This window comes from Giraffa tippelskirchi, chromosome 8, assembly GCF_054371585.1.
Source record: "Giraffa tippelskirchi isolate mGirTip1 chromosome 8, T2T-mGirTip1v1.2.pri, whole genome shotgun sequence".
NCBI classification, from domain to species: Eukaryota; Metazoa; Chordata; class Mammalia; order Artiodactyla; family Giraffidae; genus Giraffa; species Giraffa tippelskirchi.
In genome coordinates, this window is record NC_137282.1 from 90,076,572 (window position 1) to 90,544,895 (window position 468,324).

Here is a 468,324-nt window from a genome sequence, read left to right on the forward strand (position 1 = left end):
AGTTCACGTACTGTTGAAGCTGGTTTGGAGAATTTTGAGCATTACTTTGCTAGCATGTCAAATGAGTGCAATTATATGGTAGTTTGAACATTCTTTGCCATTGCCTCTCTTCGGACTGGAATGAAACTGACCTTTTCTAGTCTGTGGCCACTACTGAGTTTTCCAAATTTCTGGCATATTGAGTACAGCACTTTCACAGCATCATCTTTCAGGATTTGAAATAGCTCAACTGGAATTCCATCACCTCCATTAGCTTTATTCATTGTGGTGCTTCCTTAGGCCCACTTGACTTCGAATTCAAGATGTCTGGTTCTAGGTGAGTGTTCACACCATCGTGATTATATAGGTCGTGAAGATTTTTTTTGTATAGTTCTTCTGTGTATTCTTGTCACTTCTTCTTAATATCTTCTGCTTCTGTTACGTCCATACCATTTCTGTCCTTAATTGTGCCCATCTTTGCATGAAATGTTCCCTTGGTATCTCTAATTTTCTTGAAGAGATCTCTAGTCTTTCCCATTCTATGTTTTTCCTTCATCTCTTTTCATTGAACACCGAGGAAGGCTTTCTTATCTCTCCTTGTTATTCTTTGGAACTTGCATTCAAATGGATATATCTTTCCTTTTCTCCTTTGCCTTTTACTTCTCTTCTTTTCATAGCTATTTGAAAGGTCTCTTCAGACAACCATTTTGCCTATTTGCATTTCTTTTTCTTGGGGATGATTTTGATCACTGTCTCCTGTACAATGTCACGAACCTCCATCTATAGTTCTTCAGGCACTCTGTCTATCCAGATCTAATCCCTTGAATTTATTTGTCACTTCCACTGTATAATCGTAAGGGATATGATTTAGGTCATACCTGAATGTTCCAGTGGTTTTCCCTGCTTTCTTCAATTTAAGTCTGAATTTGGCAATAAGGAGTTCATGACCTGAGCCACAGTCAGCCCAGATCTTGTTTTTGCTGACTGAATAGAGCTTTCCATCTTTGGCTGCAAAGACTATAATCATCTGATTTCGATGTCGACTATCTGGTGATGTCCATGTGTAGAGTCTTCTCTTGTGTTGTTGGAAGAGAGTGTTTGCTCTGACCAGTGTGTCACAAACTTGGCAAAATTCTATTAGCCTTTGCCTTGCTTCATTCTGTACCCCAAGGCCAAATTTGCCTGTTACTCCAGGGATTTCTTGACTTCCTACTTTGGATTCTAGTCCCCTATGATGAAAAGGACATCTCCTTTGGGTGTTAGTTCTAGAAGGTCTTGTAGGTCTTCAATGAACCATTCAACTTCAGCTTCTTAAGCATTACTGGCAGGGGCATAGATCTGGATTACTGTGATATTGAATGGTTTGCCTTGGAAACGAACAGAGCTCATTCTGTCATTTTTGAGATTTCATCCGGGTACTGCATTTCGGACTCTTTTGTTAACTAGGATGGCTACTCCATTTTTCTAAGGGATTCTTGCCCACAGTAGTAGATATAGTGGTCATCTTAGTTAAATCCAGCCATTCCAGCCCATTTTAGTTCGCTGATTCCTAAAATGTTCGATGTTCACCCTTGTCATCTCCTGTTTGACCACCCCAATTTGCCTTGATTCTTGGATCTAACATTCCAGGTTCCTATGCAACATTGCTCTTTACAGCATCAAAGGGTGCAGTTCTGGCTTTTCTGTGGTTTTTGTGGGCTATCTCATATTTCAGACAAGTAATTTTTCTACTTAACTTATCTGGACGATTCTCCACTACAGGAAACTAGCAATTAGCCTGACTGACTGATGCACTAGATGAGCATATGAGCAACAGATAAGGGTAGAAGGCTGCAGATTTACTGGAGGGAAAACTCCTTGTTGTCCAGTGTCAGAAATATCAGTCCACTTTTTTTTCATGAGGACTGAAGAGACTAAATGAGCTAGCAAGTTACATGATTATTGGTTAAGAGAGCTTCTACTCTATTTCTGGTTATCATACGTTTGGGCTTTAATTATTTGAATTCATGTCCAAAGTTGACCTGAAGAGCTAAGAGGGCATACTTTGGTACATATATAGGCAGATTTGGGCAATGAAAGGAGAAATTATCAGATTAAAATGCAAAGTGATAACTCTGTTTTTCTGTTTAGTATGCTTCAAAATAACTATAAATTATATAGCAAAAAACTTATATCCCAGAGTTCTTTTCTGAAAGACTGATTCATTATAATGGCCATGGAATTTGTACATTTTGATAATAACAAATGCAAAATAAATAATCACAATAGAAACATGCTAATTATCACATTTAATGTTATTAAATTAAATATTACTGAAATTTTTTTCTCACTTCTTTTCTTTCTTTTTTGTTAAAGGTGGTTTGTTCTTGTAAAGTGCAAAAATGTTCAATAATTAAATTAATAAGGATCTGTTTTAATACTTTCTTTCAATTAAAGACTGTGGCAAGTATATTACTTGTACTTGATAAATCAATTTTGTGATTTTTCTGATATAATTTGTCACCTATTATTTTACTACAAAATTTTTCTCCATCATGCACATTAATACTGAATTATAGATAAGTCCTGAAAAGGAAGTGAATTAGAATTCAACATTAGTCAAAACCTAATCCCAAGTTCTTCAAGCAAAAAGTTTTTTATTTGACCTATCCAGAATTGGCAAAATTTCAAAATATTTAACACTTTTAAAGACATTAGCCTCTATAGGAAAAAAAAATTTTTTTGAGGTTAATTTCACATCAGTAAAGCTTAAAATAGCATTGGATGGACAGGAAATTGACTTACTGTGGTGGGTCTCCACTAGATCTACATGATCCCAATTTCTAGTAATATACTCTGTACCAGTAACAATTTAATTAATATTAAAAGAAAATCTCTGCAATGCATAGATAATTTTCCACTGGGATTTTGTTTGTGCAGGCCTGTAAATCAGCTTCCTCTACTCATGCTATTATTCTAACTCAGACATGTAACCATAACTACTTTTGTTTTTAAACTATTGTCATCTTGAACATAAACAAGACTTCATGCTTAATTTTTCAGAAAGTGATAGGCATGGCAAAACATCAAGTATTCCTCATTGTACATTTTTTCCACAATGGAAAATACTAACCTCCAAACACAGCATGAAGGGCATTTGTTTTGCTTTGTATTGTTTAGTTTTTGCTGTTCACCACTTTGACCATAGTTATAAATTGCTTATTTTGACACCAACTTAGTGAAAACAATAAAACATACTATCATTACCTTCAGGTAATATGAACTCTTAGTTTATAACTTTACACATACACAGAATAATGAAAGCACAATACATGTGCTACCTCCCAGTGGCTACTGATAGGAACTACTCAGCTGAAAAATCGAAGTAGAAGCCAGTAAGTTTTTCATGTACTCTTGAAAATAGTTTTTCAAAAGTGAACAGTTAGCAACTAAGGCAAATTGCAACTGATATAATAAACTTTAAGGAGGTTTGAGAAAATGGGCCTGGAGATACTTATTGATATAAACTGACACTTATATCCCTGAATAATTTTTTGAGTAATTTTTAAATGAGTGTAAAAATGCTTTTATCTTTAATACAGCATTAAGAGTTTATTAATCATTAACTGATTAAATCTGTTTCCCAGGCACAAATACACATCTTTTAATAACACAGAATACTATAAAGAGGAGCAGATTTGCCAGAAAAGAGAAAAAGTAAGAAGAAAGGACAAATTGAAGGAGCTGAGAGATTTAAAGAAAATAGAGAAAACAGAAAGGTGCTGGAAAAATTTCCCTGATGCTTTATTGGAAGAAATATTTATATAGTCTCCCTTCAAAACCTTTATCTTTATTCGTATTTTAAAAAAATAAATTCTTAGAAAAATGTTTTTCTTAGCATTACAAATAAGAATAAATATTTTTATACACAAAATTATTGTCACATTCTATTATCCAGACCAACTTCATTACTATGGACAAGGAAAGGTGTAGCTAGAAATACACACACACACACACACACAGTTAATCAGACTATGAAGCAAAAGTCCACAGCAAAGTAGTCACTCTTGGGAATATAGATGTTCTCTAAAAAGAGAATACCACAATCCCTTGAGGGCATTAGAATGGTTTTCCAGCCCCACAGGGACAAGTATGACCAAAGAGTGAGAATACTTTATTAAATTGACTTCCAACTTGAAAATATGTCCAGGAGTATTAAAAGAAGTCTTCAGATCAAATCCCCAAGTTGAGTAACTCCTTCAGAAATGAATTTTACCTCTGTCTAAAATCTTTCCTATTAAGTCAGAACTGATCTCTGCACGCCATCTTGTTTTTGACTTTGAAATTGCTTTTCTGATTTGAGCTATCTGTATACCAGTCATCTGCCCTAACCCATAGGATAGGAATTTCTCAATCCGTCCTAAGAGTTTAGCAGAATCTCTTTCACTTTTGTCCTCTTCTAACTATTAAACTAGTTGTTTGCTCTGATCTGTTTCCATCACATTTTTGACTACAGAATTAATAGTTTTTAATTTTTTATACAAAAAGAATTATCTGGGTTGCTTATTTTATAACATAGTTTCTAGAGTGCTACCAACCCCTCTACTCTCTGGAAAATCTCAAATCAATTAAGTCTGAGGAGGAGCCCAGAATTCTGGATTTTAGTATGTCAGAGTTGAATAAATATTTATCCATCAATGACCTACCTACCTCTTGCTATGTTCTACTATCCTTTGTTGTTCAGTCACTAAGTCATGTCTGACTCTGAGATCCCATGTATTGCAGCATGCCAGGCTTCCTCGTCCTTCACTATCTCTGAGAGTTTGCACAAACTCATGTCCATTGAGTCAATGATGCCATACAACCATTTCATCCTCTGTCGCCCCCTTCTTCTCCTGCTCTCAATCTTTTCCAGCATCAGGGTCTTTTCGAAGGAGCTGGCTCTATGCATCAGGAGGCCAAAGCATCGAAACTTTTTCTATAATCCAATGAATGCTGACAATTTGCCCTCTAGTTCTTCTGCCTTTTCTAAATCCAGCTTATACATCTGGAATTTCTCAGTTCACCTACTGCGGAAGCCTAGCTTGAAAGATTTTGAGGATTACCTTGCTAACATGTGAAACGAGCACAGTTGTATGGTAGTTTGGCATCACCCTTCTTTGGGATTGGAATGAAAACTTACCTTTTACAGTCCTGTGGCCACTGCTGAGTTTTCCAAATTTGCTAGCATATTGAGCGCAGGACTTTTACAGCATCATCTTTTAGGATTTGAAGTAGCCCAACTGGAATCCCATTACCTCCACTAGCTTTGTTTGTAGTAATGCTTCCTAAGGTGCACTTGTCTTCACACTCCAGGATGTCTGGCTCTAGGTGAGTGACAACACCATCGTGGTTATCTGAGGTCATAAAGACCTTTTTTGTACAGTTTTCCTGTATATTCTTTCCACTTTTTCTTAATATATTCTGCTTCTGTTAGGTCCACACTGTTTCTGTCCATCTTGCATGAAATGTTCCGTTGGTATCTCTAATTTTCTTGAAGAGATCTTTAGTCTTTCCTATTCTTTTGTTTTCCTCTATTTCTTTGCATTGTTCACTTAAGAAGTCTTTCTTATCTCTGCTTGCCATTTATTGGAACTCTGCATTCAGATGAATATATCTTTCATTTTCTTCTTTGTCTTTCACTCCTCTTCTTTTCTTAACTATTTGTAAGGCTTTTTCAGACAACCATTTTGTCTTTTGCATTTCCTTTTCCTGGGGACAGTTTTGATCACCACCTTCTGTACAATGTTATGAACTTCTGTCCGTAGCTTCTCAGACATTCTTTCTATAAGATCTAAAACCTTGAATCTATTTGTCAGTTCCACAATAAGGAATTTAATTAGGTCATACATAAATGGCCTAGTGGTTTTCCCTATTTTCTTCAATTTAAATCTGAATTTTGCAATAAGGAATTGACGATCTGAGCCATAGTCAGGCTCCAGCTCTTGTTTTTGCTAACTGTATAGACCTTCTCCATCTTCAGCTACAAAGAATATAATCAATCTGGTATTAAAGTTATTCTCCAATCCCACACACAAACAAAATAAGCAAGTACGCAAACCAAAAAAAAACACAAAGTGAAACTGACACTACAGAGGCTGAAATTTGCATTGAATCCTAGAAAATAAGAGTGCTTTGACCATCAGGAGTTATTCTATAGATGTGTCTCAATGTTTCTGAGATCTTCACATAACCTATTAATTAGTCAGCTCTCAATGTTTGCCTCATCTGCAGATTCAGAACATCTCATTTTTTGAGAAGATTAGGTGTTCCCTGGCAGGCGAATGTCTTGAGAATATTCTTGTTCAAACAGCCATTAACTCTGTATGAAATTTTGTTTACTTATTCAAATGGATTACTGTCTAAATTCCCATTGTCTAACTTTTTTTATAGACTAGACCCACATCTCCTAGTTCTCTTACTTTTTAAATGGGTCCCCCTTTTCCTTTTTTCAGCACCCTAAATTTGATTAGCTGCCTGACAGGATGTATGCTATTTTATTCTTCCCTGGCTTATGCCCTCCCTGGAGCAGTCCATACAATCTATAATAATTGTTCCTTCTCCACTGTTTAGATGAATTCCAAATCTTGGCTTATATTGGCTTTTCCCATTCAATCACTGTCAAAGTTCTGGTTTATCATCAAACAACTTTTCCATCAAACAAAGTTATGATTTTGCCTTCTAGTCCCTGCTTCCTGAGAAAAAGTAAACAGTCAAGAAATTAAAAAGAAATTTTTGGTTTTCCTGTGTCCTTCACCCCAATCATTGCCCTTTTAAATGAAATTTTCAATAATTATTTCATGAAATCTCATGTAGTTCCATAAACTGTACTATTTAACCCCACAAGAGACTTAGCCTACCTGAACCCTTTGATTGATATTTTTCAAACTCTAAAGGATGAACACAGCACTTTGAATCTTCCATGAGTTAAACAGAAGGTACAGGGTATCCAACAGTATTTTTGAAACAACCCAAAGAATATCAAAATCTTTTATGAGGCAAGAGTCTACCAATATTTACATGAGGCTAGAACTCAATGGGAGTGATGTCAAGGTCAGGAAGAATTCCCCTAAAGTGAACAAAACAAAAACATATCTACACTCAAGTTAAGGTCCTTGTTGACTGAATATATTAAAGGAGTGGCTGTAATGAAATTTTAGAACACATAAATGAAATACTAACTGTGGTAATAAAAATTGGAAGTTATGAGAAAGAGAAAGATAAATCCAACTGAATGCAGAGTTCCAAAGAATGGCTAGACGAGATAAGAAAGACTTCTTCAGTGAACAATGAAGAGAAATAGAGGAAAACAATATAATGGGAAAGATTAGAGATCTCTTCAAGAAAAGTGGAGACACCAAGGAAATATTTCATGCAAAGATGGATAAAATAAAAGACAGAAATGGCAAGGACTTAACAGAAGCAAAAGAGATTAAGAAGAGGTGGCAAGAATACATAGAAGGAATACTCAAAAAAAGTTTTAATGACTCAGACAACTATAATGGTGTAGTCCCTCAGCTAGAGCCAGACATCCTGGAGTGTGAAGTCAAGTGGGCTTTAGGAAGCATTACTATGAGCAAAGCTAGTGGAGGTGATGGAATTCCAGTTGAGCTATTTCAAATCCTAAAAGATGATTATGTGAAAGTGCTGCACTCATTTGATGCCAGCAAATTTGGAAAACTCAGCAGTGGCCACAGGGTTTGAAAAAGCCAGTTTTCATTTCAATCCCAAAGCAGGGCAATGCTAAAGAATGTTCAATCTACCATACAATCATGCTCATTTCACATGCTAACAAGTAATGCTCAAAATCCTTAAAGTTAGGCTTTAACAGTATGTGAACCAAGAACTTTGAGATGTACAAGCTGGATTTAGAAAAGGCAGAGGAACCAGAGATCATATTGCCAACATTTGTTGGATCATAGAAAAAGCAAGGGAATTTCAGAAAAACATATACTTCTGCTTCATTGACTATGCTAAAGCCTTTGACTGTGTGGATCACAACAAACTGTGGAAAATTCTTTTAGAGACGGGAATACCAGGCCACCTTACTCGTCTCTTGAGAAAACTGTATGCAGGTCAAGAAGCAATAGTTAGAACTGGGTATGATACCATGGGCCAGTTCAAAATTAGAAACAGTGTACATCAAGGCTGTATATTGTCACCCTGTTTATTTTACTTCTATGCAGAGTATATCATGCTGGGCTGGATGACTCACAAACTGGAATGAAGATTGCCGGGAAAAATATCAAGAACCTCAGATATGCAGATGATACCACTCTAATGGCAGAAAACAAAGAGGAAGTAAAGAGTCTCTTGATGAAGGTGAAAGAGGAGAGTGAAAAAGCTGGCTTGAAACTCAACATTCAAAAAACTAAGATCATGACATCCAGTCCCATCACTCCATGGCAAATGGGGGAAAAGTGAAAACAGTGATAAATTTTATTTTCTTGGGCTCCAAAATTGCTGCAGAGGGTAACTGCAGCCACAAAATTAAAAGGCGCTCGCTCCTTGGAGGAAAACTATGACAAACCTAGACAAGAGTATTAAAAAGCAAAAACATTGCTTTGCCAACAAAGTCCATAAAGTTAAATCTATGGTGTTTTCAGTAGTCATGTACGGATGAGAGTTGAACCATAAAGAAGGCTGAGCAGCAAAGAACTGAAGTTTCTAAATTATGGTGCTAGAGAAGACTGTTGAGAGCCCCTTGTACCGCAAGGAGATCAAACCAGTCAATCCTAAAAGCAATTAACACTTAATATTCATTGAAATGACTAATACTGAAGCTGAAGCTCCAATATTTTGGCCACCTGATGCAAAGTGAAAGTTTCTCAGCTGTGTCTGACTCTCTGAGACCCCAAGGATTGTAGCCTGCCAGGTCCCTCTGTCCATGGAATTCTCCAGGCCAGAATACTGGAGTGGGTAGCTTTTCCCTTCTCCAGGGGAATCCTTTACCATCCCACCAGGGAAGCCCACCTGATGCAAGTGAAAGTGTAAGTGAAAGTCGCTCAGCTGTATCTGACTCTTTGCAACCCCATGAACTATACATGTCCATGGAATTCTCCAGACCAGAATACTGGAGTGGGCATCTTTTCCCTTCTTCGGGGGATCTTCCCAACCCAGGGATCGAACCCAGGTTTCCCGCATTACAGGCAGATTCTTTATCAGCTGAGCCACAAGGGAAACCTGATGCAAAGAGCCCAGTTATTAGAAAAGACCCTGATGCTGGGAAAGATTCAGGGCAGGAGGAGAAGTGGACAACAGAGAATGAGATGGTTAGAGAGCCTCATTGACTCAATGGACATGAGTTGGAGCAAATTCTGGGAGATAGTGGACCAAGAAGCCTGAGGTGCTGCAATCCTTAGGATGTCAAAGAGTCAGACATGACATGGTGACTGAACAACAAATGTCCAGAGTGTAGATTTGGTGTATGAAATGGTGAAAGATAAGATTGGAGAATTAGGCAGGAGCCATTTTGCTAGAGGCATAAAATGTGTCCCTATAAACTTTTAACACTCTGGAAGTCAACAGAAAACTAAAACCTCACTGAAGTGGTTTGAGTAGAACAGTGAAGTGAAGTAAAGTGAAGTCACTCAGGTGTGTCCAACGCTTTGCGACCCCATGGACTGTAGCCTACAATGTTCCTCCCTCCGTGGGGTTTTCCAGGTAAGAATACTGGACTGGGTTGCCATTTCCTTCTCCAGAGGATCTTCCCAACCCAGGGATTGAACCCGGGTCTCCCACATTGTAGGCAGACGCTTTACCATCTGAGCCACCAGGAAAGTCAGTACATGATTACATTTGCAAATAAGGGAACTTATTCTAGAAGAAATGTAGACAATAACCTGCAAAGGTAGAGATTGGAAGAAAAGATATAAATTAAGGCTCTGGTGTGGTAATTTCAATTAAATTATTTGTCACATCTGCACACTTTCATTTTGTGTTCTTGGTATTTACTTTGCCACATGTGTGTCATGCTATGATTTCACTTGTTTAAGCCATTGAAGATATTTTTTCAGGTAAATATTTGTATGCATATATGTAAATATACAATCTGTATATATATAAATATGCATATAAATATTTGTATATAGGTTTATAAATAAGCATATATGTATTCAAGCATTATTAAACACAAACACATTATATAATACATTTAGGCATCTTCACTCTTAGGAATATTCCTTTTATTCTAATTATTAAAGGAGTCAAATACATTGTCTGTGAAAAAGTCAATATCTATCTAACCTCACTGAAATGACATATGATGAATTAATACAATATATGAGTAATTTTTAGCCCTTTTAATAAAACCCCCATAAAAATAAGTTAGGGCAATGATACTATTACAAAGTTCTAACCATGGTCACCCACATTTCTGAAAGTTTTATACTAAATAACCATGTACAGAGTTAGAGAAGCAGGAAGAGCTAGAGGCAAAATATTTTAACGAAAAAAGGGTAAAAATTGAAAATGCTCATAAAAATAGATACTAAAAACATAATAGTATCCATTGCCCTGGGAACAGTGCTCAACAATTACATTCCTCAAACTGGAAATTGATAGCAATGAAATTATTCCCACAAGGGCAACTTAAAAAATTCTAATATAAAAGAGAATCAATCTGGAAAAGACAATTTATTTAAAGTCTGAGAGAGATTGATTTCTAATGTGATTATTTAAATGCAAAAATATTACTGAATTTTTATATTACAGTTTTTATTCATGAAATTCTATTTATATTACTTTCTACATTAAACGTTAAAAAAATAAAATGAGAGCTCATATTGAGTTGCCACTTATTCTAAGCTTGGTAGACTATTCTTTCATTTCATTAAAAAAAGACATGAATTCTATTTGATTTAACGCTAAATATGTTTTAATAACATGGAAAATAATTCATTATTCTCCACTGTGGTATTAATATTATGGCAGTATATTTTCTAAATAAGAATCCAAAATATTCTCTTCAGAATTAAACTGGATGCCATACATGTAGGATTATGATTCTTGGTAAAATATCCACATTTTTCACCTATATATATATGAATTAACTACCCTGAAAGATTTACCTTTTCATGCTATTGTTTCAGAAAAGAAGAGGTAGTATGTACTTCTCTCAAAATCAATTTTCTCCCAAAATTTAAAGTTGATATATATATAAAGTAGGATGAAAAATAAGCAATATAAGTACGCAAACTGTTCAGAACTTTGTTTCATAGTTAACACTTTTTCTTTTTGTATAAGAAGCCATTTCCCAAGCAAAACAATTGCTTTAAGATGACTCTGTCCTTCTAAATTGGGAATGTCTTTGATTAAATAGATAAGAAGCTACAAGATAACAAGCTGCTACTGCTGCTAAGTTGCTTCAGTCGTGTCCGACTCTGCGACCCCACAGATGGAAGCCCACCAGGCTCTCCTGTCCCTGGGATTCTCCAGGCAAGAACACTGGAGTGGGTTGCCATTTCCTTCTCCAATGCATGAAAGTGAAAAGTTAAAGTGAAGTCGCTCAGTCGTTTCCGACTCTCAGCGACCCCATGGACGAGAAATCCTCCGTCCATGGGATTTTCCAGGCAAGAGTACCGGAGTGCGGTGCCATTGCCTTCTCCTACAAGATAACAAGACTTACACTTAATAAGATGTGCTGCTGCTGCTGCTGCTAAGTGGCTGACTCTGTGCGACCCCATAGACGGCAGTCCACCAGGCTCCCCCGTCCCTGGGATTCTCCAGGCAAGGACACTGGAGTGGGTTGCCATTTCCTTCTCCAGTGCATGAAAGTGAAAAGTGAAAGTGAAGTAGCTCAGTCGTGTCTGACTCTCAGTGACCCCATGGACTGCAGCCTACCAGGCTCCTCAGTCCATGGGATTTTCCAGGCAAGAGTACTGGAGTGGGTTGCCATTGCCTTCTCCAAAATAAGATATATTTAATCAATATATGACTTCCCTGGCAGCTCAGACGGTAAAGCGTCTGCCTATAACGCAGGAGACCGGGGTTCGATCCCTGGGTTGGGAAGATCCCCTGGAGAAGGAAATAGCAACCCACTCCAGCACTGTTGCCTTGAAAATCCCATGGATGGAGGAACCTGGTAGGCTACAGCCCATGGGGTCACAAAGAGTCGGACACGACTGAGTGACTTCACTTTCACTAACCAATATATATCTTATTTTTCTTTCAATATGTATCCTATCTTAAAAAAATAAGATATATATTGGTTAAATATTATAAAAAATTATCTCCCCTCTAACAATAAACATCAAAAAGAAACAGCACCAATCTGGTACATACCAAATGCTTTGTCTCATTCAGATAGAAAGAGAAACACACAAGAAAAGCTGCCACGTCCTCCTGGTTTGGGAAGAACTCTTGCGAGTCAAGTTCCTGGGAGAACAATATGGCATCCCTCTTTTAAAAAAATTATTCTCTAATGCATTATTCTGCAGCAGCTGCTGCTAATTTGCTTCAGTCATGTCCAACTCTGTGCGACCCTAGGGACTGTAGCCCACCAGTTTCTTCTGTCCATGGGATTGTCCAGGCAAGAATACTGGAGTGGGTTGCCGTGCCCTCCTTCAGGGGATCTTCCTGACTCAGGGATCAAACTTTCTTCTCTTTTGTCTCCCCGTATTGGCAGGCACATTCTTTACCACTAGCACCACCTGGGAAGCCCAATGCATTACTCTGAGATTCTCTAGTGCATGCTCTAATGACATTTTTTTTTTTAAGTCACTAAAAATGGGGGAAATAAGAACATGATTTTAAGATTGTGAATCTGTCAGGTATTCAGAGTGTTTGAACCTGGGCTCTCCTACTTGACACAAGTAACCGTACTCTTCAAGGAAGCAGCAGTGAAATGCAGGGGAGCTTTATAGGTAGCCATATAAGGCACCCACAAACCCACCTATCCTTGATTGAAAAGACTGGACTACAAAACAGCTAAAGTATTCAGTGGGGTTGGGGCTTCTAATTACTAAAATTGTGTGTTTAATATGACCTTTCAAAAATGGCTCAGTACTAAATCAAAACATTAGATCACAACTAAGATAAATATTCTTTGTCAATTCATATCATCTGATAAAAAGTACAGTGAGATTCTAGAGGGCATTTGTTTTGTTGACAGGGGGCTACCTTCCAATACTAGTTGAATTAACATCACAATAGTAATTTCTGAATAAGTTATTTTTGGCCATATAGCTAATCACCCCAAAATTAGTGACTTAAAAAATAAGCATTTATTTTTCACATTTCTTGACTGAAATATGAAAAATGCTTATGTATTTTTGTGGCTTTGCTGGATTGTTCTTATGGTCTAGACCACCTTCCTGGGGCTGAATACTCCATGAGGACCACATTCACGTACCTGAGCCCTTAACTGGTATGAAAAGAATGGGTACTAACCATGGACGGCTGATGCCTCTCTTCATGTCTCTTATCCTTCAGAAGCGAAGCCCAGCTTGGTCAGGCCATGAAGGCAAAAAGAATCAATACACAGGAAGTCTCAATGTGAACACTTTCTTAAAACCTCAACTTGTGTCATGTTTGCTAATGACCACTGGCCAATGCAAGTCACACATCCAAGCCTAGAAGAAACAGGTGGAGTGATAGAAACCACCTTTACCTGTGAGAATCTTTAAATAGAGTGGTATTTTTTTTCCAGATTACCATAATTTCCTAAAGTATCAAAAAAATCAAGTACATGATATCCAAATGTGGTAATAATTTTAGTAATTTAAAAGAGAAATATCTAAATAGCTCAATGTAGCATTTGCTTTCGGTTATGCCAACTAATTTTTATATTCTAAACCTCCAGAAAAATGACAGCATATAAGCAAGATATTGAAATGTTAGGCCAGTATGCTTTTTACCCCTGTGTTCATCACATTATAATACTGTTGTTGGTAGAATAATATATTCTCCTAAAAATGTCTACATCCTAATCCTCACAACCTGTGTATATATTACCATACCTTGCAAAAGAGACCTTGCAAATAAAATTAATTTAAGGATGTTGAAATGGGAAACATTCTGAATTATTCCATTGAACCCAATGTAACTGAGGGTCCTCACACTCACGCATGGACAAGGTGGGTGAATGAGTTGATGTGAGAGTCAGAGGGAGATTTGAAGATATTTACTGCCATATCTGAAGGTGGAAGAAGGAGCCTCAGGCTAAGGAATGCAGGAAGCCTCTAGAAGGTGGAAACGTCAGGAAAATAGGCTCTCTCCGTCTCTCTGAAAAGAACGTAGCTCTGCCAACATCTTGATTTTATTCTAGTGAAACTAATTTTGGACTTCTGATCTCCAGAACTGTAAAATAATAAATGGGTGTTATTTTAAGCCTCTACATTTGTCATACTTTATTACAGCAGCAATAAGAACCTAATAAAAATATGATAGGTATTATTATTATCTTGTTACCTTTACTGTCCCTAATAAAAGCAAATAAGCATTTGAATACCAAAGCAAGTTAGATAAAATGCATGATCTTACTGAAATCTGCCATCGATTATGTGTTCCATTATTCTATCAAAAGCAATCAACAGGCATTATTTAGATACTCTTAACATCTTTAATTCTATCTCTTTCCTTGCCTTTCATATTCAGTCCTGCTTCTCCTATATCCTCCAATTTCTGAAGAATCTGTCCTAAATTTTATCATTCCAAATTTACTCTATTGGTTCCAGTCTCAATATTTCCTGATGAGATGATGGCAATGGCTCTCTAATTGGTCTTCCTGCCCCTTCTTTTCTCCTGCTTTATTTATTCTAAGTATTGTTTTTGTAAGATTTTTGTCCTTTATTAAAATTTTATCATGTTTCGTCACAAAAATATCAGTGGTTACAGTCTGCCCACTGAAATATCAAATTATTTAGATAAATGCCAATTTACTTTTCTTGGTCCTCACTATTTTCCTTCAATGTCATATTCCGTATCCACACTGCAATGTTTTCCATGATACTACACTTTATTTTCTTCATGACTTTTCCCACGCACTTCTCATTTCTGAGAATACTTTCCCAAGTAACTATATTTCAAAGTTCCTCTTGGTTAAACTCAAATATCATCTCCTTTAAAACTTTCCTTAGAACTACCTTCTTCTACCTTTCAAAGCTCACAGATTGGTTTTACCTCATGACAATTACAGCGTGTACCAGATATCTGTTCTCTTACTGACACATATTAGCCTTTTTTCTGACAATAAACCTCCAACTTTCTTCTACGAAATAATATTTCCCCCTTCACTCTATTTACTTCAAGTGGATCTCATTTTATTTTCAACTCAAGATAAGTAAAGTAGTCTTGGTCAAGTAAAGGGTAATCTTTTTCTTTTTTTTATAGTGATTGGTTCATGGTTGACCACATCATCCAATCAAAAACAATGAGACTCAGTAGGAGTGTTGCTCAATCTACTGAGAGAGCTGGACAGAACTGCAGATTCTGGTTGCCTTCTTACCCTTCCAGAATCTCTGAAAATGAAACCAGCAGTGCAGAAACCAGAGTTGAATGATGAAGCAATATTCTGTCTACTAACAGCTTTGAACTCCTGAAACCAATAGAGCTTGGACTTCAATGATTTGAGTTGTTTATTTATTTTTTTCATATGCAACTTTCTCAGGTCTTCTACCATCTGTAACATAACCTGGAATATACAAACTATAATAGCTCATATTTTCTTTACTTAGGGACATGGATGGTTTCATCCAACAGAATAAAACATTGAAATTAAGGTTTATGGATGATATATATATATTTACATCTATCATATTCCCTTGCTTGGAATAGGAATTTATGTATTCAAAAGAGGACTTTCTTTTAATTAGTAAGTTTATGTGTTAAGGATATTTGAATCATAGATCTGGAAAATAATGTTTCCCTATCTTTAAATAGGAGAGTAAAAAGTCATCCAACAAGTTCAAATTATTTTCTGCTTTTACCGATCCCCAGAGGAAGACTGTATATTAATATTCTCCTTACTAAGCACAGTTTCTCCAATAACTCATTTCAATGTGCAAACCTTAATGGCTATATATTCATTCTACCATATCTAATTTATAGCTCTTTTGCTGCCATTTTATTTCCCAATTAATTTTATTGTTATATAATATGATTATCAAACTACTGTCTCTTAGCTCCTTATCCACACTTAAACATTCTGCTTTATGATACTGTCTGGGAACTTTGTAAACTATTATTTTTTCCTTTGACAGCTGATGTCCTTTTAATTTGGCCAATAGGTAACATCAGATAAATTGGTCAGTAGGAAACATTGGTTTGGAAAGCAAGAAGATAGAGACAGAATCTTCTCCCTATCTCCATGCTGTTCTTGTCAGCATTGCCACAGCAGCAGCTCGTACTTTGGCAGTGTCATTTGGCACCAACCTTCAGCTCCTTTTGGCATCCCCCGCTCTGAGACCAGTTTCCTGCACCTTTTCATAGATACACATAGTGATCACACCATGTGCTAGCACTGTGAGGTCCTTCCTATAAACTTAAAGATTTGGTTCTTCTCAACCTCATTCCTCTATTTTCCTAGCTTTAGGAGTGGTTGTTATTTCCTAAAATTATTAACCTTGTGTTATCTCAGTGTTCTTTTTTTCATTCCCTTTCTGCATGTTTAACCAAACCCTTGTATATTCTCTGTCAAAGCACCTAGTATGGTTTCTGTTTTTTTGAGTGGACTCAAACTGACACACGTGAATTTATCTATATTGGGTTATATTATTCTATTTCCAAGGCCATCATTCTTGTATAAGAGTTAATATTTTCATGTTTGGTTAAATAAATTTAAAATATTAAATTGAATCATTTTCTTCTCATCCTATTTTTAGCATTTCCATCTCTCCCTAAACCTTAGAAAAGCCTGACACACCAATTCAGTGCTTCCCTGGTGGCTCAGTCAGTAAGGAATCCGTCTGCAATGCAGGAGACTGCCTGCAACACAGGAGACCTGGATTCAATCCCTGGGTCAGGAAGATCCTGGAGGAGGGCATGGTAATTCACTCTAGTATTCTTACCTGGAGAATCCCATGGACAGAGGAGCCTGGCGGGCTGCAGCCCATGGGGGTCTCAAAGAGTCAGCCAGGACTTAGTGACTAAACCACCACCACACAATTTAAATATGTCTTTCTGACTTTCAAAGCTTTCTATCAGCTGTTCACAGGTCCCAACACCTTTCACCTACAGTCATAACTCAATTACTTTTCTCAATGTTCTATATTATGGATAATTAAAAATCCCCAATGTAATTTAATAATTCAAGTCTCAGACTTTCAGTTACAATTTCTTTTTCAACAGGAAACTAACCAAATAGATAAAATAGATGAATAAATTATTTTTGTATATGTCATCCCTCCCTAGAAAATGCATTAATTTCTCTATTCCTCTTTCCTTCTGTCTCTCTCTCACACACACAAATGCATGCACTATGATTGTCTCTTTTTTAAACTGTGGTGCAAGCCCCCCTTCCCATGAAAGTTTAGTGAGTTGCTAGTAATTGTCACTACTGGGCATCCCTGGTGGCTCAGATGGTAAAGAATCTGCCTGCAATGCAGGAGACCCAGGTTCGATCCCTGGGTCAGGAAGATCCCCTGAAGAAAGGAATGGCAACCCACTCCAGTATTCTTGCCTGGAGAATTCCATGAACAGAGGAGCCTGGCAGGCTACAGTCCATGTGGTCACAAAGAGTCGGACATGACTGAGCATCTAAACACATAGAAACACAGTTGCTGCTACTTGCTGCCTGCTTCACACAGGCTAAGCTAACAGTACAGGGGAAAGGGAACAGTTTCTCCATTTTTTAACAAAAAGAAAACAATAGAGATCTTTTTGACAGAAGTTTTTGCCACAGAGATGACATATAATTCTGAAACTTTTATATGACATAATTCATATTAATCCTCTTATTTATCAATTCAATTAGTTTGAAGCCTCACGGAGTACTTGCTATTAAAAATGTACATACTGATTTATTTATTAAGCATTATTCGTCTTTAAAGGTACACCTGCCAGTTATATAACAATGCCAAATTTACATAAATATTTCATCTAAAAGCCAAATTATATTTTTCATAAACTACACGTCAGTAGGACCTGATCATATTTCAATAACTGTGAATTTATATGCCATTTATATTTTACCTATTCATATTAAAAGGTGCTATTGGGGACACCCTGATATTTGAATAGCAAATTTTATATATTCCTTCTTTTTTTTAAATACTACATTGTTTAATTATTTTCACAGATATATAACTTAGAAGAATAATTTAATTCAATGTTCTTTCAAAAAATAGAATAGTAATAAATTTGCACTGGGACAGTATTTCAATACACTGTGCACAGTAGTTTAAATAACATTTTATAAAAAACTTCTAGTGCTTATAATGTATAAGTTCTTTAAAGTATTTACTCAGTATATAAAAAATCTCTACACTAAAATAGTAGAAGATTCTTGAAAAATTTAATATGCTATTTTAAAGAATTTTCCATATAATCGTATTGCACTAGAGAATGAAATACACAGAAGATGTAATTTGGCTGTAATTTAACACAGCATTTGAAATACTTTGTATTTATTTTTCCCTCCCAGTTACGTTGCCCTCCGAGATAAGAAATCCTCCCCCACACCCGCCGGTGAGAGGGTTTCCTGGTGCTTGGAAATTCCTCCTCTTTTACGACTCCCTCCCCGGGACGGGTCTCCGTCCCTAACTCTTTTGTCTCTCTTTTTATCTTTTATAATTTCTCCTACCTATTTTGAAGATAATGCGCTGTTTTTGTGGAAGCCTGACGTCCTCAGCCAGCCTTCAGAAGTAGTTTTGTGAAGTTTGGTCAGCGTTCAGATGTTCTTTCGATAAATTTGTGGAGGAGAGAGTGGTCTCCCCGTCCTATTCCTGCGCCATCTTAGCCCGCCTACCTGAAATACTTTGTAAATAAAGAAAGTAAAATGTAAAATGTATTAATACATGTGTTTAATAAACCAGATACATGTAATCATATGTGGCATACATTATCTTAGTACATTCAACCACTTACCAGGTCACCAAGCAACTATTTTGAGGATTTTCAACTTGTTCACATTAATGAGCTTCTAGTTGTTGTTTAGTTGCTCAGTCGTGTCCAACTCTTTTACAACCCTTTGTACTGTAGCTCATAAGGCTCCTCTGTCCATGAGATTTCTCAGGCAAGAATACTAAAGTGTGTTGCCATTTCCCTCTCTAGGGGATCTTTCTGACCCAGGGATCGAACCCATGTGTCCTAAATTGGCAGGTGGATTCTTTACCACAGAGCTATTAATGGGCTTGGGGGTAGTAAAATTAAAGAGAAAAGAAAAAGAAAAGAGGGAAAGCTTGAGGCCCTGCTATTATCCTTAGGAAAAATTTATCACCACAAGAGTCAGTGAGCTTTGTAGAATAAAGTGAGCACATTACTTTAGACTGTACCTAAGGGAAATAAACCACCAATTTAGATCAAGAAGAACAGAGAGAAAGCATATCGCACAGGTACAATTACAAAAATCTAAGATTGTGCTTTTCATTAGCTGGCATTTCAAACCATTCTTCACAGTAATATTATGTATCAATACTATATTCTCAACCTTCCTCTTTCCTACCCTTATAATTAATTTAAACAACTGCTCATTCCCTTCACTACGCTTTTTTCAAAGATGCTTTCCCTGCTTCATAAGTTTAACTTCCTGCCTTCCTGGATTTGTCCTTCCTTGGATCACACTCACTCTGATAATTATTTGTAATCTTTTTCTCTGTTTGGACTTTTCCTCCCCTTTCTTCCCTTTATTCTGTCTTACAACTGGTTTCAATCCATTGACCTAAACAATTCCTTTCTTTGATGCAGATTTACCTTCAAGAGGATGATATACCTGCCTCTCTTCACTGCTAAACTTTTGCAAGATGCAATCTATGTTTACATTCTCCACAGCCTCAATCTCCTCTCTGAACTCACTACTATATGTATGCTATATCCCCCCACCGTAGACTTGCAAATTCTTTCACTTACTTTTAATTGCTACACTAACAGAATTCTCTATGAAATTTTAAACTATTGAATATATCCTACTTACAATTCTTTCCTTCATGACTCTCTTCAGAGACTTCGTATGTTTTCAAACTCCTTTGTTGGTTTCAGTCATGCCCCTTTAATCATTATTGTTGTCCAGGATTTCGTACTCCAACGTTTTTCTCACACTTCAGCTTCCTTGTCTATATTCTCTTTGTATAGCTTTAAGAAACAATGTTTTGAAGGTAGGTAGATAGATAGATATAGATGGATGTATATATAGTATTAATCTAGAGCTGCCATAACAGAAAACCACAGACTGGGTGGCTTATTTATTTTCTTATAATTCTGGAGGATGGAACTTGAAGATCAAGGTGCTTGCAGGATTGGTTTCTAATGAAACCTCTCTTTTTGGCTGGCAGACTGATGCCTTCTTGCTAACATGACCTTTTCTCCGTGTATGCACTTTCCTAGTGTTTCTTCCTCTGATAAGGAAAAGAGTCCTAATGGATTAGGGCTCCATTTTACGACTTCATTTAACTTTACTTATTTTCTTCAAAACCCTATCTCAAAATACAGTCACATTCAAGGGATTAGAATTTCATCCTTCGAGTTCTGGGTGGACATAATGCAATCTGTAACACATATATAATATTCAAAGCTGAATATTCATTGGAAGGACTGATACTGAAGCTGAAGCTCTAACATTTTGGCCACCTGATGCAAACAGCCAACTCATTAGAAAACACCCTGATGCTGGGAAAGATTGAAGGTAAAAGGAGAAGAAGGTAGCAGAGGATGAGATGGTTAGATAGCATCACTGATTCATGGACGTGAATTTGAACAAACTCGGGGAGATAGAGCCTTTTGATGAGTTTGAAAGAGGGGAGTGAAAAAGCTGGCTTAAAACTCAACTTTCAAAAAACTAAGATCTTGTCCCATCACTTCATGGCAAATACATAGGAAAAAAGTGGAAACAATGACAAATTTTCTTTTCTTGGGCTCCCAAATCACTGTGGACAGTGACTGCAGCCATAAAATTAGATGCTTGCTCTTTGGTAGAAAAGCTATGACAAACCCAGATAGCATATTAAAAAGTGGAGACACCACTTTTCCGACTAAAGTCCATATAGTCAAAGCTATGGTTTTTCCAGTAGTCATGTATGTATGTGAGAGTTGGACCATAAAGAAGGCTGAGCACTGAAGAACTGTTGCTTTCAAATTGTGGTGCTGGAGAAGACACTTGAGAGTCCCTTGGACAGCAAGGAGATCAACCAGTCAATTCTAAAGGAAATCAACCCTGAATATTCATTGGAAGGACTGATGCTGAAGCTGAAGATCCATATTTTGGCCACCTGATGCAAAAAACTGACTCATTGGAAAAGACCCTGATGCTGGGAAAGATTGAGGGAGGAGGAGAAGGGGACGACAGAGGATGAGATGGTTGGATGGGATCATCGACTCGATGGACAAGTTTGAGCAAACTCAGGGAGATAGTGAAGGACAGGGAAGCCTGGTTCGCTGCAGTCTCTAGGGTTACAGAGGCATCAAGACTTAGTGACTGAACAACAACTACACACACACACACACACACACACACACATATATACATATATATGTAAAGTAAAAGAATATACAGTTGTCCGTCTGTACCCATGGTTTCTGTACCCACAGTTATGAAAGGTCAACTGTACTATACTATCGTGTATGAAGGAATAATGCATTTGTGGATTTTTATTATCTGTGAGGTATTCTGAAACTGATTGCCAACAGATACCGAGATGACTTTATAATACATATGTGAACATTTTTCTGGACTTTTCTATGTAGGTATTCTGCAGAGAAACAAAATAATGAAAACATTTTATGGTCAGATGTTAAAAATCATATTAATAACTGCTGCTTTCAGAATAATATATTTTTAAATTAATAAATAACTTTTAAAGCACTTCTAGGTGCAGAGCAAAACTGAGAAGAAAGTACAGAGATACATCTTGTATGCCCCCATATCCTGTCATGGCACATGCATAGTGTCCTCCATTATTTCCATCCTACACCACAGTGGTACATTTGTTACTCAAGGAGAGAGCCTCGAGAAGACCAGCAGAAAAAAGTCCATTCTGAGCAGTGGGGCCGGTGTCACACTAACCACCTAACCACAGTAACAGGAAAGGGGACTCTGAATAGTTCAACTGTTGGACAATACCTATGGATTACTACAGAAGGTTGAGAGAAGAGGTTCCCAGAGAACTCTTCTATAGAAAGACTCATCAGGGTGTTAGAGTAGGAAGTTTTCCTTGCTAGGGATTCTGGGAGTCTGTGGCATATTTGAGGTTTTACTATACTGTAATTTCCTGTTGCAAGGTAGAATTATTTATTGAACATTTTTAATAATAATGTTCTGTGGCATTATTGTCAAGATATTTGCACCTGGTATTCAGGATGGTGCCATATGTGAGGCTGTCAAGTGGTGAAACAATTCCAGGTTTCTGGATAAGGAATTGAACTGAGTAAATGTACCTTTCTCAAGTCATCAAGTTTTATTTTCTCTTTTTATTTGCTGTTTTTATAATAGTGTCACCTTTGATAAAGAAGATTCATAAGTAGTGACTACAGTTCCCCAGTGGTATAAATTCCTTTTAAGAAAATATTTTAACTACATTAACAGACTATGTATACTCCTTTGATGTTATTGTTCAATCGCCCAGTCGTGTCCAACTCTGCAACTCCATGGACAGTAGCATACCAGGCATCCCTGTCCCTCACCATCTTCTGAAGTTTGCCCAAGATTATGTCCATTGTATCAGTGATGCCATCCAGCCATCTCACCCTCTGATACCCTCTTCTCTTTCTGCCCTCCATCTTTCCCAGCATCAGGGGCTTTTCCAATGAGTCGGCTGTTTGAATCAGGTGACCAAAATACTGGAGTTTCAACTTCAGCATCAATCCTTCCAATGAGTATTCAAGGTTGATTTCTCTTAGGATTGACTGGTTTGATCTTCTTTCTGTCCAAGGGACTCTCAAGAGTCCTCTCTAGCACCACAGTTCAAAAGCATCAATTCTTTGGCATTCTGACTTCTTTACAGTCCACCTCTCACAACTGTATGTGACCACTGGGAAGACCATAGCCTTGATGTGGCTTCCCTGGTGGCTCGGACCGCCATACTACAGAATAAAATTAATTCTGACAGCTCCCAATAAATTGTGCAATATGTGACTTCTTACCCAACAAAAATATATTAATCTGCAAGTAAAAAATGTTTCCATAAGAGCCTAGCATACTTTGGAAGTAGGTTGGCATTAGAGTAATCTGTCTCTACTTTGTATTTGTGCTATACAATTCATTCTTTGTTCATAAGTGTGATTTATGAAAAACATCATCTAGTAAACACTAACAGCCTTCCCATTTTACAATACTGAAATATTCCCATTTCAATGAATATTACAATGAAATTGGAATTGTGAGGAAATAAAATGCTATACCCTAATTCATCTTAGAAGAAGATGATGAAATGGAATAATATATGTGGTGTCCTAAGTCTTATTAAGTTTATTTTTAGTTTTATTGTCAGGCTCTTTCTTTGCTCATATATTACAATAAACCCCCTCAGAACTGCTGGCTCAGAGAAATTATTTCAGAAAAATTTAACACCCACAAAATATGTAATGTTGCTATCTTACAGAAGATTTGAAGGAAAAAAAAGACTTAAAAGGCATGTATTGTACTGGCCACTCAAAGGCTAAATTGAAAATAATAAAAAGAATTATTTAGGACATACATTTACTTACTTCATGCTCTTCAATTAAAATCTTGATAAAGACTCAAAGTCTGCTCATAGAAACTGCTTTTATTGCTAAACTTTGCTTCCTTTAAAAATAAAGATATCTATTTTATGATATCTCAGTTCAGTTCAGTCGTTCAGTCGTGTCCGACTCTGCAACCCCATGGACTGCAGCACACCAGGTTTCCCTGTCCATCACCAACTCCCAGAGTTTGCTCAAACTCAAGTTCATTGAGTCGGTAATGCCATCCAACCATTTCATTCTCTGTCGTCCCCTTCTCCTTCCACCTTCAATCTTTCCCAGCATAAGGGTCTTTTCCAATGAGTTAGTTCTTCACATCAGGTGGCCAAAGTATTGGAGTTTCATTTTCAGCATCAGTCCTTCCAATGAACATTCAGGACTGATTTCCTTTAGGATGGACTGGTTGGATCTCCTTGCAGTACAAAGGACTCTCAAGAGTCTTATCCAACACCACAGTTCAAAAGCATCAGTTCTTCAGCACTCAGCTTTCTTTAGAGTCCAACTCTCACATCCATACATGACTACTGGAAAAACCATAGCTTTGACTAGATGGACCTTTATTGGCAGAGTAATGTCTCTGCTTTTTAATATGCTATGTAGGTTGGTCATAGCTTTTCTTCCAAGGAGTAAGTGTCTTTTAATTTCATGACTGCAGTCACCATCTGCAGTGATTTTAGAACCCTCCAAAATAAAGTATCTTACTGTTTCCATTGTTTCTCTAGTTGCCACGAAGTGATGGGACTGGATGCCATGATCTGAGTTTTTTGAATGTTGAGCTTTAAGTCAACTTTGTCACTCTCCTATTTCACTTTCATCAAGAGGTTCTTTAGTTCTTTGCTTTCTGCCGTAAGGGTGGTGTCATCTGCATATCTCAGGTTATCAACATGTCTCTTGGTTCTAGCTTGTGCTTCATCTAGTCTGGCATTTTGCATGATGTAATCTGCTTGTAAGTTAAATAAGCAGGGTGACAATATACAGCCTTGATGTACTCCGTTCCTGATTTGGTACCAGTCTGTTTTTCCATGTCCAGTTCTAACTGTTGCTTCTTGACCTGCATACAGATTTCTCAGGAGGCAGGTCAGGTTGTCTGGTATTCCCATCTCTTGAAGAATTTTCCACAGTTTGTTGTCATCCACACAAAGGCTTTGGTGTAGTCAATAAAGCAAAAGCAGATGGAACTGGAACTCTCTTGCTTTTTTGATGATCCAACAGATGTTAGCAATTTGATCTGTTTCCTCTGTTTTTTTAAAATCCAGCTTGAACATCTGGAAGTTCACGGTTCACATACTGTTGAAGCCTGGCTTGGAGAATTTTGAGCATTAGTTTCCTAGCATGTGAGATGAGTGAAATTGTGTGGTAGTTTGAACATTCTTTGGTGTTGCCTTTCTTTGGGATTGAAATGAAAACTGAACTTTTCTAGTCTGTGGCCACTGCTGAGTTTTCCAAATTTGCTGGCATATTGAGTGCAGCACTTCTACAACATCATCTTTTAGGATTTGAAAAAGCTCAACTGGAATTCCATCACCTTCACTAACTTTGTTCGTAGTGATGCTTCTTAAAGCCCACTTGACTTCACATTCCAGGATGTCTGGCTCTAGGTGGGTGATCACACCATTGTGGTTATCTGGGTCAAGAAGATCTTTTTCATATAGTTCTTCTGTGTATGATATCTACTAAGTAGTAAATATGATTTAGATAAGTGGAATATTTATAAGATCACATTTGTGGTTTGGTCTACAAATTGTGGACCATGTAACAATGAATCTGTATAGTAACTTTACTATATCAACCATGAGTTCCATACGTCTCTTGAATGACTTCCAGGCTATTGCTCATAGGCAGCTGGAGAATTTGGGGGCAGCTCTATATTAGTGAAAAATACCATGCTTGTCTATACAATGCTTTTTAGCAAAATGCTGGATTTAAAGTAGATAAAATAAAGTGACCAGGATGGGAAGAGATGATATTTGAGCAGATATAAAGGAGACTGGAGAAAAAGGGAGGAATGGGTTTTTGGAATTGGAGAAGTTAAAGGAAATTTCAACCCTGGAGGTAAAGCCCTAAATCCACCACAAATGGGCTAGAGTTAGCTGCCTGAGAACAGCTTTAAAGAAGAAGCAGAATATCTGCATCAGTTTATCAAGTGCCTTTCCCTACTTCCCAACTAAAATTGAAAAAAAGAAAAGAAAAAGCTATTACCATGTATTTAGCATCTTATAAAGTGGCAAAATTTTAAAAGTTACAATAAAAAGAGATTTGTGACCCTGCAAGTTAAATAATTGAAGGAGACTGTAGAATCTTTTCAAAACAAGCTATTTCAAAATGTATGATTAATGAAAAATAAAATTGAAGGTGATGGGCGGGAGGGGGGCAGGTTGTCTAGCACATTCCTCCTATAAAGAATTGCCTGCAAAGAATCTCAAATTCAGGTTCTGTGTTTGTGACAGTGATGTGTGTTTGTGACAGTGATGTAGGAAGATACGGAGAAGGCAATGGCACCCCACTCCAGTACTCTTGCCTGGAGAGTCCCGGAGACGACGGAGCCTGGTGGGCTGCCGTCTATGGGGTCGCACAGAGTCGGACACGACTGAAGCGACTTAGCAGCAGCAGCAGCAGCAGTAGGAAGATAACCAATACACCTCCTCCCACAGGCACACTGAATCTATAGCTACATATGAGGCAATTCCCTCTGGAGAAAGGAAACAAAACCAGAAGGAGCAACTCATACACATTGGGCAAACTAGGGCGGAAAACCCACACTGTAGCAAGTAAGAGAGATTGAGATACAATCTGGTTCCAACTCCCACCCCTGGTGTGTCAACCCACAACCAAGAGTGCACTCAAAACCTCAGCTTCTCCCTGAGGGGCAAAGGAATTAGGCCCCAATAGGCACCTCAAATTTTAAGGTTGCACCTGAGAGACCAGACCCCAAAACATCTACTTTTGACAGGCAAGGGGAGCCTAACAGGACATGACTGGTAAAGGTAAAGCAGTATCCTGAAATGGGATTATGGAAGAGAAAGAGGCATTAGGTAAAAGCAACAGAAAAAGAAAGAAAGCTAGCTTAGTTAATAATATCGGTATATGTAACTGAGTCATATACCAGGTATACATTGCTGTATACCTGAAGCTGAAACAACATGGAAAATCAACTATATTTCAACTAAAAAAAAAAAAAAGAAATACATAAAACAATAATCTCACAATTCTGTAGGAAAAAATTCCCAAACTAGAATTATTAAATAATCATGCTGTCATTTACTGATAAGCATAGAATGAGTATTTATTAGACATGTAATTTCCTGAAAATGTATTTCCCCGAATCCTTTGTCAGGAATCGTGGTCATTCTATCAAAATAAGGAAGAAACCAAATGAAGTGGAAAGCACTGGCTCTGGGATACTAGGACTCTGACCCATGAGACAGACGAAGGAAATTCCAGGATTACATCTGTGCAGCAGACACAAAGATCACTTATAGTAGACCACAACAAGAGGACAGAGGGCTTCAGGAGGAATATCTTTAAGAAGAAGAAAATATACATTTTATTAACTTCTAAATTTGTTAGAATATATTAAGAAATGATATATATTATTGCAGAGAATTTGGTGATTAGTGAGAGAAAGAATAGAGAATTGAGTAAATAAAAAATGATGCAATTGCTAACTCCTGGAACATGAAAGGAGTAAAGAAAAGAAATAAAATTATCACACATTGTTGGTTCAGTTGTGGATAATATTTACATAATCTTCATAGAGTAAACTTAGGTTGTGACCTACCCAAAATTATGATATAAAACTCAATGGAAAAATTAAAGAAATAAACTTATTTGGGGTGGTGGTATAAAAAATTATAAGCTTCAATACTTTGGCCACTTGATGCAAAGAGCCAGCTCATTGGAAAAGACCTTTATGCTGGGAATCATTGAAGGCAAAAGGAGAAGAGAGCAGTAGAGGATGAGATGGTTGGATAGCATCACTGACTCAGTGTACATGAATTTGAGCAAACTCCTGAAGACAGCAGAGGACAGAGGATTCAGGCATGCCACAGCCCATGGGATTGCAAAGAGTCAAACATGACTTAGCGACTGAACAGCAACAAGTAAAAAATTATATCCCCATATTCCATAGTGGGAAATCAATAGATACTATCTAAAACAGAAAAATAAGAGCAGATACCATTGAAGTATGATATTTAGAAATTTAGATGCATATATTTAAGGAAACAGCCAGACAGGTGGGAAGTGTTTTCCAATGAATAGTAAAACTCAGAATGGGAGGGGAGAGACTTGTATTTGGGGCTCTAAGCCCATGGACAGCTACTTAATCTTCTACATGAGGAACACATGACATTTCCATCAAGAAATCTAGACAAGGTTGAACATGTTGAGGTTCAAAAACCTAAAATTGTGTCAATCCTTAGAGAATTCAAATTAGAAAGATTTTAATGTAATGAGGAAATGAGTTCTTTATATTTACCTGTAAGATAAATAAAAAATGAAAATACTGATATATATTCATCACTTTTATCATTAATAAAAAGGTGGTGGGAAATTTCTTTATTGGGTAACCAGTAAGCAACTACTTAAGGTATCAGAACACTATTTAGCATCTTTATTCTTAATGAATAAGATTGTAAAAATCCTCCTATAATATGGGAGGAGCCATAGATCATAAGATTTCTGGCATATAATTCCAAATTGACACATGATGAGTGATTTTCTTTTTTGCAAAAGTTAAATGAGTAGAGGAGAAGTTCAAGGAAAATGACACTAAAGGGTATTTTTTTTCATCGCTTTCAGAACTAATCTGAAGTAGTGCAGCTTTGGATGGGGAGATAAAAGTTCTGACCTCAAAAATAACAAAATCACATTTTAAAAGTTCTTTTTGTCTCTTAAAAACTCATACAGAAATTTCAGCCCACTTGCACTTCCATTATCCTCCAACATAGCATACAACAACCAGAAATAAGTGCTATTTAAGAAAATTATATTTGAAAGTGAAGGAGGAGGAAGAAGTGATTAATCACAGCTTCAAGGAACCATAAAGTTACATGGGCCAGCAAAGTATCCGAAGAGATAGCTTAAATTATTAATATGTAACATATGCATAAATAGGTATATTATTATTTACAAAATTATCTAGACATTTTCTTTTTGAATCATAAAACCACTTTTTTTTGGAAGGAGTATCCACACATATTTCAATACTCTAAATTGGTTACACTGACTCTTTTTTAACAATTTATAAAACATGTTATATTAAACAATTCCTCAATTGTATAATGGGTATACAGAGAAAATTTTTTTCAAAAAATCTCCAGGATCAGAATTTTGCTTTGGAAAAATGACTAAACATGGGCAATTTTACTATATACTGTCAGACTGAAGTGTGTTTACTGTTTTGAAGTTTATGGCACAATTATGACCCAGATTGCTTCTATACTGGTTTCTGAATGGTCTCAAATATTACTTTTATACAATACAACCCTTTTAATATCAATAACATGTGATTCTGTTATAAATGGAAAGGAAGACTTAGATGTACAATGTGTTTTTTCATGGCTAGGATTTCTTCTTATCTATAACTGTTCAGAGACAGAGGAGAGTGGAAGGGAGTGAAAATCTAACACAGCTAACTACTACTATAGTCACTAAAACCAATGTGTTTCATTATGCTGTCTTTTATACGTGGAATTCATTTCTCATCTGTCCACTTTCTTATCACTGACAATTTCATTACTTGACAAATCTTTTTATGGCCTCCCTCCACTAAACCCTTCCCTGACTTCTCTCAATGGTTTGTTAATGTCTTTGTATTTTAAGTTGCAGTTTTGCATTTCTATCTCTAACAAAGTGATGTGATGTTCCTTAAGAATAAGAGACCCATCAAGGTCACCTTGACACCCACAGTGCTTAGCAACATACCTGGCAAATCTCTGTTCTTCAAGTAAACGTCTGTCAACAGAATGAAAAAATAAGTTAAAAATTACAAACATAATAGGTGTCTATCCATCATCTTCCCACTTTATCTGTTGGGTCACTGGTGCTATTCGTACTCTTTGCATGAGTTCACACTGCAGTGTTACTCTTAATCAGAAGGATTTGTTGCAAGTATTTGCCAGGAGAACCATACTGATCCTTTTTATGAAGGTCTAATGTGTAGCTATCAGAGAAGGCAATGGCAAGCCACTCCAGTACTCTTGCCTGGAAAATCCCATGGACGGAGGAGCCTGGTAGGCTGCAGTCCATGGGGTCGCAAAGAGTTGGACATGACTGAGCGACTTCACTTTCACTTTTCCCTTTCATGCACTGGAGAAGGAAATGGCAACCCACTCCAGTGTTCTTGCCTGGAGAATTCCAGGGACGGCGGAGCCTGGTGGGCTGCCCTCTGTGGGGTCGCACAGAGTCGGAACCAACTGAAGCGACTTAGCAGCAGCAGCAATGTGTAGCTATGACTTGTGAAAGTTGATTTATGCACCAAAGGAGAAGTATTTGTTTTATGGGCTACCGGTGCTTAAACTGGCACCTGAGTCATTGGGATGCAGTGAGTTAACTGTTCAGTATTGTTTTCTCCCCTGTTCAGACTTTCCTTTCCTTCTTTCTTACGCCTCTTTCTCTGCCTTTTGTCAGTGACAATGGTCACCATCGCTTATCTCTAGTATTATATTGGTATCAGTTGAAAAAATGTACAATGTGAGAGTTGTGAGTTAAGTTTTATTTGGGGCAAAATGAGGACTACAGCCTGGGAGACAGCCTCTCAGATAGCTCTGAGGAACTGCTCTGAACTGGGGGGGGTGGTGTCAATATATATATGATTTTGGTGAAGGGGTGTATGTGCAGTCAAGCACACATCGTGGCAGAGGCTTGCTGCTAGTCACAGCAAGATGACTCAATTAATGACTTTAGTGCTTTTCTAGAAATGAGAAAATGTAAGAAATTGGGCTCATAAAATCTTCTGAAAATATCTAACTACCTGAAGGCCCATTCTGCCAGTTTTTCCCAGAGCACAGAGTGCCTCATTCTTGATCTCTACTCTGAACTCCTTTCAAGGGATGTTGAAGGTCAGAGACCACAGTGGCTAGTAACATCATTCTTACAGAACCAGATGGCAAGTGACAATTTTTAGTTGGTAGTGGTTACTAAAATCATTCTGGACACTTAAAAGGCCACATAAGCTTCATAAAATAGCATTAAAGTGTCTTGTAGGAAGACTTAATGAACTGTAGCAACAATTTAGTGTACCTAATGGTATACCTTAGTTTGACACATTCAATTTCATACTAAGCTCAAGGTTTTTCTGAATGAGCTACATGGGCCTCTTATATTTATTTCTGGCTGCTTTCATTTCCCTGCATTTTTTTTTCTATAGAATCTATGTTTGGTGAGAATTTAAGAATAAAACAGATAAACTTTGGTTATCTACATGAAATGGAATGGTGGCTTCAATTCTATTATTTTGCATTTACAAAAGAAGCTATTTTAAATAAAGCTGCAACTATGTTTGCCATGACTACATAAGGAAAATCAATCCTGATTAAATACAAATATGCTTTAACTTTCATCTCCATTCCATTTCCTCTTCCTGGAGAGACTCGATGAGCTGTAAAGAAAGTAAACCAAGGGGGTTACTGGAAGTGCTTACTCCAGTGAGATGATGCTTCTCTGATGGGAGTTCTACACACTTACTGGCTCTGCTGTTACCCTGGGTTGTGGTATACGGTGTTTTTTACATTGCCCAGTGCTGCTGCTTGGAGTTTATCAGATTTTGTTGTTTTCAGGAAACATACATATATATTAACTCAGAGTTCAAAGATATTAAAATCTTATATTTCACTGTCAGTGCAAAGAGACTACTACTATAGCTTACTCTTCATACTCAGTCTTTTCTTTGTCAACTATGATAACAGAGAAATTAAGTAGATATTCGACATGGAGTAGGAGACACTCACTAGCTATTTGGCTCTATTACAAGTTCAGTTCAGTCTCTCAGTCATGTCCGACTCTTTGCGACCCCATGAATTGCAGCACGCCAGGCCTCTCTGTCCATCACCAACTCCCAGAGTCTACCCAAACCCATGTTCATCGAGTCGGTGATGCCATCCAACCATCTCATCCTCTGTCGTCCCCTTCTCCTCCCGCCCCCAATCCTACCCAGCATTAGGGTCTTTTCCAATGAGTCAACTCTTCGCATGAGGTGGTCAAAGTATTGGAGTTTCAGCTTCAACATCAGACCTTCCAATGAACACCCAGGACTGATCTCCTTTAGGATGGATTGATTGGATCTCCTTGCAGTCCAAGGGACTCACAAGAGTCTTCTCCAACACCACAGTTCAAAAGCATCAATTCTGCGGCGCTCAGCTTTCTTCACCATCCAACTCTCACATCCATACATGACCACTGGAAAAACCATAGCCTTGACTAGACGGACTTTTGTTGGCAAAGTAATGTCTCTGCTTTTAAATATGCTACTGCTGAAAATGAGAAATATTTCTAACTAACAGACCAAGAAATCTATCTTTGCTCTCTTACATTGTCACCAATGGCTGATTTTTTTGTTTTTTTACCATTTGCATTATGAAGCTAATAGACTCTTTAGGTATTAGGGATATTTAGTAGATACCTATTGGTCTGATATCTGTGAAAGAAGCAACATTCATTCCTCACAGGCAGTATACTGTAACTTCAAAATGTCCTTTCTTGTAGGCTACCTTTGGGTTGTTCCATCCGGATTTGCTCTTCAAATCTCAGTGCTGAGCCAGGGTAGAATTTACCACTGACCTTTTTATTCAGAGAACCTAATTTAGAGTATTGAGAACATTCATTTTCATACTCAGCTCACACTCAGAATTTCCTTTCACAACATTGTCTTGTCCATTACTTGTGTCCATGTGTATAAAACCCCTACTACATCATAATTTCCTCTAAATATAGAGATCTTGTTGCATTCACCTTTGTGTCACTTCTTTGTCAGAGCCTTGGAAAATCATTCATATATAGTATAAAATGAGTCATTGAATATTTGCATATCTATAGATGTATATATGTATGTACTGACCACCTGATGCAAAGAACCTACTCGTTGGAAAAAACCCTGATTCTGGGAAAGAGTGAAGGCAGGAGAATAAGTGGATAACAGAGGATGAGATGGTCGGATGGCATCACCAATGCAATGGACATGAGTTTGAGCAAACTTTGGGAGATAGTGAAGAACAGAGAAGCCTGGCATACTGCAGTTCATGAAGTCACAAAGAGTTGGACACGATTTAGTGACTGAACAACAACAGTACATATATATCTATATATATTCCAATACTAGATTGATTCTAGATGTACCCAAAGTAATGAACTCTATTAAAGTAATCCCTCATTTAATTCTATGGTTTCCTTAGCATGTCTTTGCTTTGAACATTGTGTCACAAGTATGATGTTTTTTAGGTGCTGTTAACATACACTGTATTAATTCTGTCTTGTTAGCTATGTTGACACGAGCTGCTTGTTTTCCTGTGATGCTTTTGAATGAACCTAGAGGCTAAAATGTAATTGGCAGACTCAGTGAAAGGCTTGAACATTGTTAAGTTGCTTTTCCATGACACAGATAGAAAGACTCTCCTTTGGGACTTCCTGGCTCATATACACAGCCTCCTCACATGTGATCTCTTATGTTTCAAGATGGTAATGTATCTCTAAACTGAAATTGATTTGTAAATTCAATTCATATTAAAAATACCAGGAAGCGAAAGCCAAGGCACTGAATTAGTGAAGCAGATGTAATACAAATATAAAATATAAGCAATTTTGTTCTTGTCACTCTGATCTTCACACATTTTATCTATGTTTATCTTCCTTATTCCAGTTAAGAACATTTGAGAATAATTTAAGCAGCAGAGAAGAATTTTATGCTCAGCAATAACAAAGGCAAGAAGAGAATCCCAAGGTGATATGACGACTGCTGAAGCTGAAGCTCCAATACTTTGGCCACCTGATGCAAAGAACTGACTCTTTGGAAAAGACCCTGATGCTGAGAAAGGTTGAAGGCAGGAGGAAAAAGGGATGACAGAGAATGAGATGGTTGGGTAGCATCACTGACTCAATGGACATGAGTTTGAGCAAGCTCCGGGATTTGGTGATGGACAGGGAAGCCTGGCATGCTGCAGTCCATGGGGCCGCAAAGAGTCGGACACGACTGAGCAACTGAACTGAATGTGATATTCTAGTTGGGATCCTGGAACAGAAAAAAGATATTAAATAAAAACTAAGAAGTCTGAATAATATAGGGACTGTCAAAACTTTTAAAAACGAGGAAAAGAACTTCTTGAATCAAACATGATACCTCACCTTATAAATCTGTGTTAGAGATCACTGGGATGTGGTTAGATGCCACTTCAATTTTTAGTAAAAGCTATTTCAGTGAGTTAATGAAAAATAGGGCTGTGCTTTCTGCTATAAATGAAGGAAATTTTTATGAAAAGTAAACACCTCTATAGTATATGTAGCCTCCTTTTTCACTTTTATAAACATTAACCTTTTGCCCCAGTAAGTTACAGTGTGGACTTAACAGTATGAATAATTTCATTGCTTTTTATCTAAAATCAATTTGAGAAATAAGACAATGTTTCAGTACCTGCCAAAGCCCTGCCATGTGTAGAACTTCCATTTCCATCTAAGAGCCGTGCCAAGTCACATACTTTATGTTTCTCTGTATCACCACTTTTATAATAGGTTATTTCTCATTTCTTCTTGAAAATATTTGGCTTGTCCACTCATTCCTAAATCTTATTCTTCATCTAGTTCCTATAGATTTCAGGTTTATGATCTACAAGAAGATTCAAATGTACTTCCAGGGTGGAAAAATGAGTCTCTTATTATTATGATTTATAGCTTTATCAAGATTACTGCTTTTAGAATCTGCACAGATCATACTGTGTATTAAGAAACCAGTCAGGACTGTAGATTTATTCATGTCAGCTGTGAAATATTTACTCCTTCTACTCCTCTGTATCTTCAAATGCCTTTAGCATCCTTCTCCTCAGCCTTCTAAGAGTAACTAGACATCTCTGGTGGAGGGAGGGGGAGTGTGGGCAACATGAACTCTGGCATGGAAGGCAAAAGATCTGGTTTTTAAACAAAACTAGAATAGAGTTGCATTGTTCACTTAAGAAGGCTTTCTTATCTCTCCTCGGTATTCTTTGGAACTCTGCATTCAGTTGAGTAGATCTTTCTCTTTCTCCTTTGCCTTTTGCTTATCTTCTTTTCTCAACTATTTTCAAGGCCTCTTCAGGCAACCATTGTTGCTTTCTTCCATTTGTTTTTCTTTTGGTTGGTTTTGGTCACTGCCTCCTGTACAGTGTGACGAACCTCCATCCATATTTCTTCAGGCACTCTATCAGATGTAATCCATTGAATCTATTTGTCACTTCCACTGAATAATCATAAGGAATTTGATTTAGGTTATACCTGAATGACCTAGTGGTTTCCCCTATTTCTTCAATTTAAGTCTGAATTTTGCAATAAGGGAACTTATAATTTGAGCCACAGTCAGGTCCAGGTCTTGTCTTTGTTGACTGTATAAGGTTTCCCCATCTTTCCCTGCAAAGAATATAATCAACCTGATTTCAGTATTGACCATCTGGTGACGCCCATGTGTAGAGTTGACTCGCGTTGTTGGAAGATGGTATATGCTATGATCAGTGGGTTCACTTGAAAAACTCTGTTAGCCTTTGCCCAACTTCCTTTTGTACTTCAAGGCCAGACTTGCCTATTACTCCAGGTATCTTTTGACTTCCTGCTTTTGCATTCCAAGCCCTGTGATGAAAAGGACATCTTTTTTGGTGTTAGTTATAGAAAATCTTGTAGGTCTTCATAGAAACATTCAACTTCAGCTTCTTTGGCATTAGTGGTTGGGACATAGACTTGGAAAACAATAGAAGAAAACAATAGAATTGGAAAGACTAGAGATCTCTTCAAGACAATTAGAAATACCAAGGAAACATTCCATGCAAAGATGGACACAATAAAGGACAGAAATGATATGGACCTAACAGAAGCAGAAGACATTAAGAAGAGGTGGTAAGAATTCACAGAAGAACTGTACAATCGAGGTGTTAATGACAGATAACCATGATGGCAGGATCATTCCCCTAGAGCCAGATATCTTGGAGAGTGAAGTCAAGGGGGCCTTAGGAAGCATTACTATGAACATAGCTAGTGGAGGTGAAATTCCAGCTGAGCTATTTCATATCCTAAAAGGTGATATTATTAAACTGCTGGCCTCAATACTCCAGCAACGTTGGAAAACACAGTAATGGCCACAGTATTGGAAAAGGTCAGTTTGCACTACAATCCCAAAGAAGGGTAATGCTAGAGAATAAAGAAACTACCATACAACTGTGCTCATTTAACATGATAGCAAGGTAATGCTCAAAATCTTTCAAACTAGGCTTCAACAGCACATGAACCAAGAACCAAGAACTACCAGATGTACAAGCTGGATTTGGAAAAGGCAGAGGAACTAGAGATCAATATCCCAACATCCATTGGATCATAGAAAAATTAAAAGGATTCCAGAAAAATATCTGGTTCTGCTTCATTGACAATGCTAAAGCCTTTGACTAGGTGGATCACAACAAACTGTGGAAAACTTTTCAAAATATGGGAATACCAGATCACCTTACCTATCTCTTGAGAAACCTGTATGCACGTCAAGATGCAACAGTTAGAACTGGACATGGAGCAACGGACTGGTCTAAAATTGGGAAAGGAGTACATCAAGGCTATATACCATCACCCTACTTATTTAACCTCTATGCAGAGTACATCATGCAAAATGCTGAGCTGAATGAATCACAAGCTGTAATCAAGATTGCTAGGGGAAATATCAATAACCTCAGATATGCAGATGACACCACCCTTATGGCAGAAAGTGAAAAAGAACTATAGAGTCTTTTGATGAAGGTGAAAGAGGAGAGTGAAAAAGCTGGCTTAAAACTCAGCATTCAGAAAATGAAGATCATGTCATGTGGTCCCATCACTTCATGGCAAATAGATTGAGAAAAACTGTAAACAGTGACAAACTTTATTTTCTTGGGCTCCAAAAGCACTGTGGGTGGTGATTGCAACCATGAAATTAAAAGACACTTGCTCCTTGTAAGAAAAACTATGACAAACCTAGACAGTGTATTAAAAAGCAGAGATATCACTTTGCCTACACAGGTCCGTATAGTCAAAGCTATGGTTTTTCCAGTACCCGTGTGCAGTTGTGAGAGCTGGACCATAAAGAAGGTTTAATGCCAAAGAATTGATGCTTTTGAACGGTGGTGCTAAAGAAGACTCTTGAGAGTCTCTTGGACAGTAAGGAGATCAAACCAGTCAATCCTAAAGGAAATCAACCCTGAATATTCATTGGAAGGACTGATGCTGAAGCTGAAGCTCCCATACTTTAGCCACCTTATGTGAACAGTTAACTCAATGGAAAAGACTCTGATGCTGGGAAAGATTGAAGACAGGAAGAGAAGGGGGCGGCAGAGGATGTGAGATGGTTTGGATGGTATCACTGAATGGACATGGGTTTGAGTAAACTCTAGGAGATAGTGAATGATGGGGAAGCCTGGCGTGCTGCAGTCCATGGGGTGGCAAAGAGTAGGATCCAATTTAGTGACTGAACAACAAGAACAGAATTGGCTGTTTATTCTTGAATCAATTCTGTTCCCAGGGTATCACTTTTATGACAGATTGGTTGAAGTGGGTTCCTACTAAATCTAACAATCTATGGATCTGACATGTAAATAGGTAAATAGGGAAATACAGTAAATAGGGAAATGATGAGAGAAGAAGCAGAGTAAAAAGTTGGTATCAACAAGGGCAGAAAGGTGTAAATCGCCTAGTTGATCTTCACTGATGCTCAGGTTAAGTCATTACCACCTCAGAAAGTTTCTATGGGCCCACGCCTAAGCACAGCTACCAAGGAAGCCGTTCCTCCTGCCCCTTACCAGAAGTAAACTCTCCCTGTCTGATCTCACTTAGGGTCTTGTTCCCTTTATAATCAATGAATGGCTTCTACATTCAATTATAATTCTTTATGCATCTCAAAGTATGTATTAAATGAGTGAAAAAATAAATTAATACATGAAAAAGTATTATGTTAATCTTATTTGAGTATAGTAAGTAAATAAAAATTAGAATGCATCTGGCTATGTCTTCCATGCCTGAGAAAATTAAAAGGTTGAACAAACTGTTTGAAAGTCATTGCAGAGTCTTTTCACAAAGCATAGAAGAAAACATTAGTATCCAAGCAACAGATAAAATGCTTCTGAATCTGGCAAGCTTAAAGAAAAAATCGGAAAAAGACAAGATATAGGCTTTAAGAGAAAAGGTACTCATAATTATATCCCACTTTAAGACAGGCAAAACTAAATTCTCAGAGCCTTCAATCTATCATTCAAACATTTATTGAGGTGCTGGGAAAGAGTCAAAACTGTATAAAACACAGCCCCTCCATTTAAGATACTTCTCAATTAATAAAGAAGATAAAACTGAAGAAAAATATTATAAATAAGGTGGAAGGCAGATCAAGTGCCCTAGTAGTGGTTTAGCTCAAAGCAGGATGACTTTTCAGGACCTCCTTTAGATCCAGCTTGGGGCAGGGCATCAGAAAAGACTTCGTAAAGAGGAGCAACTTGAACTTTACCTCGAATAGATGATACACAGGACTTGACTGAGGCAAGAGCAGTAGAGTGGTGTGTGTGAGTGTGTGTATATACACTTGCTTTCTTGTTTTCTTTGCTAGATGTGTTCTGTTTGCCCCTTTGGATCCAGAAAGTTGCTTTCTGTTCAAAGAATGACCTGATTGAACTATGGCAGGAGATTCTCTCATGCTTCCCGTTGGGTTTGGCTGGACAATGAGAAGCCCGTGAATAAAATCAGAGAGCCTAGAAAGCAGGGAGAATACTTTTCCCCCTAGATCCTGTACTGAGTGATTGTCTCAGACTGACAAAGTTTCTGGACCAAAGTCTTAACTATTTTTAAGACAGTCCTATTTACACAACAATTTTGCTTTCAATTTCTAGTGACTACTCCACCCTTCCCTAATTAGCTAATAACTACACTCTTTATAACCCTAAGGTCCTGCATTATTCTCTGTAGTTTTCCTAAATTTTTGTAAATATGTTTTTAATAAAATAATTTTTGAATTATTTTAATGTGAACATGCTGTTGGTTTTCTATTGGAATACTGATACCTATGGCCCTAGTGACAAATCAGGGTGGGACAAGCACATGTGTACACATGGTAGGATGATCAGAATACAGAGATTCTACCTATTGGGGAAATCACAGATGTTACCTTGAAGAAAGTAGAAGATCATGGCCAGTTCTTCCCCAAATCTGAATGACAATATTCAGATACATCTCTGAACTCAGATGAACCTAAGAATGAAGCTTTACTACCTTTTTCTATATCTCCTTCCATCTCTCCTGAACTCCAGGTTTCTCATAAGTGACCGTGTGGTGAATCCTCCTCAGGCCTCTGTCTCCTACTCATCCTGCTCTAAGATGTTCAGACTTGAAAAGTTTTCTAAACCAAATTCATTAGCATGGACACTCACATGTCATAAAACCTACTGAAATTATATGTGAAATATGTAGGTATATGTGAAAAAATGTAGGTATATGTGAATTTTTCTTGTGAGAGAGAATATTGGTTTTCCTCAGACATTTAACAGGGTAAATAATTCTCCACCCCCTCTACACCCCCCACCCCTCTCAACACACACACACTGCTTTAATATGAACAATTTGTCAATTTCTGATACAAAGCACACTGAACACTATAGACATGTCATGCATACATTGGTCCATAGAATGTCCACAGCAGTGTTCTATTGCACTCTCGAGTTAAAATACCTGGACTCTGATCAGGAATCTAATTAAACTAGACGATATGAAAATTTTTCTTAACTTTTAGATCCTAAACTTTCTCATGTATAAAATAAGAATGATAAAAAATAAATATAGCAGAGGAACATTATGGGAAATAAGTGAGATATTGTTCTTGAAAACTTCTTGTAAACTATAAGCACCCCACTCAGGAGATTTTTATTTTAAATGAGTCTCTTGCCCTTTAGCCCAGATGTGTGCATGAGTGCTCAGTCCCTTCAGTCACGTCTGACTCTTGGCAACCCTATGGACTGTAGACCGCCAGGCTCTTCTGCCCATGGGATTCTTCAGCTAAGAATATTGGAGTGTGTTGCCATACCCTCCTCCACGGGACCTTCCCCACCCAGGGATCGAACCCAGGTCTCCTATGTTGCAGGCAGATTCTTTACTGTCTGAGTCACCAGGGAAGCCAGCATCTAATGATGGTTCCCAGGTCCCAATGTTTTGCGTATTTTTGTAAATTCCTTCACATCATATCAGAAAGTGATCACTAACCTAAACTGATTCTGAAACTAATGCTTTTCTGAAATTCTTCTCTTAACAATTTCTACACAATTAATTGCAGCAACCTCACACTATTTTACTTGGAAGTGTTAAAAAATTGGATTTAACATTTCTGAAAATGCTTTGTCAGGAATAATATGTATTAAGTCATATATTATCACTTTCTCATCCATGTTATGAAAGTTTATGAGGCATTTGAAAAATTACCTTTATTTTAGCGCCTTGAATAAATTTATTGTTGTGAATCTGAGACAAATTATCACTGTGAATAACTGAAAGTTATTCATATCCAACTCCTTTCATTATTGTGTCATTTGAAACAGTTTGCCAAACTCCCTTCAGTTTTTTCAACTAAATTTTGGATAGTAATATTTAGTTCATACAAAGGGAACAGAGATAAATTCTGTGGATCTTCTTTAAGCTTCCTTTGCACTCCTCCCCCAGCTGTGGAGAACTGCCCACAGGCTGCTGGGGCTGTTAATTCAGAGTGAAAGTGTGGAAAGCCTGGGAGTTTGCATTCTTCTCACAAAGATCTTTAATCAACAACGACTGACTGTACAGCTCCCTCATCTAAAATCAGAATACACCTGAGGATGCATAAGATATCAAGATACATAAGTTTCCAAACTTCTCCTGTAGAATAAGGAGATGCTGGCCTCCATAGCGCATGTGTTTAAGTTGCTTCAGTCCTGTCTGACTCTTTGCAGCCCCATAGACTGTAGCCCACCAGGATCCTCTGTTCATGGGATTCTCTAGGCAAGGACACGGGAGTGGGTTGCCATTTTCTTCTCCAGGGGATCTTTCCAACCCAGCGACTGAACCCACATCTGCATTGGCAGGTGTGTTCTTTACCATAAGTGACACCTGGGAAGCCCTATCCTCCATAGAGCTTTGCCTAAATCTATCCATGTTGCCTTCCTTTCACTTTCCCCTCTTCTTACCCCATCCCCTTAGTGGATTCATCTAGGAGCCCTTTGTCAATAAATCACTAGCAGAAAGACCCTCATTCCAAGGCCACCACCAACCTAAGACATATAGTGTCCAGAAAACTGTAAACAATTGACAATTAAAGGGTATTGTAATAATACCAATATTAACATCATTAGTTCTAAAAATAGAGTAAATTCTGAATGTGTTTGATTCTCATCAAAGAACTCTTGAAGAACCTACATTACTATATTATAGGATCAATTAAATGCATTCACCCAAGGCCACATACAAATTAAATAAATATGTAAGTTCTTGGACAAAAAGGAATATATGGGAAAGTATATTGATCAAATAGATACCAAATGCTGTATCTTTGACAATCCTTGTAAAAAACTATCTAACATCTAGTGAAATTAAAGTGATTATTTCTCTTTAAGTAAATAGAACCTATTTACTTAAATATATATCTCTATAACTTTATCTACAGATTAATCAGATAATCAAACTTTGGGTTACATTTCTATACAGAAAACAAAACCACAAAGAAGCTGTATGTAGTTAATGATATAAGGCAAAATATTATTTGAGAGGTAAATAAAAGGGCCATGAATCCGGAGTCCTCAGTCCTCAGTCCTTGTTCCAACTGTTGACTTCATAATGCTCTTAAGCCTATTACTTAATCTAATTTTCTCAATATTTTATAAGATGAACTCTGCCCTTTATTTCAAAAGATAAACACATTTCAAACAATGATAAACTGATTAAATTTCTCTGCTAGCAGGTATCACATTAAGCTTTAAGATGAATCATGATTTATGAGTAATTAAATATATTTGTGGATTGCATTACTCTGAAGAACTGCATTTTTATCATCTGATTTACTGTATTGATTCAGAGAGGAAGGTTGAGACTCTGAACCCACAACTGCTCCACATAAGGGCAGCTGTGGGTTCTGAGTTAAGCAGCAAAAGTCTAGTGTCACAAGTATATTGTTCCCCTATGTAGTTTAGCAGTAGGAACTATTAGAAACCATTATTAGGCAGCATTCCTTATATACAAAACAAGTCCACTCAGTTATAATTTGTACTCCTGAAATATCTTGTTTAACATTACTGACATGGATAAATTTATTATTCTATTTTATAGCTTGACAAACTGAGTTTAACTTGCCCAAGGTCTCATTACAAACAGGTAGTGGAGATGGGATTTAAATCCAGCAGTCTGAGCCCACAGTCTCTGCCCTTATCTATTATGATATTCTGGTATGAGAAGAGAAGAAAGTGAAATGCTCCCATGAGGTAAGGGGTTGAGGGTTTGTATAAACATTGTAGTCAAAGTTAGGCTGGAAACATCTATCGCTTTGTTCTAATAATTCAAGTATGCATTGTGACTTTATTAAATTCATCTTTTCAAGTCTTAACTTTTCCTTTCTATGTTATATCAAGTCCACAAAAAGCAGATGATGATATTGGGTTCTGGAAACTTGTAACAGGCTTCATATACATTTCTTTCTTTTAAGAATATTATTTATTCTGCTGTCATGATTGTATTGTCAAACATTAAATTATTCTATGACCTGGACAGTTTTACTTATTGATTTAGTGTTTAAAAACTCACAAATTCTTACTATACTTCCCAATGAAGTTGAAGTTTCAAATACTGTGTTTCCACAGCACTGCATGCCAACAGATAGTTTCAATATTTTCTCCTTTTTCTTTTGCTATTTTTGCTATATTTTAACAGATATAAAAAGATTTGCAAAGGAAACCAAGAAGTGTCCTAGGAGGAAAGGAATAAAATGAAATACCAGACTACCACATCATAAAATGGAATATGAAATATTTCTGATAATTGCAGTGACTTAATCTGAAGTCACAGCAGAAAAGGCAGTAGGAGAAGGCTGGTTTACACACAATGAAAATCCTTCCTGTTCTACCCACTGTGGCCCTATGTAAATGTTGCCTTTGTATGTAAATGAAAAGAGCTGTTTCAGAAAAGAGCTTGGAATCTAGGAGTCCAGCATTTAGTTTCAGAGTGGTATGTAAGGTTACAGTTTAGGAAACCATAGGAAGAATGTCTTTCTTTTTCTCCTGCATCCTAAAATTAAATTGGATTACAAGCTCTCATGACTCTATCGCCAAATCACGTTAGAAGACAGTGACAGAACTAGATTGCCATGTTGATGTTGACAAAAGAACGAAGATATTTCAGAAGACATGCGTTAGGAAGTTCTGCTGCTAAGTCGCGTCAGCCGTGTCCGACCCTGTGCGACCCCATGCGACCCCATAGACGGCAGCCCACCAGGCTCCCCTGTCCCTGGGCTTCTCCAGGCGAGAATACTGGAGTGGGTTGCCATTTCCTCCTCCAGTGCATGAAAGTGAAAAGTGAAAGTGAAGTTGCTCAGTCGTGTCTGACTCTTCCCCACCCCATGGGCTGCAGCCTACCAGGCTCCTCCGTCCATGGGGAAAGAGTACTGGAGTGGGGTGCCATTGCCTTCTCTGTAGGAAGTTCAGAGTTGCTTAACTTAATTACTAAGATAGATGTGATATTAACTAATATGCCAAGATAATTAAGCAAACACATAGATTACATTAGTAAGGAACAATATAGCCTTTAAGTAACAGGTGAGGCATTGGACCAGGAGACTTAAGTCTCGGATCTGAGTTTGAGTCCTACACTGAGTCCAGTCATGCCAAGGTCAGATGCCTGCAACCCTGTCATTGGTGCCTGAGAATAGACACTCCTAAAAGCAACAAAGAAGACTGGTCCAACCAGTAGATAAACTTTGCCACTACAAGGATTGCCAAATGAAAATTAGAGAAGCCAAAAATATTGCAGGACTTCACATAGCAAGGGGAGAAAAATCCTTACCATAAAATCTTAGCTAATGTGTATTAAATGCCTGTAATATTTTTTTTGATGACATTTTTAAGCTTTCTCTACATTTCAACAGTTACTATACAGAAGAAGAAAATAATTTGCAGTGCTTTATGGGAGAAAGTTCATTCAGCAATAAGATTTTAATTTGAATTATTGTGTCAAGTAAATGTAGACATTCAGCTAATGGAGTTTTGTTTTAAATCAAGTTATATGTGGCAACATTTTTATAACAAGAAAGCTCTTTATTACAGAAACAAATAAAATTCAATAGTAGTTGATTGATGCAACTCACCAATAGGTCCCAGTTTGCCTTAAGAGAATTCCATTTTGAACTGCCTCATGCGCCACTGAGTGGCAAAATTTCAAAGGTTACTTAAGCTAGTACAATCAGCCCAACAGCTCACATAGAACTTTCACAGCTTCGAAACTAAGGAATTTCTGTGTCCTGAGAACATGGAGTAAGCATAAACAAAAGGTAGATATTCAAAGCAGTCAGCTAAAGGTCATTTCCACATAAAACGAATTAAACAAAATAGCCAGATTTTACTTGTCTAAGTACCTGGACTAAACAGCTCACATTTCAACACATTACAATTTTCTTATTCTCTGGCTCTTTACTGTCTCCTTTAAAAAGTGTTCAGGATTCTCTTGCCAGAAAATTGTCCAACTATGGAAGAAATCCCTGATTAAGTCTCCCCATTGGAATGTGAATGCCTTAGAGGTGTGGGCTGGCTCTTAAGTTTCCAGTGCATAGCAGAATAACCGGCATTAGAGTAATGTTTCGATAACTAGAGGAACTGAAATGTGTCCTCTCACCTTTGATTTCTTCTCTTTCTAATCATCCTTTCTTATTTTCCTCTTCTGATTTTCTAATTATAAACATTTCTCCGATTCTGTGTTGGGTCTTCTTTTTCTCTCATATATGGTATCTTTTTTTTTTTTTTTTTTTTTATCAATGGTAGCTCAGCTGGTAAAGAACCTGCCTGCAATGCAGAAGACCCCAGTTAGATTCCTGGGTCATGAAATTCCCCTGGAGAAGGGATAGACTACCCACTCCAGTATTCTTCGGCTTCTCTGGTGGCTCAGATAGTAAAGAATCTGCCTGCAATGTGGGAGACCTGGGTTCAGTCCCTGGGTTGGGAAGATCCCCTGGAGGAGGGCATGGGAATCCACTCCAGTATTGCTGCCTGGAGAATTCCCATGGACAGAAGACCTTGGCAGGCTACAGTCCATGGGGTTGCAAAGAGTCAGACATGACTGAACGACTAAGCACAATGACAATGATAGATCAAACTTGATATGCCATTTCTTCTAAGAGATCTTTCCATAGCCTCCTCAATTACATGAATTTTTCTCTCTCTTTTACTCATAGTATTTTGTACCCCAAGGTATGTCAACTGAGTTTATTTGGCCCTACATAACAGTTACTGAAGAACTTGATAATATATTAAAGAGTGACTGCTGTCAGAAATTATAACCAAAGCTAACCATTGATCCAAAATAATATAAGCCACATTGTTTATGAATGCTAAATGAAAGTTCAATTTTTAATCTGAGACAACCATTTCAAACCAGAAAAATTATATATATATACAGTTCTAAAATCACTGAATGTGAAAAAATAGGGACAGAAAATTTCTCTCTAGAAGTAGAGTTGTTTGATTACTACCTTTTTTACAGTTTTCACATTCCAATTACTCATCTTTCTGCTCACTCTCAGATGAAAACTTTGCTTCTTATTTTACAGAGAAAACAGAAGCAATAGGAGAGAATTTTCACAGGATACCATGACAGTAACTATCAAGCTACCTGTTTTTCTGCAAATCATTCTATCTTTACTAGAGTCATTATTGAAAAGCTGTCAGGGTTCCTATCTAAAACCAATGCTTCTACTGCTGCACTGGATGCCATCTCTGCTATCACTCAAAGACAATTACTCAGTAATTGTCCACTCTGTCTCCTGAATCATCAGTTCCTCACTTTTCATTTTAATATATCTTTCCAATCACAAACAAATGTGCTGACCTGCACAAGGAATTCAGGAAGGAAGGAAAGATTGAAGGAAGGGAGAAAGGGAGGGAGGGAGGAAGGAAAAAAAAGAAAGAAAAAATAAAGAAAAAGTCCTCTAGATTTCACATGTGCTATCATGCATTTCTCTTTTCCATTTAAAAAAGAAAATTCTTATAAATAGTTTCTCTGCTAGTTTCCTCCAGTTCTTATACCCCCATCTCTCTCAAACTTGCTTTAATCCAGCTTTGACTTCATTGCTCCATAAAGAAGTTCAGTTCAGTTCAGTTGCTCAGTCATGTCCGACTCTGCGACCCCACGAACCGCAGCACACCTGGCCTCCCTGTCCATCACCAACTCCCGGAGTCCACCCAAACCCATGTCCATTGAGTCAGTGATGCCATCCAGCCATCTCATTCTCTGTCATTACCTTCTCCTCCTGCCCTCAATCTTTCCCAGCATCAGGGTCTTTTCCAATGAGTCAGCTCTTTGCATCAGGTGGCCAAAGTATTGGAGTTTCAGCTTCAACATCAGTCCTTCCAATGAACACCCAGGACTGATCTCCTTTAGGGTGGACTGGTTGGATCTCCTTGCAGTCCAAGGGACTCTCAAGAGTCTTCTCTAACACCACAGTTCAAAAGCATCAATTCTTCGGCACTCAGCTTTCTTTAGAGTCCAACTCTCACATCTATACATGACCACTGGAAAAACCATAGCCTTGACTAGACGGACCTTTGTTGGCAAAGTAATGTCTCTGCTTTTTAACATGCTATCTAGGTTGGTCACAACTTTCCTTCCAAGGAGTGTCTTTTCATTTCATGGCTGCAATCACCATCTGCAGTGATTTGGGAGCCCAGAAAAATAAAGTCAGCCACTGTTTCCACGGTTTCCCCATCTATCTGCCATGAAGTGATGGGACCAGATTCCATTATCTTAGTTTTCTGAATGTTGAGCTTTAAGCCAACTTTTTCACTCTCCATTTTCACCTTCATCAAAAGGCTCTTTAGTTCTTCGCTTTCTGCCATAAGGGTGTGGTGTCATCTGCATATCTAAGGTCATTGATATTTATCCCGGCAATCTTGATTCCAGCTTGTGCTTCCTCCAGTGCAGCGTTTCTCATGATGCACTCTGCATATAAGTTAAATAAACAGGGTGACGATATACAGCCTTGATGTACTCCTTTTCCTATTTGGAAACAGTCTGTTGTTCCATGTCCAGTTCTAACTGTTGCTTCCTGACCTGCATACAGATTTCTCAAGAGGCAGGTCAGGTGGTCTGTTATGCCCATCTCTTTCAGAATTTTCCACAGTTTATTGTGATCCACACAGTCAAAGGCTTTGGCATAGTCAACAAAGCAGAAACAGATGTTTTTCTGGAACTCTCTTGCTTTTTCGATGATCCAGCAGATGTTGGCAATTTGATCTCTGGCCCCTCTGCCTTTTCTAAAACCAGCTTGAACATCTGGAAGTTCATGGTTCACGTATTGCTGAAGCCTGGCTTGGAGAATTTTAAGCATTACTTTACTAGCATGTGAGATGAGGCTGTGCACCAGAGAATAGATGCTTTCGAACTATGGTATTGGAGAAGACTCTTGAGAGCCCCTTCGACTGCAAGGGTATCAAACCAATCAATCCTGAAGGAAATCCACCCTGAATATCAATTGGAAGGACTGATGCTGAAGCTGAAGCTCCAATACTTTGGCCACCTGATCCAAAGAGCCGACTCATTGGAAAAGACCCTTGATGATGAGAAAGATTGAGGGCAAGAGAAGAAGGGGACAACAGAGCGTGAGATGGTTGGATGGCATCACTGACTCAATGGACCTGAGTTGGGGCAAGCTCCAGGATATGGTGAAGAACAGGGAAACCTGGTGTGCTCATTCCATGGGGTCACAAGAAATCAGACATTATTGAGTGAATGAACAACAGGGAGGCAAATGAATGCATGTTTATAAAACTATCAATCTTCATTTCTCTTTTAACTTAATGTGCTGCATTTGACACAACTGAAACACTTCACTGGGTTTTGGAGCTCAGGATTAACTTCTCCAAGTCCAGTCGCTTGACCACTGGCCTTCATGAGAGGGAGATGGCCTCCTATAAACACTCTAAGGAAATGGGCAACAAATGGGCTACAACCAAGTGCCATCAATTCAAGTCTCCCTCAATCATGAATCTGAAGGAGCATTAGAGGTAGGCTAAGGTTCTACCGTATCATACAACTACATCAATAGGTATGGACCTCAGCCTTGTCTATGATCATATTAGGGGAGAAGCTAGTGCTCTCTGGGATATACAACCTAAAAGCTTTACATGCCAGTGGGCAGAATCCCTTACTCCAAGTGTGATATCAGCCCACGGAGTCCTTGTGTCCACACAGTGATGTTTAAATATTGTGTCTATATTCATCATAAAATTGGTATACAATTTTTAAATATTTTATTTTGCCTTTATCAGGTTTGATACCAAAGAAAAATTGGCATGATAAAATCAGTTATATAATTCACTATCATATCTGTCAGAGATGAATGGGAATGGGTATTGGAAAATGGGTAGTCATTTTGCCAAAATTCTCTGTCTGAATCTCAATCACAATTAAAGCATACTTGAATCAGTTTTCTGAGATCATCATCAGACATTTTCTCAAGGCAAAATATTGCTTAGTATCCTCTGAGATCCTTTAGAAAGCCCAGACTCTTTCTTTCATCCTTAAAGCTTTATTAATGAGCAAATAGTAAAAATTTTATTTTATTCATATTTCTCACACAAAAATGCATGAAAATTGACCTCAGAATAAAGAGATCAAAACTGTTATTTTCTGTGTGCTGTTACTTTCTATTTCTGTTAATAGATTTCTCTTGGGTACTTTTGGTGTCTCCCAAATATCTCTCCTTACTCTATCTATCAGTGTATATTTTGGGATAAAGAATGAAGAACCAAATTTCATCTTTAAAAACTGTATTTATATTAGTAAAGAGAAGTAATGGGAGTAATTGTCTGATATATTTGCACTGCTGAATTAAAACCCTAAATACTATTTTTCCTGACAATGCAAGAATTTTGCTCTTAGTTATATTTTTAAAAAATGTATTTTACTGTTCCTAAATGTAAAATTACTATATAAAAATTATTTTTCATTTCATTTTTTCATTCATATTGAAACCAGTTTTATAATTCACAATACATCAAACCTCATAAAATAATTCAAAGAGAGTTTTAGTGTAATTTTTTTTAAAAAAGAATTTCCTCTGTATTCTCTATTATGCATCTGCTCATAGGTGAGATTTCATAAGAGAATTGTAGAATTAATATTCTAGCACAAATAGGATGTAGTCTATCATTTTGAGTACATTCAAATGTACGCAAATAAGACTTCCTGAATAAGCTCTAATAAGACTTCCTGAATCATTGAATTCAATCTCAACATAATTTACTTTAGGAAATGCTAAGTGAATGTCATTGACCACTCAGCATATTATATCTTAGAGTGTCTTAAATTTTGTTTCTATTTTATTTAAAATGGCTGGAATAAAATTGCATTATGAGTTTACTGGGGAAAAATAAATGAATTTCTCATAAACACTATGAGTCAAATTTAAAGACATATTAATGCAAATACACCTTTACTGGCATTGAGTAAAATGCTAACTCATTGCTTTTCTGTATTCATTACAATGACAACCAAGTCAACTATAGCTTTGATCGTCTATTTAGAAGAAAACTATTTGGTAATTGATATTAGGTAAATGTATTTATCAAGATGAAATAAGAATGTTTACTCTAATTGAGATAATACTACATTGTCTTAATTTAATTGGATTTCTTATTTTTTATTTTTTTAGTATGACAGACATAATGAGAAATGGGAACTACCTGATTCCATTCCCTCTGGAGACGAGAACAGAGGATGAGGACATAAATTAACAGAGATTCAGTGGCTAACAACTAAGTCAAACAAGAACAAGCTGAGGAGGTAAAAGGGAGGTGAAGATAAACCAGCAGAAAAGAGCAAATTGAACTGTTCAATAGCAAAGAGGAGCTGAATCAGATACAGGAGTATGAATACAAGATTAGAAGAATGACAGAAAACCTTGTAGCTATAGAAGAGAAAAATAAAGTTATAGGAATTTAGGAGACTATCGAGTTTATACTTAGGATATATTGTTCTCTGTATTAATTTGTATATGACATATGCATTTACAGATTGTGGCATGGGGAACTTGCCAGTAGATCATACTTTTATTTTGAATTATTTCATTCAAATTTACCAACTGTGGTTTATCCAATATAAGGTAATAAAGAATAGTTATAATTTTAGTTAGTCTCACATTCACAGGCTCTCAGAAAATTCCAATATTTTTTGTAGGTGCACAAAAATTAAAGGAAAATGTGCAAAAAGTAATTGACAATGATCTTTTAATGTATTACAAATCTACAAATTAATGAAACTGGATTATCTTTACACTCATCCAACCAATTGAATCTTTGGAAATTAAGAATCAAGATGTTTGGAATTATGATATTTCATTTGTAATGGTAAAGTTTTTATTTTAAATCTGCTAATTTATTGATTAGCATGCCCACATATTTTTAAGGACTTTACTTTGTAATTCAAAATAATTGACTATTTTTCTCTGTAAGTTATTTCCTTTTCCATAAGCTACATCATGATTTGTTCTTAATGCACTTTTCAAAAAGCAATACAGATAATTTGTTCTTTTGTGACATCAACTTAAAATAAACAACTACAGTCTGTAACCACAGATGAGGTAAGAATGAACATTTGGAAATTAAAAATGAAAGAGATAAATAAACATATTCCAATTGAGATGGTATAATAATTAGAAAAGAGCCAGATAAGTATAACAATTTGCACACTTACATTTTCAGTCACTAGTGCCATTTTTTTTTAAAGCATCATCATTCTCAAGCAGTTGCTGTTGTATATGCAAGACAGGTTGAGAACACTATGCCTTCTTGTTCCTTTAAAACTTCCCTCTCCAAAGAATACTTCATGTGTTGAAAATGGTGATGCTGCAAATAGTGGAAAAGGAAAATACTCTTTATGTATTTACAAATAAATGTTTGGGATTTCAATCAGAAGTTTATATATCCCATGAAAACTAAGCAAATATTTTAGATGTTATTTTATAATAGAAGATTCCATTTCTATTTCAAAAGATTTAGTAAGCAATATATAAATAAGCCAAAGAATTGATGCTTTTGAACTGTGTTGCTGGAGAAGACTCCTGAGAATCTTTGGACAGCAAGGAGATCAAACCAATCAATTCTGAAGTAAATCAACCCTGAAAATTTTCTTTTCTTCCCAACTCATTTATCCTACTTAGAATGTATGACTGTTCAAAACCATGTATGTTGGCAGAAACTTGATGGTTCAGCTCCCCTTTTAGATTATCAGCACTTCATACTTGTAGCAATGAACTTTTATTATTATTTCTCAAATAGTTGTTTATTTTCATTACAAACAGTCACTATTTTAAAAGCTCAAAATGAAAGAGGAATCACTGAGTCCTAACAGCTTTCCCAAAGACTACATTTTGATTTCAAATCTGACTGTGTTTTCCCTTTAAGATCTAGGGCTATTTTACATACAGAGTACTAAATAAGTACTTTGAAATTCTGGTATTATGAAATTTAAATAAAATGCATTATATCTAGTAGGCTTCCAGCATTTCTTGTGATAATTCCAAGTCCCCAGATTTTAAATTGTAAATGGGATTCTGAAGATTTACTAATATCAGAAGTTCTTCTGAAAAAAAGTTATTGAACTGTTTTAATAGTAATTCATTTGTCATTATAATTTATGACAAAGGAAAGTACAAGTTATTCTGAATGTTTTCGAATAGACTTTCTTCCATAAAGACAAAAAAGACCACTTAGTGTTATAAAAAATTGTATTTAAAGGCAACCAATGTAGAATCCAGTGACCTCTTGAGGGTACCTGAAATACAGTTGAACTACAATCATCAGTCCCGGGTGTTCATTGGAAGGACTGATGTTGAAGCTGAAACTCCAATACTCTGGCCACCTGATGCGAAGAGCTGACTCATTGGAAAAGACCCTGATGCTGGGAAAGATTGAGGGCAGGAGGAGAAAGGGATGACAGAGGATGAGATGGATGGAGGGCATCATCGACTCGATGGACATGGGTTTGTGTGGGCTCCGGGAGTTGGTGGTGGACAGGGAGGCCTGGCGTGTTGTGGTTCGTGGGGTCGCAAAGAGTCGGACACGACTGAGCAATTGAACTGAACAATCATCAATGCTTTCACAACTCATAATTCTAAATAAGAGTGTTATTTATAAAGAAGTGCAAATTGACTTTTACATTCAAATTTAGTTAAATAAAGGCACTCAAGTATTCTTCCTGGATTAAAAAAATGTAATGATACATATACATATAGTTCAAAATACAATATAAAATAATTACAGCTTGTTGCTACAAAAAATGAAGGCAAAAATAATATATGAATTCATTTAGCATTCAATAATACATAAAAATTAGTCACAATCACTGCATCAAATCATCTATATATATCAAAGTGTAGATGGTACTTCATGATTTTTAGACTTCTCAAATTTTAATTTACTAGAATTAAAATATTTCTGCAATTAGGTCATAGATATCCCATTTGTATTCCTTGGCCAAATTTTTCTCCTTCTTTCCCTGTGGGTCTTGAGTTGTGTTCTGCCCTTGGAGAAGCACCCCACAAGGCAGAAGATGAGGATTTAACTGATTAAACCCTGTCAAAGATTAAGAGTCTCTGTATGTTCCAATTATGTCAAAATCCACTGGATCTAAGAGCTAAAAATAATACTAAGTCTCTCCTTGTCACTTGGGTTTTCCAATATTAGCATTTGTGTTAGTAACTTGCTACTGATGTTTTCTATATACATAGACACACACACGTGTGTGTATACATATATGTGTGTATATAGATATACATAAAATAAGCCTTTATATATACATACACACAAAATAAGCTTTATCCTTGATAGGAGGAAGAAAGACCTCCAAAACGTTATTTTGGGTCTTCAAAAAATTGCTTAGAAATATAGTAGGTAATGTAAATGTACAAAAAATGTACAATGTTTTTAAATGAACACAAGAATGTTGACTTAATGTGTTAACAAATCTGTTTTAAAAATAACTGCAATAGGATTGATGGGCTATTTCTGAGGGAATTGTAAGAACTATTCTAAATCTAGAGCTATGTTCCAAGAAGATGAAATTAGCTCACCCATTTATTTCTCTTGCTTTAAAAAAATCTCACTGAAAATCCAAAGAAAATTTTTATAAAATTGAAGAAAACCCATAGTACTAATGAAAGATATAAAGACCACCATTGATACACCAAAGCACCGAGGAATTTCTAGAACAGATACACAAGAAGAGATCAAATTGATGGTATAAAACAATCATTGCTGGGCACACAACATATGGTTTCATAAGCAAAAAGGGTCTCCATGGGAAATAAATAGAAATGTTCAATAATTTTCAAGCTCAGAAATGTTGGAGCTGAGGTACTGGAGCCATGGGTGGTAAGTGTAGATAACTGAAGGACTTGCAAAATTCTAATAATGTCCAGAATGAATTTATACTGAGACATTTTTCTTAACATGGGTGGTAGGGTCCTGAAATAGCCAAGATAAAAAGGGAATAAAATCCTACATAGATTTGGGCAGGCTCAAGAAATAAAGAGAAAAGTACATCCTTCACAGTATATTAGTTAACTTTCCATGTCACCATAATATTTGCATCCCTAATTTTCATTGGCACTAAAGGATCTAAGGAGACACTGCCACAACTAAAATCCCAATAGATGCTGGAAGATAAATGGGTTCAAGCATGACGTGGGTTGGGAGTGAGTGAGAATGATGAAAAGATCTTGATGGATCTTCCAGGCGAATACTCACTAGCAACCAAAGGTACCAATCTGGTAATTGTCTATGGACCAGGAAGGAAGGCTCAGAGTCAGTCAGTGCCCACTTGGTACATGTAGAACTTGCTCATGAATTTCCACAACATGTTTGCATTTCAAGAGGGACCCTCAGAAGATAAAAAAAAACAAACTCTAAGCACCCCCACCTCCTGCCTCTGGCAACCACTAACCTAAAGTGACTAAAGGGAATCAAAATGTATAATACAAATTTCCAGTTATAAAATAAATAAGTCATCGGGGAATAAAGTACAGTATTGTTGCTATCATTACTAATATCGTATTGCATTTTTGAAAGTTACTAAGGGTAGGTTATCAAATTCTCATGATAAAAATTTTGTAACTACACATAGTGACAAATATTGACTGTATTTATTATGGTAAACATTTTGTAATACATGTGAAAATTGAACATTATGCTGTACACCTGAAACTAATATAATGTTATATGTCAATTACATCTCAATAAAAATTGCAGAGAGAACTCACTCTAGTTATTTATATGTGTCAATAAACTTTAATTAAATGCAAACAAAATTGTTCTAACTTTTAAAGTACAGGCTTAAAAAAAAATCTAGCTGTATTGTCAATGAGATTTAAGAAAATGTGACATCAATTAACTGTAATATTTTGTTCTTAAAAAGAGGAGGCTGAATGGCAAGGAACACAATTGTCTAATCATGAGGCAGAGAGTATGCTTAGTTTTGTAAGAACTCGCAACCTATTTTCTAAAGTAACTGTAACATTTTGCATTCCTACCAGCAATGAATGAGAGCTCTTGCTTCACATCCTTTCCAGCATTTGGTGCTGTCATTGTTTTCAATTCTAGCCCTGTTAATAGGTGTGTACTGGTTTCTCACTGCTGTTTTGATTTTCTAGTGATATATGATGTGAAGCATCTTTATATATATCTATTTCCTTTTGTATATTTTCTGGTGAATTGTCTGTTTCGATCATCGCTCATTTTTTAACTTGTTTGATTTTTTATTGTTGAGTTTTTAAGAGTTGTATGTTTATTTTGGATACCATTTTTTAAATCAGGTAATTGTTTTACAAATATTGTCCCCTCATCTGTGGCTTGTCATTCTCATTCATAGAGCATAAGTTTTAAATTTATACAAATAAATTTAAAACTTATGTCCAAAAAAAAAAACCCATGTGTTTATACAAATTTCTTCATAATTGCTAAACTTGGAAGCAACAAATATGTTCTTTAATAAAGTGAATGGAATAAAAAAAACTGTAGAACTTCCATAAAAGAGTATTACTCAGCAATAAAAAAGAAATAAGCTATTTCATTACAAAAAGACGTAGAGGAATCTCAAAAACAGAAATGCTAAGTGAAAAAAGTCAATCTGAAAAGACTACACCATATTTCAAACAAAGTATCCTGAAAAAAGCAAAACTATGGAGAAAGTAGAATGATCAGTGGGTTGCCAGGAACTCAAGATTAGTGGTGGGAGGGATCAAAAGGAAGGACAGAGGAGGAGCACAGGAGGTTTTAGGAGAGTGAAACTATTCTGATACAATAGTGGTGGATATACATCATTATGCATTTGCTAAAACCCACAGAATCTACAAGACAAAGAGGACAATTTACATTAGGGTAAACTAATGTGGACTTTAGTTAATATTAATGTACTTATACTGTTACATCAAATATAACAAATGTATCATACCAATACAGACAGCAAATACCAGAGGAAATGGCAATCCGTTCCTGTATTCTTGCCTGGAAAATCCCGTGGACAGAGGAGCCTAGTGGTCTATGGCCTATGGGGTTGCAAAGAGTCAGACATGACTTAGCGACTGAACAACAACAAATACAGATGGAAATAACAGGAGAGACTGTGGAGGGGGGACTATATATGTATTCCTTGTACTTTCCAAAGGACCTTCCTGTAAACCTAAAACTTCTCTGAAAATATAAGACGTTAATTTTGAAAATATGTAATCTGTCATATATCAAGAACAAAAGTAGCTTTTTTAAAAAAAAATTAACACATATTGTTAATACAGATTAGAATTGTTGTTCAGTCGCCCAGTCATGTCTGATTTTCTGTGACCCCATGGACTGCAGCACACCAGGCCTCCCTGTCCCTTACCATCTTCCAAAGTTTGCCCATGCTCATGTCTATTGCATCAGTGATGCCAGCAACCATCTCATACTTTGATGCCCTCTCCTCCTTCTGCTCTCAATCTTTCCCATCATCAAGGATTTTTCCATTGAGTCAGCTGTTTGCATCAGGTTCAGCTTCAGCTTCAGCATCAGTCCTTCCAATGAGTATTCAGGGTTGATTTCCCTTAAGATTCACTGGTTTAATCTCCTTGCTGTCCAAAGGACTCTCAAGAGTCTTCTGAAACACCACTGTTTGAAGGCATCAATTAGAATAGATTAGAATACACCCAACTTAAAATCAAAATGTTGTTTAGGAGGTGAACTCAGACTGTTAAGAGCAACAGGAAAAAGAAATTTTAGAAACCATAATATCTCTATTGAAGTATAATTTACATAGTTTAACATTCACCCATTTTAGAGTTGTATAATAGCTACCACAATTTAATTTTTAAAACATTTCTATGTAGCCCCCAAATACCCACATGACACTTTGTAGTTAATCTCAGTTTCCAGTCTTGGCCCAAAGCAATCACTGGTCTCTTTTCTGCCTTTATATATTTGAATATTTGAATATTGAATGACAGAGTCATTCAATATGTAGCCTTTTCTGTCTGTTCTGTTTCATTCAATATAATGTATTTTAGCTTCATGCATGTTACTGTATATGTCAATAATTTGTTTCTACTGACTTCTGAGTAGTATTCTATTTTATATATATATATATATACACACACACAGACACACACACACACTTTATTTTATTTATCCATTTCATAGTTGATGGATTTTGGATTTTTCACTTTAGCACTGTTATGAATAATGATAGCATGAATATTCACAAATAGTTCTTTTTGTAAACATTTATGTTTTAGTTCTTTGGATAGATACTTAGAAGTGTAATTGCAGAATTTTATGTTAAATATACATTTAACTTGCTAAGAAACTATCAAACTATCTTCTAAAGTAGCTTAAACATTTCACGTTTCTACCAGAAGAATATAAAGTTTCCATTTTCCCCCATATCCTTGCCTTCATTTGTTATTATTAGTCTTTTGGTTTATAGTCATTTTAGTTGGTATATAATAACATCTCATTGCAGTTAGAAATGGAAAACTTGAGAGAAAAATATGAAAAGAAAGAAAAAAATAAAGAGATGCAAAAACAGGTGACAGGATTTTCAGAAAAGGAAATTGAATGCAGTGAATAAAGAATAACAAAGATGTGGTTTCAGTGAAAAATATTGAATAAAGATACCCAGATGTGCTTTTGGTGACCTTTACAAACTCCAGTGAGAAATTTAAAAAAAATCATGTCAATTTCTATACAAATATTTTACCTAAAAAAAAAGATAATCAGATTGACATCGGTCTTATTACTTACCATGCTCAATTCTAGGAGACAACATAGTAGCATTTACCATATTGAAAACAGATGATTCTGAACTTAGATAACCAGCCCAACTACTATTCTCCCCAAAAAGGCTAAAGAAAATACCAGTCAACTTGCTTGGGAAGAAATAGGGAAAATATTATAGCTAATTAAAGCATAAATATAAAAGTCAGAATATAAGAATCAAGAAATGGTAGCAAGGCATAAATGTCATAAATAAAAAATTGCAATATTGTATAATACTGCTACACAGATAAGTGTTCTGAGAACACAAAGGAGAGACATTTCAACAGTGAACATATAAAAGTGGTCACAATATGTGAAGATCTTTATATTGCAAATTAATTCCTGTAAGAAATTAACCACAATGAAAGAAATACAGATAAGCTAAGAAGACAAAACAACTTGGCCAATTGAGAATTTTAATCTATGCCATCCCTAAACAAGGATGATGGGCATGTGAACCAACTGTCCACAGTGGCCAAGATGAGAGCTATATATCAACCTGACATCAAGACCTTTTATTTACCAAAGCCCATCTAGCAACTGTTGCCTCTGAATGTCCAGTCTAACAGCAACAGAGATCAATGCTGAGTCCCCATATGGCACGTCCTCAAGGATACCAAATTGCAACCAGATGGCAAGTTGACTACAGTAAATCCCTTTCCTTGAAAGGATCAGAGATTTTTTTTCCCACAAGGATAAACATTTATTCCAGGTGCTGGTTGGTCTTTCCTGAACATAGAGCCTCAGTTAGCACCATTATCTGGATGTTGACTAAATACCTGGTTCACAAGCAAGGAATCCCATACAATATATTATCTGACCAGGAAGTGTTACAGTGGGCACATGACCATCAAATCTACTGGCCATATCACAAAACACACCATTCCAAAGTGGGCAGGTCTCATGGAGCACTGGAATAACTTTGTTGTTGCTGTTCAATTACTAAGTTGTGCCCAACTCTTTGCAATCTCATGGACTGCAGGATGCCAAGGCTTCCCTGTCCTTCACTATCTCCTAAAGTTTGCTCAGACTCATGTCCACTGAATCAGTGATGCCATCCAACCATCTCATTCTCTGTCACCCCCTTCTCCTGATCTCAGTTTTTTCCAGCATCAGGGTCTTTTCCAATGATTTGGCACTTCACATCAGGTGGCCAAAGGAATAACCTTTAGCAGAGCTAAACTAAAGTTCCATTACAGAGGCAACACTTGGAAGAATAGGGTACAATCCTTTAGGATGCAGTATACTATAAACCATAGACTTCTGTATGGCACTTTGTCTACTATGCAAAGAATACATAGGTCCAGAAGAATACATAGGTCCAAAATCAAAGAGGTAAAACCATAAGTGACTCCAATTACCATCTGACTCAGTGATCCACTGAGGAATTTGAATCTCTGCAACTCTCTTGCTCATATTTTAGTCCTAGTCTTCAATGGAAGCATACATAGTCTTTATAAGTTGCACAACAATGAGTCCACTGATTTAAAAACCATGGCTGCCAGAAGGACACTTTGGACACCCTGTGTCCAGAGAACATCTGTCAAGAGAAGTCATCCTTGTGCGAGGGGTAATTGACTCTGTTCAGCAGGAAGACAAGGACTTCTTTTGCACAAGAATAGACCAAAGTGAACAGTAAAATCAAAGTGATCACTTGAGAAACTCCTGGTTTTATAACTTTTCTCATCTTTTGTGTGAATGAACACAAATAGCAACCAGCCTGAAATGGGTATAACTAGCAAGGGCTCAACTGTCTCAAGTAGAAGTTCTAGGTCATTATACCAACTAAGCCAGGTGAAGTGATAAGTAAGGTTGTGGGTAATATAAAATGAAGAGTAAAGGAGAAAGGATGAGTACTAGTTTCAACCTCAAGACCAATTGCAGTAAGTTAAGTGCATCCCACTAACCTCTCCTTTCTAAATTTGCTCTCAGAAAAAGGCCACAGGAGCCACAGAGAAGATGCTCCCAGACATGCATGGAGAAGTTGCCTAAGCCTAAGTGTTAGTTGCTCAGTCACGTCCAGATCTTTGCAACTCCACGGTCTATAGTCCACCAGGCTCCTCTGTCCACGGGATTTCCCAAGCAAGAATACTGGAGTGGGTTGTCATTTCCTTCTCCAGGGGGTCTTCCTGACCCAGGGATTGAACCTGGGTCTCCCACATTGCAGGCAAATTCTTTACTGTCTGAGCCACCAGGGAAGCCCCAGGAAGCATGGAGAAGCAGATCTGTGCTATATAATAGACTCTGGTGGCATTGGAAATTCATCACTGCTGCGCCAGGGAGTATGACTGACTAACAGCCCGGCTGTTGCCCTTGTGAATCCACCAGCATGTTTGCAAGGGAATGGCAACCCACTGCATTATCCTCTCCTGGAGAATTCTATGGGGTTGCAAAGAGTTGGACACGACTGAGCAACTAACACTTTCACTTTCATGCTTCCTGTATACTGCTTAAAGCCAATGACTGAGCACAGTGGGAATACTTAATGAAGGTCTTTTTCTGCGGAAATAATGCACTCTTGTAACAGAGAGCCATGACTCTAGGATATTCCATCAAGCTGACCAAACATACTTAGATTCTAGAATTTTCTTAGTTCTTTCTTAGAGTCTCGGACTGTTCCTTTCTAATCCTCTTTCTTACTCTCTTTACCTCAAATGTGTCAAACCAAACTTGCTTGGAGACCAAAATCCACTGATGCTTAAGTCCTATAGCTGACCCTCCATATGAGGGATTCTGTATCTGCAGACTCAATCAACCATGGATCCTAAATATAGAACATTGTTGAATCAGTATATGGGGAATTTGTGGATTTGGAGGGCCTACTGTAGTCTTACGACAGCACTTGAAGGAGAGAAATGCTGCATGAAGGAGTTTGAACAACATGTGCAGGGCCACTCCTTCACTGCCAGCCATGCAAATCACCCATTTTACATTACTTAGTAAAGCTTTTGGCTTCCTGATATTTCTGTATTCACTCCCTCTCTTTTTCTCCCTCTTTTCCGCCCCCCATTGCCCTCTCTCTCCCATTCTTCTCCTTCTCCCTCTCTTCTCACCCCGCCACTTGCTACAGTCAGACTTTCCTCCTGAGTTTCTCTTCATTTCAAATATCTATATGAAAGTTACGTACTGAAGTACATGTAAACACTAATTACAGTTTATAACTGTAATTCTTAATAGACATGACGGTTAATTTACATGTCAACGTGACTGGGTCACAGAGTGTCCAGACATTTGGTCAAACACTATTTTGGAAGTGTCTATGAGGATGTTTCTGGATGAGATTAACATTTGAATCAGTACACTGAAGAAAGCAGATTGCTCTTCTAATGCAGGTGGGTCCATTCATTGGTTGAAAGACTGAATAGAACAAAAATGATGATCCTCCTGTGAGGAACTGTTGCCTGACTGCCTTCTAGCTGGGACATCAGTTTTTTTTCCTTCCTTTAGACTTTAACTGAAACATTGGCTTTTCCTTTGTCTAGGTCTACTGACACTCAGACTACAATGACAACATTGACACTCCTGGGTCTCTGGCCTGCCAATTGCAAATCTTGACAACTCTCATCCTCCATAATATCACATGAGCCAATCACTTACACTGAGTCAATCTCTCTATCTCTTTCTGTCTCTGTCTCCACTGAGAGAAAGAGAGAGTGAGAGAGAGAAAGAGATTTCAGTGTCTCTGTTTCTCGGGATAGTCCTAACAAATACGATGGAACTGTCGTGTTATTAAAGCAAAGAGTAGGCTGAAGAATTTTACATAGAAACTACATACTTGATTCTCTCTTCAAACCTATAAAATATAAGAGACTAATGCATGCCTTGTACTGTCCTCTTTTTGCTTTATTTAGCTTTGAGCTTCTAAGTCTATCCAGGCATAAAACAATCATGTTGGGAAAAGCTAGAGTATTTGCTTTCTATTACTGTATATCTGATTATGACAGCTTAGTGGCCTTAAACATCTATTTATTAACTCACAGCTTTATAGGTCAGGAGTTCAGCTACAGTGTGGCTGAGTTCTCAGCTCAAGGTCTCACAGGCTGAAGACAGCGTCAACCAGGCTGCATTCTCACTTGGAAACTCTGACAGAAGATGTGCTTCCAAAGTCACTGAAGTTGTTGGAAGAATTAATTCCCTTGGGGTTAAAGAACCCAAGATTCCTGTTGTATTGCTAGCTGTGGATGGGGGACAGATCCCAGTTCCTAGAGGCTGTTCTCAGGTCCTTGTCAAATGGTTTTGTCCAACTCAGCAACAAAGAATAGGCTGTGTATCAAATTCCTTTCTGACTTTGATTCTCCCTGACTGCTGTTTCTGAGATCATGAGAGAAAAAATCTCTGCTTTAAATGGCTCATATGATTAGGTCAGGAACAGCTGGGATGATCTCCCAGTTTGACCTTCAGTTCAAATCAGTCGCTCAGTCATGTCTAACTCTTTGCGACCCCATGGACTGCACCACGCCAGGCTCCCTTGTCCATCACCAATTCCCATAGCTTACTCAAACTCATGTCCATAGAGTCGGTGATGTCATCCGACCATCTCATCCTCTGTTGTCCCCTTGTTCTCTTGCCTTCAATCTTTCCCAGCATCAGAGTCTTTTCAAATGAGTCAGTTCTTCGCATCAGGTGGCCAAAGTATTGGAGTTTCAGATTGAGTCCTTCCAATGAATATTCAAGATTGATTTCCTTTAGGATGGATTGGTTGGATCTCCCTGCAGTCCAAGTGACTCTCTAGAGTTTTCTCCAACACCACAGTTCAAAAGCATCAATTCTTCAGCACTCAGCTTTCTTTATAGTGCACCTCTCACATACATACATGACCACTGGAAAAACCAAAGCTTTGACTAGACGGACCTTTGTTGGGAAAGTAATGTCTCTGCTTTTTAATATGCTCTCTAGGTTGGTCATAACTTTTCTTCCAAGGAGCAAGTGTCTTTTAATTTCATGGCTGCAGTCACCATCTGCAGTAATTTTGCAGCTCAAGAAAATAAAGTCTCTCACTGTTTCCACTGTTTCCCTATTTGCCATGAAGAGATGGGACCAGATGCCACGATCTGAGTTTTCTGAATCTTAAGTTTTAAGCCAACTTTTCCACTCTCCTCTTTCACTTTCATCAAGAGGCTCTTTAGTTCTTCTTTGCTTTCTGCCATAAGGGTGGTGTCATCTGCATATCTGAGGTTATTGATATTTCTCCCGGCAGTCTTGATTCCAGCTTGTGCTTCATCCAGCCTGGCATTTTGCATGATATAACCTGCATATAAGTTAAATAAGCAGGGTGACAATATACAGCCTAGACGTACTCCTTTCCTGATTTGGAACCAGTCTGTTGTTCCATGTCCAGTTCTAACTGTTGCTTTTTGACCTGCATACAAATTTCCTCAGGAGGCAGGTAAGGTGATCTGGTATTCCCATCTCTTGAAGAATTTTCCACAGTTTGTTGTGATCCACACAGTCAAAAGCTTTGGCATAGTCAATAAAGCAGAAGTAGATATTTTTCTGTAACTATCACTTTTTCAATGATCCAATAAATATTGGTAATTCGATCTCTGGTTCCTCTGCCTTTTCTAAATCCAGCTTGAATATTTGGAAGTTGACTGTTCACAAACTGTTGAAGCTTGGCTTGGAGATTTTTGAGCATTACTTTGCTAGCATGTGAGACGAGTGCAATTGTGCAGTAGTTTGAACATTCTTTGGCATTGCCTTTCTTTGGGATTGGAATGAAAACTGACTTTTTCTAGTCTGTGACTACTGCTGAGTTTTCCAAATTGGCTGGCATATTGAGTGCAGCACTTTCACAGGATCATCTTTTAGGATTTGAAATAGCTCAACTGGAATTCCATCACCTCCACTAGCTTTGTTCGTAGTGATGCTTCCTAAGGCCCACTTGACTTAGGACTCCAGGATGTCTGGCTCTAGGTGAGTGATCACACTATCATGATTATCTGGGTCATGAAGATCTTTTTTGTACAGTTCTTCTGTGTATTCTTGCCACCTCTTCTTAATATCTTCTGCTTCTGTTAGCTCCATACCATTTCTGCCCTTTATTGTGCCCATTTTTGCATGAAATGTTCCCTTGGTATCTCTAATTTTCTTGAAGAAATATCTAGACTTTTCCATTCTGTTATTTTCCTCTATTTCTTTGCACTGATCACTGAAGAAGCCTTTCTTATCTCTCCCTGCTATTCTTTGGAACTCTGCATTCAATGGGTATATCTTTCCTTTTCTCCTTTGCCTTTAGCTTCTCTATTTTTCTCAGCTATTTGTAAGGCTTCCTCCAAAAACCATTTTGCCTTTTTGCATTTCTTTTTTAGGGGGATGGTCTTGATCACTGCCTCCTGTACAATGTCACAAACCTCCATCCATAGTTCTTCAGGCACTCTATCAGATCTAATCCCTTGAATCTATTTGTCATTTCCACTGTATAATCATAAGGGATTTGATTTAGGTCATACCTGAATGGTCTAGTGGTTTTCCCTACTTTCTTCAATTTAAGTCTGAATTTGTTAATAAGGAGTTCATGATCTGAGCCACAGTCAGCTCCCAGTCTTGTTTTTGCTGACTGAGTAGAGCTTCTCCATCTTTGGCTGCAAAGAATATAATCAATCTTGTTTCAGTATTGACTATCTGGTGATGTCCATGTGTACAGTCTTCTCTTGTGTTGTTTGAAGAGGGTGTTTGCTATGCCCAGTGAGTTCTCTTGGCAAAACTCTGTTAGCCTTTGATGTGCTTTGTTTTGTACTCCAAGGCCAAATTTGCCTGTTACTCCAGGTATCTCTTGACTTCCTACTTTTGTATTCCAATCCCCTGTAATGAAAAGGACATCTTTTTTGGGTGTTAGTTCTAGTAAGTCTTGTAGGTCTTCATAGAATCAACCATTCAACTTCAGCTTCTTTAGCATTACTGCTCGGGGCATAGACTTGGATTACTGTGATACGGAATGATTTGCCTTAGAAATGAACAGAGATCATTCTGTCATTTTTGAGACTGCATCCAAGTACTGCATTTTGGAGTCTTTTGTATATTATTATGGCTACTCCATTTCTTCTAAGGGATTCCTGCCCACAGTAGTAGATATAATGGTCATCTGAGTTAAATTCACCTATTTCAATCCATTTTAGTTCACTGATTCCTAAAATGTCAATGTTCACTCTTTCATCTCCTGTTTGACCACTTTCAGTTTGCCTTGACTCATGGACCTAACATTCCAAGTTCCTATGCAATATTGCTCTTTACAGCATCGGACTTTACTTCCATCACCAGTCACATCCACAGCTGGGTGTTTTTTGTTGTGGCTCCATCTCTTCATTCTTTCTAGAGCTATTTCTCCACTGATCTCCTGTAGCATTTTGGGCACCCCGCCCCCAACCTGGGGAGTTCATCTTTTAGTGTCCTATCTTTTTGCCTATTCATGCTGTTCATGGGGTTCTCAAGAAAGAAAACTATCATTTCCTTATCCAGTACACCACATTTTGAGCTTAACTGTGCCTTAAAACATAACCTCATCACAGGAGGAAATCTGTCACATTTACAGTCTTAGAGATCAAATGGGATCTGTATACAAATGGGAATTTGGGAAGCCATCTTGGAATTCTGCCTATCATAGTCAGTTAGAGGAGAAATGACAGTTTTTGAAAATTACCAACAAGTAAAACCTAAAATCTTATTTTCACAAATACAGCATTCAGAACAAGCCACTTTTTAAATACTTTTGTGAATAAAAGTTTGTTACATTTTGTGATGATTCTTCATTTTTCATTTCATGACCTGATTATGTGCAAACAATTTAAAAAGTAATTAGGAAAAATCAAAGACTAAGCCTAAGGTTCAACTGTATAATCTCCAGGTTTAATCTTTCATTTTGGATCAATTTACCCCTAGCTCAACTTCTTAGATTCTCTGTCATGAGATAAATCTTATATATTACTAATATAAAACATTGTTGATTTAAAAAAAAGATATTCCTGCTTGAATGTGCATAGTCTAGTGTGGCATTTTACTCACAAAAATTTATATAAATGTTAATTCTAAAGTGATACAAACTGTCCACATACATTACCATCAATAGCTATAAAGATAATGCTTGTATCACCCTGTATTTTTATTATGGATCTTATGTAAGATACTTTAAAGACTCACTTCTTGTCTTCAAACTATTGCTCTCACACTTCCCACTCCCAACTCTGAGTCATATTCATTTTTATACTAATCCTTTTAACTGTGAAGTAATTTATTTGAGCTGACATTCAGGTACTTCAAGTGTAGTCATGTATATAGTCTTAAATTTAAAAAATTATTGAGGATAGTACACTCATTCTAGACTTTGAAATTTTACATAACTGGCTACATTGGCTTTTCCTTTAATTTGTATTTTCAGCTCCAATAATACCTGAAAATTTTTATCTAAAAATTTATACCCGTTGTATTCTTAAATAACACTGGAATTTCACACATTGGATGTTTATTACCAAATTGCAAATCTCAACTGGGAAGAGGACTAGTTCCCATGGTGATGACCAAGAGCTTCAGCTTCTCTCCAATAAAGGAATCAGAATCAACTCTGACTAAAAGCCATCCCAAGGAATCTCCCAGGATTGAGTTAGGAATATATCCACTAATACCTTAAAGTCAAAGACACCAGCAATGGCCAACTGTGACCATACTGTATAATAGCAAACATGCTCAAATTTGGAAGGGTTTCATGAGGATGGCACAAAGTGATTTCTTAATATTTCATCCTGCTAATACTTTACACATCTCTGGAAATGTAAAAAGTCAAGTAAAAAATCTTTTCTTTGTAAAGCTAGACTTTTGTAAATTGTAAATCATTACAATTCTTTGTATGGAAGAAAAAGAGATTAGGCTACAGATGCTGCTTAGCTGGGTGTAAGCAGAGTGAGGTGAAAAGACTGGTATTTTCATCTTGAAAGCAGCTGCAGAGCACTGTGGGGCATGTTTCTATTTACATAAAGATTAGTTTAGTTATTCTAGAAGTTTTGGCACTGGTAACACAAAAGTGAGAGATCCAAGGAACTCATGACTGTGAAGTAGAAAAATTCTTTTAAGTACCAGTTAACAGGACAAATGGAAGGCAAATAAAAGTTTCTAGACCTTGTTAAACTTGATAAAAACCTACTTAGAATACTACTTTTGCCAAGGAACATATACAGTTTAAAGCAAAAAGACTAAATTTTCTGTTGAGAAATGAAGAAATGCTGTTCAGTGTTGTTTCACAGGGGAAGATAAATCTTTAAGTTTATGGAGGCAAATAAACATAACATTTGGACTGGGGAGTGCTTAGCAACGCTGCTGTTTAATTAGAAGTGGAGTAATAATGTGTATTGCCGTTCTGATTAAGACCAGGCAATAAGTCATTTTTACTGTGCAGGCCCAATAATTTTTAATTATTTACCCAAGTTTCTTCACTTGTAAAATTCCATAACATTTATTCTACAGAGAAACATCTTTTGTCATTATAAGAATTATTATTTTTAAAAGTTTCTATGATTGTTTTTCCCTAGTCCTACACCAGACACATAACAAAACCTGTTCTGAAAGACACAGAGAGGTCATCTAGTTATTCAGAAGGGCAATAGAGAACTATGTTGATAGGGACTGATATTTTTAAAGTACAGATAACTCTCACCTCTTGGAGCTTGCAGTCGAATGGTTTAGTGACAGTGAATTGACTCAAACCTGAGCTTAGTAAGGCCATGGATGTGACTTGGAAGGTTTCTGAAGGATGAAGGGCATGAGTTCCATAAAATGAGACCTTTCTCAGAGGAATTCATTCAAAACTGCACCTAAAAGAAGTGGACAGAGACAGTAACAGTTGTTGGAGAGGGTAGGCAAGAAATGCACTGTGAGAAGTTGCTTAAAATATATTTTAAAGTGTTTTGGAGTTGATGAAGAAAATATTTCCAAAATATTACAAAATTAAGTAGAAGACTCCTGATTTTCTACATAGCTCTCCTTCCCACCATTTTATTCTGAAATTTTCTTTGAAGGCTTCAAAGGCAATTCATTGTTCTCATTGGGTCTGTTTACATTTATGTAACATTCACATATCATGCCAATATTTGGATAAATCTATCTCGCTCAGTCTCTCTCTCTTTACCTATTTGTACCTATTTATTTACCTGCCTTTATCTCTTTCTCTTTACCTACCTTTACCAACAATACTATAAGACAATCAAAACGTATACTTCTGTCTTCTCTGTTTCTGAATACTTATGGAATCTATCTCAGTTAACTATATATGAAAAAATTTCAACAAGGGTTTATTGGATAGTTTGTACAACATTTATATGTATAATAACAAAAACTTTTCCTTAGATTTTACCATAATGTGTTCAACTTTCTCAGATTATATGCAGTATTTTACCTTTGGGTTTCCAAAAATGATTTTCCAATGAAAAGGAAGTATTTATTAAATCAAACAAATAATATAATCAAATAATGATCCATCTTCTAAAGTTTCAAGGCTCTCTCTAACAAATGGATAACACATAATTCGTCATTTCTAGTGGAGATACCATAAAGTTTAGTTTACAGAAACCTCAATCTGTGAGTCCATCTTTGTTTGCCTTCTTTCTCTTGGAAAAAACACAAAGAGAAATTTCCTCTGTATCGATCACTATGGATGGCTTCACAGGGTGAGAAACAGGCAGAGGAAACACTACAATGCATGGCTAGAGGATCTGTGTGAAAAAGAGGTCTGCCTCTTGAGTGGTCAAGAAACAAACAGAGAAAAATGATTGTCAGGAATTCACGTAGGCTGATTAGAGGGCAAAGTGACCCAAGCAGTTTCCTGAGATGGAGTGCATTTTTATCCTATGTCTTGGACAGTTCATCTTTATGTCACTATGACCCAACAAGTTTCCCTGGATACAGCCAGTGTCTATGCGGGGAAGGGCTGAAAGGACAAGTGGATCTGCATTTGTGCTGTTGGTCACACACAAAAATGCAACCTAAATTTAAAAAGCAAGTGCATGTTTTAAAAATAGGCTGCAACACTGAGAAACCTATCATAATAACCAAATGATCTTTAGAACTCTAAAGAATAATGTCACTTCTACTAACAGCTAAAATTTCTCCCATTGTCACCTGATCCTCAGCACTGCTCTCTTTCTCATTCTCTGAATTAGAATCTGCTTTTCTTTCTTCATCTTACAGATGTTATTTGCCTTAGATCAGGCCCCACCATCTTTATTATAATATTTTTTCTTTTTTTCACGAGTTTCTCTGAGTCCATTCCCTCCACAGTCCTGTACACCAGTTACCTGTCTCTCTGCTATATCCTCTATCAGGGTAAATTTCAATTACAAATATTTGATTGTGTTCTTTTGTGCTTAATAACTACTAATAACTCTATCTTACCAACTGGAAAAGGTTAATCTTCCTTAGCATAATATTCAAAGCCCTTTCACATATGATCCTATCAGTTCAATTCAGTCACTCAGTCGTGTCCGACTTTTTGTGACCCCATGGACTGCAGCACGCCAGGCTTCCTTGTCCATCACCAACTCCTGGAGCTTGCTCAAACTCATATCCACTGAGTCGGTGATGCCATCCAACCATCTCATCCTCTGTTGTCCCCTTTACCTCCCACCTGCAATCTTTCCCAGCATCAGAATCTTTTCCAATGAATCAGTTCTTCACATCAGGTGGCCAAAGTATGGGAGATTCAGCTTCAGCATGAAGCTTCCAATGAACATACAGGACTGATTTTCTTCATGATTGACTGGTTGGATCTCTTGTAGTCCAAGGGACTCTCAAGAGTCTTCTTCAGCTTCACAGTTCAAAAGCATCATATCTTCGGTGCTCAGCTATTTTTATGGTCCAACCCTCACATCCATTCCCTTGTGGCTTCCCTTGTGGCTCAGCTGGTAAGGAATCCACCTGCAATGTGGGAGACCTGAGTTCAACTCCTGAGTTGGGAAGATCCTTTGGAGAAGGGAAAGGCTACCTACTCCAGTATTCTGGCCTGGAGAATTCCATGGACTGTATAGTCGGTGGGGTTGCAAAGAGTCGGACACAACCGAGTGATTATCACTCACATCTATACATGACTGCTAGAAAAATCATAGCTTTGACTAGCTGGACCTTTGTTGGCAAAGTAATGTCCCTGCTTTTTAAAATGCTCTCTAGGTTGGTCATAGCTTTTGTTCCAAGGAGCAAGCATCTTTTAATTTCATGGCTGCAGTCACCATTTGCAGTGATTTTGGAGTCCCCCAAAATTAAGTCTCTCTCTGTTTCCATTGTCTCCCCATCTACTTGCCATGAAGTGATGGGACCGGATGCCATGATCTTAGTTTTTTGAATGTTGAGTTTTAAGCCAGCTTTACCACTCTCCTCCTTCACTTTCATCAAGAGGCTCTTTAGTTCCTCTTTGCTTTCTACCATAAGGGTGGTGTCATCTGCATATCTGAGGTTATTGATATTTCTCTCAGCAATCTTGATTCCAACTCGTGATTCATCCAGCCTGGCATTTTGCATGGTGTACTCTGCATACAAGTTAAATAAGCATGGTGACAATATACAGCCTTGACGTACTCCTTTCCCAATTTGGAACCAGTCTGTCATTCCATGTCCGGTTCCAACTGTTGCTTCTTGACCTGCATACAGATTTCTCAGGAGGCAGGTAAGGTGGTCTGATAGTCTTCCTCAAACTCACCTTTACCCATCTTCACACTACCACAATTCCAAGCTAGAACTTTGTGTACATATCAGGAGCTGTGATACTCTAAACACACTTGCACTCCTCTCCTTGTATTGTTGACTGCCCTTTTCAGGTTACCTGGAATAGCCTCTACCACTTTTTCCTTTATTTTATTCCTTTGAAACCCTTTCAAATACCCCACATAGAATTAGATACACAGTATTTTTCTGCACCCACAGTATTTTGTACATAGAAAAATTGATTCATAGTTATTGAACTGCCTTATATTTATATGTTTATTTATTTATTTTTTTTACCTCTCTCAGACAGCAGCCTCCAAAAGGACAGGGCTATCTTGGTAATCTTTGAATTCTTAATTTAAAATAATAGGTGATTGAATGCCACTGATCTGAATAATTCCCTTTTTTTAATTTGAATTATGGCTGACCTTATAAATTCTCAAATATTTTATTCATATCAAAGACTCCTCTAATTGTTTGCGAAACTGTCCTATATTATTTGAAAATCAGGCTCCAAAGTCACAATGACAACCAGGTAGAAACTTTATAAAAAGCCTCTACCATCTTACAACTTTAGGACAACTGAGTTTTGTGACATCTCAGGGCCTGGTAGGCTGCAGTCCATGGGGTCGCAGAGAGTTGGACACGGCTGAGCGACTTCACTCACTTCACTCATGTCTTACTTTATCATTGGAGAAGGAACTGGAAACCCAGTCCAGTGTTCTTGCCTGGAGAATCCCATGGACAGAGGAGCCTGGCAGGCCATGGTCCATGGGGTCACAGAGGGTCAGACATGAATGGAGTGACTAAGCAGCAGCAGCAGCGGGAAAGCAAATATTCTCCACTACAGGACTCTCCAATTAGAAAAGAAACCACTAGTCTCATCATGGTAAGAGTATCAAGAAGATTCTAAATTTCAAGTGGGGGAAGGGTCTGCCTCTGATTTTCAACACACTCTAGGATTTTACTACTCCAACTGTGGTATACAGATCAGCATCATTATCATCATTTTGTTGTTAACTAAAAATACAGAATTTCAGCCCTCCTTCCAGTTCAGTTCAGTTCAGTCGCTCAGTCATGTACGACTCTTTGCCACCGCATGAATCACAGCACGCCAGGCCTCCCTGTCCATCACCAACTACCGGAGTCCACCCAAACCCATGTCCATTGAGTCAGTGATGCCATCCAACCATCTCATCCTCTGTCATCCCCTTCTCCTCCTGCCCCCAATCCTTCCCAGCAATAGGGTCTTTTCCAATGAGTCAACTCTTCACATGAGGTGGCCAAAGTATTGGAGTTTCAGCTTCAACATCAGTCCTTCCAATGAACACCCAGGACTGATCTGCTTAGGATGGACTTGTTGGATCTCCTTGCAGTCCAAGGGACTCTCAAGAGTCTTCCCCAACACCACAGTTAAAAAGCATCAATTCTTCAGCGCTCAGCTTTCGTCACCATCCAACTTTCACATCCATACATGACCACTGGAAAAACCATACAAAATAAGAATCTGCATTTTTAAAAGATCCTTAGGTAATTAGTATGCATATAGAGGTTTGAGAAGCACTGCTCTGGAAGAGATTACAATATAACTGTTAAGCCATATTCCTGTGCTCCTTAGAGATAATGGAAATTAAAAGAAATCCTAGGGCTCCCCAGAAATGACTGTACTTTGTAAATTTCCCATTGTGTGTGTGTGTGTGCACTAAGTTGCTCCAGTTGTGTCTGATTCTTTGTGACCCTATGGACTGTAGCCCGCCAGGCTCTTCTGTCCATGGAATTCTCCAGGCAAGAATACTGGAGTGGGTTGCTGTGCCCTCCTCCAAGGGATCTTCTTAACCCACTCAAGATGAAGTCCTTGATGGTTGCTCAATATCCACAGAAATTCTCTTAGAGCCATCTACTTCTGCTAGAGATGGGTCGTTGTTAGAGGACACAGAGGTGAGGGCACTCTTGTCCAACAAAGAATGGAAAGTGCACAGCTTTTGCAAGGACACATATGACACAGTTCAGGGGACTTGTCACTGGCACGGTGGTTCTTAGACCTGTGCCTGAGTGTGCCAGGCACATTAAAATCTACATAGATTGTGTCTTCCCAGTTGGAAACAACCAAATTTACATTCAATCCCCCTAATTCTAAGGCACATAACTTACAACATTTGTCTCCTTCAGCTTTTTCACTTATAAAGGTAAATTAATACAGGCTTAGCTAAGTTTATTGGGTCAAACAAGGAGGATCAATAGATATTCACGACTATTTGTCACATGCCAGGTATTGGGAATAGAGTGATACAAAAGACTGAATATCTATCTCAAGGATTTTATTGTCATCATAGAATTAAATCTGGTGTCTAAATTCCAAGTTTTGTTTCAAAAAAGACTGGCCACACACAAAATATTCCATTGGAAAAAATAAGTTTATATGACCAAATAAATTTGGAAAGTACTGCTTGATCTGTTTGAACAGTACTGTTTGAATAATACTCAAAGTACTATTTGAAGATGAGATGGTTCAGTGGCATCAGCGACTCAATGGACATGAGTTTGAGCAAGCTCCAGGAGTTGGTGATGGACAGAGAAGACTTTTGTGTTGCAGCCCATGGGGTCATAGAGTTTGACCCTGAGCGACTGAACTGACTGACTGCTTGATCACAGTAAGTTTGTGTGTGTATGTATGTATAGTGTGCTTATGGATAAATACTTATGAATATACCCAAGTATTGCTCTGAAAGAACTCCTTATGTCAGATATAAAGCTTCCCTAGCTCATACATTATGGGCTTCCCTGGTGGCTCAGATGGTAAAAAACCTGTCTGCAATGTGGGAGACCTGGGTTCGATGCCTGGGTCAGGAAGATTCCTCTGGAGAAGGATACGGCAACCCACTCCAGTATTCTTACCTGGGAAACTCCATGAACAGAGGAGCCTGGTGGGCTACAAACCATGGAGTTGCAAAGATCCGGACATGAAGCAGTGACTTAGGCAGCTTAACTCATACATTATAGACTGTTTCTATTCAATTTTCCTTTCACAAAATAATCTATGTCTGTTTATTTACTTCATCTATCTATATTTATTTAAATATATGCATTCTCTCCCTGACAAATGTCCACACAGTCAATGCTATGGTTTTTCCAGTAGTCATGTATGGATGGGAGAGTTAGATCATAAAGAAGACTAAGCAATGAAGAACTGATGCTTTTGAATTGTGGTGCTGGAGAAGACTCTTGGGAGTCTCTTGGACAGCAAGGAGATCAAACCAGTCAATCCTAAAGAAATCAATCTTGAATATTCACTGGAAGGACTGGTGCTGAAGCTGAAGCTCCAATACTGTGGCCACCTGATGTGAAGAACTGACTTATTTGAAAAGACCCTGACACTGGGAATGATTGAAGGCAGGAGGAGAAGGTGATGACAGAGGATGAGATGGTTGGATGGCATCACCAACTCAATGGACAGGAGTTTCACTAAGTTCTGGGAGTTGGTGATGGACAGGGAAGCCTGGTGTGTTGCAGTTCATGGGGTTGCAAAGAGTCAGACAGAACAGAACAATAACAACAATCCTTCTCCTTTCACACCTCTTCTTTCTTTTTCAATTTATTTTTTCTAGCACAGCCTGAGAACAAAAGCTTGGTTTGGATTAAGCCTTAATTGTATTTAGGAATCAATAAAAGTCACCAGGTTTAAAAAATTGATATTTTGGTCAATGACATCATTGGTGTGGCATGTATGGCATTTGTTGTTGCTGCTGTTCAGTCCCTAAACTCTGCCTTTTCTAAACCCAGCTTGTACATCTGGAAGTTTTCAGTTCACATATCATTGAAGCCTAGCTTGAAGGATTTTGAGTATAACCTTACTAGCATGTGAAATGAGTGCAATTGTCTTGTAGTTTGAATATTTTTTAGCACTTCTCTTCTTTGGGATTGGAATGAAAACACCTTTTCCAGTCCTGTGGCCACTGCTGAGTTTTCCAAATTTGCTGGCATATTGAATACAGCACTTTCACAGCATTATCTTTTAGGATTTGAAATAGTTCAGCTGGAATTCCATCACCTCCACTAGCTTTGTTTGCAGTAATGCTTCCTATGGCCCCCTTGACTTCACGCTGCAGGATGTCTGGCTCTAGGTGAGTGATCACACCATTGTGGTTATCTGGGTCATTTAAACCTTTTTTGTATAGTTCTTCTGTATATTCTTGCTACCTCTTAATCTTTTCTGCTTCTGTTAGGTCCATACCATTTCTGTCCTTTATCATGCCCATCTTTGCATGAAATATTCCTCTGATATCTCCAGTTCTGTTGAAGAGATGTCCTGTCTTTCCCATTCTATTGTTTCCCTCTATTTCTTTGTATTGTTCATCTAAGAAGACTTCCTTTTCTCTCCTTGCTAGTCCCTGGAACTATGCATCCAGTTGGCTATGTCTTTCCCTTTCTCTCTTGCTTTTTGCTTCTCTTCTTTCCTCAGCTATTTGTAAAGCTTCCTCAGGCAACCAATTTGCTTTCTTGTATATATAGCATCTATCTGCTACCAAACTAAATTCAAAAGCTACCATATATAAAATATGTAAATAACAAGTTCCTACTGTATAGCACAGAGAGTTGCATTTAATATTTTTAATAAACTATAATGGAAAAGATCCTGAAAGAGAATATGTACGTGTGTGTGTGTGTGTGTGTGTGTGTGTGTGTGTATAACTGAATCGCTTTCTGTACAGCAGAAACTAACATAACATTGTAAATCAACTAAATTCAATTTAAGAAATATTAAATGTTTTACTTCTTTCTCTGAAACCATAGAGTATCATTTTCTTGACTTAAGATATCACATTTTAGAGCCCACAAATTTACAGCTGCCTTGAACCATATAACACCAGAATAAATTACTGTCAACTATTCCTTAACTGTGTTCTTTCTGCCATGCTTGCAAACCTACTCTTTTTTGTTCTTGTTATTGAATCTTTTTCCTATTCACCATTCAGTTTGAAAGAGTTGAGGAAAACACCAAGGAGTAAGTGATATTTAAAGTTATGAAGGATAAACAGAAAATTGCATGTAAGAATGCATGCTTAATCACTCAGTCATGTCTAACTTTTTGCAACCCCAAGGACTGTAGAGCCCACCAGGCTCCTCTGTCCACGGAATTCTCCAGGCAAGAATACTGGAATGGGTTGCTATTTCCTCTTCAAGCATATAGGAGTAATTTCTTCAATACTGCAAATATCCAAAGTGCCACAAAATAAGTCTGCTCTTTAGCCTAGTGTCTTAGTCAGCTTGGAGTGTGATAATAAAGATATCATAGACTAGGTGGTTTGTAAACAACAGAAATGTATTTCTCACAGTCTGGAGGCTGGAAGTCCAAGTTCAGAGTGCAGCCTGGTTAGGTTCCTGTAAGGGCCCTCTTGTGGGTTGCAGACTGCCAACCTTTCCTTGTATCCTGACATGGCAGAGAATGGAGAGAAGCAACCAACTCTCTGATGACTCTCCTCATGGCACTATTCCCACTCATGCCAGATCCACTCCCACAATCTCCTCTAATCCTAATTATCTCTCAAAGAACCCACCTCCTAATACAGTCACACTGGGAGGGTGGAGTGTCAATTTGGGTGGGGAGATGGAATAGACTAACATTCAATCCCTAACACTTAGCACTCAGGAGTCTTAACAATCTTGCCCATTCACCCTCCATTTTAACACCCTTCTAAGTGAAGTTTCTTATCTAGTCAAACAGGCAAACTCATTGTTTCTTAAATATAACTTTTACATGTCTGCTTTTTGTCTTTGGTGTCATGTTCCCTGCTTCTGTCTCCTTCCTAGCCAACCTCAAGGCATAGCTTGAATCTTACTTCCCTTGAGACATCTTCCTCCATTTGCTCCAACATATTTCTTTACAATCAATGTCTCTCATTTGACACATTAAAAATCTTAATTTATTTTTTCACTTACCTCTTTATGTTTAAGTTCTGTGGTCTTTCAGCTATCAGAGGTCAGACAAGTTCTTCTGTAAAGAGCCAAATAGTAGATATTTGAGTACCAAGAGTCATAATCTAAGATATTGTATAAGTATTCATAAAGCAGAGAAAAATTTTCCAAAATGTCTGATGAAATTTATATGTTAATAATAATTGAGTACAAATGTGTGTAACACAGATTTATTAATGAGAAGAATATATTGCAATTATTTGTGGGGGAAGATAAGATTTTCCTTATTTAGAGTTCAAAGTTAATGCTTTCTATAATCAAACTTCATTACAAATATTTATCTATTATTGCTGATCTATAATAAGATTTTGTATATTTCATCTTTAAAAATGTCCTTTCCTGTAGACAGATATTGTCAAATATTGATGATGCTGATATCAATCCACAAGATTTTAATTAAATATATTCATCACTTGGAAGGCATTTATATAATTCTCTTAGGCTCTTCTCTTGATATTTACCTTTAAGTATGCCATTGCTTTGTAAATTAATCCCTCCAATTGAAGTTTAGGTGGATATTCCTCAATTGCAAAGTTAAATAAATGCAAATTCCTTTTGCGCTTGTCTTGAGGTTTGAAAAATGTTAATGTAATTGTGCTTTGAGCAAATACACTCACTATAATTTGTGTGGGAATGGAGATCTTGCTTCTTTCTCATTTTAACTTTTGACAGTGCAGGAAATGTATAAAGCAACATGATATTACTTGTGATTCAAGAATGCTAGTTGTCAAAATGACTCTACTGTTGTGTGAATTCCATATGTAAACACTGTTTTGTCTCACAACTGTGGTTAAATTCATTAAGAAATATTATCAAGTCTGAACCAAAAACTAAGTTCCAAAGTTGTTCAGTATTTGATAATAGTATCTGAGGGTGGTTCTTCTCCTCAGGAAAATTTCACCTCATTCTTGAGCAACACACACACACACACACACACACACACACACGAAAATGAAACAACAACCAAAAGAACACTGCTAAGCCTTCAGACCCCTCTTTGGTAAGACAAGTCAGGATTTTCAAGTCCACAAGAACAAATGAAGTTCATTACTGGCACTATTGGTTCAATAACACATGATACATTCAAATATTTTCCATAAAGTACCTGTTAATAATGCAATGGATAAATCATAGGTTTTACACTCCTTATATTTTTCACAAGCTTTATCAACTTGTTCAACTATGTCCTTTTCTGCTTCACACATATTTTTAACACCCTACATGTTAAAAACCTTGGAGGGTTCCACTTAAACATGTACTGAATTAAAGTTTTCTAAAAGACCTGGACATGACTGAGCGACTGAACTGAACTGAAACTTTGAAAATATTCTCACAGACTGTTCATAGAAGCTAATCCTATAGTCACATCAATCTCATCACTGCATTCTTGAAAAAAAATAGTGACAGTGTTGTTAACATTGAGGAACTTATCATGAATCAAGTACAATTACTCAAAACAATCTGCCTGTTTTACTTTTGATGTTCTCAGTGTTCTCAACAATTCATACAACTATTCTTGCCTAAAGGCTAATAGACTTAAACAAGTATTTTCCTTTTAGCAAATTTCATTCCTGCAATCAAGCATGATTTAATTAATTCACTATTGGTAAATTTCCTTCCTTGCTTGATTAGCAAAGGAGATGCTTGGAAACTTTGGTTGTAGCATCATTTTCATTTCTCTTTTCTTTCTTGGAAAAAAATTCTGTCCTGATAAGGTAACCTTCAATTTTCTAATCTTTTTAGATCATTGCCTTCCCATATTAGAGATATTACTATAGGTATTTAGTCTGGTGATGTTCTTTAAACCTGGTTACAGTGTCATTGCTTAAATAACACAATGCTCTGCCATGTAATTTAATAACAAAATAATCCCCACTCCACTCTGCCTCAAAAAGACAACATTCAAAGGGCACTTATATCTTCTTTTCTTGTTTTGACATAATGGATTTTCACTGGTAATCCATCCATACATACATAGACACATGAAACAAAATATTGAGCTAATACACATGACACTTGAAACATCCTTGAGTTATAACTGTGTCTCAGAAATTTTGTAGTAAAGTGCACAGTGATGAGCAGAGCACAATATAAGTTCTATATTCCAGTTATTCAATTCTGTCATTGTAGCATGAAGACAGCCATAGATACTATATAAACAAATGAAAGTTGATGTGATCCCAGTAAGTTTATTTGTGACCACTTAACTTTGAATTTCATAATATTCAGGTGTCAATAACTGTCATTGTTTTGTTATTATTATCCAACCATTTAAAAATGTTGAAGCAGTCTTAGCTCAAGGACTATAGAAAAACAAGTAATGGGTTTCCCTTGACCACAGGCCATAGTTTGTTGACCCCTAATCTCTACCACTGTGCTTAATACAGGCCTACCCACAAAGTAGGCAATCAGGAAATACTAATTGTGTAATGTGAAAAATAACACACTGATGTATTTATTTAACATAGTTTCTGTAAATAGAGGTATATCCTCTAAATCTGTATTAGTAAAAAAATGTCTGCTGTTTATTAGAGAGGAAATATAGGTATACTCTGAAGTATCTATTAGTAAATAGAAGCCAATTACCTACTGGGTACTGCTGCTGCTGCTGCTGCTAAGTCGCTTCAGTCGTGTCCGACTCTGTGCGACCCCATAGATGGCAGCCCACCAGGCTCCCCCGTCCCTGGGATTCTCCAGGCAAGAACACTGGAGTGGGTTGCCATTTCCTTCTCCAGTGCATGAAAGTGAAAAGTGAAAGTGAAGTCGCTCAGTTGTGTCCCACTCTTAGCAACCCCATGGACTGCAGCCTACCAGGCTCCTCTGTCCATGGGATTTTCCCGGCAAGAGTACTGGAGTGGGGTGCCATTGCCTTCTCCACTGGGTACTAGTAAAGTACAATAATTTGGGCTTATAGTCCATGGGATCACAGAGTTGGACACAGACTTAGTGATTGAACAACAACAGTTCGGGTTTATCTTGAGCCACATCTACCTATTTGGATCAGATTATACTGGTATAATGCTGGATTGTTTTAAAATGTACAGTATCAACATTTTCACTGGTTGTACATCTAAACATTAAAAATAATGCTTTCAATTTTGCCTCTGAAGGAATTCAAGAAATAACAACTGCAACATCTTACATTCAGATTGTTTTAAACTTATTTGACTATTTTTCTTATTTCAGTCTGCATCCTTGGAAAGCCACACAAAGTAAATAATTTATTTCTGTACATTGAGACATTAAGTTCTGTTCTTGAGACAAGTGGGAATTCCATTTTTCCCTAAAAACCAATTGGGAACATACAGGCAGCTTGTAACATTTTCTATTTTGATGCCTGTGGAAAATGAATCCTTATTCAACAAATTAGCCCCATGGGTTACTTATAACATATTCCCAGACTGTAACTCCTTATTATCTACCTACAATGAGTCAGAGCTTGAAACATTCTAAAAATGTATAGAAAAAAAACAGCAGAATATATGTTTAATTCACTTTATGTATATCCATATTTATTAATTTAGCATACATTTAAACTCTTTTTCTTTCTTTTATCTGATCATCTAATTATTTTGCTATGTGACATTATTCAAAATATTAGAGGCTGAGTTAATGTTGACTCTCCAAAGGACCACCAGAAACTCTGGTGCTCAAGAAAAACTTATTTTATAAAATCTACTCCATAAGAGAGGGGGGAATCAGGGGAAGTTATGCAGATTTAGGATTAGACTAAATATTTTTAAGCAGTTCTTGGAAGGTAATGATTGGATTGGGCAGAGTTTATGATACAATTGCTTTGAAGTTGTAAGCAATTACTACTCAATGCAAGTAGTAATGAGGAAAGTCTGATATTAGATAAATATGCTGATATTTAGTGTATTTGTTTTCGACTGCTACATAATACATCACCCCAATCTTAGTGGCTTAAAACAACATTTATTATCTCACAATTTCTTTGGGTCTGGGCATAGCTTAGCTGGATAGCCTTGCTTTCTACTTCACTGAGAAAAGCAGTGAGAACATACACGTGTTCCTTCTACCACATCTGTAAAACCAAGTTCATGAGTTGTAATGAGCTCTGCCATCATTACTAATACGTACAAAGACTGTCTGCCCCTATCCAAGGCCAAACCCTCCACTGCCCCATTTCACCAACTCAAGAACACTAGTAATTTTCTCTTTTTTCTCACTGGGGGATTCCTTTTTCTCTTATTCAATCATTTGGATCAACAGATAAGCATTTCTATTTCAAAATATAGCTTCTTATATTTAAGATATATATATATATATATATATATATATATAAATTTCTCATTCCCTTTTAGCTAATGGCCCATTTTTATGCATCACTTTATAGAAATTTGAAGATTTTTGTGTATTCACTGTCTCAATGTCTTCCATTCCAATTGTCTCTCTTACACACTATAATTAAGCTTTATTTCCTTCAATCCACCAAAGTGGTTACTAAGTGATTGTCTTTAAGGTTCACCCTTCTGTACTTTACTGTAGATTCAACTTTGTATTGCAATATGTTGGTTCTGGGACTCTGCAAACTACCTTTCTGGTTTACCAATATGTGTCACTAATGAGAGTCTGCAAAGCTGGAAAAAGATGAAATGACTTGCTCTTCCTGTTTGCTCTTATAGGTTTCTTGTCTGCTTCTTTTGTGTGTGTGTGGGAGGGGGGGTGTATTATTCAAGCAATGATTCTTCACTCTGACAGTAGTAGTATCTAACTGTAACAGCAGTTGAATGTATTTTGCATTGTTTTCAACACTTTTAAAACTGGATTCATTGTGCCACCACCCAGAACCACAGCACTAGCAAGCTGGATTCTCCTTCAGTCAAGGTCAAGTCTAGAGCAAGGTCAGTAACGAGCTAAAACACATATTTTAAGAAGGAACTAAGACCTGGCCGCAATACAGTAGACTTGTCAGAGCTGGACAGTCAATATTGTCTGCAGATGGGCTACTCATAGAAGTAAGTCCTATGCATGATTTTGACCCCTTTGTCTTTAAGCTGTGAGAAACCAGAGTTACTTTAAATGCTGCTGAGGAAGCCCTTCCACATTCACACTTTGCCTCAGATTTTCATTGTTTTTTTCTGCTGCATAAGTGGTACTTGGCAACAGCCATTTGATTTCCCTGTCCTTATAAATACCAGATATTCTGAATTCTCAAAATCCTGAGATATTATGCCAACAGCTGCATTCCCTTCCTCTGTCAGCCCATCCCAGTGAATGTTATGGCACCTTGACAGCATGCCAGAGGTATCACTTTTCCACTTGCCACTAGTGATAGGGTTCCCAAAGTCAGCAGCTGGCTAGTGGCCCAACTTCAAAATCCATTTTAGAATCAGATTCCTTAGACCACCCCCGGCACCAGCTGTCTAAGACCGGATCTCCTAGAAGATATTCTAAGACAAAAATTTGCATGCAGGACAGAAATTTGGGGAGCACCCTTGGAAATCAACACTTGTGAGGGACTGGCTAAAAGGAGAAACTGAACTTTAACAGCCACAACAGAGGCTTCACTTGATCCCATAGGGAGTGTTAAAACGAGAAGGTGGTTTCATAGTGTTGCAACTTGAGCTGAGGGGGCTGGGGGTCTACAGTCAGCAACTACTAGTCCTTGGTACTGGCTGTCCCCTGTGGAGGGGACACGATTTTGGCTGAGCGCAACTCCAAACAAGAGATTCAGCCCAGACACATTAGCAGTCAAATCTACCAGGAGCCCAGGTCTGAGTGCCTCAGTTCAGAAGGGGAGATCTAGTCAGTTTACCACACATCTATAGCAATTGTTAAATATTATATAACCATTTTTGGACTTCCCTGGTGGTTCAGATGGTAAAAAACCCGCCTGTAATGCAGGAGACCTGGGTTCGATCCCTGGATTGAAAAGATCCCCTGGAGAAGGGAACAGCTACCCACTCCAGTATTCTTACCTGAGGAATTCCATGGACAGAGGAGCCTGGTGGGCTACAGTCCATGGAGTTGCAAACAGTGAACTTACACTCAGTAACTAACACTAATTATTTTTATTTTATAAATATTTTAGAATTATTAATTACAATTAAACGTTAATGACTTCATAATTCTGACATTGAATTTGTGGAAATGCATAGCCTCGATGCATGTTTATCAATCCATATAAAATAATCAGCCAATTATTAATAATAAATGATGTATTCATACATATAAATATGCATTATTATAAATATATATGCTAATATTTTAACATATCTCCCTTGGAAATTTTAGTAACCAGAAAAGAGAAGCCTTATCAGAATGAATTATCTTTGTTTTAAAATCCATTGTAAACTAATTTGTAATTACCATTTCCAACTTTTCTATTTATTTATATTCAACTACTGTCATTTCCTTCTATAACTATGAATGACTAAGAGATTTTTTTTTCCATCTTGTATAACTGAATTGAAAATATTCTCAATTTTCATTTGCATGGTAAAAGCATATCATTGAATGACTACTCAGAAATAACTTAAGAAAGTAATTAAATAAGATAATTAAATATGCATTGGTATTCAAGAATTCAGAGAGAGATGAACTTAGACAAAACAAAGATTTAGAGTTATGAGAAATACATAGTCCATAGTATTAATTGGTTATAGATGTGATTTTTTTATGTTTAGCAAAATATTATGGTTTTAATCTTGTCAAAAATATTTGAATTAGAGCACATTTTCTATTTAAAAATCCTAGTAGCAGCAAGTATAATCACCTAGTAAAAATTTGAATATATAAAGTAGTATAAGTATACCAATCAGTCTTTTACTGCACACTGTTTAAAGGACAATATGAAAATTAGAGAAAAGGCAGGCTTTTGTAATTATTTGGGTATTATTAACCACATCATTTGCACATTGAATCAAATCATCATGAAACAAGAGAATATATTGTCAGGGTCCACCTGCTTTCAAAGCTTTCATACATTTTGTAGGAGAGTCAAACTACTATGTCTTTGGAAGATAATTGCATCAAGGAGCTCAAAAACATAAGTGTGCATTTTTGGTATATGTTTATGAAGTACATAATGATTAATGGAGAAGTGGTAACAGAAAACTCAGTGTTTTTCTTAGATATTTAAATTAATTCAGTCAATAAATATTTCTTGAGTACTTTTTTGCCAGACATTGTCCTAGATATGAGGTTACAGCAGTAAATAAAAGCAGATAAAGCCCATATCTCATAAAGTTGAGAGACTCAGAAGATATTACTTCAGTTTTTCCTTCATCTTACATCTGGGTAATTTAATCAAAAACTATTATTTTAAAATGAAAAAAAAAACTTACGTGGACTAAGCTTATTCCTAAATGTCCTAAAATTTAAATACACCATAAAGGAAAAGTCCTAGTAACTTCTGTGATATGTATAAGGTCCTTCCCTCTTACCTAATTAATTTCTATACACTGTGGGTGGCTTTCAGTTCAAAGTTCTTTCAGCTCACTGACTCTAGGCTAGATGAAGTCCCTTTGCAAAATACTATCTGAGCATTCTATATCAATCCTGCAGAGCATTGGTAAAGACTGCATTCACTAACTTGCATGATTATTTAAGTATTGTTTCTCTTCCTTTCCCTGCTTTTTTGATTCCCAGATACTACGCCCCATCACTATTATAGTTCCTTGGAATTTTACTCTCAAAATAGTTCTTTGTATTATTCAATTAAAAGTTTCTGCATAAACATAAATTTCAAATATAAAAATAAAGAAAACACAAATATCAAAATGTAACCAGTAAGACAAGAACTACTTGAAAAAAAAGTTCAACTTCTGTAATAACTAAAGCAATGCAAATTAATAATACTTTTACCGATCAAATTGGAACAAATTTTTTAAATATATGATGTGCTGAAAAAGACATACATTATGGGAACAGGAGTGCTAATTAAATAACTTTTCTGGAAAGCCATATGTATATATATATATATATATATAATACACAGAGCCTTTAAAAATAGAATAGTCTATCTTTTGAGTCATTAATTTCATTCATAACAAGTTAGCTTAAATAATTATTAATATGCATGCTCAAAATTTATGGACAAAGATTTCCTCCCTGAAGTATTTATAATTTTGAAAAAAATTGAAAAACTTCACATAAATTTTTAAAATAAGTTATGGTACTTCCAAATAATTGAATATTATTTTTCAAGAAATAACATGAAATCTACACTTATTAAATTTATGATTAAAGAGTACATATGTTTAAAGCTATAGGAATGAATACGGCAGATGAGCAAATAGTTGAGAATTTGAGAAGGAAGCTTAATGTGCTGGGGACCTTAGAACATAGGATAAAAATTTGGAAGAGGGAAGAAATAGAGTTCTTTCCATGATGGGAATCAAAGAAAAGATTACAGGGGTACTATAGAAAGCCACCTTCACTATTGGCAGGAGACAAGTATAGGTATAACTGGAAGAGAAATTCCCATGCCCTAGTTGGACATCAGATAGTTTTCTTTTAAGATGTGAGTTTTAGTATAACATCCACCAGCACACAGAATCTAACCCTTAAAAAACATTTTTAATCATTAGCAAATATCCCCAACTCACTTCACAATAAAGTTGTGACCTTCAATGGCTTTCTATAAGTGCACATGCAAATAAACAATGATAAAACAGAAATGTGGAATATAAACCAGGAAAATTTTAGTAAGGCAATAAAACTAACTTAGCATCTTTCAACAATTTATATAACCCCACATTGTGAAAAGATATAAAATCATCAGCCACCATTTTTATAAAACTTCATAAACAGCAACTCTACAATAAATCATAATTTCAGTTTTGACAAGAATGGTGTTTATTTTGGGACCTCCCAGGTGGCGGAGAAGGCAATGGCACCCCACTCCAGTACTCTTGCCTGGGAAATCCCATGGATGGAGGAGCCTGGTAAGCTACAGTTCATGGGGTCGCAAAGAGTCGGACACGACTGAGAGACTTCACTTTCACTTTTCCCTTTCATGCACTGGAGAAGGAAATGGCAACCCACTCCAGTGTTCTTGCCTGGAGAATCCCAGGGACGGAGGAGCCTGGTGGGCTGCCGTCTATGGGGTCGCACAGAGTCGGACACAACTGATGCGACTTAGCAGCAGCAGCAGCAGGTGGCACAGTGGATAAGAATCTGCCTGCCAATGCTGAGGACATGGGTTCGACTCCTGGTCCAGGAAGACTCCATAAGCGGAACAACTAAGCCCGTGTGCCACAAATACTGAAATCTGCGTGCTCTAGGCCCCACAATAAAGAGTACCCCCCATTCTCTGCAAGTAGAGAAAGCCCTCTCTCACCAGTGAAGACCCAGCACAGCCATAAATAGATAAAATTTTATTTTTGAAAAAGAATGGTGTTTATTTTGATCCAAGATAAATATGAAAATGTTGGCTTCCAGGCTTTAAAGTAGCAATGGTTGAGTGAACAAAACAGGGATCTGGGTCATCAAGTAAAGCTTTCTGAGTGAGTGAAAGTCGTTCAGTTGTGTCCCACTCTTTGTGATCCCAAGGAATTCTCTATGCCGGAATACTGGAGTGGTTAGCCTTTCCCTTCTCCAGGGGATCTTCCCAAACCAGGGATAGAACCCAGATCTCCTGTGTTACAGGCGGATTCTTTACCAGTTGAACCACAAGGAAAGCCCAAAGCTTTCTATTACATCTCCAGTACTGCAGATGGGAAAGATAATCATTTACATAGAACAGAGGTGAGTGAGTCAGGAAGGTATCCTAGCAGTTATAAAAGTCTTTAGGACCAACACTTTTACAAGAGACAATTCATTGTTTGGGTTTAGAAAATAGATTTTTAATGATGTCATTTTGCTAGTTATTCACATCTCAGTACAAATTAATCCACCTCTCATTTTCTTACTATAGGAGATACTCAGAAAGGTATGTAAACATAGGATAACTGGAGAAAGGTCATGGAAAAAATCATGTCAAATCTGACCTCGCCTGTTTAATAACAAATAAAACTATTTAAAATAATTTCTTTAGAAGATTACTGAATTTTAAGATATGAAATCATTTCAAAACTGTCTTATGCCTAGGGAGTCATAAAAATATCTGCTGAGTCATGGCGATGAGGCATCACGACATGAAGTTTAAAAAGACTGGTTCTTTTTATGACAGTCTTTTGAAAAAAATCACAGCCTTCAAAAGACTGTTTTCATAATGTTGACAGGTGCACTGTGATTACTCATCAGGCCATGACTTCATACAAAAATGGTCTTTCCCCCCACCATGGTTAAGAAACCTGGCCATGAACATTTCCATTCCACTCACAAAATAGATGCTAATTATCAGATCGCATTCATTAAACTTTCAAGAATTCACAGCAGTGGACTGAATAGGAAAGATGTGAATAGGGATGTAAAATTCAAATGTTTAAGTTGGTTGGCCAGTCAAGTTGATAAAAATAACTGGTTCAAGACTCAGCGTGGTGGCATGGAAAAAGCATGGAAGTTTGGATTAAAGAGTTATAGGCTTGAATCTTCTTTTGTAAAACACTGGTTTTGTAAGTTTAAACAAGTTATTTAACTTCTTTGTGACCCTTTTTTTTATGCTAATTCTGAATGAAATAATACATACCTTGAAGAATTCAATTGAAGAATAAATGTAAACATACATACATACACCTTCATCTCCCAACTTGTCCTCAATATGGAAAGAGGACATTTATTTGGTCATACCTTTTTGGTGTTTTCTGATCTTTCAAGTTCCTTTTTAGAGAGATATATAAAGCTGACTGAAAGAGAAAGTATTCTTTAAAGCAACTACAAAAGCTGTAATCATTTAGAGGTCAGAGAATATAAACTGAATGAAAACCAGTGGTCATTTGAGAGGTTGATTAGATCATTGATCTCCCACTTGAGCAAAGCCGATACCTGAACCAGGCCTGAAGCAGGATATTGGTTAGATGGATAGACAGGAGAATCAGAAGAGAAAACCAGCAGTCATGGAAATAGCAGGGTGGGTGGTACTACACATTTTAAGGATTGGAAAATTCTTGTGGTGACTTAAAAATATGTTGTTATTTGACTGGAATCTGTGGGAAAGAAAATTCTATATAAGAAATTTTCATGAGAACATGGGGACAAATCCTATCACAGGTGTTATTCAAGACTGTGACTGTCTAATTACATGGCTTGAATCTGAGAGAAAAACAGAAAATAAGATTCCTCAAGCTATCTCTCAGAGTTTATATGAAACCCACACTCATTCCTTGACAGTTTCTAAGTTTTTACAGATCATTGCTTCTTTTACAGATCATTGCTTCAGTGGAAGACCTCTCAATGTAAATTTCTTAATTTCCTAAAAGCTTCTAATACCAGTTGAAATTTTAAAGTCAAAAATTACATTTTGTTAAATCTTTATATATGTGTGTGGGTGTGAAATTTTTTCTATCCTCTCATTGAAAAAAGACCTGGTCAGAAATTTCAAGCCTTCTACAACTGAATCATACATCTGGTCAAAGGAAAAAAGGATGTAGTTGTTTTCAAAGATCACTTCGAAATTTGAAAAAATGAACCAGGATCAGTTTACTTTTTCCTATGACTCCATGCATGTGTGCTAAGTTGCTTCAGTCATATACAACTCTTTGTAATCTTATGGCCTGTAGCCTGCCAGGCTCCTCTGTCTATGAGATGCTCCAGGCAAGAATATTGGAGTGGGTTGCCATGCCCTCCTCCAGGGGATCTCCCCAACCCAGGGATACAACCTGGGCCACCTGCGACTCCTGCATTACAGGTAGATTTTTTATCTCTAAGCCACAAGGGAAGCCCCAGGAGCTAATATTAAGTAAAAGGGTTTTCTTTATCAGTTGTTATCTAATTGATTTTCAATTTTAATAATTATTCCTAATTGCTTGGAAAGTTTATATAAATGAAGTTGTTAAATAATATAAGAAACTTTTAACACTTGTATCAGTTTTTTCTCATTCTGTCTATTCTCAAGAGCTCTAGCTATCCAAAAGGGGTTAAGAATCAAAAGAACACTCTGAGAAAATATTTGAAATATTCCATTTCTCTGGATTTTTAAATAAATGTTGATTATTAAGCAGAGTACAGTTGAAATTACAATGCTGAATTAAATATATTTTCATTTTTCATTATGTGGAAAGCATAGTTTCTGCTGTTAATTAAATGAGAAAATACTTATTTGAAGATTTAATGCCAAATATATGTAAATACATTTGAACTTTTTGCTTATCATATTCATGAAGAAAAACTAAGTACTTAAAATGTAAACTTCAATAAGTGCACATACTTAATATTCAAAGTAGCTAAGGGATAGGACTATAAACTTACACTTGTCTAGCTTAAATTCATGTGTGTAGGTCTTTTAAAGTATTTTTAGTCTCTTTTAAACTATCCTCTATCTTTACCATCATGTACTTACTTTCCTTAATGAATAAGGAAGCTGTGGTACATACACATAATGGAATATTACTCAGCCATTAAAAAGAATACATTCGAATCAGTTCTAATGAAGTGGATGAAACTGGAGCCTATTATACAGAGTGAAGTAAGCCAGAAAGAAAAACACCAATACAGTATACTAACACATATATATGGTATTTAGTTAATCGGTAAAGATAACCCTGTATGCGAGACATCAAAAGAGACACAGATAAATAGAACAGTATTATGGACTCTATGGGAGAGGGCGAGGGCAGGATGATATGGGAGAATGGCATGGAAGCATGTAAATTATCATATGTGAAACGAATCACCAGTCCAGGTTTGATGCATGATACAGGGTGCTCGGGGCTGGTGCACCGGGATGACCCAGAAGGATGGGATGGGGAGGGAGGTGGGAGGGGGGTTCTGGAAGGGGAAAACATGTACACCCATGGTGGATTCATGTCAATGTATGGCAAAACAAATACAATATCGTAAAGTTTAAAAATTGATAAATAAACTAATTTAAAAATAAATAAATAAATAAATAAAATAAAGTAAGTTTCCCTAGGCCTGAATAATCCAGAAAAAAAAATATATATATATATATAAATTAAAATAATCATCCAGATAGTATTGTATCTATTTCCTTTATTATTGTCATTTGGAAAACCATCTTCAACATTTCCAAAGAAACTTTTATATAATTTGGTACTTAGAGTAATTCCTCTCTCTCACTCTTAATGGATCATTATTGCTTTTTACTTCCTGTGGCAAAGTTTCAAAAACAGTGTTTATATATTATTTTGGACTTCCCTTGTGGCTCAGCTGGTAAAGAATCCACCTGCAATGTGGGAGACCTGGGTTCAATCCCCAGGTTGAAAAGATCCCCTGGAGAAGGGAACAGCTACCCACTCCAGTATTCTGGCCTGGAGAATTCCATGGACTGTAGAGTCCTTGGAGTCACAAAGAGTCGGACATGACTGAGTGAATATTAGTTTTCTAGAGTTGCCATAACAAAATACCATAGGCTGAGTAGCTTAACCAACAGAGACTTATTTTCCTACATTTCTGGATGTTGGAAGTTCAAGATGAAGGTGTTTGCTGGTTCAAGTTCCCCCAAGGCCTTTCTCCTGAACTTTTAGATGACCCCTTCTCTCTGTGTCCTCACATGTCCTCTCTGTGCATATATCCCAGGTATTTTTCCATGTCCACATTCCCTCCTTTAAGGACATTAGTCAGATTGAAGTTGGGCCCATACTAATGACCTCCATTCAAAAACTTAATCACCTCTTTAAAGGTCCTATCTTCAAATACAGTCACATTGTGAGATACTGAAGGTTAGGACTTAAACATATGAAATTGGCAGGATACAAAATTTGGCCTCTATGTAGATGTTTAGAAATACTTTGTTTGCAAATAGAATTACTTTTAAAAACTTTACTCAAAGGGAAACAATTCAGAGCCAAAAAATGGTCAAATATTCATGTTACTTCTTCACTTGAATAACTGAAATACCTGGAGGAAAACAATTATTTGCAAACAGAAATACCATTTAAAGAAGAAAAGCAATTCAAGCGAGTGTTAGTGTAGTAAAGTCTAGTAAAATATTTAAGTAACTCTCTTTGGATGTAAAAGGTGAAGTTCTTCTCTTACTCACTGTCTAAAAATAGAAAAACAAAGATAAATGTATAATACTCTGAATTCCCTGGTGGCTCAGACAGTAAAGAATCTGCCTGCAATGTGGAAGACCTGAGTTGGATCTCTGGGTTGGGAAGATCTCCTGGAGAAGGGAATGGCTACCCACGCCAGTATTCTTGCATGGAGAATTCCATGGACAGGGGAGCCTGGTAGGCTACAGTCCATGGAGTCGCAAAGAGTCAGACATGACTAAGAATAACACTTTCACTGAATTAGAAAGTCAGTGGTATTCAGGTGTTCACTAGACACATGAAAGATATTTTTTGGGCTTGGGAAAGAAAGAGAGGAGAAATTGATTTCATGGAAAGAGGTGAATCCTCACAGCAAGGTGTCATCAGAGGAGCACTGCCATTAGAATCTCTCTTGATAAGGAAATAACTAAAGCAATTCTAAGAAGAATGGCATCTTATATCAAATATGAAGTTGCTTTCTTATGACTTATGTAATAACTCTCCGCCTTTCTCAAAACATTAGTAAGCCTTTGTAAATTTCTGCTACACCCAAGTTGCTGGTGTTCAGTCACTAGTCATGTCTGACTCATTGCAACTCCATGGACTGCAGCATACCAGGCTCCTATGTTCTCCATTATCTCCTGGAGTTTGCTCAAATTCCTGTCCATTGAGTCAGTGATGCTATCTAACCATCTCATCATCTGTTGCCCCCTTCTCCTTTTACCTTCAATCTTTCCCAGCATCAGGGTCTTTTCCAGACCTGAGTCAGTTCTTTGCATCAGGTGGCCAGAGTATTGAAGCTTCAGCAACAGTGCTTCCAATGAATATTCAGGACTGATTTCCTTTAGGATGGACTGGATGGATCTCCTTGCAGTCCAAGGGACTCTCAAGAGTCTTCTCCAACACCACAGTTCAAAAGCATCAATTCTTTTGCATTCAGCCTTCTTTGTGGTCCAACTCTCATATCTGTACACAACTACTGGAGAAACCATAGCTTTGACTATATGGACCTTTGTGAGCACTCAAGTACATTGGAGTAAACTGTCAAAACAAGAGAAGGGAAGCAGATTATGTCACACTAAAAAGTGTGATGCTGAAAAGAAATATTAATTACAGGGATCATTTATGAAGACATTTATGATAAATTAAAAATACATAATCATGATGATGACGATATAACCCCTTTTGGAAATACTGGAGACAAGATTGGGATTACATATTGTGGGACATGGAATGGGACAAAGCCATACTGCTCTCTCATTAACATAAGGGATAGCCTCAGATGATTGGCTACTTTGGAGACATCTATGTTATATTATTCAATTACATAAAACAAATAACGGTATTTTACTATGAGATTTCCAAAATATGAATCTCTTTCTTGCTACTCCATATCTAGACTATCAGTGGGCTTTCCCTTTCCATAAGAATTTTGAATGGCCTTATCAATCATATGTTTGTTTCTGTTCAAAACCTAATTTTTCACTCAGTACTGAACTTATGAAAGCATTTCTATCTTTGTTCATTTTCAGTCACCTCAAAACTTTTTATAACTTCATGTGTCAATAACCTAAGAATGTAAAGTAACTAGATACATATATACATATATGTATAACTGAATCACTTTGCTGTACACCTGAAACTAACACAACATTGTCAATCAACTATACTCCAATATAACGTAAAATGTAAACTAAAATAACTGCTGAGTATAATGGAGGTAAGGAATGTAAATACTGTCAACTATTACGGGTCAATGTCTTAGTATTTTAGTATTTTTTTTTAAACAGCTTTCTTTTTTAGTATAACAACTATCTAAAGCTATGTCCACCAAAAAGGGGAACATAAAATTCATTAAAAAGAAGACATTTAAAGAAGACAAAAGGGAAAGCACAATGAAACAAGAGTTAGAAGTAGATCGCAACAAAACTTCTATGTCTTTATTTAATCAATTCTCCTAAATTCTATTCATGTGTTTTCTGTTTATATCTTAATGCAGAACAAGTGGCCTCTTAAAAAACAATTTTGGCAAGTTTAAAGTGGTAAAAAAAAATTTAAAAATATGCTAATATGACCCCATATTTTCAATTCCAGCATTAAACTATCTAGCTGACTTTCAGCCTTAACATTGCCTTTTGGAAAGCCCTTTTCAATTTAGCACAATGAAGTATGACTCTGAAAGTTTGTTATTTCAAAAAAAATCAATGAAATGTCTTAACAGCAACATACAAAATGACAGTCAACAAGCCAGTGCTATTGCCTGAATGATGGGTGAGAAGCCCCTTGAATGACTGAATATTACAAAAAATAATGGGATGATGTACCCTTACATAGAGTGGAAGTTTTGATCACCAAGTAGTTCATGATGTCTCCAGAAGTAATAGTGTTGGTGAGGTGTGCTGTGCTAAATAAACCTTTGAAAAAAGCATTGGTACTTAATAATAAAAGTCTCTTCCTTCATATGGAGTCTAAGACTGACAAATCATCATGTAATTCTACTTGATGAGCAAAAGGTATGTTGTATTTCCACTGTCTTATACATAGGCCATCAACGAAAGGTGAGGAAGTTACTTTAACTTTGGGTGCATTACTGACTCAAGGTTCACTCTTATAACCAAAGATGAATTTCCATTTTTAAATGTCTGTAATTTTATAAATATGTGTGTGTGTGTATATATATATATATATATATATATATCGGAGAAGGCAATGGCAACCCACTCCAGTACTCTTGCCTGGAAAATCCCAGGGACAGAGGAGCCTGGTAGGCTACAGCCCGTGGGGTCGCAAAGAGTCAGACACAACTGAGCGACTTCATTCCACTCACTTCACTCACTTCATACTTTATCACTAGAGAAGGAACTGGCAACCTACTCCAGTATTCTTGCCTGGAGAATCCCGTGGACTGAGGAGCCTCGCAGGCCATGGTCCATGGGGTCGCAGAGAGTCGGACACGATTGAAGTGACTGAGCAATATATATATATATATATATATATATATAAATTTGGTAAGATTAAAAATCCTCTCCAATTCTCTAGTTCAAAGAGAAAAAGATTCATTTCAAATCTTTTCAGCTAACTAGGAAAATTATTGCAACTGTTGATTTTCTATGTTTATTTTCTAGGTAAACAAGGTAATTGTACAGAGTAGAGTAGATACAGTCATAGAAAAAGACAATCTGAAAAGAAACAATAACAAACAGGTACTTGGACAAAACTGAAAGACACTGAGGTAAGAATAAGCAAGATTTAAGCCTTCATGTAACATATGTGGTTATATATGTTAATTAAAGTTTTAAATAAAATCACCCTACATATGAACACCATTTTTATTTTATAGTCTTTTTTATTTTTTTTTTATTAGAAGTTGCTTTACATTTATTTTGGGCTCTTTTTTTTCCCCCTGTACTCTCTTGTTTCTAATTTTTCAATAATAAATTTGTATTGATTTTATTAAAAAATGTTGTTTAAAAGATCATCAATCTCACATATTAATAACAAAATGAATAAATGTCGGCTTCTGCATAAAATTTTACATTACTTTAGAAAAATGAACTAATCTCTTTATTATCTATTTTCCTTTTTACTTTTATACACAAAATATTGAAATTAAATACTAAAAATGAAACAAAAAATCATTAATGTTTGACTATTTTTAAGAGAGGAAATTTAAGCAGAATGCATGACTATCCCACCCTATCTCCACCCCCAAAAAACCACATACAACTATATGTTGAGGCAAGTTACATAAATGATAGGAGAAAAACAGATGGTGATTGATGTTGTACTCAGCAGATAGATTAGAACAGTAGGTGAAGCCAAGTTTTCATTTGAAACAGGCATTCTCTCCAAAATATCACTGATTTAGGTAATCTGTGATACTTTTTTCTGATTATAGGGTAGTTCATTTAATGCATAGAATTTTTGTTGTGTATTCAGTGAAGAATAAATTCTTTTTAATGGTTTGCATTTTGAAACAAAAGCAAAGTATCTTACATGGTTTAGTTTATATGGCATGCCTATACAAATTAATGCTTGATGCAGATACTAGGGGTTACTCAATAAAACAGCCATAAGAGTAATGAACCTTTCCACTAGGAAAGAGGGAAACATCTAGATTTTGTCTTCACTAACTATTTAGTTACTAGTTGGATGGATGAATTTCCTTCATAATTTTTTCCTAAATGATATAAAAAGATCTTTGTAAAGTCAAATTGTGTGGAAACAAAGAGTTATAAAAGCTAAGTGCTGCTCCTGAACCCAACAAGCAAGTAAAGTATGTAAGAACAAATTCAAACTCAGGTCCTTTGTCTGGAATCTATATTTCCTTTGTCATACTATTGTGCATTAGGCACCAGGAGCATTGGGGACAAAATATGGCCCCAATGCAAGAGTAACTGTATAATATAATGATGAGTATGATATAAGAAATTATCACACAGGCTAATAGGAGAGAGAATCGGATATAGGAAAATTATATAGCAGCCCACTGATATATTATGAGTCTAAGCTAACTTCAGCTTTAAGGACACATACAGGCTGAAGGTGCACTACCTTGAAAGTGAAGAAAAGTGGTAGTCGCTTAGTTGTGTCCGACTCTTTGTGACCCCATGAACTGTAGCATCTCTTCAAGAAAATTAGAGATACCAAGGGAACATTTCATGCAAAGATGGGCTCCATAAAGGACAGAAATGATATGGACCTAACAGAAACAGAAGATATTAAGAAGAGGTGGCAAGAATATACAGAAGAACTGTACAAAAAAGATCTTCACGACCCAGATAATCACGATGGTGTGATCACTCACCTAGAGCCAGACATCCTGGAATGTGAAGTCAAGTGGGCCTTAGAAAGCATCACTATGAACAAAGCTAGTGGAGGTGATGGAATTCCAGTTGAGCTATTTCAAATCCTCAAAGGTGATGCTGTGAAAGTGCTGCGCTCAATATGCCAGCAAATCTGGAAAACTCAGCAGTGGCCACAGGACTGGAAAAGGTCAGTTTTCGTCCCAATTCCAAAGAAAGGCAATGCCAAAGAATGCTCTAACTACTGCACAATTGCACTCATCTCACACGCTAGTAAAGTAATGCTCATATTCTCCAAGCCAGGCTTCAGCAATACATGAACCGTGAACTTCCAGATGTTCAAGCTGGCTATAGAAAAGGCAGAGGAACCAGAGATCAAATTGCCAACATCCAATGGATCATCAAAAAAGCAAGAGAGTTCCAGAAAAACATCTGTTTCTTCTTTATTGACCCTTCCAAAGCCTTTGACTGTGTGGATCACAATAAACTGTGGAAAATACTTAAAGAGATGGGAATACCAGACCATCTGAGCTGTCTCTTGAGAAACCTCTATGCAGGTCAGGAAGCAACAGTTAGAACTGGACATGGAACAAAAGACTGGTTACAAATAGGAAAAGGAGTACATCAAGGCTGTATATTGTCACCCTGCTTATTTAACTTATATGCAGAGTACATCATGAGAAACGCTGGGCTGGAAGAAACACAAGCTGGAATCAAGATTGCCGGGAGAAATATCAATAACCTCAGATATGCAGATGACACCACCCTTATGGCAGAAAGTGAAGAAGAACTAAAGAGCCTCTTGATGACAGTGAAAGAGGAGAGTGAAAAAGTTGGCTTAAAGCTCAACATTCAGAAAACTAAGATCATGGCATCTGGTCCAATCACTTCATGGGAAATAGATGGGGAAACAGTGGAAACAGTGTCACACTTTATATTTTTGGGCTCCAAAATCACTGCTGATGGTGATTGCAGCCATGAAATGAAAAGACACTTACTCCTTGGAAGGAAGGTTATGACCAACCTAGATAGCATATTTAAAAGCAGAGACATTACTTTGCCAACAAAGGTCTGTCTAGTCAAGGCTATGGTTTTTCTAGTAGTCGTCTATGGATGTGAGAGTTGGATGGTGAAGAAAGCTGAGCACCAAAGAATTGATGCTTTTGAACTGTGGTGTTGGAGAAGACTCTTGAGAGTCCCTTGGACTGCAAGGAGATCCAACCAGTCCATCCTAAAGGATATCAGTCCTAGGTGTTCATTGGAAGTACTGATGTTGAAGCTGAAACTCCAATACTTTGGCCACCTCATGTGAAGGGTTGACTCATTGGAAAAGACCCTATTGCTGGGAAGGATTGGGGGCAGGATGAGAAGGGGACGACAGAGGATGAGATGGTTGGATGGCATCACCGACTTGATGGACATGGGTATGGGTAGACTCTGGGAGTTGGTAATGGACAGGGACGCCTGGCGTGCTGTGATTCATGGAGTTGCAAAGAGTCGGACACGACTGAGCGACTGAACTGAACTGAACTGTAGCCCACCAGGCTCCTCTGTCCGTGAAATTCTCCATGCAAGAATATTGGAGTGGGTAGCCTTTCCCTTTTCCAGAGGATCTTCCCAACTCAGGGATTGAACCCACATTTTTTATGTCTCCTGCACTTGCAGGCTAGGTCTTTACCACTAGCACTACCTGGGAAGCCCTTTTGTGAACTAGTTTACCCTCCAGAAATTCCACTGCTTGGTATATATACAAAAGAAATGGAATCTGTATCTCAAAGAGCTGTCTGCACTTCCATGCTCATTGCAGTATTATTCACAATGGCCAAAATATGGAAATAAACTAAGTTTCCATTGACAGATGAATGGATAAAGAAGATGTGACATATTATACATATATATATATATTTATATATTCCTAGATATATAGGACTATTATTCAGCTACAGAAAAGAAAAAAATTCTATCATTTTAGACAACTTGAATGAAACTTGAGGACATTGTGTTAAGTGAAATAAGCCAGACAGAGAAAGACAAATGCTGTATGGTCTCCCTTATATGAGCAATCTTAAAAAAAATTCCAATCTCATACCAACAGAGAGTAGTAAGGTGGTTACCAGGGTGTGAAGTAAGGGAGAAATGGGAAGATGCCCATTAATGAATATAAGTCTTAAGTTATAAAATAAATAAATTCTGAGGGTCTTGATTAGGCCAAAGCCTTTGACTGTGTGGATCACAACAAACTGTCGAAAATTCTTCAAGAGATGGGAATACCAGACCACCTTACCTGCCTCCTGAGTAATCTGTATGCAGGTCAAGAAGCAACAGTTAGAACTGGACATGGAGCAACAGATTGGTTCCAAATCAGGAAAAGAATACGACAAGACTGTATATTGTCACCTTGCTTATTTAACTTATATGCAGAGTACATCATGAGAAATGCTGGACTGGATGAAGCACAAGCTGAAATCAAGATGGCCAGGAGAAATATCAATAACCTCAGATATGCAGATGACACCACCTTTATGGCAGAAAGTGAAGAAGAACTAAAGAGCCTCTTGATGAAAGTGAAAGAGGAGAGTGAAAATGTTGACTTAAAACTCAACATTCAGAAAATTGACATCATGGCATCTGGTCCCATCACTTCATGGTGAATAGATGGTAACAATGGAAACAGTAAGAGACTTTATTTTTTTGGTGGGGGGGCTCCAAAATCACTGCAGATGGTGACTGTATCAATGAAATTAAAAGACGCTTGCTCCTTGGAAGAAAAGTTATGAACAACCTAGAGAGCATATTAAAAAGCAGAGACATTACTCTGCCAACAAATGTCCATCTGGTCAAAGCTTTGGTTTTTTCCAGTAGTCATGTATGGATGTGAGAGTTGGACCATAAAGAAGGCTGAGCACTGAAAAACTGATGCTTTTGAACTGTGGTGTTGGAGAAGACTCTTGAGATCCCTTGGATAGCAAGGAGATCCAACCAGTCAACCTAGGCTCCAACCTAGGCTTCAAGAGTACATGAATCAAGAAATTTCAGATCTGCCAGTTGGATTTAGAAAAAGTAGAGGAACCAGAGATCAAATTGCCAACATCCACTTGATCACAGAAAAAGCAAGGGAATTCCAAAAAAAAATCTGCTTAATTGACTACGTTGAAGCCTTTGACTGTGTGAAAGTGAAAGTGAAGTCGCTCAGTCGTATCAGACTCTTTGGGACCACATGGACTGTAGCCTACCAGGCTCCTCCCTCCACGGGATTTTGCAGACAAGAAACCTGGAGTGGGTTGCCATTTCCTTCTCCAGGAGATCTTCACTACCCAGGGTTTGAACCTGGGTCTCCCACATTGTAGGCAGACACTTTACTGTCTGAGCCACCAGGGAAGTCCCTGTGTGGATCACAGCAAACTGTGGTAAATTCTTAAAGAGATGGGAATACCAGACCACCTTACCTGCCTCCTGAGAAACTTGTATGCAGGTCAAATGCAGCAGTTAGAACCAACATAGAACAACAGACTGGTTCCAAATTGGGAAAGGATTACATCCAAACTGTATATCGTCACCCTGCTTATTCAACTTATGTGCAGAGTACATCAGGTGAAACGCAGGGCTGGATGAAGCACAAGCTGGAATCAAGACTGCCAGGAGAAATATCAATAACCTCAGATATGCAGATGACACCATCCTTATGGCAGAAAGCAAAGAGGAACTAAAGAGCCTCTTGATGAAGGTGAAAGAGGAGAGTGAAAAAGTTGGCATAAAACTCAACATTCAAAAAACTAAGATCATGGCATCTGGTCCCATCACTTCATGACAAATAGATTGGGAAACAGTGGAAACAGTGTCAGACTATTTTATTGGGCTCCAAAATCATTGCAGATGGTGACTGCAGTCATGAAATTAAAAGACTCTAAATTCTTGGAAGAAAAGCTATGGCAAACCTTGTTGTTCAGTCACTCGGTCATGTCTGACTCTTTGCCACTCCTGGACTGCTGCATGCTGGGTTTGCTTGTTCTTCATGATCTCCCAGAGCTTGCTCAAAATCATGTCCATTTAGTCAGTGATGTCATCCAACCATCTCTTCCTCTGTCATCCCCTTCTCCTCCTACCTTCAATCTTTCCCAGCATCAGGGTCTTTTCCAATGAGTCAACTCTTCATATCAGGTGGCCAAAGTTTGAGTCTTCTCCAGCACCACAATTCAAAGGTATCAAGTCTTTGGTGCTCAGACTTTTTTTTAAATAATAAACCTAGACATGGTATTAAAAAGCAGAGACACTACTTTTCTGACAAAGTTCCCTATAGTCAAAGCTATGGTTTTTCCAGTAGTCATGTATGGATATGAGAGTTGAATCATAAAGAAGGATGAGGGAGCACCAAAGAATTGCTGCTTTCAAACCATGGTGTTGGAGAAGACACTTAAGAGTCCCTTGAACAACAAGGAGACCAAACCAGTCAATCCTAAAGCAAATCAATCCTAAATATTCATTGGAAGTACTGATGCTGAAGCTGAAGCTCCAATGCTTTGGTCACCTGATGCGAAGAGTTAGCTTACTGGAAAAGACCCTGATGTTGGTAAAGATAGAAGGTAGCAGGAGAATGGGACGACAGAGGATGAGATGGTTGGATGGCATCACTGACTCGATGGACATGAGTTAGAGCAAGCTCCAGGAGATTGTGAAGGACAGAGAAGCTGCACTCCACTGGGTTGCAAACAGTCAGATATGACTGAACAACTGAACATCAACAACAACAAGCTTAGCTCCAGAAAAAAATAAATTACCTTTCTTTCATGTACACAAATCACTTTGTAAATGCCACTATAAGAGTACTTATCTAATTATATTAAATTATTTATATTGTGAATTCAAAGCTTGAATGTTTAGAGCAGGCATAACAATTGTATTTTCTTTATTATATATTTTCAGTGAATCACATAGTTTCTGATATACAACATATACAGAATAATATTTCTTATGTTACACTGAATCTGAAATTTCCAAAATATGATTGAAAATCCAGGAGATAAACTTCTGACCCAAGAAAATTCTTCAGTAGCCATTGAGTTCATCACCTCTGCATGCTGCTACTGCTGCTGCTGCTGCTGCTAAGCCACTTCAGTCGTGTCTGTGCGACCCCATAGACGGCAGCCCACCAGGCTCCGCCGTCCCCGGGATTCTCCAGGCAAGAATACTCGAGTGGGTTGCCATTTCCTTCTCCAGTGCATGAAAGGGAAAAGTGAAAGTGAAGTCGCTCAGTCGTGTCCGACTCTTAGCGACCCCATGGACTGTAGCCTACCAGGCCCCTCCGTCCATGGGATTTTCCAGGCAAGAGTACTGGAGTGAGATGCCATTGCCTTCTCCGTCACCTCCACATACTTATTATTAAATATCAGTCCTTGAGAGGAGTCTACGATGGTGGCATTGGAAGACCCTGCACACACCTCCTCCCATAGACTCAACAAATCTACACCTACATATAGAGCAATTCCTCCTAAAGAACACTGAGGGCTAATTGAACAGACAACACAAACAAAATGACTACATAGAAATAAGTAGAAAAGATGGAGAAACAGGAACCCTATCACTGTGTAGGCTATCACAGTGGCCTACAATAGGGAGGGATATTTCTGAGAAGCCAGAGCACAGACTCACCCATTTTAGGACACAATGAAAAGACAGCAGTTTAAAGGCAACCTAGATTAGATGGGAAGAAAATCCATTTACTAACCCTGTAATTTCTTTCAAACAGGCAAGAAGCTGCTGGAGCCCTCCCTGGGGGTTGGAGGTGCTGGTAAGCACCCCTGTTTGAGCTCTCCTGGGACTCTTTCCAGCCTCCATTGGCTCCAGTCCTATCCAGCCCACCAAGGTGACCTCAGCGCAGCGATCGCCAGGGTCTGTCATCGGCCCACATCCGCTCCAGCTCCAGTCAGCCTGTCAAGGCTCTCAGGTGCGAGAGGGCCACAGAGGAGCCGGTCCCCCACAGGGCCATTCCTTCAGGACCAGGAGAGGTAGCTGCTTTGCTTAATTCATAGAAACAAAAACTGCAAGTCAAACAAAGTGAGGATACAGAGTAAAGAGTTCCAAATGAAAGAACAAAATAAAACCCCAGAAAAATGTTCTAGTGAAACAGAGAAAAGTAATTAATCTGATTAAAGGATTCAATGAAAAAGACTTTAGGATACTCACTAAACTCAGGAGAATGGAGAAACTAAGTAAGAACTTCAACAATGACTTAGAAAATATAACTAACCAGAACTGAAGACTATAATAACTGAAATTAAAAAAAAACACTAAAGGGACTCAACATCATATTAGATGATATAGAAGAACATATAAGTGATCTGGATTCTAGACTAGTGGAAATAAATCAGAACAGCAAAAAGAAGAAAGAAACTTTTTTAAATGGTGAGGGTTTAGGGAATCCTGAGACAACATCAACGGTACTAATATCCTCATTATAAGGGCTCCAGAAGGAAAATATTGAGAGAAGGGGACAGAAAACATATTGAAAAAATAATGCCTCAGAACTTCCCTAAGGTGTGGAAGAAAAGAGATGTTCAGGTACAGGAATCACAGAGAGTCCCAAAGAAGATGAATCTAAAAAGGTCCATACCAACAGATGTTATATTAAAATGAGAAAAGTTAGAAAGTTTTAAAGGCAGCAAGATTTAAAAAAAAAAATAAACTAATCTAGTAAGGAAACTCTATAAAACGATCCACTGATTTTTCATCAGAAATTTTAGAGGTCAAATGGAGTGGCAGAATATATTAAAGAAATGAAAGAAAAAAATGTATAACCAGAATACTCTATCCAGTAAGGTTATTATTCAGATTGAAAGAGAGAGAAAAAGTTTCCTAGATAAGGAAAAAAAAATTACTGGCCTTACAAGAAATGTTAAAGGGTCTTCTTTAAACATAAAAGAAAAGGCCACAACTAGAAACAAGAAGATATATGAAATGAAAAATCTCCCTGATAAAGGAACATCAATAGTAAAGCCAGTGGATCAGTCACTTTAAAAGTTAGTATAAAATTAAAAGTCAGAAGCAGTATAATCAAGTATAACTATAATAAGCAGTAAAGGGATCACAAAATAAAAATATGTAAAATATTGCATCAAATGCCTAAAGCATGCAGGTGGGAGTAAAAATATAGTGCTTTTAGAATGCTTTTAAATACAAGTTACTGGCAGCTTAAAACAGATGACCATATATACATTCAATATATATATAAACATCTTGATAACCATAACCAAAATCCTACTAGGATACACAAAGAATAAAGAGAATGGAATTGAAACATAACTTTAAAGGAATCCATCAAGTCACAAGGGAAGAAACCAAGCGAAGACAGGAACAGGAAAAAAAAAACTACAAAAATGAACAAAAACAACTAGAAAACAATTAACAAAATGGCAACAACTACATACTTACTAATAATTACTTTAAATGTAAATGGACTAAATGCTCTAATCAAAAGACATAGGGAAATGGAATAGATTTTAAACAATTAAGACCTATGTACATGCTACCTACAAGAGACTAATCTCTGATCTAAAGACACACATGGACTGAAAGTGGAAATGCAAACAAGTGGAAACAAAAAGAAATCTAGGGTAGAAATACTCTTATCAAACAAAATAGATTTGAAAACCAAACTGTAACAAAAGCCAAAGAAGGACGTTATATAATGACAAGGGGGCCAATTCAACAAGAGGATATAACATAGTAAATGTTTATGCACTCAACACAGGAGCACTTTAATATATAAAACTAGTATTAACAAAAATAAAGGGAGAAAAGAAGCAGAATATACATTCTTTTCAAGTACACATGGAACATTCTCCAGGATAGATCACATTTTAGGTTACAAATTAGTCACAGTAATTTTTTAAAAATTGAAATCATATGCAGTGTCTATTCTGATGACAGTGAATTCAACTACAAGGAGAAAACTGGGGGAAAAAACCCATGAACACTGAGAGACTAAACAGTAATCAAGCCATCAATGAAAAAAAATCAAGGAGGAAATTAAAAATACTATGAGATAAACAAAAATGGAATTACAGCTGTCTAAAATCTATGCAATGCAGCAAAAGCAGTTATGAGAAGGATGTTTATAGTGATACAAGCTTATCTCAAGAAACAAGAAAAACCTTAATTGAAAGGTACATTTAGAGAAATTAAAAAAAAAAAAGAACAAAGCAAAGTCCAAAGTTAGTAGACAGAAGAAAACAATAAAGATCAGCGCAAAAATAAATGAAATAGAGACTACATCAAAAAGGTCAATGAAGCTAACAGTTGATTCTTGGAAAAGACAAAATTGACAACTTTTAGCCAGCTGTATCAAAAAAGAGGGCACTGAAATACATAAAATCAGAAAAGAAAGAGAAGAAATTATAACTGACAGCAAATAAACACAAATGGCTATAAGAGAATACTATGAATAATTATATGCTAACAAATTATACAACCTAGAAGAAATGGGCAATATCCCAGAAACATAATCTTTCCAGACGGAATCATGAAGAAATAGAAAATATGAGTAGACAAATTACTAGTAACAAACTTGAACCAGTAACAAAAGAACTCTCCTTAAACAAAAGTCCAGGTCCAGATGGCTTCACAGTGAATTCTGCCAAACATTAAAAAATTTATTCCAAAATAACTGATGAGAAAGGAACTTTACCCTAGAAGCAAAACAAGACAAAGATTAAAAAAAAAACAAAAACACAGGCATGTATGCTTGATGAACATAGATGCAAAAATCATTAATAAAATATTCACAAACAGAATTCAACAACTGTTTAGTAGGATCACACAGGATGAGAAAGTGGCATTCATTCCAAGGATGCAAACAGGGTTTAACATCCATAAATCAATCATTGTGATATACCACATTAACAAACTGAAGGATAAAAATCATATAATCATCTCAATGATATAGAAAAAGTATTTCACAGAATCCAACATCATTTATGATAACAAATTCTTTAAAAAGTGGGTATACAGGAAACACTGCTCCATACAACAAAGACCATTTATTACAAATTCTGAGCTAACATCATAATAAATGATGAAAAAATAAAAGCTTTTCTTCTAAGATCAGGAACAAGACATGGATGCCCACTCTTGTCACTTCATTTAAATATAGTATCAGAAGTCCAAGTCACATCAGTCAGACAACAAAAAGAAATAAAAGGCATCCAAATCAAAAAAGAAGTAAAACTGTCACTATTTACAGATTGTGATATGACATATAGAAAATCACAAAGACTCTGCCAAAAAATATATTAGAACTAATAAATGAATCCAGTAAAGTTGCAGGATACAAAATTAATACACAGAAGTTAGCTGCATTTACATCCACTAATAACAAATGGTAATTAATCTATGAAAAAGGAGGCAAGAACATTCAATGGGGAAAAGACAGTCTTTTCAACAAATGCTATTGGGAAATTGGTCAGTTACATCTAAAATAATAAAACTGGACCACTTTCTTATGCCATATATAAAAATAAACCCAAATCAATTCGACTTGAATGTAAGACGTGAAATGATAAAACTTCTAGAAAAAAATATAGGCAGTAACCTCTTTGATGTTGATCTTAACATTTTTTTCTATGTGTCTTTCCAGGCAAGGGCAATGAAAGCAAAGATAAACAAATGGGGCTATATTCACTGAAAAAGCTTTTGCACAGCTAAGGAAACCATCAACAAAATGAAAAAGCAGCCTACTGAATGGGAGAAGATATTTGAACCGAATATATCAGATAAGGAAGGGATTGATATACAAAACAAAGAACACATACATACACATCAATTAAAAAAAAATCTGCTTAAAAAATGGGCAGGGGACCAGAATATTTTTTCATAGATGATATACAGATTCCCAACATTCACATGAAAAGATGCTCAATATCACTAATTATTAGGGAAAAGAACAATGCAATATTACTCCACACTTGCAGATATGGGATTCATCAAAAAGACAAGAAAGAAGTGTTGGTGAAAATGTGGAGAAAAGAGAACACTGGAGCACTTGGTGGGAAAGTAAATTGGTGCAGCCACGATGGAAAACAGTACAGTATTGTTGTTTAGCTGCTAAGTCGGTCCAACTCTTTTGTGACCCCATGGACTATAGCCATCCAGGCCTCTCTGTCCATATATAGAGGTTCCACAAAAATTAAACATAATGCCACCATATGATCCAGCAATTCCACTTCTGAGTATTTATCTGAAAGAAAACAAAAACCACTAATTTGAAAAGATATATGTGCCCTTATGTTTATTGCAGCACTATTTACAATAGCCAAGATATGGAAGCAACCTAAGTGCTCACCAAAAGATGAACAGATAAAGAAGATGTGATAAAGATGTCACAGATAAATATGTGTATTGCACAGACACACACACGTATATATATATATATATGTGCTCAGTGCTTAGTTGCTTAGCTGTGTCTGACTCTTCGCAGTCCTATGGGCTGCAGTCCTATGGGCTGCAGCCCACCAGACTTCTCTGTCTATGGGATTATTCTGACCAGAATACTGGAGTGGTTTGCCATTTCCTCCTCCAGGTGATCTTCCCAACCCACGGTCTGAATCCACATCTCCAGTGACTCCTGAATGGGCAAGCAGAATCTTTACTACTGAGTCACCTGAGAATCCCATACACGCATATATGTGAAATATTACTCAGCCATAAAAAGAATGAATCTTGCTGTTTGCAGCAAAATTAATGTACCCAGAGCATTATGCTAAGTGAAATAAGCCAGACAAATAAAAACAAATACCAAAGGACTTCACTTACATGCGTAATCTAAAAAAACAAAACAAATAAACAAACAAAACAGAAACAGACTTATAGATACAGAGAACAAACTGGTGGTTGCCAAAAACGAGGGAAGTAGTAGGATAGACAAAACAGGTGAAGGGGATTAACAGGTACAAATTTTCAGCTATAAAATAAATGTCATAGGGATATAATGTACTATATAGGGAATATAGTCAATAATACTGTAAACTTTGTGTAGTGACAGATGGCAACTGGCTTTATTGTGGTGATGATGCCATAGTGGATAAAAAATATGGACTCGCTACATTGTACACATAAAACTAACATAATTTGGTATGCTAATTATAACTCAAAAATAAATAAATAAAAATGAACCCTTGAGTACTGTGTTTTTAATGTCTTTTTATTATTCTATGTGACAAAATAGGAAGAATACATAAAACACTTTGGTTCCATTATGGTATGATGGTTATCTCAAGTAATTGCACGTATGGAATTATTTAAGTTGTGAGTTAAATTAGCCACATTTTTCATGGAATATCAGTTTTATTTGAAAGAAATAATCACAGAGATAATAGTTCACACTTGAAAACAACAGCATTTTTTCCCCAAAATGAACAAAGCAAGCCTCACAAAGAAAATAACTAATAGATTTTTTTTTTGCCAGTAAGACATTTTGAGATTTCAAGAAATTCTGGGAAACTTTTAACTGCCACCATGAACTTGGAGCTTTACATATGATTCTAGGAAGAGCCGGAGAAGGCAATGGCACCCCACTCCAGTACTCTTGCCTGGAAAATCCCATGGACGGAGGAGCCTGGTAGGCTACAGTCCATGGGGTCGCTAAGAGTCGGACACGACTGAGCGACTTCACTTTCACTTTTCCCTTTCATGCACTGGAGAAGGAAATGGCAACCCACTCGAGTATTCTTGCCTGGAGAATCCTAGGGACGGCGGAGCCTGGTGGGCTGCCGTCTATGGGGTCGCACAGAGTCGGACACGACAGAAGCGACTTAGCAGCAGGAAGAGCAGGGTAATATTAATATATGTGATTTTTTTTGCTATTGCCTAACAAACTATGTCAATGTTTGGAAGGTCTGCATATCTCAGTAAACTAATATTTTCTAAATGACAAATGGATGATATTACAAGGTCTAGTATGGGTAAGAGATGCTTTTACAATGTGACATAGAGCAATGAATTTTAATGTAATAAAGTAAGAAAAGTTCACTGATAAGACATTCCACATTGCAAAAACCCTGTAAGAAACTACCACTTATTTAGTTGGTAATAGTATGCAAATACAATATCTAAAATGTTCTGGAAAGGCTGTTATACCCTTTTCCAACTATTGCTCTGTGTGTGTCTGAATATTCATTATCTATGTCAGCCAAAACAACCTAGTGCAACAGATTGAAGGCAGAACTGTTATGAGAATCTGCTGCCTTCCCAAGCCAGAGATATTTTTTAATTGTATGAAAGTAAAAACAGTGTCACTCTTCTCACTATTTTTGTTTGTTTTGGAAAGTACAGCTATTTTTCATTAAAATAGATGAATTTATGTTTAAATGAATAAATAAAATTTTAATATCTCAACTTCAATTTCTAATATTCTAAAAATCAATTCATATAACCTACATAAGTGAAAGCACTTTAGCATCCTCAATAACTTTTAAGAGTGGGGAAGAGGCCTACATCTAAAAGAATAAGAACTTTCTAATACTGCTCTGCTCTCTGTAGTTACTTTCATGGCTTGCTTTTGATATTTTTTAAGTCTCTCAACACATTCAGTGATGTCTTTGTTTAACTCAGAGCAGGGCTGAGTCCAATTATTTAAGTATATTCTGTTTAAGAAGGAGAAGGAATCAACTGTGCATATGTGTGTAGATGTTTAACAGAGTAAGCATAAGCCCTAGTCAACCAGAAAATCCACTTAGGATGAACAATTCATTTCACTAATAGTACATTATTTCATTAATTTTTACAAACTCAATGAACTTAATTTTACTTTATGATAGACAGATATTTAGACTTTATTTTAAACTTAGAAAAAAGTGAATCTTAACAAATTAGAATAGCTATTCACTTTTTTTTTTCAATTTTTTAAAACTGAAGTACAGTTGATTTACAACACTGCGTTAGTTTCTGGTATATATCCACTCTTTTTGGTTCATATTTTTAATCATAGTCTTCAAAAACTGGAAGTCTATTTTTCATATCTCATTTCCATATGTAAATATATCGATGAAAAGATAAGTTTTATTTTTTAACAAAAATATACATTCTAGAATTACAAAACCTCAGAAAAATCAGTTAGTCCATGTTTCTTAACATGTTCAAATACTAATAAGCTGATTTAAACATCAGAAGTATAATTTAAGAATTATATTGACCAGCATTTATTAAAAAAATGACTATGTAAATTCATAATCTCAGAGTTAAACTGAAATGTACCTAGTATGTACTTTTAACACAAACAGAATGGAAAAATTCATATTTATCATTTTAGCACTTAACTTAATGGTTAAAGTTAATGGCAGTTTCCTTTGCTGAGTGTTTCATAAGAATTATATCAATTCATTTGGTCATTTAATAAATATCTGTTGGAACATCTTCCATGTGCCAAGGATATAGTGATAAACAGATAATATGAAGTGCAAGAGGCAGTCTGATATATTTTATGTTATTATAATGTAGGTGCAGAAGGAAAGTAATAGAAAAAAGGAGAGAACAAGGGAAGAGGATGGATACTCTTTCAGAATGACTGATCAGTGATCTGGAACCTGAGTGAAATAAGGGATAGAGTCATGAAAAGAGCTGAGGGAACAGTGGGCAGACAGAAAGAACCACATACATAGTTGTGTCAAACCAAAATAAGCTTAGTTTCACCTTGGGTCTCCGGTATTCAATATCTCAATTCTTTGAAGTAGTTACTGTTAATAATCCTTTTCAACATATGAGAAAGGTGAGGATCAGAGAGGTAAAATTATTCCTGAAGATCTCTTTGATAGAATTATTAAATGCTAGATTTGCACACAAGCAATCTGATTTCAAAATGTGAGTTGCGTCTATCAATAAATTATGTCACTAAATATGAATCCATGATTCTAACAGCTGACCTATGATTCTGCAGTTCCTCATATTAAACTACAAAATCTTATTATGACATACATCATAAAAAATAATTCATTTCTTATAATCTGTAGGCTTTTAAAATTTGAAACCATATTTGAATGCAGATTATTTTTAAACTATTAGTATAACATATGCAAATTATGTGCAAGTTATCTTTACATTGTTCTGTTAAAACCAAAAAAAAAAACCAACAGACTAGTCAAATTTCTAGCCATTACTTTTAAAAAGTGATCAACTGAGAATTTTCATAAAGCCAGAATAAGAAACTCAGAATACAAATTGGAGTTCATGCTATAGATGAACAGTAAGTGACTTTTGCAATAAAATTTAGAAAAATGCAGGAAGCCAAGCAACAAGGCTGAACTCCGGCATGTCCTACCAGGAGACTAGAGTGCAAAAAGAAAGCAATTATTTCCGAATCTATGACTTATCTGTATCTAGACATACCATACCCAACCTCTCCACCCATATACCCACACCAACCCTGCCTTTATCACTCCGCTCTACCCCTGTTTCTTCTGTTTGTAAAATACCTTGTTGTTTTCCCTGGTTGTTGTCGTTCAGTCACTCAGTTGTGTCTGACCTTTGCAACCCCATTGACTGTAGCACGCCAGGCTTCCCTGTCTCTTCACCATCTCCTGGAGTTTGCTCAAACTCATGTCCATTGAACTGATGATGCCATCCAACTATCTCATCCTCTATCACCCCCTTCTCCTCCTGGTTAACATTCTATTAATCCCTCCTGTCTTTTCTTCCTGCCTTTCCCCTTCCCTATTTCTCTTTTCTCACTTATTTCTTACAACACTGATTTGGCTATAACTCAAAAGAGTTGCTAAGGTCCAAATAATAACTGAAATATACCTTCATGGGAACATGTGTATCTACATTTATGTGAATGAGTACTCGTGACTGACAAATTTGTAGTTAATAAAATCCAGTGAAAAATTAGAATTTGGGGCTGATTAGTAATTTCCTATAAGGCCTTTTTATTAACATCCTGAATTTATACATAAAATATGTCACATCTGACAAAGGGGATACTCCAGAGTAGTTCATACTCATTGACTAAGAGATAAGAAGTATCTCAACAGTAAATTTGCATCAAGTCCCTGAACATTTTAATCCTCAAAGGGGTAAGAGCAAGCTAATAAAATAGGAATTACCCCAAGAAACTAAACTGTAGTATGTATGATATGATCTAACAATGACTGAGACAGAAAAATGTATTTAATTTTCAAAACAACTGTTAAGGAAATGCAAAGGTGAGGCAATAATTCTGAATATAGAAAAGGTTTCATTTCTAGATGTCTGTAGAATTTTTTCTCCACTTCTTTTTTCTTTAATTTTCATTACAGAAAGATTTATTGATGGTCTCTAGATGCATAGCTTTGGAGTATGGTAACCAGGCAGAAAGGGATAAATATTAGGGAATATATTCCTCAGAAGGAATGTTAGCTAGATGGGTCAGTGTCTCAAATCTAGTCAACCTAAGGAAGTCTCCCAAATGTCAGGAATGAGTTTAGCAAGGTGCTCAAGGTCTGAAAAGTATCCATCTGGGGAAATTTCCTGAGAGCCAGGAAACTGGAAAGGAACATCAGAGGGCCAGGAGAAAATGTTATTAATTAGTTTTGCCTTGTGTGGGTCAGAAACTTTCAACAGGAAAACAAGTGAACAAACAAAGCAATCAGTCTTCTCTGTTAGCTGACTGTATTGAATTCAAATTTGAGAGCCTGGATAACCCGATTTTTTTTCTGGATCCTGTCCCTAAATTTTCTACTCTATTTGCAATTGTTCTTCTAGATGACCCCATGCTCCAGTTTAACTGATGTTTCCATACTTCTCAGGGACAACATAATGAACCTTTATCCTTGCCTTATGCATATTTGTACTCTTTCCTCAGATTTTTTTCTCTCCACATCACTTGTCTACCTCTCTTTCAAGGTCCCTTTCATTATACCTCTTTTCTTTCAGGCTCTGCAGATCCATCAGGCTTCTTCCCTTCAAATTGTCTGTAAGAGTGACCATATCTATATCTCATTTGACATAAAACTATATTTCTTTCTGTTTTAATTCTATTGAGCATAATTTCTGACAGATATTTAATATTTAACCAATATTAGGTCCATACTCCTTCTTCTCAAACTATGTTGTATCATCTATTCATTAAGAAAGTAAAATATTGAACAAGAAATCAGTTCTTCCTCAATTTTCTCAGAACAACTATTACTTTATTCTAATGGCATATCTCTGTGTGTTTCTTTTTTTTCTGAATTGGTTAATTCTTTTAAAAACGATGCTCATCATGCAAGCCAAATAGCATATGCTGTCTGATCTCAAATGCTTATTTACAGCTACATGTTTAAGGAAAGAAGACAGCTGTTAGTGCATATTGGGTGGCTTTTCTTTTTCTTGTTTAACGTTTTACCCTTTTGTTCATAGTTACTAAGAAGAATGTTTTGGTGAGTTTCATTATGGAGAAATAATGTGTGCAAAAGTAAACTTATGCTATTTTCAGCATTGTTACTATTGTTACTAAGCATTGCTAAGTTCTATGTATTGTTTCTCATTAATGCCACTGGAAAACACACTGAAGAGGTTTGCATTATGTTGTAGATATGTCACCTATTTTTGAAACAATACTTTAGTACTTATTTTATAAGATAGACTATTTTCTCTGCCCTGTAACTCCTATTTTAAGTCAAATATAATGGGCTATTTGTACCTTTCAGAATTTTAACAATAGAAATTTCAACATGGTGTGACTAACCTTAAACAAAACCATCAAGTCAAACATCAAGTATTGAAACAAAGACAAATAGGGTGGTAAAATGTCATATTAAAGTCATCAGTAAAGTACAGATTAGCCATATAATCAATATAAGATAAAGGGCCAGTGCCATATTATTGTTGTTTGGGTTTGTTTTTTTGTTTTTGGTTTGTTATTTTGCAGTCATATTTTATGCACATAAAAATAATAGCTTGTGAAGGAAATCATATTATTTAGGCGCCAGAGCAGGTAATGTAGAAATGGTCTTTCTGAATGGTATTCATAGGGAACAGAATGTTTAGTGATCTTTGTTTGAGGTTTGATGAAGAGAGAAATAGGTTTCAGCTTCTGAGGCTTTAAAACTGAAAAGAAAAGGAGGGTCAGGATGAGGAACACATGTACACCCATGGGTGATTCATGTTAATGTATGGCAAAAACCACCACAATATTGTAAACTAATTAGCCTTCAATTAAAATAAAAAAATAAAAATAAATAAAAGAAAAAAATTGAAAGGAAATCACTGTAATAATTTATCAAATACATTTTACTTTTTTGTATGTTTAAGTGAATAAAAATCTCAAAGTTACATAAAATGTATAAAGTAGCTGAGACCCAATCAGTGTTGTGAAAGTGAAGAGCAAGGAGAAATACTTTGATGGTCACTGACATATTATCCACTGGTTCATCTGGAAGCTAATATCTGTACTCTTAGGACAAGTATATCCTGGTAGGTAGCCAGGGATCTTAAAGCATGTCAGGATCATAAAATGTGATGTTGGTGTAATCTAATCACCTGCAGAATTCTTACTTCTCCAAATTCTCACTTTTCATATTCAAAGTAATAATAAGCAGTTCTGTGAGAGCAAGTTTTCATCTTTTCGCAACTAGGTTGCTCCCTGTCTTAAATTAGATTTTGTCATTACTTCAGATATTTTGCTTTCTCAATCTTCTTTCTCTGGGCTTTCTGAGGACAAGCAGAACACCATGATTCTCTGTGAGGCCTCAGATCTGTTCTTTTCCAAGCTGACCACCACTGCTCCACTGCTGCTGTAATTAATTAACTTCTTTGCAAGGACAAGCTATTTTCTGTTCCATGTATAATACAGCACTGATACCCATTCAAGTGTTATCTGATTATCATGTTTATATTAATAACAGCAGGATTCATCATTCATAGCAAAAAGATAAAAAGAATTTGGGGAAGTAAAGTAGTAAGAGAATGGTCTTTGCTTGCATATAGACTTTGGTATATGGCTCTTAGAAATCAACTTTGTGGAAGAGAAATCAGAGAAAACATTATGTTGCACAGACAGATATAGCAGGTTAATAGATGGAAAAGTTGAAGTTTCTAAAAAAATATATTCTTCCTTTATTGGCATTTAGATGCAAAATAATTTCCAAAAAAAAATCAAAATGGATATTTGGGGAAATTTACAAGCTGATTCATACTTGAACACAAAAGAGCAAAAACATAAGTACGGTCAATATGCCTTGAGGAACAAATACGAGACAGGTGAAATTGCTGCACGATGTATCAAGACCTACTAGAATGCCACAGCAACTGAAAGAGGTGGTTGGGGGTCTCAGAAAGAGAAAAATAACTTTTAAACTCAAGAGAAAAAAGAATACAAAATTCAAGATAGCAACAAACTAGGGCAAAACTAGCAGGAAGATGAAAGCAGTACATACAAGTAGCTTCTGTGGTACTCACAATCTTCAGATTTCTCAGATGTGAATTATTATGCTTCATAACTCACCTGTAAATGTACTATTTTCTGTTACATATTTATGTTTTAAATAAAACATTTTAAATACAGTAGCAAAATAATATATCATCATTTAAATAAATACAAAAAATAAAACTATACACTTAAGTGCATAAGAAAAAATGTGGCAAGATTCACACCAAACTTGTAACAGCTTTTAATATCTGAAAGGGAGAACGGATTCAGAAAGAACAATGCATTATTTTGGTGCACTATCTTTTCACCATAAGAAGGCACTCATACTTTTGCTTCATTAATTTTAAAATATTAATTAAAAAATATGAACTTGGCCAAAAAACTTCTTAATATAAATCTTTACATATCATTTGCAACACAAGATATAAAAAAATGTACCATCTTCCCGGTTTCACTTATGCCAAATAACATGAGTACCTATAACTTTTTTTTAACCCAGGAAGTTAGAGTTGGACTGCAGATTACACTGATCTATTCTGGAAAGAGAGCCCAAGTATTTCAGCTAATATGACCTCAGACGATAGACTATCATAAACAATAAACATAATATATAACTAATATAAAAATATATTTATATAATTAAATTGTGCATATTTATATATGATATATAAGATATATAATGAAATGGAAAATTGAATATCACGTTTCTGGGGGTATGCTTAAATATCTAGAAATAGCTGCAATGATAGCTGTTACTTAAAATTCTTAGGGACTATATAAAGGAATGTAATAACCTAAAATACTTCAGCAGTTTATAATAAATGCCTCTACATCAAGGGGTAGAAATCACCTGAAGAGGCCCCCAAATAAATTAAACTCCTTTTCCCTTCTTAAATTTCGGTTGCTCAGTCCTGTCCCACTTTTTGTGACCCCATGGACTGCAACATGCCAGGCTTCCCTGTCCATCACCAACTCCCAGAGATTACTCAAACTCCTGTCCATGAGTCGGTGATGCCATCCAACCATCTTATCCTCTGTCATCCCCTTCTCCTCCTGCCTTCAATCTTTCCCAGCATCAGGGTCTTTTCCAGTGAGTCAGTTCTTCGCATCAGGTGGCCAAAGTATTGGAGTTTCAGCTTCAAGATCAGTCCTTCCAGTGAATATTCAGGGCTGATTTCTTTTAGGATGGACTGGTGGATCTCATTACAGTCCAAGGGACTCTCAAGAGTCTTCTCCAACACCACAGTTCAAAAGCATCAATTCTTTGGCACTCAGCTTTCCTTATAGTCCAACTCTCACATCCACACATGACTACTGGAAAAACCATCGCTTTGACTAGACAGACCTTTTTTGGCAAAGTAATGTCTCTGCTTTTAATATGCTGCCTAGGTTGATCATAGCTCTTCTTCCAAGAAGCAAGTGTCTTTTAATTTCATGGATGCAGTCACGATCTGCAGTGCTTTTGGAGCCCAGGAAAATAAAGTCTCTCACTGTTTCCATTGCTTCCCTTTCTATTTGCCGTGAAGTGATGGGACTGGATGCCATGATCTTCGTTTTCTGATGTTGAGTTTTAAACAGCTTTTCCACTCTCCCTTTTCACTTTCATCGAGAGGCTCTTATTTCCTCTTTGCTTTCTGCCATAAGGGTGGTGTCATCTACATATCTGAGGTTATTGATAATTCTCCCAGCAATGTTGACCCCAGTTTGTGCTTCATCCAGTCCAGCATTTTGCAAGATGTACTCTGCATATAAGTTAAATAAGCAGGGTGACAATATACAGCCTTGACATACTCCTTTCCCGATTTGGAACCAGTCCATTGTTCCATGTCTGGTTCTAACTGTTGCTTCTTGACCTGCATACAGATTTCTCAGGAGACAGGTTAGGTGGTCTGGTATTCCCATCTCTTGAAGAATTTTCCACAGTTTGTTGTGATCCACACAGTCAAAGGCTTTGGCATAATCAATAAAGCAGAAGTAGATGTTTTTCTGGTATTCTCTTGGTTTTTCTATAATTCAATGGATGATGGCAATTTGATCTCTGCTTCCTCTGCCTCTTGTAAATCCAGCTTGCACATCTGGAAGTTCTTGGTTCACATACTGTTGAAGCCTAGCTTGGAGAATTTTGAGCATTACTTTGTTAGCATGTGAGATGAGTGCAATTGTCTGGTAGCTGGAACATTCTTTGGCATTGCTTTTCTTTGGGATTGGAATGAAAACTGACATTTTCCAATCCTGTGGCCACTGCTGAGTTTTCCAAATTTGCTGGCATATTGAGTGCAGCACTTTCACAGCATCATCTTTTAGGATTTAAAATAGCTCAACTAGAATCCCATCACCTCCACTAGCTTTGTTCATAATGATACTTCCTAAAGCCCACTTGACTTCAGACTCCAGACTCCAGAATGTCTGACTCTAGGTGAATGATCACATCATCATGGTTATCTGGGTCATGAAGGTCTTTTTTGTATAGTTCTTCTGTGTATTCTTGCCACCTTTTCTTATATCTTCTGCTTCTCTTAGGTCCAGACCATTTCTGTCCTTTATTGTGCCCATCTTTCTATGAAATGTTCTCTTGGTATGTCTAATTTTCTTTTTTAATTAATTAATTTATTTATTTTAATTGGAGGCTAATTGCTTTACATTATTGTAGTGGTTTTGGCCATACGTTGACATGAATCAGTCAGCAGTGTACATGTGTCCCCAATCCTGAACCCCCTTCCTACCTCCCTCCCCATGCCATCTCTCAGGGTCATCCCAGTGCACCCGCCCTGAGCGCCCTGTCTCATGCATCAAACCTGGATGGGAAATCTATTTCACATATGATAACATATATGTTTCAGTGCTGTTCTCTCAAATCATCCCACCCTCACCTTCTCCCACAAACTCCAAAAGTCTGTTCTTTACATCTGTGTCTCTTTTGCTATCTTGCATATAGGGTGATTGTTAACCACCTTTCTAAATTTCATATGTATGCATCAATATACTGTATTGGAGTTTTTCTTTCTGATTTACTTCACTCCGTATAATAGGCTCCAGTTTCACCCACCTCATTAGTACTGATTCAAATGCATTCATTTTAATAGCTGAGTAATATCCCATTGTGTATATGTACCACAGCTTTCTTAACCATTAGTCTGCTGATGGACATCTAGGTTGCTTCCATGTCCTAGATATTGTAAACAGTGCTGCGATGAACATTGGGGTACATGTGTCTCTTTCAATTCTGGTTTCCTTGGTGTGTATGCCCAGCAGTGGGATTGCTGGGTCATATGGCAGTTCTATTTCCAGTTTTTAAGGAATCTCCACACTGTTCTCCATAGTGGCTGTACTAGTTTGAATTCCCACCAACAGTGTAAAAGGGTTCCCTTTTTCTGCACCCTTTCCAGGATGTATTGTTTGTAGACTTTCTGATAGCAGCCATTCTGACCAGCATGAGATGGTACCTCATTGTAGTTTTGATTTGCATCTCTCTAATAATGAGTGATGTTGAGCATCTTTTCATGTGTTTGTTAGCCATCTGTATGTCTTCTTTGGAGATATGTCTGTTCAGTTCTTTCCATTTTTTGATTGGGTCATTTATTTTTCTGGTATTGAGCTGCATGAGCTGCTTGTATATTTTTGAGATTAATTCTTTGTCAGTTGCTTCATTTGCTATTATTTTCTCCCATTCTGAAGGCTTTTTTTTTCCGCCTTGCTTATAGTTTCCTTTGTTGTGCAAAAGCTTTTAAGTTTAATTAGGTCCCATTTGTTTATTTTTGCTTTTATTTCCATTACTCTGGGAGGTGAGTCATAGAGAATCAGAGAGTGTTTTGCCTATGTTTTCCTCTAGGAGTTTTAGAGTTTCTGGTCTTATTTACATCTTTATTTATGTCAGAAAGTGTTTTGCCTATGGTTTCTTCTAGGAGTTTTATAGTTTCTGGTCTTAATCCATTTTGAGTTTATTTTTGTGTATGATGTTAGAAAGTGTTCTAACTTCATTCTTTTACAAGTGGTTGACCAGTTTTCCCAGCACCACTTGTTAAAGAGATTGTGTTTTCTCCATTGTATAGTCTTGCTTCTTTTGTCAAAGATAAGGTGTCTGTGGATGCATGGATTATCTCTGGGCTTTCTATTTTGTTCCATTGATCTATGTTTCTGTCTTTGTGCCAGTACCATACTGTCTTGATGACTGTAGCTTTGTAGTATAATCTGAAGTCAGGCAGGTTGATTCCTCCAGTTCCATTCTTCTTTCTCAAGATTGCTTTGTCTATTCGAGGTTTTTTGTATTTCCATACAAATTGTGAAATTAGTTATTCTAGTTCTCTGAAAAATACTGTTGGTAGCTTGATAGGGATTGCACTGAATCTATAGATTGCCTTGGATATTTTCATTTTCTTATTTCTTATTTCATTTTCACTATATTGATTCTTCTGATCCATGAACAAGGTATATTTCTCCATCTATTTGTGTCATCTTTGCTTTCTTTCCTCAGTGTTTTATAGTTTTCTATATATAGGTCTTTTGTTTCTTTAGGTAGATATATTCCTAAGTATTTTATTCTCTTCGTTGCAATAGTGAATGGAATTGTTTCCTTAATTTCTCTTTCTGTTTTTGTTTTCTGTGCTTGTGATGGGTCTGTTAAGATTTTTTATTTCTTCCTGGTTCAGTTTTGGAAGGTTATACGTTTCTAAGAATTCGTCCATTTCTTCCAAGTTGTCTATTTTATTGTCATACAGTTGCTGATAGTAGTCTCTTATCATCCTTTGTATTTCTGTCTTGTCTGTTGTGATTTCTCTATTTTTGTTTCTAATTTTGTTGATTTGATTCTTCTCCTTTTTTTCTTGATGAGTCTGGCTAATGGTTTGTCCATTTTATTTATCTTCTCAAAGAACCAGCTTTTAGTTTTTGTTGATTTTTGCTATAGTCCCCTTTGTTTCTTTTTCGATTATTTCTGCCCTAATTTTTATGATTTCTTTCCTGCTACTAACCGTGGAGTTCTTCATTTCTTCTTTTTCTAGTTGCTTTAGGTGTACAGTTAGGTTATTTATTTGATTTTTCCCTTGTTTCTTGAGGTAAGCTTGTATTGCTATGAACCTTCCCCTTAACACTGCTTTTACTGAGTCCCATAGGTTTTGGGTTGTCGTGTTTTCATTTTCATTTGCTTCTATGCATATTTTGTTTTCTTCTGTTTTTTGCTGGTTGTTCAGAAGCGTGTTCTTCAGCCTTCATATGTTTGTATTTTTAATAGTTTTTTTTTTCCTGTAGTTGACATCTAATCTTACCTCACTGTGATCAGAAAAGATGTTTGAAATTATTTCAATTTTTTTGAATTTACCAAGGCTAGATATATGGCCCAGGATTTGATCTATCCTGGAGAAGGTTCCGTGTGCACTTGAGAAAAAGGTGAAATTCACTGTTTAGGGGTGAAATGTCCTATAGGTATCAATTAGATCCAACTGATCCATTGTATCATTTAACATTTGTGTTTCCTTGTTAATTGTCTGTTTAGTTGATCTATCCATAGGTGTGAGGGGGTATTAAAGTCTCCCACTATTATTGTGTTACTGTTAATTTCCCCCTTCATACTTGTTTTCATTTGCATTACATATTGTAGTGCTCCTATGCTGGGTGCATATATCTATTTATAATTGTTATATCTTCTTCTTGGGTTGAGCCTTTGATCATTATATACTGTCCTTCTTTTACTCTTTTCACGGCCTTTATTTCAAAGTTTATTTTATCTGTTATGAGTATTGCTACTCCTGCTTTCTTTTGGTCTGCATTTGTGTGAAATATCTTTTTCCAGCCCTTCACTTTCAGTCTGTATGTGTCCCTTGTTTTGAGTTGGGTCTCTTGTAGACAGCATATAGAGGGGTCTTGTTTTTGTTTCCCTGCAGGCAGTCTTTGTGTTTTGGGGCATTCAACCTATATACATTTAAGGTAATTATTGATAGGTATGATCCCATTGCCATTTACTTTACTTTTGTTTTGGGTTCAAGTGGGTTGCCATTTCCTTCTCCAATGCATGAAAGTGAAAAGTGAAAGTGAAGTCACTCAGTCCTGTCTGACTCTTAGCGACCCCATGGACTGCAGCCTATCAGGCTCCTCCATCTATGGGATTTTCCAGGCAAGAGTACTGGAGTGGGGTGCCATTGCTTTCTCCAGTATAAACCTTTTCTGTGTTTCCTGTCTAGAGAAGATCCTTTAGCATTTGTTGAAGAGCTGGTTTGGTGGTGCTGAATTCTCTCAGCTTTTGCTTTTCTGTAAAGCTTTTGATTTCTCCTTCATATTTGAATGAGATCCTTGCTGGGTACAGTAATCTGGGTTGTAGGTTTTTCTCTTTCATCACTTTAAGTATGTCCTGCCATTCCTTTCTGGCCTGAAGAGTTTCTATTGAAAGATTAGCTGTTATCCTTATGGAAATCCGCTTGTGTGTTATTTGTTGCTTTTCCTTTGCTGCTTCTAATATTTGCTCTTTGTGTTTGATCTTCGTTAATTTGATCAGTATGTGTCTTGGGGTGTTTTGCCTTGGGTTTATCCTGTTTGGGACTCTGGGTTTCTTGGACATGGGTGGCTATTTCCTTCCCCATTTTAGGGAAGTTTTCAACTATTATCTCCTCGAATATTTTCTCATGGACTTTCTTTTTGTCTTCTTCTTCTGGGACTCCTATGATTCAAATATTGGGGAGTTAAACATTGTTCCAGAGGTCTCTGAGGTTGTCCTCACTTCTTTTAATTCTTTTTTTCTTTTTTCCTCTCTGCTTCATTTACTTCCACCATTCTATCTTCCACCTTCACTTATCCTATCTTTTGCCTCAGTTATTCTACTGTTGGTTCCCTCCAGAGTGCTCTTGATCTCACTTATTGCATTATTCATTATTGATTGACTCTTTTTTATTTCTTCTAGGTCCTTGTTAAACATTTCTTGCATCTTCTCAAACCTTGTCTCTAGTATATTTATCTGTAATTCCGTTTTATTTTCAAGATTTTGGATCATCTTTACTATCATTATCCTGAATTCTTTTTCAGGTAGACTCCCAATCTCCTCCACTTTTGTTTGGTTTGGTGGGCATTTATCATGTTCCTTCACCTGCTGAACATTTCTCTGTCTTTTCATTTTGTTTAGATTGCTGTGTTTGGGGTGGCCTTTCTGTAGGCTGGAAGTTTGTGGTTCCTCTTTATTGTGGAGGTTGCTGCCTGTGGGTGGGGTTGAACCACCCAAGGTTTCCTGGTTAGGGAAGCTCGCATCAGTGTTCTGGTGGGTGGAGCTGAATCTCTTCTCTCTGGAGTGAAATGAAGTGTCCAGTAGTGAGTTTTGAGGTGTCTATGAGTTTGGTGTGACTTTGGGCAGCCTGTATTTTAATGTTCAGGGCTGGGTTCCTGCATTGCTGGAGAATTAGTGTGGTATGTCTTGTTCTGGAACTTGTTGGCTCTTGGGTGGAGCTTGGTTTCAGTGTAGGTATGGAGGCTTTTGGATGAGCTCTTGTCGATTAATGTTTCCTGGAGTCAGGAGTTTTCTGGTGTATTCAAGTTTTGGATTTAAGCCTCCTGCCTCTGGCTTTCAGTCTTATTCTTATAGTAGCCTCAAGACTTCTCCATCCATACAGCACAGAGAATAAATCATATAGGTTAATGCTGAAAAGATTCTCCACAGCGAGGGACACCCAGGGAAGTTCACAGAGTTACATGGAGAAGAGAAAAGGGAGGAGGGAGCTAGAGGTGACCAGAAGGAGAAGAGGTGGAGTCAAAAGGGGAGAGAGCAATCTAACCAGTAATCAGTTCCCTAAGTGTTCTCCACAGCCTGGAACACCCAGAGAGATTCACAGAGTTAAGTAGAGAAGAGAAGGGGGAGAGAAAGATAGAGGTGATCTGGGGGAGAAAAGGGAGAGTCAAAAGGGGAGAGAGCAATCAAGCCAGTAATCACACCCCTAAGTAAAAATGGGTACTGAAGATTAGATTCTTAAAGGTGCAAAATTGATAACAAATACCAAAAAGCAAAGATTAAAAATCTAGAGTAGAGGTTAGACTCTCAAAAATACAATATTATAAACACAAAACAAAATCAATCACAAAATTATAAAAAAATATATATATGAAATTTGCCTTAAAAATAGGGTCTTTTTTTTTGCAAGGTAATATAGTAGGTTATAAAAATGAAAATTAAAGGAGTAATAAAGAACTTAAAAATAAAAAAAAAATTAAAAATTAAAAAATCATAATAGTAAAAATATATCTAGGAATTTCTCTCAAGCTGTTGAGGGCAGTGTGTGGTCAGTTTGGTTTCAGATAGTTCATTGTTCCAGCTTATACTTCTTCTCAAGGTCTATAGGTCCCTTCCAATGCTTTGTCAACGTTAACTACAGGGTTTTAATCTGTTGCACCTGTCACTTCCAGAGCGGCTCCCTCTTTTTTTATTTTGGCTTCCTCTGTTTGCAAGTCTCCTCAGTGTCTAATTTCCGCCCTGACACAAGGGGGCAAAGGTGGTCACTTATTTAGGCTCACTTGTTCAGTTGTGTTGTGGGGAGGGAGGAACACTGCAAACATATCACTGGCTTGTGTGCGGAGTGCTCACAGTGTGTGGACCACACTGGGTTTGCCCCAGCTCAAGGCAGCGTGTGCTTTCCTGGTCTACACTGCTCAGGCTCCAGGTTGCTCTACAAGGGCATTGTCCAAAGTGGCCCCTGCAGTTGTGTGCACTTCCCAGGTCTAAGCCACTCAGGTTCAGATTCTCAGGTACTCCATAAAGGCACAGACTCGGTTGCTGCTGCTGCTGCTGCTGCTGCTGCTGCAAAGTCGCTTCAGTCATGTCTGACTCTGTGCAACCCCATAGACAGCAGCCCACCAGGCTCCCCCATCCCCGGGATTCTCCAAGCAAGAACACTGGAGTGGGTTGCCATTTCCTTCTCCAATGTATGAAAGGAAAAGTGAAAGTGAAGTCGGGCAGTCGTGTCCGACTTTTAGCGACCCCATGGACTGCAGCCTACCAGGCTCCTCTGTCCATGGGATTTTCCAGGCAAGAGTACTGGAGTGGGGTGCCATTGCCTTCTCCGACAGACTCGGTTGGGCGTGCATTTTGTGCCCTTCCCAGGTCCGAGCAACTCAGGTGACCGGTGATTGGAGAGCACACTGTCCCATGTGGACTATGTGTCTTAATCACCTCCAGGGTCCCAGCCACTTGGTTTCCCGAGTGTGCCATGAGAGTGCTGTCTCAGCTGTGCCAGGTGTCTCCTCTGGGGAGCTGATCTCTGGCTGCAACCCTCCTACAGATGTGAACCGTCCAGGATCCCAGGAAGACTTGGTTAGCAACTGGGAGCCTGCTCACACTTTGCTGGAGGATGCCATCTCTGGGGATGAATTGCCCCTTGCTTTCCTGCTCTGGCTGTCACTTGCCTGCCTCTTTGCCTTAGGCAGGGAGTGGGGGATGGGCCGGACCACAGCCAGCGAGCTCTCCTTTGGTATCCGCTCAATCCTTTGTTCTATGAATGGGCCAGGCTGTGCCTTAAGTTAGAGCTTTTCTCGGGAAAGTTCTCTCTCTCTTTTTTTCTCTCTCTAGCTATCTCACAGTTAGTTCCCTCAGATTGTCCTCAGGGCATTCAGGCCCGGTCCTTACCCTAAGCATGCAACCTGTGCCTCCCTGTCCAGCCCCCGATCAGTGGTGGTGGCCACGAGCGTCTGGGATACTTCTCTGTTGGGAGCTGTGGTTAAGCACGTCTTCTGTGGGATTTTTTTTCCCTCCCTGTTACGTTGCCCTCTGAGATTCCAGAACTCCCCACAGACCCTCTAGTGAGAGGGTTTCCTGCTGTTTGGAAACTTCTCCTCCTTCACGACTCCCTCCCTGGGATGGGTCTCTGTCCGTAACTCTTGTCTCTTTTTGTCTTTTATATTTTGTCCTACCTCCTTTCAAAGAGAATGGGCTGCCTTTCTGGGTGCCTGGTGTCCTCTGCCAGCATTTAGAAGTTGTTTCGTGGAAGTTGTTTAGCAATCAAATGATCTTTTGATGAATATGTGGGGTAGAAAGTGGTCTCCCTGTACTATTCCTCCACCATCTTAGAACAGCCTCTCTAATTTTCTTGAAGAGATCTCTAGTCTTTCCCATTCTATTGTTTTCATCTATTTCCTTGCATTGATCACTGAGGAAGACTTTCTTATCTCTCCTGCTATTCTTTGGAACTCTGCATTCAAATGGGTATATCTTTCCTTTTGTCCTTTGCCTTTAGCTTCTCTTCTTTTCTCAGCTATTTGTAAGGCCTCCTCAGATAACCATTTTGCCTTTTGTATTTCTTTTTCTTGGGGATGGTCTTGATCACCACCTCCTATACAATGTCGTGAACCTCTGTCCATAGTCCTTCAGGCACTCTATCAGATCTAATCCCTTGAATCTATTTGTCACTTCCACTGTATAATCATAAGGGATTTGATGTAGGCCATACCTGAATGGTCTAGTGTTTTCCCTACTTTCTTCAATTTAAGTCTGAATTCAGAAATAAGGAGTTCATGATCTCCCTTCTTTATTCTGTTTTATTAAAAAATAAAGAGTCAACATAGAGATTGAAGCATCATCGTTATTCCTAGGAGGTGAAACAGGTGGATGTGTTCTACTTATTTTGGCCAATATGACTTGTTAATATGTGAAGGGAACTGATGTTCCCTCTCAGTTCTGTCAGTGCTAGAAGTGGATCCACCCCAGAAGGGGCTGAGAGCCTAAGCACTAGAATGGCCTCGTGCTCTGCATCCCAGCAGTGCTAAGGGAAAAAGGCCTGCTAAACCAACTTCTCACAGTGACCCATTAAATAAATCACTCCACACCCAGAGGGTCTTAAGAGGTTAAAAAGAAAGAAACAAGGAATGTCACACAAACAGTTCTTTTTCTATCCAGAAGGTGATATCTTTTCCTCTCCTCTTCACCAACACAGAATAATGCTCAGGCTTGTTCCTTGAGGCATCTGCAGGATCTGAGAGTGTGGTAGAAATGCTCTGGCTCTTTCCCAAATATAAATCAGAGTCTCTGAAGGTGGGTTCCAGCAGTTTGAGTTTGAACAAGCTTCCAGTGATTTTAATGCACCTTAAGATTGAAAAATGCTTTACCTTATTGCACTTCATTACGTACATGAACTTAGATTTTTCTGCTTCAACATGAAGACAAATAAAATAAGACACTATATCTAAAATAACAGTGCAAATAATTTGATGAGATTTGATTAAATGAAAAGATCAATATACTGGGGAAAAAAGAAGCTAGTGTTGAAATTTTTTTCCCATTTGTCTCTTAAATTCAATCAAATACTGAGATTCATCTTTTATAGCTACAACAATAAGATTGGACCAAATGACTGCTATGATTTCTTCAAACTCAATTTTTAAAATTCTTTTTGATCTCTGAAAGTGAAAAAATCACACTGAAACATGATCTTAAACATTTTTTTAACCATTTCCTTACCCCTATTTTGAGCACTCTGGTCCTCTCAGTCACTCATGTAGTCAACATACATATATTGGATACTTACTGTTCAGGCTTTGAGGAGTGGGGTGAGAAATACAAAGGTGAATAAAACCCTAACAGAACACACAAACCTATAAGACAGAGGTGTATTCCCAGTAGAAAGAAGGGGAGGAAAGTGACATTGTGACTTAGAGAAGAGTTACTGTAGCCATTTAATTAAAAGTAAGAATGTATTTATGATAATAAAAACAAAAATTACAACTTATTTGTTGGTTACTTCATTTTTAGTGGTTTAGTGAATAATAATTGTTATTTGCACTAATTAGAATGTTAGGTTTTCTTAGAACTATTATTCTTTGTGCAAAATTATTGTATAGAAAACAGACTTTCTTTTATACATTCTTACAAAAAACAAGCCTATTTTCTCCTGCTGATGCATGCTCACCTGGAGAAAATGAACTTCTGCTCTGCCATCTCTCTTATTTTGCTAAGACCAGATTTCAGTTGGGGTTTGCCCTCAAAACAAAAACAGATCTTTCTCAGCCATCCAGTTCTGTTCCCTGAAACACTAACAAAAAACTCTTCATCCAAGGGTCATTATTTGAGGTTACTTCAACTGCCAGCTTCTACCCTTAAAGTCTGAGAAACAACCCAAGTTCCTCTTAGCCTCAAGGTGACTATACTGATATTCTTAGTTGTCATAAAGTTATTAACGTATTTTCATGAATTGAGTTCAACTTTTAATAAAACATGGGTTCAAGGGGCACAGTTTCCTTTTCTGAATTTACCTAGATTTTTGTGGAAAAAGATGGTTCAAGAAAAAAGTGGTTGTTCCAAACATTTTTTCAATATTTTATTGACCTACATGCTTAGATCTCAATTGTATTTTGACTTTGAGTATTATCACTAAGAGGAATGGCAGATCCTCATTTAAAGTCACAAATTATATTTACTTGGAATGAATTTTTCATTTATATTCATTCCCAGGACAATAATCAGCCAAGTCCTAAAGACAGCTCAAGATTGTGATTCTTCCTCACTCAGAACTTCAGTCTTCCTGTATACTACCCAGTCTATAACTACTTTTACTCTGTCAAGAGTCCCAAGCAATCCACTCATGCATTCTTTAATTTATTCTTTAATGTATATTGCAAGGGGTTTTCCCAGGTGGTGCTAGTAGTAAAGAACCTGCCTGCCAATGCAGGAGACATAAGAGATGAGGGTTCAATCTCTGGGTCCAGAAGATCACCTGGAAAAGGGCATGGCAACCCACTCCAATATCTTTGCCTGGAGAATCCCATGGGCAGAAGAGCTTGGTGGGCTACAGTCCAGAGGATCTCACAGAGTCACAGAGGCAGACACAACTGAAACGACTTAGCACAGCACACATATGCAAATTTATCATGTGCACACATTCTGCTAAATGCTCCAGCAAATACAACATTGCTTAGACACTCAGTTCCCTAAGACCTTGAAATCTTAAGGGAAAGATGTTTGAATGGAAGTGGTTGAAATATCCATGGAGGGTCCCCTATACAATCTTCATTACAAATCTACTTCAAAATAAAACATTAAACATGTACTAAGAAGCCAAAACAAAAAGTTCTGAACTTTCCAAAAATATCTTTTTGATCTATAAGAATTCATTACCTTTATTGTAGATACAAGAATAATTCTTTATAAAAATTTGTTTCACAAAGAATAAATCGATTGCTTAGAACATTATAAAAAGTCTCAGTTTAGTTGAGGAATCATAATGACACCCTAGTCTCATTCTCAGACTGATGATTCTCCATGCATGTGACCTTGACAAAAATAACCTCTCTGAACTTCAGTTTCTTTATCTGTACAAAAAGAGATATTAATACCTGTCTGATTACCTTTCAGGGATAATGTGACAGTAATATAAATGATGAAAAGCAGAAGTTAATTTTAACTTGTAAACACAGTAAATTCATTTTTTATTTATGACTAATGAGCTAAAAGATAATGGACCAATTTATTTAACTATTGAACATCATCCTTAGTAAAGGATTTGTGAAGGATGTGTGAAGCATTGTTTCCTATTTTCTCTGTCTTGTGCAGTGAATCACATCCAAATCCAGAGAGGATAAGAAAGTCTTACTTCTACTTTTCCTCCTCTTCATTTCTGATTATTGTTAACAAGTAAAACCATTGTCTGCCTGAAGCTTCACCCCTTTTCCTTGCTCTTTCTCTCTCTCAAGACAGGTGCTAATGAGGAACAAAATGAGAAAAAGCAAAACATCAGGAGAGCAAGGACTTTACATTTCACACAGAAGATAATCAAACTCTAAATAATTATAAGTTGATATCAAAAGAATGAGAATGTCTATGAGTTTCCATAATTGCTTTTTCTAAAATAGAAATAGCATTTCAACTTTTGTGATATTTAACATTTCAGGTTCAGATTCTTTTTAGGGAATATCTACTGGGTATTTCTAAACTGAGGGCTTATTCAAAGGGCATCTTTTTATATAAATCAATATCCAGGCATGTTGAAAATAATTTAACCATTTTGAAACCAATTCTACTTCCTATACTCAACTAATTTTGGGGCATCATATTAATTTCAATAGAACATAGTATTAGATTAATTTATATTATAAATTATGGGTAAAATTTTGGTCTCAGTTTAGTCTGAAGGGCAACAGACTGTGACACCAACCTTGTCACAAATGTGTGACCACAGTCAAGTAAACTCTATGGGTCTCTATTATCTTGTATATTAAATGAGAAATTAGTTCTAGTTGATGCTTATGTTTACATCTACATTTAACTTTCTGGTTTTTATTTCTTTCCTTCATATAATTACTAACTACATATGTACAAGAAAATTATTATCAAAGATTAATTTGTGGAACAATTTCTCTGAAGTTAACAGCTATATTTAGGGGAAAGATCTTTCTCCAGGACCTCAGAATACAACATTCTAAATATTGAGACTTACAGACCACATCGTTGCAATACAAAAATCCTATCAGATGGCAGGCTTTCTCAGCTTTGACCCTATTAACACTTTGAATCTGATGACTCTGCATCAGGAGAGAGGCTGACTTGTACACTGTAGGATTTTAACTGCATTCCTGACCTCTACCCTCTAAATGCCAGGAGCAGTTCCCCAAATCTCAAAAAATTTCCGTAGATGTCTCCAAATGTTCCCTTGGGGAAAGGAGACAAAACCACCCCTAGCTGAGAACCACTGAGCTATAAAAATGGTCAAATTCTTGTGTTATCAAGATTTGTTATTCAAAACTACTATTTTTTTTACATAAGTATAATTTATGGTCCTCGAACACTGAAAATTTTCCTGAAATTCTTCAATTCTGTAAGCAGTATTATCAACATAATGATTATGCAATATTTCTGACTATAACAATAATTTCCTTTAGGATTAGATAGTGAAAATATATGTGGTGTATTAATAGGCTAAGATATTTTTACTTCTACAGTTATCTTATAAGATTGTTAATTTCCAAAAGAAAATCCTGGGGCAGCAAATTGTTATGGGATTTTATTTTTAATGAGTGAACTAGAAAGAGATTGAACAAGAAAAGGTAGTTTCTTATGATGACAGTTCAATACAGAAGGAAACAGGCTTAAGTCTCTGGAAAATTAGACAACTGTCATGCCACTTCCTTTAAGAATAATTTCTAATAAAGCAAAATTTTTTCTGATGTGGTTTGAGAAGAAAGAGTAGAAAGTGGTTCAAACATGGGGCGAGTGTATGTAAGTCACGTGTTGACCATTTTAAAGATGGTGCAGTTGTAAGCCACAGTGGTTACTCTTAAGCTATGAAGAATTTTCTAATAGTTCATGCCCTGTAGGTTTACTACTCATTCCAAAGAGGTTTTCTTGAAACATGCTGTTCATTCAATACGATTTTGGCTAGTTATTTATATTTTTAGCAGACTATTTTGCATAAGATATAGGTGCTTTTAAAAAGTAATGCCTGAGGACAAGGCATGACTCATATCTAGGAAACAGAAACTTTTTAAAAAGTACTGCACATTGCAGATGCTGTGAAACTAAAGACTAGAGTGGCAAGTGTTTTTAAACACACAAGTATATGTAGGCCTACACTATTTAGTCTTCTTTCCCTATAATATATACATTCCATGTGAAGATATTCCTGAGATTTTTCTGGAAAAGTAGGTCAGGGAAAAAAAGTTTGATTACCTTCACTTCCTTATGGTTCTTTGCTAAGGTTACATTAAGTTGAATTCTCTGACTATTTAGAGTTTGATGTAACTTTATAAATACAAAATTCAGATCTACAATGTCATTAGCATCAACTGGCCCATTAATGGTTTCATTGTCTTGGTTTTACAAACAGGTAACATTTTCAATCAAAAAGTGAATTGGTATTATATGATACTGGGGACTAAGATATGTATCCATGTATAATTTAATGAGCTCATTTCTTTATGAGTCTACTTATGATCTTCTGTTCATTTGATAATCTTTTCAGCTTGCATGGCACATGGTTAAACTGCTCAAATTTAAGTATACAGAGGTTCAAATTTTACGTTAATAACAATGTCTTTGCTAACTGATACGGGCTCTGTTTCCTTATATAGCAACAATATTGTTCAACTCATCTCATTGCATTTTCAGGTTCTTACCTTATACAGGTCTACTGATATGGTTTTTTTTTTTTAATTATTTACACACTAGTTCACAAAGCTATGGGATTCCCTGGTGGCTCAGACGGTAAAGTATCTGCCCGCAGTGCGGGAGACCTGGGTTCGATCCCCAGGTTGGGAAGATCCCCTGGGGAAGGAAATGGCAACCCACTCCAGTACTCTTGCCTAGAAAATTCCATGGATGGAGGAGCCTGGTGGGCTACAGTCCATGGGGTTGCAAAGAGTTGGATACGACTGAGCGACATCACTTTCACTTTCACTTTCACAAAGCTATTGTAAGCAGTCTCTCCAATAGATTCAGAAAAGAGAAAAACATTTTAGGCAGTGAAGATATACTTCACAAAGACACATTTGCCTCTAACTGTAACGTAATTAACAATTAAAAGCCATTGAGTTGCTGCTTGGGAAAATTTGGTATAACTATAAATTAATGACATTGATTTTGCTAATGTGCCTTTGGAACTCAAGCACATTAACTAAGACTCACACCACATATGTTAATCCTAAGATTAAAGACAACCAGATCTTGGTAGGTACATTCAGTTCAGTTCAGTTCAGTCGCTCAGTCGTGTCCGACTCTTTGCCACCCCATGAATTGCAGCACGCCAGGCCTCCCTCTCCATCATCAACTCCTGGAGTCTACCCAAACCCACGTCCATCGAGTTGGTGATGCCATCCAACCATCTCATCCTCTGTCGTCCCCTTCTCCTCCTGCCCCCGATCATACCCAGCATTAGGGTCTTTTCCAATGAGTCAACTCTTCGCATGAGGTGGCCAAAGTATTGGAGTTTCAGCTTCAACATCAGTCCTTCCAATGAACATCCAGGATTGATCTCCTTTAGGATGGATTGATTGGATCTCCTTGCAGTCCAAGGGACTCTCAAGAGTCTTCTCCAACACCACAGTTCAAAAGCATCAATTCTTCGGCACTCAGCTTTCTTCACCGTCCAACTCTCACATCCATACGTGACTACTGGAAAAACCATAGCCTTGACTAGATGGAGTTTTGTTGGCAAAGTAATGTCTCTGCTTTTAAATATGCTGTCTAGGTTGGCCATAACCTTCCTTCCAAGGAGTAAGCGTCTTTTAATTTCATGGCTGCAATCACCATCAGCAGTGATTCTGGAGCCCCAAAAAATAAAGTCTGACACTGTTTCCACTGTTTCCCCATCTATTTCCCATGGAGTGATGGGACCAGATGCCATGATCTTAGTTTTCTGAACGTTGAGCTTCAAGCCAACTTTTTCACTCTCCTCTTTCACCTTCATCAAGAGGCTCTTTAGTTCTTCTTCACTTTCTGCCATAAGGGTGGTGTCATCCGCATATCTGAGGTTATTGATATTTCTCCTGGCATCTTGATTCCAGCTTGTGTTTCTTCCAGTCCAGCATTTCTCATGATGAACTCTGCTTATAAGTTAAATAAGCAGGGTGACAATATACAGCCTTGACGTACTCCTTTTCCTATTTGGAACCAGTCTGTTGTTTCATGTCCAGTTCTAACTGTTGCTTCCTGACCTGCATACAGGTTTCTCAAGAGACAGGTCAGATGGTCTGGTATTCCCATCTCTATTACTCTAACTTAATAACCCGAGTCAAGGTCTATTCATTTCAGTTCCTTGGTTTACTTTTCTAAACTCAAGTTCCACCTTGGAGGTATTTTATTAGGTTCTTAGGTTTCTGATAGATCCTTGTAAAACATTCCTCTTAAAGACAAAACTAATAAAAAGGAAATGACTTGCCTTTCATATAGGAGCTTAGAAGTTTTTTGGGAGAAATTGGCCATTGCTTTTGATACATAATGCCCACATCTTTATGCTAAGCATCATTTTAGGGAAAACATTTAAATCTTTCATTATTTTGAGTTAAGTATCACTTCCTAAAAATAATACATTAACAACACTAAAGCATTAAGCCACTAACCCCTTAGACCCATTTTTTTACTACTAGAGATGCTGTTAATACATAGCAAGGAGCTCCAAATTTTATGAACTAAGCACTTTATGTATATTCAATAAATACGTTATTTCACACATACTTGAGCACGTGAGGCTAAAAGACTTGCAAGCAGATAGATTTTAATTCCAATTCCCATATAACTCGGAATGTAATTTTAGACATTTGATCCTTTGAAATGAATTTTTGCAGGTTTAATAAATAACAAGGGCTTCCCAAGTGGCACTAATGGTAAAGAACCCACCTGCCAATTCAGAAGACATGAGAGACATGGGATCCATCCCTGGGTCAGGAAGATCCCCTGGAGGAGTGCATGGCAACCACTCCAGTATTCATGCCTGGAGAATTAAGGAGTAGTCTCTGACACACAAAAATACATAGAAATTATAAAATTATTAAATATTATTTATTAATTTTTATTCAGTATAGATTCTACTTTGAGATAATATTTCATAAATATAATTTCATTAAAATATAAAATATTTATATTGAAGAACATATAGAAGTTTCTAATTATTCAATTTCATGTATTAACAATCAATTTACAATGAAAATACAATTACTATCTTTCTTATGGAGCATGCATAAATTAATTAGAAATAGAAATACTCAAAAAATAAGAACATAGAACTCAGGAAAGTAAAAAGAATAAAAGAAAAAATTATTATTTCAGGAAAAGACTAAACCTGAAAGTACACAAGAATGTAAAACAGATTATGCCTTAAGAAAAATAAAATATTAAATAACAAGTGTAAAAGTAAAAGGAAATGACTCAAGGAAAAACTGAACATTAAGTAGACAAAGAATAGACAGGCTCTAATGTTTGACTCAGTTTAAGACAAGTGTTTAACTTAGACCAATTAGTTGCAGCGGGGGAACAGCATCAAATTGCAATGTATAAAAACAGTTTTCTCTGCTGTTTCCTAAATGCACAGATATTCCCTCAGGCTTCAACCACCTGGACAAATCTGAATAAACTGCATACACATTTTTTTCAAGTCTATAACTTGGCTTAGGCTCATCTCTTCCTCAGTATTAATCTATTATCACCTATCAGTATTACTCAGGATTCACAGGCTTCCCTGGTGGCTCAGTGGTAAAGAATCCACCTGCCAATGCAAGAGACGCAGGTTCAATCCCTGGGTGGGGAAAATTCCCTGGAGAAGAAAATGGCAACCCACTCCAGTATTCTTGCCTGGGAAATCCCATGGCTAGAGGATCCTGGCAGGCTACAGTTCCTGGGGTCACAAAAGAGTCAGACATGACTTAGAGACTTAACAATAACAACTCAAGATGTATAGGCAATATTTAGACATGGTTCAACATTATTGTTAATATGTACATGTGCACCAAAGATCTTTTTTCCAATATCTGTTTTTGTTGCATGTACCAGCTTTTGCTGATTGGGGAAAATATTTTTTTGAAATTCACTTCTGCTTAACAGTCCCTAATATATACAAAGACAGGATCTTCTATTAAACCAAAAAAAGCTAGATTATACACACAGAAATGCCTTTATTATAATACTGCACTCTCAGAACGGACAGTTTAGGTAAAAGTAAAAGTAGAATGGTGTATCCCCAAAGAACACTCCCCAATAACTACGTGTAGTCATCGGTCTCAAAGCCTGTTTCCAGGAAACTCAATCTAAGACAGCAGGATCCCACTCAAAAGCTACCAAAAACAAAACAAAACAACTTAAGTTTTTCCCTCCACAAATGGAGATCTTTCACTCCAAGAAGCTCCTTCCTGCCCTCTTGTCTCTCTTCCTTCATTGCAAACTCCTCCATTCCCTAGTTCAATCCGCTGTGAAATTTGTCTTTGAGATTGTCTTTCCTCCTTAGGTCAGATTTCTCAGAGACTCTGAGATAAAGATTCACAAGAGAGTGATTTTTTTTTAGAAAAGTTCTTCAACATGGGAGTATGGAAAACATTCTAGGCAGGCAAGGAATCCAAGGAAGGGAGAAATCTCAAAGTTTCATGGAGCATCACTTTGGCTCAATCCCACAGAGAAGCTCTGAAGGCAATGTCAGTATGGGGTAGGAAAGTGAGAGTATTTCTAGGCTGCAGCATCACTGGTTAAGAGCTAAGCAGGGAGGATGTCAATTCCCAGGGACTTCTGTCCTCCAGACACACAAGGATAGTTTCCATCAGCCTGAGGGCAATCCTCCACAGAGCCCAGGGGCTCACCTGAAAGCACAGTGGGAGTCCAGCAGCACAAAAATGACAAAGAATCCAAGAGGATAAGAAAGGAATGCAAACAGGCTACAAATCTAGCTTCTTCTGCTGCTGCTGCTGCTAAGTCGCTTCAGTTGTGTCCAACTCTGTGTGACCCCACAGACGGCAGCCCACCAGGCTCCGCCGTCTCTGGGATTCTCCAGGCAAGAATACTGGAGTGGGTTGCCATTTCCTTCTCCAGTGCATGAAAGGGAAAAGTGAAAGTGAAGTCTCTCAGTCGTGTCCGACTCTTAGCGACCCCATGGACTGTAGCCTACCAGGCTCCTCCATCCACGGGATTTTCCAGGCAAGAGTACTGGAGTGGGGTGCCATTGCCTTCTCCGCTAGCTTCTTCTATGCACCTGCAGATTACTGTCCTTTCCAAAGCAAGTAAATTCAGCTCTCCAGGCTCTTCTCTGTTCATCTCTCTTCTATAAACTACTTCTGCCCCCAGACTGGGAACTGAACAAATAGATTCAGAGTTCTCCTTAGTAAAAGAGATTTCTCTTTTCTTTAGTGTTAGGAAAAGGATATGACTTTTATACAAACTTCAACCTGTTTAATAAAGTTTCAGATTTTAGAAAACAATAGATATCTAAGTGAAATGGAAAAGAGGTGCTGTTTTCTGGTCAATTCAGGGTAAAACCAAACAGAAATAACTATGTTGGCCCTGATTAGCTGCTTGGAATAGGGTAGCACATTTTGATTTGGATTATCCAAATAATTATCCAGAATTTCTATTTAAAAGACCTTTCTAGAATTTTTAACCTTAGTGATGAACTTAACTATTTCTAATCATAAGTAATAATAATAAAGAGTAGTAATGAAAAGTAAAGATTAGCAATGAAAAGTTTCAGAAAAAAACTAATTACTTCAATTTACAGTAAAAGTCCACTTCCACAATACTAGATGATATCATTCAATTTTGTATTCTGGCTTTTCTTCTGAAAAGAGGAGAAATGTAACAAAATAATACCTAAGTTTAAAATCCTGAAGTGAAAGGAACTAAAATAAAAACTGTTTTCCTTTAATGAGAACAGCATAGTTAAGAACAGCTCCTCTTTTCTATTCACTTCTCCAAAATATTCTACTACATAAAACCTGGAATCTTACTTCTATTTAAAAGATAAAGTGAAAGCATTCTTTAACAATACACAGAAAAAGAAAGTGAGAGTGTAATTCTTAACGTGATATTTTCCAGTTTATTATTGAAAACATTTCCAGTCACATGGATTCTAGTCTTATTTCTGCCACTAACTAGCTATGTGATCTTAGACAAATCTCTTTAACTTCTCTAAGCCTCAGTATTCTCAATTAATATGATGAGTCAGACTTAACAGTATTAAAGACCATTTTCAATACTTTAAAGAGTATGAAATAGGATATATGTCTGCAACATCATGGGTCTGATTTTTAACAAACACCGAAGAATTTTTAAAATTCAGAAGTTTCCGTTCTTTAATATTGGTATGTGGAAAAATATACACTTATTCTCACTTATTCTGTTGATTTTGCAATTACACCAAATACTTGTTAATTTTGGGGGGTCTTATATTATGAGAATTTTATTTGCTATACAAAGAAATAAGGTTGACTAATTTAAGTACATATTTGCCTTTTAAAACAAATAAGATGGCATAGCCTACTAAACCACTGTTTTTGTTAAAATTAACTTGGAATGAATTTTAATTATTTCAAAAAGTAACATCCATCCTAGTGGATCAAACTCTGCTATACTCAGAATAGTAAAAAAAAATACAACCAATGAATGATAATTCCAAAAGCAGAATTAAAAAAAACATTGGCAATATCCTTGGCCTAAACTATTATGTCAAAAGAAGAAAATCCAAACTGGGGATTAAATCAAATATATTACTTTATGCTTATACCTTATTCTTTTAATTCCTCAATATTTGGCTAGGTTGCTGTGACAGTTGGTTTTATCAAATCAGTTTTATTTCTCTGGAGAACCCTAGCTAATACAGGTATTACTGTAAATGGGATATTGAATCCATTATATACTTTTGAAAGCTTTTATTTTGATTAAAAACATGCAAAGTTGAAAAGGTAGTTCAGAGAACTTCTTTGTACTTTTCACCCATTTTTCTCAATGATTATATCTTACATAATTATAGTACAATATCAAAACCAGGGTTTTCACAATGGGCAATGTGTGTATGTAATTCTAGGTCTTTTGTCACATGTGCAGATTCACATAACTACTACCATTATTAAGCTATAGTTCTATCTCATCATGATAAAGATTTGTCTTATGCTAGCCCTTTATAATCACATCCACCCAGCTTCCTTTCAACTCTAGCACCTGATAACAGCTACTGTTTTCCATCTCTAATATTACCATTTCTGTATATATGATGAGATTAAAGAATACATCCTTTGGAGATTGGCTTCTTTTGCACAATATAGTACTTTTGAGATTTGTCCAAGTTGTACGTTTCAGATGTTTATTGCTTTCTACTGCTAAGTAGTATCCATGGTGCAAATATACTACAGTTTAAGAAGTCACCTATTGAAGGACTTTTGTGTTGTTTCCATTTTTTTTTTGTACTACAGATAAAGCTGCTTTGAATAACTGTGTTCATGCCTGTGTGTGAATATAAGTTTTCTTTTTTCTGGGGCAAATGACGGACAGTGCAATTGCTGGGTTGTATGGTAAGCACTTGTATGTTTCCTTTTAAGAAACTGCCAAACAATTTTCCAAAGTGACAGAAAAGTTTTACATCCTGTCTAGCAATATATGAGTGATCCAGTTTCTCCACACACTCACTAGTAGTTGGTATTGTCACTATTTTTATTTTAATTTTTCTGATAGGTATATGGGCTTCCTTGGTGGCTCAGACAGTAAAGAATCCACCTGCAATGCAGGAGACTCAGATTTGACCCCTGGATCGGGAAGATTCCCTGCAGAAGGGAAAGACAATCCACTCCAATATTCTTGCTTGAAGAAACTCATGGACAGTGGAGCCTGGTAGGCTGTAGTTGCAAAGAGTCAGATGCAACTGAGTGATCAAGCACATAGCACAATAGGTATATTGTGGTGATATTTCACAGTGATTTAAATTTGTGTATTTCCTAGTGGATACTGAGTTCAGACATCTTTTAACATCTTTATTTACCATCTGTATATTCCCTTCAGTGAAATGAAACTTCAGGTTTTTTGTCTATGTTAAAAATGTATTGTCTTCCTTTTTATAGCTGAGTTTTGAGAGCTATGCATATATTCTAGATATGAATCCTTTCTCAGATATGTGGTATACAAATGTTTTTATCAATGAGTTGTTTTTATTTTTATCCTCTTAGGTCTTTCAGAGAGCACAAATTTTTGAGTTGTTTTGATAAGGTTTAATTTACTTTTTATCTTTAATAGAATATGCTTTTCGTGGCATGCTTGAAAACTCTTCCACATGTCTTGGGCCCAAAAATTTTCTCATGTTATCTTCTAAAAGTTTTATAATTTTACTTCTTGCACTTAATCTAGAAGCTATTCTTTGGTAAAAGGTCTGAGGTTTGGATCAAGGTTTTTGTTTTTTTTTTCCCATAGACATGCAATTAATACAACTCCATTTAATGAATATACTAGTTTTCTTCCATTTAACAGCTTTTGCAACTTTGTCAAAAGTGTGTGGGAAATAGTTTTATGGGGTCATCTCTGGGTTTTCTACTCAGTTCCATAGATCCATGGATCTGTTCCTCCACTAATGACACAGTCTTCAGTACTGTATCTGTTATATCTTAAAATTTCATAGAATGATAACTCCAATTTTTATCTTCTTTTTGAAAATGTTTTTTTCCTTTTTCTTTTCATATAAACTTTACAATAATCTTGTTAACATCTACAAAGCAATCATACTGAGATTTTGATAGGAATTATGTTAAATCTGTTTACTAATTTGGGGAGATCTTGAGATCTTTACAGTGTTGAGTATTCCAAACTATTAGACAGTATGTCTCTTCAATTATTTAGATCTTTGACTTCTTTTTCATCAGTATTTAGTAGTTTTCAGCACACAAGTAATGTTCTTTGCAAATTTCTCTTTTTGAGTAATTTAAATGCTACTGTAATTTTTATTTCAGTTTTTACATTTTCATCGCTAGAAATAAAACTATAGTTGATTTTTGTGTATATATTTTATACCCTATGGCCTTAAACTGGCTTATCAGGTATGATTTTTTATGAAATATTTTGGATTTTCTATATAGAAAATTGTCATCTATAAATAGGGACAGTTGTATTATTTCTTTTTTTATTTTTCTGACCTATATGCTTTTTATTGCCTTTTCTTGCTTTATGGTCCTGGCTAGAACTTCCAACAATATGTTGAATAGCAATGGTAGAATACACATTCTACCTTTAATCGATTTTAGAGGAAAGCATTCCATCTTTCACAAATACATTAGTTTCAAATTTTTCTAGTATATATTTTCATCAATTTGAAAAAGTTCTTCTGTGTTTCCACTTTTTTGATAATTTTTATCATGAGTCAATGTTGAATTTTCTCACATGTTCTTTGTGTCTCAATTGATATGATCATGTGATACCACTTCTTTAGCCTCTTAATATGCCGAATTACCTTGATTTAAAATATTGAATCATATTTGCATCTTTGAGATGAAACTCACTTGGTGATGGTGTTTAATTCTTCTCACGTGTTGCTGAATCCTACTTGTTAATATGTGTTAAGAGGTGATTCAGGGCTTCCCTGGTGGCTCAGCTGGTAAAGAATCTCCCTGCAATGTGGGAGACCTGGGTTCGATTCCTGAGTTGGGAAGATCCCCTGGAGAAGGGAACGGCTACCCATTCCAGTATTCTAGCCTGGAGAATTCCATGGACTATACATGGGTTGCAAAGAGTCGGACAAGACTAAGCAACTTTCACTTTCAAGAAGTTTTACATCTATATTCATGTGGATATTGATCTGTCATTTTCTTTTGTGGGGGTGTACTATTGTTATTTAGTTTGGTATCAGGTAACATTAGCATCATGTAATGAATTGAGAAGTGTTCCCTCTTTAATTTTTTTGGAAAAAGACTGTATAGAATTGGTGTTAACTTTACTATAAATATTTGGTAGAACTCTCTTGTGAACCTATCAAAACCTGGAGATTTATTTTTGGAGAGGTTTTAAATTATAAATTCAATTCCTTCAATAGTTAAATAATCAATATCATTTTGAATGAGTTATGGTATTTTGTGCATTTCAAGGAATTTGTTCATTTCATCTATGTTTTTAAATATACATGTGCAGAGCTGTACACACACATATAATAATGTCCTTTTATTATCTTTTTGATGCCTCCAAGATCTACAGACATATCCTGTTTCATTTCAATTATTAATAATTTGTGACTTGTTCCTGTTTTGCTTTGTCAGTCTTACTAAAAAAGAGTCACTTTTATTGATCTTTTCAAACAACCTTTTGTTTTATCCATTTTCTCAAATATTTTGTCTTCATTTTCTTTGATTCCTGCTCTATATTCATTATTTTCTTTATTCTGCTTGCTTTAGTTTTCTCCCGTTTTTCTAATTTCTTGATTTGGAAACTTAGATTACTGATTAAGGACTTTTTTTCTCATTCAAATGTAAGCAGTTAGTATTGTATATTTCCCTCTTGACACTGTTTTAGCTGCTTTCCACATGTTATAATGTATTTTGATTTTTGTTCAGTTCAATTTGTTTCCCTTGAGACTTCTTTGACCCATGGGTAATTTAGAAGTGTACTGTTTAGTTTTCCAGTGTTTCAAGGATTTCCTGTATGATTTCAGTTCTACACTGGCTGAAACTTGTTTTATGATCCAGGCTGTGGTTTATCTTAGTATATGCTCTGTGGGCAATTGATTTAAAAAAAAAAAAGTTATTTTTGGCTAGGGTTGTGAAAATTGTTCTATAAATGTTGGTAATATCCTTTTGTTTGATAACAGTGAGAGTTCTTCAATATTCATACTGATTTTCTACCTAGTTGTTCTATGAATTATTGAGGGGTATTGAAGTTTCCAATTATAAATACATTTGATATTTGATTAGGCTGATATTATAAACAGGATATTATGGTTCATAATATTTTTAAACAGTTTATTCCTTATATTCAAAGATGTTATTGGATATTTTACATTTGTCTTTTGTGTGCATGCTAAGTCAGTTTGGTCATGTCCAACTCTTTGAGACACCAAGGACTGTAGCCTGCCAGGCTCCTCTATCTATGGGATTCTTCAGGCAATGGGTTGCCATGCCGTCCTCCAGGAGATCTTCCTGACCCAGGGATGAAACCTGCATCTCTAACGTCTTCAGCGTTGGCAGGCAGGATCTTTACCACTAGTGCCACCTGGGAAGCCCCTAATATCCAGTCAATTTCTAAGCATTCTTAAAAATTCTGATAATTCAATTAGTGCTCTATATTCTAAGTAAATCATCATTTCATGTGCAAAGTACAAACATATTGTCTTTGTTTTCAATTCCTTTACGTCCTATTTCTTTTGTTATTAACATTGGCTAAAAATTCTGGAAAATATTAAGATGGTTGTCATCATTGTACCTCATTTACATAATTATCTTTTCCAGTAGTTAAAAATGTTAATGCTTAATATGTTATATAGCATGGGAAATATGCCACAACATAAAAATTCCATACTGAACTCACTTTTTAGAGTGAGGGTACAGAAAGGGGAAGGGGAGAAACAGTGACTGAGATAATTCTCTTATGCACCTTCAGCAACATCTAAGGGAAACTGTGGAGTTCAGGCAAAAATCTTCTCCTACTGAGTAGTATATGCTTCAGTTTCCTTACTGAACTCAATAGGATTAACTGACTTCTATTGCTCCAAGATCTATTCTTTTTTTTAACATCCTCTCTGTATTTTCTAATTTATGTTTGTCATTTGTTATAATGAATATAGATAGATATATTTTTATCAGGATTGAATATTGTAAAAGGTAGTGATTCATGTATGTCATTAACAGAAAAGTAAATACTGAAGAGTACAAAATGTTCTGAGCTTGTATAATGGAATCTAAAAGATGTTCATATGTTTAAAAAATAAATTCATCTTCTATTTTCAAACTATTTTGCAACAAGCTCAGACTGTTTTGGAAGCTATTTTCTTTCTACCAATATAGGACAAGGTTACAATGACCAGAAAGTCAAAGGATAGAGATAATTTGATCATTATGGTGGTTTTTCATAAAATTTTGCATTTACAACAGAGAGTACAGATCCAGGTGAACTGGAAAAAGAGACAGAGACAGACAGACAGAAAGAGAGATAGATAAAGAAAGAGGCAGATAGAAACTCTGCAAGGAAAAACTTAATTTGTGTGAGTGGCTGGCCTACTGGTGTTATAAAAGCAAACCAGTCTATAATAATTTTAACTAAATTTTTTAACTATAACTATGGTTTAAAAAAACTTTAGATAATTTTTGACAAAATGTTAATAATTCTACGCTCTATTGTCCATAATCATGCCATCCAAAAAACACTCTTATACAAACAAATGAAATATTTATTTGATTAAAAAGTACAGTATCAGGAATCTTAAAAAACAATAATAATACTTGTGTACCAACCCATTGGGCTTCCCTGGTAACTCATTGGTAAAGAATTCACCTGTCAATCCAGAAGATGCAGGAGACTCATGTTCAATCTCTGGCTCAAGAAGATCCCCTGGAAAAGGAAATGGCAACCCATTCCAGTATTCTTGTCTAGGAAATCCCATGGATAGAGGATCCTGGTGGACTATAGTCCATGAAGTCACGAAAAGTCAGACAGGACTTAGCATCTAAGTATGTGCACACACACCAATCTTCTTTCAATAATATTTTTCATAGAAGAAAGTTATGTGTTTCCTGAAAGAATGAAAGTAAATTTAATTTAAATGACCTATAGGTATATATACTTTCCACTCACCATTTTTCACTGGAATAATTATGATTTTATATATATATATATTTTTTTAAGAGATCAATATTTTAAACAAAATAAAAATTCTACTTAAAAGTCTGTTTTATAGAAATAGTCACCCCTTGATGCAATTATCATGTGAAACATAGAGGAAAAATAACCAGTCCTTCCAGGCTCCTCTGACTATGGGATTCTAGGATTCTCCAGGCAAGAATACTGGAGTGGGTTGGCATGTCCTTCTCCAGGTGATCTTTCCGGCTCAGGGATCAAACCCAGGTTTCCCACATTGCTAACTAATCTTGAAGTATCCACCCAGGGGGAAAATGAGAATGCAAATATGGGTAAACCAGGATTTGTAATGTATTTATTTTTTATTTAAACATTTGATAAGATTTTTTCAAAAAGAAATCATGTGACAGAAATATGTAAAAGGAATTATTTCCTGGCTTAGAGAGAGGAAGCAGGAAGAGGATAATTGAAAAGTCTTCCAAAGCCTTTGTAAACAACAGATTCCCTGAGGATGATATTTGGACCAGCTTTACATGGTATATTATACAGATGCTACTTAAAAGTCTGTTTTACAGAAATAGTTGTCCCTCAATGCCATTGTCACGTGAAACATAGAGAAAAAATAAGCAGTCCTTAGTAATAGAACGGTACTTGTTCTGCCTTCAAAACAAGGTTTTGTAATAGTCAAGGTTCAGTGTAGCTGAAGACACTGATATAGGTAAGTAAGAATATCACTGAGCTCATATTGTATTCATTCAAGGGTGAAAAGAACTGACAGGAAATGTGAATCCTGCTTTTCAAAACATCCCTGGTGTTAAAACTATGCAGAGTGCTTGAATTAGCTCTACACATGCAAAATCATTTGAGGAAAATACTGAAAAGCAATTCATCTCATTTTGGGCAAATTGACCAACTCTGAGGTGAAATACCAAATAAGCCAACATAAATTGTTTGTGCTTGGTGAGGGCCAAGGACTGTGGGGAGACTCATGTCTAACTAATTTTGAAGTATTCACCCAGGGAGAAAATGAGAATGCAAACATGGGTAAACCAGGATTTGTAATGTATTTATTTTTTATTTAAACATATGACAAGATTTTTCAAAAAGCAATTACGTGACAGAAATATGTAAAAGGAATTATTTCCTGGCTTAGAGAGAGGAAGCAGGAAGAGGAAAAGTGGAAAGTCGTCCTAAGCCTGTGTAAACAACAGATTCCTTGAGGATGACACTCGGACCAGCTTTACATGGTATTTTATAAATATCTCCAATCTTTCAAATAATGTTAAAGTTTCCATGGACTCAAATGTCATTCTGATGGATACAAAGCAGGCTTAATGTAAAAATTATGAGTGGACAGAAAAATAGCAACTGATTTTTAACCTTCTATATATGATGTTTGTCAAATTTATTCCCAAATCTACTTACAATGAATTATATTTCAAAGAAAGAGCTAAACCAAAGAAGTACATTTTAAAAGTCAATGTAAATTTCCAACTGTTAACCAAAACCATCAGGGTGGAGTGTTAACTAAATGACTGTAGGTGAAAAATAAGTAATGCTGGCCATTGTAAAAACAATTTATTAGAAGAAAAATAAATTATTCATGTACCATTGTACAAAGATGATATTTGTTCGTGCTTGGGAATCTTTGTTTTGTTTTTGCCACTGATCCTCAGAAAAGCTAAAATTTTTAAAAGAATAGTCCTGTTCCTTGTAACTCCCTGATGCTACATCTATTTACACATGTTGTCCCTGAAGAGAGAATGCAGTATAGCTAGAGCCAAAACCATCACCTTATGGACAACAGAAATTTAAGAAGGTAGTTCTACTTAGAGAAGAAAGTTGAAGCCACACAGGAATGCTGTTTGCTGTTGTTTTTGCTGTTGCTCTTATTGTTCATGGCGGTAGCGGTGTTTGGTGGGGTAACTACTATTATTATTCATCTTTTTCTGGAATCCTACAACCCAAGCAGGTGACCTGATAAAACAATATTTGGGCTTCCCTGGTTGTTCAACTGATAAAGAATCCGACTGCAATACAGGAGATCTGGGTTTGATCTCTGGGTTGGGAAGATCCCCTGGAGAAGGGAATGGCTACCCACTCCAGTATTCTGGCCTAGAAAATTCCACGGACTGTATAGTCCATGGGGTCACAAAGAGTCGGACACAACAATATTTACCATAGATCAAATAATTTTGAGTTAAATTTTTGCTTATGAAGAATCTCCTGCTCCATGAACTGTCACACTCTGTGCTCATGAGAAGATATGAGTGACAGATTAGACCAGCTCTTCACTAGACCTCAGATAAAAATAGTTTTCCTTTATTTTGGTATGCTATTATTTGGCTTCATTTCTACTTGGCTGTTCTGACTTGCCATCCAAAATGAAACTAGAGTTTGATTGTAAAGAAAAGAACTATGGAGCCCTGATTCCATATTTCAGATAACATTAAGACTTAGAATAAAGAGAGAAATTAGTTCACCACAGAGGTATGACACCATATCTCTAACTAGTAATTCAGTAATTTGCCTAGCTTTGTCTTTAACTCATATCTCTCCTCTGTGACATCGAGGCAGCTATAAGAAGCTAGTTGAGGATTCCAAAAATTAGGATTTCATCCATCTCAAATATAGTTTTATCTCCTTAGAAATAAGAGACAAGTGAAAAAAAAATTTTCTGCTGCAAAGGACATTCTAAGATTAAATGATAGAAGACTTTATATTGGTTCTGATATGGTAAATATAAGACGCTAAGGGGAAAAATTCAACTTCTAGGAGATTTTGAAGGCCAAAACAGTTTTAAACAATAACAAATGTCGTAACAATATTAGTCAATTTCATTCAATTCAAAGGCAAGATCTGAGGGAACTGCCATAGTGAGTCAGCATCTACCTAAAGAGAGCTGTTTGGTAATGGTGGTTCACTTCATTGTCAGTTTTGTGGCCTGTGGCCATTTATAATTGTGTTCTTGATTGACAGTGGTTGGATTGAAAATCAGGTTGGAAATTAATGAACTCAGTACAGGAAATCCATTCTTGCTTTCAAAAATCACTTCATCAATTACAATCATTCCATATTCTCATCACTCATGACTTAATCCCTGGAAACTTCCTAAATGATGTAAAAATAAATAACTATTTTGGAGATACTGAATATTTCTTGATAATTCCTGAATTCAAGAAGTTATAACTCAAACAAGGAGACAAGATTAATACATCTGATATAGTAACAAATAAAATGTACAACAATTCTGCTCTGAGATAGAACAAATGTCAGCAGACTGGAAAATGACGCTGCAAAGATTTTTCTAGACTGAAAGTAAAAGAATAAAAAACGAGGAAAATATGTAGATTTCTTCAACTCAACAATATTGATTATGAGTTTCCCTGGTGGCTCAGATGATTAAGAATCTGCCTACAATGCAGGAGACCCAGGTTCGATCCCTGGGTCAGGAATATTCCCCTGGAGGAGGGCATGGCAACCCACTCCAGCATTCTTGCTTGGAGAATTCCATGGACAGAGGAGCCTGGTGGGCTACAGTCCACAGGGTTGCAAAGAGCCAGACACGACTGAGTCACTAACACTTTCACGTTCATTCGTGAGACCTCTACAATTTTCTAGGTAAAGGGGATAATTAATCGTGAGTATACTCAGGTATATTACATATGAAAGTAAAGGTCAAGTGATCAAACCATCAGAACTGCAGAGAGCGCCCATTTAAGCCTTAGGAAAAATAGAAACAGAATGCAATTTTCATGTGTGTGTGTGTGATTGGAATAATTAAGATCTAGTCTCTTAGCAGGCTTGATGATTATAATGCAATATTGTCTATTTCACTATACTGTGATTAGATCTCTGGGACTTATTTGCTAGCAGTTTTAAATTTCTGCCCTTAACGTAAGACAGGTACCTTGAATTATCACTACAATGGCTATCATATGACAATATATAAACATATCAAAGCGATATGCTATAGACCTTAAATTTACATGATGCTATTGGTGGACTATAGTCCATGGAGTCTCAAAGAGTCAGACAACAATTTATTGACTAAAGAACAACGTAAGTCAAATATTTTTCAATAAAAAAAGAAACCAGAACTTAAATGCCACTAACAGAACAAGTTTGCTCTTTCTCTCGCTCTTTCTTACTCTCTCTATCGCTCCTCAATTCCAGGTAAAGTTAGAAAAAGAAATTTAGGATCAGACTGGCCTAACTTAAGTGAAGTGCCTACCCTGATCTGGCAAATAAAATGATCCCCCTCTTTCCCTGCTAATGGTTAGAGGCAAGTAAAACATTATTCTATGAAGCAGGTCTCAAAAGAAAAAAAGGGCATGCAAGAAGAAGTTAAGGATTCTCAGTAAATAAATAAACAATACAATTGTCCAACTTTGGGGGATAACAACTAACAAATTAAACATTCTAGTCAATTACAGAGCATATTCTAGATGGTATAAATATTAAAATGTCAAAAGCACATATATCTTAAGTTTTAAAAATACATCCACACCAAAGTATCAGAAGCACTAAGAATATCCAAGAAAACAATGAGGAAATAAGACCTGAACTCTAATTCATGAAAATAGTAAACTTTACTAGTTGACCTGAAAGAGTAGGGAAATGTACACACACACAAAAGTCAAACCAACAAACAGCAACAAATACAGAAAAAAGTATACTTTGTTCAAGAGGCATTGAAAAATTATTCAGAATTTGTTGCTCTTATTTAAAAATAAATAAATAAAAATAAAGCATTCACACTCTGGATGTGTGCTGTGCTTAGTCCCTCAGTCGTGTCTGACTCTTTGCAACCCATGGACTATAGCCCACCAGGCTCCTCTGTCCATGGGATTCTCCAGGCAAGAATACTGGAGTGGGTTGCCATTTCCTTCTTCAGGGGATCTTCCCAACCCAGGGATTGATCCCAGGTCTCCTGCATTGCAGGGGGATTCTTTACCGTCTGCGCCACCAGGACCTTGATAATATCCTTCATGTTGTGCTGTGCTTTGCTTAGTCACTCAGTCTTGTCCAACTCTTTGAGACCCTGTGTACTGGCTTGTCTATCCATGGGGATTCTCCAGGCAAGAATATTGGAGTGGGTTGCCATGCTCTTCTCCAGGGGATCTTCCCAACCCAGGGATCGAACCCAGGTCTCCCACATTGCCAGCAGATTTTTTTTATCATTTGAGCCACCAGGGAAGCCTGAGAATACTGGACTGGGTAGCCTATTCCGTCCCGGGAGATCTTCCAGACTCAGGAATCGAACCAGGGTCTCCTGCACTGCAGGTGGATTCTTTACCTCTGAGCTACCAGGGAATCCCAATATACTTCACAGCTAAGAGCAATTCCCAGTGGAAAATAGAGGCAGTATATTTGGAATTAAAAGGTGGTGCTCTATTTACTTGTTTTGTATAGTAATTTTCTTAGGTTGTCAAATTTGATTACTAAAAAAATACCATCTATTACAGAAGTGAATTGAAATAAAATTGGTACAATTATTAAAGTGGATGAAGTATTACTACTGAGAGAGAAAAAAATTACTAAACAGAAAGATGCCATATATTAAGCTGCTTTTTTCTCTTAAACACTAGAAATTTTAAATCTCAAATGTAGCACTTTCTTAGGTGAGAATTTTCCAAGAAATATTCTGTTTTTTAGTGTAAAATCTGTGCAGATGTCAAACATCTGATGGTGAAAAAGCAAGATTATATTTAGCTTTAACTCAGACTTTTTTGGTGAAGTGGATTTATGTTTACTTTACAAAGGCATATGTTCATTTTGAGTGTTAGTGTGTTCATGAGAAGAGAAGAGAAATATTTTAAGGTAACAATTATAAAGGCAAGAGGAATTAAAAATAAATAACATTTGTTGCTGAAATCTCAGATTACTTAATCCAAACAAGTCAATATGCATGAAACTATATTTTCTAGTAGATATGACTCTAGAAAAATTGAAAGTGTCTAATATAGATGCTTATTTGAGTGTCTGTTAGTGTCCGCATAGTGTGTTCCCACTCTAATGTTTCCTATTTCTACCAAGAGTCTAATAAACATATTATAAAATTAAACATAATCAAATTTAACTCAGAGTATATATTTCTGCATTGTATATGCAACTAGATCATTTAAGGGTTATTCACTCTGTTATAAAAATTCTTTTCATTTCTGTTTAGTTCCTAACTAGCCAATGAGTAAACTATATTAGCATGTCAAAAGCTGACATTTAAAACACAAGTTTATTATTATTAAGGCTTAGATACGTGTGCTAAGTTGCTTTCATAGTGTCTGACTCTTTGCGACCCTATGGACTGTAGTCTACCAGGCTTCTCTGTCCATGGGATTCTCCAGGCAAGAATACTGGAGTGGGTTTTCATTTCCTATTCCAGGGGATCTTTCTGACCCAGGTATGAACCCATGTCTCTTAGTGTCTTCTCCATTAGCAGGGGAGCTCTTTACCACTAGCGGCACCTATGAAGCCCCTAACTCAGATATAGCTGGAAACAAAAGCTACTTTCTTGCAGTTCCAAGGTTGCTGGAAAGACTGCCACCCCCTAAATCAATCTCTCCATGCTTGTTAGTACCTATACTTCCTATATTGGAGTTTATAATTCTCATGGTTTTGAATCCATTAAAATTAAAACCACATGGAAAGGGTAATACTTTGAGGAAATTATCTGGTAAATATCCTTCAGAAGAAGGGAGATTCAGATTAGAATGGCTATTATCAAAAAGGAGAATAATAAGTGTTGGGAAAGATATGGAAAATGGGAATTCATATACTATTGCTAGGAATGCAAATTGGTGCAGCCATTATAGAACAGTGTGGAGGTTTCTCAAAAACTTAAAAATAGAATTACCATGTGATCCAGTAATCCTACTTCTGGGTATATATGCAAATAAGCAAAAACAATCTATTGCAGAGATACTTGCACTCCCATTTAACTACCACTTACTCAAAATAACAAAGATATGAAAATAATGTAAATGTCCATCAATGCATGAATAGATGAAGACATGAATGTGATATATACACATAATGAACTTTTATTCAACCTTTAAAAAAAGGAAACCCTGCCACTTGCAACACCATGGATGAACCTGCAGGACATTATGCCAACTGAAATAAGCCAGACACAGAAAGATAAATATTGCATGATGTCACTTACATGTGGAATCTAAAATAGTGTAACTCATAGAAGCAGAGAGTAGAATGATGGTTGCCAGGGGTGGCGAGGTACAGAATTGGAATGAGGAGATGTTGGTCAAAAGGTACAAAGTTTCAGTGATGCAAGATGAATGAGTTCTGGAAACATACATCAAGGGGACTACAGTTAGTAGTACTGTATTCGATATTTGGAGTCTGCTAAGAAGACAGATCTTAAATTAGGTATTTTCAATATACACACAGAATGGTAACTTTATAATGGTGACAGATAAGTTATTTAGCTTGACTGTGGATCTTTTCACAATGTATAAATATATTGAAACATCAAGTGTACTATGTTAAATCTATACAATTTTTAAATGTCAAAGATTTCTCAATAAATTAATTTTTTGAAAAAGAATATAATTGGAATAGGAAACAACATCATGATTCTGGTATGTAATATGGAAAGAAGAAAAACTTGGGTAGGAATGAGAAGTAATTTGGGGAAAGATAGGCTTCTCTGGTAGCTCAACTTGTAAAGAATCCACCTGTAATGCAGGAAACCCCAGTTCCATTCCTGGGTCAGGAGGGTCCCCTGGAGAAGGGATAGGCTACCCACTCCAGTATTCTTGGGCTTCCTTGGTGGCTCAGATGGTAAAGAATCCCCCTGCAATGTGGGAGACCTGGGTTTGATCCCTGGGGTGGGAAGATTCCCCTGGAGTAGGAAATGGCAACCCACTCCAGTATTCTTGCCTGGAGAATCCCCTCGGACAGAGGAGCCTGGTGGACTGCAGTCCATGGGTCACAAAGAGTCAGACACGACTGAGCGACTAAGCACATCACAGCACACCTGAGAGCCTTACTCAACACCCACACAGGACTTTGATGAATCTCAAGAAACAAGTTTAAGAAACTACAGCAAGTAGCTAAAGACTACAGGATGTATTACAAGTCCTAAAGCACTCAAAACAATCATACCTAAATAATGTATCATTTAGGACTCTACATTTGTGATAAACTGTTTTTTAAAATAAAGGGAATAACAAAACAAAAATTAGATTTGTGGTTACCTGAGGGAAGCGGGCAGAGCACTTAGGTAGTGTCAATGTTATTGCCAATGTAATTAATCTTAAATCGGAAGGTGGATTCTCAGGTGTTTATTTTAATTTCATGCTTCACAGTTTTCATATACCCTTTAATACACATCATCAAATATTACTAATTTTTGAATGAAGCACAGAAGAAAATAGTTATGTTCATACATTACTGAAGACTGGCACTAGGTTAAACAAGGCTAAATGTGTGCAGAAGTACTGGAAGGAGGTCATGGATTTCCTTTTGTTTTTTTTTGCATTAATGATTAGCTCCCAAGCTGCATGCATGAGGACAGGAGGTGCTGCCACAACAAGACCAGGAAAACTCTCTAGGAGGTATGCATGATAAGAACTCTGACAGCTCTCTGGCCCTTTGAAGACAGAAGCAGACAAAGAAATTGAAACTGGACACATGAATCTGGTTGAAAGGCAAAACTCACCCTGGTGAACAATGTCAGAGCAAGGCAGTAGCTAATTCAAGAGATATTTCAAGTTGCTGTGCTGTGCTTAGTTGCTCAGTCATGTCCCACTCTTTGCAACCCCATGGACTGTAGCTTGCCAGGCTCCTCTATCTGTGGGTATTCTACAGGCAAGAAAACTGGAGTAGGTGGCCATCCTGCCTTCAGGGGATCTTCCCAACTCAGGGATCAAACTCAGGTCTCTGTATTGCAGGCAGATCCTTTACATCTGAGCCACCCTAGTGAACAATGTCAGAGCAAGGCAGTAGTTAATTCAAGAAATATTTCAAGTTGCAAGAAGAGAGAAATAACATAGGAGGTTTTTCAAAGTTTAAAAAAATAATAACTTTCAAAAAAAAAAAAGGATAAGACAAGCCACAGACAGAGACAAAATATTTACAGAAGACATATCTAATAAAGGACTGTTAGCAAAATACACAAAAACTTTTAAAACGTAGCAATAAGAAAATGAACAGTCCAATTAAAAAATGGGCAAAATACCTGAACAGATAACTCAGCACAGAAGATATACAGATGTCAAATAAGCATATGGGAAGATGTTCAAAGTCATATGTCATTAAGGAATTGCAAATTAAAACAATAATGAGGTACCAATAAATATCTGCAAACAGTTGACTCATTGGTAAAATCCCTGATGGTGGGAAAGATTGAGGGCAGAAGGAGAAGAGGGCGTCAGAGGATGAGACGGCTGGATGGAATCACCAATGCAATGGACATAAATGTGGGCAAACTGCGGGAGATGATGAGGGACAGGGAGGCCTATCCCTGCAGGCATGCTGCAGTCCACGCGCTTGCAAAGTCAGATGTGACTGGGCGGCTGAACAACAACAACACTAAGTAACCTATTGTGTATTAGTCACTGAATCATGTCCACGTCTTTGCAATCCCATGGATTGTAGCCTGCTTGGCTCCTCTATCCATGGAATTCTCCAGGCAAGAATACTGGAGTGGGTAGCCATTCCCTTCTCTAGGAGATCTTTCCAACTCAGGGATCGAATCTGGATCTCCTGTATTGCAGGTCAATTCTTTACCATCTGAGTCACTATAGAAGCCCACCTATTAGAATGACGAAAATCCAAAACACTAATACCACCAAATGCTGGCAAAGCTGTGAACCAAAAATTACTCTCATTCATTGCTAGTGGGAATTCAAACTACTTTAGCTATTTGAAGGACAGATTGGCAGTTATCTTTTATCCTAAGATCTAGTAATCATGCTCCTTGGTGTTTACACAAGTGAGTTAAAAAATTAAGTCCTCACAGAAACAGTACACATTTAATACAGCAGCTTTAATCATAACTGCATAAACTTGGAAACAACCAAGAAGTCTTTAAGAAGGAGAATGGATAAACAAACTTTGATATATCCAGCCAATGGAATATTATTCAACACTGAAAAGAAATGAGCTATCAAGCCATGAAAAGAAATGGAGCAAAATTAAATGCATATCATAAAGTAACAGAAGCCAATCTGAGAAAGCTAAATAATGTAGGATCCCAACTGTAAGACATTCCAGACAAGGCAAAACTAAAGACAGTAAAAAGATTAGTGATTCCCAGGTGTTGAGGGAAGGGGAGAAGGAGGGATGAATAGACAGAGCACAGACAATTTTTAGGTTGATGGCATTATTCTGTATGATTCTACAATGGTAAATACATTTATCAAAATGCACGGAATGTACAACATCACGAGTAAACCCCTATATAAACTGAGGACTTCTGGTGATAATGATGTTTCAATGTACATTCATTAGTTACAGCAAATGTACCACTCTGGCAGGAAATATTGATAGAAGGAAGGTGTTATCTGTGTAGGGTCTGAGAATAATTGGGAATTCTTTGTACTTTCTATTCAGTTTTGCTGTGAATCTAAAACTCCTCCATTTCAAAATATCAACTTGAAATTGCTGAAGACCAGGTATAAACAGAAAGTGGATAATGAGAGTATATTGAAATCAGGAACACAGATAAGCAATCTTCACAAAAGATTCAAGTAAAAATAATTTTAATATTAAATCAACATTCTATCCAGCAAGAAAATACATTTCAGTCTGTAAAGAATCAAAGTTTAGAGTATCAATATGAAAGTAGGTGAGACATGTTTTTTTTTTTAAGAAAGGATAATTCACTGAAGTAAAAAACATGAGTGCATAAGTAAATTTAGATGTGGATCCAATAAGTACATTCTCTTTAAAAAGTAGCCAGGCTTAAAACAGTAGAATAGTGCTCAGAAATGCAAAGATTTGAATAATTGAAATCAACTATCCTGTTAATATTGCCATTTTAATGTGTATTTGAAACAGCTTCTACTATGTTTGAGCAACCTTGTCAGATGAGTAGAATAAATGTCAAGCTCCATCTAGGATAGGACAATTCTTATATCCTGTTCATCTCTGAGATCTTAATTTCATCAGGTTTGCTCTGAATAAGATTGAATCTTCCAAAGTGAAATTTTAGATACACTGTCAGAATAATAGAATAGATTTGCTACAGTAAGACTAACAGCAGAAACTATCAAAAAAGCTCCTTTTAAATGATGATCCAATTATAAAACTATGGGATAGTATTTCCACAACCCAGATAAGGAAGCATATCCAGGTATAGAATGCATAGGGGGGTGGACCCCAAACAAGATGACCCCAAAGAGACATACAACAGGACATATCATAATTAAAATGACAAAAGTTAAAGAGAGGATTCTAAAGGCAGCAAGAGAAAAACCAAGAGTTAGTTACAAGGGAACCCCCATAAGGCTATCAGCTGGATTTCTCTGCAGAAATTGTTCAGGCCACAAGGGAAGTAAGATACATTCAAAATCCTGAAAGGTAAAAACCTGAAAACTAGAATACTCTACCCAGGTTATTATTTAGAATAGAAGGAGAGATAAAAAATTTCTCAGAAAAGCACTAATTAAAAGAATGCAGCAATACTAAACCTACCCCAGAAGTGTTGAAGGGTCTTCTCTAAATGGAAAAGAAGCAAGAATCAATATGAAGGAAAAAAATCACAATAAGAAAGGCAAATATGTAAAATGATTGAAGATCAATTAAATAATCCAGTATATAGATTAAAGAATAATCAAAAAATTCAGCAAAAGGATGAACAAGAAGATGTAAAACAGGACATCAAAATCACAAAATGTGGGGAAGGGGAGTAAGAAAACATTGGCTTTTTAGAATAAATCTACACTTACATGATTTCCAGTCTGAAGCAAGTGGATATAGTTATGGATTAACATACTTGAAAATCAGGGTTATCACATATCAAAGACACAATAGATTCAAAAAAAAACCACAAGCATAATATAAAAGACACCATTAAAGTACAAAAGGAGAAATGGAAAAAAGAAAGGAACAAAGAATAAGCACAAAATCAACTGGGAAACAAAGTTTAAAATAGCAGTTAATATACACTTTTAAATAATAACTTTAAATATCAATGGACTAAATGTTATGACTAAAAGACTAGAATGGCAGATTGGTTAATAAAGCAAGAACTTACAATATGCTGCCTACAAGAGACACACTTTAGGGCAAAAGATGCACACATACTGAAAGTGAGGGAGTGGAAAAAGACACTTCATGCAAATAGAAATGATGAGAAAGTAGGAGTAGCAATACTCAGACAAAATAGACTCTAAAACAAAGGCCATAAAGAAAAGAAGGATACCATATAATGATATGAGTCAGTATAAGAAGAGGATATAGAATCATCAGGCAGAATCACCCCTCAGCATTTTTCATTCTATCTCATTTTTCCCTTCTTTAATTCTTTCTCTCTGAGTTAACTGCAATATCATCCTTGTAAGAGGTATCATTTTCTAGATGCAAACTTTTCTGTTACCAAGAACTTTTGCTTGAGGGAAAGCATTGAAAGATTTTTTTTTCTAATCCATAAAAATTCTTGTTCTTATGCAAAACTAGAAACAATAGAAAATTTAAGCTTTAAAAAAAATCTCAAATTGCAATTGTAACACTGAGGGAAACAGTAACTATGTTGTATATGAATTTATAAAAATCTTACTTGGGCTACCTGAAGCTTTTGTTTGTTTGTTTGTTTGTTTAAACCTGAAGCTTTGTACTCTCACTTTTAAAGTAGATTCTAAAAATATTTGATTAGCTTTCGTATCAGCTGATTCATGAAAGGTGGGCAGAACTTTATAGTCAAGAACTAAGCATAAATGAAGGCACTATTCTATTTAGAAGTCACTGTTCCTTTGACCTGGATGAAAATATGTATGGCTGTGTTAGAACTCAGTTTAAGTTCAGATCACATAAAACAAGTATAATAACAAATTATACAAATCTCCTACAAAAGAGTTAATTTGTTGTTGCCAAAACTGAATTTCTAAAAGCCAGAATACTTCTCATGCATCAGCTTTTTAAAAAAAATACTTCAACTGAATAAGAACAAAACTTACATGAAAGTGTTCTTAAGAGTTTGGAGAGTGAGAAGTAAAGGAGACAAGCAATAGAAAATAGAACAGAACCATTTCTTGAGTCTCTTTATGCAAGTTTTGCTGATTCTATAGTGAGTCAGAAGATTAAAAAAGAAAAATAGTTACAGATTCCATGTTATTCTTTTTTAAAACATGTGTCCAATACAAAACTTCTTTCCCCAAACACTTCTAACTTCTTACACTGGGAAGGGTCCAAATTTGGCACCTTCTGTCTCAGAACCAGGGCTGGGGCTGTGGCAGCAGGTATGGGAATAATCCTCTGATATGGGCTCTAGGGATGTGAACTCTCTCTGGTCCAATCTTTGCTCATTCTCCCCTGTTTTTCACTACTCTATCCTCATCAGAATGGTGAGATGAGTGACACACTTGGATATGTTTTCTTGCAACTACCAAATGTCTCTCAGTTAATAAATGAATCCATGGAATAGACATATTTAGACAGAGACATATAAAGCATTATGTCTGAATCACCTCTTAAGCCTGAATATACAAGAGGAGTTTGTAATGAAAATAGTCTTCTAGAACTCTCAGCAACATGGTTACAAAAAAATCTAAATTCTACACAGTTTTCAGTGGTAAAATGTATTATCTGTAAATAGCTAATGGGCTTCCCTGATAGCTCAGTTGGTAAAGAATCCACCTACAATGCAGGAGACCCCGGCTCAATTCCTGGGTTGGGAAGATCTGCTGGAAAAGGGATAGGTTACCAACTCCAGTATTCTTGGGATTCCCTTGTGGTTCAGCTGGTAAAGAATCCACCTGCAATGCAGGAGACCCCAGTTAGGTTTCTGGGTTGGGAAGATCCCCTGGAGAAGGGAAAGGCTACCCACTCCAGTATTCTAGCCTGGAGAATTACATGCACTGTATAACCAACTAAGTCACAAAGAGTCAGACATGACTGAGTGACTTTCACTTCACTAAATAGCTAAATACAGCCAGTACTGGAATTTTGACACTTTTAAGGAAAAAAAAACAAGTAAATTATTCAAAAATACTAAATATTCCATAAAATATTAAATACTAAATAAAATATTCCATAAAATAAAAATAGCAACTAAACTTTTATCATGTTCAAAGAAACTCTGGTCAAAATTAAGGTTAACTTTATTCCAATTATCTCATTTTCTCTTAGCACACTAGATTCCAAAAATTAGAATATTTTAATTTTTTTAATTAAAAATTATTTCTAAGAGACATAACTAAATGTCTTGGTACTTATTAGAGTTTCCCAATCTATTCTAATCCATAAGCTACCTACTAATATAATGACCTATCTCTCTCCCTACTTGATGCGTCTATTGTACATTTTAATGTATATCATATTATCTAAAATCTATCAGATTTCTCTTCTCAGAGTGATAGTGGATATTCACGACACTGGAGCTAAGATTCCTCCTAAGTCACCCCAAAGAGAGAAAATTATATTTTGACTAGTTCTGATGCCCTGTGTATTTTTATCAAATAGAAAACAATTGCGTTATTGTATATTTGTCATCTTCTTGTCAGTAGGAATTAAGATTGGCATTTCTTTTTAGCCTCACTATATCAATATTACCTCACAATGCCCTTTGAACACACATGAATTGGGTGTCCAACCTGTTCATGAAAAGGAAGTTAATCTGTCCACAACAGTCACTTCTCTTCTAAGCATATTGCACGGATGCTATAGAAAGAATATCATAAACAGTCTGAAGATAGCCAGAACACGCAAAATAATGACATTTCTTTGCAATACCTTAAAGTATTCCAGAGAATATATTATGATATTTATTTCATTTATTTTAAATGAGCCTGATTCTTGCTACAGAATATCCATATCAACATAAAACTGTGTAAGGTATAATAGTTTCTTACAGGATATGGGAACCTGAATTTGAAGAGGTCACTGTCTGAGACTGAAAAAACACTCTAAAATGAGAAACTAGCCACTCTCATAGTATCTCATCCTTAGAGATGATTTGTAAATGTATTGCTGCTGGTTGAGATGAAGTTTTCCTCAGGCTCCATCAAGAGTATCAAATTATATTCACAAGATACTGTGAACATAACATTTTAAAGAAAGTAGTCATTCAGTTATAGTGTACCTTAACTGACTTAAAGATGAGTCTTGTCTCTTTAGCGCAGAAGGGACACTGCCCATGCAAAGGAGAATTTTACTTCATTTTGCCAGGCAGAAGCTTATAAAGAAAAGAGAGTAGGAAGCTAACATAATCAGATCAAACTGTTCACTAATATCATCCAGCTCTCTTTCTACTGCTTCTATATAAACCAAGCTACCTTTTTGTATTTTCATGTAAATTTTTTTCTGCGAGAGAATGTGCTGACTAGCTGTATTTCCTTCCTCTTGGCAGATTTATTTCTAATTATGAATTATAGAACTAGCCTTCTGGCTTATCATGGGTCTCTTACAAGTTTCATTAGCATGAGTCAGTTCCCCTGAGTCAGATCAAGTCTGTGTTTAATGGTGGGATTGAATTTCTGGGCTCACAAAGCTGAAAATCTAGTCTCTAAGGACCAGCAGCCCCACAGAGGTATCACATGCCTAGGGACCATAGCTGAATTTCCAACTGAACTTTTAGCATGTCTCTTTAAGTGGAAAAAAAAAAGAAGAAGTATTTGAAAAGCAGGCAATTCCCTTTCAAAAGTTCAGAAAAAGATAAGTTACCTAAGAGGTTAGGTAGGCAAATCCTAAGGGAGAGGCCCTCTCAGCACTATTTCAGTTCTTTCACTTGGCCAGTCTGAAAGTGCAGAGTGAAGCACAAATGTAAGCATTTATTAACTGAATCACATCAACTCAGATAATTATATCTCAGTCAAATCAGGCCACAAAACCTGCATGTCTGCAACTCTAAGAGGGTTAGGGTGGTCAATGCTTACTTTATCAGACAATTACAACTGTCCATCTTATCTGCCTAGATAGATAAAAACTTGCTCCCTCTTAGGTAAGTACAGGCAAATGTTTAAAAAGTACAAAATAAAATTTAGAAAATCGCCATCTGTTCTTTCTAACTTAGGTTAGTGTGGGGATTCTTCAGTTGTCCAAGGTGAGAAATTATATAAACCAATATTTAGAATATACAGAGTCACTTTACAATTTTAAAGACAATGCATTATATACATGTAATTCCAGTTGAGCTATTTAAAATCCTAAAAGACGATGCTGTTAAAGTGCTGCACTCAATATGTCAGCAAATTTGGAAAACTCAGTAGTGACCTAGAAAAGACCAGTTTTCTTTCCAGTCTCAAAGAAACACAATGCCAAAGAATATTCACACTATGGTACAATTGTGCTCATTTCACGTGGTATGAAGGTAATGCTCAAAATCCTTCAAGATAGATTTCAGCAGTATGTGAACCAAGAACTTCCAGGTATACAAGCTCGATTTAGAAAAGGCAGAGGAACCAGAGATCAAACTGTCAACAAACAAGCAAGGGAATTCCAGAAAAAAATCTCTCTCTGCTTCCTTGACTATGCTAAAGGGTTTGGCTGTGTGAGTCACAATAAACTGTAGAAAATTCTTAAAGAGACAGGAATACCAAACCACTTTACCTACCTCCTGAGAAATCGGTAGGCAGGTCAAGATGCAACAGTTAGAACCAGACATGGAACAACGGACTGGTTCCAAATTGGGAAAGGAGTACTTCAAGGCTTTATATTGTCAACCTGCATATTTTACTTCTGTGAAGAGTACATCATGCGAAATGCCAAGCTGGATGAAGTACAAGCTAAAATCAAGATTGCTGGGGGAAATATAAACAACCTCAGATATGCAAATAATACCACTTTAATGGCAGAAAGTAAAGAGGAACTAAAGAGGCTCTTGAAAAGAGTTAAAGAGGAGAGTGAAAAAGCTGGCTTAAAACTCAACATTCAAAACACAAAGATCATGAGTCCCATAACTTCATGGCAAATAGATGGGGGAAAAGTGGAAACCGTGACAGATTTTATTATCTTGAGCTCCAAAATCACTGTGGACAGTGACATGAAATTAAAAGACATCTGACCCTTGGAAGCAACAATGTGACAAACCTAGACAGTGTATTATTAAAAAGCAGAGACATCACTTTGCAAACAAATGTCCATATAGTCAAAGCTATGCTTTTTCCAGTAATCATGTATGGATATGAGAGTTGAACCACAAAGAAAGCTCAGCACCAACAAATCAATGCTTTCAAATTGTGGTACTGGAAAAGACTCTTGAGAGTCCCTTGGACAGGAAGGAGATCAAAGCAGTCAATCCCAGATGAAACCAACCCTGAATATTCACTGGAAGGACTGATGCTGAAGCTGAAGCTCCAATACTTTGGCCACCTGATGTGAAGAGCTAACTCATTGGTAAAGACCCTGATGCTGGGAAAGATTGAAGGCAAAAGAAGAAGGGGCTGTCAGAGGATGAGATGGTTATAGAGCATCACCAACTCAACAGACATAAATTTGAGCAAATTCTGGGAGATAATGGAGGAAAGAGGAGCCTGGCAAGCTACAGTCCATCGAGTCACAAAGAAGTCAGATACAACTTAGTGACTGAACAACAACAATGGACACCATATTTCAGCACTAAGATAAGATATGCATTATGTTCTCAGCAACCCAAGAGACATGGAAACCAATCAGATATACTGCAAGTAGTTTTGACTCTTCTCTACATATCAAAGACAACATTGTTTCAATGGACTACTAGAATCTATTTTCTGAAACGCAGCTGGAAAATATGTTAAGTAGCCATAACCATATGAAAAATAATGCTGATACTATTTTATTGGAAGCATTATTTATTTACAAAATATTTTAAATAAGCTGAAAGATACAATAGTGAAACATGTTTGAAAAAGTATTTAGAATCCCCTTTTCTCTTAAGATTTCTTTAACTATTCAGGGTATTTTGTGATTCCAAGCAAATTTTAGCATTTTTTCTATTTTATGCAAAATGTCACTGGAATTTTGACCAAGATTGCATTGAATTTGTAGATTACTTTGGGTATTATGGACATTTTAACCCTTCCAATCTATGAACATGGGATATATTTTCCATTTATCTATGTCTTCTTCAATTTACTTCCTCAGTGTTTTATACTTTTCAGTGTACAGAACTTTCACCTTCTTGGTTAAATTCTTTTCTAAGTATTTCATTCTTTTTGATGCTTTCATAAATGGAATAGTTTACTTAATTTCTTTTTTGGATAGATCATTGTTAATATATAGAAGCACAACTGGTTTCTGTATGGTGCTTGTATCTTGAAACTTTACTGAACTTGTTTGTCAGTTCTAATAGTTTTTGGTAGTGTCTTTGGGGTTTTCTATATAAAAGATCAAATCATCTAGAAAAAGAGACAGTTTTACTTCTTCCTTTCTACTTTGAAAGCTTTTGTTTCTTTTTCTTGCCTTATTACTTTAGCTAGAACTTCCAGTACTACATTGAATGGAAACGGTGAGAGTAGGCATCCTGTTTTGCTCCTGATCTTAGAAGAAAAGCTTTTAGTTTTTCACCATTGAGTATGATCCTAGCTGTGGGCTTGCCATAGATAGCCTTTATTATGTTCAGTTACATTCTATCTACACCTAATTTGTTGGGTTTTTTTCACTAAAGGGTGTTGAATTTTGTCAAATGCTTTTTCTACATCTCTTTAGATGAGTATATGACTTTTATCATTTCTTTTGTTAATGTAATCTATTAAGTTTATTGAACAAGAGAACAAACCTGGAAGCATCACACTTCCTGATTTCAAACTCTATTAAAAAGTTGTAGTAATCAAAGCACTATGGTTATGTCATAAAAAGGCATATAGATCAATGAAACAGAATAAACACCGAGAAATAAACCCATGAATATTTGGTCAAGGAATTTTCTACAAAGGTCCCAAGAATATACAATGAAGAAATGATAGTCTCTTTAATAACTGGAAAACTTAATAAATGAACAAATGGAGTTGGGAAAACTGTATAGCCACGTGCAAAAAAAAGAAACTAGACACCTATCTCACATACATATACAAATGTCAACTCAAAATAGATTAATGACTTAAATGTAGGCCTGAAACCATAAAACTTCTAGAAGTAAATATAGGGGGAAAATTCCTTGACATTAGGTTTTGGCAAGAAGTTTTTTGGATTTGATACCAAAACAAAGACAACAAAAGAAAAATCATTTAGTGGGACTAAACCAAATTTAAAAATGTCTTCCCAGCAAAAAACAAACAAAAATCAACAAAATAACAAAACAGTATACAAAACGGAGAAAATATTTGCAAGTCATCTATGTGAAAAGGGGTTAATATCTAAACTAAATTAAAAATTCATAAAGTAAACAGCAAAAAAAAAAAAAAAAGACAACCTAATTAAATAATAGCAAAGGCCCTGAATTTAACCTAATTAAAACATGTCAGGTTCTGACATTTTCCAAAGAAGATATACAAATGGCCAATTGGTATATGAAAAGGTGCTCAGCATTACTAGTCATCTGAGAACCACAAATCAAAACCACAATGAAACACCACCTCAAACCTGTTAGAATGCCTATTATCAAAAAGACAGAGATAATAGATGTTGGAAAGAATGTAGAAAAAGAGAACCCTTGTATGCTATTAGTGGGAATGTACACTGGTATATCAATTATGGAAAATAGTGTGGAGTTTCCTCAAAAAAATTAAAAATAGAGCTATTAGCAATCTCACTTCTGGGTGTATAGCTACAGTAAATGAAATCACTGCATTGAAGAAATACCTGTATTCCCATGTTTGCTGCAACATTATTTAAAACGGTCAAGATATGGAACAACCTAAGTGTCTGCTGACAGATGAATGGGAAAATGAGATATGCACACACAGACACACACACGAACATTGTTCATCCTTAAAAAAGAAGGAAATCCTATCATTTTTGCAAATAGGTGAACCCGGAGGACATTATGCTAAGTAAGATAAGACAGGAAAAGACACATACTAGGACTTTGCTGGTGGTATAGTGGTTAAGAATCTGCCTCCTAATGCAGGGGACCCAGCTTTGATCCCTGGTCAGAGAATTAAGATCCCACATGCCTTGGGGCAACTAAGCCCTTGAGCCACAACCAGAGAAGCTCACACACCACATCAAAGAACCCACAGGCGGCAGTGAAGACCCAGCTCAGCCGAAATTTTGTACAAAAGAAGACAAATACTCTGTTATCACTTATATGTAGAATATTTTTAAAAAAAAGTTGAGCCAGAAGTATAATGGTGAGAGAGGTAGAAGAAATGGAGTGAGGTTGATTAAATGGTACAGACTTTCAGTTACAAGATGAGTAAGTTCTAAGGATCTCTTGTATAGTATGGTGACTCCAGCGAATGGTTGTGTTAACCACTAATACCTTGACTGTAGGAATCACTTAAAAACACATATATAAAATTATCACATTGTATAATATAAATGTTTTATAATTTTACTTGTCAATAATACCTCAGTAAAGCTGGAAAAAAATTAAATAAAATAAAATTAAATTAAATTAAATAAAATCAAATAAAATTCCCTTTTCTGATTATCATGGTACATTTTTCCAAGTCTTAGAATAGTTCATGCCAAATCCAAATCTCTTTCCTTCATGGGGATGATGCTGAATCAGGTCAAGTGGAATAAGAGGATTATAGGTGTATTTCTGCTAATGGATTTAACAATCTGGCCTCAATCATTTTGAATCCCATAAGTCAAGATAAGAAATATTGGGTAAAGGTGTGGACATGATATTAGGAACAAAGAAAACTGTCTCAGAGTGATGTTATATGATTTATTAAATACACACATGCATATAGTTCTAATATGAGTGTAAGCTATACCAGGAGCATGAAAATTAATCAGTAAAGATTTCAGTTCACTAACAGTTACAAATGCCACATCTACCAAAATACCGCATAATGATGAATTGTTACTTTGATGACAAAATCATTATATAGGTAATATAGACAACAAGAAGAGATGTCTAGACAGGGAAAAAATTAACCATTCTTTAATTTCATAGGAAACCATTGCCAAAATGAAGAGGAGTCGACTATTGCTGCTGTTGTGTAAAGTGTGTGAACTGATGGTCCCTCTAAAAGAAAGATGACGGCCAGGAGTTTCTATTCTAGGCAGTCTACACATCTTTTTAATGGCAAGAAGTCCTTTCTTGAATCTGAATTGTAGACAGTGAGGGTGCACTGCCCCCAGGTGTCTGCACTAGGATTTATTGGATTAAGAAAAGCATTATTTTTTGCTCAAGGCAAATGGGCCTTCAAGAAAAAGAAATTTGTATTTTTTATCATCGTATTTTATTGCTTCTTGGCCTTTTGGCTAAGATCAAGTGTAGTATCATCGTATTTTGTGTTTTTTATTAGAGCTTTGGTTCTTTCTTCATTTGTATCACAAAAGATAAAAACGAAAATACTGAAGTAGCATAATCCTCTTGAAGAGAACTGAAGAAATTGAAGAAACTATAATTGCAGGTATATTTCAATGAAAGTTCTTTATTTGAATTTCTTTATCACACAAATATAATAGGGCATCTATCACATTGAAAGCTTTTATGGTGTAGGTAAAAATGTTGAATTGTGTTGAGAAACCAACTATCTTAAATCATATGCCAGAGAAATAAACAATTTCTTTTAAACAAAATAACAAACAATTTCTTTTAAAAACCTAACCCTCCTAGGACTTTCTGTCCATGCATCAAATTATATATTTGAAGATATATATATATACACACACACATATATGTATATTCAAAGTTAGATCAACAGTAATGTATACTGCCTTTTTAATGCATGCAATATATTTTTCTAAATGCTTTCATGTGCATTATAACACCTGATTTCATCTTGGAATCTGGAATCAGTAATCCAGCAAAATGAGTCAGACATGTTCCAAAAAGGGAGTAGTATTGTAGCATTTTAAGTATATATTCAAATGCTAATACCCAAGACTATTACTTCATAACACAGACCCTTAGAAAATGAAACATTCCACCTACATTTTATTCTCCTGAAACAGCCACTACTGTTCCTACTTCTAAGGACATGCAAGTATGAGAATAATTTCAAAATTCTGCCAACCCACTTCATTTTTCTTAAAAGGCAGTACACATTATCTCTAAGAAGTTTGCAGAAATAAAATTAATGAAGTTTAATTCTGCAAAGTTGCAAATGTACCAAAAATTAATCCTAGATACATACACAGGTACAATAAAAATGACCAAATAGTCCTTGCTCATTTAGTTATTTAAATTTGAAATAAAACAGACTTGAACTTCTACCCCTGTTGACTGAAGTATATAGTCTTTGACCATGGTCAGTATATGTCAAAGGTTGTCCCCACTGGTTTATCAACTAGTTTCAATACAGAACTCTACTTCAGTCTCTCAGACTTCAATTTTCTCAGCACCTGACAATAAAGATTCTAAAAATTCTTGCTCAAAGGAATAACAGAAACAAGTTTGCTTCATGTGTGTGTGTTTAGTCACCCAGTCATGTCCGACTCTTTGGACCCCATGGACTGTAGCCCACCAGGCTCATCTGTTCATGGGGATTCTCCAGGCAAGAATACTGGAGTGAGTTGCCATGCTTTCCTCCATGGGATCTTCCTAACCCAGGGATCGAACCCAGGTCTCCTGCATTGCAGCCGGATTCTTTACCCTCTGAGCCACCAGTTCAGTTCAGTTCAATTGCTCAAGTCATGTCCGATTCTTTGTGACCCCATGGACTGCAGCATGCCAGGACTGCCTGTCCATCACCAACTCCTGGATCTTGCTCAAACTCATCTCCATTGAGTCAGTGATGCTATCCTACTATCTCATCCTCTGTCATCCCCTTCTCCTCCTGCCTTAAATCTGTCCCAGCATCAGGGTCTTTTCAAATGAGACAGCTCTTCGCATGAGGTGGCCAAAGTATTGGAGTTTCAGCTTCAACATCAGTCCTTCCAGTGACACCCAGGAGTGATCTCCTTTAGGATGGACTGGTTGGATCTCTTTGCAGTCCAAGGGACTCTCAAGAGTCTTCTCCAACACCACAGTTCAAAAGCATCAATTCTTTGGCACTCAGCTTTCCTTAGAGTCTAACTCTCACATCCATACATGACTACTGGGAAAACCAAAGCTTTGACTAGACGGACCTTTGTTGGCAAAGTAATGTCTCTGCTTTTGAATATGCTGTCTAGGTTTGTCATAGTTTGTCTTCCAAGGAGATAGCGTCTTTTAATTTCATGGCTGCAGTCACAGTCCACATATGTAAATTATGAGTGATAATAATTTCTCATTTATCTCATAAATTAATTTGTTAGAATGAAGTAGTTAAAAACTGATAAAATGGCAAGTCCTATAAGAACAAGGTTATATTCAAATTAAAATTTTTGTAGAGGACTTAATCTCTCCCCTTCTGTGGATATCTCTAAATGTAATTCAGAACGCCTAAGTGGAAAATGGTTGCAATATTTGACTATTTACACTTTAAAACTATTGTAAAATAAAATAACATATAAAATAAATGGCCCAATAGAAAATACATTATGATTATCATAGATAAGCCACCAGGGAAACCCTCACAAAAATATCCTAATAGCCAAAATTGCAAGAAAGTGGTGTTGAATAAATCAAGCAAATGCAAATTGAACTACATACATTTCTGTCTCTGTTTTCCACAGCACAAGGACACATATTAGAATACTGCATAAGAGCCTCTGCTTGCAACAGATCAGGAGCTAGTAAGGCTTTTTTTGTTTGTTTTTGGAGAACAATTTGATAATATTTATTAAAACAAATATGCATAACCTTTGATAGAACAATTCCATTATCAGTAAATTCTCCAAAAGTATAAAAAATATGCCTAATGTAGCATTGCTTGTTCAACTGAAAAAAGTTGAAAACAATCTAAATATTCATTAATAGAGGAGATTCTATCTAATTAATACATTAGAACCTTCTACCAAGTGATGAATGTAAAGGAAATGTTCATATAATATTTAAATATCTCTGAGAAATACAGTAAATTAAAGATAATGAAAGAAAATAATGAGGAAAACATATTAATAAAACAGATACAAACATGCACATATACATGCTCTTGTGCTAGTACTATTTATGTGCTAGATCAAAACAGAGAGAGAGAATATACAAGCTAAACCATTATCCTGAAAGGAAAACTGTGAATTGTACAGTGCTTACATATTGTACAAAAAAAATATATAGATGTGTATCATTTGAGACAAACTAAACCAGACAGATGGGATTGAAAAAGACACTGGGCTCTATTTTATTCATTTAACCAACAAGGTTGTTATTAATTAAGATCAACTGTATGGGTTTTCCAGGTGGCATAGTGATAAAGAATCTGCCTGCCAATGCAGGAGATGCAAGAGACACCAGTTCGATCCCTGGGTCAGGAAGATCCCCCGGAGGAGGGCATGGCAACCCACTCTAATATTCTTGCCTGGAGAATCCCCATGAACAGAGGAGCCTGGAGGGCTACAGTCCATGCGGTCACAAAGAGTCGGACGTGACTGAGTGACTGAGCAGGCATATACAAAAGTATACATGGTATATCAAAAAAAAGGATAAATGTCATAAAACATGTGCCTTAATGACTAAAAAAGAGAGAGTACAACAAAGATTAAGTATCTGGACTATACTAAATGCTATTCTTCCCAGGAAGAATGAGTATTTTTGTTTATCTATATTTTATTTATTTACCCATTTATTAAACACTTTTTAAATATGTCCTAAGTACCCGGTTTCCTGCATGCCCTTGGACACAGCCAGATAGAATAATAGCTAGTCTTTAAGGTTCCACAAGTTAGTGAAAGGAAAAGCCACGAAACTTTGCCCTGAAAGATCAGAAGAAATTTGACTGAGCTTAAAGACAATTTTGGGTTCTTCAGGAGGATCACAATAGGGATGGACATCTACATATGAAAGCAAGAGGACATGAAATAGCATGACCTACTCTGCTTTAGCCCCATGCTTTTGTCTGGGGATCTGAAGATTAACAGAACACAGGGAAGAGATAAGTAGGTTGTGTGAGAGTGGAGTGTTTGTGGCAGCTGTGGATATCAGAGTGGAAAAAGGGTCAAGTCATGTCAAGAAGTATTAACAAATGGTCTTAGAAAACAATGAGATATTGGGTATAAGAAGGAGGAATGATGCCGAGTCTTAAGATTTTTTTTTAAATTTTGACACCAAGAACTAAAGGGGATAAGCAGGTAGAGAAACTAGTTTGGAGAAACATGAGTTTTGTTTTCAATATGGTAAATCAAAGCTGTCTCTTCAGAGTGAATCTTTGTAAACAGGTGGACACAAGGAAATAAAACTAAATAAAAAGGTAGTACTGAGAGTTATCAGTATAAGTGGAAGTTTATGCCAGAGTGTAAAATGGTGAGCCAAGTTAAATAAAATAGGGTAAAATGGGAAGGGAGTAAAGAATGGAGTTCTGAGCAAGACCAACTAATACACAGAGGATACATTAGAAAATATCTACAAAGGAAACAAACTGGACTAGTCTTCAAAACAAATTTCCAAATAGCTATTGAAAAAACTGTAAGATTAATTAGGAAAAGGAAGTAAGGAGTAAAAGAGAGTGGTAACTAGCTGGGGAGGTCCCACTGACCCTAAACTAATAGTATCTGATTTCTAGGAAAAGAAAGCAGACATGCAGTCAAAATTAAAGGAATTGGATGTACATTCACTAGGAATGCCAAGTCCTAGGATTCCTACAGAAAAGAGGTTTTCCTCATGTGAGATACTCATGTGCTTAGTAATACACATGTTTTAGGTGTGCAGTTTTTATGAAGCTAAGAAGAAAATACATAGAATAAAAATATTTGAAGTTCCTTGATTTTTTCCAACAGAGATTTGTCCTTGTGTTTTATGATCTTGTTCTCCCATTTCTCAGTTTTCAGTTATATATAAAGTAGGCATAGGTATTCTTGAAATTGAAACATGAACAGAGCAGAGTCCAGAAATCAACATCTGATTTTTTAACAAAGGTGCAAAGGCAATTGAATGAATGAAGTAAGCATGATCTTTTCAATAAATGATGCTAAAACTATCGATGTCCATATGCAAAAGTGAAAAAAGGTACCTAGATGGAGATCTCATATCTTAGACACACACATACACCACTCAGAGTGGGTAACAGACCTAATGTAAAATGTAAAATTACAAAATTTCTAGAAGAAAATGTAGGAGTCAAATTATGTAAATTTGAGTTTTGAGATGAGTTTTTAGGTATAATATCAAAATGATCCATGAAATAAAAAAGGTAAGTTAGACTTAACTAAAATTAAAACCTTTTGCTCTGCAAAAGTCATTCTTAAGAGAATGAAATGACAAGACAAATTATGGACTAGGAGGCAATATTTGCAAAACATATGTGACAAAGGACTTATCCAAAACATGCAAAGAACTCTTAAAACTCAGCAATAAGAAAATGAACAACGTGGTTAAAATTAAGCAAAAAATCTAAGGAGGTATCTCACCAAAGAAGATAAACAAATGGCAAATAAGCATATGAAAAGATGTTTCACAACTTTTCTCCTTAAGGAAATTCAACTTAAAGCAACAATGAGATACTATCACACACTTATTAAAATGGCTAAATTCCAAAACCAGACAAAGCCAACTGCTGGCAAGGATATGCAGCAACAGAAACTCTCCTTCATTGCTTATGGGAACACAAATGGTACAACCACTCTAGATGGCAGTTTGCAAGTTTCTTACAAAACTAACAGTGGTCTTATCATGCTGCTGCTGCTAAGTCACTTCAGTCGTGTCCGACTCTGTGCGACTCCATAGACGGCAGCCCACCAGGCTCCGCCGTCCCTGGGATTCTCCAGGAAAGAACACTGGAGTGGGTTGCTATTTGGACGACAAAATTCCATTAGATATTTACCCAAATGACTTACCCATGTACATCCACATAGAAATCTACAGCAAATGTTTAGAGCAGTTTTATACATGATCATTGGTTAATGATAATGTGTTGATATTGGTTCATTAACTGTATGACACATACACAATACTAATGGAAGGTATTAATAATAGGAGATACTGCATATGGGGTATACAGCAACTCTGTACTAACTGAATCTTTTATGTAAATCTAAAGCTTTCTAAATTTAAATGTTTACTTCAAAAAGTAACTTTGACATGGGATAGAACCTTTTTTTATAAAACACTGAAGTTCAAATAATAGTTATTAGTGACTAATCTAATTCAGGTAACGTGATTCTCTGCGACACTAGCCCACCATCTTCTAAGTCTGCTACTTTCCAAATAAATTTGCCATTCCTTGACCCAACAACTTGTCTCTTGATTGATTGATTGACCTGTAGTGTGGTAAGTAATAAGATCTTAAACTCAGTAACAAATCTACCTAGAAATCTATAGGCAACCCTGAGAAAAATGTTCTCTGTTTGGAGGAAGGGGTATCAGAGAAAGGAAAAAGACAAAGGAAAGTTTCAGAGTAAACAGCTAAATAAAGCACAGATGAGATAGAAAAGATGCAGGCCCTGAAAAAAAACTGAGAGCTCCCCCCCACTTCAGATTGGAATCTCTATATTTAACAAAGAACATGATGAAATCTTAGAGTCATTGCTATAGTAGTAGTTGTCACTGGCTCAAGTATAAGTGTGGTGAGATTAAAGAATGAGGCTGTTGTTCTCGCCCAAGTTAAGAAATGAGTCTTTCTAGTCTCATTTTATTTCAAACTTTTTTTGAGAGTTTAATAGTGAGAAGTAAAATTCTTTGCTGAGAAGTAATTAAAACTATACAGCTAATTAAATAAAAACAGATTGGAAAATAAGCACATTTTTAGTATACTGAGCTTGTGAATTTACTGCAAAATATATGCACTGGGAAAACAGCTTTGCTATGAATTAATCCCCAGTGAGCTTTTAAACTAAAATCATTTACAACCAAATTCAATTTTTAAGAAGTCATTAAGCTTCTCTTGAATAAGATGTTTATTTGAATATTGCTTCTATTAAGTATTCATAAAAAAACCCTAACATTTAATCTGGCATAGTACCTAATTGCGGAGAAGGCAATGGCACTCCACTCCAGTACTCTTGCCTGGAAAACCCCATGGACAGAGGAGCCTGGTAGGCTGCAGTCCATGGGGTCGCTAAGAGTCGGACATGACTGAGCGACTTCACTTTCACTTTTCACTTTTCTGCATTGGAGTAGAAAATGGCAACCCATTCCAGTGTTCTTTCCTGGAGAATCCCAGGGACGGCAGAGCCTGGTGGGCTGCCGTCTATGGGGTCGCACAGAGTCAGACACAACTGAAGCGACTTAGCAGCAGCAGCAGCAGCAGTACCTAATTGAAATAGAGGCCAGATATCAAGGTTATAGTAATCACTGACACTAATTGACTTTGAAAACTTTGGTAAATCAATTACTAGTGTGAGTCAACCCCACTCATAGTTCATATAAAAAGCTATTTCTGTCCCACCAATCACAGAATTGTATTAAAGTTCTAGAAAATCCAGTGTTTAAAATATACAACATGTAAGTGTATCTTGTAAAATTTAAAAATGGCTAAGTAATATAAATTGAAAAGAATAATCCAAAATAATAAGAGATATTTAACCAACTTCTAAATTATAGTAAATATCCACTACTTACTAGACAGATAGCTTTTAGGAGGAGTAGTCATATAAACTGAATTAAGTTTTTAAAAAAAGCTTTAGGAAGTGATTCATTAAAATATCTTAGCCATTAAAATTTCCTGGTAAATCCCACGTCCTGAGAACTAATCATGTCCATTTTAATTTTCAGGTATATGTTGAAAATTTCAACTTTATAATAATACAACAATTAATTTTATTTATTGACGCTCTTTTAAAATATACAGGCACAATTTTTTAAATTTCATAAATATCATTTGATCTAGAGAAATTAAAATAAGAATCTATTTAAACTGAAAAGACACTTTCAATACTGAATAAAAATCAAATATATACAGTAAAATAAATGGACTATAAAGAGTTCCATGTTACTTTGACAATATTATTTTATTTTAGCATAAAACTACAAAATCCAAAGGTCAAGAGATAGACAATCTACCAGATTGATAATACACCAATTTACAAAAATTATCTAGGCAGTACTAATAAATACTGTAGCTACAATAAATTAACTGAAGCGCCAAGGAATGCCAAGAGCCCAAATTCCCACCAGAGATGTTCAATCATAAATGAGCATGTAAGCCCCAGTCTAGGACTCTAAAATTAGACCAATTTCTAATTATTACATTATATTATGTATACACCAACTGGTCTGATCCCCTGAAATAAACATGGACTCTTCCTTTTTCTGAAATCCATAGTAGTTGGCATTTCTTATTACATTCTATCTTATTTTATAGCAATTGTTTCCTCAAATTATTTGATCACAAACCTGTCTGGCTTTTCTTTTTTATGGTTTGCTTTTTTTTCCAAGTTATCATCTAAAATAAGATGTTCTTTGAAAAACATTTGGGAAGTGGTTATTTGCAACCACTGCTGTATTCATCTAAAGATGACTTGAAGAACACACTTGAAAAATGCGCCATGCCCAAAGATAGAAATATAGATCAATGGAACAAAATAGAAAGCCCAGAGATAAACCCAAGCACCTATGGACACCTTATCTTCGACAAAGGAGGCAAGAATATACAATGGAGAAAAGACAATCTCTTTAACAAGTGGTGCTGGGAAAACTGGTCAACCACTTGTAAAAGAATGAAACTAGAACACTTCCTAACACCATACACAAAAATAAATTCAAAATGGATTAAAGATCTAAATGTAAGACCAGAAACTATAAAACTCCTAGAGGAAAACATAGGCAAAACACTCTCTGACATAAATCACAGCAGGATCCTCCATGACCCACCTCCCAGAATAGTGGAAATAAAAGCAAAAATAAACAAATGGGACCTAATTAAAATTAAAAGCTTTTGCACAACAAAGCAAACTATAAGCAAGGTGAAAAGACAGCCTTCAGAATGGGAGAAAATAATAGAAAATGAAGCAACAGACAAACAATTAATCTCAAAAATACACAAGCAACTCCTGTAGCTCAATTCCAGAAAAATAAACGACCCAATCAAAAAATGGGCCAAAGAACTAAACAGACATTTCTCCAAAGAAGACATACAGATGGCTAACAAACACATGAAAAGATGCTCAACATCACTCATTATTAGAGAAATGCAAATCAAAACCACAATGAGGTACCATTTCACACCAGTCAGAATGGCTGCTACCCAAAAGTCGACAAGCAATAAATGCTGGAGAGGGTGTAGAGAAAAGGGAACCCTCTTACACTGTTGATGGGAATGCAAACTAGTACAGCCACTATGGAGAACAGTGTGGAGATTCCTTAAAAAACTGGGAATAGAACTGCCATATGACCCAGCAATCCCACTGCTGGGCATACACACCGAGGAAACCAGAATTGAAAGAGATGCGTGTACCCCAATGTTCATCGCAGTACTGTTTACAATAGCCAGGACATGGAAGCAACCTAGATGTCCATCAGCAGACAAATGGATAAGGAAGCTGTGGTACATATACACAATGGAATATTACTCAGCCATTAAAAAAATACATTTGAATCGGTTCTATTGAGATGGATGAAACTGGAGCCCATTATACAGAGTGAAGTAAGCCAGAAAGAAAAACAACAATACAGTATACTAATGCATATATATGGAATTTGAAAGATGGTAACGATAACCCTATATGCGAGACAGAATAAGAGACACAGATGCATAGAACAGTCTTATGGACTCTGAGGGAGAAGGTGAGGGTGGGACGTTCTGGGAGAATAGCATTGAAACATGCATATTATCATATGTGAAACAGAACACCATTCCATGTTCGATGCATGAGACAAATGCTCAGGGCTGGGGCAATGGGATGACCCAAAGGGATGGGATGGGGAGGGAGGTGGGAGGGGGGTCCAGGAAGGAGAACACATGTAAACCCATGGCTGATTCATGTCAATGTATGGCAAAAACTACTACAATATTGTAAAGTAATTAGCCCCCAACTAAAATAAATAAATTTATTAAAAAAAAAAAGTGCCATGCCTTATTCATAGATGTGTACAGTGCTGGATTTAAAGTGTCAGGTACACAACATATGACATTATTGAAAAGCATTCACCAGTAAATTCTGCTTCTCATTTGAAGAATTTAGTAGGCATAGCATTTTGAAATATGATAATTTAATGTTCAGAAAGACTAAAAAAATCTAAAAAATACCATGTATCAATTTAAAGTATAGTGAAAGTATTTAAGACAAACTTAAAGAACTTAAAAATTAATTATTTTAGAAATGATGTAGTCTTAATGCCACCATTTAGTAGAATACATATAATAAATAAAATATTTTTATTTTTAAACTTTTATTTACATATAAAAAAACTTTGTGAAATAGTTCTTTAACTTTACAGTAGACTTTATGTTCATTTAAAGATACAGGTGTAAAATATAGAGGTTTAAATATTATTTTAATTTAAATATATTGGGTGTGAAATAAACAACAAAGTGTTCAGAATTAAAAATTGTAAAATATCAACATCTCACCAAAATGGCTAAAATTTAAAAGACTGACAATACCAAGTGCTGATGAAAATTTGAGTAACTGAAATGTTTTGATAGCAGAAAGTAAAATGGTAAAACCACTTCAGAAAACTACTTAAATATCTTAAAAAATCAACACCTATATCTCAAAAACTCAATCATAAAGACATACATCCAATTGAAATAAATACATGTCCATCAAAAGATAAGTACAAAAGCTGGAATAACCAAAATATCTATCAAAAGTTAAATAAATACATTGTTGCTTATTGTTTATTCAAGGCATTCTAAAAAACAAAGAAAAAGAATGAACTACTGCCATATGCAATGACATGGAGAAACCTCACAGACATAATGTCATGATGGAATAGAACTAATAACAAACTAACACTACAGTGGATGCAGATTTTCAGATATTGGGCAACAGGTAGTAAAGAGATAAAAAATGAAGTGAGCCCCACAGTGTGGTCCATGACTAGTGGTACTCTATGCTCAGTGATGGACAACAGAGTGATTGTCTCACTCAGCTTTGGAGACAGAAATTGGAATCTGGGGACAAAAGAGGAGGCTGGGAAGGGTACCAGAGAGAAAGCATCTCCAAATGAGAGAACTAGGGAGTCTAATGACAGTGATCATATGATTAATCATCTAAACTATTTTGGGGAACAAAAGACCATGCTATTAATAATTATGACAGGACAACACATATAAATCTGACATGTCTTTAGCAAACAGGTATAATCAACCCACTTCCATTCTCCTTGTTTCCACAAAGAATTTCTGTTGAAAGTTGGTCTTAAACATTATTCTGAAACATATTGGTTGTCTCTGTTGGAGGCTCTTTTCCAATGAATATTCAGGACTGATCTCCTTTAGGATGGACTGGTTGGATCTACTTGCAGTCCAAGGGACTTGCAAGTGTCTTCTCCAACACCACAGTTCAAAAGCATCAATTCTTTGGTGCTCAGCTTTCTTTATAGTCCAACTCTCACATCCATTTATGACTACTGGAAAAACCATCACTGACTAGATGGACCTTTGTAGGCAAAGTAATGTCTCTGCTTTTTAATATGCTGTCTAGGTTAGTCATAACTTTTCTTCCAAGGAGCAAGTGTCTTTTAATTTCATGGCTGCAGTCATCATCTGCAGTGATTCTGGAGCCCAAAAATATAAAGTCTGTCACTGTTTTGATTGTTTCCCCAACTATTTGCCATGAAGTGATGGGACTGGATGCCAAGATCTTCGTTTTTTGAATGTTGAATTTTAAGACAACTTTTTCACTTTCCTCTTTCACTTTCATCAAGAGGCTCTTTAGTTCTTCTTTGCTTTCTGCCATAAAGGTGGTATCATCTGTGTATCTGAGGTTATTGATATTTCTCCTGGTAATCTTGACTCCAGCTTGTGCTTCATCCAGCCAGGCATTTCACATGACGTACTCTGCATTTAAGTTAAATAAGCAGGGTCACAATAAACAGCCTTGACGTACTCCTTAACCAGTCCATTGTTTCATGCCCAGTTCTAACTGTTGCTTCCTGACCTGGATACAGATTTCTCAGGAGGCAGGTAAGGTGTTCTGGTATCCTAATCTCTTTCAGAATTTTCCACAATTGGTTGTTATTCACACAGTCAAAGGCTTTGGCGGAACCAATAAAGCAGAAGTAGATGTTTTTCTGGTATTCTCTCGCTTTTTCGATGATCCAACGGACGTTGGCAATTTGATCTCTAGTTCCTCTCCCTTTACAAATCCAGCATGAACATCTGGAATTTCAAGGTTCACATACTGTTGAAGCTTGGAGAATTTTGAGCATTACTTTGCTAGCATGTGAGATGAGTGCAATTGTGCAGTAGTTTGAGCATGCTTTGGCATTGCTTTTCTTTGGGATTGGAATGAAAACTGACTTTTTCCAGTCCTGTGGCCACTGCTAAGTTTTCCAAATTTGCTGGCATATTGAGTGCAGCACTTTCACAACATAAATTTTTAGGATTTGAAATAGCTCAACTGGAATTCCATCACCTTCACTAGCTTTGTTTGTAGTGATGCTTCCTAAGGCCCACTTGACTTCGCATTCCAGGATGTCTGGCTCTAGATGAGTGATCACACTATCATAGTTATCTGGATCATGAAGATCTTTTTTGTATAGCTCTTCTGTGTATTCTTGCCCCCTCTTCTTAATATCTTCTGCCTCTGTTAGGCCCATACCATTTCTGTCCTTTATTGTACCCATCTTTGCATGAAATGTTCCCTTGGTATCTCTTATTTTCTTGAAGAGATCTCTAGTTTTTCCCATTCTATCCCATTGTAAGTTTCACAGAGTTGAAATAAATTTCTATGTCCAAGATGGAGCCACTCCATCTTGGCACATCTTTGGTGCCATGTCAGCACCAAAACTTAGATAACTTTGATATCCCTATAAAGCCATTTGATCAGAAATGCAGTATATCCAATCAGCCAATCCCAAATACCAAGCCAACTCTTGGCTCTATACTTGCTTCCCTGTGCTTAATCCATTTTTTTATTTTTCTTATCCTTGCTTCTTATTCTTAACCCTATAAAAAAAAAATTCCTGTTTATGCCCTATTTTGCATTCTCTGGATCCTTGGGAAAGAAGACTGCTCACTTCATAAAATATTGCAAGTACTGAAATGTTAAAAAGAATTTTTTTTAACTTGTGTCAGGCATAAAACACTAGTCCAAACTTTCTACCAAGTGATTTTAGTTTGGGATCCTCATGAAATCTCCACTTCAGTCATGCTGCTCTAAATTTGCATCTCAGCAGACTTCTCTGATAATCTGCCTGCCAATGCAAGGGACATGGGTTCGATACCTGGTCCGGGAAGATTCTACATGTTGTCCAGCAACTAAGCCCGTGTACCACACTCTGGAGCCCACAAGCCACAACTACCGAAGTTCAAGCACTCTAAAGCCCATGTTTGGCAACAAGAGAAGCCACTGCAGTGAGAAGCCCACCCACTGCAACTAGACAGTAGCCTCCTATTCACTGCAACTAGAGAAAGCCTGCACACAGCAACAAAGACTGTGCAGCCAAAAATTAAATAAATAATAAAAGTGGTAGATATGCATCAAAAATAAAATCAATATATTTAGATTTGAGAAAGTACAAATGGTGAATCTCAGAATTTCTCTCCCGTAAGTTTAGCTCTAGTTTTCTTAAGTAAATTGGTGCAGCAATCATTTCATTGTGCCTCCAATTTATCTGCTATGCCAAAATCTAGCACAAGTGATTTGAGCATCTAGTTAGGGAAAGGAGACAGGTTTTCTCTGTACAGCATGTCTCTTCAAGAGAATTGATATTAGAAGGACAGTAAGGGGAGGATCAGAGCTAGCTAAAGAGTATTATTCTATGTAGTAAATAAAAATTTTGAGAATTTCTCCTTGCAAGGACTTGATTTAAACCATCTTTATGTACTGGAGAAGGAAATGGCAACCCACTCCAGTATTCCTGCCTGGAGAATCCCAGGGACGGCGGAGCCTGGTGGGCTGCCGTCTATGGGGTCGCACAGAGTCGGACACGACTGAAGCGACTTAGCAGCAGCAGCAGCATATAGCTCTCACCATAGTTCATGTTTTACATTTATCTATTTATCTGATCTTTCCCTTCAAACTATAAACTCCCTGAGGGCAGGGCCTGTGTCTTCTCTATCTTACAGTTTTTCCACAGCATCTCTACCAATTCTCTTCCTACAGAAGGCCTTTAACTGTGTTTTGAATTAATAACATTGGGTTTTATTCAGGTTTGGAATTTAGAATGCTGCATAATGGTTCTCTTTTTGGAACTCATGCTGCTCTTAATGGAGAGCAGTAAGTAACCAATCCATTATAGGAACGAATAAACAATCCTGCATTCTGTGAAAGCATCCAAGGAAATGCTACCTATGAAGTCTTCTCAGTAGAGATTTGGACACACAGGATAAAAAAAGCAATGCTGTGGGCCCTCTCTCCCAACACCTTCAAATATGTGCTTTGATTTGAAACAGATGGATTTTCTTTGAGCACAATACTCTGACAGCTAAAAATAAAACAAATGCCCTTTCTGATATTTTAGAATACCCAAGGCCCATGATTCAAGAAAATATATGGAGAAATGTCATCACTTATTTAACTCCTGTAAAGAGTTTCCAAAATAAAATTGCTGATGCTGCTTAGCTTGGTTCGTGTAAATATTTTTAAAGGAAAGGATCTAGATGCCTTTTTGTGCCTCAGCACTATAATAGACAAGATTTTAAAAGACTCTAAGTCCCTAGGAATAAATCAATAATATTTTTATATATATTAGAAGCTGTTTTAGCTCACAGAATACTCAGAGAGGCCTCATTTGATTTCTTTCTTGTAAGCATTTGGGAGATATATTTTATTTCAATTTTATAGATGAGGAAACTGAAGGGTACAGAACTGAGGTGATTTTTCCAAAGTCATCACCCCAAGGTTAACGCTTCCACATTCTAAACTCTTATTTTTTAAATCATGCAGTTTTGCTACTGATCTTTTGGTACTATAGTGTTCTGATTCCCCTTTATTCTACCTTGGTGTCTGTGGAAAATATTGCTAATGAGGTACTTTCCTCTAGCAGGGTTACCATGTGATAGCAATTTCCACCTTGACTCAGAGCAGTAGGAAAAATAACAAAGGAAAAATCACAAAGAGCATCTGCTGATGATAGCAAAGGCTGTAGAGGGGCTAGAATGGAAAATTCTGGGAACAAGACTAAAGCTTCCCTTAAATGCTACACAGCACTTTATGGATGGATCTCTTAACAATTTTTCTTTAGTCATCAGTAGATGACAATGATCTAGAATGTAGACTGCAGTAAGCAATTTTAAGTGGGCTAACCATAGAAAATGATCTGAGAATTTGCATGTACTGCCACAATTTATACACAACCAAGAAATTTTATGGTACTGCATTAAATAAGAATGACAGCTAGTTAATGTCTATACGTGATGACCTTCCACTGCCCTCATGTCTTCGCAATAGCTGGATGCCTTATACCAGCATTGATTCCTGCCATTCTAAATCTGCTTTCAAAGGCTTTTCTACTGCTGCAGTGGGTGCCAATGCAGCTATATTGCTCCACTTTAACTAAGCTCTTTCCATTATAATCTAAATCCTACATGCTTCATGCCAATTACCATAACTATCAGCTTTAATCTGACATTTCAAAAAACAGAATTTCAAATACCAGATACACATTCCATATTTCTCTTCCTACAAAAACATCCAAACTGTGCCAGTATTTGGTTTCAGGATTCATTCATCTGATCAAAAATTAGGTAATAAACTTGCTGAAGAAAAACTCCCAAGTCATTTTTGGAAGAATTGAAGAAAATTTTATAATGGACTGGATGTTAAATGATATTAGCAAATTATGTTGTTTTATTAGGTGTAATATGATATTACGTGTTTTAGGGAAAAGCCTGTTTCTAGGAAATGCCAATTGAAGTATTTGTAGGTAAAGTGTAATGATATCTGAAACTTACTTTTTGAATTTAATCCAAAAATAAATATACATATGTTTATAAAGAGAAAGTTATAGATAATAATATAGATTAAGCAAATGGAGCAGATATAAAAATTACTGAATAGTTTGTGGATATATTTGCTAACAGAGGTACTGAGGTAAAACAAATAAAACAAAGTTCCTGACTTCATAGTCCAGTAGTCTAATTAAAGGTATGCAAATACAATAACTACTACAATTTGTAATGAATACAGTACTAGCAGTGGAGGAGGTAATGGCAATCCAGTCCAGTATTTTTGCCTGGAAAATGCTATGGACAGAGGAGACTGGTAGGCTACAGTCTATAGGGTCGCAAAGAGTCAGACATGACTGAGCACACAAGCACACATAGTATTAGCAGTAGGTAGCAAGATACTTGAAAGCATAAAAGGGGAAGAAAATATATCTACCTACAGATGTGAAGTAAAGATTTCCACAGGGAGTGATGCTTATAGAGGGACTTAAAAATATATACATGAACAGAGAAGACATTGGCAGAGGCAACGGATGGGCATCACTGTAGAAGCCTGAAATAGCATAAAAGGGTTAGGAAACAGCACACTCTGGGTGACTAGGCCACTGAGCATGAGATGGAAAGAGTGAGAGATGAGCCTGGAAAGTCATGCAAACTGAGGATCTGAAAAGAAGAGTACATTCTACTAAAGAGTCATAGTATTTTCCTAGAGGCAGTATGAATCCTTAAAAAAATTTAAAATTGTTGTTAGCTTGATTATTGTGGTGATCACCCCACAATATATACAAATATGGAATCATTATTGCATACATCTGAAACTAACAATGTTACATGTAAATTATAGCACAATTTTTAAAGAGCTGTTAAGAAAAGGATGGGTTTCCCAGGTGGCTCAGTGGTAAAAATTCCGCCTGACAATTCAGGAGACACAGGAGATGGGAGTTCGATCCCTGGGTTGGGAAGATTCCCTGGAGAAGGAAATGGCAACCCACTCCAGTATTCTTGCCTGGAAAATCCCATGGACAGAGAAGCCTGGTGGGCTACAGTGCACAGGGTTGTGAAGAGTTGAACACAACTGAATGATTACACATGCACACATGCACATATGCAAGAAAGGGTACGGCATGCTCATTAATCCATGACTTATCAACTGAGTAGTTATTTGAACTCCTGGATCAAAACAACTACTTGGTTAGCATCTTACAGAAATAATCCTAAATTTCCCAACAATTTGAAGAAAATAATGACAATTTTTTTCTGATTAAATGAGCCAAGTCTAACCAGTTGGGCCCAGAGAAAGCATACCAATGGAGATTAAATACTGGAAGCTGTTAATTAAAGAACACATAGATAAATATGTGTCAGTTAAGAAAATATGACATGCATGTATAAGGACTAAAAACTAAACCAAAGAAAAGATAATTTAAGGAAAATGGTTCACAAATATTAGAAGATTAACTTTTAAAGGAAACCAACTCTGATGTTGGATAGCATCACCAATTCAATGGACATGAACTTGGGCAAACTCCGGGAGATAGTGAGGAACAGGGAGGCCTGGTGTGCTGTTGTCCATGGGGTCACAAAGAGTCAGACACAACTCAGCAACTGACCAACTCTGAATATTCATTGGAAGGGCTGATACTGAAGCTGAAGCTCCAATACTTTGGCCACCTGATGCAAAGAGCTGGCTCATTGGAAGGACCCTGATGCTGGGAAAGATTGAGGCCAGGGGGAGAAGGGGATGACAGAGGATGAGCTGTTTGGATGGCATCCCCAACTCAATGGACATGAGCTTGAGCAAACTCAGGGAGAGAGTGAAGGACAGGGAGGCCTGCTGTGCTGCCATTCATGGGTAAAGGGTCAGACACGAGTTAGTGACCAAACAACAACAACTTTGAAGAACTTTTCACCAGTGTGTCAATCCACTCATGAACACTGAATATTTTTTGTCAGAGATAATTGGCTATTCATTCAAGCCTATGAACAAACAATCCTCCTAAATTTTTAGGAGTCACTTGATACTGGATACCAAATGGCAAATGAAGATAAGGTCTCAGTGAAATGATTATCCAGTATAGAAACTATGTTTCCATATGCACTTTGCATTTTGAAAAATCCACCTTTATATATTTATAAAGAGAGCTACACTTCTACTGCTGTCTGATTCTGTTTAAGCCTATATTTACCTTTTAAAATTTGGTCAGTGTAAGATTAGCTTGGTTGCATTCTCAGACTCAATTTCCCTATTTTTTAACTCTTTCTTCACAAATCACACATACTGAATACTGGAAGAAAGTACATTTTAAGTAATTTTTCATTTTTGTTTTGTTAGATGTTGTGTATTGCCGGAGTCCCGCTCCAGCTGGTCCAGGGGTCCCCAAGGGATGAACGGCGTCGGCGAAAGGAAAAGAGACAGAGAGTTTTTTTTTTGATGATGGCCTAAAGACCACACTCTTTATTGCTTTAGTCTCTATTTATATAGCATATGATCTTCTACGTAATGATTCTTACAATATTTTTCCATTTAGATCAACATCCCCTGATTCTAAGATGTGTTAAAAGTTTTTTCCTAGTCTATTGTCACATTTTGGTTACATGTTTACCCCGAAACCTATTTTTATTTTACTAAAACATAATCTATAAATCATATTACTCCATCTGTTTATTTTGTACAGCCTGCTACTACAGTGAGTACAGTGTCTTGCTTCAATGACTAAAAACTATAGTGATGGCTAAGGGCAAAGTTTTTCATAGTACAGCCATTGTCAGTGGTGGCTTGTTTACCATCTACCCACATACCACAAGACTATTTCTGGCAAGGGGAAATCTTTTGCAGTTTACCTAGATACTATTTACAATGCAATTTATATATATATCTTTTCTGTTTGTGCTTAGATTTTGAGGGGAAAAGGAAATTGGCTTAGTTTCTGTAACTTTCCCTGATACATGACCCAAGTTTTCCAGTCATCAATAACAATCTCCTCATGAGGCCAGGTCACAATAGGCTTAGGGCTTGTTTTCCAAATGATCATGACCTTATTCCCTGGCTGAATGTTAGGGACCCACCAGTCAGGGGCCTCAGTAGGTTTAATCGTTTTTGGAATGTTTCTCTGGGGCAAGGGATCATATTTCTTTTTATTGAACTCTCATGATCTCATCATGGAAGCCCCTACAACTCCAGCCATCAAAGAATGAAACAGAGTTAGCCACAACAAAAGCATAGAAACAGGAAGGAGGGAAGGTTCCGATCCTGGAGAGAAACCGCTTTGCAGTTTCTTCTTGATTGGTGCCGTGACTTTGTCACCCGGCAGTAGTTCCAGAATGGCTCCCAACAGTGTATATGCTGGTAATGCTGTATATTGTCATCCTACATATTTAACTTCTATGCAGAGTACATCATGCAAAATGCCAGGCTGGAATAAGCACAAGCTAGAATCAAGATTTCTGGAATAAATATCAACAACCTCAGATATGCAAATGATACCACTTTAATGGCAGAAAGTGAAGAGGAACTAAAGAGCCTGTTTTTTTTTTTTCATTTATTTTTTTATTGGAGGATAATTGCTTTACAGAATTTTGTTATTTTCTGTCAAACCTCAACCTGAATCAGCCATAGGTATACATATATCCCCTCCCTTTTGAAATGTCCTCCCATCTCCCTCCCCATCCCACCCTTCTAGGTTGATACAGAGCCCCTATTTGAGTTTCTTAGCCATACAGCAAATTCCTGTTGGCTATCTATTTTACATATGGTAATGTAAAATACCATGTTACTCTTTGTAAAATTACATTACTCTAATGTAAAATTCCATGTTATTCTTTCCATACATCTCACACTCTCCTCCCCTCTCTGCATATCCACAAGGCTATTCTCTATGTCTGTTCCTCCACTGCTGCCCTGTAAGTAAATTCTTCAGTACCATTTTTCTAGATTCCATATATATGCGTTAGAATACGGTATTTATCTTTCTCTTTCTGGCTTACTTCACTCTGCATAATAGGTTCTAGGTTTATCCACCTCATTAGAATTGACTCCAAGGCATTCCTTTTTATGACTGAGTAATATTCTATTGTGTATACGTACCACAACTTCTTTATCCATTCATTAGTCGATGGACATCTAGGTTGCTTCCATGTTCTAGCTATTGTAAATAGTGCTGCAATGAACAATGGGATACATGTGTCTTTTGAATTTTGTTTTCCTCAGGGTATATGCCTAGAAGTGGGATTGCTGGGTCATATGGTGGTTTTTTCCTAGATTTTTAAGGAATCTCCATACCACCTTCCATTGTGGCTGTATAGTTCCCCTTTCTCCACACCCTCTCCAGCATTTATTGTTTGTAGATTTTTTGATGAGGGCCATTCTGACTGGTGTAAGGTGATATCTCATTGTAGTTTTGATTTGCATTTCTCTAATAATGAGTGATGTTGAGCATCTTTTCATGTGTTTGTTAGCCATCTGTATGTCTTCTTTGGAGAAATGTCTGTTTAGGTCTTTTTCCCACTTTTTTGGGTTGTTTGTTTTTCTGGTATTGAATTGTATAAGCTGTATATTTTCGAAATTAATCCTTTGTCAGTTGTTTCATTTGCTATTATTTTTTTCCCATTCTGAGGGTTGTCTTGTCACCTTGCTTATAGATTCCTTTGCTCTGCAAAAGCTTTCAAGTTTAATCAGATCCCACCTGTTTACTTTTGTTTTTATTTCCATTACTCTAGGATGTGGGTCATAGAAGAACTTGCTTTGATTTATGTCATCAAGTGTTCTGCCTATGTTTTCCTCTAACAGTTTGATCTTACCTCTTGATGAGGGTGAAAGAGGAGAGTGAAAAAACTCGTGTTTCAGAGTGAAAAAGTCACATCTGACTCTGAGAGCCCACAGACTGTAACCCAACAGGCTCCTTTGCCCATGGGAATTTCCAAGGCAAAAATATTGGAGTGGGTTGCCGTTTCCTTCTCCGTGGGATATTCCCAACCTAGGGATCAACCTGTGTCTCCTGCATTGGCAGGCTGATTCTTTATGTGGTGCCATGTGGGAAGCCTGCTGTGTATTCAACATACTCCTAATAACATGAGATGTTCTAACTTCACTTTTCAGACTTAAAACTTTTTCAGGGCTTAATGTAACACTATTTAATTTCTTTCTCTAATTTATAAGAGTGAGGAATTAATGGCTTATACTCACATGGTTATAACCCAGTATGGAAGAAGAATAAGAATTTTAATGCAAAGGTCTATTTAGGAGATAGCTCTGGGGAAATTTTAGGAATAAAGTAAATAAATATAGAAAGTCAAGAAACACCTGGCATAACAGGCAAATTTGGCCTTGGAGCACAGAATGAAGCAGGGCAAAGGCTAATAGAGTTTTGCCAAGAGAATGCACTGGTAATAGCAAACACCCTATTCCAACAACACAAGAGAAGACTCTACATGTGGACATCACCAGATGGTCAACACCAAAATCAGATTGATTATATCCTTTGCAGCCAAAGATGGAGAAGCTCTATACAGTAAGCAAAAACAAGACTGGGAGAAGACTGTGGCTCAGATCATGAACTGCTTATTGCCAAATTCAGACCTAAATTGAAGAAAGTAGGGAAAACCACTAGTCCATTCAGGTATGACCTAGATCAAATCCCTTATGAGTATAAAGTAGAAGTGACAAATAGATTTAAGGGACTAGATCTGATAGACAGAGTGCTTGATGAACTATGGACGGAGGTTCGTAACATTGTACAGCAGATAGGGATCAAAAAAATCCTCATGGGAAAAAAATGCAAAAAAGCAAAATGGCTGTCTGAGGAGGCCTTACAGATAGCTGGGAAGAGAAGAGAAGTGAAAAGCAAAGGAGAAAAGGAAAGATATTCCCATCTGAATGCAGAGTTCCAAAGAATAGCAAGGAGAGATAAGAAAGCCTTCCTCAGCAATCAATGCAAACAAATAGAGGAAAACAACAGATTGGGAAAAACTAGAGATCTCTTCAAGAAAATTAGAGATACCAAAGGAACATTTCATGCAAAGATAGGCTCGATAAAGGAGAGAAATGGTATGGATCTAACAGAAGCAGAAGATATTAAGAAGAGGTGGCAAGAATACACAGAAGAACTGTACAAAAAAGATCTTCACGACCCAGATAATCACGATGGTGTGATCACTCACCTAGAGCCAGACATCCTGGAATGTGAAGTCAAGTGGGCCTTAGAAAGCATCACTACGAACAAAGCTAGTGGAGGTGATGGAATTCCAGTTGAGCTATTTCAAATCCTCAAAGGTGATGCTGTGAAAGTGCTGCACTCAATATGCCAGCAAATTTGGAAAACTCAGCAGTGGCCACAGGACTGGAAAAGGTCAGTTTTCATTCCAATCCCAAAGAAAAGCAATGCCAAAGAATGCTCAAACTACCGCACAATTGCACTCATCTCACATGCTAGTAAAGTAATGCTCAAAATTCTCCAAGACAGGCTTCAGCAATACGTGAACCGTGAACATCCAGATGTTCAAGCTGGTTTTAGAAAAGGAAGAGGAACCAGAGATCAAATTGCCAACATCCGCTGGATCATTGAAAAAGCAAGGGAGTTCCAGAAAAACATCTATTTCTGCTTTATTGACTATGCCAAAGCCTTTGACTGTGTGGATCACAATAAACTGTGGAAAATCCTGAAAGAGATGGGAATACCAGACCATCTGACCTGTCTCTTGAGAAACCTGTATGCAGGTCAGGAAGCAACAGTTAGAACTGGACATGGAACAACAGACTGGTTCCAAAGAGGAAAAGGAGTATGTCAAGGCTGTATATTGTCACCCTGCTTATTTAACTTATATGCAGAGTACATCATGAGAAACGCTGGGATGGAAGAAACACAAGCTGGAATCAAGATTGCCGGGAGAAATATCAATAACCTCAGATATGCGGATGACACCACCCTTATGGCAGAAAGTGAAGAACTAAAGAGCCTCTTGATGAAAGTGAAAGAAGAGAGTGAAAAAGTTGGCTTGAAGCTCAAAGTTCAGAAAACTAAGATCATGGCATCTGGTCCCATCACTCCATGGGAAATAGATGGGGAAACAGTGGGAACTGTGTCAGACTTTATTTTTGGGGGCTCCAAAATCACTGCTGATGGTGATTGCAGCCATGAAATTAAAAGACGCTTACTCCTTGGAAGGAAGGTTATGGCCAACCTAGATAGCATATTGAAAAGCAGACGTTACTTTGCCAACAAAAGTCTGTCTAGTCAAGGCTATGGTTTTTCCAGTGGTCATGTATGGATGTGAGAGTTGGACGGTGAAGAAAGCTGAGCACCGAAGAATTGATGCCTTTGAACTGTGGTGTTGGAGAAGACTCTTTAGAGTCCCTTGGACTGCAAGGAGATCCAATCAATCCATCCTAAAAGAGATCAATCCTGGAAGGACTGATGTTGAAGCTGAAACTCCAATACTTTGGCCACCTCATGCGAAGAGTTGACTCATTGGAAAAGACTCTAATTCTGGGTATGATCGGGGGCAGGAGGAGAAGGGGACGACAGAGGATGAGATGGTTGGATGGCATCACCAACTCGATGGACACGGGTTTGGGTAGACTCCGGGAGTTGGTGATGGACAGGGAGGCCTGGCGTGCTGCAATTCATGGGGTCACATAGAGTTGGACACGACTGAGTGACTGAACTGAACTGAATAGATTGCTGGAAGAGTACTCAAAGAAAAGAAGAGAGATAAAAAAACTTTAATGTAAACAACATTAAAGTCCTTAGTAAGCACTTGTATACTAGATCCCTGGGAGGAATTATAACATCTGCTGGGCTTTTTTCTAATGTGAATTCCTGGGCTATCAATTAGAAATGGAAAATTATGTGGCCCACAGTAACTAATCAGACTCTAGGATTCTCTCACACTAGCCTTTGGTCATACCACTAGAAGAAAACAAAGAAAATGTTGACATTGTCAGAGAAGAAACAGGGAGGTCTTTATCTACTTAAAACTACTACAATATTGTAAAGTAATTAGCCCCCAACTAAAATAAATAAACTTATTTTAAAAAATTAAAAAATTAAAAAAATTAAAAAAAAACACTAGGATGGATGGAGGGGAGGGAAGCAGTGAGGTTCCGAAATCTCTTTGAAGTAGCTCAGATTAAAGAAGATCAAAGCAACAGTCTTTGCCAATTGGGGAATGGACAGTTTGGGTTCCTTTAGCAATGATCCCTCTGATAAGCCACCTTGCAGAGGCTGCTCCTCCTATCTCATGGAGCCTTATATCAAGTGTGCAGTTTCCTTTTTTCCTCTGCTTACTGTGTTTCACTCGATGATTTGAGTACAAGAAACATCAAAGTGATCATACTTATGAAATAATGACCTCAGATTTTCCTGTTCTTGACCCTAGCTGGACTTCTCAAGAAGAAATGGCCCTTTTACAAGCTGTGATGGACTGTGGCTTTGGAAATTGGCAGATGTAACCAATCAGATGTGCACCAAGACCAAGGAGGAGCATGAGAAGCACTATATGAACCATTTCATCAATAACCCTCTGTTCACATCTACCCTGCTGAACCTGAAGCAAGTGGAGGAGGCAAAAACTGATGACACTGCCATTCCATTTCACTCTGCAGATGATCTTCCCCGACCTGCCTTTGACTTCTTGCTTTCTCAGGACATGGCAGGATACATGTCAGCTCAAGCAGATTTCACTGAGGAGTTTGACAATTATGCAAATTGGGACTTGAGAGATACTGATTTTGTTGAAGATGACTGGGACATTTTACACGCTCTGAAGATGGCTATAGTAGGTACCTATCATTTCAGGTTAAAGGAGAGACAAAGATGAAGAAAAAAATTATGAGACCATGGATTAATCAACCTTAGGAAGTTTCAGTTAATGGAACAAGGACACCCCAAGGAAGTCCAAGACCTTTATGAAAAGGTGAGGTGATTTGCAAGGATAATGGGGCCGGTGGTGCCTGACAAGCTCACTGAAACCCAGGCATTGGAATTTGAACTCCAAAGAGAAATCAAAAGGCTCCAAGAATATAGGATGGCAGACATTACCAATTTTTGTAGCGCCAGAACCTACAATCACCTCAAGAAGACTCAAGAAGAGGAACGCCTCAAACGCACAATGCACTCCGAGGTCCTCCAGTACATCCAGGACAGCAGCTCCTGCCAGCAGTGGCTCTGCCAGCAGGCTGACATTGATTCTGGCTTGAGTCCTTCTGTTCGAATGACTTCGAATTCAGGTAGATGAAGTGCACTGCACTTGAACCTCCCTGGCACAGAGAAGTTGAGTGAAAAAGAAAAGGAGCTCTGTCAGATGGTGAGGTTGGTCCCAGGAGCCTATTTAGAATACAAATCTGCTCCATTCAACAAATGTAATAAGCAAGGGGGCTTGAAACTGGCACAGGCAAGAGCACTCATCAAGATAGACATGAACAAAACCCAGAGAATCTATGATTTCCTCAACTGAGAAGGATACATCACCAAAGCCTGAGGCTCCCCAGGAGTGTGGTGGGCCAAAGGGCCACAAGAGCATTCTGGAGCCTCATTTTTTAACTGAATTCTCATTGATAAAAGAAGGAAAGAAAAAAGGAAATCTTCAGTTGTATTAGTGTCTACTTTCTTCTCCACCCTGCTTTAAAATACTCCTGTTGTTGGTATTATGCTGCAGAGTTATGTGCTAGATAAGCTATTATTAATTGAGTGTGGGCATTCATTCCTAACACCTCTTGTAACTAAAACAAGAACCACAGTACCTCACATCACAGTATTGGTAGAAATAGAACTAAACCAGTCTGTAGCCCCAGGAGTCCAGCTCAGACCCTCATACCTGCTTGCGGGTTGGTTTTCTGATTATCTGTTTTGCCTTCAAACATTACAGACAGATGTAAAATAAAGAGGCTATATAGAAAGAAACCTTTCTCCTTCTGTTTGAGGTTTTCTTTTTAAGCTAACAACTTATACTTATGAGCAGAAAGGAGGAAAACCTCCCCCATGATGGTCTTGTCCCAAACTGTACCTTGAACTTGAATGTCTGGCTCTGTAATCTGCAGTCTGACTCTCTCATTTGCAGAAGACTTTTTGAGTAGGTAGCACTGGATATAAAATGTCTCTGCTAGTTTTAGAATGAATGGATTAAAATGTTTTGCTACTTTAAAAAAAAGAAAAAAAAAACTAGGATGAAGAATGCAAATAGCCAGATTTTTATTACTGTTTAATCAAGAAGCACCTGAGATAATCCTGCTAAGTTTTCCATTGAGTTCATGGCCTAGAAAATTTAATACAGCCCTCAGGGAGCCTGTGGGCACAACACAAAGGTGCCATCTAAAATTTGAAATATTTAAAGTCCCAGTGTAACCTTTAAAAATGCTTGCAAATTTTGTATTCTTCTCCTTAATATATCAATGCTTCTTTTGAAGTAAAAATGGCTTCAGCTATGTACAAGTTAAATTACTAGCCGTTTTCATAAATCTTTGAATAAAACCAACACTTTCTAAGATAACCATGCTTATTTCCAGCTTTATACTCCCAAACCATACTCAGCTGGAGAAGAATGACCCAGAAAAAATCTAAAGGTTTCCATGTAAAGATCACATGCTTAGGATAACACTGAGGTCTCTACTGCTCCAGAGGAGGACTATCTTCTCTTCAGTTAGTGAAGACTGTTGGTATTTTATTCACTCATTCGTGTCTGATTCTTGCAACCCCATGGACTGTAGCCCACCAGGCTCCTCTGTCCATGGGGATTTCCCAGGCAAGAATACTGGAGTGGGTTGCCAGGCCTTTCTCCAGGGGATCTTCCCCACCCAGGGATCGAACCCAGGTTTCCTGAAATGTAGGCAGATTCTTTACTGTCTGAGCCACCAGGGAAGTCCAGCTTCCTACAAGGAAAGTTGATATTTTAAAGATATTTTTCACTACTAGGGGAACTACTAGTACTACGGTACTACTGGTCATGTCTTGAGATCAGAGAAGAAAAAGAAATTATACTTTAGGTTAAACTAAGAAAAATTCAAGGGAAAAACAATGATTTTTCCCAGCTTTGGCTATGCTATGCTCATCTTTAGATCAATAGCAACTGAACTTAGAAGTGAATGCCATGATTTTGCCAACAGAAAACTGTAAGGTTTTAGGCCCCACAGTAGTCAGACAGCATAACATGAGGCAGTATGATTAGAAATCTGAACAAGAACTTTCTTTTCCTTTTTTTTCAACTGACTATATAATTGACTATAATATTTGTTGCAGGTGAACAATATAGTTGTTCAACACATACACATTCTGAAATGACCTCCATAAGTCTAGTAACCATCTATCACCATACAAAGTTTTAAATTATTGTTGACTATATTCCCTATGCTGTACATTACCTCCCCACGACTTATTTAGTATATGACTAGAAGTTTGTCCTGGGCTTCCCTGATAGCTCAGTTGGTAAAGAATCCACCTGCAATGCAGGAAACCCTGGTTCAATTCCTGGGTTGGGAAGATCCGCTGGAGAAGGGATCGACTACCCACTACAGTATTTGTGGGCTTCCCTTGTGTTTCACCTGGTAAAGAATCTGGCTGTAATGCAGGAGACTTGGGTTCAGTCCCTGGGTTGGGAAGATCCCCTGGAGAAGGGAAAGGCTACTCACTCCAATATTCTGGCCTGGAGAATTCCATGGACTGTATAGTCAACGGGGTCGCACAGAGTCAGACACAACTGAGTGTAAATGCTGTGCTGTGCAAAAGTTTATACTTATTAATCTCCTTTGCCAATTTTATTCATTCCTCCATCTGCCTCTCCTCTGGCAACCCACCAGTTTATTACTTGTATCTATGAGTCTGTTTCTGCTTTGTTTTGTTCACTAATTTGTTTTTATGTTCCACATACAAGTGAAATTATACAGGATTTGTCTTTCTCTGTCTGGCTTATTTCACTTTACTTAATACATTATCAATCCATCTATGTTGTTGTAAATGGAAAGATTTCATTCTTTCTCATGACTAATATTCCATTTCATACATTAACAGCATCTTCTTTATCCATTCACCTATCAATGAACACTTAGCTGGCCTCCAAGTTTTGGCAACTATAAACCACTGTGATGAACAAAGGGATGCATATATTTCTTCAAATTAGTGAGTTTTGTTTTCTTTGTATAGATGTAAAAGATCTTTTACATCTTTGTATAGATGTACACTCTTTGTAAAGAGTGGAATTGGTATGGTAGTTCTATGTTTAATTTATTTAAGAATCTCCATGCTGTCTACCATAGTGGCCACACAAATTTATATTCTCATCAATAGTGTAAGAGGGTTCCCTTTTCTCCACATCCTCTCTAGCATTTATTGCTTGTAGATTTTTTGATGACAACCATTCTGATCGGTGTGAGGTGATACCTCATTGTAGTTTTGATTTGCAAATCTCTAATAATTAGTGATACTGAGAATCTTTTCATGTGTTTGTTTTCTATCTGTATGTCTTCTTTGGAGAAATATCTATTTAGGTCTTCTGCCATTTTTTCACCAGGCTGTTCTTTTTATTATTGAGCTACATGTGCTGTTTGTATATTTTAGAGATTAATCTTTCATCAGTTGCCTCACTTGCAAATATTTTCTCTCATTCTGAAGATTGTCTTTTTGTTTTGTTTACGGTTTCTTTTGTTGTGAAAAAACTTTTAGGTTTAACTAGGTCCCTTTTGTTTATTTTTGTTTTTATTTTCATTACTCCAGGATATGGGTGACAAAAGATCTTGCTGCAATTTATGTCAGAGAGTGTTATGCCTATGTTTTCCTCTAAGAGTTTTAGTGTCTGGCCTTACTTTTATGTCTTTAATCCATTTTGAGGTTTGTGTGTGTGTGTGTGTGTGTGTGTGTGTGTACGGTGTTAGAGAGTGTTCTAATTTCATTCTTTTACATGTAGCTATCCAGTTTTCCCAGCACCACTTATTGGTGAAACTGTCTTTTCTCTATCGTATATTCTTGTATCCTTTGTCACAGATTAGGTATGTGGGTTTACCTATGGGCTTTCTATACTGTTCCATTGATCTATTTTTTTGGTAATGTGCCAGTACCATACTGTCTTGATTACTGTAGCTTTGTATTATAGTCTGAAGCCAGGGAGCCTGATTCCTCCAGCTCCATTTTCTTTCTCAAGATTGATTTGGCTATGTGGGGTTTTTTTCTATTTCTCTATAAGTTGTAAAAAAAATTTTGTTCTAATTCTATGAAAATTTCCATTGGTAATCTGATAGGGATTACACTGAATTTGTAGACTGCTTTGGGTAGTACTGTTCAGTTCAGTTCAGTCCCTCAGTTGTGTCCGACTCTTTGCGACCCCATGAATTGCAGCACGCCAGGCCTCTCTGTCCATCACCAACTCCTGGAGTCTACCCAAACCCATGTCCATTGAGTCGGTGATGCCATCCAACCATCTCATCCTCCATCGTCCCCTTCTCCTCCCACCCCCAATCCTACCCAGCATTAGGGTCTTTTCCAATGAGTCAACCCTTCGCATGAGGTGGACAAAGTATTGGAGTTTCAGCTTCAACATCAGTCCTTCCAATGAACACCCAGGATTGATCTCTTTTAGGATGGATTGATTGGATCTCCTTGCAGTCCAAGGGACTCTCAAGAGTCTTCTCCAACACCACAGTTCAAAAGCATCAATTCTTCAGTGCTCAGCTTTCTTCACCGTCCAACTCTCATCCATACATGACCACTGGAAAAACCATAGCCTTGACTAGACGGACTTTTGTTGGCAAAGTAATGTCTCTGCTTTTAAATATGCTGTCTAGGTTGGCCATAACCTTCCTTCCAAGGAGTAAGCGTCTTTTAATTTCATGGCTGCAATCACCATCAGCAGTGATTTTGGAGCCCCAAAAAATAAAGTCTGACACTGTTTACACTGTTTCCCCATCTATTTCCCATGGAGTGATGGGACCAGATGCCATGATCTTAGTTTTCTGAACTTTGAGCTTCAAGCCAACTTTTTCACTCTCCTCTTTCACCTTCATCAAGAGGCTCTTTAGTTCTTCTTCACTTTCTGCCATAAGGGTGGTGTCATCCGCATATCTGAGGTTATTGATATTTCTCCTGGCATCTTGATTCCAGCTTGTGTTTCTTCCAGTCCAGCATTTCTCATGATGTACTCTGCATATAAGTTAAATAAGCAGGGTGACAATATACAGCCTTGATGTACTCCTTGTCCTATTTGGAACCACTTTGTTGTTCCATGTCCAGTTCTAACTGTTGCTTCCTGACCTGCATACAGGTTTCTCAAGGGACAGGTCAGATGGTCTGGTATTCCCATCTCTTGCAGGATTTTCCACAGTTTATTGTGATCCACATAGTCAAAGGCTTTGGCATAGTCAATAAAGCAGAAATAGATGTTTTTCTGGAACTCTCTTGCTTTTTTGATTATCCATCGGATGTTGGCAATTTGATCTCTGGTTCCTCTGCCTTTTCTAAAACCAGCTTGAACATCTGGAAGTTCACGGTTTATGTATTGCTGAAGCCTGTCTTGGAGAATTTTGAGCATTACTTTACTAGTGTATGAGAAGAGTGCAATTGTGCGGCAGTTTGAGCATTCTTTGGCATTGCCTTTCTTAGGGATTGGAATGAAAACTGACCTTTTCCAGTCCTGTGGCCACTGCTGAGTTTTCCATATTTGCCTAAAACCTATGTGTATATACATATACACACACATACATATATATACGTTATATATTATAGGTTATAGGTTATATATTATATACATTTTATGGTTATAGGTTATAACCATATATATATATATGGTTGTCCCTTTTAGGCTATCTCTTAAGTTGAGATCCATTTTAAAAGCCTTATATTTTCATACTCTCCAAGTTTTTATATTTTTGATATTATATTTTACATGTTTTTATTTTGCATATTCTGTAAGTGGTTATTATAGATTTGGATGATTTTTACTACTTTTGTCTTTTAACCTTCTTACTAGTTTTGTAATGTTACTATATGTTTGCCTCTACATGAAATTTTTTTCTTTCATAATTTTCTTATTTCCAGTTGTAGCCATCTCTTCTCCACTTAGAGTAATCCTTTTAACATTTCTTGTAAGGCCAATTTAGTGGTGATGAACTCCTTCAGGTTTTGCTTGTATATAAAACTCTAAATGATAATCTTGCCAGGTCAAGTACTCTTGGCTGTCAATTTTTTCCCTATCATATCATTCCACTTCCTTCTAACCTGCAGTTTCTGCTGAAAAGTCAGTGTATTGTATTCTGGGAGCTCCCTTGTACCTAACTAGTTGTGTCTCCATTGCCATTATTAGTTTCTTTATCTTTGCTTTTTTTCATTTTAATTATAGTATGTCTTGGTGTGGACCTCTAGATTCATCTTGTTTGGGACTTTCTGTGTCCCTAGATGTCTGTTTCCTTGCCAGGTTAAGGATGTTTTCAGCTATTATTTCTTCAAAAACTTCTCTGCCCCTTTCTCTATCTCTTCTCCTTCTAAGACCCCTATAATGTGAGTATTTGTGCACTTGATGTTATCCCCAAGGTCCTTTAAACTATACTCATTTTTCTCATACTTTTTTCTTTTCAGCTTGCATTATTTCCCCTACTCTTGTCTTCTAGATCTCTGGTCCATTCTTCTATATCATCTAATCTACTGTTGATTCCCTCTAGTGTACTTTTTATTTCAGTTGTATTCTTCAGTTCTGGTTGATTCTTTATACATTTTTTATCTCTGTTGAAATTCTCATGGTGTTCATCCATTTTTATCCCAAGTTCTGTGACCATATTTATGACCATCATCCTGAACTTTTTATTGAGTCTATCAAAATATTTCCATTTTGTTTAGTCCTTTTTCTGAGGTTTTGTCTTGGTCTTTCATTTGGAACATATTCTTCTGTCTCCCATTTTGCCTAATTCTCTGTGTTTACTTCTTTGTATTTTGTAGGTAAGTTATATCTCTCAACCTTGGAGAAGTGGTCTTATGTAGTAGATGTCCTCAGGGACACAGAAGCACACCCCCCTCTGGCCACCAGAGCCAGATGTGTAACAGGTATTCCCAATGTGAGCTGTATGCAAATTTCTGTTGTGGTGGTGCTGACTGCTACACTCACACTGGTATTCAGGGCTGGCTCCTGGCCCAGCTGGCTGCAATGACCAGCAGTGTATGACTGTAGGTTCACTGCAAGTAGGGTAGGCCCTCAATGTGACTGGGTGTAAGGAACAATGGTATGTTACTGCTGCTAGGGGGCAGAGATCCCCAGTTCACAACCACTGAAGAGGTCCTGGTAGGCAAGGCAAGCCCCTAGCACAACTGGCTATGAGATCTGGTGTTGCAAAACCACTGCAGATCCCTGGATGTAACAGTCTAGAAGGAGCATTTCAAAATGGCACCCCTCTAGTACAGCTGTCTGCAAAGTAGAATAAGATCACAAAAATTACTGCTGCCAGAATCTCAGTCCCCAGGGAGTGTTACAGCTGCCTCTTATCTCTCTTCAAGTTTAGCAAGTGGCACCTTTCAAATTGCTGCCTCTACATTGGGACGCAGATTGAGTGAACTTCTGCATGTGCTCTTTAAGAATGGAGTCTCAGTTTCCCACAGTTGTTTGGCTCTCTGAACATAAGCCCTGCTTAGTTTTCAAAGCCCAACATTTTGGGGGCTCATATTCCTGGTACAGACTCCCAGGGTGGTGAGCCTGAGTGAGGGTCAGATTCCTTGCTCCTCAAGGAAGACTTCCGTAGTTGTGACTTTCCTTCCACTTTTCTGGTTCACAGTACTGGGGATACGGGTCCTGACTAGACCATATCTCCACTCCTCCTACCTATCTTGTTGTGGCCCTTTCTTTATATATATTGTTGTGGAACATTTTTTCTGCTAGTCTTCAGGTCATTCTCAGAGATGGTTGTTCTGTAAGTAGTGGCAATGCTGGTGTGCCCATGGGAGGAGGTAAGCTCAGGATCTTCTTACTTTATAATCTGGATTCAGACCCAGAATCATAATTTTCTGCTGGGGTAGGGAAGAGTGCCATCGCTGATGGAGAAAGGTACTATCTCTGAATGCATATGATAAGTAAAAGTGAAAGTGTTAGTTGCTCAGTCATGTCCGACTGTGACCTCATGGACTGTAGCTTGCCAGGCTCCTCTGTCCATGGAATTCTCCAGACAAAAATATTGAGTGGGTTGACATTTCCTTTTCCAGGGGATCTTTCTGACCCAGGGATTGAACTCAGGTCTCCCACATTGCAGATTCTTTACTGTCTGAGAGGTGCTAGGTATGCACAGATGAGTCACTAAAGTTCCATTTATCCTTCAGATCTCAGTCTAGCCATTGAGCCCTCAGAGAGGTCTCTCTTGATTCTCTGGTGTTAGTTTCATCAGTCTGTTCACATATCCTGTAGACTCTACTTAAATCGATAAATATTTGTGTTCTCAACTTAATTGTGTGAACCTTTAAGATATGCTGCAGGCAGTGTACCTTATTCTCACTGTCTTAAATATAGTGAGCCCTCACTAAATGTAAATTGGTTACTAGATTAAATAATGACCACTTTACTACCAGACATCAGTGGTAAGTAAGTAATAATAATTGGTTTTATGCTCCCTCTCTCTTTCTCTCTTTTCATTAATACATTCCTTCCATTTATGAGAAGTGTATATACCCCTAAAACCCCTAAATAACCTTAAAACTTTTATGTAATGGCTTATTTTCTGAACAAAATGAAAGCAGATCTATCTTATCTTTCCCAGATTCATTTATGTTGGATTAGCATGCTACCCTCAGCAGCCCTGAGTGCTGCTGAACTACCCTTCATTCATATCAATATCATCATTTTGGTGAGGCTATTAAACAAATAACGTAATGCCTTGTGAAATAGCTTAAAATTAAGATACAATACAGCCAACATAATTGCAATAAACTGGAAAGATACAGGGAGAAGGGGAGTTTCTTATATATTGGAGTTCTTCCCAAAATAAAGATGCAAATTTTTAAGAGAGAGAAAAACAATTTAAAACACACACAAAACAGGTCCTATTCAATGAATTATGACTTTTTCGTTACTTCTCCCAAGTAGTTGTGAATGCAGACTGTAAAATATTAATCAGGTTCAATCTCTACTCATCATGTAGGACAGATGGAAAACTCAGATATAAAGGTTATTAGTCTCGATTCAGGTCATTTGGAAAAGTATCTTCTGGAGCTAGCATGCACTGGTCAGAGATTAGAACAAATATGATTGGACAGTAAAAGCAAAATGATGTCATTGGTTAAGTCATCTGAGACAGGTGGTCTGTAGGCTGCACCTTAATTCCCCTACCATCTTCAATCTGTCAGATAAAATTAATGACTCACTCCAAACAACAAATGACTGTTGTTTGAGGCTACAGAACAAATTCTTTTGCAAGGTCACTACACATGAGCACCACATACTTTATTCACCTCTGACTAAGACAATCAAGAGAGAAATAACAAATTTGAATCTGACATTGCAGTTCTACCACTGTGGCATTAGAAAAGCAAGAGAATCAGGGCCTTCTATATAAAGAATATGACATGGTCAAAGTGCTACAAGGGATAAATGATTTAAGAAAAGTAACTTGATTCTCAGATATATGGTTTAGAGATCAGACACATAGAAAAAAGCCCCATCTCTAAAATGTTGACATAGCAATGGAAACTGCTACAGTATTGAAAATTTTATTTTCACACGAGTCAAGAATTTAAGAACTATAGCATGTGGTGCCACCAGATTTTTTTTTCAGGCATTTTGTCATCTGTCTCAGCACTGTACTCAAATGAGTGGAGAAGCCCAAATGAGTGGGGAAGTCCAAGTTTGCTAGGCTAAAAATTGTTGATTTTTTCTGAAACAAATGGACTAAGTAGCTGACCATGGATTTCCATCACGAGGATTCAATCATAGGCCAAAATACCACTTAGAAGAGATTTTAGGGATAGATACAGTCTTTAACATCCCTTCTAAGTCTCATATTTCAGACTACCAAATCATCCTGTACTTCTCCATATCACATACAGCTCTTATAATTATTTCTTTAACAGCATTCTTCCTGTAAGTACTACAAGGTCAGGAGCTAATTCTACCTTCTCCATTGTTGTGTGCTCAGAGACTAGCACAGTGTCTAATAGATGAAGTGTTTAATAAAATACTGTTTATTAACTGACAAGTCTTATAAACCTAAAAAGAGTGATTGTTGAATTAAATGTTTTGAAATAAAATTGGCGTATGCTGTGCTGTGCTTAGTCGCTCAGTCGTCCTTGACTCTGCAGCCCTATGAATTGTAACCCACCAGGTTTCTCTGTCCAAGGGGATTCTCCAGGTAAGAATATTGGAGTGGGTTGCCAAGCCCTCCTCCAGGGGATTTTCCCAACCCATGGATGGAACCCAGGTTTCCCACATTGCAGGCGGATTCTTTAACGTCTGAGCCACCAGGGAAGCCCAAAATTGGCATGATTTCCTCCTAAATTTAAACGGAAGGTATTTTAAAGAAAGTTTAGATTATTGTAACTTCTGAAGTTTCAAGTTAAAATATGTGGTTTTAAGCTGACTTCATGTTTCATTATTACAGGGAAATAAATATCATGTTAATAATAATAAATATCATTCCTAGTTTCCTAAACCACTCCTAGTAAATATTAGTAGGTATGTGTGTGAAAAAAATATATATATATATGAGAGAATACATAGAGAGCATAGGGGCTTCCCAAGTGGCACTAGTGGTAAAGAACCCACCTGCCAATACAGGAGACATAAGAGATGCAGGTTTGATCCCTGGATGGTGAAGATCCCCTGGAGGAGGGCATGACAATCCACTGCAGTATTCTTGCCTGGAGAATCCCATGGACAGAGAGCCTGGCGGGCTACAGTCCATAGGGTCACAATCAGTCGGACACAACTGAAGAGACTTGGTATGTACATGCACACATATAAAGAATATATATAAAAGAATCATATATAGAGAGATAAAGCATAAATAATATAAATAGAGGCATTTGTATCATTTCAAAACTTTTATTTCCCTTGAATTATAATTGAAATGATAAAATTTAGTTAAATATTTTCTTCCAAATAAATAATGTTGCTACTTCTGTCAAAATTCTTTTGGAAGTTTTAGAAATTTTTGAGGAATGCAATAATAAAAAATAAAGATGCCACCAAATTACATATGATTAATATTGGGAGGAAAAAAAATCATAAAATCTAAAAAGATTCTGCCTTCAGATTACTTCAAAACTGACTTAATTTCCCATTTTATTTTCATGAAACTAAAAATCAGAGCTGTAGAATATAGTGTGATTTATTCCAGAAAAATGACAGTCATTATTTTGCATACTCAAATGAGAGACAACTGACTCACATCAAAAGACTGACAATGAGAAGTTCATGAATTTTAACTTAAAATGTGCAAACTTTGAATATACAATTTCTATTATTCCCTTCTTTCACTTTTTTTTCAAATATCACACTGATAGCATTAATTGTATAAATCAGGGATTTCCCACACCTCTCAATGTCAAGAGATGCAAACTCAGGGCTTATAGGTGGAATGCCTGCAGGCAGATGTATCTGTATAACTGAATGCCTTTACAAGGATCATGTATTCACCAGTTTGCTGTAGTTGATACCACTTTCCCTTATTCTACCCTAGCCTTCTTATACATGTGCACAATCTCCCTGGCACTTTCTGAGATCATTTGATTTTTTGACCCCAGACTTAGACAAACCCCTAAGAAATAACAAAACATTTTTTCCCTTTATTCAATCAAACATCATGCTTCATAGATATATGTATAATTATATGCCTTCATGGAAATAATGCAGTGCTCCAATGGTAGTAAAAATACTAATGCAACATAAAAAATTCAGAATAAAACATATATATGAATAAATAATGAAATGTAGAAAGATTACACAGTATCTAGGCACATGGCCAGATGATTTTTATGCAATATATTATTCAGTGCTCAAAACTATGAGAAAGGTAATATCATTATCACCATTTTGTAGATGAGAGTACTAATGTTCATCAAGATAAATTTCTTACTGGGGGTCAGCTAGTAATGGCTAGACTGAAATTCAATCTAAGTGCATTGACTACATATTTGTACTGTTAATCACAGTAATATTTTATGTGTGTGCATGCATGTGTGTGTGAAGACAGAAAGACAGAGATATTGCATATATGAAAGGGCAACTTTTCCTTTCTTCTCATTAGTGGTTTCTTGAAGAAGGTAAGTTTTGACAAAGGAAATACCTTCCAGTTACATTATGCTGAACAGATCACTGGCTGAACAAACTTCAGTGACCATGCAGCCATTTGGCAGAACAGAATCTTCAACATCATTATTATATGGGGTATCGAATTGTATTAGAATACACTAAAGTGTTTGTTATCTTTATCGCTTTTTTTATTGATATGATGGATACCACAGGACATAATGTCTGAAACTGTAACAAATATAATTTAATATAATGACTTTAAAGAAATAAGTTGGAAAAGGTATGAAAAGATAGCAAGAGCTTGTTATATGGCAAGAATTGACTGACATATTTTACATGTAGAGTATAATAACAATTTTTATAACACTTTTATAAGGATGTACTCTAGTTTTTAAGTTGTTTTAGTAATATGAAAACTCCTTATTAACTGAGAAGATTTAATAAGCCAGAACTATAAACTTAGCTGAATATGTACTTCAGTTTTAGCAATACATAGCTTGATTGTACTCATGAATAATATGAGTTACATGTGAAGTAAATAGCACAGACTGACCAAGAGAATAAATACTGGTGTCAATAACTCCTGTTTGAATCCTGGTAGCACATTTTTTTCTAGTTGTCTGATATTTGAGGTATTAAATTTTTGAAACTCCAACTTTTCCATGTCAAAAATAGCACTCTATTGTATGCTGTTAATAGTAACGATCAAATTATATAAAACAAGAGACGCATTTACATGGTAAACACCAGTCATCATAGCTGTTATTAATATTAAGATATAATGATACACATGGTGATACCATTAAAGATGTAGAAATGGGAAGAACAGAATGATTAATTTCTATAAATCAGACTTACCACCAACCTTGTCTTCTCTCTGAATATGAATTTGTGATTCCTGGTTGGTCTGATATGATAAGCATCTGCAGGGTGCTTGCCTATTGGATGGAAGACAGGTTTAACTGTTAGTTTTGAATGACGAGACTCATAACAATACTAAGCACAGAACATTTTTAGAAATAAATGAAAAATAATGAGATTATTCTCTTGTTTCAGCAATCATCCTTCATCTTGTCTCTCTTACTGAATGCATCTATAAATTCTAGACATAATAGATGGAGCAGCTATCTGAGAACATCAGTATTTTCTTATCTGGTTTCAACAAAATTTTGGATCTGTATGTGGACATCAGCACACACAATAAGCTATGGTGAGAAGACATCAAGTCAGGTAGGAGGATTAGGAAAGTGGCCTCATAATGCTCAGAAAGAAAAGTGGATAGCTCCCTCTTTCTTCTCACTGTTGCCTCTTGCCCCAGCCCATGATGACTCATGAGGGCACTAGGGAGAGGACATATATTCCCTCTGATAAATGGAACCATGAACCCAAGATGTGGGGAGTGTATCGACTGCTTTTATGTCACTGTGATTCCACTGTTTGGCTCCAGACATGATCACATTCAAAGGAAATGAGTGGAAGAACAGGGCAAATAAAATCCCATATTTCAAGCCAGAGGATTCCTGGGGAATCAGAAAATATTAATGAGATTATAAAGAGGGAGAGTATTGGAAAATAATCCTTATAAATGAGCTTATGAACTACTGAACTCACCACTGAGCTGTTATATACACTTTTGACCCTAAACAATATATCACAGACTTTTTGAAAACAAGTAAGATATAGATCACTGTCTAGATCTCAGACTGGCCACTGGGTAGCACACACATGTGGCAGATACAAAGAGCACTGTAAAGGCTTTGAAATAGAACTGATGTTGTAAACACAATCAAAGAAGGGCAAACTGGAACTTTGGGTCTGAGTGGCATTGAGTGTTTTTCCAGCTAAAACAAAAATGTAAATATTTCTAATAAAACTTTAAGAGACTCAGTATCTCATAAAGCAAAATGTCCATGATAAAATCCAAAATTACTTGGATATGAAGAGTCAGGGAAATCTAAGTCTGCATGGAAAAGAGACAATCAACACTTACCAACACCAAGTTGACAGAGATACCAGGACTTGTTTGACAAAGACTTTAATGAAGCTGTTTTTTTCTTTTTAAATCTTACAAAAAATAAAGACAGAAAAACTCTTGAAATGAATGGGAAGCTAGAAACATACTACTAAGAAACAGAAGTTACACAGAAAATCAAATTGAAATTTTCTAACTGAAACAATAACCAAAATTTTAAAATATCATTTGATGGGCTCAATAATCAGAGCTGAGAGAGTAAAGAATAGATAAAACTTTAAAAGAGATCAACAGAAATTATGCATTTTGTTTAACAGAGAGAAAGCATTTTTAAAAATACTTGAATGCCAATCCAGTGGAAAGCTCTTCTGGTAGGCAAGTTACTATCACTGGTTCTTCTGACAGTATTAGTCTGAACCAATATCTAACTAATGTCAGGCTTTCCTCTGCAAGGTCATGGGGTATAGCTGGAATAGTGTAGGCTCACTCATAAGTAGTTTCTGCTGTTTTCCCATAATCCAATTGTGTGATTTCTGATTCTGTTTTAAATAATTTGTAAGTGTTCAGTTTCTACACAACTTTATCATCTGCTAAGAATTTAAAAATCACATTCCCTGCTCAGCTGTTAATGCTAGGATCCATATTAGTTTTACAAGCTTTTCCCTGTTTTAAACAGCTTTGTTCTAGGCTTTTGGCTTCTGAATTTTATTTCTGTTTGTTGATAAGAAATGTAAGAGTTGAATGTTAATAAATGTCAGTATAGTTTTGTAGTGTCAAGATTTTAAAAATTTAAAAATAGATTGGTTAAAAATGCTTAATATTTGAAAAAACTGGGAACTACTATCTTAGAAAAAAGAAAAAGAATAGAAATTAATGAAATAGAAAACAAAACTAATAAAGGAAATTAATGAACCTAAAAATTGATTAATAAAATTGATAAAATCCTAGCAAGACACACGAAGAAAAAAATACAGAAGACATAAATTCCCAATGTGGAGAATTAGAGAAAGAATATCACTACAGAGCATGCAGACATTAAAATGGCCATTATGGAATACTATAAACAACTCTACACACATAAATTCAACAACTTAGATAAAATGGACCAATTCCTTGAAAACTTAACTACCAAAACTAATCTAAAATTAAATAAATAATCTGAATAGTTTTATAACTACTAAAAAAAATGAGTCAATAGTTTAAAATCTTCTTTTAAGGAAATCTACAGGTCTGGATTTTTTGCTGATGACTTTGCCAAACATATAAGGAAAAAATAAGATCAATCTTATAAAACATCTTCCTGAAAATAGAAGAGTAGAGAACACTTTCTAAGTCATTTTCTGAACTCCAGCATTAATCTGACACCACAGCTGGGCAGACAGGATAAGAAGAAACAAATACCTACCAATATTTCTCACAAGTAAAGAAGCAAAAAAGTCTTCAGCAAAATATTCACAAATTAAATCTAGCAATATATTAAAAGCACAATAAACCACAACCAAGTGGAGAATTATAGTTAGAATGCAAAGTAAAGTAGCTTACTCCTGTCTGACTCTTTGCGACCCCATGGACTATACAGTCCATGGAATTCTCCAGGCCAGAATATTGGAGTGGGTAGCCTTTCCCTTCTCCAGGGGATCTTCCCAACCCAAGGATTGAACCCAGGTCTTCCGCATTGCAGGCGGATTCTTTACCAGCTGAGTGACAAGGGAAGCCCAAGAATACTGGAGTGGGTAGCCTATCCTTCTCCAGCGGATCTTCCTGACCCAGTAATTGAACCAGGGTCTCCTGAGCAACTTCACTTTCACTTTTCCCTGTCATGCGCTGGAGAAGGAAATGGCAACCCACTCCAGTATTCTTGCCTGGAGAATCCCAGGGACGGTGGAGCCTGGTGGGCTGCCATCTATGGGGTCGCACAGAGTCGGACACGACTGAAGCGACTTAGCAGCAGCAGCAACAGCTCCTGAATTGCAGGTGGATTCTTTACCAACTGAGCTATGAGGTATGCAAAGGCTGGTTTAGTATTTGAAAATCAATCTATATAATCGCTCACATTAATAGTAAAAAAAAAAAAAATTATCATTTCATGTAGAAAAAACATTTGACAAAATTCAAAATTTATTCCTAATAAAAACTCTCAGCTAACTCAGAATATAAAGGAATTTCTTCTATCTTATTTTAAAAAGTATTTAGAAACTTTCAGTGAATATCTTATTTAAAGATGAAAAACTGAATGATTTGCCTCTAACACTGTGAACAAGATAAGGATGTTGGTTTTCACCACCCCTATTCAACATCTTACTAGAAGTCCTAATCAGTGAAGTAAGCCACCAAATAGAAATTAAAGGTGTATGGACTGAAAAGGAAGAAATAAGATTTTTCCTACTCATTAATAACATGATTGTCTATGTAAAAAATCATAACAAATCTATTTTTGAAACTCCTAGAGCTAATTTGTGAGTAAAGCAAAATCATATAATACAAGGAAAATACACAATATATTTCTATATATTACCAATTGGAAATTGGAACAATTATAAACCAAAATTAAAAAATAATAGTATGTACAATATCTCTAAAAATGAAATTATTAAGAATGAATATAAAAAAACATCTGAATGCTGAAAAGTGAAAAACTGATGAAAAATTAAAGATAGCATAAATAAATGAAGAGGTCTATGGTGATTACTACATATTAAAATTATTTTAAATTGTAAATTTCTGACAATGTAAAGCACTAGTTTGGATGTGGAACAACTGAAACTCTCATTCATTATTAAAATGCAAAATGGAACAGCTATTCTTGAAAACAGTTTGACAGTTTCTTACAATGTGAAATATGGATATATTTACCATATGACTCAGAACTTCCACTAAGTGTTTGCCCTAGCATAATGAAAACATATGTTTACATAAAAATTTTTTCACAGACATTTTCAACAGCTCTACTTATAACCCTCCAAAACTGAGAACAACCCAATGTCCTTTAGTAGGGTTAATGATTAAACAAACTGTGGTACTTTTATGCAATGAACTCAACAGTAAAAATGAACAAACTCAATACATGCAGTGCTTTGAATAAATCTCAAAAACATTATGGTGAGTGAATTAAACTAGTCTCAAAATGTTGTGTACTGTACAATTCAATTTTTATGATATTCTCAAAAAGACATCTGTAGTGACAGAGAACAAATTATTGGGTGCCAAAGTTTAGAAGTAGGGGCAGGGTATTACTACAAAGGGGTAGCAAGAGGGAGATTTGGGGATTCACAGAGCTCTTCATGTAATTTGTGTAAACAGTACGTTGCTGTTGTAGTGTTTACACAAATTTATAAAATTCACAGAGCTGTACCTCCCAAAAGGCAATTTTACTGCCTGTTAATTTTTAAAATTAAATGAAATTAAAATATAAATCAACAGAAGCTACTTGTATTCAGGATAATTCTCAGCCTAAAATAATAGAGAGCTAAACTGATATCACCTTAACCAAAAATACTTTATTTTTCATATCTAAGAAGTCTCCAAATAAGCATAAAAATGATTAGCTGCAAAAAAAAAAAAAGATTAGCTGCTTGAAAATGCTGTCAGTACACAGGCACTTTCTATTTGCAGGTCATTATCCTTAGCTGTTGACTTCTCATCCTCCTGCTAACATTGCCTCTCAACTAAAATATGGCCACACTGGCTCCAGGCATTAAGCTCTTGCTTAAGGCTGGAAGATGCGGTTAAGAAGAAAGTCATATCTGCCCTTATTAAGGAATCAAAGCCTTTCCAGAGACCCCCCACTCCAGCAGACTTCTCTTTACATTTAATTGGCCAAAATTGAATCATTCACCCACCACTGTACCCTGATTGTGTATTCAATCACTAGTGAAGAATTCAGTTGTTGTTGCTATTTAGTCACTAAGTTGTATCTGACTCTCTGGTGACTCCATGGACTGTAGTTCATTCACCAGGCTCCTCTGTCCTTGGGATTCTCCAGGCAAAAATATGGAGGGTGTTGCCATTTCCTTCTCCAGGGGATCTTCCTGACCCAGGGGTCAAACCTGCATCTCCTGCACTGGCAGGTGGGTTCTTTACTACCGAGCCACCAGGGAAGCCCACTGGAGAATTTAGGGATTACCTTAATTCTACAAATCATGATTAATCTCCAGGGGCTGGAGTAGAGGCCTACTGCCTAAAAATTGAGCAAAATGTGCAAGAAACTATCTGTTTCTGCTAATTAAGAGTATGACCTAAAAATATCTTGTGTATTATATCCACATGATACATGAAATTTTTTAAAGACTACTTCACTTTTAAAATATATTCTTTCCTCTAATTAAAACAACCATTTCAGATCTTGCCACAGTACTCTAATATATCCAGCCTATAATGTAAAAAATGCATTTCAGATAAGATTAAACTTATTTGTCTTCAAAGACTTTAAAAAATATGTTAAAAAGTATACATGAATATATACACAGAGCAACTACTGCTTTGAGCAAAGTAAACTGCTACAAATATCTGACAAATGTTAACAGCCAAAATGTTTTCATTCTATGCACAAATCTTTCAAAACATTTTTTTTCATACAGTTTTCCAACTACCTTAAGAAAGCGTATTTTCTTCAGAATTGCCTGAGTCCCAATATCATTTGCTTAAGTACCGCATGATAACAGGGCATTATCAAGTAAAGGATATTTGAGGAAAGCAACAAAAAGGTGAGGATATATTCTCACAAAGTTCACATCTCCTTTTTATTTTAAAAGTCTGCATTGTTTTGGTGCAGCCTTTGCTCTCATTTTCATCATTTTTGCTCTGAGCAAAATTTCCAACCAGAGAAGAAACATTTGGTACCTTGGGTTGTTTGTCTTTTTATAGCCTTGCTGATCTTTGCTTCTGGCAGCTCATTACATTTGTGGTTTCCCATGGAGTATGCAAAACACAAAGAAAGGTGTATTTTAGTCTAAGGTGGTGTCAAAGAACAATATCAAGTGTTCATGTAAGCGCCTGCCAGTGCATCAGCATTTTAAAAAGCTCAGATGGAAATCCAAATGGAATTCAGGCTCTTTCTTAAGATCTTATATAAGTCATCTTGCTAACCTAATGGTACATTAAAAAAAAAAAATACTAAGGTCTACTGAGCTGTGTGCAGGTAAATCAAATATAAACTGTTAACTACATGCTGTACCAGCTATAAAAGACAGGTACACTGTCTGGTTACCTTCTCTTTAGGGAAAAAGAGGAACCAGTTGCTCTGTCAGGGAAGTGTGTAATTTTCTCAGTTTTGTCTCGTCACAACAAAAATTTGGATCAACAGACGTTAAAGCCCTCGGACAGATGGTGTCACAGTTTTCGGAAAGGTCAGTGTTACAGCTCTCAGACAGATCAGTGTTACAGCTCCATTTTATTTAGAAAATAAAGGAAAATACATCCTCTAGGCATGAGGGCATGCTGACCCAAAGGACGCTAAAGGACGCTAAGAGAAGAGAGAGACCCCGGCCCTTTGGCTCCTCTTTTCATTTGTTTTTTCTCCTCCCCCCTGGGCCTGCCATATGTAAACTGGGCGAGCCAGGAACACTGTTTGTTCTACCTGGGGTCCTCACTCCGGTCCTTGGAGCTTCCTTTGCTGTATTTTTGTGGGCTTTTCCCTTCCTTGTCTTTTAGCCACTGCCATTCTGGACTCGTTTTTCCTATTCTAACTACCTAACAGTTCTAAGCAATTTCTGTCCACTTCAGAAGATGACAAGTTTCTTTAAAGATGGCAACCTATTAAAAGTAAGATGGATATGACTGTGAAATTTCACTCATCATCTAGAAGAAGCCAAACAAAGTAAAATCTCCTTCTTCCCATTCTCAGTCCAATTTCTGGCACTTGCTTGAAGCATTCTGTGAGGAGAGAATGAGGATGATTCTCTGCATGTACACACCCAAAGAAAACCGTACTGACCACCATGTTCAATGAATAGATTTATCCAGGTAATGTCATTTCAGGAATCTAATCCAATACCATAGGTTAGGTTTTGCTTACAAAATATATTTTGTAAAATTATAAAATTGTCTATTTCTGTGAAAAGTCCAATAGTTTACTTGAATGTGTAATTCACTAAATTTTAAGGTAAGTTTTAAAATTCCCAGCACTTCTTTTTACTCTTAGAAAATTAATTTAAATTCAGCTTCATCAAGAAAATAGCATCTATCAGATATAAACTCCCATAAATTGATTACACTTTATTCTTACCTACAATTGCTTTCACTGAACTTTATCTCTAAGGCTTCTGCCTCAAAGGAGCTGGGGGGGTGGTTATTAACTTGAGAGACAAAGAATCCTTCTTATAATACTCAACTTCTACTGGGATTTTATTTAATGTTTTATATAACTGATACTACCTCTCTGGTGAACTTACTTCTAACTCCCACCAATCAAATGTTTCCCTTTCAAAACACAATATCAATTTGACATTATTACTGTCTTTTCTTTATTTCTTTTGCTCCCAAATTCATGCAATGAATGGTGAATGTAAGAGAAAATATTTTTCTCTTTGTATTATTCATTATAAACAATCTTCTCTACTGTTAAGTGTGTGCATGTGTGCGCATGTGCGTACATACACACACACACACACACACACACACACACCTCACCCGTGTCACTCTTCAGTATAGGTCAGCGTTTCATGTAATAGTCATTTGGAGACCCACACTCTTTCCATCTTGTGAAAAAATCTTGGAGGAGAAAGAGGGATTAATACTGTGGTTTACAATGACTTTCTCATTTTAGGGCTTCTTAAAGTGGTAGCTCCGATGGTGAAGAATCACCCTGCAATGTAGGAGACCTGGGTTTTATCCCTGGGTTGGGAAGATCCCTTGGTAAAGAGAATGGCTACTCACTCCAGTATTCTTGCCTGGAGAATCCCAGGTGGGCTATACTCCATGGGGTCACAAAGAATTGGACATAACTGAGTGACTAACACTTCCTCATTTTACATGTCAGAAATGCAATGTTAAATGTGGAGAGATAGAAAACTAGTTTAAGAGGCTGTAGAATAAAAGGAAGAAGCACAAGAGCCCTACTAGTTGTCATAACTAAACATAAGGTTCACCTCCTTTGGAAAGCATCTCCAAAGCCCCAGATCTACCAGTCCCAGAGTTCAAACCCAGGCTACAGTACTTACTAGGTGTATGACCTTGAGCAAATTAGTTACCATATCTGAAATTCAATGTATTTATCTGTAATGTTAGTGAAGTAACAGCACCTACCTCAAAGGATTATCCTATAAATTAAATGGATTATTATACATAGGGTATTTTAAAAAGCACAGATCACATAATAAGCCAACTCAAAAGGTTAGGCTTTATTTTTCCATATTTTCCCCTAGATTATAAATTCCTTAAGTATTGGCACTATGAAAACCTTAACAGTGCCTGACAAACAGTGTTTGCTTAATACAGGCATGCCAAATGAGTAGCATATATGAGTGAGTGAATTAGTGATAGTCGCTCAGTTGTGTCCAACTCTGCAACCCTAGGGACTGTAACCTGCCAGGCTCCTCTATCTATGGAATTCTCCAGGCAAGAATATTGGAGTGGGTTGCCATATCCAAAATCTCATGTAATATATATATATGTATATATATGTATGTATGTATGTATGTATATATACAACATATTGGAGAAGGAAATGGCAACCCCCTCCAGAATTCCTGCCTGGAAAATTCCACAGACAGAGAAGCCTGGCTTGCTGCAGTCCTTGGGGTTGCAAACAGTCAGATGTAACTTAGCAACTGAACAACAATACTAATATATATATGATGTACATATATATAAGCTCATATAATGCTTTCATGAGTTCCATAAGATAAATATTTTAATCTCCATTTTAATAGATGAGGGAAAGGAGGTTAAAAGAAAGCATATAATCTACCCAAAGTCATACAGCTAATCAAAATTCAAATCCAGGCCTCTCTTTCTGTAGTGTTCTTTTCCATTATTGCACACTATCTAGAAGTAGGTAAGCCAATTTACTTACTGTACCACCATAGCAGCATTTATTACATAGCTAAAATTATTTTTTGTGTGAATCTTCTCCAATTCTGCCAATTATTTAATTAGCAGGCAACATGCTATATTTAATTAATGGTCAGTGTTAGCAACATGGATTAAAATGGGATCAAAGAACAAAGTGAATTAGAGGGAGAGCCAATTAATTTTTAAACAACTGAATATCTTTGGTGAGGGAAGACTCATGATGACTCCAAGGTTTGTAGCTTAGCCATTAACTAAGATTTAGAGCGTTGCAAAAAGAGAAAGTTGGGGAAGAAAGCTGTCTAGGCAGGGTTGTCAAGTAAGCTTCAGGACAAATAGACTCAGTGCTCAAAAAAGAGAGGTCTGCCCCAGATAAAGGTGTAGAATGCATCATCGTATAGATAGACTAAAAAACATAGATGAAAATGAGTTCACTCAGAGATTTAAATGAGACTTTTTTAAAGTGTATGAAAGTTCAGGTAGCATGCAAGCAAAATGAACTAATAGTAACCTAACATCTCTCACTTTTTCCAATGCATCCCATAGTTCTAATGTATTCCTGGGTATAATTATTTAAAGATCCTTTTACCTACTCTCCAACTTATCATTTCCTCAGTTGGTTAATGATATTAAGATATTAATTAAACAAGGAGACCATTAGACTAAGGTGGCTCTAACACATTAGTAGCCTGTGTAAGCGGAGAAGGCAATGGCAACCCACTCCAGTACTCTTGCCTGGAAAATCCCATGGACGGAGGAGCCAGGTAGGCTGCAGTCCCTGGGGTCGCTAAGAGTCAGACATGACGGAGTGACTTCACTTTCACTTTTCACTTTCATGCATTGGAGAAGGAAATAGCAACCCACTCCAGTATTCTTACCTGGAGAATCCCAGGGATGGGGGAGCCTGGTGGGCTGCCGTCTATGGGGTCGCACAGAGTCAGACACGACTGAAGCGACTTAGCAGCAGCAGCAGCAGCCTGTGTAAGGAAACCAAACTTTAACCTAGAGTCAATTCAAGTAAACATATTTGTATATGAGAAAGTGAAATTTATGAACAATCAATCACAAACAGGAAACTAGGCTTTCCCAAACAAGGCAACAACTTGAGTTACAGTCAATCAAACAATTTTCTTGCTTCGGTACCACATAGGCTCTTCAAAAGCCTTTCCTCTGAGTCCTGTCAGTAAAAAGCTTCTAACCATTTTCGGTTTGCACACATGCTAAGACACTTGATTTGTGTTTGACTCTTTGTGACCCCATGAACTGTAGCCCACCAGGCTTCTCTATCTATGGGATTCTTCATGCAAAAATACTGGAATAAGTTCCAGACCCTTCTCCAGAGGATCTTCCCAACCCAGGGATTGAATCCGTGTCTCTCACATCTGCATTGGCAGAGAGGTTCTTTACCACGAGCACCACCCGGGAAGCTTTTGGTTTGGTGCTGCTCAATTCAAATTGAGTCTTGCTAAATTCTTTAAAAATTTAATGTGCTTCAGTTTATTTTTCAACAGAAGAAAAATGTACAGCACACATGCAATACACCACTGCATTTTAAAAACTGACCTAGATTACTGTCATCTAAATGAAAGATTTGAACTTGAAGAAGTTTCTAGCAACTTCTAAATGAAGAATGAATGGAAGCCAATAAAGTATCAGTGAATAGAAAACTCAATTTTAGAATAAGACACCAATGCTATTTGGACACTAATGATCACCTATCCTAAATGGAAATCATTTTGTTTGTCCAGGATCTATTCTTTCTTCTGGTACAAGTATCACAGTTTTGCTTTAAGGAAATAACTTTTCCCTATGGACTACAGCCTTTTAAGATTGTAAACCAAGGAGTTTAATTCTCTTCTGACCAATGGGTGCATGGATGACCCCAGTTTGGGGAGTAAAATCTGTTTATCTCTCAAAACTAAATGAAATTTATTCAGAAAATACATCTATTACACTCTCTACATATCAGACTTATTCTAGAAATAAAATATCGACTTGTGCTTCCCAGAACACTATTCAATTTTGAATGTATGCTTTACTTTCCTATGTACTAGAGTATTATATACTAATCACAGGAAATATAAATCACAAAATGGAGTATTTGTCCTTCATTAACATTATTAAAGAGGGAATTTTACTTCATTTTTACCACAAATATCTAGACAAAAATATTGAATTTAAGAAAAATAAAAACTTAATAGACTACAAACAATGATTGTTTAAAAATAATATTTAAAATATTAGGTGTTCTATAGGATCATAAATAGGGAAGACTTTCCAAAATATATAACTAGCTCACAACCCATATCTCTCTCTCACCTGCATTATCATTAGAAACAGTTTAAGTATTCTTTCTTTAAATTCACCTGGATATGGTCTCCTGAGACAAAATGTAGACACCTTGAAGCTGTGGAGGGGATCAAGCACCCTAAGGATAATGGCACTGTGGTTATTGTTTCTGTGGTTTTGGAGAGCATGCTTGGAACTGGGGCCCCAGAGTTCCACACCAGAATCCCAAGTCGTTGCTCTGAGCTATAGATTCACAGCACTAGCAGGTACAGTCTACTTCTCTTCTGGCCTCAGGTGTTTCCGCCCCGCTACAGCTTTTGCACCAGAACCCGCCCTCTGACTCCCCTGCTCCAAAAGAGCCCCAGCACTTTGGGGGCAAGGCATAAAGGAGAATTTGAGTTTACTTGACAGGTGGTATGAGCCACACTTCCTAAGTGTGTGAGACAAGAAGCCTCCGGCACCTGAAGCACCTAGGTATGTGTCATCCCAGGACTCCTTGGAATACCCGGTAGTCTCGCGAGATCCCAAGCACTCACCCTTCCTCTGGGAAGAGTGGTTAACAGCAGCCCCTCGGGGATTGATTCCGCCTTTCTCGGAGCCTCGGAGCATCAGCCTCTGGGTTCATCCTCACCCTGCCCTTCCACGGGACCTGCACTTACTTCTCCAACACGCCAAAGCCACACAGCACACCTCGCTGGCTGCTTCTGTGGGTTCCTGTCTGCCTTTCTGGGAAGCCCCACACTCCACCCGCCCACAGGCCTCAGCTCCACCCTCAGTCATTAAAGATGTTAAAAAAAAGAACTTTTCCTAATGAAGCGGCTTAGCGGAAGGGGCCAACTCCCAAAGCAGGGTGCTGGCAGAAGGCTGGGTTAGAGAGAAAAAGCAATGTCTTGAGACTCTTCTTCAGCAGAAAGGCTTGAGGAGCAGTCTCCTGAGGCAAATTCTAGATGCCTCACAGCTGCCTGGAGGAACGACTGCCCTCGGAGATAAAGGAACTGTGAGCTCGGCTTGCTGCAGCCTTTGACCTTGCCAGACATAGACCTGGTCTTCTAGGAGCCTGTACCTGTATCCTACTGCTTCGGCCTGGTGTCCTGGACTTGCGGAAAACGGCAGACTCCGGTAAGTGCAGTGCAGTTTCCTCCCTAAACAGGGCCTCAGTTGTTACTGCCCTTCACCTCTGCTGGGACTAGAGTCCCACTTCTCGCTCTTTGCCGGCCCCCAGGACAAATTAGAGCCACCGTGTGACTCTCATTGTTGGGTCCGTTGGGTCCAGGGGAAGTGTCTGCAAGGATGCGTATTCGCTTGCTAGGTGCCCTGAGCCAGACTTCAGAATGACGAGCCCGGGTAGAGTCACACAAGGCCTGGTCCAGCAGGTGTTCCTTGGTTCTGTCAGTGAATAGCTTCTTGCTTTGAGTTGCTTGCTGAGAGATCTCGTTAATGCGGGTTGTACGGAAATGGCTTTGACATGATCTCGCGAGATTGACCAGGTTCAAGGAAGGGCAGGAAGGCACAGAAACCTGTATCAAGGTGACACAGGCAGCCCGAATGAGTGAATGGACATCTAACTTGCTGATATTATTCGTGTGGAATGGGAGAGGAGGATGAGGGGGAAGGTTCCTAGGATTTATAGCCAAAATAATAATTAATATAGTATTATTAAAGTATTTGTTTGTACATGTAAATTAGGTAATATAAAAAAAGATAAAAATAATATATAAAAAAAGATACTCATGAATCACACCTCTGTATAAAAAGTAGACAAACATATAAGCAACCATAATTTCATCACTATTATTAATGAGCATTGTAGTTATTACATTTTTTTTAAGGTTTCATAGTTGTAGCAGCAGCAAGAAAACACTCCCTATCCAAAAGTTTCTCTATCAAAAAAAAATTAAAAATTCCCTGGCTTATCTACTTAGATTTAATTTAATAATGTAGTTAGCCATTTTAGATTAATTATAGGTTGGATAAAATAACCAATAGTTAAGAATGAGATATTTACACTTAGTTGAAGATCTGGGGAAGGTAAAGAAAAATAGCCTAACAGTAGAGAGAGGGGTGTGCAGACATACCAGATCATCAATCCTCACTGTCAGTACCCCTGCACAAGTCTATTGTCTCTCACTCTGAGTCCAGCTGTCAGTCACCAGTTGTTAGGAAAAGTGGAAAATTAGGATAGGAAAATTGTTACTCTCCCTGCTCTTAGTAATCAACAAATTCCGAGAATAGAAGACAATCAAATGGAAATTAAACCAGTCCTCACAGAACTTACTAAATGAGGCCTCACAGAACTTACTAAATGAGGATTGTTCCAAAAAATAATCTTATAATGGTTTTCTGTAAAATGTCTAAAATTAGCTTTAGACAGAAGAATTTTTCTTAAATCTCTCTATTCCTTTGTCTTTTTTATTCCCTCTTCTCGCCTTGTTTTCCCCTTTGTACCCAATATGTATATTATTGTCTCTTACAAGCAGGCAGATTCATTTCTCGGGGGAAATAAAATGACATCTAACATTTTATAAACCTTCCCATTTCTTTTAGCTTTTTAGTTCTGAATGATACTGGAGATTATTTATATCCTTAGAATTTCTTTAATTTTTAAAAACATATAGAATAGTACCTAGAAGAAAATAACAATTACCACATAGATTTATCCATTTTTAATAACTTATCCTTTTGGATCATAGTTGTTTATTTTTAATTCGCTTTCTTATTTCTCAGAGTTACATTATTATATATCTCAGGCTTTATTTTCTGGTATATATCCATTTTTAGCATATTCTTCAGTATGAGTTATATGTGTAAGTGAGTCCAATATTTTCAGCTTGTCATTATTAGAATTCATGGCCTCTCTTTTGATGTTGTTATGTCAATCCTGAGATTTGGTTGTATGCTTTATACTAGGGAATCTACCTCTCTAGAATTGCCAGATATATCAAAGAAAAATGTGGGGTGCACAGTTAAATTTGAACTTCAGATAAGTATTTTTGTGTGTAAGTATGTCCCATGCAACAGTTGGGTATATGTGTTATAAATAATATTGTTTATCTGATATTCAAGCTTAAGTGCACAAGCTATAGCAAATAAAAATATAAGACATTCAGTTAAATTTTAATTTCAGATAAACAATGAATAATTGTTTATTATAAGTATTTTATCTGGCAACTCTATACTCCACCGAATTTAGAATGAGGGTAGAGTGGAGGGATAGGACAGTTCTATGTGGGATTACTTCCCCAGTTCAGAATGTAGCACTAGAACTTCAATTCCAAAGGCCAGGGGTCTCCACTATGCTTCTTCAGAAGGTAGGACCTGGGGAATGGGTGAAGATCAACATTCTATTTTCCTCCAAGTTGAGGGTATTAATGGAAATTCTCCCCTCACTAAGAGGGGTTCTGAACTTGGGTTTAATGTGAGGAACCATGCCAGGCTGTGCTTTTCTGTTCTGCTCAGAAATATGTTTCATTCTTCCCAGAGAGTCTGGGTTTTTGTTTGTTACTTTGCTGTGGTTTTTAAATTAAATTGTCCTATTTACCCTTTGTGAATGGTGTTGGCAAATTTATTGTTAGTTGCTTTTGTTCTCTTTTCCATTTTTTTCTCATGTTTTCAGGGTTTGACAGGGAGAGTGGAGTCTATGATCTTGCTTAGCTTAGAAATGCTGTCTTTAGAATTTCTTTTAAATCTACACACTTTACAAATTAAATTGTTTCAGGTAAAATCTTGCAGTAACAGACAAGAGCATTTAGTGTGTTGGTTGGTATTAGAGAGTGCCTGACTCTCAGGCCTTTGAGTTGAATCGCTCAGATTCAAAGCTCAGTTCTACACTCTACTCTCTGGAAACCCAGGCAAAGCTCAGCTTCATTAAACCTCACTGTCAGTGGGGCATAATAGCACTAGCTTTCCTTACAGATTTTTTCTGAGAATGAAATGAATAAGGCATGTTATTTAACAGTGTCTGGCACATAGAAAATGCTCAGTAAACACTGGTGACTCATATTTCAACTATTAAAATATATCTTTCTATTCTTAGAGTCACAAAACATTAGAACTGGAAGAAACCTTCACACTTACAAAATGTTAAATGCATGTGGTAATTTATTATTTCTAGGTACAATAAATAGTGAATAAGATACTGTTGTCCAATGTCACATTTCTCAGCATTATTGCTTTCCTGAGAAGGAAAGGTTATTAAGGAAAGTAAGATTTATCTATAGTAAAAAGAGCAATACAGTATTTAGAATGATTTTTCTAAATAACATGTTAATTTCCGATGCTAGGAACCTTCCATTTCTCAGACTGGGTTTGTTTTTTAAACTGTTGATGTTGTTGTGAAATAGAGGTCTTTGAATGAGGTAAAGACAAGGCAATACAAACAAGTAGACTCAAATACCTTGTGGCTTAAAACTAGGAGCAAATAAACAGACATTTTCAGCATTTGAGCTCACTCTGATGCCTTCCTCAGTGACGAGGGATGTCTTTATATAGTGTGACAATGTATACAGAAGGCTGTGTGCATAAGCTGCAATTCATATCCTTCAACAATTTCAGGGCCCAAGAGAGCACTTGCTCTGTCAGACTTCATGCAAAGACTTGATTCAGTAGCCTGACAAGCATGGTTATTTCTCTTGTCTGAGCTCAATTTTTATTTTAAATTTTAAAAATGTATTTTATTGCACGTTTTGATTTATTAAGTGATTAAAAAAAGAAAAAAGTTACATTTGGAAAATTCAAACTGTTGCTGCTAAAAGCTTCTTTATTTAAATGCATAGGATCTAGACAATCACATTCAGTATAGAGACATACTGATGAAACTAAGATTACAAGTTCGATTCCCTCATGGACCAATTAGCTTCTTTTGTTTCTCATCCAGAAGTTGTATTTGGTCATTCATTCAGCCGTTTATGAAGTTCTTAGTATTGGCCAAGCCTAGGTCACAGTCAAAGGAGAAATCAGTGCTTAGTTAGGACAAGTCTTTGCAATCAAAGAACATGTTCAATTGACTGTTAACCTGATTCCATCTGGCCAAACTATAAAAGTAGAAAACAAAATCAAAGAAATGGAAGAAAAGGTGAAGAAAGAAATAGAAATGTAGTATAATTTCTGGAAACTAACCAATGGTGAAATCATTTTTGTATACAAATGAAAGTTTACACATCTTAACAGATACTGCTTTCGTAAGTCAATATCCAATACACAACAATAGTGAATAATATTGATATGAAGCATGGTGGTTCCATTGCAGGAGGTTTGGTGATACAAAAAAGGAGAAAAGGTAAAGTTAGACTCAAGATCACAGTCCTTGAGGAAACAGACTTAAGTAGTTAAGACAACTTGTTCTTGTAACAAAGAAGTCTCCTTGACATTTCAGAAGTGGGCTCTTTTGTAGAGTGATAGGGGCTGAGTCAGACAACTACAGATATATCCAAATGAAGAGCAGATTCTTTTAATTCATACAGTAATGTCAAACTATTTTAGAGTCTCAAAATTCAATTATTGTTTGTCCAATTAGGAGCTACCTCTGGATGTTATAAAAAAGATTTCTGTTAATCATTTGGTTGATCATACTGTGAATTCAATAAAGATTTTTAAAAACATGAAATTATTTTAAATGTTTTAAGGGACACTTAGAGTAACACAAATCACTATTTTATTTTATGGAGTTCAAGACCATTCAGACATCCTCTTATGATGTGTTATGCAAAAATATTTTGAAACCTGTGAAAGTAGGAATCAAGTGGAATCAATAAGATAGCCTTCCTGGTGAGAGAACATGTTTATCATGCCTTGAGACTACTGGCTGCTTGATAAGTTCTTTCTCAAAACAACAAATGTTATTTCTTCTATGCCATTCCATAAGCCCTACTCCTACAAAAAAAGATGCGAGGTTAAAAATGAAAAGAAAGGAAGAGAAAGAAAAGGAAATAGAGGAAGAAAGGAAAGAAGGAAGAAAATAAAAACCAATTCGGTGTAAGAACAAATTTGTGTGTATAAAAATCAACTAACAAATATAGTCAAGTGATCTAGTCTTCATAGAAAGATTTAAGAGTCCACGCATATGTTATCAGAAAAAAAGATGATGAGTTATTTCAAAATCTTCATTGAATCTGTCCTCCATGGCCAACAATAGATAGTCCTGGGTCTGTTGTTTCATAAATTTAATTTTTCCCACGGTTGATTCTATGCTTCAGCTGTTTTCATGTGGGCTGTAGACCCTAAGGGTCCATTTGTTCTGTTTGTTTTCATGAGAAGCTTGAAACATTGGCTCAACAAGCTTGGTTAACCTTCATGAAATAAGTTTTTCCCTTCCTTTCTGTTCTTTTTCTTCTTCCTTCCTTCACTTCTGGATCCCTTCCAATTCCCAGTACAATATGTTTTGGTTTGGTTTTGCTTTTTACTACTGACCATTATAGAGATTTTCTTTCCATGTAGAACTATTTCTCATCAGAAGCATTTGGACAAAATATATTGTAACCAAAAAACAATAAAGTATAATTGGTATTATAAATTTAGGTTAATTTTAAATACTTGAAATAATAATTGTCACTTAAAATCCTTTTGAGTTGACTTTAGTTCAAATCCATGCTTAAAATTTCAGAAAGGAAAATTTAATCTTTACAAAAAGCAATAAAGCTTACCAAAAACTCCAGTAATTTTGAAAGAAAATATAAAATGAATTCAAATATCCTTCTAATATTTAATGTACTTTTTTGCATAAATGTTGCATTGATTACATGCATTCACAGGAGACAAAAATAATATGTCTAGACAGCTGATGGCTACATGAGTAGCCTGGAAGTTTTTAGGGTTCAGAACTGAATATATTTAGTTAGAAGTCTTTCTATATGATTTCACAATTAAGATACATTTTAAATTACATTTTGGATAGTGGCCAGCTCTTTTCAGAACTTTATTTATCATGTAAAAAAAATTCTAAGTACCTTTGAGTCATAGATGGCAGCAATTGTAACACTTCCTGTCAGAATTTTTATTTTAGGGAATATGTAAATTATCTTCTAATGGACAAACGTTTCTGAAAGTTATGAAGAATAGATAGTACTTTTGCCCATGGTTTCTCCTATAAAAAAATAATCTGCCTTGTTAATTCCAAAGTCATCATCCTTCATACATAGGGAAATATATTCCATAATGCTATACTATGAATAGTACATCTTCATCTCAGCAGATATGAAAGTTGTAGTCTAGCAAGAAATAGTTGGGGACAAGAATCTTGCATACTGATTTCAACACATTTACATTTCAGTCCAGGGTTCATTGACCATATCTCATCCCCTCACATCAAAAAGAAAGCAAGCAAATGAATATAAACAACAATAAACCTTGACTATATATACATTGGTTGAGTTCCAGGTAAGTACCATAATGCAATTCAACAGATAATGAAAAACCAATGACAAAGCTTCAGAGTGACTAACATTTCACAGTTGTTGTTGTTGAGTCACTCAATTGTGTCCAGTTCTTTGAGACCCCATGGACTACAGCACACCAGACTTCCCTGTCCTTCACTATCTCCACAACTTCTTAAATAGTTTAGCTAGTGTTCCGCACAACTTGGTATCCTTGAGGCAAAGCCATCCATAGGAGCTGATAGAGTTTATCCTTTCAATCAGACAAGGTGCAGTTAAATGGTAATTCCACTGAAAAGACACATGCTAATGGGAAATGCAAACTGCATATCTGAGAAACTAAAATGTATATATCATAAAAAAAAAGCATATAAAAATTAAAAAAACAAAACATAGTAGAGAGACCCACTGAAGTATGAAGCAATGGCTCCAAACAGTGGAGACCTAGGAAATAGCAGCAATGTGAAAAAGATTAATTTGTCCTAGATTAATCATGAATCTCTCTCTTTCAGTCTCTGCCACTGCCTTTGATTCTCTCTCTCGCCTTTATGAAACAAAGAGAGAGGAATTTGAAAATGATAGTTTTTCATGTGACTACTCTTAACCAGTCCACAAATAAAATTATCCCCATACATCTTAGAAATTGTGGGAAGCTTCATCTGAGTTAATAATGCAACATGAGATCTATAAACAAGTGCACTGATGTAATAGATATACATTTGACTTTTAAAATTTAATTTTCTCCTTTTAATATTTCTTGATGTGCTGGAAAATATTTGTGAAATATTAATCAATCTTTTTCCTGCTATTTTCTCCCATACTGTCCTTTTTGCCTTTTGCCGTGTTCAAACTACTATTAGTTTCTTTTTTTAATGCCCATTTCCTCAGGAGAGAGTTACATTAGATAAAAGTAATGCGAGGGTCTGGGAAACAAGGAACAGATGCTCAGTAGCCCAGAGAGTCATAAGAAAGTGTCAACACCATGGATAAGTTGGTGGAATCTGAGAATAGGAAGGTCAGTATGATACCTGGAGAATAAAACACCCCAGAAGCAGCGAGACCCCAGGGGAAAAAAAAGACATCTATTGTGTGTGGGTTTCCCAGGTGACATGGTGGTAGAGATGCAAGTTCGATACCTGAGTTGGGAAGATTCCCTGGAGAAGGAAATGGCAACCCTATCCAGTATTCTTGCCTGGAAAATTCCATGGGCAGAGGAGCCTGCAGGCACAGTTCATGGTGTTGGAAAGAGTTGGACATACCTGAACATGCACCGTTAGCAGTGCATGGGCAGACAGGGCTGTAGACCAAATTCTCAGAGAGAGTTCCAAGAGCTGGTGAGGAAGGAAAGCAGTCAGACAATTCCCATGATCACAAGAATGGCAGGTAAACAGAAGTACCCGCTGATCTAAAATAGTGTTAAAGACAGAAACATAGTTATATTTCTTTACATCTAATTTCCATGGACTGAGATTTGTATCCAGCTAATTTTCAAAATAATTATCACTTTAAAATGTCATCCTCCATCCATATGGCATTTCTGGGTTTAGCTGAGGAGTTAGAACATGGAATCTGACTGCTTCATTTCAAATCCTACCTCCTCTGCTTATGAGCTGAGGAAGTTATTTATCTGCTCTGTGCTTCAGTCTCCTAATTTAATAAAAATAACACCTACTTTCTAAAGTCATTATGAGAATTAATGTCAATATCTGTGCTACTTAAATACTTAATAATGAAACGAGAAATAATATATAAAAACAGATGACATCGAGAGATGGGGCTTCCAGTTCAAGATGGTGGAGAAGAAGGATGTGGACTCATCTCCTCCTGTGAGACCACTAAAATTGCAACTAGCAGTTGAAAAACCATAGACAGGAGGAAGACAGGGGAACCCGCCAAAAAATACACCCCACATTCAAAGATAAAAAAGAAGCTGCAAGAAGATGGCAGGAGGGGTGAAAACGATAAAATTAAATCCCTTAACTGCTGTCTGGGCAATCCACAATCTAGAAAACAGTAATACCAAGGAAGTTCTCTCACTGTTTTGAAGGTTCAGAGTCTCATGTCAGGCTTCCAAGCCTGGGGATCTGGAAAAAAGACTGAGAATCACCAGGGAATCTGACTTTGAAGACCAGTGGGATTTGATTATACAATATCCATAGGACTGGTTCACATACTGCTGAAGACTACCTTCAAGGATTTTGAGCATTACCTTGCTAGCATGTGAAATGACAGCATCTGTTTGCTAGTTTGAACATCCTTTGGCATTGCCTTTACTTAGGATTAAAATGAAAACTGACCCTTTCCAGTCCTGTGGCCCGTGCTGCTACTGCCGTTACTGCTAAGTCGCTTCAGTCATGTCCGACTCTGTGCGACCCCATAGACGGCAGCTCACCAGGCTCCCCCGTCCCTGGGATTCTCCAGGCAAGAATACTGGAGTGGGTTGCCATTTCCTTCTCCAATGCATGAAAGTGAAAAGTGAAAGTGAAGTCGCTCAGTCGTGTCCAACTCCTAGCAACCCTATGGATTGCACCCTACAAGGCTCCTCCATCCATTGGATTTTCCAGGCAAGAGTACTGGAGGGGTTGCCATTGCCTTTGCTGGCATATTGAGTGCAGCACTTTCACAGCATCCTTTTTTGGGATTTGAAATAGCTCAGCTGAAATTACATCACCTCCACTAGCTTTGTTCGTAGTAACACTTCGGTATGTGAACTGAGAACTTCCAGATGTACAAGCTGGATTTAGAAAAGGCAGAAGAACCAGAAATCAAAATGCTACCATCTGTTGGATCAGAGAAAAACAAGGGAATTCCAGAAAGACATGTACTTCTGCTTCACTGACTACACTAGAGCCTTTGACTCTGTGGATCACAATGAACTGTGGAAAATTCTTAAAGAGATGGGAATACCAGACCACCTCACCTGTCTCCTGAGAAACCTGTATGCAGGTCAAGAAGCAACAGTTAGAACCAGACATGCATGAAACAACAGACTGATTCTAAATTGGGAAAGGAGTATGTCAAGGTTATATACTGTCACCCTGCTTTTTTAACATATACAGAGTACATCATGCGAAATGCCAGGCTGGATGAATCACAAGCTGATATCAGAATTGCTGGGAGAAATATCAACAGCCTCAGATACGGAGATGATACCACTCTAACGGCAGAAAGCAAAGAGGAACTAAATAGCCTCTTGATAAGTGTCAAAGAGTAGAGTGAAAAAGCTGGCTTAAAACTCAATATTCAAAAACCTAAGATCATGGCATCTTGTCCCATCACTTCATGGTAAATAGATGGGGTAAAGTGACAGATATTATTTACCTGGGTTCCAAAATCACTATGGACGGTGACTGCAGCTATGAAATTAAAAGATGCTTGCTCCTTGGAAGAACAGCTATGATAAACCTAGACAGCATATTAAAAAGCAGAGACATCACTTTGCTGACAACGGTCCATATAGTCAAAGCTATGGTTTTTCCAGTAGTCATGTACAGATGTGAAAGTTGGCACCATAAAGAAGGTTGAGCACCAAAAAATTGATGGTTTCAAATTGTGGTGCTGAAGAAGACTCTTGAAATTCTCTTGGATAGCAAAGAGATCAAACCAGTCAATTCTAAAGGAACTGAACCTTGAATATTCATTGGAAGGATTGATAGTGAAGCTGAAGCTCCAGTACTTTGGCCACCTGATGTGATGATCAAACTCATTGCCAAAGACCCTTATCCTGGGAAAGATTGAGAGCAGGAGGAGAAGACGTCAACAGAGGATGAGATGGTTGGATGGCATCACTGACTCAGTGGACATGCATTTGAGCAAACTCCAGAAGATAGTGAAGGATGGGAAGCCTGGCATGCTGCAGTCCATGGGGTCACAAATAGTCAGACACAACTGAGCAACTGAACAACAACAACAACACAGGACAGGGGGAAACACAGACTCTACTCTTGGAGGGCACAAACAAAATCCTGTGCAAGCCAGGACCCTGGGGAAAGGAGTAGTGACCCCACAGGAGACTATACCAGACCTACTTGTTAGTGATGTAGGATCTCCTGTAGAGGTGTGGGTTGACAGTGACTTGCCATGGAGACAGGGGAACTGACATCATCAGTCCTGGAAGGGGCCCCTTGGCGTAAGTACTCTTGGAGGTTGCCATTATCCCTACCATAGAGCCTGTAGACTCCTCTCTGGGTCACCTCAGGCCAAACAACTAACAGGGAATGCGCATAGCCCCACCCATCAGTGGATAATTGGATTAAAGTTGCTGATCAGAGCAAGACCCCGTTTTTCCCACCACCAGTCCCTCCCATCAGAAAGCTTATACTAGCCTCTTAGCCTCATGCACTAAAGGGTAGACAGAAGAAGCAAAAAGAACCACAATCCCTCAGCAGCTAGAACCAAAACCACATCACAGAAAGTTAACCAGGATGAAAAAACAGAGGATTTTGTCCCAAATGAACAGACAAGATAAAACCCCAGAAAGATAACCAAATGACGTGGAAATAGACCAACCTTCCAGAAAAAAAGAATTCATAATAATGATAGTGAAGATGATTCAGAATCTTGGAACAGAATAGAGGCAAATATTGAGAAGATGCAAGAAATGTTTGCCAAAGGCCTAGAAGAACTAAAGAACAAACAAACAGAGATGAACAATACACTCTGCTGTGCTTAATCACTCAGTCATTTCCAACTCTTTGCGACCCCATGGACTATATCCCACTGTGTTCCTCTGTCCATGGGATTCTCCAGGCAAGAATACTGGAGTGGGTTCCCATGCCCTTCTCCAGGGGATCTTCTCAACCCAGGGACTGAACCCAGGTCTCCCACATTACAGCCAGATTCTTTACTGTCTGAGCCACCAGAACAGCCCAAGAATATTGGAGTGGGTAGCCTATCCATTTTCCAGGGGATCTTCCTGACTCAGGAATCGAACCAGGGCCCCCTGCATTGCAGGCAGGTTCTTTACCAGCTGAACTACCAGGAAGTCCAGAATCAAAAGCAGAATAACTGATGCAAATGAACAGATAAGTGACCTGGAGGACAGAATGGTGAAAATCACTGCTGCAGAACAGAATATAGAAAAAAGAAAGAAAGAAAAAAAAGAAGATAGCATAAGAGACCTCTGGTACAACATTAAATGCACCAACACTCACGGTATAGTTGTCCTGGAAGGAGAAGAGAGAGGGAAAGGATGTGAGAAAATATTTGAAGAAATAATAGCTGAAAACTTCCCTAATGTGGGAAAGGAAATAGTCAACTAAGACCAAGAAGCACAGAGAAGCCCAGGCAGGATAAACCCAAGGAGGAACACACTGAGACACATAGTAATCAAAATGATGAAAATTAAAGACAAATAAAATCTTAAAAGCATCAAGGAAAAAATTGCAAATAACATACAAGGGAACTCCCATGAGTTTATCAGGTGATTTCTCAATAGAAACTCTACAAGCCAGAAAAGAATGGCATGATATATTTAAAATGATAAAAGGGAAGAACCTGCAACCAAGAATACTCTACCGAGCAAGACTTTCCCACAGGTTTGATGGAGAAAGCAAAAGTTTTCCAGACAAGCAAAAGTTAAGAGAATTCAGCACCACTAAACCAGCTTTACAACAAATACTAAAGGAACTTCCTTAGGCAGGGAAGCAAAAGAGAAGAAAAGATCTACACAAAATAAACCCAAAACAATTAAGAAAATGGTAATAGGATTGGATTAAATGCACTAAATAAAAGACAGATTGGCTGGGCAGATGAGAACATGTGCATGTATGCAATTCCACTTACCACATCACTCTACTTAACCCCCCAAATTGTATGTAATTATTTTATATCACATCACTCTACTTAACCCCCCAAATTGTATGTAATTATTTTATATTGTTAGGTTAATCATGTTTCCATTATGGCTCGCAATTGTAATTATCTTTTATTTTTTATCTGGCTATTGATAGTGAAAACTGATAAACATCTTTTACTATTGTGTTATGTAACTATTATTCACTTAATACTATTGTATCATGATTTGTCAACAGAAAATAATAAAATTGTATATAACTAAAACTACCATTTAATAGAAAAACTTGTAATCATTTTTTAATCAGATGCATAACAGAATTATCTTAGAACTTTTTGAAAAATGCAAATGCCCAGGTAGTGCTATTTTTCTCCAAAGCTCCAGATGTATTTCTCGAGCATCCACGAGCAGCCATTTTAAACAAGGAGCAGCCATGTTTAAAAACAATTTGACTATATGATGTTCTTTTACTTTTATTTAGTGTGTTTCACTTTTTATGTTTCATATTCAGTGCTCATTTCATCTAGTTTATATTTTCCAGTTTCTCTGTCTCTTTTTGTTGTTGTTATTCTTTCTCAAGCCTTTATCAACTGTAGTAGAAAAGCTTCTCAGCCATTAAAAAGAATACATTCGAATCAGTTCTAATGAGGTGGATGAAACTGGAGCCTATTATACAAAGTGAAGTAAGCCAGAAAGATAAACACCAATACAGTATACTAACACGTATATATGGTATTTAGTTAATCGGTAAAGATAACCCTGTATGCAAGACATCAAAAGAGACACAGATAAATAGAACAGTATTATGGACTCTATGGGAGAGGGCGATGGCGGGATGATATGGGAGAATGGCATGAAAGCATGTAAATTATCATATGTGAAACGAATCGCCAGTCCAGGTTCGATACATGATACAGGGTACACGGGGCTGGTGCACCGGGATGACCTGGAGGGATGGGATGGGGCGGGAGGTGGGAGGGGGGGTTCTGGAAGGTGAAATCATGTACACTCATGGTAGATTCACGTCAATGTATGGCAAAACAAATACAATATTGTAAAGTTAAAAAATAGATAAATAAACTAATTTAAAAAAGAAAAAGAAAAGCTTCTGTATGCACACACACACATATATAGTATATATAATATAGTATATATATATTTTTAAAATATATTAATTTTTGCTTAGCTAAAAAAAAATGCATGACATTTTGGTTCCACTTGTTTGATTTTGTGTGAGTAGAATGCTAGATTTCTAATATATATAGTCACTCAAAACTTTGATATAGTTCCATGTATTTTAGCAACTAGTATTACTGATAAAAGTATGGGAAATTTATTATCTTAGTGATTTAAAGGCTTCCTTAATAGCTCAGTTGGTAAAAGAATATGCTTGCAGTGCAGGAAACCTGGGTTCGATCCCTGGATCGGGAAGATCCCCTAGAGAAGGAAATGGCAACCCACTCCAGTACTCTTGCCTGGAGAATTCCATGGACAGAGGAGCCTGGGGGGGCCTACAGCCCATGGGATAACAAAGAGTCGGACACGACTCTGTGACTAACTTTCACTTACTTTCAGTGATTAAAAAAAGAAATTTGAATGAGGCTTGAAACTTCTAATTCTTTTCTGAGAATATAAAGAAATGCTATGTTATAAAAAAAAAAAAACAAAAACAGAAAATTAACAAGTAATACAGTGTTATTAACTCATTACAGATTTTTTTTCCAAATTTCACAAAATTTTATGCTAGTGTCCATTGTTTTCTTACTTTATTCAAGACTCCACATTGTATTTAATTGCATTGAGCAGCTTCAGCTGCATGCAATAAATTCTGGTAAATTCTCTTTTCATTTTTATTCTATTACAAGTATTTTCTAATTTTCCTTGTTATGGCTTCTTAGATACACCCATTATTTAAAAGTGGACATTTAATTTCCAGATACATGGGATTTTGTTTAAAGTATCTTTAATATTAATCTCTCACTTTGATGCTAATTTCTCATTTAAATGCTTTCTTCTCTGCAATCACCCTCTGTGTTTTTTTCAGTCTAACTTTAGTGAGGCTTTTGATGGCTTAGTCGAGGATCTCTCTTGGTAAATGTCACATTGCACTTGAAAATATGTGGGTTATTTTCAAATATCTTTTGATATTGATTTCTAACATAATTCCACAGTAATAAGAGAACAGACTCTACAATTTCAATACCTTTAGACCATGACATTTTTTCACCTGGTTTTATGTCCTTGATATGTTCCACTGTCTTCTACTTTACAGTCTATGAGAAGTTGAATAGAATTTGTTTCCTACTGTCATGTAAAAATTACATAAATCCTAATTGTGTTGAATTGGTTCACAGAGTTTTCAGGTCTACTATATCCTTCTACTTCTCTGTATATTCATTCTGTTAATTTTTGAGAGTTTGATATTGAAACTCCAACTAAAACTTAATTTATCTACTTAAAAAGAGTGTAATATATAATGGAACTATATATAATCTTATTCTGTATTTTCCAAGTCTCCTGTAAATGTGTTATCTTACTTTCATAATTAAAAAATAATTTAAAAAAATAGGTGACATCAAAAATGAAGAAACTGAACAAGTTTGCTCAAGGATAGTACAAATGCTAAATAAAGCATTGTGGAGAGCAGGGTAAGGGAATGCACAAATCAAATTCCAAAACCGTGCCAGTCATAACTACATTCCTTCATTAAAGTTCCCCATCATGTATTGAGAAAAAGGTGCGGAAAAGTAAGACATTTAAATACAACATCACCATTCATAAACCATCACTGTTAACAATGTGATGCCCTTTACGATATATACTTTTAAAAATTATTATTCTTTAACATATATCATAATAACCATTTTATTGTATAACAATATATGTGTACTTTATATTGTTTATACTATTTTTCACCTAACACCACTATAAAATCATTTTAATATTTATATGTAAATGTTTACCTCATTTTTAATTCAAACACTATGAATTTTTTATCTTGATTATGAATAAATAATGCCAAATTACTTTCTAGATCTTGCCATTTTACAATAAGTAGATATTTATTATCTGGAAACATGTCTTAAATGCTCTTTTCCACCAGTACAGTATAGTACATTTTCCTCCCTATATTCTAATTACTTTTTTGAATATCTCAAAGAGTCTCAAAACTAACTGCTTCTCTGACAGGAATTTGTGATATTACATAAGGCAGTATGAGTCTGACACCTGCTGGCTACCTGTGAAGTTGCATTATTACCAGTTTAAATTTAAATTGTAATTTCACTTTACAGAACAAGGAGAATTTGGTCTCAGTGTTTCTTTGTGATGTAAAGATCATTTGTCATTTTTGGCAGGTATTTTGGATTCTAATTTGCTTAACAAACTTATTTATTACTTCATATTTTTGATTCTTGAAATGGGTCAATATTTTAAGTTGAAGCTTAAGAAAGACTTAAAACTCAATATTACTTAAATTTTATTAAAAACCATCATTTGATAATATTTTAAGTTAATATCAAATATAATATCTTAGCAATCTTTTGTAAATTAATATTACCAAATCGATTATTCTTTAAAACATTTTTTAAAACAAAGAAGTATTGCTCCACCATTCAAATAGAAAATAAAACTCCCATTCAGGAATTTTTTTTATTAGTTTCTAAAGCTGAAACCCATCAGCTTACCAGTATTGTAATTATAATGGCAGTATATCAGTATTTTGATCTTTGCACTACTTAGAATTTTTTTCCCCCCACAAAATCATTAGCATCTTTACTTTTCATAGTGCTTTGAGTACATCCTGATTTATTTAATCACCCACCTTTTTATTTAAGTGCTCCCTATTTCCATTTTTGCTTGACTCAAAATTAAACAAATTAATCATTTATCATAGATATTTTATTTTAAAAATGTAGACATTCTTACACTTCAGAGATTTAAAGTAGTGTCCAAGATGAATGTTCTTTGGGCATTTAAAACTAGTATTAAATATATGTAAATTATAACGCCAACTAAGTATGAGATTTATGTTGTGAATCCAAAATATTTCTAATGGACAACTATTCATTTGATCTGCATTTGTGTGAAAAACTGACCTAAGCATAAGAAGGAATGAGACACAGTTGTCTCGTTTCTTGCACTGAAAAATACCATTTTTTGTGGAGATGAGATGCAAATGACCATTTATAATGCAAAGCAGAAGTAAATCACTGAATGGAAAAGGTCAAAGAAAGATGTGACTTCCAGAAAGAATATTCAAGGAAGGCTTCATTTATAGCAAGTAAATTTAAAATGGAGGTATGAATAGTGGGAGACTTTAATACTCCACTCACACATATGGATAGATCAACTAAACAGAAAATTAACAAGGAAACACAAACTTTAAATGATACAATAGACAAATTAGATTTAATTGATATTTACAGGAGTTTCCACCCCAAAACAATCAATTTTACCTTTTTCTCAAGTGCACATGGAACTTTCTCCAGGATAGATCACATCCTGGGCCATAAATCTAGCCTTGGTAAATTCAAAAAAATTGAAATCATCCCAGCCATCTTCTCTGACCACAATGCAGTAAGATTAGACCTCAATTACAGGAAAAAAACTATTAAAAGTTCCAACATATGGAGGCTAAACAACACGCTTCTGAATAACCAACAAATCACAGAAGAAATCAAAAAAGAAATAAAATTATGCATAGAAACGAATGAAAATGAAAACACAACAACCCAAAACCTATGGGACACTGTAAAAGCAATACTAAGGGGAAGGTTCATAGCAATACAGGCGTACCTCAAGAAACAAGAAAAAAATCAAATAAATCAACTAACTCTACACCTAAAGCAACTAGAGAAGGAAGAAATGAAAAACCCCAGGGTCAGTAGAAGGAAAGAAATCTTAAAAATTAGGGCAGAAATAAATGCAAAAGAAACAAAAGAGACCATAGCAAAAATCAACAAAACTAAAAGCTGGTTTTTCGAGAAGATAAACAAAATTGATAAGCCATTAGCCAGACTCATCAAGAAACAAAGGGAGAAGAATCAGATCAACAAAATTAGAAATGAAAATGGAGAGATCACAACAGACTCCACAGAAATACAAAGGATCATAAGAGACTACTACCAACAGCTATATGCCAATAAAATGGACAACTTGGAAGAAATGGACAAATTCTTAGAAAAGTATAACTTTCCAAAACTGAACCAGGAAGAAATAGAAGATCTTAACAGACCCATCACAAGCACGGAAATCGAAACTGTAATCAGAAATCTTCCAGCAAACAAAAGCCCAGGACCAGACGGCTTCACAGCGGAATTCTACCAAAAATTTAGAGAAGAGCTAACACCTATCCTACTCAAACTCTTCCAGAAAATTGCAGAAGATGGTAAACTTCCAAACTCATTCTATGAGGCCACCATCACCCTAATTCCAAAACCAGACAAAGATGTCACAAAAAAGGAAAACTACAGGCCAATATCACTGATGAACATAGATGCAAAAATCCTTAATAAAATTCTAGCAAACAGAATCCAACATCATATTAAAAAGATCATACATCATGACCAAGTGGGCTTTATCCCAGGAATGCAAGGTTTTTTTAACATCCGCAAAACAATCAATGTAATACACCACATTAACAAATTGAAAGAAAAAAACCATATGGTTATCTCAATAGATGCAGAAAAAGCCTTTGACAAAATTCAGCATCCATTTATGATCAAAACCCTCCAGAAAGCAGGAATAGAAGGAACATATCTCAACATAATAAAAGCTATATATGACAAACCCACAGCAAACATTATCCTCAATGGTGAAAAATTGAAAGCATTTCCCCTAAAGTCAGGAACAAGGCAAGGATGCCCACTTTCACCACTACTATTCAACATAGTTTTGGAAGTTTTGGCCACAGCAATCAGAGCTGAAAAAGAAATAAAAGGAATACAGATAGGAAAAGAAGAAGTAAAACTCTCACTGTTTGCAGATGACATGATCCTCTACATAGAAAACCCTAAAGACTCTACTAGAAAATTACTAGAGCTGATCAATGAATATAGTAAAGTTGCAGGATATAAAATTAACACACAGAAATCCCTTGCATTCTTATACTCCAATAATGAGAAAACAGAAAGAGAAATTAAGGAAACAATATCATTCACCATTGCATCAAAAAGAATAAAATACTTAGGAATATATCTACCTAAAGAAACAAAAGACTTATATATAGAAAACTATAAAACACTGATGAAAGAAATCAAAGAGGACACAAGCAGATGGAGAAATATACCATGTTCATGGATTGGAAGAATTAATATAGTGAAAATGAGTATTCTACCCAAAGCAATCTACAGATTCAATGCAATCCCTATCAAGCTACCAATGGTATTTTTCACAGAACTAGAACAAATCATCTCACAATTTGTATGGAAATATAAGAAACCTCGAATAGCCAAAGCAATCTTGAGGAAGAAGAATGGAACTGGAGGAATCAACCTGCCTGACTTCAGGCTCTACTACAAAGCCACAGTCATCAAGACAGTATGGTATTGGCACAAAGATAGAAATATAGATCAATGGAACAAAATAGAAAGCCCAGAGATAAACCCACGCACCTATGGACACCTTATCTTCAACAAAGGAGGCAAGAATATACAATGGAGAAAAGACAATCTCTTTAACAAGTGGTGCTGGGAAAACTGGTCAACCACTTGTAAAAGAATGAAACTAGAACACTTCCTAACACCGTACACAAAAATAAACTCAAAATGGATTAAAGATCTAAACGTAAGACCAGAAACAATAAAACTTCTAGAGGAAAACATAGGCAAAACACTCTCCGACATAAATCACAGCAGGATCCTCCATGACCCACCTCCCAGAATATTGGAAATAAAAGCAAAAATAAACAAATGGGACCTAATTAAAATTAAAAGCTTTTGCACAACAAAGGAAACTATAAACAAGGTGAAAAGACAGCCTTCAGAATGGGAGAAAATAATAGCAAATGAAGCAACAGACAAACAATTAATCTCAAAAATATACAAGCAACTTCTGCAGCTGAATTCCCAAAAAATAAACGACCCAATCAAAAAATGGGCCAAAGAACTAAACAGACATTTCTCCAAAGAAGACATACAGATGGCTAACAAACACATGAAAAGATGCTCAACATCACTCATTATTAGAGAAATGCAAATCAAAACCACAATGAGGTACCATTTCACACCAGTCAGAATGGCTGCTATCCAAAAGTCTACAAGCAATAAATGCTGGAGAGGGTGTGGAGAAAAGGGAACCCTCTTACACTGTTGGTGGGAATGCAAACTAGTACAGCCACTATGGAGAACAGTGTGGAGATTCCTTAAAAAACTGGGAATAGAACTGCCATATGACCCAGCAATCCCACTGCTGGGCATATACACCGAGGAAACCAGAATTGAAAGAGACGCGTGTACCCCAATGTTCATCGCAGCACTGTTTACAATAGCCAGGACATGGAAGCAACCTAGATGTCCATCAGCAGACGAATGGATAAGGAAGCTGTGGTACATATACACAATGGAATATTACTCAGCCATTAAAAAAAATACATTTGAATCGGTTCTACTGAGATGGATGAAACTGGAGCCCATTATACAGAGTGAAGTAAGCCAGAAAGAAAAACAACAATACAGTATACTAATGCATATATATGGAATCTGAAAGATGGTAACGATAACCCTATATGCGAGACAGAATAAGAGACACAGATGCATGGAACAATTTTTATGGACTCTGAGGGAGAAGGTGAGGGTGGGACGTTCTGGGAGAATGGCATTGAGACATGTGTATTGTCATATGTGAAACAGAGCACCATTCCATGTTCGATGCATGTGACAAGGGCTCAGGGCCGGGGCAATGGGATGATCCAGAGGGATGGGATGGGGAGGGAGGTGGGTGGGGGGTCCGGGAAGGGGAACACATGTAAACCCATGGCTGATTCATGTCAATGTATGGCAAAAACTATTACAATATTGTAAAGTAATTAGCCCCCAACTAAAATAAATAAATTTATTAAAAAAAATAAAATAAAATAAAATAAAATGGAGGTATGAATTCCATGTTTCTTCTTTCACCCATTCTATTTCTACATGTTAGCAAAATTATGATTTTTATGATCTGAATCATATGAGAAACCTATGAGGTACTGTTACTAGACATTGAAGTGGAATTAGGTGGAATTTGCTGCATAATTTCCTATGATTATTTAAAAAAGATTTGTGGCACATTGTGGTCAAAGGAATACTAGTAGGTCTGGCTTTCTGCAGATATGGTTATTTTTCCCAGATTTACTTATTCCTTGCAAGATCACATTCACTCCACACATTACACAATCACTGCCTCTGTTATGACATATTAATAAAGACACACATATTATGACACATTAATAAAGATACAGTGTGGCTTTCAAGTAATAGAAGGAATTTTATGAAGATGCTCAACATACAAAGTAGCTTAAATTGCAGCTCCTGTGTTAAACCATGTGGGAAGAAGCCTGTGAAAGAGCTGGTCAGATTTCCCCAACACTTACCTTCACTCTTGCTTCCTCTCACTAAAACTTGCCCTTCTTAGAGGAGCTATAGCAGAAAGAAAAAAGCAGCCTCTGACCTTAGAGAACCAACCTGACACCACAGCCACAGTGGTTTTAGAAGCTGCCTGGGTGCTCATGTTCTTGTCTTGTTGGACAAAAAGAATCTCAGAACAAGAAGGTCACTCTTCAACCATGAAGCTGTGTGACAAAGCAAGACTGCTTAATTAGTTTTGTCTAAGCAGAGAAAAAATAAGATCACTAAGCAAACAGCAAAATATCTAATAGCTTCCTCTCCAAGCTAATATGACTACATTGAGTATATTTCTTCTTTAGAATGATATACTGTATAGTAATATACTTTATGCTCACTTGAACCCTTCCTCCAATCACCTAACTAAAACTCAAGTCTTGTAATAAGTTCTTTCCAACACACTCTTTTTGAGACCCCCATGGTTTCCTATGGTGTATGCGCTTCCAATGTGTGCTACTGGTGGTCTTTGATGGAGAAGTACAATTAACTTTTATGTTAATCTTGTATCCTGCAAACTTAACTCATGAATTAATTTTTCTAGGTGTTATATTTGGTTGTTTTGCCAATTCAACAATTTTCTGTTGACTGTCATATTGCCCACAAATAAAGAGTTTTGCATTTTCCTTTCCAGTCTGAGCACCTTTTATTTTTTGTATTGCACTGGCTAGCTGTTGAATAGAAGTGCTCAGAGTATAAATCTGTGTTCCTGATCCTAGAGGGAAAGTAGTTTCTCACTATTAAGTGCAATATTAATTGTAGTTTTAATTGATGCCATTTATTAAAGTTAAGAAAGTTCCTTTCTGTTTTTACTTTCAAGAGAGTTTAAATTGGAAGTGATTGTTGGAATTTTTTGAAATGCTTTTTCCTGCATGTATTAAGATGCTCATATACTTCTCTCTTTTAGTTTGTTACTAAGGTAAGTTGATTAATTTTTTAATATTAAACAATCTTTGCATTTTGGGGGTAAATCCAGTTTGGTCTTCCCAGGTGGCGCTAATGGTAAAGAACTTGCCTGCTAATGCAGGAGACATAAGCGACGCGGGTTCGATCCCTGGGTCGGGAAGATCCACTGGAGGAGGGCATGACAACCCATTCCAGTATTCTTGCCTGGAGAATCCTGGTGGAGCCTGGTGGACAGAGAACAGAGGAGCCTGGTGGGTGGCAGTCCATAGGGTCACAAAGAGTCAGACACGACTGAAGCAACTTAGCACATGCATTTGATCGTGATGTGTTATTCTTTTAAAATATTGTTGGATTTGATTTAGGTGAAATTTTGTTAAGAATTTTTCATGCATATCATGAGAGATGTTGGTCTATAGTTTGTTCAGTTTTTATTGTTTTTATTGTAACCTCCCTGTCTAGTTTGGATATTAGGGTGATATTTGCCTCATAAAATAGTTTAGAAGCAACTCCTCCACTCCTGTTTTCTGTAAGCATTTTTTTCTTCCCTATTCGATATTTTTACTACTGTTGTTTCCTAAGACAAATATGCTGTCATCTTTATTTTTATTTCTTCATATGTAACTTGGTCCCCAATCTGCCTGGAAGAAGGGGAGGACTTTTAATATTTATCTCTATATCAGTGATTTTTTACAATTTTATTATGTGACCTCTTCGCTCTCATCTCTGTCTGCTTCTTCTGCTCACTGTTATGTAGCCACACTGATTTGTTGGCTGTTTTTCTGAGTATTCCAAGTATACTCCAACCTCAGAACATTATGCTGACTGTTTTCTATGCTGAGAAAAATTTTTATATGGGTCTTCACCTCCTTCAAATTTTTACTCAAATAGCACTTTTTCACTGATGCCGAATGATCATCCCATTTAAATGACAAATCTCCTGGCACTTCCATACCACCTTTCTTACCAGCAGTATAATTTTCCGTAACACTCATCACTTTCTAACTTTCCATACAATTAATACATTTTTATGTTTCTCTTCTGCTTCCCCAACTGGAATGTAAGCCATAAGAGAGCAAGAAACTTTGTCTGTTTTGTTTACTGTTGTATACTTAGAATCCAGAATAATGTCTAGAAAAATGCCTAGAATAGTCTATTGTCAGAAAATATTGTTGAAAGAATTAATTAATTATTGAACAAATGAAGACTAAGTTAAATTTATGCTTTGAAAATAATATTTGAAATAATAATTCATTTTGGTTACAATCCATCTGTACTATGATATACCTGATTTTATCTTTGTCTAAAGTGAAAGAAAAGTGAGAGCACTCAGTCGTGTCCAACTCTTTGCAACCCCATGGACTGTAGCCCACCATACTCCTCCATCCTTGGAATTTTCCAGGCAAGGGTACTGGAATGGGTTGCCATTTCCTTCTCCAGGGGATCTTCCTGACCCAGGAATCGAACTCAGGTCTCCCACATTGCAGGCAGACGCTTTACCATCTGAGAGCCACCAGGGAAGCCCCAGTAAAACATCCTGGTGGTGGGAATGTGTTTCAGTCCAGGCTTATTCATTTTGCTTCACATTTACCCCATTGCAATATTTTCCCCTTCACTTTAGTAACTACAGTCATGTCCAATTCTTTGTGACCCCATCGATTGTAGTCTGCCAGGCTCCTCTGTCCACAGGATTCTCCAGGCAAGAATACTGGAGTAGGTTGTCATGCCCTTCTCCTGGGGATTTTCCTGACCTAGGGATCTTTGTCTACCTTGCAATTAATAAGGCCTTGTTGTTGTTCAGTCACCCAGTCATGTCCAACTCTTTGTGACCCCATGGACTACAGCACACTAGGTTTCCCTGTCCTTCACTATCTCCCAAAGTTTGCTGAAACTCACGTTCATTGAGTCAGTGATGCCATTGAACCATCTTATCCTCTGTTTCCCACTTCTTACGCTGCCCTCAATCTTTCCCAGCATCAGGGTCTTTTCCAGTGAGTCGGCTCTTTGCATCAAGTAGTCAAAGTACAAATAAGTGGCCAAAGTACAAATATTAAGGCCAGATAAGGCCTTAATACATATTTATTGAATAAATGAATAACAAATTCTGCATTATGTATTTAAAGAGGTCCACATGTTAATGTGATGTTTTAGCTGACAAATCTAGTAAAATCCAAATTGACTGGTAATTTAATTTCTAGGGCATTAACAATTTTGTATATTCATTGTTAGCAATTTTAACTGAAATGTTCTTTTGGCATTGAATGTTCATTTTGGAAAATATTAGAACAGTTGCAGTATAATAAAAAAAATTTTATATTAGAGTCAGAAGAAAGAAAGACAGCATTAACTCGTGTCCGACTCTTGCGACCCTAAAGACTGTAGCCCACCAGGCTCCTCTGTCCATGGAATTCTCCAGATAAGGATTCTGGAGTGGGTTGCCATTTCCTTTCTAGGGGACCTTCCCAACCCAGGAATCAAACTCAGGTCTCCAGCACTGCAGGCAGATTCTTTACTGACTACGTGGGAAGAGTCAGAAGACCTAAACTCAAGTCCAGTTTTGCTACTTTCTAGACCTGTGACCAAGGAAAATTTCTTTTTTTTTCTTTCTTTTTTTTTTTTTTCCATTTATTTTAATTGGAGGCTATTTACTTTACAATATTGTGGTGGTTTGTGCCATACATTTACATGAATCAGCCATGGGTGATTCATGTGTTCCCCATCCTGATCCTCCCTCCCCATCCCATCACTCAGGGTCTCCTAGTGCACCAGCCCTGGACACCCTGTCTCATGCATTGAACCTGGACTGGCAATCTAGTTCACATGTGATAATATACATGTTTCAGTGCTATTCTCTCAAATCATCCCACCCTCGCCTTCTCCCACAGAGTCCAAAAGTGTTCTTTACATCTGTGTCTCTTTTGCTGTCTCACGTATAGGGTCATCGTTACCATCTTTCTAAATTCCATATATATGCATTAATATACTGTATTGGTGCTTTTCTTTCTGGCTTACTTCACTCCATGTAATAGGCTCCAGTTTCATCCACCTCGTTAGAACTGATTCAAATGCATTCTTTTTAATGACTGAGTAGTTTTCCGTTATGTATATATACCACAGCGTTCTTATCCATTCATCTGCTGATGGACATCTAGGTTGCTTCCATGTCCTGGCTATTATAAACAGTGCTGCAATGAACATTGGGGTATATGTGTCTCTTTCAAGTCTGGTTTCCTCAGTGTGTATGCCCAGCAGTGGGATTGCTGGGTCGTATGGCAGTTCTATTCCCAGTTTTTTAAGGAATCGCCACACTGTTCTCCATAGTGGCTGTACTAGTTTGCATTCCCACCAACAGTATAAGAGGGTTTCCTTTTCTCTGCAAACTGTCCAGCATTTATTGTTTGTAGACTTTTTGATAGCAGCCATTCTGACCAGCATGTGATGGTACCTCATTGTGGTTTTGATTTGCATTTTTCTGATAATGAGTGATGTTGAGCATCTTTTCATGTGTTTGTTAGCCATCTGTATGTCTTCTTTGGAGATATGTCTGTTTAGTTCTTTGGCCCGTTTTTTGATTGGGTCGTTTATTTTCTGGAATTGAGCTGCAAGAGTTGCTTGTATATTTTTGAGATTAATTCTTTGTCAGTTGCTCAATTTGCTATTATTTTCTCCCATTCTGAAGGCTGTCTTTTCACCTTGCTTATCGTTTCCTTCATTGTGCAAAAGCTTTTAAGTTTAATTAGGTCCCATTTGTTTATTTTTGCTTTTATTTCCATTACTCTGTGAGGTGGGTCATAGAGGACCCTGCTATTATTTATGTCAGAGAGTGTTTTGCCTATGTTTTCTTCTAGGGGTTTTATAGTTTCTGGTCTTACATTTAGATCTTTAATCCATTTTGAGTTTGTTTTTGTGTATGGTGTTAGTAAGTGTTCTAGTTTCATTCTTTTACAAGTGGTTGACCAGTTTTCCCAGCACCACTTGTTAAAGAGATTGTCTTTTCTCCATTGTATATTCTTTCCTCTTTTGTCAAAGATAAGGTGTCCATATGTGCATAGATTTATCTCTGGGCTTTCTATTTTGTTCGACTGATCTATGTTTCTGTCTTTGTGCCAGTACCATACTGTCTTGATGAATCTTGCTTTGTAGTATAACCTGAAGTCAGGCAGGTTGATTCAGCCAATTCCATTCTTCTTTCTCAAGATTGCTTTGGCTATTCAAAGTTTTTCCTATTTCCATACAAATTGTGAAATTATTTGTTCTAGTTCTCTGAAAAATACTATTGATAGCCTGATAGGGATTGCATTGAATCTATAGATTGCTTTGGGTAGTATACTCATTTTCACTGTATTGAGTCTTCTGATCCATGAACATGGTATATTTCTCTATCTATTTGTGTCATCTTTGATTTCTTTTCATCAGTGTTTAGTTTCCTACATATAGGTCTTTTGTTTCTAGGTAGATTTATTCCTAAGTATTTTATTCTTTTCATAACAATGGTGAATGGAATTGTTTCCTTAGTTTCTCTTTCTGTTTTCTCATTGTTAGTGTATAGAAATGCAAACGATTTCTGTGTGTTAATGTTATATCCTGCAACTTTACTATATTTGTTGATTAGCTCTAGTAATTTTTAGGTGGTCTCTTCAGGGTTTTCTATGTAGAGGACCATGTCATCTGCAAACAGTGAGAGTTTTGCTGCTTCTTTTCCAATCTGGATTCCTTTTATTTCTTTTTCTTCTCTGATTGCTGTGGCTAAAACTTCCAAAACTATGTTGAATAGTGAATAGTAATGGTGACAATGGGCACCCTGCTCTTGTTCCTGACTTTAGGGGAAATGCTTTCAATTTTTCACCGTTGAAGATAATGTTTCCTGTGGGTGTATCATATATGGCTTTTATTATGTTGACTTATGTTCCTTCTATGCCTGCTTTCTGGAGGGTTTTTTATCATATGGTTTTTATCTTTCAGTTTGTTAATGTGGTGTATCAGTGATTGATTTGCAAATATTGAAGAATCCCTGCATCCCTGGGATAAAGCCCACTTGGTCATGATGTATGATCTTTTTAATATGTTGTTGGATTCTGTTTCCTAGAATTTTGTTGAGGATTTTTGCATCTATGTTCATCAGTGATATTGGCCTGTAGTTTCCTTTTTTTGTGGAATCTTTGCCTGGTTTTGGTATTAGGGTGATGGTGGCCTCATAGAATGAGTTTGGCAGATTACCTTACTCTGCAATTTTCTGGAAGACTTTGAGAAGGATAGGTGTTAGCTCTTCTCTAAAATTTTGGTAGAATTCACCTGTGAAGCCATCTGGTCCTGGGCTTTTGTTTGTTGGAAGATTTTTTATTACAGTTTTGATTTCTGTGCTCCTGATGAGTCTGTTCAGATTTTCTATTTCTTCCTGGTTCAGTTTTGGAAAATTATAATTTTCTAAAAATTTGTCCATTTCTTCCAAGTTGTCCAATTTATTGGCATATAGTTGCTGATAGTAGTCTCTTATGATCCTTTGTATTTCTGTGTTGTCTGTTTTGATTTCTCCATTTTCATTTCTAATTTTGTTGATTTGATTCTTATCCCATTTTTCTTGACGAGTCTGGCTAATGGTTTTTCTATTTTATTTATCTTCTCAAAGAAACAGCTTTTAGCTTTGCTGATTTTTGCTATAGTCTCCTTTGTTTCTTTTTCATTTATTTCTGCCCTAATTTTTATGATTTGTTTCCTTCTACTAACCCTGGGGTTCTTCATTTCTTCATTTTCTAGTTGCTTTAGGTGTAGAGTGAGGTTATTTATTTGATTTCTCTCCTGTTTCTTGAGGTAGGCTTGTATTGCTATGAATCTTCCCATTCGCACTGCTTTTACTGAATCGCATTGGTTTTGGGTTGTTGTGTTTTCATTTTCATTCGTTTCAATGCTATTTTGATTTCTTTTTTAACTTCTTCTGTGATTTGTTGGTTATTTAGAAACATGTTCCTTAGTCTCCATATGTTTGTATTTTTAGTAGTTTTTTTCCTGTAGTTTGCATCTAATCTTACCGTATTGTGATCAGAAAAGATGCTTGAGATGATTTCATTTTTTTTTGAATTTACCAAGGCTAGATATATGGCCCAGGATGTGATCTCCCCTGGAGAGGATTCCCTGTGCACTTGAGAAAAAGGTGAAATTCATTGTTTGAGGGTGAAATGTCCTATAGTTATCAATTAGGTCTAACTGGTCCATTGTATCTTTTAAAGTTTGTGTTTCCTTGCTAATTTTCTGTTTAGTTGATCTATCCATAGGTGTGAGTGGGGTGTTAAAGTCTCCCACTGTTATCATGTTACTGTTAATTTCCCCTTTCATACTTGTTAGCATTTGCCTTACATATTGCAGTGCTCTTATATTCAGTGCATATATATTTATAATTGTTATAACTTCTTCTTGGATTGACCCTTTGATCATTATGTAGTGTCCTTCTTTGTCTCTTTTTACAGCCTTTATTTCAAAGTCTATTTTATCTGTTATGAGTATTGCTACTCCTGCTTTCTTTTGGTCTTCATTTGTATGAAATATCTTTTTCCAGCCCTTCACTTTCAGTCTGTATGTGTCCCTAGGTTTGAGGTAGGTCTCTTGTAGAGAGCATATATAGGGGTCTTGTTTTTATATCCATTCAGCCAGTCTTTGTCTTTTGGTTGGGGCATTCAATCCATTTACATTTAAGGTAATCATTGATAAGTATGATCCCATTGCCATTTACTTGTTGTTTTGGGTTCGGGTTTATACACCTCTTCTGTGTTTCCTATCTAGAGAAGATCCTTTAGCATTTGTTGAGGAGCTGGTTTGGTGGTGCTGAATTCTCTGAACTTTTGCTTGTCTGTAAAGCTTTTGATTTCTCCTTCATATTTGAAGGAGATCCTTGCTGGGTACAGTAGTCTGGGTTGTAGGTTTTTCTCTTTCATCACTTTAAGTATGTCCTGCCATTCCCTTCTGGCTTGAAGAGTTTCTGTTGAAAGATGAGCTGTTATCCTTATGGGGATCCCCTTGTGAGTTATTTGTTGTTTTTCCTTTGCTGCTTTTAATATTTGCTCTTTGTGTTTGATCTTCATTAATTTGATTAATATGTGTTTTGGAGTGTTTTGCCTTGGGTTTATTCTGTTTGGGACACTCAGGGTTTCTTGGACTCGAGTGGCTATTTCTTCCCCTTTTTAGGGAAGTTTTCAACTATTATCTCCTCAAGTATTTTCTCATGGCCTTTCTTTTTGTCTTCTTCTTCTGGGACTCCTGATTCGAATGTTGGGGCATTTAACATTGTCCCAGAGGTCTCTGAGGTTGTCCTCATTTCTTTTAATTCTTTTTTTTCCCTCTCTGCTTCTTTTATTTCCACCATTCTGTCTTCTACCTCATTTGTCCTATCTTCTGCCTCAGTTATTTTACTGTTGTTTCCCTCCAGAGTGCTTTTGATCTCAGTTATTGCATTATTTGTTATTGATTGACTCTTTTTTATTTCCTCTAGGTCCTTGTTAAACTTTTTTTGCATCTTCTCAATCCTTGTCCCCAGACTATTTATCTGTAACTCCATTTTGTTTTCCAGATGTTGGATCATTTTTACTATCATTATTCTGAATTCTTTTTCAGGTAGACTCCCTATCTCCTCCTCTTTTGTTTGGTTTGCTGGGCTTTTATCATGTTCCTTCACCTGCTGAATATTTCTCTGCCTTTTCATCTTGTTTAGGTTGCTGTGTTTGGGTTGGCCTTTCTGTATGCTGGAAGTTTGTAGTTCCAAGGAAAATTTCTTAAACTTTCTGTCAGTTTTCTTAACCCTATAATGAGGACAGTGAATTATAAGTTCAGGTTCTTCCCAAATCTAATCCACTACAATAAATCACCTATCCAAACTCAAAGGTGTACAGGATAAGATAGTGCTTTGTAGCCAGGCAAAGTTAGTATTATGGTATAATTGTCCCCAGTGATGACTCCAATGCATTCTGAGTTCCCAAATTGCCTCCTGAGTCATCCCAAGTGTTCTAAGGTTAACTTCCAATCTTACCAAGGCATTAAAATGTGCACCCATATGTGCAAACACACACAGATACACACACACACACACACATTCTCTCTCTCTCTCTCTCTCTCTCTCTCTCTGTCTTAGGGAGTTCTAACTAAGTAACTTTACAAGTCTTTCATTTTTCCTTGTCCCAGAGCTGTTTCATTTGCTGATCCTGCTATTAGGCCTTTTTGGGTTTTTTGAGAATAGATATATACTAGGACATACTGTTCTAACAATAGCATGTCTATAACTTAGTTATCCACATGTCTTATAATTGCTACTCAGATCTACAAAATACATAATTTGGGAGATTTTCTTGTCATCTGAAATAATTACTACCCATCACATTATGGATGCCTTCCTCCTCTGTTGCTCTCTGCTCTGTCATTCCCTTCAATTGTTTTCTGTTGGATTTACATCCTTGAGGTGGAAGGTTGTTAGGCTATACAGTACTTGACAGGAAGAAAACAGTTCTCCAAACAAGGACCCTCCACATCCTGCAGACCAAATATCCCAATTAATCCAAGGACAGTTTGCTTAAAGCTACTTAAAACTACCTTTTCTAGCCATCATTTCATAAAATAAAAGATACTGTAATAGCAAAATATAGGAAAAGCATAATGTCAGAATGAAGGACAATGCTGTACGTTTAGTATGTATACTTTCCTGGACAGCTCACTATATTGATTTTTTTTTTAAGAAATGACTAAGTGCTCACTTAGTCACAGTATGCTCACAGTTGTCTGGGAGTCTGTGCTTTATGATACTCTGTGAGCCTCCTAACCAAATACCCCACATGATGTGTGAATCATTTCAGCTCATCATGTGAGGGTGACACTTGAATTCCCCACAGATTGAGAGAGAAAATCACCAAAATGATAACATTCAAAGTGGCCATTAAGGAACTCAGGATATGTGGGGAAAGAATGACTCTAGAAGAAAACTCAGGTACATTCTGTCATTCTGTAGGCTTATCTCTTGTCTCTTATCCCCAGAGATCCGATTTGGATGAATGTAACAGCACCCATTCTGGAAGCATAGATGTATATGGACAATGGCTCTGTTTTCTCTGTTTCCTTTTCGCTACTTACATTTTATTGCCCTCCACCTTCATCACCATATTCTTCAAATAGAAACATGGAAGAGGAGAGATGGAGGAAGGGAAAGAGGATGGTAACATTAGAGTGTAGTTATCAAAGCAAGACACAGGGCACATGTAGTTGCTTTGAACATTCCTATCCACTGTTAAAGAGCTGTATCCTATTTTGAGTCTTCATCAAATCAAGAGAACCTCAAGTATTAATGAATGAATGAAAATAAATAGATTTATGGACATGAGGAGAGGGGAAGAGAGGGTGAGATTTATGGAAAGAGTAATGGAAACTTACATTACCATATGTAAAATAGATAGCCAATGGGAATTTTCTGTATGGCTCAGGAAACAGACAGAGGCTCTGTATCAACCTGGAGGGGTGGGATGGAGAGGTAGATGGGAGGGAGGTTCAAAAAGGAGGGGATTTATGTATACCTATGGCTGATTTATGTTGAGGTTTGACAGAAAACAACAAAATTCTGTAAAGCAATTATTCTTCAATTAAAAAATAAATAAATTTTTTAAAAAAGAAAAAAATAATAAATAAATAAATAGATTTATTTTACCATTCCATATTTCTGCAACATGGTATATACGAAGAGATGATTACTCTGGGGAAGAGTAGGATTTGTACTTAAGATAAAGAAGAAGAGGGAGGTTTGCTTTTCAAACTGGGAAATTAATGTGAGAAGGAGAGGGAGAAGGCCTCTTCCCCCACACACATCGATCCCCATCTCATTTGGCCTCTAATATTGTTTGTAGGGATGCTCTTGGTTGAATTACTGAAAAGGATGGTCATTAGTTTGTACCAGCTTCTATTGCTAACCAACTGTTGCAGGTTCTGAAAATGAAAACAATCCTGAACCAAGAAATCTGAAAAACAAATCAGCTTAAATAAGTGACCACCTTCACCCCCTCGTATCAGGGTGGAAATTAGACACTGAAGAGACTTGCAAACAGAAGAAGCCAAAATAAACAGAAAGAACCGCTTTGGAAGTGACAGGTGCAACAGATTAAAACCCTGTAGTTAACACTGACTACATTGGAAGGGGCCTAAAGACCTCAAGAAGAAGTATAAGCTGGAACAAGGAACTATCTGAAACTGAACTGACCCTACACTGCCTGCAACAGCTCCAGAGAAATTCTAGATATATTTTACTATTATCGTTTTCTTAATTTTTTTTTATTTTTAAGTCCTTTATTGCTCCTTTAATTTTCATTTTAATAACGTACTATTAGCTTGCAAAAAAAGCCCCTACATACAGGTGGCTAACAAACATATGAAAAGATGCTCAACATCACTCATTATTAGAGAAATGCAAATCAAAACCACAATGAGGTACCATCTCACGACAGTCAGAATGACTGCTATCAAAAAGTCTACAAACAATAAACGCTGGAGAGGGTGCAGAGAAAAGAGAACCCTCTTACACTGTTGGTGGGAATGCAAACTAATACAGCCACTATGGAGAACAGTGTGGAGATTCCTTAAAAAACTGGAAATAGAACTGCCATACGACCCAGCAATCCCACTGCTAGGCATACCCACTGAGGAAACCAGAATTGAAAGAGACACATGTACCCCAATGTTCATCGCAGCACTGTTTACAATAGTCAGGATGTGGAAACAACCTAGATGTCCATCAGCAGATGAATGGATAAGAAAGCTGTGGTATATATGCACAATGGAATATTACTCAGCCATTAAAAAGAATGCATTTGAATCAGGTCTAATGAGGTGGATAAAACTGGAGCCTATTATACGGAGTGAGGTAAGTCAAAAAGAAAAACACCAATACAGTATGTCATTGCATATATATGGAATTTAGAAAGATGGTAACGATGACCCTATATTTGAGACAGCAAAAGAGACACAGATGTAAAGAACAGACTTTTGGACTCTGTGGGAGAAGGCGAGGGTGGGATGATTTGAGAGAATAGCACTGAAACATGTATATTATCACATGTGAAACAGGTCACCAGTCCAGGTTCGATCCATGAGACAGACTGCTCAGTGCTGGTGCACTGGGATGACCCTGAGGGATGGTATGGGGAGGGAGGTGGGAGGCTGATTCAGGATGGGGAACACGTGAATCACCCATGGCTGATTCATGTCAATGTTTGGCAAAAACCACTACAGTATTTTAAAGTAGTTAGCCCCAAGTTAAAATAAATAAATTAATTTAAAAAATAAATAAAAGACCAAAAAGGGAAAAAAAAGAAAGAAGGAAAAGGTAGATAAACCAGAGATCAAATTGCCAACATATGTTAGATCATCGAAAAAGCAAGAGATTTCCAGAAAAACATCTATTTCTGCTTTATTGACTATGTCAAAGCCTTTGACTGTGTGGATAACCACAAACTGTGGAAAATTCTGAAAGAGATGGAAATAGCATACCACCTGACCTGCCTCTTGAGAAATCTGTGTGCAGGTCAGGAAGCAACAGTTAGAACTGGACATGGAACAACAGACTGGTTCCAAATCAGGAAAGGAGTACATCAAGGCTGTATATTGTCACGCTGCTTTTTTAACTTATATGCAGAGTACATCATGAGAAACGCTGGGCTGGGTGAAGCACAGGCTGGAATCAAGATTGCTGGGAGAAATATCAATAACCTCAGATATGCAGATGACTCCATCCTTATGGAAGAAAGTGAAGAAGGACTAAGGAGCCTCTTGATGAAAGTGAAAGAGGAGAGTGAAAAAGTTGGCTTAAAGCTTAACATTCAGAAAACTAAGTTCATGGCATCCGGTCCCATCACTTCATGGCAAATAGATGGGGAAACAATGGAAACAATGTCAAACTTTATATTTTGGGGCTCCAAAATCGCTGCCAATTCTGACTGCAGCCATGAATTTAAGAGACACTCCTTGGAAGAAAAGTTATGACTAACTTAGACAGCATATTAGAAAGCAAAGACATTACTTTTCCAACAAAGGTTCATCTAGTCAAGGCTATGGTTTTTCGAGTAGTCATGTATGGATGTGAGAGTTGGACTATAAAGAAATCTGAGAGCTGAAGAATTTGCTTTTGAACTGTGATATTGGAGAAGACTCTTGAGAGTCCCTTGGATGCAAGGAGATCCAACCAGTCAACCCTAAAGGAAATCAGTCCTGAATATTCACTGGCAGGACTGATCTTGAAGCTGAAACTCCAATACTTTGGCCACCTGATGCGAAGAACTGACTCATTTGAAAAGACCCTAATGCTGCAAAAGATTGAAGGTGGGAGAAGAAGGGGACGACAGAGGATGAGATGGTTGGATGACTTCACCAACTCAACAGATGTGAGTTTGAGTAAACTCCAGTAGTTGGTGTTGGACAGGGAAGCCTGGCATGCTGCAGTCTATGTGGTTGCAAAGAGTCGGACACGACTGAGCGACTGAACTGAATTGATACCTCTTAGGGTCTTTCCTGGTAGCTCAGTTGCTAAAGAATCCACCTGCAATACAGGAGACCCTGGTTCAATTCCTGGGTCCAGAAAATACCCTGGAGATAGGACAGGCTAACTACTCCAGTATTCTTGGGCTTCCCTGATGGCTGAGTTGGTAACGAATCCATCTGCAATGTTGGAGACCTGGGTTTGATCCCTGGGTTGGGAAGATCTCCTGGAGAAGGGCATGACAACCCACTACAGTATCCTTGCCTGGAGAATCCCCATGGACAGAGGAACCTGAGGGAGCTACTGTCCAGGGGGTCACAAAGAGTTGGACACAACTGAGCAGCTTTCCATTATATTCTTGCCTTCAAACAATGGATATTCTACAAAGCTCAGTTTTCGTGTTCATGAACAGATCCAATTTATGACTTTAATTAAACCTGCCACACATTTGATTTTCAAACTTATGTATCCAATTCATTTTCTCTCTCCCCCTCCCCCTATCCTCCCTCCTTCATGATTTAAACTAAAAGTGGAATCTGTTATCTAGAAAAGAATAAGGACATCTTCAGGCTAGAGTTGGTCCTGTTCAAACTTTTATCACCATTAACATTTTTTTTTACCTTTTTCTTCCTCTTGAGGTGCTCTGTTGATCCTTAGACTTGACTTAATTGTCTCTGGAATAGCTGAGCCCTTCCCCTATGGGGGGAAAATGGTTATCAAAGATGTAGACCTCACTTCCTATAAAAGAAAGAGATATTTCCCATTTCCCATAGTCCCATAAACATCTCTCATATCTCACTGACTTTACTTTTTGTGTGTAACTATTTTTATTATACTTTTTATAAGTATATAGTTGTTATATACTTTATATAACTTATATATACTTTATATACATAAGCATATAAAAGTTATAATTGATGTGCAATGTTATATATTACAAGTATACTATATAATAATTCAAAAATTTTAAAGGTTATGCTCCATTTGTGGGGCGGGGGTGGGGCGAGGGTGCTTCCCAGGTGGTGCAGTGGTAAAGAATCAGCCTGACAATGAAGAGACGCAGGTTCGATCCCTGGGTGGGGAAGATCCCCTGGAAGAGGAAATGGTAACCCACTCTAGTATTCTTGCCTTGAAAATTCCATGGACAGAGGAGCCTGGTGGGCTACAGTCCATAGGGTTGCAAAGAGTCGGACATGACTGAGCGCACATACATATACTGCATTTATACTTAGTGCAAAATATTGGTTATATTCTCTGTGTTGTACAATACGTCTTTGTAGCTTATTTTATACATGATAGTTTGTACCTGTTAATCCCCTACCTCAATATTGCCCCTCCCCTGTCTCCTCTACACGCTGGTAACTACTAGTTTGTTCTCTATATCTGTAAGTCTGTTTCCTGTTTGTTTTATTTTTTAGATACCACATATGCTGCTGCTGCTGCTAAGTTGCTTCAGCCGTGTCCGACTCTGTGCGACCCTATAGACGGCAGCCTACCAGGCTCCACTGTCCCTGGGATTCTCCAGGCAAGAATATTGGAGTGGGTTGCCATTTCCTTCTCCAGTGCATGAAAGGGAAAAGTAAAAGTGAAGTTGCTCAGTCGTGTCTGACTCTTAGGGACCCCATGGACTGTAGTGTACCAGGCTCCTCCTCCATGGGATTTTCCAGGCAAGAGCACTGGAGTGGGTTGCCATTGCCTTCTCTGGATACCACATATAAGTGACTTTAATTTGCCCAATCCTGTACTAATCACTGAGGATAAGAGTGGTACAAATTTATTAGCTTAAACAATTTAATCCCAATAGCTGAAAACAGGAAAGAATACTTTGATAATCATAAAAGTGGAATAAATGTCAGGGAAGAAATGAACAAATGTCTACTACATTCAGTTCCAGTTTTCTAATTTTTATTGCCCTCAACTCCAAGTAGGATATTCCTCAAAATGGCATCTCAAGTACCTTCCCTTTGTCTTTCACCCTAGTAACTCATTTTCTACTCATGTTTTGGGTCTTACTCACAACTGACCTTTAACCTTTCTGAATCACATTTTCTTCCCCCTCTCAATATTTCTTTAATTTACTTTATTCCTCAATTATCTATGTTTCTTTCAATCCAACTAGATTATACATACATTAGAAGCTCAGGGTATGTTTAGCATCTTTCATTTCTGCCTTCAGTATCAAATAGATTATCAAGCACATAGTTTGTACTCAATAAACAATTGCAGGATAATCCTATTATCATTAAATAGGCAACATTTTGAGGCAAAGAGCAATGAAGTTGAAAATAAACTTGTGGCCTTAGTATCAGCCCTATCTCTTACTCACTGGCCAATTTTGCACAAGTTATTTAACCTACAAGCCTCATTATTACTATTCTAACTGAGTCCAAGCTCATACTGCTCATCACATGACAGGCCAATCAATCAAGAGATGAGGTGTTGCAAGGAATAGCAAATTTTCTGGAAGGTCAGCAGACTGAGAAGATGGTGAACTAGTGTCCCAAAGAACCATCTTAACCTGAGTTAGAATTCAAACTGCTTTTATACTAAAAGAGGAAGGGATGTGGCTCTGGTTATCGAAAACTTTTTGGTTCTGGAATCCTTTGTTCTTGCAACTGTCCTAGGTCTCGTTACAGTGTTCCTATAAAACTCCAACAAGACAACTGTTATTTTATTTTCTGAGACTGTTCATTATACCTTTAAAAGTTAAGCTTAGGAGGCAGGGCCTTGAAAATGGGCGGTCATTTATAATTCAGGCTACATTGTTTTACAGAGAGACTGAGCCAACATGAGTAAGCACAGGCAACAGAGCACAAAGGTTAGAGTTAGAGGAATAAATTCAATATAGACTCAGGTTTGTTCTTTTCTGTTACACTCTCTATAAAATAAGCAAATTTCTATATGCTGTGCTTATCTCACATTCAATTGTGGAATCAATTAGAATGAATTGTTTTCAAAAGTAAAGAACATTCATATAGAAATTCAGAGAAGAATCTGGCAACAGATTCTGAAGTTTTTAGGGAACACTTGGCAGGAGGAGAGTATAGCTGAGATTTCAAGTGTGAATACCCTTAGAATGAGGAGCTGGAAACAAGTTTCCAGCTAGGGGAAGGGAGGAGGGCCAGAAGTTCAAGAACGAATATAACATTTTCCTGAACCACAAGAAAAACAGCCTAACCTACACTCATTCATTTCAAATGTGATTGGAAAAAAGAAGACTTTTGTCATGACTCTTGACAGTTGGAAATCTGGAAATTTCCAGTGTTTTAAGTGATCTCAACTCTGACTCCATGAGACGTCAGGAGTTAAAAATCACAGAAAGGGAAGGAACAGTAAGAAACTATCTGGTTCTTACCTCTGTAGTTAGAGACTATCTTCACTTTCTAAACCAGACAAGAGACGAACTTACATATGACAAGTTTTCACAATCTCCTTTAAATGTAAATTCTTACTGTATCATTACATTCATCATAATACACATATAAATGCATTTAGTGCCAAATGCTAAAATGGCACCAATGCCCAAAAGCCTTCATTTTGAAGAGTCAGATCTGCCAAACAGAAGGCTACAGAAAGGCTGCCAGAGAGAAGTTCTTTGTGAAAACAGCTATAGTCCTGCGAGATAACAGAAAATGTACTCAGCCAGACTTGAATCTACTAGCCCACAAGCAATTAAGTCAATCTACTGACACTGGGTTGTGGTGAAGGAGAGGGCAGAGTTTATTGTGATGTGCTAGACAAGGAGCCTGGGGCAACTAGTGCTCAAAGAGCCCAAGTTCCCCAGTGGGTTTTCAGGGAGGCATTTTTAAAGGCAAGGTGATCACAGGGTTTGTGACCAAATCAGCTCATGCATGATCCTCTGATCGGTTGATGGTGAAGTAACAAGGCATATCACAGAAGTCAATGTTATTAATCCTCAAGCTCCTGTAGGTCTTGGGGCTACATACTCATGATCATCAAGTACTTAACTTCTTCTGTTTGATGGGCATTTTAGCATCTGTAAAGCAACTCAGGAAATGTGCATGAGATACTGTTATCTAAGTAGTCAGAAAGGAACTAGATCAGAGGACATGGGGGCAGGGTCTGTTCCAGGAAGGCCCCATAGGGTCCTGCTCAGTTACAAAAAATATATGTACTGTTCTCTGCCCCTAGTTCCTTCCACAGTGCTCCTAAAACCCTTGTAATTCCCTAAGTAATGAAAACGTTGCTGTAGCTGCTGCTGCTAAGTCACTTCAGTCGTCTGACTCTGTGTAACCCCATAGATGGCAGCCCACCAGGCTCCTCTGTCCCTGGGATTCTCCAGGCAAGAATACTGGAGTGGGTTGCCATTTCCTTCTCCAAATGAAAACACTAGGAACATCTTTTCTTCTAATGAGGTGACCTCGGGGGCACTCCTTGATAGGGGCTTGTCACCACAAAGACCAAGCCATGACTAGAAGCTTGGAATTTTCAACCTCCCCCAACCCCCACTTCTCCAGAGAATGGAAAGAGGCTGAAAATGTAGTTAATAACAGATCATGCCCATTCCCTGGTGGCTCAGGCAAGAGAGAATCTGCCTGAAATGCTGGTGACTTGGGTTCTATCCCTGGGTCAGGAAGATCCCCTGGAGAAGGAATGGCTGGCAACTCACTCCAGTATTCTTGCCTGGAGAATCCCATGGCCAGAGGAGTCTGGCAGGCTACAGTCCAGGAGGTCACAAAAGAATCATGAGGTCGTGACTTAACAACTAAACAACAACAATATACAGAAGCCGCTATAAAAATCCCAGTAGCGTGGGAGCTTCCAAGTGAGTGAACATCTCCACCTGCCAGGAGGGTAACATCCCCTCCCCCAAATCCATGGGACAGAAGCTCCCACACAGCCCTCCCAGACTTCACCCTATATATCTTTTCATCTGTATCCTTTATCATTTTCTTTAATAAATTGGTAAATGTAAGTATTTCCTTGTGTTCTGTGAGCTTCTCTAGCAAGTTAATCAAACTTCAGGAGAGTGTCATGGGGAATCTTTGATTTGTAGAAGTTACGAGCAACCTAGGGACCTTCTACTTGCAGTTAGCATCTGAAGTAGGGTGGGAGCTATCTTGCGGGAATGAGCCCTTAATCTGTGGCATCTGACACCATCTCTAGTTTCAGAGTATTAGAATTTAGTTAAGTTGTAGGATATCCAACTGCTGTTACAGAAAATTGCTTAGTGTAGAGGGGAAAATGTCACACATTTGGGGACCTGAAGCGTCAGAAATGAGGGGTTCTATGTGAGTAAAGAGACACACCGGAGAGAAACATGGGAGGAAACCTGAGTCTCTCTGACACAAGCCTTAACTCTACACCTGATTCTTTCCATGGCTATAGCCTCTCACTGTTAGCCTGTGGTTAATGGAAACATGATATTCCTGAGAGAAATATAAAATACCCAACAGGATTATTACCTAACAATAAGGACAAACAGGAAAACAGATGGAGGTCATGAGTTATGTTTCAAATCCCTGGCCATTTGACTCTAGCAAACAAATGTCAACAATTGTAAAAATAACATCTACAGCACACCAATATACTTTCTCGTATTTGAGCCATTTAATTTTAGGAAGGAATTCTTAGGAATTATACTGATAAGTTTACAATTTGATAATCACATAATATTAATTTTCCTAAATAATCAGCTGAAATCTTTCTTAAATAATGCTACTTTAGTTTCTTGAACTCAATGATACATCTTCATAAATTTCAACTTTCTAAATATCATATAAGGAATAGATAATATGTATATAGTTTTCTTTTTCCTTCTTTTTGAAAAACCTGGAAGAACTCAGAAAAAAATAAGAAGTTTAATGATAACTGCCTTTGGGAGTTGGAATGAGAGAAAATAGAGGAGGAAATTTTTATTTTTTAATCCTGTAAATTTCCATACTGCTTAGTTATCTATCTTTGTATGTCAGTAGTTTTTACTGTTGTTTCTAATTGCTTTTAATACCACTAGTGTTATATGTAAAGTGAGATTAGAAGCTAATCTAATCTTTTCCTTTCTGGACTGTTATGTACTATTTTAAAAAGAATCTTAAGTCATAGGTACATGTTTTAACAAAGAAAATTGGAAGTCTGTCTGCTTAGGGCCTTAATCATGGCTATGAGTGTGGGGACTTTGCAGGAGAGGAAGATATATGCAGTGTTTCAAAATTATTTAACTGCAGAACTTTTTTTAAAAAGAATATCCTCAGAGACCAATATTTCCCACAAGAAATGTTAGAAAATTTTGACTTCACCTATCAATAAAATATGCATTGAGTGTGTTCCTTCTTGTTGTTGTTAATTATAGAGATGATAAAATATAGTTGACTTAAGTCCAAAGTCCTTTTACCTTGATTCATATTTTATAGCAACTAAATTTATAATATCGTAGTTTAGACCAGAAGCTTTTTTGGAAAAGAGCAGATAGCAAATATTTCAGGCTTTGTGAGCCATATGTCTCTGTTGCAGCTATTCAGCTCTGAAGATGCAGAAGGAAGCAACCATGGACAATGTATAAACAATTGGATGTGCCTATAGCTCAGTAACATTTTAACTATAAGATATATAGTAGTCTGGATTTGGCTCATGGGTCATGATTAACACTATTTTTCATGCACATTATTTAAAATAAGAATCAAAATGTTCTGTAAGTAGTAAGTTGTATTTTTGGATCCTACACTCCATAATTGGCTAGGCAGTTCTATTTAGCCAAGGGTAATTCTCCTGGATTGCTGACAGCTGAGGGCTGTCTGCCTGTAGCATTCCCAGAAATTTTTGAGAAAAATTCCTTTAGTCCAAAAAGGGGATTTGGGGACACACAGTTTTCACTATGATCCTCATTTCAACATATCCAAATCTTATTGCTATCAATATATATTTACTTATTTGTTCAATGCTACAATATACCAAAATATTTTCAAAACTGCCAACCTATCTCATTGAGGGTTTGAAGGAGGAAAACTAGTAACTAGAGTTCAACACTGGTTTAGCTGGGGTTTTTTTTCACCTTAAGGTATGTAATTCAATCACTGTGTTCAGAGGTTACTAGTGTTCTTTTTTTCTTCCCTTCAATGTGCTTTTGGTGTTTATTTGAAATACACTTAGATTGGATTATTTTTGTTTGTATTTCATTTTAGGATATTTTCTTCAGTCTCCATTAGTTTTATTCATTTGTTCACTCCTTCACTCTGGCTTGGGAAACATAACATGGTTCCACAAGTCAAACCTATACAAAATATACACTCAGAGAACTATTAATGCTCTCCACATCCCTTTCCCTCATTCATAACCCTTAATTCTCCCACTGTGATCCCACTCTTTCACTGTAAGTAACCAGTCTCACTCTTTAAAATAACGTTGCAATTCAGTTTAAGCAAACAAGTTTTTCTCTTTTTGGAGCTGTATCTTCAGAGTTAATTCATAAAAGTAGGATTGCTAGGTGTTTTATATTATTACATTTTAAAATATTGAAACCTTGAATTCCTGAAGTAAATTCCATTTATGTGTAATGCATTATTTCATTACTGTGGTAATAGATCCTGTTCACCATATTTTATTTCATATTTTTGCAATAACATTTATAAGTGTCATTAGACAGTAATTTTATATTGTTGTAATCCATCCTAAAAGAGATCAATCCTAGGTGTTCATTGGAAGGTCTGATGTTGAAGCTGAAGCTCCAATACTTTGGCCACCTCATGCGAAGGGTTGACTCATTGGAAAAGACCCTAATGCTGGGTAGGATTGGGGGCGGGAGGAGAAGGGGACGACAGAGGATGAGATGGTTGGATGGCATCACCGACTCGATGAACATGGGTTTGGGTAAACTCCGGGAGTTGGTGATGGACAGAGAGGCCTGGCGTGCTGCAGTTCATGGGGTCGCAGAGAGTCGGACACGACTGAGCGACTGAACTGAACTGAACTGACCTCATCAGGTATAGGCATCATTGTTACACTTTCATCTAAAAAAGAATTAAGAAATTTCACATAGCATTGGGAAAATTTTATTTTTAAAGGTTTTGTAGAATTTTCCTGTAAAAATATCTGACATTGGTGCTTTTCTTTAGAGTATTTCCCAGAAAATTTTCTCTATTTCTTCTACAGAACTTGTTATGTCTTTTAGAAACAGAATCTTTTTAATCTAGGCTTTTATATTATTTATAGGAAATGTCAGCAGTTTCATATGCTTAAAATTTATTCTTAATATCTTATTTCACTCATTGTTATGTATTACATTTTCTGTTTTGTTGCATTTTTCTTCCATTTTTGCTGTTTCTTTCCATTTTTCTAATTAAATCTGTCAGTGGTTTATTCTTTTCAAAAAGACAAGAATTTGAGTTACGAGTTAGATGCAATGTTTTGTGTTCCTAACTCAGTTAATTTCCATTTTTATTAGTCCCTTGTGTGTGTTTGATATGTATATGTTGCTTTATTTGGTGTTCTTTTATTAGATTTTTGAGTTGGGGATTGTATTAATTTTCATTTTTTCATTTTTATTAATACAAATGTTTAAGGTTATATATACATTTTTCATTGATTCTTCATAAATTCTGAGATGTAGTAGTTATTTAACATTTTATTTTAAGATAATTGTAGATTTACATGCACTTTAAAAAACTGATATAGAGATCTGGTGTATCCTTCATTCACCTTTCCCCAGTGATAACAATTAGCATATCTATCAACCTTATTCACATTTCACCAGTTTTTCATGTGTTTGTGTGTATTTAATTCTATGCAGTTTTATCACTTGTATAGATTTGTGTAACTAACCATCACAATCAAGATACTGAGCAGTTTTATTACAAAGACCCCTTGTGTTGCCAGTCTGACCCCTAGCAACAAATAAATCTGGTCCTCATTTCTATAATTCTGTAATTTCAAGAATCCTGTGTAAATGGAAGGAAATAGCATATGGTCTTTTGAGACTGTCTTTTTTCACTTAGCCTGATACTTTAAGATCCATCCAAGTGGTGTACATCTATAGCTCATTCCTTTTTATTATTGCAGAGTAGTATTCCATGACATGTATATAGGACACTTTGTTTCACCATTTTCCTATGGTTCAGTTCAGTTCAGTCACTCAGTCATGTCTGACTCTTTGTGACCCCATGAACTGCAGCATGCCAGGATTCCCTGTCCATCACCAGCTCCCGGAGTTTACTCAAACCCATGTCCATCGAGTCAGTGATGCTATCCAACCAGCTCATCCTCTGTCATCCCCTGCCCCTCCCACCTTCAATCTTTCCCAGCATCAGGGTCTTTTCAAATGAGTCTTCGAATCAGGTGGCCAAAGTATTGGAGTTTCAGCTTCAGCATCAGTCCTTCCAATGAATATTCAGGACTGATTTCCTTTAGGATTGACTGGTTGGATTTCCTTGCAGTCCAAGGGACTCTCAAGAGTCTTCTCCAACACCACAGTTCAAAAGCATCTATTATTTAGTGCTCAGCTTTCTTTATAGTCCAACTCCCACATGCATACATGACTACTGGAAAAACCATAGCTTTGACAACACAGACTTTTGTTCGCAAAGTAATGTCTCTGCTTTTTAATATGCTGTCTAGGTTGGTCATAGCTTTTCTTCCAAGGAGCAAGCATCTTTTAATTTCATGGCTGCAGTCACCATCTGCAGTGTTTCAGAGCCCAAAAAACTCAAGTCTCTCATTGTTTCCATTATTTCACCATCTATTTGCCATGAAGGGATGGGACCGGATGCCATGATCTTAGGATCATGATTGTAGGATGCCACCTATGGTAGGACATCCAAATTGTTTCCAAGGTCTAGCTGTTATGAATAAAACTTCTCACAAACATTCATGTACAGGATTTTGCATGGACATACATTTTTGTTTCCCTTGAAATCATGTCCAAGAGTTTAATTATTAGGTTGTACAGTAAACAAGTTTAGTTTTATAAAAAACCTGCCATATTTTTGTCCAGAGTGATTGTATCATTTTACATTCCCATTAGCAATATATGAGTGGTCTGGTTTCTCGACATCCTCATCAGCATTTGGTGTTATAGCTACTTTTTTATTTTAGCCATTCTGATACATGTATAGGATTACCTCAATTTGGTTTGAATTTGCATTTTCCTACTGGTAAATAATAATGTTGTACCTCTTTTCACATGCTTATTTGCCATCTGTATATCCTCTTCAGTGAAATGTCTTCTCATGTCTGTTACCAATTTTCTAATTGGATATTTTTATATTTTAGAGTTGAATTTGAGAGTTTTATTTTACATATTCTAGCTACAAGTTTTTTTTCACATATGCAGTTTGCAAATATTTTCTCCCAAACTCTAGCTTGTCATTTCATCCTCTTCACAGGATAGAGCAAATGTATTATAGAGCAAAGATTTATAAAATTGATGAGATCCATTTTATCGGTTTTTACTCTTACGGCTTACGCTTCTTGTATCAAATCGAAGAATTTTTCACCTAGTCCTCTATCTTGAAGATTTTCTTTTATATTTTTTCTAAAATCTGATAGAGTTGCACTTTACACTTGAGTTCATAATCCATTTTGGTTAATTTTTGTAAAAGGTATGAGATTTAGATTAAGGTGTATTTTTTCTCCTATGCCCAGTTGCTCCAGCATTGTTTGTTGAAAAGTCTATCTTTCCACCATTGCATTGCTATTGCATCTTTGCCCAAACTAAGTTTGCAAAAATATACCTGTTCTGCCAGTATCACATAGTCTTGATTCCTATAGCTAAATAAAAAGCTTTAATATCAGGTAAACTCATTCCTCCCACTTTATTCTTTCTTTTTTTCTAAAGTATTTTCACTATTCTAGGTCCAGTGATTTTCCATGTAAATTTTAGGATATGCTTATCTATGTCTACAAAAGAAACTTGCTGGAATTTTTTTTTTAAATAGACATTACATTATAGCTATAGGTCAATTTGAGGAGAACTGACTTTTTTGTTACACTGAATGTGAAAAGTGAAAATGTTAAGTCATTCAGTCATGTCCAACTCTTTGCGGCTCCATGGACTGTAGCTCACCAGGCTCCTCTGTCCACAGAGTTCTCCAAGCAAGAATGTTGGAGTGGGTAGCCATTCCCTTCTACAGGGGCTCTTCCGAACTCAGAGATGCAACCCAGGTCTCCTGCATTGCAGGCAGATTCTTTGCCATCTGAGGCTTCAGTAGATAAACATAGTTTGCCCCTTCATTTATTTAGATCTTTTTATATTTCTTCATCAATATTTTGTAATTTTAACCATACATGCATTTTACATTTTTGCACATTTATTACTTAAGAATTTCATTTTCTCTGGAGCAATTGTGATATTGTGTTTTTTGGTTTGATTTCATTCTTAGTACATGAATTAATTCTTTTCTGCTAACCTTGTATCCTGTAACCCAAGTTCACTTTTTTAGTTTGAGAAATTTCTTTTTCTGTGTGCTGTGCTATGCTAAGTTGCTTTAGTCATGTCTGACTCTTTGCAACCCTATGTACTGTAGCCTGCCAGGCTGCTCTGTCCATGGGATTCTCTAAGAATAATGGAGTGGGTTTTCATTTCCTTCTCCAGGGGATTTTCCCCAGCCAGGGATCAAACCCACATCTCTTATATCTCCTTCACTGGCAGGTGTATTCTCTACTACTAGCACCACCTGGGAAGCCTCTTGTAATATTTTACATAAACAATTATTGCAACAGTAAATAGAAACCATTTATTTCTTTCTTTCTACCTGTAAGCATTTTTATTATATTTCTTACCTTATTGCACTGGCTATAGTTTTTATCATTATTTTTTGAAGTTCTTTCATTTTATTTTTTCTTATTTTTTATTTTTTTAATAAATTTATTTATTTTAGTTGGAGGCTAATTACTTTACAATATTGTAGTGGTTTTTGCCATACATTGACATGAATCAGCCATGGGTTTACATGTGTTCCCCATCCTGAACCCCCCTCCCACCTCTCTCCCCATCCCATCCCTCTGGGTCATCCCATTGCCCCAGCCCTGAGCATTTGTCTCATGCATTGAACCTGGAATGGTGTTCTGTTTCACATATGATAATATACATGTTTCAGTGCTATTCTCCCAGAATGTCCCACCCTCACCTTCTCCCTCAGAGGCCATAAGACTGTTCTATGCATCTGTGTCTCTTATTCTGTCTTGCATATAGGGTTATCGTTACCATCTTTCAAGTTCCATATATATGCATTTGTATACTGTATTGGTGTTTTTCTTTCTGGCTTACTTCACTCTGTATAATGGGCTCCAGTTTCATCCATCTCAATAGAACTGATTCAAATGTATTTTGTTTAATGGCTGAGTAATATTCCATTGTGTATATGTACCACAGCTTCCTTATCCATTCGTCTGATGGTGGACATCTAGGTTGCTTCCATGTCCTGGCTATTGTAAACAGTGCTGCAATGAAGTTCTTTCATTTTAAATTGTGTTTTCTCTTTCACCAATATGTAAATTGTGTTTTATGTGTTTTTCATCCTTTGACATCTTGGAGACTTACTGACTCAGGAGAGACTGCCCTCTCAAGGCAACCTAATTCCTGTAGATGGTAAACAACTTACCTGGATCACGTCTTTCATATGAAAATCAAACAATTCAAAGCCCATACTCCCAACCACTTCCTTTATCAGGTTTTCACAATCTGGGCCACTGTCTTCCTGTCCTAAATGCCCCAAAGCCTGGTCTCAGACAACTAGAGACAGCCACTTTGCTCTAGAGCCTGCTAAAATTATTTGCACTAGTCAATGCATAGACAACATATTAAAAACCAGAGACCTTACTTTGCCAACCAAGGTCTGTATAGTCAAAGTGATGGTTTTTCCTGTAGTCATGTATGGATGTGAGAGTTGGAACATAAAGAAGGAGTGCCGAAGGATCGATGCTTTTGAACTGTGGTGTTGGAGAAGACTCTTGAGAGTCCCTTGGACTGCAAAGAGATCAAACCAGTTACTCCTAAAGGAAATCACTCCTGAATATTCATTGGAAGGACTGATGCTGAAGCTGAAACTCCAATACTTTGGTCACCTGATGCACAGAGCCAATCATTGGAAAAGACCCTGACACTGGGAAAGATTGAGGGCAGAAGGAGAAGGGGATGACAGAGGATGAACTGGTTGGCTATTCATCACTGACTCGATGGACATGAGTTTGAGCAAGCTCCAGGAGATAGTGAAGGACAGGGAAGCCTGGTGCTGCAGTCCATGGGGTCGCAAAGAATCAGACATGACTGAGCAACTGAAAAACAACAAGAAGCCAATCCCAAACCTGTTTATCCTGGAACAGCCTTGCCTGTTCCTTCCAGCTGCTTGCTGCTGCTGCTGCTAAGTCGCTTCAGTCGTGTCCGACTCTGTGCGACCCCATAGACGGCAGCCCACCAGGCTCCACTGTCCCTGGGATTCTCCAGGCAAGAATACTGGAGTGGGTTGCCATTTCCTTCTCCAGTGCATGAAAGGGAAAAGTGAAAGTGAAGTCGCTCAGTCGTATCCGACTCTTAGCGACCCCATGGACTGTAGCCTACCAGGCTCCTCCGTCCTCCTTCTCAGTGCATGAAAGGGAAAAGTGAAAGTGAAGTCGCTCAGTCGTATCCGACTCTTAGCGACCCCATGGACTGTAGCCTACCAGGCTCCTCCGTCCATGGGATTTTCCAGGCAAGAGTACTGGAGTGGGATGCCATTGCCTTCTCCGGTTCCTTCCAGCAGAAACCATAATAAAAGTTATTTCATATATATATATATATATATATATATGTATATATATATATATATTTTGCTCTGTCTGCTTTCTGACCAGCCCTGCTGCTTCTCTGTGGACCCCCAAAGCAAGGTATGCCCCTTTTTCTTGGGATCTGTGAGTATAAAAAACTATCTTTTCAATGGCAATTGTCTCCCAATCTGTTGATGTTGTTATACCTAAATAATAATAAAACCATATTTAAAAATAATCAAAGAGTTGTTTAATAGAAGTCTTTTATTTCTGGTGGAAAGACTCTTTTGATTTTTGAGCCTTGTAACTAATTTCTAGGTTTATTGCATTGTTAAAAAATCAGTCTATTCTCTTTTATCAGTGTGTAGAAAACAGAATCTAACTATAAGGTCTACATAGTTAATTTCATTGTACAGATCTTTTATATACTTACTGTTTGTTCTCTTTGTGGCCTCATGGACTATAGCCTGCCAGGTACCTCTGTCCATGGGAATTCTCTAGGCAAAAATACTGGAGTGGGTTGCCATGACCTCCTCTAGGGGATCTTCTGAACCCAGGGATCAAACCCAGGTCTCCTGCATTGCAAGCAGATTCTTTACCATCTGAGGTACCAGGGAAGATTTTAATCTTAGAAAAGATTAAAAGTAAAAAGTCTCTTATTTTTTTTTATTTTCAAGAGAATTTTTTTAATTTAATTTTTATTTTTTTACTTTACAATACGGTATTGGTTTTGCCATACACTGACATGGATCCACCATGGGTATACATGTGTTCCCCATCCAGAACCCCCCTCCCACCTCCCTCACCATTCTATCAGTGTCTTCCTTACATTGTCTGTAATGTCCACTTTATATAGCTAGTTGGTGCATAGATATTCATAATGATTATATTTTCAATTTAAATTTTGGCTTTGAGATAAGATGTAACTTTCTTTTCCATGTTTAATACATGTTGACTTAAGTTCTTGTCTGATATCAGAATTGCAACCCATGCTTTCTTACTGTTTCCATTTGCCTGGTATACCTTTGTCAATCCTTTTGTTTTTAACCTTCCTAAATCCTTTGTTTGAGTGTGCTCTTGAATACATCACAGAGTTGAATCCCACTTTGTCAATTAAACTGAAAATCTTTTTCTTTCAATAGATGAGTTATGCCCATGCATATTTTTTTAAAAGTCTAATATGTTTAGTCTCTATCTGTCCAAGTATTTATATTACAATTACTATCTCTATTATATTTACTTTCTCATTTGAAAAGCCCCTGATGCTGGGAAAGATTGAGGTCAGGAGGAGAAGGGGACGACAGAGGATGAGATGGTTGAATGGCATCACCGACTCAACGGACATGGGTTTGAGTAGACTCTGGCAATTGATGATGGACAGGGAGGCCTGACATGCTGTGATTCATGGGGTCGCAAGGAGTCGGACTCGACTGAGCGACTGAACTGAACTGTGGTCTTATAATAGCTTTGTGGAGATCAAAAAAATCATTTGCATTGCATTTTATGAAAAAAGCTACTGGTTTATGGTGGTCTAGAGTATTCTTGGTCAAAAAGTGACCCTCCTTTGCCCATTTGTCAGCATAGGATAATGCAGTATTTTTAATAGTATGGCACTTTGGGGACAATATTTGTGTTTTGAGTTTATTATGTTTTTGTTGTGTCTTTCAAAATTTCTCCATACTTGCTCCTTTTTTTCTTCCTGTGTACAATTTCCAGAGTCTGCTTCTCTCTTCCTTTTTATCCTATTTTTCACAGAAGAAATAACTTTCTAAACTGCATACTATTGAGTCCTTTATCTATAGCCAGTGCTCTGATATACAAGGGTTTTTTGGCAGTATTTTAGCACTTAGTATAGACTACCTTTTTTATGGTGGTGATTTTAGTTCAATATTAGGTCCTCTGTTTCCTTCTCCTATCTTCCAGACAATTTTTTCAAGATGTCTACCCTTTACTGCATGGAAACATTTGGTAAGAATTCAAGAAAGAGCTCATTTCAAAGTGGTGCTTATTTTTCTGCTTACAGGCAAGTTGAAGTTGTAGTGTCCTCTGTTTTCCACATACACTGAAGGCTTGGGATTTGTGTGGTTTTCTTTGTTGTCCTTGTTGATTTGTATAGTTTTGAAAGATATGTTGGGAGATATTAATTTAGGTGGTTCCCATTACTATGACTATCCCAAATTAAGGTATACAATTTAAAGAATAGTAATTGTGTTCTATCAGTAAGCTCTAAATTAACTCCTTAAGATTTTAAGATTTTTCTTATTATGGATCTAATTTACTTTTGTAGGTTCATTAATCAACACTTAACTCCCAGTATGCTCTTTCTGTCCTTCCTTTTAGTAATTGGTATTACAATTTTTAGCATTCCTTGATTTTTCCTTGTATTTCTTATCTCTGTACATTTGTTTATGCTTTCTTCTCCTTGACAAATGTCTCCATTAATCATTCAGTAGTTAAAAATACTATTTGTCCATTGAGTTTCTACCTTTTCCTTCCTTTAGTTGTAATCAAATGCTATGATCATATAAAATGAACTCAAATAGGAATCCTTTCCCACTCTTCATATTGGTACCTCAGCATGGGATGACTAGAAGTAACATACAAGAGAGTATTTTTCTCTCTTTCTCTACAAAATGAGTAAATTAAAGTAAATCAATCATCTATCACTCATTAAAGTTGAATTGCCACTTAGCATTTTGATAACATATGGTGAAATTTTCCTTGATAAACATTATAATTATCGTTTCAGTTCCTGCAATATTTCATATTCTTCCAAAGAGACATTTTAAAGACACAGAAAAATCATGAACAGTTCAGTTCAGTCACTCAGTTGTGTCCAACTCTGCCATGAACAGAACCATGAACCGCAACACGCCAGACCTTCCTGTCCATCACCAACTCCCAGAGTCCACCCAAACCCATGTCCATTGAGTTGGTGATGCCATCCAGCCATCTCGTCCTCTGTCATCCCCTTCTCTTCCTGCCCTCAATCTTTTCCAGCATCAGGGTCTTTTCAAATGAGTTAGCTCTTCGCATCAGGTGACCAAAGTATTGGAGTGTCAGCTTTAGCATCAGTCCTTCCAACGAGCACCCAGGACTGATCTCCTTTAGGATGGACTGGTTGGATCTCCTTGCAGTCCAAGAGACTCTCAAAAGTCTTCTCCAGCACCACGGTTGAAAAGCATCAATTCTTTGGTGCTCAGCTTTTTTTATAGTCCAACTCTTCCTAGCATGGATATTTTCTATTCTTGTCTAACTGCTACATGAAACATAATCAAGAGCTTGAATGCCCATTTCAGTTTTTTTTTAGAAAGCCAAGCTTTTGTAAAAATAGGCCACTTTGACATTGTCTGATTTATAACTGTGGAGTAATTGACCTACACTGTCTCTGGATTCATGAACTTGCATCTTCTTTGCATTATATACAAACATTTACAGCAGAATAAGAAGGAAACAAAAGTTCGGGGAAGTCTAATTCTCTGACAGTCCATTATAACTCTATCAAGATTCTAAAGCAACTACTGCATTTCAGTTCCTAACCATTTTTAGACTCTGGGGATTGTTCTTGTCAACTTAAATTTACCTGGTCCTTATAGTTCCAACTTTATGGCATAAGTTTGATACTGATTTTTGGTATTTTGTTTATTGAAGAGCTTCTTGATATAATACTGGTAAACCCCAAAGTATACTAAAATGAAGTATACAAATATTGAAACATTATTCTACCTAGCTTATATATAGGTAGGCACTGCATCATCTACCAAACTGCCCCTTAGAAAATTGATTTTTGGTGTCTTCTTTATATGCCCCTGACTTTCTAATGGTGCTTTGCCAAATCAATTATTTCACTGAAGAAGTGTAGGAAATTTTTATAATTAGTGGAATTTTCCTAATACTCTTCAAATCAGACCACTGCACAGACAGCTGGCCTTGATATCAAGACACCAAACCCAAGCCTTTTCAGAAATCAAGTTTAATGCTCTTTAGCTGATGAAAAAATACTCTGTGGGAGAAGGCGAGGATGGGATGATCTGACAGAATAGCAATGAAACATGTATATTATCATATGTGAAACAGATCGCCAGTCCAGGTTCAATGCATGAGACAAGTGCCCAGGGCTGGTGCACTGGGATGACCCAGAAGGATGGGATGGGGAGGGAGGTGGAAGGGGGTTCAGGATGAGGAACACATGTAAACCCATGGCTGATTCATATCAATGTATGGCAACCACTACAATATTGTAAAGTAATTAGCCTCCAACTAAAATAAATAAATTAATTTAAAAAATAAATTAAAAAGTAAATAAACAAAACTAATGAAAACGGAAAAAACAACAAAAACAAAAAGAAAAAATAATGGCTTGTTTCCTGGCTACTTTTCTTACTTTCTATTTTTCTCTCCTTCTACCTTGCCCTCAAGCATGCACACAAACTGCATTTTTTCCAGCCAAGTTGGAAGATGTGTCTGCTCAGAAGCAGAGCATAATTTTCTCTCTCCTTGGTCAAAAAAAAAGACATGTTATTTTAAAATTTTGGTAAGAATTATTAATATGAAAAATAGTAGGAAAACAGTCAAAACTGTTAGTAACCTTGCCAGATTATCTTCTTTGCTGCCTTTTAGCCATGACCTTCCTTCTGGAGAAGGAAATGGCAAACCACTCCAGTATTCTTGCCTGGAGAATCCCATGGACGGAGGAGCCTGGTAGGCTACGGTCCACAGGGTCGCAAAGAGTCGGACACGACTGAGCGACTTCCCTTCCCTTCCTTCCCTAAGGACGACTGTCATCTTTTCTTTTTCTCTCTTCCTTCCTTTCTTCCTTTCTTCTCTCTGTCTTTATGTCACTCTCAACCATTGCCTGCATTCTCATGCAGGAGAATAGATTAGAATAGGAGAACTGGAAAGAGATTTGTACTAAGTAGAAATAATATTTCAAATTCTAATCCATGTAGACTGGCAGGAGAATGATGGCAAAATGCTTGGTACCAAGATTATACTCTGCAGTGATTTCTCTAAAGACTGCTAATATCACCAAACATATATTAATTTGTTTTATCATAATTTTTGCACTAGTTTATATATTTAATATACAGATAGAATTTCCTGTCAATGAGATTTGATGTCCAATGAGGTCATTGGAATAGGGTTCAGAAAAAAACTTCTGTATTGTCAATTGACTTTACCTTGTTTTTGAAGCAAGTATTAACTGAATAATTAAGGAAAGATAAACTTGGGGAATTAACACCAACAACTGGTATTTGGCTTGTTCCAAAGTAAACCCTACAAAGATTGAATATATATATATCTATTAAACCATAACTAGTGAAAGTTTTAGTCTCTCAGTTATGTCTCTTTTTGACACCATGGACTGTAGCCTGCCAGGCTCCTCAGTCCATGGAATTCGAATTTTCCAGGCAAGTGTACTGGAGTGGGTTGCCATTCCCTTCTCCAGAGGATCTTCCTGACCCAGGAATTGAACCCAGGTCTCCTGCATGGAAGGCAGATTCTTTACCATCTGAGCCACCAGGGAAGCCAAACCATAACTAAGGTGACCTTAAAGAGTTTAGATAACTACTGTACACTTTCAGCTCATCTCCCTGCTTCAACATTTGCAATCCACCATTCTCCACACAGCAGTCAAAGCAATCCTTTAATAATATAAATCAGGTCATGCCATGTTTCTGCTCAACACCATCCTGTGACTCTTACGTCAGAGCCTGCGTGTTTCTGACATAAGAAAATACTTATTTACCAGTACCTATTTGCCATTCTTCTTTGAGAGTTTAACCCTTGGTGTATTCACAAATGTCTAGAATGAACACTATATGTTCTACTTTCTCTCAGAGTTAGGTGTGGCCATAAGACAAAGTTTTATTCAGTGGAATGTAATTATACCTTGATGCCATAACACTCCTAGATGAGAACATAGGCAAAACATTCTCTGACATAAATCACAGAACTGTTTTTTACATCAGTCTCCAAGACTAGAAATAAAGGAAAACATAAACAGTAGGACCTTATCAAACTTACAAGCTTTTGCACAGCAAAGGAAATCATATACAAAGCAAAAAGACAACCTACAGACTAGGAGAAAACATTTGCAAACCATGCGATGTACAAAGGTTTAATTTCCAAAATATACAAGCAGCTCATACAACTCAATAGCATAAAAATCACAAGAAATCCAATCAAAAAATGGGCAGAAGAACTAAATAGACATTTCTCTTAAGAAAACATACAGATGGCCATCACTAATTATTAGAGGAATGCAGATCAAACTACAATGAGGTACCACCACACACTAGTCGGAATGGCCATCATTAAAAAATATACAAATAACAAATGCTGGACAGAGTGTGGAGAAAGCACCTTCCTACAGTGTTGATGGGGCCATAAATTGGTGCAGTCACTGTGGAAAACAGTATGGAATTTCCTTAAAACAATTAAAAATAGAGTTGCCATATGATCCACCAATCCTACTCATGGGCATGTATCTGGAAAAAATATATATATATACTCCAGTGTTCATAGCAGCACTGTTTATAATAGCTAAGACATGGTAGCAACCTAAATGTCCTTCTACAGATGAATGGATAAAGAAGATGTGGTATAATATTCAAAGGAAGACTACTTGGCCTTAAAAAATAATTAAATAATGCCATTTGCAGCAACATACATGGACCTAGAGATTAGCATACTAAGTGAGTAAGTCAGAAAGAGAAAGGCAGATACTGTATGATATCACTTGTATGTGGAATCTGAAACATGACACAAATGAACTTATTTATGACATGAAAACAGACTCACAGACATAGAAAACAAACTTATGGTTAAGAAGGGGAAAAGTGGGTGGGGAAGGGATAAATTAGGAGTTTGGAATTAGAAGATACAATCTATTGTATATGAAATAGATAAACCACAGGACCTACTGTATAGCCCAGGAAACTATTAAATAGCTTGAAATAAACCATCACAGAAAAAAAAAAGTATATGTATTTATAACTGAATGACTTTGCTGTACACCAGAAACTAAAACAGCAATTAAGTCAAGTGTATTTTTAATTTAAAAATATCTTGAACACTTTTGGGGATATAACGTTATAAATAGAGTAAGTCCCTTTCATAGGAATGAGTTACATTCCAAGAACACTTTCATTAAGTCCAATTTGTTCATCCAACAGTTAGCCTAGGTACTCACCTAACACAATTGGCTATTTAGTACTGTACTGTAATAGGTTTACAATATTTTTACACAAATAATACATTAAAAAGCAAACAAAAATAAAACATTTTTAACCTTACAGTACAGTACCTTGAAGAATGCGGTAGTATAGAACAACCGCTGATGCTTCTTAGTAGTACCAGCTACATCACTGCTGCTTTTACACTTGCTTCTGGACATTCTGGGCTTGAAATAAAGATATGGTACTACTGTACTCTATACAATAGTGTGTGTGTGTTAGTTACTCAGTCATGTCTGACTCTTTGCAACCCCATTGACTATTCCCTGCCAGTCTCCTCTGCCCATGGAATTCTCCAGGCAAGAATACTGGAGTAGGTAGCCATTCCCTTCTTCCCAACCCAGGGATCAAACCTAGATCTCCCACGTTGAAGGCAGATTCTTTACCATCTGAGCCATCAGGGAGGCCCACTCTAACACAATACTGTATAATAAAATACACAAAAGCGCAACTACTTGTAGAGGATGAATGCATGTGACAGTGTACACTAGATGTGTGAACTCACTTACATGATTGGACATTTAAACACACGTTCACGTCCTGGAAATTTTGCAACATTTGTGTGTAGGGGACTTAACTGTAGAGGCATTTTCTTTGCTCCCTTGTACTTTCTGATGATTGAAATGCAGAGTTGATAGCTGAAGCTCCTTTAGTCATCTCAGTTCCTGAGGCTAAAAGCCATTCTGAGAATAATTGAAGAGCAAGACAGAAGAAGCTATGACCCTGCCAATTTTTTGAAATTTTTGATGTGTGTATATTGATGTCTTTATATGAAAGAGAAGCAATCTTCTATCTTTCATAAGCTAGTCTAAATATAAATTTTTCATCGTTTACAGCTGTACCTAATTCTAACTTTCAAGTGACTGAGAATAAAATTAAAATTCTCTCTATTCCCTATGGGTTCCTTGGCTAATTTTATCCCTTATTTCCTACCCTTCATCCACATTCAGTCTATTCCAGCTGTACTGAACTTCTTGCTCCTCACTGGACACATCAAGCACATTATTATCTTTGGGTCTAGGTGCTTTTTATCCTTCAGTCTGTCATGCTGTCCTGGAACGCAGGACTGCTGTGCATGTCTGGTCTCGGCTTGGACTTCCTCTAGAAAAGACTTCTAGCCAGTATATCTTAAATAAAACCACAAGTTAATCTTTCACCATCTACTTTATTTTTTATAGCATTTATTAATTCTGGTTAATGTATTTTTTATTTGCCTCTTAGTTTATCTATCTTCCCCCTGGAAGCTAAATTCCCTGAGGTACACACTTTAATTGCTCCTCTGTCTCCCAGACCAAGAACCATTCCAGGCACTTGGTCCATCCCAAGACCAAGAATGCACATTCCGGTGTGCATTCTTGAATGTATGAGCATATGAATAGTTGATTACTCATGAACATACCCATTTATTCTTCTTATATTATTATCCTACCTGTTATACCCAGGATAGTTTAGGCTGGTAAACTAATATGATGCTCGTCATTTTGTTGATTATGAGTTTGTTAAAGTTCCTTTAGATCCTTCAAAGTTCCATTTTGTTTATTTTTGTGTTGTTGGATTCATTTTTACACACAGGAAACAGGAAGAATCTTGGTGAAATAAGGCCCTAAATTTAGTTTCCTTTGATTTTTTTTGATGGGAAAAGACCAAAATGGAAATGCAGTGAATTCCATGCATCCCATCCTGAATTTGACTGTTTTTGATAAGGTATAATCTCACATCATTACAATTCAGAATTCAGGAAATATACTGATCTCACACTACTATGGAATTGTTTGGCTGTGATTGTTTTATGAGTAAGAGTGGAATTTTCCCTCAATGAATTATTGTACAGTCAGTCATACTGGAAAGATGTTAATTCTGGGGAAGAAATTCAACCTGCAGTGGTGTGCCACAGGCAGAAAAGTTTGAAAAGCTTTCATCTTCTCTAAACATTTTGGACATGCAGCCTGGGCTCTAAGAGAGACACTGGGAGTGCTATTGGTAGAGGCAGGCTGGATTTAAACAGGAATGAAGTTGCGTAAGTACTCTGTAATATAGGTCTTATCATTGAGTAATTATAGATTATTTTCAATGCAATATTTCCCTTCCAGTATGGTCAAGCCTTTAATAACATCTGGATAAATATTTTCTATGTCATGATGAATAAAGAGAAAGGAAACTATTCCACATCTTAGAATGAATCAGAGAGAAAGCAGAAGCCTCTTCCAAGATTCACAGTGCCGTGTCTGTCCCCAAAATAGTGTCAATTAACCCAGGCAGTACAGCTGAGGCAGCATCATCATAGCCTAAAAGGAAGTTGGAGGGACAAACCAGAGCCTGAACTCTGAAAAATTGTCATGAATTGTCAAAATTGAGAATTTTTGAGAAGGTATTCATTTTTGCACTAAAGCCCTTGGGAGGGTAATTCCATTTTAATGAAGGCTACCTAGATAAGATCTCTTCTGTATTTTCTTTTCTTTTCTTATCCAGAAAGTTTTCAGCAAAGAAGAAAGCATTTTTCACATTGGACTGAAAATTGCTGCTTATTTTCCCCCTAGCTCTAGCCTGTAAATTCTTTAGGACCTGCTTCTTTCATCTATGTATTCCCAGTGGCTAGCACCCTACTGAGCAAAGTAAATCCTCAATAATTGCTTGTGGAAGGCATAAACAAGCCTTTCTCAGAGCATTTACAGTCATTCCCATGATTTGAATGGAATAAGGTACATAAAATATTTGTCATAACAATGTTAATTGAAATGCTGAGGGCCTTTTATAAACACACACTAAAAAATGAGCAAAGAAAATTTCAGTAACTCTTACTGCAAAAATGCTCTTGGTATTGTCACAGAAGAGGATATGAAATGAAGTGAAAAGAATGCTCTGTACCACTTAAATTCAAGATTTAATTCGCACATTCTTGCCATTCCTATTCTGTCTGTCAAGACACACAAAACTAGAATTTGAGTGGAAGAGAGCCTGGGACTTCCCTGGTGGCTCAGCAGTAAAGAATCTGCCTGCAAAGCAGGAGACGATACTGGGTTTGATCCGTGGGTGGTGAAGATACCCTGGAGTAGGAAATGGCAACCCACTCCACTACTCTTGCCAGAATAAGTGCCATGGACAGAGGACCCTGGTGGGCTACAGTCCTTGGGGCCGCAGAGTCAGACAGGACTTAGAAACTAAGCACATGAGCATGGAGCCTGGGAAGAAACATGGAAATAAATGGATGCGTTCTCTCAGCCCAACTGTGACCCAATTCTAAGAAAACAACCTAGCTTCAAATTATGATCTCTCTTAAATACCTTAATTTCGTTCCCCAAAGGTAAGTCCTTGAGGTTTCTGAGGCTAAAGTAAAGGACTGGCTGATGCCCAGTTTTCTCCCTCACTAGATAAGATAACTAGTTTGCAACAGTTTTGCTAGGTGTAACTTAGTAAACTCTACCGAATTCTATGTGGTGTAAAAGGAAAGCCAGACAGAAAATGAACATGTTAAGTTTTTGTTTGATTCTCAGTGGTTCAAAGCTCATAGAAGTCAACTGTTTGCCACAGATCACAGGATTTTGCAATTCAACTGTCATAGATAGTCCATTCATTTGGCAACATTCTTTCTCAAGTCAGTCCAATACAAGGGCTCCTGTCTTTTACTGTCTCATTTGGGTTGAGAAGTTTCCAGCCTAAACTCAGTCCTATGGATACTGATTGCTCTTCTGAAACATATTATGTAATTGGGGCCCATTTAGTTTAGTGCACAATAGCAGGGACACAGATACAAAGTAATTAGTACTTTGGCAAATTTCTATGATTAAAACAGAAAAGTAAGAATGACAGACACATTTCACATGATTTAAAGTCAGATTAAGTGCCCCAAATAATACAATGTCTGCTGCCATTTAACAAAGGAATATCATTTCTTTCTACAACTGACTTTAATGTACACGTTTTTGCATCATGAACTCAGACTGTACTTTCACCATGAATTAAGTCAAACAATACCATAGAAAATAGCAAGGCACCACTTAATAGGTGTGAAACCATAAATCTAATATCCATAAATAAGGATCAATTTTCTAAATTGTGGTTTTCCCCATATAAATTTGTATCATTTCTGTCATTTCTTCGTATACTTTCGTAACATTTTAAAAGAGCACAAAACTTTGATTTCTCTTTAGATAAAATATACGTATTTTATAGAGCTTTAACTCTTTTTTTTTTTAATTTAACTAAAAATTTTTCTTTGCACCAGCTAAGGAACCTTCAGTGCATCACTGAAAGCAAAATTAGACTATAATTTGATCATTGTTTCCAGAATTTCAGGAGACGTTTTTGAAACATAGAATATTTCTTAACTCAGAATTTTAATGCTTTCTGAGCTACCTGACCTAGAAGAGGGTCATCAAGAGACTGGTATCTGTTTCACTTGCAAACTTAATAGTGCTGAATACTGTCTTAACCACAAACTGTCTCCTGCCACTGTAATCACTGTGAACACTGATTGATCACCCTTATCTCCTGCTCCACATGGTAGCTACTATAATAGCTCCAGAACCCCTACTCAAAGAAACAAATATATGAGTGAATGTAATTAGGATAGGGAGGTGACATGAATGGTAATATATATATATACTCTGGTGTTTTCTATGTGCAGATATATTTTTATAAATGGCAACATTTTGATTGAACCTTGATTATGGATTTATTTCCAAAATAAAACAACTTTTTTTTCTTGTCAGCAGAAAGCTAAAGTGACTCTTGTAGCTCTGGTTAGGAACAATGAGAGATTTAATAGAAATTATTTATATATAATTTATATATGTAAATTATATTATATATATTATTTATAAATAATTTCTACCTCTTGTATAACTGCTGTCAACTGAAGCAAAAAGCACACTTAAAAGTTGTGAGTTAAATGATACCTCATTGTGGTTTTGATTTGCATTTCTCTAATAATGAGTGATGTTGAGCATCTTTTCATGTGTTTGTTAGCCATCTGTATGTCTTCTTTGGAGAAATGTCTGTTTAGTTCTTTGGCCCATTTTTTGATTGGGTCGTTTATTTTTCTGGAATTCAGCTGCAGAAGTTGCTTGTATATTTTTGAGATTAATTGTTTGTCTGTTGCTTCGTTTGCTATTATTTTCTCCCATTCTGAAGGCTGTCTTTTCACCTTGCTTATAGTTTCCTTTGTTGTGCAAAAGCTTTTAATTTTAATTAGGTCCCATTTGTTTATTTTTGCTTTTATTTCCAATATTCTGGGAGGTGGGTCATGGAGGATCCTGCTGTGATTTATGTCGGAGAGTGTTTTGCCTATGTTTTCCTCTAGGAGTTTTATAGTTTCTGGTCTTACGTTTGGATCTTTAATCCATTTTGACTTTATTTTTGTGTACAGTGTTAGGAAGTGTTCTAGTTTCATTCTTTTACAAGTGGTTGACCAGTTTTCCCAGCACCACTTGTTAAAGAGATTGTCTTTTCTCCATTGTATATTCTTGCCTCCTTTGTCGAAGATAAGGTGTCCATATGTGCGTGGGTTTATCTCTGGGCTTTCTATTTTGTTCCATTGATCTATATTTCTATCTTTGTGCCAGTACCATACTGTCTTGATGACTGTGGCTTTGTAGTAGAGCCTGAAGTCAGGCAGGTTGATTCCTCCAGTTCCATTCTTCTTCCTCAAGATTGCTTTGGCTATTCGAGGTTTCTTATATTTCCATACAAATTGTGAGATGATTTGTTCTAGTTCTGTGAAAAATACCATTGGTAGCTTGATAGGGATTGCATTGAATCTATAGATTGCTTTGGGTAGTATACTCATTTTCACTATATTAATTCTTCCAATCCATGAACACGGTATATTTCTCCATCCGTTTGTGTCCTCTTTGATTTCTTTCATCAGTGTTTTATAGTTTTCTATATATAAGTCTTTTGTTTCTTTAGGTAGATATATTCCTAAGTATTTTATTCTTTTTGTTGCAATGGTGAATGGTATTGTTTCCTTAATTTCTCTTTCTGTATTCTCATTATTGGAGTATAGTAATGCAAGGGATTTCTGTGTGTTAATTTTACATCCTGCAACTTTACTATATTCATTGATCAACTCTAGTAATTTTCTAGTAGAGTCTTTAGGGTTTTCTATGTAGAGGATCATTTCACACCAGTCAGAATGGCTGCTATCCAAAAGTCTACAAGCAATAAATGCTGGAAAGGGTGTGGAGTAAAGGGAACCCTCTTACACTGTTGGTGGGAATGCAAACTAGTACAGCCACTATGGAGAACAGTGTAGAGATTCCTTAAAAAACTGGGAATAGAACTGCCATATGACCCAGCAATCCCACTGCTGGGCATATACACCGAGGAAACCAGAATTGAAAGAGACGCGTGTACCCCAATGTTCATCGCAGCACTGTTTACAATAGCCAGGACATGGAAGCAACCTAGATGTCCATCAGCAGACGAATGGATAAGGAAGCTGTGGTACATATACACAATGGAATATTACTCAGCCATTAAAAAAAAATACATTTGAATCGGTTCTACTGAGATGGATGAAACTGGAGCCCATTATACAGAGTGAAGTAAGCCAGAAAGAAAAACAACAATACAGTATACTAATGCATATATATGGAATTTGAAAGATGGTAACGATAACCCTATATGCGAGACAGAATAAGAGACACAGATGCATAGAACAATTTTATGGACTCTGAGGGAGAAGGTGAGGGTGGGACGTTCTGGGAGAATAGCATTGAAACATGTATATTATCATATGTGAAACAGAACACCATTCCATGTTCGATGCATGAGACAAGGGCTCAGGGCCGGGGCAATGGGATGACCCAGAGGGATGGGATGGGGAGGGAGGTGGGTGGGGTGTCCAGGAAGGGGAACACATGTAAACCCATGGCTGATTCATGTCAATGTATGGCAAAAACTATTACAATATTGTAAAGTAATTAGCCCCCAACTAAAATAAATAAATTTATAAAAAAAAAAAAAAAAAAGTTGTGAGTTAGAGGAAAACATAGGCAAAACACTCTCTGACATAAATCACATCATGATCCTCTATGACCCACCCCAGAGTAATGGAAATAAAAGCAAAAATAAACAAATGGGACCTAATTAAACTTAAAAGCTTTTGCACAATGAAGGAGACTATAAGCAAGGTGAAAAGAAGACAGCCTTCAGAATGGGAGAAAATAATAGCAAACAAAGCAACTAACAAAGAATTAATCTCAAAAATATAAGAGCAGCTCATGCAGCTCAATTCCAGGAAAATAAATGACCCGATCAAAAAATGGGCCAAAGAACTAAACAGACATATCTCCAAAGAAGACATACAGATGGCTAACAAACACATGAAAAGATGCTCAACATCACTCATTATCAGAGAAGTGCAAATCAAAACCACAATGAGGTACCATCACATGCTGGTCAGAATGGCTGCTATCAAAAAGTCTACAAACAATAAATGCTGGACAGGTTGCAGAGAAAAGGGAACCCTCTTACACTTTGGTGGGAATGCAAACTAGTACAGCCACTATGGAGAACAGTGTGGAGATTCCTTAAAAAACTGGGAATAGAACTGCTGTACGACCCAGCAATCCCACTGCTGGGCATACACACCAAGGAAACCAGACTTGAAAGAGACACATATACCCCATTGTTCATTGCCGCACTGTTTACAATACCCATGACGTGGAAGCAACCTAGATGTCTATAGGCAGATAAATGGATAAGAAACCTGTGGTACATATACAAAATGGAATATTACTCAGCCATTAAAAAGAATGCATTTGAATCAGGTCTAATGAGGTGGATGAAACTGGAGCCTATTATACAGAGTGAAGTAAGTCAGAAAGAAAAACACCAGTACAGTATGTTAATGCATTTATATGGAATTAAGAAAGATGGTAACGATGATCCTATATGTGAGACAGCAAAAGAGACACAGATGTAAAGAACAGACTTTGGACTCTGTGGGAGAAGGCAAGGGTGAGACGATTTGAGAGAATAGCACTGAAACATATGTATTACCACATGTGAAATAGGTCGCCTGTCAAGGTTCGATGCATGAGACAGGGTGCTCAGGGCTGGTGCACTTGGATGACCTTGAGGGATGGGATGGGGAGGGAGGTGGGAGGGGGGGTTCAGGATGGGGAACACATGTACACCCATGGCTGATTCATGTCAATGTATGGCAAAAACCACTACAATATTGTAAAGTAATTAGCCTGCAATTAAAATAAACAATTAAAAAAAGAGTTGTGAGTTATGTTTATTCAAGGACCATACTGAGGATTATAGCCTGGGAGACAGGCCTTTCAGGTAGCTGTGAGGGACTATTCCAAAGAGGTAATGGAGGAACCAGGACTTATAGGAGTTTTTTTTCTGAAACATGTAGTCAAACATCAAAAGATTACTGTTAATCGCTAAAAACAGACATGTCAAGTTAATGATTTTAGTGCTTATCTATGTATGGGTAGATGCAAAAGTCTGGGCTCATTGAAATTATTCCTTAGATATGCATCTTAACTATCTAGGGCTAATATCCTGCTTTTTTCTCCATCCTGAATTCTCAGGACAACTATAGTGGCTGATGGGTTAACAGCTTCATGGTGGGCAACGTTCACTGTCTTCTAGAATGGCAGGCAGCATTTATTTTATATCTGCACTACAATAATACACAATAAAAATTCTTATGCTCAGATGATTGTTCTCAAGTTTGTGCATAAATATTGTCAATAATTCAGTGATGGGGGAACTTATAAACTTTACTGTCATTTGAGTGTGTGCTCAGCTGCTCACTCATGTCCAACTCTTCATTTCCCTGTGGTCTGTAACCCACCAGGCTCTTCTGTCCATGGAATTTTCCAGGCAAGAATACAGGAACAGATTTCTATTTCCTTCTCCAGGGGATCTTCCTGACCCAGGGATGGAACCTGTGTCTCCTGTGGTTCCTGCACTGGCTGCCATATTCTTTACCATTGAGCCACCTGGGAAGCCCCTTATTGTCATTCAAATAAGAATGAAAAATAGATTTTTCTCATCTTTTTGGCAAGTACTATTCTAATAACATATTATAATATAGCACAGGGACTTGTAATTAATCCTATATATTTTGTCAATTGTTTTAACTGAAATTTTAGGTTGATTTTCTACATGAGCATAAAAAAAGGGAAGACATCCCTACCATATTTTCTAATTCTGATTACTTAATAAGGCTCAGACTACTCAGTTGATTCAAATATTTTTTGAAAAAAGATTATATATTCATAAGAAATAGCCAAGATAATAAAGAAATTTTCCATTTATCTTTAATCCCATTTCTTCTAGTGGTTGCAAATTCGGTAATTATATAGCACAATATCAAGAGCAGGAAGTTGACATTGGTAAAATGTGTATGTATGATTCTAAGGTTTTTATCACATGTGTAGCATCACTGACTTAGTTCAGTTCAGTTCAGTCACTCAGTTGTGTCTGACTCTTTGTGACCCCATGGACCACAGCAAGCGAGGCCTCCCTGCCTATCACCAACTCCCAGAGTCTACTCAAACTCATCTCCATTGAGTCAGTGATGCCATCCAACCATCTCACCTTCTGTCATCCCCCTCTCCTGCCCTCAATCTTTCCCAATATCAGGGTCTTTTAAAACGAGTCAGCTCTTCACATCAAGTGGCCAAAGTATTGGAGTTTCAGCTTCAACATCAGCCCTTCCAATGAACACTCAGGACTGATTTCCTTTAGGATAGACTGGTTGGATCTCCTTGCAGTGCAAGGGACTCTCAAGAGTCTTCTCCAACACCACAGTTCAAAAGCATCATCTCTTCAGTGCTCAGCTTTCTTTATAGTCCAACTCTCACATCCATACATGACCACTGGAAAAATCATAGCCTTGACGAGATGGACCTTTGTTGGTAAAGTAATGTCTCTGCTTTTTAATATGCTGTCTAGGTTGGTCATAACTTTCCTTCCAAGGAGTAAGCGTCTTTTAATTTCATGGCTGCAATCACCATCCGCAGTGATTTTAGAGCCCAGAAAAATAAAGTCTGCCACTGTTTCCACTGTTTCCCCATCTATTTGCCACGAAGTGATGGGACTGGATGCCATGATCTTAGTTTTCTGAATGTTGAGCTTTCAGCCAACTTTTTTACTCTCCTCTTTCACTTTCATCAAGAGGCTCTTTAGTTCTTCTTCACTTTCTGCCATAAGGGTGGTGTCATCTGCATATCTGAGGTTATTAATATTTATCCCGGCAATCTTGATTCCAGCTTGTGCTTCTTCCAGCCCAGTGTTTCTCATGATGTAATCTGCATATAAGTTAAATAAGCAGGGTGACAATATACAGCCTTTGATGTACTCCTTTTCCTATTTGGAACCAGTCTGTTGTTCCATGTCCAGTTCTAACTGATGCTTCCTGACCTCCATACAGATTTCTCAAGAAGCAGGTCAGGTGGTCTGGTATTCTCATCTCTTTCAGAATTTTCTACAGTTTATCGTGATCCACACAGTCAAAGGCTTTGGCATAGTCAATAAAGCAGAAATAGATGTTTTTCTGGAACTCTCTTGCTCGATGATCCAGTGGATGTTGGCAATTTGATCTCTGGTTCCTCTGCCTTTTCTAAAACCAGCTTGAACATCTGGAAATTCACGGTTCACATATTGCTGAAGCCTGTCTTGGAGAATTTTGAGCATTACTTTACTAGCGTGTGAGATGAGTGCAATTGTGCGGTAGTTTGAGCATTCTTTGGCATTGCCTTTCTTCGTGACTGGAATGAAAACTGAACTTTTCCAGTCCTGTGCCTACTGCTGAGTTTTCCAAATTTGCTGGCATATTGAGTGCAGCACTTTCACAGCATCATCTTTTAGGATTTGAAATAGCTCAACTGGAATTCTCTCACTTCCACTAGCTTTGCCCATAGTAATGCTTCCTAAGGCCCACTTGACTTCACATTCCAGGATGTCTGGCTCTAGGTGAGTGATCACACCATTGTGATTATCTGGGTTGTGAAGATCTTTTTTGTACAGTTGTTCTGTGTATTCTTGGCACCTCTTCTTAATATCTTCTGCTTCTGTTAGGTCCATACCATTTCTGTCCTTTATTGAGCCCATTTTTGCATGAAATATTCCCTTGATATCTCTAATTTTCTTGAAGAGATCTCTAGTCTTTCACTGACTCAGTGGACATGAATTTGAGCAAACTCTGGGAGACAGTGGAGGACAGAGGAGCCTGGCATGCAACGGTTCCATTCATCTTTAATCCCATTTCTCCCAGTGGTTGCGAATTAAATAATTATAGCACAATATCAAGAGCAAGACGTTGACATTGGTAAAATGTGTATGTATAATTCTAAGGTTTTTATCACATGTATAGCTTCACTGACTCGGTGGACATGAATTTGAGCAACCTCTGGGAGACAGTGGCGGACAGAGGAGCCTGGCGTGCTACAGTCCATGGGGTAGCAGATTTGGACATGACTTAGGGACTGAAAAACAACAAGGTTCATGTAACCACTGAGATACAAAGGTAAGACATTACAAGTATCTTAATTCTACCTCTTTACTGTCATTGCAAACATTAGTTTATTTTCCATCTTTATCATCTTCTCATTTCAAGAATGTCAAAAAATGGAATCATACCTTTTGAGATGGGCTTCTTCAATCAGCATAATTAGTTACATAATTAAGTGTAAACCTTGAAATCCATCTAAGTTGTTGCATATTTGTTCCTTTTTATTGCTAAGCAATATTCCATGGTGTGGATATAGTGCAGATTGCTTAAATATCAATTGTTAACCATTGTAAAACAATTTAGTTGCTTCCAGTTTCAGGTTATGATAATTAAAGCTGCTGTGTACAGTCATGTACAGGTTTTTAGTGTGAACCTATGTTTTCATTCCTCTGAGATAAATGTCTAGGAATGTGATTTCTGTGTAGTGTTTATTATTTTTAAGAGACTGCTGTGCCATCTTTCAGAGTCTCTGTACATTCTTACAAACAATATATGAGATCTCATTCTGTGCATCCTTGTCAGCATTTGTATTGTCAATATTCTTTATTTTAGCTATTCTCATATGTATGTAGTGATAGCTCTTTGTGATCTTTATTTCCATAGTAACTAGTGATGTTGAACACCTTTGTATGTACTTATTTGCCATTTATATATACTCTTTGGTGAAATGTTTCTTCATGCCTTTTGCTCATTTTCTACTTGGATTGTTTGTTTTGTTGTTAGAATTGAGTTTTGAGAGTTCTTTATATTTTCTAAATATGAGTTCTTTGTCAGATATGTGACTTGCAAATATTTTCACCCAGTGTGTAGTTTGTCTTTTCATCTTCTTAAAAACGTCTTTTGCTGAGTAAAGGTTTATAATTTTGATGGATCATTATTTACCATTTTTTTCTTTTACAGATTTTTCTTTGATATCATTCCTGTGTATTCTTTATCAAGCCCTAGGTTCCAAAGATTTTCTCCTATTTTTCTACTATAGGATTCACAGGTTACTTTTTAGCCTATAACTTTTTCCACTGTGGTTTTTAAAAGAAATACATAAAATTTGCCACCTTATCCATTTTTAAGAGTACAGTTTAGTAGTATTAGATATATTCACATTGTTGTTAAAAAGGTCTGAACTTTTTCATCTTGCAAGACTAAAACTCTGTACCCTCAAATAAACCTTCTTTTCCCCCCTCCTCCCCAACCCCTGGTAACCATGATTCTCCTTTTTTTTTCTATGGATTTGACAATTTTAGATACCTCACAGAAGTGAAATCATATAGTGTTTGTGACTGGCTTATTTCACTTAGCATAATGTCCTCAAGGTTCATCCATGTTGTAGCAGGAAACAGGATTTCCCTTCTCTTTTAAAGCTGAATAAATCCCATTGTATGGCTATGCTTTTTATACAATTTGTGGGGTTCTCACAGCTAGCACACTGATTAAGAAGCAACAGTTAGAACTCTGTATGAAACAACTGGTTCAGGATTGAGAAAGGAGTACAGCAATGCTTTTTATTTTCACCCTGTTTATTGAACTTATACATAGAGCACATCATGTGAAATGAGAAACAGGATGAATTACAAGCTAGAATCAAGATTGCCAGGATAAATAACAACAACCTCAGATATGCAGATGATACCATTCTAAAGGCAGAAAGTGAAGAAGAACTTAAGAGTCTCTTGATGAGGGTGAAGGAGGAGAGGTGAAAAAGCCAGCTTAAAGCTCAATATTTAAAAATCTAATATCATGGCATCCAGTCCCGTCACTTCATGGCAAATAGAAGAGGAAAATGTGGAAGCAGTGAGAGATTTCCTCTTCTTAGGCTCTAAAATCACTGTGGATGGTGATTGCAGCCATGAAATTAGTAGACAATTTCTTCTTGGAAGAAAAGCTATGACAAACCTAGACAATGTGTTAAAAAGCAAGGACATCACTTTGCCAACAAAATTCTATAGAGTCAAAGCTATGGTCTTTCCAGTGGTCATGTAAGGATGTGAGAGATGAACAATAAGGCAGAGTGCCAGAGAATTGATGCTTTAAACTGTGGTGCTGAAGAAGACTCTTGAGAGTCCCTTGAAAAGTAAGGAGATCAAACCAGTTAATCTTAAAGGAAATCAATCCTGAATATTCTTCGGAAGGACTGATGCTGAAGCTGAAACTCCAATACTTTGGCCACTTGATGCAAAGAGGTGACTCATTGGAAAAGACCCTGATGCTGGGAAAGACTGAAGGCAGGAGGAGAAGGGGATGACAGAGGATGAGATGGTTGGATGGCATCACTGATTCAATAGACATGAACTTGGGCAAACTCCAGGAGATGGTGATGGACAGGGAAAACTGGCATGCTGCAGTCCATGGGATTGCAAAGAGTCAGACACAACTTGGCAACTGAACAGCAACAACAGTATGGCTATACTATACTTTGTTTATCCAATTCATAAGCTAACAAGTTTTGCTTTGCTTCCACCTCTTGGCTTTCATGATTAGTGCTTGCTGTATGAACATGAATATGGAAGATTTAAGTGTAAGCCTTATATGAAATATGTGATCCATTTTGAGGTATTTTTGCAAAACGTGTGGTTTAAGATGAGGTTCATCATTTGGATAATCAATTCTTCCAGCAACATTTGTGGGAAGACTCTTCGGCAGCACTTGTATGGGGCTATTTCTGATTTCTTTATTCTGTTCCATTTTTTCTGTATATCTGTCCTTCTGTCAGTACCACACAGTCTTGTGTAACAGTTGTGTAGTAAATCTTAAAATTGAATGAAGCAATTCCTCCAACTTTATTCTGATTTTTAAATATCATTTCAGCTTTTCTTTTTCCCTTTCCAAATTTTAGAATAATTTTGCTTCACTTATTTATTGTTTAGTAAATATCTTCAGGATAAAATCTTATTGGATTATAACAAGTAAATCTGTATATCACTCTGGGGAGAACTGGCACTCCTACTTTCTTTTGATTTACATGACATGCATTTCCATTCTTTTACTTTACTGTTTTATCATTCTGTTTTCTTTTTCTCGCATTCCTGTGGGTTACTAGAACATTGCTTTAGACTCCATTTTGATTTATCCATTATGACTTTTTATATCTTTGTTAGTGGTTGCTCTAGGTATCATATTATAATACATTGACAGTTTGCTGTAGACGTTTCACCAGTTTGAGTGAAGTGTAGAAACTTTTATCTTCTCTTGTGTCCCTTTATACTCGTTTATAATGTAAGGATATTAAATATTTTCTTTACATTTACATTACATTGACAACCAGATCAGGAAAAGTTGTGATTTTTGATTATTAAAGCAAAATTTTTGCTTTAATAATCAAAAATAATAGAGAAAAGTCAAAAGGAAAAGAATGTCTACTGTATTCACTGATATTTTAACTCTTCCCATTATTCTGTTTATAATATTCCAAAATTTCTTCTTTAACAATTCCTGTCTCCTCAGAGAACTTCTTTTAATCATTCTTTTAGGGTCAGTCTGCTGGTTACAAAGTTTTTTAGTTATGCCTCCTTGAGAATGTCTTGACTTCTACTTCATTATTAAAGGATCATTTCACCAGACATAGAACACTAGATTTACAGAATTTTGAGCATTTGAAAAATGCTGTGACACTTCTGTCCTTCGTGGTTTTTGATAAAAAGTCTGCTGTCATTTATTTTTTTCCTCAGTAGATAAAGTGTTTCCGTATTGCTGCTTTCAAGATTATTTTTTTATTCTTAGTTTTCACAGCATTGATTACAGTGTGTCTTGGCATAGATTTCTTCAGGTTTTTGGTTTGTTATTTGCACAGCTTCTTGAATCTGTTGGTTTATGTCACTTGCCAAATTTGGGGGAAGTTTCAGCCATTATTTAGTTCTTGGAGTACTTTTTCAGTGCTACTATTTCCGTTTTCCTTCTGGCACTCAAATGACAAAAACGTTCTTTTGTTGTCATCCCACAGGTCCCTAAGCCTCTGTCCATGTTTTTTAGTCTACATTATCTATGTTGTAGATTGGGCAATTTCTGTTGTTGTCTTCAGTATCACTGACTTGTTCTTCTGTCACCCCCATCCTGCTGTTGAGCTTATCCACTAAGTTTCTTTTAAAATTTCAGTTATTGCATTTTTCAGTTGTGAAATTTCTATTTGGGTTTTCCTTATATCTTCTATTTATTTTCTGATGCTGTTCATTATTTTACATTTGTTCATAAATGTTCACTGAACATTATGTTATCATCATATAATTCTATTTTCTTCTTGATATTAACATCTGTTGATTGTTTTTTCTTATTCAAAGAGAGATGTTCATGATTTGTGATATAACAAGTGAGGTTTTTATTGAAATTTGGATTCTTTAGGTATTGTGAGACACTTCACTGTGGAAAGATTACTGATTACTGTCAGGAAGAGTCTGAAATCTGAATTCTTTTGTCTTCACTGACATCTACGGAAAGAGGGGTACCTTGTTCCTTAGGATGGAAGTGGGAGTTCAGCCTTCCACTAGGAGTGAGAAGAGGGCCTGTTACCCTTCCAGGTGTTACCCCACCAGGTGGGGTAAAAGTGTCCCCACGCAGCTTTTGGTGCCGGTTGTGAGGGTGGGGCCACAGTGGTAGTGTTTGGCTGGAGTAGAACAGTTACTATCTAAATGTTTTTCTGCCTTACTAGATTGTTTCTTTCATGGTTCTTTGGCTAAAGAGAGAGTTTCCTGTATCTGAACTCATTGGTATTTCCAGGCTGTTGGCTTCTGTAGCACCTAGTCTGGGATATATGAGGCAACAAGAAAAATCAGGAATCTCACTGGTGTGTCATACTTTGTGTCCCAAAGTTCCTAGTTGGTCTAAATTTTTCTCTTTACATTTCAGAGTATTTTATTGGTTTTTTAATAAGGCAAAATGTTGTTATCTATATTTAGGGAGCAGAATAGGGGAAAATATGTCAACTACATCTTTCTAGAAGTGGATCTCCCCAATCATTGTTTGTTTGTTTAATCTAGTCATTACCTAAATACAATTACTCACCCCCTTTAAGTTGACCTAAAATGCTTTACAACACAAACACTTATTAGCCATTAGTCATTTTAATATGTATATATAATTCAGTTGAGTCAAGTATAATATATAGTGAAATATGCTATTATCCTCCCTAATGAGTTTTTCTTTTTGCCTTGACTGTTAGGATCATTAAAATGCTCTATTTGGAATATTGATTCTCTTTTGTAGCAGTAGACATTTTTATAAGATTACAAATTTTGAAATACTTTGTAACCAGTTTTACCAAAATCAATTGAAAATGACATTGCAATGTTTAAGAAAAATTTTGTGCAGGACAAATAAATATGTCCTATACATTTAATTTCATTTAAATGTCCATTTATGTCAAGGCCACTGTTGTCTTTTTTATTTCTAAATATATCTTGGTATGTTTGGAAAATTCCTTTCTAACTTCCTATTTGATGTGTCAAAATACAGAATCTCAGCTGTAGGTACACTTTTTTTGTTGGACTTGGGAAGGATGAATTGTTTTATAAGACTTGAATCTCCTGTATGCATAATTTTTAAAAGTCAGTGTTTTCTATTATCTAGTGCCTTTAAATTCACATTTAAATAATTAAAATTTAAAATACATTCTATAATGCTTAAATTTTTAATTCAGAGTACATTTATTGAATTTAATTACATATTAGGCATATCCTTTGAATTAACACAACAAAAAATATTTAAACATTCTAATACAAACATTTTCTGTACCGTTTACATAATGCAGAATGGCATTAATGAGAATTTAGACATACATGTTAAAAAAAGAAAACCACAATTATTTGGAAATATGTCATAATAAATCCATGGTCCTTTTTTTTTTTTAAAGTAAAATTTATCAGCAAATTTCTATCTTAAAAGACACAAAAGCAGTTCATGTAATCATACTGTGTGATATTTTTGTAGCATCATGTAGCATTACAGTTAATTACAAATACTATTAAGTCTAATATTTTCATTTGTTTATCAAATAATCTTTAAAAATTAATTTGTGCTAATTATATTCTGAAGTAAATTACGAATTAAATAGCAAAATCAATTTTTATGAACAGAAGTGCTTAAACATAATAGATAACACACCAAATAATACAAGGAATTTAACCAATACCCTAAACAAGTTTCACTAGCTTTCTCCCATTTGGGACATGAAAAATGAAGAAATAGATGTTATAGGTTAATCACATGATTAAAAGTAATTTTGACAATATTAGTCATGAGTGAGCTTCACTGATTTCATAAATAAATTTTATTATAAAGGCATGATCAGCCATTCCTGACTTACTGAGAATCATACAGATATTATGACACATTAATCATGAAGATAAGCAAATCCAAAGAATTGTCCAGTTCATTTCACAGGCCATCAAAATTACAACTTTGCTTCCTAGCTTCTCTTACAACTTGTGAATCACATTTTTGAATGCTGATACATTTTAACCTGCTGAAAAGTAATAAATCTTTAAGCTTACTAAATTGTCTCATAGGCATCTCACCTGGCATTTATTAAGGACAGTTCTTTCCCTGAAGGTGAATTCCAAAGTGTTTATTATTCAGACTTACAGATGTTACTGCTGTGCCTAGGCTAGATTATCCATTCAATTCTTCGCTCCTACCTACAGGTTAAAAATCTGTTTTCCATTTGTCCTGATAAAATTATAAATAGCACCTTCTTCAATTCTCATTTTTTGGATGATAAATTTTATGGTCACACTAGTTATTGAGAAGTAAAATTAGGGAAAAAATAAAGACTCTCCAAACAAGCAATAATATATTGATTCCTTAGCACCACTGAAGGGATAGCATAAATATGCCACAGCATAGATTCTATAAGCCTTAAGAATTAAAATTATGGAACTTATTATTTAACTAACTATCTAAAGGAGTCAAATTTTTTTTAAAAAAAGACGGTTTATAGATAATAGCCTGATTTTTCTAAGACTCTCCTTAGTAGAAGGCCAAAGCTCTTCACCATAGTTGTTTAACCTAGACTCTTAAGGAGAACTCCTTGGATTTCAATTCCCAGCTCCAAACACTTAATCTCTCAAGCTTGTTTCCTCATGTATAACAAAGTATTTAATAGTTTCTACAGCATAAGATGATGTGGAAATTAAATGAGATAAAACATTTCAAACTATTTAGCACAGTACCTATCACAGGCTAAGCATTCAACAAATGTGAGTTATTACTATTTAACAATATGATATACTATCAATAAAGAAATCAGCTGATAAGCTGCACATGTAACTGACCTTCCAGATATACTGCAAATACATTCCTCAATATCATGTGAAAGAAATACACATAGAGTTCCAGTTTTCTTTATATCTCTGCTAGAGAAGATAAATTTAGTTAATTAATCAAAGTAGATAACATACATATGTATAATTTAAGATTCCAAAATAATTGAGTCATTCATCTATTTTTCATTCATTCAATAAATATTAATTCAGATAAAGCTATAATAGGTCAGTGTGCCTTTTAATTAATACTAGAACACACACTTTTGAACTTGCTCCCACCTAAAATTGCTAATCTGAAGTACCTAATTCATTGCAAAACTTGTTCCATTAGAGAAGATTCATTTTCTATAAAGAAGTAGATTCAGTAAATAATTTTGCATAAATCTACTTAAATGACTCAAAGATTAAAAACCCAGGGAGTATGTGAGCAGAACTGACTTCTTTTTTTTGATGTATTTGATTATCAAACACAAACTTACCGAGACCAACGTAAAGACAAACTTACACAGACCAAAACTAAACAATGAAAGCTTTCTAAAAAATATATTTAAGATAAATTTTTGAATTGGATTCTGAGATGTTCTAAGGTACTATGAGGTATTGGCAAGGAGGAGGAATGAAAAAGTTAATGGAGTGGACACTAATATCTACAGGGCCATGCAGAGAACTACAATTGCTAAAATTCTTTACATATATATAAAGTCAATACATTATCTTACTGAAATAAAGGATAAAAATAAGGTTAACATTTGTACTGCCCATAAAAATAAAGGACAATGGGAATTTAGATAAGTTGAAAGCAACATACCCTGTATAATAGTTTAGGAATCAGAACTCTCTTTGCTCATTAGATTATTACACATTATTAAAATTCAACAGAAGTTTTTATTACATTGCTACTGTTTTTCAAAGAAGTGGAAGCAAACACTGAAGTTATAAAGGATTGGTTTATCTCTGTTAAAATATTTTGTTTCACTTCTGATGTCACAATTTAGATTGTGATTCTAAAAATAAGTATAAATTTATAAAATTTTATTTTTACCTATACATTTATCCATTCATACACACTTCGTGACATCTACAATGTACTTTCTCTGTGGTAGGTATGGGACAAGCAAATAAAATCAGAATCCAGGAAGGAGACATATAAAAGCATATGTATAATACAGGTAAATAAGCACAAAAAAACGTGGAGTTATTTGAGCACATATGATGGTACATAGTCAACTGGGAATGAGGGATCTGCCAGGAAGTAACATCAGATTCAAGTCTTGAAGACTAAACTCGAGTTCATCAAAGGGGAGGTGCACAGGGGCAGCATTCTGGATAGACTCTCTGTCAAAGCTAAATCAAGACAGTGGAGAAAGATTAACGATATGGAAACTGCAGCATTAAGATATGGCAAAGGGGACCCTATAGAGGTCTGTTATGGGAGCTGGCACATTATGCTCCATAGTGAGATTTGTGTTTTAGAAACATGGCCCGGCAGCAATGCTAAAGGGGCATCTCAGGTGGTTCAGTAGTAAAGAACCGGCCTGCCAATGCAGGAAATGTGGGTTCGATCCCTGAGTTGGAAAGATCCTCTGGAAAAGGAAATGGCAACCCACTCCAATATTCTTGCCTGGGAAATCCCATGGACATAGGAGCCTGGTAGGCTACAGTCCATGGCGTTGCAAAGAGTTGGACATGGCTGAGCAATTAAGTGCACGCACACACACACACACACACACACACACACACACACACACACACACAAAGCAATGCAAAAAATGGATTAACAGTAGATGAGACTGATGTAGGAAAATCAAGACCTTAGCTGTTGCAGCTGGTGAGCATGGGGGTAGGGGAGGCAATGAGTGGATTGATGACCTATTAAAGAGGCCAAAGGAACAGAGATTCATGACTAATAAATATTAGTTAATAGAGAAGAAAATGGCACAGTGAACTTTAGGTTTTGGCCTGGGTAACTAGATGCTAAGAAAAAAAAAAGAGAGAAAGACTACAAAGTTAAGATTTATACTAGAGCATAAACTGAATATGAAAATATCTGGGAATTTGAAGACATCATTAAATCTACTTAATATGCAGCAAAACTCTGTTAGCTGGAAAGATGAACAGAATTTTCCAAGGTGTCTAATATATAAACCTGCGTAATTTTCCTACTTCAGCTTTTCTGCTTGCTTAGTATTTTTAGTCAATTTACAATTGGTCATTTTTAGTTAATCCATTCATTTCCATGAGGTTACTTAATGGAAACATTCCATTTTTTAACCTAACAGTGGTGAAATAATTTTCTGGAGGTTCCCCAGAGAGACTCTGAAAAGTCAAAATTCAACTTTAATTTTCTGAGTACCTTTTCTTGCTTAAAGTTACTGAACTTAATTTTCTTTGCTAGGAAAAATGCCAAACACCGACACCTAAAATTTCAATTTACTACATAAATATTTCAGATTATTTTACATTGGGACAGCAATTTTTCTGCCTGAGAACCATTTTAGTCTAAATGATGGTGGCAAAATAGGAGAATACGTACTGCATATGAGCTACAAATTGTATGGGGATTTGTATATAGCTAGTCACAAATGCATTTGAATTGGATTTAGTCAAAAAGCGGGTCTGACTAATTTTTCATTGAATTCAAATTGTCCAGATTAATTAAGTGAACTGCTTGGTTGCCATCATTTAGATACCACCCAAGATCATTTTGTCAAATTAATAATTAACTAAACCAAAACAAATGCTTCCCTCGTGGCTCTGAGACAAGAATACGATGAAACCTGTCATTACTTAAATGATGTAGTCTATTCAATAAAACTTTTGTGGACAGTTCACACGTTTTTATGTAAAACAGTGCTGCAACAGAGAAGCTTCCAAGTCACACTCCATGTGTACTATTCATACTAGTAATATTTTAACGTTAGTTAAGATGCCATATAAAGCATAATTTTTCACTATCTCAATTTTATTATAATTTTTTCACCCAGAATATCATACAAATTTCTATGAAGTATTTTTTTCAAATAACTGAACTTCTCTTTTTCAAGCATTAATTCCATAGGTCACCAAGACTGTGGGTTCTTCACCACCATCCCAAGCCCTCCCTCTTTGCCTGTAGCTGTTCTGATCCCTACTGCACTGTGAGCTGGGGACAGTGGACTCATAAGCACCAAGGACCCCCAGCAGGTTCCACATATTGTCTTCAACCTAACCTAGTATCCTACTGTATGATACCAATATTCCATTCAAAGCCACTGACAACTTTTCATGTCTATTCAGATTTCATTCGACTTGGTTACAGTGAGTTGTATAAAATAGTTTAGTTATACATGCAATAGAAAGCCTAAGGCACTGGCAACAACATAGAACAACTTTAATACTTCTTGATTTCAGACAAAGGCATTAGTATTGTAAACCACTAATGATGCTTTTTGAGATATTTAGCCAGCCATGGATACCACCATGAAACACAGAAGCATGCCTATAGCAGTGAGACATCATGTCTATGTGAACCTTAATCCTACAACATCAACAACAGCTGTAACTTAAGAAATCCAAAACCCACAGCTTAAAATAAAAAATGCTCTCTAGGAAGTCTAAGAATTACTTTAGCTTAATGTGGGAAAACAGTGGAGATGAGTGGAATGAGACTGAGAAATTTGCTTTTGTGGTGATGGAGAATCAGGGCAAGTGTACAGATTTATTTCTTTGCCTTCAACCAATGTTTTCATAGGAAAAGTATGTTTTCCTTGCAGTGACTGCACAGTAACCATCATTAACAAAGGTAGAAAGTGCTAATTTCCCCTTGATGACACTTTTTTAAAATATGGCTGAAGAATGAACTTTACATGAAATTATTACAAATACCTCTACACCTAGTAAACATGATTGGGGAAAAAAGCCTTTTTAAGACAAATGGCAAAGCTTTGTTTTTAATGAATTCTTTGGTTACAAACAGGTCTTGAGTGACATTCACTCTATGTACTATTTGGTTTTGCTGGTATCTGTTCTGTGTGTCCCTTAAGGACTAGAATGAAATTAATTATCCTGGGTTATAGCTCATAGCACATACTTAATACAATTAACCTTGCTTTACTGTAAAATACAGAATGAAAATATATCTGTAGATCTGAAATAGCATATATTATTTACAAAGCTACTACTGAGCATTTTATATAAACTTTTCATCCTTTTAAAAGTAAAAAATCACACGTTCTTAACAGGAAGCAGAAACAAAGCTGAAATGCAAACTCTTTGTACGTCTTCCTGTGACTTGACATGATGTTTGTCACTCACTGGCCCATGGATTCCTGAGTTACAAAAAGCATAATGAAACATAATTAGCACATCCTGGTTATTCTGTAACAACTTATTATCATTTTAGCAAACAAAAATTTCTGGAAGGAGGTGATCCAAAATTGCTAAACCAAACAGTTCCTAAATACTCAAGAGAAAAATGATGAAATATGGAAATTTTGATCCTCATCAGTAAAGAAAATAACTAATATTGATTCATTCACAGACTAGATGTATAGGAATATATGAGAATAAAATAGGAGAATCCAGAAAAACTGAGAGAGAAAAAAATAAGACTACATAAAAAGTTATGAAATAACTTGGCCTGTGGCGACAGAAGAAAAAATACACATCTGTAGTGCAACCGATTCACTTTTAGATTGGTTGTTACATGATCTCTGGTAGAAAAAGGATGCCATTTATTTATTGTGTAACTCGTATATTCTCCTATAATATCCAAGCACATAGTGAATGACTAGGTCTTTTATGAAAGTAAAAAAAGGAGATGGATTAACAGGCTGTGCATATTGAATTTTACGTTTCATTTAGAAGGTAAGCATTTGGAAGCAACTTACATTTTTTCTGTACCTAGGGCCACTATTTTCTATACCATTGCTATCGTCCAATTTCCTGTATAGAAAATAAAAAAGAAAATTACTATATGTTTACACTGCATCAGACTAAGTCAGTACACCATCTATATCATGGCCATCAAGTTAAAATATAAGGTCAATACAGGTAGAATTTATTCTTGCTAAAAATGGTGTTTTATTCATAATGTTGATTTTATTTGCATGCCATTGCTTGGAGAGGAACCACTGCCACAGATGAATGACAAAGGCCTGTTTATTTTATGCAGAGAGAATTGCTTTTCCCCAAGCGTGAGTGAAGCGTTCAGTCTATGGCCTAACATATGTTGCTTTGACCCATCAAGATAATAGCCAATCTGGAGGTCAGCCAGTACGTAGATAAAGGTGCTATAATCCAACATGTTTATACACTGAATTAGAGGTTAAGCATGGCTCTGTGTCACCTCAAAGTGCATCAGAATAAGACCATAATGTGGGCTCCAGATGCTTAAGACAAGAAAGACTAAACTAGGTTACAAGGGTATATAATTAATACCCTTCTAGATCTTATGGGCAGGCTTGAGCGTATTAAACTAGTCTCATCAGATAATAAATTCAACTGTATAATCAGTTACATCAAAATTGGGAGAAGGAGTTGTATGTAAAATTGTGTGGCTTAAATATCTTGGTGGATCAGATAAATGAATAAGCTCTTCACTGAACTGTTTGAAATGACTAGCTTGTTATACTCTTAGTACTATTTTTAAAAGTCATTTTAAAAGCCATTCATTCTGTGAATGGCTGGTATCTAAACACATATATAAGCATCAAATATAAAATATATTGATAAACAATGTTCTCTTTAAAGACAAATTTATCTCCTAAACTAAAAATTCTAAAAAAAAAAGCATTGGTGAAAGGCTGCTCTAAATGAGTCCAAGTGCCCTTCATACTTGCATTAAATCTAAAGATACTAACAAAACCTAAAGATGAGCAATGTGACTGCAGGGGAATGGAGGGGAACACTGGGGGGGCTGAGCTGGAAGAACAAAAGAGTCCAGGCAAGATCTGAATAACTGTCATGTTTTTCATGATTCCAAGTGTAAGAAAGTTAATCAGTACATGCAAACCAGAAAGATAAAATGTTCAAATTAATACGAACAAGTTCTCCAGAAAGAGGTTCACATTCTTTTCAATCATAAGCGTCTAAGACTAGCAGTTTTTTTTTTTTTTCCTTATCTGGGGTTATGGAACTCCTGATATAATTATTTTATGCCCTTACTTTGGAAGCTTGCATCCTGTTGATTTGAGTGAACTGAGTAAAAGTAACTATTTGAATAATGTCTATGAATATACGCATGACAACTATCCACCCTAGTCTTGCTATTTAACTGTGGTTATAGCGCTCACACCTCAGAGCTCATCTTGACTGACAAAGATAAACTGCAAGTGTCCATTTGGGCTGGTAATAGTTGCTCAGGCTTCCCTTTTCCTGGGTTTCTTTTGGCTGTTTTACTCTGGTCTCATCTTCCAGACCCTGGCTCTATTATTTGGGCTTCAAGCCCAGTTTCGGGCACCTCCCTCAGCCCAGTGGAGCTGGGAGCCACTCTCAGTTCCCTGGCATGGTAGACTCCCACTGTCACCAAACCAAATGACGTCACTGGTAATTTTCTTTCTAGTTCTCCTCCTGCTCAGCTCAACTCTAAACAAAGGGGGCTGTAAAAGAAATAGTGACACAATTTGTGTTCTCAGAAAAATAATAACAAATAGAATCCTAGGTCAGTGATTTTCAACATGACAGAGAATCAGAATCAGTGATGGATACTTTAAAGAAATATAGATGCTCAGGCATAGAAGGCATTCAATAACCAAAGCTTATGCTAAGCACTTTTACACAGAGAAAGTCATTTAATCCCGAAACCTTCTGTGGTAACGTCATTAAACCCATTTTGTTGAAGAGAAAACAGAAGTACAGCGAGGTGTTGCAGACAGGTAAATGCCACTCTTCACCACAAATGGACATGTACAGAAAACAACACACAATATACTCTTGTACCTTTGTTTCTCTGACTGCAAACATTTTATTTAATTTCATATTTATCTGTATTTTATTCAAGGGAAAATTATTCTATAAAAAATAATACTTACAGCTGTTCACCTTGTTCAAATTCTTTCCCATCATCTGTGTAACAAAAGAAGAACTTAACTGTAAGGCTGGTTTATTATTCTTGTGCAACATATACGCTCAATTCTACTTTCCCCTGAATTCTACGTCCCTGACTGCCCATGCTGTCTTCCTGCTCTGCGGTGAGAGGCGACAGCTGCACTTCTCTCATGACCACTCCTTCCCTGCTCTCCTGACTTGCAGCTTTGATCAAGCAAAACTTTGGCTTCCCTGATGGCTCAGCGCATAAGGAATCCACCTGCAATGCAGGAGACACAGAAGACACGGGTTCAATCCCTGGGTGGGGAAGATCCCCTGGAAAAGGAAATGGCAATCTGCTCCAGTATTCTTGCCTGGAAAATCCCATCGACAGAGGAACCTGGCTGGTGACAGTTCATGGGGTTGCAAAGAGTCAGAGATGACTAAACACAAGGTACATGCTGAGGTATAACTGACAAAAATTGATCAAACCTAGTTTAGTGCCTGGGATCATCAAAAACAGGACTGACTGACTTGTAATTATTAAAGTTACTAAATAGCACAAAATAGGAAAAAATACAGAATGCAAGATAAATTTTCCTGCGAGGCCAGTGGTTTCTCAATCAGTAATCCATCAGGAACAGGCTATGAAAACAGATCTAGCAAGCAATGTCTCTTTTATGAGAATTCAAAAAATGTTTGATAAAACATTTTTAAAAACGAGTTATCTAAGTGAAAGAATAACTGTTTATATTTGAGATCTTTTCTATTAAGTTACCACAGAATTTTCTAATATTCTAGTACCAAAGCATGTTATCACTTAATTGGTGTGTTGGTACTGGTAACACCAAAGAAAGGGGGATAAAAGGCATATTTTAACACTAAAGCTTTTCAGGAAGTTGAAAAAAGAAGTCCATCAATAGAAGCTCCTAGCTCACAGTCATCACTGATATTAACATAAATGCCACTACAAATAAAAAAAGCTAGGTTTTTTTCCCCAAAATTCTAAAGTCACTATAATGTAGTAAGTCATAACATGAGAATGTTACCTAAAAAAAAAACTCTTACCTGAGGGCTTCTTTTTCTTTTGGGTGTACATTTCAAAAAGCAGAATAACAGCCACTAAGAGAACAACCTCAGCAGCTATTGCACAAAATGCTTTAAGGGGTACCAAGTAGCTGAGCACGACGAGTTTAATGTGTCCTTCACTCTCCCCTAACTCGAATATCGCGTGGCACCAGTAAGTTCCCTGATCGTCCTCTGAAAGTTGTGTTATCTTGAGCCTTGTTTCATTAGCATGTTTTCCACTGATCACATACTTATCATTCACTGGAACACCAACAGGAACCTAATATAAGGAGACATTAAAATCCATTCCTGTCATATTGCATAAAAAATTTATGTCCTGAAAGATCTAGTTTTGAGTGAAAGCTACAAGACAGTACCAAAAAAACAGCTTAGTAGCAAAAGGGCATATTGAAATTTGTGAGAAGTTATACATAACAGCCTTGTCTAACTCAATGAAACTATGAGCCATGCTATATAGGGCCACGCAAGATGGACAGGTCATGGTGGAGAGTTCTGACAAAACGTGGTCCACTGGAGAAGGGAATGGCAAACCACTTCAGTATTCTTGCCTTGAGAACCTCATGAACAGTATGAAAAGGTAAGAAGATAGGACACTGAAAGATGAACTCCCCAGGTCGGTAGGTGCTAAATATGCTACTGGAGATCAGTGGATAAATAACTCCAGAAAGAATGAAGGGACAAAGCCAAAGCAAAAACAACACCCAGTTGTGGATGTGACTGGTAATGGAAGTAAAGTCCGATGCTGTAAAGAGCAATATTTCACAGGAAACTGAAATGTCAGGTACATGAATCAAGGCAAATTGCAAGTAGCCAAACAGGAGATGGCAAGGGTGAACATCAACATTTTAGGAATCAGTGAACTAAAATAGACTGGTATGGGTGAATTTAACTCATATGACCATTGTATCTACTACTGTGGGCAAGAATCCCTTAGAAGAAATGCAGTAGCCATCATAGTATACAAAACAGTCTGGAATGCAGTACTTGGATGCAGTCACAAAAATGACAGAATGATCTCTGTTCATTTCCAAGGCAAACCATTCAATATCACAGTAATCCAAGTCTATACCCCGACCAGTAATGCTGAAGAAGCTGAAGTTGAATGGTTCTATGAAGACCTACAAGACCTTCTAGAACTAACATCCAAAAAAGAGGTCCTTTTCATTATAGGTGACTGGAATGCAAAAGTAGGAAGTCAAGAAATACTTGGAGTAACAGGCAAATTTGGCCTTGGAGTACAGAATGAAGCAGGTCAAAGGTTAACAGAGTTTTGCCAGAGAACGCACTGGTCATAGCAAACACCCTCTTCCAACAACACAAGAGAAGACTCTACACATGGACACCACCAGATGGTCAATGCCGAAATCAGATTGATTATATTCTTTGCAGCCAAAGATGGAGAAGCTCTACACAGTCAGCAAAAACAAGACCAGGAGCTGACTGTGGCTCAGATCATGAACTCCTTATTGCCAAATTCAGACTTAAATTGAAGAAAGTAGGGAAAACCACTAGACCATTCAGGTATGACCTGAATCAAATCCCTTACAATTATACAGTGGAAGTGACAAATATATTCAAGGGATTAGATCTGATAGACACAGTGCCTGAAAAACTATGAATGGAGGTTCATGGCACTGTAAAGCAGGCAGTGGTCAAGACCATCCCCAAGAAAAAGAAATGCAAAAAGGCAAAATGGTTGCCTGAGGAGGCCTTAAATATAGCTGTAAAAAGAAGAGAAGCTAAAAGCAAAGGAGATAAGGAAAGATATACACATTTGAATGTAGAGTTCCAAAGAATAGCAAGGAGAGATAAGAAAACCTTCCTAAGTAATCGATGCAAATAAACAGAGAAAAACAACAGAATGGGAAAGACAAGAGATCTCTTCAAGAAAATTAGAGATGCCAAGAGAACATTTCATGCAAAGATGGGCACAATAAAGGACAGAAATGGTATGGACCTAACAGAAGCAGAAGATATTAAGAAAGGAAGGGGAAGGGAAGTCGCTCAGTCGTGTCCGACTCTTTGCGACCCCGTGGACTGTAGCCTACCAAGCTCCTCCGTCCATGGGATTCTCCAGGCAAGAATACTGGAGTGGTTTGCCATTTCCTTCTCCAGGGGATCTTCCCGACCCAGGGATCGAACCCAGGTCTCCTGCATTGGAGGCAGACGCTTTAACCTCTGAGCCACCAGGGAAGTGCAAGAATACACAGAAGAACTATACAAAAAAGATCTTCATGACCCAGATAACCACAATGGTGTGATCACTCACCTAGAGCCAGAAATCCTGGATGTGAAGTCAGAGAGCCTTAGGAAGTATCACTAGAACAAAGCTAGTGGAGGTGATGGAATTCCAGTTGAGCTATTTCAAATCCTAAAAGATGATGCTGTGAAAGTGCTGCACTCAATATGCCAGCAAATTTCAAAAACTCAGCAGTGGCCACAGGACTGGAAAAGGTCAGTTTTCATTCCAATCCCAAAGAAAGGCAATGCCAAAGAATGTTCAAATTACCACACAATTGCACTTATCTCACACACTAGCAAAGTAATGCTCAAATTCTCCAATTCAGGCTTCAACAGTACTGAACTGTGAACTTATTGATGTTCAAGCTGGATTTAGAAAAGGCAGAGGAACCAGAGATCAAATTACCAACATCCATTGGATCATAATAAAAGCAAGAGAGTTCCAGAAAAACATCTACTTCTGCTTTATTGACAAAGCCAAAGCCTTTGACTCTGTGGATCGCAAAAAACTGTGAAAAATTCTTCAAGAGATGAGAATACCAGACTACCTTACCTGCTCTTGAGAAATATGTATGCAGGTCAAGAAGAAACCGTTAGAACCAGACATGGAACAACAGACTGGTTCCAAATAGGAAAAGAAATACGTCAAGGCTGTATATTGTCACCCTGCTTATTTAACTTACATGCAGAGTACATAATGAGAAATGCTGGACCATATGAAGCACAAGCTGGAATTAAGATTGCCGGGAGGAATATCTACAACCTCAGATATGCAGATAACACCACCCTTATGGCAGAAAGTAAAGAAGAACTAAAGAGCCTCTTGATGAAAGTGAAAGAGAGTGAAAAAGTTGGCTTAAAACTCAACATTCAGAAAACTAATAAGATCATGGCATCTGGTCCCATCACTTCATGGCAAACAGATGGGGAAACAATGGAAACAGTGAGAGACTTTATTTTAGGGGGCTCCAAAATCACTGCCAATGCTGACTGCAGCCATGAAATTAAAATACGCTTGCTCCTTGGAAGAAAAGCTATGAACAACCTAGACAGCATATTAAAAAGCGTTACTTTGCCAACAATGGTCCTTCTAGTAAAAGCTGTGGTTTTTCCAGTAGTCATGTATGGATATGAGAGTTGGACTATAAAGAAAGCTGAGTGCTAAATAATAGATGCTTTTGAACTGTGGTGTTGGAGAAGACCCTTGAAAGTCCCTTGGACTGCAAGGAGATCCAACCAGTATATCCTAAAGGAAATCAGTCCTGAATATTCATTGAAAGGACTGATGCTGAGGCTGAAACTCCAATAGTTTGGCCACCTGATGCGAAGAACTGACTCAATTGAAACACCCGGATGCTGGGAAAAATTGAAGGCAGGAGAAGGGGACAACAGAGGATGAAATGGTTGAATGCCACCACTAACTCAATGGATATGAGTTTGAGTAAGCTCTGGGAGTTGGTGATGGACAGGGGTGCCTGGCATGCTGTAGTCCATGGGGTCGCAAAGAGACAGACACCACTGAGCAACTGAACTGAACTGAACTGATACATAACACAGCTCAATTCTCAATTCAGAGTTTGACCTTTCAGAGGTAGCAAACAAAGGAAAAGGATACTTTGCTTTAAGTGCTTAGCACTGAGTGTTTGAAACTACAGCATGCAAGTCATCATGGGTAAATATTCTATTGAAAGTAGACATATAGGAAAATTCCAGCTATCCAGGTTTCATGTTATAATCCCTGAGTAGTTGTTCAAAGTACTTCCTCCTTCACAAGTGCAGGCATACATTCATTAAATCAACTATTATGTTAATAAAGCTATTAAGCTGATCATTCTTATTAAGGAAGCTCCCTGGTTCTTGACACTGGGAGTTCCTCAGACTGGAACGGAAATCTTCAGGCCTTTGAAGCTGATGTAGAAGGACTAGTAGACCTTCCTTTGAGCCTGGTAAACAAGGTGGTCTGTACAATTTCTGTCTTTTCAAAGCTGAAAATCTCTTTCAGTGAAGTCGGTTTCTGGAATTCACTGGGTTTTCTTCAGTCTTTTAAGATCCATACCAAGCTATTTGGGGGCTTATTTATTTAATCTATTTAAATTAAATTTTATTCTTAGGCCATTTGCTGCCTTCATTGCTCTATCATTCAACTGCAGTGATCAATAAATGCTAATCTGAATACAAGTATTCTTGGAGATTAACTGATGAAGAACTGTGAGTTTATCATTTGCCAAAAAATTATATCAGCCTGGCTCTCTGTGCACAGCATTGCCTGTGATCTTGTTACAAAGGTACTCTCTAACTCAGGGCTGATAAATCAAAGCACTGCATGTTTAGTAGGCACCCCAGGTTGAGTCTGATGCAGATGGTTCATGTACCTTTTGAAAAAACACTTGACCTAAAGTTTTGACTTGTACTCTCTTGGCTGCACTTTTCTTATATCCTAATCTGATCCATGCTTGGGGCTAAATTGAGAGACACTTAATAAGATGGAAAGAAGCACAGGCTGTATTCTAAAAGTTCAATATAATTAGATTTGGCTATTTTTTGTCTAGTATGACATATGCGGGCTTCCCTGGTAGCTTAGCTGGTAAAGAATCCACCTGCAATTCAGGAGACCCCAGTTCAATTTCTAGGTCCAGAAGTTCCCCTGGAGAAGGGATAGGCTACCCACTCCAGTATTCTTGGGCTTCCCTGGTGGTTCAGACGGTTAAGAATATGCCTGCAATGCAGGAGACCTGGATTCAATCCCTGGGTTGGGAAGATTCCCTGGAGGAGGTCATGGCAACCTACTCTAGTGTTCTTGCCTGTACAATCCCCATGGACAGAGCGGTCTGGCGGGCTACAGTCCACAAGATTGCAAAGAGTCAGACAGGACTGAGCACTGGTCAGCAGCAGCATGTTTTTCTTAATATCAGGTCTTTGAAAAGCCATTCATTTTCTTGTAGGAATGTAAAGTATCTGGCTTCCCTTAGGTCCCTGGAGGCCTAAAAGAGGTCAATGACACTAAAAGAACCCAAAACCTAAGTTTAAGTTATCTAATTTTCATTCTTTCCTTAAATAGTGCCACTACATTGCATTCTATCACAAACGTTTCCAGAGACAGAAGCAGGAAAAGATAACTTCCTTTTTTTCAAGTTACTTTCATGAGATGATAAGGAAAAAAAGAATCATTTTTGTTGGGGTTACACCTAAGCTTATCAACTAAAAATGAATTGTAACTTTCAGTGAATGTAAATAAATTGCTAAATGTAAAAACAAAGTACCAGCTAATGAAACACTGGGAGTATCTTCAGATGTATAATGTAATGTGCTAAAACCATCAAACAACTCCATTCATCACTGTTCTTTCTCCATGATCATGTATTTAAGAACAAGATAAGAGAAGTAGAAATAGTCCTAAGAACTCTGAGTATAATACAAGCTTATTACTTATCAAACAAATGTGTTTATTTTGTAAGTCAAAGAAATATTCTCTTACCTGTACACTCCCATTGCCACTGTACCAGGTCCAATTTAAAGGAAGACAATCTTGACATTTACACATCAAGACAACTGAATCCCCCACGTAAGTGATCAATGGTTTGTTTTTTCCATTAACTTCAGGGACTAAGGAAAATGTAGAAATATACATATTACTAAAAAAGTCTGAATGGGAGGATGTATTCAAGTTGAATATAATTTATCCTTTCATTTTTTCACTTATATATGATTTTCTTTCTGTAGTTTCAGTTCTATATAAAATGAATCAATGTCCATTAGTTGGGATGGACTGTGGTAGTAGGTAGGTAGTACAATGTAATTGTCAGTAGTATAGAAACAGAAGAAAGGTCTTCTATTATGAGCCTAATAACAGTTATAAATATTGTAATAAACTGTTACACACTTTGGATACGAAAGAAACTTCATGTTTTTCAAGTCTAGTTTTTCGTCCCACCTACTAAATAACTTCAGAACAAATATTTCTCTTAAAGTTTACCCTTAGATGGCACTTAAGTAAGGAGACAAAATTTTTAGGATTTAAAATTCTTAGTTCATACCAATTTGTGAAAAGCGTTGGAGAAGGTGAGAAGATGAGAAATGAACAAAGGAAATTTAAGAGAGAAAAGAAAGAAAATGAGATGAAAAATTCTTTCATGTGGTTTTGTTAAAAAAAAAAACCAAACACCTAATATTCACTGTGATAATCATATTTCATAAAGTTAGAAGCAGATGCCATTATAACAGACTAAAATTAAGTACTGAATTTAGAAAAATTAAGTTTTAAGGCTATGAATAACTTGGTATGTGTGTGCTAAGTCACTTCAGCCGTATCCGACTCTTTGCAACCCTATGAACTCTAGCCCTCCAGGCTCCTCTGTCCATGGGATTCTCCAGGCAATACTGGAGTTAGTTTCCATTTCCTTCTCCAGAATAATTTGGTAAGAAAATAAAAACAGAACAACATAAGCAAAGCAATAAAGGTCAACCAGTAGCCTCCATGATGAAATCAATTCCTTCTGATGGACCTCAAGGAATGTATTAGAGAATGTATACTTATACTGGAGATAGAGACTTATCAACAAAGATGACTTTTGTTGATATTTTTTCTTTTACTAATTTTAGCAGGTTTTGCATTTTGTTTTTCCTTTTTCTTGGTTTGCTAGCAGAGAGTGTTTGAAATTATGTCTACATTTTAATAATATTATGTTGACAAATTTTATAGATATTGTTTGCTATTCATTTGTTATCCTATTTTTAGATTTTATTTTGGGGAGGGTCAGGGTGGAAAATGGAAAGATCAATTTTAGTTGCTAAAATTAGGTCTTCAGACTAAATACATTTTCTAAATGCTCTTGGCTTTCTACTACCCAAAGATAACTGAGAATTTTATGGATATGTGAATTATAAAGATGAGGAAGGGGAAAATAATCATAATAACTAGAAAATAAATTCTGACTTCTATATCCATTTGTATGGGCTTCCCTGGTAGCTCAGATGGTAAAGAATCTGCCTGCAATGCAGGAGACCAGGGTTCGATCCCTGAATCAGGAAGATCCCCTGGAGAAGGGAATGACAACCCACTCCAGTATTCTTGCCTAGTGAATTCCATGGACAGAGAAGCCTGGTGGGCTACAGTCTATGGGGTTGCAAAGAGTCAGACACAACTGAGTGACTCACACACACACACACACACACACACACACACACACACACACACACACTCCTCCACATAACCACTTGTATAGGGGATAAAAATAGGGTTAGATTTCTTCACAGTTTGTCTTTAGGTGATTAATGTTATAGTGATGAATGTGGGAAGTCTTCCATTTTCCTATGGTTTCACATGGGGCTAAATACAATTGCACACATCACCCTCTCCTTCATCAGTAAAACTGCCCAGCATAGTGTTGAATGAGGTACTGCTAAAAATAAAGAGATGCAAAAGAGAAAGATATATCACCAGTGCAAATGTTCCAGAAATCTTAAGATGGCAGAGCAATCTATAAGTCAATGATTACTGTACCTATTATAACCAAGGAAACCTGTTTTGACAAGATGGAATGATGTACAATTTTACATCAACCAAATGTGTGAACTGCCAATCATAATTTATAATCACCCCCACTAACAGTTAATGAGCACCTAGTAAGGTACCACTAGGGTGCTCCTGAGGAAGGAGAGATGTGAAACACATGTGACTGTTGTGACTGAGGTCATCCCAGTCACAAGAAACTGGTGAGCTGACCTTGCCAGAGTATATTCTGAGCACTCCCTCTGAGAGGCTACTAGTGTCCCATATTCCCTTTTGGTCACCATGAGGCTGAGGGACTTTAAGGGAAATGTGGTCATTATTTGTCCATTTCAAAGATCAGATCATGAGTGTTTGATTTAGCACAACGTGACAGTGATGTGACAAACATAAGATTTAGGTCCAGGAAATAGCTGAGTTAGAATTACAGTTTCAATGTTACTAGTGTTGAGGACATAGGTAGATGATACCCTTCCCTACAGTGTTACTCTCAAGAACTAAGTACAGGAACACAATATATAACGTTGCTTGGTGTAGAGCAGTTGTTGTGGTTTAGTTGCTAAGTCATGTCCAGCTCTTTTGTGACTCCATGGACTGTAGCCCACCAGGCTCCCCTGTCCATGGGATTTCTCAGGCAACAATAACTGGAGTGGGTTTCCATTTCCTTCTCCAAGGGAACTTCCTGACCCAGGGATCATACCCACATCTCCTGCACTGGCAGGCGGATTCTTAACCTCTGAGCCACCAGGAAAGCCCTTGGCGTAGAGTGAGCACCACAAAATTCAAACTTTTGTTGTGTCCATGTACTGGTACTGCTCTTCTTAATAGCTGCTGCTGCTGCTAAGTCGCTTCAGTCATGTCTGACTCTGTGCGACCCCACAGACAGCAGCCCACCAGGCTCCGCCGTCCCCGGGATTCTCCAGGCAAGAATACTGGAGTGGGTTGCCGTTTCCTTCTCCAGTGCATGAAAGGGAAAAGTGAAAGTGAAGGCACTCAGTCGTGTCCGACTCTTAGCGACCCCATGGACTGTAGCCTACCAGGCTCCTCCGTCCATGGGATTTTCCAGGCAAGAGTACTGGAGTGGGGTGCCATTGCCTTCTCCGCTTCTTAATAGAGCTTTCTTATAATTTATAATGCCCATGGCCTTCCTGTATTAGCCAGCTTAATGGCGTGGATTATTGTCATGTGCAGGAATGATTTCTAGGCCACGTGGAAGACAGAAGAAATAAAACACAGAATGAAAGGAGAACTGGAAATTCATCTGAATTCATTTCAGAACTTTAAGAATGTATACAAACACCACTGAATGATGAAAAGCATCCAAACTGAACACCCAGCTCATCTGAGAAAGGTGATTAAAAGGGATTAAAATGATGGAAAATAAAAAAATGAATTCACAGGGGACAAGGCCCAGAAGAATGAAGAAACAGTAGCTTTGAGATGCTGGTGGTGATACCAATTCATCCTTTAATAATATATATATTCAAAAACTTTGCTGTGAAGCTGTAAAACAAATTCTACTCCTTGAAAAACTCATTCAAGTACTTGGCTAACGCAGATGAATAAGAGTGTGTTTGTATAAGAATTACAATTTAAGTATAAATTAGAACACTTTAAATCAGGGGACCTAATTACCTCTCCTTACCATAAAAAGAAATGAAATTGGTTAAAAGTTAAAAAGAAATTATTGTTTCCAGACCTATGTAGTATACGGAGCAGAAAGAATAAATGGAATGATAACTTTACATATTATTATAAAACCTAAGAATATAAAGGAAATGGCCCATTCAACACACACTGAATTTAATAAGGCAGAATAAAGCATGTAATACTTTGATACACCATGAGCTAAATTTTTAAATACTATACACGTGTCTTTTTATAATAAAAGTAAAGAGGGTATCTCTCACGTAAGTGTTCTTACTAGATCAAGTTATTTTTGTTATCCAGTTCAATTTCCTCAGTCTGTGGCTACCCCTTCAGGGCCATTTGTAGACCCAGACAGCACTCTAATAGAAGAACCCATATAAGAAAACCAGAAGCAATGCTAGCACCCAAGAGAAGACTGACTATACATACTGACATGAACATAAGAACTGTACTTTAAGTTCCTGAAAAATAAGACAATAACTTTAAATATCACAATGTTAAAAGGTGTAATTTAGATTGAACCACAGAACATCATACTTTGTTTCATTTTTCTTATGGTTTCCTCACGAGGAACTGGAGAAGAAGACAACAGAAGTCTGGGCAGGGGCTGGACTGAGTTCCCTGGTGACCTCGGTATTAAATTCCCTACTCTCATTCAACCCTCCAGTTTTTCAGTCCTAGAGGCTGGGTGAGTCCTGGATGGGTCATATTCCAGGGCACAGATACAAATGTACATATTTGGCATGCTTTTTCATAGTGTGGCTCTGATACAGTTATTTCTAGAGCCAGGCTAGGCTCACCTTAAAACAAGCACTGCTTTGAAGATAGACTGTGAAACTGGTTTTGTTGAGCACCAGTTAAGGGCACAGTTTCTGCTTTCCCAGCTTGTGGATCTCCCAAACATCTATCCTGCTTCTCAATTTCAGCATGCTTCTTTTTGGAAATTAATCAGGCCATGCTTCAGCAGGGGAATGAATGTGTGTTGAAATATGATCAAAATATTGAAATTCACCCACAAGCTAAGAATCAAAAGTGGAAGACAGGTAACATTTGAGACGGCAGAAGATACATTGGTCTGCAGTAAGCCTCTAAGAGGCACAGGCTTGGGAGGCACAAATGGTTGCTGAAGGGTGCTTTTCAAGAAAATCCTGGGTATTTTATGAGGTATGGGTGAGGAACACATCGGTATGCTATGAAAACATCCAAGTTAAATATTAACTGCAGATAACTGATAGTGACTGAGAGATACCACAGGGAAACAAAACTCATATTCTGTATTCTTTTTATCTCTTCTGTTTCCTTGATGATACCCTAAACTGAAAGCCAAATGACATTAATCACTGCTCTGGTATGCTTTCTTTGGCTGATAAGAGTGATGTGCATCCAAATTAGAAAAGTCACTATACTCAGGGAACACTAATTTGTTCAAACTTCTCCAGGGATAACAGTTGGTTCTAGGTTTCTGCTTATGTTTAGAAATATTTATGAATAGAAGGACAGTGTTAGAGCATTCTAATGTGTTCTGTTGACTTTATGGAACTCTGGAAAAAGTAGGACACATACTCTTTGGGTTGAAAGAATTCAAGTTTTAAGATAATAAATTTGCTGATTCAGACGTGTCAAGGAAGGTAAGGTCTAGGAACAATTTAGTGGAAGTGAAAGCCCTATGGAGTTGTAAGCTTAGAGATTTCTATTTACATATTTGTGGACTAGAAAACATCAGCCTGTGTCATTTTTGGCTCAAGGATGTTTCGGTGTTATTGAATTAGAAAAAGATTCTTCCATGGAGTCAAAGCCAGCTAACTAGCATCCTATTAATACACTATACACTTCTATCAATACACTTTGAAGCTGAAGTTTCAACTGTTTCTATTATTCTGTTCTTCCCTACTTTGACTTGTTGGATGCTCCCAGGTGAGGACAGATGGCTGGGAGAAGGGAGGTTTCATAGCACTTGTTACTATCAAAATCTCACTATGTCTTCTAAGAAGTTCTTTGTCCTATTCCTTACTCTTTACCAACAAAATTTCTGCATCTTGGTACTAAGAGATTTTAACACTGATTGTTATTATAGAAATTTGCAGTATCCACTTTAGTATATTTCACTTACTACTGAAAAACATGGTAGACCATCACTGCTCTTTCTTGGTGACATATTAGCAGTTGCAAGCTTCAGGTGTGACCTTTGCTTTCTCCCTGTACTGTCACCAATAGACAAACACACAAAATCAGCAGGTTTTTTCCACAACATACTAATCAGGGATGTTCAGGTTTTTTACAATCTTGCAGTACAGTCAAAGATGGAGAAGCTCTATAGAGTTAGTAAAAACAAGACCTGGAACTGACTGCGGCTCAGATCATGGGCTCCTTAAGCATTCCTCCTTATTGCAAAATTCAGGCTTAAATTGAAGAAAGTAGGGAAAACCACTAGGCCATTCAGGGATGAGCTAAATCAAATCCCTATGACTATACAGTGGAGGTGACAAATAGGTTCAAGGGATTAGATCTGGTAGACAGAGAGTCTGAAGAACTATGGATGGAGGTTTGTAACACTGTACTGGAAGCAGTGACCAAAACCATCCCAAAGAAAAAGAAATGCAAAAAGGCAAAATGGCTGTCTGAGGAGGCCTGACAAATAGCTGAGGAAAGAAGAGAAGTGAAAGGCAAAGTAGAAAAGTGAAAGATATATCCATCTGAATGCCGAGTTCCAAAGAACAGCAAGGAGAAATAAGAAGGCCTTCTTACATGAACAATGCAAAGAAACAGAGGAAAACAATAGAATTGTAAAGATGGGAGATCTCTCTTCAAGAGCATTGGAGATCTCAAGGGAACATTTCATGCAAGGATGGGCATGATCAAGGACAAAAACAGTAAGAACCTAACAGAAGCAACAGAGATTAAGAACAGGTGGCAAGAATACACAAAAGAACTATACAGATAAGGTCTTAATGACCCAGATAACCAAGAAGGTGTAGTCACTCACCTAGAGCCTGACATCCTGGAGTCTGAAGTCAAGTGGGCCTTAGGAGGAATTACTAATTTTAATTGGAAAAGACCTTGATGCTTAGAAAGACTGAAGGCAAAAGAAGGAAGCAGGGGAGGATGAGATGGTGAGATGGCATCACGAACTCAATGTACATGAATTTGACCAAACTCCAGGAGACAGTGGAGGACAAAGGAGCCTGGTGTGCTGCAGTCTGTGGGGTCACAAAGAGTTGGACACGACTTATTGACTGAAAAACAACAGTAATAAATCAACCAATTCCCATAAAAGGAGAAAGAGGGACTTTGCTGATAAACTGTTTGGAGGTCTCAGGGGCATGCACTCTAGTTGACTCATGTAGTCAATAGCAGAATTGGGGGGGGCTCTCAATTAGAGGATAAAATAGGCTCAAATAGAAGATAAACTGGGCTTTTCATCCACACTCAATTGAATGATAAGCTTTCTTAGGAAAAGTCATAAGCAATCCACATGGAAAAACAAATACAGGATATTTGTAAAAATACACACTAGAAGTCTTACAAGATCTATAAATAACACCTATAATATGAATTATTCTGCAAATGCCATTAAATTGTACTCAAATGAAATAATTCCTCCAAGTAATAGTCACCTTAAATAAACAGATTTTACCAACAAGAATCGAAGGGCCCAACTTATGGATTATATAAAATCTTTAAGATATAGGACACACTTAAAAGTTACACTGTTAAGTGGGCATTTAAAACTAATAAACTGAAAATAAACTGTTTCAATAAAACTATCAAAAGCAAACAAGTAAATATTCAGTGGCTCTTTGTATTCCTCAAGCACTTGATTTCAAACCTAGACCTTGTGTAGGTGCTTCTAACACCAGCCAGCATCAACCTAGTTACTCAAAATAGATACAAATCAAGAGGCCTTCTTTAAGACTGGCATTACATTTATTAATGTTCAAGTGTTAGTCACTCAGTTGTGTCTGACTCTTTGCCACCCTATGGTCTGTAGCCCACCAGGCTCCTCCATGTGTGGAATTCTCCAGGCAAGAATACTGGAGTGGGTAGCCATTCTCTTCTCCAGGGGATCTTCCCGACCCAGGGATCAAACCAGGGTCTTCTGCATTGCAGGCATATTCTTTACTGTCTGAGCCACCAGGGAAGTCTCAAAAACATAGTACATTGAAAATGAAAATGCTTCTCTTCACATTAGAGGCCAGAATGATCAGTTCCAAGTAGTAATGTAAGTAATTTATTATGAGTGCTAATAAGAAAAAACAATTTAATATTCAAACTTTGAGCAGGTATGACAGTACATACTTCTAGTAAACAGTGCTATTTAGAAGAAGAGAAAAATCAGTTTTTAAAGGTGAATCTCCTGGAGGTATTTTGAGCCTCAAGATTTGATAGGCATTTCCTCAAGACCTCTAGCCTTTCTTTATACATTTAAAGGAGACACAATCAATTGTTTACTAGGGTTGTGTGTGTGTCCACATGTTTAGTATCTGTTAGCTCATTAGAATGGTGGCAGGGGGCAGAGAAAAAGACTGGGGAAAGAAAGAAAAAGGAAAAGAGAAGGGAAGAAAAGAAATAAGGGAAGGAAATTTATATGACGTATCTAACATTCACTAGGTTAAATTAGGCAAGTGGAGGAAAGATGATTAAAAGAGAACATCCATGATCAAAATAATCAAAAGATGATAACAGATTCTGCCTTTGCAAAGACCAAAGTGCATAAATACAGGATTTATTATATTTATTCAGTAGGAACATATACAAAACCACCTGAAGGAAATGAGTCTGCGTGCAAAGGGACTACAGGGAGGCATGAATGAGGGAACGATCTGAAATCATGGCAATGATGGAGCAGGCCACCCTGCTGTTGATGGGACTCTGGGGACTGTATCCATATTTTGTCAGAGCAGCTAGCCAGATTTCACAATCTTTAGGAAACGTAAAAAAACAATTTCTCGTGTGCCCTGGGAAATTAACATGAAACAAAGCCCAAAACATGGCAAAACATGCATTTCTCAATTACCATCAGGGACAGTGACATTCACTAAGCTGTTAATATCATAAAATATGGGTTTTTTTGTGAAGATAATTACCCAATTTGAACTAGTCTATATTATGAGATTAAGACCTTTAAAGTTTTGGTTTAATAATGATAAGAGTAAAATACTTTGACTTGTTTTTTTTCCCCATGGGGGAGAGCTGTGGATTACATTTTAGGGTTTGACCTTATTTGATTAAATCAAAAGCAGGCAACCTTTGTGCGTCCCCGTATTATTTTTAAATGTTATAGGTCCCTAAAATCTCAAGTCCTAGAGCCACTGATACAGAACACAAAAAGCATAATCTCACAGGTTAAGAGTGCAATAACTCAGACACCCAGAAGAATATTATGAATGCTCTGAGTTTAGAGAGCTAAAGAAATAAATAAATTCAAAAGAGTGCTACAAGAAATGTATAAATAACCTGGCAGTCTGGGCTTTCAAAGTAAAACCTGTATTTTCAACTGGGAAGGCACTGGGAAACTCCATTTCAACATCACCACTTATAATTCCAAGGAAAGCATATGATGACTTTCTTAGTATTGTAACATTTTAAAATTTGAGGATTCAGAATTCTATGAATATAACACTAGATTACTTAAAGTTATTACTCTATAAATGATTAGTACTGACCTTTCAAATTAAATGTGCCCCTGTGTTGCTTTTTCTCGCCAAAGAAACAAGAATAGCTTCCCATCTGTTTGCTGTTAATGACGGCGACCCTAAAGATAATTTATGTTATTAATACAGGCTTAGTTCTCAAAAATGCTTCTTAATGAAAATGAAACGACTCAGCGATTAATCAAAATTTTAAAAAAGAAACAATTCTGTAAATGTGCAAATTAGAGTATTAGCATAACATTCAAGTGACACAGCAAAGGAAAGAATGCTCAGTCAGCAAAATTATCTAGAATTTAACTGATTTCATCTATACAGGTTAAAATTTTGTATACTCACCTATATTGGGTATACAGGATACTTCCGGTTGCATTGACGAGATAATTATCCTCAAGTAGTTTATCACCTTTTTTCCAAGTCACATTTACTGAATTCAAATCTCCAGATGTGAATTGGCATGTGAGTTCTACATTAGAAGGTCTTTCTAAAGTGATATTTTTTTCTACTGGCATATTGGAGTGTTCTACTAGCCACAAAATAAAACAAACAAAAAAAGATGTAAAAGTTACATTTAGGGAGAATTCAACATATAAAAAGTTTAAATAATCAACACTAGTGCTATATCTACCAGTTACCTAATGTAACATTCCTCTGAAGCATTATTCCTCTGTCAACACAGATTTGGTTCCCTTTATTATTTTCTTTCATAGGCATAGCTGAAAAAAAAAGGTTTGTTGCAACAGTAATGGAATCACAAAAGTGTAACTCTATGATCTTAACCTACTCAAACTCTTGCTAAGTGACAAGGATATAGGGGGAAGAGTTCTATTTAAAGAAGTGCCATATGCTCTTGACAGGGTAGAAACAGTACAACTGTAAAAGCAAAAGCTAGTGTGGACAGAAAGGAGTGACTGTTTTAACTCCTTTTACTAATCATGTTATTGGTAGTTACTACAAGAATGTCTTGTGAATATACTTTGTGTGATATACTAATTCTCTCATTCCCAGTTTTCTTAAATCCTTAAGAACTTGTAGGGATGGGATAAAGATGCAGTTGTGAGACAGAAGAATTTAAATAAACATCCTGCAGTTCTGAATTTTCCCTGGATTTGAAATACTAGTATAAAGCCATTAGGTGATATATCTATATAAAAATAGGAAGATGTAAATATTTATATATATATATATATATATATATATATATATATATCAAACTTTAGGAAGATATGTAGAGCCAACTTATTAAAATTTTGAACAGTGGTAAATAAAAAAAAATCAAGTAGGCACACTACTCTTTCTATACTAATTGTACCACTGGTAACCAAATAATAAAGAAGGATAACTTTCTCTTTATAGAATTCCAACAAATAAATGCAGAAATCATAGGAACAGGCATTTTGCATCAACCGCCGTAATCATCTCAAAAACAGAATTGTGTGTCTCCTGAGGAGGAACACCCCATTACCTAAGAATTAAGTTTGTCTAAAGAAAAAAAAAAAAGTAAAGTGGAAGGGAGCCCTAAAACGAAGTCTCTCAATCCAATTACTAGTTTTGGGGAAATACAGAGAATAGGAAAACATTTTAAAACATGCATTTTTTAAAAAGTAAAATAAACTATAAGATTTAGGGATGTACACCTAAGTGATAAAACAATTTTAAAAAGCAAGGAAGAGACTATACAAAAATCAGAACAGTGATGCTTACTTCTACTGGGAAGGAAAGGGCTGGGTTTGGGAGAGGACATTGCTTTATAGAAACACATTTTTCCATCTCATGTTCAATAGTATAGTATCATTACAAGCGTAATGCAGAGCCAAAATGTAGAAAGAAAAAAAAAAGTGAATTTAAAACAGCATAACATCACTCTTAATTACATTTAAAACTTCACAAAAATGGCTCCTTAAGCAATGGCTAGGAGCAAAGTTTTTCGAACAGTGAAGTACAGCTAGTGTGAAGTGCTCTGTGAGCGAGCACATGCTTGAAATAACTACCTATGTAATTCCAAAACTGCTGAATTGAATTTTATGCCCAAAAAGCAAAACAAAACAAAAATCCTAGGTATGGAAAGACCTTAACAAGATCCAAGTATACAGGAGAAAAAAATATGAGTCAGGTAAAACTGAAGGGATTTATACATTCCAGCATATACACATGCACAAATTATACTAGGTACTAATAACAGGAGAAAATGTTTCTAGATCTGCTGTATTTGGTCCTGAGCTTCTGTTTTCTGTAAATTTTCCTCGCTCTAGGACAGCCATAAATCTTTGTCCTGTCTGTCAAAGAAATCTACTTCTTCCTAAGAGTCTCTGTCTTCACCCACACCCTCATTTCAATATAGAATATTCTATCCTACCACATTACAGAAAGTGCTTTCTCTTGGGTTAAAAATGGCCTATTTAACCTGATGACTTCTTTTCCAAGCTCGTTTTGTCTGATGTCTTCAAAATATCAGTTGTTGTCGGAGACTACGTCTATGTGCTCAGTCGCTCAATCATGTCCAACTCTTTGCAACCTTATGGACTGTAGCCCACCAGGCTCCTCTGTCCATGGGGATTCTCCAAGCAAGAATACTGGAGTGGATTGCCATGCCCTCCTGCAGAGGATCTTCCCAACTCAGGGATGGAAACCAAGTCTCCCACCTTGCAGGCGGATTCTTTACCATCTGAACCACCAGGGAAGCCCCACTCCTCAAAATTCTCTTTGCATGCTCAGTCACTAAGTCATGTCCAACTCTTTGGGACTTCATGGTCTGTAGCCCACCAGGCTCCTCTGTCCATGGGATTCTCCAGGCAAGAATATTGGAATGAGTTGTCATTACCTTCTCCAGGGGATCTTCCCGACCCAGGGATCAAACCAGTGTCTCCTGTGTCTCCTGCATTGGCAGGAGGATTCTTTACCACTGAGCCACCCGGGAAACCCAAAATTCCCTTTACTTTGCTCCTGTTTCACAATCCTAACATTGTGCTAACTACATTAATTTTTCCAACTACCCCTAAATGTTGGTCTCCCTTGGGACCTTGCTCTCAAGTCTTTTTACTTTTCAATTTGACCTTCCCATGTTGAACTCAACTATTATTTCTAATATATTTTATTTGTAAAACTGTTGGCTCCATTCAAGACTTTCTTCCTGACTTCTAGGCCCACAGCTCTAGCTGTCTACTGAGCATCTAAATCTAGATATCCCAAATGTTCTTTAAACGCAAAAGGGCCAAGGGTGATGCATTAGCCTTTTCTTCTCCTGACCCCTAAGAAAATCATATCCAGTAGAATTCAGCTGATTTTTATCTCTGAAATGTCAGATTTGCCCAGTTGTCTCTAGCCCCCTTACTGTGGAGCTTTGATGAGATTGAGAACACGCTACCCCCAAAATATGGCACCTTGGTATACTAAATATCTTAAGCTGAAGGAGTTTGTGAAAACAGCAGAAGCAGGAAGGTCACTGACATTCCCCTTGCCCACCTCTCCTGAAACAGCACCGAAGAAGTGATGCTTTTGAATTGTGCTGGAGAAGACTCTTGAGAGTCCCTTGGACAGTAAGGATCAAACCAATCAATCCTAAAAGAAATCAACCTTCAATATTTGTTGAAAGGACTTATGCTGAAGCTGAAGCTCCAACACTTTGGCCACCTGATGGGAAGAGCCAAGTCATTGGGAAAGACCCTGCTAATGGGAAAGACTGAGGGCAGGAGGAGAAGAGGGCAACAGAGGACAAGATGGTTGGATAGCATCACTGACTCAATGGACATAAGTTTGAGCAAACTCCAGGAGGTAGTGAAGGACAGGGAAGCCTGGCATGCTGCACTCCTTGGGGTAGCAAAGAGTCGGACACAACTGAGCAACTAAACAACAACAAAGCAATAGAGCAGTGTGTTACTAGATGAATGATGTGATTGACATTTTTAATTAAAATTTTTTTCTTCTCCAGTTTGAGACATAATTGTCATATAACACTATAATAAGTTTACAGCATAATGTTCTGATTTATGTACATTATGAAATGATTACCATAAAAGTTTAAGGGACATCCATCACCTTATACAGATAGAAAATAAACGAAAAAGAAAAAATATTTTACCTTGATCAACATATTTTAAACATTTATACTTTCAACTAAATGCTTCCATTAAAACTGCGATGAAGCCTTTCTTCTTGCCAAGTCACTTTCCAAGCCCTAACTGTTATCTCACTGCTTTTTATATGGAGAAGGAAATGGCAACCCACTCCAGTATTCTTGCCTGGAAAATCCCAGGGATGGAGGAGCCTGGTGGGCTGCCGTCTATGGGGTCGCACAGAGTCAGACACAACTGAAGCGACTTAGCAGCAGCAGCAGCAGCAATGTTTCTGCAGCCTGATTTCCTTTCCATGAGGAAATCACAAGCACTGAAACATGTAAAAAGTTTTATCTCTAACATGAAAATATTTTTGGTTAGCAAAAAACTAGTCTGTCTATTTAACTCAATGGACAATGTTTCAACTTCCCCAAAACTCCACAAGTGCAATGCATTTCTGCTGTTTTACTGTGTTATAAAAGCATCCATGACATCTACATTTCTCAGACTGTACTCATTTGCTCAGTTTCTGAATTATATTTTTAAAAAGAATGTTCTTTAAATCACAGAGTAATTTACCTCTGTCCCAATACAGTCTTAAAATTTTAAACGTATATGGACATTTCTCAACATAAAAAAAAAAAACTGTATAACAAATTGGCAAAGAACCTGAACAGAAACTTTTCCAAAGAAGGCATACAGATGGTCAACATGCACATGAAGAGATGCTCAACATCACTAATCATAAAGGGAGATGCCAATCAAAAGCACAGTTAGATATCACACCTATCAAAATGGCTATTACCCAAAAGACAACAAATAGCAATTACTGATAAGAATGTGGAAAAAAAGGGAACCCTTGTGCCCTGTTGGTGGAAATGTGAATTTGTGCACCCATTATGGAAAACACTATGGAGGTTTCTCAAAAAATTAAATATAGAAACACCATACAATCCAGAAACTCCATTCCTGGATATTTATTCAAAAAAACAGAAGCATTAATTCTAAAAGATATATGCACCCCTATAGCCACTGCAGCATTATTTACAATAGCCAAGATATGGAAGCAACCTAATTGCTCAATAAGAGATGACTGATAAAGAAGATGTAATGTATACACACAAACACACACACACACACACACACACACACACACACACACACAGGAATATTCATTTCAGAAATATTACTCAGCCATAAAAAAATAATGAAATCTTGCCATTTTGCAACAACATGAATGACTTAGAGGGTATTGTGCAAACCAAAGCAAGTTAGAACAAGACAGTTCCATTTGCAACATGAATGACCTAGAGGGTATTATGCAAACCAAAATATGTCAGAGAAAGAAAATTACTAAATGATTTCACTTCTATATGGGATATAAAAAGCAGAACAACTGAACAAACACAACCAACTAGAAACATAGTCACAGATACAGAGAACAAACAAATGGTTGCCAGAGGGGAGGTGGGTAGACAGTTGAAACAGGCAAGAGAAATTAGGAGGTATAAACTTTGCTACAAAATACAGAAGTCACAGATGAGAAATATACAGTGTGGGGAATATAGCCAAAAATAATGTAACATCTTTTTATGGTTACAGATGGTGTAGACTTAACTAGACTTATAGTGTTGATCATTTTGAAATATAGAGAAATATATAATCACTGTAATATGCACCAGGAACTAAAATAGTGTTGTAGTATTATACTTTAAAAACAAACAAACTCACAGAAAAAGGTATCAGACCTGTGATTACCAGAGGCGGGGGTTGGGGGAAGGGAAACAGGATGGTGGCCAAAAGATACAAACTTCCAGTTATAAGATAGATAAGTACTAGGGATGTAATGTACTTCTTGCTTCTTCTGTCTGCCCTCTGTTGGATGAGGATAAGAGGCTTGTGCAAGCTTCAAGATGGGAGGGACTGCCTGTGGGGAAAACTGGGCCATGCTCAGTAAATCTTTAATCCGATTGTATGCTGATAGGTAGAGCAGTGCTCCCCCCTCTTTAGTTGTTTGGCCTGAGGCGACCCAGTCCTGGAGTCTACAGGCTCTATGGTAGAGCTAATGCTGACCACCAAGGGACTTATGCCAACACGTGCCTTCCAGGATTGGTGCTGCCAGTGTCCCAGTCCCCACAGCAGGCAACTGCTAACCCATGACTCCGCAAGAGACCCTCAAACACACACAGGCAGATCTAGTTCAGTCTCCCATGGGGTCACTGCTCCTTTCCCCTGGGCCCCCTGCACAAGGTTTTGTTTGTCCCCTCCAAGAGCTTCTGCTTCCCTGAATCCCATGGAAGTTCTACAATCAAATCTAGCTGGCCTTCAGAGTCAGATTCCTTGGGGATTCCCAGTCCCTTTGCTGTATCCCCAGGTTGGGAAGTCTGACGTGGAGCCTAGAACCTTCATAACATTGTGAGAAATTCTTTGGCATTACTGTTCTCCAGTTTGTGGTTCGCCTACCCAGTGGGTATGGGATTTGATTTTAACATGATTGTGACCCTCTACTGTCCTGCAGATCAAAAAGCAAAAGGTAGAACCAGATATGGAACAATGAACTGGGTTCAAAATTGGGAAAGGAGTATGTAAAGGCTATATATCATCTCCCGCCTTATTTAACTTAAATGCAGAGTACATCATGCAAAATGCTGGGTTGGATGAATCTCAAGCTGGAATCAAGATTGCTAGGAGAATTATCAACAACCTCAGATAGGCAGATGATACCATTCTAACAGCAGAAAGTGAAGAAGAACTAAAGAGCCTCTTGATGAGGGTGAAAGAGGAGACTGAAAAAACAGGTTTGAAATTCAACATTCAAAACACTAAGATCACAGAAACCGGTCCCATCACATCACAGCAAATAGATGGGAGGAAAGTGGGAATAGTGACAGATTTCATTTTCTTGGGCTCCAAAATCACTGCAAACAGTGACTGAAGCCGTAAAATTAAGACACTTGTCCTTGGAAGAAAAGCTATGGCAAACATAGACAGCATATTAAAAAGCAGAGACATTACTTTGCCAACAAAGTCCATATAGTCAAAACTATGACTTTTCCAATTCATGTATAGATGTGACAGTTGGACCATAAAAAAGGCTGAGCGCCGAACAATTGATGCTTTTGAATTATGGTGCTAGAGAAGACTATTCAAAGTCCCTGGGACAGCAAGGATATCAAACCATTCAATCAAAAAGGAAAATCAACCCTGAATATTCATTGGAAGGACTGATGCTAAAGCTGAAGCTCCAATACTCTGGCCATTTGATGCGAAGAGCAGACTCATTGGAAAAGACTCTCGTGCGAGGAAAGATTGAGGGCAAGAGGAGAAGGGGATGACAGAAGATGAGATGGTTGGATGGCATCACCGACTCAATGGACATGAGTTTGAACAAACTCTGGGAGATAGTGAACAACAGGGAAGCCTGGTGTGCTGCAGTCCATGGGGTGGCAAAAAGTTGGACATAACTTAGCAACTCAACAACAACAAAAAGGGATATTATCCTGTACAATAGGATAAATATGATTAACACCTGCTGTATGTTATATATGAAAGTTGTTAAGAGAGTAAAGCCTAACAGTTCTCATCATAATGAAACTTTTTCTTTTTTTGCTCATACCACATGGCTTGCAGGATCTCAGTTCTCTACTCTGGGACTGAATCTGGGTCACAGAAGTGAAAGCCTGGAATTCTAACCACTAGGCTACTAGGGAACTCTCTTTTAATTTTTTTTTTATCTACATAGGATGGTGGATATTCACTAAAATTATATGGTAATAATTTCATGATGTATATAAGTCATATTATGATGTACACCTTAAACTTAAACAGTGCTATATGTCAATGATATCTCAATAAAACTGGAAGGGAAAAAAAAGTATGTAGACCTTTAAGCCATTTGTAACCTTCAGAGAAATGATAACAGGCCTTAATGGGTTCATTTAGGAATCATATCATGTGAAATAAAAAACCTATTTTGTTCTTGCATTAAAAAAAAAAGAAACAAATGGAAAAAGCCACTGAAAATTTTGCACATAGGACAGTGTTTCCAAACATGCTTTAAAAATAGAAACTCTTACTAAAAAGAAGTAAGTACATTAAGGACATTATGCTAAGTGAACTAACCCAGAGAGAGAAAGAAAAATACTGTATGATTTCACTAATATGAAAGTGAAAGTCGCTCAGTCATCTCTGACTCTACGACCCCATGGACTAGTCCATGAAATTCTCCAGGCCAGAATACTGGAGTGGGTAGTCTTTCCCTTCTCCAGGGGATCTTTCCAACCCAGGGGTCGAACCCAGGTCTCCCACATTGCAAGCGGATTCTTTACCTGCCAAGTCACAAGGGAAGCCCAAGAACACTGGAGTGGGTAGCCTGTCCCTTCTCCAGCAAATCTTCCCAACCCAGGAATCGAACTGGGGTCCCCTGCACTGCAGGCAAATTCTTTACCAACTGAGCTATGAGGGAAGCCCCTTCACTAATATGTGGAATCTAAAAAGAAAGTTGAATTCAAACAAGCAGAGAGCAGAATGTTGGTGTTATCAGGGACAGAAGAGGGGTGGGGATGGGGCGATCAAAGGGTATGTATGAGGTTGCAGTTACGTAGAATGAGTAAGACTAGAGAGTTTAAGACTTTATGCCTAGTATACAGGCATAAAGACTATAATTAATAATTCTGTATTGAACACTGGAAATACGCTAAGACAGTAGATTTCAAGTGCATTCTTCACACACAAAAAATGATAACTATGTGGGAAGATGACATGTTCATTAGCTTGACTGCAGCAACATGTATGTGTGTGTGTGTGTGTATGTGTATATATATATATATATAGTCATGTTGTATATCTATGTACAAATTTTAAGTATATATATGTGTGTATATATATATATATATAAAAATTTAACTAAATAGATACTCTAAGTCAAATGAGATCTAAATAACAGGTGACAACAGAGTATTATAAAAATAATAATTCTCCCCCCAAAATAATCTATAGATTCAGTTAAAAATCAGTCAGATCCAAAAAGCATATTTTATGGAACTTGGTTCCAAACAAAAAGTCCACTTGAAAGAGTAAAAGTACAGGAATTTGGAAAAGCTATTTTTTTGAAAAAAATAACAAAAGTATAATGTTTCAAGAAGTAATATTAATTTGTTAGTGATGCTGGAAAACACCAAGAAAATTAATGATATAAAATAAGCAGAATTTTTCAGATTGCAAGTTGGAAACAATTAGTGGACCAGGAAATCAACTTAGTTACCACCAGATTTGTTTTTTAATGGGTTGTAAGAAAAGAGAAATCATCAAAGTGTAACACATCTGTTACGGGTGGGTGTTGCTTGACATGTGCATGCATGCATGGTAGTACATCAGTTCACAAGGTAAATCATTCCTTACTTTGTAGAGCACTATTAAAAGTCTGAAAAACATTGACACGGTAGAGAAACAAAACAGCATAGGGGAATTTGTAACATGATTAGGGTGGTATTTCAAAATAGTAGGGAAAAAAAGAACTATTCAGGCAAGGATTTGGGGATATTAGCTACATATATAAAATAATATATCTATATAAAATAATATGTCTATATAAAATAATACATCTATATAATAAAGTTAGTGTTCTATCACACACAATACATAAAACCATGTTTTAAATGGTTTAAAAATGGAAGGTTAAAAAACTCCTATGAAAATATTAACAGAAATGTGTAAATAAAATTTAATACACAATAAAAAACCATGTAAAATTTTAAAGAGAGAATATTTGCAATTTTTATAAAAAGTAAAAATTACTACTCAAAATTTATAGCTGTCTCATTTGTATAAATTGAAGACCATATAAGCCCAATGGCTTCCCTGTTGACTCAGACAGTAAAGAATGTTCCCGCAATGCGAGAGACCTGGGTTCCATCCCTGGATCTGGACGATCCCATGGAGAAGGGAATGGCTATCCACTTTAGTATTCTTCCCTGGAGAATTCCATAGACAGAGGAGCCTGGCAGGCTACCATCTCTTGGGTCGCAAAGAGTCAGACACGACTGAGCAACTAACACTTTCACTTTTTTCATAAGCCCAACAGACAAGTGAATAAATGATATTAACATATAAATGCACACATATATATGTATGTCTAACTCCAGAATGCAAATTAAAACAACAGGTAGACCTTTTCATGCTCATAATAGCAAAGAGTCTAATAATATCAAGGCTGGTCAGGATCTAGAGAAAATTATTCTCAAATATGCAAACGGGGAGAAGGAGTAAATTATCAAGATACTTTGGAGGGTAGTTTGCAAGTAGGTATTAATATGTGCATAGTTTCTAATTAAGCAATTCTATTTTATGGTATTTATACTAGAAGAACACAAACAACCATGCCCAGAAAGAGATATGTAGAAGTGTCTGTTGCTCTGTGGTTTACATTAGAAAAAAATTTAAGCAAACTAAAGTCTCTTAAGAGAAAAATACCCAAGCCTGTTTATCTATACTGTGCACACAGGTAAAAGAATATGCTACATGCATAGATGATATGGCTAGAACCCCCAGAACTAATGTTGAATGATGACAAAAAAAAGCAATTTTCAGATGGATACATATGGGTTTATACTATTAATATTAAAGAATAGCCAAAAATACTATATAGTTTCTATGGTTACTACATACATAAACACATATATTGAACAGAGGTTACCACTGGAAAAAAGAGAGAGATTTGACAATGGAAGCAGTGAATAGTCAAGTCTGACAAGTTTTGTTTTTATCCCCAGAAGTTCTATTCAGCTGTTTTTCAAAAGTGATTTTTTTTTTCCCTTTCAGTTTTACTGAGATATGCTTGACATACAGCCCTGTGTAAGTTCAGTGTGTACATCATAATGACTAGACCTACATATATTGGAAAATGATTATCCATCACCTTATACAGATACCCCCCAACAGATGTTTTGGGTTTTTTTTTAATAGCGTAAGGTTCTTTTTTCATGTTTCAAGTATTTCTTCCCTCACGTCCTTCCCTAGTATTCTAGAGTCTGAAGTTCTGGAAGGTGTAATCCTACTGCTCCTTAGCGGATGCTCAGTGTTAGAACTGCTTCACTGCACTTCACATTTCTGTCTTGCAAGCCGGTCCAAATATGAATTGCACAGCCAAGGAGAACAATTCCTCCTTCCACAGATGTTTTTCATTTGCTTTCCTGCAGAAGTATCACCCGTCAGGGTCATTTTTTGTTATTTCTCAGGTTGGAAGCTCCTGTATCTTGCAAGTAATGTAAATCTGAATTCCAGCCTCAGGGAAAGCAGGCTCTTGTCTTAGTAAACTCATGGAAGTCTTTTGTTTTGGTGCAGAACAAGGCTAAAACCAAGAGGCCAGCTGAGCATCTCCTTGTGCTAATCAGCTGTTTTTTACACTATGTGAATCCTTTCTCTGTGTTTATAGAATTCTGATGGTTTTCAGCTCCAGCTTTCTGGGGCTTTTCAGTTCCAACTCCCCTCCTTGCCTAAATTCAAGGCCTTGTTCTAAGTCTGTGGCTATGAGAACTCAAGTGCCTTGACAACAAACACAAGGAAACCTAATATGACATCAATTCACAATTGGATCCCTGGTCTAATTATAATTCTTGACAAACAACTTAGGTTAATTTTGCGGTGTTTGCCTTTATAAACTTCCCCATTTTGTAGTCCAGTGGAACACAAGTCAAGTGCTTCCTGAATCTGTTTCCTGGGCTATAGTCTGCCATTTGGCTCAAAGAACACTCTCTTCCATTCCTATTATAGACTTGTTTATTGATTATATCTTTTGGCAGTACTTAGCTATATACTTAAAAGATTTTATATTTAAAAGAATGAATGTTTGCTATATTTTAGATTTTCTAGATGTGTCAAGAGAACTGTCAGATTCTCTAATTTATTGTGGGCTAGAAATAACATTTTAGTATTTCTTAAAATGAATTCATTTTTATTTATGTAATTCAAAATTAATTTAAAAAATGCTGGATACATGTCAGAGAAACAGAAACAGTACTTCTCCATTTGTGCTTTATTGGGGACATAGCGGATTTGAAATCAGCAAAAGGGCAGGGAAAAGGCTTTTAATTGATCAGGTTCCCTGTCCCACTTATGCTCAGCACCATCATCTAACTTTTTGGTGAAATTTTTTATTAAATATTAACAACCATGTGATTATTAAATCATCTGTCTCCCCACACTGAGGGGACAGGGAACAGTAATACAGCTATTCCTTTTTATATGTCAAGCAGTGGTTTACAGTTGAGGATATTTTTGTCTATAGGGGACATGTGACAATATCTGGAGACATTTTTGGTTGTCACAACTTGGTAGATGCCACTCAACTCTAGTGGACAGAGGCCAAGGATGATGCTAAACATCCTACAGTGCCCCAAACATGCATCCCCCGCCCCGACCCCAGCAACAGAGAATTATCCAGCCTAAAATGTCAATGTGTATGATAATGAGAAACTGTAGCGTAAAACAAAAGCTGCTGACAGTTACCATCAATTGTGTTACTATGACAGATCCCTCTTCCACCTTCTCTTTCACTCTCTGTGTATATTAGGATTCACATTCCTTTTCCTCTGTACATCAACAGTCTACATAAGATTTGATAACTGGTGATCTGCTTCTGAGAAACATCCTAAACAAGTACACCTCACCAGAATCATTCTCAGATCTTCTCTGCAACAAAGTGTCTGAGCAGCCAAATGTAAGGGACACTCATTTCTTTCAGTTCAGTTCAGTCACTCAGTCGTGTCCAACTCTTTGCGACCCCATGAACTACAGCACACCAGGCCTCCCTGTCCATCACCAACTCCCAGAGTTTACTTAAACTCATGTCTGTCGAATCGGTGATGCCATCCAACCATCTCATCCTCTGTCGTCCCCTTCTCCTCCTGCCCTCAATCTTTCCCAGCATCAAGATCTTTTCAAATGAGTCAGCTCTTCGCATCAGGTGGCCAAAATATTGGAATTTCAGCTTCAACATCAGTTCTTTACGTTTTCTCAAACTCACTTACCAGGCACTTGGACCTGGAATCTCAGTCCTAACCCAGACTTCCTGCCTAGCTGGTCTAAATAATATGGCTGCCTTTCCCTACCTGGACTAATCTTCCCAAATTTTACTCTGTGCTTTAATATATTCATCTGTACTTCCAATGCCTGCTTTGTCTACCTCCCTGTCTCAGCAGGTCCTTGCTAGGACAGCTAATCACATCTTAAAATGGTAAATGAATTTGCCAGTGGGGACAGCCTATGCCAACATTACCAGGGTAGTCAAGAAAACTGCCAGCAGATGTTTTGATTGTAACCTCTTTGGTTAAACTGTAACACACTGATGGAGACACCAATCACCATAACATACACAGAGAAAGAAAAAAATAAAACAATAAAGAAACACTTTGATTGCTGTAATACAAACAATGACTTCCGAATATTGACACTGGGAAACCTACCACAGTGATGTAAAAATAGTCCATTATTAAAAGATCAATTTTGAAACTCAGTAGTATCAAACAACTGGAAAGAAAGCATACCTTATTCTTAGTCAAGTCAGTTATACTTTTACACATATATCCACTATCTTAGCAAGCACAATTTCCAAGGCAAACCTACCTATTTAGCAAGGAGCAATTAAAATACCCTCCTTTTCATTGTTTTTGAAACTTTTTCCATAGTCTCAGAAACAAAGCTAAGTTTCCTTAAAATAGGTATAATTATATTAGGGACACTGTTGAAAGAAATGAGTAACTGGGCATTAAGAAAGGCTGTGTACATAGTATAATGGTTAATAGCATAGCCCCTGGTGCCAGAGAGTCTGGTTTGAAAATCAAACTTCCAACTTCCCACCTGTGACTGTGGTCAGTTCACTTGGTCTCTCGGTGCTTCCTCTTCCTCATCAGCAAGTTGCAAATACTATCAGTATCTATTGCTTAGGGTTCTTATGAAGTTTAAACTCAGTTATGTATAAAAATACACACCTGGTACCTAGATATTACCTGTTGTATCTGTTAGGTAAATTACTAGCAATACTTTTAAAACATAAAACCAGTAGACAATTTGCTATCATGACTCAAAGGTCATGCTGTTCACTCTCCAAGGCACAGGACCTGTTTCTCAGTCTCAAGCATCTTTGAGTCAGTATGCTATGAACTGGAGTCAACTCTGCAACCAATATCCACATTTAGATCTCTCTAAAAGAGACATTTTGTCCCAAAAGAGATGAACTTTTAAAAAGGTCACAGGAAAAGAAAAAATAGTAAGCAACAAAACAGAAATGTTGTTAAGCACAATTCAAATAAACAAGGTGACAATATATGAAAACATTCTCTTAAAAGTACCTTAAAAATCCTAGTGATAACAATAAGAAAAAGCCTATGGTTCCTAATAAATTTAAGTACACCTTCAGATTTAAATTCTATATTTCAATAAAGGCAGTTCCTAAAACCAAACTTTTAGATGGAAAGGCAACCAGAACAACAGCCTACCATGAAAAGGGTCACAGCTCAGAGACGCTGTGTTTTAAAGAAACGTGAAAGTGAAGGTCGGTCAGTCGTGTCCGACTCTTTGCGAGCCCATGGACTATACAGTCCCTGGAATTCTCCAGGCCAGAATAATGGAGTGGGTAGCCTTTCCCTTTTCCAGGGGATCTTCCCGACCCAGGGATCAAACCCAGGTCTTCTGCATTGCAGGTGGATTCTTTACCAGCTGAGCCACATGGGAAGCCCAAAGTTAATGTCAATTTTTTTTAGTAAAATAAAATCCAGACTTAAATAAGGAACAATTGTATCCCAAATGTCTACTGCAATAGAGGAAATGCTGCAAGCTTTGGATCTACAGGCATCTCAATGTCAAATAGAAAAAAAACACTTTTATAAGAAGAGATAAGAGGGCTGGAAGGAACTATTGAGAAGAAATCAAGTAACCCAACGGTAAAAGCAGACAGCACCACTGGACTGGGGTAATGCATTTACTGCTTGCACAGACTGGGGGCAAGCCAAAGTCCAGGGGTCTGAGAGGAAGAGAAAAGCATGACTAAAGTTTGATCAGGCCAAGGCAGACAGGGTGTCGTGTTAGTTGCTCAGTCATGTCCGACTCTTTTGTGACCCCATGGACTGTAGACCACCAGGCTCCTCTGCCCATGGAAAATTCAGGCAAGAATACTGGAGTGGGATGTCATTCCTTCTCCAGGGGATCTTCCTAACCCAGAGATTGAACCTGGGTCTCCTGCATTGCAGCAGATTCTTTACCATCTGAGCCACCAGGAAAGCCCTAAGGCAGACAGTGACTAATGGACAGTTGTGAACACCTGCTCTCTTCGATACTGTAGGAACACTGGTTTTAAGAGCAGTATCAGAACAAAAGAGTGGTTAGGAGTGAAACCCTCCAAACAGGTTAAGTAAGTAAATAATCAGCCTGACATCAACTGAAAGTCCAATTTTTACTCTTTCTGTGGGCACCTGATCCTTTTTTCACCTGAGCTCCAGCTATACAGGATAAATGAGGGGTGTGCTCCTGCCAGCATTACCAGGTTAATGAATAGATTTGCAAACTTATGTCCTTACATAAATCTCTCTTAAAGAAACACTCCGTCCTAACAAAGGAAACCAACCATTAAAACTTGTGAAAAGTAAACTAACAAGCAGCAACACAGGAGTGTGGTGATTCATTTTTACAAGTAGGAATATACTCCAAATACTAGAAGGGGGACATCTGGGAACAAACAGGAGTGGCACAAAGTCATAAAGATGTTCTTCTGTCAGAAAACTCATTGCGAACATTCCAACGGTATCAGATTTCAGGGAGGGCACACCTTTTACTTATATTAAACAGAAACAGAAAAACCCTTCTTAAGACTACAGAACAGTTAAAAGACTGTACATATACGTGGATAAAACTTGCTGCTGCTGCTGCTAAGTCGCATCAGTCGTGTCCGACTCTGTGTGACCCCATAGACAGCAGCCCACCAGGCTCCTCTGTCCCTGGGATTTTCCAGGCAAGAATACTGGAGTGGGTTGCCATTTCCTCCTCCAGTGCATGAAAGTGAAAAGTGAAAGTGAAGTCGCTCAGTCGTGTCTGACTCTTCGAGACCCCATGGGCTGCAGCCTACCAGGCTCCTCCGTCCATGGGGTTTCCCAGGCAAGAGTACTGGAGTGGGGTGCCATTGTCTTCTCCGGGAAAAAACTTATCAGTGACTTAATAAACAGGATTAGAATGCTAATTATACTTCTAATATTGTTCTAATATTGTTACTAAAACAGATAACTACTCTTAGTCACTTAAAGGGCTCTGAGATTACTTTTAAAACACTGCAATCCAAAACTGTGAAAAGAGAAAGCCAATCTGGATTTCAGGATTCTTTACTTGTTTTTCCACAGCACTGTCCCTGACTCGCAGATAACATCTTTAATTTCTTTGCCTCAAGGTCTTACAGTAGATACATGAATTCTCCTCTCAAGGTAGAGTGACTTGAACAGCTGTGCCAGTAAGGTGTGAGGACAACAGAAGAGTATCTGCAAATTAAAATGAACCAGTGTCCTTCTTCTAGAGAGCCTTCCTTGAGCCTCCCAGCTAGACTGGCTGCCTCCTCCCTGCAATGGAGTACCTCACAGTATTATAGCTGTGTGAGATACTGGTGTGTTTCTCCCACCAGACTGTGAGCAGAGATTAGTACTTGAGCCTCTTGATGAAAGTGAAAGAGGAGAGCGAAAAAGTTGGCTTAAAGCTCAACATTCAGAAAACTAAGACCATGGCATCCGGGCCCATCACTTCATGGCAAATCGATGCGGAAACAGTGGCTGACTTCATTTTTCTAGGCTCCAAAATCACTGCAGATGGTGATTGCAGCCATGAAATTAATAGACGCTTACTCCTTGGAAGGAAAGTTATGACCAACCTAGACAGCATATTAAAAAGCAGAGACATTATTTTGTCAACAAAGGTCCGTCTAGTCAAGGCTATGGTTTTTCCAGTAGTCATGTATGGATGTGAGAGTTGAACTATAAAGAAATCTGAGCGCCGAAGAAATGATGCTTTTGAACTGTGGTGTTGGAGAAGACTCTTGAGAGTCCTTTGGACTGCAAGGAGATCCAACTAGTCCATCCTAAAGGAGATCAGTCCTGGGTGTTCATTGGAAGGACTGATGTTGAAGCTGAAACTCCAACACTTTGGCCACCTGATGCGAAGAGCTGACTCATTTGAAAACACCTTGATGCTGGGAAAGATTGAGAGCAGGAGGAGAAGGGGACGACAGAGGATGAGATGGTTGGATGGCATCACCGACTCAATGGACATGAGTTTGGGTAAACTCCAGGAGTTGGTGATGGACAGGGAGTCCTAGCGTGCTGCGATTCATGGGGTCGCAGAGTCGGACAGGATGGAGTGACTGAACTGAACTGAAGGCAAAATACAGTGGCTTAATTAAAAATAAAAATTATCTGGGTATTATATTATTTGAAACATGAAACATGATACATTTACCAGTCATTGATATGCTATGACTCTCCAAGGAAAGGTTAGAGTACTTTGTCATCATTTCTTCCTGGACAGGTAGACTTGTAAAAGGTGCAGCTGTAAGAAAAAGAACATTTGATTACATATTATTATCAAGGTTAAATGACTGCATAAAAGCTATATCACAGCAGCTAAAATACTATATTGTATACTATTAATGAAAAATGTTTTCAGGAATCTCTGATATACTAGGTTTTATATGCTCAATAGACATCTAGAAATACACTGAGCTAATGAATATAACCAAATTTTCAGTCTTTTTTTTTTTCTCTGAAAAATCCCTACTGATTTGTATCAACTGGCTTTAAAAAAAAAAACTTTCCTTATCCTACAGTTTGTAATTTCTTTCTAAAACATAAATGAAGACATTGAAAAACTAGATAAAGAGTACCAGAACATAAAAGACATCGAGAGGCAGAGAGAAGATGAGAGGACAAAAAAGGACAGACAGATCATAATAAAGGACATAATCAAAGACAGAGAGAAGGTACTTGGTGCTGGAGGACAGGGAACATACAATGCATGCACAGGAAAGTCTATGCTGCTGTTTTCCAGCTATGGTAACAGTACAGCCCTGTTTGTTTTTGTTTTCAGTTGCTAAGTCGTGTCCAACTCTTTGGTGACCCCATCAGCTGTAGCCTGCCAGGATCCTCTGTCCATGGGATTTCCCAGGCAAGAATACTAGAGAGGGTGGCCATTTCCTTCTCCAGGGGATCTTCCTGACCCAGGGATAGAACTCGCATCTGCTGCATTGGCAGGCAGATTCTTTACCACTGAACCACCAGGGAAGCCCAAATAAGGAGAGTCTTTATTCCAAAAATTCTACTGTAATCGGGGAAATGCTACAAGCTTTGGATCTACAGGCATTTCAGTGTCAAATAAAAAAAACTCTTTTCTTTTATACAGAGTGGTAAGAGGACTGGAAAGAACTTTTAAGAAGAAATGGGGCAACCTAGTGGGGAAAAGCAGACAGCACCACTGGACTGTGGTCATGCATTATTGCTTGCTCAGACTGGGGACAAGCCGAAGTTCAGGGATCTGAGAGGAAAAGAAAAGCCTGATTCAAATTTGATCAGGCCAAGGTAGACAGGAGTAATGGACAGTTGTGAACACCTGCTCTTTTGGATACTGTAGGCATACTGGTTTTGCAGTTATCAGAACAAAAGAGTGGTTAGGAGTGAAACCCTCCAAACAGGTTAAGTAAGTAAATAATCAGCCTGACATCAACTAAAAGTCCAATTTTTACTCTTTCTGTGGGCACCTGATCCTTTTTTCACCTGAGCTCCAGCTATACAGGATAAATGAGGGGTGTGCTCCTGCCAGCATTACCAGGTTAATGAATAGATTTGCAAACTTATGTCCTTATATAAATCTCTCTTAAAGAAACACTCCGTCCTAACAAAGGAAACCAACCATTAAAACTTGTGAAAAGTAAACTAACAAGCAGCAACACAGGAGTGTGGTGATTCCTTTTTACAAGTAGGAATACACTCCAAATACTAGAAGGGGGACATCTGGGAACAAACAGGAGTGGCACAAAGTCATAAAGATGTTCTTCTGTCAGAAAACTCATTGCGAACATTCCAACGGTATCCGATTTCAGGGAGGGCACACCTTTTACTCATATTAAACAGGAACAGAGAAACTGTTCTTAAGACTAGAGGACAGTTAAAGACTGTACATATATGTGGATAAAACGTATCAGTGACTTAATAAACAGGATTAGAATTTGAATTATACTTCTAATATTGTTACTAAAACAGATAACTACTCTTAGTCATTTAAAGGGTTCTGAGATTACTTTTAAAACACTGCAATCCAAAACTGTGAGGAGAAAGCAGACCTGCATTTTATTTCAGGATTCTTTACTTGTTTTTCCACAGCACTGTCCCTGACTCACAGATAACATCTTTAATTTCTTTGCCTAAAGGTCTTCCAGTAGATACATGAATTCTCCTCTCAAGGCAGAGTGACTTGAATGGCTGTACCAGCAAGGTGTGAGGACAACAGAAGAGTATCTGAAAATTAAAATGAACCCTCCCCTCTCCCCTGGTGTCCTCCTTCTCGAGAGCCTTCCATAAGCCTCCCAGCTGGACTGGCTGCCTCCTCCCTGCACTGGGGCACACTGCCCTCATCACCTTCAACTCTCACCACACTATAGTGTAACTGTATGAGGTACTGGTGTGTTTCTCCCACCAGACTGTGAGTAGTGGCTTAATTAAATATAAAAAATTATCTGGTTATCAAATTATTAGAAACATGATACATTTACCAGTCATTGATATGCTATGACTCTCCAAAGAAATATTAGAATACTTTGTCATCATTTCTTCCTGGACAGGTAGACTTGTAAAAGGTGCAGCTGTAAGAAAAAGAACACGTGATTACATATTATTATCAAGGTTAAAGGACTGCCTAAAAGCTACTTCACACAACAGCTAAAATGCTGTACTGTATGCTATTAATGAAAAATAATGTTTTCAGGAAACTCTCATTCACTAGGTCTTCTATGTTCCACAGACATTCAGAAATACACTGAGGTACTAAATGTACCAAAATTTCCCGTCTTTCTATATTATTTTTCTTTCTACTGAAAAATCCCTATTGCTTTACATCAAGCGGCTTAAAAAACAAACCTTTTCTTATCCTACAATTTGTAATTTCTTTATAAAGTATAAATGAAGACACTGAGGAATTAGATAAAGAGTACCGGGGGTTGGGGGGGGGGGCAGAGGGAAGGCATAGAAAGGCAGAGAGAAGATGAGAGGACAAAAAGGGACAGAGCTGCTGCTGCTGCTAAGTCGCTTCAGTCGTGTTCGACTCTGTGCGACCCCATAGACGGCAGCCCACCAGGCTCCGCCGTCCCTGGGATTCTCCAGGCAAGAACACTGGAGTGGGTTGCCATTTCCTTCTCCAGTGCATGAAAGGGAAAAGTGAAAGTGAAGTTGCTCAGTCGTATCCGACTCTTAGCGACCCCATTGGCTGTAGCCTACTAGGCTCCTCCGTCCATGGGATTTTCCAGGCAAGAGTACTGGAGTGGGGTGCCATTGCCTTCTCCAAGGGACAGAGAGACCGTCATAGAGAGCAGAAAAAGGAAGAAGAGAGAGCGCGCCAGTGGCTAGAGGACAGGGAGCACACAGTGGACCCAGGAGTCTGCGCCGCCCTTTGTTCTCCAGCTATGGTGACAGCCCAGTCTGCCCTCTCCCAAACTGACTTTCAGTCTTGCTGTCACTCATCTCTTCCTTCGAAAACTTTCAACAAAAAAGCAAGGTTTCTGTTTCCACCTGTCGCATTCTCCTCAAAGACTCTTTTTTTTTTTTTTTTTTTAACACCAGCTATTCTCTCTTTGACTTTAGGACACAGACATTATCTCCCAGGAAAACTACCCCAACTCTACCAAACAAGGCAGAGAAGGAGAAAGGCTCATTATTGTAAACTTGGTTGCATTCTGAAAACTTTTCATTTACTTTAAATCAAACTTGGGTCTCTTTTGTACCCCATTTTTTAATTCTCAGCTTAAAAAGTTATTCCATTTGCAAGATGAGATTTCTAGTTGTTTCTTTTTCTAACATGTATGAAAAATGTTACCAAAGCAAGTTATCAGTTTTGTTGCGTCAGCTTACACACCACATTTACACTATTGCCTGATTTTTTAAAAAAGTACTTTGCAGAACCTAACTCTCCAATATACCCTGTTCCAAAGATTTGGTCACTTCTAATACAACCTTGGAAGGTAGGATGCAGTTTCTCATAAAATAATCCTTTAACAAATAACATACCTAAATCACACTGCTCTCTGGGGCTTCCCTGGTGGCTCAGCTGGTAAAGAACCCACCTGCAATTTGGGAAACCTGGGTGCGATCCCTAGGTTGGGAAGATCCCCTGGAGAAAGGAACCCACTCCAGTATTCTGGCCTAGAGAATTCCATGGACTGTATAGTATATGTATGCTTTATATTTATGTTGGGCTTCCCCAGTGGCTCAGATGGTAAAGAATCCACCCACAATGTAGGAGACCTGGCTTTGATCCCTGGGATGGGAAGATCCCCTGGAGGAGGGCATAGAACCCACTTCAGTATTCTTGCCTGGAGAATCCCCAAGGATAGAGAAGCCTAACTCTCCAATAAGTCATGGTCAAAAGATTTGATCACTTCTAATGCAATCTTAGAAGGTGGAATGCAATTTCTCATATCCGTTAACAAATAACATACCTAAATCACACTGCTCTGACTGATTATTTAGGAAAATATGCCCTGAGGTTCTCACTAGGCTGTCAGGAATACAAACTTCTCCTTCATCCACACCTAATATTCATTCATTAATATTCTCTCTCATTCTCTCTCTCAAACACACAGACATTGCCAAAAAGTTAATCAACATGAAAGTTCCTTTTTTTGTTGTTGTTATTGGGCATAGCTCACTTAGAGGCTGCATTAAAGAGAAAGTATCTCAGGGAGATCAAGATAGATGCTCCAATCTATCATCTGTTCTATGAAGCCTGCAGACATAAGCTTGGATATTTGCACTTCCTTTGCTTGGGAGGCCTTTCCACTTGGCCTACCCTACTGTAGAGTGGAATACCATCATGAAGGTCTTCATCACACTCTATCCCTGAAACAAGCTCATAACCCTTTTGAGATGATCTGACATTTATTATCATTATTATTATCCACACTATCAACAACAATATGAGTGACATAAGCTGGAAGAAACACTGTCATTCTCATTTCACTTAAATAAGTGAACATATAGAGCATACATGCAGGATGTCAATATGGAATATAAAGCTACATGGATCATAACGATATTGCCTGAGGCCTACCATTTGTGACTGAGAGTCATTAAAATTTCAGAGTAGCACCTATTCATAATATTGACTATAACTAGCCTGTGTGTTGTATGCAAGCTTGCACGCGATCTACAGAATATGAAGCATGATCTACATCTTTGAATGACTCTGGTGGTGGAAGAGAACTGGAGATAACACCAGGGAGATGAGGCTGGGTTATCTTCACATTTTGCGTCATCAGGACGTGGATGGATGGTTCCACCTAGGGCCTACATTAGAGCAAGAAGATAAAAAGGTGTCTAGGCTTGGCTTGGGCAAAAATCTGAATTTACAGAAGTTGAAGGAATAGGAGAAAAAGGAAACACCAAGCTTAAAGAGTAGGAAAACTGGGATAATGCCAGTTATTCTAGCTGTTGTGACTACTTTCAATTGCCAGCTCCTATATTAAAAATACAATCAGACATCCATAAACCAGCCACCACTTGTATCCTAACTTCATATTGCCTTTAAAGCATTCATGATCAGGCTCCAGATTCCACTGAAGAAGTCCCAAGTGCAAAAGGGCATGTCTAACTGTTGTGAATTTTGTCTTGGGAAGACCTTTAAGAGTCTTCAGTAGACTTCAGTAGAGCAGGGCAGTCTGCACAAGGTGTCAGAATAGCAAAGTGAGAAGTTCTTTGTTTAGCCAAGATATGTTTTAATCAAAGAAGTGAGAATGTAAACCTTAGTGCTTTCAGTAGGACGACAGGAGGCTGACTCAGCCAACGATGATGTTTGAAGGAAATTGGCAGGAGAGCCAGGCAGATGTGGTTTGAATACTTCCCTGAAAGGATTAGGCTGAGTCACAAAAGAGAAGTACACAAAATGGAGAGGCAGAAATTTGTATCCTGATCCAAATACTGCCACCGACTCGTTCCTTGGGGCTTCATTTCGTAGAGGAAAGAAAGAAGGATCAGAAAAGCTGCATAATATTGAGTGATGGCACCAAGGTCAGAACACCCATTCCTCAAGCTACCACGTTCACTCCTTTCTTAGTCATTGCTGGAGGCTTTCCACTCAGTATTCTTTTATAAATAGTGGCCAAAATGCCAACATAAGAAAGTAGCTAGCTTCTGGTAGTTGTGCCAGAGATTAAAACATTTTCTCTCTCTCCTCAAGGAATTGGGTTTCCCAGGTGGCACAAGGTAAAGGATCCACCAGCCAATGCAGAAGATTCAAGAAACGTGGGTTCAATCGCTGGGTTGGGAAGATCCCCTGGAGAACGAAATGGCAATCCACTCCAGTATTCTTGCCTGGAGAATCCCATGGACAGAGGAGCCTTGAGAGCTACATTCTGGGGGTAACAAAGAGTCACACGACTGAGTGACTGATCATGCACACCGCACTTGGCAAATGGAGCATGAGGGTGTTGCGTCAAAGAATTGAATAACATCTTATTTTCAATTGTTATTATTGTTTCATGGGAAATTGCAAAATGGTCTCTACTTAGATATCGTTAACATGTTACATTTTAAAATAGGCATTGCTGGAAGGGTTTATAATTTATGCTATTAATGTTTTTTAAATGAAATAAACATGCCATGCTTTCTACCTAATATTAAGGAAACATTTTCACACATTTAAATGGGGCCCTATTCAATTGGAAGTCAATTCAATAGAAAAAAAAGAGGATCAGTTGCTCAATTGTGTCTGACTCTTTGCAACCCCATGGAGTGCAGCACGCCAGGCCTCCCTGTCTATCACCAACTCCCGGAGTTTACCCAAACTCATGTCCATTGAGTCGGTGATGCCATCCAACCATCTCATCCTCTGTCGTCCCCTTCTCCTCCCACCTTCAATCTTTCCCAGCATCAGGGTCTTTTCAAATGAGTCAGCTCTTTGCATCAGGTGGCCAAAGTACTGGAGTTTCAGCTTCAGCAGCAGTCCTTCCAATGAACACTCAGGACTGATCTCCTTTAAGATGGACTAGTTGGATCTCCTTGCAGTCCAAGGGACTCTCAAGAGTCTTCTCCAACACCACAGTTCAAAAGCATCAATTCTTCGGCAATCAGTTTTATTCACCGTCCAACTCTCACATCCATACACGACCACTGGAAAAACTATAGCCTTGACTAGACAGAACTTAGTAGGATAAACACCATTCCTTGTCTTCCTCTCTCTTATTCACATAATGTATTGATTGTTGTGCTGTGCCATGCTGTGCTTAGTCGCTCAGTTCTGTCTGACTCTTTGTGTCTCCATGGACTGTAGCCCACCAGGCTCTTCTGTCCAAGGGGATTCTCCAGGCAAGAATACTGGAGTGGGTTGCCATGCCCTCTCCAAGGGATCTTCCCAACCCAGGGATGGAACCCAGGTCTCCTGCATTGCAGGTGGATTCTTTACTGTCTGAGCCACCAGGGAAGCCTGTATTGATTGGTATCAACTGTAATATTAAAATTATTTTAAGAAGTCTTAGTTTTAGCATTCTGATATATAACATTATGGGCTTCCCAGGTGGTGCTAGTGGTCAAGAACCTGCCTGCCAAAGCAGGTGGATGTAACCGACGTGGGTTTGATCCCTGGGTTGGGAAGATCCCCTGGAGGAGGGCATGACATCCCACGCTAGTATTCTTGCCTGGAGAAGCCCATAAACAGAGGAGCCTGGCGGGCTACAGTCCATAGGGCTGCAAAAGAGTCAGACACGACTAAAGCGACTTAGCACACATATAACATTATAAATGTGCAACCCAGTTACAGAAACAAAATAACCTAGGAATAGATAATGTTTAATATTTATGAAACAAAGGTTTGGAACTCAGAATATATTCCCCCATGAAAGGAATACTATATATAACCATGAGATTCCAGGCCAAATTCTAAAATCCATTTAAGTCATGATACAGCTGAACTACAGCATTAAAATATCTAATTACCAATACTGCTTGTAAGCAATACATTTAGAGTTCTACCTCTGGGTTCTAGAAATATAGTATTTCTGTCCCCTCTCTACTGCTGCAGCACAAAAAAGAAGAGGAATAAGGCTACCTTGATTCCTACAGACCCCAGAGTGCATCAAGAAAAGACATTTGGTAAAAAAATAAATTCCTGATGGGAACCTTTATAAGTCAAACTTTCTAAGTCATGGACAGATAATAGTCTGGATAGGGAATGCATATATATATTTTTTTACATAGTATGGGAACTATTAGACAAGAAGGACATTTTTATATTCATTTTAAAAAAATTAAAAAACAATTAAAAAGCCTAATGACAAAAGCAATGTATACTTTTACACAGCCTTATAAACCTGTTTTTAAAACTTGGTCACACAGAAATGCAAATTGAACTTCTCTTTAAATATGATGTTTGCAATAACATATATTTTGAAGGGCAGTGTGGAAACCCATAATTTAAACAACCTTTACATGGGTCATCAAGATATTTTAACAGTGAACTTAAGCCAAATAAAACTAGCATTTCTGCTCTTTCTAGAGACTGGGTTTTTTAAATGTTTCACTGACTAGGTTATTCTTTGGAGACTGAGATATTGTTCAATGGTTTTCAACTAGGGGTGATTCTGCCCCCCACCATCACCATGCCCAGGGAATGCTTAGCAATGTCTGGAGACATTCAAGTCACAACTGAGGTGACTTAGCAGTAGCAGCAGTTGTATCTAGTATGTTAGTTTCATAGGGTTGCTATACCAAATTACCACAAATACAGTGCCGTAAAACAACAGAAGTTTATTTTCTCATAGTTCTAGAGGCTAGAAGCCTGAAATCAAGGTGCGGGGCCTTGTTCCCTCTAAAGGTGCTAGGTAAGAATTCTTCCTTGCCTCTCCTAGCTTCTAGGGTGGATGAGTCAGGGGGTGGGTGAGAGGGTGAGAGATAGAGAGAGAAAGGGAGAGAGAGAAAGTGTGTGCATGTTCAGTCACTAAGTCGTGTCCGACTCTTTGCAACCTCAAGGGTTTTACAATGTAAAACCCAACTAGCAGAGATGTTAGCTGAGAACACATGGTCAGAGAGGCCAATAGTGACCTGGCAACCATCCACAGAAAGAAGGGCCTTAACTTCCACCCACATTTGCTTTCTTGTATTGTCTTGTATATATTTATACATCTTCACAGTTTTTCCCTCGTCTTTTCATTTCTCCCTTTATTTATATAGGGTATGGTGGTTTAGTCACTAAGTTGTGTCCTACTTTTGCCACCCCATGGACAGTAGCTCACCAGGCTCCTCTGCCCATGGGATTTCCAGGCAAGAATACTGGAGTAGGTGGCCATTTCCTTCTCCAGGGAATCTTCCCAACCCAGGGATTAAACGCTCCTGCGTTTCCTGCATGGACAGGCAGATTCTCTACTACTGAGCAACCTGGGGAGCCCCTGCTAGCTTCTGGTGGTTGCTAGCATCCCTTGGGATTCCCTGGCTTGTAGCTGCATCACTCCAATCTCGGGCTCCATCTTTATTTGGCCATCTTTCCTCTGTGTGTCTGTGTCTGTTTATCCAAATCTCCCTTTCCCTTCTTTCATAAAAAACCAGTCACTGGGTTAAGGGTCCACCCTAATCTAATACAACCTCATTTTACCATGATTATATCTACAAAAACCCTACTCTCAAGTTCACTTTCATAGATACCAGTGGTCAAGACTTGAACATTTAGAGGGGTGGGGACACAACAAACCCACTCACAGGTAGAGACCAGTGATACTGCCAAGCATTCGAAAAGACGCCCCTGCCTCCAGCCCTGCACCACCCCAGCAGAGAATTTTCCAGCCCCAAAGGTTAACACTGCCAAAGTTGAGAAACCCTGATTTCAAAACAGGTACATCTTCAACCCTGATTCCTCAACGCAGTATTTAAAAATCTTCATATGGCCCTGTGGCTCTGAGTTCCTATTTTACAGGTTTAGGTGCAGCTATTTTGAAGTGTGAACTTTTCTTGCAACATTCATGGCTGGGGCCTATTTTGAGAACTTGTTACAAAGAAGCACCAAGTGCTGCATGGGGTTTTAAAATGCAAACCAAGAAACTAGTTAGAGTCATTAGCTAGCTCCAGGCTCTTGGCTACCTCACAAAAGCACTCTAGGCTACCTCACAAAAGCACTCTAGGTTTCAAGATCAATCAGATGAGACATTCAAATTCCCTTTCAGGATCTCAGAACTATGTAATTATGAGGCTGTAATAAAAAAAGATTCTATCTTGAGAGCAGGGATACATTAGTAATGATAAAACCACAATAACTTTACAGATAACAGAAAAATATTATTTCCAAGTAAAAGAGAAACACCATTTTTAAACATAATATCTATTATTTCTATATTAAAATATATTGAGATGTGCCTGAATAGTGACGTTTTATTGGGAGTAGAGAGTTTATTTTCAGTAAAATACTGTGAGGTTTTTTTTTGTTCTACATCAATGTGTGTATCCAAAGTTGTTTATTTCTAAGGTTCACCTAATGTTGTGAAATATGTGAGGCCAGCTATACAAAAGTAACTTGAAACGATTACAGTCTAGGACAAACAGTCTCAACACTTATAATCTATCTTTGAGGACAAACACTCCTTTGGAAAACAGTACCTAATTATATATATCAATGACTGTTTCCCAACTATACTTGTGGTGCATCAGTCAACTCAAGATTTCTCAGAGGTAACTCTTTTTTTTGCTTCTTTTCAAGCCATCTCACACTAACAGAAAAGTTTTAATTTCAGAATAAAGAATGTTTCCCCCACTGGAGAATAAGTTGCTGACCTAAAGACCCACTTGACTTCGGAAAAAATACAGTATATTTCCTACAAAGCACACACCTCACAACACCCCAATACTGCTGTGAAAATCAGGAAATTAGCATTTATGCCCTCTGATGTCATCCCACACCTTATCAGAGTTTCAACAAAAGTCTTTCTAATGTACTTTTTATTCAAAGGTTTCAGCTCAGGATCACATGAGCTGCCTTGAGCCACCATGTCCCTCTATTCTCTTCACTCTCACAGCTTTGGTCTCTCCTGACTTTTATGACCTTGATGCTTTTGAAAGTTCCAGGATAGTTACGTTGTAATACAATTAGATTCAGGGTAGACATCTTTGGCAGGAACATCACAGAGGAGACATTGCCTTCCTCTCACTGCATCCTATCAGATGACACACAATTTTTATTTCCTTCTTTAATGATTTACACTTTGATCATTTGACTCAAATGATGTCAGCCAGGATTCTCCACTTTTTCTCTTTTCATTAATACTTTGTGGCAAGTTACTTCCCAAAACTTTGTGGGAAGTTACTTTGAAACTGGAGAAGGAAATGACAACCCACTCCAGTACTCTTTTTTGTTTGTTTTTGTTTTTTTGTTTTGAATTCAGACCAATAATCCAGTATTCTTGCCTGGAGAATTCCACGGACAGAGAAGCCAGGCAGGCTACAGCCCATGGGGTCACAAAGAGTCAGACATGACTGCACAACTATCACTCAATCACTCACTTTGAAACTATATAATTTTGTGCCTCATCAAACTTTCAATTGACTCAATTAATTTAGTTAAGTGTGTACTCATGAATACCTATATAAGTCAATGGACATTTTCAGTGGCTATGGATACTAGTCCATCAGTATTATTATTTACTTTGATGCTCTGTTTATCAAGTGGGAGCCCCTTCCCTCGGGTTTCTGTATCCTTTTCACATTACTCACCATTCTTTGAACACTTCATTGCTTTCTGGCACAAAAGGGTCCAAGCTTATCACATCCTCTCCCCACTCCAGTCCTAAAATCAGCCATTTCTATGTAAAGTTCTAGTGTTTATTAGGAAGAAATGTATTTAGAATCAAGATTTGGGTGCTAAGTATGCTCATCACTATGGGAAAATCGCTGCTCCATTTCAGTGGACAGAGCTAAAAATACATTGTGCATATTCATATACACAGATGCATCACACATATTTATATACACCTATATGTAATGGGTATAATATACGTACAGTTGGCCGTAAACAATGAAGATTCAAACTTTAAGGATCCAAGTCTACACATAATTTTTTAGTAGTAAATAATACATTACTATGTGGTCCATGGTTGATTCAATCCTTGGATGCAAAGGAACCACATTGATACAGAAGGCTGACTATAAATTATACACAGATTAAGCTGTGTTGTTCAATGGTCACCTGTAAATATATATGACATATAAATGCATTATATGGGCTTCCCAGGTGGTGCTAGTGATAAAGAACCTGCCTGCCAATGCAGGAGATTCAGGTTCGATCCCTGAATTGGGAAGATCCCACGGAGGAGGGCATGGCAATCCACTCCAGTATTCTTGCCTGGAGAATCCCATGGACAGAGGAGCCTGGCGGGCTACAGTCCATTGGGTCACAAAGGGTTGGACACAACTGAAGCGACTTAGCATGCACGCATGCATATGCATTATAGATATATTTATACATACACGTTCATATCGAGGCAACCATTTATGTAGATATAGAGAGAGACATAACAGATAGATATTTAAAGTCACAACTTTACACTAATGCTGCCAATTGCAATCTAATACCACAAGATTCGTTTTAGTTTTCCCTATTTATTTCCTTCTCTAGAGGAAAACCTGGGTTCTATTATCCTTGCCAACTTTCCTTAGATTAATCTAATCTCCCACTGCCGCTGCCACTTATAGCTCCAAGAAGTGTCTTCCTCACCCACTCAGGCTCCAGCGGCCTGCCCTGTCTGTTCCTGCATACTTGATCTCCATTCCATCCATGATCAGGATCAGACCTCCATGTCATGGCTGTTTAGAAGCCCTTGCTTCTAAGGCCTGAGGTCTGGAGCCACATTCCTGCACGAACAGCCACCTCCTGTGCTTAGGCTCTAACACTTCACATAGGGCTGCTCTTCTACCTGGAGGCCATCCTGACTGGCTCAGCTTCTAATGCCCTGACCTGAAACCTCAGGTTCTCTTCACCAAGGGGGATGATTCCTGCCTTTCCCCACCTAATGGCTATTAGACCCGCTTCCCAGAAGGGAGGGAAGAAGGTGGGGACAAAAGACCAGGAAGAGGAAGAGCCAGTTGAACAATGTGTATATAATGTAATTGTAAATGTAACAATTTAGGGTCAAAATTTTGATCCATCAGATACAACCCTACTAAAGACAGACTTACAGCCAATCTGTTCCTTTAAAGTTTAAACGCTATGAAAAGTAAAAACAGCTAAGGTTTTCCTCTTAGATACAGACAAGCAATGTCAGACATATGTAGGTGCTTGAATAATATTTATTGCAATGAATATTTATTACTGGGCAGTTGCTCTGTGTATATCTTGAAAAGAAGGAGCCTTGATCAAGGAAGCATGTAAGCAACATCATCTAGAGGTTAAAAATGATCATTTCAAATGACTCTCCTGCAAACATTTTTCAGTAGATAAGCATGGCTCATTCCTTCAATTTGTTCCCCCCAAAGAGTAATAGTGACACTTAAATATTCCCACTTATGTAATATTTCTCCTTCGATAAAGCTATTTTACATTTCTTATTTAATTAAGAAACAGCCTAAAAGAGTTAAGGTGAGTCCTTGTGCCAAACTTTTATTCTAGGACTTAGACTGAGTCAGCATGCCCTTCAGTCCAAATAAAGTATTTATATCTATACATTCTGCTCTCTGTCAGTGATTCCAAACTTTCATACGCATACACACCCACCTCAGAGAGACAAGTGAGTATTGTATATAAGAAAACAGTATTTGGAGTCGGATTGAACAATGCTAAACTTCCTGCTCTACTGCTTAACTAATTATGTGTACTTGGGCAACTATTTAGCTCCTAAATTCCAATTTCCTCATCTGAAAGTCAGGGATAATAAAAACTAACCCATAGAGCAATAAGCTACATAGTGCAATGCCTGGCATACAGTTATTACATAGTAAATATGATACATTTATGATAAAAAAATACAATAACCATTTTTATTTTTCAAATTTGGCCCCAAATCTTAGGTTTATAGAACATCTCTTTTCAAGTAGTTCAAAAGCACCTAGGTTAAAAAAAAAAAAGCAGTAAACTTCACAATGGTCTTTAGCAAAGAGGAAACTGAATTTTATCAAGTTCGATACAGCATCTATAAAGTGAGATGAGGCTGCCTCACAATTTTTAATTCTCCTCTGAAATGAGATGCTAACCTCATGTTTTTTATATGTCACATTCTTCCATAATTTTAGCTTAAGCGGCAGTTAAAAGTTCAGGACTTACACTACATATATACACAGACATTTGACATAACATATGTGGCGTACATCGTTCTAATTAAGACTTTTTTGTTAATTTATTCCACCTTCATTTGTTTCCTACTTTTTTTCTCTTTAGAAGTCTGCTCTAAGTGTCAATTTAAACCTGACTCCCTGATACCAATGGAATACCTATCTAACAGTGCACTCTCTAGGTCATATCATTTTAAAGCCCTGGTTTTCAACCTGCTTAGGATCATATGATACAACTCACACGGGAGCTTTTAAACCTCCTCACATCTAGACTGAATCCCAGGGCAACTGAATCAGAATTTTTAAGGCAGGATCCACCATATCAGTATTTTTAATGCTCACTAGTAATTCGAGCACTTTGTTGAGAAACCAAGTTCTAGGACACACCTAAGATGCACTGGTCCTCAGAAATGCAGTACTCTCAAGTGAATGACAGGTGAATTGGGGATAGCCCCAGGGTGAAAAAAAAAAAAATGTTCTTGACCATTCTTTACAAGTGGTATGAATGAGAAAGTGGGGCAAGGAAATTTGGAAACTGAGGCAACCCAAAATGTTTTGTCCAAGCTGTTAACAGCTAGACCTGTTAAAGTACATTTATTTAAAAATGAATATTATTATTATTTGATTATCTTTCCATTTTTAAAATATGTTACAAGTCTACATGCAATAAGCTCATAAAAATGAATTCCTATGAAACGTTCAAAACCTTCTGTAGAGTAAGATCCTGACTTTAGTTACTGATGGGCAATATTTGCCAAGCTAGAGGTGATCTACTATCCTAATTAGCAGGTAATACTCTGAAATTTATAACACGGAAACTTGAATTAGAAAGAACCTGAGATGGAATACTTTCATCATAAAAATAATAAACAGGTTTAGCTAAAATGGCAAATCTGGTGTTGCTTTGCACCAAAAATACCTCTTTCAAAGTGTCTTACACAACCAGAAAAACAAAAATAAACAAAAGAAAAACCTAGTCTTTGTTTTCAAAGACCAAGGTGTAAAAGAAGATATACACTCACATTATCCTCCGGTCGTGGGGCTTTGTTTGGTTAGTTGGCTGGTTGGTTGTGTTGTGTTGTTATTTAAACTCAGCTCTAGAAAACATCCTCAAAGCCAACCCTCCTGCCAGGAAGGAGGAGGTGATATTTAAGCCTCACTATCGCGACTGAGCACACACGCATCGATTCGAGTGAAGGGAGTTGGCCTTGGAAAACGTGTCTTTCAAAAATCCTGCCACTTTTAGACAGGCCAAGTCGCTGCCTCGCTCCCACCCGCAACCTCATGCCCTCTTCCTAGAAACACACAAACACTGCCCTACTACCCACGTCCCCGTCTCGCAGGGCGCCCCAGTCTCCCAGCAGGTTTCTATAACCCACGCGTGGCCAATAGGCGGAGGCGGCCGTCGCCCCCATCCGCGGCCGCCAGCATCCCGGGACTTCTGCCTCCCGATCCCCGCGCGCTCTCCGCCCGCTCCTTGGCCCTGCAACCATCACACCTGTGGAAAGGCCGTCCTCCAAGCTCCGGCGCACCGCGGCGAGGAAGGACAGGAGGAGCAGCGGCAGGGACGGCGCCCGAGGCCCCCGCAGACCCGGGAGGGCGCGCATGACGCCAACAGGTCAGCCGCGGTCCTCGTACACCCACCGCCTTCAGTGCCCGGGGTCGCCGCGCACGCTCGCCCGCAGCCCGGCGCCCGCTGCCAGGCCCGGGTATGGACACTCGAGAAAAGGCGGAGTGGGAGGGGCTGGCCGCCCTGCCCTCCTACGCCGAGACACTCGCACCGCGCCCGCAACCGACCCAGAACACCGTCCGCCTCTCCATCAATTATGCAGCGCGCTGCCGCCTGCGGGCGCGCCCGGATGTGCGGCGGTCACCCCCGCGCCGCCGCCTCCCACGCCTCCGTCTTCTCCTCCCGGGCAGATCAGGGAGGGAGGTTGCTAAAGACGCTGGCAAGCGACGCCTAGCCCATCTCCTGGGGGAAAGGGTGAAACCCTTAATATCTGTAGATTCATCAGCACACTATATGTGCAGAGATGCCCACGCCTCTGCAGCTCATATGAACCAAGGTTCACTTATTTACTTTAGTGGGACTGAGGATGGAGAACACTTCTTCCCCCCGTCCATCCTGTGTTATTAAGGAGGCTTATGTATGCGCTGGTGGAAGGCAGTGTCCCTCCGCCCTGCATCCTGGGCTAATCAGTCGTACACAGCCTCGGCTCTGGTCTCTGAAGGCTTAACCGGTTCGCCCTAGATTAAGCTTTCAGAGTCTCTGGGTGTCCCAGTGTATGTTTTCCTTTCGTTTGCTTAGCCTAGCAGTTTCTGAGAAGCCACCTAGAGCTCCAGAAACAAAACTCTCGAAAGTAGACAACTGTGTAAAATGCACAAGCCTGTTGACCTTTGTCAAACTCCGACACTAATGTTATCCCTTGCTTATTGTAGCTTGGAATGTTTCAATGCTCCCAATGAAATAAAACAACTAAAAGCTACTGCTTTATCCGAGGAGGAGGATGAAGGCTATGGATCACTGAAAAAAAAAATGGACTGGGGATAAGGCTAAAAATTATTAAATATATAAAGAGTAGTTTTCACAACATAAAAGAGCAGTAAGATGTCATAATTCTCCAAGATGTTATAATACGTTAAAAGATACATTTTAAAGTCTTTTTCATGAACTTTGTTCCCTCTCCCTTTGTCTTTCCAGTGTCAAGTTTGATAGTCATGAATTGAAAACTTATCAGTGTCAAAAAGAAAAAAATAATTGAAAGAAAATGTTAGATCCTCATTTTGAAAACTGAAGCGCTAAACAAGAGCTATGCTCCCCTCCCACAGGAATGACTAATTTTTAATTGGTATGTATTGTAAAAATATTCCTGTTTCCAGTTTAATATTACATAGAAAAAACTTTGAGGGAAAAGGTAGGTTATCTAAATTGAAGGCAGAGAATATGAGTCTAATACAATTTGTTAAGCAGTATTAAATATCTACCAAGTACCAGGCACTGTGTTCAGTGCATGTAAAGCATGCATATTAATCCAGAGAGCTATTTATCTGTGAACTACAAATGTAAGGAAGCCCTCTTCTCAGTCAGAAAATTATGGCTATGATGATTAAACCTTTCTGAAGGAAACCTTATGAGAGACCCTAAAGGACTAAACACTTTTCACCATTACCCTCTTAGGACCTTCAGCAGACTTGCTAAACCCAAACTGCCAGATCACTGTTTGCTAAATCACATCCGTGTCTTGCTGCCCTGCATCCTGTCTCAGGACTGTTTACAAATGTTTCCCTAGGCCTTTGGAGAGTTCTAACAGTAAACACTTCTCAAAGCAAAATGTACTCTGACCTACCTTCCCCAATTAACCCTATTATATCCTTAAGCTCAAATTCACCTTTTTTCAAATAAGCTGACCACATTTAAAGAAAAATTATGTTCCCAGGCAAATCAACGTGTCTATGACCAGGAAAAAGTAACTTGCCACATTGAAGCTAATTCCCACTTGCCTTTGTTGTTAGAGCAACATAAATTGATGAAGAAATATAATTCTTGTTTTGCTAAGTATTTTGAAAGTTTTCCCCATTACTCCTGTTTTATATTTATATACTTAATATTTTTTAGCCTTATTCTCATTCCATTTTTTTCAAATAGTCCATATCCTTTAAAACCAGTGTATATACTACCTTCCATATACAGCTTTTTCTGATCTTTCTGGTCCAAACTAACCTTTCCCTCCATGGTGAATTAAATAAGGCCACACCTGCTTTGACATGGACCTTATCATGAGGTTTGCTGAGTGTCCTGCACTTCCTCTCCTCAGACTGAGTGGTCTCTGTGACTCCTGTTGACATACTAAATGTTGCTGAAGTAACACTGTGTGAGTTTCCGGATCTAGACCACAGGAGCCTCCATTTCCTTCCTCCTTTCTCTTACAAGACAGCTGTCAGGCCAGAAGTGTGACAACCTTGAGATCACCATGCTGTGAGAAGCCCAAACTACATGGAGGACCTGGAAGGATGAGATGCCATTTAGAAAGAGGGCATGAGGGTCAGTAAGGTACTAGATTTTTGCAGGACCCTTCTTGAAGCCTGAAACAAGACCCAATGTGTGCCACATGATGCTCCTTGAAGCAGAATAATTGCTCTGCTGAGCCCTGCCTGAATGCCTGTCCCACACAATTGTGAGATACAAGAACACTATTGCTTTAAGCCACTAAATTAAAGGTAGCTTATTCTCCACAATAAATTATCCAAACACTTTCCTCTAAACTCATGCTGTCCCTGGGATTAATTTGACAATTAATAATTTACATCCTTGTCTGTGGCCTTCATTGTTGTATTCAATCTCCATTTAAATATTTGTTGTTGTTTAGTTGTTAAGTCATGTCTGACTCTTTGCCACCCCATGGACTACAGTACACCAGGCTTCCCTGTCTTTCACTATCTCCCGGAGCTCACTCAAACTCATGTCCATTGAATTGATGAAGCTATGCAACCATCTCATCCTCTGTCACCCCCTTCTCTTCCTGTATTCGATCTTTCCCAGCATCAGGGTCTTTTCCAATGAGTCAGCTCATCGTATCAAATAGCCAAAGTATTGGAGCTTCAGTTTCAGCATCAGTCCTTCCAATGAATATTCAAGATAGATTTCTTTAGGATTGACTGGTTTGATCGCCTTGAAGTCCAAGGGACTCTCAAGAGTCTTCTCCAGCACCACAATTCAAAGATGTCAATTCTTCAGCGCTCAGCCTTCTTTGTGGTCCAACTCGCACATCTGTACATGACAAATGGGAAAAACCATAGCTTTGATTATACGGACCTTTGTTGGAAAAGTAATGTCTCAGCTTTTTAATATGCTATCTAGGTTTGTCATAGCTTTTCTTCCAAGGAGCAAGCATCTGTTAATTTCATGGCTGCAGTCACCATCTGCAGTGAGTTAGAAGCACAAGAAAATAAAATCTGCTACTTTTTCTATTTTTGACCCATCTGTTTGCATGAAGTGATGGGATCAGATACCATAAGCTTAGTTTTTTGAATGTTGTGTTTTAAGCCAGATTTTTCCACCCTCCTCTTTCACCTTCATCAGGAGGCTCTTTAGTTCCTCTGCTCTTTCTGCTCTTAGGATATATCACTTGCATATCTAAGGTTGTTGATATTTCTCCCAGCAATCTGATTCTAGCTTGTGAGTCATACAGTCCAGCATGTTGCATGATGTACTCTGCATATAAGTTAAATAAGCAGGATGACAATATACAGCCTTGTCATACACCTTTCCCAATTTTGAATCAGTCCATTGTTCCATGTCTGGTTCTAATTGTTGTTTCTTGACCTGCATACAGGTTTCTCAGGAGGCAGGTAAGGTGGTCTGGTATTCCTGTCTCTTTAAGAATTTTCCACAGTTCCTTATGATTCACACAGTCAAAGGCTTTAATGTAGTCAATGAAGCAGAAGTAGGGTTTTTTTCTGGAATTCTCTTGCTTTTTCTATGATCCAACGAATGATGGTAATTTGATCTCTGGTACCTCTACATTTTCTAAATATTGTACATCTGGAATTTTTTGGTTCACATACTGTTGAAGGCTAACTTAAAGGATTTTAAGCATAATCTTGCTAGCATGTGAAATGAGCACGACTGTGCAGGAGTTTAAACATTCTTTAGCATTGCTCTTCTTTAGGATTGGAATGAAAACTGACCTTTTCCAGTCATTTGGCCACTGCTGAGTTTTCCAAATTTGCTGTCATATTGAGTGCAGCCCTGTGACAGCATCATCTTTTAGGATTTTAAATAGATCGGCTGGAATTCCATTGCCTCCACTAGGTTTATTCATAGTGATGCTTTCTAAGGCCCACTCCACTTCACACTTCAGGATGTCTGGCTCTAAGTGAATGAACACAACATCATGGTTATTTGGTTCTTTAAGAACTTTTTTGTACAGTTCTTCTTTGTATTCTTGCCATCTCTTCTTAATATCTTCTGCTTCTGTTATGTCCATACTGTTTCTATACTTTATTGCACCAATCTTTGCATGAAATGTTCCCTTGGTATCTCCAGTTTTCTTGAAGAGATCTCTAGTGTTTCCCATTCTATTGTTTTCTTCTGTTTCATTGCATTGTTCACTGAGGAAGTCTTTCTCATCTCTCCTTGCTATTCTTTGGAATTCTGTATTCAATTGGGTATGTCTTTCCCTTTCTTCTTTGCCTTTTGCTTCTTTTCTTTCTTCAGCTATTTGTAAGGCCTCCTCAGATAACCACTTTGCCTTCTTGCATTTCTTTTTATTTGGGATTGTTTTGGTCACTGCCTCCTGTACAATGTTATGAATCTCTGTCCATAATTCTTCAGGCACTCTGTCTACCAGATCTGATCCCTTGAATCTATTTGTCACTTCCACTGTATAATCATAAAGGATTTAATTTTGGTCATGCCTGAATGGCTAGTGGTTTTCCCTACTTTCTCTAGTTTATGTCTGAATTTTGCAATAAGGAGTTCATGATCTGAGCTACAGTCAGCCTCAGGTCTAGTTTTTGCTGACCTTATAGAGCTTCTCCATCTTTGGCTGCAAGTAATGTAGTCAGTATGATTTCGGTATCAACCATCTGATGATGTCCATGTGTAGAGTCATCTCTTGTGTTGTGGGAAGTGGGTGTTTGCGATGACCAGTGTGCTCTCTTGGCAAAACTGCATTAACTTTGTCCTGCTTCATTTTGTACTGCAAGGCCAAACACACCTGTTACTCCAGGTATCTCTTGACTTCCTACGTTTGCATTCCAGTCCCTTATGATGAAAAGGACGTTTTTGTTTGTTTGTTTTTGGTATTATTTCCAGAAGGTCTTGCAGAAGCCTTCAGCTTTGGCATTAGAGGTTGGGGCGTAGACTTGGATTACCGTGATATTGAATGGTTGGACTTGGAAATGAACCAAGATAATTCTGTCATTTTTGAGATTGTACACAAGTACTTCATGTCAGACTCTTTTGTTGACTATGAGGGCTACTCTATTTCTTCCAAGGGATTCTTGCCTACAGTAGTAGCTATAGTAGTAATCTGAATTAAATTCACCCATTCCTATCCATTTTAGTTCACTGATTCCTGAAATGTCAGTGTTTATTCTTGCCATATCCTGCTTGACCACGTCTATTGTACCTTGATTCATGTACCTAACATACGAGGTTCCTATGCAGTATTGTTCTTTACAGCGCTGGACTTTACTTTCACCACCAGACACATCCATGACTGGGTGTCATTTCCTCTTTGGCCCAGCCTCTTCATTCCTTCTGGAGCTATTTATCCACTTTTCCCCAGTAGCATATTGGACACCTACCAATCTGGAGAGGCTCATCTTCCAATGTCATATATTTTTCCTTTCATACTGTTCATGGGATTTTCAAGGCAAGAACACTGAAGTTGTTTGCCATCGCCTTCTCCAGTGGACCACGTTTAGTTGTTATGTGATTATATCTACTTTCTCAACTACATTACAACTCTTTTCAGTACCTGGAAGTAGCTCTTTTTATGTCCTGCCATGTCTTAAAAAATATAGTACTTTTAGTGTGTTCTGTTTTTTGCTTGTTAAAGGCTCAATATAGGCAAAATATATTATGTTTTCTATGTTTTCCCTTTTTTTGTAGTAAAATAATGCTATAAAATCTTCAGGTTTTTTTTTTTTTTCCTGAAGCCATCATTGAGTGGAAAGGTGTGGCAAGATCCTCAGTTCAGTCACTCAGTCGTGTCTGACTTTTTGTGACCCCATGGACTGCAGCACGCCAGGCTTCCCTGTCCATCACCAACTTCCAGAGCTTATTCAAACTCATGTCCATAGAGTCCATCATGCCATCCAACCATCTCATCCTCTGTCATTGCCTTTTCCTCCCACCTTCAATATTTCCCAGCATCAGGGTCTTTTCAGATTAGTCAGTTCTTCGCATTAGGTGGCAAAAATATTGGAGTTTCACCTTCAACATCAGTCTTTCCAATGAATATTCAGGACTGATCTCCTTTAGGATGGACTGGTTGGATCTCCTTGCAGTGCAAGGGACTCTCAAGAGTCTTCTCCAACACCACAGTTCAAAAGTATCAATTTTTCGACGCTCAGCTTTCTTTATAGTCCAATTCTTACATCCATACATGACTACTGGAAAAACCATAGCTGTGACTAGATGGACCATTGTTGGCAAAGTAATGTCTCTGCTTGTTAATACACTGTCTAGGTTCATCATAACTTTTCTTCCAAGGAGAAAGCATCTTTTAATTTCATGGCTGCAGTCACCATCTGCAGTGATTTCAGAGCCCAAGAAAATAAACTCTCTCACTGTTTCCATTGTTTCCCCATCTATTTGCCATGAAGTGATGGGACCAGATGCTATGATCTTAGTTTTCTGAATGTTGAGTCTTAAGCCAGCTTTGTCACTTTCCTCTTTCACTTTCATCAAAAGGCTCTTTAGTTCTTCTTCGCTTTCTGCCGTAAGGGTGGTGTCATCTGCGTATCTGAGGTTATTGATGTTTGTCCTGGCAATGTTGATTCCAGCTTCTGCTCCATACAGTCCAGCATTTCTCATGATGTACTCTGCATATAAGTTAAATAAGCAGGGTGACAATATACACCTTTGACATATGCCTTACCTGATTTGGACCCAGTCTGTTGTTCCATATCTGGTTCTAACTGTTGCTTCTTGACCTGCATACAGATTTCTCAAGAGGCAGGTCAGGTGGTCTGGTATTCTCATCTCTTTCAGAATTTTCCACAGTTTGTTGTGATCCACACAGTCAAAGGCTTTGGCATAGTCAATAAAGCAGAAGTAGATGTTTTTCTGGAACTCTCTTGCTTTTTCAATGATCCAGCAGATGTTGGCAATTTGCTCTCTGGTTCCTCTGCCTTTTCTAAAACTAGCTTGAACATCTGAAAGTTCACAGTTCACGTACTGTTGAAGCCTAGCTTGGAGAATGTTGAGCATTACTTTGCTAGCGTGTGAGATGAGTGCAATTGTGTAGTAGTTTGAGCATTCTTTGGCATTGCCTTTCTTAGGGTTGGAATGAAAACTGACCTTTTCCAGTCCTGTGGCCACTGCTGAGTTTTCCAAATTTGCTGGAATATTGAGTACAGCACTTTAACAGCATCATCTTTTAGGATTTGAAATAGATCCTAGGAAACTGCAAAAATGACAATGGAAATGTGGAGTGGCCTAGCTTCTTTTGAAAATAATATTTAATTTTAAGATTGTTTTGGAGAAAAGCATTATCAGACATTAGTATGTAAAGTACTAAAAATAAAGGTGGAAATTTGCTGCTGCCCATTAATAGAAAAGAAACAAAAATACAAATACAAGTCATGAGACATGGTTGGCAAAATTCTTCAGTAGCCCCCAAGTTTCTGGACCCATAGTCATGTAGATAACCCTGGAATGTGGGCATGTTTGTGAATATGATGTTGTAGTCACTATTTTGATAAGGTTATATTTGATAACACTCTATTTTGGCAGGCTGGAGGAAGACATTCCTTGTGAGGCAGATGCCCTCATGCTTTTATGGAAAATCAAATAGCCACAGTGTGAACTAACTGCCCATCAGTCTTCTGGGAATTGAGCATGTTAGTCCCACAACCCTCAGGAGTTGAATTCTGTGAACAACTGGTATACTTGGAAGAAGCCTCAAGTCTCAGATGAGATCACAGCCAAGGTCAACACTTTGCAGCTTGGTGAGACCCTGAGCAGATGGTACAATTAACCATGCCTGTCTCTTCTGACCCTCATGGAAATTGTGAGATCATAAATTTGTGTTAAATCACCAAGTAGGTGGTAACAAACTAATATAGGACCGCCCATCAGTGATTCTAGTTACATTTTTTTTTTTTAAAAAAGATTCTATACTTGAACAAGGTCAGGAGTGGATATGGAAGGAAAAGGAAACCACTTTAGTCGTCTCTGGATATTAAGAAGAATTGGATGAAAAAGTTCCAGAGCTACTTAGAAAGATATCATTTCTAAATTGGGACCTATGACCTTCTAACAATCATTTGCTCTCCTTCTCTGGAAGGAAAAAAAAGGAGAAAAAACATATATATACACACACATGTACATACTTGTGTCTGTATAGACATGTGTATTATATAGAAAGTGTGTATATATATAGACACACAATGCACACATATATATTTAATAAATGCTAAATGATATAAACAATGTATGGAGATCTTTTGATCTCAGGGATGGAAGCCCTCTACTATACTCCAGGAGATAAATCATAATTGGTCTAAAACCACGAGTAAAAATCTCATTCCCCTTAGCAGTGGTGGTCTAAGGCGAGCATAACTGATGAGATACAAAGCAAATCTACTGTGAATGACTTTCCTCATCAAAAAGAGAAAAACTTTAAACAGAAAAGGCTTTCTGCCCCATCCCTTTGATTCCTTATTCCTGCCTTGAATATAGCCATGATGCCAGTATCAATGGTGGCAACTTTGCAATGATGTGATGACCAGCCAACTGTCCCAAGAATAGCAGAGAAGAATGAAAAAAGAAACCCAAGTCCTTGGTACATCTCTGAGCCTATTACACCAACCCTGAGATGCCTCCCTCCAGATCTGTATCCAATAATAGCTATTAGTTATAGCACTGTTATTTGGCATTTTGGTTCATAGTAGTTGAATGCATTCCTATCTCTTCCAGGACTTCCCTAGTTTAAATTAAAAGCCTTGCACTATGCCTTAGAATTCCCATTCTTTCTCCACACAGGATTCTCCTTTCACCTCCTAACTTTAATTAATCATCTTTTCTGTAAGGATAATATCCAATATCTAAGGACATTAAATAACTTTTTTATTTACTTTTCCACATCTTCCTCCACCCAAACTATGCTCATCCTAAAATGCTTATAATTCCCCCGAAGTTGACTATTTTATGTACCTTACTAAGCTTACCTCTGATTCTTTTTGTTTTAATGTAATGCTTGAAATAGCTTTGCTTATAGCTCTACTGCCTAATTCTCCCTTCAATTTCTATATGTCTTTTACTCCACAAAATTCTCTTTGCGCATTTCAAGAGCTTCTATTCTGGCTCCCACAGCATCTGTGTACACCCTGATCCCAGGCTGAGCACAGAAGGAATGATGCTCTTGAACTGTGGTGTTGGAGAAGACTCTAGAGAGTCCCTAGGAATGCAAGGAGATCAAACCAGTCAATCCTAAAGGAAATCAGTCCTGAATATTCATTGGAAGGACTGATGCTGAAGCTGAAGTTTCAATACTTTGGCCACCTGATGCACAGAGCCAACTCATTGGAAAAGACAGTGATGCTGGGAAAGATTGAAGGCAGGAGGAGAAGGGGTCGACTGAGGATGAGATGGTTGGATGGCATCCCTGACTCAATGGACATGAGTTTGAGCTCGCTCCAGGATGTGGTGAAGGACAGAGAAACCCAGTGTGCTTCAGCCCATGAGATCACAAAGAGTCGGATACAACTGAATGACTGAACAACAACAGCAATCACCTGTTTATGTTATTTAGCTCCCTAAATATGGAAACAGTGTGTGGTTTACCTCTGGGTCCCATGTACCACAAGGTGCAACACACGTTGTCACAGAGTTGAACTAAAGAAAAAAGCTCAAGGAGCGTCCCTGATGACTAAGGGACGTCCTGATGGTCTAGTGACTAAGACTCTGAGCTCCCAATGCAGGGGACTCAGGTTCAACCCCTGATCGGGGGACTAGATCTCGCATGCCACAACTAAGACCTGGAGTAGCCAAATAAAATAAAATACTCAAAAGCAACATATATTCTCTGAAAAGTAATCATCTCTTGGCATGTCCCTCAACCCAGATTCCCTCCCCAGAAATGATGGTTGTTTGTGCTGCCTTCTTCAGGAATTTTCCAAATCTATGTAAAACATTTCTGAGTGGCTATTCCTTTTCATATAGATGATGACATTCCATGCCCACTGTCCCACACCTAGCTTTTCTATTTTAACAGTATATCTGTTTCATTCTTATAGAGCTTTCTCCTTTAAACAGGTAAATACTATTCTATTCTGTGAATCTTCAACCATGTATTTACTAGGTCTTGCTTGACTGCATCTACTTTGTTTTAATACTTCCATTTACAAGCAGCTTAAAAATCAATATCATTGTAAATTTCTTTACTGGCTCATACAAGGGTATATATGTATAATATAATTATGGAAATAATATTTCTTCATCAAAAGATATTTGTGTTTTATACTTTGATAAATACTGTACCATTGTTTTTTCTTCAAAATTATTAGTTTATATTCTCAGGAATAATGAAAGGGTTTGTTTACCTGTATTAATGCCAACAAATCAAATCCTTCATCTTTGCATATCTGACAATTGAAAAACTATGCATTTACAATTGAATTTTTACTTCTTTATAGAAAGTGATAAGTCGAGTAAACATTTTTATGCATAGCATTTTTATGTTATGCATAAACACTGCAAACAACAAAATCCAGCCTGGCTAGTTTTCAGAAAAATAACCTCTTAAAGTTTAATAGGTACTACTGTGGACTGTTGAAGAAACAGACTCAAGGATCCACTTCCAGGAACACCAAAAGCCATGGAGTACACTGGTCTTATATGAACCCCAGTGATGCCTCCTCCATCAAACATGAAACGCCAGGACCCAATGGCCCACATCCACCACTGCCTCCATCACTGATGCTGTCTGTGCATCAGGAACTTGCTCTTGCAATTCCTGCTGCCACCTACACCAGCCAAATGGGAGTGCTGCCCTGCAAAAACAAGAATGCCACTCTGTTTATCTCTGAATCAGTCTCACTCACCTAGGTGAGTCAAATGCTAGGGTACATACCTGAGTGCTAGCTGCAGGAGAGGTTAGTATTTGAGTTCTGACCTCAATGAGGGGAGGCAAGATTCATAGTGTTAATTTTCCCAAATACAGAAGAGTTTTCAAAATACATTAAGTCCTAAAAATATCAAATATTCACACCAGCTCTATCCAACAGGCAACTCTTCTTCATAATTATTGTTTGAAACAAAAACAGATACTTCTTCAACTTAATATATCTTCTGTATGTGTGTGCTAAGTCACTCATTCATGTCTAACTCTTTGCATCCCCAGAGACTGTAACCTGCCAGACTCCTCTGTCTATGGAATTTTCCAGGCAAGAATACTGGAGTGTGTTGCCATTTCCTACTCTAAGGGATCTTCCCGACTGAGGGGTTGAACCCACATTTCTTGAGTGGCCTGCATTGGTTCTTTACCACTGAACCACCTGGGAAGGCCTAATATAACTTCTACTTATATCAAATACAGACACTCCCTCCAATCCCAGTAATAGGCAATTCTGGTTAGAAGGGGAAGTCAGATCCCTGACTCATACAGATGCATTCTAAGGCTCTGGGACTGGGACAGTGTATTATGTTCATTTTCTGTATGATTTTTTGTGAAATCTGCTAAAGTAAGTTTTTTAACTGAAACTACTTAATGGGGCCATCTATTTCTACTCTAACGTCTCATCCGTCACACTTTCTCACAGATCGAATGGCATGCTGTGACTGGTTTGGGAATCCTGCTAGAAGGGAGTTAAAGATACATTTGGTGCAGGGGTTAATAGTTAGCCGTGTGTTGTTCTGGCTAAGCCATGAGAAACTCACCATGAGAAAAAAATGAAACCAAATATAGCAATACAGCATAACCCAGATAAAAGTATGTCAGGTAGATCAGTTGCGGTTGTCACTGCTAAACTAAGGAAAAACAGTGTGGACCTTGAAATGCCGGGTCAGCGCAAGTTCAGAACGCAGCTTGTGCACAAACCAAAATGTTTTCCCAAGACATATGCAGGTTTATGACCTCAAGCTAGGTGATACCTCTTGTACAAGAAAATAACAAAGATCAGTTCAGTTCAGTCAGTTCAGTCACTCAGTAGTGTCCAACTCTTTGTGACCCCATGAACTTCAGCACAACAGGCCTCCCTGTCCATCACCAACTCCCGGAGTTTACCCAAACTCATGTCCATTGAGTCAGTCATGCCATCCAACCATCTCATCCTCTGTCGTCCCCTTCTTCTCCCACCTTCAATCTTTCCCAGCATCAGGGTCTTTCAAATGAGTCAGTTCTTCGCATCAGGTAGCCAAAGTATTGGACTTTCAGCTTCAACATCAGTCCTTCAAATGAACACCGAGGACTGATCTCCTTGAGGATGGACTGGTTGGATCTCCTTGCAGTCCAAAGGACTCTCAAGAGTCTTCTGCAACACCACAGTTCAAAAGCATCAGTTCTCCAGTGCTCAGCTTTCTTTATAGTCCAACTCTCACATCCATACATGACTACTGGAAAAACCATAGCCTTGACTAGACGGACCTTTGTTGGCAAAGTAATGTCTCTGCTTTTCAATATGCTGTCCAGGTTGGTCATAACTTTTCTTCCAAGGAGGGATGGTCTTTTTATTTCATGGCTGCAATCACCATCTGCAGTGAATTTGGAGCCCAAAAAATAAAGTCAGCCACTCTTGCCACCATTTCTCCATCTATTTGCCATGAGGTGATGGGACCGGATGCCATGATCTTAGTTTTCTGAATGTTGAACTTTAAGCCAACTTTTTCACGCTCCTCTTTCACTTTCAAGAGGCTCCTTAGTTCTTCTTTGCTTTCTGCCATAAGGGTGGTGTCATCTTCATATCTGAGGTTATTGATATTTCTCCTGGCAATCTTGGTTCCAGTTTGTGCTTCTTCCAGCCCAGCGTTTCTCATGATGTACTCTGCATATAAGTTAAATAAGCAGGGTGACAATATACAGCCGTGACGTACTCCTTTTCCTATTTGGAACCAGTCTGTTGTTCCATGTCCAGTTCTAACTGTTGCTTCTTGACCTGCATACAGATATCTCAAGAGGCAGGTCAGGTGGTCTGGTATTCCCATCTCTTTCAGAATTCTCCACAGTTTATTGTGGTTCACACAAAGACTTTGGCATAGGCAACAAAGCAGAAATAGATGTTTTTCTGGAACTCTCTTGCTTTTTTGATGATCCATTGAATGTTCACAATTTGATCTCTGGTTCCTCTACCTTTTCTAAAACCAACTTGAACATCTGGAAGTTCACAGTTCATTTATTGTTGAAGACTGGCTTGGAAAATTTTGAGCATTACTTTACTAGCGTGTGAGATGAGTACAATTGTGCGGTAGTTTGAGCATTCTTTGGCATTGCCTTTCTTTGGGACTGGAATGAAAACTGACCTTTTCCAGTCCTGTGGCCACTGCTGAGTTTTCCAAATTTGCTGGCATATTGAGTGCAACACTTTCACAGCATTGTCTCTTAGGATTTGAAATAGCTCAACTGGAATTCCATCACCTCCACTAGCTTTGTTCAAGCGACGCTTTCTAAGGCCCACATTGACTTCACATTCCAGGATGTCTGGCTCTAGGTCAGTGATCACACCATTGTGATTATCTGGGTCATGAAGATCTTTTTTGTACAGTTTTTCTCTGTATTCTTGCCACCTCTTCTTAATATCTTCTGCTTCTGTTACGTCCATACCATTTCTTTCTTTTATTGTGCCCATCTTTGCATGAAATGTTCCCTTGGTATCTCTAAGTTTCTTGAAGAAATCTCTAGTCTTTCCCACTCTGTTGTTTTCCTCTATTTCTTTGCATTAATTATTGAGGAAGGCTTCTTTTCTCTTCTTGCTATTCTTTGGAACTCCACATTCAAATGACTATATCTTTCCTTTTCTCTTTTGCTTTTGGCTTCCCTTCTTTTCACAGCTATTTATAAGGCCTCCTCAGACAGGCATTTTGCTATTTTGAATTTCTTTTTATTGGGGATGGTCTTGCTCCCTGTCTCCTGTACAATGTCATTAACCTCCGTCCATAGTTCATCAGGCACTCTGTCTATCAGATCTAGTCCCTTAAATCTATTTCTCATTTCCACTGTATATTCATTAGGGATTTGATTTAGGTCATACATGAATGGTCTAGTAGTTTTCCCCACTTTCTTCAATTTAAGTCTGAATTTGGCAATAAGAAGTTCATGATCTGAGCGAGAGTCAGCTCCCGGTCTTGTTTTTGCTGACTATATAGAGCTTCTCCATCTTTGGCTGCAAAGAATATAATCAGTCTGATTTTGGTGTTGACTATCTGGTGATGTCCAAGTGTAGAGTCTTCTCTTGTGTTGTTGGAAGAGGGTGTTTGCTATGACCAGTGCATTCTCTCGGCAGAAGTCTATTAGCCTTTGCCCTGCTTCATTCTGTACTCCAAGGCCAAATTTGCCTGTTACTGCAGGTGTCTCTTAACTTCCTACTTTTGCATTCCAGTCCCCTATAATGAAATGGACATCTTTTTTAGGTGTTAGTTCTAGAAGGTCTTGTAGGTCTTCATAGAACCATTCAACTTCAGCTTCTTCAGCATTACTGGTCGGGGGATAGACTTGGATTACCATGATATTTTGAACTATTCAAAGATAGTTTTTTGAACTAGTCAAAGATAGTTTGAAGTAATCAATAAAATGGGAGATGTGACAGGGGACACAGGAGGCTGACTTCATCATAGCACAACAGATACTTTCTGCTTACAAAGACACTAATTAAAAGTGATGTGGCTCCGAGGAACAGGGATCTTGATCCAAGAGGTCTTTAGTCCCCCAGTCCCATCTTTAAAACTTTAATTCTGTCTCTAGTTTATTTTCCCCAAACTGTACACCAACTACTTTTGATCCCTACCTGCTGTGCTGGCTGCAGCAAGTGGCACCCAACTTGACGCTGGAAAGTGAAGGATTGCGGAGAGTGAAACTGAAGCTGAAATATCAATATTGGTGCACAGTCCTGAAAAAGAGTGGGGTGAGGCCTCAGAAAACCCCCCTTTGTGATATGTAGTACTCTCTCAGGTATTGAAACTGGGGGGTTAAGCATGGGAAATTCAAAAAGCTTAGAACAATATTGGCCATATATATGCCTCTTAAGGCAGGTTCCAAAAGCAAGGGCAACAAAAATAAATGAGGGCTGGGTATTGGAGGTTTTACAAACCATTGAGAAACATTGCTCATGGTTCTCTTCCATTTAGGACCGTGGATGAAAGTAGGTAGGGAATTAGAGAAACTTCTTTGCAAGGGAGTGCCCTTGCCTGTATCTATCTGGTCAACTTGGACACTGGTAAAATCTGTTTTAGAACTTCTTCAAACCCCAGAAAGCTCAGAAAGGAGTGAGGATGACTGTGAATCCCCATCAGAGGGAGGACCTGAATATGCAAAGCCAGCAGGAATAGAACAAAAAACACGGGAGGCTCTTAAAACTACAGTTCCTTCTGTGCCTTTGCAGAGGACGAGTCTCCCCTACCTCCTCTTCCTCCCCCTCCTGTCTTAACCAGTGGAGTGACTTAAGCTTTTTCTTCCTTGCCATGGACAACAGTTCTGTCACCCCTCCAGAAAGGTATTGGTGGACTCGACAGGAGAGTGACTTGGAGGCTATGACTATGACATTTCCAATGACATGAGCAAGTAGCTCCTGGGACAGATCCTAATAATCCTAATGGGGTGTATGAGGCTGTACACAAACAGATTCCCTTCAAAATACTAAATGAACTTAAGCAAGCTGTTCAAAATTATGGAGTAAATTCTCCTTTTACCTTGGAAATAGTGCAGGGACTAGCTGAGGGTTCCCATTTGATTATAGTGTCTCATGACCAAGCCAGACAGATGCCCATCTCTTTAGATCAATTGACAGGCAGTGGAAATTGGGGGAGAACTCAAGATCAAGTGCTTATGGAAGATCAGGCTATAGAACAGGTGAGGCGATACTGCATAAGCACCTGGGAGAAAATAGAAGTTAAAGGACAGGCTTTCCTCACTTTAAGAAAAGACCTCACCTCCCCAGAGAGACAATCCCTGCTGGGACATCTTATTAGTCAGGCCAGCCCTGTCATCAGAGCCAATTTGAACATTCTCTGGTTTAATTTTTAACTACCAAACTATGACTACAAAATAGAGATGACATTTTTGACACTGAATGGCCATGGTATTATTTAGACTCCTGAGAAAACTGGTTAAAATAAAATCTTTTTTGAAACTGCAAAACCGGTTCTCCTTGCATGTGCAATTAGAAAAAGAATTGGCTTGTTAAAATACTTTTTTGGAGCTTCATTTCTTCTTGAGAAACAAAAACAGGCCTGGGAAATAAAACCTAAAGTTAACTCACATCATGTCCTTGGGCTACACAGCCCATTCTGTCTGGGACTCCAGCCATGAACAAATTGGTAGAACTCAAACCAAGAAGAAAAGAAGGGGCAAAGACATTTTAAATATCAAGCAGAAAACTATGAGATCTCTGTCTATCTGTCTGTCTAAATTTATGTGTGACTCAGTGTGTGTCTTTGTCCTTGGACAAAATTACTAAAGGCTGATTGGTCAATGAGCTATATTTAATTGACCTAAAGGGAAGTAAGCACTTACGAATCAAACAATTCTAAATTCAAAAATATTAAACTAAAATGAATTTCAGGCTTGTGTGAACTAGGAAATATTCACTGTTGAATTGATACCTGGTATTAATGTTTATTTGCTAATCTAATTCACATAGACATTGTGAAGATACTTTTGCAAATGATATAGCTTTGGGTGATTTATATTTACCAATCTTCAGAATGATTATATAAAGTACAGTTCATGGTTGCTGAAGGAAAGTAGGATATGTACTTTCAATAAAAAAGGTATAAGGATGGAATTACATTCTGTTAAGGAAAAAGAAAGTAAATCTGAACTTACAGGTGGCTCTTCTCTGAATGAGTAAATAAAGTGATGAATACAGAAGTGTAAAAAAGGTCTGCAGCAAGTAGAAGAGAGTTTTGTGCATGATACAAGTATATTAAGACATTACACTGCCTTTGAAATCTTTTATTGTCACTTTGACTAAGTGAATAACTATTGCTTCACAATGAATATAAGCTGGTACCAATCTGGAATTTAGTTTTCTCTTCCTGTTAAAAAAACAAAGTCTTCTTGGAGCATAGCTGTTGATAACAGACTATGTAAATTTATTTTGCCTTTAAGTGATTCACACTTGCTTTCAAAATCTTTTGTTACTTTGATAAAATGAATGAGTGTTATTTCATAATGATCTATGGAGACTATGACACACATAGACAAAGCTCATTCTGCCTCTACAAAATTAACCCCTCATCAGGAAATTTAAAATGGATAAATAATGGCTATAAACCAAACAGTCAGGGCTAGGGGAGGTCCAAGATGGTCACTTGGCTTTTCCTGGCTCCCTGACAAACCTCACTTTTATTTGATAGTATAAAGCCTTTCCTGGCTATAGGGTTAATATCTCACAATGGAAAAAAAAGTGTTTAAAATACATTTTCTGCAATCTCCAGTGATCAGGGCACCCACTTTGCTGGACAGGTGGTACAGACACTGCAAAAACTTTATGAGCTTCTTGGAGACTATTAATTTCACTGACATCTTTTGTCGTCAGGCAAGGACCACAAAACAAAAGGATTGATTACATAAGATTGAACAGACTGCTAAATATGACTACAATTTTCATGATTTTTTTGTCTGACATGTTACTGGCTTGTAATCTTTCTTCTCATGTATAAAGAAACTCTTCTCCTCAAGTCACTGATGGTTTAAAACAATTTAGTGATTTACACCTGTGAGTAAAATTAAAACAATTTTCTTTTCTCTCTGCCTCATCCCTCCAGAAATTGGAGACATTTGAGTTCTGAACAGCCTCATCATGGTACAAAAAAGACTATCTCCATACATATACGAAAATCTCAAAGAATACTGGGGAGCTCTAAAAAAAAAAAAAAAAAAATCCACCCAACTGATGTCAGGTCTATGACATCTAATATGTTTCACTGAATCTTAAGTTCTAGTTTTGTTAATTAATGCCCATATGACTCACTTCTTAAATAGTTCCTTGTGGTTATGTTACATTGCTAAGAGGCTTCATTAAATTAAACTAAAAAGGACATTCATTAAGTTAAAATAAAAAGATACTTCACTAAAAAGGACACTCTAAGTTTGTTTCTAAAGCTTATCTCAGTAACCAGTCTTAAAATAAAGATCAGATGCTCTACAACCAGAAAATTAACAACAAGGTATACTCATTTAATAAACTAAGTCAGATGACTTAAAAATGTCACTGGGCTGTACATAATAAAAGTTCTTGACTTAAGTTCTTACTTACGATTTTACTATTACTACTAACTAAGTCGTTTTCTGTATTGCCTGTTTCAAGAATTGTTGTCCCTTACATTAGGTGCCGAATATGCCACTGGAGATCTCTGGAGAAGTAACTCCAGAAAGAATGAAGAGATGGAGCCAAAGCAAAAACAACACCCAGTTGAGGATGTGACTGGTGATAGAAGCAAGGTCCAATGCTGCAAAGAGCAATATTGCATAGGAACCTGGAATGTTAGGTCCATGAATCAAGGCAAACTGAAAGTGGTCAAATAGGAGATGGCAAGAGTGAAAGTCAACATTCTAGGAATCAGCGAACTAAGATGGACTGGAATGGGTGAATTTAACTCAGATTACCATTATATCTACTACTGTAGGCAGGAACCCCTTAGAAAAAATGGAGTAGCCATCATAGTCAACAAAAGAGTCTGAAATGCAGTACTTGGATGCAATCTCAAAAACAACAGAATGATCTCTGTTCATTTCCAAGGCAAACCATTGAATATCACAGTAATCCAAGTCTATGCCCCGACCAGTAACGCTAAAGAAGCTGAAGTTGAATGGTTCTATGAAGACCTACAAGACCTTTTAGAACTAACACCCAAAAAAGATGTCCTTTTCATTATAGGGGACTGGAATGCAAAAGTAGGAAGTCAGGAAACACCTGGCATAACAGGCAAATTTGGCCTTGGAGTACAGAATGAAGCAGGGCAAAGGCTAATAGAGTTTTGCCAAGAGAACGCACTGGTCATAGCAAACACCCTCTTCCAACAACATAAGAGAAGACTCTACACTTGGACATCACCAGATGGTCAACACTGAAATCAGATTGATTTCAGATTGATTCTTTGCAGCCAAAGATGGAGAAGCTCTATATAGTCAGCAAAAACAAGACCGGGAGCTGACTGTGGCTTAGATCATGAACTCCTTATCGCCAAATTCAGACTTAAATTGAAGAAAGTGGGGAAAACTACTAGACCATTCATGTATGACCTAAATCAAATCCCTTATGATTATACAGTAGAAATGAGAAATAGATTTAAGGGACTAGATCTGACAGACAGAGTGCCTGATGAACTATGGACGGAGGTTAATGACATTGTACAGGAGACAGGGAGCAAGACCATCCCCAATAAAAAGAAATGCAAAAAAGCAAGATAGCTGTCTGAGGAGGCCTTATAAATAGCTGTGAAAAGAAGGGAAGCCAAAAGCAAAAGAGAAAAGGAAAGATATTCCCGTTTGAATGCCGAGTTCCAAAGAATAGTAAGGAGAGATAAGAAAGCCTTCCTCAGCAATCAATGCAAAGAAATAGAGGAAAACAACAGAATAGGAAAGACTAGAGATCTCTTCAAGAAACTTAGAGATACCAAGGGAACATTTCATGCAAAGATGGGCACAATAAAGGACAGAAATGTTATGGACGTAACAGAAGCAGAAGATATTAAGAAGAGGTGGCAAGAATACACAGAACTATACAAAAAAGATCTTCATGACCCAGATAATCATAATGGTGAGATCACTCACCTAGAGCCAGACATCCTGGAATGTGAAGTCAAGTGCACCTTAGAAAGTATCACTATGAACAAAGCTAGTGGAGGTGATGGAATTCCAGTTGAGCTATTTCAAATCCTAAAAGATGAGGCTGTGAAACTGCTGCACTCAATATGCCAGCAAATTTGGAAAACTCAGCAGTGGCCACAGGACTGGAAAAGGTCAGTTTTCATTCCAGTCCCAAAGAAAGGCAATGCCAAAGAATGCTCAAACTAGTGCACAATTGCACTCATCTCACACACTAGTAAAGTAATACTCAAAATTCTCCAAGCCAGGCTTCAACAATATGTGAACCGTGAACTTCCAGATATTCAAGCTGGTTTTAGAAAAGGCAGAGGAGCCAGAGATAAAATTGTGAACATTCACTGGATCATCAAAAAAGCAAGAGAGTTCCAGAAAAACATCTATTTCTGCTTTATTGACTATGCCAAAGCCTTTGACTGTGTGGATCACAATAACTTTGGAAAATTCTTCAAGAGATGGGAATACTGACCACCTGGAAGAGTTAAATGGCACTTGCAGGGCCATACAGCTGACAATCTTAATCTAGATATTAAAAAGCTACAAGCAAAAGTCACTGGCATGCAGCATGCTTCTCTTAGACTATTACCAGGTAGAGATACACTTCAAGGAATAGTAGAGGGCCTTAATTCATTGAGTCCTCTCAAGTGGATCAAAGGCATCAGAGGTGATCTCACTGGAACACTAGCTATGTTTTGCTGTTTCACTATAATCTTCTGTTTAGTCCTCGGATGCACACGAAAAACCCTCCAAGAACTAATGAAGAAAGAAGTTGCGAGATCAACATATCTTCTGCTACAAAAACAAAAACGGTGATATGCAGGGGTTAATAGTCAAGCCACCTGTTGCTCTGATTAAGCCATGAGAAAATCACTATGGGAAAAAAAATAAAAGCAAAATATAGCGCTACAGCATAACCCAAATAAAAGTACATCAGGTTGATCAGTTGGGGTTGTTATGCCCTGCTAAGCTAAGGAAAAACATAGGGTGGACCTTGTAATGCCAGGTCAGAGCAAGTTCAGAATGCTGTCTGTACACACACCAAGATGTTTTCCCAAGGCATATGCAGGTCTATGACATCCAGCTAAGTGATATCCCTTGTACAAGAAAACAACAAAGATAGTTTGAAGTAATCAATAAAATGGGAGACGTGACAGGGGACACAGGAGGCTGACTTCATAACACAACAGATACTTCCTGCTTGCCAAGACACTAAATAAAAGTGATGTGGCTCTGAGAAACAGGGCTCTTGATCCAAGAGGTCTTGAGTCCCCTGGTCTCATCTTTAAAACTTTAATTCTGTCTCTAGTTTCTTTTTCCCAAACTGTGTGTCAACCACTTTCAATCCCTACCTGCTGCACTGGCCGCAGCAACTTGGTAGAGATTTATTTGAATAAAATTTTGTGTTTTGCAATCCCTTTGGCATAGAAACAAGTTATTGCTAGCCACCCAGTCTAGAAATGACTTACAGGTATACAGATCTTTTACTGTGGGACTCACTCTGTACTGACTGAGGCAACTCTGGGCATCCCAACATAAAGGTGAAGAGGGACAGACTGATTCCTGATACGCTATTATCACTTGGCACCAGAAGTAAGTTGATAGGGAAAAGGATATCTTTGCCAGATCAAAGTGTTATGGGCTGAACTGTGTTCCCCCAAAATTCATATATTGAAGTTCTAACCTGCCAGCATCCTTGAGTGTGAGTGTATTTGGAGATGATTACTGACTTAGTGGTCATGAACCTGAGCAAACTCCAGGAGTTGGTGGAGTACAGAGGAGTCTGGTGTGCTACAATCCGTGAGGTCACAAAAAGTCGGGCATAGCTTAGCGACTGAACAGCAAGGTTAAATGAGGTAATATGGGCAGGCTCAGAATCTAATATGTCTAATCTTGGACATAATCCAAGATTATGCAAGAGGCAGCAAGGATGTACAGAGAGAGAGAGAAAAGGCCATGTGAGGACACAGAGCAAAGATGGCCATCTACAGGATCAAGGAAAGAAGCCTCAGGAGAAACCAAACCTGCTTGGGTCACTTGTCACTGTCAATTTTGTTTTTGGTGACAACTTTTCCCAGTATACCTTTTGTCTTATGACTTTATCACCAACAATTATGTATTATGCAGTCAGATTAATTAATCTTTCAAAAAATGGCTTTTGCTTCTGTCACATATAGAAAAGCCTTCCTTATTTTAAGAAAAATAAAAAAGTGTGATTTCTTCTAGTATTGTTTTGCTTTCTCTCTTTATACTTGAATTTTTATGCATTTATAAGCTGAACAGTTATGACTTGTCTTCCTGTCATATCCAACCATCTTTTATCTTAGAATTTCATTTTGCTTCTGTGTTTGGGGCAATAAAGTTATCCGCTCATTTAAATGAATTATTCATTTATTATCTGTTTAATATTCCTGTTTCTCATATTTCAAGCAAGCTCAAACAAGTGACAATGTTTAATTAAAACTATTGGGAAGAGGGCTAACCACACACATGAATGAGAAAAGAAAATTAAATAACCTGAATATACCCAATAATCTGATTATTTAGCCTAATGGAAGTAAAGATTTCACAGCTGGACTGATTCTCAAAGAGATCTAGTTCAAGTTTACATTTTAGAAATAAGCAATTTACAGAAGGCAAAATCAAAGATGTCAAAGCCTGATGCATAAAATTTCATTTCAGCCTTTGTAATAGAAGTGAGAGGTAAAGGAAGGGATGGTGAGGGAGGACATTTTCCACTATAAATGATTTAAACGTCTCAATTTTTATCTGAACATTTGATTATATTCAGAGAGTTTTATTTCAAAATAGAGCCAATATATTATTTCCCATGACATTTTAACTGTTTTGATAAATTAAAAAAAGTAAGATTGACAAGGTAAATAAAGCTGCTTGATCTCAGCAGTTAGATATTTGGCCATTTGTGGTGCTGTCCTCAGGCTACCCCTATGGCTCAGTGGTAAAGTATCCACCTGCAATGAAGGAGACAGGTTGGGAAGATCCCTTGGAGGAAGAAATGACAACCCACTCCAGTCAGTATTCTTGCCTGAAAAAATCCCCTGGACAGAGAAGCCTGGTAGGCTACAGTTCATGGGGTCACAGAGTCAGACACGACTGAGCACCCATGTACGTTTTAACTTTAGTGTTGCCTTCACTTTTTCATTAAACTGTTGCCGAAAAAGCATACTGTATTGTAGTTTTTACAACCTGTTAGGTGCTCTATAAATGTGTTTTTGATGACATGGCATGAGAAATAAACAAATAAATCATTACCCTGATTTTTGTTCTGATACAAAGCAGCTTTGTAGTCATTCTGGAAGATTAATGGTTGCTAAGGAAAGTGTTTAGTTAATAAATTTAGGTATTATTTAAGGAGTTCTTGTCAAAGAGGGAAAGACAAGAGGATTAGCTTTCCTCAATGAATAACTTAGCAAAAATGGATTTAATATTTTTAAAATATTAAGAAAGAGCAAACTCTGCCTGTGGAGACAGCCTTGCGTGTTCTCACTGGTTAAGAGGCTGTTTGGAGGCAGCAGTTTTGAGACCGAGCATTACCACTTAAACTTTTTGTAAATTTGGGTACATCACTTAACTGCTCCAAGCTTCAGGTTCTTTTCCTATAAAATAGGGAGATAATACATGTCTGCCAATATTGTAAAGGTGAAAATAACAGTTTTGGCAGCACTGCAAATGACAAAACAAAATAGGTGAATGTTTGTTGCCGTTACTATTATTATTATAGGTTTCCAAAAAGTGATTTTTTTTCTAGTTTTGTGCTATCAGGGAGGAAAAAAAATTTTTTTTTCTGCCTTCCTAGGTTTTTCTGGCTGGTCTAAGACTTAAATTAACTTGAGATAGATTAACAGGAGAAAATCAAAAGCTTAATAGCATGTATACATGGGAGAGACCCAGGAAAGCTAAATAACTAGCCAAAATGGCCAAAACCCTTGCCTTGGGACTTCAAAGGGGAGAGGCAACTGATGGAAATGGGAAAGCAAGTGTTTGGTAAATAAATATTGTCTAGGCCAGACACAACAGTAAACAAAGAGGGCTCTGTTCTCCCGGCCTTGCTGAGTCTGCAGCACACCTAGCCCAGATTCTTTGCAGATAGCTCTAATGATAGCTGTATTCTGGGAACAGGTCCTCTATATAAAGTCTGTTAGATAGTTAAGGGGGAGGTAAAAAGAACAACTTTTTAAGTCTTCTGTTCATTAAATATAGCTAGCCTATGGTCTTCCCTGGTTGTTTAGTGGTTAAGATTCTAGGCTTCTACTGCAGAGGGTGTGGGTTTCATCCCTGATCAGGGAACTAAGATCCCGCATGCTGCATGGTCAAATAAATAAATAAAATTTAAAAGCAGGTAATGGTCAATAGTAGGAAATAAGAATTTAAAAAGAGAAAACAGCCTAAATCAATCCTTATTCCAAAGAGCCACATTTTGAAGTGGCAAATTTTGTTCCCTCACAGTATCGAATGCATCCATTTGGGGCTGTGCCTTGTTGAAGCTGCTACCAAGTCAGTCTAGTGGGCTAAGAAACAGATATTATTGGCAAAGCACAAAGTATGTGATGAGCAGAAAGATAGGCCCAGGTCCTCTAATACCTCCCCTTGGTATTCTAGGGCCAGGATTCTCCACTGGTCATACAAGGTAGAGTTGGCAGTCAGAGGAAGGACCCTACCTCACTGTTGATACAGAGTGCTTATAGAGAGATATGCTGAATTTAGATTGCTGGCCACATATAGGAGTGGCAGAGAAAAATCAGCTTTCAGTAGGCTGTGGCCTTGGTGCCAGTAGAAAGCTATATTTAGGCACAGCTACTTGATGAGGGAGGGGTATGGAGGATAAAAGGCAGGGCTAGTGAGTTCTGTGAAGTCCATCTTAGAAACAGTTCGATCCCTAGATGCCCACTTGTGTTATATGTTGTTAGGCAAATGCCCTTCTTCTACCCTCAGAGAGAACTGGAGGGGATAAAACTGAGGGTCTTTGGCCTTGGATTTGCAGACTTGAGGGTGTAGATACCCAGGACTGGATATATAACTTGTGGGGTCTACGATTCAAAAATTACAATTTCAAGATGATTATAGTAGATGATGAAATCAAGTACAGAACTTCTCTCAGGGCTCAGTGTGACTGTACAATTTGATTCTGCCTCCATAGAGTTGGCCACATGGTACTTTACTGAAAACAAGAGGGTCAGTGTCCACACACATACTGAATACCAAACACTGGAAAACCTTAACTAATGAGCCATTACATTTACTTTCCAGATAGGAGATGGAAAGAATATTTTCAAGTATATATGACCAGCCCAAGGATCCCTCAAAACATATTATTTAAGACCATCATCAAGTAAAGTTTAAAGTCAAAGTAGTCCCATATACTCAGAGTGATTAAAATAAATTTGTATTCCCACAATTTTAAACAAAAATAAACAACTACTAGGTTGCCAAACACTCAGGGAAATATTTAATATGGAAGAGAAGCCAAAATAGAAAAAGTATGGTTTATAAGCAAAATATATATATATATATATAAATTTTAATAGAAAAATATCATAAAACCCCTCATATTGAGACAATATTACATCTATGAAAAAAATGAACAAATGCAAATGGACATGTAGAAAAGCAAAAGGAGATCAGATTTTAAAACATGATAGAAAAAATGAAAGAAATTTTGGAAAATAAAGTTAAGAGAAATCTTGTAGAAAGTGAAGCAGAAGGACAAAGATTATTGTAAGAAGGGAAAAAGAATATTAAATGATTAGTCCCAGAGGCTCAACATCCAAATAAAGATTAAACAGAGACAACAGAGGGGAGGTGATCAACAATGGGATATTAATAGTTCAAAAACTAAAACAGAAGGAAATGCAGGCTATAGAGTTCCTTTAGTCAGATGAATGAAAATAGACCCATACCAAAGGCACATCATTGTGAAATTTCAGAACACTGTGGTCAAGGAGAAAATCCTATAATTTCCATAGAAGGAGAAAGGGATATCAGAAGTGGTCAGAAAACAGAATGGCCCTGATGTTTCTTAGCAAAAGAGAAATACCTCCAAAATTCTGAAGGAAAATATTTCAACTTAGAATTCAAAGCCCTGTTGAAATATCAAATATGAGAATGAAATAAAAAAATGTTAATGTATGAACTGTTTCAAAAATTTTATCTCCCATGCATATTTTTCACAGCAAGCTACTGAAGAAAGTCCTTCTCAAAATCAAGAGAGTAAATCAAAGTGAAGGAGGAAATACAAAAACAAATCATCAGGATGACACTGAAGGGATATGATAAATGTGCACAGCACAAAGCACCATGAACTCAGCCTGGAGTAGTGTAACTTGTTGAGGGCTCTCATTCCTGTCTCTGCAACAAATCAAGTAAGAGGGAGATGGGAGCCACAAGCAATAGATCCAGAAGAAAAAGATGAAAAATTCAAAGTATGAAAGAAAAGGGGAGTCCTAGAATGACCGTTGTGCTTCAAAAAAGAGTCCAACCAGCTCAGACAGGAAAAAGGGGGTCTCCAGGAGGGTTGTTTCCACAAAAATAATTGAAATGTCTAAATTTACCAGAAATGTCTAAGTTTCCTCTGGCAGAGAAACCAGAGATCAAATTGCCAACATTCGCTGCATCATCGAAAAAGCAAGAGAGTTCCAGAAAAACATTTCTGCTTTATTGACTATGCCAAAGCCTTTGACTGTATGGATCACAATGAGCTGTGGAAGATAAGGTGTCCGTAGGCACGTGGATTTATCTCTGGGCTTTCTATATTGTTCCATTGATCTATATTTCTGTCTTTGTGCCAGTACCATACTGTCTTGATGACTGTGGCTTTATAGTAGAGCCTGAAGTCAGGCAGGTTGATTCCTCCAGTTTCACTCTTCTTTCTCAAGATTGCTTCGGCTATTCGAGGTTTTTTATATTTCCATACAAATTGTGAAATTGTTTGTTCTAGTTCTGTGAAAAATACTGTTGGTAGCTTGATAGACAAAGGAGGCAAGAATATACAGTGGAGAAAAGACAATCTCTTTAACAAGTGGTGCTGGGAAAACTGGTCAACCACTTGTAAAAGAATGAAACTAGAACACTTTCTAACACCATACACAAAAATAAACTCAAAATGGGTTAAAGATCTAAACATAATACCAGAAACTATAAAACTCCTAGAGGAAAACATGGCAAAACACTCTCTGACATAAGTCACAGCAGGATCCTCTATGACCCACCTCCCAGAATATTGGAAATAAAAACAAAAATAAACAAATGGGACCTAATTAAACTTAAAAGCTTTTGCACAATGAAGGAAACTATAAGCAAGGTGAAAAGACAGCCTTCAGAATGGGAGAAATAATAGCAAATGAAGCAATGGACAAAGAATTAATCCCCAAAATATACAAGCAACTCCTGTAGCTCAATTCCAGAAAAATAAACGACCCAATGAAAAAATGGGCCAAAGAACTAAACAGACATTTCTCTAAAGAAGACATACAGATGGCTAACAAAACATGAAAAGATGCTCAACATCACTCATTGTTAGAGAAATACAAATCAAAACCACAATGAGGTACCATCACATGCTGGTCAGAATGGCTGCTATCAAAAAGTCTACAAACAATAAATGCTGGACAGGTTGCAGAGAAAAGGGAACCCTCTTACACTGTTGGTGGGAATGCAAACTAGTACAGCCACTATGGAGAACAGTGTGAAGATTCCTTAAAAAACTGGGAATAGAACTGCCATACGACCCAGCAATCCCACTGCTGGGCATATACACCGAGGAAACAAGAATTGAAAGAGACATGTGTACCGCAATGTTCATCGCAGCACTGTTTATAATAGCCAGGACATGGAAGCAACCTAGATGCCCATCAGCAGATGAATAGATAAGGAAGCTGTGGTATATATACAAAATGGAATATTACTCAGCCATCAAAAAGAATACATTTGAATCAGTTCTATTGAGATGAATGAAACTGGAGCCCATTATACAGAGTGAAGTAAGCCAGAAAGAAAAACACCAATATAGTATACTAATGCATATATATGGACTTTGAAAGATGGTAACGATAATCCTATATGTGAGACAGAAAAAGAGACACAGATGCATAGAACAGTCTTATGGACTCTGTGGGAGAAGGTGAGGGTGGGACAATCTGAGAGAATAGCATTGAAACATGTATACTATCATATGTGAAACAGAACGCCAGTCCAGGTTTGATGCATGAGACAAATGCTCAGGGCTGGGGTAATGGGATGACCCAGAGGGATGGGATGGGGAGGGAGGTGGGAAGGGGGTTCAGGATGGGGAACACATGTACACCCATGGGTGATTCATGTCAATGTATGGCAAAAACTACTATAATATTGTAAAGTAATTTAGCCTCCAACTAAAATAAATAAATTAATAAAAAAAATAATAATTAAAAAAAAAAACCAATAAGCTGTGGAAAATTCTTCAAGAGATGGGAATACCAGACCACCTGACCTGCCTCTTGAGATATCTGTATGCAGGTCAAGAAGCAACAGTTAGAACTGGACATGGAACAACAGACTGGTTCCAAATAGGAAAAGGAGTACGTCAAGGCTGTATATTGTCACCCTGCTTATTTAACTTATATGCAGAGTACATCATGAGAAATGCTGGGCTGGAGGAAGCACAACCTAGAATCATGATTGCCGGGAGAAATATCAATAACCTCAGATATGCAGATGACACCACACTTATGACAGTAAGTGAAGAACTAAAGAGCCTCTTGATGAAAGTGAAAGAGGAGAGTGAAAAAGTTGGCTGAAAGCTCAACTTTCAGAAATCTAATATCGTGGCATCTGGGCCCATCACTTCTTGGCAAATAGACGGGGAAACAGTGGAAACAGTGGCTGACTTTATTTTTGGGGGCTCCAAAATCACTGCTGATGGTGATTGCAGCCATGAAATTAAAAGACGCTTACTCCTTGGAAGGAAAGTTATGACCAACCTGAACAGCATATTAAAAAGCAGAGACATTACTTTGTCAACAAAGGTCCATCTAGTCAAGGCTATGGTTTTCCCAGTGGTCATGTATGGATGTGAGAGTTAGACTATAAGGAAAGCTGAGTGCAGAAAAATTGATGCTTTTGAACTGTGGTATTGGAGAAGACTCTTGAGAGTCCCTTGGACTGCAAGGAGATCCAACCAGTCCATCCTAAAAGAAATCAGTCCTAGGTATTCATTGGAAGGACTGATGTTGAAGCTGAAACTCCAATATTTTGGCCACCTGATGCAAAGAGCTGACTCATTTGAAAAGACTCTGATGTTGGGAATGATTGAAGGCAGGAGGAGAAGGGGAGGACAGAGGATGAGATGGTTGGATGGCATCACTGACTCAATGGACATGAGTTTGGGTAAACACCAGGAGTTGGTGATGGACAGGGAGGCCTGGCATGCTGCAGTTCATGGGGTCGCAAAGTGTCGTACACGACTGAGCGACTGAACTGAACTGAACTGAACTGAACTGAAATTTACCAGATGTGATTGACCTTGTTGAAAATTATATTGTACTTAGAGGTACTAATGATAAGTGGTTCAGGAAAATAGCAATTTCCTCACAAACACACATGAGAGAGAAACCAAAGTAAGGAAAACAAGAATATTCATAATATGCTAAAATTATCAGCCGTGAAATATACTTACACAGGCTTAATAATATAAACGTTGAATATTTAGCAATAACACCATAATAGAAATTTAGTATAACACCACAAGGTCAAAAAGGATATATTTTGAAAGAATAATTCAACATTCAGAAACTATAGAATCTGCCTTCCAATGCAGGAGACATGGGCTCAATCCCTGGGTCGGGAAGATCCCCTGGAGTAGGAAATGGCAACGCACTCCAGTATTCTTGCCTGGAAAATTCAATGGACAGAGGAGCCTGGCAGTTTACAGTCCATGGGGTTGCAAAGAGTCAGACACGACTGAGCACACACCCATGCAGGTAATTTACTATTTCATATTAATGGAGAAAATATCCATTTATCTCTATACCTACTCAAAATGTATTTGGTAAGAAGTCAACATCGATTTTCCTATTAAAACAATAAACCAAAACTTTGAGTAAACAAGGGATAGAAGGAAACTTTCTTTGTATTACGTAATTATGGGTACCTAGCAAAAACAAAAATATGTACTTAACAACAGAATACTATAAGAATTCCAATCAAAGTAAGAACAAAACAAATCACAAATTTTAACTATGTAAAATTTACAATAAAATATATACATGGTCGCTCAGTCTTGTCCGACTCTTTGCGACCCCATGGTCTGTAGTCTGCCAGGTTCCTCTGTCCATGGAATTCTTCAGGTCAGGATACTGGAGTGGGTAGCCATTCCCTTCTCAAGAGGATCTTCCCAACCCAGGGGTCAAACCCAAGTCTCCCACATTGCAGGGGGATTCTATACCTTCTGAGCCACCAGGGAAGGCGATACATGATGAAAGACACGACAAAATAGAAATGAAATAAAGATTGGGAGATAATATATACAGTGTATCATCTACAAAGCTTTAATATTCTTAATATTAAAAGAATACTGATAAATCAGTACAAAAGTGAAAGACTCCATTTGAAAAGAATGGAATGGGATGCATGTGAGATAATATATATGTAGATAGATCGATTAGGCTTAGTCTTAAAAGTCTGGGTAGAAAGTGGAGTCTGTTGCAGTTTCTTGGCTTTCTTCACTCAGCTCCAAACACCAATCTCATTCGATGGCTTCTATAATGAGCTCCTGCATGGAGTAGAAACAAAAGGGACAGGCAGAGTTATCAGCAAAGTCATTGGCACAGAGACAACCTGAAAAGTAACCAGCAAGTTTTTTCACATCACGGGATCCACGGAGGAGCCGGGTGCCGAGCAAGTACTGCAGGTTCTCTGTATCTTTCAGACCTTTGAGGGGATGAATTACATTCTCCGTTTGTGGCTCAGCCAGACTCCTTAGGCAAAGGAAAAGAGCTCTATTGTCTTGGCAATACTGTGGGGAAAAAAAAAAAAACATTTTAGAAATGCCAGCCCCATGATTGGCAAAGCAAGTAAACAGGGCAGGCCAGGACAGTGGTGTGCGTCTGAGTGAGTTGGCCCCAGCAAGATGGCTTAGAGAATCTGGAGAGGTTTGCCACAATGGTGGAGCCAGGAAGGATGGTCAAAGTATCTGTTACAGCACCTGGAAGACAGAATCACCAGCCTGTAAGCCACTGTAGTATCCTCTCCAGAGCCTCAATAAGTTGGGCAGAGATAACTCGATGATTTGCAGAACTCAGTGCAAAATGCAAATACAGGACCCTTATTCAAAAAGCAAGAAGAAGTTCCATTACCAGTACTTAACTATACAGTTTTTTTACTTTCTTCTGTGGTCTCTCCCTTGACTTATCATATCTTTTTTATTTCCCATGTAATGGTGTTCTGAGTAAAGAAAAATTTGTTTTTAATTATTAGAAAGAATTTTATCATTCATCTTTATACAATACCCTACACTCTTCCCCAGTAGTATATTGGACAACTTCTGACCAGAGGGGGTCCTCTTCCAGTGTCATATCTTTTTGCATTTTCATACTGTTCATGGAGTTCTTGTGGCAAGAATACTGGAGTGGCAAGAATACTCGAGTGTTGCACCATTCCCTCCTCTAGTGGACCACGTTTTGTCAGAACTCTCCACTATGACCCACTGTGATCCACTATGACCCCACTGTGTCTTGGGTGATCCTGCACTGCATGGCTCATAGCTTCACTGAGTTACACAAATGCCTTCATCATGACAAGCCTGGGGTCCCAGATTAGGTACAAATATAAGAGCCCTGAACTCATTTGCACAATCACTGAAATCACCCAATTCATATTTCATAGCTTATATGTGTGTGTATTTGGTTCCTACCAAGTACTGCACAAAAGTGACTCAACTGTTTTTATTTTGCTTTTTGACACATGCACGTATACCTTCAACTTACTACTAAGTAAAGAAGGACTGACATGTGATGGAACTAGGAGTTACCCTAGCTTTCCTTCTCTGTCATTTTCAGTGTAAGATGAGGACTCATATGTTACATATATTGATTTCAAAAGTGATCCAACTTTTGCATGTCAGCATTTGTTAGTGATGATTGGTACGTTAGTCTTTAAAAGATTATAGTGTACAATAAATGTACCTTATATTTCAATATTTAATTATTTTCCTGAATAGATATGTCTATTATATATCATCTATACCTCAATAAAAAGATTATATAAATAAAACTTTAGAATCTGTAGAGAAAATGTTTTATATTTAAAGTAATCAGAAATGACTGTATCAGAAATGACTATAAATACATAGCAAATTTTTTTAAAATTCAGAATTATTGTTTATTTTGACAGCAATTGCCAAATTTTTGTCTAAAATTTGAATTTCCCAAAGTTCCAGTCAAATAGAGTCTGGTCCTAATGTGTTTAGTTGTCTGTGTGTGTGCATGTGTGTATAACGTACGGAGGTACTCATCATTGTATGTTAAGTAGGATCTGTACCTTATTTGTAGACTACCAATTTCAGTTTGGGCTTCCCTCATAGCTCAGTTGGTAAATCATCTGCCTGAAATGCAGGAGACCCGGGTTCGATTCCTGGGTTGGGAAGACCCCCTGGAGAAGAAAATGGCAACCCACTCCAGTATTCTTGCCTGGAGAATCCCATGGACAGAGGAGCCTGACAAGCTACAGTTCATAGGATCGCAAGAGTCGGACACGGCTTAGAGACTAAACCACCACAACCACCAATTTCAGTTAAAGTAAATGCAAAGCTGCTTTTATGAAATTATAATATTTAACTTTAAATATTACATATATGCATCAGATAGCTCTACTGCTGCATTCTGCATTGCATATAAATGGACTTGGACTAGAAAACGATCTCTTTCTCTATACTCTCTTCTAATGAGGAATTTCATCATTATATGTATGCTATAAAAATTTCAAACTGTTAGACATACAATTAGACTTATAGTATAACTAGAAATAGTTATCTATTTAATACCTTTTATTGACCTGAATTATAATTAATTATCTAAAACACTTGTTAGTTTGTCTATTTTCCTTAATTCTATTTTGTCTGCAGATAAAAAATATTCAGAAACTCTCAAGTTACAAAAGGAGTACTCTCAGCGAATGGAAGTAAATGAGATGGCCTAGCCTTTAAAATATAAGTATATATACAACTTAAAAATAACCAGAACATTTTCGTATATGAACTGATTAGTAGTACTAAAATAACAACATAATTCTGTCAAATAGCAGTAGCTGTTCCATCTAAACTTCAACTTTCTCAGTCTAGGATCAAACCTATGCCACTTTCAATCTCTATCTTTCTCAGATTAAACTATGTAGTAAAAACAGACAAACCAGAAATGCACTGCAGTTTGAAAACTGCGCAACACTGAAGCTGTGATACTGTGATTATTTTTAATCCGATACTGATTGATTTTTAAAGGTATTTGACTAGAAAATACTTTTAAGCCTCTATAAAAATCAAGGTATCTCAAAATACAACTACTACAGCAAAGTCCAACTTTAACATTATAATCAATTGAAGTTATTTTTGTTAAAAAATCGGGACTCTGAATAGATAATGTTCTCTTTAATACTTCTGTGTTACATTCATGACAGCATTGACTTTGAAATTTATTATGACTTCAGATTCTGTGTAGTTGTTTTCTTAGAATTTTAAATATTTTGTTATGGAATAATTTGGAATCATATTCCAGGTAATTTTGATATGAGGATGAGCTTAATGGAGTTGAAATGCCAATTTTGAGTCATCTTTTTTTTCTTTAGAGAGCTTCTTCTTGCCGTAATCACTCCATTCCTACCCAGTCTCTATAATTTACGTTTTCTTTCAGGCAATCCTTGTTGCTATATTTCTCTCATATATATTATTGAATTGATAAGCCTGTAATCTAACTATTACAGAAGAGAAATGGGTCAATAGAAATATAATTGAAAATCTCTTACTGTCTCAAAATTATTCCAATTACAAATTAAATATTGAGAAATTCTGAAAATAATATATCAGCATCTTTTTAAGGAAATGGCCAGTTTTTTGTATGTGGATCAAGTCAGAAAATTTACTGGTGTTTGATTTACAGGTGATCTATGGAGAGAGCAATAGAATGTGACCTAGAACCCTTATAGCTCAGGTGGTAAAGAAACCGCCTGCAATGCAGCAGACACCGGTTTGATTCCTGGGTCAGAAAGATCCACTGGAGAAGGGATAAGCAACCCACTCCAGTGTTCTTGGGCTTCCCTCGTGGCTCAGTTGGTAAAGAATCTGCCCGCAATGTGGGAGACCTGGGTTCGATCCCTGGGTTGGGAAAATCAACCTTTGGGCTTCCCTGGTGACTCAGCTGGTAAAGAATCAGCCTGCAATGCAGGAGACCTGGGTTCGATCCCTGGGTTGGGAAGATCCCCTGGAGAAGGGAAAGGCTACTCATTCTAGTATTCTGGCCTGGAGAATTCCATGGACTGTATAGTCCACGGGGTTGCAAGAGTCGGATACGACTGAGCGACTTTCACTTTCACTAGAACCAGGATAGTAATTCATTGATCCGATCCTGACATCTAAGATTCTAATGGTGAATCAATAGCTTACACTGGATTCATATTATAGATGAGCTTTGTGATTCTGCTCATTTTTCTTTCAGTTTGTTACCATACCCCTTTAGATGATGGTTCTCAACCTGAGTTACACATCACCATCAATTCTGGAAATGTCTAAAAACACAGTTTCACAGTACAATCTGATTCAGATCTATGGATTCAGAATCTTTCAGAAGAAAATCTATAAACCTAATCCTAGCCTCCATCCCTCTTGCCCTTCCTTCCTTCACCTTTTTCCTTCCTCCCCTCCCTTTTTCTCCCTTCATTTTACTAGGATGAAAGTCATTGGTGTAAGATGGAAGAGAGAAACAAAAAAATAATGAAGAACTCAGTATCAAAAAATCCTTGCTTAAAAGAACAAAAGCAAATGCTCAAATATCTTAGCTCTGAGTTTCTTTTTTTAAGTGATGGTTTATCCAGCTCATTTAAAAGTCATACTAAACTGTCTGAAAACAGATATAAGACCAAAAAAAAGACAGCCTCCACTTTATGCCCTTTAAAATATGAACATTTCAGGACTTCCCTGGTGGTCCAGTGGTTGGGACTTTGCCTTCCAATTCATGGGGTGTGGGTTCGATCCTTGGTCAGGGAGCAAAGATCCAACCTACCTCAGGGCCAAAAATCCAAAACATAAAACAGAAGCAATATTGTAACAAACTCAGTGAAGACTTTTAAAGTGGTCCGCACCCAAAAAATCTTAAAAATAAAACATGAACACTACTTTCAGTAGTTCCCACCATTATTTTCCTGTAGTATTTTATTGCAACTTCTGGAGATGCTTCTCTGAAGGCCCAATCTGATGGTTGGTTTATTTGCCTACCTGTATTTCTATAGTATGAATTCCTTAAAGGAAATTTAACAGTACTGAGCTTGTCCTCAGTTTTTCCCCAGCATGACCTGCTATTCATGGCTTCCACTGGCTAAAACACCCTTCCCCACTTTATTCATCTCTTGAATTTCCTCTTTATCCTTCTAAATGAAGCTTGAACATTCAGTAAATAATTATTGAGTGCCTCTCTAATGCCAAGAATTGTGATTGCACAGAAAATACAAAATTGAATTAGGCTTTGTCCCTTCACCAAGGATATTACTGTCTGGCTGTTGAGAGTGATAAGTAAATAAATAATTACAGCAATGTGTGATAAGGATGATGCTGAGAACACTTCGCTAACACTGCAAAGCAACATATCAATTGAACTAGAAGGCCATGATAAGGTGAGGCTACCAGTAGCATGTGTCTGTACACTGTCCTTGAAACTTTCCTTAAGGCAATGGCAACCCACTCCAGTACTCTTGCCTGGAAAATCCCATGGACGGAGGAGCCTGGTAGGCTGCAGTCCATGGGGTCGCAAAGAGTCGGACACGACTGAGCGACTTCACTTTCACTTTTCACTGTCATGCATTGGAGAAGGCAATGGCAACCCACTCCAGTGTTCTTGCCTAGAGAATCCCAGGGACGGTGCAGCCTGGGGGGCTGCCATCTATGGGGTCGCACAGAGTCGGACACGACTGAAGCGACTTAGCAGCAGGAGCAGTTATTATTTGAATGAAAACATAAAAAATATTTTTAGTAAGACTTGAAGGAAAGCAAAGCTTCAGATGGGAAATCTAATATACTAGAGAGATGCACTAAGATCCAAGCTAATATCAACAGTCTAGTTTGAGGGACAAACTCAAAGTAATCACATTTAATAAGGGGAAACTCCAGCATGAAGCCCTAGGCAGGCAGACAGGAAGGGAAGATGGACATAAAATGGAGGAGACCAAGGGAAAGTAGGAACCCATAAGCACAAGTTGAAACCACAAGAGGGCAGACTGAAACCTATGTCAGTTTTTGCTGCCCGGGACCTTGGTGACAAGGATATCCTGCAGAATTTCTAGGGTCCTTTGTCACAGAGGTAACACACACACTTGACCCAGGATTCAGGGTCAGGTGAAACTGAAACGAAGCTGACAGCAGATTCGGGCAAGCTAAAGCAGTTGCAGGCCCAGCCAGCTGCTACCTCCGCCCAAGGAAGTGAGTCAGCAGATCAGAAACCTGTGTGAGCTAAACAGAGCTGTTGGTTCCCTTGGCCATCCAGTCTCCTAAGGATCTTCCTCGTGGTCCACTCTAGCACACAAGAAAGGGAGTTATGGAAAATATAGTTCCGCATATCCAAAATGACACATTATAAACTGTCATGGTCTGCACCGTGGGTTGAAAAAGAATTTCCAGACACGAGGCAGAAGCAGAGGAGAATAGAGCTTATGAGAGCAGGAGACTCTGTTAGAACAGACGACTGCCTCAAGGGAGAGCCAATGACCAATATGGGTCATCTGCCTGTTTTTGGGGTCGCACAGAGTCGGACACGACTGAAGCGACTTAACAGCAGCAGCAGCAGCCTGTTTTTATAGCCTGGAAAAAAGGAATGAGGTAGATATCTTGCTGTATGGGGGAGGAACATACACTTTCCTTATATGGAGAAAGAGAAGACCAGGACAAATACCTTTGAGACACAAAGAGATACAAAGAGACAAGCCAGGCTGCCCAGGAGGGCTCAAAAATTTAGCAACAGTTGCAACGCTGGAGAAGGATGATAAGCATCTGGTGCTTTCTGTTCCTGTGTTCTGAGGCCCCTCCAGCTTATTTTGTTCTTTAGTCTTCCGGGCACCACTTGACGCCTAAACAATCATGACATGATGTGGACATACCGGTTACTTAAAAATACTCCATACTATCTGTTTTCTCATACTTAATAATTGAACTGATTGCGTAAACCGTACCTACAGTCAATTCTGGGTATTGCATTTTAAGAGAGTCTTGGTGGATCTGAGGTTGCACATTATAATTCCCAGGTGGCGTTAGTGGTAAAGAACCTGCCTGCCAGTGCAGGAGACGTAAGAGATGCAGGTTCGATCCCTGGGTTGGGAAGATGTCCTGAAGGAGGGCATGGCAACCCACTCCAGTATTCTTACCTGGAGAATCCCCACAGACAGAGTAGCCTGGTGGGCTACAGTTCATGGGGTCGCAAAGAGTCCAACATGACTGAAGTGACTTAGTATATATATACATATATATACACATAAAGATCCTGGTGATTCTTGAAATTTTTAAAGAGATCTCATGTAGAAGAGGTAATAAGTTTATTTGGTTTGCTGCAGAGGTTGAGCAGATAAAATGTCACAGAGAGGTAAATTTTGGGAAATTTTTGGTTCAATTTAAAGTCTAAAACCCAATATGGAGTGCATATTCTACAAAGGCAGGGGATATTGTGTCTGTGTGTGTGTTTATCTGTGTGTGTGCATGTGTGCTTTTAATTTCCAATATTCAGTACATATCAGCATGTGTGTAAAATTATTTTCAAAAGTTTGTTGGATTAATCAACTAATTAATGGACAACTGGGGAAATTTTCAAACAAATGAACTAGCTAACTGAAATGAACTATGTATGTATTCCATAATTCCATTGTATCACAGTATAGTAAGCTCACCATCTCTTCACAAGCCTGTGCTATTAATATTACAAGGTGGTAAAATTCAGGAAACAGGAAACTGAAAATATAAGCAACCTTCGTAAAAGATTCATAGAAATCTCAGATCTTAGATAAATTAGTTTAATAAAATCATAGGGTCCAGTTATAGGGTCCAGCCAACGAACCTAAAAAGGGTACAGGGAAAATAATTTTTTCCTCGCCTTTAGTTAGGGAGTGTAAGTGTTTTGAATTTCACTAATTGATTGTATTCTATTGGCCTGGTTGGTTTTCACTTTTTTTCAGTTTAACATTATTTAAAAATCTATCCATGCTCTTTAAATAGCTCATCAGGCTCAGTGTTTCTCCCTGCCACACTGTTATTCCTAGTATGCTTTGATAATTTTTTAATTAATTTTCCTGGTAAGAACAGCAAGAACAATCCCTTATGATTATACAGTGGAAGTAACAAATAGATTCAAGGGATTAGATCTGATAGATAGATTGATGAAGAATACGGATGGAGGTTTGTGACATTGTACAGGAGGTGGTGATCAAAATCATCCCCAAGAAAAAGAAATGCAAAAGGCAAATGGCTGTCTGAGGAGGCCTTACAAATAGCTGAGAAAAGAAGAAAACTGAAAGGCAAAGGAGAAAAGGAAAGATATACCCATCTGAATGCAGAATTTCAAAGAATATCCAAGAGATTCAAAAGCTTTCCTAAGTGAACAGTGCAAAGAAATAGAAGGAAACAATATAATGGGATACACTAGAGATCTCTTCAAGAAAATTAGAGATACCAAGGGAACATTTCACACAAAGATGGGCACATTAAAGGACAGAAACAGTATGTACCTAACAGAAGCAGAAAGTATTAAGAAGAGGTGGCAAGAATACACACAAGACTTATACAAAAAAGATCTTCATGACCCAGATAACCATGATGGTGTGATCACTCACCTAGAGCCAGACATCTTGGAATGTGAAGTCAAGTGGGCCTTAGAAAACGTCACTTGAACAAAGCTAGTGGAGGTGATGGAATTCCAGTTGAGCTATTTCAAATTCTAAAAGATGATGCAGCTAAAGTGCTGCACTCAAGGTGTCAGCAAATTTGGAAAACTCAGCAGTGGCCACAGGACTGCTCAGAAAAGATCAGTTTTCATTCCAATCCCAAAGGGCAATGACAAAGAATGTTCAAACTACCACACAATTGCACTCATCTCCCACGCTAGCAAAGTAATGCTCAAAATTCTCCAAGCCAGGCTTCAACAGTACATGAACCAAGAAATCCCAGATGTTCAAGCTAGATTTAGAAAAGGCAGCAGACCCAGAGATCAAATTGCCAACATCTGTTGGATCATAGGAAAAGCAAGAGAATGCCAAATTCTTGCCTGGAGGATCCCGTGGACAGAGGAGCCTGATGGGCTGCTGTCCATAGGGTCGCACAGTCGGACACGACTGAAGAGACTTAGCATGCATGCATGCATTGGAGAAGGAAATGGCAACCCATTCCAGTATTCTTGCCTGGAGAATCCCAGGAACAGAGGAGGACAGAGGAGCCTAGTGGGCTACAGTCTATGGGGTCACACAGAGTCAGACACGACTGAAGCGACTTAGCAGCAGCAGCAGCAGCCAAAAAAAACATCTACTTCTACTTTATTGACTACACTAAAGCCTTTGACTGTGTGGATCACAACAAACTGTGGAAAATTCTTCAAGAGATGGAAGTACCAGAACACCTTACCTACCTCCTGCAAAACCTATATGCAGGTCAAGAAGCAACAGGCAGTACCAGACATGGAAAAACAGAAAGTTCCAAATTGGGAAAGGAGTATGTCAAGGCTGTATATTGTCTCCCTACTTACTTAACTTCCATGCAGAGTACATCATGAGAAACACTGGGCTGGATGAAGCACAAGCTGGAATCAAGACTGCAGGGAGAAACATCAATAACCTCAGATATGCAGATGATACCACACTTATGGCAGAAAGCAAAGAGGAACTAAAGAGCTTTTTAATGAAAGTGAAAGAGGAGAGTGAAAAAGTTGGCTTAAAACTCAACATTCAGAAAATGAAGATCATAGCATCCAGTCCCATCACTTCATGGCAAATAGATGGGGAAACGATGGAAACAGTGACAGACTTTATTTTCTTGGGCTCCAAAATCCTGCAGATGCTGACTGCAGCCGGGAAATTAAAAGACCCCTGCTCCTTGGAAGAAAAGCTACGACAAACCTATCCTGCATATTAAAAAGCAGAGACATCATTTTGCCAACAAAGGTCCGTCTAGTAAAAGCTATGGTTTTTCCAGTAGTCATGTGTGGATGTGAAAGTTGGACTGTAAAGAAAGCTGAACCCCAAAGAATTGATGCTTTTGAACTGTGGTGTTGGAGAAGCCTCTTGAGAGTCCCTTTCCCTTGGACTGCAAGGAGATCAAACCTGTCAATCCTAAAGGAAATCAGACCTGAATATTATTGGAAGGACTGATGCTGAAGCTGAAGCTCCAATACTTTGGCCACCTGAAGCAAAGAGCTGACTCATTAGAAAAGATCTTGATGCTAGGAAAGATTGATGGCAGGAGGAGAAGGCAATGACAGAGGATGAGATGTTGGATGGCATCACTGACTCAATGGTTATGAGTTTGAGCAAGCTCCGGGAGTTAATGATGGACGGGGAATCCTGGAGTGCTACAGTTCATGGGGTCACAAAGAGTCGGACACGACTGAGTGACTGAACTGAACTGAACACCTGGGATAACTTTTGAAGTGAGGTATGACTCCAACTTAATTTTCTTGAATTATATCAGTTTCCTAATGCCATCTACCAAAAAATCTGTTGTTTTTGCCCTCATTTATAGTGCAGCATTATCATATAGAAAATTCCTATATGTGTTTATACATGTGGGTATATATATTCCTGAGCTTGCCATTGTGTTCTGAGGTCTTTCTATCTGTAATGAATTCCACATTGGTTTCATTATCATATCATTATTATGGCTTTGTACTATGCCTTGTATCTAGCAGGATGTGTTCCCATTCTTTGCTTTTTTTTAGATAAAATAACTAAATTATTCTCCCATGTATATTTTTAAATATAATTCCTAAGTTCCCCTAGACATGCCTGAATTTTGATTGAAAATAGGATAGCATCTCCTTGAAAATATTGACCATGCATATTTTAGACCCTTATTCTGTCTGGTCCATTAATCCTACTGATGTTTAGTTTTCAGTGTTTTGCCTCTCTTTTACAACACTGCCACGACAGTTTCCTAATTTTTTTCCTGTGTTCTGGTATTGGAGAATTAGCTACCTTGACAAGTCATATGTGCACATGGCAGGTTGGAAATTCAGGCCCTAAATTGCAATAAGCTGGAAAGTGTAGAAATGGGATGGGTCCAGAGAGCATGAGGTTTAACAATCAAGGCTCAACCATTCTATTTTAAAATGCACCTTCCTCCATACAGCATCAATAAGACTGAAGGACAATCTGGGGTCTCCAGTCTTCCCACCCCTGGTATCATTCAGTGTTTACCAGGAGAGCGCCAGCACTGTCCTGTGTCACCCTCCTGTGTTTGGTTTATGCAGCTACTCTTCCATTCTAGGGTCAGTCTCCCCCTGACACTGTTAATGTCACCATCACAGGTCTTGCTTATTAGTTCAGATTATCCATAAAACTTATTAGATAGAGTTGGCAGTTTGCAACATTAATAAAACACATTTTTAGACTTTTATTGCCCAAGGTATGTATATGAGGGAACTTTCCAAGTGGCGTGAGTGGTAAAGAATCTGCCTGCTAATGCAGGAGACACAAGAGATGTAGGTTCAATCCCTGAGTCAGGAAGATAGCCTGGTATAGGAAATGGCAATCCACTCCAGTGTTCTTGCCTGTAAAATTCTATGGACAGAGGAGCCTGGAAGGCTATAGTCTACGAGGCTGCGAAGGATGGGACATGGCTAAGAGACCCAGCACACATATATGTATATGAAACCAGTCACAAAATTTCTAGCTTGCCAGGCAATGCAGTAGAAATTTATCATGCTAGAAAAAAAAAACCAAACACCACTTTCTCTCTATCGCAGTTCAGAGCATGACTGTACACACTTTTCTATGTAATAAAGTACACACACACACACAGAAAGGACATTGTCATTCATGGGGAAAGGGAGTGAGTATATGTACAGACTTGGAAGTAAAATTGCCTGGATTGGAATCCAGTGATACTTTTGAGTTACTACATGACCTTGCACTAATTATTTAACCTCAGTTTCCCCATCTACCAGCTACCTATACCTCACAGGGTTGTTGTGAAGTTAAAATGGATTGCTATATATATATTAATACGTATATACATATATGTGCATATAAAATTGGGCCCCATACATGGTAAGCACCTCATAAATGTTGACTGTTATTATTATCGTTGCCTTCAGAGATTTCAGGAGCTTGAAATTTTTGGGTCTAGGAACTCTTATTTATCCTTTTCCCCATTTTATGCCCTCTAGTGGTAATTTTAAACATGACTTGTTTGATTTTGCATGGATTCTTTTCCTTTTTGTTTTTTTAAATTTGTTCTTTTTTTAATTGAAGTATAATTGCTTTACAGAATTTTGGTGTTTTCTGTCAAATATCAACATGAATATAAACCAACTTTGCTTCTCTGATCTTATTAAACCCAAATTATTTTACCTGCAATCTTATATGTGTATGGTTACAGGCAATTTGCAACCATCTTTTATGGATTTGGTAAGGAATAGTTTGAGGATTGTTTTGCAAAAGAAATTTTCTTCTCTTCAGTGCTTGCTTGGATTCATTCCTCAAGGAGAGCTTTGTCCAAAAGCAATCCCTTTCTCTAGAAACTAAAACTCTGCCTTTACCTTGCATTCCCTACAATCTCTCCATTTTAAGCCTTGTAAAATTAACAAGACGTTTTTACATTAGCAGTATTACTTCCCTGCCTCCTGAAAAGTAAGCATTTATCTACAAAGACAACAGTGTTCCAAAAATAAAATGGTAGCATTCATAAGCTATTGGAAACTTAACCAAATAATGATAAAACACTTAACTGAAGCTATTGTTTGCCTTGAAAAATCAGTCAGCTTCCTTCCCTTCCCTTCCTTTCCTTACTAAAACCTTTACTTATTCTCATTCTGAATTTTAGAGATAAAGCAGATTATTCTTTTTGCAGCTCTACTGAGATATAACTTCATGTAAGTTTAAAGTATACCTGTGGTGATTTGATACATATATATATTGTGAAACAATTGCCATAATAGGGTTAATTAACACCTCCATCACCTCACATAATTCCCATTGTGTTTGTGTGGTGAGGACATTTACAATGTACTCTCCTAGCAACCTTCAAGTATATAATAAAATATTGTTGACTATAGTCACCATGCTGTACTCCTAGAACTTACTTATCTTCTAACTGGAAGTTTGTTTGCTTGATCAGCATCTCTCCATTCCTCCTATATCTCAGTCCCTGTCAACCACTATTCTACTCTTCAAAACAGATCATTCTTAACTGTTTTATGGTGAAAGAGATTATTGTCAACTGGTACAAGCAACACTTGCCCAGTCCCTTCCTTATTTCCCTTTCCCTTACTGTTGTTGTTGTTGTTCAGACGTTCACTAGTGTCCAACTCTTTGTGACCCCATGGACTTCAGCACGCTAGGCCTCCCTGTTCCAGAGTTTGCCCAAGTTCACGTTTATTGCATCAGTGATGCCGTCCAGGCATCCCATCCCCTGACGCCCTCTTCTCCTTCTTCCTTCAATCTTTCCCAGCATCAGGGACTTTTCCAGTGAGTTGTCTGCTCACATCAGATGACCAAAATACTGGAGCTTCAGCATCAGTTCTTCCAGTGAATATTCAGAGTTGATCTCCCTTAAGATTGACTGATTTGATCTCTTTATTGTCCAAAGGAATTTCAGGAGTCTTCTCCAGCACCACAGTTCAAAGGCATCATTTCTTTGGCGTTCTGCCTTCTTTACGGTCCAGCTCCCACAACCATACGTGATCACTGGGAAGGCCATATCCTTGACTATACAGACCTTTGTCAGCAGAGTGTCTCTGCTTTTCAACACACTGTCTAGGTTTGTCATTGCTTTCCTGCCAAGAAGCAATCATCTTCTGATTTCATGGCTGCAGTCACCGTCTGATTTTGGAGCCCAGGAAGAGGAAATCTGTCACTACTTCCACCTTTTCCCCTTCTATTTGCCTTGCAGTAATGGGGCCAGATGTCATGATCTTAGTTTTTTTTATATTTAGTCTTAAGCCGGCTCTTTCACTCTCCACCTCCACCCTCATCAAGAGGCTCTTTAGTTCCTCTTCGCTTTCTGCAGAAAAAAAACCTCGGTTTCCCCCCCAACTATCAGAAATAAAAGCAAAGACCTAACTGGAATTTTTCTTTTTCTATTTTACAGACTTAATTTTTTAGGGTGGTTTTAGGTACACAACAAAATTGAGAGAAAATAAGGACATTTTTCATATGCTCCTCACAGGGATAACCTTCCCCATAACCAGCATTCTTAATAACAGATCTTAGATGTTTTTACAACATAGCTCTTTATATACATTTTTAAAATATCACCTTGGACCACACAAACAGCAAATAGACATATCATAAAGTGAGCTATATTAAACTGTAAGAAATTAATCGAGTTATTTGAAAGACCTTGTATTTTTATTTATATCCCAAAAAATTAAGTCAGAAAGGAGAATTGGAATAATAAACTATACAATTTAGTGAGTGCATCAAATATTTAAAAAATGATCTTGAGCTACTTCATTTATTCATACATTGTTTTGTCCTTGATCAGAATAGGAACATAAATATAAGAGAAGGAAAGAAACTCCCTCATGGCTTAATGAGTCTGTTTGGTTTGACTGATAACATTTATTTCATGATCCCTACAACTTCCTTCTTTGAGCTTGGAGTGGAAAAAGCTTACTATAAAGAAAATTTCATTACCTCCCCTTTCTGAGTTAGTGAAAGAAGACATGTCCTTCTGATGCAGATTGCAATCATTACCATTGAATAAGAAAGAAAAGAGCAGAAAAAGATGGAAAGCCTGACTACTTGCTTCAGAAAAGAAGCATGAATCACTCTAGGAATGGCCAACGAGGACTTTTCAGGAAAAGATATAAACCAGATCCATAAGCCGTGACTGGCAAACAGCACAGGTATTAGAAATCAATTTTTGCTACCAGTTTTTATCAACTTTCTCTCAGTTCTAAACTCTACAAGCATAATCCGTGTAAGCTAATACACCTATGATAAGTTTAGATTATATACTAAGATTTATTTAATACACTTAATTTACTTTAATTCCATTGGATGGAAGAGTTAGCAAAAGCAAAATAAAATTAAAAAGAGGAGATTTTTTTGAAGTATTCAAAGAAGAGACAAAGGTTGTCTCTTCTGACCAAATTCTCGTCAGGCTCCTCCAAGTCCTCCTCTCTACCAGACCTAAAACTTGGTCTTTAAAGACTTAAACAGAGATTCCCAGGTAGTATTAGTGCTAACAAACCTGCCTGCCAATGCAGGAGACATAAGAGACGTGGATTCCATCCCTGGAGTAGGAAGATCCCCTTGAGAAAGGCATGAAAACCCACTCCAGTATTCTCGCCTGGAGAATCCCATGGACAGAGCAACCTGGAGGGCTACAGCCATGGAATCACAAAGTGTCAGACATGACTGAAGCAACTTAGCACAAACGCATAGTTTCTAATCACTCAAGACCAGAGAAAACTCACAGCTGCCTCCAAAATTTACTGTGTGTTCCATCCAAAACCTGAAGAGGGAGCCCTTGTCTCCAGCCTTGATGGAGCTTAACTTCATTAAACAATAAATGCCAGTTAGCAAACCCAGATGGCTTTCACATGAACCAATCCTCCTACCTGCTCTCTGTAATTTTTCACTTGCTTGATTTTATGAGTCCTCATTCACTCCCTTCCCCAGTCACTCCTTCTCCTTTTAAAATGCCCAGTCACTTCTGTACAAAACAAAGTTCAGTTCAGTTCACACCAGACTCCTTTCTCTATACAATATTATATTACTGATTCTCTGTGCAATATTATATTACTATCCTTACCACTTTCATGTCTAGCTTTATCTCTGACAGAGGAAGTGGAAGAAACAGAAAAAATTAGACGTTGCCTCTCAAAAGAAAAATGCCCAGTCCAGTAAAAATAATTGAACTAAAGGGGAATATATGAGCTCACTGATTGAAACGTATTTTATTAGTGCTCATTGTGGAGTCCTATCCCAATAATCTGCAGGTGGGAGGTACAACTGAATAAAAAAGCACCAGACTAAACTGTTGGTCGGTCAGTCATGTCTGACTCTTTACGACCCCAAGGACTGTAGGCCATCAGCTCCTCTGTCCATGGAATTCTCCAAGCAAGAATACTGGAGTGGACTGCCATTCCATTCTCCAGGGGATCTTTTCAATCCAGGGACTTTACCTGGGTCTCCTGCATTGTAGGCAGATTCTTTACCTTCTGAGCCACCAGAACTTACTCTATTCAAGACTTTAGTCAATGAATATACCAGAGGACAGAATGTAATGTGTACATCAAAATACACAATACAATTACTACATTTCTTCTGTACAACACACAGACAGTGAAAGAGAACAAACAACAAAGACAAGGGAATTTCAATCTATGAAGTAATAAAGCAGATAAAAAAGATTCAAGAAGTTGGAAATCAAGAAATTAAAACATGTAAATAGGTAAGAAGTGGACAGTTGGAATTTCTCCATTATTCTTCAGGAGCTACATTAAAAAAGATTTAGCAAAACAACCATTAAGAAATACCACACTTTAAAAATCCAACCACCAGAAATATTCATGCATTTTTTACTTGAAATTTCTAAATTATTGTACATCTTTTCTCTGCCTGCAATCCAGGAGACGCAGGAGATGTGGGTTTGATTCCTGGGTCAGGAAGATCCCCTGGAGAAGGGCATAGCAACCCACTCCTACATTCTCACCTAGAGAATCTCATGGACAGAGGAGCCTAGCAGGCTGCAGTCCTTGGGGTCGCAAAGAATAGGACGAGACTGAAGTGACTGGACATGCATTTATTCTCTGTACTTTAACTGAATTTTTTAGTCATTTACATTTTTACGTATTTTACTTATCTGATAATTATGAAATAGGAAAAATCTTCACTATTTTTCACTCAGATAAGAAATGCTGCTATGAAACCTGCAGATTTATACCAGAGATAGACAATGAAGAACTTCTGAAGTTTGTTTGCTTTCTTCCTCTCTGCTCCAAAAACACACAATTTCAGAAATTCTTTTGGTTGTTTTTACCACATAAAGGCATAGTTCTCCTTAAAAATGGCATTGGAACCATTGGAAATTCTTTTAAACTACAAATGCTAAGTGTAACATGTTTTATATTTAACAGTAACAGGAGTTATTCTGTTCTTAATGAGAGTCTATATTACAAAATAAAAAGAATAGTTTCACTTAAATAAGGTAACCGATTCCATTAATTTCTTTCTGATAATTAATATATGTATATATTGCTTTAGGTGTATTTAGAAGCTATTTTTATCTTATTCTTAACATTACCTATAAATTTTAGGTACTGTAGCAAAATTTTACAAGCTAGGATTTTACTCAAATCCTATCTTCTAATGGAAATCTGCCTGTGCATTCTTTTGACAGCCTATTTTGCCATTTATCCATCTGTAAAATTTTTGATCTTTTACAATGGGCTGGACACTATTTTAGGTGCTGAAAATATAAGGCAAGCAAAACCAAAAAGGGCTCTAGCTCTACAGAACCTGTGTTCAGTACAATGACCTAAGGCAGAGTGCAAAATACAGTGCAAAGGACTTGAGAAGTTCTAAAAATCAAGAGCTCAATGCAATAGAGAGACGAAGTAAAATATCAATAATAATACTGTAATCTATTGTTTTGCTGAAAAAGTGAGCCTCTGCTTCAAATTTTATTACAATGAAAGTACAAAAATGCCACTAGAAAGACAACATTTGGATCAAGATGGAAATGTATATGACCCTGCTCAAGTTAATGGAATGGAAATAATCATATTTTAAAACTTCTAGTGTGTGATATTTCATTTTTTAAAAACAGTTTAAATGTGTACTTTATGTGCATACTCCCAAAGTAACTGCTGAGAGAATAGACTAGTATACAGTACAGGCTCCTATCTTAATTTGCTCACTGTAGCTGAATGTTTATTCCTTGGGCTTTGTGAATGAAACTAAATGTTTACTCCTTGGGCTTTGTGAAAACGTGTCCTAAGTATTTCTTCCTCACAAATTTAAGTTAGGTAGAATATTGTTACTCATGCTTATAGCTAATTTTCTGGTGAGTTTTTTTTTTGTAGTTTTTATATATATCCCTCCTAGAGTAGAGCTTTATTGTATAGGTTTTAACCATTTTATTTTTCTTTCCTGTTCAGTTGGCTTTGGTTTGTGTTGTTTATTTGTTTTGTTTTATCTTGTTTTGTTTGCATGGAGATTTAAGAGTAAACAGCTTATATATGAAAAAAGGCACTGACAAGAAGCATCCTAAAGGGCTCATATTTCATATATATTTATATGTGTGCATGTGTGCTAAGTCATTTCAGTTGTGTCCAACTTTTTGCAACCCTATGGCTCCTCTGTCTATGGGATTCTTCAGGCAAGAATACTGGAGTGGGTTGCCATGCTCTCCTCCAAGGGATATTCCCAACCCAAGGATTGAACCCACATCTCCTGGGTCTCCTGCATTGACAAACAGATTCTTTATCACTGAGCCACAGGGGAAGCTCAATAGATTTATATAAATATATGGGCTTCCCGGGGGTGCTGAGCTTCCGAGATAGCTCAAACGGTAAAGAATCTGCCTGCAGTGTGGGAGACCTGGGTCAGAAAGATCCCCTAGAGAAGGAAAGACAACCCACTCCAGTATTCTTGCCTGGAGAATCCCATGGACAGAGGAGCCTGTCCATGGTGAGACAATCCATGGGGTTGCCAAGAGTCAGACATGACACAGCAACTAAGCACACACGCATATCAATTTAGTCTTATAAGGAATTTGCTCATGCAGTCATGGAGACTGAAAAGTCCCAAGATCTGCAGGGTGAGTAAGCAACTAGAGCCTCAAGAAAACTGAAAGCATAGTTCCAGTCTTTAGGCCAGAAGGCTTGAGAGACCCAGGTAGAGCTAGTGTTTCAGTTCAAATATGAAAGCAGGAAAAACTATTATCTCAGTTCAAAGCCAGTCAGGCAGAAGGAGTTTCCTCTTACTCAGCTTTTCTGTTCTGTTCGGTCTACTGATCCAAATATGAAATCTCATCCAAACACCTTCATAAAATTATCCAAAATAATGTTTCACAAAATACATGGGTCCAGTCAAATTGACACGTAAAATTAACCATCATACATGACTTTAATTAGTATCCTTTGTCTTCTCAAGCTTATAAATGATTCCATAGTATTCAGAGGAAAGAGAAAGAGAGTTGACACAATAACAATCCACTGACAACTATTTACTGCATACCTACTGTTTGTTCACAGACTGCCTTCTATGTTTTGGTTGTCTGGCTGTGAATCTAATCCACGAAATCAGACCTAATCCATTTAGGTATATGCAGCAGGAGGTCAAGATGAGATGAAGAATTTTCCTGGGAATTTAGGTAGTATTAAAGGGGGAATGTTGAGCTTCAAGCCAAGAAGTTCATTCTCATAAATTTAAAATCATCTCATGGAACACCCAACAGATTCAAACAACTTGAAAAAAAGATAATTGTTGAAAGTACTTCTGTGTTTAAACTACTTTTTTTTTCAGGTCTCTCTTTCTCATGATAATGACCTTCATTATAATACTGCTAAATATATCTCACAAACACTTTTGGACAATGCTCATATATAGTGTTTTTTTTTCTTTTATTGGATACATAGAAAATTGAAAAATAAGTGCTTATTGAGAGAGAAGTCTATTCTGAGAATTTAAAAATCAGAACAAAATGAATCATTAAATTTCCACTTATTTTTAAGATACACATTGAAAGCATACTTTGAATTTAATTCAACTGACCTCTGTTTCCTTTCTGGTTTGACACAGAACAAATACGTATTCTCTTAGGATAAGAAATTGTCCAAGCAAATAAAATAAAGGTAGTTTTTGTAGACTCAGAGCAAATCCAGACATTTAGAAGACTCTGTCATCATATTTAGAGTAGCAAAGAAAAACTGGCTTTTATAGGTAGAGTTTATACTGTTTTGTTTGGTCTTGGACACTTACTCATTTAGAATTTAGATAAGAAATAAAATACTTTTTTTCAAAATATTTTTCAAAGATTTTTTATATGGATCATTTAAAAAGTCTTTATTGAATTTGTTACAATATTGCTTCTATTTTATATTTTGGGGGTTTTTTGACTATAAGGCATGTGGGACCTTAGCTGCCTGACCAGGGATCAAACCTACACTGCCTGCATTGGAAGGCAAAGTCTTAATTCCTGGACTGCCAGGGAAGTCCCAAAACACTTGTTATTATCTTACATAAAGATTCGAAGAATGGAAAAGAAAACACAAAATAAATATGACATAGTTTCTACTATTTAAGAGTTTAGAAAAAGATTTATAAGGTGAATGTCAGAAAAATTTAGCAATTATTGTTTTAGCCAAACTCATTACATATGTGGAGAAGGCAATGGCACCCCACTCCATTACTCTTTCCTGGAGGATCTCATGGATGGAGGAGCCTGGTGGGCTGCAGTCCATGGGGTCGCTAAGAGTCGGACACGACTGAGCGACTTCACTTTCACTTTTCACTTTCATGCATTGGAGAAGGAAACGGCAACCCACTCCAGTGTTCTTGCCTGGCAAATCCCAGGGACAGGGGAGCCTGATGGGCTGCCGTCTATGGGGTCGCACAGAGTTGGCCACAACCGAAGCAACTTAGCACCAGCAGCAGCATTACATATGAGGAAGAAATAGGTCCAAACTGAGTTTATCTAAATCAATGGTACAGTTACTAGGGTGAATGAGAGTGGTCATGATGGGTATCAGGTGGGGTTTAATAGGGAATGTATGTAATAAAGCTTCATATAGATCTGTCCTGCAGGAGGGAGCACATCTGAAATGGCAGTGAGTAAGGACAAACAAGCTGGGTGAGTGTGAGAGACAGCTTGACTATTGGGAAGTGTGGGGCCAAGGGCCTTGCATGTTAATAAAGATTCTCTAACTCAGTGGAGGGGAAATTTTTTTTTAAAGCCGCATGGAAATATATCACAAGACTTCTACAAACTCAATATACTTCAAAATGAAACTGGCCAAAATGCCAAACCTTACATATTTTCCACCAGAATACAGAAATGGAGATTCTCTCTAAAAGTATGATTTCTTATAAAAAGAGAAAGCAAGGGCAAAAGGAAAGAACATTTTGTTAGTACTTTCTTACAAAAATAAAGTTCAAGATTAATTGTAATTAGAAGGGAAGGCAGGTAGGGGGAGAGCAAAATGGCTTAAGGGATCAAGCGTATGGTGATGAGTGGAAACTAAACTTTGTGACGAATGAAAACTAAACCATTGCTGATGAGCATGCTGTAATGTATACAGAAGTTGGAATATAATCTTCTATACATGAAACTTATATAATGTTATCAGCAATGTTGCCTCAATTTTTTAAACCATCAACAAAATAAATGTAGTTCTGCCTCAGGCTATCTTTTTGTTTCCTATTGGAAGGAAAAATAAACAATACAATTTAAACAAACCTTAATATAAATTGTATTTTCTTCCTCATTACCTTATACATAGTTGAGCTACCTATGGATCATTTATTCCACCTACAGAATTGCAGAAAAATTTTTAAAACTTTCCCCAATATTTTACAGAAATAATAACCTATTTGTGCTTCATATTTGATTGTCTTCATGTAAGTTTATTTTCCTTTAAAAAAATCACATATCAAAATGTGAGAAACATTCCTTCCTCCATCTCAAGCTATGTTTAAAATTGCTCAGGTGGTGCTATTATCAGCATTTTACCTATTCTTTCTGCATATACGATAATCATTTGTGTTTCTTACAAGTCTTATAATTTTTACTAAAATACTGACTTCCTGCTGAGATACTTCCAGTGCATACACACCATATTTTTGTTTTCTTTCACCCATCTGCTAGTTATGAGCATCAAACTATAACTTATATCTAAATAATCAGAATCAATTTGGTAGACGGCCAGAACTCAGTAACTGAAGACTAAAGAAAGGAGTGACTGGATGAATGACAAATGAATGAATGTTAAATACAGCCATGCGGAAGAAGGGATATACTGATTATATCTGTAATTGATCTGGGGAAAAAAAAAAGATAAAATAAATATCCTGGTAAGATAAAGCTTGTATTTCAGCATTAAACTAAAATTACAAGTAGAGAGTAGAAATAATTGTAAAATTGTATCATGTGTAAGTAATACATACATTTATTCTCTGTGTAAAAATTTTACAATATTGTAGATAAGATTAAGGTCACTTTGAATATAACACCATAGATGATACTTATAATATTGATTTGTGGATATGTGGAATTCTTTTCGCCAAGTGAACTTTGAACAGATGTTTTGTAATAGGAATGAGGGACAAAACCAAGGCAGACTATCTACACAGCAATAATAGAAATAGTTAATAGCCCTTAAATTCCAGTCACTTTTTAAAATGCTTGTGTGCACATTAACACACGTAAGCCTTACAAAGACCTGAGGTAGTTACTAGATTCTTCCCATTGTGCACATGAGTAAACTGAGGCATTTAAAGGTTAAGTGATTTCTCCACAGAAAATGTACAGAGAAAGGGGAGCCTATGATTGAGTACTGGTCAAACAACCATCATTGACATGCAGCAGGCATCTGTGTTGGTGCAAAACAGGCTCCCACCCAAGTTAACTCACATTTCTCACGTGTATGTGGAATACTCTAGCAAATTCTAGGATTTATATTCTGTTTACCAATTGGTTGTTCTTCTCATATATGGGAAATCTGCTTCAGTTCTCAAACGTGTTTCTTCATGATGAATAACTGAATCAAATTCACAAGCGGGGACTCAGATATCCCAGGGTTTTCTGGGAATCAATATTAGTATACTCTTGTTCATTATAGATGATACCAACTAAGCATCATGCCCATAAGCTACACATCAACATGTGAGGCATTTTCATTGTGCCTGAATTGTCCTACCCTTGTGTTAGCTTACACATTAAATTCTATTTATCTTTCAAATTCTTCCTAGGGTGCTGTCTCCTCAGTGAAGTCTTGCTTCCCTGTATTTTTTTCTGTCTCGTACATGCTGTTAGTATGGCACCATTATTCTAGATTAAAAATTTTTTTTACATGCCATTCTCACACTGGGCAGTAAGATTCTTGAGACTAATTATGCTGTTAGGGTTGCCCAGGTCTGATGTTAGATGCATTGCAAATGCCTGTGAAATAAATTGAAATCTGACTCCTATATCAGCATCATTGTAGTCTGATTTACACGACTACCTTTACAGCTCGGTTTTTAGCTAGGATATGAATTAACTCCCATTTGTTGTGAACAATTTGTTTCATAACTTCCCCCAAATAATCCACAAAGCTATATTCTTCCCATATGCCTTATTATTTTTATTTTCTTGATATTCTTGGTAATATTTTTGCATTTGGAGGGAGCTTTTTATATGTCTATTAAATTTAAGAAAAATTCTACCAATTCAAAGTCCCCACATATATTGATAGTGGCAAGTTTAATACAGTGCCCATTTTTACAAAAATATATTGTCCTTAGAATTATAAAAAGCAACATCTAATTCTACCAAAATGAGCTTACCAGCAATTGTTATTCCCACTCAAGGATAAATTCACTTTTCAATTAATTTTTCCTGACTATAAAGTTCTGTAAAAAGCAACTCCCATTTCTAGCAGGAAAGCCGATTAAGAAACCCTACCATCACTGTAAATACCTAGACACAGCAGGTGAAATATAACAAAACTTATTTTAAATGCCTAAGTAAGTTTTCAACAAAGAGGCGAATTGGTCAGTTCCAGAAATAAACTGAGAACTGAAAACCAAAGGTTAAGCATGTGAATGGAACCTGAGACTGTCCTGTGATGTGTTTTTCCTCCCAGAACTTTAGGGACTCAAGCTGTACATCCCCTGAGATTCAGGGAACAAAGTGTGTGTTCTCCAGCCCATGCAAAACAGAGAATCGGAACTAAGAGAACCGAGTTGGGACCCTCACATGTCTACACATTTGGTAGATGATTTAATTTTTTAAATTGCCCGATATCATGGGCAGATAATAAGAAAGTTTGTCCTGTCTCTTCCTCTGCTCTATGTGGAAAAAATATATATATTGGGGAATATATTAGTACACAAATGTATTCCCAAATAAAATGAAATTCTAGTCCTATGGCTACAGTGGGCTTGAGGGTAAAATTAACAGGTACTGTTAATGCATCATAGTGTCCCTGAAGCAGTGATTACCACCAGGCGACCCGGTACAGCTAACGCAAAGCTATTCCTTAAATCTAGGCCACATGTATAATCTCACAAGAAAGGGAGGACAAAAGTGCTAGAATAAACTGACAATTAAGAACTAACAACACATATGGAAATCACAGAAAAAAATAGCCATGAAAGAGACTGATCAGACACAACAGGGAAATTAGAGAGACTCAAGAACTTGAGCTGCAGAGAGGTAATCTAAAAGGGAGTATAAAAATATTACAAATCAGTTTTAAAAACTTTTTAAAATGCCCAGAGGAATAAATATGGTTGTGTTGACAGGTAACACAAATAATGCATAGACACTGAGTGTGGAGATCTACGGGAAGTAGAGATCAGACAGTCAAGATGAGAAAAACAGACCCATTTAGGGGAAACAGTTTGAAGGAGAAGAATTTAGTACAAATAGCCTAATTTTGGTGCATATTACAAAGCCATGAGGAGTAAGGTTAACCACATAGAATGAGTCCATTTCAGGGCCTCTCAGGTGGCCCAGTGGTAAAGAATCTGCCTGCCAATGCAGGAGCTGCAGGAGATGCAGATTCCATCCTTGGGTTGGGAAGATTCCCCTGGAGGAGGAATTAGCAACCCATTCCAGTATTCTTGCCTGGAAAATTCCATGAACAGAGGAACATGGTGGGCTACAGTCTGTGGGGTCGCAAAGTGTCTAACACAACTGAACGGACGGAGCAGGCATGCAAGCCAAGCTGAAGTAGACAGTGTGGTTGGTTTCCAACATCCACCCCCTCCCTTCCCGGCTAAGAGGCAGTATAATTGGGGAGTGAAACTCAATTTTGGATGGGTCTGCTTTATCCTCCGGAGAAGGCAATGGCACCCCACTCCAGTACTCTTGCCTGGAAAATCCCATGGACGGAGGAGCCTGGTAGGCTGTAGTCCATGGGGTCGCTAAGAGTCAGACATGACTGAGCGACTTCACTTTCACTTCCTGTTCATGCACTGGAGAAGGAAACGGCAACCCACTCCAGTATTCTTGCCTGGAGAATCTCAGGGATGGTGGAGCCTGGTGGGCTGCCGTCTATGGGGTCGCACAGAGTCGGACACGACTGAAGCGACTTAGCAGCAGCAGCTTTATCCTCCCTGCCCAAACCATGTGTGACATACAATGTAGTACTTTAATAGTGAAGGACAGGAAAGCCTGGTGTGCTGCAGTCTATGGGATCTCAAAGAGTCAGACAGAACAACAACTTTAACTGTAGCAACTCTGCCTGCAAACAGCCCCTTGACACCCATGCCTCTGGTAAATTCTATCCCCTTGCCTACTTCTCCCCCACGTTGTTTTCTGAAATTTTAGTGTCAAACAAGATAAAAACAAAACAAAACACACAAAGGAAGCACTTTTAAATATCCCTATTGCCTTCAAAGCAGTATCTATGTAGTAGCCTAACAGATACTTAGAATTCTGATTGGGGTAATGAAGGAAAAGGGAGTACAAGTAGGAGCGCTGAAGAGCTGATAAATGTTTCATAGCCAGCTGGGGGGCTGAGGGCTGATTTGTAGCCTTTGATGATTTCTATGATGTAAGTATTCCCACCATGACTGCCTTCAAGCTTCCCTTTAACAACCAGCTTGCAAAATGTCTGATTATTTAGCACTTGATTATCTCAAACCACTACAAGTTGGCTTCAGCACACTGCTGTCAGCTGACATTCAGAAGACAGTATTGTACCATCTCAGATACACCCTCCCATGAGCATTGTCCGTTGTATTTTCCTAACTGGTTGTATCAACCTATGGATAGTAAATATTCTTCTCAGATTCTCTAAGTAGTGTATTGCCATCTTAGGTGTTTGATGGTAATGTGGACTTTGTCTTTATATAAATAGAAAATTTATACTAATGGAAAATTGGAAAACAATAAACCATAGTCTATTTTAAATTGGACTCCTAAGCTATACGATATAATATTTCTAAATTTATTGATCATTCACTCAGCAAAATGTATTTAACAGTTTCTAGGCACAGTTTGTTTTAAACCAACCAAACAATGTCATCTCCCCTGCTCCCAGAAATGTTCTCTAATTTGGTTTTAAAATATTCCATTTCTTTCTTCTATGTAAATAGGATAACAAGGCCATATCAGTACACAATAATCATATTTTAAAAGTATAAATTCTGGAAGGAAAGAAACATACTTAAACATTTAAAATATGACAGATCATGGTAAAACATCTGCAAGCAGAGTTTTTTTTTAAACAAGCCACATGAATTTTGGCAAGTCACAGGATCAATAATCCACCTGTGATAGTGATTAAAGTAATTGATTGTAGTACTTTTTGTAATAGAAAAAATCTGAAATGTCCATTAATTGGAAAATAAATTTGTGATTAATCCATAAAATGAAATGTTACATAGCAGAGAGGATGAATAAATCCAAGCTATACAAATCCATATGGGTGAACCTTACAAATTTAATACTTAAAAAAACTGCCAGCTTATATATATAATATGATGCTTTTTAAATAAAAATTTTAAAACCTTTATATATACATATTATACATAGACTTATATATATATAACCTGCCATTCATGTTGGTAAAACAGAAATCTCATGAAAGTATTTCAGTAACCTCAGAAGTTGAAAGAAACTTGGTGGTATTAAAAAGAGATTCATAATTAGCTTTATCTATATCAGAATGTTTTATTTCTAAGTTGGTGATTTGCATACAGATTTTTGTATACTTTTTGTCATTTTGGAATGTATAAAAATTTCCATGATATATTTTAATAATTAAAAATGTAAAATCCATTAACTAAACATTTATAGCTTCACAATATTTTGTGTAAGCATTAGTCAAGAGAGTATTATCCTGTACATTAAAAATCCTCATTAGTCTTTCTTACTTTCAAGTTTGGAAATTAATTTCTTCAATATTTAATTAACAATATGTCACTAATGTTATTAAGGATATTCTACGCAATTTCAAATCATAACTTGCAGAGTAATACATTTACAAAACATCAGAATTAATAACTAGAAATGAGAGATTAGTGTCATCTTACCTAAAATAAATATAATGATGACACAAATTCGATCTCTCTTTGTTATTCATCATCCATGTTTCATCCCGGGAAGATCTACTAGATTTTTCATGATCAAGATTTGTGATGTCATGTGTATGTGTATGCTGGTACATGTGTGCACACAAGTATGTGTTCCCATGTATGTGTATCCAGAGAAAAGTGTCTGTGATATAATTTTTAATTATGGAAATTGATCCAAGGAACAGAACACAAATTGTATTCAAACAGGAATATTTAGTTTTTCTGAAGCTAAATATTGATTAAAAAGACCCAAAGAGATTAATTCTCTGACCTAGAAAGCCCAGCTTTGCCAAATTCAGGATTGAAATTATATATTGGATATAAACACAGTTGAGAAAACTGAATAGGCTATGGAGAATATCTCTTCTCTTTCCATTGAATTTTAAGGTCAGATCCAGGCAAAAATTGCTTTGCAATGGGTTGGGGTTGGGAAAACAAAAGTCCAGTTAACCTTAGATTTTCAAAATTCTATCCCCAGTGGTCTAGTGGTTAGGATTCTGCACTCTAGAAATTCTAGGCCTCCTTTGATCTCTGACCAGTTTTGTGACCTTACTTCTCTGATGTTATTTTTCTATTTCATTTTTCTCTCACTTGTATAAATTATCTGATATCCTCTGTGTACACAATCCATACTGATTAATTTATTTGTTATAAAATATTTAGTAGACTTTCTTTCCCCAAGACAACCCATGACTTACATGTGCCTCAGAATTTTCCCCTGAGATACAAGAAAGTTTCCTAGCACTACAAAAAATGAAACAAGATATTTCTCTGGTTCATTCTTGACAGGAAAAAATTAGATTACTTGGCACCTAAAAGAACAAATAATGTACATGTAGATGTACTTTCCCCAAAATGAGGAGAAATAGGATGATTTACTAATGCTTGAACTTTTCAAGTCAGCAAGGGCCACACAATTATTTTTTGTATAACTAATTTAGCTTTATCAAATTTTAGCACAAATTTGTTTTAAAAAAATAAAATATTTATGACCCTATATGGAATATTTTTTGCCCAAAATTACAATTTAAGTAGGATTTATTTACTTTCAAATGGATTTGTCTAACATTTTAAATATTCAATTTAAAAAATTAAATCTTAATTCAAATTTTAAGGTGAACATTTATTGCATAAGGTGGTATTCAGCTTTATTTTAATCAAAATGTTATATTAATTGACATCTTACATACATAAAAATGATTTTATGGTGATTCTTTTTATTCTGTTTTGTTCCGTTTTTAAGTAAGGGTTGAGTTGCAGGTGTGACTAAACCAGAACCTCAATAATAATCCTCTTAGATGAATGAATATTCTGAAATGTACAACTCTAGTTTGATAAAGTAGTGGAGATGAGCTCATGGTGGAAATAAAATACAGTGATGTCATCAAAGGGGTTTCCTGGTGGCTAAGTGGTAAAGAATCCACCTGCCAATGCAAGAGATGCAGGTTCGATCCCTGGGTCAGAAAGATTCCCTCTAGAAGGAAATGGCTACCCACTCCAGTATTCTCACTTGGAGAATCCCATGGACAGAGGAACCTGGTGGATTATAGTCCATGGGGTCACAAAGAGTCAGACGTGACTGAGCAACAACAACAATACCATCAAAAGAAATATAATCTGTACCTTCATAAGAAATATTGTTTTTTTAGATAAAAATACAATTAATTGCCAAATATCATTATTAGTTTGAAGTAGTCAACTCCTCTGCCAAAAATAGTCCAAGAGGGAAAATTTCCCTTTCTTTCCTTACCACCACCAGCAAATTTCCCCAAAACTTAATAGACAAGTTATCTTACACTCACAAATGCTCAACTGGCTTCTTGAGTCTTCTGACCCCAAGTATAGAACCTTTATCAGATGCCTGCCAGGTTCCCATGTTCACATCTGCCCCCCGGACTTCAACAGGTGGCTCGTTGGAATGTCCTGCTGTCACCACTGGTGCTTCAGCTGCCCAAACCACCAGTGCCTCCACTCTCCCAGGTGTCAGCTGGCCCAGCATCACATTCACGCACCAGCCACCAGGGGAATGGCAGCAGCCCACGTGCCCGGGCCCAACTTCATAGAATTCACAGTAGCTCTGTTTCCTCCCATCACGTCTAGATCCAGGTAAAGTATTCTGCCCTGAGACCTGAAACAGGGCTCTGCCAGCACCTAATAACACAGTTCAGAATTGTGCAGGTTTAATGCCCCATGGACTAACTTAGACTAAATAGAGTCAAGAAAATGGAAAAAGCTAGCAGATAAATTCCTGTACTTTCCTTGTCTTTCAGACTGTTCTGAGGAACAGCGTTTCCTTAAGACCATCCTCAAAGACTTCAGCACTGATTGTGAGAAATATATTGTGCTTCCTTCTGAAGCTGTGGTTGCTGGGTCATGGGCCACCTTTCTTCCTTCCTGGACTCACCTCTTTGACCCACACTCTTGTTGCCCTGGCATTGATCCTCCCCATAAAGTCTTAGGATGCAGGCTCTATTTTTCAGGGAGCTTTAAGACATCAAACTTTGGGGGCATACCTAATCTTAAAGTTGTAAGAAATCTAAAATACTATGGAAATAATTAGAAATCCTTCTACAAAACTCCACTTGAATATCCATAGTTATCATTCCTTAACAACAATGCCCCAGATTTAAAAAAATAAAAAAGACAAAGTTCTCCTTAATGCCAGGAAATTAATCTAGTTCAGGAGAAGATTTTGTTTTTCATACAGCTCTGTACCATGTGATGTAAAATTCTTATCATTTTTTAAACCTCAATATGGACTGGTAAATGATAACAAAATAATATAAAAATGAGTGTTTTTAAAGAAATATAGGAAACATATGATTAGTTTACTATGGAAAGTAGATCTTATGAACAGTAACTATGAACATTAACAAAAACAAATTCATTCATTTTTTTTTCTTATGATCTTTATTGAGGTATAATGTATATATACAAAAAGTGTATGCATTTAAAGTATACAGTTGAATGAGTTGTGACAAATATCTATACCCATTACCATCATCACAATCAAGATTTTGGATATTTGCATCATCCTAAATAGTTCTCTCATGACCCTTCCCCACTTGTAGCCCCAGGCAACCACTGGTCTCATCCACTTTTCATCTGCTTTCACTTTCTGTCACCATAGAGTAATTTTGTCCATTCTAGAATTTCATAGAATTGGAATTATTACACATACACATTTGTATTTATATGTGTGTCTAGGTTCTTTCTCTCAGCATAATGTTTCTGAGGTTCATCTATGTATTAATAGTTGTGTCTGTTAGTGAAGAAGTGAAGTGAAGTCATTCAGTTGTGTCCAACTCTTTGTGACCCCATGGACTGTAGCCTGCCAGGCTCCTCCATCCATGGGATCTTCCAGGCAAGAATACTGGAGTGGGTTGCCATTTTCTTCTCCAGGGGATCTTCCCAACCCAGGGATCGAAATGTGGTCTCCTGCATTGCAGGCAGACTCTTTACCGTCTGAACCACCAGAGAATCAGTAATTTGTTTCTTTTTCTTGCAGGGTAGTATGCCATTGATCACCACATGTGAATGGGCCTTTTCATTGTTTCTCATTTCTGCCTACTACCAACTCTGCTGCTATAAGCATTATGTGCAAGCTTTTGTGTAGGTATGTATTTTCATTTATTTGGAGTGAATATCTAGTAGTAGAATCACTGTATCTTATGGTAACTATATGTTTAACTTTACTACCTAATTGTTTTCTAAAATAGTTGGACCCACAAGCAATGTACAAAGAGTTTCAGCTGTTCTATATCCTTCCCAATGTTTGACATTATTAGTCTTTATGATCGTAGCCATTTTAGAAAGGAGTGTTATCTCTTGGTAAGTTTCAATTTGTGTTTCTCTGCTGAGTAATTATGCTGAACATCATTTCTTGTGCTTATTAACCATGTCCTATCTTTTTGGAAAGTTTCTGTTCACATCTTTTGTTCATTTTTACTGATATTTCTCTTCTTACTCACTTTTAAACAATAGCAGCCTTCTAGAAGTATCTACTGAAGGGTCTTGTGGTTTGCAAATATGCCAGAACATTCTAATTAAATTCATGAAATAAAAACAATTAATTACCTCATTTTCTGGTTTTAGCCTCCTTCCTCAGGAAACTCCAGCTCTTCTCACCTTCTGTCTGTCTTAGAACAGGCCCAGTTTTATTCTCCACCTCACGTCGCTCTTGCAGTTAGCTCTGTTTGAAATTCTGCTTCCTTTTCCCCTCATGAGACAGAATCCTTCTCCTTTCACATCTCAGCTCAAAAGTCATATCCTCAGAGATACCTCCCTGACCACCCAGTCGAAAATAAAGCCTTTTATGTCATTTCCTGTCACATCACCATGTTTCCAGCACTCCTTATAACCTGCAGTTATATTTTTCAATTTATTTACTTAGTTGTTCATTGTTTCCATTCCCCCTTACCTGTGCTCCCTGAAAACAGGCACTATGCCCAACCTGTTTTCCAGAGACCCCCAGCACATTGCACACTGCAAAGCCCACAATGGAAGTGGAATAAATATTTACTGCTGAATGAATGAATACCTCAGTTCTCCATGAGTCATTAATTAGAGGCTCAGGATTTATTTAGAGAAATCATCCCCTAAAGTTCTGTTCAAGTTTTAGGCAGCTGTCAGTAACTCACAAATGGGTATGTCCCTGAACTCTCTTTCTACTCAGGAGAGTCTAAGATAAAAGAGGCTTCAAGACTTTTCCTACATGACTGTGTGCACCTCCAGGTATTCCAAGCAGCCACAGTATAGTTCTTGGCTTTTTGAGACTCCCTATCAATGTTGAAACTTTTCAGAATGAGTTTCTCAAAAGAAACAGGATTATCTAAAGTCCATTGAGCTATTTCTGGCTCACTGAGAAACTAGGCAAATCACACAGTGAGTAAGCCCAGTAGAAGACAACAGAGAGTGGTGAGTAGCTTGAAAGTGAAAGTGTTAGTCACTGAGTCATGTCCAACACTTTGTGAATCCATGGACTATACAGTCCACCAGGCTCCTCTGTCCATGGAATTTTCCAGGCAAGAATGGGTAGCCATTCGCTTCTCCAGAGGATCTTCCAGACCCAGGGATCGAACCGGGGCCTCCCACATTGCAGTGGTTGCCATTTGTGGTATGAGGGGAGGAGAGATGAACGGGCAGAACACAGGGGATTTTTTAGAGCAGTAAAAATACTCTGATATAATAATGATGGATATAGTGTATATGTCATTACATATTTGTCCAAACCCATGGAGCGTATAACATCAAGAGTGAACCCCAGGGTGAACAATAGGCTTTTGGTTAATTATGGTGTCACTATAGGCTCATACTTGGTTTAAAAAGAAAAAGCATCGTTCTGGTGAGTGATATTAACAATGAGAGAGGTTGTGCACATGTGGGGTTAGACAGTGTATGGGAAATTTCTGTACTTCCCTTTAAATTTTGTTGTAAACCTAAACCTGTTCTTAAAAATTGTCAAAATGAATATAATAATTCAAAGAAAAAAGTACTTTTCATACTCAATTTAATTGAGCAGACATTCAGGCAAATTCAAAAATAATTTTTCTATATATTCTTATTAAACATTTTCTATGGTATGGACACAACAGGAACAGAAGTTATTAAGAAGAGGTGGCAAGAATACACAGAAGAACTGTACAAAAAAGATTTTCACGACCTAGATAATCATGATGGTGTGATCACTCACACTCACCTAGAGCCAGACATCCTGGAATGTGAAGTCAAGGGGGCCTTAGGAAGCATCACTACGAACAAAGCTAGTGGAGGTGATGGAATTCCAGTTGAGCTATTTCAAATCCTAAGTGATGATGCTGTGAAAGTGCTGCACTCAATATTCCAGCAAATTTGGAGAACTCAGCAGTAGGCACAAGACTGGAAAAGGTCAGTTTTCATTCCAACCCCAAAGAAAGGCAATGCCAAGGAATGCTCCAACTATCGCACAATTGCACTCAACTCACACGCTAGTAAAGTAATGCTCAAAATTCTCCAAGCCAGCTTCAGCAATACGTGAACTATGAACTTCCAGATGTTCAAGCTGGTTTTAGAAAAGGCAGAGGAACCAGAGATCAAATTGCCAATATCTGCTGGATCATCGAAAAAGCAAGAGATTTCCAGAAAAACATCTATTTCTACTTTATTGCCTATGCCAAAGCCTTTAACTGTGTGCATCACAACAAACTGTGGAAAATTCTGAAAGAGATGGGAATACCAGACCACCTGACCTGCCTCTTGAGAAATCTGTATGCAGGTCAGGAAGCAACAGTTAGAACTGGACATGGAACAACAGACTGGTTCCAAATAGGAAAAGGAGTACGTCAAGGCTGTATATTGTCACCCTGCTTATTTAACTTAAATGCAGAGTACATCATGAGAAATGCTGGGCTGGATAATGCACAAGCTGGAATCAAGATTGCTGGGAGAAACATCAATAACCTCAGATATGCAGATGACACCACCCTTATGGCAGAAAGTGAAGATGAACTAAAGAGCCTCTTGATGAATGTGAAAGAGGAGAATGAAAAAGTTGGCTTAAAGCTCAACATTCAGAAAACTAAGATCATGGCATCCGGTCCCATCACTTCATGGCAAATAGATGAGGAAACAGTGGAAACAGTGGGTAATTTTATTTTGGGGGGCTCCAAAATCACTGCTGATGGTGATTGCAGCCATGAAATTAAAAGACGCTTACTCCTTGGAAGGAAAGTTGTGACCAACTTAGCATATTAAAAAACAGAGACATTACTTTGTCAACAAAGGTCCGTCTAGTCAAGGCTATGGTTTTTCCAGTAGTCATGTATGGATGTGAGAGTTGGACTATAAAGAAAGCTGAGCACCAAAGAATTGATGCTTGAGCTGTGGTGCTGGAGAAGACTCTTGAGAGTCCCTTGGATTGCAAGGAGATCCAATCAATCCATCCTAAAGGAGATCAATCCTGGGTGTTCATTGGAAGGACTGATGTTGAAGCTGAAACTCCAATACTTTGGCCACATGATGCGAAGAGCTGACTCATTTGAAAAGACCCTGATGCTGGGAAAGATTGAGGACAGGAGGAGAAGGGGATGACAGAAGATGAGATGGTTGGATGGCATCACCGACTCAACAGACATGGGTTTGGGTAGACTCCAGGAGTTGGTGATGGACAGGGAGGCCTGGCGTCCTGCGGTTCATGGGGTCGCAAAGCGTCAGACAAGACTGAGTGACTGAACTGAATTGAACTGAAGGAATAAGTCCTATAATTTGTCCATGACTTTAAAAAATTGTTGTAGTGAATTTATCTGGCAATATTATAGAATTAGATATTGTATTCTGCATATATTTTCCAGACAATCAAATCTTACTCTGTGAAATTGCCTTTTCTAAAAAAATTATTTTATTAATTTCAGTTGGAGGATGACTACAATAATGTGATGGTTTTGGCCATACATCAACATGAATCAGCCACAGGAATACATGTGTCCCTCCTTCCTGAAATTTCTTTAAAAATAACTTTGTTTAAATATATGGTATCACTTATATGTAAAATCTAAAAAATCAATTATTTATAAAAACAGATACAGACTCACAGACATAGAAAGCAGACTTATAGTTACCAAAGAGAAAAGGAGGAGTGGAGGGGCAAATTCTGGGCATGGGATTAATGGGTACACACCATATACAAAATAGATAAACAACAAGGATTTACTGTACAGTGCAGGTCAAGAAGCAACAGTTAGAACCGGACATGGAACAGCAGACTGGTTCCAAATTGGGAAAGGAGTACCTCAAGGCTGTATATTGTCACCCTGCTTATTTAACTTATATGCAGAGTACATCATGAGAAATACCAGGCTGGATGAAGCACAAGCTGGAGTGAAGGTTGCCAGAAGAAATATCAATAACCTCAGATATGTAGATGACATCACCCTTACGGCAGGAAGTGAAGAGGAACTAAAGAGCCTCTTGATGAAAGTGAAAGAGGAGAGTGAAAAAATTGGCTTAAAACTCTATATTCAAAAAACAAAGATCATGGCATCCGGTCTCATCACTTCATGGCAAATAGATGGGGAAACAATGGTAACAGTGACAGACTTTGTTTTCTCGGGCTCCAAAATCACTGCAGATGGTGACTGCAGTCATGAAATTAAAAGATGCTTGCTCCTAGGAAGAAAAGCTATGACCAACCTAGATAGCATATTAAAAAAACAGAGACATTACTTTGCTGACAAAAATCTGTCTAGTCAAAGCTGTGATTTTTCCAGTAGTCATATATAAATGTGAGAGTTGGACTATAAAGAAAGCTGAGCACCGAAAAATTGCTGCTTTTGAACTGTGGTGTTGGAGAAGACTCTTGAGAGTCCCTTGGAGACTCTCAAGGAGATCAAACCAGTCAGTCCTCAAGGAAATCAACCCTGAATATTTACTGGAAGGACTGATGTTGAACCTGAAACTCCAATACTTGGGCCACCTGATGTGAAGAACTGACTCCTTGGAAAAGACCCTGATGCTGGGAAAGATTGAATGAAGGCAGGAGGAGAAGGGGACGACAGAGGATGAGATGGTTGGCTGGCACCACCGACTCTATGGACATGAGTTTGAGTAAGATTCGGGAGTTGGTGATGGACAGGGAAGCCTGGTGTGCTGCAGTTCATGGGGTCACAAAAAGTCAGACACGACTGAAGGACTGAACTGAACTGAACTGAACCGAACAGGGAGCTATATTCAGTATCTTATAATAACCTATAATGGAAAATAATCTAAAGTTGTATACCTGAAACTAACACTAATCTACTATATTTAAATAAAAATAACTTTGTCTAGCTATAAATTATAAATGTAATGCAGGTATTATTATATAGCAACTGGACATCAGAAATTAATCAAATTGTACAAAGTTAAACAAAGAATAAGTCCCTATTCAATGTCATCTTTGAAGAAGAGAAATTTGGTGAAATAAAATGACTTCAAAAATCACACCTGAAATCAATGGATATATAAAGTCAGCATCTGTGTACAGATGAGTCTCAAATCTACCTGACTACATAGTCCACTTCATGCTGACCACACATATTTGTATATTCTGTTGTCACTTAATTCAGTGATCCTAGAAGAAATATCTTTATCTCTGTAAAAATAGTTTCACTTTCTCAGTTAAAATCCATTTTATATCCTCAGTCATTAAAGTCTTCAAAGTAATCACTTGTCTTTCAGTCTTTGATTTCAAATCTCATGTCTAACCAGTTACCAAGTTCTAGATTATGTCTAGTGAGATAAGAAAAAAGATTGTTGGTTATGTCTTACTTCTTTTCTTAGGCCTCAAACCAGAAAGAAAGGAAATTCTAAATGTAACAAGCAGAGTTCAAACATTTGCTTACCATGGGAAGAAGGAGCCTGTGAATTTAAAAATAGCCCTTGCCTAGAGTCCAGCGATCAAAATCTATTCTCGTCTCAGCTACTAACTAGCCTTGTGACATCAGATAAGACACTTCCCCTCTCTGCTTCAGTAACCTGATCTTCAAAATGGTGGGGAAGTGGGTGGTATTTTAAAATAGATTATAAAATTCTGTGTGATCCTCCCTCTTGTCATACTTGTCCCCTTTTTTCCATCCCACTGTAGCTAGTCCAAATATAGACACTTATCACTTTATTTGTAGATTTAACATCACTTCAAAAATCACTGAAACTCTTTGCCCTAAAAGCCACCTTTGACCTTACAGACAGCTGTAGCTTTCTAAAGTACCATTCTTTGTTCATTTCTTACCTAAAATGGCTAGTAGGGTTCGTTAACATCATATTCCTGATCTTTCTAAATCACCTGCCACTGAAATTTATCAAACAAACCACTTACACAATCAGCCTTTCTGCTCCAGTCAACCTGTATCACTCATTCACATGAAAACATGGACCGAGCTTTCTCATTTCTTCTCTTTCACTCATTTTGTGTCTATAAGTCTTCACTACCTGGAGTATCCTCTTTATTTACCCACTGAAATCTTGCCCAGCTCATATTGCACATCTTCAAAAAAAGTCTGTCCTGATCACTCCAAACAAAAATGTGTTGTCTTGCACCTGAACTCTCTCATCAAGGGAAAAGACTTCGGTGTTAATAGGTGGGATGGGAGAGGGGTCTCTTAGGCCATGGGGATGAAGAACCCAAGTTGGGTGCGTGGTGATGAGGGATCCCCATCACTGCTCTCCCCCAGCCATCCTGCTAAAGTACTTTTAAAAAAAGACAAGGTACTTCAGCACAAGCTGTTGGTGCCTGCCTGTAATCCAACTGCACTGTGCATGCCAAGCACTGCTTAGTAGGAGCACTCAGAATTCTCTGGCTGAGGACTCTGTGGCTCCATGCAGAGCTGGCCACAAGTTCCAGGGAGCTAACAATCCCAAGAGAAACCTTCAACCAAGGAAAGATGAGAGTCCGTGGATGAATAGCCTAGTTTCTTTGCTCCTCAAGCAGAATAATTCTAAGGGATGTTTCACATAGCCTTCCAGAGTTTCCAGTGGGATGGAGCCCCAGTTGCCCACAACGGTAACCTACATAAGAACTTTCTTCTCAGTCTTGCTTCTTCACTTCCCAGTCGGTGCTTTAGGAGGTCAAGTCCATAAAAATTAAAGTGAAAATCGTTCAGTCGTGTCCAACTCTTTGCAACTCTGTGGACTATACAGTCCATGGAATTCTCCAGGCCGGGATACTGGAGTGGGTAGCCTTTCCCTTCTCCAGGGAATCTTCCCAACCCAGGGATCAAACCCAGGTCTCCCTCATTGCAAGTGGATTCTTTACCAGCTGAGCCACAAGGGAAGCCCATTCTCCAGTGGATCTTCTCAACCCAGGAGTCTAACTCGGGTCTCCTGCATTGCTGGCAGATTCTTTACCAACTGAGCCATCAGGGAAGGCAAATTATTTACTCCCAAATACTTGTCTTGGGGATCTGCTTCTGAGAGAAATGTATGAGTCTTCTAAGTATTTTTTTTTAATCTTTTTTCTTTGGCCTTATTTTGACTTACATGATTTAATCTTTTGAGAAAACTTCAATTTCATTTATGCTTTCAAATTTGTTGATATTTATGCATTATGTTCTCTAGCTTTATTTACCATACTTGTAACAATGTTTATTTGTTTTTCAGTAAATTATCTCTCAGGTCTATTGATCATCATTTCTGATTTTTTGTTATTATTGCTTCTGTTACTCTTGTCATTTTCTACTTTATTAGTGTCTACTTTTAATTTTGGTATTTCTTTCACCATGTTCCCTTGGTTTACTACATTTCTGAGGCTATAGCTAAATTTATTCTCAATGTGTCTTATCTTTTAAATATGGATATAAAATTATACACTTCTATCAAATATTAATTTAGAGCCACAAGATGGGACATAAAGTGCCTTTTCTTTGTATTAATTTTAAATATTAAAATAATCTCCATTCTTATATAGTTAGCAATGTGTTATTTAGCAATATGTTATTTCCAAAATTACTGTATTTCATTAGATATCTTTGGTTACTGATTTCTAATTTTATTTAGACTAGAGATTTGTGGACTCCTTACTGTTACTCTTTTGAATATCTTAAAACTTTTGTCCAAAGTAATGATTCATTACTTTAAGGTTTCAAAACATTTGCTTAAAATATACATTCTCTGTTGAGTAAACAGAACTCTAAACTATCTATTGACTAAAAAATATTAATTGAGTTTGGGCATTTCAAGACCTGATTTTGTCTGCTTAATCTGTCAATTTCTTAGTTGGTTAAAATATTGTGCCATAATTATTCAGTTCAGTTCCGTTCAGTCTCTCAGTCGTGTCCAACTCTTTGCAACCGAATGGACTGCAGCGCTCCAGGCCTTCCTGACCATCTCCAACTCCCAGAGCTTACTCAAACTCATGCCCATTGAGTCGGTGATGCCATCCAACCGTCTCTTCCTCTGTCATCCCCTTCTCCTCTTGCCTTCAATCTTTCCCAGTATCAAGGTCTTTTCAAATAAGTCAGTTCTTCACATCAGGTGGCCAAAGTATTGAAGCTTCAGCTTCAACATCAGTCCTTCCAATGAACATTCAGGACTGATTTCCTTTAGTATTGACTAGTTTGATCTCCTTGCAGTCCAAGGGACTCTCAAGAGTCTTCTCCAACACCACAGTTCAAAAGCATCAATTCTTTGGTGCTCAGCTTTCATTATAGTCCAACTCTTACATTCATATATGACTACTGGAAAAACCATAGCTTTGACTAGATGGGTCTTTGTTGGCAAAGTAATGTCTCTGCTTTTTAATATGCTGTCTAGGTTGGTCATAACTTTCCTTCCAAGGAACAAGCATCTTTAATTTCAAGACTGTAGTCACCATCTGCAGTGATTTTGGAACCCCCAAAAATAAAATCTCTCACTGTTTCCACAAATATTTGTGAATAGATGGTTTCCCTGTCTATTTGCCATGAAGTGTTGGGACCAGATGCCATGATCTTAGTTTTCTGAATGTTGAGCTCTAAGCCAACTTTTTCACTCTCCTCTTTCACTTTCATCAAGAGGCTTTTTAGTTCTTCTTCACTTTCTGCCATAAGAGTGGTGTCATATGCATATCTGAGGTTATTGACATTTCTTCCGGCAGTCTTGATTCCTACTTGTGCTTTATCCAGGCCAGCATTTCTCATGGTGCACTCTGCATATAAGTTAAATAAGCAGGGTGTCAATATACAGCCTTGACGTACTCTTTTCCTATAGATTTGAGATTTTTTTCCCTCAGTAATTACATCAATCGTACTTTATATATTGCAAAGTTCTGATTCAGTACCTGCAAGTTTCAATTGTCATATTTTGGTTGATTGTTCATTTTGTCATTATGAAATATTTTCCTCTGTCACTTTGAACACTTTTCATCTTCTGGCTTCACAGATGATACCAAGTTCTGATTCCCCACTGTACATGGGGCTTTGAGACTTGGCTCTTCTCTCTCTGCAGGTGCTGAGGCCTCAGCCACTGTGGATTTTTTAGGCAACAGGAACTGCACAGGTCTAGTGGTTTCAAATCTAACTTATTAATATACATACATTTTCTGTTTCTGGCAGCTAGACATCTAGACACTTTATTTTCTTTTTCTGATATTAAAAATTCTATCTATATCAATGTCTGTATGTCTACCCATCTGCTTTTTTAATGTATTTGTATATACATACACATAATATATATATACACATATATTTCTATACAAAGCAAGAAGAGATGCATACATGTATGTGTAATGTATACAGAAGGAGAGGGAGTGTCCAGAAGAATCGTTGTATTAACATATGTTTCTTCTGCCATCTTCACCTTGAATTCTATCTAATCTTTTCTTAAATAGAAAATAAATGTAATTAATTGACATTTCTATCCAACTTTTTGAATTGAAAATGCATTTCTTTCTTTCATTTGGAAATGATTTTCCTCAGCAATTTAGTGAATATCCTCATTGCTCTCCTATGAATGTTGCCCAAAATATTTCAATAAATGTTGCTAACGACTACTTAGCCCTTTCACTAGAAATGCAAATCTTCCCTCGAGCAATACTACTGATGTATTTCTATAAACTCCTTGTTAAATGCTTAGTGCTTTTAGAAATGGTACCTGGGCTGATGCCCAAGCTTACATTAAGAAGGGAATTGTATTAATGTGCCCTTTAAAAAGCATTTTTTATAGCCTAGCAGGATGAAAAATCACTTTACTCTCATAATTTGCTTTATGCATTTCTGTTATCATTGCTAATTAGAGTATCCCAATAAAGCATTTATTTATTAAGTCTCTTCAGTTTAGTTTCCTCAATTAGTAAAATTTATTTTCCTCTCTCGGTAAAATTTCTTTCTTCCCATTAAAATTTTATACAATTTGATTGGATAAAGAGTATAAATGGGTGATCAAAATAACTAATGGCAGAGAGATTGCCTAAGTTAATGCTTTATTTGTTTTCTTTTATTATTCTATTCAGTCTTTAAAATTCTAGATCATTTTCCTTTCTAAAAGTAAAAAAGTCTTAAGAAGTTCTAAATTTCATTTAGCCAGACACATCCACTTATGTCTTTAACAATTTAGAATGTGTTTTGACAGATATTCTTTCTTTCTTTGCTGTCTAGATTGTAATTTATGGTTTCATTTCACAGCAGTTAAATATTGCAGTCATTTTCAGGAAAAGAAAAAAAGTTACCATAATCTAGCTACCTTTATACTGTCATACATGAATCATTGAGAAAATTTTAGGAATCTCTCCAACTGCATTTCTCATAAAACACTCTCATGTCTGTATAATATGCAGTGCCAAGACTTATATCTGTGTAGCTTAGAAAATTGAGATAACTGAATAAAACAAAAGTAATTAAACAAAGCACATTTTGCAAGTACAGTTGTGATCATGTAACTTGAACAAAGCCTATTAACGCAAGTTTTGTTTAAATGCATTTTCTTACATAACATCTTGCAGCATTTTATAGAATATTAATTTAAGATAAAGTAGATCTTTTACATGTAAGCCCCAAAAAACCCGTATTCTATTAATTGACTGTCAATTATTGTTAATTATCAAAAAGATATGATTCATTTTCTAATCAAGATTAGAACTGTTATTCCAAATATGACTGAAGTTAAGATTTTTAAAAAGATAAAATGAAATCATTTTTTAAGATTAGAATCCCATGGACAGAGGATCCTGGCAGGCTACACCAGGATGTGTAGCAGTGCAAAGAGTCAGACACAACTGAAGTGACACAGAGTTATTGTAATAGCATAATTTGTTTTATTTTATTTTAAATTAGATTTCAGTCAGTTCAGTTCAGTCCCTCAGTTGTGTCCGACTCTGCGACCCTATAGACTGCAGCACGCCAGGCCTCCCTGTCTATCACCAACTCCCAGACCTTGCTCAAACTCGTGTCCTTTGAGTCAGTGATGCCATCCAACCATTTCATCCTCTGTCATTCCCTTCTCCTGCCTTCAATCTTTCCCAGCATCAAGGTTTTTTCAAATGAGTCAGTTCTTCGCATGAGGTGACCAAAGTATTGGAATTTCAGCTTCAGCATCAGTCCTTCCAATGAACATTCAGGACTGATCTCCTTTAGGATGGACTGGTTGGATCTCCTCACAGTCCAAGGGACTCTCAAGAGTCTTCTCCAACACCACAGTTCAAAAGCATCAATTCTTTGGCGCTCAGCTTTCTTTATAGTCCAGCTCTCACATCCATTCATGACTATTGGAAAAACCAAAGCTTTGACTAGACAGACCTTTGTTGACAAAGTAATGTCTCTGCTTTTTAATATGCTATCTAGGTTGGTCAGTTACACACATTTAAAAGGGAGTTGTGTGATACAATTTACTAGATAATTTGGTTTATAAATCAGAAACATCTTTTCTTTAACATGTGTCTCTTCTAACATTTGACCTTGAAGTCCATCTAATCTTTTCTTTAACAGAACAAAGTTATTGGCTGGCATTATCATTAAAAAATATCTGATGAACTGGCTATTAGTATATTGTGTTTTCTGATTTTATCTTGGTTTGATTATCATAATTTATTGTCTTGAGAAAACTATTTATTCTTGTATGCTTTCAAATTTTTTGTTGTTGTTTAGTTGCTAAGTGGTGCCCAACTCTTTTATGACCCCAGGGACTGTAGCCTACCAGGATCCTCTATCCATGGGATTTCCCAGGCAAAAATACTGGAGTGAGTTGCCATTTCCGTCTCCAGGGGACTTTCCCAACCCAGGGATTGAACCAGCATCTCCTGTGTTGGCAGGCAGATTATTTGCTACTGAGGCACCAGGGAAATCCACTTTTAAATTTACACATATGTGTTTATTTTTTATATGCTCTCTTATGATCTTTAGAATGTTTACTGTAGCTTTAGTTTATGTCTCAGTTTTCATTTTTAACAAAATGGCTATTATCATTTGCAATATGTAGTAAAAATAATTACTTTGGTCACATATTAGAATATATTCATCTCTTCCATTTATGTCACTGACTCTCTTTGATCTTGAAATTAAGTTTCTGTTATTTATTTTTTATTACCAACTATGTTTATTGAAATTACTTTCCTATTTAGGGCAAATCCTTTAAGAGCTTCAGATGAAAAGATTTGATAATAGGGCAGTTGCACTTTTGATTCATCAAAAGTATGATTTCCTCCCAGTTTAGTAAAATTTCTGAATGCATTGCTTATTTTTGTAAATAATCATCTTCCTTTATCACAATGTATTTATAATTGCTTGAAACTATCATAGTGTAATTTTCTTCATTGGATTTCCCAATTTCCAAGCTATTTTCTTTTGACATCTGTAACTGCAATGACTCATGAAGCTCCCTCCATAACAGGACATAATTGTTCAGTGGGTGAGAAGACTCAAAGTAAGAGAATGGGTCAAACATTAAGAGGGGGAAATGAGCATATAGATATCTTTAAGCTTAGAGCTCCACAGAACAGTTCTGAAAGTCTAACTGTATCCACGGGTTTTGGCTTAATGGGAAAATGAAAGTGTGAGGAAAATGCGAGAGAAAGAAGAGAATGAAGAAAGGAGGAGGAGAACAAAAAGAAAGAAGAAGAGGGAAATAGAAAGGTAAATGATGATTCCATTTAAATTCTTTAAATTGTATTATAGAATTTCTTTCAGTTGTTCAGGCTCTGTCTTAGAACAAATGCAATCATAAGTTCAACAAAAGGATAGCTTTGTAATTCATAAGTAAAGGGAAAGAAATCATACTTTACCTTCTGACAATTTTCAGTGTTAAGAAAAGGAAGCACAGAGACTGTGGCAAATATGGAAGCCTTTGTGTACTCAACAGGCTTTGCCATTGAGTTTTTATTTGCTTTATTTTTTGTTAATAGAGAAGATGCTGGCTAGTGCTATATATAAGTACGCTCACACACACACACACACACACTCACACACATATATATATACTTGAATGCAAATAAGGATTCCTTTGAATTGAAGCAAATAGTCCTGACATTATGACAGACTACACATTTTATCCTTTTATAACTACTTTCAAGTAAGCATTTGAAACACTTTGCAATCTCAACATATTATTAAATAGATTGATGCAATGTATTTTAAAATAGTATGACATTTCTAACAATTTGGACTTAAGCTTTAACACAAATTACTTGGACATTGAAGTGATCTATACTTGTCTTCCAACACAGTGTCTAGAGCGATTGTTTATTTCACTTCCCAGATTAAATCCTCTAATAGTTCCCTAAGGCCAGATTCCTTAACAAAACATTAATAGTGCCAGAAAGAAAAGTCCAAGCACATGGATTCTCCTTTATTCTCTATGTGCCAGCTACCAATGATCATGTTCTAGTTGTTCCAAAGTTCCATAATCCACAGGTCCTGAGCATCTTTGCATTGCCTGCTTTTTGCTGAAATGTGAAATGTGTCCACCATCTTTCCAGCTAATTCTTGTTTCATGTGTGAACTCAAACTTTGCTCCATGAACCCCTAGATTAGATCAGTTCTCTTTGTCACATGCTCATTTAGGTTCCAATATTTTCTTTTATACCACTTGTCACAACTTAACATTGAGTGAAGGTAAAATAAAAAGCCACTGTTATATATTACACTGTGAGTAAAAGTGGACCTTATCAACTTAACTCACCATTTTATCCTCACTGTCTAGCACTGTACTTAGGATCAGGTATATTCTTGATAAATATTTCTGGCTGAATGCATGAATACACAGCATGATTGCTTTAAAATATATATTGATGAAAATAATTACAATCACAAATAGAAATTTCATCATTTTGTAATTTATATAGGTGAATTCAGATATTTCCAAGAGTCTTACCATGTTCACAGTGGACATAGATTAATTTTTCTGAAAATGGTGGCAATGTGTTCCTTTTCTGTGTTCTCTACTCTCCACTATATTCAGAAATCCGAAGTTTTATTGTTGTTATTCAGTTGCTCAGTCGTGTCTGACTTTTTTGCAACCCCGTGGACTGCAGCACACCAGGATTCCCTGTCCTTCACCATCTCCAGGAGCTTGCTCAAACTCATGTCCATAGAGTCGGTGGCACAATCCAACCATCTTGTCCCCTGCCATCCCCTTCTCCTCCTGCCTTCAATCTTCCCCAGCATCAGGGCCTTTTCTAATGTGCTGACTCTTCTCATCAGGTGGCCAAAGTATTGGAGCTTCAGCTTCAGCATCAGTCCTTCCAGTGTATATTCAGGATTGATTTCCTTTAGGAGTAACTGGTTTGCTCTTGCAGTCCAAGGGACTCTCAAGAGTCTTCAACACCGTAGCTCAAAAGCATCAGTTCTTTGGCATTCAGCCTTCTTTATGGTCCAACTCTCACATGCATACATGACTACTGGAAAAACCATAGCTTCGACTAGACGGTCCTTTGTTGGCAAAGTAATGTCTCTCCTTTTTAATATGCTGTCTAGGTTTGTCATAATTTTCCTCCAAGGAGCAAGTGTCTTTTAATTTTGTGGCTGTAGTCAGCATCTGCAGTGATTTGGGGGCCCAAGAAAATAAAGTCTGTCACTGTTTCCACTGTTTCCCCATCTATTTGCCAAGAAACAATGGGACTAGATGTCATGATCTTCGTTTTCTGAATGTTGGGTTTTAAGCCAGGTTTCTCACTCTCCTCTTTCACCTTCATAAAGTGGCTCTTTACTTCCTCTCCGCTTTCTACCATAAGAAATATATTGAGAACAAGTAGTAGTATCTCAGTTTGAGTCCCCTACACACGTCCCCAAACAAGTAAACCCCGAAAAAGCAATTCAAGCATTCAGTTCAGTTCAGTCTCTCAGTCATGTCCGACTGTTTGCAACCCCATGAATCGCAGCACGCCAGGCCTCCCTGTCCATCACCAACTCCTGGAGTTCACCCAAACCCACGTCCATTGAGAGGGTGATGCCATCCAGCCATCTCATCCTCTGTCGTCCCCTTCTCCTCCTGCCCCCAAGCCTTCCCAGCATCAGGGTCTTTTCCAGTGAGTCAACTCTTTGCATGAGGTGGCCAAAGTATTGGAGATTCAGCTTCAACATCAGTCCTTCCAATGAACACCCAGGACTGATCTCCTTTAGAATGGACTGTTTGGATCTTCTTGCAGTCCAAGGGATTCTCAAGAGTCCTCTCCAACACCACAATTCAAATGCATCAATTCTTCAGTGCTCAGCTTTCTTCACAGTCCAACTCTCACATCCATACATGACTACTGGAAAAACCACAGCCTTGACGGATCTTTGTTGGCAAAGTAATGTCTCGGCTTTTAAATATGCTATCTAGGTAGGTCATCAGTTTCCTTCCAAGGAGTAAGCGTCTTTTAATTTCATGGCTGCAATCACCATCAGCAGTGATTTTGGAGCCCAAAAAAATAAAGTCTGACACTGTTTCCACTGTTTCCCTATCTATTTTCCATGAAGTGAAGGGACCAGATGCCATGATCTTAGTTTTCTGAATGTTGAGCTCTAAGCCAACTTTTTCACTCCCCTCTTTCACTTTCATCAAGAGGCTCTTTAGTTCTTCTTCACTTTCTGACGTAAGGGTGGTGTCATCTGCATATCTGAGGTTATTGATATTTCTCCCGGCAATCTTGCTTCCAGCTTGTGCTTCTTTCAGCCCAGTGTTTCTCATGATGTACTCTGCATATAAATTAAATAAGTTGGGTGACAGTATACAACCTTGACGTACTCCTTTTCCTATTTGGAACCAGTCTGTTGTTCCATGTCCAGTTCCAACTGTTGCTTCCTGACCTGCATACAGGTTTCTCAAGAGGCAGGTCAGGTGGTCTGCTATTCCCATCTCTTTCAGAATTTTCCACAATTTGTTGTGATGCACACAGTCAAAGGCTTTGGCATAGTCAATAAAGTAGAAATAGATGTTTTTCTGGAACTCTTTTGCTTTTTTGATGGTCCATCGGATGTTGGCAATTTGATCTCTGGTTCCTCTGCCTTTTCTAAAACCAGCTTGAACATCTGGAAATTCACAGTTCATGTATTGCTGAAGCCTGGCTTGGAGAATTTTGAGCATTACTTTACAAGCATGTGAGATGAGTGCAGTTGTGCGGTAGTTTGAGCATTCTTTGGCATTGCGTTTCTTTGTGACTGGAATGAAAACTGACCTTTTCCAGTCCTGTGGCCACTGCGGAGTTTTCCAAATTTGCTGGCATATTGAGTGCAGCAGTTTCACAGCCTCATCTTTCAGGATTTGAAATAGCTCAACTGGAATTCCATCACCTCCACTAGCTTTGTTTGTAGTGATGCTTTCTAAGGCCCACTTGACTTCACATTCTAGGATGTCTGGCTCTAGGTGAGTGATCACACCATCGTGATTATCTGGGTTGTGAAGATCTTTTTTGTATAGTTCTTCTGTGTATTCTTGCCACCTCTTCTTAATATCTTCTGCTTCTGTGAAGTCCATATCATTTCTGTCCTTTATTGAGCCCATCTTTGCATGAAATGTTCCCTTGGTATCTCTAATTTTCTTGACGAGATCTCTAGTTTTTCCCAATCTGTTGTTTTCCTCTATTTCTTTGCATTGATTGCTGAGGAAGGCTTTCTTATCTCTCCTTGCTATTCTTTGGAACTCTGCATTCAGATGGGAATATCTTTCCTTTTCTCCTTTGCTTTTCGCTTCTTTTCTTTTCACAGCTATTTGTAAGGCCTCCTCAGACAGCCATTTTTCTTTTTTGTATTTCTTTTCCATGGGGATGATCTTGATCCCTGTCTCTTGTACAATGTCATGAACCTCCGTCCATAGTTCATCAGGCACTCTGTCTATCAAATCTAGTCCCTTTAATCTATTTCTCACTTCCACTGTATAATCATAAGGGATTTGATTTAGATCATACCTGAATGGTCTAGTGGTTTTCCCCACTCTCTTCAATTTAAGTCTGAATTTGGCAATAAGGAGTTCATGATCTGAGCCACAGTCAGCTCCCAGTCTTGTTTTTGCTGACTGCACAGAGCTTCTCCATCTTTGGCTGCAAAGAATGTAATCAATCTCATTTCGGTGTTGGCCATCTGGTGATGTCCATGTGCAGAGTCTTCTCTTGTGTTGTTGGGAAGAGGGTGTTTGCTATGACCTGTGCGTTCTCTTGGGAGCTACCCCACGTCTGAGGTCAGGGGCGGCGGCCTAGAGGAGCAACCCCACGTCCAAGGGGCGGCAGCTGTGCGGGCGCAGGAGGGCCGATATGAGCTACTCCACGTTCAAGGTCAGGAGGGGCGGCCATGAAGAGATACCCCTCGTCCAAGGTAAGGAGCAGTGGCTGCGCTTTGCTGGAGCAGCCGTGAAGAGATACCCCACATCCAAGGTAAGAGAAACCCAAGTAAGACAGTAGGTGTTGCGAGAGGGTATCAGAGGGCAGACACACTGAAACCATAATCACAGAAAACTAGCCAATCTGATCACACGGACCACAGCCTTGTCTAACTCAGTGAAACTAAGCCATGCTGTATGGGGCCACCCAAGATAGATGGGTCATGGTGGAGAGGTCTGACAGAATGTGGTCCACTGCAGAAGGGAATGGCAAACCACTTCAGTATTCTTGCCTTGAAACCCCATGAACAGTATGAAAGGCAAAATGATAGGACACTGAAAGAGGAACTCCCCATGTCGGTAAGTGCTCAATATGCTATTGAAGATGAGTGGAGAAATAACTTCAGAAAGAATGAAGGGATGGAGCCAAAGCAAAAACAATACCCAGTTGTGGATGTGACTGGTGACAGAAGCAAGGTCTGATGCTGTAAAGAGCAATATTGCATAGGAACCTGGAATGTTAGGTCCGTGAATCAAGGCAAATTGGAAGTGGTCAAACAGGAGATGGCAAGAGTGAACATTGACATTTTAGGAATCAGTGAACTAAGATGGATTGGAATGGGTGAATTTAACTCATATGACCATTATATCTACTGCTGTGGGCAGGAATCCCTTAGAAGAAATGGAGTAGCCATCATGGTCAACAAAAGAGTCCGAAATGCAGTACTTGGATGCAGTCTCAAAAATGACAGAATGATCTCTGTTCATTTCCAAGGCAAACCATTCAATATCACGGTAATCCAAGCCTATGCCCCAACCAGTAACACTGAAGAAGCTGAAGTTGAACGGTTCTATGAAGACCTACAAGACCTTTTAGAACTAACACCCCAAAAAGATGTCCTTTTCATTATAGGGGACTGGAATGCAAAAGTAGGACGTCAAGAAACACCTGGAGTAACAGGCAGATTTGGCCTTGGAGTACAGTATGAAGCAGGGCAAATGCTAATTCAAGTGTAAGTTGTTTAAATAGGAGATGACCTCAGGAAACCCTAGTAGCAGAGAGGGAAAGTGAAACAGGACATGGAGACAAATTTAATAGCATAATTATGTAATAACAACACAGTAACAAGGGAGTGTTATGAGGAAAGTTACTACTTTGAGCTTTGGGATCCAATGTAGAATGTGCATCTCAGTCTTATCCTATCTGAGGAGCAAAGGAGCTGGGATATTTCAACACTATCTCCCATCAGTTGAGGTGAAAGATGTTCCCAAAGGATGCAAATTTCCCAGAACTTCCAACAAACTACTATGCACCAGTATAACAGCCTCCAGTTGCCAGAGAAAGCCCACAAAGATAGTATATGCTGTTCTTGGAGGTCCTCTGGTATGTGCTAAAGTGCTGAGAAGCTAGGGGACCTAGCAGAGCACGGGGTTTGCTTGCAGTTGTTGTTGTTCAGTCACTCAGTTATGTCCACCTCTGCGTAGGCCTCATAAATATTTCTCTTACGAGCTTAGTTGCTCAGTCATGTCCGACTCTGTGCAACCCCATAGGTTGTAGTCCACCAGGTTCCTCTGTCCATGGGATTCTCCAAGCAAAAATATTGGAGTGGATTGTCATTCCCTTCTCACAGGATCTTTCCAACCTAGGGGTGGAACCCAGGTCTCCTGCATTATAAGCGGATACTTTACCGCCTGACCCACCAGGATCGCAGTACACTATGAAATTGAGGGGGTCGGTAATCTTTTTTTAATCATGATATTCCTGAATGAAGTGTTAAAATTGTTGGTGGTCCATTTTTAAATACAACAATAAAGAACATAATAAGAATGGACAGGTATAGACAATAGTGAGTGGCATTGCTAAACCTATACAGAAGCAGGTAGCCCTTAAGAAATGCTTGAGGAAAGAAATTAACACACCATTTGAAGGCTTAGTCTAAAATGATTATAAAAATGCTTCAAGGCACGTGTGAATACACTTTGAAAAATAATTTGGCAAACAGTAGGCCATTTCTTTTTTACCTCATGTTCAAATTGACCTAACTTGCTTTCCAAGTGGAAGAAAACATACAAAGACAAATAAGAATATGGATCCTAAGGAGATAAAAAAAGAGCTGAAGTGGAAGAAAATCAAAATGAAGATATTGGTTATCTTGTGGTATTTTCACATAGATCTGATAATTCTTGGAATTATTATACTGGAGTTAAATCTTATATATTTTACATAATATCATTATCCTCCCACCATAAATATAAACTATCATTAAGAGATTGTATATGAATGAATACTGCACTTGTATATAGCAAAATAAAATATTGAATTTATCTTGTGATTTTAAATAAAATATAATACTTTATACATATTTGTTACCCTCATAATATGGCTAGATAATAAATACTGTTACTTATCTAAAAAAAAGATTTGGAAACAATGCCACAAAATCAAAAACCTTTCTGACTGTTAATGAGAATATGATAATATCCAAATTTACAGGGGTATATCTATAATGAAAATAATTACTGCAAACAATACTTTCAGCAGACATAGTGATATGCATTGTTTCAACTAATCCTCAAAACATTCCATTTTAAAAGTAGGAAACTAAGTCTGACACTAAACATCTAAGTATGATGTCTCCCACCTTCAAAAAAAAAAGTAGAAACTTTGGATTAGTCCTACCTCAATTACCCCCAACAAGTCCAACAATCTTGTCTTCTTCTCCATTCATTTTCTTCTTCAAAGTAGAAATAAGGAACTGACCCTCTTCCTGTTGAAGACCGGTCCTTTCACTAGGGCTCTGAACCAGCTCATCTTTTGACTTAGGAAACTGACATTACCGACTATCCTTCCTTGCTTCAACTACATCAGCTTTTAAATACCTTCATATCTTTTCCATTTTTAAAACCAATAAAAACAAGCACAAACAAAATAGAAAACCTCACTCTCAAATCCCTTGCCATCTACCCCTTCACAACCAAACTCTTCTAATAAGTTGTCCATATTCACTTTCATTTCCTTCCCACTCATTCACTCTTCACTCCCCATTCTCTCCCTCATTAAATGATTAACCTGAAAAAATTTTTTTCAACTTCGTTGTGCTTGATCTCCTTGTAACTTTTGTACCTGTTAACCAGTTCTTCCTTCCCTTGGCTTCATTGGTACTATTCATTCCCAATCTTCTCATATTCTGTCTGCAACTACTCAATTTCTTTTTCAACTTTATCCTCCTCTACCCACAGATGAAATTCTTCAAGGCTAGTGCTTCCTTCCTCTATTTTATCAAAGCAAAGTAAAGAAGGTTGTGTCTGGGGAACTTGTAACTAAGGATAGATGTTTAAGTAATTCAGACAACAGTGACTCTTCAATTGTAGAGGCAATAATTATATGAGACATCGTATGGACTTCCAATGTATCTAAGTTTTGTAGAAAACACATTAGAATAAATAGAAAACCTGACTGTCATCTGCTTTTTTAAACTGTAAACCATTCTAGAAATATGAGTAGCTACATTTAGAAAACAACCTTAGATTTAAGAAAGCTCTAGTTTGTTGAAAGACAGGGAAGTCTGGTGTGCTGCCGTTCATGAGGTTGAAAAGAGTCAGACATGACTTAGCGACTGAACAATAGCAAGTTTGTGGGAAGAGATATTACCTTTCTTTCTTCCTGAGACTGGTCATATAAGACACATGTGACATCTTACACTTCACCAAAAAATGCTTTTAGGATTAAATGCTGTTGGAATGACATGATCTAGCTATACTCCCCACCATGTGGAAAAGAACAATCTTAACCTCAATATATTTCATTGCTGACTACTCTGGAGACGTCCTTCAATACTCATATCCTGGTTATTCCTTATTCTCGCCCTTGAATGTCAAAATGTAAATCAAATTCATGTGTATTACCTGTCTCATCTATGACTGCTTCACAGACACAACATGGATTGCTTGTATAGTACAGATTACAGGAACAAACACAACTGAAATCAGTATCAGTTACTTTTCTGAGGATATTAAGAACATTGAACAGGTGAATTGCTGCTCTGAGTATTTTTCTATGCTAAAATGTATGCAAATACTACTGTTGTCTTTACTTTGTTTTATTCCTTGCCAAATAGGGTTGAAATGAAGATTATTGTTGTAGGATGCTGGTTCATTTTTAGTAAAGTTCCACTATAATATAAGATATTTACAGAACTTGAGGAATAGTGATATATTAAGACATTTCATCACAGGTATTGGCTGGTGCAAAACTTGACGATAAACTGATATATTAATAAAATGCATGATCTGAAGAGTCTGCTAAACTTTAAGACAATGTTACTTATATAAGGAATAATGCACAGAGATATATACTTTATGCTGCTTGTTTTACATAGTAATTTAATGGACTGGGAAAAATTTAACAAATTTAATATTCATCATGAGGCTAGAAATGGAAAATTTTAGCACGCTGAATTTCCACAGCGAGTTTTATAATTCCTGTTGAGAAAGACTGATGATAAACCTTCACAAATGTAATCAGTTAATGTAATCACTTAAACTAGACATGCTTGATCTATTCTACTACCTAAATTTTGCTGACAGTATTATTTCTTATTCTTATGGTTATTTTGTTTGCATATTATTAGTAAAATGTAGAATCAGCTAAAAATGTTAACTATGATTTTTTTTAAGACTGCAGGTCTTACATTTATGAGTCCCATTGATCTCAATGTCAGCAGTCTATAACATTATAGAATTTTAGTCTAAGTTTTCTAGCTAAGTGTTTATTTGTATATCCTAGACGTTTGCCATGCTACTACATGATCTTAATAATTAGAATTTAACTGTCTTAAATAATGGTATTCTAAATAATGATATTAGAAATATTGTTAAATATTCTAATTAAAGTCCAATAAATATCCTAATAAAATTAGAAATGTAAGTGCCCTGAATAATGTTATTCAGCATTGAGTTACCTTAATTTGTGCTGTCACCCAACTACTAGTTACACAATTTGTTTCAATTTCTTTGTTTTTCTGTATTTATAAACTCTAAAATGATTATTTTCCAGAAAATAATTGTTTGTAGGATTTGCAAATAGCTGTTTCAAAGATTTATTTAAATTTGAAACACATATTTTTAATCGTGCATCAGTCTGGCCTGTCCTAGAATGGGATATAAATTAATCATACAGTATTATTCTTGTGTTTGACTTTTTTGGTTCAGTAAAGTATTTTTGAGATTTACCCATGTTTTCATAGAGTAGATTTGCAGCAATCTCTTCTGAGGATAGCAAGAAAAATAGACATTTCAACTGTGCCTTTACATTCGCAATCAGGTTGATGGAAACAAATAGCCCCAGGTCATTTACCTTAAAACCTAAATAAGGAAACAAGCAATCAGCCAACCAGAAGTATAGAACTGGTATAGAATTTAAAGACTCAAGAGACAGTTTTCTATAACAGATTAACCTGGGGTATCCTCTAATGCACATTAATGAAGTCTCCTTTATGTGCACTTGGGAAGGTCCCCTGGAGGAGAAAATGGCAACCCACTGCAGTATTTTTGCCTATAGAATCCCATGGACAGAGGAGCCTGGTGGGCTACAGTCCATGGGGTCACAAAAAGTTGGACACAACTGAGTGACTAATACTTATACCCATGTTTTCATCTGTCTCAGCAATTTGTTCCTCTTTATTGCTAGGTAGTATTCCACTGTAGAAGTTTATTCATTCATTCATGTGTTGAAAAATGTTTGGGTTGTTTCCTGTTTGGGAAAATAATGAATAAAACTGCTACCAACATCTTGTATGAGTCTTTTGTACACATAGATTTTCATTTCTCTTGGATAAATATTTATTCTGGAATTTTTTTGGTCTTAGGGTAGGTATCTGTTTAATTTTACAGGAAACTTCTAAACTATTTCCCAAAGTAATTGTATCATTTTGCATCCCAACCTGCAATGTGAGAGTCCCAGTTGCTCCACATTCGGACCAACACTCCATTTTTTTCTCGTCATTGTAGGACCATAGGACAGTGAGACCACACGAATTTTTATCTTGGAGACCACAGGATTTCTGAAATCAGAAGACAAAAAAAATAACAGAGTTTTGAACTGTGAGATTGCAAATTAGTGCTGTATCTTTTGATTTCTGGATTTGATTACTCAGTAACATACTCACATAAGAGTTTTATGTGGGGTTGAGCATTTTCTTTGCATTTGAGACTTCCTCAGACTCAAAGCCCTCATTCATCAGCTCAAAAGTTCAAAAACACTTGGCAGGTTTCACTTACACAAAGCAAAGATTGTCCCTCTTGTAGAGGCTTGCTCCTCCACCTGTCCTCAGCAACTGCTGCTGCTGCTAAGTCGCTTCAGTCGTGTCCGACTCTGTGCGACCCCATAGCCGGCAGCCCACAAGGCTCCGCCGTCCCTGGGATTCTCCAGGCAAGAATACTGGAGTGGGTTGCCATTTCCTTCTCCAGTGCATGAAAGGGAAAAGTGAAAGTGAAATCGCTCAGTCGTATCCGACTCTTAGCGACCCCATGGACTGTAGCCTACCAGGCTCCTCCGTCCATGGGATTTTCCAGGCAAGAGTACTGGAGTGGGGCGCCATTGCAACTGCACCAGGTGGAAATATTCTCCATCTCTTGCTCACCTGTGAAGAGTTTATCTCTCTAGAGAGCATTTAGCTCTAGATTTATTTGTGCCAAATAGGATTGTCACAAAATGGTGGTTTTAAACAAAAGCATCAATTTTCAGTTTATTGGACAACTTATGTCAATAGGAGTGGAGGTCTTTCATGTTTTTTTACAACCTAACCATAAGCAGGGCTCTTACAAAAAAAAAAAAATTGTTTGCTAATTTGAGCAAATTCCTAAGGGTGTATTCCAAGAAGAACATTATTAAGTCAAGAATAATAAATGTTTTCATACAAATTGCCAAAAAAGAAAGATATGATGAAGGTATTATTTGTCAAAAGGAATCCTATGCTCCTTTTCCCACAGAGAGTGTTACTGCAGAGATTTGAAACAGGACCCATTGAATTTTATTGCATTTATCCTGTCAAAATATTTGTGTACTATTTTCAAACTTATTTGCATGACATGCTCTCTCCTTGTCCACCACACATTTATTTCGAGAGCAATCTTATGAACTTTCTCCCACTTTTACAAACAAAATGAAATAAATGAGAATAAACTACTAATGGGTATATGGTTTCTTTTTGCGGTAGTTAAAATTTTCTCAAATTGATTGTAGAGATGGTTGCACAATACTGAATATAATAAAAAGCATTGAGTTGTATATTTTATATAGGTGAATTATATGGTATGTAAATACTATCACAATAAATCCATTACCTAAAAAAATTAAATAAGGAAAGGAAATATGAATTTCAATTAAGCTTCTGCAATATGACCAACCTAGACAGCATATTAAAAAGCAGAAACATTACTTTGCCAACAAAAGTCCATCTAGTCAAGGCTATGGTTTTTCCACTAGTCATGTATGGATGTGAGAGTTGGACTATAAAGAAAGCTGAGCACCGAAGAATTGATGCTTTTGAACTGTGGTGTTGGAGAAGACTCTTGAGAGTCACTTGGACTGCAAGGAGATCAAACTAGTCCATCCTAAAGGAGATCAGTCCTGGGTGTTCATTGGAAGGACTGATGTTGAAGCTGAAACTCCAATACTTTGGCCACCTCATGCGAAGAGCTGATCATTTGAAAAGACCCTGATGCTGGGAAAGATTGAGGGCAGGAGAAGGGGACGACAGAGGATGAGATGGTTGGATAGCATCACTGACTCAATGGGCATGGGTTTGGGTGAACTCAGGGAGTTGGTGATGGACAGGGAGGCCTGGTGTGCTGTGATTCATGGGGTCGCAAAGAGTCAGACACGACTAAGCAACTGAACTAATGAATATGTCTCCAATAAGTGAATTCTCACCCAACTGAAAACCAAAATCAATATTATGGGGCAAGTTCTTAGTACATTGAAAAAAGTAAAGTAAGAGAACAATCTGATCTACCAGAATATTATCACAATAAATATAGGAAGAATGTACTGAATTTATGTTTGATGTCAGGTACTGAGCTCAACATGGGCTTCCCTGGTGGCTCAGACAGTAAAGAACCTGCCTGCAATGAAAGAGACCCAGGTTTGATCCCAGGATCGGGAAGATCCCCAGGAGAAGGGAATAGCTACCCACTCCAGTATTCTTGCCTGAAGAATCCCATGAACATAGGAGCCTGGTGTACAGTCCACAGGATCACAAAATGTCGGACACAACTGAGTGACTAAGAACACACACAGACACATGCACGCACATACACTGAGCTAAACTTTATAAATGAATTCTCATTTAATCTTTATATCAACTCTAGAAAGTTACCATCATTGTATCTTTTTGTAGATGAGAAAACATACTTAGATCAAAGAAAGTAACTGAAAAAATCCAGAGTTCAAATTCTAGGTTTGTTTCATTTAATTTTTAATCTATTGCTTCCCAACATTACAGCATAATATCCAAGAAGATTCCATCATTGTTGATTGTGGCCAAAAAATCTACAAATTCAGATACCCACATCCAGAGTCACAAAAAGGCCAAAAAAGTATTTAATAGCATGTACACATCAAATCAGCCTCTTCTGTGAAAAGCTAGATCTAAAAACTAAAAGCCTAAATGGAGAAATCCTCAGTTCTTTGGAGGTTAACTGGAAGCAGGGGGTGCTGATAGATCTTCCACTTATAACTTTGCTCCTGTTCAACATCAGTTTAAAAGCTCATTGATCCTGTGTCCAACCACAATAATAATACTTCAGGTTCTATGACACTTCATAGTCAGTAAAGAGATATAGTATTGGTTAAGCCAGCCTTTTGGGAATTATTGAATATAAGTTTTGCAAGAAATCTTTGAAATTTTATTTTATAGGTAAGGACTCAATTCCCAGAGAAGCTAAAGCAATTTTCCAAAGTAAAGCAACTTTTTGGAAAGAAAATCACAATTATGTCAGGTCTGAGCCAGGGTCCAGAAATTTTTCTACCACATTGTATTGGTTATTACTGATTAATAAGTGTTAGTCTCCTTTTCTCTCTCCAGTCCATTGTAAACACCCAACACTGGGCCAATAATCATTTGTGATGCTGCTTCCATGGTCTCTAGTATAGCCTGCTCTCAGATTGCAAACTCTGGAAATAAACTTGGCGTTATCCCAGACTCTGCTCCTGCCAAGTCCAATTTCATCAGGGAGTAATAAAAAACAACAATACGCATTTTTACTTTAATGTTCAAAGAACACTTCTGGATCATTGAATTTTGGACAGCATTTCATCTGTGGGATGCAAATTATTCTAATTACAACAAGTTTACCTTATAAAAAAGAACACCTGTTTTTTCAGAGCAAGATTGCCTAAACAATATTGAATTGAATAAAATTAAATTTTGCTTGCACTTAATAGTAGTCAGGAAAGGATGAAAAAGACACAAGAAATTATGTTTGCCACTGAGGAAAACACTGGATGATTAGAGAACTTTATGGAAAGAACACTTTAGAATTTTATACTGTGTGCATTCGTACATGTGCATTCAATAAAAAGAAAAAGAAATGATAGCATATAAATCTTGGTAAAACAATTCTACAGTGTTGATATTCTAACAATGAGCTATTCCTTTCAGAAAGACAATTAAACAGTCAGAAAGTGAGATTTGCATTATACGTATGGAAATTTTCCAACTAACTAAAGCTTTCAGCTCCAAGATGCATCACTACATTATTTTCATTATTCCTTAATAAGTATAAATTCTATGTAAGCCCACTGTGTTTGCCAGGCCAGATTCCACTAACCCTGTGATACAACAGAGAACAAGATCCCTGCCCTAATGAAGTGTTTATTGTGTTGGAAGAGATCATTACTTAAGGCATCTCATTTTTGCCTCTTAAACAAAGGGTAACTATGCACATTCATACAGTCTTAATGACTTCTGATGAACATTCATTATTAAAATAAAGCACTAGGACTATATTTCAGACTTTGTGTCTCTTTGTTTTAAATAGAAAGCTGTCAACCTCTATGGCTCTGCGAGTGTCCGAATTTACTGAAATTCTATTATTTTTTCATTCTTATTGTTTTTAATCTTCCATGACAAGTGAAACCAGGTAAGTAAACTTGTGAAAAAATTGTATGCTCAATAAATGAGACTCTGAAATATGTCCCTGTAAAGTACCTGGCCACTTACAGGGATCCTGGATAACTTCTTCAGGAAATTTGGGAGAAATACGGGTTCATGTATTTGCTAAAAGTTAGAGCTCCTCATGAAAATATTACCAATGATTAACTCCATTCTGTTTGTGAAGTTAGCAGAAGGGGAAATTGGTAACCAGGCTGTTTTGGCCACCTTAACAAAATACCATAGACTGAGTGGCTTAAACAACAGAAATTGATTTTCTCACGGTTCTGGAAACTCGAAGTTCCAGATCAAGGTCTGGCAAGGGCAATTTCTGGTGAGAACTTTCTTCTGGCTTGCAGATGGCCGCCTTCTAGCTGTGTCCTCCTGTGAGAAAAAAAACAAGCCCTCTGATGTTTCTTATTACAAGAACACTGACCCTATCATATGGTGGAGGAGGCACAATATTCAGCCCGTAGCATGTGGTTAGACTAAATAATCATACTTTTATATTTCATGTCATTTGTGTATAATTTATTTTACTATATTATTATTTTTAATTAATCATGTTACCATTTTTATATTAGATGGTGATGTGTATGGAAACTTTTCTGAGGTATATAGTTTAGTGTTATTTGGTTAAGTATCAATTTTGAGTTAAACTCAGAAATAGCATCTATTCTTTGAGTCTGTCAGAAGAGGATATCAAAGTACTATGGCCTGTAGTTAATTTTTAGACTCAAGGCTTTTGGCTTTCATTATATATTTTTTGATGCTATAGATATCTGTTAAGTGCAGAAATAACCTTTATAATTAACAAACACATATGTCTCTCAAGTTCAGAGTAAGTGCAAGTTGTTTAGTCATGTCTGACTCTTTGCGACCCCATGGACCATACAGTCCATGGAATTCTCCAGGCCAGAATACTGGAGTGGGTAGCCTTTCCCTTCTCCAAGGGATCTTCCCAACCCAGAGATTCAACCCAGGTCTCCCACATTGCAGACAGATTCTTTACCACCTGAGCCACAAGGGAAGCCAAGTTATGTTAAAGCTATGTTAAACATTTTGTTATGAAATTGATACTACTGCTTGATGAGGGGAATGAAAGAGCAAAATTTACTGATCAAATTTGTGTTTCCATACAGTCTCCAACCAAGAATGAGCCTTGGTTGCTAAGAAGATTTTCCCTGGGGTTTTCTTTAAAAGGTTATGTTAGTTTTCAATGACTAATACAGTCCTTAATACAGTAGTTGTGAAATCAATCAAGTGTAATGATCCTTCATCTGGAAATTTCTCAGACTTCATCTAATGGATCTTTAAGTTGTTTGTACAGATCACGGGTCAGTGAATTAAGCTAGTGGTTTTGTTCTTGGTGGTGGTGTTAAATGAGACGGTACAATCAACAGAAAACACAATGGCTTTTCTTTACTGGAAAGTAAAAGCAAACATTATGAATATTTTTCATTTACACATTACAGTGAAACCGCTTGTCCCTGCCTTCCAGAATGACTATTACTTGTCTTCAATCAACAGACAGCTGGGTATACAGCATTTGATAAACTAGCTGAGTACTTAACGCTTGCAGTACTTCCTAAATTATAATGTGTAAGTGACCAGTCAAGGATAATGTCAAACTGCCCTTTCTAACTTTTAGGTCTAGTAGGTGTAGGGTGGTCTAATTTCAGGTGTTGCCTGAAATTCTGCAATTCTAATGGTGATACTAATGTTGCTGGCCCAGATCACATTTTGGAGAACAAGCCACAGTCATTTCTCTTAAAAATTTACAAAACAGAGAATGATAAATGTAACATTACTAGCTTCCCCTCTATGAGTGCTTTGAGAAATGATGAGATTATATATGTCAAGCGACTGGCACAAGACAGTTCAACAATGATGAAACCTATTAGTTGAATAAATAAGAGACATTGTCTATTATGTTTAATTTTATGTAGTTTTATTTACTTAAGGCAGAGTTTGGAAGGCTTGTTATGGTAGCATGCGCACATTGACATGAGTTTGTTGAAAACGGTAAAATTTTGGGGAATTGGTTTCCAAAGTGGGAGAAAACTCAGCAGTGGCTTCCAGTCACAGTGATGACAAAGTAAACACAGTAATATCATCTGGCAAAGTTAAAGTTTTGGAAACCAGTGTGGATGTTTTTACAGTGATACAGATTTGACTTGATGAGAGCATACGGATAATGGTAGAAGTAATGAAAAAGGGGTAAGAGAGACCAGTGTTTATTGAATGCCTACTCTCAGCCAGGCAGCATCCTTTCTTTTACACTGGTTGTATGTCAAACCATCTGGGAGACTTTCAAACGTCTGCACACATTCAGGTCTCAATCCTGGACCTCGATAGAATCTCTGCAGGACGGTCCAAGAAAATCTTTTTCTAAAAAAATGTATTTATTTATTTATGGCTGTGCTGGTCTTTGTTGCTGTGCGTGGGATTTCTCTAGTTGTGGCAAGCAGGAGCTACTCTCCATTGCAGTGAGCAGGCTTCTTATTGCAGTGGCTTCTCTTATTGCAGAGCATGGACTCTAGGTGCTCGGATTTCAGTAGTTATGGCATGTGGGCTCATTAGTTGTGGCTCATGGGCTCTGGAGCACTGGCTCAGTAGGTGTGGCACATGGGTTTAGTTGCTCCAAGGCATGTGGGATCCTCCCAGGCCAGGGATCGAACCCATATACCCTGCATTGTAAAGCGGATTCTTAACCACTAGATCAGCAGGGGAATGCCAAGCAAATCTACTAAAATGCTCTTCAAAGCCTTCTCTGTTATGGCAGGTGCACCCTTGTTTGCCTGGAAGACTTCCTCACCCCGGAAATCCTAGAGGGAAATCCCCACTCCTTTCCTTCCCCTCTTGCCTTCCTCCAGCCCAGCCACTTTCACATAACCTCCCCCAGGGAAGAGCTAAGTAGTTATGGCAGGCACCTGTCTTCTGCTCCTCTGACAGCCTTCTGTTTACTCTCAGAAGTCTAGATTTAAAGTAAAAAAATATTTGAAGATTAACTTTTTCTCTTTAACTCTCTGCTGTACCTAATTCTTCTAAGGCACTGTAGATGCCTTGGTTTACAAAGGGAATACTCAAGAGGTGCAGACAAGAAAAAGATGCACACAGGTCAATACAGAATGATCCTTCATTGCTACAGTAAATGGCCTGAGTCAGGGTCTGATTCCAGGTCTAAGTCCCAAGTACATATTATTCCTACTCTTCCTTGCTGCCAAGCATTGCAAGCTATCTAGGAAAAAGCAATTAACTTGATAATAAATTTTGCTCTTGCATTTCTAAGACAGGAAAGAAATAAAAGTCATTATTTCATCTTACCAGAACTGTACCCTGAAATATTAAGATATATAGTAGAGTAATCATAGCAACATCTTTATCCTGAGCGACGAGGCTGTCACCACAGGTCCCAATTTCATTACACATCTCCAACTCCTCACTTCATATTTTGGCCCAACTCAGATTTTAAAAATTGAACATCAGCCTTTCTTATAGATCTTTATCTCCCACTTCTGCCTTTTCAAAGGTTCTCTTGTACTTCTTACTTGTCTTGACTGTATTGAATCTCTTCTATCAGAGCACAATTTGTAAAGTTTTACCTTACCTGAAAATAAGAATTGAGCTGACCCAGTTAAAAACATGTATGATTCATGTCAATGTATGGCAAAAACCACCACAATTTGTAAAGTAATTAGCCTCCAATCAAAATAAATAAAATAATTTAAAAGAAAAAGAAAAAAAAACTTGTATGTATTAATAATTCCACTACAATTCTGAGTCCCTTTTCAAAATTGGCATCTCCTCAATATGTATGTTTTCTTAATCTGTGTTCTTTTAAAGTTTTAAAAGCATATACTATTGCATTGCCCTCTGTTCTTTCCTCTGAAACTTCTCTAAAATACATCTGTTATGATTTCCTGGGAACAATGATTTTCAAGCCCCACGTACACATTAGAATCTCTTGAGGTCTTTGAAAAATATTGTTGCTTGAGACCAATTAACTCAGAATCTTTGGGGTAGGATCAAGGTGTGAGTTTATTTTTAAACGTTGGAATTGAGAATTGCTACTTTCAGTCAAGTATTACTTTGAAAATGTCCCTTCTCTTTTCCTTGAAAATGACAGCAACAACAAAACAACCCTAGGGCATGGGCTTAGTGAGAGGATCCCTAGGAGGGTTTGGAGACCTGGTAACTGGAGGGTTCCCAAGAGACAAATTTGGAAGTCACCGAATTGGAAGACATAATTCAATCAAGGACACTGGATCAGTTACCAAGTACCATATTTATAGTCCTTGCATCAGCTAACTCTCCTCTGCCTGTAAGAAGTACCTCTTGCTCAAAATCAGTGTTCTAGATGATGGAAGGTCAATAACTCAGGTTTCTGTGATCTGCACAGAAGACTAAGGACAGGTGAGCAGAGTCAGGCTTGCCTTAATTGTCTTCTCACTCTGTAACCCATATGATCTCTAAATTTTCTAGAGTAAACATGTCCTTTACAGATTCATCAACAAAGGGCCCAGAATGTCTAGCTATAGCCCTGCCACAGGGGCTGCAAGCACAGAAGGAGCACTGTAGGAAAGCCTGTGGTTCCGAACTTGAGATTAGGCACCCGGTGACTTACTTGTAATATGTGTGTGTGTGTGTCTGTGTGTGTGATCAGTCATGTCCCACTCTCCGTGGCCTCATGGAATGTAGCCCACCAGTTTCCTCTGTCCATGGAATTTTCCAGGCAAGAATATTGGAGTGGGTTGCCAATTCCTACTCCAGGGGATCTTCCTGATCTAAGGATCAATATTGCTCTTTATTTTGAACACAGTAATCAATCTGGGCCTCAGGTTCCTCATCATCAAAAGGGTATAAGATCAAGCGCTGAGTGGACGGCGAGGTTGAGTGTCTGAGGCTCCCGGGGCGGCGCGAAGGCAGGGCGGTGATGCCGGAGGTGAACACGGACGAGCTGGACGAGAGGGAGGTGCAGCTCCTCGCGGAGATGTGCATCCTCATCGACGAGAACGACCGGAGGATCGGGGCGGAGACGAAGAAGAACTGCCACCTGAACGAGAACATCGAGAGAGGGTTGTTGCACCGAGCTATCAGTGTCTTCTTGTACAACACCGAGAACAAGCTGCTGCTGCAGCAGAGGTCAGACGCTAAGATTACCTTCCCAGGGTGTTTTACTAATACTTGCTGTAGTCACCCATTAAGCAACCCGAGTGAGCTGGAAGAAAAGGATGCTATTGGAGTAAGAAGAGCAGCACAGAGGCGGTTCAAGGCCGAACTCGGAATTCCCATGGAAGAGGTTCCTCCAGAGGAAATTAATTATCTAACACGAATTCACTACAAGGCTCAATCTGATGGTATCTGGGGAGAACATGAAATTGATTACATTTTGTTTGTGAAGAAGAACGGGACCTTGAATCCAGACCCCAATGAGATCAAAAGCTATTGGTACGTAACAAAGGAAGAATTAGAAGAACTTCTAGGAAAGGCGGCCCGTGGTGAAATTAAGATAACTCCATGGTTTCAAATTATTGCAGATACTTTTCTCTTTAAGTGGTGGGATAACTTAAATCTTTTGAATCTGTTTGTTGACCATGAGAAAATACACAGAATGTAAAAGTGGAGATGAATGGTTACTAAAGTACTGAAGAATTTCTCTAGTTAGTAAACTTAAAATGAACTTTTAAAAAATCTAGTTCCCTAATGGAACTCTCCTTGGAAATATTGATACTTTACAACCAAAATTTGTATGGAAAAGAATTCCTGATTTTATGTCATACACCCCATATATATGTACTGCAATTTTAAAAAAAAATTGAGAGATTATTATACAAAGAGAGCAAAATAAACTTAACCTGTCTAAACAAATGGTTATGACACATTTAAAAAAAAAAAAAAAGATCAAGCGCCATACACACCTCCAAGGATTCCATAAAGTGAGATAGTCATAGAGCTAAGTGCTTGAAAGATTACAATATACCATTCAAACAAAAATGATTTTGATCACTGTGATTATTTATAAATGATGAATTTAGTCCATGTTCTATGTGGGGACCAACTACTTTGGTAGAATGAAGTTTAGGAAGTAAAAACAAAGGGGAAAACAGTCTCACTGAAGTACATTTAATGATACGGACACAGTGAAAATGAAAGAATTTTTAAAAGAGAAGAAAGACATCCTGGGTATTTGTAATGACAAATGACAAATGTAATGACAAAATGAAAGTTTGAGGAGAAGGAGGGGAAAAGCGGTTTTTGTAAAAAAATTTTTTTTGCTTCTTCTGTAATGTGTACCTTCTGCCAAAACATACTTGCTCTCCCTTTAGCAACCCAAGCATTGTTTAGGGTAGAAGTGACTAACCTTTAAGTTGAATTGCCGTAACTCCAAAAGCTTTCTAAGCTAAAATAAAAATTCAATGTTTATCCTTATTACATTCTCCAGGGAAACTTCAGCTCCTCAGTATAGCCCCTGGGACATACTGCTGAAAGACTATTTGGCTGCTCTAGAGGGAAAGATCTCAAACTTCCCCTGAGATGCCACTCCAACTGCTCATTTCAGATACTTATAGGCAGAATGTTTTCACTCTTAAAATAATTTTTCTGAGACATGTTTTCCAAAGAGATTGCTAATATTAAAATTCTATATCATAGATTACTCACTAATAAAGAGGTAAACCTCATAACAAACCAGGAAGACTGTAAAATGTTTTATGAATACCTAAGGCTGCTGTCACAAACAAGAAAATGGTAATACGCAAGGGACAATGTGTTCCAAAGCCATCAGGAAGAATTGTGTTCCATTTAAGTTCTGCCATGGTTACTCCTCTTTTCTTTTTTCCCTTAACATTTGTGAAATTAGTCAATGCTATATTATTTTACTTTTACACTTACCTTTGCAAGTGATTATTTAAAAACCCATGAAAACTTTTCCTCCTTAAAGGCAAAATTGCACATTATTCAGTATGCATTTAGCATTTGATAAACACTTATAAATTACATACTAACATGAATCACATGATAATTACCGTTTTCACAAGTCAAGCGTAATTTTATATTAGCAATCTCATATGCCTAACTACATACAGACTAACTCATATCAATCACTTTTTCAAATATCAGGTTGTTTGTATTTCATTTGTAAATATCTTAAAAAAAGGTTTTCCTATCTATGTCAGAAAAGGTTAGCTAAGTGTTTTTCTGTTTCATGTAGTCTTTTGCACCTTATGTATGTACTTCTTGTACTTTATGGCAATTAAATGCGGATACTTCATGTTATGGTGGTTTCAAGTCTTTAAAAATATTTTTTCTTTATAAGTCTTAGCATTTTTTGTTTGGAGGCTTTGGCGTTTTATTTTGGAGACAATATCCAGCTGCTGAAGACATTTGAGCTTGAGATTGAAGTAAAAAAATTCATGTTTTATGACAAATAATATGGCAATGACAGAATCAATGGGGAAGAGATGGTATGTAGATAGAGTAGATGGAAAGTGAAAGTCACTCAGTCTGGTCTGACTCTTTGTTAATCCATGGACTATATAGTCCATGGAATTCTCCAGGCCAGAATACTGGAGTGGGTAGCCTTTCCCTTCTCCAGGGGATCTTCCCAGCACAGGGATTGAACCCAGGTCTCCTGCATTGCAGACGGATTCTTTACCAGCTGAGCCACAAGAGAAGCCCCAGGTTAGACAGAAAACTACTATAATTGTTCTATGTTCCTAAGCCCAGAAATGTTTTAAATTTAATTTTTATCTTATATTAAAGTATAATTGTTTTACAATCTTGTGTTAGTTTCAGCTGTCTAGCAAAGTGGTTCAGTAACACATATCATATATCCATTCTTTTTCAGATTCTTTTCCTATATAGGTTATTGCAGAATATTAAGTAGAGTTCCCTGTGCTATACAGTAGGTCCTTGTTGCTTATCTATTTTATATATGTAGTATATATACGTTAATCACAAGCTGCTAATTTATCCCTCCCTGCCACCTTTCCCCTTTCCTAATCGTAAGTTTGTTTTCAAAATCTGTGAATCTGTTTCTGTTTTCTAAATAAGTTCATTGGTATCATTTTTTTTAGATTCCACATATAAGTGATTCCATATGATATTTGTTTCTCTGTCTGACTTACTTCACTTGGTATGGTATCTCTAGGTCCATTCCTGTTGCTGCAAATGACATTATTTCATTCTTTTTTATGTCTGAGTAATATTCCATTGTATACATGTACTACATCTTCTTTATCCACTCCTCTGTCAATGGACATTTAGGCTGCTTCCATGTCTTAGCTATTGAAAATAGTGCTGCAGTGAACACTGGGGTGAAGTCTTAATATTTTTGTTGTTGTGCAGTCACTAAGTCCTGTTCGATTCTGTGACCCCATGGACTACAGCACGCCAGACTCTTCTGCCCTCCGCTATCTCCCTGAGCTTGCTCCAATTCATGTCCATTGAATCAGTGATGCTATCTAACCATCTCATCCTCTGCCACCTCCTTCTCCTTTTGCCTTCAATCTTTCTCAGCATCAGGTCTTATTTTTTATTTTAATTATATTCCTTTGATATCTTGTAAATAGTTATATTGAACCAGAATGTTTCAGCTTTAATTTTTCTTGCATTCAATATGTTATCTATATATATAACTCACAAGTGAGTTAACAGCATCTTATTTCTTTAACACCATTTTCAAATTGTGTTTATTCAAACTTGAAAAGACAAATCGCTAAATTTCTACTCAACAGATACTTAGGCAAGTTTTTCCTTACCATTTCATTTGGTCAGTCCTACTTTTCATTTGTCCTTCTGCAAAATTAAAAAAAAAATGTTTAAAAATTTATTTCACAGTAAGAAATATGGGTTTCCCTGTAAGTCACTACTAGAAATCACAAATGTTAATAATATCTAACAAAGACATATTTAAGGTGATGGCCCATCTTTCAAAACTGATTGAATTCAATTTTCATGACTTTTGAATACCCACAGAATAAGAAATATCCACAGAATACCCACAGATAAGAAATAGCAAAATGTTATAAAGACTGCATACTCAAACTGTCAGTGCCTTTTCCATTCTATTTTCTAGCATATAGTTCACATTTCAGGATCATTTGTCACTAAATTTCCTGCCAGCTTCCAAAATGCTGGTTCCCAGAGAACATGTACTTCCCAGAGAATAATCACAGTTGTTTCCCTTTGCATTTAATAAGATCCTTTATCAATATAATGAGTCCTCTCTTCCCCATCCCAATTTTCTACCCCTTAATCTTAGTTTATGCACACTTAGAGATTGTTTTACTTATTCTCTAGACCCTTCTCTTGGGCAAATGCTTTTTCCCTTACCTAGAAGTTTTATGTTGACTTCTTCTAGTAGTTATGTTAATGCTTTCATGTGCAAATTCTGCATTGTCTTAGTTTCAATTTCAGGAGCCCCTTAAAGATGTTCATTTACAAATCTAACCAACCGTTTCTTTCTTACATAGCAGAATCACTGGATATTTCTTTGTATCTATTTATTTTCAGATTGGTCTTTCTCCATGGGGAAGGAGGAGAGTAAATGTGAAAGTGGCTGGAGTAAGGAAGAGAGGGATGGAGGATTGGGAAGGGGAGGCAGAAAGGAAGGAAGGAGAGGAGAGCAGAACAAAACTGGTGAATTCATTGCTTCCTCTGAGTCTATTGCTTACCAGAGGGACCCCCTGTCCAAAAGTTCTTAAGACTAAGGGAAGGAAAGACATTGGGGGAAGCATTTGGAAAATGGTGACTGCCATGTCAGTGTTGGTCTAACAAAGAGTTACATAAAGAAGGTAATTATAAAAAGACCAGATGTTATATATGCTCAGTTCTTCACATTTTTAGAGGGTTTCTCTCCCTCTCTCACCCAAGGCCCAGCTCTGACTCAGGCAAATATCCTGGTTCATATCTGATCAACTGTTAGCATTTGTCTCTAATGTTTTCATTTTCTCTCTCCTTTATATTGAAACTCAAAACCCAACTCTAAAACAGCCTTACACTGAATTTTCCTAGTCATTAATCCATGTCTTCACAGCATAATTTTGAATAACAACCACATAAATTCACATTATTTTTCTCTTGGATTGTTAAAATAAAGCTGGTCATCAATGGATATAGCTATTTTCAGAAGCTATAACAGGAAAATTACACTGGAGTTGGTTCTGTAGAGGGGAAAGAGTAAAATCTGACTGGGGCTGAAGAACTGAAAATCAGCTTGGACTGAAAAATGAAAAAGAAGTCCTGCCCTTAAGCAGGTTGAGAGCAGCAGACACAGATAAAACCAGGGGTTCCCAGGAAACATTGTTTCTTCCAAGGTCACGCAGCTACAAAATATCATCATGACCCTTCTTTGTGTGACCACTGCTTTGTCACTTATAATGCCTTCAGCCCTGCTTTACTATCCTCGCCCATCTATTAGGATTCTTTACCACTGAGTCACCAGGGAAGCTCCCATCTATTACTGGGGATACTCAATTACTGTGCCACCCTTGCCTCATGCTAAGTAGCTTCAGTCCTCCTACCCTTCGGGACCCTACAGGCTGTAACTCGCCAAGGTCCTCTGTCTATGGGGATTCTCCAGGCAAGAATACTGGAGTGGATTGCCAGTTCCCTCCTCCAGGGGACCTTCCCCACCCAGGGATTGAACCTGCATGTTTTACATCTCCTGCATTGGCAGGGGGGTTCTTTACCACTAGCGCCACCTGGGTTTCTCCTAATCCTGCTGCAGAAAGAGCATCCAACCCAGAACAGGTCTCCTTTTTCCTGGAGAGCTTTCTCAGAATTCATCAGCAGGAACTGAAACCTCACCATAAATAGTACACTCCTTCCCTCTGTGGGGGCTTCCCAGGTGGCACTAGTGGTAAAGAATCCCCTGCCAATGCAGGAAATCTAAGTGATGCGGGTTTGATCCCTGGGTGGGGAAAATCCCTTGGAAGAGAGCATGGAAATCCATGCCAGTATTCTTGCTTGGAGAATCCCATGGACAGAGGAGCCTGGTGGGCTATGGTCAATAGGGTTACAAAGAGTTGGACACGACTAAAGTGACTTAGCATGCTTGCATGGCCCCCTGTGGAGGCCTCTGCACTATGCTCCAATGCTTGCAAGCCAATAAATACCATTTTGTCAAACTACAGATTTGAGAGTGGTAGCCTGGGTGGTTGAGCTTTAACAAATCTCAAGTAGAAGTTGGAGAGTTTAACTGATTTCCCTGGATAGTTGGAGTTTCAAAATAAGATTTCCCAAATGCCAGAAGTTGTTTGGGTGGTATATAAATTATAAGAAAAAAATGTCTTTGAAAAAATCCTTTGAGACATAATGAAATAGTATCTGAGTGAGGATTCATGATTTCATCTAAAGCTGACAACTTTCAATAATAAAAATTCTTACAATGATGAAGACATAACTTTTCTGAAAGACATGACAGTTTGCCTAAGAAGGAATAAATTTCCATCAAGTGTTTAATTTTTAACAAGTCCAGTGAACTCTGGGATTTCTCTTCTCTATCAAACCCTGGATCTCCTTGGCAAGTACCCAGTATAAATATTTACTTGCCTTCACTCTTCAAACAGGTACTGTAGGGTATGTACACCAGTAGTATTTGATTCAGAAGACTACTATGGGTAAGGCCTATGTCTGAAACACCTTCTTCAGTTTTATGCATTGCAGCTTCGGAATACATTTTATATCTGATGAGAAATATCTTTTCCCACCATCCTCATCCTTTTTTCAGAATAGTCTAAATTGTTTAGACTTTTTATTCTACCAAATATATTTTGTTAAAATGTTGTTCTATTCCAAAAAAAAAACTGATATTAAATGTTCCCCATTGTAACTTTATGTAAAATAGCATCAAACTTCTAAATTGATTCTGAAGCAATTGAATTTATAGACTCAGGACCCAGTATGCTTCTTTTTCAAGTACTGTTTCTCAGTAAAATTTCTTTTACAGATGTGTACCTAATGTTTTTACTATTTTAAATGTAAGATTTATTATTTTTCTTTATTTAAATTTTTTTCATTAACAGAAACTGCCTTTAAAACTCGAACATGCTATTAACTGTGGTACCTCACAGATGATCAATGTATCAATCAAATTGCCCAACTCATTATTTTTCTTTAATATAAATACTACTCATGACAGGAAAATTTAGAAAGCACAATATATATGTATATATATATACATATATATATATACACACCATATACACACCCTATATATATATATATTTTTTTATACATGTCTATATATATCTATAGCTATATATATCATATATCTATTTATATATAGATATAAGGGCTTCCCAGATAGCTCAGTTGATAAAGAATCCACCTGCAATGCAGGAGACCCCGGTTCTATTCTTGGGTCTGGAAGATCCACTGGAGAAGGTACAGGCTACCCACTCCAGTATTCCTGGGCTTCCCTTGTGACTCAATGGGTAAAGAATCCGTTATCAATGCAGGAGACCTGGGTTCAATCCCTGGGTTGAGAAGATCCCCTGGAGAAGGGAAAGGCTACCCACTCCATTATTCTGGGCTGGAGAATTCCATGGACTGTATAGTCAATGGGGTCGCAAAAATTGGACACGACTGAGCGACTTTCACTTTCTTTTCTCATACCATCATACTCCTATTAGGAGTATTAGGAAAATTTAGAAAGTGAAAATATACATATACATATATATATATTTCATACTCCTAACAGACCATAGTATCATCTTATCTAAAAACATTAACAATTATATCTAATCTTGTTTAAAAAAGTTCTACTTCTATTCTTGTTCCATGTTGTAGTACACAGAACAATGACCTCCCAAGGATTTTCATGTCCTAGTCTCTGGAACCTGTGAATATGCAAAAAGAAGCTAAGATTGCAAATGGAATTAAAGTTGCTAATCAGCTGGCCTTTAAATAGGGAAATTGTCTTGATGGTCCCAGTCTAATCACATAAGTCCTTAAAAGCAGAGACTCTTTCTCAGCTTCAGTCTGAGAAGGATGTGAAGACAGAAGAAGGTCAGAGAAGTGAGACTTGAGAAGGGCTGGCCACTGCTGGCTTTGAGCCAAGGAATAAGAGTGACTTCTAAAAGCTGGGAAAGTCTTCTCCCACAGGGCCTCCAGAAAGCCATGCAGCCCTGCCAATACCTTGATTTTTCTCTCAGTAAGATTCTTGTCAGAATTCTTATCTATGTAACTGTAGAATAATAAATTTATGTGTTTTGTGCCATCAAGTTTGTGATAATTTGTTAAAGCAACAGTCAAGATTAATACATGTCTTTACACTGATCTGAACAGTATTAAATAATAATGTCAAATTTGGAGTGGAGAAAGAGACATTTAGGTCCAGAAAACAAATGAGGCTGCCCTCCCTCAGCAATAAATGATACAAAAATTCCCTTCTACTTCATAAAATTTAATTAAATTTCTAATCTAATTTTATTGATCTGATTTCAATGCCTCATATTTCATTTTTCTGGTTTCCTTTGTTTATTTCTATTTGTTACTTTCTTGACATACCATTTGCAAAGGATTATACAAGATTTCTCTACATCCATTTTTTTCAGGAAATTTGAGGTGGCATCTCAAATAAGAAATGGGTTCGAATATTTGAAATTCATAATCCCCTTTAAAGTATTGACCCCTTTTGGTACTTTTGCCATCATATCTCTTTATACTGGATATGACAAGACTCAGGTCTTATGTCTATATTCTTATTCATCTTTTGACTTTTACCACATTTAAGTTCCATTTCTAAAGATAGACTCAATATACATAGCTACCAACCTTGCCCATTCTCCTCCATTTCTCTCTACAGATCCGGTGGTCATGAATAAGGTGAATATCAGTCATTATCTTCCCAGTAGCCCTTTCTCTCCCTTTTTAATAACACAGTGCTCTCAGACTAAATCATGGTGGCCCACCCCTTCCTAGCTATTAATAACAGGTAGTACATAAACCAAGATTCCTTTTCTCCTGGGAATCTAAATCTTGAATAGAATGCTGTGGTAGTCTTTTTCAAAATTTTTTAATTATTTTTATTTTTTAAATTAATTTTTATTGGAGTATAGTTGCTTTACAATGTTGTGTTAGACAGTGTTTTTGAAGTTGACTTGTGGGCTCTCAAAAGAAACTGTCTCTGAATTTCTGACTCAGATGCTCAAAGCTGCCACAGTTCTATTTTTCTTTTTTCCTGAGGCCTGGTTATCCTGGTTTCCCTCTACTGTGTGATCTATGCAACATCTTCCATTTACATACACTTACTGACTTAATTTAGCCATAGTCATTTCCTAATTAGCCTCAGACTGATGCACAGAAGATAGTGATCGAAATGATATATAATATTCTCACCTTTCTGTGGATTAGTGCAAAAGTGCTTCTTTGGGTACTATCTTAGTTAAGAATCTTTTAGTTCTACTGTCAGATTGACGATAACAAGAAGAAAGAAAATATGTTAAGTATGAAATATAAGAATAAGAACACACTCTAGTGGGATCTCCCCAATGACTCCATTGTTACTAAACGTGCCTTCCAAGTAACTCTTGTTTTTCCCCAAATGAGAGGCTGCACAACGGATGTTGGAGTGAGATTAATAGAGTGGTACACTTTCGTTTCATATTTTCCAGTAAGGATGTCAGCAAACCTCTTTCCCAAGTAAATACTCAGTTCAGTTCAGTCGCTCAGTCATGTCCGACTCTCTGCGACCCCCATGAATTGCAGCACGCCAGGCCTCCCTGTCCATCACCAACTCCCGGAGTTTACCCAAACCCATGTCCATTGAGTCGGTAATGCCGTCCAACCATCTCATCCTCTGTCGTCCCTTTCTCCTGCCCCTAATCCTTCCCAGCATTAGGGTCTTTTCCAATGACTCAACTCTTCACATGAGGTGGCCATGTAATCTCAAATTAAGTAAAAATTCTAGCAGCCATGGGTCTATGTCAACTTGTTGCAGAGAAGGACCAATCCTGATTCCATGTTGAAAACTGTTTCTTTGACTTGCTTTTGTTGCTGTTGTTATTAGAATCAAACATAATGGCCTGCCTCAAAGGACCCCGCCCCTCTGTCTGACTGTTAAATTTAAGTGCTTTGTTCACCTCATAGAGATAATCTGACACTGCCCACATGTGTTTCTGTTCTTGTTCAGTGGTTCAGTCCTGTCTGACTCTGCGATCCCAGGACTGCAGCATGCCAGGCTTCCCTATTCTTCACCATCTCCCAGAGCTTGTTCAAACTCTTGTTCATTGAGTCAGTGATGCCAACCAATCATCTCATCCTCTGTCATCCCCTTCTCCTCCTGCCTTCAATCTTTCCCAGCATTAGGATCTTTTCAAATGAGTCAGTTCTTTGCACCAGGTGGCCAAAGTATTGGAGCTTCAGCTTCAGCATCAGTCCTTCCAATGAATATTCAGGACTAATATTCATCCTAAATATCCTTTAGGATGGACTGGTTGGATCTCCCTGCAGTCCAAGGGACTCTCAAGGGTCTTCTCCAACACCACAGTTCAAAAGCATCAATTCTTCAGCACTCAGCCAACTCTCACATCCATACATGACTACTGGAAAAATCATAGCTTTGACTATACAGCCCTTTGTTTGCAAAGTAATGTCTCTGCTTTTCAATATGCTGTCTAGGTTTGTCATAGCTTTTCTTCCAAGGAGCAGCATCTTTTAATTTCATGGCTGCAGTCACCATCTGCCCACCTGTGAATGGCAACAACAACAACAAAAAAAGAGATTAACACCCTCCTCTCCAAAGGCTGGCCCTTCCAGGAGCTATTTTGCAAGACTGAAGACCCTTTTTACTTTACTTCCTCACTGCCACTCCCTCTCTATTCTGCCTTTTGACTTTAGTTCCTCATTGCCTCTCTGCCTCTGGCTCTATAAAAGGACCTGGCATCCAGGCCATGCCGCTGCTGCTGCTGTTGCTAAGTCACTTCAGTCGTGTCAGACTCTGTGCGACCCCATAGACGGCAGCGCACCAGGCTCCCCCGTCCCTGGGATTCTCCAGGCAAGAACACTGGAGTGGGTTGCCATTTCCTTCTCCAGGGCATGGAAGTGAAACGTGAAAGTGAAGTCGCTCAGTCATGTCAACTCTTAGCGACCCCATGGACTGTAGCCTACCAGGCCCCTCCATCCATGGGATTTTCCAGGCAAGAGTACTGGAGTGGGCTGCCATTGCCTTCTCCGCCAGACCATGACAAGATGGTTACTTTGAGACATTCATCTACCAACTTCTTGGTCAGCCAACTCTCTGAATAAAGTCATATTCTTTGCCTTAACACACCGTCTCTCGGATTTACTGGACTGTCATGAGGTGAGCAGAGTCAGGTTGGACTTGGTGACAAACTCATTCCAGCCCTCAGCTGCTGAATACACGCACGTGTGTGTTAGTCACTTGGTCATGTCCGATTCTTTGCAACCCCCCAGACTGTAGCCCGTCAGGCTCTTCTGTCCATGAAATTCCCCATGCAAGAATACTAGAGCGGGTCGCCATTCCCTTCTCTAGGGAATCTTCCCAACCCAGGGATCAAAGCTGGGTTTCCCACATTGAAGTCAGATTCTTTACCATCTGAGCCACCAGGGAAGCCTGAATGGCGACATATAAATGAGGAAAGCTTCTGTGTAATGTGGCTTAATGGTCTACATGGAAACAAGGGCAAGACATTCCAATGACAAGGAAATGACTGATAAGAAGGACAATTCTTGAGGAAAAGCAGAATGGCAGATTGGCACCAAATATGTTAAGTAATAGGCCCTATAAAATAAGATTTAATAGTAGATCTGTTAATTTGAATTCTTTTGGCTAGAAGAACTTTTCTCTAAACAATTAGGGCATCCACTATCTTTCCCCTCCTCCCAAATGAACATTTATAAAACTGAGTTGCCCCTATCCCTTTTACTGGAATTAATCTATGGGAGAAAAGTTTCGGAGCCCAGACATCAATGCATATAAAATTTCATTTACTCTGAAGAGACAATAAAAGAATTTTTTGAAAAGTTACTCAGGCATCTCTGAGAATCTAAAGAAAAGTTGGAATACTTAACCACAAGAATATCTCAGAGAAACTGAGAAGCAATAGTTCATGTTTTGTTGTTTAGTCGCTAATTCATGGCTGATTCTTTTGCATCCCCATGGACTGTAGTCCACCAGGATCCTCAGTCCATGGGATTTCCCAGGCAAGAATACTGGAGTGGGTTGCCATTTCCTTCTCCAGGGGATCTTCCCAACCCAGGAATCGAACCCATGTCTCCTGCATTGGCAGGCAGATTCTTTATCACTGAGCCACAAGGAAAGCTCGAGAATTCATGTATTTTCCTTCTGTAGTTCTACCAGGAATGTAACTTTCTTCTCAAAGTTAGGGAGTTGTGAGATCTCCCTGTGTGAGAAACGAATGTGAAAAAGCATTAGGACAAGAATCAACAGTAATATATTGGCAGCCAGAATGACATGTCCTAACACAGGACTCTCACACCTGTAACATTGTCTAATTTCTATGCAGGGCTTCTTTGTGTTTTTTCTTTTCCCATCTAACCTCTCATACTCTGCTTTTCAGTCTCTCTGCCTCTTGTTTTTTTCTGTTTCTTAGGTCATTCAGTTGCATTTTGTCATTTTGAAAATTGATTACTTTTAATATCTTTTGATTAATTTTTCTATTAAAACTTTTGTCATATTTAACATATTTAATTATTCTCCAAAATTTTTTAAAGTTAGAAATGATCAGTGGTTTCTTTTCCAATGTTATCTTTCTTTTATATATATGATACATGAAGTATGAAAGCAAGCCACAAAAGCTAGAGTGAGAACATCTTATTTTTATAGAAATAATGTGTATTTTACAAATTTATACACCAAGTCTATATCTAACTTACCAACTTGTAAATAAATAAATAAAATAAAGGAAAGTGGAAAAGAATAAGTCAAATGATACCACATGGGAAACAAGCAACCAACCAAATCCAAAATGTGGGAAATTCTTCACAACAATGGACCTAATTTCTTCAGCAATAAAAGTCATGAAAATCAGTGGGAAAAGAAGCAATTACAGACTTAAAACTTTGGTTTGTCACAACATCCTTGTCAGTATCCTCATTTGCAAACAAACAAAAGAACAACAATAAAAAAAACTTAAAATATGTTTTTGAGAAAATCAGGAAAACTGTATTAAGGAGTAATTAAACTTTATTATGTGTGATAATGGCATTGTGGCTATATTTTTTTAAAGTCTGTTAGAGATGCACACTGAAGTACTTTCTGGTGAAGTGTTATGACAGGTGAAATTTGATTTAAAATATTCCAGTACCACTTGTCAAACTGTGTGTGTTGGTGTGGGGTGGGGAAATAGATAACAAGGTTGACAGAATGTTGATAATTATTAGACAAGGGGTTTCATCATGCTCACTCTCTACTTTTATAAATTTTTGAAAACTTCCATAGTATAGGTGATGAGTTGATGGGTGACTTCCTTTCTGTGTTTGCTAGGTTTTTACTATGATATATAAGTATTAATTGTACAAGAATAAAATTTTTAAATATTTTAAAGATATGTCCTATATTGTAAATGTATTCCCATTTCTAATGGAATTTGTTCATCTTCTATGTGCTACTGCCAGCTTTTCAAGTTTTGAGAAATAAATTATGACATTATCGGGAATGGTTCCATCTTCCATTACAAGAAGGTTTTGAAGTTCAATTGGGATCACATTTCTGCAAATACAGTGTCGCCATAACAGTATTATTCAGATGCATTGTTATCTGTTATTGACTTGTTTCTTTCTTTTCTTTTCTTTTTCTCTTTTCATATTACAATCCAAACTGTTAGCTGCTGCTAAGTCGCTTCAGTCGTGTGCGACTCTGTGTGACCCCATAGACAGCAGCCCACCAGGCTCCCCCGTCCCTGGGATTCTCCAGGCAAGAACACTGGAGCGGGTTGCCGTTTCCTTCTCCAATGCATGAAAGTGAAAAGTGAAAGTGAAGTCGCTCAGTCGTGTCCGACTCTCAGCGACCCCATGGACTGCAGCCCACCAGGCTCCTCCATCCATGGGATTTTCCAGGCAAGAGTACTAGAGTGGGGTGCCATTGCCTTCTCTGAAACAGTTATCACATATGCATAAATATTGTACATAGACTTTCATCTTATCTTCTATTGTATTGATTGCTATTATTTAGCTTCAGAAATTGTTTTTCTTTATTCTATTCTCTTGTCCCTGAGATGCAGCTAAAATCTCCTTTGAATAACTTCTAGATGCAGGAAAATTATCCTCAGATAACTTTTCATATTTCCCTGAAGAGTATCCCTATTAAAAATGCTCATGTTCTCCTCTCAAAAGAAAGTGCCACATTCTCAAGAGGGAATTGTAAAGTATCTAGGTGCATGGAAAACACTGAATAATAATAATAACAACAACAATTTGCTTTCCCCTCCATACCCTTCAATTTATCTTTCTGCTTCTTCCATTTGTCTCCAGGCCTATTGTTATTGCCCTGCCCTGGTCCTCCTGGTTCTTCCAGGCATTACGGTCCGTTTCATTGGGTCTGTTAACCTTATTTCTTTGAGCCTTTTCCTTTATTGATTTATCCGTATATGCTTTTCCCCTTTCTACATTTCTACTGCTGGACTTAGATAAAACTTCTTTCCCAAAATAGAAGGAATCATTTGGACAGAATAGCCAATTTATTTCTTTAATTTTCAGTTTTATTTTTTGGTTTGAACCTGGCCTGTTTCCCTCTATTTTTGTTATGACCAGTTACTCAGAATCCACAGGACCTACAAGGGACCCTTCGGGGTTGTATAGCCAGCTCCTTCATTCGAATGACGAGAAGCTGGAAGCCCATGTTGCCTGATTCAATACTGGAACTCCTTCCATGATGCCTCAATTCATCAGACATTTTAATGGTCATAGTTTATATTTGCATAATATTGGGCTGTCCAAAAAGTTCTTTCAGGTTTTTCATATCTTACAGAAAAACCCAAATGAACTTTGAACCCTATTGCCTTTGTAGTGGCTTTCACATCTATCTTCTCACTTGAATATAGTTTAATAGCCACTCCTGACCACTAACTTCTAATCGTATTAGCCATAGCCTTGGAATATTTCTGTCCTGTGACTGCACCTCCTTACTCTAGGCCCCCAGATAACAGCACAGAATGCCACATTGTGTTGTCTAAATGCTTTTCACACTCTGGAGAACACATTTTGTTATATGCTCCATTATCATGGTAACATTTGCATTCAGTTCTATGTGGAAGCATTAAAATGAGCATAATATATATCCTTTTAAAGTATTGTCTTAATAAACATCACTTGGGTGGAGAGGAAGTAGATGAGTAAAGAAAGGGTATACTTCCTCCCAAACAAATCAGCCAAGAACCTCCTACAAAGAGCTATGACCACAATCTGGATAAAGGAGGTTCACTTCAACAACAAAAGTGTAAGAGCCCAGATATTCCTAGATAGAACCTCATTACTTTCTGTGGAACTTCAGTGTTTTCTAAACCTTTTCACACTTTGTCTCTTCTTCTTCTCTGGGGTGTCCCATCCTAATCTATACGTAATTCTTTTCCTATAAATTAGTTATGTCCTTTTCTTCCAAAAATGTAGCACTTTTTGCTTTGTTGTTGTTTTTTTTCTCAGCCTGAGTCAAAAGGAACGGGAGAAAATTAAAACTTCAGATCTGTTCCTCAAGCCTGCAGAATCAATAGAAGCACAGTGGTGTTTTTCACCTGGATATTTTTAGCACCTTGCATGGCTCCTGCCACCTGCAGGTGCTCAGGGTGTAGATCAATGAAGAAATGAAAGACCTCAGTGGGATTTCCATGGCATGCCCACCCTTCACAGGTTCCCACGCAACCCACCTTCCTCTAGAATATGCTGTTTTACTCGTTTAGTAATTTACTCATTGGTTTGAGACACATTTATCACTTAGACCATGTGGCCGTTGTCCCACCAAGTATTGATTCTTAATACAGCCCTGGAAGGAAAGCAGGGAACTTTTCAAAAAAGTGCTTAAGAAAGAGAGAAATTAAGCCCTTTGTTTAAAAGCACACAGCAAGTTTGTGACAAGTCGTGAACTATACAGAACTCAAGTCTCTGGCTGAGAATTCAGTGTTCTTTATACGACACTGATTCTCAGAAATAATAAAAATTCCCATAGCGCAATCCAACTAATAAGGTAATAGATGTATGAAAGGGATCCATCACCCAGAAAGCATCTGACCACACGTCATCCTGGTCCCTGCGATGTGTTTTGTTTATATACTTTAGTTGGGTAGCAGGCACATAGCACAACAACTGTCAGAATGAATTGAGGCCACTGTTTCATGTGGCTGAATGTGTTGAGTCATTTCCCTTAGTTCACACTTCCACCTCATTCAGTCTTCTAAGTTATTATCACGGTTTTAATCTCACCTTTATTTTGACAGTTGGGATATTTTTTAGACATTATCCAAATAAAGTATTGATTCTCACTTATAAGCCTCTAATCCTTCCCCAATGGAATTGGCTATTTGTTTGATACAATAGCTGAACCAGTAGGAGCAAAAGCACTTTTACGAAAACATTAAAAAGTTGTTTACAAAAACAACAGTAAATTTACAGAAAATAAAAACTGAAACTTGAGATGATTGCCAACAGCTTTCTCTAATATGTACTCAGCTCTTTCTCCCTCAACCCACCGTGATGTAAATTAAAAGCTATTTGAAAAAAGATATTACCATTCAGGTGAGAAAAAACAGCCAAATCACTGAATTAGTTAAAAGACTTGATTTCTGATTTCTGACTCTTCTCATATTCTTTTGTAATATAGACGTTGTTTCTTTGGGCCTCTATAACATTCTACTTAACTAATCCCCAAGTAAGGAAACTCTAACTTCTCTATTATGTATTATTCTACTATTTTAATCATTTATTTGATAAAAACTCAGCTTCCTTTATATTCAAGTATTATTAGCAGTCTAAAAATGACATTTCTCAATCAACAGGATGAATCAATTTGGGGAATAGAGAATCAGGTAATCACCATTAGGGAAATTAGAAAAGAGAAAGAGTCTACGCAGTTGCAGGGAACACAGTTAAAGCTGCAGCATGAAAATATTGGAGACGCTTGTTGGAAGGGCAAGACCTAACACATTTACCCTTTACACTTGTAAAGTATTTTGCTTCTTGCCTCTGCTTGAATGCCTTTTGTCATTTATTATGACTGGATTTATTGTTCCAGTAGGGTTGTACCTAGAGTTTTGACCACAGTCAGAACAAACAAATCACTGGATTGAGTTGAAGCCATAGATTAATGACATAGTAGGGATTCAGGCACAGATTTGCTCTATCGCCATCGCGGATTTCTCTTACCATCAATCCATCCCACTGGTGCTCTGTGAAGGTCATCAGAGGTCAGTATAATTTCAGTAAGGTTTTAACTGAAAATGGCCTTATCGTTTGGTAACATTCAGCTATGTTTGTAACTGAAAAGCCACTCCCCTTGTTGAATGGTTAGCTTATACATGAGTCACCCAGTTAGTGTCACTTTTCCCAACAATACTCATGCTCTGATGCATTAAACATTGCTTTCCAGAAGCCTAGCTCCCCCCAGCAGTGATGATTCAAAGAATCTAAACTATTTTCCTGTTTTTGTCAAAGCCATTGCATTTCTTGTCATACATTTTTGCTTACATTGTTTCTACCTGGAATGTCCATTGGTATCTGCTTCATTTTCCATTTCATCACTCTATCATCCACATTCTATGTAAATTATCTATTATCAGAACTGATCTTATCTGACTCTCCATCAAACTATTTTGCCTGAACTCACCCTGAAACAATATTTTTCTCTGCTAAATTACCACTTGTAATACATTAGTACAAGTCTTCTCTAACTGTCATGAAGTGGAGTAGATGAGGTGAAGATGGAACTTAAAATCTGTTCTTTTAAGGCAGGCTCTGGGAGAATAGGCTTGGCTGGAGGTGATGTATATCTAGATGATGTTTTCAGAATTTGAAGATGGTAACAACCAAATACCAGTGCAAACCCAGGCAAGCTATCAGTATAGGGGCCTACAATTAAGTATTTCAAAGAATGGATAAATCAACTTGAGGAACTGGTAAGTAAATAGAAGGTGGACAGGCAGGGGTATGGTGAGGAAAATGGCTAAGAAATAGCAAGACTGAAGCATGGCCTAAACTGTTAAGAAATTAAGCCTGTCACTGAGTCACTGAATCAATTACAGGGCATAAGACCGGATAAGAACACAGATTAGGTCAGGGTTAGCAGCAAGGGTGAAATAATATTGAGTTCTGAAATAATGAGCTAGAAATATTTAAATCCTCCTTGCCAAAGGTAAATATAAAGGACATTTACTGGCTCTGAGTGAATTTCAGGTCTTTTGTTAAGAAGGCTAGAAAAAAAATATTCTCTTCCACTGAAAGTGAACAGTGAAGCATAAAATCCCAAATATAGCTGCAGGTTCTATCACCTACTGGTTTGTGTGTATGGAGCATGAAAGGAAGGCTCAGAAACAAAAGCATATGGAAAAACATACAAGGTAGCATTTACTTACAAAGAAATACAAGGAAGTCAGACTTCAGAAGAACTAGCCCAACAAATTAAAAAGCAGGTCAAATTTTTTAAAGCAAACACACAATATTATGAAGACTGTCAATTTTACATTTGTCTGTTCATGGTGGAAGACAGCCATTTTATCATGTTCACCATATTCATAAAGTTCATGGCCTATCTTCACACAATAGCATTGTTGACAATAAAGTCACTTTCATTAAGGAGATAGCAACTAAAAGGAAATGCTCCAAGTTTCATTTATTTGGAAGATGAGAACTAGACAGAGTCTTTTATTATTTATTTATTTTTTGTTTATATCAGGGTGAAGTGTGAGGGGTTTTTTTTCTTTCTTTCTTTCTTCAGTGATGGGGTGTGGTGAATGTGCTTATAATGGGGGCAGTACCAGGTGTCACTTCTGTTTTTACAGTCCTTCCTGTGGTCATGTCTCCTTCCCTGTAGGACACATTTGTCTACCTACATTTGCTTAACATTTTCTCAACCAGTATTATTGATTTTATATTTTACTTTGACTCATTTTATTTGCATAGATGTAACAAGAAATGTTGATTAATATAGAATTACTTCTTTGATGGTTTTTTTCGATGGGACAATATGATACTAAGATTCAAGAGCTTACTTCTGTCTATAGGTGTATAAAGCCCTATGCTTTTATTAGTATGTTTATTTGTTCAGTTGAGAGCAAACTAACCCATCCAATTCATTCTACCTGATTTCACCTACAAGACTTATAATTTCAAGGGTGTCCGTTTTATAAAAGACACACAAATTTCTCACTGTCCTTGTCCTGCCAAGAAGTGACAATCTTTTCCATCTCCAGGGCTGAGATTTTGTAGTCCATATCAGGAACCAGATCAGGTTCCTGAAGGATGTTGTAGGCATCATTTCTGCATGCAAAACATAGAACTGGTTTTTATTTCTTGGATCTATCTTATCTAATTAAATGGAATTTGTAGCATGGGAATGGTAAAAATTTGCTTTTTTCAATTATATGCAGGTAGAAAAGAAAACCAGTTCTTATTGAACCAACACAAATAACTACATTGTCATGAAAAGTAAAGGTCTTTATTAAAAGACTTTGGGAAGAGGAAAGGAAGTTTATATACTATTTAAACACTACAACTAATTTTATGAGTGTTTTAACGGACAAAGTCAAATGTATCATGTCATAATTTTTTTTTACAAAATCGATATTTGTATTTTTTCTTGGAAACTTATAAGTTTCTATTGTATATTAAGAATTTTCATAAGATTTTTTTTTCTCCACAATGAGGATTCAGGTTCGGAGTGCTCCATTTAGTTTTTCTACATTTAATCTCTTAAATTGAGGGTTAGAGATAGATTTAAAAGAAAGAAAAGGGGTTGCTCTCATGTTCATTAAAACAGAAAATTAGATTAGCCCCAATTAAGTCATTTTATTAAGTCCCTTCAGTCCTAAGCAATCACTTCTTCTTTTACTGGTCTTGAGCTGTGCAGTGTACCTTCATGAATTCAACTGCTTCTACATTACAAGTCTTGGAAATCCTGACTCATTCACTTGGTATAGTTAGAATAGTGTTTGTGAGAACAAGATTAGCTCATTTGGGAGGCTGACATCCATGAGTCAGTTTCCTGGGTATCAAGACTGTCTACCATGTCTGGTGCAGTTCTTACTGAAGCTCTTTTGGTATTGCTTCTAGAGGCCTTTAGGTTTGTTTTTTTTTCCTTAAAAAAAAAAAAAAGAAAGCATTGATAGCAAACCGGAGAAGTCTGCCCTATTTTGTGTCACCAACAGAACAATGGAAGAGAATGAAATTCTCTTTTGAAGTATCATATAGATTCATTTAGTAAAACTTTTAACAGAGAATGCCATAAAAGAACAAGCATATTAAAGACAATAAGAGAATTCTGATACATCTCTAGGGCCTTTAATTGACTACAAAAGTATATATTATTTTTGTCACCAGTTGATAAGGTTACTTTTTAAAAATTAATTGGTAGACAGTTATTATACCAGTCTTTGCACATGACTATAAATATACTTCAATCCAACCCGAAATGTGCATATAGTTGTTACAATGTAGCCATAGTAATTATAAATAATTATTGTATTTAATTAATCTAGGACTATTTTAACTTGTTAGGTTTTCTTATATTGTGGGCTAAAAAACAGAATGGCTCTCACTGTAGTGTTGAACTAATTAAGGATCTGGAGAATGGAAAACATCACCTTTATTTCTTATTTCTTGCAGATCTGTGGGGTTGCCCAATGGTCATCAGGGCTCCCAGGTGGCGCAGTGGCAAAGAATCGTCTTGCCCATGCAGGAGACACAAGATACACAGGTTCAATTCCTGGGTTGGGAAGATGCCCTAGAGCAGGAGATGGCAACCCACTCCACCATTCTTGCTTGGAAAATTCCATGGACAGAAGAGCCTAGTGGGCTACAGTCCATGGAGATCACAAAAAGTCAGACATGACTGAACACAATGATCATCTAGGAAAGCTAGAGACATTGTATTCATAAAAGACGTCTTAATAGTTTTACTACTTTGAGTTGGAAGGTTAAATTTTGGAAAAGTAGTATCGAAAAGAGTGTCAACAATAGAAGTTTTAGGGTGAAGGGCTTTGCAATCAGATAGCCCCAGGTGGGCTTCCAATTCATTTCAGCATCCCAGCTGCAATGGTGCGCTCTGGGAAAGCACAACTTTCATAATGGCAGGGATCTCAACAAGGCCTCTGCACCACTACACCAGCCGACTCTACCCTTGTACCCGCTTTCCCCTTAAATCCCTGTCCAGGGATCAGATACTGGGGCTTAAGTTGGAGCTCTAATGTAAAAGGCAGAATGAAGTAAATATGTCTTCTTCTGAAGCTTTTATTAAGTTTTCTTTATGGCCTAGAGAAGGAAATGGCAACCCACTCCAGTATTCTTGCCTGGAGAATCCCATGGACAAAGGAGCCTGGTGGGCTACAGTCCGTGGGGTCACAAAGAGTTGGACATGACTGAGCAACTAACACACACACAGATGCCACTATCATTGTTTTTCTAGCAAAGGTTGTGGAAATCGTGGCCAATAGCATTTGGCCACTCCCCCAGGGGTTTGTGAATCCCGGCTTTCCCTTTATCAGTTAGTGAGAGAGTTCATGTAAATGCGGCCCTGCCTTAGACTGCACTGATGTATTGATCTCCTGCTCAAGGAATGTCAGAAGACAGACAGCAAGTACTGGGACATTTCAAAGACAAAAGTCTTCAGAGAACAGTTGGTGTGCAAACGAAGGGGAAAGGCAGTTATTCCAATTTATCAGGAAATTCAGAGCTTCCCCTTTGTCCCCAGAGAGTTACCCAGCTTTGTGACTATAGTGTCCAATGACTTTTACAAGTTAAAGTACAGAAAGAAGAGGTCAGAAAATGTTCGTTCACTTTATTCATATGATAGTAGTTACCCAAGCATTAGTCATCAAAGCTGTGATATTCTAAGTATTCTTTATTCTGCAAGTAAGAATTCCATTAAACCTCAATTCCTGAATGTAACCCAAAAAATGAAGCTATTTGGAAGACAAGATAGTTCTGAATACAATTTATTATGAAGAATGAATTTTCAATATGTAACAAGTTACACTGCATAAGTATCCAAATTCTCAGAGCCTTGGTATATTAAATCTCAAAGGCTTTAAGAATTTCCAAATCAACAATCATAAATAGTCAACTTAAAGATATTCTTTGTTGGGGTCTTTCAGAATTTAGGACTTAATTTTCTGACGTGTACATGTTTTACTCTCTAGTTAATGGCAGGGAAAAAAATCTGTATTATGCCAAAGCAATCTGAACATTAGTAGTTAGTTATATAATGGATGCAGAAAAATTTTCTGTATCCATGTTAACTGTCTCACATCATTCATCAGCTTTAATTCTCTCTAATCAGGGCAAAGTAAGGCTTGCTGGCTCAGATGGTAAAGAATCCGCCTGCAATGCAGGAGACCTGGGTTCAATCCCTGGGTTGGGAAGATCCCCTGGAGAAGGGAAAAGCAACCCACTCCAGTATTCTGACCTGGAGAATTCCATGGACTGTATAGTCCATGGGGTTGCAAAGAGTCGGACATGACTGAGCGACTTTCACTTTCACACTTTCATTTCTTCCAAGGAGCAACCATCTTTTAATTTCATGTCTGCAGTCACTATCTGTAGTGATTCTGGAGCCCAAGAAAATAAAGTCTGTCACAGTTTCCCATTTTTTTCTCATCTATTTTTCAGGATGTGATGGGACCAGATGCTATCATCTTAGTTTTTTAAATGTTGAGTTTTAAGTCAGCTTTTTCACACTCCTCTTTCACCTTCATCAAGAGGCTCTTTAGTTTCTCTTTGCTTTCTGCCATTAAAGTGGCGTCATCTGGATATCTGAGGTTATTGTTATTTCTCCTGGCAATCCTGATTCCAGGTTGTGATTCAACCAGCCCAGAATTTCGCATGATGTACTCTGCATAGAAGTTAAATAAGCAGGGTTACAATACAGAGCCTTGACTACTCCTTTCCCAATTCTGAACCAATCCGTTGTTCCATGTCCCAAGAGACTTTCTAAGAGTACAGAGCTGTGTTGCTGCAAATTTCTATTTCCTGTGTTGCTATAAACAACAATATTGTTGTTGGCATGTATGATTTGTGTCTAAAGGGCTATTCCTAACCTGGTAGGACACTAAAAAAAGACAAGAAAGCAAAGGAGGTGCTAAATGTTAAATATACTTGTGATCTCAAGCTCTCTAATTACTCTTTTGTAACATCAGACTCTAATTGCTCTAGGGTTCTGAAAAAAATAACAACTTTTAGTCAGAGGAGTAGCTGTCTTGACTCAGGCTTCCTCTCTAAGACTCTATGACTAGTGAAAAAATAAAATTTAAAATAATTATCAGAAGATATAAATATGAATGTAAGCTTTAAATACCTAAGGACAGGAATAATGCACAAAATAAGCACAGTGATAAGAAATTGATCATTAGAAACAAAAAGACAAATTGGTTGTTAAAAAGGAGATTTTATTAAAAGAGTTATTCAAATATATAACAAAAATGAAAGCATTAACCTTTGCTATCTGGAAGGCAAAAAATAACTGTACTAACTATCCTAAGAGCAGACTGGGATACAAAAGATTGATTTATTATTTTAAAATATCAAAAAGAAAACCCAAATACTATTACTTTTTGGCTCTATATAAGATTTTTCAATAAGAGATTCAAAAGCTCTTTTATATTTTATATATCAACTCATTAAAATTTAAAACAGCTTGGTCCAAAAATTGTAAGCATTGTATTGCTCATTTAAACTCATTATTTGCAAGTGTTATGAATTGTATAGTGAATAGAGTTTACTTCCCTCAGATATTCCACCACTGTTTTACACCCTTAAATATGTATTTTAGTCTAATTTGGCATCATGGCACAACCATAACAATTTTACTTTTCCAAAAAAGTTACTCCCTTTTTGCTCTGATAAACAAAACCTATCATCTTGCATGTACTTTGCCTACAATCACACTGACAATGTCTTAAAGTAGTAAAAACATACAGTGCGTCAATAGGAGTTAAAGGTATTTTTGTAGACACTGTTCATTCTCTTATCTGATAGCCACTCTATAACATATAAAAGTAAGGGACATGGACATAAAAAAATTTTGAGTATCCACATTTACCTTAATGCAGTATTAGTCCAAGTTCTTAGAGTTAAGTAGTATATTAAAATTCAATTTTAGATGACACATTGCAGAGAAATGAAAATACATATTAAAGTTTTGTTGGATATGAAATTTGAAAAGTTTTTCCCAGAGTATGTGATTTTACCTAGACCATGTAGTGATTTTTAACCCCACTTAAGTTCCAGAAGAAATAAAACTTTTAAAAAGATAATAATTATTATAATTCAACTTGGTTGAACCATAAAACCAACATGGGACATTTAGAGACCTCTGATTAATTAGGGTATGTTATAAATTAGAAAAAAAATGCTAACATCAATTCTAAGATTGTGATAAAATCAGGAAGAAAACATATAATTTATTTAAACCAAAACTATCAAACCATATTAATTTATTTAAGAATTTCCCACAATTAGAAATATTAGTAAGCTTAATTTTAATTAAATAGAAAACCCCTTAAATTTGGTTTTCAAGTACTATATATATGCTCAGGCCACTCAAGATGGCTGCTGTCTTGCTCTCTGTCCATCTCCTGCCTGACAAGTGGCTGCTTCACTCATATCAGCTTATCAGCTTATCAAAGAGGGGCCTGGGGCAAGTATACAGGATGGTTTTTCTATAGTATATACAGATTGTTCTTATCAAAGAGGCTGTGAGGGGTATGTTTCTACTAGTTTCACTAGTAACTAATGTGCTCACCTGACACTGATATCAATTCCCCCATAACTGGTAATCAATCTCCCTATCTCTCCCACCCCTGACTCGAGGAGGGAAGACTCCCACCAAGTCCTGTCTGCTGCCAACCACACATGGTGGAGTGTCACCCTAGGACGTGTGGGCTCAGACATGTGGGCTCCACCACACTGTTAAAACATTGATAGCTCTGTTACTGATTCTGGGGTCTTTCTTCTATTTTGAAGCTGGGCAAGCACAGGCCTTGTAGTCCTGTGGGATGCAACCCCCAAAGGACCAAAGTCCTTAGCATTGTTCAGTTCCTTTTACTCACCTGCCTTCCTTTGCTTCTTCTCATCTCACATAGCAATAAAATCCATTAATTCAACTAAGAACTAAACCTCTGTATTTTTTTCTCAAAGCTACATACAGATCATCAAGTTACGTGCATTTATATGGATAAGTCAGTGAAAATAAGAGCTTCATTCAATTTAAGAGATTGCTTACCTTAATTTATGAATTTTCTCCAGAGATAGTAAAATATATAAGAATTTATCCAAAAGATATTCACATTACACAACAGAAGGTCATTGTCAAATTCTGGGCCAGTGATTATTTTCTCCCCACTTTATTATGTACCTTTATGTGCTGTTTATTTATAGTCCTCATCTGGTCAGATTGTGGGTCAAGTTAGGGACATAATTGTTGAGGTTTAGTAATGCCTTATTTTTGGCATACTGAGTATTCCTCACATCTTACTTTGATGCATTTTTATATTCCTGTGAGATTTTCCTTTTGAGAGAAAGGAGAAAGATAAAAACTTGAAACTCTTTAAAGTGTTCAGAAGGGGATACAATTCCAGACAAGACAAAAGCCACAGATCCCACAACAAAACATATTCAGACTCACGAAAAGCTTGGTTCAGGCAAACCAAGCAAAACCCTTTCAAACGTCAGAACTCTCCATGTTACGAGCCATGCAAAATTTCTTCATTTGCTACTACAACAATGATTCAACTGGAGTGTACAGGAGAATCACCTGCAAGGAAGGCTTATTAAAATACAGATTCCTTGCCACTCAATTGGCAATAAGTGCTTAAGTGGGTAAAGCCCAAGAATTTGCATTTCTCACAAGTTCCCGGGTAAGGCTGATAACACTGGACCAAGGACTACCTCGAGAACCACTGTCCTAGAATGTTCACAAGATGACCAGGTTTTTGTCCAGTTAATCTCCAAAAGATTCCAGAGAGAAAAAAATGAAAGACTGGTAACAAACAGACCACTCTAAAAGCTAATTAATCTTTTTTCGTAAAAATAGGAAAAAATGTGCATTTCATTTCACAGTCACAAAAAGCTTTACAACTTCACTGACAGGTCAGAAGAAAGCATAGAACACTAAAGTTCACTGACCCCTACATCTCAATGTGTGGCTCTCCATTCCAATAGTGCAAAAATTTTGAGCTCCTGTTGTTATGCCAAAAAAAAAACAAACACAGAGGATGCTAAAATCTTTGATTTTAGAGGTATCAAAATCTTTAATACAAATAGACCAGAAAAAAAAAGAAAGACTATCTGCCATATTCCTTAACACTTTCACCTAATAAAAAATGACTCCCTGGCATTACACAAAATCAAGGAGCTGTGGTCTGACAAGTTTCCAAGAGTCTTGGACACAGAGACCCAAAATCAGAACATCGGGGTTATTCAGGCTTAAGCAATATCACATGTGAGTTATGTCCAGCCCAACTCCAGACCATGAACGTCTCGTTGGTATTCTGCTTTGTTTTCACTGTTTTTGCTATTCAAGAATTCTAAATATTTGAAATTTCTTCCTTTTCTTTTAGGAGGACATAAATACATTGATACAAATTTTTATTCCAACTTTCTTGAAATTTTGTTAAGAATTCCAGAATAAAAGAACCCATCACTTTCCAATTTTTTTCTTAGTTGTACAAAAACAAGGAGAAATAATCGAATTATTCATTGCCTCAATGAAGGCTAACCCCATTTAGCGATACAATGGAGGATAAGTTGGAACCAATGTCCTCAGAGCCGTCAAAAATACACTGCATAAAGTGATTCACCATAGTGTTTTAAGAGTTGGGTTTTTTTAATTTAATTTAATTTTTAACTGGAGCATAATTACAATATTGTGATGGTTTCTGCCATACATCAACATGAATCAGTCATAGGTATGGAATTTATAGTTAAAATTTTACCCTTTATAAAATCTATGGTAAACTTTATAAGAGCTTCCCAGGTGGTGCTAGTGGTAAAGAATGCACCTGCTAATGTAGGAGACTGAAGAGATGCTGGTTCAATCTCAGGGTTGGGAAGATCCCCTGAAGGAGGGTATGGCAACCCACTCCAGTATTCTTGCCTGATGAATCCCATGGACAGAGGAGCTTGGTGGGCTACAGTTCATAGGGTCACAAAGAGTCAGACACTATTGAAACGACTGGAGCACACAGGCACACAAACTTTATAAATGTAATTTGACTTTGCCACTTCCACTCATGTAAACATACTGATTTTCTTGTCATACAGTATGAATATTTATCTAGGTCAATAAAAAATTAAAACTGTTACCTTACAGTTATAACTGCATAATACAGATATAACTGCATAATATCTACATATAGATATAAAATATGTGTATGTATATATATGTGTGTGTGTGAATATATATGTGTGCATATAGCAATTCTAAAAGTTATTTAATCTTTCTCCTACTGATGAAGATTTACCATGGTCCCATATATTTTGCTACTGCAAACACAGCAGCAATAAACATCTAACTTTCTGGAATGTGTAACACCAGTGCATTAATTTCCATAGGCTCGAATCCCAAAAGTAGAACTTCAAGTCAAAACGTATTTTGTCTTTAAGAAAAATAATTATTATTCACAGATTGCTTTACGAAAAGTTTCCAGTTCACATTTCCATCAATAACATAAAATGTTGGTGTTCCAAAATCCTCATCAGCACCGCATTTTTTAATATAATCTGATGGACAAAAAAAAAACTAGTTTCTTCTTTAATTTGAAATTCCCTGTTCACTAATGAGATTAAACATCAACATTATTCCCTTAAAATGCAAATTCTGAAAATATGTGTTCAGTTCAGTCGCTCAGTCATGTCCAACTCTTTGCTACCCCATGAATCGCAGCAAGCCAGGCCTCCCTGTCCATCACCAACTCCCGGAGTTTACCCAAACCCATGTCCATCGAGTCGGTGATGCCATCCAACCATCTCATCCTCTGTTGTCCCCTTCTCCTCCTGCCCTCAATCCTTCCCAGCATTAGGGTCTTTTCCAATGAGTCAACTCTTCGCATGAGGTGGCCAAAGTATTGGAGTTTCAGCTTCAACATCAGTCCTTCCAATGAACACCCAGGCCTGTTCTTCTTTAGGATGGATTGGTTGGATCTCCTTGCAGTCCAAGGGACTCTCGAGAGTCTTCTCCAAAACCACAGTTCAAAAGCATCAATTCTTCGGTGCTCAGCTTTCTTCACCGTCCCACTCTCACATCCATTGATGACCACTGGAAAAACCATAGCCTTGACTAGACGGACCTTTGTTGGCAAAGTAATGTCTCTGCTTTTTAATATGCCATTTAGGTTGGTCATAACTTTCCTTCCAAGGAGTAAGCATCTTTTAATTTTATGGCTGCAATCACCATCTGCAGTGATTTTGGAGCCCCAAAAAATAAAGTCTGATGCTGTTTCCACTGTTTCCCCATCTATTTCCCATGAAGTGATGGGACCAGATCCCATGATCTTAGTTTTTTGAATGTTGAGCTTTAAGCCAACTTTTTCACTCTCCTCTCTCGCTTTCATCAAGAGGCTTTTTTGTTCTTCACTTTTTGCCATAAGGGTGGTGTCATCTGCATATCTGAGGTTATTGATATTTCTCCTGGCAATCTTGATTCCAGCTTGTGTTTCTTCCAGCTCAGTGTTTCTCATGATGTACTCTGCATATAAGTTAAGAAAGCACGGTGACAATATACAGCCTTGACGTACTCCTTTTCCTATTTGGAACCAGTCTGTTGTTCCATGTCCAGTTCTAGCTGTTGCTTCCTGACCTGCATACACGTTTCTCAAGAGGCAGGTCAGGTGGTCTGGTATTCCCATCTCTTTCAGAATTTTCCACAGTTTATTGTGATCCACATAGTCAAAGGCTTTGGCATAGTCAATAAAGCAGAAATAGATGTTTTTCTGGCACTCTCTTGCTTTTTCGATGATCCAGCGGATATTGGCAATTTGATCTCTGGTTCCTCTGCCTTTTCTAAAACCAGCTTGAACATCTGGAAGTTCACGATTCACGTATTGCTGAAGCCTGGCTTGGAGAACTTTGAGCGTTACTTTACTAGCGTGTGAGATGAGTGCAATTGTGCAGTAGTTTGAGCATTCTTTGGCATTGCGTTTCTTTGGGACAGGAATGAAAACTGACCTTTTCCAGTCCTGTGGCCACTGCTGAGTTTTCCAACTTTGCTGGCATATTGAGTGCAGCACTTTCACAGCATCATCTCTGAGGATTTGAAATAGCTCAATTGGAATTCCATCACCTCCACTAGCTTTGTTCGTAGTGATACTTTCTAAGGCCCACTTGACTTCACATTCCAGGATGTCTGGCTCAAGGTGACTGAGATGTTATACGTGTAACTATAATAAAGGTCAAGTCTGTAAGCCAAGAGTCCTGGAAATTGAATTACTGTGGAACAAGGCACTGGCTGTGGAGATGGAAAGTTCCTGTATAAATCCTAGTTCTTCCAACTACCGGTTTTGTAAATGTGGGCCAGTTGGTTTTCTCAGTTTCAGTTCCTATATTATTTAAATTGGACTAAATCATCATATCTACTTCTTGAGGTATTGCGATCACATGAAGGAGTTAACACCTGTTAAAGTGGTCAACTCAAGCCCTGCTGCATAGAAAAAAAGCAACAATAAACAGTGACTGGTATTACTAGTACACTTACCATCTGCTAATATGTTCTCTAGGATCCTGAGGGAAACATGTGGATGCAGAACAAGAGCAGAATAATGTCAGTTGGTGATCTCAATGTAGTCACATTTTAAATATCTTGAAATATTTTGCTGGCAAGACAGAAGACACATACTGTCTTAATTGTGCGCTGACCATGTATTTAACCGCTAGAGGCAAACAATATGAAGTCAGAACATCAGCACCTACCCTTCCCCTCCACCAAAAAAAATTAAGCAAAACAAAATGAAGCAAAAAAAACCACCACATAAACACAAATCTTCGTAGTGAGTTCATGGAATTCTGACTGGTAAAATGGTAGTGTTTTGAAGATTGAACTTTCTTCATAAGTAGATAGGTGTCCCCTGTGAAACCATATCACCATCTCATACACCCACTTACTGTTCCTCTTACAAATATTTTTACAAATTTGCTATGTGTCTCTGTAAATTCACTCATTCTTTCCAGTTTTCTATTCTTATACTTTGAATCATTTTATCAGTTTGTAACATTTATCGCATGATGATTTGCATTTGTTTATCTTCGGCTAATTCAAAGCACGTGGTATAATTTCCTTTAAATGATCTTCCTCCCATCCCATAACATTGCATTATTTTCAATTAATTTCCAATAAACTTTTAATTGTCCATGCTCTGTGAAAGCTAACAGAGCTAATCCCTGTTTAAGCTAATGGGTCCAACGTTTTCAATAAGCAAATCTTTCATGAAAGCTGCTGACAAGCCAGAGATTAACTGAATCTAGTTTCATTATTTCTCACTTTCCTTGATCTTTCTCTTACTCTCTGAGAAATAGTCGTAACATCCTGGTGCTGATAAATAGTATGATAAAAAGTAGAGATTACAGTCCAAGGAGCCAGAATATTTTTTTAAAATCTGT

At 37.4% G+C, this 468,324-nt stretch overlaps 1 protein-coding gene, 4 long non-coding RNA genes, 1 other non-coding gene and 3 pseudogenes across 14 annotated transcripts; 5 read left to right on the top strand and 4 right to left on the bottom strand.

Annotated features, from left to right (window-relative positions):
- Nucleotides 1-14,123: 14,123 nt before the first annotated feature.
- Nucleotides 14,124-76,194, bottom strand: LOC145517995 (uncharacterized). The gene is made up of 9 exons (XR_014062483.1): nucleotides 76,140-76,194; nucleotides 67,168-67,324; nucleotides 50,938-51,089; nucleotides 44,866-45,032; nucleotides 44,342-44,494; nucleotides 29,731-29,760; nucleotides 20,066-20,223; nucleotides 18,737-18,909; nucleotides 14,124-14,295 (listed from the first exon to the last, which is right to left on the bottom strand). It is a non-coding gene; the product is annotated as an uncharacterized LOC145517995 (long non-coding RNA).
- A 53,303-nt stretch (nucleotides 76,195-129,497) lies between these two features.
- LOC145517994 (uncharacterized) lies at nucleotides 129,498-213,745 on the bottom strand. The gene is made up of 4 exons (XR_014062482.1): nucleotides 213,343-213,745; nucleotides 210,869-210,967; nucleotides 141,285-141,341; nucleotides 129,498-131,787 (listed from the first exon to the last, which is right to left on the bottom strand). It is a non-coding gene; the product is annotated as an uncharacterized LOC145517994 (long non-coding RNA).
- On the top strand, nucleotides 163,045-163,176 carry LOC145519207 (U2 spliceosomal RNA; annotated as a pseudogene).
- On the top strand, nucleotides 186,983-188,293 carry LOC145519088 (transcriptional adapter 2-alpha pseudogene; annotated as a pseudogene).
- On the top strand, nucleotides 212,824-354,083 carry LOC145517996 (uncharacterized). The gene is made up of 3 exons (XR_014062484.1): nucleotides 212,824-213,398; nucleotides 279,705-279,857; nucleotides 351,271-354,083. It is a non-coding gene; the product is annotated as an uncharacterized LOC145517996 (long non-coding RNA).
- EMB (embigin) lies at nucleotides 288,395-405,446 on the bottom strand. 8 transcript variants are annotated; one of them, XM_081521340.1, is made up of 11 exons: nucleotides 343,303-343,626; nucleotides 330,071-330,160; nucleotides 327,766-327,855; nucleotides 310,864-310,944; nucleotides 310,568-310,751; nucleotides 310,244-310,332; nucleotides 300,900-301,027; nucleotides 295,163-295,442; nucleotides 294,100-294,133; nucleotides 291,958-292,012; nucleotides 288,395-291,396 (listed from the first exon to the last, which is right to left on the bottom strand). In XM_081521340.1, the coding sequence occupies exons 1-11, from the start codon at nucleotides 343,409-343,411 to the stop codon at nucleotides 291,379-291,381; spliced, it is 1,158 nt and encodes a 385-aa protein (XP_081377466.1). In that variant the 5' UTR covers nucleotides 343,412-343,626; the 3' UTR covers nucleotides 288,395-291,378. The 8 variants fall into 8 exon arrangements, with proteins under 8 accessions (XP_081377466.1, XP_081377465.1, XP_081377474.1 ...); XM_081521339.1 differs by having other exon boundaries at nucleotides 310,568-310,754; XM_081521348.1 differs by lacking the exon at nucleotides 310,864-310,944 and adding an exon at nucleotides 342,827-342,929.
- On the top strand, nucleotides 404,361-406,654 carry LOC145517993 (uncharacterized). The gene is made up of 2 exons (XR_014062481.1): nucleotides 404,361-404,552; nucleotides 404,697-406,654. It is a non-coding gene; the product is annotated as an uncharacterized LOC145517993 (long non-coding RNA).
- A 29,290-nt stretch (nucleotides 406,655-435,944) lies between these two features.
- On the top strand, nucleotides 435,945-438,387 carry LOC145517991 (isopentenyl-diphosphate Delta-isomerase 1 pseudogene; annotated as a pseudogene). The gene has a single exon (XR_014062476.1). The product of XR_014062476.1 is annotated as an isopentenyl-diphosphate Delta-isomerase 1 pseudogene (transcript).
- Nucleotides 438,388-444,582: 6,195 nt separating this feature from the next.
- On the bottom strand, nucleotides 444,583-444,656 carry LOC145519305 (small nucleolar RNA SNORD28). Its single transcript, XR_014063713.1, has one exon. It is a non-coding gene; the product is annotated as a small nucleolar RNA SNORD28 (small nucleolar RNA).
- Between the last annotated feature and the right edge of the window lie 23,668 nt (nucleotides 444,657-468,324).

Bases quoted from the DNA above. Each gene is read 5' to 3' on its own strand.
- EMB (XM_081521339.1), bottom strand. From the start codon at position 343,411: ATGCGCGCCCTCCCGGGTCTGCGGGGGCCTCGGGCGCCGTCCCTGCCG. The intron at 310,333-310,567 runs GTGAGTATACAA...AATTATCTTTAG, and splicing joins ATCCTGTATACCCAATATAG to GGTCGCCGTCATTAACAGCA. The intron at 301,028-310,243 runs GTCAGTACTAAT...CATTTTCCTTAG, and splicing joins GGGCACATTTAATTTGAAAG to TCCCTGAAGTTAATGGAAAA.